Here is a 487500-nt window from a genome sequence, read left to right on the forward strand (position 1 = left end):
TCTGCATTGAGAAATGTTCTCTGGCTGGTAAACAAGGACAAAGTCAGCTAATCGACTTTGGTTTGTTTAGCTTGCTTACTCAAGCTCTGCCACATGTTTCACCGAATTACAGTACACTGCCAAATGTATATGGACAACCCTGTCCACAGCCCCGTCGTTCCAGTGAAGGGAAGTCTTAATGCTACAACATTATATATATATATATTACAGTATTCTTCCAACTCTGCTTGTTCTGCTTTTATCTGGAGGTGAAAGTCATACTTTGTTGAGACCAACTTTATTAGTTCCTACATGCAATCAACACTTGGCAATGTATTTGAATTAAAATCCTGTAGAAAAAAGTCAATTGCTTCAATTTGCTCTGCATGTGGTAAATAATATATTGATCACAGGTATTTTCTTTTTTTTACTTTTTATTTATTGACTCAATTAAACCATACATGTACTTTGTTCTCCAAGATCAACAAAATCATTGCATCGTACAATATCAATGATTATTACACGGCTTTGTTGAATACTCGATTGTGATTGGTCAATCACGGCGTTCTACGGTCTGTTATTTCTTTATAACAGACCGTTACTATGTATAACAGACTGTTGCTATGTATAACAGGCTGTTGCTATGTATAGCCGACCGTTGCTATGTATAACAGACCGTTGCTATGTATAACAGACTGTTGCTATGTATAACAGGCCGTTGCTATGTATAACAGGCCGTTGCTATGTATAACAGACAGTTGCCATGTATAACAGACTGTTGCTATGTATAACAGGTCGTTGCTATGTATAACAGGCAGTTGCTATGTATAACAGACCGTTGCTATGGGCACAGTTCTGATGTCGGACTCTGTTGAACCATTTTGTGTCAAATTATTGATTTCTTCAGTAAGTAGCCGTGTAATAAGCGGGATAATGTACAGCTAGCTGGTCATTGTTGTGAAATAAACCCCTTCAGGGCGATGCAAGACATGAACCACATCGCCCTGTCGGGGTTTATTTCGCTGTACATTATCCCTTACATAAGACAAAGAACATGCCGTAGCATCATGTTTAAATCCAAAAGCAATATTTTAATGCAAAAGGGGGGAAAAATTCAAGAGAAAAAAAAGAGGAGAAAGAAATAAGAATAAACAAATTAAAATAAAAGCAAAGAGAAACAGCCATAATAATAATAATAATAATAATAATAATAATAATAATAATAATAATAAGTGAGTGGAAAATAATTTGAAATTCATTAAAATGATAATAATCATGACATCATCATAATAGTTCCCCTTATTCCGCTTAATAATAAAAAATAAAAAATACTTCTCGATGGGCCAAATAAGAGAGAAGAGGAAGAGAACAATAAGAAAATAGCAAAATCACATGGTCACAGTGTTCATTCTATTCTCTCCATCTATTATTGTCTATGTGTCTCTTTGGTTCTTTGGTTCACAGGTATTCAATAGATTTTAGGATGTTAATCTTATCGATTGTATCCCACAAATGTGGGAGAAGAGACATAAAATGAGGTTTTAAAAAAGAATCAACAAAAATAGAGATTTTCTCAATGAGGCCTGAGTTCATGGTCAAGGTCTTGGATGGTGTTGAGGTCGTTCTGCTGCCCCCAAGTGGCTAAAAAAAATGCAGCTTCTCACTTCCCCTCCCTCGTTCTCTCTGTCCGGCTCTAGGTTCTTTGAGTACATCTACTTGTACCAGAGCATGGTGATGTTCCAGATCGACCAGAAGACGAAGGACTGCTCAAAGGTCGCTCTGACGGACGCCTGGGATCCCTTCGACATCCCAGACAACTCCACCTTCGAGGACCAGTACTTCATCGGAGGCCCCGGGGACAACGTGGAGGCTCTGGAGTGGTCGGACAGGAAGCCGGCGCGCCAACGTAAGTTACACAAATGTGGTTTATTTTTATCATTACGGCTGTCGCTGGCGCAGAGGCATTATGTCAGAGAAGCCAGTATTTCAATTCAGCATGTTTCCTTAATCTGTAATGACACGTAATGCTCATTTTATGATTTATTACAGTAAATATATTACATATTGGTCCTTTTAAAGAGCAGCTGTCGGTGGAATAAATTCCTCTTTGAGCTGCTACGTCTGCTTGTCTTCCACCAGATGAGACGTGGGTGGGCGTTTACACCCTGAAGGACTGCTACCCAGTGCAGGAGACCTACACCCGGAACAGCAGCGTCACCACCTCCACCCGCTTCTTCAACCTCCAGCTGGGCATCAGCGACCCCGACGTCTTCACCCCGCCCAGCACCTGTCAATCAGCTCGGCCTGAGAGGATGGCCGAGTCCATCTGCTGAGGCCTCGCCGCGCCCTAACCTTTGACCTTAGGCACTTAATGGGCATTCTGAGTCTGAAATCACTCCCTTGTTCACTCATCCTCTGCTTCCTGTATAACAGACACAAAACAGTTCAGTCATGGTGAGCAGTAAACTGAGATTTCAGGCACTTAATCATCTTTATTTTGTCACTTACAGGTGTAGTGTAACTTTTGCATCCATAAAATCTGGCACATTGCATTTTGGGATTGTTTCATTTGAACTGGAAAGTCAGAATTTCTGAGTTCCCAGTCGGAAATTTCAACTGGAGCGCCCCCCGACTTCAGTAGCATTTCCAACTGGGAAAGTCAGAAGAACCTTGCGTAATGCATTGGGAGTGATTTCGGACGCGGGCTTCGTCTTATGTTTTTATAGAATTGTTTGTTAACTTGCTGCTAATTTGTTAAAACTGTTACCCGGACCAATGAGCCCTTTGTAGCTGCAACCTAACAAACTAGCTCATTGGGATCCATAAACGGTTAGCTTCACGACTTGAATCTTTCACAACCTTAATTAGTTTATTGCATTAGTTTATTAAACTGCTACACTATTTACATCACACAAATACTGTAAGAAGGACTGTATCTTAATGCTACTGCCTATATATGTGACGCTGCATTCGCTCAAATGGGAATAAACATCAGGAAGACTTCATGTCCAAAAGCAACAAGATGTTCAGACTACTTTGATGCCAACTCATCGTGTTTGATGGAGAGTTTATGTTCCAGAGTAGTTTTCTGACTATAGACTCTCACCCAGTGAGTGACACAGGTTTTATTAATATTTTACTGTCATTTTAATTTAATATGTTTCTTCTCAGCAATCTTTTTTATTTGACTGGTTCTGGTCTGACCAGACAGGCTGCACTGAATTAAAGATGCCAGTGTTTCAATCTCCATTTAAATGTCTCTTTACTGATTTTGTTTGAAGCTGCCAAAGGCTCGGTGAGGTTGTGACATGTCGTCCTGCAGTGAACATCGCAGCTTAAAATAAAAATTATTTTAAAGCAAACTGTGTATTTTATGACAGTTTAGTTTGATAGCTCCACTAACCTACCGTCACACAGCTGTTTTAATCAGTAAAAGAAAATCAAACTGAATTTGAGGATGAGTCAGAGAAATATGGAGCCGTCACCAAGAAGTATTTTAAAACTAAAAACCGAAATGTTTTCAAATGTGGAGCAGGTTTTAACTGAGGCTTTGTTGTAAATGAGGAAACAGAGGCTATGTTCCAAATTGCACCCTTTTTACTTTTAGTACATACTGCTGCTGTCCTTACAAAGTACGCACTGTTGTATGCAGTATTGTGACTTACTATTTGGCCTTGACCTTTGACCCTCTTGCTCATATATCTGCTGCACAGAGGATTGTGGGTCAGAACAGCCAGAAAAGCATGTTTACTTGCATTCTGCAAAATGCGACCAGATGTAGTAGGACATCCTGGTATTTGTTGGCATACCGCATTTGACATACTATGTATTGGGACATAGGAAATATTTTTCTGTCATACTAAATAGTATGGTAGTATGGGTATTGGAACACACAGAGTTAAAATACACGAGCTCCTCTTCCTGGGATGACTCATAGCTTTATAACCCCTCCCTCCTCTTCCTGCTCTCAAACACAGACAGCTCCACTCGGTCCGCTTATTTCTTTGTTCCCTCCCCTTCAGATTTACAGTTTGAAAGAGGGTGTAACAAAGATGGTGAGAGCTGACAGGCCCCATTCACTGCACAAACATGTTGTTTAGATCAGACTTCAAACTAGATTCACTTCTCAGGAAGTTAAACTCAGACAGTCGTTGCTACTGAGAGGTGAAATGGCGCAGAAAGGAGTTCAGCTGGACCGAGACTCATTCTCTTGTTCGATCTGTCTGGATCTACTGAAGGATCCGGTGGCTACTTCCTGTGGACACAGCTACTGCATGAACTGTATTAAAGGCTTCTGGGATGGAGAGGATGAGAAGAAGATCTACAGCTGCCCTCAGTGTAGGCAGACCTTCACACCGAGGCCTGTCCTGATGAAAAACACCATGTTAGCAGTTTTAGTGGAGGAACTGAAGAAGACTGGACTCCAAGCTGCTCCTGCTGATCACTGCTATGCTGGACCTGAAGATGTGGCCTGTGATGTCTGCACTGGGAGGAAACTGAAAGCCCTCAAGTCCTGTCTGGTGTGTCTGGCCTCTTACTGTGAGAAACACCTCCAGCCTCATTATGACTCAGCTCCATTAAAGAAACACAAGCTGGTGGAGCCCTCCAAGAAGCTCCAGGAGAACATCTGCTCTCGTCACGACGAGGTGATGAAGATGTTCTGTCGTACTGATCAGCAGTGTATCTGTTATCTCTGCTCTGTGGATGAACATAAAGGCCACGACACCGTCTCAGCTGCAGCAGAAAGGACCGAGAGGCAGAGAGAGCTGGAGGTGAGTCGACTCAACATCCAGCAGAGGATCCAGGACAGAGAGAAAGATGTGAAGCTGCTCCAACAGGAGGTGGAGGCTGTCAATCGCTCTGCTGATAAAGCAGTGGAGGACAGGTGAGATCCCAGCAGAGAAGTGAAGTGAGTCGAGTCAAAGAGCTTCAGGAGAAGCTGGAGCAGGAGATCACTGAGCTGAAGAGGAGAGACGCTGAGCTGAAGGTGCTGTCACACACAGAGGATCACAACCAGTTTCTACTCAGCTACTCCTCACTGTCACCGCTCAGCGAGTCTACATCCAGCATCAATATCCGTCCTCTGAGCTACTTTGAGGACGTGACGGGGGCTGTGTCAGAAGTCAGAGATAAACTACAGGACGTTCTGAGAGAGAAATGGACAAACGTCTCACAGACAGTGACTGAAGTGGATGTTTTACTGTCACAACCAGAGCCCAAGACCAGAGCTGGATTCTTAAAATATTCACGTGAAATCACACTGGATCCAAACACAGCATACACACAGCTGTTATTATCTGAGGGGAACAGAAAAGCAACATTTACGATGCAACAACAGTCTTATTCTAGTCACCCAGACAGATTCACTGATTGTCATCAGGTCCTGAGTAGAGAGAGTCTGACTGAACGTTGTTACTGGGAGGTGGAGTGGAGGGAGAGAGCAGTTGATGTAGCAGTTGCATACAAGAGTATCAGGAGAGCAGGGAGCTGCGATGAATGTTGGTTTGGATGGAATGACATATCTTGGGCATTAAGATGTGACAACAACAATTATAATTTTTTGTACAACAAAGTCGAAACTCCCGTCTCAGGTCCTCAGTCCTCCAGAGTAGGAGTGTACCTGGATCACATTGCAGGTATTCTGTCCTTCTACAGCGTCTCTGAAACCATGACTCTCCTCCACAGAGTCCAGACCACATTCACTGAGCCTCTCTATGCTGGACTTTGTCTTTATTATGATGGAGACACTGCTGAGTTCTATAAACTGAAATAGACAGAAGTCATTTAAGGGTTAAATTCTGTGTTTTAACTCTTAAACTCATTTTGTCTCCATGTTTGTTGCAGAGAGCTGATTGTTGTGTCATTTCTTCACTGCTCAGAGATCAGCTGTCAATCAAACATTATGGTGGTACTTTGACATCTTCTCATGAGTTGTTCTGTAAATGTGTGAGTGTCTTCAGGTGGTGCTCCTTCCTGTGTCTGTTTCACTGCTCATGATGATCTTTGTTCGCCTGAACTGATAATTCTCTACATGAATATATTAACTTCTCGGTGCTCTAAAAGATATTTTAGGGAAAAAAACTATATTATATTGACTTTTATTTGTTTGACAGACCTTTGAGCTTTATAAAACTGAAATCATCATGATCATAATCAATAAGGAGATCCTTCATTATTCTCGTTCACATCACTGAGATTCTGCTCAAACAAACTGATTGTGTTGATGAAGTGAATCTGAACATGAGATCATTGAACGAGAGTCATTTAATAGACTTTACTGATGGGATGTGTGAACAAACTGAAGGATTACATGATGAATAAACAAACATGAACAAAGTATTTTCCTCTTTGTCTTCATTCCAGGGTATCATACAAAGCTGATGGAGAAAATAGTAAACTAATATGAGAGTGTACACAAAAATTACACTACAAATTCCAAGACACTTTATTTTTAAAGGGACTGTTTGTAACTTCTTACACGTATAAATCGCCCGGGTCGGTGTCCCGCGCGCTCGCATATGCGCGCTCGCATATGCGCGCTCGCGTGTGACTACGCTGTTCAGACTCAGACTCCAACACAAACTACACGGAAGCACCAAAACCGCAAAGTTATATCTAGTGAAGCCCGTCTTGCAAAACAGTGTTGGACGCGGTCGGAGGATGTGTGTATGCTGTTCTTGAACAGCCTGTTAACGTCCCTCTCCAGGATGGAGAGAGTCGTCGTCGGTGTTCAGGACTGTCCCATTGTCTTTTAAAACGACAGTAGAACTCATTCAGGTCTTTGGCCATGCAGACATCGTTAGTGGAGTGGGGGGGTGGAGCTTTAGGTTTGCATTCGGTATCTATCTGAGACCCTTTCAGACAGAAGCAGGGTCGTTTACTGAGAACTGCTGTTGGAGTTTCTCAGAGTACAGTCATTGAGTTTTCTTTCACTGCCTTGATAAACCTGTATTTTAACTCTTTAAACGTGTCCATGTCCCCACTCCTGACAAACTCCTGATAAACTCATCAGTTTTGATGTGTGTAACCGGTGGGCTTCTGCGTTGTGTTGGTTAGTTAGTAAAGACGCCGTGACACCGGGATCTCCTTATAGTTGGTCTCTGTTTATTCTCTGATAAACACTCAGGGAAACAGAACCTCCATGTCAAATCTACTGCCCACTCCAGCTGTGACACACACGAATACAGTATACACAACGGAAGTCAGCTTAACTCGCCGTAACTTTAAGCTAGCAGCATTTACTCTTAAAACAACTACACCTAAATGCCAGTTCATTGAAATCCATATTGTGTCGGGATAGACGTTATAACATCATAAGAAAATAAAATATGAACAAAAGAGTAGGATAATTAATGGGATAGATAAGGATAATAAATCAGCCAAAAGTAATGACAGCCACTCTCCCACAGCATAGTTGTACAAAAGGGGAGAGGGGTTATAGTAAAGACCACAGAAGAAGAAATGAAGGAGGAGGGGCTCTGAACTTCACATATTCTGGAGTTTGAAGCTTCTCCCAGTCAAAATAAACTGTAACCAGATCAATTTTGTGTAATTATAAAAGCCAGAGAACAAGATAGATATAGGGTACATAATGACCCTGTTACATGTGAAAAGTGGTTATACTCTTTTGCAAACGTGCCAAAACATGTGCAATTTGCTTGAATGAATGAGAAATTCAAATCTTTTGTGAACAACAAATTAATTGTTCAGAGATTTGATCTTATTGTTTTGAAAAAAATAAGTCTAATTCGAGAAATGAGTCAAAGCGAATGAGAATAACTGTAAATGCGTCTTTCTGGCTCGAGCTTTGAGGGGATAATGCGTTGCGCAGCAACAACAACTGAACGTGTGTTGAGGAAGTGAATCAGCTGATCGAGACATCACAGGCTGAAACAAAAACAGTCATTTTGAAACAGCCAATGGGAAAGCTCCATCTCCACCGACCAATGGTATGACTCCATCATTCACACAGGACCCGCCCCCGCTCTGCTGCGGTCCAATCAAAACCCTCCTCCTGCTGGACAGCATGATAACTCCTCCCTCTTCTTCCTGCTCTAAAGCACAGCCAGCTCCACTCTGACAGCACAGTTTCTGTTTGGATATGGCGCTGCAAGGAGTTCAGCTGGACCGAGAGTTATTCTCTTGTTCAATCTGTCTGGATCTACTGAAGGATCCGGTGACTACTTCCTGTGGACACAGCTACTGCATGAACTGTATAAAAAGCTTCTGGGATGGAGAGGATAAGAAGAAGATCTACAGCTGCCCTCAGTGTAGGCAGACCTTCAAACGGAGGCCTATCCTGCTGAAAAACACCATGTTAGCAGATTTAGTGGAGGAACTGAAGAAGACTGGACTCCAAGCTGCTCCTGCTGATCACTGCTATGCTGGACCTGAAGATGTGGCCTGTGATGTCTGCACTGGTAGGAAACTGAAAGCCTTCAAGTCCTGTCTGGTGTGTCTGGCCTTTTACTGTGAGAAACACCTCCAGCCTCATTATGACTCAGCTCCGTTCAAGAAACACAAGCTGGTGGAGCCCTCCAAGAAGCTCCAGGAGAAAGAAGAAAGGACTGAGAGGCAGAGAGAGCTGGAGGTGAGTCGACTCAACATCCAGCAGAGGATCCAGGACACAGAGAAAGATGTGAAGCTGCTCCAACAGGAGGTGGAGGCTGTCAATCGCTCTGCTGATAAAGCAGTGGTGGACAGTGAGAAGATCTTCACCAAGCTGATCCGTCTCATGGAGAAAAGAAGCTGTGATGTGAAGCAGCAGGTCAGATCCCAGCAGAAAAGTGAAGTGAGTCGAGTCAAAGAGTTTCAGGAGAAGCTGGAGCAGGAGATCACTGAGCTGAAGAGGAGAGATGCTGAGCTGAAGCTGCTGTCACACACAGAGGATCACAACCAGTTTCTACTCAGATACTCCTCACTGTCACCACTCAGTGAATCTACACACTCTTCCAGCATCAATATCCATTCTCGACGCTACTTTGAAGACGTGACGGCGGCTGTGTCAGAAGTCAGAGATAAACTACAGGACGTTCTGAGAGAGAAATGGACAAACGTCTCACAGACAGTGACTGAAGTGGATGTTTTACTGCCACAACCAGAGCCCAAGACCAGAGCTGGATTCTTACAGTATTCACGTGAAATCAAACTGGATCCAAACACAGCAAACACAGCGCTGTTATTATCTGAGGGGAACAGAAAAGCAACATTCATGGGAGAAGAACAGTCTTATTCTAGTCACCCAGACAGATTCACTGATTGTAGTCAGGTCCTGAGTAGAGAGAGTCTGACTGGACGTTGCTACTGGGAGGTGGAGAAGAGAGGAGTTCATGTAGCAGTCGCATACAAGAGTATTAGGAGAGCAGGGTTTTGGAATGAATGTTGGTTTGGACACAATAACATATCTTGGGCGTTAAGATGTGACCAAAACAGTTATAGATTTTTGTACAACAAAGTCACTTCTCCTGTCTCAGGTCCTCTGTCCTCCAGAATAGGAGTGTACCTGGATCACAGTGCAGGTATTCTGTCCTTCTACAGCGTCTCTGAAACCATGACTCTCCTCCACAGAGTCCAGACCACATTCACTGAGCCTCTCTATGCTGGATTTTGGCTTACATATTATGGAACCACTGCTGAGTTGTGTAAACTGAAATAGACAGAAGTCATTTATGGGTTAAATTCTGTGTTTTAACTCTTAAACTCATTCTGTCTCCATGTTTGTTGCTGAGAGCTGATTGTTGTGTAGTTTATTCACTGCTCAGAGATCAGCTGTCAATCAAACATTATGGTGGTACTTTGACATCTTCTCATGAGTTGTTCTGTAAATGTGTGAGTGTCTTCAGGTGGCGCTCCTTCCTGTGTCTGTTTCACTGCTCATGATGATCTTTGTTCACCTGAACTGACTTTTTTTTGGTTGGTCCACTGCATGAGTCTTAAGAGAGAAGGCACCAGACCTTACTTTACTGTATGTTGTTCTCACCACTTTGTCACTGTAATTATCCTGATCATAATCAAGAAGGAGATCCTTCAATATTCATTTTTACATCGCTGAGATTCTGCTCAAACCAATTGATTGTGTTAATGAAGTGAATCTGTACATGATTATTGATGGGATGTGTGAACAAACTGAAGGTTTACATGATGAATAAACAAACAAGAACAAAGTATTTTCCTCCTTGTCTTCATTCCAGGGTATCATACAAAGCTGATGGAGAAAATGTAAAACTAATATGAGAGTATACACAAAAAAACTACAAGACACTTTCCTTTTAAACAATTAAAATGCCATTACTGTGATGGCATAGTCATGTTAGACCTTAAAGCAAACTCCAACTTTCGGCATCAAGCCTTTATCAGAGAGTCAATATAATAAAATATGAGAGTATAACTGAGACAGTTTTCCTCCTGAAACATCACAAACTACAGTGTTCATGTTTAGAGCAATCAGTCTCAGTCCTTAAAACTTCACCGGGAACTGTGCAGCGTTTTTAACCACTGTGTTGCATAGATAGAAAGACTTTCTGGGACGGCATCATTTAAAATTTAAGAAATTTGAAATTATTGCCTTTATTGATGGTTGTTTGGTTCATGATACTCGCTGACTGGAGGTTTAACTTCTGTTTGCCCTCCTTTATTTCAACTTAAAATCACCCATGTTTTACAAAAGTGCTTTTGGACTTCATGCTTCCACCTACTGAAGTTCAGGTCGACCACGGTGTGTTTGAAGATTTCATTTCAAATTAATACTTTATTATGAATCAATTCATTTACAACTATCAGTAAATCATTTCTAATTTTAAAGGTATGAAGAAACTAATACGTTTGAGTTTGTTGATTATTTGTGAAAAAATAAAAGGATAATATTAGTTAAATTGAAAAGTATGATTCATTTATTCATATTAATCAACAAATGAAGTGCAGAAGTAGCTGATCTGGTTCATTCTGGATCAGAGTCTGCTGTTTGCTGCTGAGCTGGTAGTGTAAAGTGGCTTCTCTTGAACAGCCTGTTAACGTTCCTCTCCAGGATGGAGAGAGTCGTCGTCGGTGTTCAGGACTGTCCCATTGTCTTTTAAAACGACAGTAGAACTCATTCAGGTCGAGGGCCATGCAGACGTCGTTAGTGGAGTGAGGTGGGGGGGGTTTTAGGTTTGCATTTGGTATCTATCTCAGACAGAAGCAGAGTCGTTTACTGAGAACTGCTGTTGGAGTTTCTCAGAGTACAGTTGTTTGGTTTCTCTCACTGCCTTGATAAACCTGTATTTTAACTCTTTAAACGTGTCCATGTCCCCACTCCTGACGAACTCCTGATAAACTCATCAGTTTTGATGTGTGTAACCGGTGGGCTTCTGCGTTGTGTTGGTTAGTTAGTAAAGACGCCGTGACACCGGGATCTCCTTATAGTTGGTCTCTGTTTATTCTCTGATAAACACACAGGGAAACAGAACCTCCATGTCAAGTGAATCTGATCATGAGATCATCGAACAAGTCATTTAACAGACTTTACTAATGGGATGTGTGAACAAACTGAAGGTTTACATGATGAATAAACAAACACGAACAAAGTATTTTCCTCCTTGTCTTCATTCCAGGGTATCATACAAAGCTGATGGAGAAAATGTAAAACTAATATGAGAGTATGCGCAAAAAACTACAAAGCACTTTCCTTTTAAACAATTAAAATGCCTTTACTGTGATGGCATAATCATGTCAGACCTAAAAGCAAACTCCAACTTTCGGCATCAAGCCTTTATCAGAGAGTCAATATAATATAATATGAGAGTATATCTGAGACAGTTTTCCTCCTGAAACATCACAAACTACAGTGTTCATGTTTAGAGCAGTCAGTCTCAGTCCTTAAAACTTCACCGGGAACTGTGCAGCGTTTTTAACCCCTGTGTTGCATAGATAGAAAGACTTTCTGGGACGGCATCATTTAAAATTTAAGAAATTTGAAATTATTGCCTTTATTAGTGGTTGTTTGGTTCATGATACTCGCTGACTGGAGGTTTAACTTCTGTTTGCCCTCCTTTATTTCAACTTAAAATCACCCATGTTTTACAAAAGTGCTTTTGGACTTCACGCTTCCACCTACTGAAGTTCAGGTTGACCACGGTGTGTTTGAAGATTTAATTTCAAGCTGATACTTTATTATGAACCGATTCATTTACAACTATCAGTAAGTCTTTTCTAATTTTAAGGGTATGAAGAAACTAATAAGTTTGAGTGCTGTCTGTTGATTAGTTGTGAAAAAATAAAAGGATAATATTAGTTAACTTAAAAAGTATGATTTATCAATTCATATGAATCAACAAAAGAACAGCAGAAGCAGCTGATCTGGTTCATTCTGGATTAGAGTCTGCTGTCTGATGCTGAGCTGGTAGTGTACAGTGGCTTCTCTTGAACAGCCTGTTAACGTCCCTCTTCAGGAAGGAGAGTCGTCGGTGTTCAGGACTGTCCCATTGTCTTTTAAAACGACAGTAGAACTCATTCAGGTCGTTGGCCATGCAGACGTCGTTAGTGGAGTGGAGTGGGGTGGAGGGAGGGGGGGGGGGGGGGGGGGGGGGGCGTTAGGTTTGCATTTGGTATCTATCTGAGACCCTTTCAGACAGAAACAGAGTCGTTTACTGACAACTGCTGTTGGACTTTCTCAGAGTACAGTCATTGAGTTTCACTCACCACCTTGATAAACCTGTATTTTAAGTCTTTAAACGACAACGGTGGGGGGGGGTCTTTAGCTTTGCATTTTAGGTTTTGCATTTGGTATCTATCTGAGACCCTTTCAGACAGAAGCAGAGTCGTTTACTGAGAACAACTCACCTTCTGTTTACCTTCTTTGACATGTAAAAGCTGTTTGTTCAGACAATCAGCAGTGATAATGAAGTACTTTTACTCAAGTAGTGCAGTCAAGTACAACTTTAAGACTTGAATATTCTCATTTTCGGCTACTTTATACTTCTACTTCACTACAATTCAGAGAGAAATATTCTACTTTTTCCTCCTCTGCATTGGTCTGAAGGATACAGTTACTGGTTACTTCTCAAATTTTACATAAAAAACAGAATGCATAGTTATAGATTATAATGCATAGTTATAGATTATATTTGTGAAAGACCCCTTCTACATTCTAGACCCCAAAAGGTAAAATCTAATATCCCCACGCACAAATGTGTGTAGCAAAACTATCTGTTTTGATAATATACTATGTGTACTATGTTTTTATCTAACAGACAATTACACAAAAAGAAAAGTGTGTCAGATGTGTGAATGTGAGAATTTCTCCACATTGGTGAAGTTTCAGTGAAGTATCTACTGTATCTCTATCAGATAATTTAGTTAGTCATTAATTCGTCATTCGTTTTTTGCACCAAAAACAAAGAAAAAAATATGATATTTTAATGGGCAAAAAAGGGTTGTATTTTTTTATTTATTTTTTTTAAATGCAACACCAAACAAGAACGTCAATATAAGACAATTCTGCAAAACTTTGAATTATTCTCAGTGGAGAAAAATACAGGCTATATGCTTCAGGCCATACGCTGTATTCGAAACCGCCTACTACATACAGTATGTAGTTCTGCATACTGTATACTGCATTCCTCAGTAGTATGCAGTATGAAACAGTTAAAGCGATGTATTTTGCAGTATGCTAGGCCAGGCTTTAGCCTTTAAACCAGCTCTTAAAGCACTGGACAAAAAAACAAACTTGTACCACTATTACAATATTATCGAAAATGTTCTGGTTGTTTACTTTATAAGATACTGCAGGTTTAAACTATATATTCTAACAGCTCGTAGTGCCCGTGGGCAATTGTGGAGTTTTCCAACTCAAAAGACAGACAACCACAGGTTCCCGTTAATTGTATAATGGACATTTGTGTTGTGATATTTAAACAAACTATCCGTCAACAAGGAAATAAAAGCCCCTTGTCTACAGACCGGTGTCTCTAGAGAGCTCCAGCCAGCTCATAGCGGTCTGAAAGTGTGACCGCCCGCCTGACGAGGTAGCGACCCCAGCAGGCGCTAGTTAGCTGTCATGGCAGTTTGTGGAGCTTCTCAACACCGAAAACGGTGGAGCAAATGTTCGATTTGCCATCTAATATCGTAAAACTGTCAATATTCAAAATCTACACAGTTGATTTCTCTCCTAAAAAATTCTCAGAAATGAACTTTGTGATGAAATAGCTACAAAAATGTTAAAACAAGCAGTGTTTAGCTGCTGTTGTTGCAATTGTAGCCTGTTCTGTTCCAGCGCTTTGCATTGTGGGATACAGAAGGCGAGGTAGACTGGTCCGATGGATACTGGAGATTCTTTCCAAATCAGTACGACATCCGGGTACTTTTGGCATATTGTAGATTTTGCTTTTTTTCGCATACTGCATACTACATACTACATTTTGACCAAATCATGTACTACTAGTATAGTATGCGGTTTAGAATACAGCCCTAGAGCGGCGCTCCAAATCTGGATTTCACCTAGGGCACTAAAAGGACTAGAGCCGGCCCTGTTCACTGCTTCTTTTTTCATTCTTCTGTGAAGCACTTTGTAACAATAGATTTAAAAAGTAGTTTATGAATATTGAACACAATATTTTTTCTTCAATATTATTGAAGAGAAAAACCCTCCTTCTGGAGAGAGAGGCGAATCCCACCCCTTCCGGTGGACCTCATGGGACCTTATGTCGGAAAAAATATGAAGATAAATATTTTTTTTGATCCTGTTTGAATTGCGTCATGAATCACACATATGATGTTTGTCAATTTAAAACATAATTTTACAAGTCATGACGCAATTAAAACAGGATCAAAACATATTTACAATACAATACAACAAATCTTTATTGTCCGACAGGGTGGAAATTTGTCTGCGACTCACCAAACACAAGAAACAACAACATTAAAATCAGACAGCAGTTATTAAAAAGCAGATATATAGACAGGCTATGTTAGACATTAAAACAGTTCATGTCAGTGTCTGTGGCTTAGATCTGCTCAGTCACTTTGTTGAGTTAAGAATATTGATGGCATTTGGGATGAAGGACTTTTTAAACACATTTTTTGGTTGCCAGATGGACTCTATAGCACCTCCTTCAGCTCAAACTAGCTGACGAGAAGATGGGAGCTATCTGCCAGGATACTCCTCACTTTCTCCTTGATACTGTGGTATCTGTGATTTATCTCTCTCCGTTGACTACTGATCTCATTTTTTTTTAAACAAGGTCCCATGGCGGTCCACCGGAAGAGGCGTGACTTTGGCTCTCTATTGCATGAAAGCTTGATACCTCCTCCCTCTTCATCCTGCTCTCAAACACAGCCAGCTCCACTCTGTGCAAATGTCGCCTCGTTCCCTCCCCCTCACTGATATGCAAGTGTGAAGATGGGTTTAGCCAACCTGTGATAGAGCAGGAGCTGACGAGCCCCATTCAGTGAAGATTAGCATATGAACATGAACAAAAGGAGCAGAGTTTGGATTTAAGTCAGAGAAACTCTCACACAGTCACTACCACAAGGTGAAATGGCGCAGCAAGGAGTTCAACTGGACCGAAAGACCTTCTGCTGTTTATTCTGTCAGGATCTATTGAAGGATCCGGTGACTATTCCCTGTGGACACAGCTACTGCATGAACTGTCTTAAACGCTCTTGCTTTGAAAAGCATGGGAAGAAAATCGTCATCTGCCCTGAGTGTTGGCACACCTTCACACTGAGGCCTGTCCTGATGAAAAACACCATGTTAGCAGATTTAGTGGAGCAACTGAAGAAGACTGGACTCCAAGCTGCTCCTGCTGATCACTGCTATGCTGGACCTGAAGATGTGGCCTGTGATTTCTGCACTGGGAGGAAACTGAAAGCCTTCAAGTCCTGTCTGGTGTGTCTAATCTCTTACTGTGAGAAACACCTCCAGCCTCATTATGAATCGCCTGCTTTTGAAAAGCACAAGCTGGTTGAGCCCTCCAAGAAGCTCCAGGAGAACATCTGCTCTCGTCATCATGATGAGGTGATGAACATGTCCTGCTGCACTCACCAGGAGGATATCTGCTCTCCAGATGAACATTTAAAGCTCAAGCTGAGTCGCCTAAAGCTCCAGCAGAGGATCCAGGACAGACAGAAAGATGTGAAGCTGCGCCAACAAGAGGTGAAGGCTGTCAATCGCTCTGCTGATAAAGCAGTGGAGGACAATGAGAAGATCTTCACCGAGCTGATCCGTCTCATGGAGAAAAGAAGCTGTGATGTGAAGCAGCAGGTCAGATCCCAGCAGAAAAGTGAAGTGAGTCGAGTCAAAGAGCTTCAGGAGAAGCTGGAGCAGGAGATCACTGAGCTGAAGAGGAGAGACGCTGAGCTGAAGCTGCTGTCACACACAGAGGATCACAATCAGTTTCTACTCAACTACCCCTCACTGTCACCACTCAGTGAATCTACACACTCATCCAGCATCAATATCCGTCCTCTGAGCTACTTTGAGGACGTGACGGCGGCTGTGTCAGAAGTCAGAGATAAACTACAGGACGTTCTGAGAGAGAAATGGACAAACGTCTCACAGACAGTGACTGAAGTGGATGTTTTACTGCCACAACCAGAGCCCAAGACCAGAGCTGGATTCTTAAAATATTCATGTGAAATCACACTGGATCCAAGCACAGCACACAGAGAGATGTTATTATCTGAAGGGAACAGAAAAGCAACAATAATGATAGAAGAACAGTCTTATTCTAATCACTCAGACAGATTCATTGGATGTGGTCAGGTCCTGAGTAAAGATAGTCTGACTGGACGTTGTTACTGGGAGGTGGAGTGGAGAGGGACAGGAGTTGATGTAGCAGTCGCATACAAGAGTATCAGGAGAGCAGGGACGGTGAATGAATGTGGGTTTGGATTTAATGACAAATCTTGGGCGTTAGCTGGTGACCAAGACAGTTATAGATTTTGGTACAACGATGTCCAAACTCCCGCCTCAGGTCCTCCGTCCCGCAGAGTAGGAGTCTACCTGGATCCTAGTGAAGGTATTCTGTCCTTCTACAGCGTCTCTGAAACCATGACTCTCCTCCACAGAGTCCAGACCACATTCACTGAGCCTCTCTATGCTGGACTTAGTCTGCCTTATGATTACGGAGACACTGCTGAGTTGTGTAAACTGGAATAACCAGAAGTCATTTAAGGGTTAAATTCTGTGTTTTAACTCTTAAACTCATTTTGTCTCCATGTTTGTTGCTGAGAGCTGATTGTTGTGTCATTTCTTCACTGCTCAGAGATCAGCTGTCAATCAAACATTATGGTGATTCTTTGACATCTTCTCATGAGTTGTTCTGTAAATGTGTGAGTGTCTTCAGGTGGCGCTCCTTCCTGTGTCTGTTTCACTGCTCATGATGATGATGTTTGTTCACCTGAACTAACTTTTTTTAGGTTGTTCCACTGCATGCGTCTTCAGAGAGAAGGCACCAGACCTTCCTTTACCGTATGTTGTTCTCAGCAATTTTTTTTTTTTTTTTTTTAAGATTATTTTTTGGGTTTTTATACCTTTATTTTGACAGAGACAGAGAGATAGTTTTTTTGTAAGGGGGAGAGAGAGAGGGGATGGGAAGCAGGAAAGGGCCGCAGGTCGGATTCGAACCTGGTGAGCTACTGTGACGCCCTCTCAACGATTTTTTCACTGTAATTCTCCTGATCATAATCAATAATGAGATCCTTCATTGTTCTCTTTTACATCGCTGAGACTCTATTCAAACTAATTGATTGTGTTGATGAAGTGAATCTGTACATGATTATTGATGGGATGTGTGAACAAACTGAAGGTTTACATGATGAATAAACAAACAAGAACAAAATATTTTCTCCTGTCCTCATTCCAGGGTATCATACAAAGCTGATGGAGAAAATGTGAAACTAATTTAAGAGTATACACAAAAAACTACAAAGCACTTTCCTTTTAAACAATTAAAATGCCATTACTGTAATGGCATAGTCATGTTAGACCCAAAAGCAAACATCAATTTTGGGCACTAAGCCTTCGTCAGAGAGTCAATATAATATAATATGAGAGACAGTTTTCCTCCTGAAATACCACAAACTACAGTGTTCATGTTTAGAGCAGTCAGTCTCAGTCCTTAAAACTTCACCGAGAACTGAGCAGCGTTTTTAACCACTGTGTGGATTTGTGCAGACTTTCTGGGACGGCATCATTTAAAATGAAAGAAAGCTGAAATTATTGCCTTTATTAGTGGTTGTTTGGTTCATGATACTCGCTGACTGGAGGTTTTACTTCTGTTTGCCCTCCTTTATTTCAACTTAAAATCACCCATGTTTTACAAAATTGCTTTTGGTCTTCATGCTTCCACCTACTGAAGTTCAGGTTGACCACGGTGTGTTTGAAGATTTCATTTCAAATTAATACTTTATTATGAACCGATTTATTTAAAACTATCAGTAAATCATTTCTAATTTTAAAGGTATGAAGAAACTAATACGTTTGAGTTTGTTGATTATTTGTGAAAAAATAAAAGGATAATATTAGTTAAATTGAAAAGTATGATTCATTTATTCATATTAATCAACAAATGAAGTACAGAAGCAGCTGATCTGGTTCATTCTGGATTAGAGTCTGCTGTTTGCTGCTGAGCTGGTAGTGTAAAGTGGCTTCTCTTGAACAGCCTGTTAACGTTCCTCTCCAGGATGGAGAGAGTCGTCGTCGGTGTTCAGGACTGTCCCATTGTCTTTTAAAACGACAGTAGAACTCATTCAGGTCGAGGGCCATGCAGACGTCGTTAGTGGGGTGGGGTGGGGGGGGGCTTTAGGTTTGCATTTGGTATCTATCTGTGACCCTTTCAGACAGAAGCAGAGTCGTTTACTGAGAACTGCTGTTGGAGTTTCTCAGAGTACAGTCGTTGAGTTTCTCTCACTGCCTTGATAAACCTGTATTTTAACTCTTTAAACGTGTCCATGTCCCCACTCCTGACGAACTCCTGATAAACTCATCAGTTTTGATGTGTGTAACCGGTGGGCTTCTGCGTTGTGTTGGTTAGTTAGTAAAGACGCCGTGACACCGGGATCTCCTTATAGTTGGTCTCTGTTTATTCTCTGATAAACACACAGGGAAACAGAACCTCCATGTCAAGTGAATCTGATCATGAGATCATTGAACGAGTCATTTAACAGACTTTACTAATGGGATGTGTGAACAAACTGAAGGTTTACATGATGAATAAACAAACACGAACAAAGTATTTTCCTCCTTGTCTTCATTCCAGGGTATCATACAAAGCTTATGGAGAAAATGGGAAACTAATATGAGAGTATACACAAAAATCACACTACAAATTCCAAGACACTTTATTTTTAAAGGGACTGTTTGTAACTTCTTACATGTATAAATCAGCCGGGTTGACGTCCCATGCGCGCTCACATGTGGCTACGCTGTTCAGACTCAGACTCCAACACAAACTACACAGAAGCACCAAAACCGCAAAGTTCTATCTAGTGAAGCCCGTCTGTTAAACAGTGTTGGACGCGGTCGGAGGATGTGTGTATGCTGTTCTTGAACAGCCTGTTAACGTCCCTCTCCAGGATGCTGAATGATTCTTCCTTTTCCAACCTGAGCTGTCTGAGCTTAGCTGCGAAACAGGATTTGTATTAATTTTTTAGTATTTAAATACAAATAGATAAATATTATTGGACTTATATCCACTTTTTATTGGCTTGTATAGTTCTCTAATCGTTTTTTTTCAGATTTTATTTTACAGTTTTATTTCAATCATTTTTATTAAATTTTTGTTTTTGTTTCTAAAACAAATCAACTTTAAGGATATGGATATAATGAACATTTTAATTCCTCTTCACATTGTTTAAAACTGAAAACAATATTTCAGAAAGAATATTGAGGGAATGTTTTCATTTAATCTTCTCTATAAAATATTTCTGTCATTAATTTCTAAATCAGTTTTACCAGTGGTAATGCTTTTCATGAGATATAAGCACTTCTTACAGTTTGTGTTATCTCCTATAGAAACAAGCATTGTTATTTTATTTTATTATTTTATGTACATTCTCTATTTTTTTTTCTTTTTTTGGAATAACCTTGTGATTATGAAAAATGAATGCCTTGAATAACATATTATATTGTATATTCTACCTAACAATGGTTTAGTAACATTAATATAATAGTAATACAGACATGAATCACATTAATGGAAACAAAACTAGAACCCTAACAATGCATCTGCAACAAAGATAATATAGTTAGTCGTCAGTCATTTGCACTCTGAGAGTTGACATACATATATATATATATATATATTTATGAATATATATATGTATATATTTATGTATATGTGTATATATATATATGTATATATAAATTTATATATACATATATATATATGTATGACTTTATTTTGCATTGCATTTTTAGGTAAGATAAGCCTCATCGAAGAGAACGGTGCTGTGTTTCTTTTATGTTTTTCAGTGCTAGCATATCGAACCAGATTGGCATGACGTGCTCGTATATCACACACGGCGAATCCAATCTTTAAGTCCACTCTCTTTTTCCCAGTCTTTGTTGTACTTTTCGCCATATTTCTTTTTTGTCCACTTAGCACCAGGCATTGTTAGCTAAACTCCATCAACCCCATGAACATTTCTCTCACAACAACAACACTCTGAGTGGCGGCGGTGGCAGTGCGTCATCAGAGATCGGGTTTGTGTTTGGATCCTGCAAAAGGACAAACTAGAGGGTGGGTTTGGATTCAATGACAAATCTTGGGCGTTAGATTGTTACCAAGACAGGTATAGATTTTGGTACAACAAAGTCAAAACTCCCGTCTCAGGTCCCCTGTCCTCCAGAGTAGGAGTGTATCTGGATCACAGTGCAGGTATTCTGTCCTTCTACAGCGTCTCTGAAACCATGACTCTCCTCAGCAGAGTCCAGACCACATTCACTGAGCCTCTCTATGCTGGACTTTTTCTTTATTATGATCATGGAGTCACTGCTGAGTTCTGTAAACTGAAATAGACAGAAGTCATTTACGGGTTAAATTCTGTGTTTTAACTCTTAAACTCATTTTGTCTCCATGTTTGTTGCTGAGAGCTGATTGTTGTGTCATTTCTTCACTGCTCAGAGATCAGCTGTCAATCAAACATTATGGTGATTCTTTGACATCTTCTCATGAGTTGTTCTGTAAATGTGTGAGTGTCTTCAAGTGGCGCTCCTTCCTGTGTTTGTTTCACTGCTCATGTTGATGATGTTTGTTCACCTGAACTGACTTTTTTTAGGTTGTTCCACTGCATGAGTCTTCAGAGAGAAGGCACCAGACCTTCATTTACCGTATGTTGTTCTCAACACTTTTTTCACTGTAATTCTCCTGATCATAATCAATAAGGAGATCCTTCATTGTTCTCTTTTACAGCGCTGAGATTCTATTCAAACTAACTGATTGTGTTGTTGAAGTGAATCTGTACATGATTACTGATGGGATGTGTGAACAAACTGAAGGTTTACATGATGAATAAACAAACAAGAACAAAGTATTTTCTCCTGTCCTCATTCCAGGGTATCATACAAATCTGATGGAGAAAACGTGAAACTAATTTAAGAGTATACACAAAAAACTACAAGGCACTTTCTTTTTAAACAATTAAAATGCCATTATTTTAATGGCATAGTCATGTTAGACCCAAAAGCAATCTCCAACTTTCGGCATCAGGCCTTTGTCAGAGAGTCAATATGATATAATATGAGAGTATAACTGAGACAGTTTTCCTCCTGAAACACCACAAACTACAGTGTTCATGATTAGACTCAGTCAGTCTCAGTCCTTAAAACTTTCCTCACTAAAACAGCTTTGTCACAGTGAACTGAGCAGAGTTTTTAACCACTGTGTTGCATAGATAGACAGACTTTCTAGGACGGCGTCATTTAAAATAAAAAAAAAGCTGAAATGATTGCCTTTATTATTGGTTGTTTGGTTCATGATACTCGCTGACTGGAGGTTTAACTTCTGTTTGCCCTCCTTTATTTCAACTTAAAATCACCCATGTTTTACAAAAGTTCTTTTGGACTTCCTGCTTCGAAACTAAACTCCATCAACCCCATGAACATTTCTCTCACAACAACGGGGGGGCGGCGGGGGAGGCGGGGGCGGCGGTGCGTCATCAGAGATCGGGTTTGTGTTTGGATCCTGCAAAAGGACAAACTAGACCGTTATACAGAAGAGAGACAGGAGCAAGCCCAAATAAGCAACTTTAGAAACAAGCCCAAAAAAACAGCGACTACCAATATTTGTAAGCAACTTTTCAGGAAAACAGGCCCAATGTTGCTTATAATAAGCAAACTGGGCAACACTGACTGTGCGCTAAACTTTCAACTCAACTCTCAGTACATCACAACAAAACAGGAGGGGTAGGCTACCACTTTGTGACGCTATTTGGCATTGCAGCAATACCACAACTCTGGCACTTGTTGACTGCATCTTGCACGGTTGTGGCGCTATTGTGTTGAAAAAATCGTCCCACAGACATATTAACACATGGCAAAGTACTCAAAACCGCTTCTGTGGTAGTTCCCGCTATAGAGGGTGTCTCCAGGACCACATTTTGTCAAGATGACACACCCACAGACTCACAAGGTGAAAACAATATGCTGTCAGGGCTGGTAATTAAATGTCAACTGTTGTGAAATGGGTGTCCTAGCTTTAAGTCCAGCTATTCTTACTGCACATTGTAAATGAGAGATAACACACCCTGCCTCTTGAAAAAGGCTCTTTGTGGAATGCAGTAAAGCCTGAAAATCATTCCCTTTTTCCAGCTCTCAAACACAGCGAACTCCACCCTATCAAATTATTTGCTCGTTCCCTCCCTTCACAGATCTGCAGGTATTAGGATACGTGTAAACAACATGTTGTGAAATGTTGAGCTGATAAACCTCATTCACTGCAGCAACTGAACAAGAGCAGAACGAGCAGAGATTTGTTGTCCGACAGAGCACAGAGTTTGTTTCTCTTCAGAGAAAGTAAGACTATTTGACAGTCACTATCACAAGAGGTGAAATGGCGCAGCAAGAAAATCAGAGGGATCAAGCAAAATTCTGCTGTTCGATCTGTCTGGATCTACTGAAGGATCAGGTGACTATTTCCTGTGGACACAACTACTGCATGAACTGTATTAAAACCCACTGGGATGGAGAGGATGAGAAAAAGATCTACAGCTGCCCTCAGTGTAGGCAGACCTTCACACCGAGGCCTGTCCTGATGAAAAATACCATGTTTGCAGATTTAGTGGAGGAACTGAAGAAGACTGGACTCCAAGCTGTTCCTGCTGATCACTGCTATGCTGGACCTGAAGATGTGGCCTGTGATGTCTGCACTGGTTGGAAACTGACAGCCTTCAAGTCCTGTCTGGTGTGTCTGGCCTCTTACTGTGAGAAACACCTCCAGCCTCATTATGACTCAGCTCCGTTTAAGAAACACAAGCTGGTGGAGCCCTCCAAGAAGCTCCAGGAGAACATCTGCTCTCGTCACGATGAGGTGATGAAGATGTTCTGTCGTACTGATCAGCAGTGTATCTGTTATCTCTGCTCTGTGGATGAACATAAAGGCCACGACACCGTCTCAGCTGCAGCAGAAAGGACCGAGAGGCAGAGAGAGCTGGAGGTGAGTCGACTCAACATCCAGCAGAGGATCCAGGACAGAGAGAAAGATGTGAAGCAGCTCCAACAGGAGGTGGAGGCTGTCAATCGCTCTGCTGATAAAGCAGTGGAGGACAGTGAGAAGATCTTCACCGAGCTGATCCGTCTCATGGAGAAAAGAAGCTGTGATGTGAAGCAGCAGGTCAGATCCCAGCAGAAAAGTGAAGTGAGTCGAGTCAAAGAGCTTCAGGAGAAGCTGGAGCAGGAGATCACTGAGCTGAAGAGGAGAGACGCTGAGATGAAGCTGCTGTCACACACAGAGGATCACAACCAGTTTCTACTCAACTACCCCTCACTGTCACCACTCAGTGAATCTAAACACTCATCCAGCATCAATATCCGTCCTCTGAGCTACTTTGAGGACGTGACGGCGGCTGTGTCAGAAGTCAGAGATAAACTACAGGACGTTCTGAGAGAGAAATGGACAAACGTCTCACAGACAGTGACTGAAGTGGATGTTTTACTGCCACAACCAGAGCCCAAGACCAGAGTTGGATTCTTAAAATATTCACGAGAAATCACACTGGATCCAAACACAGCAAACACACATCTGCTATTATCTGAGGGGAACAGAAAAGCAACATTAATGAGACAACAACAGTCTTATTCTAGTCACCCAGACAGATTCACTGGTTGGTGTCAGGTCCTGAGTAGAGAGAGTCTGACTGGACGTTGTTACTGGGAGGTGGAGTGGAGAGGGATAGGAGTTGCTGTAGCAGTCGCATACAAGAGTATCAGGAGAGCAGGGGAGTCGAATGAATGTTTGTTTGGATACAATGACAAATCTTGGGCGTTACGTTGTGACAAAAACAGTTATAGATTTTGGTACAACAAAGTCGAAACTCCCGTGTCAGGTCCTCTGTCCTCCAGAATAGGAGTGTACCTGGATCACAGTGCAGGTATTCTGTCTTTCTACAGCGTCTCTGAAACCATGACTCTCCTCCACAGAGTCCAGACCACATTCACTGAGCCTCTCTATGCTGGATTTTGGCTTTATTATGATGGAGACACTGCTGAGTTCTGTAAACTGAAATAGATAGAAGTCATTTAAGGGTTAAATTCTGTGTTTTAACTCTTAAACTCATTCTGTCTCCATGTTTGTTGCTGAGAGCTGATTGTTGTGTCATTTCTTCACTGCTCAGAGATCAGCTGTCAATCAAACATTAAGGTGGTACTTTGACATCTTCTCATGAGTTGTTCTGTAAATGTGTGAGTGTCTTCAGGTGGCGCTACTTCCTGTGTCTGTTTCACTGCTCATGATGATGTTTGTTCACCTGAACTGATATTTCTCTGCATGAATATGTAAACTTCTCTGTGCTCTAAAAGATATTTTAGAAAAAAAACTATAATTACATTGACATTTATTCTTTTGGCAGACCTTTGAGCTTTATGAAACTGTAATTATCATGATCATAATCAATAAGGAGATCCTTCATTATTCTCGTTCACATCTCTGAGATTCTGCTCAAACAAACTGATTGTGTTGATGAAGTGAATCTGAACATGAGATCATTGAACGAGAGTCATTTAACAGACTTTACTGATGGGATGTGTGAACAAACTGAAGGTTTCCATGATGAATAAACAAACATGAACAAAGTATTTTCCTCCTTGTCTTCATTCCAGGGTATCATACAAAGCTGATGGAGAAAATATGAAACTAATATGAGAGAATAACTGAGACAGTTTTCCTCCTGAAACAACACAAAGCCCAGTGTTCATGTTTAGAGTCAGTCAGTCTCTGTCCTTTCAAATCAAACAGTTTGTCACACAGAGATGAGCAGAGTTTTACATCAATTGCTGCTTTTTTCTCTTTATTTTCTTTGTGCACTTAGTCAATAAACAGGATTTATTACACAGACTTAAAAACTGTTAAAATTGATGCGGTCAAGTTTGGGTATGAGGAGGTTTTGTTGAGTCCTGACACACATGAGACAACAGATATTGTGTAGATGTTTCTCTACTGGTTATAAATATTTCAATGGTGTTTAATCAGAATTCAAGAAGTTGGAGAAAATTGTATCTACAGCCTCAAATCTCACATTCCTAAATACTATTTACAACCTGAGAGCTGATGTTATAATATTTGTAAATTGGAAACTCCTCTCTACCATCTTTCCCATGTGACCTGAATGCAGCATCAGTGTTACAGGGTGTGACTCCTGTGAACAAACTGACATAGTGTGATATTACATCTATTTAAATGTCTCTTTACTGATGTTGTTTGAAGCTGCCAAAGGCTCAGTGAAGTTTTGACATGTCTTCCTGCAGTGAACATCACAGCAGGTTAATAACAAGAGAAATGTGAAACCTGATGCACAACACAAGAGGGCGCCCTCATCCTGCTAACCAGGGATGTAGTGGAGGTTAAAGCACCTCTACTCAGTCTGTCTGCATGTTTTAAACCATGTTTTTAAGCCCATCAGAAACTTTATAATGTCTCATACCTCATGGTCAGGGTGTCGGACTTCTGTTAGTCTAAGTGAATTCTACTTTTTTAGTAAAATAACAAACAGAAATGAGTGATTTTCCTGGTGGTAGTTTGGCTTGTGTCCCTCACTAACCGAGGCGTTTACTGTATGTCCTCCTTCATTTCACTTTTTAAAAACCTCACCTGTGTTTTTAATGTTTTAACACTGCTCTAGTAGATTTTCTAATAACTTTTAGTTGTTTTTTCTGTCAGCTACTGAAGTTCAGGTTGACCACAGTGTGTTTGGGTTGTGTGTCAGAAGGTTATTCTCATATCGATGCTTTTTTTGTGAAGAATTGTGTCGATAACACCGATCAATAAATATCAGTAGTGGAGGTTAAAGCAGCTCAACTCAGTTTGTCTCCAGTTTCAGTTGAGAACATCTTTTTAGTCTGATAAAAAGCTTTATAGTAAAAGTGCATTGTGTCATACATCATGGTAAATGGTGTCAAACCGATATTAGTTCTTTACTTATAGTTATTTAGTCAGGAACCATACTGTCACTGATTTAATGCACCACCCTGCCAGCAAGCTCTGTGACCCAAATCAAACACACCCTAGATGTTGCAGACCAACAAGGTGCATGCTGGATCTGGCCAACCTGCTAACATGCTTACATGCTCATGGTGGATCCTCCAGCGATGACTTGTGTGTTCACTGAGGAACTTTTACCGTCAGTGAGGTGTGTGTGTGTGTGTGTGTGTGTGTGTGTGTGTGTGTGTGTGTGTGAGGCCTTTCTGCTGTTTGTGACAATAATCCCTGATGTGACTGCAGAGCCTCATTCAGCTCAACATGTCTGAAAACTTTGAGGAGCATAAGAGTTGAAGCAGATCATGGAGGACTTTCTGCAAAATGCGACCAGATGTAGTAGGACATCCTGTCATTTGGTGGCATACCTCATTTGACATACTACGTATTGGGACATACAAATTTTTTTTCTGTCGTAATAAATAGTATGGTAGTATGGGTATTGGAACACACAGAGTTGAAATTCACGAGCTCCTCTTCCTGGAATGAATCATAGCTTGATAAACCCCTCCCTCCTCTTCCTGCTCAGCTACACTTGGTCCATTTATTTCCATGTTCCCTCCCCTTTACAGTTTGAAGGTGGGTGTAACCAACATGGTGAGAGCTGACAGGCTCCATTTGCTGCACAAACACATGCAGTTTAGATCAGAGCACAAACTAGTGTCGGTTCTCAGGAAGTGAGACTCAGACAGTCGTCGTCTCTGAGAGGTGAAATGGCGCAGCAAGGAGTTCAGCTGGACCAGGAAGCAATCTCTTGTTCGATCTGTCTGGATCTACTGAAGGATCCGGTGACTATTCCCTGTGGACACAGCTACTGCATGAACTGTATTAAAACCCACTGGGATGGAGAGGATCAGAGGCACATCTACAGCTGTCCTCAGTGTAGGCACGCCTTCACACCGAGGCCTGTCCTGCTGAAAAACACCATGTTAGCAGATTTAGTGGAGGAACTGAAGAAGACTGGACTCCAAGCTGCTCCTGCTGATCACTGCTATGCTCGACCTGAAGATGTGGCCTGTGATGTCTGCACTGGGAGGAAACTGAAAGCCTTCAAGTCCTGTCTGGTGTGTCTGGTTTCTTACTGTGAGAAACACCTCCAGCCTCATTATGACTCAGCTCCGTTCAAGAAACACAAGCTGGTGGAGCCCTCCAAGAAGCTCCAGGAGAACATCTGCTCTCGTCACGACGAGGTGATGAAGATGTTCTGTCGTACTGATCGGCAGTGTATCTGTTATCTCTGCTCTGTGGATGAACATAAAGGCCACGACACCGTCACAGCTGCAGCAGAAAGGACCGAGAGGCAGAGAGAGCTGGAGGTGAGTCGACTCAACATCCAGCAGAGGATCCAGGACAGAGAGAAAGATGTGAAGCTGCTCCAACAGGAGGTGGAGGCTGTCAATCACTCTGCTGATAAAGCAGTGGAGGACAGTGAGAAGATCTTCACCGAGCTGATCCGTCTCATGGAGAAAAGAAGCTGTGATGTGAAGCAGCAGGTCAGATCCCAGCAGAAAAGTGAAGTGAGTCGAGTCAAAGAGCTTCAGGAGAAGCTGGAGCGGGAGATCACTGAGCTGAAGAGGAGAGACGCTGAGCTGAAGCTGCTGTCGCACACAGAGGATCACAACCAGTTTCTACTGAACTACACCTCACTGTTACCGCTCAGTGAATCTACACACTCATCCAGCATCAATATCCGTCCTCTGAGCTACTTTGAGGACGTGACGGCGGCTGTGTCAGAAGTCAGAGATAAACTACAGGATGTTCTGAGAGAAAAATGGACAAACGTCTCACAGACAGTGACTGAAGTGGATGTTTTACTGTCACAACCAGAGCCCGAGACCAGAGCAGGATTCTTAAAATATTCACGAGAAATCACACTGGATCCAAACACAGCATACACAATGCTGTTATTATCTGAGGTGAACAGAAAAGCAACATTAACAATGCAACCACAGTCTTATTCTAGTCACCCAGACAGATTCATTGGACGTTGTCAGGTCCTGAGTAGAGAGAGTCTGACTGGACGTTGTTACTGGGAGGTGGAGAGGAGAAGGAGAGGAGTTTATGTAGCAGTCGCATACAAGAGTATCAGGAGAGCAGGGGGGTCGGATGAATGTTTGTTTGGAGGCAATGACAAATCTTGGGCGTTAGATTGTAACAATAACAGTTATACATTTTGGTACAACAACATTAAAACCCTTGTCTCAGGTCCTCTGTCCTCCAGAGTAGGAGTGTACCTGGATCACCGTGCAGGTATTCTGTCTTTCTACAGCGTCTCTGAAACCATGACTCTCCTCCACAAAGTCCAAACCGCATTCACTGAGCCTCTCTATGCTGGACTTTTTCTTTATCACGATCATGGAAACACTGCTGAGTTCTGTAAACTGAAATAGACAGAAGTCATTTAAGGGTTAAATGCTGTGTTTTAACTCTTAAACTCATTTTGTCTCCATGTTTGTTGCTGAGAGCTGATTGTTGAGTCATTTCTTCACTGCTCAGAGATCAGCTGTCAATCAAACATTATGGTGTTACTTTGACATCTTCTCATGAGTTGTTCTGTAAATGTGTGAGTGTCTTCAGGTGGCGCTCCTTCCTGTTTCTGTTTCACTGCTCATGATGATGTTTGTTCACCTGAACTGATATTTCTCTGCATGAATATGTAAACTTCTCTGTGCTCTAAAAGATATTTTGTTCTTTCCGCTTTGTAAATTTGTAAAAAAAAACATAACATTTGTTTGGCAAACCTATGAGCTTCATAAAACTGTAATTATCATGATCATAATCAATAAGGAGATCCTTCATTATTCTCGTTCAGATCGCTGAGATTCTGCTCGAACAAACTGATTGTGTTGATGAAGTGAATCTGAACATGAAATCATTGAACAAGAGTCATTTAACAGACTTTACTGATGGGATGTGTGAACAAACTGAAGGTTTCCATGATGAATAAACAAACATGAACAAATTATTTTCCTCCTTGTCTTCATTCCAGGGTATCATACAAAGCTGATGGAGAAAATATGAAACTAATATGAGAGAATAACTGAGACAGTTTTCCTCCTGAAACACCACAAAGCCCAGTGTTCATGTTTAGAGTCAGTCAGTCTCTGTCCTTTCAAATAAAACAGTTTGTCACAGAGAGATGAGCAGAGTTTTACATCAATTGCTGCTTTTTTCTCTTTATTTTCTTTGTGCACTTAGTCAATAAACAGGATTTATTACACAGACGTAAAAACTTAAGATTTATGTGGTCAAGTTTGGGTGTGAGGAGGTTTTGTTGAGTCCTGACACACACGAGACAACAGATATTGTGTAGATGATTCTCTACATTTGGTTACAAATATTTCAATGGTGTTTAATCAGAATTCAAGAAATTGGAGAAAATGTTATCTACAGCCTCAAATCTCACATTCCCAAATACTATTTACAAGCTGAGAGCTGATGTTAGAATAATATTTGTAAAGTGGAAATTCCTCTCTACCATCTTTCCCATGTGACCTGAATGCAGCATCAGTGTTACAGGGTGTGACTCCTGTGAACAAACTGACATAGTGTGATATTACATCTATTTAAATGTCTCTTTACTGATGTTGTTTGAAGCTGCCAAAGGCTCAGTGAAGTTTTGACATGTCTTCCTGCAGTGAACATCACAGCAGGTTAATAACAAGAGAAATGTGAAACCTGATGCACAACACAAGAGGGCGCCCTCATCCTGCTAACCAGGGATGTAGTGGAGGTTAAAGCACCTCTACTCAGTCTGTCTGCATGTTTTAAACCATGTTTTTAAGCCCATCAGAAACTTTATAATGTCTCATACCTCATGGTCAGGGTGTCGGACTTCTGTTAGTCTAAGTGAATTCTACTTTTTTAGTAAAATAACAAACAGAAATGAGTGATTTTCCTGGTGGTAGTTTGGCTTGTGTCCCTCACTAACCGAGGCGTTTACTGTATGTCCTCCTTCATTTCACTTTTTAAAAACCTCACCTGTGTTTTTAATGTTTTAACACTGCTCTAGAAGATTTTCTAATAACTTTTAGTTGTTTTTTCTGCCAGCTACTGAAGTTCAGGTTGACCACAGTGTGTTTGGGTTGTGTGTCAGAAGGTTATTCTCATATTGATGCTTTTTTTGGTGAAGAATTGTGTCGATAGCACCGATCAATAAATATCAGTAGTGGAGGTTAAAGCAGCTCAACTCAGTTTGTCTCCAGTTTCAGTTGAGAACATCTTTTTATTCTGATAAAAAACCTTTATAGTAAAAGTGCATTGTGTCATACATCATGGTAAATGGGGTCAAACCAATATTAGTTCTTTAGTTATAGTTATTAAGTCAGGAACCAGACTGTCACTGATTTAATGCACCACCCTGCCAGCAAGCTCTGTGACCCAAATCAAACACACCCTAGATGTTGCAGACCAACAAGGTGCATGCTGGATCTGGCCAACCTAATAACATGCTAACATGCTCATGGTGGATCCTCCAGCGGTGACTTGTGTATTCACTGAGGAACTTTTACCGTCAGTGAGGTGTGTGTGTGTGTGTGTGTGTGTGTGTGTGTGTGTGTGTGTGAGGCCTTTCTGCTGTTTGTGACAATAATCCCTGATGTGACTGCAGAGCCTCATTCAGCTCAACATGTCTGAACACTTTGAGGAGCAGCAGAGTTGAAGCAGATCATGGAGGACTTTCTGCATAATGCGACCAGATGTAGTAGGACATCCTGGAATTTTTTTATCATAGTGCATTTGACATACTATGTAATGGGACATACTAATTATTTTTCTGTCGTACTAAATAGTATGGTAGTATGGGTATTGGAATGCACAGAGTTAAAATTCACGAGCTCCTCTTCCTTGAATGAATCATAGCTTGATAACCCCTCCCTCCTCTTCCTGCTCTCAAACACAGCAGCTCCACTTGGTCCATTTATTTCCTTGTTCCCTCCCCTTTAGATCTACAGTTTGAAGGTGGGTGTAACCAACATGGTGAGAGCTGACAGGCCCCATTCACTGCACAAACACATTCTGTTTAGATCAGAGCTCAAACTAGATTCACTTCTCAGGAAGTGAAACTCAGACAGTCGTTGCTACTGACAGGTGAAATGGCGCAGAAAGGAGTTCAGCTGGAGAGAGAGTCATTCTCTTGTTCGATCTGTCTGGATCTACTGAAGGATCCGGTGGCTACTTCCTGTGGACATAGCTACTGCATGAACTGTATTAAAGGCTTCTGGGATGGAGAGGATGAGAAGAAGATCTACAGCTGCCCTCAGTGTAGGCAGACCTTCACACCGAGGCCTGTCCTGATGAAAAACACCATGTTAGCAGTTTTAGTGGAGGAGCTGAAGAAGACTGGACTCCAAGCTGCTCCTGCTGATCACTGCTATGCTGGACCTGAAGATGTGGCCTGTGATGTCTGTACTGGGAGGAAACTGAAAGCCTTCAAGTCCTGTCTGGTGTTTCTGGCCTCTTACTGTGAGAAACACCTCCAGCCTCATTATGACTCAGCTCCGTTAAAGAAACACAAGCTGGTGGAGCCCTCCAAGAAGCTCCAGGAGAACATCTGCTCTCGTCACGACGAGGTGATGAAGATGTTCTGTCGTACTGATCAGCAGTGTATCTGTTATCTCTGCCCTGTGGATGAACATAAAGGCCACGACACCGTCTCAGCTGCAGCAGAAAGGACCGAGAGGCAGAGAGAGCTGGAGGTGAGTCGACTCAACATCCAGCAGAGGATCCAGGACAGAGAGAAAGATGTGAAGCTGCTCCAACAGGAGGTGGAGGCTGTCAATCGCTCTGCTGATAAAGCAGTGGAGGACAGTGAGAAGATCTTCACCGAGCTGATCCGTCTCATGGAGAAAAGAAGCTGTGATGTGAAGCAGCAGGTGAGATCCCAGCAGGAAAGTGAAGTGAGTCGAGTCAAAGAGCTTCAGGAGAAGCTGGAGCAGGAGATCACTGAGCTGAAGAGGAGAGATGCTGAGCTGAAGCTGCTGTCACACACAGAGGATCACAACCAGTTTCTACACAACTACACCTCACTGTCACCACTCAGTGAATCTACACACTCATCCAGCATCAATATCCGTCCTCTGAGCTACTTTGAGGACGTGACGGCGGCTGTGTCAGAAGTCAGAGATAAACTACAGGACGTTCTGAGAGAGAAATGGACAAACGTCTCACAGACAGTGACTGAAGTGGATGTTTTACTACAACCAGAGCACAAGACCAGAGCTGGATTCTTAAAATATTCACGAGAAATCACACTGAATCCAAACACAGCATACACACAGCTGTTATTATCTGAGGGGAACAGAAAAGCAACATTAACGATGCAACAACAGTCTTATTCTAGTCACCCAGACAGATTCACTGATTGTCATCAGGTCCTGAGTAGAGAGAGTCTGACTAGACGTTGTTACTGGGAGGTGGAGAGGAGAGGGGGAGGATTTTATGTAGGAGTCGCATACAAGAGTATCAGGAGAGCAGGGAGGGTGAATGAATGTGGGTTTGGACAAAATGACAAATCTTGGGCTTTAAGATGTGACAAAAACAGTTATAATTTTTTGTATAACAAAGTCCAAACCCCCGTCTCAGGTCCTCTGTCCTCCAGAGTAGGAGTGTACCTGGATCGCAGTGCAGGTAGTCTGTCCTTCTACAGCATCTCTGAAACCATGACTCTCCTCCACAGAGTCCAGACCACATTCACTGAGCCTCTCTATGCTGGATTTAGGATTATAGAAAATAGAGACATTGCTGAGTTGTGTAAACTGAAATAGACAGAAGTATTTTAAGGGTTAAATTCTGTGTTTTAACTCTTAAACTCATTTTGTCTCCATGTTTGTTGCTGAGAGCTGATTGTTGAGTAATTTCTTCACTGCTCAGAGATCAGCTGTCAATCAAACATTATGGTGGTACTTTGACATCTTCTCATGAGTTGTTCTGTAAATGTTTGAGCTTCTCTATCATCATCACTTTACTGATGGGATGTGTAATATGTGTATGTGTAATGTGTGATACAGGGGCTGTCATTTAATTAAAATATTTAATTGGATTAATCACAAACGAATCGCACATTTTGTATCCATTCAAAATGTACCTTAAAGGGAGATTTTTCAAGTATTTAATACTGTTAACATGGGAGTGGACATATATGCTTGCTTTATGCAAATGTATGTATATATTTATTATTGGAAATCAATTAACACAAAACAATGACAAATATTGTCCAGAAACCCTCACAGGTCCTGCATATGACTTGCCCAAAACTCTGTGATTATCATAGCATCGTTTTTCAACCCAGTTTAGATGAATTCACTGTTTATCAGCCCACAAATGAGACAATAATCGTCTCAACGCATCGACTCTCTCTCACTCGTGCTCTTCTGAACCGTCTCCTCCTGGGGAGGCGGCTGTCTGGCTGCTGCTGCTGCACCGAGAGGCCACAGCGCACCGGAGGACGGATAGATATGTTTCTGAGGTCTGCCGTTTGAAATGAAGTTATTTATCAAAAGAAATTTGGCTAATCAACTCAGTCTGGAAATGAGTCAAATAAATATGGAATATCAATGAAATGCCAAAATACACTGGAGTATATTTTGAGTTTCTTTAAGTATATTTTGATGCATTTACGTACTTTTACTTAAATAACATTTTGCAGGACTTGAGAGTATTTCTACACTGTGGTTTTGTTATTTTTTCACAAGATCCGAGTTCTTATTTCACCACACTTTGACATGTATAATCGGCGGACTGCCCCTTTAACTCTCCCCGGTGTTCGGTGCAGTGAGTCGGATTCCACCACTAGAGTTCTCCCTCTGATTCTCCAGCTCGTTATTAGTAGTGAAAAATGTCTGAGAAATATCACAAAAAATACCAGTAAAATATCTGAAAACTAAACAAAATAATATCTATTAAAGAGGACTTTCTACAAGCACATGAAAAAAACATTCAGAAATATTTGAAAAAAATACGCGAAGATACGAAAAAATCTGGAAAAATGTCCAAAAAATATTTGAAAAAAATATATTGAAAAATCTGGGAATATTAGTAAAATATGTGAAAAAAAAAAAAAATGTACGGGCTGCCCCTTTAAGTCTCCCCGGTGCTCGGTGCAGTGAGTCGGATTCCACCACTAGAGTTCTCCCTCTGGTTCTCCAGCTCGGCTCTGTTTACCTCCCAGCCCAGCGCTGCTGCTGTTCTGTGGCCAGCTGGACACAAACACAACCACCATCCACAGCCTTCAACCAGCCCCGGAACATCACTAATGTAAGCTGCCTCGACCTTCAATCCTTCGCGGATTTCCTTGCAGAAGCTGTGTGTTTAGAGACACCGAATTAAAGGTGAGTTTTGATGTTTATTCTGACAAACACTGCGAGCTAGCTATCGAGCCAGCCAGCGACAAGGCCTATAGAAGGAGGCTGGGACACGGGTCCTGGTGTATTACGCATGCGCAGTGTGACTGAAGCTGCAGAACTAAACATGCAGAAGCAGCGTTCAGTTTTTATGCACCTAACTGGAACAAGTTCCCAGAAACCTGCAGGACCTCCAACTCTGAGTGTTTTAAATCAAAGCTTCAAACTTTCCTGTTTGCTGCTGCTGCCTTTTATTAAACCAGATAATGATCTTATATACTGCACTAGAGCTTGTACTCTTGTGTGTTATATTCTATTTTAGCTTCTATCCTAACTTTTATTTTTAGCTTGTTTTTATTTTCTAAGTTTTTATGACTGTTTTAATTATGTCTTAATGTCCTTTTGCACTTTGTCGCAATGTTCTTAAAGGGACTATTTGTAACTTTCAGAAATGCTTGTTAACAGCGACACCTGTGGCCGTTAAGTCAACGAAAGTCAGCGTCCTGTTGCTCGCGCTTGCTCGCTCTACATAGACATGAACGGGCATTGCTCAAAACAGTGAGGCGACACACATAAGCTAAAAGCACAATATCACTATATTTCAGCTGCTTGGCAGTAATGTTAGCTGACCAGACGGAGGTCTCTCCATGAATCAATGCTGATCCTAGAGTTGGTATTTCCTACTTCAGCCTCCCGACCGCGGCCGGAGGAAGACACCAGCATTTTTTCCCAAGGTCAAGGTATAAGCTGTGGAGTGATCATGCTTTTGCTGTTGCTGCTCCTAAATTATTATTAGTTACCCCCATATATACGCACTGTCACTGACCTAGTATTTTTTAAATCTAAACTCAAGACTTTTTTATTTAGATTGGCTTTTAATACCTAGCAGCCCGGTGACATTTTTCCTGTGCTTTTTATGCACCTTTTTATGATTTTATGATGTGTTGTGTTTTTATTCCTGTTATTTCTTGATGTTAATGTAAAGCACTTTGGGTACCTTTTGGTTATTGTAAAGGGCTATACAAATACATTTTGATTGATTGATTGAATGATCGTTCACTTAAAAGAGCCTGCTCTTTGAACCGACTCGTTCGCGACCAACACACACCACTACTGCGCATGCGTAGTAGCTCCATCCCACCCAGACCGCCGTGTCTCATCCTCCTTCTACAGGCCTCGGCCAGCCAGCTAGCACCGTTAGCTTAGCCGTTAGCTTAGCCGTTAGCTGCCTGTGCATCCCGTGATGGAGGACTGTGAACATGGCGCCCTCCAAAACAAACTAGCCAGCTAACCGGAGTGTGTTCGGCTGTGTTCTCATAACGGTGAGTTAGAGCTTTACATGTGAACCTTTAATAATAATAATAATAACAGCAGTTTGTCGTCTTTGATTGTGAATCTTGTTTAGTTATCTAGCTAGTTAGCTAACGTAAGCTAACTAGCATATAGCTAACAAAAACAGCCTGTCTGTCTGGCAGCCAACCAGTCATTTAGCCTGCTTGTTCTGGTGTGTTATCATTTAGCATATATAAATAATGTAAACTGGCTGGTTTTAGTGATTTAGTGTTTAGTTAAATGGGTGTTTTTGTCTTGACACGCTTTGGTTTGGTGGTTAGCTGGCTAATGCTCCATGTGTGGCCTTCCACGACTCAGCCTCTTTGTTGCCACAAATCTACGAGTTTGTATTTAATGTGACATTTAATGACCAGCTTTGTTTGATCTGAGTTTTAAATGACAGTGTGATAGTGATAGATGATAAGCCTGTTTGTTTATAGCATGACTCTCTGCCAGCTAATAGCAACCTCAGTGTGACACCAGCATGAGGAGACCTGTCTCTGGACAGCGTTGCATCCTTCAAGACTGTCATCATAACTGATTTAATTGATATCATAACTAACAGGGATGATTCTTGATATGGACTCACATTCTCTCAGGTCTTATTAACCTCTTAAACTGTTGGATGTTAGAAGGTGTGGTTCACCTGGACAGACATACACAAAATAAATCAAGAATAGCTCCACAGCTAGCAGGTCTATATGCAGGATCTGGATCTCTATGCATAGGTAAGACCTCAGATAATTCACCCCCAGTGTCAGTAACATTGTGAACCAAAGGAAAAAATTACATTTTTATCCTTGCCTTAAATGTTTTCTAGATTAGACAGTAGATAACACCATGATAGCAATGATGCCATGCACAGAGATGCCACTGAATTCATTCAGTAACTCTTTGACTACAACTGTGCCACAGCAGATATAAATAACACAAAGCACATACATTCAGTTTATTGAATGGCAATGCCCTGCGTGGCTTTCTACGGCTCAACCTCTTTGTTGCCACAAATCTACGAGTTTGTATTTAATGTGACATTTAATTACAAGCTTTGTTGCTGAGTTTTAAATGACAGTGTGACAGTGAGATGATTGGTCATAGATCGGCCTATTTGGTCTCCTCATATCAGTGTCACACTGAGGTTGCTATTAGCTGGCAGAGAGTCATGCTAAACAATCTTTGGACAGCGTTGCATCCTTCAAGACTGCCATCATAACTGATTTAATTGATATCATAACTAACAGGGATGATTCTTGATATGGAGTCACCTTCTCTCAGGTCTTATTAACCTACTAAACCTTTGGGTGCTGAAAGGTGTGGTTCACCTAGTACAGACATACCCAAAATAAATCAAGAATAGCTCCACAACTACCAGGTCTATATGCATGATCTTGGTCTCTATGGATAGGTAAGACCTCAGATAATTCATCCCCATTGTCAGTAACATTGTGACTGTTAACTATGCCTGAGTAAGTTGTGATGAACCAAAGGAAAAATGTACACTTTTATCCTCGCCTGAAATGTTTTCTAGATTAGACACCATTATAGCGATGATGCCATGCACAGAGATGCCACTGAATTCATTCAGTAACTCCTTGACTATAACTGTGCCAAAGCAGATATAAATAACAAGAAGCACATAGATTCTACGAAGGTTTTAGTAAAGATAGGACCAGGCGGACTCTCCATTTGGCCACTTGGATACCCAAAGTGTGCCAAATGGGTTTTCTACCTCTTGAACGGGAATCTGGCTATAAAATACTACTGATATCTACTACAGGAGGCTATGTGCACACAATGGATTATTCCTCCATGACATTTACCCTGTGCATCATCATTCTACCATTGTGCACAGTATAAAGTCAATAACATTTTTTTTTTTTATAATTTTGACTCCAAATAGAGTAGTTTTATTATAATAATGAAATATGATTAAGTAAAACTTAGATAATAACAAATAAGGTCAATAACAATATAACTAAGATATCAAAAAAGATCCAAAGTCAAGTTTGTACATTCAATATAAAAATGGTCAAAAGCATTATAAAGTAAAAATACAATTTCTTGTGCTTTGTTTTTTTTACTAAAATATTGAAATCATCGCCAAACAAACATTGTTTGGAAAAAAATACACTTGGAGTGTTAGTAGCGTTAAGGCGTCGTCTTTTAGAAACAATTCAGAAAATAGACCACCACAGCATTTTATGAAGTTTTTAAAAGCAGAGTTTTAACACACAGCTCAGGCGAACCCGGTACCGGGTCCATGGGGTAAAAGAGGTTAAGCGGGAACAACAGCGCTGTGTAGTCTCATTGTTTACTCTGGGAGCCAAAAAGCCCTCTCAACCTGTGTTAGCCGTCTTCTAATTGGCCTCCGGTGTCGCACACCTTGTCTAATTGATTGGGGAGCACGTAGGCGTCGACCTTTCATCATGTAGTGTGAGCTCTCTGGAGACAGAGGTGCAGGCTGGCAGCAGTGTGCCAGACAGAGGTGGCTGTGTGTTGTGTACACGCCAGCCCAGCGGACGCATGCGGAGGAGAGCCTGAGTGGCCATGCTGCCTTGGCATCGTGGCACAGGTGTCCCTCCTTCACACCTGCTGCACTTGACACGGAATAGGGGAGCTCACATTACTCACTGTCACCTTTCTGCTCTCATTCCCTCTTTCTCCTTCAGCTGTGTTGTGAGACTGTGAAGTGGGGATGCACCGATTGCAAAATTCTATGCCAATAGTGATGTTTAAAAGAACAATAGCCGATACCGATGTTTTTAGTTTCGTAAAAAAATTATTACACAGCTTTGTTGAATACTCTATTCTGGTTAGTTAATCACGGCGTTCTGCGGTCTGTTATTTCTTTATAGCAGACCGTTGCCATGTATAGCAGACAGTTGCAATGGGCGCAGCTCTGATGTCGGACTCTGGCGGACCGTTTTTGTGTCAAATTATTGATTTCTTAAGTAAGTAGCCGTGTAATAAGCGGGATAATGTACAGCTAGCGTGTCATTGTTGTGAAAGAAACTATGATCATGTACATGCATGCACATGTGGAGATGTGTATTTACTGTATGTACAGTGAGTAGGATTTATGTTTACAGTCACAGGTATGTACATATTATAATATGTACATAAAGGGACAGATGAACATATTACCAAAACATTTGCATTAAAGAATGTAAAAATGAATCTATAACAGTAGCAGAGGATATTTGGTGTTAAAGGGTTATTGATGTTATAGTGATTTTATAGTATATAGATATAGTGTATGACTGACTAAGTGTTCATTTAAAGGAATCCAGATGCTGACAATGAGTGGTTTAGGTGAGCCTGACTTGCAACGTTAATATCAAATGCATCAGGCTGATATTTGTGTACTTTAGCCCGGGCTCAGATCTAGTCTGTACCAGCCTGAAACAGAGCAGAGATATAAAATACTACGCTTAAAGAGATGATTATCACACACCTTCTCAACGTAAGAAACCTCCACTCTGACCATGATCAAAATATCAACCTCTACACATGCTTTGTGTTGATTCTCACTTCATGTGCATTTATTTTTGGATGAGTTGCTTATTTGCTCTCAACACCAAATATATTTGTTGCATGTTTTTCTCTCCCCCTTAACCACAGTCCATACTCTCATGAGAGAAGTGTGAAGATGAACATCCTCTCACGACATCTGTCACAGCCTCTTCTACCACAAAGTGCACTAAAGCCAAGCCTCCTCCTTCGTATAAAAATGCCCCAAGCATTATTATGTTTAGCTTTTGGCTGCGATTTATGAAAGTGACATCTTAAGTTTCACGGATGGTTAAGAGGAGAACCGCATAAAATTGGATTTGAAGATATTCGTGGAAGGCCAGGCCTTTGCACCACAGTAAAGAGGCTGCCAGTGTTATTCAGAACCTTTGAAGGTCTCTAAGAGTTTTCCTTGTCATATTCCCTCTGACATTTTCTGAGCGTCCATCAGAACCACAGTATTTGTTTGAAGTCCACATCATATTAAGATTGTCCTCTTAATGACAACAAGACATGATATAATTATGTCTGACTTGTAATCAATGCTTTTCAGGAGGAATATGGCTTACATACATGCATTTTAAATAAATGTCGCTTTTCCATACATTACATTTGCATAAAGCATCATATTTGCCCACTCCCATGTTGATAAGAGGATTAAATGCTTGACAAATCTCTCTTTAAGGTACATTTTGAACAGATAAAAAATGTGCGATTAATTTGCGATTAATCATGATTAAATATTTTAATTGATTGACAGCCCTAGTAATAACTAAATAAACTGAGTTGGAAAAAAATGTAAAAAGGAAACAAAAAAGCCACCCACCCTGTCACCCTAACCCATCCCCTGTAGGTTGTTTACTCATATTTGTATGATACTTAAACTATTACAACGACGTAAAATGTAGTTTGGCTCCTAATTTCAAGCAGCAAGGTTGACAGACTTTGTGCTTTAAAGCATAATGATAATTGATTTAGTCATCCAGCCACATTTTAATGATTGGGACAATAGATTTCTTCTAGCGTATGAGTGTTATTTTTTTGTTGTTGTTGTAATGAGGAGGATGGATGAAGAGTTTGAGTACGTTTTATTGTTGATTCAGACAGGTCAAGGATGCTCAGTGAAGGTTCTGGTTATTAGATTTAAGGTAATGGCTTCAGAGATACAATGCTGGACCAAATGTGTTATTATTGGAAACCATGAAAATAACCGAGGTACAAATCACTGAGGTGTTTTGTCTCAGAAGCTTAGAGCTCATTTGATGATGGAAGGAGATTTAAGCCATCCTCTGGCTGGACAGATACTCTTGTTTGTTTTGGTTAGTATCACTTCTGGTAATTGGCACAGGTGTGTGGTTTTCACTTTATTTACCTGTGCGCTTGGACAGCGGAAAGCAGACAAAGAGGGTTGGGCATTTTCTGTTGACCGTCACGCCACATCGCATACTTTAGTTCTTCCAGTTAAGCTATTGTTTGTGATTCTTTTCATATATGTAAACAACATAAACGCATCTGGTCTTCTGGATTTCTTGGAGCGAGTCACCGTTAAGAGCCTAATTAGCCTCTTAGCCGCTTTTGATATATAGTAGTCACTACAATTACTGTTAATCATACTTGTGTGGAATTTATACTGTGATGATGTTGTGATATATTGGAGTATTTGTGCTTTCTAATTTGATAACATATTTTATAAAAATGTTGATTAAAAAAATGCAAGTATTTAAAATATTTTTTTTGTTTTATGTCACATTATTATGACCATTTAATGCAACTCAATGAACATTTGTTCGATTGTTTAATGTGATTATTGCATATGTAAGACATGTTGATTCAGCGTTGTTGATTGGTATTATGGACTAACTCTTGCAGGGCAGCGAGATATACAAAGAAACACTAGCTGGTTTGTTAATCACAGTATTTCCTTAGTCTTTGTTTAAACATTTTATGGCCACACATGGCTGTTCTTTAATATGACGGATATACTACATGCAGTCTGAATATTTGGAAAATGACAGGAGTGCTCGGAAGATATGAAATGACCACTCATCAAGTGTCAAATGGCTAAATCTTCCACCTGGTCATGCTTGTGTAACGGAAGTGAGAGCGTCTTTAGCTTCTGTACTGTGAGCACTCCCCAGTGTAACAGTTACGAGAGGGATTTAAATCAAACCCTGCACATTTGACTGGACCGCTAAAAAAATGGGCTAAAAAAAGGGTTAAAAAGGGATTTTTCATTTCAGCTGGACACCTATGGTCAGCAGTGTCTTCAAAGACGGTCACATGTGATTCTCATGGTTCTCCACAGTCTTTCTGTTGTCGTCATTTGTCCTGCTGACCACCGTGTGCTCTCGTCCTGCGCAAATCAGTTGGAATGAAAACAGTGTCTCTTTATCTAAAGGGGCTGCTGTTAAGCTGCTCTGCACAACCTGCACTTGTGTTTCCCTGCTGTCTTGATGATTAGCTAGTCTAATTATAATAATTATAATACCAGCCGAGCATTAACAAAAGAAATTTAACTCAGTGAAATTAATACAAAATCCTCTCTTGACAACAAACGGCACACTTTAATTCATGGTGTTATAAACTTTTAAGAGACCTGTACACCACTGTGGCTAAACCTGTAAAGAAATGGCCCAATGCTGTGAAAAGCTCTCATTATATTTGCCTATAAAAAAAAAGAAGATTTTTGGCCAACAAATGTTTTGTCTAGTTGCCCAGATCTTGGCTGATGCAACAAAAAGTTGATTTCAGATCACGTGTGCACTAAAGCATCGTGACTTGTTACAAACTTCATTATTGTATTAATATTGAGATACATGTGGAGTATTTGTGCTTTCTAAATTAATAACAAGCAGATTTTCTGTATAATCTGACTATAAAACCATGTTTACAAAATGCAACTGAAAATTATTGTTTTATGTCACATTAGTATGACCATTTTGGGCAACACAATGAACACCGTTTCAATTATTTAATGCACATATATAAAGACATATTTTGATGTTCAGGATTGCTGATTGGTATTATTTCTTATAGGGCAGCAAGATATACAAAGAGGCTGGTATTCTTTAATTGGTAGTCTGTATTTTGGTACAACAACTCAACTAAACTTAAACCTAATTTTGATTCACGGAACAAAAGAAAAATACATCTGCTGATTTATTTATTTTTTCCTTTTGTTTCCCCACAGTTGAGATGAATAAGGAAATCATGTCACGCGTGGTGAAGAAGAGGCAGGCGGACCCCAAGGTGGTCCAGTATGTGTGGGCGGCCATCGAGGTCGTCCGCAACCAGAAACAAATTGCAAACATGGACAGGATCTCCAAGTAAGTTAATCACAAACAGGATGGATAGGTTGATGTGTATCTTTCAATATATGTGTGTTGTCCTTTGACTAAAGTTACCACCATACTGTTAAAGGATACGTTTACCCTCTGAGACCCACAATTGATGCTTTTTTGTTCTTTCTTGGGGGTTACAGGTGGTCTTTAGGGGGAGATAGAAGATAAACAGTAGATGTAACATAGAAGTGGTTGTTACACACATTTGGTGCTAAATTTAACCATTTTTTACCACTTGAGAATTGATAGAAATGATAAAAAATCCCTCCAAAATACCACATTAAGACACCGAGACTTTGAGGAACACCATAGGAAAAGCCATGCTGTGATTTGGTATCAAAAACGTTTGACATTTGGAGATTTCTGCACTGATCTAGACGTGCAGGTTGCTCTGATTTCATCTGCTGTTTATCGTGTTCACAGCACTGAAAAGGGACATTTGAAAAAGTAAACGGCCATGTGTCCTTCTAGAAACAACGTTCGGGTTATTCTGGATAATCCACACTGTTGATAGTTTTCTCAGTGACTACTTTTGACATTTTTGTTGTACAACATAAAGTGACAGGAGCCACTGAGAAGAGTGAGAAGGGTAATGGACTTGTATGGAAAAAAAAAAAACTTTTTTGGTTTGGCCTGCCTTCATGTCCTTAAGCAAGGTATTCCCTAACAGCTCCCTATTCAAAAGGTTTCAGGTACTTCAAATCAGCACAGATATGACCTGAGGGGAGAAAAACAGCTCAACACACAAACATGCCGTTACTTGAACCTACTGCTATATGTGGACATGTTGTGTAATATGAATCGTTTCCCAGGCTTTTTATGTTATTACACAGGGTGACTTGTGTCTGCAGATCTCAGGGCTCGGCAGCTGAATAACTCACAACATTTAGGGCTGCATTAACTAACTATTTAATCTATTGACACATTTTTAAAAATAATCAATTGATCATTTTAGTTTATAAAATTACAGGATCAAGTAGCCAAAAAATTCTATCACAGTTTCCTGGAGTTCAAAGTAGAATAGCTTGTTTTCCCAGACTTATGTTGCATTCACACCAAGAGCGAATTTTCGCCTTTCTTTACTTGTGCGAGTTGGACCGCCGGTATCATTTGTGTTCATTTGCTTAAACAACTATTCTTTCTGCCCGTTTTTGCCATCAACCACGGAAGAAAAAACTACTGTTGCTGCTTTGTGCATGTTGTGGAAGAAGTCCCAGATATGTCAGAAAACCAAACGCCGTCGTGTCTGGGTTCATGACATCATCAGTGCCATTGCACTGACTGTATCTAGCAAGCCACACGTCGCTGCTACGGTATGAACCCAAAATAAACAGATTGTGCTGTGATTTAATTACAATATACGAACAAAAAAGATGCCGAAATAACTACATAATAATGCCGATTTGTAAAAAGACTGAATTTATGCTTTGTCAAGTCTGACAAACTTTTGAAATGCTTGTTTTCTGAATGGAGTTTGGATCAATCAGTGCCACTGAAAATGGGTTCTGCGGGTACCAGCGAGTCTCCCCTTTACAGACACGCCCACTTTATGATAATCACATGCAGTTTGGGGCAAGTCATAGTCAAGTCAGCACACTGACACACTGACAGCTGTTGTTGCCTGTTGGGCTGCAGTTTCACATGTTGTGATTTGACCATATTTTTTATGCTAAATGCAGTACCTGTGAGGATTTTTGGACAATATCTGTCATTGTTTTGTGTTGTTCATTGATTTCCAATAATAAAAAACGTGCCATTAATCGCGATTAACGATGGACATCACATGATTAATCTCAATTAAATATTTTAATCGATTGACGGCCCTAAATAAAACAGAGAAAAGCAGTCAAAACTCACATTTGAGAAGCTGGAGAGATATTAGGCAATCATCAAAATAGTTGCTGATTAATTTTCTGTTGAATGACTAATCGATGGACCCGCTAATTGTTTGGCATCGTCGTTAATGTGTGTGTGTGTGTATTGGCGCAAGCTGCAAAGTCGAGGCCTGGATGTTCTGTTGAGCCCTGTTTGCACTCAGTGCCATGCCAGGCAGTGATCAATAGTTGGATTGACAGCTGTTGGACTTCTGACATTCTCCAAACGTTACTCACTCATTGCCATTCTTGCCATGAAGCCAGCCACCCTGTATTGCACCCAGTGGGCCTTGATATAGTATCTACAGCATGTTGGGTTCGTGATGCTTTAAACGTCTTTACTTCATCTGTGGAGTGAATCTCACATTGTTCAAACTATGCAAATTGAACTGAACACGTATCATCCGCGGCAGACCTCGTGGATGGAGCAGAGACTAAATGGAACACTTAGCACATCTCATACGGCAAGTTGGCGAGCACCTTGGGGCTGGCTGCTCGCCAGATCAATACCCGGCGGCGAGCGGCTGTTGTCATGGCAACAGTAAGCAGCGGCATGCAACGGATAGCCCAGACTCTCCTTCACAGCCACCCCCCTCCCTTCCCCTACACACCTCCACCCTACCCAGTCACACTGTAGCTTAATTTCACCAAACAGGCTTTGTGGCCAAGAGGGTGATGACTTTGGTTTTGTGGAAATAGAGGAGACTAAAGTCAGCGAGGCAGCGGCAAATAATTAACCGCCCTCTCTCTGACATGATGAAAATGTAATCTTCTCGGGTCAAAGCCACAACAGTCAGGCTGCTTAGAACCAATTAGTTAATCATTAACTGAGCTAATTGCTAAGTTATAAAACCTGCTATGTGTTTAACCAACTGTAAAATTCATGGGATGTTTTTTAGTAAACATTTTATAGTCAAAATGATCAGTCGGTTAATAAGAAATAGAGTAACCAAGGATAATAAAAATAACAACCGATCACTCACATCATACTACAGAATAACTCTGTACTGTATCCATAAAAGTTAAGCTCAAGGAGACCAAATAAAAGCAACAAAACTTTTGTCGCCCCAAAACATCTAGACACACATCAGCAATGGTGAAGAGATAGAGCTGAAATGATTTGTGCACAAAATATCTTTTTTTTTTTAATCATCATCGCGATGTCAGCTTGCACGATAACCACAACACAAAGGACTGTGATATTGCACTTTGAATATAGTAACAACTAGGGATGCACCAATTGCAAAATTCTGGGTCGATACTGATGTTTAAATGTTTATTCCCCCTTTTGTGCCAGGGAAACAAAGGGCGTATAATAATAATAACTGAGCTGTTTTAAAGTCATTCAGCATTTCATTACACCGTCTTTGAATGAGCACAAATTCAATCATACTAACTTATGAAACAAACTTTAATATAACCTTCTTTCACATGAAAAACATATATATATAAAAAAAAATGGTATTATTATTTTCTTTTAAATAACTGCTTCAAAAGACTTTTTAGCAGCTATCTTGAAGTTTTGAACTATTTGTCAGACAAAAACGAGTAATACGAATAAGTCATTTTTGGCTCTGGAAAATTGTGACGGGCATTATTTTATATTTTCCGAGATTTTATTGACAAAGCGATTGCAAAGAATCGTTAGATTCAGTCCTACCTAATTGCTATAAAATGCAAGTTTGTAATTTTTGATGGTTTGTTTTTGTTCTCATGAACTGAGAGGAGACCAGATCGTGTTTGTTTAGACACTCATTAGTAAAGTTATCATTTTAAATTTATGCAGCAGTTTTACTACAAAACAGTAACTACAGAGAAAAAAACTGTGAAATATATAGATAAAAATGTCAGTCTGATATATTTAAAAGTTCTTCCTTTGTTATTGCTGGTGTAATAAGGCGATATTGACAAACCAATCGCAGGGGATGGCGAGCATCTGCCACAATCACTATGTTCATGTTTTTTTCTTTTTTTAATTTATTGCTTTTGGAGCGCCACGCTGAGCATCGATTCTTTGCCGAGCGCTGCGTTTTTTTGCTGGTCACCGACAGTTGAAAAATGTTTAACTTTGGGTAAAAAGCTGCGTTCATCACTGTCATTTTTACCCAGCCGTCCAATCACAGTGGAGGAGGGGGTGGGACAAATACCACAAAGACCAGCTCTCACATCCTACATGTAGCTACAAGTGCTGAACAACAACAATGGAGGAGAAATTAATAAACATAGACCGGCGGGTCCGTCCTCTCTCCCTACGTGCTTCAGCCTTCCCTTCATCCAGAGCAAGTACTCTACCTTGTGCCGACATATTTACTTCAGCGGATATTCTGTATCATAGCAACCAAACGTAACCAAAACTTCTCAGCTGCGCCTCGTTGCCCTTCTGTGTTCTGCATTCAGCAATAAGTATTTAATTCATTTTGAAACTGTCATTGAAAAAAGCAACAATATACCTAATTATAGCCTACCAATAAATAATATTTATATAGCAAAATAATACAGCATATCACACTGAGCCAATCATCATCCTCTACATCATCATCATCATCATCCTTCACCGTGACAGCCCTGCTTTGGTTTTAACATCTTTGCTTTAAGTAATCCGGTCTGACTTGTGTTCACCTCACAGACACACTATAGGCCTCTCTATTGTAACTCAGGAGTAAATACAGTCTCTCACTTGACTCCCCGCTGACGCTCTGTTCGCTGGCTGTCTGCCACAGTGGAGGATACATGACCTTGCTCCGAGAGGTTCCCTGCCAGTCAGCAGGCAGCTGCAGAAATCAAGAAGCAGGCCGTTATTTGAAATGGTGGGATGAATTAGAGGAGGAAGACTGTCTCTGCTTGTATTTTCAGACCTAATGTGTCACTAATCTGTGTCTTGGGTAGTTTCAATACAATTTATGGAGGATATTGTTGGTGGAAAATTACAAGTCTGAGTGATTTTCACACCATAGAAAATGCATGCTCTCTAACTGATGATCCTGTATACGGTTATTAGAGCTGGTCTCAAGGATGTAAAGCGTCTTCAGCAAGTTTTACATTTTATGACAGCAGCTCTTATCCAAGTTGTAGGTCTCCGCCAAGGGAAAAAAAAGGATGCCATTCGCACATAGCTCAATTACTTCTCAACCTTCACCTTCCCAGGTACCTGAGCCGTGTGTTTGGCATGCACCCGAAGGAGACCGCCAGACAGCTGAGCTTGGCCGTGAAGGACGGCCTGGTGGTGGAGACCCTGACTGTTGGCTGCAAGGGCTCCAAGGCTGGCATCGAGCAGGAGGGATACTGGCTGCCCGGGGATGAGATGGTAAGTTTAGCAGGAGTCTTAACACAGGCAACAGTGAATCCTTTTCTAGATTCTGTGTCATCAAAAGCAAGCTTTTCATGTCAGATCTCTACCTGGGTGGGGGGGGGTGTCTGTCAGTACCTGTGTGTTCACACTGTGAGCAACATTTTTTTAAGAAATCAGTAGAAGTCCAAAATTTCCCAAAGGAGCTGAATGTTGGAAGCAAACCTGTTTAATAACAACTGAATAACTTTGCTTTTAGCCGGCCTCTAAAGGCCAACATTTGTTTTTATGATGAAGTTTTAGCTGGCAAGTGCAAAATAAACAAGAAATATAATTATCGCCAATCAAAGCTCGACAGTTCTCTAAAACATTTATTAGAAGGGTTTAGTGCTGCACTAATGATTATTTTCATGATTGGTTAATCTGCTGAGTATTGTCTTGATTGATTGATTTAATAATCTGGTGTAATAAAACATCAGAAAACAGTGAAAAAGCACAGTTTCCTAGAGCCCCATGTGATGGCATCACATTTCTATTTTTGTTTTTACCAACCGTCCAAAACCCAAAGATATTAAATTGACCCTAATGTAAGACGAGGAAAAGCAGGAACTTCAGATATTTGATGAGTGGGAACCAGAGAATGTTTGATATTTCTGCTTAAAAAAATTACAATCAGCGATTTAATCGGCTATTAAAATAGTTAATTAATCGACTAATTGTTGGCAACTCCTTGAAAGATTACAATAATTCTAAATAGATAAAAGTCTCGTTGAATGGTGTCTATCTCTATCTCGTTTCCTGATTCCAGATTACTGCTTCAGTTTATTTTTATTTTATTAAGAAACACAATATATTATTTATATAAAATATTGTTACTTATATAATGTTCTCCAACAGAAATAAACAGACCGTTTGGCTAATAAAGAGAAACTAGCCGCTTAGGAAACACATTTTCAGTGATGAAGTTAGTAGTATTTGAGCCCAGCACACAGATTCTGTCAGGATGTAGCTTCCCATCTGTCAAGTTGCTCGCGGTGTGAACACAGTTTTAACAGAGTCACAGCACGCAGACATTACACGGAGCAAATATTTCTGTTGTGCAGTGACCAAGGAGGATGAAGAAATACGCAGTTAAAGGGAAAATTTGCCACTGAAATCAGAGACAACAGGAGAGGTATTAAAGTAAAAAAAAAAAGAGTGATAATTTGGCCAAATCGATCTTCAATATTTAGTTCTCTGTGTATATGAAAAACATTAAATATGTATCTTTTGACTTGCTCAGGCAGCCCTCTGCTGTGCAGCGTTGTGGGGTTATATTAATATATTAATATATTTATATTTTTCTGTTTTCATGTGAAGTCCTTGTTTTCATTTTCTCTTATTTCCCTTGTTAGTTCACAGCGTAGCGATGCTTTCACTTGTCTTTGCCACAGTAGTGCCATCATTCCACAGTGTATCAGCACTACCTGGGGAGAGTCCTCATGTCTTCTACCATTTATAATGCAAAGAGCACTTAATGGATTACTGTGCAAGTGGCCTTAACATGTATTTGGTGGCTGCTTTAATCCCAGTGCTTTTTGCACCAGGGTGCTAAATTAAACGACAAGAGCAGCATCATCAGTGATTTCTTTTTTTTTAAGGCAGAAATATATATCATTCAGGCAACACAGAAATAACTGATAAGAATAATATGATAAGTAACTAAGCTGCTTTCCTCAGTTCTAACTAGTCAGTGGGTTTGATTTTCACATGCTCGTGTACAAAACGTACCAGTTTATAATGATTCAAGGTACGTTTTGTAGAAAACATCTCTGCATCCAAGGTTATTTTATTATGATTAACAAGTCAGAAAAGGAGTTATGGGAATCGTGGAAAGAAGCATGCAAGATTGGGGTATTTAATTTGAGTTTTACAAAGTTCCAAATACAGTAGTAAAAATACAAGTGTATAGACCATAGAATAGGAGTAGAACGGACATTCCCATTCAAATCAACATAGCGGGATGGACAGAGCGACTTACAGTCGTTTGCAGTAACGACTAAAACGAGCAGTGGAGTAGTAACGTTACGAAGCACAGAGAGCCAGAGTAAATGAGTAAAATAGAACAACTTAATGCTTCATCCACACACTCTTATCACAGCACAGGAAAGCACATTGAATTAGTGACAACTTTGTTCAGCATCATGTAAAGCATGGTGGAATTAGCAAGCTAACTAATTAGCTAACTAGCGGGCAGCTGGCTATAGCGTCGTCACGATAACAAAATTCTGACTTCGATATGATACCCTGCCTTAATATCTCGATACCGATCCTGAAACGATACCGTGGCAAAAATCTAAAACATCAGGAAAAGTAATGGAATAATAGATGACAGAACTTAAAATTATTTTTTTATTAATTAAATATGTTTAAATGTAAAAATGTATTCATTAAAAGAATAAATGGTATGCAGTAATCTGATGTTCCTTATACTTAAGTTTATGTGATTTCTGTGATAATTAATTTTATATTTGCATTTATTTTTGATAATGCACACATCTTTACATCTCATCTCTATTCTTATTTATTATTTCAATTTTTCTTATAACTTGTCTATGTTTATATATATTTTTATTCTAAAATTGAACAACTGTAATTTCCCCTCGGGGATGATATCACTTATTCAACAGTGTTTAATAAGGATTTGTTTTTTTGTAAAACTGTTTATGTGTTTGCCGAATTACAGGCGATGCTTGGACAGATTCTGATGTTATCTGTACTTTTGATTGGTAATTAGAGCCGCGCTGTTATTTCCTTCTTTTTTTGAAGGGAGTTCTGCTGATAGAGACACCAGCTCAGAGCGGGACAGAGCAGCCGGTGAGAGATTCATGACCTGCTTTAATCTTCTGTTTTCAGCTTCACTTGTTGACTCCATCCTTCTGGTTATCACAATCAGGATCACAATCCTAATGCCGTCATTTAAAGCCGAGCGCTGCACACACAGACACAGTCATTCCTAAAGTATCGGTACTAATAAAACGGGGTATCGTACCGTTTTTAACGGCAGGGTATCGCGATACATTTCTAGTATCTGTAAACCGTGCAACACTAGTGTCCTTAACAGCTCACAACAATCGCCATTTTCCTTTGTACTAGTCAAATGACCACAGAAAACAATTCAATATCCGTTCTACTCCTATTTTATTTCTATGGTGTAGACCGCTTCAACGGATTTGCGTTGCTAGGCAACAGCGTGGGTCCATGTTTACTTCCTGTCATCTGATGTCATTCACATACACTGCAACCAAGGGATATAAAAAAAAAAGGAAGGGTCATTACGTTATCGTGACACCATTCTCATTTTACAAGTACCAGTATAAAGGTCCAGATTTATAGAGGAATATCAAATTTGGTGATTAGCGCCACCTCATGACATTATTATAGAGCTGGCTAACGTTAGCCCTCCTGAATATTATTAAATATCATAAACAGTTTTAGGGCGTTTTCACATTAGGTACGATTGATCCGTACCGTGCCCGAGTACGTTTGTTCCCCCCTCTCCGCTCAGCTTTCACATTAGTAAAGTTGTTCCGTACCCGAGGACACTTGCGTCATCATCCACGTGTATTTGTTTATGTTGAGATCAGCTGTTCCAGCGGCGAAGCTTCGTAAAAAAAAAATCATTCAAACTAGACGGAAACAAAATAAAACTCTCCAAAACCTTCGTCGTTAGTCTTTCCAACAATCACCAACTCTGGTTTGGTTGAAATAAACCGAGATCAGAGGACACCTGCTGCGTTGAAAAAAGCCTGTCCTTTCAAAACTACTCGCTGACTGCTAACGTTACTTACGTTAACTAGCGGTCCACTTCCGTGTTTCGGTACGGTCGGCTTTCACACCTGATGCGAACCGTACCCGAGTACACATGAACCGTATCCCACCTTTTTAAAGTGGACTCGAGTACGGATGGACGAACCGTGCCCGAGTACGGTACGGAGCGTTCACACTAATCAAACAAACTGGACTTTGGGGTCAGGTGTACCCTGATCCGGGTCCCTGATGTGAAAACCTCCTTAAAGGTTGGTTAGTTATTGATAACAAAGATGCTCCATTTCAATCAAATACGTGTAGGATACTACTGGCTTGGCGCCAGTGTGAGTTCAGTGACGTAATGACCCTTCCTTCTTTTATATATTCCTTGCACTGCAACAGGAAATAATCTGGGACACATTTGTTTAATGGTCTATAAAACATTGTCAGGGATAACAAAAAAAAACAAAGTCCAGGACTTATATCCACCGTGGTCCTTGTTGTTTTGTTGTGGGGTCTGTCTGTACTGATGTGTTGTCACCACAAAATATTGATATGATTGAAAAAATAAAATAAAATCTGTTCTCACGACATGCTCCTGTTGTCCAGCGGAGCTCAGGTCGTTTTTAAGCAGCAGGACTTTTAAACATTACTCTCTGAATCACTTGCAATCACAGGAGCCGAAAGCCGAGGGAAGCAAGGTAAGGACTGATTTGTTCCCTCATTTGATCCCTTCATTTTCTTCCCCTCCTCTCAACTAACATCATCCTGTGAGAAATGGGCTCTGCCACATGCAGTGCAGTCGGGGATTTGAGTGAATCTTTTTATGCAGGTTGCAGAAAGTCTAAACAGCATACAGTTTGTTCTGGTATGTGCAAAAGTTGAAGGCTATATTAAAACAATTATATGGAAACACCTTCTGTGCAGAGGCGAGAAATTCAGTCTTCTTGCACTATGTAGTGCTTGTGATGGAGTTAAACCAAATCATCACACAAGGTGATCAGATCTCCATCCTGAAATTGCCTACAGTACATAAACACACTACCAGAAGCTACTTGCTGTCATTCAGTTCTGCTGTAAAAAAAAAAAAAAGCTTCATGAAAGTCCATCGCAGCGCTGCATCCACGGGGACAGATTTCTTGTGGAAGTGATCTTGATGAACTATGTGCTCGCTACTTATCTGCAGATGTGCCGTTGCTTGATTTTAAAAACACAAACACTCGCCTGGTACGGCACAAAGCTGCATCCGGTCCTTTTGGCATTTAAACAAGTCAAATATCAAGTGTAAAATTTCAACTTGAACGCTAATCAGCGTTTGTTTAATTGAATGAGATGACAAGCAATGCTAGCATAGCCGCAGGTTGGTAGCAAGCATCTGTACGTTTGTAGTGTTTTTGGTCTTGGTAGTTGTAGTTCTCCTCAGAGGGGGTGTGTTCTGCCTTGTTCTTAACTTCTGTCTGGCATGCGTGTTTTCTTTTTTGTCCTTCATTTTTGAATTGCTGAAACAAGTTTTAAATGCACGGCCTCATGTCAGATTGGATTAAATCCAGGTTTCCCCCAAAATGATTTCCTTTTTATCTTTGAATTCATGATCCTAAATTTAGCATATTTATTGGTGAATTTCATAGTTTGGTGGTAAAAACTAACTTGAATCTGTGTGCTTGTGATGCATGATAATGAACATGATGTGATGTTTTGATGCACTTTGACAGTAATATACACGTTATACACTGTAAAAGAGCCCAAATACACATTATTTCATTTCATTTACTAACCCATTATTTTCACAAAGTTCAGTGAACTTCCTTGTTCAAACATGGTATTCATCTCCTCCTCCTCCTCCTCCTCCTCCTCCTCCTCCTCCTCCTCCTCCTCCTCCTCCTCCTCCTCCTCCTCCTCCTCCTCAGTGATTTTACTTTGATTTTGAATGGGTTTTTTTTTTTAGGAATGCTTTACAAGCTTCTAAATGGATGATGCTCTCAGATTAATTTGAATTTTGAGTGCAGGAGTTTCATCAAAAAAACAAAAACAAAAACCACCTCGCTAACATCGTAAACAATTCATACACTTATGAGATAAAACATTAATCCTTGAGGAAGAAGAAGAGAGGTGCTATTAATGCTGAAATACGGATATGATGATACATAAAGAAACAACATGGATATGTAAATTTTTTGTACTGTCAGATATTTAACATACTGGTTTTATACAGAGGTGTCTCTCCTTTTAATATAAGAAATTTGAATCTGCTAATGATTTGCTGATGGATAAAATAACCGTTTTTTAGCACATTAAATACCTGACAAATCAACGTACTTCCAAGCACATAACTGATGCTAAAATCATATAAAGTCCAATGTTGTTATAAAGCAGTCCTGCTCAGTGATTTGCAACATTGCCTACAATGTTAACAGCATAAAATATATATATTAGGAGATAGAACACTTGGTAAAACTTGGAAAAGTGCATACTTATTTACAGCGCTGTGTCAGATTAATGTGCATCTTAAGAATCTGTAAGACTCCCAAGTGCAGCAGGATCCTGGGCTTGTTTTTGTGCAGGTCATTAGGAGGCATGCTAACCCTGCTGCTCAGCCTCTCTCGGCTCTCTGGCGTGTCCCAGCTTGACACGGGCAGCGCAGAGCTGTTAACCAGAGTAGGAAAGCAGTGGGGAGACGGCTGAAGGCAGCCAACCCCTCTGGCTGCCTCAACTTGTCCTCTCACTATCCAAGTCCCTGCCCTTGTTGGCAGCTTTCAGTCGAGGGCCCATTTCTCCCTCCAAAAAGCACAGAGGTATTTAACGGATGTTTAGAGAAGTGATTCAAACCCCAAAAGCAGATTTTCCAGCTTTGTTTTTTGAAGTTTTTCCCGGATTTTGCTGGTCAGGGCTTAAACATTTTTTAACTTTGGTTCCATCTAGTTTAACAGAATATCTTAACAAAAACATTCATATGTTTTGCTATAATTTTAAGTGTCAAACTTTATTTCGCTGTAATATCTGTTCATGCTCCTGTCAATAACACACTTTGTTGTGGAATCACAGAAGCAGTGTCCTTGGCTCAGAGAGCGCCGGCCTTTTGAAGTCAGCCTCTTGTCTTTCATCAGGCAGCCCAACAATAGTGAAGTGCCTCTTGACATTGGACAGAACACAAGGACCATTTCTATATTGTCAAGTGTTTGTGTGGGTGAAGAGTGTTACGCTCTAAAAAGTAGAAGTCCCCTTTGAGGAACCTGTGGAAGGATTTTCAGTGGTATATTTACACCTAGATTAATTGATTAATTGTGAACCCTCAAGAACTTTCCCTTTTAAAAGAGCCTGAATGAAGCCCTGGATTTCAGAGTGTAGACTAGTGCTTCCTCCTGGCAGGCTTGGTTTGGTTGTTGCAGCTATACTGGCTGGCAGCGTGAATGTCAGAGCTGTCCTCACTCCTTTTGTCACTCCATGACTATTTATGGTTGGTTTGGGCCGGTTTCACCCCTACACTTCCGACGGAGGGGCTCAAGCCCAAGTTGGTTTAAATCTGCATGTAGCTGCCGCAGTGTGCGTTCTTGTTAACGTCTTCTGCGTGTCAGGGTTATTTAGGAAAATGCATTCTCCCGGTAAGATGTTCTTCTGTAATCCAAATCACAGCGTTGAGCAACCTATTGTCAACTAGACTTCCCCCAGGAGCAAATATAAGCTAAATCTAGCATGTTTCCTCCAGCTCAAACCCAACGTACGACACACGGACACACGGACACACGGACACACGGACACACGGAGAAAAGATCAAGATAGTGCTGTTGTTTTCTTCTAGCTTTTACTGAGCGGCGTTCATTCATGACTCTCTCCCCTACTGAGTCGGTCCAGACTGTGAGTGGGAGGAGTTGGACTCTTGACAGGTTGATAGTTGATTATTTAGCGGTTCATACTTCCCGTCTTAGTGCCCTTTACTTGAACCCCTTAATGGAAACTACTACTTTATTATGTTTCTATTAAGATTAAAGAAAGCATTGACTAATTCTCATCTATCCAGCACCTTCCAGCCACAAACACACACTCAAATAATGTGTTATTAACTTCTAATCATCACAGAATAAAGGCAGGTTATGATGTTATTTGTATTAATAACATTATGATAGTTATACTAACATTAAGTACAATACATATCCTGGCCTGAGTAGATCTTTCTGTATCATAAATGTTGTATTTCAGTGTATTTTCATCAAATTTACAGTCCCAGTTGTAGTAAAGAGTAGAATACATTCAGTTGCATCATTGTCTATGGGATATTTGTTATAATGGTGATACTGCCTTTGAAATTTAGATTTTATACTAGGCGAGGATAAATAAATCTTTTATTGCTTCTCCATTTTAATCGCCATGGTAATATAGTTTAGTTTATATACAATTTATTCATATTCTTTAGCTTCTTACTGTTTAAATTGAGACCAGATATATGCATCTGTCTAAATTACAAAAGTCACTTCAGTTTCTTCACGCCTCCTTCAGTGAATCCTGTTCAACTCTTATTCACATATTCAGGAGGTAAAAAACAAAAAAATATTAAAAAAAATTTAAGGACTGTGTGAAAGTTCTTTTTTTTGTGCTTGATTTAGAATTTCAATGAAATGGTGTATTTTGAAGCTGCTGGTGAAATACACTGGGGAATGAGAGTGTGCCCAGATATAACAATCATGCTACCAGATCTGAATCTATTCAGTCAGCCAAGCTTGAATTTATGAACGTGTACTCTCTGTGCAGCAGCTCTAGGATTGGCTGGATTGGTGCGTTTTGGAACCGTAGCAACTAAAAAGTAGTGACATTTTTTCTGTATACCCTGCGGACACTTTTAACAGGTTACCAGCCATTGTTGTTTTTTTTATTCAGCTTTAACGTAACCTGGTTCTTTTAAATCAGTCTTTTTTTCCATTTAAAAAGCATCACAGTGATCATACAAGCCTCATTCAAATTCATAATCACAATCATAATTTCTTTTGTTTCATTGAGTGAGGAGGTTCACTTCAGTGTCGTGGGGTCGAACCTGAAACACCCCGACACCGAGGAGTCCAGTCATCATAAATCTGTACATCTCAGAGTTAGTTGTAATTAGAAATGGAGGATGAAGAAAGTTGTGTCCTCCTCCCGCCCGCTGCGGTTCGCGGGTTGGAGGTGGGGGGGTCACCAAACTTGTGCTCTGCTGTTTCTTCCCTGCAGGAGTGGGAGGCAGAGAGCCACGACTGGTACTGCTTTGAGTGTCACCTACCGGGCGACGTCCTCGCATGTGACAACTGCTTCCGGGTTTACCACCTCAAATGTCTGTCGGAGGACTTCAAGCCCAGAGACGGAGGCTCCCACTGGCAGTGTGTCGTCTGCAGGGTAGGTGGTCAGACAGGAAGTGTGTGTTCCCTTAAATGACTAATGATTATATGTTTGGGAAAGGAAAGACATTATGTCCAGTTCTTATTACTTCAGAGGGCAGTTTGAAGATTAAGAGTAGGGTTTGGGTTACAGGGTCAGATCAGACCTAATCTAAACGTTCCCTCTCTCTTTCCTCTCTCTCCACGTCATCCCTCCTTCCTGCCTGCAGGGCAGTAAAAAGAAGAACCTGAACAAACAGGAGATGAGTAAATACCTGCGCTTCATCGTACAGCGTATGAAGGAGAGGGTGAGAACAACCACATATTTATCTTCTACCTATTATTTTTGCTGTCATCTGCCTTCAACTCATCAAACCTCCTTAAGACACTAACTATCTTATCGTCATACGACTGTCTACGACTGATACTTCTCATATTTCTTAAAGCGTGGGCCCGTTATTTTTGAGTTTTTAACATCATGCTGTAGCTTCACAGTGGTGTTCCTTATGTATTCAAATCCAAACATTACAATTTTGTAAAAGTACGTATGTTTCAGTGTCAACATATAATTTTTCCAAGCCCTTCTAAAAACTTTTTCTTCATGATGACACTGCTACATGTACAGTATATATACATCCTTATAGTCAGTGTATTAACGTCACATACAGTAACTTAGATGGCGGTCAGCGTGCTCCCAGTTTGGAAAAGCAGACAGGAGTACCGGCACGATGCTAAGCTTATGTACTGCTGCTTCAGTTCCCTATCAGAAAGGGTTGTCTGTCGGCGAGGTAAAGCTGTGAAAATATTCTAATAACAGTGTACACTATAATTACATTAAAGTGATAGAGATTTTTTTTAGGTGGCCAAAATATGTTTTCTGCTGCTCCCGTCCACAGCCGCTTTACCTCGCCGTCAGACAGCTCGTTCCGACGGGAAACCGAAGCCGTTATATTGCGGTCTTCAAGACCAGACCAATACTCATTTTACCTCGCAGAACACGGGAGTATGTATTAGGATGACCTCTGAGCGAGGCCAACGGCGTTACCGCGGTTCTGCACTGGCGGCTCTCGCGTTATCGCAGTCTCGCAAAGGGAGGAGTGAGCGGAGGGGAACTCACTACACACCACTAGATGCCATTAAATCCCACACGCTCTACCTTTAAGCCAGTGATTTCATGCTTTTCATACTACAGTTACCAGCGCAAGTTTGTTTGCATTGTCTCTCAGCTGTCACTCTGATAAGGACGTTAGACCATCCAAAGGAGCACTTTTGAAATCTCAGAACAGTAGTTTTATAAATAAAAGGATATTTGGGGATTTTTGACAGCAGAAAGCATAACTTTTGTCATTTAGTTGAATTCTTCACTCAGTCTCTGCTGTGTACTTTAAAATATTCCACTAATATAACTACCCACAATAACCCTCACTCCTCCTCCAGTTAGGAAAGAAATATCCCCTTTATTCTCCTCCCATTACCCCTCCCTTCATCTGCCTTTCATCCATTATATCGCCGTCCACTACCTCTCTCCTTTCTCCTCCCTCACTCTCCAACCTCCACTCTATTAAAGTTGTGATAAATCTCATTACTTTTCCTCCCCACCTCTCGTGTTCTCCCTTCATCCCACCGCTCCCTAAAAAAAATGGTATCAAATCTCATCAGTTACCTTCCATGTTGCGTCTATGTGTCCCTGCTTCATTACCTTCCCTCTAACACCTCCCCTCCTCCTCCTCCTCTTCCTCCTCTCTATAAAGTGGTATTAAATCATCATCCCTCCTCTACATTTGCAGGCGGTGGACCTGAACAAGAAAGGCAAAGACACTAAACATCCCATGTACAAACGGCTGATCCACACTGCGCTGGAAGTCTCAAACATCCATGAGGTAACCATCATCATGCCCATTTACTCTTCTAATGATTTTCTTTTTGAAATTGAGACAACTGCCCCTTTTTTTTGTTTTGTTGCCTATATTCGTTTATATTTGGCACTATTAAAAGATGCCGAATTAGCTATTAGCAGTCCATGTTTGCATTATACTCACGGATGTACTGACAACTATCACTGGATTATTTTCATACTGAAAAAAAGATAAAATTGTAAAGATTCTCAGGCAAGTTCTGGAGTTATAAAGAGCATCTTCTTTTTTTCTAGGATTTCTATGTGGACATATTGACCTTATTGTTTTTTAAGCTTTTATTTTTAACCCTTACTCAAATTCCCCTCAGACTGTTAGATTGAAACATCCCTCCTTCTAGTTTAAAAACTTAGAAACAACTGTCCCATTTATGTTTTGGCAAATTGGCACTATTAAAAGTGTGCCAAATTTATTTATGAGCAGTCCCTGTTTGCATCATACTCATGGATGTACCGACAACTATCACTGGATTATTTTGATACTGAAGAAAACTAAAACTGTAAAGTTCTGGAGTTATAAAGAGCATCTTTTTTTTCTATTCTTTGTGGATTTATGGACACCTCTTTGTGGTGGACATTGGAGATAATGATGTCACTGGAAAGTGTAAATCACAGGGAAAATATTAAAATCTGTGAATCATACCTGTTTGATCAGATTTGACTGGGTTATGACTCAGGGAAGGAATTTTGATGCAAATTGCTGCAATTAAGTGTTTTAAAGCGCCTTAACTGCCTCTAAGAGCTGTCTGAACTGCTCAACGTTTCTTTGAAAATCTATTTTTTTCCTTTATTGTGATGTTATATTTTACGTCTTACTGGTAACACCTTGTTTCAGTGCGAGTGTTGTGAGATTTTGAGTGTGTGTGTTTGTTCAGGCAGGACTTTGCTGTGCTGTGGTCAGTGGTGCATCACACCCAGCTTCTGCCAGACACACTGGAGCACTGCCCAGACCTGTGTGTGTATGTGTATGTGTGTGTGTGTGCGTGTGTGTGTGTGTGTGTGTTAGTGTTAATAAGTATACTGCCCTCTCCTGGACCCCTCGCATGTCGGTCACCAAACACACACACAAACAAACACACACACACACACACACCCGCCCAGCATGTGAATAGACCTCTTTGTACTTGTTCCCTCTCTGTCTGACCAGCTTTCTCTCTCTCGTTCCATATTTCTCTCTCTCTCTCTCTCTCTCTGTTTGCCTCTATCTCTCTCTCAGAACCTGTCTGAAGGAAAGTATAAAACCTTTGAGGAGTTCAAAGCAGACGCTCAGCTGATAGTTCACAACACTGCCATCTTGTATGGAGGTGGGTCAAAGTTTGAATCTGTGGAACCTTGTTTGTTTTTATTTTATTTATTTTTTAAAATTTTTTTTACAAAACCCTCTTTTTTAATTTAACAATAAAAAGTGTCGTCTGGTTTTGTTTGTTGCAGTTCACAGCGACCAGGCGGAGATCGCACGACTGCTCTTCAGCGACACATGCCATGAGGTGACTTTTTAATTTTTTTTTTACTTTAGTTCTTAGTAGTGCTGTCAATCGATTAAAATATTTAATTGCGATTAATTGCATGATTGTTCAGTTAATTGCTATTAATCATATATTAATCACACATTTTTATCTGTTCAAAATGTACCTCAAAGGGAGATTAGTCAAGTATTTAATCCTCTTATCAACATGGGAGTGGACAAATATGCTGCTTTATGCAAACGTATGTATATATTTATTATTGGAAATCAATTAACAACACAAAACAAAGACAGATATTGTCCAGAAACCCTCACAGGTACTGCATTTAGCATAAAACAATATGCTCAAATCATAACATGGCAAACTGCAGCCCAACAGGCAACAACAGCTGTCAGTGTGTCAGTGTGCTGACTTGACTATGACTTGCCCCAAACTGCATGTGATTATCATAAAGTGGGCATGTCTGTAAAGGGGAGACTCGTGGGTACCATAGAACCCATTTACATTCACTGATCTGGAGGTCAGAGGTGAAGGGACCCCGTAACAGTTTTTCCTCGCCAAAATTTAGTGTAAGTTTGGTTATTTAGCGTCCTTCATGACAAGCTAGTATGACATTGTCTTTTCGCTTTAGCCTGCAAACTGAGCCTGTTACAACCTTAAAGAGTTGCATTAAGGCGTTAAAGAAATTAGTGGCGTTCAAATGAATTTGCGGTAATGCGTCATTATCACGTTAACTTTGACAGCCCTATTTTTTTTATTTTGTTTAGTTCTTAGGTTAAGAGCTTATTAGTATACATCTCCTTTGATTTTTAAATTTGTGTTGAGCCAAAACATTTTCAAAAAGTACTCAAAAGTTCTCGTACATTAAACTTCGTTCTCTCTTCCTGTATTTTTTCTCTTCCAGTTGAATGAATTGTTGTTGTGTAAGAACTGTTTCTACCTGTCGAACGCCCGGCCAGACAACTGGTTCTGTTACCCCTGTGTGAGTACAACCAAACCTGCTCCCATCAGCTTCTCAGGACCAAACTGTACTTTAGTAAGAGACACAGCAACAGTTTTATCCTCTGATGGTTTTGTTTCTTTTAACGGCAGAAGCATTTTATTGGTAGCAGTTGTAAGATGCAATTATAGGATTGTTTTTGCACAAAGCATGAAGGAGTTTGTTTAAAGAAACAAGCGCAGGGAAACTGACATTTCTTTTTACTTTTTTGTGACTTTAAGGATTTTTAGACTAAAAGGATTAAACAATAAAAAATATTTTGTAGATTAGTTGATGATGTAAAAAATGCTGCAGCCCTAGACATCATACATAACAATACATAACATACTTAATGCATTTATGCATAGTACAAAAATAAGAAGTACTAAGCAGGTAGTCTTGCCGTATTACATGTAATTTTAGCACAAAAGTCAACCCATCATAAAGTAAAGTGAGTTTTTCTTGTTAGAGATACGCCTCTGGGTCGTATCTTTGCTCTATTAGGTTTCTTTGTGTCTGTGTTACCTCGGCAGAGCCCCAGCCACGACTTGGTGTGGGCCAAGATGAAAGGATTTGGCTACTGGCCGGCCAAAGTCCTTCAGAGGGATGAAAGCCAGGTGGACGTACGCTTCTTTGGCCACCAGCACCAGAGGTTCGCACAGCTAGCAGACATCACAACAACACACTGTTTCTGTTCGATGTGCTTTGGCTGGATATCAGCACCTCAGGTTGAGACTGCTTGTGTCCTTATTACTACAGGACATTTTTTTTTTATTGTTCTCAAGATCACACAGAACGACGACTTGTTTCTGTTCTCACACCATTTAGAACGCTGAAACCAGTTTAAGAACATCTCAGATTCAAGGTTATTACAGTTCAAGAAGAAGGCCAGGCTCATAGGGCGCTTTCACAAGCCAACATTTAGTCTGTTTTAATTGAATTCTGGTGCGGTTAGTTTGGGCAGTTGTGAACGTAGTAATCAAACTCTGTTGAGGACCAGAACAACCGGTCCGAGACCGCTTGCAAGAGGTGGTCTCGGACCGTTTCCAAGCGAACCAAAACGAAGACTGCCTGTGCGGCAATTGTTGAGATGGACACAGGTAAATGACAGGTAAACGATGGATGGGAGAAGACTGACTGATGTTTGCTTGACATCTGGGCCAAAGAAAACATACAGAATATGCTAAATAAAGTCCACAAAAATAGTGAAAATAGTTTATAAAGTCATTTGAGATGAACTGGAGGAGTACGGTAGATCAGTGTCGAGTCAAAGTGAAAATACTTTGACAGCAGTATTTCCAAGTCTGCGAATCCCTGCATAAAAGATGCTCCTGCGTACGCGCCTCTCAGCAACTAAATTTTTTTATTTGGTCTGCTTTCATTTGTGCACTGTGAAACCGAACCAGACTAAATAAATGGAAAACAAATCAAAACTATCAATTTCACTCTGATTCGGTCGAGACAAATGGACAATGGGTTATGAAAGCGCCCTTAAACTGGACTGAAACGAATTAAAAAGCTGCAGTGCTGCTTGGTAAATCTCGAGCACTGTTTTTCTTTGCCTTCCGCAGAGCGTGGATCCCGGCGGACAACATCCAGGACATCAAGGTGAGCATCCAGCAGCTGCAGGTGAAGCGCAGCAACGGCTGGAAGAAGGCGTGCGAGGAGCTAGAGCTCTACCAGCGCTTCCTGAGGGAGGGCCGCTTCTGGAAAACAAAGATGGAGGAAAGCAACATGCAGTCTCCTCAACAACTGCAGCAGAACCAGAACCAGAACCAGAACCAGAGCCAGAGCCAGAACCAGAACCAGAGCCAGAACCAGAGCCAGAGCCAGAACCAGAGCCAGAGCCAGAGCCAGAGCCAGAGCCAGAGCCAGCGGCAGCAGCAGGAGGGCAGCGGGAGGACGGACAGGCTGGAGCGGACAGACGAAGCCGAGTCCAGCATCTCCTCCACCAGCAACGAGCAGGTCCGACATGTAAGTGGGATCAGTTCTTAATTAGCAGCCGCGACAGCGACGCTGGTATCGTTTTCATCTTGTGAGTCTGTGTGTGTGTGTCATCATGACCAAATGTGTGTGTCTTGGAGACGCCTACTGTTGCAGGAACTACCACAGGGGCGTGTACTTAGCCAGGTGTTTGGCTGGACCCCAGAGGGTCAGTCCTACAAATGCAAAAAGTCTGTCACTCAGTGACTGACTGAGTGATGAAGTTACACGGTTGTTGGAGTTTCCTCCTAGGCCGTTGCTCTTTCAAAATTAAAAGGCGGAGAACAGTCCTTTATGCAAATGAGCCCGTCCGGCTCAGGAAACTTGGACCAAGCTGTGAAACAAGGCCAGCTAGTTCTAAAATTGAAACCAGATTCAACAATGGCATAGCCTATTTCTCACTTAAAATGTTTTCAGAAGTAGATTTTGGTGGATTGTTTAGACGGAATAAAGGAATAAAGTTTTCGAGCAGGCCGCCGTGTTGTTTCCTGTTTGAAACGGCGAGCAGAAAACCAGTCAGGTGCATTCAACGATAAAGTATGTCACTGCTTGAACGGCCAGTTGAGTGGAGCAGTGCGTCCCCGAGTGTCCTCGCCGGACCTGGTGGACGTTTACCGCTGGATCTAACATTATAGACATGACCGCTGACTATTAGTGGAACAGTTTAGCCACAAATTCCCAAACTGACCGAACACGGTCCAACAATATACTAAAAAGTTAAGTCATGCAAGTCCTCGTTCTTTTCTGTTTTGCTGTAGTTCATCATTTTTTTAATGGAATTGTGTAGATGTAATTACCTTTTTTTAATAAATTCCACGTTGACCACTGCAGAACAGAAAAGTGAAGGTTGACAGAAAAAAACAAAACCTGTTTCATCAAGTTTATTTGTGTCTTTTGTTTTTTCGCCACAGCTGATTTTCATCTGACATGACAAACAGCATCTCTCACCGTCACACATAAAACATTCACACACTTTTTTACTTTAGACATCAGTTTGTCTGTTGATATAAACATCAAACACCAAACCAACCGGTAGTTCGGTGTGAAACTCGTTTAAACTAAAGTTATACAGTGCTTTAAAGAAAAAGGATAAAAGGAACAAAAATGAGTCATCAGGTAGAAATACATTAAAATAACACACACTGGAATACTGTAGAGATAAATACAGGAAATAGTGCCACCTGGTGGCTGAACTGCACACTGTTAGTACAACATGGTACAGGTATTTTAGTTATATCCACATTTTGGGAGAGCTGAAAACATTATTTCATTAATTATCAAGATGAACTTATCATAATACCAAAGTAGAAATAAAAGGGTTTTAGGGGAGAATAGCAGCTGAGCAGTAGGTGTTTTATTATTTTAAAAGTTACCTGTCGCCTTCACAAAGACACAGATGGTTTCTATGACATGGTAAAATACAGATAATTAAAAGATTTTGTAACTGTTGTTTTAAAATAGTTTCTAGCATCCAGGTTCCCTTTAAATGAATGTCCCCACAGTGCTTTCTCTGTCTATATTTGAAACACCTTAAAGATGAATGTTTTACCAAATCTTGTTCCTTTTTTTTGTTCTTTGTTTCCAGCTCAAAGGCAGCCTGGAGCCCAAGGCCAAGAAAAGCCGTCGATCTCAAATGGTCGAGCCCAAAGAAGAAGCCAGTGTAAGTTAGATTGTCATCACACACATAATAATCTGCAAAAATCAGACTGTGGCTACACAGATAGATAATGTGTGTTAGTAGTTGGATAAAGGTATTGTCTGTTTTGGTTCTTATCAGTACTAGCTAATTGCAAGATTTATACAGATATTACAAATACTTTTTAGGTTTTTCGAAAAAAATCTCAATCCTTATCGACATGTTTTGTGTATGTTCATGTAAAAAAAATACATTATTAATGGACTAAAAAATTCAGTGTGAGTCAGGCTGAAATCGTTTACCTCTTCAGAGGATTTATGATGATGCTAAAAAGATAAAAAACTGAAAGATGACACTCTTACTGCTTGCTTGCTGTTCTCTATTTATTATTTACCAGATCAGATTTACTGTGTGCAGCAGACGGTAGTGAAGTTTCAGGGAAATGTTGAGACAAGTAATACGTCACAAAAAGTGACCGTTAATATCCAAATGTTTTGCTTCCAGAAAGCTAATGTCGGTCAAACATCCAGGGTGTCTGCAGGTCTTGGAAAGTCTTAAAAGTGTTGAGTTCAGTTTCCTTAAAAAAAGGCCTGAAAAAAGTCTTAGCTGCTATTCTGTCTTTCAGAGCAGGCTGATAATCACTATTGATACCGGTTAAAACGGTCTTTAAACGGTCTTTAAATTGAACCCTGTGCATCAGTTTTTCTTAAGCATTTAAAAATGTCTTCTTCTTTTTTTTTATCTGACTTTCAGTCTGTGCTTCAATCTTCGTCTCTTCACCAGGACCCGGAGCCCGAGATGGAGGCGGTCAGCTCCAGCCAGGAGATCCCGGTGTCCTCGGCGCCCCAGCAGCCCGAGAAGCTGTCGGTGTCCACGCAGACCAAGAAGGCCAGCGGAGGGTCGCCGCGCACGCTGCATCGCGGCACCCAAACCAACAGCGACGGCGCCTGCCAGAACATGTGCCACGAGAAGTACACCAAGGTCTTCAACGACGTCAAGGAGATGATGAAGGCCGACAACAAGCGGGAGACGGAGAGGGTCGTCAGAGAGGCTCTGGAGAAGGTGCGGTTTGCGTTCGACGATCGGGGAAAGGTTCTGCATCTGTGAGAGTGTCTCGGTTTAGAAACCCAGCCTGTCTCTGTCCCCCTACAGCTCCGTGCGGAGATGGAGGAGGAGAAGCGCCAGGCGGTGAGTAAGGCGGTGGCCGGAGCTCAGGCGGAGATGGAGAGGAAGTGTAAGCAGGTGAAGGAGAAGTGTAAAGAGGAGCTTGTGGAGGAGGTGAAGAAGGTGGTGGCCCAACACAAACAGTTCATCTCCCAGACCAAGAAGAAGCAGTGGGTGAGTTCTGGGCAGATTAGCTGTCTGATACTTCAGCTCTTCAACTGAAGTTTGAGTGTTTGTAACGATACATGTTTATTGTTTCCTGAGCTGAAACCAGATTCATTCAGTAATTTAATATCTATAAAACGATGAGATGTCATGGCTGCGTGATCCTCTGCTTCTCCTCGGCCAAAAAATATATATATAACTAAAGCTTAAAAATTGTTCTGTCATCTGCCGATAACAGGTTCCTTTGCCGTTTGTTGCACATGGACCATAAATATTTAAAAATTTTTAAAAATCTTTATTGATCATATGCACAACAATTAAAGGGGAGCAGGTGTTAGAATTTCTAAAATTGCCATAAAATGAGTTAACATTTTTCTGTTTGTTTTCTTCATGCTTTTAGCTGAAGTTGTAACCAGACTTGTTTGTGTTGTTGTTTGCAGTGTTATAACTGTGAGGAGGAGGCCATGTATCACTGCTGCTGGAACACCTCGTACTGCTCCATCAAGTGTCAACAGGAGCACTGGCACGCCGACCACAAACGAACCTGCCGCAGGAAGAGATGAACAAGCCCCGCCCCCCCCTTCTGACCTTACACAGCTCGCCATTGGCTCTCGCCCTCTCCTCCTCCTGTCAGTCAGTGTCTACAACACACACACACACACACACACACACACACACACACCTCCCTCCTGCTTCTCTACTTGCCTTCCTGAAAACTTTGTGGACCCGATGTTTTCTGTGTGAAAAGAGCAATTGGTTCCCTTTATTTGTTCTCATTTTGTTTCTATTATTTAATGTACCCATTGTATTGATTTCTATACATATATATATTTTATTTTTTCTCTTTGAATCGTGAACGGATTGCTCGAGAGCATGGCTCGAATGCAGACATGGTATGATTTTTGTGTTTTTTTTCGTTACTGAAGTGCTAATTTTGAGCTTGTGTCAGAGAATGTGTTATTTAAGTGTGTCGTAACAGATGAGCGTTAACTGAATACACTTTATTACCTGAATTTTTAAAACGAATCACTTTTCTTACTGTAAATGCAACAAATACACGCCGTCAATCTTAACAAGAAAAATTAAAACATACCGTAAGTACTATCGCAGGACTAGCTCCGCTTTCATAGATAAAAACGTATTTTAAAAAATGACAAAAAACTGCATAAGCTTTGTGGATGACGTGGCTCACCAGCGTTCATATATATTTTGGGGGTTTTTCATGAAACCTTTGCGGTGGATATCACCTTTTTATCATTTCTACCTAAAATCTTAGTGTCCTCAAGTCACTTATTGGGAACAGGGTCACAATGTCGGCCTTAAAAGACGTCGACGAAATAAATCTTCCATGTATTATTAGAATTATAATAATAATAATAATATGCACATTTTGGGGGTGTTTTTTTATTAGACTAGTTTTTATGAGCCAGATATTTAAAAAAAAAACAAAAAAAAACTTTTTAATTGGTTCTAAATTGGGGAAAATGTAGAGCAATCTTTCCTGAGCTGGATCTTAGAGAGGTTCCGTGATTAGACCACTTTTTTGCACACTTCGTTTTCTTAACAACCCAAATGCTCGTAATATTGCCAAAAAAAAAAAATCTGATATTTGGTTGAACCTACCTGAGAAGATCTGGTGAATCCTTCCTCCTCCTGCGTCCTCCTACAACCTTACAATAAGTGTGTATTTTTTCCGAGCGTCGTCGGTGTCATTTTACGGAAGCCCTGAGAGGCAAGTGAGGAAAACAAAACAACAACATGATAATCTTTCGAAGTTCCTGTTTTTAATCTATGAAACAGATGAAAAAAAATGTGGGCGGTGATTTATAGGGATGTGACGGTGAGGACATTTCCCCACGGGTTAATGAACTTGTGACAACACCGGTGTTACCGATGACACCGGACATTTTACACGAAAAGATGACTGAGCTGAGCTGAGACTCGGTACGCAGCAGACACTTTCACTTTGTAGCGTCCGTCTTACTATGTGTGTGACACAGCGCTGATACGCGTAAATGAACTTAGTGGGTTTTATTTCTATAAAACAAAGCAAAACGACGGTGGGGGCGGTGGGTACGTTATGTAATCGGTGTGTGCCTGAACACCGTGTAACACTGTGTATCACTGTGTAACACCGGTTACCGCGACAAGCCTAGTGATTTTTTTGTTTTTGTTTGTTGTAATACTAATTTTGGCCACAAGAGGCTGAAGTGCACCACTACCCAATGTTATAAATAAGACTAAAATCATTCATGTTTTCTTCCAGGGGAGTTTTAATTTCTCCATGTACTCTAAACACAAGGTTGGGATGTTAATAACCGACATTAAGAATTTTTTTTTTTTTTTTTTTTACGCCCGCGCTACCAACTGAGCTAACCCAGGCGCCCAGACATTAAGAATTTTAACCGATTATTGCTACCGGCTAAACGGTTAAAGGGAATATTGAAAAATCTATAAAAAGCTGAGCAAAACTTAGAGGAGCGTCTTCTCACTTAAAGGAGAATAGCTGGTCCACCTTAACAGCCCACCTTAAGTGAGTCTGAGCCGGTGTTGATACAGGAACTTGGCTCGGGTCTTGAGGAGTTATAGCATTTATTCACCGACAAATAAAGTGTACACACACTGCTCCGTTCACAGCTACAGCTGAACTGACTGACTGAACTGGGGACTCAGTTGTCTGTTGTGCTCACACACTGCAGCCGGCGATAAATGATGGATTTAACCTGTTTGTGCGTCGGCTTTTCGTTGCAACTGGGTGGCTTGTTAGGCGCTAAAAATAGCAACACTGCGTGAAACGCACTAATCTCGTCAGTTAACGGTTAATAATCGGTTAACGAGGGTTATCGGTTAGAAACAAAATTCTAAATTAGCATCCCTAGTACATAATTGTGTGCTAGCAAGTTATGTAAATTAAAACTCACCTGGAAGAAAACATGAATGATTTTATTTAGAACATGAGGTAGTGGTGCACTTCAGCCTCTTGTGGCTGAAATGAGTATTACAACAACAAATACACTTTTTTCCACCTGTTTCACAGATAAAAATGGATAAGGAGCTTAGAAAGATTATCCTGGCAAATAATTTAGACCACACTTAAATGGAGCACCAGAATTTTTTTTTCTCACTTGCCCCTCGGGGCTTCCGTACATTTTTATAGTGATGTTCACTGAAAAATTCATTCTTTTCTTCTTTTTTTTTAACCTGAAGTGACTCTTTCACTGCTCATGCTGTAGTTGGTGGTCAGTGCCTGTTTCTCGTTTTCTTTTCTCATCCTCTTGACTCCCAGTGAAGCGACATGCATGTTGATAGTTTCATTCTTTTTTTCTTTCATTACGGTAAAACAAACAAAAACAAAAAAAAGACCAGCAGCTCGCTGGTGTTTAATAAGCAGTGACGACGGATGGACCAATATAAAATATTATGCAAAATGTGAATGATCAAATTAACCTTTTCTAGTTCTCCCTGCGCTGGATGTTGAGTGTTGATGGTGTATAAATATGGTGCTTGGAAACTTTTTTGTTTTTTAAAGGGGCAATAAAATTGCCAGTTTTTGATTTTCTTTTGAGAAGTGTGACACTTTTAAAGTTTGTTGACTGTTTCCTCAGTTATGAAGATTGACTGAACGGAGGAAAATGATTCAGTTACTCTGTATTGACGCAGCGCTTCTTTTTACACACAGATTGCTGTTAATCAATTTGTGCTTCTGTTAACATGTGACAAATAAAATACCGTAAATTCTCACATAGTGGGCGGGACGTTTTTATTCAACTCAACTAAAGACAGAACTTTTATATCTAAATCCTCTTACTTTCTTATCCCGTTTTAAAGTCTTGTCCTAGTAGTTATTTTTTCTTTTATCGGATGTCCTCCAATTCCTTTGTGTCAAGTTAGGGCTGCAACTAATATACTATTGATTAATCTATCCATTATTTTTATTTATTTGCTTAATGGCAGAAAATAGTGGAAAGGGTCTTCAAGTCTTCAATTTACTCATTTGTCCGTTCAATACCAAAATATTTTTTTTTTACGTTGATATAAAACCGAGAAAAGCAGCAAATCCTCACATTTTAGAAATACATTTTTTTAATTTAGTTGGTTGCTTAGAATTTGTGTGAAATATGGAATTGGGACCTTGTTATATAATCGCTTCCTTTTACTCTGGAAGGCTTTTATTGTGGAATTTAATTTAATTGTGGGGTCAGCGTGGATACGACCTGCACCCTCACATGTTAAATCCAGCGTGGTAAACACTACACATCCAGTAAAGGATGGAAACACTTTGGGTTTCACACATTGACAGGAAAAGCAGAGCTAGACATCACGGCTAAAGCTGCATGCTAACTCTGTCTCAGACAGGAAACGTTATCTAACTCGGTAACGTGGTGGTCGAGCCGGCCGTCGCTCTCATCTCCGTGGTCAAATGGGCCGACGCTACGACTGTAGAGCACCCATATACTGACATTTATGTTAAATGCATTGAAACGGCCCCGATGGAGCTGACCATGGATGTATAAAGAGAACGGAGCTGACGGGAGAGCTAGAGACCACCTTGGAGAAGTTAGAGGAAGTAGACACGTGTCACTACCTCCGGTTTTCAAAATAAGGTGTTAACAAAGGGAACTGTATATACAAAATACATCTATGGAAATAAGATTGATTGGATTATATTCCCTGCCCTGCGATGGACTGGCGACCTGTCCAGGGTGTACCCTGCCTTCGCCCAATGTCGGCTGGGATCGGCTCCAGCCCCCCCCCCGCGACCCCTAACGGGATAAGCGGTTGCAGATGGATGGATGGGATGGATGGATTATATTCATCAGAAGTATAAAACATTACATGTCCCTTATAAATTAAAAAGAAAATACCACTAATCTGTGAGGGAAATGGAATAAATAATTCCTGACAATGACTGATATATTTGACTTCAGGACATCTTTGACTACATACATGCTGAAAATTAAACATTTTACTGTATTAATTTAGATATTTTTTTTAAGTCCCTAGAAGTGTATGATTCAACTTTCCCCCTTCATGGTCTAGTGTTAAAAAAGTTAACAAAAATCGCAATAAATTATAATATTGAATCACAATTCATATTGAATTGGCACCCAAGTATTATGATAGTATCAAATCAGGAGATAGGTCTATCGTCCCAGCACTAGTAATTTCCTAAAACGGCTGATCAGTGTAGTTTTTATCAAACTTTACTCAAACGGGAGGAAATAGTGCTTTTTGTTGGACTACTTTCAGCGGCGGATCCACATTTGGTGCTCTAGTGCAACCCCCTCAAGGTCCCCAGCTAAAAGGAGAACCATATCCTTTCACTATAATTACATCCATAAGTAGAACGATGCTAGAGTGTATTATTATTTTGGTCATGGGTTTCATACACATAAAACATCTGGAAGCGTAAATCCTATGAAATATGGATCCGTGGTGTAATTTGTGTCAAAATAAAAATCATAAAATCATGGTGATGAAGCAACATGTCACACAGTGAGGCTCATTGATGTGTTTTTAATGGAGCTCTATGACACAGAGGAAGAAGAGATATCTGCCTTTAGATACACACACAATAGTAGTTAGATACTATAATGGGATTTAATGAGGAAATCACTATTTTATAAGAACAAACAAAATGATATTGTTTGAAAATGGGTCCACTATTAGAGAATTTACGGTAACCGTTGTTCCAGACTTTAAAAGACTTTTCACTCACTCGTCTCTGAGTCTTTCTTTGGAAACTCATTTAAGTGTATCACTTTAAGATGTAACATGTAATTGTACAGTTTGACCTCTCTCTTCTTATCCAGCGTGCCGCGGCTTCTATTTGATTTTTTCTGGAAACAGTTCTTAAATGTTTTCGTGTTTTTATCACAGTTCTCTGCAGGCTTGTTTTTTTTTTTAATCATCATTGCACTACATGTAAATAAATATCTCCTCCTTCATATTATATGTACATTGTAAATGGATTTTACACATATTAGATTTCAGTTGTGGGTTTTTTTCTGTGTTCACAGTGATTCTGGATGACTGTTAGTTCTAGTTTTGTACAATGTACAACCGTTAATCATATCAGCTTCTGATGTTCCCACCACACTCTGAGGTTTGTGTCACTTTCAGCACAACTACATGTTTCTGGTTTGGTTTGGTTGGTTTTTTATTTTAAACACAGTTAGAGCTACACTGCACCTTCCATTTATCCAAATATTTCAAAACGTCATGTTGAAAAACCAAACCAATAAACTGCATGTTCTCCACAAACTGACACACTTTTATGTTACACACTTTTTTGTTTTTATATTCGTCCATCCAGCCGTTAAAAAAAACATAAAAATTAAAAATAAAAAAAGGTTTCAGTGTGAAAAGTTTTGGAAAACTTTTTGATGTCATTCCACTTTGTATCTGTTTTTTTAACTGCATGAGTAAAAGGTGTATGTATCTACGGCTCCTCTTTCTTTTCTTTTCTTTTATTGATTAAAAAAAATGGACATAGTTGCACTCCCTCAGAGGAAAGCAATATGACAATGATGGTTTTTTTTAATTTTATTTTCTGGAACTTCAGTCAAGCTAAAATCTTTTGAAGCCGTTTTGAAAAAGTGAGTAAATCGATCAGATTGTCGCCCATAACCCGACTTTTCACTGTTCTTATTCCACAGTATTACAGTACATAATACCATGTGAGTACTAGATGATATCCTGCTTGTACTTTGAGTACTTATGTACTTCCAACTGGAATAAAAACCTGTGTAAAGTTTCCATTGTCCTCACCTCCGGTAGGTCATCTTCTGTTCTGTCCATATGTAAACTATTAATTGTGGCTTAACATTTTTTCTATGCTCCTGACATTTCTTCATTTTTTTATGCTTTAGCTAGCAATATGTATATAAATATATTCTATGTGCTAACATGGAGGAAATAAATGTATCAACAAGTTCCTGTGTTTCCAGTTTTTTATTATTACTTTTTTTTTTTCGACACACTATACTGACTAATTTTGAAATATTATACAATGACTTTTTTTCACATAATATACTATGACTTTTTTCCAACATACTTTACTATGACTTACATTTTTTTGACATACTATACTGACTATTTTTGATATATTATACTATGACTATTTTCGAAATTCTATACTATGAATTTTTTCGATATAATATACGACTTTTTTCTATATATTATACTATGACTTTTTTAAGATTTTTTTACATATACTAGGATTTTTTTTCAACATACTATACTTTGACTTTACTTTTTTTTCATCACACTATACTATGACTTTTTTCACTTTTTTTGACATAGTATACTATGACTTTTTTCATTTTGACATATTTTGACATTTTTTTTCGGCATACTATAGTACGACTTTTTTTGACATACTATATGACTTTTTGGACACACTATACTATGATTTTTCTTTTTACATACTATACTACGACTTTTTCGACATACTATAGTTTGTCTTTTTTAATATTTTCCACATACTCTGACTTTTTTTCGACATACTATACTAATTTTTCTATGATTTTTTTATGTTTTTTTTACATGGTATAATATGACTTTTTTCAACATACTATACTATGACTTTTTTTTCCACATGCTATATTATAGCATACTATAGAGTATAGTATATGTAGCATAGATGGCCTAAAGACACTTTTTAAACATATTTCAGACATATTAGTTCAACAATTTCTCAAAACATACATACTAATAATAAATACACCGACATCCCATGTTTATTGTCAAAATTGCTGAAATATTTATTGAATTGAAAGACTTTATGTCAACTCAAATAAGACATTTTTAAAACCTTTAAAAAAAACATACTGGGGAGGGGACGACATACATTTTGCTGATACAAGAAAGAAAGAAAGTGAAGAAAGTGCTTTTTTTTCTCTTTTCGTGTGTTGAAACTAGAACATTCTTGTATTCCTGAGACCTTTGACCTCTCCACAGCTCTGTGATGAGTTTAAAGGGCCTCTGGTAAAACGCCTTCACCTTCTGCTTCCTGTTTTCAGTCTTTTATTCCTGTCGTGACATCACTGTATGAGCCCTGATTTATCTGTCCATGTAAAAAATATGAAGGACTTCTGACTCTGATATTTACAATAGTAGCGGCTGCTCGCCAACCTACCATCCCGGGGACACTCAAAGGCGTTGATGAGGATTCACCTTTTTCTTAAAATAATCCAGTGCTGCTTGTTGGTCTGTTTGAATTGGAGAATTTAAAAAAATGACAGAAATTTAAAATGTATTCCTATTTAAAGACCATAAAACCTATTTGTTCCCCAATAAACGTGATTATATGAAGAGTTCTGATCCAAAGTGCAACGACAATGTTGTTTTAATTCCTCCTGGTTGCCACTAGAGGTCAGCAAAGGTCGTGGATCACTTATTGTTCACACACAGTTATGTTAGACAATACTTTTTTTTATTATTAAAATCTTAAATTACAATTTGTGCATTTAATATGCTTAGTTTCGCCCCCGGAATTCAGTAATTCATGCTTAAAATATGTAATCTTTGCCCTGAAATTAATGACATATTTAATTTATCTTGAACTAAGAGACAGTAAATGGATATGCTTTTCCGTTAAAGACAACTTTGTGTCATAGAATCCAAAACCTGGAAAGGAAAGGGTCCTTTAATCCAATAGAAGTTGATGCTTTGGTTCAGAACTCTTCATGTGAAATAAAACTGATTTAAACATTTCAGACCAACGTGCAGGTAAAAAAAAACATTGCGTGTAAAATCTGTTTCAGTCTGGTGTGAATCCTTTACTTCTAATATAATCTATAATCATATATTTCTATTTTTCCATAATATGCTTGACGTGAGTGTGTTTCACTCAAGATAATACAATGCTTTATTGTTTTTTTTATATTAGCAAATATTCAAGAGCAAAACATTCTTGAATGTCTCGTCATATACTTCTAAAAGAGAAAACAAAATAAATTAAATCAGTTTCTTTTTGTACATACTTACATGATATGAATTTGTATTGTTTCGCTTCAGTCAAAGCATGTTTGTACGGAACAAATAAACGGAGTTAAAGGCTGCAGCTGGTAGCTATTAGCACACTGATGTCCCGCTGAGATGGGACGGACGGTTCAGAAAATAAAGAATTTAAAAAAAAATGAACGCTTACAAAACAAAAAACAAAGCTAGCATGAAACAAACATGTAGTACCTCATCGTAAAGTTGAAGGACAGCTGCGATTCGCCCCCCCTCAGACCCACACCCTCGTATCAAAACATATCTCGCTCTTTGTAATTGGTTGATATCGTAAAATATCATTTTTGCCACAGTTTGTTTTGCTTTAGTGTAAATATCCTTTTCAAAAAATAGCCTAAACTTTTTCAAGGACATGTTAAAAAACTAAACGAAAAAAAACAAAACAAAAAAAAACAAGCAACTTCAGCAAATACTTAACAGGAAAATATTAAAGTGAGCCACACGCAATTTAAAAGCCAGAATCTTTGTTAACGATTGTCCTCTTCCGCCTCTGGGATGCACGATTGCCACTTTTCGGTAAACAGTCGGAGGAGACACATAGGAGAACTTTCTTGCTCTGGATGGGTTTGGCTGCACTTCCTCTCAGGCTTGAGTGCAAATCTTGCCTCCTCCAAATTAAAACCACGGCCTGAACGCTAATAACCGAAACATAACCACTGGATTTTGGGAGCTAGTTGGTAGCAGCACATCGCCTGGGGGTAAGCGCTGCCTGAGAAATACAGGGCAAAAAAGTCGACTAACTTCTTGTGCCTCGGACTCCGGTTTTATTCTTTTAAGTCTTAGAAGCAAACCGTCTTTGCATCTTCCTAAATAATCTTTCATCCAACTCCATATTGTCCACCAGGGGGCGTTACATGTTGTAGGCCACGTAGATGGGGTCCAACTGGTCGGCCAGGAAGCCGTCGCGCAAGTGCATGCGCTGTTTCTCGCCGCGGGAGTTGATGGGGATGACGCCGATGTCTACCACCACCACCACGCCCACGATCAGGTAGTGCTCCTCCAGGACAACATTGGTGACCAGGGGGACCAGGTCCAGGGCCTCGTGCTCCGAGCCGTCCAGCTCCACCACCACCACCAACAGGTTGGTCCATGTGAACACCGCGCTGGAGGGACAGGAGAAGAAGAGAAAAATATGACACGAGTCCCTTCAGGATCTCACAGGGTTATTTTGTGATCGCCCGAAAATTTGTGGTAATTTTTTTGCATTACTTTAAAAAAAAAAAATCATAGTATATGTTGAAAAAATTACAAAAAGTCATAGTATGATAATGTCAAAAAAAAAAAATCATAGTATGATAATGTCGAAAAAAAAAAAAGTCATAGTATGATAATGTCGAAAAAAAAAAATCATAGTATGATAATGTCGAAAAAAATAAATATGATAATGTCGAAAAAAAAAAAAATCATAGTATGATGTCGAAAAAAACAACAAAATTAAGTATAATATGTTGAAAAATAAAAAAGTCATAGTATAGCATGTCAAAAAAGTTCTAAAATAGTGTTAGTATAGAATGTTGAAAAGTAACAAAACATTCATAGTATAGTATGTTGAAAAAGTAATTCATAAAGTAAAAAAAAGTCATAGTATAATATGCCGATAAATAAATCAATAAGTCATAGTAAAGTATGTCGAAAAAATAAGTCATAATATAACATGTTGAAAAAGTCACAAAAAATCATAGTATAGTATGTTGTAAAAATAGTCATAGAAAAATAAAGTTATAAAAACGTCATAGTATAGCATGTCGAAAAACTAAAAAAGTCATTGTATAGTATGTCAAAAAAAGTCATAGTATAGTATGTCGAATTTAAAAAAAAAAAGAATACTTAGTATGTCAAAAAAAAAGAAAAAAAAGTCATAGTATGGCGAGAAAAAGTCATATGTGAAAAAAATTAAAAAGTCATAGTATATTATGTCGAAAAACAAAATGTATAGTATGTCAAGAAAATGAATAATTCAGTATGTTGAAAAAAAGTCATATTATAGTTTGTCAAAAAAAGTTCCAAAATAGTCTTAGTATAGTATGTCGAGAAAACTCATCAAAAAAATCATAGTATAATATGTTGAAAAATTCAGTATAGTATAATGAAAAAAAAAGAAAAATATCGCAAAAGTCCTAAAAAAGCCATAGTATGCCAAGAATTTTTTTTTTTTTTACATATGTATAGCATGTAAAAAAAGAAAAAGTCCTAGCACAGTATGTCAAAAAGTCCTAAAAAAGTCATAGTAAAGCAGTTCCAAAGAAATGAAATATTAATAGTATAGTATGTCATAAAGTAGTCATGAAGTTATAATTTAGTATGTGACTTTTTCATCATAGTATAGTATGTCGAAAAGTCATAAAAAGTAATTTAAAAGTCACAGTAGGTGAAAAAAATTAATAGAAAAAATGCCATCATTTGCATGGAAACATTACCACAAATTAGTCATTACAGTTTTCTTTGTGTAGTCCTGATGTCATGATGTCTCATGATGTCATGATGCCATGATGTCATGATGTCATGATGCCATGTCATGATGTCTCATGATGTCATGATGTCTCATGATGTCTCATGATGTCTCATGATGTCATGATGTCACGATGTCATGATGTCTCATGATGTCTCATGATGTCATGATGTCATGATGTCACGATGTCATGATGTCTCATGTTAGCGTGTTGCCGTTACTCACCATTCTGTGATGCTCTTGTGCGTCCTGATGACGGAGGTCTCGATGTCAATGGGGTGGTAACGCATCCCTCTCAGCTCCATGGCTTCCTCCAGAGCACCGACCACGTACAGGGCGTCATGACGCTCTACACACACACACACACACACACACACACGCGCACACACACACACACACAAGTTAAATACATTTGTAACTTTGTTTTCTGACAGCAACTTCATGACAAAATGTTTTGTAAATAAAAATTAGAGAATACTATTTGTGTATTGTGTTATTTCACATGAGGTAGGGGTTTGACGGACGCAGGTGAAGGCGTCACCTTCTCCCCCTACCTCTGTAATTTTATTTAATTTATTTTTTTTACCTACAATACGCCGTCGCAGTAATCTGCATGAGAAATAAATAAAAGAAATACATATATATATAATAATAATCTGCTTATAGTAATAAATTTGCCCCGGACAGACGTGATCACGATAAGCGGTTTCCACTGATTTATAGTCATAAAGATAAACTCGGTTGATTTAAGGACTGAGCTGTTGGTACATGCAGCCCTTATGGTTAAAACGGATATAGATTTATGAAGATTGGTAATGACATTTTTGGATTCAAGCAACATATTTACTACTATTATTCCGTGTTTAAGCATCTGACTACATTAATACAAAAGATATAAACAAATAGGACTGCAGTGAGTCAGATTCATCAGAGAGGAAAATCCTCTCTGAGAGCATCACGTAACTCTCCGGTGAAAACCAGACTAATGGATTCCTTCAAGATTGGCAGCACTTAAAATCCGCCCTGAAGCGGTTTAATCCTGCTCTCTGTTATATGAGAACATTAAAAGGTCAGTGTCGGCCCCATCGATCAATCACACGTTCACCAGTATTCTACCAACGGATCATTTCGTCCTCACCTCCGCTGGCGTCGGTCAGTTCGGTCCGGCGGAGGAAGCCCAGGTATCCGGTTCGAGCCCAGACGGTTTGCGTGTCTCCGAAGCTGAGTCTGGAGTTGAAATGGTCCGACTGCAGCGCCTCGTCTCCGTAGACGGTGAAGTAACCGCTGGCGTTGTGGCCGCTTTGCACCCAGATCTACAAACATACAGAGTCAGCTGTTACACCACATGGAGCAGGTGGAGCTCTCTACTGCTCTAATATCTAATGTGTAAAAGAGGGAAACTGACTCCTATAAAGAGGACATGATGAGATATCAATTCATTTATCAGTTACATTTTCAATCAATCAATGACTTGCTTATGTCCAGAAAATGTCATACAAAAAGGACGAATCCCATCAAAAACGGATGACGGGAACTTGTGATTTGAGCATATTCTTTATGCTAAATGAGGGTTTCTGGATCAATATCTGTCATTGTTTCGTGTTGTTAATTGATTTACAATAATAAATATATACATACATTTGCATAAAGCAGCATATTTGTCCACTCCCATGTTGATAAGAGGATTAAATACTTGACACTTGATACTTGAACAGATAAAAAATGTGAGATTAATCGTGATTAAATACTTTAATCGATTGACAGCCTTAATATTTTCTAAATATTAAAAAACTAACAGGTTATTTTTTCTGGGAATGATTGAATAAGTGACTTCAACAGTTACATTTTGATCACTTTAATCAGATTAAGGTTGTAAACCTTAGCGGTATTAATCTCAGTTTGTCCACATCTTTTTTTTCAGACATTTTTCGGATCTTTTTTTCAGACTTTCTTTTCAGAAATTTTTCAGATCTTTTTTTTCTAGACTTTTTTTTCAGACATTTTTCCGATCTTTTTTTTCAGACATTTTTCAAATCTTTTTTTTCAGACTTTTTTTTCAGACATTTTTCAGATCTTTTTTTCAGACTTTTTTTTCAGACATTTTTTTCAGAAATTTTTCAAATCTTTTTTTTCAGACTTTCTTTTCAGAAATTTTTCCGATCTTTTTTTTCTAGACTTTTTCTTCAGACATTTTTCCGATCTTTTTTTTCAGACTTTTTTTTCCGATCTTTTTTTTCAGACTTTTTTTTCAGACATTTTTCAGATCTTTTTTTTCAGACTTTTTTTTCCAGACATTTTTCAGATCTTTTTTTTTCAGACTTTTTTGCAATCATTTTTCAAATCTTTTTTTAACGGTACTAATCTCAGTTTGCCCACATCTTTTTTTTCAGAAATTTTCCAGATCTTTTTTTTCCAGACTTTTTTTTCAGACATTTTTCAGATCTTTTTTTTTTAGACTTTTTTTTCAGACATTTTTCAAATATTTTTTTTAAATTTTTTTTTCAGACATTTTTCAAATATTTTTTTTCAGACTTTTTTTTCAGAAATTTTTCAGATCTTTTTTTTCAGACTTCTTTTTCAGAAATTTTTCAGATCTTTTTTTTCAGACTTTTTTTGCAATCATTTTTCAAATATTTTTTTAGCGGTACTAATCTCAGTTTGCCCACATCTTTTTTTTCAGACATTTTTCAGATCTTTTTTTTCAGACTTTTTTTCAGACATTTTTCAAATCTTTTTTTTCAGAAATTTTTCAGATCTTTTTTTTCAGACATTTTCCAGATCTTTTTTTCCAGACTTTTTTTTCAGAAATTTTTCAGATCTTTTTTTTCTAGACATTTTTCCGATCTTTTTTTTCAGACATTTTTCAAATCTTTTTTTTCAGACTTTTTTTTCAGACATTTTTCAGATCTTTTTTTTCAGACATTTTTTTCAGACATTTTTCAAATCTTTTTTTTCAGACTTTTTTTTCAGACATTTTTCCGATCTTTTTTTTCAGACTTTTTTTTCAGAAATTTTTCAGATCTTTTTTTTCAGACTTTTTTTTCAGACATTTTTCAGATCTTTTTTTTCAGACTTTTTTTTCCAGACATTTTTCAGATCTTTTTTTTTCAGACTTTTTTGCAATCATTTTTCAAATCTTTTTTTAACGGTACTAATCTCAGTTTGCCCACATCTTTTTTTTCAGAAATTTTCCAGATCTTTTTTTTCCAGACTTTTTTTTCAGACATTTTTCAGATCTTTTTTTTCAGACTTTTTTTTGCAATCATTTTTCAAATCTTTTTTTAGCGGTACTAATCTCAGTTTGCCCACATCTTTTTTTTCAGACATTTTTCAGATCTTTTTTTTCAGACTTTTTTTCAGACATTTTTCAAATTTTTTTTTTCAGAAATTTTTCAGATCTTTTTTTTCAGACATTTTCCAGATCTTTTTTTCCAGACTTTTTTTTCAGAAATTTTTCAGATCTTTTTTTTCTAGACATTTTTCCGATCTTTTTTTTCAGACATTTTTCAAATCTTTTTTTTCAGACTTTTTTTTCAGACATTTTTCAGATCTTTTTTTTCAGACATTTTTCAGATCTTTTTTTTCAGACATTTTCCAGATCTTTTTTTCCAGACTTTTTTTTCAGAAATTTTTCAGATCTTTTTTTTCTAGACATTTTTCCGATCTTTTTTTTCAGACATTTTTCAAATCTTTTTTTTCAGACTTTTTTTTCAGACATTTTTCAGATCTTTTTTTTCAGACATTTTTTTCAGACATTTTTCAAATCTTTTTTTTCAGACTTTTTTTTCAGACATTTTTCAGATCTTTTTTTTCAGACATTTTTTTCAGACATTTTTCAAATCTTTTTTTTCAGACTTTTTTTTCAGACATTTTTCCGATCTTTTTTTTCAGAAATTTTTCAGATCTTTTTTTTCAGACTTTTTTTTCAGACATTTTTCAGATCTTTTTTTTCAGACTTTTTTTTCCAGACATTTTTCAGATCTTTTTTTTTCAGACTTTTTTGCAATCATTTTTCAAATCTTTTTTTAACGGTACTAATCTCAGTTTGCCCACATCTTTTTTTTCAGAAATTTTCCAGATCTTTTTTTTCCAGACTTTTTTTTCAGACATTTTTCAGATCTTTTTTTTCAGACTTTTTTTTGCAATCATTTTTCAAATCTTTTTTTAGCGGTACTAATCTCAGTTTGCCCACATCTTTTTTTTCAGACATTTTTCAGATCTTTTTTTCAGACTTTTTTTGTCCGACACATTCGAGTGTGGTAACAGAGGTGAGTCAGAACTAAACAGGGAAGTACAAAACCTTTTTCTAGTAATAAGTACTGTAGTCCTCTGACAGTCTGCTGTCATGATCTTTGTTTGTGTAAAAAGTGCTTTGCAGACAAACCTCGCCCAGATGTGACTCTCCCATTGGTCCCTTGGTCTCTGGGTTGGCGATGATGATTCGGACTCCCGGCAGGATCTGTTCAGAAACCAGAGACCAATCATCAACATTTAAATTATTCAAACATTTGAACTACAGGGACAAACAAAAAACAAAAAAACACCTCACCTTCCCAGACTCCATCAGCGGCAGGCTGTGAGGCGACCCCCTCTCTACTAGTCTGACCCTGGAAAGGAAAAACAAAACCATGAAATCTGTTAACTGAACAACATTAACACAGATTCAAGGAAACAACATTGTTTTAATTAAAGGGGACAGAAGCGAACATAACAGGAACTCCAATAAGGAACACATAAGCCCCTTTTCCATACACCTGCTGGCTCGGCTTGCATCTCCATTACAACAGGGCTACCTGCTTGTGGGCGTGTGTAACCATGGCTGTGACTAGTAGTGAAAGGAGCGGCTGTAAAATGGTGATAAACACATTTCATTTCCTATATTCTTCACATTAAAAGTGCCCCGTTATTTTCTCTGTTGGTACTCTTCCTCCCTGAAGTATTAGTAGACTTGTTTTTATTGCTGCTAACAAAAACTCTGCTAATTCAGTGTTGAACACATTTGACTGAACGTCTTTCTTTCTCTGGTCTCCTGCACAGACATGAGTCGATTCTCGCAACACGCGCTTGTTTGAGTGTCACTTTAGCCTGAGTCCGAAGATGGTCGATCTCGGGCGGGACTCCGGATGGAAACGCAAATCAACGCAGCATGGTTTGATTCGGCGCGGCCAAAAGTGTCAACTACAACTAATGTATGTCCTGCTATAATATTTTATCTGTAAATTAGGGCTGTCAACCGATTAAATTATTTAATTGCGATTAATCGCATCATTGTTTATAGTTAATTGCGATAAACTGCACATTTTTTATTTGTTCAAAATGAACCTTAAAGGGAGATTTGTCAAGTATTTAATACTCTTATCAACATGGGAGTGGACAAATATGCTGCTTTATGCAAATGTATGTATATATGTATTATTGTAAATCAATTAACAACACAATCATAACATGTCAAACTGCAGCCCAACAGGCAACAACAGCTGTCAGTGTGTCAGTGTGCTGACTTGACTATGACTTGCCCCAAACTGCATGTGATTATCATAAAGTGAGCATGTCTGTAAAGGGGAGACTCGTGGGTACCCATAGAACCCATTTACATTCACTGATCTGGAGGTCAGAGGTCAAGGCACCCCTTTGAGAATGGACATGACAGTTAAAGAATTTAGTGGCGTAAAGATGAATTTGCGTTAATGCGTTATTATCACGTTAACTTTGACAGCCCGACTGTAAATACCATTAACTTTTTTTTTGTTGTTAAATATTTGTAATTTCTTTCAACTTTTTAAAAATGTATATATTTTATTTTCTGTATCTTTTTGCAGTTTTCTGCAGTTTTTAATTGTTCCTTCTCTTCTCAGAATAAAATAATTTCATATTTCACTGTTTGTAGTTTTAGGATCAAAAACACTTTGACGTGTCGATAGTGATATCTCTGTTCCTGTACATCACAGCCCAAAAGTGAATCTGTAAATACATCATCTGAGAAGAAATTACAAAGGATGTTGGAGAAAACCAATAATTATACTTTTATCCTAACAGCTAAAAATAAAATAAAATATTGATCCTCAAAAGGAACGTGACGGAAGCGGTCGGTCAGATTATAAACGTCTCTGGTAGGAACAGGCCGGCTTAAATCAACAGTGATTACATGTAATCATGTTCACTGACAGTTATATTTAAACACAGCGGGACTGAGCAGCCTCGCTGCTTCGTGAACTGTGACTTCTCTGGAGGAAAATGACAGCAGAGCGGTCGCAGGCTGAAGGACATAATGATCTGCTGGATCAGAGAACAGGAAGCTGAAGTCCCTCCAGACACACTGGGAAACTATTGTTAAACAGCTCCCGACGGTTTCTGCTCTGAGCTGGTGTCTATCGGAGCTGATTTGGGTCTCAGTATTGTTCCTTTAATCCCACCGGACCACCTTGTCAGGAGATATTTGAATAAATTTCAAGTCTAGCTCGTCCTCGCCGAGTCGTTGTCCGTCTCTGTTGCCTGGAAACTGACAGCTTCACCGCCTAGAAAGATGAAATCTGACACTAATGTTGAACCCTCGCGGCGATTTTCAAATCTCCATTCGGTTCATAAAGTCACATTTCTCTCCCCTGAAAGCCTGGCGAAACAAATTCTGGAGATTCCCGAAGCTGCTATTTACGGTGTCACCCAGCATGACATGTGACTCAGACTGGGTTTGATGGGTTTTAAGTGCCTCAAATCGTCATATTGTCTTGAAGAAACTTTTCAGCTTCTCATTATATTCAAACTTTTTACTATCAGCCAGGAGCGACGGTTCTTAGCTGTAGAACAAGTCGTGTTCAAGTTTTACTGAGCACTTTATATATTCTGTCAGTGTTTGCTGAGCTGCATGCTCTCCATTCACAAACACTCGGCTGCTTCACATTCATGAAGCTGAAGCTGCCCAGAAGAGGCTGCAACAGGACGAGAAAACCCCACGAGGCCCAACACAAAATGTTGTGGGCACAGAATATGTTTAATGGATGAAAACAGATCCATGAGAAAATACAAGACGATACCTGAGCAGTGTTTTCAACAGGATTTTATGAGGCTGTGGTGGGGGGACCTTGGACCCTCTAGGGGGGTCCAGGGTCATCTTAATGCCTACCTACCATACACTAGGAGACTTTGAAAAGACTTTTAAAGTGTGACACCCTCTCACATCTAAAGACAGATTTTAGTCACAGAATATAATATTTTGTAAAGACTGGGGATCTTACAGATCACTATTTACAAGACTACAACTAGATTCCTTTAGAGATGATGTCACATCCTGCTCCTGGAGGAGATTTACAAGAAGAAAAACTGTTGAGAAAGAAGTGGAAAGAAATTGCTGCAGCCCTCGAAATCTGTTTTTCCGATAAAATCAAACAAGTTTAATATTATCGTAAGGTCAATGACGTGAAAACATCGTCAACAGCCAATAGGAGCGCTCTCTGCAGCGCCAAACAGGAAGCAGCAAACGGGGTAGAAAGTAACCATGGAGGAACTGGTGGAGTTGTGGAGGGAACAAGAGCGTCTCTTTGACGTGTCCTCCCATTAGTACCACGATAGAGTGGAGACGGAAAACAGCTGTATAGCATGAAGCATACTCACTGCAGCTTTTGTCCGTCTCCACTCTATCATGGTACAAATGAGAGGACGCGTCAAAGAGGCGCTCTTGTTCACTCCACAACTCCACCAGTTCTACCCTGCTTCCTGTTTGGTGCTGGAGAGAGCTCACCTTTTGGTTGTTGACAATGTTCGCATCATTGAACTTACAATAACACTAAACTTGTTTGATTTTATCGGAACGTCAAGACGAGACTGACTAAAGACGAGACTGACCAAAGACAGCTTGGACTGAGTTTTATGACCACCTTACACTAAACGTTCGAGATCACGGGAACGCGCCGCAACAAAACTCTCCTGATTTTAACCCGACATTGGAGATATGTCTGCGACAGTAAAATCACTTGAAAAGTCATTTGGTGTGAAGTCAATCTGGGGAACTTTGAGAGCAAAATGATGAGGCTAGATCCATGAAGATATACAATCACAGTTCTCAGTTACAAAACAATGAATCAGTTCATTGAGATGTGGTTGGTTTAACTCACCTGTCGTGCCGTAGCGCCCTCATATCAACAAACACCGTCGTGGGGTCGGGTCCTGAGGTGCCCTGAGAAACCAACAACAACAGGATCACACAGTGTCCTTTAATACAGATACTACCATTGTACCACTGCAGGACAAAGACGTCTTCTACTACTACTACTACTACTACTACTCCTACCAGTGGAGGCTACTGCTCGTGCATTAGTGCTCACAGAGACAAGCTTTCCCTTCACAGCAGAGGGAAAAGCTTTGAGCTTTAGAACAAAGACGGGATCCCACAAACAACGTTTTACAAGATGGAAGGGAGAACAATGTGGGACAGACGGCAGCGGGATGGTTTTTTATTAAAGGAAATCAGCAAAACAAAACAAATTAAAATAAAAAATATATATTAACCCAACATTTAAAAAAAAAGCTTTCTAAATTCAGATTGATCGACATGCAAACAAAAAGTCTTTTAGAGGAAAGAAAAGAGGGAAAAGTGATACAAAGCCAAAGAAAGATGGAAGAAAGGGGTGATGATGACGTAGCTGAGTGATTACATCAAGAATATAAACACAAACGTCTATGAAATATGATTTGACTTATGTGTGGTCAACGCATCCTGTAGATGTGTTGACTGTGTGAGAGTGAAAACTTCAAATCAAGTCAGAGAAAAAGAAAGAGATAGAGACCCCCGCTCCGACCTCTCTCTTCCTCCACCATCCCTCCATCCCCCTCTTCTCTCTCAGAGGTGATTAAAGACCTTTGCAGAGGGAAACTGTACACAGAGCCCACCACCGGACACACAGCGGCATGCTGGGAGTCAGAAGCCCACACACCCAGAGCACAACATGGCAGAGAGCATCATCTCCACAGACTAGCTAAATCTACTGCTTCTCTAACTCTGAAACTCCACCAGCACAATAATATTCATTTACTGTTATATTAATATTAATATTTATTTAATGTTATGATTTGCGCATATTGTTTTATGCTAAATGCAGTACCTGTGAGGGTTTCTGGACAATATCTGTCATTGTTTTGTGTTGTTAATTGATTTATATTCATTTATTTATTTATCTATCTATTTATTTATTTTTTATCCATTCCATTTTTTCTTTTCCATTTTAATATTTATTTTTATATTTTTTATTTTCCATTCTTATTTTTATATGTATTTTTTATTTTCCATTTTTTCATATTTATTTTTTCCTTTTTCCTTTAAATTTGTTATATTTATTTATTTATCTATTTATATATTGTATTATACATAAGTAAGTACATATACTACATATACATATACATTATATATAAGTACCTGTGAGGGTTTCTGGATCAATATCTGTCATTGTTTTGTGTTGTTAATTGATTTACAATAATAAATATATACATACATTTGCATAAAGCAGCATATTTGTCCACTCCCATGTTGATAAAAGTATTAAATACTTGACAAATCTCCCTTAAAGGTACATTTCGAACAGATAAAAATGTGCGTTTAATTTGCGAATAATCGTGATTAAATATTTTAATCGATTGACAGCCCTATTTTATACTACTTCTTTCCACATATGTGGTAGAACTCCTCAACACCTGTTAACACACTTTGTAAAATTGGTGGAGTTTCCCTTTAAGATCTCAAAGTTCATCAAAGTTTAAGCAAATGTATTTTTTTATCTTTGACAGGGCAGTGATTCCACTGAAATGCTGATGTGACCAGACACTAACTTTTAGTGACTCCAAACCGACTGCAGCTCCTGTCATATGTGGATACTCAAAATAATCCCTAAAAACTGAGATCGAAATCCAGTTGATGAGTGATGTGCTGACAAGCAGTGGGGTGGAGGTGGTGGTGGTTGGGTGGGGGGGGACTGATGGTGGTTCCCTACCTGGTCGGCAAGCTTTCCCAGCCTGTGAGGCTACAGCAGCAGAGAGGGGTGGAGGAGGAGGAGGTAAGGAGGGAGGTAAGGAGGGAGGTAAGGAGGGAGGTAAGGAGGGAGGGAGGGCGGAGACAAAACCAAGTATGAGATATGTGGCGGGGTTATGATTAAAACAAGGAAGGAGGACGAAAGGAAGAAAAATGTCAAAATGGAAAACTCAAAGAAACAAAACAAGCAGTCAGGACTGAAAGAACTGTTCAGCCAAATGTTAGTTTAGTCATTTAAAGCTGCTAGAAAGAGTTCTGTTATTCCTATCACAGAGCAGTCATTCAATATGCCGTGTAATATTAGTTGTATTAGTTGTAATATTAGTGTATATTGACTCCGTGCAGTTAGAAATCACTGTACAGCTGATTATTTAAAAATCTGAAATAACATTTCTTTACATGTCTTTTAAAAAGGGCATCATATCTTACCATCAATATCTATAAAATGGTCAGCATTTACAGAAACTTGTAAATAACTTTAAATGAAGAGCAGATTTTGTTCTTTTTAAGAAGTAGCAAAAGGGAGAAAAAAAACTATTTGACATTAATATATGAACTTGGGTAATAAGATGATTTGATCCACTTAAGGTTGCAAATCATAGCTGAGATGTAAAAGCAAATGATCAGCTTGAAATGGAACGATGACGCTGAACCAGAGAGACATGCAGAGAAGAAGCTGAATGTCTCAAGAACTGCTTTGTTTGGATGAAAGAAGAGAAAATGACTGGGGCTTGAATTTGGATGTTTTACTGCAACTTATCTCTCTGTAAACTTGTTATCTAGTTACCAACAAACATATCACTGACTTAATACCCTGCATCTGCAAGAAGAAGTACTTTTGGTCATTCTTGCATTGACATCCATGTATTTCTTTACACTTCAAAGCCAGAAATGAACAGGCTTAAAGTGAGCAGGAGAGGAAAATCCTTTAACTGATAATACTTTTAAACCATTCTGTCTCAATCTCTTTTTTAGAGGGGGTAAATACACAATATACAACATGTAAATACAACAGTTTTGGAGTATTAGGAAGTAGCATTTTCTCTTTGACAGCTAAGTTATCAGTTTCCCCACCTCTCACGTTGGTACTACAGTAAGCGAGGCTGAACACATCCTCTGACTCTGGATAAGAGAGACTTTCTTGCACCTTGCAGACGATGCAATGTACTCGACAACAAAACAAAACTACTACAGACTGGATTCACAGCTATAAACACAAACGCAGCTGGTCGTCATTTACAAACTAATCCACAGTTAAGTGGAGTTGGTGTTGTCTTTATTTAAGTATAAAGGAGATAATAAGCTTTTAACTGTAATTTACCTTTGAGGCTAATAGACAGACATAAAAGCAGCTAGTTTCTCAAATGTAAATAGTGAATCCAGCCACGGTGTCACACCAAAGGAAAGTCCTGAGTCTCTGGAAGCAGAGGAATCCAGGAGCAAAGAGGTGAACGTCTGACTGACCTGCAGGCAGATCGCCAGGTTGACCCGGCAGCCGAAGGAGGTGCTGACGGCTCGAGGGTGGAGTCCCAGGTCCTTGAAGAGTTTGGAGAAGGACTGCGTCAGGGCCGTCCGGGGACGCTCCTCCGCTACAACCACACAGGTCCTCACGCGAGACAAGTCCAACCCTCGAGACTGAAGGAGGATGCAGAACGAGTTGTTGTTGTCTGACATTTAATATCTGTGATCCGTTCCCTTTTATCTTTGCATGCCACTTAAAGAAGACCTTTTGTGCTTTTTCCCTTTCCTTTAGTGTGATATATACAGTTTTTTTGTGCATGTAAAAGGTCTGCAAAGTTACAAAGCCCAGTGTCAACGCCAAAGGGAGCTACTCTCCCTCACAGAAACACAGGAGCTCAAACAGAGCGTTTCAGACAGAGGGTGAAAAGAGGTGCTGCAGCACTGCCGGTATGCATGTTTGAACGCTAAAGCATGTAAACATGTTCTAGTAAAAACCCAAAATACAAGTATGCACCTGAAAATAAGCACAACAGGTCCTCTTTAAATTTTTTGTGAGTGTACAAGTGTTCAATATGAATACTTGTCGAGACACAGCGTCCCCTTTACCTTCAGAGAGTCGGTCTGCAGGCCGAGGCCCTTGGTGCAGAGCTCCATGACGCTGTAGGAGCAGAAAGTGTCGCGGACTTTGTACTGACTGACGGCCGACAGCCAGAGAGCCGGGTTCACCTCCAGCTCGGACGGAGGGATCAGGATGGACTGGTGACCTGAGTACACACTGCAGAGAGAAACCAGACGAGAGAACAGCTGAGCATGGAGGGATTATGTCGAGGATGATGGAAATAAATGTAGAAATGTATGTAGAGTTTAACATGCTAGCCATTGCTAGTACCGGTGGACACGTTGAAGCTAAAACAAAGTGTTAAAGTGTAACTTCTGTATTTCTCAACCCTATTTTCCCATGGTTTGGTATCTAACTGACTAACAGTCCAGTTTTGAGGGACAGCAGCTGCTCACAGGCTGCAATATGGTGCTATTGGGGCAAGCTGGCACCGTTATTTACGTCCACTAAAAGTGCTTGTTTTTACCATGACAGGCTCCGATTGTTATTATAAGTGTCTGACAACATTACGGAAAGAGTCTCGCTCAAGCAGAAGTCTCGTTCTGAAATCTGCCGAGGCGACGTGTTGCCGGAAGACAACAGTGGAAGACATCACACACACGGTGTACAGAAAGCGTAGCTTAGTGTTTCCTACAAGATTTTCAATGTCACGGCTGAATATTTAGAGGATTTGGACGATGTGGATGAAGTGTTTGAATTCGATGGCCGTCTGTATTTATGTGAGCCAGATTACAGCGTACGGATATTCAGATTTCGCAACGAGACTTCTCCTTGAGCCAGACTTGGACTCAATAACAAGGTTCAAGGTTCTTCATTTGTCTTTTGTCAGTTCCAGCAAAGCAGTCATTTGCAATGAAAATCTTTGGTCTCGGGTTCCTTCAACAATGCTCATAAAATATGTAAAAATAAAAGGAGAAATCACACAAGTAACTGTAAAAGCAAAATGATTATCTACGGCATAAAATAGTGCATTTAAAATAAATGTAACTATAAGTAAATATAAAATAGTAATTAAATGTAAATTTGTAATTTTGTTGACGACAGTATTTCAGATGGGAAGACTGAATGTAAAACAGGATGTAGTATGTATATGCATGATGAGAATTACTGTATGTACAGAGAAGTAATATACAGTATATGTATATATACACAGAGGTGTAACAGTTCGTAAAACAGTATGTAAAGTAAATAAAGGTAAATAATGATGAGCTCAGGAGCTGAAGAGTTCAGCAGTCTTATGATGCTAACAAACAGACTGGATCGAGCGAAAGGTAAGAAAAGTGTTTTATTTCCCTGTAGGATTCTTTCCATAATGTTGTCAGACACTTATAATAATAATCAATTTCAGCAATTTTAGTGATCGTAACGTTACATCGACGCTGCTCACTTGCCCTCGCAGCTTGTTTCGCGGCTGCCGGTTACAGCGTTCTCTCTCAATACTGGATCAATTTCAGAAAATGTTGTTCCCATTAGTCACAAAAACATGGGAAAATAGGGTTGAAAAACACCAAAGTGACCCTTTAAGATACTCTTCAAAACGTCCTCTTCGACCTGCTTTCACCCTTTCTCCTGCATCGACCCTCCCTGACTAGAATGAGTATTAAAGTAAAACTAAATTGAGCTTTTTTCATCTGGATTCACATTTGCGTTTGTTTGTCTGACCTGCAAAGGCACCAGAGGACGAAGCCCAGGCCGCAGTACGGGTCCAGGCAGATGGCGACCTCCCTGGACGGGTAAAGCTCACACTGCAGCTTGATGGAGCGGCAGAAGGCACTGGTGGCTGTGTGAGACATCTAAACAGCAGAAAACAGAAAACAGTCATTCGTGCATGCAGTAGATCCAAGATCGACTCTTTCTAGAAAGAAATAATGATTTTAGTTTACTAGCATCAACAAGTGTGGATATTCTCATTGGTGTGTGAACTTGAAAAGAGAAACAGAACAAGCATCTTCAGCCTCATACACACACAAAGAAAATCTAAAATTTGGACTCAGGACCTCCTGTCCGTCCTGCTGGAGCTAAAAACGATTAATTAACTAGAGATATGTCCACAGCGCATCGATTAGCATAACAAAACTCTGGGTGCAGCAGTGACCAGATAAATTGTCCGCCTTGTTTTCCTCATTGTGTTTTGGCACCGGCGCTGCCCGTCGTAGCGTTTAATACCCCAGCATTGACTGATTTTGCTCATTAAGTACGGTGATTAAACATAATGGACAGGCAATTTAGCAGCACATGAGGAAATATGCTGGCATTGTTTCCTCCTGCCCGGCTTTTTCCTCTTTAGCTGATTAGTGTGTGTTTCTCAAAGCGTTCATTAATGAGGCTTTTGTGTTTTTTTTATATTGTGATTATGATGCTGAAATGACGAAACAACGGTCGCTGATGGTGTGAACATTGTCAGAAGGATTATCTGGTGGCACACAGAATACGATACAATGACCAGCAATGGAGAACCATTTTACAGCTGTCTGTTTAACAAAGATATATTAGATCAAATCTTGTTAGGGATGTTCAAAAGGGGTAAGAAGTGAGGTTTATAGTGTAGTTTACAATGTAGCTGTGGGAGCAGGGTCGGAAATTAGCACCCGCCAAATGACAGCGGAGGGTGAAATCATCAGGCCATCCACAACTTTGGCAGACAGGTAAAACGCTAGTGATGGGAAGAGCGTCTGTCTCCACAGTGTTGAGTGTTTGATGGTTATTTATTTGTGCTATAGAATGTAAACGCTGTGAAACAATCAGAAAATTAAAGCTGCAAGCAGCGATGAATGGGCCCTCCTGCTCAGTACATACGTGTGTCATACTAGATCCTAAACAAAAATCTTTATTTATGAAATATGTTAATGCACAAGCGCAAATTCGCAATAGTGTAACCACGTAGTACGTGCATGCATCCATGCGTGTATGCATTCACACATGTTGCAAACACTTGACCTTGTGTGTGTGCGCGTGTGTGTGTGTGTGTACCTTGACTCCAGCGAGCATGCCGGTGGTGGAGACACTGAAGTCCAGGTAGGCCAGGGTGTCGGGGTTGGACGGTTTATAAAGCAGAGGAGGTTTCTTCTTTGGCAAATCGTCTAAAAAAGAAAAATCAACCTGCTGCTTCAGTTTACAGTAAATGTACAATACACAAACAAACACATCTCCATGCATTCAGGATTAGTATGATTTTTATCTGATTTGTTTTTTTATACTATTACATTTAATGTTTGTCTCTATTTTTTTTTCTCACTGTTTTGGCATTTCTGCTGATTACCGTCTATTAAACAACGTGAGCTCTATCAGCATATCGTGAGCATATTTTTTATGCTAAATGCAGTACCTGTGAGGGTTTCTGGACAATATCTGTCATTGTTTTGTGTTGTTAATTGATTTCCAATAATAAATATATACACACATTTACATAAAGCAGCATATTTGCCCACTCCCATGTTGATAAGAGTATTAAATACTTGACAAATCTACATTTTGAACAGATAAAAATCGTGTTTAACCATGGACAATCATGCAATTAAATATTTGAATCGATTGACAGCCCTAATATCTATCTTTGTGAGAACCTGTGCTTGTGTGTGTGTGTGTGTGTGTGTGTGTGTGTGTGTGTGTGTGTACCTGTGTCCAGGACGGGGGGCCAGGTTCGGACGTCCACGGCGGCCGAGGCTTCCTTTGACCTCAGCAGTTTAGAGATGAGCTGTGTGGTCATCACGCACACCGACCGGCTCACCTGCACGACACGATACAGACAACTGAAAACCTGACAGAAGAACCAGTGAAAGAAACACCACAGTACATTCTATCACGCGTTATCCCAAAGCTTCACTTTAAATCGCCCGATGGAACAAAACGGTTAAATTCAACTGCTTGTGAGATTTATAGTGAAGTAGCTGCAGCTCTGACCTCCTACACCGCCTCCTGCCAGCTCTCTTAAAAGATGAACGAGGCTCGTCGTTATTCACGACTCACATTCATTCACTCTCTTATTTTTCCAGACTGCTGGCTAGTTTCCCGGTTACAGCGAGCTGTCGAATCCTTTGCCCCTCCACTCCATCTTTCTCTGGTTTTCACTCCGTCTTTTTATTTTCATGAGTTGAACATGAGCGACTTCTATTTGTATTGTGAATTCACGGCTATAAAGCTGATTTTTGGGTTGAATTTGTTTAAATTTAACCATTTTTTACAACTCAAGAACTCCTCCAAAATCCCACATTAAGACTCCAACACCTTGAGAAACACCATAGAAAAAGACATGCTGTGATTTGGTATCAAAAACTTTTGACATTCTGTAAGAATTGCATTTTTCATTGATTGGATGGCGAGCACTTCTGTTGTGTAAACTGCTCAGAAACCCCCTTATTGTCAATCTAGATAGGAAAGCCATCCATCCTCTGAATGCTCTAGGTCTCTAGTCTGATCCGTCCATCCTCTGAATGCTCTAGGTCTCTAGTTTGATCCATCCATCCTCTGAATGCTCTAGGTCTCTAGTTTGATCCATCCATCCTCTGAATGCTCTAGGTCTCTAGTTTGTGGCTGTAAAGTTTCATGAGGCTGTGATTATCCTAGAGGTCCCCACAGGTCATTTTATACAGTGAGGTCAAGTTTACATGAATACAGTTGGGCTCACTGGATCCACAAGAGTCTCAGCTTTACAGTGAGACCCAGTTTATGTAATTCCAAAACTATTTAAGATGCTCTTAAGAAGTCATAAATAATCTGTAAGAGTGTTTTTACCTCCACGATCATCTTGACGGTGGGCAGCGTGGTGGCGATGTTCTGCGGGTGAGGCGGTCGCACCGTGATCGGCACGCAACCGGCGTAAAGGCAGCCGTAAAACGCCACGATGAGGTCGATACCTAGAGGAAGAGGAGGGAGGAGGGAGAAAGGAAGAGGAGGGAAGGGGGATGAGGAAGAAGAAGGAGATGTGGATGGAGATGGTAAGGAAAGGGAGAGGAATGGAAAAGTGTAAGGTAGCAACAAGGACAAGGATGAAGGGAGCGAGGAGAGAGCAAGGTAGAGGGAGGAGGATAGAGGGAAAAGGGAAGAGGAGTAGGGAAAGAGGATGGAGAGGGAGGAGAGAAGGGAAGATAAGAGAGGAAGAGAAAGAAGAAGACAGAGGGGTTATAAAAGAGAGCAGGAGGGAGGGAAGATGAGAATGGAAGAAGAGGAAAAGTGAGGTGAGATGGGGGAGGGCATAAATGCACAAGAAAGGGAAGAAGGAGGGGAGACAAGGGAAGGAGGGATGTAAGGGAGGGAAGTGAGGAGAGATGGGAGGAAGAGGAGGAGAAGGTGGAAGAATGAAGGAAAGTAAAACAGAGAAGGGGAAAGGAGAGAAGAAATCGTCACACATACACACTGAGAGGCCGGGAGGTTAAGTATTGAGCGGCGGACTCTGGAGGCGTTTAATTGAATGCTGCTTTAAGACAATCTCCTCGTGTCGGGGAATTCGTCCTGCATGGCTGCGTCCGTCCTGCCCTGACGGACGCGAGGCTCCGTGTCTCTGAGGGAAATTATAATTCTTTCCGTTCTCCTTCATTTCCCCCCGCTGGCGCTCTCTTCGATCCGACGGCTCTGAATGTCTGTCCTGTCCTTCCTCATTTCAAAACATCTGTCCTTGTTTATTATCATGTAAACTTGATTACACTGACCATTCTCCAAAAAGGCCACTATTATATAGTGATGCAGACTTTTCAAATCAATCAGCCCTGTCCTTCTTTACAGAACATGTCATATAATCCCATGTAGGTCTCGTCATTCGATTGTGTGTCTAACTCCGCTGCCGGCTGAGGGGCGGAGCAACAATGTGTGACGCACTTTACGGCCCCGCTGACACATGTTTATAACTAACAAGCGCCACTTTTATGAACTAGTCAAATGACCACGACAAACAGTATAATGTCTGTTCTATCCCTTTCTATTTCTATGACTGAAACTGATATCTGATACCCGATACATGCAAAACACTGAGGCATGGAGCTGTGTGTTTACCTGGAGGGTAGACCAGTGCCACGTGGTCTCCGTCCTGTAGGTGGCCCCGTTCAGCCAGCATGCCGGCGATCTTCTCTGCCCTCTTGTGCAGCTGAACACAAGTCAGAGAGCTGGCTATCGTACCCTGGATGAGGTCACACACACACACACACACACACACACACACACACACACACACACACAGAGAGAGAGAAAGATGATTGACACATTCAATCAGCCGTGTGTATCAGCAGATGTCATGTCACATTTTCCGTCGCAGCATCTCGGTGCTGAACAGCTGTAAACAAAACCAGTGGATCATATTGCCATTATGCAAACTAACACAGCCGTCATACAGAGCCAAATCACACTCAATCTCATTTACAAAATGCATCACAACAGTAACTATTCTTTTTGTTTATTCTGGGATGCTGTACAACAATCTATCCAGTGAACAAACAAATGAATAAATATGTCATAGATTATTTCTTTCTCTGCAAAACAAAAAAGCAGTGTTGCAACACAGGGAAAGGGATCTGGCATTGTTCATAACTCATATTACAGTGAGATGAATATGGGTTTTCAGGGCTTGATTGAGTTTAAAGTCCCCATGAAAAGAAAAATACATTTTCCCAGTTTTAATCCTGTGTTAATTGTTCAATTATCTCTTTTTATATTGCCAAATATATGTAAAAAAAAAACAATATCAGAGTATTTTTACATCAAAGTCCCATCTTTTCTCTTCCTGTAAACAGTTTCAAATGTTTGATGACTCATCTTGCACTCGGGGGCGTTTAAGAAATTCATCCACTCAAATTAAGACATTGGGCGACTAGCTAGCCACACTGGTCAAATAAAACCGCACTTCACCGTCTGTGGATCGCAGCAGCTAACAGAGCAATATGGGCAGATTGCAGGGTTAGTGCCAATGTATTGCAGGCCCGGATGACTCAAAGCATCGGGGAATTACGTATTTTTAAGATGTTTTTTAAACTAAAATGTGTTCTACAAGTACCCAAACTCCTTTAAGGAATAACTCGTTAGCGTGGGGAGGGAGCGTGTGTGTGACGGAGTGACGGTGAGATGAAGTCAGCTGTAAGTAGCAGTGAATGTAGCAGCGCAGTGTGTGTACAGTTTAGGCCGTCGTGAATAAACGCTACAACTCCTCAAGACACGAGCCAAGTTCCCGTGTCTTGTAGGGTTTTTCCATACATTACTCGGCGCGTCAGCCCAGCGCGGCAGGGATTTACGTCTCCATTACAACAGCGCTGCCTGCTTGAGAGTGTGCGTAACCACGGTTGTGACTAGTTGTCAAAGGAGACGACTGTAAAACGGTGATAAACACAGTTCATTTCCTATATTCTTCACACTAAAATTCCCCCTTATTTTGTTATTTAAAAGCTTTTATTATGAAGCAGCAAAATCAGGAAATGTTGGTTTTCGTCAGGTGTAAGTCTTACCCTGGAGTTGAGCAGTGTGTACAGGATGTGGTCTGGAGTGGTCTGGGCTCTCCACTGTAACACCTCCGACAGGAAGAGGAACTGGAAACACAAACAAACACAAGAACAGTAAGACAGAGTGACGACACACAAATATAGTATACACAAATAATATACATATCCACAAATAAACACAAACACACATCCATCCCAAACTTAACCAATCCATCCCAACTTACCTTTTATCACTTATCAGTCAAGTACATAATCAATTTATAATAACGAGTTCTTCTGAATTAAGAGTCTTCTGACTTGAAATGATGAATGAAACTGAAGGCTGGCTGCTTGTTAAACCTCTTTATAAAAGGACCAGTGAGTAACATTTAGGGGGATCTATTGGCAGAAATGGAATATAATATTAATAGGTATGTTTTCTTTAGTGTATAATCACCAGAAAATAAGAGTCTTTGTGTTTTCCTTCCCTAAGAATAAGTCGGGAAAAGAGCATAGAAGCAAAAACATGAAACTCTGGTGTTTTTAGTTTTTTTTACAACAGCCACTGCCGCCATTTTGGACTGAAAACGCTTATTATATTTATAATATTTTATTGTTCAACACAGGCCATTTTGGTAGGTGGAGGTTATGAAGTTTTAAAACTTACCGCTGGAAAAACAGTTGGTAAATTAGCATAATTTCTTGGAAATGCAGCTGCAAAATTCACTCGTTTTGAGCCTCAATTATGATAGAAAAAGTCAGCTAGCTCAAAGTGTTTTAGAGTTTAAGAGCTTTGTTGAGATACTGACAGTGGATACTGATAAAGAATACTGATAAAATGCAATTATGGCAGCTCGGTGACAGTGCAGTCTGTTAATCGGTGAATTTAATTTGGAAAAGAGACGGTGAGAGAGAAGGAGAAAAAGTGAATATGAATGAAAGTAGGAGAGCAAAGTGAGGTAACAAGGCTTCCTACTTTACAACAGCAGGGACAGAAAGATAGAGATGGAAATTAGAGATGGGAGAAGAGAACAAATCAAGAGAGTTTGTTTCTGGCCTCATGAATTTTTCAAGATTTGCTGCCGAGTTGGGGGAATCGCATGGAGCGTAATTCATGTTACGTTTTGTTCTGCCAGAGAAAGTCAGTTTTATTTGTGTGTGTGTGTGTGTGTGCTGCCAGCCCGTCGACATCGGTGATGAGGATTCAGCTGTCAGAGTCTTAACCCGGCCAACCGCAAAGCAAACGGACCTCCGCTCTGCGCCGCGTCCGTCACGTCTGGGAGCAACTCTGGGCGCGCTTGATTTCTACTGCAAATTTCACCAACTGTTCAAAAGTGAATTATTATGCTAGAGGGGCTCCTATGTGAACCTTTGTTCCTGCAGCCGAGGGGTGAAAGAAGCAAGTGTGATTCTTTTCGTCACATTCATGCAGCTGCAGAATAAATACTGAGGGAAACTGATGGTTGAGATCTGGTTTGATACTTTGCTTAAAGGCACTTTGGCAGTTAGCGTGACTCAAACGTAACCACTAAGCCATCAAGTTCTTCTGCCATATGTACTGTACTGGGTGTAATACAACATTCCTGATTTCAGTATTCATATTATACTAAATGAGCTGTTTTATGGGTAGTCAGTTCAGGATGTTTAACATCTTTATTGGTACTTATCTAGATATCAAATGACTCAAAATGTCTTCCTGCTTTCAAGTAAAAAAAAAAATCTGAATAACAAACAACATGAATGAAAGGTTAAACAAAGTGATAGATATGAATAAAAACAATTAAAACTAAAGACTGTCCTTAAAAGAAAAGACTTTGTATCTGTCAGTAATTAGACAGATTATTATCACGTTAACTTTGACAACCTAAACCATTATTTTTGCTTTACCCGGACTTTAAAACAACGTACCAAAACAATGACCCAAACAGTCTAAAATGCTTCATAGAGCTGAGGGGAATACTAGGAGGGACACCGTTCACATCACACACAGTCATTTGATCCATTGTTAACATTAAAATATTGATTAATGCAGCTTTAAGTGGTGTGATATCTCAGTTTGTTAGCCTCCACATACAGAATTCAGAAATCTAAAGAATACAAAGTGAAGTCAAATGTCCATATTATTATGTCTCTATTTGATTTCTACTGCGAGGTTGTGTGATCACTGTACTGTGTGTTTCACACAAAGACTAACTGCCCCAGTTATCACGATTGTTAATTTAAGAGATTGTGTCGTACAGGAAGCCTTTAAGCGATGTGTATATAACCTCCAGTGTTCTCCTGCTGAAAACATCACTCAGCTCCTCATCGGTTAAAGTTTCCCGTTTCACTGTTTAAACTGGTGTAGTCGACTCTCAGAGTTTGGCTGACGAAACGCTCTCTCATCTACTCACCACCAGCTTCATGCTTCACAAATCTCTCGGGGGGGGTTAAAAGATCTAAAGAAGGTTTTTCTCCCCCGATGAAAACATCACTCAGCTGCTTGTCGGCTCGACTCGGAGCTTTCATAAAACTTTCATAACAGCAAATGAAAGTCTGCTTCCTCTCCAGTTTCCTGCCTCAAACATTACCATCTACCAAAATGCCCCAAAGCACCACGACTGCACACATACGAACCCTGACAGTGTCAAAGTCTTTACCGAGCCATTGAGTCACAACTGATCTCCTGATTGTGGGACTCTTCCTAATAAAACATGACAATCATTCAAAACCTCCCACTAAACCAGAATTATTTAAAAACATTGATAAGGGGTGATTTTCATGTTACCTTTTCATTTTGGCAAAAAGGAAACTAAAAGCTCAAATATAAAACATCAACGGATTAGTCTCTAAAAGTCACAAACTCACTACGGCAACATTTATCATTTAACTCACTGCAGCCTACCTGAGATTTATTCAGTGTTAAACTAATATTATTCATATTTACTGCTTTCAACGAAAAACCAAAGCCATGAAACATTTGTTATGAAACTTTTGAAATATTATATGAACAAAAAAAGTGTTTTAATGTTAAGAGCGTAGCTACTGATTTAACATTTCTTGAAGTCCTCTTACAAATCTTATACTTCAGATCTGATATAGATATATAGATATAGATGATATAGACTGATGATCCCTGCCGTTAATCGGTTTATCAAGATAAAATGTTTCATTTCAGTCGATATCGATATTAATAATAATCTTTGATGACCTATTTTTAATAATTACCGGGAGAAACTAGAATAACTGCCTCATGGTTGTATGCCTTCACCAACCAGTCAAGTTGCAGTTTACATCCATGTCTGACCAAAACGTCATCACTTCATCATTTTATTCTGTTAGACATTTGTGTGTAATTAATATAATTAGCATATGAATTCTTGCGTTAAAAGCAAAAAACGTGTTTTGTGAGGTCATAGTGACCTTTGACCTCCAAATTCTAATTAGTTCATCCAAAACAGTTGTATTGTTATGTTAAGAGTATGTTAAGAGTGTAGCTGTGTAGATTTAACATTTCTTGAAGTACTCTTAAACCAGGTTCACAGAGGCCGCGAAAGAGGCGGCAGAATGTTTTGGAGAAGCGCTGAAAGCGTCCTTTCGGCACCCATGTAAATTATTTGTGACGCGACGCGCCACGGAGCTCCGCAGCCAGCTCGCAATCTTCAGCGATAGTTTCGTCATCTGGTGTATTTTCTCTGCTTTCTACGAGCAAATCTAGCAAGAAAACACACTGATAATCTGCTATAAACGTAGTATATACTGTTACCTGATTTTGACATGGTAAATATTGGATTTGTACCTTATTGTTATGTTTTTATATTTGCACTCTTCTGACTTTATATTGTCACTGCTGCAAAGCAATTTCCCTCAGGATAAATAAAGTTTTATCTCAAGTAGAACAAGTACTTTAACCAAAATACTTGCATGATGAAACTGAATCCTTTGTTGCTATTTATATCCAATGAATGCAAAAAAATGTATATGAACACCAAAACTATTTTTCACTTCAAGCAAATATACAAGATGTTATGGGGTACTGCTATACCTCCTGGTGTTTCAGAGTCTTTGTTTTCAACCATGAGAAGGATCAGATGTGGTTTGTGTTGTATGTAAGAGAAGCTGTGACCCCTGGTTAAACTACCAGAGCTCGACTGAAGCCTGAGACAGAACAAACTGGAACCTGCCTGCAGATAAAACCCATGTTATCTCTATGAGAGAGGACCGGCATGCTAAATACCAACACAAAGGACCTCTGTCTGGTGTGTGTGTGTGCGTGTGTGTGTGTGTGTGTGTGTGTGTGTTTCAGGCCGTAGATAGAAATCTGGTCTCATACAGTAGTTTTATCAGTCTGTGAGCGCTGGTATTGAATTCTCATGTTAATACACTGAAGTCTGCAGCTCAGTTGTATCTGATGTCATTATCAGATGTTCACTGAAACCCGACACGTCGACCACCTGCCACTAGAAGCACTGTACAATGCCTACATTTACATAAAGAAAGTGGTTCAATCATTGAACCAAGCGGACTGGGAATCTAGAAAACTGGCACTGGACCAAACGGCAAAGTGCAGAAAAGATTACGCACCTGTAACACCTACAGTACGTGCACCTAAAACGTGTTTTTGACATTTCCAGAGCAGCCGTCATGTTTTCAGGTTTGAAAAAGCAAAGACAACTTAGTCACAAGTGTTTGCGCCTTCTCACGTTTTATCTGTTTTAACAACTATAGATCCTTAAGATTCATTGGGGCAAGCTGGCACCGTTCACTAAAAGTGTTTGTTTTTACCACGAGAGGCTAAGCACTTCCCCTCGCAGCTCGTTTCACGACTGCCGGTTACAGCGCTCTCCCTCAATACTGGACCAATTTCAAAAGCTGTTGTCCCCATTAGTCAGTTAGACACACCCTTTAATGAAACAACGGTAAGGAAACAGTGACAGTTTCCATGATTTAAACAACTACTGCTGAGGTTCTGTAGAGCAAAGAAATCACACTCAGCTGGTCCCACGTGTTTAACAGAGTCAATGTGTAGCAGCACAGAGCTCAGTCTAACCTTCCCTGGATAAATAAACGTTATCAGAAGAGCAATCTGAGGAGACGTTCAAAGTAAATCACATTTCACTCTATAAGATTACACTGATGCACGACACACACACACACACACAATATTTCAATAAACACAGGAACTTTTCAGCACCAACAGTTTGAAGAGGGGCTCATTCACACAGAGGGCTTCTTGGTTTTCAGAGAGATGTTACACATACAGTGATCAATGAATAAACAAATTGATGAAGGAATGAATCAATGAGCATTTTGATGAGGAGAAACAGCAGCAGCAGCAGCAGCCAAAAGCCCAGTACGAGTAAGCAGAGAGTTCCTCCTCTAAACCTGATTAACATTCAGCAGACACGCTCAAACAAAACTCCCAAATCACAAATTTAATTTTGAATGAGGCGTCCCCTTCTGACCTTGTGAAAAAATAACAACCTGCCAGACAAGTTAAACCAAATTCACAATCATTCCCAGATCACTAACTCATTCTGCAGGACCACTGACCCCTCCGCTTCACCTGCTGAAAGAAGTTGCCAAAGTCGATTAAAGTGTAGTTCAACAAGGAAGAGTAAACATGTCGCTCTGCACAAACGATGCAGTCCACGTCTGAGCTAATCACCACCAATATCATCAGCCTGTCTGGACTCGTAATTATGGCACCAAGCCTCAGGACTATTAGCATCATTTTGAAAATGACAGAGCAGATTTAGATGCAACATTGCCGCCTTCAAACCAGCAATACTTTTAGACGCTTTTTCCAAGAATAGTCTTTTTTAGACAGTCAACAGTGCAGCTGCTAAAGTGTGCAACCGAACTAGGAACCTTTTGAGGAACTCACTGCATTCTGACTGCAGGGATCAGGGTCTAAATTCAGTTCTGGTACTCTCCGAAAGTACTACCCCCCCAACCAGGGCCTTTTTTAGGGGGTAAAATGTCCCCAACTTTTGGATGGAGTTTGCAGGAATGACTGTCGCTGATTGGTCAAACACACACAGCACCGCTGCTTCAACTGTACCGCTTCATTAATAAAACAAGGAAGTACTCTAGTATTGATTTAGAACCATTTTAGAACGAGGGGAGAACATTTCTCTTTGTTTGATGACATTAAAAGTAAAGTTCGGCTCTGCTGTCGGCTTCCCGACTCATTTAATAAAAGACAGAGAGAGAGAGAGATCGTGCGAGCGAGCTGAGATGGCGAGCGGTGGAAGAGAGATTGTTTCACGTCGGTAACGTTCTAAAGCACAAATAAATAACCATCAAACACTCAACAGATGATTTACTGTGGAGACAGACGCTCCAACGCAATCGCAGTCAAACAAAACCTAAGGTTTATGACCTTTCTGTGAACATCTGAAAAACAAAACTCAGTATCTTCTGGCTTTTGATGGAAGTTTATTATGTGAACAAGATAATATTTACTGCTTGACACAATCACTATCTTTTAATTTTTCAACTTTGGACAGAGCCTCGCTAGTGTAGAAGTAATCCCTTTTTAACTATATAAAAATGTGATCAACAATGATAAAAGTATTAATCCTATAACCCTGCGTTTATTACTGAAACAGCATACAATCATAGTGCTACTGTATTTTTACTAGACCCCCAGTGCTGTAACTCACAGCTCTAAGTGATGTAATGCAAACCAACTCCAAATCACCTCGCAGCTGCGTGGACAAGGCTGCCACTGAAGGGCCCAAAACAGGGAATCTGTCTCTGACATAATGGATGTCAGGGGAGGCACCTAGAGCAGATGTGTGGTATATGTTGATTAGTGGATATTTTGACTGAGACCAGTAAAAATGAAGACAGACTGACACAATATGTCTCTCTCCTCATCTAACATGTTCTGGTCTTTTGAGGAAGCCAGAAGTGGAAATTAGAGAAGGCGTTGTGGAGTTTAGTTGGCAAGATTTTGAAAGAATGTTCGGTGACATCCAAACAAACCAACAGACTTGCAGCATGTTGCGAGACGTGCTGATGTCACCGGCTGCTGCGCTGCGGCCTCCCAGTGTGCTGCAGTGGAGGTGCTGGTTGTTATTATTTGGGGCCTGTCTCTTCTCATTAGAGTCTACATGGTGTGTGCCGCCGCCGCTGTCACCGCCGCCGGCTGCCTGACGCTGTAACTGATGACATTTTCAGCACGAGAGAAGGGAGGAAAATCAGTTCTGTCAGTAACACAGACTGCCTGTTTCTCTCCATCACGCCTCTGCTCTCGCTTATTGTTGTTTCTCTACTTAAATTACTCTTCGTTGTTTTCTGTGTTTTCTCTTTATTTCCAATTCTCTCTCTCTCTCTCTCTCTCCATGTCTGTTTTTTCTTGCTCTTATGATCTCTATTTCTGATTTTCAGTCTTGTTCTCTGGCTCTCTGCTTTGGTTTCTTCTCTGACTTTTCTCTCCCGTCTTACTCACTTTTGTTGGCACAAATAGGACGATATGAACAGAGCTGCCAAAGCATCTAACTTTCGCTGCCATCACTTCCCGGCATCAGACTTTCCTTCTTGCTTCATTAACTGCTTTTTAATCTCCAGTCATAAAAACAACTTGAGGAAGAAGAACACTTTGCATCTTGAATCTGAACGAACATTCAGCTGGATTTTCCAGGAAAACATGTGATGAATCAAAACAATATGATATAATCAATGTTAATGTTTATAATGTTTATGTCATGAATGTCAATAAACTGCAGGCCAAGTTAACGGATAACAAGACGCGGTCCAAACCGAGTATATGTCTGGACCGTGTACGGTCATTGTTACACTAATAGTGAGTGGTCATGTCTATAATGTTAAATCCAGCGCTACATGTCCACCAGATCCGGTGAGGACACTAGGTGACGCCAAGCCCCCCAGGAAGAGCGCCGGCTTTGAAGAAAATTTCCGTAGTGGCCAAACGGCGGTACTACAACTTCCGTGTCCGTCACGTGATGCCATTGGGCCCAAAAATACTTTTTCCCATAGACTTATATTGGCAAAGAGACGTCTGTAACTCAGCGGATACTTTTTTTTGAGGTGAATCAACTTCCCAGTCTGAACACTCTAATAGCCCTTATTTAAATCATTAGGTCCTAAAAGTTGTAAAACGCACTAATAGCTGAATCCAAAGTTATTTCCCTTCCTCCGTTCATGTGAATGAGACCCAGACCGAGGATGGAGCGAGGGGCTGGGAGGCGGAGTTAAAGAAAACGCTACTGCGCCTGTTCCATGGGCCCAATGGATGCGGAAGATCGCCTGCTTGCTGTTTCAAACAGGAAACAACATGGCGACCTGTCCGTAACCTTTGTTATTCCGTCTAAAAAATCCACCAAAATCTACTTCTGAAAACATTTTAAGCGAGAAGCAGGCGACTCCATCGCTGAATCTGGTTTCATTTTAGAACTAGTCGCCTCGTTTCACAGCTTGGCTCAAGTGTCATGAGCCGGACACGTCACACTGGACGGGTTCATTTTCATTAGAGACTGGTCCCCGCCTTTTCATTTTGAAAGAGCAGTGGCCAATGAGGAAATGCCAGCACTCGGCCGACCAATCGTGTAACTTCATCACTCAGTCAGTCACTCAGTGAAGCTTTTGCGTTTGTAGGGCCAGCCCTCTGCGGTCCAGACAAGAACTGAGCTAAACAAATGAAACAAAATGACGAGCGCGACTGGGAAATAACCACAAAGAAATGATCCTATGGCCTCATTATATGTATATATATGTATGTGTGTGTGTGTGTTTGTGTGATGTTGATGATGATGGTGATGACGATGGTGAAAACCAGCAACCCCCTTCTCACACACACCTTCCTTGCCTGGTCATTGTCTTCGATCTGACCCAGATCCCTGCCGCTGGCCTGAGCGATCCTCTTCCCGGACACCAGATTCCCGACCATCACAGACGCAGGACCGATCTCTGAGGAAGAGGAAGAAGAGAAGAAGAAGGAGAGCAGGACAGGAAAAAGAGGAAGGGAAACAGTATGTGATGTTAGAAGAGACAGCATCTCCAACCTTGTTTTACATCATTTACGATTGAGTGCAACATGCCGTCGATTCTTGCGTCTGTGAATACTTTATTTGATGTATTTATTGTTTCCCTTAGTAAACCTTCTCTTTTCTACTGGTCTAGAGTTATACCATCACACATTCCTTCACACTGTACCTGGTTGTTTCTGCCGGGGTTTGGGCAGGTTGGTGACGCAGGTGTGCGGACACATGAGCACGTTGCAGGGGTGCAGCGCCCCCTCCAGGAAGAGCTGCTTGGTCTCGGACAGGTGGATGCCACCCAGGGGAGTCTTGGGCAGAGTGTTGGAGGGCACCAGAGCCAGGCAGTACACCCCCACCTGATGGATACCGTCTATCGCCTGGAAAGTTGAGATGGGTTTACTTTTAAAAAGACAGAATGAAACAAGTTCTTTACTTCCTAAATGTGACTCCTGCAGGAAAAGGGATGTTGAGGCCGGAGATTACACAGTAAAGAACGGATCATAGAGTAGAAGGTTGGGATTATTTAAAGGTATAATATGTAACGTTTCTGCATCACCTCTTTAAAAACAGACCTCGTTGTTTGTATGATCCTGTTTAAATCGATGTAAAATAAAAACCATAATAGCTAGAGCATTCATTTTGCAGCGGAAAGCTAAGGCTTCTGTCTTTCATGTCATTACGTTGTACGCTCGTGATGATGTCATTATGCTATGTGACGTTCAGGGCTGTCAAAGTTAACGCATTCATTTTAACGCAACTTGCGATTTTTAGGTTGTAGCGGGCTCAGTTTTAAAGCTAGATCAAAGATACTGGTATCATATGAAACTAGAAAACCTGATGAATCTGTCATACTAGCTTGTCGTGAAGGAGGCTAAATAACGCTCCAAACTTGCGCAAAATTTTGGAGAGGAAAAACTGTCAAGGCCATTTTCAAAGAGGTCCCATGACGTCTGACCTCAAGATATGTGAATGTAAATGGGTTCTATGGGTACCCACGAGTCTCTCCTTTACAGACATGCCCACTTTATGATAATCACATGCAGTTTTGGTGCACAAACCATACTACTGACCTGCTATCTCCCCCTAAAGACCCCCTGTTCCCCCCTAAAAAAAGACAAAAACGGGTCTATTTGGTTCTCAGAGGGTTAACATCTGACACCTGATATAATCCTTAGCTAAAACATCATATATAAATGTAATGGAGAATTTATTTTCATACATTTTTAAAGTTATTTTTTGATAATTTTTTATTGACAGGACAGTGGATAGAGTCTTGGAAAGGGGGGAGAGAGAGAGTGGATGCGGAAAGGGCCACAGGCCGGATTCGAACCCGGGCCACCGCGGTCAGGACTGAGGCCTGTTACATGGGCGCCTGCTCTACCAACTGAGCTAACCAGGCACCCATTTCCATACATTTTGAAACATTTTCCATCATCTACTTTGTATTTTTCTAATATTTTGACAAAAAAGTGAATGCCAAAGAGCAGCCCTCGATCTAAAAGGCTGAGTGTGTCGATAACCAACGAGCTGAATGGAAAAGCAGCAGGAAGTATCTGTGATGGTAAAGGAATACAGAGATTTGGTTTTAATTGCAGCCGTAAAAATGCAGACAGCTTTTATAGTTTCACCGCAGTCTCCACGCCGGCTTATAGAGATTTTATCTGTTCATGCACAGTATGAATGTACAGCACGGTATCATATACTGTGTGTGTGTGTGTGTGTGTGTGTGTGTGTGTGTGTGTGTGTGTGTGGCGGAGCCAAGAGACAGAAATGTGGTGTGAAAGAATGTGTGTGAGCTGTTTTGTCTCTTTTAGAGGTGGTCTGTTAAAATGTGTCTGTCTGGTGTGTTTCCTGAGTGTGACAGTTTTCCTGAGCTGGTTTGTGTTAAAGGATAAATCTGGTCTTATTCAATAGTTTTCCTTTTATCAACAAATCCCATGAAAAGACCAAAACATGTACTTTCCATCTTCTCTACCCGGTCGATGGCATTAAGCCCAGTGGTTCCTGCTGGTGATGTAAATCTTAAATAACAAATATATAGTTAATTCTCTAAACCAGCTGGTTACTGTAGTTTTTATCAAAACAAGAGGAAACTGTGCATCTGTTGGGGACTATTTTCAGCGGCGTAGTAATCCACATGTGGTGGTCTAGTGAGTATTAGTGGCAGCAGGACGGTGTGTGTGGGATTGAGTCAAAATAAACTACAGTGAGTGTGTGTTCATGGTGATGAAGGAACATGTCACCGAGTGACGCAGTGAGGCTCACTGGTGTGTTTTTAATGGAGCTCTATGGCTCAGAGGAAGCCGAGATATCAGGCTACTTGTTAGTAGAAATATTCACTGTTGCTTTTAGTCTTTTAATGGGATGAAAAAATATATAGACTGTCATCAGACTTATCATTTAAGTTGTGTCTCTGTGGTTGTAATAGCCAGTAGTCTCATCAGAATCAGAAGTTTGTGCACACAAACTCCGGTTTTAAGTTGCTCTTAATGTAATTTACACAAAGAACAATTTAGAGAAAATTAGAAATAGACATAGAGCTAAAAACAAGGACAACAGAGCTGAACAAAGACAGGTAAAAATTAACTATTATGTACATACAAGTAGGTGAAAAACAGCTAAATAGGTGTACATGTAAATTTATATAAAAAGCAAAAATGAACACCAACTTGAGTGTAATTCATTTGCCAATTTACTTTTTGGAAATATTAATATTGTGAAACAGATAAGTAGTGAAAACAGAATATAGAAACAGATAATAAAGAAGTCAAAATCTGGTATTGTGACAGCTCTACTGTGTATATACTGTACATAAACGTGTGTGTGTGTGTGTGTGTGTGTGTGTGTGTGTGTGTGTGTGTGTACCTGCAGAACTCGGCTCATCCACTGGAAGCTGTCTTCCTCGGTGGAGTCGGGCCGCTGCTCCGCCACGACCACGATCCTCTCGTCATGAAGCACTGTGATAGAGAACACTGCTATCCTGAAACACAAACACAGACAGCCTCAGCAGGTGTCTTAGCCAGATACAGTTACGTAACTGTACGCTATGTATATACAGTTATTTCCACGGCCACTGTAGCGAGTGAGGGGAATCTTCCTAGAGCTCTCAGACAGACTGGTAGTCTGATCAATCAATGTAGATATAGTTAATAAGTTCAAAACACATAAACAGCAGGACAACAGAGAACAGAGCAGGCGACATATAGACCACAACGCTGCATCAGACACTTACCTGCCCCTGTACACAAACTTCATGGGCTCCACAGCGAGCGCCGTGGCGACGATGTCGTCAGCGTTGTGCTGCCGGCCCCCAACCACCATCAGACCGTCCATCTTCCCCGCCACGAAGATCAGACCTGCGGGTCCGATGAATCCCAGCAGGCCGGTCCTGGTGAAGGGAAACTCACTGATGGGAGCCCCGTTGTTGGTCACAGGGAACACCTGGACAGAAGGGGGAGAAAAACATCTGTATTTAAAACAGTAAAAAACAATAAATAGATGAATTAACAGAATCCTTCACACACTCACCTCGAAGGTGTTCTTGGTCATGCCGGTCAGACCGTAGTAGGAGGTTCCCGTGGCAACAGTACAAACGCACAGCTCTCCAATCTCATCGGTTCTACAGAGCTGAGGAACTCCTTCAGACCTCACCACACACATCATTCCTACAGACGGAGAGAGCAACGTTGGGATTTTATGAATGAGAAATGATTACAATGATTTCTGTTGTTTTACTTCTTTAAAAAACACAAAATGACCGTTTTCAAGTGACATTTTTTGATTTTTTTAGTCAATGTTTTAAAGTCATAGAGACATCAAGTTGAAACAAGAACTTTAGTCAACATTTTGGAGATTTTTTTCGAGGATTTTTACCTGAGAACATTCACATTTATCTTATGTTGAATGTAAAATATGAATCTGCAAAGTGAAAAGAAATCCGGCAATCCGATAAATAGTGAAAAGTACAATATCTCCCTCTGGAAAGTAGAAAGTGGAGCACCAGAACCTCCACCAATACTTATCGTCTGTCTCACCTCCGGGCATGACGGAGCCGACGTCCTGCAGCGTGAGCACCGACAGCTTCTCCTCCGAGTCGACCCGGATCACGCCGTGACTCAGACCCTGCATGGACAGGACGCCGCGACCAGGAGGGGTGCTGCCCTCCTCCACGGGCCTGCAGGACGGGGTGGAGACAGACAGACAATCAGCTGACATGGAGGGTGACGGAGCGCTGTGTGCTCTTGAGTCTCTAGCTTTGTCATTACAATCTTTAGATTATGGAATGTGACACTATTGTTGGAAAGTAAGGGAACATTTTGGGGTGAGGACTTTTTAAGTAAGTAAAGAAAGTTTTGTTAAAGTTCACCCCAAAAATCTAAAATACATATTTCTCCTCTTGCCTGTAGTGCTATTTAATCAATCTAGATTGTTTTGGTGAGAGTTGCTGAGTCTTGGAGGTGTCTGCCGAAGAATAATGCCGTATAATGGAACTAGATGGCACTCGGCTTGTGGCGCTCAAAGCACCAAAACAAATCTGAAAAGCTCAGCAGCGATGTCTCTTTCAAGAGATCATAGCCCAGATACTCAAGATAATCCACAGACCTTGGTGAGAGCAGATTTCATGTAGGAACTATTTTCTTTCTACTGAACTACACCCAAAATGGCTATGCAGGTTCATATAGAGTCAAGCCTGATTTAATGGGTCCGATCATAGCTCAAAGAAGTAGATGCACGTTTGGCGGGTGTAGAAAAGAAAATAGTTCGTACATGAATCTGCTCACAACGAGGTCTGTGGATTATCTTGAGTAACCGGGTCGCTCTGAACGCCACAAGCCGAGCGCCATCTAGTTCCATTATACTGGAGAGAAGACAGAGATCTCTACGGCCGATATCTCCAACAACTTCAAATACAAAACAATCTAGATTAGGTAAAAGGAAAAATATGTATTTGTGATTCTGGGGTACACTCTCTCTTTAAGATAGGACATATTTCTGTAAACTGGGGACATTATTGGAAAGTCAAGATATGTTTGGAAAGAGAGGGGATTCTTTTCTGGTCGTCACCGGATGTTTGAGGCTTTTAAGGGAGATTTAGGTTCAAGGTTAGAATTAAATTGAGGTTAAAGTTAGAATTGGGAGCTCGAGGCTGTACGATGTACGTCAATGAGGGTCCTCGCAAGTACTAGTATGGTTATTTGTGTGTGTGTGTGTGTGTGTGTGTGTGTGTGTGTGTGTGTGTGTGTGTGTGTGTGCGTGTGTGTGTGTGTGTGTGTGTGTGTGTGTCGTGTTTTGAGATTTTTTTAATGAGTTTTGAAGCAGCTCTTCTGAAAATAAAGTGAGTTCATTACTACAACACCCGCTGAGGCAAATAGCTATTTATTAGACTGTGTGTGGCACAAATACACACTTGCGCACGTTCACACACACACAAACTTAAAACACACACTCGTGCGCACGCTCACACACACACAGGCGTTTTACAGTGTCGTAATTAAGAGTGTGAAGCATAAATTACAGCCGACACGTGAATGAGAGCCGCCCTGGCTGGACTGTAATGTGGGCTGAACTACAGCGTGGAGGATGAAAGAGGTGGAAAGGTCGTAAGTTTCAAAAGCCACAAAACTGTAAAGTCAGGAATTTTAATGAGCTAAAATAAGAGCGTGACCCAAAAAAAATCTATTTATACACTGAGGAGAGTAAATAAACACGTGTATTTATATATATATATATATGTAAGTGAAAAGTTTGCAGGAGATAAAATAGGTGTTTTTTATATTTCATGATTTCTGTTTAAAATTGGAGGATTGGATGCTCTGCTGTATGATGATGACAACATGATTATATTTAAAAAAAAATAAATGTAATTGGAATTTTACATTGAAAATCTCTACAGTCAAAAACACAGATGATTTTTGATTTTTACTTTTTTTTATTCATTAAATTTAAATTAAATTTTGTAGTAACTCTTCATGCATTTCTGTGTGTTGTGACGTTTCATGTGCACATACAAATAAAAAGACATGTATATATATATATATATATATATATATATATATATATATGTGTGCGTGTGTGTGCGTGTGTGTGTGTGAGTGTTTACCTCCTTAAAGCTACAGTCAGGGCCTCGGGGGAGCTGGCACAGGGACATATGACCTCCGGCTTCAAACCTTTAGTCTGGAAGACGTTGAGGAAGGCGTCGCAGGATGAGATCGACCCTGACAGACACAATTTAAAAAGTCAGTTACAGCAGAAGTCAAGAGGGAGGCAGATCATTACAGATATTCTGGATACTGTACTTGTAATTAGAATTTTAGTTACACATTTGAGTAACTTGTCAACCTTGAGACCTCAAAAATAGCAATTAGTTTCAGAGACTTTGTCTTGTGCATTCTGGTAATTTTTCACAATGAAAATAATAAAATAATAAGTACACTGCAACAGCATTGCTATGATAAATAGGCCTACTTTTAATTTTACTTTTAATTCTCAGGAAAGAGAACTGAATTATTCGCTCCTTTGGGGTGAATCTCTGGCATAAACCTTCTTATTCATTCATTCATTTTTGCCCCTGCTTGAGTATGTCTTTCTCGTAGTACTTTCCATCTCTCACTCACTGAAGGCCCTTTAAGATACAACACGACAACGGCATCTACAGTGTATTGAGTGTGTTCTTACAGGGATTTGAACCGTCAGCCACCACCAGCATGCGCAGGGAGCTCAGGTTGACGTCTCGCTGCTCCCGGTGGGCCACCAGAGCCCAGTGCATATCCCGCGACTTCACACACGCCACCTTGGCTACACACATGAACACACAAAAACATCTCACACATACATACAGTATATTTATACACATCTAGTGGCCGACTGTTGGATTTCTGTTCAGCAGTTACTTCACATTTTATTGTCAGAAAAATACATTGTAGTGAAATCCAACACACGTCTCTGTGAGATATGATTTGCGATATCAGAGGGAATGATCATTTTGACATCATTAAACTGGGACATTTCCAGTAATGCTTGCACAGAGTTTGGGTTGATTTGTTTACCTTTGTACTGGCAGACTTTTTGGATCCAGGACAGAGGGTTGACCTTCATGAGGGCGTAGGGAATACTGATGACATGCATCATGTTCATTACACTCTGACGGAGACAAACAGAGGGAGAAAGGAAGTGGAAGTGTGAGGGATGTTTCAGGAGAACTTGCTCTTGTTAAGTATGAAGTTGAAATATGTATAACTTAGACAGATAGAAAGTTAGAAATGTAAATATTTAACTCTACGCTCACTATTTACTGCTCAGAAGTCACCAAATGACAAAATAAAAAGGATTTTCTATCTTGCATTAAAGGAAAAAAAACATATAATAGTTTAATTGTGCCATCAGAACTTTCATTCATCATTTGAAATGATTCAGCGGGACGGGGAAGTGTGTTTTTCTTACAGTCAGGACGGCGTGCCACAGTCCTACATCCTTCTTGAAGTCTAATACATTCACTATGGTCTCAGCTGGAGGACGACAGAGAGAGAGAGAGAGAGAGAGAGCGAGAGACATTAACGCCACATTCAGGGAGAAACAACAACAGTATTGTGTCTAAGGTGAAGTGTAAAAGTGTGTGTGTTACCTTCTGTGTATGAGCAGGACTGTGTGAGGGCCTGGCAGTGTGTGAGCAGGGCTATCCTCATCACCGTCACACCGAGGACGCTGCCGTCCTTACAGGTCTTATACTGGACACACAGAGACACACAGAGACAGACATAGAGTGAGTGTACTAAAGATGTGTACTTACAGTACTGTGTGTCTACGGCTCATTGATTTTGTTCTGACAGATTATTTTGAGGTACTTGTACTCTTTCCACTTTATGCAGCGTTGTACTTCTAGTCTGCTACAATTCAGAGGGAAATATTGTAGTTTTTTTTTTTTTTAATTCATTTGAAAATTGAATTTATTGTCATAACAATATTAATATATGTTTGAGGCCTGATGTTGACTGATGAACCTGAAGAACCTTTTATTCTTGAGTCTCAAAAACAAAATGATTCGCGAGCGCTGCGGAGTCGACAGCAATCGATTTGCTTCTTTCCAAAATAAGATCTCCTCCGTCTGGCACATATCTGACAAATGACTGCTGGAATGAAAAGTAGGCACATTATGGGCTGCTATTAAAGTTATGAATCATGCTGAGACATTAACAAAAAAACTGTTAGTTTTACTGAAAGAAAAGACAGATTTCTTTGAGCCGCAGTAATTTCATCTGTCTCGGCTGCCCTCTGTTAAAAACAAAAGGTCGATCGTTTTTCAATCATCCCTCGACTTTCATCATTTTCAATCCGCGGTGCAATCAAGGAGACATTTCACCTTGCAGCCGGCGAAACCACTGCCCGGCTGCTTAAAGGTAAATTCAAATCAATCAGACGAGATGATACCATTGATCAGCAGCGAATCCTCCACTCGGCTGCAGTGTGATTCTAATCCAAAAGACATGTAGCACCATTGATTTCCATTCACTAGATAGTAATGAGTGGAACTACACGAGTGGAAATGTTTCGTTGCCCCAGAGTAGACACACTTCACTCAGTGTTTGTATCGGTGTGTTACCTCGATGTAGGCGGTGTCCTGGTTGGCGTCCTTGATATGTGGGAACCAGTCTCGGGGAGGTTTGGAGAGGTGTTTGGACTCGGTGACGAACCACAGCAACTTGGGCCAGCCTGGACGCACGGGGACACAAAACAAACATCCTAATGTCTCCAACGTCTGGGAACAACATTCAGAGGTTGATCTTTCCGTCCTGGTTTACCTGCTAAACCTCATTTAGACTGGAACCAGGTTTTTAACTAGAGTTAGGACTGGATTTGGATTTAGGATTCATTGTGTGATGATTGTGTGATTGCTTTCTTTGGTCATAATTAGGGCTGTCAATTGATTCAAATATTTAATCCAGATTAATAGCAAATTAATCAAATTTTTTATCAGTTCAAAATGTACCTTAAAGGGAAGTATTTAATACTCTTATCAACATGGGAGTGGGCAAATATACTGCTTTATGCAAATGTATGTATATATTTATTATTGGAAATCAATTAACACAAAACAATGACAGATATTGTCCAGAAACCTTCACAGGTACTTATGTATAATGTATATGTATATGTAGTATTTGTATATGTATAATACAATATATAAATACATAAATAAATGAATAAATACATATAAAAAATAAAAATTGAAAGGAAAAATAAATATTTAAAAAAATCAAAAGTACATGTAAAAATAAGAATGGAAAATAAAAAATTATGAAAAAAAAAGAAAATGGAATAGATAAAAAATAAATAAATAGGTAGATAAATAAATAAATAGAAAAAATAGAAATCAATTAACAACATAAAACAATAACAGATATTGATCCAGAAACCCTCACAGGTACTGCATTTAGCATAAAACAATATGCTCAAATCATAACATGTCAAACTGCAGCCCAACAGGCAACAACAGCTGTCAGTGTGTCAGTGTGCTGACTTGACTATGACTTGCCCCAAACTGCATGTGATTATCATAAAGCGGGCATGTCTGTAAAGGGGAGACTCGTGGGTACCCATAGAACCCATTTACATTCACTGATCTGGAGGTCAGAGGTCAAGGGACCCCTTTGAAAATGGTCACGACAGTTTTTCCTCGCCAAAATTTAGCGTACGCTTGGAGCGTTATTTAGCCTCCTTCGCCAGAAGCGAGTATGACATAGTTGGTACCGATGGATTCTTTAGGTTTTCTAGTTTCATATGCTTTAAATAGCTTTAAAACTGAGCTGCTACAACCTGAAAATTGCAAGTTGCGTTAATGCGTTAAAGAAATTAGTGGCGTTAGAAAGAAATAGCCTTTGACAGCCCTACAGCTGTAATGCAACAAAAAAAGGAAAACACCAAGTGGGTGAATACTTTTGCAAAGCACTGTATGCTTAATGAAAGGTGCCATTATGTGCGGAGTTAACTCAAACAATAGTGTATATTTCTTTTTCTATTTAATTTGAGGACAGTATCAGACATCCAGGACAGCCTGCTGCACGTCATCCACATATCACTGAAAAGAAATGTATTATTTAAGTGGAAGCATGTCGAGCATCTACAGGTTTTACTGCTTCCGTTATAAAGATGATCATTCCTACGAGGATGTCAGTGAGTGTTTACAAGGCAGAACATGAGTGGATGTAAAATCCTGAGTATGTTAATGTCTGAATTAATGCTGCCGGGCGGTGAGACAGGAGAAACAATCAGCCATGTGAATGAGAAGAGTTTAAAGCCTGCTGATCAATAAGAGGAGCACTCCACCTTAATGACACACACACACACACACACACACACACACACGCACACACACACACACACACGCACACACACACACACACACACACACACACACGCACACACACACTCCATACTAAATCCATACTGAGTGAGGAGCAGTAAATCTGGCGGCATCATGTTGCTATTTATACATCCATTACTGAAAAGCAAACAGTCGTTATTAATCACTAGGATTCTCTCTCTCTCTCTCTCTCTCTCTCTCTCTGTTCGGTGCTAATGTCTCTCTATTCTCAATTCATCATATGTCTCTTTCGCTCTTCCTTCTTGTCGGCTGCTTCCCCATCGATTTGCAAAATCGCTTCACTGCCTCTCTCTTTCTCTTTTTCTACTCTCTCTCTCTGTGTCGTACATTACTCAGCCTCGCTGTCTGCTGACATCAGTCTGTCCATTCATTCATCCCACTGACAGACACAGGAAGGATGGGCTGAAACAGGCTCAGATCCTCTGAACTCTGTACTCACTGTATTATTGGGCTTATTACTGCCTTGTAATGGCATTTATGTCTAATTTTTATTTAATGTAATCTAATTGTATTCTAAAATTGTGTTTTTAAATGTTGCCCTGAAGCATTTCTTCACCTCATGTAAAGCAATTGTCTCTGTGTTTGAAAGGTACTATACAAATTAACTTACCCTGCCCATGGTTCAATGTTTTCCCATGATTTAAAAATGATTACTTCCCGGTTATGCATCACTATTTTTCAGAGATTCCTAATATTTTTGTCATAAATTAACTTTGATTTTAAGGCAAGACACTACAGACAAAAACTTGCTTCTATAACATGTCTTCTTTCAGACTAGTGGAAAGAAAACACCCAAAATACACATTTGGGTGTTTATATTTTACTACTTTGTCTATTTAAATCTGTAGATTTCTCCTAAATTCACCAAAAATTAGCATTGGATAATGCCTCATTTGCATTTAAACATAACATTTCAGAAAACGTGTAATACAAAAACAGAATTGTCTTAATGTCAGTAATCAACTGGGGAAGTTTGATGGTCATATCTATTAGTTAGATGTCTACCGTATTCACCTGTAGTGTTTCCCCCTCTGACATGGAGGCATGCGAGAAAAACAACTTTTTCTTCAAGAATTCAACGTATCATGAGGTGAGTAACTGATATACAAATAGTCATTTTGTGGGTGAAGTAATCCTTTAAGTATTCAGCGATGTCAGCAGCTGTCTGATAATCATGATATGGTGTTTATGTTTCAGTGTTTACGATCATCTTCAGTACACTAACACATAAACACTAACATGCTGAAAAGGTGTCCACATTGTTTGATCCTGGCAAGAACTGCCACTAATACTGGGATCTTGATTCTTGATATTTAGTGTGTAAAGTGTGTGCATGTTGCCACGAAGACACTCCAAACCGGAGTGTGTACAGACCTTTGAACTGTGGGATCTCTCCAGTGGGACTCTTGGGTAAGCCTTTATGGCAGGCGTCGCTGGTCAGAGCCACCGTCACTCCAAGGCTCCCCAACAGAAACCCGATCTGCTGACTGCCGGCGTCCTGGACAGAGACAGAGACATCAAATGTGATTAATCATCTCAACTGGATTCTGATCAATCAATCGATAACGGCTTCTTGGTCCTGCTCAGATCCTCTGCTCTATACAGTTGACTGTGACAGTAGCAACATGGACATGAAACTTTCCTAACTGAACCATCACTACAACTGGTTCCTGGTACGAGGTAAAAGCCTGTGGACATAAAACTGAAAGGAGAGAAGTCAACTTAGAGCTGCAAAATTAATCAATTATTAATCGTGATCATAATTTTGGATTCCCACAATTAAATGAACATGATCGACTGTGATATTGACGTTTAAGATGTGTGCTCCGCTCATAGAAAACTCTGCAGCATATCAAATCAAGCACTTCGAGATGTTTTGGCTTCACTTTTAGAAAGCTGTCATGCCGCTGTGCGTGAACTCTTCAGCGGCAGCCTGGGAAAAACTTTCCTGAATGTTGCCGCTGCAGTCCAGAGTAGAAGAGTAGAAGAGTAAAATACTGTATAGTACTTGTTTTGCCCGTCTGCTCTCTATTGTTTAATACAACAGAGAGCAGATGGGCAAAAAGAAAACGCTCTGAGTTCTAGCGTTTTAGCTGACGTGTGTCGCCTCACTGTTTTGAGTGATGCTCGTTCATGTCTATTTAGAGCGAGCAAGCGCGAGCCCGACGCTGACTTTCGTTGACTGAACGGCCACAGGTGTCGCTGTTAACAAGCATTTCTTAAAGTTACAAACAGTCCCTTTAAGTCTTATTTTGATGCAAAGATTTGAAGATTAGTGAGAATGTAGCACAACATGGAAGTGTTAGCAGTGCTTTGCTGATTTCACTTAAGGTAAAAAGTTTTGGTACAGTTATAGTTTGCTTCTAGGAGATTCACTGTGAATAAGGACAAGTCTTATTTTAATGCAAAGATTTGTAAATTTTACAGGAATGCACCGAAAACATGGAAATGAAAGCAGTGCTCTGTTTATTTAAATATGAAAGTGCAATAAAAATGGATGAATAATCGTGCAGTCCTATGTCAACTACAACTCCCAAGGTTCATTTAAGTACGTGACATTCAATAATTAAGCCTAAAAATTCTGATGTATGCATCGGTAACAGGAAATGGAAGCTGAAGTCATTTGATTCGGTGAAATGAAAGGTGAAAAATGACGTCAGAAAATATGGAGCAGTTATAACTTCCTTTATGAGGATAATCTGAAAGTGAGCCATATATATTAAATAATGTAAACATATTATATTCTTTCTCTGGTATATGTCAAGTTAAGTCTATTTTACTTATATAGCCCAATATCACAAATCATATGCCTCATGGGGCAAATCACTAAAGCAAGATTACACTATCACAGATGACCACTTTATATAGTCGATATAGCAGCACGCTCTACAAGTACATGTCTGTAATCTTAAACATCCACTGCAGTGATATTCTCTTTTAAAATATAGTTTGTAGAAATGTGATTCATCAAGTGGTCAGTGTTTGGACGGCTTTCGAATCCCTTCAGCTGCAGCTCTACCAGTCAGTTAGTAATGAACCAAGAGGCAAACAGGACATTTCTGCTGGATTCATATTGTAAACACTAAACCCACACTTCTATACATAACCCATGTTTTATAACTGCACCATTTAACCCCCCTTTAGACTAATCTGCCATATATCTCATTTGCTCTGCTCTCATCAAACATTCATATTACTAGCTGTCCGTGATATCTTGCAGTAGAGTCAGATGAAAACACGTCATTTTAATCTAAAACATGTGAGATTGTGAAAGTGGAATTCTTCTCTTTGTGGCCAGGGTATTAAAATGACTTCATGGAGCAGAGGAATGTGGATTTTGCTTTCTTTTTTAATGTATTAAAGTTCAAGTTTATGGTTTGCGCAGCAGGTGAACAGGCATTTTGATTTAACCTTTGTTTCAATTCAATTCTTAGCTATATGTCAGCTTGTAGCAGGCTCTACAGGATCTAGTGGTATATTTATTTGCTTAAGTTGTACAGAAACCATTTAAAGGTGACACTTTATGGACTAGTCGCAGATTGTGTAACATCAGAAGTTGCAGAAATGTGTCCAAAGTAAGGAGATACAGCCTTCACTAACAGTTAATCTCCGTTTTCTCTTTACAAAGCCGACTTTTAAACGTGTGCTGTAGAAGTGTAGTGTATATGTTCATGGTGACCGCTGGCTGTGTTAACGTCTGACAGGGACGTACAAGCAATCAACGGCAACAGTAATGTGGCAAACAGTCAATCAGATTGCAGTTTGCAGGTTTGCGCATGCGTAGTGAGCATTGCGGCCAAAGAACGTATAATGCCAAGATGTTCCATTGCAACATCAGCGCTCAGCAGCAATTCAGCCATTTTGGACTGAAAGCGACTACCAGACGACAGTAATAACGTCCAGATAATTATTCCTACTCTACGGTCTTATTCTACCAAAATGTCCTGTGTTGAACAATAAAATATTATCAATATAATAAGCGTTTTTAATCCGACATGGCGGTTTTATAAAAATGTTTTTATCTCTTTGCTTCTATACTCTTTGTTGTGGCCTCTTAAACCTAGTTAAAAACACCACCTTAAATTGTACAATAATGATATATAACAGCAGCAAGCAAGTTTTTTTTTTGAATGTCATGCATTAATCCTGAATTATATAATTTTTTTAATTACTCAATCCCACTAAAAGCTATTTATTTTCTGCTGCCAGCAGCAGGTGGCGCTTTGCCTTACAGTGCACCACTATTGTTGGAAATGCAGTAATTCCCCACTCTGTGTCAGTGTGGTTCAATTAATGATGGAAGAAGTATTCAGATAGCAATACCATGAAGGACTCATTCTAAGCCAATGAAAACACAACGATTATTCATTTCAGGTGATTACAGACTAATAAAAACAAAGTCATGACTATAATATTCCATTTCTGCTAATAGATCCCCCGAAATGTTACACACTGTTCATTTAAGTAATGTATGTTTTTTTATATTTATTGTGTTTTGTAACTTTATAAATGTGTTTAACATGAATTAGTAAAAGGCAAAGCCACACTCGGACCTCCACTGACTCTGACACACTCACTTCGGCCGTCCTGATGCCTCCCAGATGACGCTACAGCGCGCTGTGACAATCCAAACTATGACTCAAACAAACCAACACCACCATCAACAACAACAGCAGCAGCAGCAGCAGCAGCAGCAGCAGCAGCAGCAGCACCAGCAGCAGCAGCAGCAGCAGCAGCAGCAGCAGCAGCAGCAGCAGCAGCACCAGCAGCAGCACCAGCAGCAGCAGCAGCAGCAGCAGCAGCAGCACCAGCAGCAGCAGCACCAGCAGCAGCAGCACCAGCAGCAGCAGCAGCAGCAGCAGCAGCAGCAGCAGCACCAGCAGCAGCAGCAGCAGCAGCAGCAGCAGCAGCAGCGGAGATGTTTCTTCAGAGACATTTGGCTCTGATTACACCTCAGCAGAGCTCAGCGTCCTCTGTGCTGCACCATGACTCACCACGGCGCCTTTCTGATGACTCATGTTTTCAATACAATCCCCCCGGTGAAGAATTAGCCCCATTGACTGGTGTGAATTAGCGTTGTTGGGCTCTGCTGAGCGTCCTCTTTTCAACTCACTAATGCCGTTTGACGGGAAGAAAAAGAAGAACTGCCTGAAGTCCAACTGTTGACTCAAACAACTGAAAACAGATTCCCATCACATTCTCTCTTCCTCTGACTTATTATCATACGTTTGCAGATCCGTTAAATATACACGTTTCTTCGTTAGTCTGATAAATGACATAATCTAGGCGGCGTACTTAAAAACTATGCTCGAGCAAAGTTTAGTCCTAGAAAGATAAAGTTTGCACACGTTTTAGGGTACAACGAAGATAGACCTGCAACAAATCCTGTCTTTGTAAAGCTGATAACTTTTACACACATGACACTAATTTCTGAAGTTCTTCACACCTGGTACAAAAGTATTTGTTTACTATGTTTTACTGTTGTTATTCACTGTCTTTTTCTTTCTATCAACTTTCCTGTTTTTCTGTCTCAGTTTCTGTTAATACAGCGTGCATATGCAGAACTATTTGTATTTGGATGCACGCTGTGGTCTGGAAAAGTGTTTCGAGACCTCTGTGAATATGACCCATGAATACATTTACTTTACTTTTATTGAAGTGCATTATATTGATGATGTTTTCTTCCATCTAATATTACAAAACACCTCCGTACCATCCATACTTCATGACACATTTGACCCAAGAAAGTTGACTTAATTAATTAAAAGGCATTCTATTCTAATTTGTCTAGATCGACATGATGCATCCGTTCAAACACTCATCGACACCCAAATCATCCTGTGGATTAAATTCATTATTATTTGTCTGAAGTTGTGCACCGTGAAAGCTCACCTTCCTGGTCAGCGGTACTTCTATTGGCACAGGCACGACTTCGGCCAGCAGGCAGCCGTAGAACGCCGTCATAAAGGAAGCGGGGTCGTTGTTTGGGAAGACCAGCGCCACCTACAGGGCAGAGGGAGACGGGGGGAGACGAGTTAGCATTGGTACACAGGAAATAGTTCTCTCTGCCTTTTAGGACGGTGACGAGCGAAAGGAAATCATAAAGTGTGTCACTAAGTGATCTAATTTGTGACTCGTCTGTAACCGACACAGACACATGTTGTGTTTCACTACAGAACGAAAAGGCAAAAAAAATAATGTAACCCCCAAAAACCTAAATGTGCTGAGTGTGTGTGTGTGTGTGTGTGTGTGTTTGTGTGTGTGTGTGTGTGTGTGTGTGTGTGTGATGTTGAAGGATGATCACTGATATGGACTGTCGCCAGCCGAGCAGCCGATGGGTCTTATCAGAGAAGAATAAAGCTAAATCTTTCAGAGGGCATCTGGTCAGTGTCTCTCGCCTGCTGTCTCTAAATCCTTTCCCTCATATCTTCCTTTTTCTACGTTAGCTATAGTTTTTCTACCGAGTCAGTCTACCTACAGTATCACATACAGTATATACTGTTGAGCTTGCCTCTCCAGTATCTCTCTCCATGGCTGAGCGTCTCTTTGTTTATCTCCCTTCTCTGTTGCAGCTCATTTAACTTCAGTTTTACTGGCACACTGAGGTCACGTTAAACTGCCAAAAAACTGTTATATAACAGCTTCAAATTATGACAACAAACCCGTGGATGTAAAGAAAAGAAAATCAGAACAATAAACTATGAACGGGGGGAAGTAAATATATTGAAAGTGGGTGAAACATTCAATAAAAATCTATTACACTTTTTTTCTTCACACCTGAACCAAAGAGTCCAGAAGCAAAGAGACGAAACTCTTTTTTGACAACAGCTGCTAGATGGCGCTGCGGTAGCGCTGTCGTCTTTTTGGACTGAAAACGCCAATGAGTCTGTGGTCATGGATGTATAAAGACACGTCTGTAAATCAGAGGATCATTTTTTTCGATGTAAATTAACTTCCCAGTACGAACACTTAAATAGCCCTCATTTAAATCATGATGTCCTAAAAGTAGTAAAATGAACTAACAGCTGAATTCAGAGTTATTTTCCTCGCCATAATGAACGTGAATCAGACCCACGGCGGGACCGCACCGCCCGGCACGCTCATATGACATATTCGGTTCTGCCAGCTTCCTGCTAGCTGTATGCGGCTGTAATAATGGATATATTAGCTGTAATTCATCACTTTTATTATCTTCTAATACACCCATGGGCTGTATGCTGTCAGCCTGTACTGTGGTGGATGTATTAACGTCTCTGTTCCCAAACAACCGGCTATCGGCCAGCAGCTAGTAGTGCTAGTAGCATGACATAAACAGAGTTTAATGGAGTTGTAGGCTATTTACTAACACGCAGGACAAAAGCACAGGACACAACCTCTTCTACATCCATGGTCTGTGGTCTACTGGACCCTCTTCTACATCCATGGTCTGTGGTCTATTGGACCCTCTTCTACATCCATGGTCTGTGGTCTACTGGACCCTCTTCTACATCCATGGTCTGTGGTCTACTGGACCCTCTTCTACATCCATGGTCTGTGGTCTACTGGACCCTCTTCTACATCCATGGTCTGTGGTCTGTTGGACCCTCTTCTACATCCATGGTCTGTGGTCTACTGGACCCTCTTCTATGTCCATGGTCTGTGGTCTATTGGACCCTCTTCTACATCCATGGTCTGTGGTCTATTGGACCCTCTTCTACATCCATGGTCTGTGGTCTACTGGACCCTCTTCTACATCCATGGTCTGTGGTCTACTGGCCCCTCTTCTACATCCATGGTCTGTGGTCTGTTGGACCCTCTTCTACATCCATGGTCTGTGGTCTACTGGACCCTCTTCTATGTCCATGGTCTGTGGTCTACTGGACCCTCTTCTACATCCATGGTCTGTGGTCTATTGGACCCTCTTCTACATCCATGGTCTGTGGTCTACTGGACCCTCTTCTACATCCATGGTCTGTGGTCTACTGGCCCCTCTTCTACATCCATGGTCTGTGGTCTGTTGGACCCTCTTCTACATCCATGGTCTGTGGTCTACTGGACCCTCTTCTACATCCATGGTCTGTGGTCTATTGGACCCTCTTCTACATCCATGGTCTGTGGTCTACTGGACCCTCTTCTATGTCCATGGTCTGTGGTCTACTGGACATTGATTTTGGAGATTGCTCTCTAAATCTGTGTGATGGATGTTTCTAACTTCCATTCATGTCCATCGCTCACTTTATGCTCCTCTGGGAAGCAGCCGGGCGAAAAAGTTTAATAAATAAGTAAAAAAAATAGTTATAATAGTATGCATATTTATAATTTTTTAATGTTCAACACAGGCCATTTCGGTAGAGACATTAAATATGACAATAGAATAGATATTGTTTTACTTTTCTACGGCTTTTGTAGGTTCACGTTTTACTGACATCTGGTAGTCGCTTTCAGTCCAAAATGGCGGAAGCGTAGCTCTGCTGCTTTTTGAATTAATGCACATGTAGAGTGATGATGTGGTGCCAAAAAGTCTTCAGTGAAATGCCAAAAAGGATTTAATGCAGGGGAACATTTCCTGTATCAGGTCCAAGAATACATTTTAAATGTTATCCCCCATAATAACCCAGAATGAGCTAATGCTAAGACATGTAACTAAAGTTAAAGCAAGTGTAAAAAGGCAATTAAATAACAATTAACTTAATAGATTCAATTTATTTGTCCTTTTTAACCCAAAACAGCCCTGCAATAAATACTACCTCTATAACGTTCATAATGTTTATCATGAGTAGATTGGACTCTATTGCTATTTTTAGTTGTTGAGAATAGTAACATCATGTTAACGTCCTCTCCACAGACTCATTCTGTACATTTCACTACATGTTTCCTTGTCGGTGAAGATCACATCTACGCCATGAAAGCTCATCTGAAACATATTTCCTGTGTTTCTATCTGCCATCTTTCACCGGAACAAAACATCCAACATGTCTCTACAGCGTCACGGCGGAGCCTTTATCTCCTGCTCGGCCATGTTGGGTCCAGTTTGGCTCCAGTTGCATGTTGTGATGATAACGGTGAACCCCCTGACTTAAGTGCTGTTTAATAGCTTCCATAAGGCTGGATGTGTGTGTGTGTGTGTGTGTGTGTGTGGTTGGAGCTATAAGCTAAGTGCACCTGAGCGAATGAGAGCGGTGTAATGATGCTTTAACAGGACTAATGTTGACGTGCAGGTCTCATTGGAGCCGTTCAGGTTTCTTCTGTAGATCAGCGGAGGCTGGTCCATAAAGGCAAGAGGGAGATCAAAATATATATAAAAGAATAAATATATAGAATATAGTGACACATTACGCACACAGGTAGTTCATTCCCATGCAGAGCCACACCTGCCCTGTTTCTAAGAGATGTTGATATGTCATCATCACATACAGGGATCGGTAAATCGGAAGAAGGTCTGGATGCTTCCTCATAAATACTTAATAGTGAATAAGGATAAATAAATATTACCCTGTCAATCACTACATGCAGAAATTAAAAAAGACATAAAGACCTTTGCAGATTTGTCATTGATAATAGCTTTAAAGACTTTATTATGGGAACATGTGGTGTTTGGTTTCTTCAAAACTTCTCAAAAAGGCTATAATAATAATAATAATAATAATAATAATAATAATAATAATAATAATAATAAAAATAATAATAATAATAATAATAAAAATAAAAATAATAAAAATAATAATAACAATAACAATAATAATAATAATAATAATAATAATAATTTCTTATAACAAATTTAATAAGTTGACGAAATGTTTTATTCATAAATATAAATTTAAAAATAATAAAAATATCTTATAGATTATGCAGTAGCTTATCTGATTTTTTTTTTAAAATAGCTGAAATGCAGTTTGGATAACATTTGAATTGCAAAATTTAAATTTAAAATGTTTGTATAAATATTATTAGAATATACCATTGACGTTCAAAATAACATAAATATATTAATACATGTATACTTATAGGAATGTTTTGTGATGCCAATCCATTTTTAATTTTCTGTAGTGGTTTATGTTTGTTTTCACGGAATATACAGAGTTCTCTGGAGTTGGGAAACTTTAATATTCTCTTCCTCTAGAACATGTCATGACTCCCCATATATTTCATGAAACCATTTAGAAATGTTCTACTTGATATGAAAATGAAAATGAATAAAAAATATACCTGAAATTCACACATTTCTTAGTTCTGAAAGTCACATCACATCCACAAACCATACTTCATTCTTCACCAGGCTCTGAGACAACCTCTGATTCATAAAACAACAACTTCTCTATCATTTAAAACCTCGTCAGCCTCTAAACACGGTCTCAGTAAAACCATCCTGCAACACGGTGACACCCCTCGTCAAAATAATAATAAAAACCAACACTGTAATTCCTCAGTGTGGAACTTATTATAACTTCAGCTAAACTGTGAAAAACAGCAGTTTGTAATTCACACTGAGCGGCGAGGAAAAGGAGTTGTACAGTGATTAAAACACACACACCCTTCAGGCTGAGATACATTGAAATAAATACCCACACACACTGGCATGGAGTCAGTCTTGACTTAGTCTCCGACCGAGAGGGAAATGGAGCTTAAAATAAAGATGAAAGAGGGACAAGAAGAAGGAGAACAGAGACGCTGGGGGGTGTCGCATGGCAGCAGACACATGTGGGACTGTTACTGAAGCTTTTTCCACTTCAGTGTGATCGTGTGTTCATGTGTGGAGGCGTGTGGACTGTGGAGCGCTGCTTAAAGAGGCCCTGAGTGTGACGCGATGGTTATACTGACAGGAAAGGAAGGAAGGACTACACATGTGTCCATTTTTAAAACACTGAGTAATGGCCGTGCGTCGGCGTCGCCAAGGATCGTTTGGCCGGTACCCAAAAATCTTGAGAAGTGATGTCAGTTAACGGTCTGTTTTTTTTTAACCCAGCTGCTCTGTGATGTTTAAAACCAAAGAAAACCAAAGAGACAACAGATGAGACAAAGACTGACTGATGTCTCTGAGCAGTGTTGACTCTGCTGAAGTGCCTTACGGTGCTTTCACATCAGGGAACCGGGCCCGGATATGCGCACACTTGTCCCCAAAGCCCAGTTCGATTGATTCGTGTGAACGCTCCGTACCGTACTCGGGCACGGTTCGTCGATCCCCCAGCAGAGGGCGACTCCTGTGGTTTCTAAAAGAAGTCTGATTGTATAGAAGTCTATGAGAAAACATTGTAAACATGAGTTTATGGTCTCGATCGCTGGTTTCAAGTCTTCTTTAATACAGCATGATGTTCATTTAGTAAATTATGGTCCCATTAGAGTCAAATAGACCATAAAGCAGGGGATGCTTTAGGGCGGGGCTACTTTGTGATTGACAGGTCGATAGGCGTTGTCCGGTCTGGGAGTTGCCCGAGTCAGTATTGGCCCGATGTCCGATCTGATATCAGTGCATCCCTAATTTTGATTTCATGGGAACTTTAATGTCTTTAGTTCGAGTCGGTAGTTCGTCAAGTTCTCACAGCAGTCCCAAGTGAAGTTAAAAGTTTTCTGACTGACGTCCACATCAAGTTTAACTCTCGAGCCTCAAGTTGGGATATGACTCCAACCTTTGACCACCAATGTGTGTCCCCTCTGCCCCCAATCCATCAGCACCATCTGTTCTGTTTACTCACCCGGTCTCCAGGTCTGACGAGCGGTTCCTGTTTGGTTCCCAGTTTGTGCAGCAGGTTGTAGGCCACCTTCACACTTCTGGACCACAGTTTCCCTAGAGGCAGATTACGAGAATTATTATTATGAAATTATAGAAAGCATGCAGGGAGGAGAGAGGAAACCATAGAGTTCTCTGTGGAAGGTTAGAAACGACCGCTAACGGCTAAGGTCAAGAGGTCAAAGTGATTGTCAGGAAACTTTTCTGTGTTTTTTTAGAAAAGAAAAAATGTCTTCGTTGGACTTTTTCTTTTTCTCACGAGCGCACGGAGGAACAAAGGATGATATCACGAGTCCACATATGCAAGACATTACTGCGCTGACATGACGCTCAGTGTTAAAACACTGGTATGGAGATGATCACACAGATTTCATAACATCCAGCAGAAACCCAAAGCCTGTGGAGTAATTGGATCCATGTACAGTGATACTTTACACACACAGAGACACGACCACAGCACATTAGAGGAAGTCATACAGGCCACATCAGTGTATCATTACAGCGATAAAGGCTTTTGGTATCTTGACGGATGTATTTAGTTTTAATTTCAGTGCTCACGCTACTTTAGGCAACGTGAACTCTGTACCTCCTTTTAAAAAGAAACAAACTGAGAATTATATTTGTGTTTGTCAAAATAACTGCAGCTTTAAATATCACCTTGTATATATATAATATTATCTAATCTTTCCGATCAGTTTCATTTTACCCGCCAGGCGTAGTTGGCTCTGTTCATTAACGCAGTAACTCACAACAATAGAATCAATTTCCTTCCTTTGCTGTATTTTTTTTTTTTTAATTCAGACTGGCAGACGCAGATAATACGCATGAGCGATCCAGCGTGAAATCCTCATTGTTTTTCACGCTAAATGAGGTTTTTCTGATGTTTGTCAGAGCTAATGAATTGAAGAAAAGGAGAGCTTTGGGATCCCACGAGGAGAACAGACAGTTAGGAGAGAAAAACAACATAAACGGCAAAACAAAGGCAGAGCAGAGGCAGTGACTCGGTTACACAAGGTGCGAACAGAGTTCATGAAAAGTCTAATTTAAAGAAAGAGTTTATTGAATGAAGCCACAGATAACAGTGATAATAACAGTGATAATAACAATGTCTTCCAGGAGTATAAAGGGATTTCTTGCTATAGATATTCTCAGGCCCTGATCACACCGATGTCCACAGGATCCGTCCTTTCCACGCCACCTTTCAACGTCACATAAGCAGCCGTGCAATGCATTCTGGTAGCATTGTGCTTCGAGAAACAGACTGTCACATCGGCCGCTCCTCATTTACATAAAGTTGAGGTCTAGGTTGCTTTATACAAATCAGGAGCGTCCGGCACGACTCACCGCCTCTAGAAACTCCCTGGAAACTTTGAAATGAATCGTTGTCGATCTAAAAATGATGACAGACTCAGCAACTGCATGGCTTATTTCTTACATCAGATGTTCTCAGAAACACGTTTTCAATGAACTATGTTCAGAATATACGAGAGAAAAGTTTCCAAACGAGCCGCCATGTTGGTTCCGGTTTGAAAGCTGGGAGGAGCAGCCCACGAGTGAAAGCGTTCATCCAATCAGATGCCTAGCACCTTGTATGGGTGGGAAAAAAATGTATTCACCTATGTATCCCTATTCTATTTTTTAAGACTTTGAAATACATTTTTTAATGCCAGAACGTGACGTCATATCAGTTTCAAAAACCCAAAACAAAGCAAAAACCAAATGCTGATAATCAAACAATATCAATTTAGACATTTTCAGCAATAAATCGTAATATCGAATCACAATACTTGTAGAATTGCATACATATCGAATCGGCACCCAAGTATCGGGATAGTATGGAATCGGGAGATACAGTTTGTTGAATCGTTTCAGCCCTAGTGCCTTGTGGCAGCCCATCAAACGTCCACTGCTCGGAAGCGGGGCGACTCCTCGCATCCAAAAACGAAAACCCTGTGGACACGCACGATGAGACACGTCACTACAGACGCTTGGGAGCGCTATTTAGCCTCCTTCCCGACAAGCTTGTATGACATTGTTGGCATCAATGGATTTCTCAGGTTTTCTAGTTTCATATGATGCCAGTATCTCCACAGTGTTTTGGAGAATCGATATGGTATCACAACACATAATACTCGTGTGTATCGTTATTTTCTTACACCCCTAGGTCATGGTTAGTAGGACTGTTATGAGTGATGTCCTCTAGGTCATGGTTAGTAGGACTGTTATGAGTGATGTCCTCTAGGTCATGGTTAGTAGGACTGTTATGAGTGATGTCCTCTAGGTCATGGTTAGTGGGACTGTTTTGAGTGATGTCCTCTAGGTCATGGTTAGTAGGACTGTTATGAGTGATGTCCTCTAGGTCATGGTTAGTAGGACTGTTATGAGTGATGTCCTCTAGGTCATGGTTAGTGGGACTGTTTTGAGTGATGTCCTCTAGGTCATGGTTAGTAGGACTGTTTTGAGTGATGTCCTGCTGATGAGTATCAGGACAGTGTTAAAAAAACAGGAACAACTTTACTAACTGATACCCAGAGATTATCTTTTCTGCAGGTGAAACTACCGAGTGACCCTGAATGGATTTGGGGAGGAGGATGCCTTCTTCAAGGGCACTTCAGCAGTGATAGTGGGCACCCTGGAGGTGAGAACCAGCCGTCCTACAGCTGGAAAAAACATGTCCAACAATCAGAGGACAGGACTCCTGCTGGCATGTTAGAAAGCATCTCTCCTGCTGAAACTGCACAAGAGTCCAAATCAGAGAGCTGCAGATGTAATCAGAGTGTTTTCTGTGCAGAGCCGGGGTCTGGTTGTTTTTTAGGATGACATTACATCCAGCAGCCTTTTATCCTCTGAAACCGAGGAGAGGGGGGGAAAGGAAACTGCCCAATCATCGAGTTTAATTTAATTCAAGAGGGTGCTTTTGTTCTGAAATTAGATATTTGCCCGTTTGAGAGCAGCTCAGAAAATGACTGCAAGAACAAAAGTGAGAGACAGAAGGTCACATACTGAGCTCTGGTTTGACAAAAGGATAACACAACATCTCTGTACCGGGACGAGAGTTCAGACATACTGAGGGACCGATTTCAACTGAATATACAGCAGTTTTTGTTTTTGTGAACAGGATTACAATTTCAACATTGAAATGTGTTTTTCCTCTTTTTTTAAACAATTGTAAAACCTGCACTGACTTTTGTGGTATTTTGTGTATTGTAACATATACTATTGTATCTATTGACGACGGTGAAAATAAAGAAAGAAGAAAGAAAAGCAGTCGCACACTCGTAGCCACGATACAAAAAAACAATTTACCAACGTTTCAACATGACCGTCTTCTTCAGGGTATTGTACTTTGTTGGTAAATTATGAAATCCTTTTTTGCATCGTGCAACTTTAGCATATTATTACACGGCTTTGTTGAATACTTGATTCTGATTGGTCAGTCACAGCATTCTACGGTCTGTTTAATAACAGACCGTTGCTATGGGCGCAGTTCTGATGTCGGACTCTGGAGGACTCATTTTTGTGTCAGATTATTGATTTCTTCAGTAAGTAGCCGTGTAATAAGCGGGACAATGTACAGCTAGCGGGTCATTGTTGTGAAATAAATCAAATAAAGTCCCCGGCACATCGTCGCATCGTCCTGTCAGGCTTTATTTCACAACAATGACCGACTCGCTGTACATTACCTCTTACATAACCATCACCAGACTGTGTGATAGAACGTGTCCATTTGATCATAACTGTAGTTATACAGATATTATGGTTAGTTGTTGTCTTGGCACCATATTAAAGAACCCAGGGCCCCTATAATACTCTTTAAACTAGCTACCTGGGTCAGATGATACGATAGTTTGTAAGTAAAGCCGATCCTGGAAAGTTTATGGAGGGATGTTATAAAAGGTGGTGATGAGGTTCTCTCTAGTTTTACAACAGAAGTTTAACACTCCAAACAAAAGCAGATGTACACACAAAGAAGAATCAAAGAAAGCAGATGAAACCACGCAGAGCTTTAAAGGTTTAGGAGTCCTCCTCATGCCGTACGCTAATCCAGACGTCTCTATCGATGACGTGATTCACTGATCAATAACATCAGTCCTGCTGTGTTTTTTTTACACATGATCAAAGCTCCCCGAGGGCTCGGTCGACTTCTTAAAACAGTTTGCCAATTATGTGAGGTTATCTGCAGTGCAGCGTGGCGAGGGTTGAGTTTAAGGACAGCGGGAAAATTCAGTATCATGAATTCTCTCTGTTCTCCGACGACTCGACAGGAAGAAAACAAAACAAGTTTGTCCTTGTCGGCCGACATCAAAGAGAGAGACACCACAGGAATGAAAGATAAAGAAAGATGGAGATTTAGATTCAGCACCGCACACACACACACTCACACACACACACACACACACACTCACACACACACACACTGTCTCACCATGTTGTCGTCTCTCTGGTGGCGGACTCCTGAGTGCTGGCTGAAGACATTTCACAGTCTGGTGAGCGCATATCGCCTCATCATCACAAATCACACACACACTGTACGCCTATTTGAAGAAAGTTGAGGTACTACAGGGATAAAGTTGAGTCTGGGTTGTGTGTGTGTGGGCAACCTAGACTCAACTCCCGACTCGTCAAATACCGCTGCTCGGTCACTTCCCCTCGGCATCGGAGACCGACGCACGAGGTTCCCCTGTAGTGTTACTTTTGGACGGACCAGGGACGGCGTCTCTATAAATGCTCGTTACATGCATACTGTCCTTTCAAAATAAAATTCCGTTTTCACAGGAAGTTAGGTTTAAGCAACACAACCACTTAGTTAGGGTTAGGAAACAGGCGTGGTTGACGTTAACTTCACTGACTAACAACTCACGTGACCCACGGGGCCGATGATACTAACAAGTCACGGGACTAACAACTCATGTGACTAAAGAGTCACGGGGCTGATGATACTAACGACTCACGTGACTAAAGACTCACGGGGCTGATGATACTAACGACTCACGTGACTCATGGGGTTGAGGATACTAACGACTCACTCGAGTAACAACTCACGTTGACTCACGGGACTGACGATAGGCTCTTTCGAGATGAACTGCGCCACGCCTGTTAAGTAGACGAGATCAGGCGGCAGCAGCAGGGGGCGGAGACAAAAAGCTGCAGTCAAGTCGGACAGTTTTCAGCAGCTTCAAAGAATTTAGTCACAGAGAAAGTCACATCCTGTTAGATCCGATCTGTAGGATACTCGTAGTTTGCAGATCACGTTCAGATTTATTTATATTTGTTTGTAAATCTATGTGGAAATGTGCGTTTATCTGGCATTGGATTCTATCCTTTATTATTTTTTATGTCTGCTTTGTAAAGCACTTTGTAATAATGAGCACTCAATCATCGTTGCCCACGTGTGCATGACGTCAGAGCAAGTCGGACATAAATCTAACCGGCATGCATTGTGCGCGATCGCTGGTGATCGATTCTGCGCAGGCCTGGCTCATCTCCAACGAGCCTGATACTAACAACTCACGTGACTGACGATACCGACGAGTCACGTGACTAAAGACTGACGTGACAAAATAAGTCAACAATACTTTTAGTTTCACACAGGACACGAATAGCGGTGTCCTGGTTGAAAGTCTTTTCAGGTGATTATACACTAAAAAAAAAATACTTATTAATATTATATTCCATCTCTGCCAATAGATCCTCCCTAAATGTTACACACTGGTCCTTTAAGTGAAAGATGTGAGTACGTCTTTAAACTCTAAACCTCAAAATGTGTGTGCATGGCTCTGTGATGTATGCGTGTGTGTGTTTGCGTGTCGTCTCGGTGTCACTTCATTCTCTCCGCTGTGCAGCGAGGAGGTCCGTGTCTAAATTCATGAGGACCTGAGAGAAGCAGCTCGCTTCACTGCGGCGGCTAAATCTCTTTACACCCTCCGGACCCGGAGCCATTTCCTCCGCTGCTGTTCGGGGAGATGAATAACTCGGATCTGCAGCCTTCAACCGCCGAACTAAAGAGTTTGTTCCAATTTGAATGTAGACTTAAAGCGTGGCGCTGAAGCGGCGGTTAGAGGACGTGATGTGACTGAGGCGATGGCAGCGCTGCAGGCGAGACGGTTCATACGTGTTCTCATTAGGTTTTACCTGCTGTGTGTTTGTCTTCTCACTTCTGGCTGCTCAAAAAACTTGTTTTCCTCTATTTGCTTTCTGATAGATTCAACACTAAAGGAGGATTTATACGTCTGTGTGAGGCGGTCGTTGCCTCCGGCGTAGTTTATAGATCAGTGTCAGATTTCACCTGTTGATAGCACCACGCGACACTAGACGGATGTGTCTTTAACTATACAAACAACCACGACTGTGTTCACAGTGTTTCACTCGCTCTTGTGGCGAGCAGATGGTTTGCAGCGTAAATGGATTTTCTAGATCATCAAATCCGTCTGGTGTTTCTGAAAAGTGAAACATTACCGAGACTTTCTTTAACTCTTTATGTTTACGTTCTCCAGGGGGTTCTTCACAGGTCCACTTGGTTCCTAATAACCAAGATCTGAGTCAGGTTGGGTCTCAAGTCTCCCAAAGTGTGTGTTAATATGTCTAATCCAAGTGGACTGTTTATTACCTGTGAAGTGCAGGAGAAACCACAAATATTACTGCATTCTGGATCTAACTATCCTCGGATCTACTTCAGACCTGGTCTATCCTCGGATCCCATGACGAGGTCTCTGTTTTCTGGAAAACGAATGTATGCACGTTGGGTTCAGGTAATAGTTTACACTACACGATTTTAGCCCGCCGACAAAAGCCCCAGATCAGAGGGAAATCGGCGCTCACTCCCGTGAGTGACGACCGCTCTGTGTGAATCTTCAAAGACACCATCTGAGAGACGCGCCGATGCACCCGAGAGAGCAGTAATGACAGCAGCGAACGACCTAAAGCCAATGAGTGCGCAAATATCAGTAACACCTGCAACAACAACATCAGCAAGCATGGCTGTTCTTTTCTTTTTCTTCCATAGTTTTTCGTTGCAAATCAGCGCAGAAACATCTTGGATCAGCAGCTTCTTGTAGACATCCATTTTTAGAGGAAGGAACTCCTGTCTCGCATCTTTTCCTGTATTACTTCTCGCGCGTGTTTTGGCGACTAAACGTAGTTTGGAAACCAGACAGACTTGTCGGGGATTCCTCCAGTGAAATGTTTACTTGTGTAATGTGAAAATCACACCAACTTTAAGATACCTCATTATAAGACAGAGTCAAGTAACGTGATCAGTGCAGCAATCTGAGGACATTGAAAGTCACGTGTATCACGCCAAAGTGTTTTAATATTACACACATGTATGAAGGTGCAGTACCAGCAGGGGGCAACAAAAACACACATTTAGGGCATCAGAAACCTCATGGTTGGGCTTTAAATAAGTGCGTAAACTAAGTAAAATACGTACGGAATCAACGCAACACAACTACAGAAAAGACTTGACAAATGTCACTAACGTAACTTACCAAACAAAACAACGGTCTCCTGGTTGAAAGTCCTGTGTTTGTTGGACCCGTCCACCTCCTCTCCCACCCGCCATAAGCAGTCTTTCTCTCTTTAATTTTATTCTACGTCACTAGCTCTGAGTGAAGCATATTCATGTGGATGTGTTTACATTGCAGTCAGTACAGACTACATGGACTATATGACATGCCAAAAGCAAGAACTCAGTTCTTTTTGCCTTGCGCATTATCGTGTCATTCTCACGCATTTTCGTGCGACCTGGCTGACTAGTTTGTGCGTGCCATAAGTTTTCTACGGGCCCGTTTTGGACCAGGTCCACACCAGCTCTTATAGTCTCCATCGCAATCACCTGATCTGTAATAACTACTTTGAGGAAGTGCATGTCAGCTCTGGCGTAGCCTGTAGTAGCTATGAAGGCTTCGTTCAATGGATCCTTCTGCAGAGGTTTTAATCCAGCTTCAGATCATTCAGGTAAAAAACAAGCGATTGATGGCAACTGTGTCAAAATGCACTTTTTTTTTTGCAATTTTGGGATCCAAAATGAGTCCAGAGATTAATCAAAATGCTCCAAATACGTGACTCAGGACAAAAGCATCTAAAATCATCGTCCAAATCATAAATAAGGAGTGTCAGCAAAAACATTTTCAAAATAACACAAGTATGACGAACACAGACTGTCCTGTAAGTCACTCAGGATAAATTCCTTTCATTTAAAGGCTTACTTTGGAAACAAATCTGGGCCTTTAGGATATAAAAAAACAAACTTTCCCTCCTGCCGTAGCAGAGCAGCTTTCTTGAAAGTGTCTTTTTCACACTTTGCTAATGTGCTTAGCGCTCTGCCCGGCTGCCATTAGTGGAATTATGCTCACACAGCGGGTGTTAAACATTGTTTGGTGCTTCAGTTAATCAGCTTGTGAGAGCCACCGTATGGGCTCAAAAAAACAGGAAGCAAGTCAGAGAAAAAAACAAAAAGCAAACGTTATTTTTAGTATCGATCGGTATGTTAAGACGGCATACTGAGAAGACGATTGAGCTGAGGTCGAGTGTGCTGTCAGATACGTATGTTTACGTGTGTCATGATGCATAAAGTTGAACTGCAACAGAAACTACTGGGAGCATTCATTACTGAGTGTTAAATGTTGGGCTTAGATTTATATATTTGATCTATTATATTTTGTTATTGGTGACTAACTTTCAAAAACAGCCCCGATTCATTTAACAACTAGAAATCCAGTAAAAACTCACAGAGGACACGATGCCATATTTCAGAACAAACTCTCTCACACATCTGGTGCACACAGATTATTGAAAACTGTCTGACAGCTGGCATCAAACATCTGGTCAGATCTGTAATCGTGTTCACTTATTTTATGATCTGATTTATGATCAATGATTTATGAGACTATTTTATTTAGACAAAGTTCTTGTTTGACTGCCGGTGTTTACTGTAGGTATTTATCATTTCGGAAAGTTGGTGCATTTCTTTAGTGGGAAAAAAAATCGAATTCGAAGAACATATATGTTATATTTAGCGTATCCTCATACAACTATTCATATGATATCTTATGAAAATGATTCCTCATTTTTTGTTCGTTCTCGAGTGTCAATTTCTGCATGTTACATGCATACAGTCTTTTCAAAATAAACTTCCGTCTTCACAGCAAACAACTTCCTTGAGTTTAGGCAAAGATCGTGGTTTGGGTTAAAATAACTACGGAAGTTACGTGACAAATAAATCATCGCTGACTTCTGGTTTCACACGGGACACAAATGCCGGTCTCCTGGGGGAAGGTTTGGTATTTTTTGACCCATCCATCCACCCTGACCTCCTCCATACGCAGCATTTGTCGCTCTTTATACTTCCTGGTTCAGTGCATTACTTTTCATGGGTCATGCTGTTCTCATAAATTGTTCGTAGTACGAAAAGTAATGCACTGTAATTCTTGTAGATTCCACAAAATCAATTTGTGTGTAATTCACGTAATCGTGAACCAGGAAGTTTAAAGACTGACAAACACCACGTAGAAAGGAGGTCGGGGTGGATGGGTGGGTCAAAAAATACTGGACTTTTGCCCAGGAGACCGGCGTTTGTGTCCCGTGTGAAACCAGAAGTCAACGTTGATTCATTTGTCACGTAAGTTACGTACTTCCGGAGTTATTTTAACCCAAACCACGATCTTTTCCAAAAGCTAACTACGTAGTTTTGTACTACAGGAAGTTGTTTCCTGTCAATACGGAAGTTTATTTTGAAAAGACTGTATGCCTGTAACAAGCGGACACGTGTTCCTGAACATTCTTAGGAAAACACACAAATAAGGAGGAATAACTGTTTGGTAAGATATCATACGAACTGTTGTATGAGGATAAATTGAGTAGGTTTAGCTACAAAAGGTGTATGAGAACAGCCTGTTATATTTGTCAAAGAAAATCCTATCAAAATCCTGCTTTAAATCAAAATACTTCAACGATGCCACTTTCAGTTGCTCCTGAAAACCCCAAATTTGGCATTAGGCACTGCAATGTTACAACAACTTACTTGTTTCGCAAGAAAAGCCCAAAGCTATAGAGTAAAAAATGAAAACGTCTATATGACAACTGAGCTGAAAAGTGTTTCTCTTCTATCCCATAAAAAGTGCAGCGAGTTCTCAGCTTACCGTAGGTGAGCACGTAGAGCGGCTTGCCGTTGGTGTCCATGGTGGTGAGGCAGGGGGCCTTCGGAGAGATGGTGCCCCACCTCTGCAGGGCCGCCTCCAGAGACGGCGGCCAGTTGGTCACCACGCCCAACTGCTCGCCCCGCATGGCCACCATCTGGGCCCCCTCCGCCTTGGGCTGGTTGGGGTCTGGCTGCTGGACTGGAGGAGGATAACAGAAGAGATTGAAATACCATTATGATACAGAATGTTGTCTGAATTAAGAGTCAGCTTCCTCTTATGTGATTTATAAAAAGTACTGCAGCATTTACTCCGTGTTTTTATAATTGCTGGATCACAGAGAGAATGCTCGTTGGAAGGAATCAAGCTTTTAATCACTCAAAATACCGGTTTGATAACAAGCTCAGTCTGTCCAACATTTACTATTCATGCTTAAATTATGAATTAACTTCTGGGCTTTTGATGCTGGAAACAAAAAGAAATATGCATCAGTTAGTTTCTGTCTTTGTCGCAGCAGATATTAGAGAATAAAGACTCGAGTGATTTAGTTGTGTGGATTATTGAGCAGCTTCTCAACTGTTTTTCAGTCTATTATCTTATTTCATTGTTTGTTAACAGTAAAATATTAAAGTTGAATTAACTATCAATTTACCATTTATAAATGATGGTTATTATAAAGTGTTTATATTTTCAAAATAAAGGTAATGAAGTTATTACCTTCCAGAAGCTCCTCAAAGTCGTCGACAAAGAACTCTCTCAGCGGCGGCCGTTTGGGTCTCTTCAGCGTGTTGACGAGCTGCTGGATTTTGGCTGAAACTCTGCTGCTGACTGGAACGCCTGCAGAGGACGAACACACACACACACACACACACACACACATTAAGGTATGTCCTCGACTAAACTCCTAGTTGTGCTCTCACAGGTGTTGAAGTACTCGTTTCCCTGTTCGCCTTAAGCTCTAATAAAACATCCACAAGTTTTAAATCTACATTAAAGTGGCACCTTTTTTTCCTCGAGTGAGCAATCAGCGGAGCCGCCGTTGAACACGACGCTCCGTGATGGCAGAGATGAATACGGCATGCGAGATGAGGAACAAATTGCTCTTTCATTAAGGCTGATTTTAAACCCAACTGTGACTGTGAGAGTGGAGCTTTAACCTCTTAAAAAACGTGAATATTTTAATTTAAAACGCCTAAAATAACGACCCAAATGAATCAGGACCTGCTCCTCAACCATAAGGCCTATATGCATATATTTGGTCTCCCTTGAAAGGTAAGAAGCGAAGGAATAGGAATCAATTGTAAGTAAATTAAAGTATATCACCATGGAGATTACAATGGAGATGCAATAAAGGAAAAAATAAGATTTGTGATGGAGAGGTGGGATGGAAGATCTGGAGGCAAATAGATGTTTTGGCAGCTGGATGATGTGTAAAGTGATGTTTGGCAAAATGACCATGAAGAAGTGGGTGTACTGGCAGGTAGTTTATGTCTCTGGATGGAACAACCAGAGGTTCATTCTTATCCCTCAATCCTCTGGTGAACTTTTTGTTTCAGTCTCCATCAAGCTGGGATGAAGAAATCTTCATGGGTGAACACATAAAGAACAAACACAATCTAAGTTTTGTTGATATTCAGTGCCGAACTGTTTCACATTTTAACAGTCAGATGGTTTGTTCCAATACATTCCCCCTCCCAACTCGTCAAATACCGCTGCTAGGTCAGTGCCCCTCGGCATCGGAGACCGACACACGGGGTACCCCTCTTGCGTTACTTTTGGACGGACTAGGGACGGCGTGTCAATATACGTTTGTTACATGCATAGTGTCCTTTCAAAATTAACTTCCTTTTTCCCAGGAAGTTAGATTTAGGTAACAAAACCACTTAGTGAGGGTTAGGAAACGGTCGTGGTTGATGTTAACTTCACTGACTAGCAACTCACAGGACTTAAGATACTAATAACTCATGCGACAAATTAAGTCTGTTCACACGGGACACAAACAGAGGTGTCCTGGTTGAAAGTCTTGTGTTTGTTTGACCCGTCCACCCCACCACTCCTCCCTCCCTCCCTCCCGCCCGGGTGGGTTTACATTGGAGTTAGTTCGCTAAAGGGCGCCTCCGTACGTCGGTCTACGATGCCGAGGGGCGCTGACCAAAAGGCTGTATTTGATAAGTCGGGAGTGAGAACGGGTTGTGTGTTCACACTGAATGCAAGATGAGCTATAAATAAGTACTAAATTGACTTTCAACTCTGCTATGCTAATTCTCGTCCCCTCACGTCTGCATTTATTTAATATTCAATATCACCCCACATCTATAATTTTGAACACATTTCAATTTCCAACAACGGCATATATTGGGAGTTTCTGCAAAGGCAGCCGGGGTCCGATGGAGCAGAAATCAGAAGAGGAATAGCATAAACATTCAATGAAAGTTCATTAAATGTTAAGAAGTACAAAACTAAAAGTTGTTGGTCAGAAAGCAAGAGACAAAGTGCTGCAAAGAAGATATTAGGGCTGCCCTCAACCAAAACATATTCTTAGTCGACCAACACTCATGATTTTGTCGACTAATTGATTAGTTGATTTAATCGACAGATCTGTGAAACTGAGTTTCTCCACAAAGAATCACACAAAAGCATCACTTTAACTCGTTTACCAGAGATGTGCTCATACGTTTCTTGGAAATAAGTCATTCAGTATGAAAAAAGCATAAAAAATGACTAATCGACTAAAGAAATCTTAGTCGACTAACGCCAATACGACTGATTAGTCGACTAATCTACTAAGAGGGGGGTAGCTCTAGAAGATATTGCAGTTTTTAAGATTTTTTTTTGTTAAAATAATAAAATAAATGATGGCGATAAAGAATATTGGCAGACTATAATGCATTTTACAATATGTCTGGCTGAGACTCTTTTTATCTGATCAAAAATAAAATCAATTTTACAAGCAAGAACTGAGTGTGAATGTGATTAAGAATTGTTTTATAGGTCAGTAATAGCAGAGAAATGCCTCCAAACAAAGGGGCAAAACAAGTCCTTCTCACACAGTGACTCAAAGGTTAAATCCTTAAAAATCTAAAAGTCTAAATCTCTAAAAACAAAAAGGCACAAGAGCTATTGTGAGCAACATAATACAAAGATGGTGAAATCCTCTTTCAGCCAAACATCCCGATAAGCTCCCATCTGTAAACTCTGGCACCTGATCTGTCAAGCTGCTCCGCCCTGAGCTGCGTTCAACATCTCCTTCCACGTCGGCAGCGATCACAGCGTCTGATGAACAACTCCATCTGCTGCGGCGTCACGACCCTCGAGAGAAGGACTTATGAAACTATGAACCAGCAAACTGACGTCTTACAGAAATATCTACACTGAACCATCATGAATTACTCCACAAAGGGTTAGGCCCCGATTCGAGAGACGGGGCGTCACGTTGGCTGCTCCTCATTTGCATAAAGTTGAGGTCTAGGCTACTTTATGCAAATCACGGGCGTCGGACGCGACTCGCCGCATCTGGAAACTCCTGAGAAACTTTTTAACTAACTGTTGTTGATCTAAAATAAAGACGAGTTAGCAACTGCATGGCTATAAAATGTTTTCAGAAACATATTTCGGTGAACTATTTTCGTGATATAAGAGAAGAACGTTTTCAAACGAGCCGCCATGTTGGTTCCGGTTTGAAAGCAGGGAGCGGCAGCCCACGGAGGGAAAGCGTTCGTCCAATCAGGTGCAGAGTGTCTACGGTGGCAGCCAATCAAGCGTCTAATGCTGGGAGTGAAACCGCTGACACGCCCCCCCTGAAAAAGTAAACAAAGGACTGTTCCTGCCTTTTCATTTTGAAAGAGCAACGGCCAACACTCGGCCGACGTTTAACTTCATCACTCAGTCAGTGACAGACTTTTGCGTTTGTAGGGCTGGCCCTCGGCGGTCCAGCCAGTAAATACTGTACGTAGGTAAAGACCGTCATTAAAAGCGAGTTGGTAGAGATGTTTTCTTTTTAAAACTTTACTTCACCTGACCAAAAAAACTGCAAAACGTTTTCTAAGCTTCAACAACATCCTTCACATGAAACAAAGAAGACACATTAAGACTGTATCAGAGCAGCTGCAGGTCCGTCTAGTATAAGAGCACCCGAGTGACTCTTTCTCCCAGTCAGACTATTAAATGTGAAGCTTTCATGTTTCCTCAGATTAAAAACACTCAACACGTGAATCCTCATCACATGTCAGACCACAGAGTCGGGCCGGAGGCTGCTGAACAGACACAACAGCTGGTCCACAATACGTTTACACATGACTCACAAGTCCTCCAATCAGCAGCTCGGCGGAGGTCACAATCAGGGAAGAATGAAACTTAAGTAAAAGGAAGTGAGTTGTATTTAGAGTGAATAATCAGCCCTGCAGAACATAAGAAAGTCTGGATGTTTAACAAGTCTTTCAAGACCTGATTTTCTTGTCTTTAGATTCTCTCGGTTTCATCTGAAGACAAAAATCCCCCTAAAATGAACTCGGACTGATTCTGACGCACCAGTTTTTGGAAATGAAGCTGTGATGCAGCTCTACCCAAAGGTCAAAGGTCATGTGTTCACATGTTCAATGTGTCGTTGACTTTCTTAATCAACATAAAACAAACGACTTCAAGTTAATATTTACGACTCGGTGCATTAACCCGTTCGTGCCCAAAAACTTAGATTTAGTATGATGAGGTAAAATGCCACAACATTTGTTATGATTGGTCAAAAGTCTTGAAATTTGGTACGGACACAATTTGGGCAGTAAAACTTTGAAATTTTTCGATCACATGAAAAATCATACTTTTATTAAAGGCAGGGTTGAGGATGTTCTCCAGTATACACTATCTGCTATATTGGTTGAAATGGTCTTTACACCCCGACAGCGATCCATTACTGATGAGCTCTGAAAAAGGACTGGAAAAGAGCCGTCATCTGTAGCCGTCTACCAATCACTGCCACGCGGTGCGCTTGGAAAGAACCAATTAGATGTCTCCCTGCTCGTACTCTACCCTTGGCGTGCACCAGCCTGAACTCAAAGCGCGTCGAGAATGGAAGAGAAAACTCAGCCCTGCAGTAGCACTGCCGCGGTTACTTGTCATGAGGTAGCGTTGTTGAGTTGAGGTCCTCTCTCCGCTGTCTGTGAAGTAGTTACGATGCGGCGGTGCTCGTGCATGTATGTGTGTGTGTGTGTGTGTGTGTGGGGGGGCGTTGCCTTGGAAGGAGCCCGAGGGGAGGGGGGGGTTTAGACGGAGCTCCTGAGGCGATGTTACTTTCAAATGATGCTAGCTTTACAACATTGTCCACCCCATCTTTAATTGTCAAATCAGGATTTTATGCGGGAAAACGCGAACTTGTGTTTATTACATGTTTTCCATATGAAATCTTTTTTCACACGGCATGTGTGTGCATATCTTTGATATTCAACGATACCAAATACTTGATTATGCTCCTTGTAGTTTCTGAGATACAGTCATTTTCTTATACTATATCTAGTCTTTGGGCTCATGGGACTTCTGTTTTTTCCTAAAATATAATGAGTCTTTTGCAAAAACAGGAGTCCCATGTGCTCAAATACTAGATCTAATAGTTTAGACTTCCACCAAAGGAAATGAAAAAGTTCAGTTACGGGCACAAATGGGTTAAAATCTGCATTGAATAAATGTAATGGGAACCCTGATTCAGATACTCAGACGTAAATCCTTCGCTTTAACCAAACCACCTGCTGCCTCTTTAGATTTATGAATTGCTCACATTTTATTCGTCACCAAAAATGTCAGATTTTGTGTTAATGCCATAAACTCAGATCCATGTTATACTGATTTAAACTTTAAAAGCTGTCAACTAAGCAACAAATATGTAAATATTGTCACCTTTTAATGAGTGAACTGAAAATTCAAGGAAGATAATGAATGGATGTTGGTTCTTTTTGTTACTATAACTATTTGAGCCACCCTCTAAACTCTCCTCCCAGATCATCAACTCACCGTCTCCGGTCTCCATCAGCTCGGCGTTGCCGTACTTGGGCGTCTGCCTCTGGGCCGCGGTGCCGGCGCCGGGGGCTCTCTCCACCTGGATCCCGTCGGCGGAGGTGTTGTTGGTGTAGCCGGTGACATCTGGAGGGGCAGAGTGGTTCTCTGGGATGTGAGAAAACGGGGGGGATCGAGGAGGGAAGGAAGGCCTGGTTAGTTCCCCCACACCCCCACACATCCTGCTGTTAAAACATTTTTAACGGGGACTCTTACAATCAGGACGAGTCAGACAGCGTGGATACATGACAGGTTGGTGTTAACTATGGAGTTAGTTCAAATAGACGTCCCACTGTTGTAAGAATAATAATGACTTAGATTAGAACACAACTTTCAATGTGCTAACTTCTGATAAAATTGCCGTTGTAAACACTGTAAATATTTAAAAATGTCCTTCTGAATTGTCTTTTGGCAGAAACAGGTAAAGCAGAAGCACTTAAAGGAGTTGACGTGTCAGTTGAAGTGTAAAGCCCTGAAATGAGCAGCTTCAGCTGAACTGCTGAACTGAAACCAGTTGATGTGTTTTTTGAAGTGTAAGTGATGAAAGCAGTTGATGTGTCAGTTAAATAATGTTAAGCCCTGATCAGACAGAGTGTGTTTCAGCAGCCCGGGGCGACTTTTTGTAATCGTTTTCGATGAGAGTGAAGTGTTTTGCGTGCTACTTTTGTGTTGCGTCATGTTTTTACAGGAGCCCCCTGAATAAAGTTAAACTCAGAGCGGAGGTCATTAGCAGTTTTTTCTCATTGTGGTGACTTTTGCTGGATACCCGGAGCTGTATGACTTTACCAACCGCAGTTACCATTGATCTGAACAGAAAACAGCAGGAGGCAAATTAGTGCTGTACTTGATATTCTGGGAAAGTTGTTTTCATTCATTTAAACTGTACAATTAACTATTGAGGTAGCGTACAGTTCATGGTTTGTTTTAAAGCTGCAGTAGGTAGAAATGGAGCAAATATGATTAAAATCATTTTTTATTCATAAAACGGTCACTATATCCTGACATTAGTACATGAGACAGGTAATCTGAAAAACAATCATGTGTCTCTGTGTCCTCCGGTGCTCCTAACGGCATCTGCAAGATTTCACAGACCGGAGGAAAACGACCAATCAGAGCCGAGCTGGAGCCTTGCCGTCTCTGAGCAGCTGTCAATCACTCAAGAACTCCGACCAAACGGTCAAACTAGGCAGCGCTGATCAAATATGAATCAATATTCTGTTACTGTAATGCCTATTTCTCTCCTCAGATGTTATCAGAATCATCTTGTAGTGTACTGTTTAGCTGTAAAATTAGAAAGTTTGTGACCCGGCAGCCATGTTGAGATCAGTTGAGGAAATACCAAGCACCGCCGCCCAGCAGCCGGAGCACAGCCAATAGGAACGCTCTCTCTCTGAAATGACCTGTGATTGGCCAAAGTCTCCCGTCACAGGCTAGATGTTTTTAAAGCCTGAAAACAGAGCCATGAGGAGGAGCAGAAGTCTAGTTATCTCTCACAACACTTGAATTACAATATGCTGAAAGGTTATTGTGGAATTTTTGCCCAATGATGCCAAAAATATATACTGCCTACTGCAGCTTTAAGGTTATGTTAGCACTCATTTGGTGGTTGCCTAGCAACAATCTTAAAAAAAGATGCAGCAAACTGCAAATAACGCTCCGTCCGATCGGGCAACAAAAAAAACCCGATGCGGTGTGCATCACGTTTTCCAACTTCCGTGTGATCAGGGCCTACGTGCTGAAAGCAGTTGAAGTGTCAGGTCATGTGACAGTCACTTTAACTGTTAACGTGCATGTGCTGAAAACATTTGAAAAAAAAGACGATTATGAGTCTCAGCGAGCTGTACTCTTCAGTAAACTAGTCTGAGGGCAAAAACCATGTGAATCATTGTGCTAATAAATGAATGAATGAATGAATGAATGAATGTAAACTGAGGGATGTCTTATGCTCAGTGACTTCAAAAGAAAACTGATTCCTATTGAATCTAAAGTTGGATGAAACTTTCGATATTTGTATCCAATTAGAGAGAAAACATGGGTGAGAGAAAAGAACAAAACATAACAGAAAAAGAATCAAGCTCATAACTTGCAGCAATTAAAGCGACTTCAAGATACAGCTATTTCTTCTCAGACTTATAAATAATGAATTCTACACTCTCTAATGGACTCTATCTATCAAACTACAGGCAGCATTTAGAAACTAGTCGCTGAGCTAAAACACACTGTGAGGAGTTTGGATGATCTCTCATTGACTTCCTGCAAAGAAACCTTCAGGGAAATGATGTTTGGGACTTGGTGATCCGACACACTTCACAAATATAGAGAGAAAATCTACCAGAACCAGCACCACGACTCACAAACTACCCACCGACACAAACTGCGACGCCCGCCTTTCGCTGACTCCATTTCCATCAACACCCACACCATAACGTTCACTCTTTAAGTCGTTTCTCCCCCCGTGTTTTGTGCTACATTTAGATTGTGTTTCAGCCTATCTGGTGCGCCTGATGTTTCAAAGCTCCCACCATGCCTCAAAATTTTTCACATTTACCTCTTTCAAGAGGCTCAGCTGCTGTTCGACAACATCAAACGGTGTTTACTGTTCTGCCCGAGGGAATCTTTACTTTGAGTGGTCGGAGCATGAAATGATGCGGGGAGGAAGATGTGTGTTGAATCTAAAAAAGGGATGCATGTTGGTGCAGCCTGCGGTGTTGTTTACTGGCCTTTTGCATTCAGTCTGAGTCTCAATCAACTCAGTTCAATGGAACATGTTGGCAGTAGGGCTGTCGCGATTATAACGCATTAACACAAATTCGTTTTAACGCCACTAATTTCTTTAATGCATTAAAGCAACTTGCGATTTTTAGGTTGTAGCGGAAACTTGAAACTAGCGATTGAGACCATAAATTCATGTTTACCAATGTTTACTGATGTAATAAATCAAGTGAGAAGTAGGCTCATTTTCTCAGAGACTTCTAGTCAATCAGACTTCTTTTTGCAACCAGAGGAGTCGCCCCCTGCTGGCTGTTAGAAAGAATGCTAGTTTAAGGCACTTCAGCATTGGCTTCACTTGTCAGACCCGGAGGTTGACCCCTACTGTAGGTGTCTGACAACAAAAATGTCTTGTGCTCGTTTCAAAATTGTTGCATGATTTTGCTTTTTTTTGTTTAAGAAGAAGTAAAACGTAGTCAACAAAAAATGGTCAAAGATAGTTGTTTGTAAACCCGAAACTATTCAAAGATTTCTCCTTACAAAAATTGCAATAACCACATCTTTTGTTTGTTGTCCAAATGGTCTCTTTTCCTGAACCATTCAGATTTGATAAACACCATTAGTGTCTTGCTAACCTCAGCAGAGTGGGAGCTTGAAATCATCAGGTATTCAAACAATAGTCTGGTAACACACTGTACTGCCCTGTAAAATATGCATAAAGTAAAATATGCATGATAATCAACCACAATTTTCAAAGATGAGATAAAGAAAGGTCAATCAAAGACAAGATGAACCTCATTACATAGCCATGTATAAATATGTATGCATTTAAGTATAAACGAATGAGAAGTAGAAGGAGTGCAAGGTATTTACGACAAAGATAAAAACCAATTTACTGATGAAAAGTTGACATTTCAGAGATGCACTTGAGTGCATTGGAAATCAAGCGTGGAGGGTGTGCCTGTTTTCTTTATGCTACTTCTAAAACCTCAGAGAAACGGACGCTGAGAGAGCTTGCCACTTTAGAGGACTTAAACGAGGAACCCTCGCCTCCCCGCTCCACGCAGCGCCACTGCTTAAGTCAAGGACCAGAAGATAAAGGGGATCAAACTACTTCAGGCTCCCGCAGTGGAAAGGCAGCAGAGCAAGTTACACTTGAATGCTTTTATTTTGAAGGGCTGCTCATGTATACAAAGAAACCACTCCGTCTCCGAGTCCACTAATGATGATTTCTTTAAAAAAAACGTTTTTCAAGTTCTATTTTTTTGTCTTCCCTATTTACGTACGAGGGGGGCAAAATATTAAAAACACCTCCAGTACAACACCACCACTAGCTATGACCTAAATGCTAAAACATATGATTAAATGGAGACCTCAACAACACTAGCCGTGTTTACATTCAATTGTCAAGCAAATTTTAAATGAACTTTTGATATGCCGCAAAAAAAAGAAATATGAATTAGATGCGTTTCCATCAGCTGGTTTGGAGAAAATAAACTCGGCTACAGCGTCGTTTGGTCAGAAGTTGGCGCTATAGGCTACGCATGGCTGTAATCTACCAGTAAACAGAGTAGAAGAAGAAGTAGAGGTTGGGAACCAGAAAGAATGGAGAGAGGTATTCAGGAATTTGTTTCAATAGTTCTTTCATATCAGTTAGTACACAATGTCCACATACTTTTGGTCATATAGTGTATTATGAAATCATACTGCATGCTGTGAGTCGTCTGCTGGTAATACTTATACTTTATATGTACTCTGACTGCTCTCCACTCGTACAAACACAATCGAACTGAATTAAACATGTTGTTCAGTATTCCAAAGAAACAAAACCTACAAACTGCCAGCGATAGAACAAAGATGTGTTTTTGCTCTCATCTCTCAGTCTCCCTCTTACTTAATATTTCATCATCTCTGGTTCTCTCTGGGAGAAATACAATAAGTACACGCTGAATGGACTGCATTTATATAAAGCTTTATTCTAGTAAGCAGGAGCTATAAACATTCACACACACACTCACAATCAGCAGTTTGTGGTTCAGTATCTTGCCCAAGGACACTTGGACATGTTACTACAAGGGATCGAACCACCGACCTTCTGATTATTGAACCGCTCCTCAGCCAAGTCCGCCCCATGTTTACCTACACACCAAACTTACTTTGTGCTGTATATTGAGTTGCTAATTCTACCTTAATTAACACTATAAAGAAGTCTTTTAAGCCAAATTCACATTATAAAACGGCTACTTTAAATTGCATTTACTGGACTTCAGCTAGTGTTCTTGTCTCTGTTGAATATAGCAGCCTATAGACCTCTTTTCTGTTAGTAACCATGACGACGTATCCTGCGGGCGGAGCGTTAAGTGGAGGCAGAATAATTCTCTGAACTCGTTAGTTAACGCAAGCAAGGATTGTTGGCTTGTTTTTTTAACAATAGCTGAAGAAAATACTTGTTTCTCTCAACATGTGCTGTCACTCCCTCTCCAGGATCACCAGTGGTAGTTGAGAAGGTTCACATTAACCAATAGGATCAGATTAGCCGACGCCTACGCCGCTGGAGACTACTGCAAGAGGAGGAGACGGCTGACTAATGTTAGTTAGTAAGCTAGATTGTCTGTCTCCGGAACTGGCAAGCTAGCTAAGCAGCCAGCCGTCCGACCAGCGGGCTGGTGGCCAACGGCAGCTAACCGCAGCCAACGGCTCACGACTGCTGTTAGCAGAAGGCTAAATATTAGCAACATTTACTCTCCATCTCTGAAACGTTTCGGGATATTGTAGCCTGCTAAAGCTTCGAATCACAGTTTGTCATCTCAACGGTAGCCTCTGTGATATCTGGATTCTAACACCCAACAACACAGCAAGAGGACATTTTAGATGTGTAACTTTAGCCCACTGCTAGCGTTATGGTACGTGTCCACAGGGGCGTTATTTATTGCGAGGGGACGCGGAGCTTTCCAACATTGGACGCTTGATGGGCGTGTCACTAGACATAAGGCTGTCCCCACTTGATTGCTGATTGGACGAATGCTTTCCCCAGCTTTCAAACCGGAACCAGCACGGCGGCTCGTTTGGAAACTTTCTTCTCTTATTTCACGGAAATAGTTCACGGAAATGTGTTTCTGAAAACATTTGAGGCGAGAAATAATCCGTGCAGTTGATGAATCTGTCTTTATTTTGGATCAGCAACGTTTATTTTAAAAGATTCTCGGGAGTTTCGAGAGGCGGCGAGTCGCGTCGGACGCCCGTGATTAACATAAAGTAGACGAGCCCTCAACTTTATGCAAATGAGGAGCGGGCGTTGTGACGCTCCGTTTCTCGAATCGCGACGTCGCGCTACCAGAATGCATTGCGCGGCTGCTTACATAGACTGAATGGGGAGCGTGGAAAGCACGGAGGCTGTGGACACGTACCATTAGCCTCCAGTCTTTCCTTTGTTTAGCCTCCAGCTAACACCGTGACGTCATCATGACGTCGACACAAAAAGGGTCTATAACTTAGTGTCTAAGTTCTGTTCAGTTTCCTCCATTCCTGTTTGATATCTGCATCTTTTAGTGTATAGCTCTATGAGCCTACTTTTATACCAAACATACCAACAGATGGAAAAGTTTGTTCTCTTCTATTCATGTCATGTCTCTTCCATCCAGTCATGCCTATAACGCTGACTAAGACTGAACTGAACATGATCTGAAAGGCTGAGAAAGAGTCAAACTGGAGAGTGGAAGGATGAAGAAACAAGGGGAGAGACAAAGAGAGAGAGAGAAATGATTCCCAGCAAAGCACCGAAGAGTCAACGCCAGCGAGACCAAACAGAATTCTTTATCCAGACATGGACTGCATATCAATACTGCAGCGCACAGCCCAGGCATGCTAATTACTGTAGCACGCTGTACGTTCTGTCTCTGCAACATCTGGGCTGTCTGTTTGAGCTACAGCGAGCTAGACATGCACTCTATGAAGCCGCGTGTTGTTGATCTATCTGAATGTGTGTGTGTGACATGCACGAGTATCCAGTGACCTCATCAGAATGTATTTATGATGATGTGTGACGGCGAGGAATATCAGCCCTGGCTGAGGAGGAGGATGATGATGAATGCCTCCTTCGCCGCTGGAATACCAATCAGGTCGGCTGAAGGAGGCTGATTCAGGGACACTTCCATCTCCCCCCCGCATGGGTCAAGGAGGGTTTAAAGGTGATTTGATGGTTTAAGATATCGACTGGTGGCATGTTGAAATGTCTTCATCACATCCCAAAACTCTTGTTGAGGCGTTTCTGTGGATAAGTGAGTCCGTCTATCAAGACGAGCACGCAAATAGTGACTGAAATCTGCAGAACTGTCAGCATTTTACTAGATATGTAGTTAGTAGTGTGACGGTGCAGGGAGAGGGTGGTGGTAGGGTTAAGGCCCCCAAGCTGATGGTCCACCGACGGCCAGTTTGGGGTCGTCGGTGAGCGTCTGTCAGCCTAGTCTTTGCGGTGTGTCCCACAACGTCGGCTCTGGTCTGCCCAGGTTAGAGATTTTTTGGACGACTCAGCATGTCGAATCAGCGGCGGAGCTCGTCGGTGAGAGAAATCACTCTGATTGGCTGTTTAGCTTAGGCGAATCAGTGCATGAGATCAGAAATGGACGTGAGGAAAGCACAGAAGGCTCTTCTCATTTTTCAGCTTCATCTCATCTGATCATTCCAATCCATGCGTTCTTTTCTGGGGTTTTCAAATGGAAACAGCCATTCAGCCGTGACGTATGTTACCACAATAAGCTAATCAATAAGGTTATGAATAATGTGAACGCTAGCTCTAGCTGAGTCAACGTCAGCTGTGCTAAGTTTGGAAATAATTGAAAGGGTTGGTTCGCTGTTTTTAAAAGTTGTGTTGTATGTAAACTCCTGTGTTCTGCAACGTAAAATTACTGTTTTTGTGAATGGAGTCCGGTGGCTTTGAAGAGAGCGATATAACGGCTTCAGTTCCCCGTCGGAAAGGGCTGTCTGACGTCGAGGTGAAGCGGCTGTGGACGGGAGCAGCAAAAAGGATTTTAGACACCTAAAAAAATCTATATCAGTTTAAGAGTATGCTATATTTAGAATATTTTCAGCTTGTATATCTGCCATCCTCGGTCTTCCGGTTTCCCTTTTTGAATGATGAATACAGACTACCGCCGCCTGCTGGTGTGGAGAGTGTTAACTGGCCGTCGGCTGTAGTATTAACGGTGTGTTCGAGTGCAACTTTTTGGCCAAGATAAAGGTTAGTTCTTTGATATCTGGTTGGTGTGTCTGGGCCTTTACGGCATATAAAGCACTTTGGATTGCCTTGTTGATGAAAGAACCATACAAGTGAACATACCTTGCCTTTAAATCAGACTTTATCCAAACTGCACTTCAAGTGAAAGAAGGCAGGATTTATAGAACTACAAGTCAAGAGAGCTCATGTAGGAAGAAACCCTCAGTCAACTCTGCATCTCATGACGTCCCCGCAGCGAAAACTTCCCTCACATCAGCGTTACGAGACACCTGATGAATAAGCTGCTGAACTGTTATTCCTCAGAGGCCAGAGAGCGTTCCCCTGACGGATATACAGCACCGACCTGGAGGCTAAGCTGCTCTGCAATCCCAACACTGCAGCCTTAATTACATTGAATATGGGAACGCTTCCAGAACGGTGTTAATGGATTCAGGGTATATGTGTTCTTTTTCTGACAATGATGAATGGCTGATTAAAAGGTCGAGTATTCAGCCTTTTCTTTAACTGTATGCTCGGTGCGGATCGCTTTGTATTCTCAACGGAGGGAGCCACTTCAGTAAATTGAGAGAGTCAGCTGCTGCCTTTTCACATGCCAAGCAGCGAGTTGGCTGATGGAGTCTTCAGGTTGAACCTCTTTTGTGCACAGTGAGTCCATATTATTAAGTCTGTTAATGAGGACCTTTCTTAACCATACAAAAGCAGGTGAAACATTCTTTGATGCAGCATTTTAAGAATACTGTTTTAAACAAAAAAAAAAAACACTAAACCAAAAAGAGGACGCAGGCAGACGGCCTACATTCCTCCACCATCTGCTTTCTGGCTCAGATGAGAAGCCGTTCTGAAAGCAGATTGCCTCTGGCTGAGCAAACAACTAAAAAAAACATGCTGCATAATTAGTCAAATCAATAAAACAGAGTAACCTTGAAAAGAGGGAAGACTCATTCATACAAGCTGCTATCTAGCCTCTTTAAAAGCATTGTTGATTCTCCTCATCAACAACAATTCACACTCTGAATGCAACAGCTTGTTTTGTGTTTTAATCCACACAAAAACATAATTTCATGCAACGCTCAATGCTAGTGAGGGTAGCATTGATATATTTTCTTCTGCACTTTCACAACACTGCTAAGCATAAGTTGACTTAGCAGGGAACAACCAACGAGGGGCACGACTCGAACAGCAAGCATATGACGGAGGACACTCGGGGGCGGGGGGGGAAGAGTCACTGAAACTTATGAAGGGGAAAATTCAGCATCCCTGCCGTGAGCCGAGGGATGGCAGGAGACTGACCCTGCTTCTTCTCTCTGCCAGCCATGCTCCGATCTCAACTTACCGGAGCGTCGTGGCCCAGAGTTTCCATTCTCTACCGTGCCAGCTGGCACGGCCCTCCTCCTCCTCCTCAAGGAGAGGTGGGTTAAAAGGCCTGCATGTGAGGAACAAGAAGGGAGGGGGGATCTTGAAAAGTGGTGTCAAGTCGTAGGTCATTCAGGAACCTCACTTTAACAGCGCTGGAGTCTTGAACACAGCGTTATACTGTATATATCCAGACAAATCTACCTTAAAATACACATCAGCCTTGTTAAACTACTCTTAAACTTTATCATGCTATAGGAAAAAAATATATACATACATGTTTGCAAGTCAGTTTTTTTATAATACAGAATTGCATGCCGTTATAGTATAGCTAGTACTTTTTGTGAAAAGACTAGATCTGTACCTGACATTTAAATCAAATCAATCATCAATATACTAAGGGGCAACGTAGAATCTGTATTTGTGTTTATTTTATTGCTCTCAGGTGCTTGAGATTAGAAATATTTCAACTTTCAAAGAGCACCATGTGTCTCTAAAGGGTTTTCAATAATCACATAGCAACAGCAGCACAAACAAGCACTTAGTGCCGTTATCTGAAACAAAAGAGGCACCAGGTGTCACAAACACAGTGCGCTCTGTCGAACCTAAACTCAGAAGCCAAAAGTCAACCAGAACAACCAGATCGTCCACAACGATCCCGTAAAAGGGATGAAAGGAGTGACGACAGATCGGGGAGAGGGAACAGAAAGTTATCTGCACGATACAGGCCGAGCTGCTCCGATAAGAGCTGGATGAAAAACGAGGCCGTACGCAAAACGATCTCTCTGAAGTATTAACACACACACACACACGCACACACACACACACGCACACACACACACACACACACACACACACTGGAGACCTGCTGCTTTGGCCCCGGACAAGGAAATGAGAAACAGAGCTGTAGGTCACACGTGTGCACAACGACAGGATTTCCTCTGTGATAAACAAAAAGAAAAGACTCAATGAAACTTTTACGCCAATTGATAAATGTACAACAATGATGTGATGTAATGGAAATGTGTAACTGTCAGAGATTGCTATGAAACATCTAGAAACCAAACTATAAACTACAACCAAAGAGGAGTCTGGACAAAAGACTGAATGAACACATAAAGCAGACAAAATCTACCAAACCAACTCCACCTCCGCCCACTGTTAGCTGGTCGGTTGGTTAGCTGGTGGACCCTGAATAGGATAAGCGGTTACAGATAATGGATGGATGACAATGTGTTCATACAACTGTTGTGCAATGCAATGCTCTTGGTGTGTTCTATTGTTGGGTCTCTAAACTATAGAGTACGGTCTAGACCTGCTCTATATAAAAAGCGTCTCAAGATAACTTCTGTTATGATTTGACGCTATATAAAAATAAATTGAATTGAATTGAATTTACAAATGATGATATACAAGTTGTAAATTACAACAGATACAGATGGAGATTTATCTATTTACGAAATCCCTCTGCATTTATTTGTGCATTGTGTTTTATGAGACGTTTTTCGAGTCACTGAATTTGTGTATTTTGTGTGAAAACAGCACGGTAAAACAGTCTCAAAAGAAGCCACACAAGTAGGTGGAGGTTCACAAATAGATTTCCTTTGAAAAATGTAGTTGAAGTAGACTTTCTCGACTTACAAAAACCACCGGAAGGGGCGGGACTTTGCCTCTCTGTAGAGAAATTCAGAGCATATCTATTGCCTCCACACGGCTCTCAACACGGAGACGGCTGAGCCTCACAGCTAACGGTGCTAACAGCTCAAACAACGGCAACAGGTTTTCCTCCGGTATCTTCACCATCTTTCTCAGTTTATTCTCAAACCAAATAATTAGTCATTTCTTACACTTTAATTCTTGTATTATTTTTACGTCTTATTCTATTTTAGCATGTTTTAATTTTATTCTCTTGGCTCTTTACTGGCTGTTTTTAATTATATTTGAATGTTGTTTTTTGATGTGTTCCTTTTGCTCTTTGTGTCGATGCTTTTTGACATTTTGTGTAAAGCACTTTGATTTGCCTTGTTGCTGCTATTTAAATAACCTTGCCTTGCCTTTAGACCAGACTGAGTGCCGTTCTGCGGAGGCCCACATGCTTTGAGCAGCTGCTCCTTTGGAAACATCTATTCTGACTTTGCTAATTTGAGACTGCGGGGAACAGGTGACACAGGAAATCAGTGGAAACAAACAAACCAGCGAACCAGCAGCACCGCACACACAGTTCCTCTCCCGTCACATCTGAGCTGTGGAAGAGCCGAACGCCGGCTGGGTGGAGCCGGCGGGGGGGCTCTCTGTGTCTGTCCGTGCATTATCTTCAGAGCTGGATACCAGCATGAAAACAATTTAGCATTTAGTCACGACGTTACCTCAGCTAACAGCGGGAGAAGCAGTGGGAAAGGAACTTCCACCCTGCTGTAGTGTTGGTGCCCTTTCAGCTATGCAGGAGTGTGGTGAGGAGTTCACAATCTGTCCTGTGGTTTGTACGTTTGAATGTTCCTTTGTAAATCCTCCAGGCTTTAGTTTTAAAGGGGAACAGGTGTAATATGAACTGCATCATCATAATCACCACATTTATCAACTCACGGGGGATGGACCCGGTTTGTCTCGCTCACCTGCGTCTTCCCAAACGCCCCATGAACGCCTCTTTCGGTTCTGTAGTTTTTAATAGGCTACTGCCCCCAGACGAAGACTGACAGATTGCTACTGACGCATTCAGATTTATAAACGTGTATGTACACTAAATACGTGTGTTTATTATTTATATACATTTTATTGAATATGTATTTTTTTTATATGTTTTTATTTATTTATTTTATTTTCTTTTTCTTTTTCTTTATTATTTCAATCATTACTTTGAATGAACCTTATATTTTTATTTACTCATTATATTTTTATTATGTAGATAAAGTATATTTGATACAAGGATAGGTTCATTATCAATAATATATCATTACCACATTTCATTTTTCTATAATTAATTATTCATTATTTAATTTAATTTAATTTAATTTAATTTAATTTAATTTAATTTAATTTAATTTAATTTAATTTTCTTGTTTTCAATATTTGTTTTAAAAACAAAACAGTAATATTGATACACGTTGGAATTGAATTGTAAAATAAGCCTTTCGCTAATAAAAAGAAATCTTGAAAAAAAAAACACTGGATTATCTGAATAACAGGGCTGGTCATTAAAAGTTGATGTTTTAAAGATACATTATTTGTCACAGGATAGTGAAAAAAATATTAAAGATTGTATTTCCATGTAATTTTTAGTCAGAAAAAAGTATATCCCAAGCTTTGGTTTCTCATGTTGGTCTGGCAAAAACCAAATGGATGCGAAGAGACAACAAAATGACCAAAAGAGCATCATGACAGATCTGATTCTCTGCTCCTGTAGACCATGAAACATAGCACATGTTTTCAGTGGACTTTGGAGTATCAACAATACTGTTGTCATGCAAAAAAATTCAATAATAATGACCAAAAAAAATGTTTCCTTAAAGAGGAAAGAAATCTGAAGGCTAAATATGATCTTAAATGTATTTTAAAAAGCAGGACTGTGAGATTAAGATTAAGTTTCCATAAAAGTAAGTAAATAGAAAATCCAAAAAGTAGAGCTGCCGTCATTTCAGACATGTGACACAAAGCAAAGAGAGATAATAAACAGACTAAAGTTAACACAGGAAGCAGAAGCACTGTACACAACAAGATACGACCCTCCAGATAAACACACGTCACCACCCAACATCCACAGTTCACACATTTACACTTCAAACACAGTGAGCCCACCCACCCACCCACTACTGTATGCTGATCCCCTCACACACACACACACACACACACTCTCCTCCCAGCCAAACACACTTTTATTAGAAACCTCTCAACAGCCAACTAACTTTACCTTCAACTAAATAAACTCAAGGATGAGTTCTTTCCTTAAAGACCGAACCAGACGAGCTTTGAAGTTCCTCGCTTCATGTTTTCGGCCTTGTTGTTCCCAAACTGGGATTCAGGGACCTCCACGGGGTCTTATGAGGATCCTTCAGCAAAATATGGAAGAGCACTGTTTATATTATCTTCTTAAGAAGCTAAAAGTAATATATACATATATATACTGTATATATATATATATATATATATATATATATATATTTATACTGTATACGAAGGACTGATTTTATGGAGTTTTTTTGCTCACAACTCATCAAATTTACTTCTGGATGATCCCTGATACAAAAACATATACCTTTTTTAGGTTTAGGTAACAAGGTCGCCTTGATCCTTTGGTCTGGTCTCTGCTAAAAGACTCTAATCTAGATCTAGATTTCTCCAGAGACGTCTAAGGGTGTCTGGACTTTGTGAAATATGCTTGAATGTGGCTGAGTACCTCTCTTTCGTTGCGTGAGATTTCCAAAGTTTGCTGAAAGTAAAAGGGCGTCTGGATTTTTCTAAAAGAGTCTAGCTTCGGCCAACGGTTTCATGAGTTGGCTAAGGGTGTCTGGACTTTGCTAAAGATGTCTGGAGTTTGTTTAAGGTGTCTAGATTTAGCTAACGGCGACCTCACACCAAACGACTCTTCAGGCGATTTCACTCTCGCGGACATATTTACAGTGTCGGAATAAAATCAGAGAGTTTTGCTAGAGTTGTCTTGAGTCAGTCTTTTTCCTCGTCTTGACGTTCTGATAGTATTTTATCATCGTCAACAGCCAATAGGAGCGCTCTCTCCAGCGCCAAACAGGAAGCAGCAAACGGGGTAGAATAGTAACCATGGAGGAACTGGTGGAGTTGTGGAGTGAACAAGAGCGTCTCTTTGACGTGTCCTCCCATTTGCACCACGAGAGAGTGGAGACAGAAAAAAGCTGCGGTGAGAATGCTATATACTATAGCCAGCTAGCTAACCACTGTCCCAAACAGGGCTACTTGTAAGGTAATGTTAACTACTGGAATGTTTGCTATTAGCCTACGAGCTATCTGCACGTTTCAGCTGAGGATTGCTGGCTTGAATCATATAAATCTGCCGGCAGTTCTCGCTCTATCGTACTCATCGGGGATTTCGAGGGCAGCAATTTCTGTCCACTTGTTTCTCAACAGTTTCCTTCTTGTAAATTTCCACCAGGAGCAGGATGTGACATCATCTCTAAAGGAATCTAGTTGTAGTCTTCTAAATAGTGACCCTGTAAGATCGTCGTTAGATGTGAGAGGGTGTCAGACTTCAGTCTATTCAAAGTATGTTCATACTCTCCTAGTGTATTGTGTAGTAGTGTATGGTAGGCATTACAGTGTGTTTTGTTTGCTAACAGTGTTTCTGTTCTTTGCTGAAGGTGTTTGTGTTTTACTAGCGGGCGTCTGTGTTCTAATTATTTGGTGTTTGTTAGGACTGTCTCAGGGCTTTGCTAAAAGATGTCTGTATTTTGATGAAGAGCGTTAAGATTTGGCTAAAGGTGGCAGGATTAGGGACACACAGACTGTTAAACTCCGTCCTAACCTCTTACCTGTCTTGCGGTGGTGGTGGTGGTGATGATGGTGGTGGCGAAGGTGGTGGTGGTGGGCGGAGATGTGGACGTGTTGGGCCAGGACGTCGGCCAGCCTGCCGCCGGCCGCCCCGCTGCCTCCGCTGCGTGTGGAGGAAGAGGAGGAGGAGGCCGTGGAGGAGGTGGTGGTGGTGGAGGAGGTGCCCTGGATGGCCCGGTTTATCCAGCGCTCCATGCTGATGCTCCCATGGCTGGACGAGGTTCCGCCGCCGCCTCCTCCGTCCCCTTCTTCGCCGTCTCCTCCCTCCTCCTCATCGCCGCCGCCCTGACCCTCGCCGTCTGAGCCTGAGGAGGTGTCTGAGGGACACAGATCAGAGGGATGAGGAACCAAAGTGAAAATGAAATGAAATCATAGAAAAATAATAGTTGCTCTTTTAATAAGAGTCTGGTTTAATCCCGTCCAGATTATAATCTGCTGTATTTAGAGACACACAGAACAATAGGATCTTTGTACGTCGCAGTCTATTGTCTGGAAAGGTTTGAGCTCCCATCAGTGTGGAGTCGCCGCAGGGGGGGAATGGAGTAAAGTTTGTTTTGGAAAGCTACAGTGTGTGTGTGTGTGTGTGTGTGTGTGTGTGTGTGTGTGTGTGTGTGTGTGCGTGCGTGCGTGCGTGCGTGTGTGTGTGTGTGTGCGTGTGTGTGTGTGTGTGTGTACATGTTTTGCATGTGATTTCCATAATGCCTACAGGGTAAGTGGTGATAATGAATAACAACAGAAGCTGACCCAGTTCTCACACACACAGGTGCTGAGTGTGTGTGTGTGTGTGTGTGTGTGTGTGTGTGTGTGTGTGTGTGTGTGTGTGTGTGTGTGTGTGTGTGTGTGTGTGTGTGTGTGTGTGTGTGTGTGTGTGTGTGTGTGTGTGTGTGTGTGTGTGTGTGTGGCACACATTAAACAAGTCCAACAATCACCCAAACAAAATGAAAAAAATCAGACAAAATCAGACGTGTTCATCAGGAGGACAGAGACAGGAGGACGGAGACAGAAGGACAGAGACAGGAGGACGGAGACAGGAGGACAGAGACAGGAGGACAGAGACAGGAGGACGGAGACAGGAGGACAGAGACAGGAGGACGGAGACAGGAGGACAGAGACAGGAGGACAGAGACAGGAGGACGGAGACAGGAGGACAGAGACAGGAGGACAGAGACAGGAGGACAGAGACAGGAGGACAGAGACAGGAGGACGGAGACATTCAGGTCGTTACACCGAAATAAAACTAATGAGGTCAGATTTTTCAAAAAGGAAAACCGGTTTTAGTCGTGAGGATCTCGTTGTGATTCGTCTGACAACAGAAGGTTGCTTTCTAAAATGACTAATGATTGTGTGTTTTCTGCATTTGAAGAGGGTTGAACCGCCCCCACACCAACGTATCCTCAGACAACGGTTCCTAATGATATCTTACAAAAAGTCATTCCTCATTTTTCATGCGTTCTCTTATGAATGTCAATTTCCGTTTGTTACACAGGAAACTATTTGGTTAGATTGAGGCAACAAAATTACTTAGTTAGGTTCAGGAAAAGATTGTGGTTTGGGTTAAAAAACTCCAGTTATACTCCAAAGTTATGTGACAAATAAATCAATGTTGACTTCTGGTTTCACACGGGACACGAACGCCGGTCTCCTGGGCGAAAGTTTGGTGTTTTTTCACCAACCCATCCACCTCGACCTCCTCTCTACACGGCGTTTGTCACTCTTTATATTTCCTGGTTCACGATTACGTGAACAGAAATATCAATTTATGTCACATTTAATCAACGAATTAATGGCTACATTTATTTTTATATTATTTTTGCTGCATTCAATGACTTTTATTTATTTATTGAGGCATTTACTTTAGATTTTGTCACTCAACGTCCTCCATAAAGAGGTTTGAAAATGTTGAAAGTACATTTTTATATCAAAGATTGTCTCCTTGTTTTGTCACCGCCAACTTTAAAAGTAGACACTTCTTGTTTTCACGAATTACAGCTGACATTTGCAGCTTAAAATGCCGTAGGACTGGACGCCGTCTCAACATGTTAACTACCCATGGTGCTTTGCTGACATGCTGGATTGGCGAATCTGTGCCTCGTTATCAGCCGGACCCCGCGGAGGCTACCAGTGACAAAACAACAACATGTTGACAAAAATAAGATGCTGCCGGGCAACCCGGGGATGTCATGAAATAAAAAAACACAAACACACAAAGAGAGGAAGGAGAGAGAGAGAGAGAGAGAGAGAGACCCTGACTCACAGCAGCTCTTCATAAAGCTAAAATATGAGAAATTGAGAAAAAGCAGCAGTCAGAAGCCAATAAAAAGCTCATCAGAGTCCTCCTTCGCTTGTCATCTCTGCACGATACGACATGCTGCTCAGCAACCCGCGACTCTGCCGTCCTCAAATGAACCTCGCTGGCAGACAGACTGCCGTGTGTGAGTGTGTGTGGATGTTTAGTGTGTGTGTGTGTGTGTGTGTGTGTGTGTGTGTGTCAGACTGCTTTTACCGCTCCCTCAGGACACAAGCTTTTTAAATCTGCAAGATGGATTATGTGTGTGTGTGTGTGTGTGTTTCTGTGTGTCATGTGTGACTCCTCGCAGCTTGTTTTTACTCCCCTTTGTGTAAAAAATAAAAATAAAAACATAGAAATCATGTGAATATGGTGCATCGTGTATAAGTACCATACTTGCCAACCTCGAGACCTTAAAAATAGGGAGGATTTCAAAACCAAAGCGTGAGGTCTATGGATCCTCCCCCAGAAACAAACTGAGTTTCAGAGACTTTGATTCCTGCATTGTGATGACTAAAACAATGAAAACTAGAATGGCACTCGGAGATCGCAGACCTCCGCCAAGGTGCCTGACTTTAAAAACAGATCCCAGCTCACAGCAGGCGGTACCGTGAGGTGGTCGGCTTATTATTAACACGGTGTGTTTCGGTGTAACGTATCGGCGGACGCCTCTCTCATTCAGCAGCCTTGTTATGTCTGTATAACGTTACACTACGTCGTCTCTCATCCCGTCATCTACCGCTTTTTTCTTTCTCACCGCAGACGGCCAGCAGCTCACGCACCTCAGAGTCTCGCCACACATCCACACACGTATCTCTCTGCTCTCAAAAGGAGGAAGAAGGCAGAGTCACGCGTCATCAACGCGTCAGCAGTTACACTGCGCATGTGTTATACCCTGTGGTCTTAATGCTCAGGCTGATCGGAATCCGTACATAAAATCCTGAATTGCCATCAAAAATCAAATGGATTGTTCATTGTGCCACACCCCACCCCTCCAAAACATTTCATTCAACTCCATTGCAAACTAGCAATGAGAGCTGCGCTTTGGGCCGCTTTGCACCGGGTCTAAGAGTTGTCTTTTTAAATCATTTTGAGTTTTTGCTCTTACATACTACGATAAAAACTTCTGCTAATGTGAATTCTTGAGAGCTACTCTATTGGAGATTTAACTCAGTTCTGAATACCGCTGAATGCCAAACATATTTCAGAGGTTATTCCCCGATGATAATTGAATGAAATGCTGCTATTTTTAATGTGCATTGTGTCTAGTTTTGGTTTTATTGGAAGGAAGAAGGAACATGAGATCTGATAAACAAGAGAAGGCAGATGGAGGAAGAGCAGCAGGGAGGAGAGGAGTGTCCTAAAATGGACATTTGAATTCACTCTTGACAAAATCCTATTTGTCAAGCACCACGAGGGGAGCGGCGTTTGTGCAGATTGATCCAATAACATACCCTCTTATTTAACATTTGGCTGCTTTCTCTTTGTGCCGTTAGTCTAAATCACGGCTAGTTCAGCGAAGCCCTGTGACGCTCGACCCTGCAGCCAGAGACATAACGGCCTCATTAACGCCCTCATTAAACGACACCAGCACCATAAAGACACGGTTGACTGCCACCGCCGCCCGCCCTGGACAGACGCTGCTCCGCACGCTACAGGGATGAAAATCAACAGTGGAGGGAGAAGTATTCAGATCTTCTTCTTCAATAAAAGTGTCACTGAAACCTCCCACTTCTGACATCCATCACTGCAGAGCAGACTGATGAGAGAGATTATTCCAAGGTTAGCCAGTTCACTTCCAAAACCATAATCTACTTAAAATGCCAAAGAAGTGTAATAAAGTAGTTCCTCTTTTCTTGCAGTATAGACTGTCCAAAGAAATGATTAGCTATTTCCAGTTGGCTGACGGAGCAGAGCGCTCATCAATCTCCAGGTTTCACAGAGAAAACTGTCTTTTCAGTCAATGAAGGCTCATCTGACTCCATCATCTGATTCAATCATCTGCCAACGTCACCGACACAAGAAGGACATCAATACCGCTGCAGCTTTTATGAACTTCATAGTCAAACTGATCTTTCTCTCTTTTATAGTTAAATAACTACTGTAAGAGACACTTAACGTGCATCAAAACGTAAAATAAAAATGCTCAAACGATAGACAGCTTGAAGGTGACAGACTTGAGGAAAAGAGTTTCCGTACCTGGCGGCGTGTAGGCGTCCATTGAGGTCTGGACCACCAGCGACCGCCTCTTCGAAGGCATCGGCACCGCCATCTTCCTCTCTTTGTGCTTGGCCAGGGCCGCCTGCACCGCCTCTGTGTGCACATCTGGAGACACACAAACAGTATACTTTGTATTAGTGTTGGATTCCCAAGACAAACTGCAGTGTTTTATGTTTTTTAATGAGTTTTCTCTGCCTGCCAGAAAGCCATTGATTTCCTCTCATTTTTTTAACAGTCAGAAAATGATCTTGTAGATACTTAAAACTTGTTTGAGATTGATAATCCAGCAGGTCTGCATATGATTGTATCAGCTGTTATTGCTGCTGTATAATGCAGCGTGAAATTAACTGTACCAGACTGTCAACTGCCCCGAGACCAGAGGCGGCACTGAGGGCGGGAAATACATATCATAATATTGGTCTAATAACATAAAATGGACAGAAATTTATCATCATTTTGGCTCTAAAACCACTGATCTGGATATTTCTCTAACCCATCACTGGAGGAAAGTAAATAAAGTACAATAAACAGTAAAATGTTCTTTCCTTTTTCATGTTATACTACTCCACTATATTTCAGAGGTAAATATTATACTGTTAACTCCACTACAGCCGTAGTTCATAGCTGTAAATCACATGACACATTTATAATATACAACGTATTACTATCATCTCTGCCAGGAGATGATGACATCGGTCGTGTGTATGTGCATCTCTGTGTCTGTCCACAGCTAATCTTGCACACTGCTTTTTATGGCTGCATGCTCACGGACCTCTTGTGGTTGTAATGACTCACACTTTCTCAAAACACCCTTTATTGCCTGTTTGATACTGCCATTGATTGACTGCTGACTCCTCAGCGTTCCTTCAAGCCATCTCAACCTGATCTCAACGTGGCTGCCGGTTCACAAACTTTCTCAATTTACAGCTAAACCGTGCACTACAGGATGATTCTGAAAACATGTGAGACGAGAAATAGGCATTAATGTAACATAATATTGTTTCATATTTGATCAGCGCTGCCTAGTTTGACCGCTTGGTCGGAGTTCACGAGTGATTGACAGCCGGCTCTTATAGACGGTTGCTGGACAGCAGACCTCAGATCAGCTCTGACTGCTTGTTTTCCTCCGGTCTGTGAAATCTTGCGATCCTAAATCGTTAGGAGCACCGGAGGACACAGGGGCACATGATTTTTTTCAGGTTACCTGTTTCATGGACTACTGTCACCATATAGAGACCGTTCTATAAAAATAACTTTTTAATCATATTTGCTCCAATCTCTCCTACTTCAGCTTGAAATAACTTTTCAAGGCATAAATTATCCAATATTCTTAAAAAAAAGAAAGGTGAGAGAAAAGTTTTTAAAAAAATCTCTATATATTGGGCATCAGAACTTTGTTTCTTCTTCTTTCCTCTCCAATTAATGATCTCACGACCCCTCAGATTTATCTGGTGACCCTTTGGAGGGGCCCGATCCCTAGTTTGGGAACCACTGGACTAAACTGCCAGAACTGTATATGAAGTAGTTAAAGCTCTCACCACAGTAAAATGCTGCTTACACATTAATGTTTTAATCAATCTAATACAGAATAATCAGAATCAGCCACTGGGGACATTTAGCTAATAATACTTCTTTACTTCTACTTCAGTAGGATTTACATTTTTGTAGTATTTGTCCATTGTTGTACTTTTACTTCTATATAAGTAAAAAGTCTGATTGCTAAGTATAACCATGGCACGGCTGACCCTCTAACTAAGGAAAGAAGTTGATTTTTCAGGCAGCAGTAACGTGGCGTTCGGTGTAAACGTTGAGGAAAGGTGTTAAATAATAGAGAAACCAGAGCGTCCGTCCATCCGGAGCACTGAAGTAGAGTAACAGCTGTATTTGTGCTGCACTGTTCTCATTACAATGAGCACCGTGTTCCCATTTATTCACATTCAGTTTACGTACACAAACATTCCCGGCCTGACAGCGGCTCCCACGAGGCCCTGTGGTTTCCGACTGCATTAAGGTCGGGGGGAGCGTCGGCGAAGAAGACGTTTTGTAAATTAGTGTTTGGAGATAAAGCGCTGCCATGGAGACACAGCCGGGTTTGTTTGAACGCTGTCCATCGCTGTCAGACGGCAAACACACCGGACCCGATAATGACATCAGTAAGACATTTGTCAGAGTGAACGGGGCTCACAGATATACGTTTGTTTGGCTCGTGTGTGTGTGTGTGTGTGTGTGTGTGTGTGTGCTTATGTTGGTGAACGGAGGTGATTTAAATCTCAAGTGCACGTTTATTGTCTTGTGGTTGACTGAGTGTGACGGCGCAGTGTGTGAAAGTGAGTGTGTGTGCGCGGCGTTTCAAGGTGCTCACACAGCTTTTCTTTTTCAATTTAATGGGTTAAAAGGTTTTTACGGGATTTATTTTCTGTCAGGACAAACTCAAACAAACTCTCTCAACAGCATGTGGGAGTAGAATAATAAAGTAAACCACTGGTCCAGGAACTCCAGCTCGACTCTTTTCTTATTGGACTGCTGCAGATCTTTATTGCTAACACCCAAAATGTCACCACAGAGAATTCTTACAGATTCATTTTGAATGAGATGTCACTGGAAAGAATTTAAAATCCTCAGTTAATCCTTTATTAATCTTTACTGGACACCAGATGGAACAAAACCAAACATTGCGTGTTGCAAGAGCTGGGACAGATTTGTCAAAAGGCTTTTTTTTCTCCACAGATTTGTGCCAAACAGTGGATTTGCTGCAGAGAAAGACTGAGACTATCAAACATGGCACTGTGGCATCATCAGGATGACTGCCAGCACAGTGTGGAGGTGTTCACAGGGACAACTTGTTGGATCAAATCCAAAAACAGACATGTGGAAAACCTCTCCGAAACCAATGTGCTTAAATTGATTATTTCTTTCACTCCATCCTAAACTGGGGAACTGAGGACTACAGCTAGATAAAGTTTAAAGGGACTATTTGTAACTTTCAGAAATGCTTGTTAACACCGACACCTGTGGCCGTGAAATCAACGAAAGTCAGCGTCGAGCTTGCTCGCTCTAAATATACCTGAAGGAGCATCGCTCAAAACAGTGAGGCGACACACGTCAGCTAAAAGCACAATATCACTCTATATTTCAGCTGCTCGGCAGTAATGTTAGCTGACCAGACGAAGGTCTCTCCATGAACAACGCTGATCCTAGTGTTGGCTTTTCCTGCCTCAGTGCAGGCTGAGGCAGCGAGGCTCCGCAGGGTGTCTCCCTGCTCTCTCCGCCCGCAGCCGGAGAGAGCAGGGACACCCGAGTTTTGGTCGGTAACGAGACAATAACGTGTCTCGTTGCGCAGCCCGGTCACTTCACAAGACACGGGAAACCTCATTCACTAGATAATCTCAGAGCTACAAACTCTTCTGCAGTGTGGAGTGAGCGCGCGTTCACGTCTAGAGGTGGAGCGAGTACGCGAGAACGCGCGCGCTGTCTGAGTGAAGGCAGGCAGGCAGAGGAGGAGAGTACAGCGACCACACGTGAGCGCGCATGTGTCCCGACCCGGTACATTTATACGCTTAAAAAGTTACAAACAGTCCTTTTAAGATACAGTATAAGATAGATGTAAAATAGATACATCTTCATAAGGAGATGCAAGAGTCTAGTTTTCTCTCAGATCACTTCAATTACAATATGCTGAAAGATTATTCTGGGATTTTTGCCCAATGATGCCAAAAAATTCTGCCTACTGCTGCTTTAAGATAATGAATACATAAATTCAGTATTTCTATGTCCACGTAGTTCTCTACATATAACTCATGGGTGATATTAATATGTATTAAAGTATTAAAGAGCTATAGCAGTAATAAAAGCAGGTTTCCTTATTGATATGCAAAGTTATGCAGACAAGACCTCCAAATTATAATCACATCATCGTCTTTATTGGAAATAAAGTAAAATTAAAAAATTTTACCATGTCTTGCTTAAGTTATCACACATGACCCTCTATGCTAATGAGAGCGATTAACGGAGCTAATTAACATCCTGATTATTTCTTTGCCAGCACGTCAGACATTAACACACCGTTGGTTCCATGTTGATGCATCTGGCGTGTGTGAGGTGAATGTGGGAGTAAGACATGTCTGTGTTTGAGAGACAGACAGACAACAGACAAGATGTAAGGTCAAGGACAACCGTTCGTCTTACCTGATCGGTAACGCTCGTCTCTGGAGCCAGAGGACCGCCGGCGGTGGTAGCGGGAGGACGAGGACGGCGTGACCGGGGTTCTCCTCTCCTGGCCCATGGACGGATCCATTCCTGGAACAGAAAGGATCAGATTTAAGTTAAACGCCTTCATATGTTTCCGATCTAGAAAAATCTATTCCACAGAATAACCCCACAAAACTTTAGTATTTTTATGTATTTCTTGTATGTTTTTCTACACATATACTTTTGCTTTTTGTGTATGTATTTGTATATAAATCATTGATTCATGACAGGAGTATGGAGGACGGAACCTGCCAAAAATAAAAAATAAATGACTTAATAAATAAATCAATATGTAATTAAATGTAACAAAAATAATATTAAAAATAAATGTAGCCATTAATTAATTAATAAAATTTGACATAAATTGATATTTCTGTTTTAATTGGCTTCTTTATTAATTTATAATATATAATATAATTTTCCCTTTTATTCATTTATGTATTTATTTCTGAATTTATTTTTATTTATTTATTTTGGCATTATTTTTATTTATTTATGTTTTGCATTATTCTTTATTTTTGCATTTGTCAGACTTTGAAAACCCCTGAATAAAAGAACCAAATTCGGGAATTTGCTTCCTTCACAGAAACTCAGTTTATATTGGAAACAACTGCAGTTATTTTACCAAACTACCCGAGACAGCCATGACACTATTTGTGATAGGATTTAAAAATATATATTATTATTATTTGTTTTGGCAGTGTCACGCACAAAGTACAGACTGTTCATGTAAAACGTATTCATTAAGATAACGCTGAATTCTGAAGATCTACAGATACAGTTGATTGGAAAAGAAAGAAAAACCACAAACAATAAAAGGCTATGAGCTTAAAAACTACATGTGGAATTGGTAATAAATACATTCATAAATAACTATAAAATATCAAAACAGAAACTGAGGTAGATCCATGCACCCTGACAGAGTAAAACAAGCTCCCTACACAGCGATCAATAAGTCTGATGATAATAACCACCCTGTTACTGACAGCTACGACCGCTCCGGAGCTGCTGATCTATGAGCATCCATCTCAGCTTCACACTTCCACCCTCGTCTGTCTTCATTAGAGCTCTCAGAGTATCGCTGCTGCTCGGGAGAAAAGCTAAAAGTTGATTAGCCGACCATATAACGGCTACCAGCCAGCGCTGGGATAAATGACGGGTCTGGGAAATACCTCGCTCTGCTGTTCCCTCTGGGGAGTCTGGATGGATGGATTCCCCCCCATCTGGCTCGTTCTACTTCCTCTTTAAAAATGTCTCTCTTCTCACTCAGCTTATTTTGTCTGTTCATGTGTATTTCTTTGTTTGACAATTTATTCATTAGTCACAGAAAAATGATAAAATATTGACAATTTTAGTTAGGGATTTCAGTCAGTCAGTCCAACACTTTGGTCCAGATTGGATTATCTCAACAACTGTTGGATGGATTGCCATGACATTTGGTACATACAGCAATGGTTACTAGAGGAAAAGTCCTACTGACTTTGGTGATCCTCTGACTGATATCTCTGCATCTACCGGATGGATTGGTACAACATTTGGTACAGAGATTCATGGTTCCCAGAGGATTAATCCTAATGACTTTGGTGATCCTCTGACTTTTCATGCAGCAGCATCATCAATCATCATCAATTTGTCCAGTGCTGTTTTTATTGCAAATGTTAGCATGCTAAGTAAGGGATAATGTACAGCGAGCCGGTCGTTGTTGTGAAAGAAACTCTCATCGCCCTGAAGGGGATTCTTTCACAACAATGACCCGCTAGCTGTATATTATCCCGCTTATTACACGGCTACTTACTGAAGAAATCAATAATTTGACACAAAAACGGTCCGCCGGGGTCCGACATCAGAGCTGCGCCCATAGCAACGGTCTGTTATACATAGCAACGGTCTGTTATACATAGCAACGGTCTGCTATACATAGCAACGGCCTGTTATACATAGCAACGGCCTGTTATACATAGCAACGGTCTGTTATACATAGCAACGGCCTGTTATAAAGAAATTACAGACCGTAGAACGCCTTGATTGACCAATCAGAATCGAGTATTCAACAATGCCGTGTAATAAAGTACGATGGTGAACATGTTAAACATCACACAATACCTCAAATGATTTGTAACATAGGTAGACACGTCAAAGGAGTCGAAGGATCTGATTACTGATTGGTTGCAGGTATTCTCTGGTCGAAATTCGGCACCAAAAGTCAAACTATTCTAAACTTTTAGTCTGGTCGCACTTTGCCGCAAAATCAAACGGCAGCTGAGCTCGGAGTGGCCGCCGCAGCTTTCCATAGACATTACATGGTCTTACAGAGCCGGCGGTTTGGCTGTAGACTCTTGTCTAGCATGGCTGTCTTGTTTGCTTGTTCTGGGTATCTGCAGCAAAAACAGATGTGTTTTTGAAGTTTCTTACTTTTTGAATAACCAACTAAAGATTTAAAAAACGACATAAATGATGGGAAAAGCTCACTCTTAGACACAATGATCATTAAAGCTATAAAACTTGCAAAAACTGGTGCATTAGTGTCAGAGCAGCCATCATTATAGCTCAAAGTAATTCTACTGAGACGTCCTGCTAGTTAAGAACATCAGCTGAAGTTTATATTGAATAAATTAGATCAAGAAGATGAACAATTCACACATGTTAACTAACAGTATGTTCACATGGTGCACCTGCATGTATACCTGCATGAACCCTTCATACAAGTACACTTCATACCTGCACGTATTATGTATTGATTGTTTTAAAATCCCTGAGTGTCACACTGGTGAGGTTTGTAACATACTAATACAGACGCTGCTGGGAAAATACAAGTAGGTAGCTGACGTTTGATAAATAAATCATCCATCTGAATCATGTTAATCCCCCAGTTACACCTCATCCGTCTGATACTCCTTACAACAAACACGATGTGACCCGGTCGCACACAGTGAAACTTTAAAGGGAATCAATGCGGGCCTCTCATTCATTCCCTTTCTGTCAGCCACTGCAGGAAGAAAGACACTAAATCCAATAAAGAACTGAGACGGATGAAGTGGACAACCCTGACACCAACAGCACCTCAAACACCCTAAAGAGTAACACCCGCAGACTGTAGTTCCCACATGTTTTACTATCTTTTACTACACTAACAACACTCGTACAAAAACATACAGTAAATATATCATATATATATATATATACACAGCACACATAATCAGCTCTTCATAAAACATTCATCTTAACAAAGATGTTCAATTTACGGATTGCATGATGAGAAATCCTCGTAAAATTCAAAAGATGTTGCTTAAAAAGTTTCCCCAACAGTTTAAATATCATTTCAGGAACATGAAACACTAAATATTATCTCCAAAAGACATCTTCAAAGACAGTGAAGAAATGCTCGCTAACAAAAGGCCTGAATTAATCATTAATTAATCATTAAAAAGTTCACAGTACACGGCTCACAGCCGGTTCTGAATAAGAGATGAGGGAAAGTGTTCTCAGAGGGAACGTGTATAAATGCTGAACAGTGTAAAAGATGGTTGATCTCATTTGAGTTAAACTACCAGTAGTCGGATTCTCTTCTGAGCAACATGTACTTTTCAGGCACAGACTGACTTATTACAAACAAATCAAAAATTATAAACATGACAAGTAACATGCCGGAGGAGGCACAAACAGCCGGCCGGAACACTGCCGTTTGCCACTGAGGTGTCGCAGACCTCGTGGTAAAGACAAAGCTCAACTTTGGAGTGATATTTACTCCCTTTCCCAGAAAGCTAGCATGACATGTTTAGTATCAACGGATTCATCGCAATCTCAAGATTCATATAATACCACTGTATGTCCACTATCTTAAAAAATAAATGAAGTTGAATTTTGGTATTGTTACAGAAACATATTCACAGTTAAGACAATCAGATATTGTTATTTAAATTTCAACAAATTGTTCAATGTTCATATACTGGGGAGGATACTTTCAATCAGTTGCTTGTTATTACTGGCAGGATCCAAGGGCGTAAATGTAAGCAGCAACATTTTTATGATGACATACCTGTTGCACAGAAACCAGTTTGTTTTCTTTTATTTTTCCTGTCAGACGAGAATTGTGAGCCCCAGTATTAGTGCCAACTCATCAAGCAGAGTGTCACTGATTGTGAACGTAAACTGCTAATCAAAATCAACCACAATGTGACATAAAGAAGTAGCCTTTACATGGTAGGATAAGTTAAAAATATGCATATTCAGGGCCTTCATTATATACATAATATGCAGACAAGTTCAATAAAGTTAGAGTTGGGCAACGCTTTACGTTGAGGGTCCATAGTTTCCAAAAAAATTAAATTCCAAAAACAAACAAGACTTTCACCCAGGAGGCCACTGTTTGTGTCCCGTGTGAAACTAAAAGTAACGTTGACTTATTTTGTCACGTCAGTCACGTGACTTGTCGGCAACATGAGCCGCTAGTCACGTGAGTCATGCGAGTCGTTATTATTGTTGGCCCCGTGAGTCGTTAGTCTCATCATAGTCACTGAGATCTTTGCATATTCTTCCCCAAAAACCTCCTGTAGTTTATCTCTGGCCTCTGACAGAGCCACTGTAACCTTCTCAAAGTACTGCAGACGGCGGACTTTGACACTAAGTGTGTCTTTTTCACTTAGACGTGCCAAAGGGGGGTAATTTAATAGAAAATGAGTGTGATCCTCTGTGTGTGAGAGCTGCTCCAGCTCAGCATCTTTCCTCTTCAGCTCAGCGATCTCCTCCTCCACCTTTTCCCGAACCATTTTGAACCGACCCACTTCAGTTTTCTGCCGAGATTTAATCTTCTCCTTCACATCAGAGTCTCTTATCTGAATGATACGGATCAATTCGTTGAAGGTCTTCTCAGTGTTCCTCAATGCATTTTCGGCAGAGTGATTAATGGAGTCTTCCTCCTGTTGAAACAGCTTCACATCCTTCTCTCTGTCCCGGATCCTCTGCTGGATTTTTCGCCGAGTCATCCAAAGCTCTCTCTGCCTCTCAGTCCTTTCTGCTGCAGCTGAAACTTTGTTGTGGCCTTTATGGTCATCCTTCGAACAGAGATAACAGATGCAACGCTGATCAGTACGGCAGAACATCTTCATCACTTCTTGATGACGGAAGCAGATGTTCTCCTGGAGCTTTGCAGTTGCTTCCACTAGCTTGTGTTTCATTAAGGGTGGTACATCATAGTGAGGTTGCAGGTGTTCCTCACAATAAGAAGCCAAACATTGCAGACAGGACTTGAAGGCTTTCAGTTTCCTCCCAGTGCAGACATCACAGGCCACATCTTCAGATCCAGCATAGCAGTGATCAGCAGGAGCAGCTTGGAGTGTAGTCTTCTTCAGTTCCTCCACTACAAACGCTAATATGTTATTTTTCACCACGGCAGGCCTCGGGGTGAAGGTCTGCCTACACTGAGGGCAGCTGTAGGTTCTCCTATGATCTTCCTCATCTAAGTGGTACTTGATGCAGTTCATGCAGTAGCTGTGTCCACAGGGAATAGTCACCGGGTCCTTCAGTAGATCCAGACAGATCGAACAGCAGAATTTTGATTGATCAAGTTGAATCCCCTGTGCCATGTTGCTTTCTGACGAGAGCAGGTGTCTGATGACTGAAAGATAAGAAATGACTGAAGTAGTTTCCGAACATGTTAGAGAGGGAGGGCTTGGCAGGCTGTGCTTCACGCCTGAAAGAGGAGTGGCTTTGAACAGGTATGCTTTGTGTTATGGAATGTGGGAACAATAATAGATTCATTCCTGAACATGAAAAACATTTTTGTAAAGAATGTATTAAATGGTCGACTGTACGTCTATAAAAAAAAAAAAAATTAGGTTATAGGTTTGATAGATTCAGGATTCAAGCTTCAATAATAGAATAAATCAGGGTTGGGTGTAGTTAATGTAATAATAAGGCTCTTATAAGACTTATCAAATGGCAATGGTATTCAAATAATGCCAGCTAACATTCTGCCAACCTCATGTGCAATAGCCCAGGGAAATGTAGTCGAAACGTAAGCAAACCAACCAGTTTGTCTATGTCCTTAGCAGAGGCTGATAAAGACTGGGGATAATGTTGGATGGTGGAAGGAATTATGAGCAAGTCCAGAACCAAACCGACGTACCCAGTGTGGAGGACAACGCCAGAGAACTCAGGGGGAAGCATTGCCAATCACTGGCTGAGGTCACAGAGGTAGTAAAGAAAACAAAAAACAGACAGGGTTGATAATATTCTCCCTGAGATGCTTGAAGGCTCTGGATATTGTCTGGAAGCATGGCTGTTATGACTTTTCAATAACGTGCATGAAGGTCGGGATCTGCGCCCGTAGACTTGAGGCTCCTATGCTCCAAAAAAAGGAAGGTCCAATTATTAGCGCATCACACTGCAGCCTCCTCAGGAAACTTCCACTCTCTCGTCTACATGTGCTTGGTGGACTTGGGTGAGAGTTTTGACTGTAATATTCCATTCAGGGATAAAGGGCAAACGCTGCTTTGTTTCATGTTCGTATCATAACAACGGCTTGTATATATATTGCCTAATCCTAACCCTGACCTTAACCTAAACCTAAACCTAACCCTAAACCAAGTCTTCACTCTAAAATAGAATGATTTACGTTATGGGGACGTGCAATTTGTCCCCAAAATGAAGGCGAGTTCCCACAATGTGACTGTTTGAACAGATTTATGTCCCTACAACATGAGTAATACACTCCCACACACACACACACACACACACACCAGTAACACACTAGTAACACGGTTTGCTTCCCTGTGATGTATTTCAGCTCTAAGGGCTGTTAATCCTCACTGCTCGGTGCACAGTCAGGCTGATATAGTTTGATTAAAGCATTCACAGTGTTCAAAGTAATGGATTTCCCCAGTTACCCAGAATCACAAGGTTTCACATTATAGATTAGGTTTAGTTCATCCAGAGGGGACTTTGATATCATGAGATCCAGCACGCCGTCCTTTCAATATCAACCAAGAAAAGAAAGTGAAAACACTTTTCAGTTATCATTGATTAATACACCGGGTAATGTACAGTTTCTATAGTCCTGGAATAGAAGAACGTGGATGTAGTGAAAATGTAGTAGGGGTATTTTAAAAGCCCCTGGGTTTGGCTTTATTGCCACCATCTTGGAACTTGGAAATAATAATAAGAAATAAAATGCGTAAAACAATGTTCATAAAGTGACCTCTAAAACACCAGCAGTTCTAAGTCGCTGTTGCTGTGAAAATATCTGTGTATTGTAATGATCAGATGAGATGAAGATGAAAAATGAGAAAAGCCTTCTGTGTTTTTCCTCTTGACTTTACTCGTTGGCTTGCTTTCCTCACGTTCGTTTCTCTCCTCGTGCACTGATTCGCTTAAGCTGAACAGCCAATCAGAGTGATTTCTCTCACCAGCGGGCTCCGCCGCTGATTCAACATGCTGAATCGAAGGAAAAACCTCCAACACGGGCAGACTAGAGCCGACGGTGCGGGACACACCAAAAAAACTAGGGCGACAGACGCTCACCGACGACCCCAAACCATCGGCCTGGTGTGTCGGGGCATTTAGGGTAAGGGTCTAGGGAATGCATTGTCAATGAGTGTCCTCACAAAGATAGAAGTACACAACTGTGTGTGTGTGTGTGTGTGTGTGTGTGTGTGTGTGTGTGTGTGTGTGTGTGTGTGTATGTGTGTGTGTGTGTGTGTGTGTGTGTGTGTGTGTGTGTAGAGTGTGAGTCATCCGGTCCCCCCCCCATTGCAAACTAGGGACGACCCCCCGCTGGGCCTGGATGTGAATACCACACATTTTCTCCATCCCACACCCTTCATTCCTTCCCATAATGCACTTCCTGACATCCCTCCACCCTATAAAGACACACACACACACACACACACACACACAGACACAGTATATTCCAGTAATAGCTTTGGCAGTGCCAGTGTGTCTGCTGGTCTCCAGTGACGCTCCAGTCCCATCCTCACATCCTCAGCAGTCAGTCTGATGTGGCGTCTTACCGAGAAATGGACTTTTAGATCCTTTGAGGTCGGACTCAATAACATCCATCCGTGGTGCGATACCAAAACAACTCAACTGGTGATGATTTATTAAACGTACGAAGATCAGAGTCAACACAGATCCGATTCGAAGGAAAATCAAAGTCTCCAGTTTCCTTTTAGAAGAAAACCCAACCCGAACAGACGAATACAAAAACATCTAAATAAATAAATAAATGTCTGTTCTTGATATTCTTGTCTGAAGGGCCCTTTCAGTGCTTCAGAAGAATAATTCTCTCTGTGTAAAACCAACTCATACGCGCACAAAATGTTCTTTGTTTTAGATGTTTTGGCAAAAAAGTGTCTTTCCAATGTGTCCTGGTTAAACATCCTCAACACGTAGAAGAAGAAGTATCCACAGGATGTCAGATTTTACAAAACAGTTTGAAGGAAAAGGAAAGTCCAGCAAGTACAAAAAGATCCTGCACAACCAAAATGCATCCGTTTCTATGAACGAACGTATTTAATAAAAGTTCTTCAGTCTGCAATAGTCCTCTTAGGATTAGAACACACATCTAAATATCCGTGTATTTTACTCACGGGTTATAAATATGAATCAGAATTAGGGCTGGCAAAGTTAATGCTGTAACGCAAATTTGTTTTAACGCCATTGATTTCTTTAACGCATTAACGCATCTTGCATATTTTAGGTTGTAGCGGGAAGATACTATTATTATATGAAACTAGAAAACCTCATGAGTCCATCGGTACCAACCATGTCATACTAGCTTGTCTCGAAGAAGGATAAATAACGCTCCAAACTTGCACTACATTTTGGTGAGGAAAAACTGTCATGTCCATTTTCAAAGGGGTCCCTTGACCTCTGACCTCCAGATCAGTGAATGTAAATGGGTTCTACGGGTACCCACGAGTCTCCCCTTTACAGACATGCCCACTTTATGATAATCACATGCAGTTTGGGGCAAGTCATAGTCAAGTCAGCACACTGACACACTGACAGCTGTTGTTGCCTGTTGGGCTGCAGTTTGCCATGTTGTGATTTGAGCATATTGTTTTATGCTAAATGCAGTACCTGTGAGGGTTTCTGGACAATATCTGTCATTGTTTGGTGTTGTTCATTGATTTCCAATAATAAATATATACATAAATATGCATAAAGCTGCATATTTATCCACTCCCATGTTGATAAGAGGATTAAATACTTGACATTTTGAACAGATAAAATTGTTTTAGATTAATTTGCGATTAAATACTTTAATCTATTGACAGCCCTAATTGTATTTGGTATCATTTTTCATATTTCTAAAAGTTGAAAGCACTTCATGAGCTGACATTTATTAAAAGCGCTGCATGAAAAGGTGAAGGGAAGTCAGTCTTACCTGGTGCTTGTGGGAAAAAGGCTCCAATCAGCTTGGATCGCTTCTTCTCATAGCCCTTCTGTGTGATATCACCTGCCAGAGAAAACACAGAGAGAGAGAGAGACATTTCATTTACATATTCTCAATACTGAAGCCTGCAAAGTCACAGTATAGAATAAAGCGTATGCAATGCATGTCGTTGACGTTTTTCAAAGATATCAAAACTAGAAATCTAAATATCTGAGGCTAAAAAATGTACAGAAAGATGCACAAGACATGAATGAATGGAAACAGATGAGAGAGAAACAACAAGGCTGCACTGAAATCTGCAATCTAAGAGATGAAAACACACAAAGCAGTCAGAGCGAAAGCTGATCACATTATGCTTAGTCATTCTCTCCACTCAACCAAGACCAGATGGTGCAGTTTGGGTGCATGTGTGTGTGTGTGTGTGTGTGTGTGTGTGTGTGTGTGTGTGTGTGTATGTGCATAAATTTGGACCTCAACGCACTGCAGATGCACTTAATTCACCTTTCACGGTGGCGACTAACCACCTCAAAACTTGCTGACCGATCTCCCCGAGTGAAGCGATAAATCACCTGAAGGTACCATCAGCAGATTTCCACACAGCACATCTGAATCCAATAACTCTTTCACAAAAAGATTCCTGGCGTTCTGTTTTAATCTCCGGGGAACACCGGACGGGAGGAGTTCGTCACATTTACAAAGGAAGTTTTAGAAAAGAGCGCCAGAAACTTGTGGGAGTAAATGAATGTCAGCTGAGTGCTTGTGTTAGATTGACAGCGTCTGAATGTGTTTAACTCCACCCAACGTGTACTCCTAGTAGTGAAGTAAAGCAAACACTCACACATACTTTCTGGGTGAACTACTTAAAGCCCCCCCTCCGGCATATTTTGGCTTTTCTATGACATTCCATTTTATTTGAGTCATTTTCTGACTAAGTTGATTAGAAACTGCAGGTCAACGGTCATAATCCAAGCTGCAGGCGTTGCATTAGCTAACGGAGGGTTTTCATTTTATTTTTTAGTTTAGTGTGTTTATTTTCACTATTGCATTTGTGTGTGTTGTGAACGGGTGAAATCAACACAGTAAATTACACAAAATCCCACCAGCAGAATTAACACTCCCCGGTTTATAACGGTAAATGTGGAATCTAATGGTATATTTATATTATTATATAAATTATATTATTATTAATATTTTATTTAATGTATAAAATAAAATAATTATATATATATTATTTTATAACGGTAAATGTGGAATCTAATGGTATACTTATATTATTATATAAATTATATTATAATTCAATTAATGTGGACTCTAACAGTATATTTATATTATAATATCAATTATATTATTATAAATATTCTTTTAATATATATATATATTTATAATAAAATAATAATAATATATTATCTTATTATATATATATATGTGTATATATATATATAATAAAATAATCATAATATATTGTTTTATAAGGGTAAATCTGGAATTCATTGTTACTAATGCTGAATGTACTTTTCCTAAACAGTCGGACAAACTAAGGACAAAAACACCTAATAAAATAAAACACTGTTACAAAGGTGGATCACATAACTGTAGTTTGAAGAGTAATAACACATTTTTGTGAGCAGTAAAAGACGACAATCTAACAAACAACACCTTGATACGCATGTTTTTAGTGTTTTTCTGCTGTTATTTTGCCAAACATTTTATCTTGTGTCAACATTTTGTGTTATTTCAAATTATTTGAATGTTCCACGTTGTGTTTTTTAGATTTGTGTATTTTCTAAAAATTGGACAAATGTGTGGCCGTATGTGTTTATTGTTTTAAAAGCAAACCAATCACACACACAACTCCCAAATATGCCAAATATCTCTTCATAAAATAAGTATATATTCACTCTCAAACACTCATCAAGCCTAAATGTGCTTTCAGAAATGTTGCGACATATGTAACTGAAACTGCAGACGACGACGACGACGACTGGAGGATGACGAAGTAAAAAGAAAAAAAGAAATTCAGAGGAAGTCAGAGTGACGAGCGTCGCCTGAGTCAAGCGGTGAGAGACGCGTGAAACCGGCCTGAGTGACGCTAAATCTGCAGAGGATTTGTCGAACATGGAAAAAAGCTGTTTGTGCGGCTGACTTGACAAATCCCTCTTAAACACACGTACACGTGACTAACTGGCACGGATCAACACGCCGTCTGACTGTGGGCACGGACGTCATCGGTGACGGCGTCACTATGTGTGTGTGAGTGTGTTTCTGGTAGCGTGAAGGCACATGGTAATAATTAGCGTCTCTGGTAGGGGAGCTAACTACCCTGCAGAGAGCAAGAGGAGCTGGAGAGAAGAGACACTGAAGGGCGACACAAGGGATGAATGGAGGGAGGTCTGACCTCGTCTTCAACAGGCTAACTTCTTAAAGTCACATAAACACACACACACTCAGCTACACACGGTCTTATCAGGGAAGACGAGTCAAACTGAAATGAATGCGTCAGTCTGCGAGCTCTTCTGTTAGATACTGTAACAGCTCCATCTTAGTAATCTCCATCCATCAGACAGAGACGGACAGTTAGTAGGACTTGATACTATCATGATACTTGTATATATACTTGTATATGTATTGCGTTTTTTAAGTATTGCGGTTTGATATTATGATTTATTGGGATTTTTGTTAACTTTTTTAACACTAGACCATGAAGGGGAAAAGTTGAATTATACACTTCTAGGGACTTTTACTTTAGAGAATATCTAAATTAATACAGTAAATTTTTTTGATTTTCAACATGTATGTACTTCTGGTGAATATAATCCAATCAATCTTATTTCCATATATGTATTTTGTATATACTGTTCCCTTAAATGTCAGTATCTGGGTGCTCTACAGTCGTAGCGTCGGCCCATTTGTCCATGGAGATGAGAGCGACGGCCGGCTCGACCGCCACGTTACCGCGATACGATAACGTTTCCTGTCCATGACAGAGTTAGCATGCAGCTTTAGCCGTGATGTCTAGCTCTGCTTTTCCTGTCAATGTGTGAAATCCAAAGTGTTTCCATCCTTTACTGGATGTGTAGTGTTTACCACGCTGGATTTAACATGTGAGGGTGCAGGTCGGATCCACGCTGACCCTCCGCCGTTTTCTTCTTTCTCGTTTCGGCTCGCTACGGTTTGTTTTGGTTGACGGATACGGAACGGATATGACGTCACGTTACTCAGACTACAACAATAAAAGCGGTAACTTCCTTCTACCTCCACATAGACTCAAATGAAGCAAAAATATAGATTCTGGCGTTAGAAAATTGATGTCAAAATCACGATACATAGGTGAATTGATTTTTTTTGCCACCCCTACTAAAAGAAACGGAATATGAAACTATGAAAATAAGATCTAAGTTGTACAGAAACAACAAAACATTGTTAGACCGGGGGAGAGGAATGAAGCAGCCGTTGATGAGGATGGAGGGATGAAGATCTTTAAATAGAGACAGAGGAAGGAAGGATGACTCAGGCGCTGCTATTCCTCTCCTGCCGGCTTCCAAACTGTCTCGTCTCTCACTCTCTCTCTCTCTCTCTCTCTCTCTCTCTGGATGACGTTGCCACAGGCCGTTAGAGAGAGGTCAGAGAGAGTTGCTGTAGCTGTGAGGAGGTTTCCTGCTCATCCAAACACACACACACGCTGCCTGACAACATGTTTCATATCACAGCAGTTTAGCGAGAGGATAAGATGAAACCTTTGACTTCAAACTCTCTGAATCACACAGACAGCAGTTCACATTATTGTCAGTTTGACCCAGACAGGAGATAAAAAAAAAACTTACTATTTGAAATACTGTTGCTAAGAAATGCTGAAAACATGAGTAAAATACTCCATCATGAAATACACGTGGGAGTTCACCTTAATAAAACCTTCATCACCTTTTTCATGTTTTGACCTCAGAGAGACCGTTCATTTAACGTCTTTGAGTTAGACACACGTCTAGGAGGAGAGGATGAGGAGGAGGAGGAGAAGGAGGAGGAGGAGGAAGAGAGGAGGAGGAGGAGGAGGAGGAGGAGGAGGAGGAGGAGGAGGAGGAAGAGAGAGGAGGAGGAGGAGGAGGAGAGGAGGAGGAGGAGGAGGAGGAAGAGAGGAGGAGGAGGAGGAGGAGGAGGAGGAAGAGAGAGGAGGAGGAGGAGGAGGAGAGGAGGAGGAGGAGGAAGAGGAGGAAGAGAGAGGAGGAGGAGGAGGAGAGGAGAGGAGGAAGAGGAGGAGGAGGCCAACACAGTCAGAAATTAGTTCACTAAGCATGAACACTGTCTTTAGAGGCATCCTGCCGTTGGGACTGTCTCAATAACTGCATTATTGCAATACCGCGCTATTGACAAGCCAACCGTAGGGGATGGCGGGCAACCGCCACAATCGCTATGTTCACGTTTTTTCTGTTTTTAATTCTTTGCAATGGGAGCGCCACGTATTAACACTATGCTACAAACTGAGTGTCTATTCTGCACTGAGCTCTGTGTGTTTTTTTTCCAGTCGCCGAGAGTTGCCAAATGTTCAACTTTGGGTAAAACGCTGCGCTCGTCACTTTCACTTTTGACCCAGCTGTCCAATCACAATAGAGGAGGGGCGGGATAAATACCACAAAGACCAACCGTCACATCCTACATGTAGCAACAAGTGCTGAACAAAAACACTGGAGGAGAAACTAATACACGTTGACCGGCGGGTCCGTCCTCTCTCCCTACGTGCTTCTGCGTATATTACGTATCATAGCAACCAGACGCAACCAAAGTGAGCGTATGAGATAAGAACTTTTACAGCTGAACAATAATTATTCTCAGGAAGATGATGCTGTACTAACAGAATATATTAGGTAGCAATAGTTTTGGACATTAAATGTCTGTGAAATTTTACTTATTTTGAATATTAAGTAAAAACATAAAACAATAGTGTAAAATGTAGTCAAATATTAGGGCTGTCCTGAATATAATATTTTATTTTATTTTATATAGTAAAACAAAGTAAAAGTGGAGTAAAAGCACGAGGACCATAGTGATGAGACTTTAGATCAGAATGCTCTCTAACAATCCTGCCTTCATCTCTGAGTAACAATGCATTAGATAGTTTTAAAATATGCAGCAGCAGCCAGATGACGGCTGTATAATAACCTCACTATAAGCTCCCTATGAATTATTGACCATCACACACATATACTGTACATATATACAGCAGGCTGCACCCTCTGTGACTCCCTGTGTTGACGCCAAGCTCGTCTGCTCATAACCTCGACCTTGAAGTCGAGCGCTGTGGTATAAATCTCTCCTTCGTGCACTTACACTGCATCTGTGGCTGCTGCTGAAGTCACCATGGCAACGGATGATGTAATGACGACCAGATTGTGCAATAGCTCCACAAACTGTCACTTTTTACATTCAGTTTTACAGACAGATGTTTTTATGAAATATCAATTTTACTATGCGGCCATAAGTATGTGGACACCGCTACTTTTGGTCTGTTTTTCATGGCTTTGATTCCGAGACTACCTCTCACAAGCGGGCTCAGACCGGTTGTTTTGGTCCCCACCAGAGTTCGATTACTGCGTTCACAACCGCACAAACGAACCGCACCAGAATTTGATTAAAGCAGACTTAGCGTACACATGCCACGTCTTTTGCACGCTCAAATCCAATGTTGTCAATGAAGCAGGCGTGCTCAAACGCGAGAGCGATGCTGTCGCATGAAGACACAACAAGGTCGACATTATTCATCATTACAATAAATTATTAGTTCTGCGTTACAATAATAAATATCGATGCATTGCTAGGGGGTTCAGTGAGCCCCCTGAAACCAACGCAAACTGCGCCTGTAGCCAGACCTGATCACAAAACATCAGTGTTGGACCTCGCTAATGTTCCTGTGTCTGAATGGGAGTAAATCTCTGCAGAAAGGCTACTGAAGCCAGAAGAGTCCAACCGTCCAGGTTGTCCACATACTTTTGGACACATAATGCATAATGCAGCGTCAGAGCACAACTCTGCTCTGCTAAATCACCTCCAGTCAGTTTGTACAGAAACAGCCGGGCCGAGCCTCCATGACCATATACAGTAAGAGAGAGACACAGAGAGAGAGAGAGAGAGAGAGAGAGAGAGAGAGAGAGAGAGAGAGAGAGAGATAGAGAGAGAGGGAGAGAGAGAGAGAGTGGTAGCTATGACAGAAATATGAAGAGTGAGGACGATAAAGAAAGAGAAGGAAAAGAACAAGAAAGTAAGAGCAGAGGAAAGAGTGAGACTGATAAAAACAAAGCAGAAAGACAGAGAGAGAGAGAGAGAGAGAGAGAGAGAGAGAGAGAGAGAGAGATGAGTGTTGCATCCATCCAGCACCTAAAAAGGAAACAGAGTTGATTTTATTGTTTCCACGCTGCAATACTAGAGATAGAAATACAGAGAGGAGAGGAGAACTGAGAGCATATAAAGGAGAGTTTAATGAGAAGAGGGGGAGAAGGAAGGACTGCAGGAAGAAGAGACAGATAGGGACAAAGAGAAGAGGTGAGAGAAAGAGGGAGAAAAGAGGAGAGAGAGGTTTGTGTCATGTGACTCCAGGTCATTGGAAGCTAAACATAACGAAAGAACAGAACATCCCTCCCTCTCTCTTTCTCTCTCTTTCTCTCTCTTTCTCTCTCTTTCTCTCTCTTTCTCTCTCTTTCTCTCTGTCTTAATATTTCTGTCCAACAGAAACAGGAATATAGTGCGTAGAGTATAGAACGAAGGCAAAAGACAGAAAAACAACAACAGGGCTGAATATGTGTAGCGGCACAAGAAAAGCTCTTTATAAGGATAAATTGGTAAATTGATAAATATTGGTATGTAGCGGCTCTTTTCAGTGTAAAGACATTGTTTAGTAGTACAACATATTCTCATACAACGGTTTGTATGACATCTTAAAGTTACTACCCCTTTTTTGTTCGTTTTCCTATGAATGTCCAGAGACACGTGTGTCATTTCCCCTCCTTACATGACGTCTTCACAGAAACAAACGTTAGGCAATAAAACCACTTCGTTAGGTTTAGGAAAAGATCGTGGTTTGGCCATTTTACCATTGTCACTTTACCTTTATATACTTTATATATATATGAGCAAAACGTGTAAGTATCATAAATATTTGTTTACCACAGAGTTTATTTTCTGCAATAATCCAAAAACCCGATGGAGAAATCCCACCGGCTTGTTGTCGAGGGAACCGGGGCGATGCTAACTTCCTGGTTGATAAAAAAAAAATCTGTCATCCCTGGAGCGCTCTCCTGTCTCAAACTCATTACAGCAATTTCATGCCTTTAATTTTACAAACATGTCAAGCTGGTATCATAATTATCAACACCGTCATTATTCTGTCAAAATTACAAACATAAAACAATATTTTGAATATTTGGTCAGATGAAATAAATAAAAAGTCTCACAGCGGTTGTTAAAAGATAAAAACCCACCGAGAGCATTTCTATTAAACTGATGCATTTTCATTACTTCTACGGTTTTTCATTAAATGCTGTAATTCTCAAAGCTAAGATAATCGAGAGAGGAAGCCAAATACACACACACATCCCCATAAACACACAGAGCTTTGCAAACACACATACAAACACACACACACACACACGCAGAGAGGAAACGCCCAAAGACCCCCCCGGGACTGAGGAGCAGGAGGCCGCAGGTGTTTACAGCGACAACACGCTGAGTCAGGACGGTAACTCACCTCCACACAGGTAGAAACACACACACACACACAGGAAGAAGCTCAATGCAGGCACATCAAGCTTGTTTGTCCTTATACATCTGAACGTTGCATTACGGGGTTTTAAATTTCATCATCGTCAGGTGAAAACTACAGTCCTGGTGCTTTTTATCTTCACTGAGAAGGATTTTCTTTTTTTTTATGATTTTGAAATAAAAAATTTTAATGCCAGAATCGATATATTTGCAACTTTTATTGTTGTAGTCTGAGTAACGTGACGTCATATCCGTTCCGTATCCGTCAACCAAAACAAACCACAGCCGGCCGCAGTGAGCTGAGATGAAAGAGTAGAAAGCGGCGAAGGGTCAGCGTGGATACGACCTGCACCCTCACATGTTAAATCCAGCGTGGTAAACACTACACATCCAGTAAAGGATGGAAACACTTTGGGTTTCACACATTGAAAGGAAAAGCAGAGCTAGACATCACGGCTTAAGCTGCATGCTAACTCTGTCACGGACAGGAAATGTCATCGTATCACGGTAACGTGGCGGTCGAGCCGGCCGTCACTCTCGTCTCCGTGGTCAAATGGGCCGACGCTACGACTGTAGAGCACCCAGATACTGACATTTATGTTAAATGCATTGAAACGGCCCTGATGGAGCTGACCATGGATGGATAAAGAGAACGGAGCTGACGGGAGAGCTAGAGACGGACTTGGAGAAGTTAGAGGAAGTAGTAACTTCGTCTGGTTTTCAAAATAAGGTGTCAACAAAGGGAACTGTATATACAAAATACATCTAAGGAAATAAGATTGATGGATTATATTCACCAGAAGTATAAAACATTACATGTCCCTTATAAATTAAAAAGAAAATATCACTTATCTGTGAGGGAAATGTCTTTATTCTTTGATTTTTAGGTTGCTGGAAACATTTTTATTATAAATAATTGCTGACAATGACTGATATATTTGACTTCAGGACATCTCTGACTACATACATGCTGAAAATCTAAATTTTACTGTATTAATTTAGATATTTTCCAAAGTAAAAGTCCTAAGAAGTGTATGATTCAACTTTTCCCCTTCATGGTCTAGTGTTAAAAAAGTTAACAAAAATCACAATAAATCGTAATATCGAATCACAATACTTGAAAATCAGCACCAAAGTATCATGATAGTATAGAATCAGGAGATAGGTGTATCATTCCAGCCGTAATATTTTGGTTGTCAAGCTGAAAAATGTCTGCTCGTCTTTGATTCCTGAGAGGAGGACATTTTAGAGTTATGACATTTTCCCTGGACACCAAAACTATGAGAGCTTTTTTGGCGTCTTTGTTTTCCTTCCCAAACTGTAGAAGCAAAGAAGAAAACCACAAATGCTACCTTCTCCCATCTGAGCGATTCACAAAGTACACATGATGGCAAATAAAGGAGCAAACTACATGTCAGAAGGTGTTAAAATAACACATTTCCCCCGCCGCTTGTCATAAACTATGAGAGAGGTCGATGTAACCGTTTCTCCTCATGGCACATCCAGCACAATTATAAATGTACGTGAGTTCAAGAGACGCAGTTCAAGTGATTTACGGGCCCAGCAGTACGTGCACTTGTGGAAAAACAGAGCTAACTATGGGTGGAAAGTCCCCATCACGGTTTATGTTGGACCGCATGAAACGACGGAGGAAATGAATTAGTCTGCAGCACGTGGCTTCATTAGTGCAGTCAGTTCATTAAAGAGCAGACTGAGCTAATCCAGTTCATCACACTGAGACGTGTCAGCAGGTGATTAGACGTCAAATAACTACATCAACACTGGTTACTGCTTAAAGTACTGACTAATACTACCACTACTACTAATCCTACTACTGCTGCTGAGAACTACCATCATCACCACTAATACTACTCCTACACTACTACTGAGAACTACCATCATCACCATTAATACTACTCCTACACTACTACTGAGAACTACCATCATCACCACTAATACTACTCCTACACTACTACTGCTGCTGAGAACTACATTATCACCACCGCTAATACTACTCCTACACTACTACTGAGAACTACTATCCCCACTAATACTACTTCTACTGCTGCTGAGAACTACTATCACACATATAATATAATGGTTGTTTAGCTCGAAGCAGCTGCAGATCATATTTCTGCAAAGCTTCACTTCAATTTAATTAAAATGTCCACAGAAAGAAGGTCAGCAGAGTTTGTCTGAAGTACAGCATGGCTCGTCATCACATCACATCATCGGCATACTGTATACGCTACGAGCAACACATGGCACAGCACTCACAAGAACTATTCTATATCACACACCGCTACTACTACCACTACTACCAATGATATTACTACTAGTAACTCATGATATTTTCAGTGCTACTAGTTAACAACATAAATGTTAACTTCCACATCAAAGCAGAGCTCATTTAAACAAGTTGTGATATTTAAACTCACATTACTTCTTCCATCCATCAATGAGAAAAACAAACAAAGTGAAGCTAAACAACTGTGAAACATTTCTCCAATTAGGCTAATTAGATCCAGTCAGCTCGTACACACACGCACGCACACACACACACACACACACACACACGCACACACACACACACACGCACACCCCTGATATGTGGCTACTCACCGAGCATAACGCTAACAGGCAGCAGGAGTTAAAACAACCTGACAAACTGAGCTTCATGCTCCTCTCAGACGAGCCTCCGTCCTCCTCTGTGGTCCTCCCCGCCGCTCACTGTGTGAAAACACTGGTTGCTTATTCCCCATTGGCAGGACACACACACACACACACACACACACACACACACACACACACACACACATCCACAAACACACACACACTATTAGCACGCACACACAAAGACAAGCAGCTTATTAGTTTCAAAGAGGAGCAGGTCAACCTCCTCTATACACAGACAAAGGGCTGAAGGTGTGTGCTGACATCTAGCTACTGATGCTGCCTTTGTTGTTAACACACACACACACACACACACACACACAGACACACACACACACACACACACTCACACACGCACACTTTGCAGCAAAGGATTGGTTGGCAATTATATCACCTCATTTAAACTGGGAAGGAACTACTTTTCACCTCAGTGTTCAGTGTGTGTGTGTGTGTGCGTGTGTGTGCGTGCGTGCGTGCGTGCGTGCGTGCGTGCGTGCGTGTGACTATAAACACATAGTCCGTCCCCCTCTGTCTCCCCTCAGTTGGTACGGTCCAACCTCCCTGCCCAAACACGCTTCACGGCGACATCAGCAAAACAGACAAATTGGTTTGTTTGTCGGCCGACTTCACAGTGAGGTGAGAGAAAGGACACACACACACACGCACACACACACACACACACACGCACACACACACACACACACTTCCCCCTGGTTCTTGTCTTCATATCCCCAGCCTCTGCACCTCGGGATGTGGACCTCCCATCTCTAGTGGTTACTATGGCGATAACTGCCAACAAAAGGGGGGAGCAATGTGGATGAAATTAATATTGTGATAATTATCAGAAACATTTATTTTAATATTCAGAATCGCACCGTAAAAAGTTAAACTAATGTTGATAATATAGGGTTAAACTAGGGCTGCCAATCGATTCAAATAGTTAATCGTGATTAATCACAAATTAATTGCACATTTTTTATCTGTTCAAAATTAACCTTAAAGGGAGATTTGTCAAGTATTTAATACTCTTATCAACATGAGAAGTGGGCAAAATATGCTGCTTTATGCAAATGAAATCAATGAACAACACCAAACAATGACAGATATTGTCCAGAAACCCTCACAGGTACTGCATTTAGCATAAAACAATATGTCCAAATCATAACATGGCAAACTGCAGCCCAACAGGCAACAACAGCTGTCAGTGTGTCAGTGTGCTGACTTGACTATGACTTGCCCCAAACTGCATGTGATTATCATAAAGTGGGCATGTCTGTAAAGGGGAGACTCGTGGGTACCCATAGAACCCATTTACATTCACACATCTGGAGGTCAGAGGTCAAGGGACCCCTTTGAAAATGGCAGTGCTAGTTTTTCCTCGCCAAAATGTAGAGCAAGTTTGGAGCGTTATTTAACCTCCTTTGAGAAGAGCTAGTATGACATGGTTGGTACCAATGGATTCTTTAGGTTTTCATAGTTTCATATGATACCAGTATCTTCACTCAAGCTTTAAAAGAAATTAGTGGCGTTACATTTCATTATATGGAGAGACAAATAATAATAACTTTATAGACGCTGTAAGTAAAAAAAGACACAGCTACTACTCCTACCTGAAGACTTTTTGACTCTGTTTACATTTAGATTCTCCTGATTTGAGGCCGTTTTTCAACTTTTTCAACCGTCTGAAACGAATAAAAATGAATCCTCTGTGGCGCAGAGATGTTTGCATTTAATTTGTCTGTAACGGAGCTTTTCAACAGTTTGTCAAAACGGTTGAAACTGTTGAGTCTAACTGAACTGCAAACCTGCTGAACCTCGTGACCTTTCGGTGTTTGATGTTTGCAGTAACCCTCCACAGACTGGAGGACAGATGCAGAAAATAAAACAGTAGAAGTATGATGTTCCTCGTTGGTGGTCTTGTGATTTTCACGGACCGACTCGCGGTCGATGATTTGGGTCGGTGTTTCCAGCAGGGTGAGTGTCATGTGTCTGTTACAGTAGATTACACGCTTCAGATTAAAAACACATTCATGCTGCTCTTTGATGAGGCTTTTCACAGGCTGACATTCAGGGATGTTTAATGATCTCTGGTAATCACTGGGCTTTTTTATAACATCATATCCTGCTTTAATATATCGGTTCATCAGGGAGAGTCAATCAAATCAAATCAAAAGTGCATGAGAGACTGACAGAGACCGTTTCTTCAGCTGTTTGATCAGGCGTCACTAAATAAGTCTGACTTACTAAGACCTCAAAATCAATGGATAATGCACATTAGCCAACCTACAGTTTACCTCTTGTAGATCATGACTGGAACAAAATCTCTGTTCACATCCTATTAACGGCCTGCTTCGGCATTTTGTTTGGAGGACTCATAAGAAATTCTCTGGAAGGTGGGTGCTACGCTTCCGCAATGGCACCAAGAGCAAAGAACGTATATTGATAAGAAGCAAAAGCCAATGGGTCGTTCCATCGCAGCGTTAACGCCATTTTGAACTGAAAGCGACTACCGGACGCCGGTAAAGCGTCCACCGACAAAGTACAAAAAATAAATTATTTGTATTCTATTGTCATATGTAATATCTCAACCGAAATGTCCTGTGCTTTTGCCTTGCATGTTAGTAAATAGCCTACAACTCCATTAAATCCTGTTGATGTCATGCTACTAGCGCTACTATCTACTGGCCGATAGCCAGTTGTTTGGGAACAGAGACGTTAGCACATCCACCACGGTACAGGCTGACAGCATACAGCCCACGGGTGTATTAGAAGATAATAAAAGTGATGAATTACAGCCAATATATTCATTATTACAGCCACATACAGCTAGCAGGAAGCTGGCAGAACCAGATGTGTCATATGAGCGTGCAGGGCGGTGCGGTCCCGTGGGTCTGATGCACGTTCATTATGGAGAGGAAAATAACTCTGAATTCAGATATTACTAATTTTACTACTTTTAGGACATCATGATTTAAATGAGGGATATTTAAGTGTTCCTACTGGGAAGTTGATTTACCTATAAAAAATGATCCTCTGATTTACAGACGTCTCTTTATACATCCACAGACTCATTGGCGTTTTCAGTCCAAAATGGCGGCAGCGCTACCACAGCGCCATCTAGCGGCTGTTGTCAAAAAAGCACCAGAGCTTCGTCTCTTTGCTTCTGGACTCTTTGCTGTGGGCCTGGACAGTGTTATCGGCCGTTAGCTAGCCAGTAGGGCACGCTCACATGCACGACAAAGCGAGGAGAAGCTCTGATTACATCCCACACACAAACAGGGAGTGAGACTTCATTCTCTGCTCAGGTAGACATTACTCCTCTATGTCCTTACAAAGGCAATAATTGTTTGATGCTACTCTAGGGATAATGAATTTAGCACCTCAGTGAACATGAGTCAGTTTGTAAAGTTTAGTGTAGTGTAATAAAGTATGGAAGTATTATTTCCATTTTAAGGCAACATTCTTAAAACAACAGGAACATACAGAAGGTGAAGAACACAAAATGTTTTGGATAAACTGTGGGAGTGTGTGTGTCAGTGTGTGTGCGTGCGTGCGTGCGTGCGTGCGTGCGTGCGTGCGTGCGTGCGTGCGTGCGTGCGTGCGTGCGTGCAACGGACCGGATCCTGCAGCCAGTAGAAATTTGCCTACAGAAGAAGATTCCCAAAATAGAACAAGATAACCTTTGATACTCGATACTGCTGCAGTCCCACTGTGCCAACACACACACACACACACACACACACACACACACACACACACACACACACACACACACACACACACGCGCAGCACTAGCACCTGTGCTACAGGTAGAATTGGCTGTCAGTCACATGATATTTACCTTGAGGGCTGAAATGATGACAGTTAGACTTCAGACAAACACTCTCTTTTCTCAGCTGCACCTCTTTGTCTCACCTTCACCGACATGACTAATAGCCATAACACCAACTCTTCACTTGACGCCACCTGACCTTGACCTTTGACCTCCCTAAGGAGGGATGTAGGTCAACTGAAAACTATTAAATGTTTCCTTTAGGGATCTAACATATATGATATGAAATGACAGAACATCAGGTGAACAACTGCAGTTCTGCAGCTCCAGGCAGGGTTTGATGATAATAATCACTGTCAGCCTTTGATCGAGCTTTTCTCTCATGAGAGCAGTATTTTACATGATAACAGGTAAGAAGAGGAATATTGAACTGAACAAAAACAGTTTGAAGTCATTTGAACCCAGGATTTAAATCAACAAGGTGCCGAGAGGACAGCAGACCTCCAGTTCAGCTTCTGTTGAGTCCATCATGGAGTCTAAACAGAAACCATCCTCAGTCACACTCGGTCAGATTCTAATGGGCTGTACCGTCGGTACATGGTACTGCAGGGAGAATGAAATAAAGTAACAGATAAGTGAAGGAACACAAAGTGAGCAGAAGTTATGATGGAAGGAAGAGAGAGTCTGAAGGAACAGGTGTTATAGTCGTGTTGGGGTTCAGCGCTGTGGTCTACTCTGGTGAATGGTTTGACATGTATGACATTTAGACATCAACACGCATACAGACAATGAGTGTGAAGTTGTCTAATAAAAACAAGTCTTCTTGAATATTCCGTGACGTTTCTCAACACTGAGTCATGTTGCAGGTAGTTACCAAGCAAAATCACATTGCGATTATCATTTGCTTTTCCCCTTTTTTTTATGATATAGATTGTATTTTGTGTGGATGTTTTTATGAACTGTTTGACTAAAAAGGAGGCTGCTTTCTTGGCAAATGTATTAACATAGATGCACTAATCTAAACAAAGATTAAATACAGTAAATTAGTTAATACTCAAATATTTATAATCAGTATAATATAAACAATCAATGTTGAGTAACTCACCATATAACACGGATTATTAAATGTCTATTAATGTGTTTGTCAACAACTATGACTCCTGCCATGAAGCATTCAAAACCGGCGTATTAAAAGTTAACGGATGCTTAATAACAGTATGAAATCATAAATATGTCTTATAAACTGTTAAATGCTTCACTGTTAAATTGTTATATTTGCTTCCACAGGGAGGTCAGAGCAACAGTTTCTCGCACATTTGCGATATCGGCAGAATAAAAGAGGGCAGTGAAAGTAAAACTCCATGTAGTCCAGATAACAGACGATCCCTCCTCTCCTTCCTGTTCCTCCACGCTGACCTTTCCCCTTTTTTCCTTTAAGCCTCAATGATGACAAATAATCTCCAAATCCATCATCAGCTAACAACAATAAAGAAAGAATCCACCTGAAAGCTCTACAGGTAAAAAAAGATTAAAGATATAAGCCAATAGGAGCTGGCATGTGAGAACGTATGCACCCCATCACAGTAAAGATCCGATAGAGATCACTTCAGCGCAGAGCGGTCGATAACCTCCAAAGTGCTGCGTTATCAGGGGAGCCCGGCGCATTTCACACGCCTTCAAACAAAAGCTGCCTTAGAGAAAATGAAAATGGGGGTTTAATGCCCTGTAAGACTGCAGGGTTTAACAGAGTGTGTGTGTGTGTGTGTTGAAGTCTTATCAAACCACTGCTAAAAGCTACTTAGAGGAAACCCACAGGAGCGACCACACAGACTCAAAATAGACGCACACTTCCCAAAATGCACCCTGTGTGATTGGAGCCCACACGCTCTCGTCTGGGTCATTTAGAGGAATATGATGCCGCCTCGCAAGTCAGTGCAATTATCTACTGAGGAGCTCGAAAGCTTTAACTTGTTTTGTATGACGGTGATATCTGCCAAGAGATCGGGCTGCTTTTAAGCGTGCCAAAAAAAAACACCAACAACCACATTTTGAACATGTTTTCTGATTTTTCCTGCAACAAAAAAAGGTTATCTTTCAGCCTTGGGTTAGTTTGGCTCTAAATAAAAAAGAGATTCCTGGGGAATAGCTGATCTATTCTGGACTCTTCAGGGCTCAACAATAACAACAACGATTGCCTGATTGCCCGAGCTGAGCAAAATGTCATGTTGCTAGTAAAGCTAGCAAATCACCTGTCCGATAGGGTAAGAGGTGAATATACTGTCATCATATGAAACTATAAAACCTAAGGAATCCATCGGTACCAGCCATGTCATACTAGCTTGTCGCGAAGGAGGTTAAATAACGCTCCAAACTTGGGCTAAATTTTGGCGAGGAAACACTGTCATGGCTGTTACAGAGGGGTGTTTTGTGTCGTTAATTGATTTCCAATAATAAATATGTACATACATTTGCATAAAGCAGTATATTTGTCCACTCCCATGTTGATAAGAGGATTAAATACTTGACAAATCTCCCTTTAGGTTCATTTTGAACAGATAAAAAATGTGATTAATTTGCTATTCAATATTTGAATAGATTGATAGCCCTCATTAAACATGACAATTAACTTTGGTATTTGTTGTTATTTGATTACCTCTAATGAATAAAACAAATTGTAAAGGGTGTAGTACAAATTGACTTTCTGGAGTTGAGTTACGTATAGGGATGCTAATTTTGAAAAAAAATCGTAAACAATAACCGACCCTCGTTAACCGATTATTAACCGTTAACCGACAAGATTTTTGCTCTGCATGCAGCGGTGCTCCAGCTGTAGTGTGTGACTTTTTCTCTTCTTATCGATATACGTTCTTTGCCGACACCCGGTGTAGAAAACAGTGAAGTGCATGTCCTTTGGAGCCGACGGGTGGTGAGTAAGTGATACTCAAACAATACATTTTCAGCGTAGTATTTTTTTAAACTGACAAGAAACAGAAACTACATGTTTGCGGGGCCTAAAAATAAAAGTGACTTTAAATCAAAGTGACAGGAGTGAAGTCTCTGGGTGTGACATCATGTGTTGGCAGAGGGCTCTTTCTGCTCTTCAGTGCCTGAGAGTTTGGCCTGGAGTAAAAGAATATTTGGACGGTGGAAGTGAAAAAGAAAACCCTTCTGCACTGCCTAAAAACACTTGAACTCCTGATTGCTTTGGCAGACGAGTTCAGTTGGCTGACAGACAGCTGTTGTATTGGGCAGCTCCCAGATGTGTATATATATATAAATATACAGTATACTGTGTGACTGTTTCCCAGCATAACTCCAGACTATTTAAGAGAAAGATCTTCAAAATAAAAGCACCAACAGGTAACCTATGTGCACGCATCTTTCTACCGCATCCACAACCAAAACACAAAGCTTCCGCCTTAATTCAATTACATCCGCCAGCTGCAATCTGGAGAAAAGGAGGAGGAGGAGGAGGAGGAGGAGGAAGAGGAAGTGTTGACCCAGACTTTGGCTCTCGGTGTAGCTGACTGTGATCTCAGGGGGAACCGAGCGGCTGAGCAGCTGTGTTAGCCAGGAAATGTACAACACGGTGCAGAGAGGTGCAGTGCAGCAGCTACAAAACTCCCTCATTGGATTTATATGATGCTGGAGTTTATGCTTCGTCCCCGTGGATACGGAGGCTGAACCCTCGGCTTCATCTTCTCTCCCTTTCTTTATTTATCTATGTCATACGTTGTTATTTTAAGGATAAGTTAAGCTACTCAGAAGTACCATTAACTGGCACAAGGGTGATACCGTACATGTCGTAAAACGAAAAGGTTTGATAACAGGTCTGCAAATTTCATGGTAATTATAGGTCATAATTAGCAAGTAACCTTTTAGAAATTTCTTTGGAATTACTGCCAAATTACCCCCATATTTACCTCAAAATCTATTAAAAAATTAATTTATTATAAACATGATTTAATAAATATATTCCGCTATTTCCCCAATAGCTGGTAATTTATTTAATACATTTCCAGGAAAAGAAAACAATGTATTAAATAAATACAAAGCTAATTGGGAAATGCGGAATATATTTATTCAAATCATGTTCTTATTAAATTAATTTTTTAATAGATTTAGAGGTAAATATGTGGGGTAATTTGGCAGTAATTCCAAAGAAATTTCTAATTATTGCTAATTATACCTAATTACCATGAAATTTGCGGACCTGTAAAATTACCCAAAATATAAATAAGCTATGGTGTATTATTAAGTAATATATTCTTATTAATTATATAAAAGTAATTAAAATGAGCTCCACCTTTACCAGCTGCAACATTAAAGTGATGAACACATTAATGCATCAATAATTATAAACCAATAATATACCAGATTATATATTATTCTGAAACGGGCCAGATGTTTGGCAGATTTCCACCATGAGTAATTGTGCTGCATTAGCTACCAGCAGTTCCTGTTGCCACTGATGTAAACACAAGAATCTCCCAGATTACTACTTGTTAATACTGAAGAAGATCTGAAGTTATGCGGAGTACTCAGTACTCTGTGGACATCAGAGAAACTGCCATCACAGGAAAAGCAAGTTCCACTGATTCCAGCAACATGTGTCTCGTGCTACGAGTTTAAGGAAACCAAAGTTTATAAGTTCACATATCAGGTCAGAAGACGTTGGGTGGGAGTGTCAGCAGCTCCCGTCACTTAATGGAGTCTTTTACCAATAAACACAAGCCCATTTGCTTCCAGTAGAGCTCAGCAGACGAACGCTTGTGTAAATGTGCGAGCTCTGAGGCAGGGCGTTGCTGTAGCAGAACATGTGTGCTCAGTTAGCGTTGACTGGGTAAATAAAGCTTCAATAAGTACAAGTTAAACCAATCATAAGCCCTTCAGCTGGTTGTGCTGAACGGTTAGAAAACGGAGCTTTGCTTCGATTATATCGCCGTTTTGGTTTTTACTGTGAATACTCTGCTTCTGCTGTGGCTTGACGAGAGTGCGTTTTAATCCCGGCAGATTATATACCGTACAAATACACACATATATGAGTACATAATCCAGTGGCTGTGTAAAACCATCACACAGTATTAGCCTTTCACACCCAGATCCCAGATATGACTGCCTTCTGCTCATTTGGAAATAGAGTATGTCACAGAGCCAACGACGTGCTGCTCACTGCCAAATGGCATTCTGGGTAGTAATGTGAACTGTGTCAACCTGTCACTCATGTGTTTGAGCCGTCAGAGGAGGGATTTCTTTTCGTCTTTATGCTTCATTTATCATATTTATAAGTGGAAAGTAGTTGTAAATGAAGTTTAACTTTTGGGTTCCCTAAAATAGTTAATAAACAGGATGAACGAGCCGTCAAGGTTACTCGACTGGATGGCGTACACTCATCACGAGTAACGTTAGCAGTCAGCGAGTAGTTTTGAAAGGACAACGCCGGCGGTCTCCTCCGCTCAGCTGCTCAGCGGGCAGAGAGAGAGACAGCGGGGGAACGACCTGTAGAGTCGGCATATTTTCAGATCAAGCTCTGTTAAATAAGAGTTTATATTATAATTTATTTAGCTTAGTTGATTAATTGAATAATCTGTTGTGTTGTTCTTACTCGACTAAGATTTATTTATTCAATTAGTAATTTTTTTATGCTTTTTTTTCATGCTGAATGAAATAATCGATGAGTTGTTCCTAGTTTTCCTAGCCAGATGTTTTGACATCTTTTGACCTGCGAATCAGTTCTGTCTTGAGATTAAAGGTTTTGGCTGCAGCGTTGAACCGTTTTGATGCTACTGATTTGATCCAAACCGTGACTCTCCTGCTCGTCAGCGCTCCTTACGAGCCTGAAGAAACTTTACTCGCATTTCATCCCGGTTGCCAGACGGAGCCCGAGAGAGTCGACCAGCGCACCCTTCAACCCTCCGGGACCTTAACCACTAGCGACGACTTCCTCCATCCCTCCCTCTGTTGCCGGGCATGGCGAGAGCGGCGGAGGTGCTTCCATGTGCTGCAGAGAGTCAGCTGCTTGGCGAGGCTCTCGCGTTCCCCCCGGTGCTCCACCCAGCAGCCCCCGAGCAGCCCGACCGAGAGGAAATACCAACGTGTGCTGCTAAAACAATGTGGTTTTAATCTGAGAGGCCTTTAGCTCAGTTTCTCCCTCAGTCTCTCAGGAGCTCTCTCTCTCTCTCTCTCTCTCTCTCTCACTGCTTTATACAAGAAAACACTTTCACTCCGGAGGTTTAGTCAGCAGAAGATTGTTCTTCTACATCTCTGTTCTCCCTTTCTTCTTCTGTTTTTGATCATCTCCTCCTCTTTTCTATCCTCTTCCTCCCTGCCTCCTCAGCTCCCTGTCGCTAAAGGACTCCTACTCACTGCGAAGTGCAGGAACACAGAAACTCCCTCAACCTTGATACCTCGCTATTCACACTTCAGGCCTCGGCCCAAATCAAACATGGCTGCAGACATTAATGTTGTAGCAGCAGCTGAGAGGAGATCAAAGTGGGCAGATGGTTAAAAAAACACAAGCGAAGGACTCGTTAGACGTCTTTTCCTGACACTTTTGAATCAGTTTGTGTTGAAGAACTGGACGGCCGAGACGTCACGCTGAGAGCTTTCTCGTGAAGTGTTTGGGTTTTAAAGACTTCTCTCTTTTCCACTCCTCACCACAACATAATGAGCGAGGGTGGTGTCCTCCATCATTTCACGTCTGGGGTTTCTTTTTCTGTCAAAATGTAATCTTCCATAAACAGAAATCACTCTGAGAAAGCAGTGAAATATCGCCCCGACTCCCACACATTTCACCTCTCCAACTCAACCTACTGTATATCCCACTTAATGCCCAAGCTATGAAAGAAGAAAACACAATTTCCTACACAGTCCGGAGCAGATTTAAACTGCAGAAATGTGAAATCCGAGGGCGTTAAACAGCCTGATGTGACCACAGGAACTGGGTGTGAAACAGCAGCTCTGGTTCACTCCATCGTGGTGTTTGAAAGTTGGCCGGCAGGGTGAGCTAACGGTGAATAAGACACAATAATAAGTTTTGGACAGGGTAGGTCGCTGGGTTGATTCTACAGACTGTCCTCGAGCAAGAAAGCTGCTGAATGTCTCAATATAAGTGCCGGAGATCCAACCTCAATGTTTCTTTGGTACCTACTGAAATATGTCCTCAGCATGGAGCATCAAACCGGACTTTAACTCTTCTTAGCTTCTTGTTTCGTTAGACAGTTTCAGATTCAAACCAGCATTTTTGACTATTTTATTCAGTCAAAGTTCTTGTACGGCTACCAAGCCCGTTCTCATTACCAGGGCGTCAAAAACCGAGGCTTTGTCACGCCCCTTGGGGTGTGATACCGACGCACAAGGCACCCTTTCATCAAGCTTTCGATTAAGTACAACGTAAACCCATCTAGCAGTCAACGCTTAGAGAAAGTAGTTTCAAGAGCGAAAGAGACACACCGGGCGGGAGAGGAGGTGGATGGGTCCAACAAACACAGGGCTTTTATCCATGAGGTTAAGTTTCACTTTCACGTTACAATCAGCTGTTTGTTTGTGTCCTGTATTCACTTTCATTTCACTCTACAAACGTCGTAGTTTTAAGCCCAACCATGTTGGTTTTTTCCTAAACCTAACTATAGTGGTTTTGCTGCCTAAACCTAAGCAATTGTTTTTGTTTGAATTCACAACCAGGTGTCTACTGCGACTGAAAAGTGACACAGAGGGGGCGTCTTTTAGGGATAATGTTCAGCGAGCCTGTTGCGAAATGAACCCCGACAGGGTGCGGAGAGGTCTTGAATCAACCCTGTCCGAGTTCATTTTGCAATAATGACCTTCAGTGTACATTATCCCGCTTAATACACGGCAACTTACTAAAGAAATCAATAATTTGACACAAAATGGCTGTGTACAGAGATCACAATGCGTTCGAGCAAACGGTTTCTTATTGATAGCAGCGGGTCTGCTATAAAGCGCAAAAGCAGAAACATTTTCAGTTATTTTCAGTAAAGGGATTAATGATGAAGATGGACAGAAACATTCTGCATGTTGAAGAGTCGATTTGTTCTGGTTTGATTTAATTCAACGGCTAAAATGCAAATAAAATATCCCTTCAGTGAATAAATGCCAGACTATGTGGGCTGAAACTCGTCGAAAGGCTCGACTTCATTACCGGATGAAGAACAACCTGAACTCTGTTCTGCTGTACAAATACAGACACTAAATAAAACCTCATCGTACCAAACTACTTCATTTGCTGACGGATATACTGTATGACATTTGTGCATAATTTGGCAGATGTAAACAAACAACCCTCCGCCAACTGTCAAACCGCGGGGTTGAAATCTGTCACGAGTCTGAAACTGATTGATTGACAGGTCAGAATACAACATCGTAACACCGAAATACACCAGCTTTTTGTTTACTGGTGGTGTTTACAGTTTGATTTCATCAGCAAAACAAACATTATTCATCACCGTACCTTGTTTACCTCTACTATTTAATATTAAAAATTGAAAAAAAAGAAACTCATTTGGAACAAATTAGAAGGAAAACGTCACATAGTTGAACATAGTTGAACATAGTTTGAATGTTTTGGTGTTACGGTAGAAAATAAAGCTGTGATTCTGCTCACAAAGCAACGGCTGAAGCTGGACGTCTTCCTGCAACCCTGAATATCCTCAGACTGGATCCCGGCCATGAGACTGGAGTCCAGAAGCCTCCGCTATGCCGTAGTTATAGCACACACACACACAGACACACACACACACACACACATACACAGACACACACAGCTGGTGCTTAACCACCTCTGGTGACCCCAATCGTTCCAACTGTACAGATTGAGTTTCCACAGCATCTGTGCCGGCCACATGTGTGTATCTAACATGGCTAATATGGCTAATCCCCTGGCCCACAGACACACACACACACTGAGACCATGGGTGGTTGTATCTGCCGTGGTGGGTGGATATCAACAAGCCAAATCCCTGTTTGACCTGCTAACAGAGCAGCTGCTGACGGCAGACACATTTCTGTTTCTGTGGAGCTGCAAAGATTAATCAATTAATCCATTAGTTGTCAACTATTCAAATAATTGCCAACTATTTTGGCGATCGATGTTTGGAGCGTTATTCAGCCTCCTTTCCGACAAGCGAGCATGACATGGTTGGTACCAATGGATTCCTTAGGTTTTGTTGTTTCATATGATACCAGTATCTTCACTCTAGCTTTAAAACTGAGCCCGCTACAAGCTAAAAATCGCAAGTTGCGTTAAAGAAATTAGTGGCGTTAAAATGAATTTGCGTTATTATCGCGTTCATTTTGACAGCCTTAGTAAAAATGTTTAAAGCTTGTCTGATTCCAGCCTCTCAAAAACCTCCTTTGATAGTAAAATAAATATATTTGAGTTTTGGACTGTAGTAGTGTGAATACGTCGCATTGAGCTCTGGAAACACTTGAATGGGCTTACTAGGATTAAATCAAACTAATTATTAGTTCCAGCCTGAATAAAGATGTAAATGACAGAAATGGTGCTGCTTGTAGTACTTTCTCTCTCTAACAGTGATAGAAGATCTTGTTATTTGACCTTCAGCTTGTGTCGCTCTGTTCGGTTTATATGTCAGAAGAAATATTCAAGCTCATAACAGTCAATACGTGTTCAAAAATAAAGTTGATTTTGCCCGTTGGAGGCTCCAGGCTCCACATGATGATGTGATAAAGCTTGCGTGGAAAATATAAACATATATTTAAGGGCTGCAGCAAATGCTGATTATTCTCTCTTATTCAACTTTTGACCATAAAATGTCAGAAAATAATGGAAAATGTCCTTCGAATTGCTTCCCAAAAAAACCCAAAATATTCTATTTACCATGCCAAGACAAAGAAAAACAGGATACTTACAAAGCTAAAAACATTTTTGCATAACAACTAATAGCCTATAGTTAGCTCATATTTTGTGCCATAAAGCAACCACATCTCAAAAATCAGTTTTCACCATCATGGTCTCATTTGTTTACTGTAATTTGTCTCCATACTGATGTTATCATGAGCTACTGATGTTAAAATGATGCTCGCAGCAGCAGCAGCAGCTTCTGCTGAATAAATACTGTGAAGCACACCGAGAGGTGGACTGAAGTGAACTCTGTTACAAAAACACTGTTTGCCTCTTTCTAAATAGTTTTACTTTCCCGGCAGACAAACAGACAGACAGACAGACAGACAGAGAGACAGACAGACAGACAGACAGACAGACAGACAGACAGACAGACAGACAGACAGACAGATAAACAGACAGACAGACAGACAGACAGACAGAGAGACAGACAGACAGACAGACAGACAGACAGACAGACAGACAGACAGACAGACAGACAGACAGACACACAGACACTCCGTCTCCACCTCAGTGCTCATTTACATTTAGATGAGCCCATTAAGATCCATAAACCACCAACACCACCTCTTCTCCCTCTTCCTCGTTCCTCTCAGTTTAAATAGAAAAAAAACAGAACAGCCAAATGATTTGGGGATTTGGTGAGGTGAAGAGAAATGACCACTTTCAGCTCACCTCCTTCTTCCTCTCTCCTCCTCCTCCTCCTCCTCTCCCATCGCCAGCTGCTGTTTCAAAAAGCAGCAGCTGGAATCCCGCCTCCACAAACACCTCATTTCAGGTGATTGAGGTTGAACAAAACTAATAATGTAGTAATGAAGACGGACACCGAAGATGGAGCCGCCAAAATAAACACTAATCGTGAGGAAACAACGACGAAACAAGCTCAGGTGGGTGTTATACCAACACTCGCTGTGAGTCCCTCTCAGAGGAACGGAGCGGGAAAGAGGACGGGATATTTCAACATCGCCGTAAACGTGAGTTATAAGAACTGGCTTCCTCTCAGGCGGGAAACAAGCGGTGCTTTGATGGAGGAAGGAAGATGTAAAACCTGAAGGAGACCCCAGACGTAAAGGCCAAGAGTCTGAGTCTGGCAGATTTATGGTATGGCTGTACTTCATGTAAAGGCCAATATCAACCCACAGCAGCAATTGAATTCACTGAGAGGAAGCTTAAAGGGGAACTACTTTATATGTAAAATAAGCTGTATAATGATTCAGGCTATATTAGCCAAACACACCAAAATCTCTAAAGCGGTTGAGTTGCATTGTGGGTAATGTAGGTGCCACAGAGAATTTCCTCCCGCCTGAAACACATGAACGCCACCCGGACACAATAAAGTGTAATTAGAGGAGGCTCCTTGGTGTGTTATCAGCGTGTTTGATCCGGCATGTGATCCCAAAGTTTCCTCAAGATACTAAATATAAAATGTGTATTAAATGACAATGCACAAGACATCTAGAATATATTCATGTGATAGAAGGAGAGGGAGCAGAGCTACTGTCAGGTAGACATAATCATTACTAGTTTTAATGCCACGAATTTCTTTAACGCATTAACGCAACTCACAATTTTTAGGTTGTAGCGGCTCAGTTTTAAAGAGTTTAGAGTGAAGATACTGGTATCACATAAAACTAGAAAAAACTAAGGAATCCATCGGTACCAACCATGTCAGACTAGCTTGTCAGGAAGGAGGCTCAATAACGCTCCAAACTTGCGCTAAATTTTGGCGAGGAAAAAACGTCATGGCCATTTTCAAAGGGGTCCCTTGACCTCTGACCTCCAGATGTGTGAATGTAAATGGGTTCTATGGGTACCCACGAGTCTCCCCTTTACAGACATGCCCACTTTATGATAATCACATGCAGTTTGGGGCAAGTCATAGTCAAGTCAGCACACTGACACACTGACAGCTGTTGTTGCCTGTTGGGCTGCAGTTTGCCATGTTATGATTGGAGCATATTGTTTTATGCTAAATGCAGTACCTGTGAGGGTTTCTGGACAATATCTGTCATTGTTTTGTGTTGATAATTGATTTACAATAATAAATATATGCATAAATCTGCATAAATCAGCATATTTGCCCACTCCCATGTTGATAAGAGTATTAAATACTTGATAAATCTCTCTTTAAGGTACATTTTGTGCCTTAATTTACAATTAATCGTGATTAAATATTTGAATCGATTAACAGCCCTAATTAAATGTTAAATATTAAAGCCATTAATCTCTAAAGTTAGTACAGACCAACAGCTTGAATGAGTTTCTGTCTGTTTAATCGACTACACTTCCAACATAAATCCTCATATTCTAATTATTTCTGTGCTCCAGAGTCCCTGAGTTCCACTTCAGTGTTTGAATACAGTATTGTTATAAATCATCATCATCATCATTTCTGCAATAAACAACCCCAGCGTTGGTCCTCTGTGTTGGATTTCCTGCTGTCCTCTTAATGCCATGTATGTGGTGCATGGGGAAGCAGAGGAGGACGAGCGGCTCAGATTTCATTACATTCCCTACATGAGTAAAATGCCTGGGAGGCTCCTGCCAGAGTGTGTGCATGTACGAACACACACACACACTCCCTGCTGAGTGTGTGTGTGTGTTCGTACATGCACACACTCTGTCTTTTCCTTCTACCCTCCTCCCTCTTTCCCCTCCTTCCTTCTCATACAGAAAAAAACCCAGTATCTGTCAAGATTTCGGGTTTTTCTAAAATGGATTTATCCCACAGGGTCGCTCAGGGCTGCTCCCATGAGCCACTGCTGCACCGAGAGATGGAGAGAAGTATAAAGAAATACAAAGAAGAGAAGAGAGAGAGAGAGAGAGAGAGGCTCTGCAACACAGATATTTACAGTTTCATAATAAACTGCTGCTATATTCAGGATCTTTTGGCAGCTCGGCTCATGTAACATTCATGCCAATAAACACTAATGAATTCAATTGAGAGGGAGGCGGCGGATGATGCAGCAAACGACAAAAACACACACACACAACAAACTCACACACCTTAACAACTTGCCTCACAGCAGCTGGTCCATTTCATGCTCTGACAAAAAAAAATCGGACCGATCGATGGAGGCAAAAAGGAGATAGAGAGAGAGAGAGAGCAGCAGTCATGATTTGTGATGCGTTCACCACAGCAACATGTTCCAGCCTCGTCTACCGAACCCAGACGCATACTGATGAGCTGCAAACTGTTTCCATCTGGGAGGAGAGGAGGAAGGGGGGGGGGGGAAAGCTTTCTATCGCAAACACACACACTGGGCTGCAGTCGTCGCCGTCATCGCCGCCGTCTCAACAGGTGGTGTTTTGACTCTCCCTCCATCAGACTTTATACACACTCTCTGCAGCAGCCGCGGTGCTGCACAGCGACACAGGTTTCTGCTCCTCCTGTATTTGCTTTTTGGTATTCAGGTGAGGTGATGGAAGCCTGAGCTGAAGGACGGGAGATTGATTTAGAAGTTTGCGAGGCTGGAAATACTGTATGATGTTTCAGTCCAAACTGAACCTTTTCACTCGAGCCGAGTATTGACAATCGAGGCTCGTCTGGCACTCATCAGAACATCTACAGCTATTTAGGTAATTTTGTTTATAGGTCCTCTAGTGGTGTTTAAGCATGCAGATTTCTTTTCACGAGTTTGAAATTTTAATGCCAGAATCGATATATTTGTTTCATTTGAGTCTATGCAGAGGTAGAAGTCTGTTTAATTTTCCCTTTTATTTATTTATGTATTATTTTTATTAATTTTTAAATGTATTTGTTTATTTTTTGCACTTAATTTTTTTATTTTTGCATTTATAATATATTTATAATACAAAGATAAATAAATAAAGAAGCAAATTAAAACAGAAATATCAATTTATGTCACAATTTATCAATTAATTAACGGCTACATTTATTTTTTATATTATTTTTGCTACATTTAATGACATTATTTATTTATTTATTTATTGAGTCATTTATTTTTTATTTTTTTATTTTGGCAGGTTCTGTCCTCCATAAGTGAACGCCTAGTTTACTCCATTGTGTTGCATTGAAGGCAGAAACTTTGACACATGAAACCAAAACTATCTGCCATATATCGAGAGTGAGAAAGTATGTTTTATTGTATTGAATCAATACACCTGTTTAAAAACCTAAAACCAGTTCCCCCCTGAAGTACTTCAACAAGTCGTCACACATTTCCAGTGACTGGCGTTAATCTGCTGAATCACACTTCAGGACTAATGTGGGTTACCGTTAGATGAGATGAGGGATAAGCAGTTGAACCCTGTTGTAACAGGACACCTGGTTTATTTATTTAGCCTGCAGGCCGAGGGCGTGACGGGACACGCCCCAAACGGCCCCGATTTACCTGGAGAACCAGTCGCCACGGCGACCTGCTGAAGGAGATGCTGTGGGCTCAGACTGCAGATTTATAAACCATCTCACACCTACTACCATTACCATCAGCAGTACTACAAATACCAACAACACAAAAAAACTGTCATGTTATTACAACTACTGTACGGCCGTGTACTACCACTGCTACCATTCCCATCAGCAGTACTACAAATACCAACAACACAATGAGTACTGTCATGTTATTTACATCTATCGTACTGCCAGTGTTCAGCCACGTACAACCAACGTAATCTCATATAACGGATCGTATGATATCTTACGAAAAAGTTAGTCCTCCTTTTTCGTTCCTACGAATGTCCAGCAACACGGGACAATTTCCGCTCGTTACATGCATACGGTCTCTTTAAAACAAACTTCCGTCTTCACAGGAGACAACTTTGCTAGGTTTAGGCAAGAAAGCTACTTAGTTAGGTTTAGAAAAATATCAACTTGGTTAGGATTATACCCGGGCCAGACTGGGCACGTCAGCAGCGCGTGGCGACTGCCTCGCTGAACCGCTGCGTAGCTCACACGTGTGGCGTACACGCTGGCAGCGTTTCTGCTGCTGCTGTCAGCCCTTTCTTTCTACATAGAGTTTGTCTTTCATAATGGCCATTTCATTTCATTATAAATGTCATTTATATTTATTTTAGACAGAGAAAGGTTAAGAAGCGTGTGCTCAAAACCTGGTACTTTATTCATTCATGGAGCCCTGCAAGTCACTGCATGTTCTACAACACTGTAAATATTTCAGAATAAAAGCCTTGTGTTAACAAATGAAGGAATTCTGTCCACAGAAAGTCTCTTGAGGGCTTTTATTTTGAAACGGAAGCAGGAAGTGTCGAGTTAAAAATAAATCTTTACTTTTTTTCACGTCTATGACATATTCTACAGATACAGAGATTGAAACTGTGGTAATGTTGCTGATATGATGTCAATATACTGTCAAAAGATCACTTTCACTCTATTATTGCCGTGAATCACGCCCGGTAAAAAATATGCGCGACCTCGAATCTCTTGAAGAGACGCATCCGCGCTGCTCACGCGGGCTGTGTGGCTGCTCTTACTGTACCTGTTAACATGGACGCCGAAATAAAAAACAACAGGTTCCGCAGCCACCCCGCGCTGCTGACATTCCCTGTGTGTCCCGGGCCTTAGGCAACAAAGCTACTTAGTTAGGTTCAGGAAAAGCTTGTGGTTTGGGTTAAAATAACTATGGAAGTAGCGTCACTTAAGTACTTAAGTTATGTGACAAATAAATCAACGTTGACATCTGGTTTCACACGGGTCACCACTGCCGGTCTCCTGGGCGAACGCCCGGTGTTTTTTGACCCACCCATCCACCCCTCCTCCTCCCTACGAGCCGTGCAATGCTCTTTATATTTCCTGGTTCACGATTACGTGAATTACACACAAATTGATTGACACGAATAACAGTGCATTACTTTTGGTAGGTATAGCTACGTATTGCGTATGAGAACAGCCTGGAAAAACACAAAATATAAAGTTATACGATTATGAAAAACTAAAGGCAGAAGAGCAACAACAGCAGAAGCATGAGCACCGTGCTACTACCTGTACTAGTACCACAACTACTACGATTACTACAACAACCACTCCCTCTGCTGAAAACACACACAGACAGGCACAAGGGATAATAAGGAAGGTTGATTGTCAGTGATATAATGAGGACACGGTGCTGAATGTAACCGCAGTAGAAATAGAGTGAACTTTAACCCAGTTACAGCCGACTGCTCAGCGCTGAAACATACATACTGTTAGCTCAGTGGTGGAGGAAGTATTCAGGTATTTGTCTGTTTGAATTTAGTTCAGTGGACTTTTGGTGAAGTCATGTGAGAATTATTGTTGTGGCTGTTGATACTGACAAACATCTGAGGTAATGTGAGGCCTTATGTGGCCTCGCTAGTGGAGGACACAGGTGTGTGTTTATGTATCAGTGTGTGTTTTACATATGTGTGAAAACAGGATGTTGGAAAAAGGCAGAAAGCCGACCCAGTCAGGACGCAGACATCCTGCTGAGATACAAAACACACACACACTCTCATGCTAAGACAAACACACACTTCTGCATCCATGTGATGACATGTTAACAACACAGCACAAACATACAGTCCTCCTCCCTGTGCCTTAACTGGGAATGTAAATGCTACTGCGAACAACTTTAACAATAGCCTACAATTCCCATAATCCTGCAGATGATTTCAAACCACTGGACACTGCTGAGCAACAGAGCAGCCTCTCATTTCACTCCATAAAAACTTTATTTTGACATCCTGCGGTTCAGACAGTAACAACAGGCCGCTGACCATCAAGTTAAGATCAACCGGCGCCTGTTTTAGATTTGGCTGAACATTTTTCACATAAACACAGATTCACTTTCAGAGACTCCTAACCGGCTTGTGACAGTGCAAATACACAATAGTTCCTTTCTTGCTCTGTTATCAGATTTCTGCTGCCACATTTCCTTTTGATGTTCTCGCTGTCATACAGCCCTTTCCGACAGAGAACTGAAGCTGTTATCTATGATCTCCACAAAGCCACCAGACTCCATTCACAAAAACAGTAATTTTACGTCTCAGAACACAGGAGTTGCCGGTCTACCGCGGCATCGATCGGTTAGTTTGTTGTGTTATTGTGTGACTTTGGGGGAATCCAATCTAACACTAAAGTGTAGGGCTGCACGATATTAGGAAAATATTATTACTAATATCCTAATAATATTACTTTGATGAATAACATGATAATGTGATAAATAAATAGATATTAAAGTGTACTCAATTCTGCTAAATTACCATTTATTATTTTGTATTTATTAAACAAATTGATCATTTAACTGAACATAAAAGGCACCAATAAAAAATAATGATAGTTACATTTTTAAGTGCAGCTTTCTACTGATTCTCTCTTTCAACTGACTCAAAAAACTGAGTGCAATATCACAGTCATTCGGGATGTGTTATTGCGTAAGTTGACATTGCGATGACGATTAAAAAAGGATAATATGTGCAGGTGTCTAAAATACGTTTTGATGCTGCCCCCGTCCACAGCAGTACATCGCTTTGCTCCTGGCACGCCGACCGCCATCTACTGTAGGTAATACACTGACTATGGAGGTTAAGTACCTCATACAACCCCACTTCAAAACACTTTTTCCAACCTTTAGGGAGCTGAAGCTGAAGTTGAAGCTCAACCCAGCTGCTGTAAACCAAACACTTGATTTCTTTAAATGACGTTTCAATTATTTCGTACAATCGTGGGTCCACAGCTGGATGAAAACATCGCCGCTCACATCAGTCTTAAACATTCAAAGTCACTTGAATATAAAAGCTGATCAGCCGTGTTTTAGTTGAGCATTTTTTTTCATTAAAAATGTGAAGTTTGACAACAAATGTAGTGCAGCAGCACACAGCGTCAAGACGGTGGCGGCGGTCTCTGAACAGGAAGTCTGTAGTCCATAAAGGAGAGTTTAAACTCCATTAAACAGTGTGGGGTGAGAGAGGGCTGTTACAGGTTACTAACACACACACAGCTCTAGCTTCTACTGCTAGTTCTGCTACCAATGTTATTTAATTCACTGTATTATTACTGACAACTGCTGTTATTGTTAAGGCGCTCACACTGAATGCAAAGTGAATGTTAAGAATCAGCTCAACTGCAAACAAAGTCAAAGTGAAGATGTGGACGAGTGCAAACAGGCGGCATGAAAAGAGACAAAAGAGATTGAAGGCTGCACTTGAACCGGCACGACTCCACTTCACAAATAAACAGACTCAAGAAAAAGGACAGAAACTTGATTTCCTGTTTTTTGCAGGTTTTGTAACAAACACTCCTCCTCACACACTCCTCCTCACACACTCAAAGCACTCTGTTAGCCAGCCAACAACTACTAATGTCTGTACAGTTAGCAAATTAGGAGTTCGTAGAGATTATACTAAGTTATTAGTAGTAGTAGTAGTATAAAAAGCGATAAAGACCACTTACGCTGAGAGGGGTGGGGAGGTTTATGGGTCCAACAAACTAATCACGTCACATATCTGACGATTGTTGTGAGAGTCCATTTTATTTATTGTTTTGGTTGTGTGGTTTTCTTTCATATGTTTCATTTATTTAAGATATCTAACAGTTTTTTTTACAATGTCTGAATATTCTTAAAAATGTAAAGTTCATTGCTCTTTGAGACGGTGTACTTGGATTATTATTATGCTAATATATTATCATTATATCGGTGGCACAAAATGGTCTTAAAATGACAATAATATTGTTTATCACAATTATTTCTTGGACAATATATTGTCCAACAAAAGTAGTTATGGTGACAGGCCTACTCAGATTACAGCAGAAAACTGAAAGTAACTTAAATTACTAAGAAGCCTTGTTGGCTTTTACATGTTTCTCACATTTTTGCTATGAAAGTCTGCATGATCGGTCAGGTCAAAACTGGATTTTGCAGCGAGGATTGAGCTTTTTGCCACTTTATTGAGCTATTTGTTCCATTTTAATAAAAAAAATGTCTGTACAGTGAGTTCAGTGTTATTTTGATTTACTGAGGTTCTATGTTGTGAGCTTTTTGTGCAAAGCTAATACCTTTTACAGGAACATTTTTGGATTAAGTTGCACTAAATGTGCTCCACTGTCTCTCCGCTCCCATGAAACCATTTATTGTCCAGGACTCGAGGCACAGCAGAGTGTTATAATCAGTTCTTGAAAAGCAGGTTTGGCATTACGACAGCGGCGGCGGTGGCGGCGCTCCCTGCCCTCTCAGCATATCTGAAACTGGACCCCAAGGGGTTTGACCCCCCCGCCCCCCTGGTGTTCAGCTCCGTCAGCAGCTCCAGACCAGAGTTTGTCGCAGGACTCGAGGGAAGTGAAGCAATAAAGGTGCACCAGGAGAAAAAGAGAAGGAATCTGTCTGCATTGTCCTGCTCTAATCTCTGTATTACATTACATCTCCACCAGATCCCTACAGCCCTTAAACATGGGAACAGATGTGGTTGTTCTACTTGGAAGACACCTACAAACATGATACCTCGCACACTAAACAGCTGAAGATTTATGACTCTGAAAGGGAATGAAGAGCTCACTTTACTCATTTATCTCAGTCTGTTTATCATAAATACCTCAGACACAGCAGGGAAGCACAGCTGTAATCACACGAACGCAATGAAAACTCAATGAACATATGGAAGAGAGAAATGACCTGATGAGATAATAACAGAGAGGCAGCACGATCTTTTAGTCTGTTACTTTCTATATACCCAGCTTCAAGTATTGAGAGTTTGTTTTGTGTATTTTTGGGGCATGTTTTGCCTCCATCAGATATCCTACAACAGAGAGATGACAGGGGATAAAGAGGAATGTAACAAATGTCACTGGCGGGACTCAAACTGGGATTGAGATCACATGAGCATAGTCTCAAATCTTAAAATGGAAATGAAGCGTTCAACCAAGTTAAGCTGGTTTACTGAAAGGATTTCCACTCAAATGAACTATTAAATAACAAACGTGACAAATGTCAGCATTTAAGAGAAAAAAGAAGATTCCGTTTCATTTTTTTTGTGACAATAGCGCCGCCATGTTGCAGTACTCTAGTCTGTGACGTCACGGGGTTGGTTGGCTCGGCTGAGTTACTGACGCTGAAACGGAGATCAGTAACGTTACTGCAGCGCTGGCTAGTGGCACTGAAAGAGCCTCCGACAGGCACTGAGTCCAGCTGCTGCCGACTGTCTCCCCATCTCCCGTCCTCTCCCCTCTCTGATCACCTGTCTCACCTGTCTCTCCTCCTCTGCTGTCTCATTCAGACCGTTCAAAGACAGGGTCGCTAAGAAAATAAACGCCGAAAGCACCTCTGTATTCTGAAGCGCCTGCGTTATGGCGTCTGTTTACGGAACTTGCCGGTAGCTTCTGCTACTGGCTCAACATGAGCAGACCAAAACTCCCGTCGCAAAGTAAAACTTATCACCAAAGCAAACACTAGAGACACTATCGGCCTAATGTTACCCGTGTTCTCCTTCAACTAACAAACTAACTAACTAACTCACTCACTCGGTTATAATCCCAAGCCGACGCACACCGCAGAGCGAAGACTGGGGCTCCCCCATCCGCACCGCTCGTTGCTGCTGTCGACAGCAGCCCACCGAGTCGGTCCGGTGCGTTCGGTATGTTTTGTTTCAATTAACAACATTAGCTACATTTGTAAAACTGCGACCGTGATCCGGGAGAAAATGAGTTTCCCTCCAAACGTAATTGAGAATATAACATTTAACTACGTCCAGCCAAAACTCAAAAAATAGAGAAGCAGCTAAAGCATCTTTCACGTTCCAATCTTTAGATCATCATTAAAGACAACAACATTCATAAATCAGAATAACTCACTAATCTATCTTCCCTTCTTTTCCAGGCTTTTAAGACGAAGTTAGCAAACTTAAACACGTTCTTAAACACTCGTCTGTACACCACAATATTTCAGGGTTTTGGCCCAAAAGAAAATTGGACTCACTTTCCACTTCACCCAAATCACACGATCGGTTTTCCTCCTGAATATTTGTGTATTGACTCGACCTCTATGGCCGGAGGAAGAACACCAGCTCTCAGCAGTGTAACTAAAACAGTATTTATAATGTGCTTTTCGCTGCATGTTTAGCGGTGACTCAAGAGAGATTTTATCCAGCATGAATGCCCCGTCTGACAGCAGTGTTTACAATATTTACTCCTCCACTATCTGAGTCTCCTGTCATGTCAACAACGCTTCGACAAGTCCGACTGTAAAGAACGTCAACGCTTCAAACATCAGCAGAGGCAGAGAGGAGCAGAAAAAAGAAGATTTGATATATTTTGAAGCAGAAATGCAGAAAAGGAAAGAGAAAGTCAGACGATGATTCTCTGGTGTCTGACAGGAATAATACCGAGCGTCCTCGTCTGCCCTCGTGACTTAACAACCCAGTTACCCCTCTGCTCCTCTTCATCAACTCTAATTACACTCTCTCATTTAACCGTTACACGATTAGGAGTTCATTCGGCGAGGACGACACCTTGGCAGCTCCGCCGCACCAAAAGTCCTAATGAGTCTTGTAAAAAATCACTCATATTGTGTAAGAGGAAGCAGCTCCGTCTCAGCCTGAAGTCACAAGAACAATTTAAACACGGGTTTTGTCCTGAATTAACTTTTCACTGCAGCTCACGTCACGTGGATTTAAATAGAACAGGAGAGACGTGTATTATCCTCTGGCAAAAAACTGCAAGTGCACAAGAATATCATCGGTGTTGAAGCTGTGTTAAGAACGTTACACGGCTGGTTTTCACATGTTTCTGACCTATTATCCAGTTTATAATTTGAAATTTATTGTGAAATAATAAGGAAGGATGCTCCAAGTCTGCACAAATACACTACGTCCAATTCAAATTAAAACATATACTACAAAAAATACAAGTGGTCTGCCAGGTATAGGGGGGAAAAAAGTTGGTTTACTGTAAAAACAAAATAAATAACCCCCCGTTTCCCACATGCCGACCTTGTTTCTCCTTCAGCTGCAGCGGCAAACAGCAGCACCGAGGTATACCTGCTGCATTAGGAGGCTGGGGATTAGCCTTGCTAGCTGCCGTTAGCAGCTAAATCTGTCCATCTAAAGCCGTCCACCGTCAGAAAGGGAATGAAGCGGAACGGAAAAATCAATTTGCGCTGGCCCCCGGCGAGGTCGCCTGCTAGCAGCCGCACTGATAAAACCACCTGAAGGTTGAACCTCCGTGAGAGAACGATAGCCTTGTTAGCATGAATGACTGTTTGGTATCTGATGTCTGGGTCTTGTTATTCATTCCTCTCATCGCCTCTTCATGTGGACGTGGGTGTAGAAAATACTGCACTGACTTGATAGCAGTAAAAGTCTGGAAGAACAAAACTTTGGTTCACTCTTCAAAGGTTGAACTCACTTTCAAAGCTGCTATATCCGTGGGAGGCTGTGGCTCAGAGGGTAGAGCAGGTTGTCCACCAGTCAGAAGGTCGTTGGTTCGATCCCCGGGGGTCACATGTCGATGTGTCCTTGAGCAAGACACTTAACCCCAAATGCTGGCATAGTCATCGGTGTGTGAATGAGTGAATACTGACATGTAGGGTAAAGAGCTTTGTGTGGTCGGAAGACTAGAAAAGCGCTATATAAATGCAAGTCCATATACCATCCATATGTTAGCAAGTGATATGACATGACAAAAAGCTTGTCCTGTAACTGTAAGCGTAAAGAATGGTAATGGTAATTTACTTCCAGTAGCATAACAATTAAAGTGATAGTTTGGGTGTGTTGAAGTGGGGTTGTGTGCGGTACTTATCCATAGTCGGTGTATTACCTACAGTAGATGTCAGCGAGCCCCCAGCTTAGAGAAACAGACAGGAGCACCAACACCGGAGCAAAGCAATACAGTGATGTGGACGGGGATTTTATTTAGGTGGGCCTTTCTTTTAGGTGGCTAAAATACGTTTTCCGTCATACCCGTCCCGTGTTGGGGCACACTGACCGTCATCTACTGTAAGTAATACACCTACTATGGATAAGTACCTCATACAATCCCACTTCAAAACACCTGAACTATCCCTTTAAGGCCTTTACACGCTGAGGGCGTGACAAATAAACAATACGAAAATGCGAAATACTCAAATATTATATGTGTGGGGCTTTTATTGTGAAAGGTAAGAAGGGAAGGAGTGGATCTGGTTTAGGCTGCCTTTGTCGAGGTTGAAGGAGTAATACAGTTTGCCGTCTTGGTTCAGACTACAGCATCTTTGTGTTGTTGTTTCGTAAATATAGGCGTAACTCAACCCGTTCCGCACAACGTGATTGGTTGATGCCTTTATTTGCGGTGCAAAAGCTCAGAAAAATCAACCTCAATCCGCCTTTTTGCTGCGTAATATTCGTGAACTGTGTGAAAGTACTCATGACAAAAACAACAGTTTGAAAACATATATTGACGTGCGAATTAATCGTACACAAAAAACACCCACAGTGTGTAAAGACATTTATCTTAAATGTTTGTTTATATAGTTTATTATATTATATAAATCTCAAACTGTAGGCTCTCTAAGCTGAAGTATAAACTGTAATAGAGCCGACTTTATCCCTGAACAGCTCAAATGTAACACGCTTCTTTTGTACACATAAATCTTAAATGTCTATCATCAAGCAGCAGTCACCTTGGGAACGTCTGCTGAACTCAAGGTGTGATGCTGATCCTGAAAGTGAGGCCTCTCCGAGCTAAACTGTTAGCCTAGCTCAAAGCTAAAGGGGTCGACAGCTGCTCGTTCTCGTCCAGATAAGATGGAGGAGCGGAGCCAGAGGTGGAGGTGTTATCACGGAGAGGAGGACGGCTGCTGTAGCGCTCCGTCACACCGGACAAGATTAGCAAAGCATCTCAGCGCTGAAGCCAACGGAGATAAAAGAGAGAGTGCTTGAGACGGAGAAGCAGGAGGACAGACCAGATACCCATCATGGACAAAAGTATGTGGATGTCTGAGCATTACAGCCTCATGTGATTAGTGAGCATGTTAGTCCAAAACCATGAGCGTTAATCTGGTTTCAGGCTTCCCACCAGATTTAGCAGGGATTTACTCCCATTCAGACACAAGAGCATCAGCGAGGTCCAACACTGACTACGTTTACATGCACACTAATATTCCTCTATTATTTCTAACATGACAATATTCTGAATTTGATACGGGTCATGTAAACAGCTTTTTCCGTTTGGATATTCTGAATCAGACCTTATTCCAAATGGAGCAGGGAAGCCCTGCAGAAAAGGTTCAGGAACTAAACTTTCATTGTATGCTGCAGCATTAAGATTTCTCTTCATTGGTATTGAGGGACCTAAAGCCCAAACCAGGATTAACAGCCCCTGACAAAACACATGCAGAAAAGGGTCTCTGTATACTTTTGGTTATATAGTATGGACAAATATATAAAGAGAAAGGACGGAGAAATAAAAAGGAATATGAGATAGTGACAGAGAAGGAAGTAAAAGTAAAGAGATAAAAGTAAAACGGTACTCTGACTAATCAGTATTTTGAGGATTTAAAGGGACTGTTTGTAAATTTTTAAGCGTATAAATGTAGCGGGTCGGGACACATGCGCGTTCTCATATGCGCGCTCGCATGTGGCCGGAGCCTCGTCTCCGCTGCCTGCTCGCCTTCACTCAGACAGCGCGCGCGTTCTCGCGTACTCGCTCCACCTCTACTAGACGTGAACGCGCGCTCACTCCACACTGCAGAAGAGTTAGTTTAGCTCTGAGAATATCTAGTGAATGTACAGTGGACGTTTGTGCAGAAATAACTGCTGCAGCTCCTCCAGACCAACAGAGGTTTCCCGTGTCTTGTGAAGTAAAGGGGCTCCGCAGAGAGAAACGTGGTTGTCTCGTTACCGACCGGGTGCCGGTGTCTCCCTGCGGCTGCCGGCTGCGGTCGGGAGGGGATAACGTAACTCGTTGAGGAGCCCCGCTGCCTGAGCCTGCACTGAGGCAGGAAAAGCCAACACTAGGATCAGCAGTGATTCATGGAGAGACCTTCGTCTGGTCAGCTAACATTACTGCCAAGCAGCTGAAATATAGAGTGATATTGTGGTTTTAGCTGACGTGTGTCGCCTCACTGTGTTGAGCGATGCTCGTTCATGTCTATGTAGAGCGAGCAAGCGCGAGCCCGACGCTGACTTTCGTTGATTTCAAGGCCACAGGTGTCGCTGTTAACAAGCATTTCTGAAAGTTACAAATAGTCCCTTTAAAGGGACAGTCAAAGCAAAAAACGAACCCTAATTTAACCAAAAATGAATCCAGGTTAATGTGGAGTTGACAAATTTAAGAGTCAATCACAGTCTTAAGAATATAATGCCATCAGAATAAACCATCAGGTCAGAGAGTTCAGATGGATAGATAACAACCGTCCCAGTCTCTTAGCACTCGTCGTCATGTTGAACTAATGTTGATCATAACAGCAGCAACAACATGAAGTGCTCCGCTGAAAGACGGATGGGTAAAACGTCTCGTTTGTATTCCCTCAGCAGGTGGTCCTCTGAAGGGAAGGTGACGACAGACCGACCGAGGAACTCGTGGTATGCCGATAACGCAGCGGCGCTCCGCTCGCTGCTGTAAAACACCGGCAGCAAGTCCTCCTCGAGTCGTCCACCTCGAGGAGCAGCTGTTCCTGTTTTCACAACTTCAGTCTCTACTCACTCACAAAGCTTGTTTTTCTTTTTTTTACAACGCAATCAGGTTTAATTGTTGATGCAAGGACAAGCAACAGAGTGACGCATCGCTGCAATCCAAGCCCAAGGGAGTCAGAAAATAATTGTTGCAATCTCTGGAAAGTCTGTTTATTCACACTGCTGACAGAATCGAGATGAAACACATCCACGTCTGAATCACTGGAAAAACGAGAACATGTAGTTATTGTCTGGTTGCTTCATACTAAATATAATAATGCATTACAACACCCTCCCTACCGAGAAGTCAGCATACCCAAAGGAGTAACAAGATAAATCAGAAGGGGGGTCAAGAGATAATTAAAGTGATAACAGAGAAGAAAAATGCTGTCATTTAAAAGTACGCTCACTTTTTTCTGACTTTTTTTTAATTAAATTTTTGTTCTTTCTTTGAGGTTACATTTGTTTAATTTTTTGCTCGAAAAATACTGGATACTTTCACATCTTCAGGCCTCTAAAAACCCTTACAATGAAACAACCAAGTCAGTGGTTCCAAATTTTAAAAGCCAATTTTTAAAAAATATATATATTTGTGGAACCTGCATTGTTTACATCCATGTTTGCTATCACTTTCCTTCTTCCCTGCTTGTAGCTGACATGCTGCAATGTGGATTGCATCAACTATGAGAATACAGCGTTGCTCTGCAGCGCCGCTAGCGGTCAAAAACTCCACAAGGTCCCTTTAAAAGATCTGAATACTACTTCCAGTATTTGTATTTTCAACCATGTGACATTACCAGAAGAGACCTTACCTCATTAGTGTAAATTAAGGTTTAACAACCTCCATGGGGAAACTAAACCACCGCAGCAGCAACATGCAACAGGACACATCAAAGAGCAGCTTGTAAAAGTCCACAGATCACGAAGCCTCGTTCATCGTACCTTCCTGTGTATCTGTAGAAGTGGAACCACTGCAGCTCTCTCCTGCACCTCCATCAGAGAGTCCCACCCAGACGACCAGCCAGCCTTTTCATCTCCATCAATCTTTCATGCCGTCTGAAACAGCACTAACATACGTTGGAACAAATCCCGTCGACAGACTACTCCTCCTCCTCCTCCTCCTCCTCCTCCTCCTCCTCCTCCTCCTCCTCTTCCTGCTGCTGCTGCTGAGGAAACGGGTTCATGAACACACCAGAGACCTCTCACCACTCTCCCTCTCTCCCTCTCTCTCTGACAGCCTGACCTACTGTGTGTTTCCTCCTCTGTCTTCTACCTTTATGCTGCCGTCTCTTTCATCCTTTATTTGATCTCCAGAGTATTCCCCTTTTCTCTGCTTCTCCGTCTGGCCTCAATGTCTGACAGATAGTGTCCACGCCCATCCAGACCACACACACACACACACACAAACAACATCCAGCAACACACATCCACGCAACATTTATATAAAAATGTGCAGAAATCAGGTATTTTTTCATTGTCTGCCACTTTAGAGATCTATCTCCTTCAAACAACTGGATTTATTCAAGTTTCAAAAGCCAAAAACAAAATTTTATAAGATTCCATTTGAACACATTATGACAACATTAGAATGTACCTTTGCCTAATACTCTTTTTACTGATTGGAGCTTGAACGATATCATAATGTAACTCATGGACTTCATTTCAAGCAGATGTTAATGAAGACTAATTGCCAAAACCTCTCTCTCTGTTCCCAGTTTATTCTTAATAAACAGTATTGTTGATGCTGCTTCCTATTAATCTGTCTTTACTGTGTACGTCAAGATAATTTCTGTACAGGAAATGTGACGTCACCGAGCGCAAGTCGGCCAGTTTGGGAGGATAAAGGATAAGATTGCCATTCGCTGGCTGTTTACTGCAAAGATAACGTGAAACACTGCACAGTGAATACGATTTAAAAGCAGAATTGTTGTATATATAATATACAGTCAGACACGAAGGTAGGCTAACGTTATAGGTTTCAAGATAAGCTAGCTTATCTTTGTCCGGATGATTGCGTAGTTGGCATTTAGCTTGTAGTTCTTAATGTCATATATCGGCCTCCAAAGATTAACACATGTTGAACTGCTGACAGATGTTCACTAACGCCAAAACACATCAGTGACTGTAATGGGAGGCAAACTGTCAAGATCCTCCTAATTCAAAGGATTTATATCATTAACTAACTTCAGTTTTGTAATTTATCGCCTCTTTGCCTCTGTCTCTTTATGCATAGTTGTCTTTGGCAAATACTTTATACATTTGTGGTGATGAATGATTGACAGATGACAGATGAATAGACCGGTGACAGATAATGACAGTCTACCGTAGCTCCGTACGCTACCCCCTCCAAGAATGTCAGCGCGCCTCAGAATGCTCCGTGATTCCCATTCCCTCCAGGATGATATTCTTCAAACTGTAAGTTAACGGCCCAAACCTCCCCTTCAATAATGAACTAAACATCTATGTGAGTAAACTGAACATTACCTCAAAAGACAGAACTGTAACTGAGGAAGTACACTCCTCAAATCAGGTGTCGGCTGAAATAAATCAGTCTGGACCACGCACGCACGCACGCACGCACGCACGCACGCACGCACGCACGCACGCACGCACGCACGCACGCACGCACGCACGCACGCACACGCACGCACACACACACCAAAACCCTCACACAAGACCTTTAAGAGCTCTTATCTGTGACTGTCAGTCTGTGAATGTGTGAGGTGTGAAGGGAGGAGAGGGCAGTCGAAAGCGTGCGAGGCCGACGGTGCTGCACGTCCATGTGTTTGTTTCCTATCGAGCCTCCTGCAGTCTGAATAACAGACATTATTACCGTGAAGCAGCCGGCCGTCTGCTGTAATTACACACCAAACAGAGAAACATACACTTTTATCTCAACATGCTATTGAGTTAAAACTGTCGTCTCCACGTTGAAACTATTTGGTTCATTCTTTCTTTGTAGTCCAAAGAAAAAACACTTCTATGGACAAAGTTAAAGGGCCGGTCCATCTGTGTTCTTTTCTGTTTTTCTCAAATGGAAACGCCCACTCAGCCGTTGATGTAGGTTACCGAAGTAAGCTGATCAATAAGGTTATGAATGATGAGAATGCTAGCACTAGCTGACTCAACGTTGGTCAACCACACTCGCTGTTGTAAGTTTGGAAATAACTGAAGGGTTGGGCTGGGAGCACGCTGACCGCTATCTAAGTTACTGTATGTAACGTTAATACACCGACTATAAGGATGTATACATACTGTACATGTAGCAGCGTCAGCGTGAAGAAACCTACATCAGGTCATATGAGAAAATAGCATTTGGGCTAAAAAAACAAAAAAATAATGGAGCCGCCCTTTAAAGGAAAGGATTTACCATTAAACATGTGAGGAAGAAGCTTTAAAAAGAGCTGAGAGGAGCATTTGTAAACATCAATTTTTAATTGCTTATCACTAATTCAAATCAGAGCATTTTGAAGCACTGAAATTACCGTTAATGTTACAGCTCGAGTTCCTCCAAAGATTCATCTGAAGATTATTTCCTTTATCGGTCAGTTATGTCTATAAAACGTCAGATAACAGTGAAACATGCTCAGTCCACGTCTTCAAGATGTCTTGTTTTGTCCAACAAAGAAGCCAAAACATTCAGTTTGCAAATGTGTGAGACAAAGAAAAGCATTTGAGAAGCTGGAATCAGCCACTGATTGGTAAATAAATCAATAAAATGATTACTAATAAAAATAGTTCATTTCCTGTCTAATTGATTAATTGACTAATTGTTGCAGCTCTGATTTGATCCATTGCAAAAACAGCCCCCTCTAACTTGTTTTGATCAATAAAGCGAACATCATCAGCAAAAGTCTGTTAACAGTAAATATGTTAAAGTCAACCAGCGGTCGATAAATGGATGAAATGATTCCGTCTATTTACCTCCAGAGAAAGCAGCACGTAGTTAAAGGTATCTCCGTCGGCGCGTCGTCTCTCCCCGACTGACCTCCAGACTGTCTGAAGGGCTGCGGTGTCTGCTGGCCGTCTGGCCTCAAGTCCTCAGACTGTGTCACAAGAAAAACGCTCCCCGGAAACACGGCGTCTCCGTCTCCATAATTCAGGTGTGTGAATTAGATCTGCTGCATTATTAAACCGCGTGGCACAGTTTGCAGCGGCCGGTCTCCCCCCGCTGATCCAAATCTGTCACTTCACCTCGCACTCGCCGCCGGGTGACAGGGCCCTTCTGGTCCGACACACACACACACACACACACACACACACACACACACACACACAGGCAACGTGTGCATACATACACCTAATGCAGGAAATGTCTCTAAGCAGAAATACGTGCCCCAGTGCACAAAATCACACAAAGATGCAGCCTGTGGTGTCATTTATGAGCACACACAGGCAGACAGACCCATATACTATATTATATATGCACTCATAGACACACACACACACACACACACACTGTCTCCTCAGTGCTTTCTAGGACGTTGTTCCACCCCCTGCCAGGCTACCCAGTTAAGTTGTTCAACAGCTCCGTTAAAACTTCAGCTGATCTGAGCTCAGTGTTTCACATTTAAAGAGCAATTAAACACATGCACACTGAAGAATCACATATCTGTTCAAAAAATCAGGGCAAAAAAGTTTAATAAATAAATAAGAAAGTAAGTAAATAGTTATAATAGTATGCATATTTATAATATTTGTATTGTTCAACACAGGCTATTTTGGTTGAGACTTTAAAAGTATGACAATAGAATAGAAATCATTTTGTTTTAATTTTGTACAGCACTTTGTAGGCGGACGTTTTACTGGCATCCGGTAGTCGATTTCAGTCCAAAATGGCGGAGGCGTAGCTCTGCTGCTGGGCGCTGATTTTGCAATGGAACGATCAATTGGCTTTCACTTCTTATCAATATTTGGTTGGAGCTTTACGAAAGGTGGTGTAGTGAGAAGCGATTGAGAAAAAGGAGAAACGACATTCGGTTCACTTCAGGATAGAGTCAGCAGGCTGACGGTGTTTGCCAGAGAGTCAGGGGATCTCTGTTTCTGTTCAAAGAAAGACGTTTCTTTTCTTTTTTGGACTTTGCCGTTTCCTGTGTTTGTGTTGGCTAACGGATCACTTTTCCCCTTCGCTCACTCACTCTCTTCTTCTCTTTCATTTCCTTTGGCATTCCTTCCTCTCCCTATTTTAAACTCTCATTCTTTCTCTCTACATTTTGTAACGTTTTCTAAACCGTGTTCTCCTCCTGCTGCCCTCCTTACACACCTCTTCTTCTCTTCTTATCTGTCCCCCCTTTCTCTCTCCTCTCTCCCTTCAGCGTGTCCATTTATGGGCAGTGCGCTCGGAGCTCCTTCAGGAAAACCAACACACAGTTTCCCCGGGATTTAAGGTGGAATGGAGGTTTGATCTTTACAACAGAACGTCTTTGAGGAAAGCAAAAGACGGGTTGCAAATCACGAGTAGATAAAATGACAGCTCGTACGTAGAGGAGACGTCTAGAGAGCCAAGCTGCAGTTTTCCAGACCACAGATGCTTAGATTTAGTGTCTGACGTCCTAAATTTAGCTCTTTAGGAGTCTCAAACAAGTTCATGTGCTGATCAAAATGAATGACAGAGGTCGTTGTGGCGTCCTCGAGGCTTTGCGGTCTCAGATGCACGCCACGTAATTACAGAGTCCCCGGTTCAAACATGGACCTTTGTTGCATGACATCTCTCTGCATCTATCCACGTTTCAAGTAAATGCAAAATAACAAAAAAAAAAAATACTCCACCACTCGTCCACGCATTATCAAGCAATATTCTTATTTAATTCTTATTTATACTATTCTTGCATTTATATTTAACACACTTTAATTGTATTTACGTATACAGTTATATATTTGTCTTAATAAGATTGATCAGAAATCAAATCGTGAGGTATGTGTATCGCCCCAGCCCTAACAAACATCCTAAATATTTTAAGGTTTATATCAAGAGAAACATACGGTCAGGTTTGAAATAAAGCGTTTAAAGAATATGTGATTTTGCAGCTTTTAAACCAGTTTCTAGAAATCATGTATTCTTTACATAAAACTCAGCTAAAATGTGTGAAACATTTGGATAGAAACCTGGCTCCTGATTCGTGACAAATACATACTTTCCCTCCAACATTCAGCTCTTCCATCAGATAACACACACACCACTAACATACATGTTGGGGGGGTTAACATATGGTTTCCTGTGTTGGGAGGCACGTGTTATTGACAGCATGTAATAAATAATGCAGGCTTTTTCTTCCACAAGCATATGTTTCCAATATATGAGTGTGTACGTGCGTGCGTGTGAGACGAGGGCCTCGGGGGGTATTTCTGATATGCATCCCGACATGTACACTACCTGCGTTCTGATTGGCTCAAGGCGTTGTAACCAGAGAATCAGGCCGGTGTTAGCGTTGCTGTCGGAGGGACTACAGCAGAAATTCAGCCACAACAACCTGCCAGTGATTATCTCAGACAACGTTTCAATTTGAGCCATTTAGCAGATGCATCCTTCCATAGCTGGAGTGAGCGGAGGGGTACTCAGTTGGTTGCAATCTGCAACCACACCACTAGATGCCGCCAAATCCTACACACTGGACCTTTAAGTGCAATTTTAAGGCACTTGTACTTCACTTGAGTATTTCCATTTTATGCCACTACATACTTGTAAATCATCATCTCACATCTCAGAGGGAAATATTGTACTTTTTTTACTCCAATAAGTTTATTTGACGACTATAGGGACTAAAAAACATACAATGAGGTTAAATGATATGGTGCCGTACTGTAGGGATAAAAACAGAATATAATATTCTATAATATAATATAATATATTAACATTGGAAAGGAGCCGTTCTAGAGGAGCAGTGTCTAGTTGGGGCCTTTTGTCTCATTTTAGATGATTTTGAGTTGTTAGCAAGTCATGTAAAAAGATCCAATATTTCACAACAAAAGCAAAGATTGGAAATAAAAACTGATTTGTGTATCAGAACTTAGTTTTTAAGTTTCTACAAGTATGTTTACTGATAATACTTCTCTACTTTTACTTAAGTGAGACTCAGAAAGCAGGACTTTTACTTGGTAAGTAAATGATCCGAGTACTTCTTTTCACCACTGAATATATGAATTTACCTCCCGGTAATAAATAAAGACTCATCATTTCTTATCTCATTTCATCATAGCTGCAGCCCACTCCCACTCCATCCAACGCCACTCCACGCTAATGCCATCAGCGCGGCTCAAAGAGAAGCTGAATACACAAGGACCGGTTGTAATTAAGTCTAGTGTCTGGAGGCTCTTCTCACCTGCTGCCTCGCTAAGCACTGCTGACACTCGCTGAGGCTGACCAATACTTCATTATGGCCTAAGTGAAAAAGAATCAATAGCAGCGAGCAGAGCAGCCAAGTCTGTACGGACTCCGTCTGGCTTCTCTGTCAGGCATCAATCACAGACGGACTGAAAAAGAGCTGAACAGCAAAGCTTGAGAAAGAGAAGAGAAAGCAGAGTGCTGATAGGAGCGATGTGCAGCCGGCGCTTTTTTGTGATGACATTAACAAAAGAGGAGTTTCACTGCAAGATGAGACATCCAGCGTGTGAAAAAGTGACGATGAGCGCTCTATGTGGGAGAGATAACATCATAAATCTCTATCAGACATCTTAAAGAAAAGAAAAGAAAGTAGGAGAGAGCTCCAAAGAAATCATAGAGACAAATGCTGTGCAAAAACTGAGCAGAGTTTCCCCTCAGACGTCCATAAAGATACAACAAAATCACTGACAGCAAAGACAAAACCCCACGTCAAGAGGCTGGGGTAATGTTTGCATTCTTAACCCCCTGAGACCGAAATGACTGTCTTTCAGAGGCTGCAGCAGGTTCAGTTTTAGAGCTAGAGTGAAGGTTCAGATATCACATAAGCTAGAAAGCCTAAGGAATCCATCAGTACCAACCATGTCATGCTAGCTTGTCGGGAAGGATATTTGTATTCCCTCTCATATATGAGCCCTACAAGTGTCTGAAAGAGTGACATCACTGAGTCAACAAGCCTCATCAAAGAGTAGAGAGACAAACAGAAGCCATGCACCTGGCTCTCCTTTTGTACTCAGAACACCTAGTTCAGTTTAGAGCTTTACTTTTTATGTGGTTCCACGTGACTGAGAGTAAAAACAGTGAGCACAGACCTGTGAAATGTGAATTTCCTCACGAGCAAACTGGGTCACTGAAGCAGCCAAAACTGTGGGATTGGGAGTTATAGAAACATCTGCAACCTTTACTTTCTACACAAAATTAAGCATAATGATAGAAGGGTCATGCATCATCAGTGTGTAGAACACACTGATGATGCAATGGATGGAAACACCTTAACACCTGTACAATCTAACACAATGTACTTCACTCTACTGTATTCATCCTGTATTTAACTCTAATTCAACTCTGGTAAAGTTGCAGACTGTAAATTATCATGGTGTAATCGACTTTAAGTATATTTCATTGTATTTTAGGGTGTTCCAAGTGTTTAATGAACACCAACTGAGCTTCACAAGAACAATACGTCCCGAATTAGAGTACATGCTTTGGTCAAATTCACTGGCGTGTATATTTATTCTTTGAGGAGATGTTTCTCGATCTGAAAATGATGTACAGTACGTTAAAACATGTTTATATTCCCCCAAACTAAAGTATTAAAAAGTGTCGATTGTTAACAGATATAAAATATTTTCAGTACTGAAAAAAACAATAGTCCTACTTGTGTAAATGCTGCTATAGTGTACATTACAACATTATTTTACATTAACAAAAACGCTGTTTTGTTCTTCTTTTCCTTTGTTTAACAAACTCATGGTGTTTCCATTCAATCGTCAAGCAAATGTTTAGCGAACTTTAGAAATGTCGCAAAAAAAGAAATGCAAATTGAGCGTGTTTCCATCAGCTGGTTTGGAGAGATTAAATTCAGCTACAGCATAGTTTAGTCAGAAGTTGGCGCTATAGGCTGTGCATGGCTGTAAATCACCAGTAAACAGAGTAAAAGAAGAAGAAGTGGAGGTTGAGAAACGGAAACAAAACAACCTGTTTCAATAGATCTTTCATGTCAGCTAGTGTTGGTCATGTTTCATGTTGTCCAGAGACAAATACAATATAAATATATATATCTGAGAAGACGCCGTGATCAGTCATGTGAGTTAAATGTTCGCTACGTCAGAATTATTCGCCAAAGGCGTTTCCATATCACATTTAACGCATCAACTCTTTTTCAACCACCTCAAGCGAGCAACTTTTTTTGCGCAATTGAGGAAGTTTTATAAAATGTTGCCATTTCCATACAGCTTTTCTAATGCGACACTCAAAATACGCATAAAATATGTGAATGGAAACACGGCTAGTGAGATATTAAAAAATCAAAAGCAGCAGATCTTATGTAAAACCACTTCCAGCAGGAAAACAAAGACCATTGCATTGGAAAACTCTATGAACATGTATTTGTCTCTATCAGATAAACATGAAATGACATGGAAAAATGTTCACTCCCACTTCACTGATGACACCAAACTTTCACATAGCGATCTTCTTTATTAAAAGGCTCCAGTCATGAATGGATTTAAGGACAATGCAGAGCACAATTCAGTGATTCCTGATCCCAGTTTATGAAGGAGGTGATTAGAGGATGGTGTGGTTGTAGGACAGCTGATCGCTGTGACTCCACCCTCCACAGAGAGGAAAGTAAAACATCCCTGTTCTGATCTTCCGGATGGTTTAAAGAAAACTGGGAAAAGCACCGCCAGTGAAGACAATCCAGGCAGCAAATTAAGTTTCCTCCAAAAAGGCTTTTGGCAAAAACCATTTAGTAGTGTATAAACTGTATTTTTAAGGGGACAGGATTTAATTATAAGTCTGGAGCTCCAGAGATTAGACGGTACAGTATAAAACTTTACAGCCCTAACAGATAAATGAAAGATTAAAACTGCATTAGGTGAGGAGAACGACAACTAATAAAGTTTCACATATTCATGAAACCATTTTTTAGTGCCACAAAGATCAATACGACGAAACACTAGAAAGATGTTTTATTGTCTTTGACTGCTTATTTGGATTTGATCTTACTATACTGTGTGTATGCATGCACTATTTATTAATGTCCTCTATTTTGTGTGTTTAAAGGAAGTCTGAGATAGAAAGAGAGGTGGTTGAAACGGAGAGTGCAGGAATGAGCACCGGGTTCAACTGAGTGGTACAACTGGCATTGAACTGGTCTCTCTGCAACAACACATCAATAATGTTTCCACCAGACTCTGGGCGAACGCTCCCAGACAACAGTCCAGACTCCCCAGGTATGACTGAAACAGACGAGGCCGGCTGAAATAAAACACTTTTCACTGGACAGGTGCTGCAGAAATCATCAGCTCTTAAAAGTCCTGGAAATATCCAAAAGCACTGATAGCTTTTCTTTCATGAAAGTCAGACACCGAGAATTGAGGCCAAATATCAAATTCCTCATTTCCGAGCCGGTGAGCGGCTCCCGGAGCCTCCCGGAGCCTCCCGACTCATTCAGCCGTGATGTGAAGTAACACAATCTAACCTCTTCACTTTCCTACGTAATTACCCGAGTCGACACTGAGGCCCCGCCACGCTTAAACCATGCTAATCCAGTAGTCTGGGGTTATAACTCCACGGCGGTCATTCACAGTGATGGAAATCCAATTAATACAGAAGCTTGTTTCAGCCGTGAAATTGTGGTCAAAGATTCGACTCCAAAAAGGTAGAAATGACGTATGTTGGTGTTATTATATTTTGGTTCGACAATGAAGGGGCATCCTTAAATAAGACTAATGCATTACTGGTCACTTGTTGCATGTCTTGCACCATCTCCCTGCACTGTATGTGAACTCCTGTTGCCATCTCACCTCCCCAAAATTGGTTATAATGCCTTCAACATTCAAAAGGATTATTGTAAACATTTATGGCAAGATTTTTGTGACAGATTGTTCAACCAAAATGAGATGACATCAGACCAAAAGAGACTAAGGAGCTTTAAAAAGCTGCACAGTTGTGATCATTATCTGTGGGTTTATCACTAAAAGGGTGTACTTTCACATTAAACAGAGTCATTTGACTCAAAGTTAATGTAAAAACATGTTTATTAATGTAGGTTTTGACAACTACATTCCTTTAAAAGGAGGTTTGTCAGCATATGTACCCAACCATGAGCCCTCCTGCATCAGTTTTAATTTAGGGTTGCAGAGTAGTTCTAGCACTTAAAGTCTGTTTCGTGCTGTTACAGGCAGGAGAGATTCTCACGACAGGCTATAAACCAGCTGACCCCGGTCCAAAAACGGCTACCCTGTAATGGAGAAAAGATGCATTCCTTAAATACTAAAGTACACTTGGCACAATAGTGCATGTGTCCAAAGATAGCCCTGCAGCGCTGCCTTGGAATCCACTCGGGTTTCATTGAAAAAACAGCAGGAATGTTCCAGATTGTTGGGATTATGTAAGAGCATTCAGACAGAAAGATCTGAATCACCGTCATTTAGTTTAAACTATAAGTCAAATAAAAGCATATGGACGCGGGTCTGTGACATCGTTGACACGGCGATGCCCGGTAGCGGCTGAATAATCGCTCTACATGGAGATGTGTGGCCGTTAAACATCCCTGCGACCGGAGACACATCAATCACAGCACCGACCGACGCAGCATTAATTAAAAATATGAATTTGAAATAAATGATCACTGCTCTGGGTCACAGCGTAACCCATATAGCACACTGAGGCCACCAGAGAGGGAATTAGCGCTCAGTTAATTATGATACACTGATATGCATGTTTCCTATTGGGGGGGGAGGAAAATCAACAAAGTGCACAAGGACTACAGTGAAATCCCCCTCGAGGTCTACCAGCTCTACATGTTATCTTAAATGACCAACAATGTTGTGGTGTCAGCAATAACTGCACTTATTAAGTACACATTTCTCAACCATTTACATTCTGCTCGTTGTGTTTTAACTCTTATTTCAAGAAGTGTAGATGTGTTGTTATGAATTAGGGGATTTTCCGTGTAAAAGCAAAAATCTTTCACTTAAAAACATCATATGGGAATAATTATGAAAGCCCTGATATATGATTATGGTGGTGCAGAAACATTTTTCCATTTCCTGGAGAGAAGCCTGACTGAACATGACAAACTATATCCTAAAGAATCTCCACCTCGCTGTGAACTGTTTTCATTAAAACTAATCCTTTTAAAAAGGTAACGGTCCGTGGATTATTCGTGGAAACAGGTACACTGTGTTTGGAAACAGATGATGCTGCTGCTGTTATTTTTTTTACTTGCTTTGAACGCAACAAAAGATATTTCATTCACACAGATATCTGAAAACCTAGGAAAACAAATCCAAGACTATCTGTGGGACAAGATGCAACTTGAGGTTAAAGGCAGAAAATAATGTATACTCTGATACATTTAGCGTGCAATAAGAACGCCTTTCTTGCGTTTGGCGTGTCATTTGTACGCCTTGTCGTCTCTACCTGTACTGACTGTAAATATGCTGCTTATGGTGGGTGGGAGGTGGATGGGTCCAACAAATACACAACTCTCAACCAGGAGACCGGTGTTCCAGACCGTTGTTTTGTTTTTCTAAGTTACTGACGTTTGTCACATGTCTTTTAGTGACGTTTGTAAATGGACTTGGACTTATATAGCGCTTTTCTAGTCTTCTGACCACTCAAAGCACTTTACACTACATATCAGTATTCACCCATTCACACACACATTCATACACTGATGGCAGAGGTTGCCAAGGTGCCAACTTTGCCCATCAGGATCTAATTTAAATACTCATTCACACACCGATGGCTATGCCTTCGGGAGCAATTTGGGGTTAAGTGTCTTGCTCAAGGACACATCGACATGTGACCTGGAGCTGCTGGGGATCGAACCACCGACCTTCTGATTGGTGGACAGCCTGCTCTACTCTCTGAGCCACAGCCGCCCCCACGTTTGTGACGTGTTTGCCATACTCACGTTACGTTGTTTCTGCACATATTTTACTTAGTTTACGTACTTATTTGAAGCCCAACCATGACGTTTTCCTTAAACCTAAGTGAGTAGTTTTGTTGCCTACAAATGAAGCAGCGGACAAATGACACACGAAAAGCCTAAAAAGGCATCATGACATGCAGAATGACCTTGTAATGTCATGCTATTTATACGCCTTCCCATGAGATTTGTTTGATATGTAGCAGTTTGTTAACAACAGACCAGATACACACAGTGTACAGCGACTTTTTAGTCATCTGAATTGATTGTTTTAGTGTTGATGTTGGATTTTATCAGCCATTGTGCTACCATTTCATATTTTGATATGTCAGTAGTCCTTTCCACCACATACATGTCGGAGATATTGCAGCTGGCAGACATTCACATCATCTCAGACATTGACATTGACAGTTTTTCCTCTACATGGTCGCTCATAATTATGGGCTGTAGGATAAAATGGAGATATACTGAAGATGGACGGATTGAAACTTAGTAACCAGGCAACAGGGCTATAAAACAACCCATAATACTCTTAAAAGTCATGAGCTTACACTGTAACACAAGACAATCATTTCCATTCAAAGAGAACATCTGTTGTGATGATGTGAATGCAAGTTTATAAATGTAACCGACTGAAAAACAGTCTTATATTCAAGCTATTATAGGAACAATAGCAGCAGAAAGCAACACACAGTATGTACAGGAGGTCACACACACACACACACTCATAGTGTCACCATGTCGACGGACAACTGGTCGTCTCTGCGGAGCACACATGGTCGGGTGCAGAAAGACAAGCATGTCAGCAGAAGGCGTGAACCGTGGGTCATTTCTCGTTTTGGTGGTGAATGTCGAACACAATCCACCATGTTTTGAACTATAGCTACCTCAGTCTGGTCCAACTGGTCCACTGAACTGGTGCCAGGAATGAAACACAAAACTGGTTCAGTGTCACTATAGAGCAAAAGCTAATAAAGTTGTCCGACAATTTTCCTTTTAACGGGGTGGGGTGGGCTCCCCTCCACACACACTTTACGCCCATGACCCCATTTGACTCTCCTCCATCCTCGCTTGAATCAAAAGTCGTTCTGATGGTCTCAAAGCTCTTATCTCTCTTCAGAGGAGCGAGGACAGTTTCCGAGGAGCAACTGCCGAGGATACATGAGAGCAGCCTTCACGGAAGTCTTTTATTGACCGACACCCCCCTTTATAGAGCGCTCCAGGGATGATGTATTTTTGCAGTCCAACCAGGTAGTTAGCATCGGCATGGTTCCCTCGACAAAAAGCCAATGGGATTTCTCCATTGGGTTTAGTATTATTGCAGAAAACAAGCTCTGTGGCAAACACACATTTATGATACTTGCACGTTTTGTTCCATAAGATAATCTCCACAAATGAACACCACTTTTATGATTTTTGAATGCAATCACTAGAAGTAAAAAGCTAACGTTAGGCTATAAACGAATACACCACGGTCGCATGAATGCAAGTTCACACAACGAGGCGGCGTAATGACATTTAGTTGTCTCATTTAGACACTTAAGACATATAAAAGGCTTCAAAAATTCACGAGTGGGGTATTTATTGATGTATTTGATGTCGTAGAACAAAACATTAAAATCTCTTCAGCTTGTGTTAACCACAGACCTTATGTCAGGCATCTAACTAAAAACCCATTGACTTCCAGACGAGAGAACAGAAAGTGCTAAAATGCTGACTCATTTCTGGGTTTTAGGACTCATTCCTGCAGCGCTCTATTGGATACCAGCAAAATAAGAAGAAAGGCAGTGATAACTGTGTGCCTTTATTAGTATTAGTATTAGTCTAGTACAGTCTCCACAGCTGTTAAAGCCGACTGACAGCTGATCCAGCCGTGATCATCAGAAAAAAGACGTTGTTTCACGTGACGCTTCAGAGGAAAGGACGTCTCATTTCTCTATAAACATACAGTATTTCCTCGTTCCCTCTTTCCTCGCATGGTTTCCTTGTGTCTCTCCATGCATCCCCAGTGGGAGGACGCAAGGAAAAGACACAAGTGAGGGATACGTGGATGCAATTAAGAGACTTGGGATGCACCCACGGTCGAGTACGAGGATGGGTGTGGTCCGAGCAATGGTGCCGGATGTAGGGGGGAAAAGACTTTATACCCGTAACCTTATTTGGCGTCGCGGCTGGTGTGATCCCATTGCAAGATGGATTTTTTTTACATCTTAAGATCCAAACAGGATTCAAACTCTCAAGCACTTTGTTAAAGAGTTATCAGGTCTCTTTGAGCTACAGCAGCTCTCACTTCATTTAATAACTTTAATCACAGAAACATCTGTCCAGCATACAATTGAGAATTGGTGAAGGTGATTTTTTTTGGCAGCCAAGAACATGGAAATACAGGAATGTGAATACATTCATACTACAAATCCAACTGTTGGGGGAAAAAAACACACATAAGTGACCCAAACTGTGATTGGGATTTGAACAAGTGAAACCTGGTCTGAATAAAACCAAACTCTCCGGTGCCTTTCATTAATTGCACTGCACTTTTATTTCCTTTGTTGCACTCTAACTGTATCATCTATTCTTATTGTATTTTATTTCATTTTTATTTGATCTAATCTGTGTTTTTTATTGCTTATTGTTTTTAAATGCCATTCTAATGCCTTTCTTTGCCGATGTAAAGCCCGTTGAATTGCCTCTGTGTTTGAAAATGTGATACATAGATAAAGCTGCCTTGCCTATAAAACCACTAACAACCCTATAAACCATGCAGATAACATAAATGCTCAGTGCTTTCCTCTTTCGAGACACTTTTCTTGGCACATTTGTATCCGACTCAATGAAAAACAAAGACATTAACTTGTGTTCTGTTGCATATAGCAGAATCATTTCTGGATGTCTTTGTTAATCTTTTAAGTGGGTGAATGTCGTGTTTTTGGATTGAAACCCAGTGTGTGTTACTCGGGTCTTGGCTGTGAGATGTGTTGCTCCCCGAGGCTGCTGGGAGAATAGAGGCGAGTCGCTGAGTCACATGTTTCAGTCTCTGCCAGCATCCACAGTATCGCCAGAAACCCTGCAGCTACACGCGGTGTCGGTCCCAAGAACAGTCAGGAGTCCTGTCCCATGTATACACTACAGTGTGTGAGTGTGTGTGTGTGTGTGCGTGTGTGCGTGCGTGCGTGCGTGCGTGCGGTCTGTTGGTAATCACAGCTTGGTGTTGTCAGCTGAAAAGCTTCACTACACGCACATATTTGTAAGTATCGCATTAAAAAAGCTGTATGGAAACGGCAAAATTCGATAACTGATCAGCTGTTTTCTGCTGTCGGCGTCTTCTCAGATATATATTTATATAGACAACATGAAACACGGCAAATACCAGCTGACATGAAAGAACAACCGAAACTAATTCCTGAAGATCTCGATTCATTTTTCCCCTCATAGATTAGAACAGATTAGATGGCGACTTGTTTTGTTTCCAGTTCACAACCTCTACTTCTTCTTCTACTCTGTTTACCGGCGGATTACAGCCAAGCGTAGCCTATAGCGCCCTCTCCTGGGTAGTACATCATTTATAAATGGCAAATTGATAGTTAATTAAACTTTGTTAATTGTTATTTTACCGTTAACAAATAATGGAATGATAATTAATAATGTTTACTAATTATTAGTAATGACAAAACAAGACGTTTGGGGACGTCCTCTCACGCTTCGGGAAACACTGATTGACATTTTTCACCAATTTGTGGCATTTTATAGACCAAACAACTAATAATGTAATGCAGGTTGTGTTTTTCCCTCAGTGTTAAAGTACTGATTGGCTGGTTTATTAACTGGTTTATTAACTTCTTTAAATGGGGCTAATTAAGGTATCTTAAGTACACACACATACTGTACTGCTATCTCTCTCTGTGAAGTGCTGATATCAGAGAGGAGGAATGCCTCTACCATGTGGGATTACTGTGTCACCCTGACGCTTCTATTAATAACACAGCATTTAGCCTCTGTGTGTGTGTGTGTGTGTGTGTGTGTGTGTGTGTGTGTGTGTGTGAGTGAGAGTGTGTGTGTGTGTGTGTTCACAGCTATCTAGATATATGGTTCTCCCACAAAATTACATTCCCGTACAACTAAACTGTATAACCAAAATACGTTTTGAAGGAAACTGCTGTTTTAAACAGTATTAATTTTTAGTTTCAGATGTTTCCCGAATCTTCACTCTAGCTTTAAAACTGAGCCCGCTACAACCTTAAAAATTGCAAGTCGCGTTAATGCGTTAAAGAAATTAGTGGCGTTAAAACGAATTTGTGTTAACGCGTTATTATCACGTTAACTTTGACAGACCTAGTTATTATTTAATGTCACTTTCATTCGCAGTCGCTCGATATATATTACGTCACCTGCTCTGTGCGTCGCTCATTGTACTATGTCACTTGCTGCGGCCGTCGGCAGACTTACAAAAGTCATTGTGATACGTAAAAGACCAACGTTATCTGCTACAAAATATGCAGTTTAGTTGTATGGAAAGGTAACTTTTAGGAGACAGGGCTGGGTTCTGCACTACACCTGGGCCAGAAACAAACTCGTAACCACAAAGTTTGAACCACTGGATTGTCTGGGAGCCTCTACTACTACTGCCCACGTGCCGCTGAGCAAGGCATACAACTTCCAACTATAAGCTCCAGTACAAACATTGCGTTCGTCTACACACACGTCTAAAAATTGCCTGAGGCGTGGGAGCCGAGGTGTGTGCGTCTTTGAATGATTATGTAAAATTGAACAGCTGATAGTGTGTGTGTGTGTGTGTGTGTGTGTGTGTGTGTGTGTGTGTCAGTGCACAGATTCTTTCCCCTTGACTGGCTGTGTCCCTGATACCAACAACTGCAATGTCACACACACACACACACACACTGGGGAGGAAGAGCTATGTGATCTGATTCACCTCTGCTCACATACTGCAAAGTCAGACGCTTGTATTTAGAAAGACTGTGCTGTTACTCAGAGGGTTGCAGGTTCAATTCCCACTGCATCCAGTGTGTCCTTATGGCCTTAATGCTTGCCCTTGAGCAAGGCATCAAAACCCTGTGTTGAGTAAACTGATTGAAGGACGTAAAACGGCAAGAAGAGAAAAGTTGAGATGATTAGGGAGGAATAGGGAAGGATGGAGGGAAGCACCTAAGGATAAGGGAGTGAAGAGAGGAAGGATGGAGGGAAGCACCTAAGGATAAGGGAGTGAAGAGAGGAAGGATGGAGGGAAGCACATAAGGATAAGGGAGTGAAGAGAGGAAGGATGGAGGGAAGCACATAAGGATAAGGGAGTGAAGAGAGGAAGGATGGAGGGAAGCATCTAAGGATAAGGGAGTGAAGAGAGGAAGGATGGAGGGAAGCATCTAAGGATAAGGGAGTGAAGAGAGGAAGGATGGAGGGAAGCATCTAAGGATGAGGCATGGAAGAGAGGAAGGATGGAGGATGGGTAGATGTGAGGAAGGAAGGAAAACAAGAAGATAGAAAGGCAGATTGGAAAGGTGTAAGAATGGAGAAAAGTGAGAAGAATGGATAGAAGGAAGCAAAAGAGGATGGGACGGAGGATGTAGGGAAGGAGGGATGTGACGATAGGGAGGGAGGAGAGGAGGAGAGGAAAGGTGGGAGGATGTAATGAGGCAAGGGAGCAAAATAAGATCAATGTGAAGGAAAGAGGACAGAAGGAAGACGGGCAGCAGCGAAAAGGAAGGATATAAGAAGGAAGGAAGGATATAAGAAGGAGGGAAGGAATGAAGGAAGAAGGAAGGTTGTGATGCACTTATTTCATTCTTTCTGTGTTTCCTTCCTTCCTTCCTTCCTTCCTTCTTAAGGTCGCCCTACCATGACAAATGATCATTCCAGCTCTGTAACAGCAGCAGTGCTCTTCATGACAAAATGTCACATCTGATTATGGTGCGCTGCCTCTAACGCGGCGTCCACGCTGACATTTCCAGCGCCGGCTGAGCAGCACAGCCCGTAAAACATCCGTGAACGAGGGACGGATCGGGCTGTCGGAGGAGCGGAGAGGGGGTTAATCACCAGCTCATTAATTAATAACGGAGATAATTAGCTGAGTGTGAAGACGAGTGCTGCAGACGGGGCAAAAAAATAAATAAAAAGTGTAATTAGCAGAATTTATATTACATAGACACATTTTCTAATAACCAGACAGTCTGTACCAGACAGGGATTACAGCTCAGAGAGGATGCAGCTGTGTGAATGGAGGGTTGCTGGTTTGAATCCCAGCTCAATTAATCTCTCAAAACAACATTTAACTAATCTAAATGTTACTCATTTATTGTCATTTATTGTCACATTTGTATAAAGCAGCATATTTGCCCACTCCCATGTTGATAAGAGTATTAAATACTTGACAAATCTCCCTTTAAGGTGCAACAGATTAAAATGTGCAATTAATTTGTGATTAATCGTGATTAACTATGGACAATCATGCAAAATATATATATATATATTTATCAAAATATATATATTTATTTAATTTCATATATTATACATATATATAAATATTATATATATATTATATATTTATAAATTTTATATATATATTATATATATAATAATATATATAATATATACATATATATTATATATTTATATATAAATATATATAATTTATATAATTATATATATTTATCAAAATATATTCAAAAGTAAAAGTACTCATGCAGAATGTCCCGTTTCAGCAAAATAAATATATTATATTATTGGATTATAAATATTGATGGATTAATGTGTTTGTGACGTTAATGTTGCAGCAGGTAAAGGTGGAGATCACTTAAATCAATTTAAATAATAATACATCATCATTTATTAGTGTATTTATATCTTATAAATAATCTGAACCTGCAAAGTAACTACAGATATCAGATAAATGTAGCGGAGTAAAAAGTACAATATTTGCCTCCAAATTGTAGTAGAGTAGAAGAAGCATAAAATGAAAATACTAAGTAAAGAACATCAAAACTGTACTTGAGTACAGTACTTAGTTACGTTCCAGGACTGTTTTTTGTTTATGTGTAATTGTGTTTGTCTATTTGACTACTACTGTAGTTGTATTATCACTCTTTCCATCCACCACTATTGGTTTTGTGTTATCAGCCCTACTTGTATTAGTTATTACAGCTGCTAGACTGCTATTGTGGCTGCTTCTATATCTCTCTCTCTCTATCTCTCTCTCTCTCTCTCTCACTCTATCTATCTGTCCCCCCAGCCGGTCTCGGCAGATGGCCGCCCGCCCTGCGCCCGGTTCTGCTCCAGGTTTCTTCCCAGTAATCGGGGAGTTGTTCCTGGCCACAGTGCGCTTGGTGGATCCTGTTGGGTCTCAAAACTATGGTGTACGGTCATAGACCTGCTCTACATATAAAGCGTCTTGAGATAACTTCTGTTGTGATTTGACGCTATACAAAAATAAATTGATTTGATTTGATTTGATACTGTATACTGTAAAAAAAATATTTAGATAAAAAAAAAGTGAAGTATTTTAAACAGCTTGGAAACTGAAGAACTTTAAATTGAAAAAGCAAAAATCTTTTTACACAAACATTTTATTCTAAAAGATGTATTCAACAATAAAAGCAGAAATAATTTGGTTTTACTGCATATTCACATTACTGGTGATGTCATACTCTTCATACTAGCTGATTGTTATTGAACCACTCCTTCTTCCAGGTAATCCTTTAAAGACACACCTGTCAGCGTGCCCTTGAGCAAAGCAATTAACCCCTGTGAGTCAACCAAACGTTCAAATCTTCCTATCTAATGAAGCTACAGAGTAAAAACTGTGTAGCAGTAAACCGCTGCTCCTACTCACACTGACTGTAAATGAACGAGGCTGGGAGGGTTTAGTGTATCAGGGATTGAACCTGTGACCCTTTTCCATGTGCAGTCCAGCTTCTCTAAGCTCAAAGCAATCCTACCATCCAGAACCGGCCTGCTGGATGAAGCTGGATGTCTGACTGCACAAATGAATGCAGAGATTCAGCCCAGCGAGAGAGGATTTACATATAGATGTCTTAACGACGCCGTCTGTGGGCCGTCACTCAGGATCCCGGCACCCCGAAGCTACATATCCAGTTACACAACGAGCACCAATCAAGCAATGAGAAGTCAAAACACAGCTGTCAGTGTCGGGATACTCGAGAAATACTTTCTCTTTTTTTCTGATTCTCGTTTCTGACGCCTGCAGGGATGTCATCTCACTTTCACTGTCACCTTGTTAGAATGGGAGTGCAGGTGACACCAGGATGTCTGTTTAAAATGCTGCTGCTGCTGCTGCTGTTTAAATGTCGACATGAATGGAAAAGAAATGTATAAATGTACCGTATAAATCCTGTAGCAGACGGACATTGAGCTGTGACCTGCTGTTAGCACGTCACAAAGTTAATGAGGGAAGTTGAAGTGGTATAAAGATTTAGGTGAAGTGAAAAGCCACTAATATCAGTGATGAAGTGGACAGTAAACCCACCTAAAGTTGGATTAAATGGTATATTTACAGTTTAATTTAAAGGTGCTACTGATAACATTTAGCCACTAGATGTTTTATCCTCCCTCCTTCGTTCCGTTGCATTTACTTCACAACAAGTCAGACAATGCCATTGTACTGACTGTATCTAAGCAAGCCACACGTCGCTACTGCTGTATGAACCCAAAATAAACACATTGTGCTGTGATTTAATTGCAATAAACGGATCAAAAGGATGCCGGAATAACTTCACAATGATGTTGATTCGTAAAAAGTCTGAATTCATATTTTGTCAGGTCTGTCCACAAGACGACAAGCAAACAACTTTTAGAATGCTTGTTTTCTGAATGGAGTTTGGATGGATCAGAGCCAGGCTATGCAGCTGCTCCATCAACACTCAACATAACGTCATCTAGGCATAAATACGGAAGCAACGTTGTTGTAAACAGATCAAAAGGATGCAGAAATAACTACATAACAATGCCGATTTGAAAAAATTCTGAATTCATGCTTTGTCAGGTCTGTCTGCAAGACGACAAGCAAATAACTTAAAATGCTTGTTTTCTGAATGGAGTTTGGATGGATCAGTGACAGGCTATGCAGCTGCACCATCAACACTCAAGATAAAATCATCTAGGCATAAAGACAGCATCAATGTTGTGGTTTATACCATAGACAGTCTGGGGTTTATACACATACATGTATACACAGAGTTTACAAATGGCCACAATAGGTTTGTCCTTCATCTCTGATTCAACAACGTCAGGACGTCAGTGACGTCAGGAGGTGAATCTCAACGCTGATAGACTTTCGCGACACAGCGCCACGCAGATTTCCTGCTTGAGTTGAAATATTTCAACTCCCGCAAATTCGCTCACGGCGACGCTAATGGTGCGTCTATTCGCCTCTTTGCATTGACGTTGTATGTAATCACGGCGTACAAAAAGTTTGCTTCTCAATTGGTGTGAACGCTCCGTTAGAGATTAAAACATCAAAGAAACACCGCATTACTAATACAGATTATAATTTACCCTAACACTTCAGCAGCCAGGACAGTAAACATACAGTTAGGGGTGCGTGGATCTGATAGGCCAAACTGGCATATTACAACATTTCCGGGGTCACGCTAACTTTTCACTTAACACCTCTGTTGTGGAAATGAAGAAAATGACTCATGACCAATAGTCAGAATACATACGGCTATGAGAATAACTCCCAGGTTGAAAAACACTGGAATTTTCCTTTACATAAAGCTTCTTTGTGTTTTTGCTATCATTCATTCTGTTCATAGTTTGGCTTAACTTATTTAAAAACGATCCCGAGATGGTGACTTTGTTAAAAAGTGAGTTCTGGTGTTGGATCGGTGTTTGGTATCAGCAGAAAGAACTGAGTTCAGGTGTTTAAATTAGTACCAGGAAAGAACAGAGAGAGAAACATCTATTCTGTTATAATGAACTCTGGGATGTCCAGAGACTGCAACCAGCCAATTTGCTTAAAACGAGAGCAAACGCCAAAGACAAATGGAGTCAGCGAGAGCATTTATGAAGAGGATGAAGATAAAGCTGGCAATAATGTTCTGCAGCAGAGGATGTAATGAGGGCCGGACGCGGGGTTGCCGTGGGAGACGCTGAAGAGGACTGGTGTTGTAAAGCTTTTTGTATTTCATGTTTCTGCAGCACTGAGGCAATAAAAGGTACAACACTCGAACTTTAATGCATTTTTAATATACAAATTAGTTTATTTCCTTTCTTTTTCAAATCATCTGCAACATGTAGAATCATAATATTCTTTATTGTAAAATTATGATATATTTAAGAGCATCTTAGAGAAAATATAATTGATTTGTTATCGTGGTTATTTACATTTAGTTTCTTTCTATCTAAAACTGCATATTATAACAGATGCTATCCTGTATCAGCTCCACAGGAAGCAAGGCACCAACACAGCCGGTGTTGTAGGTTTGATTCCTGATGATAACGCCTGTACTATAATGCAGTATGTATGCAGTCACTACAAGCAGCATCCACCAAACTGCATAAATATTCAGTTTCAATGTCGACTCCCACTCGACCCCATCTCGTTCATCTCACCAGCCGCTGGGCTACGATTGGTCTAATTGCCCAGATTTACCGGGTCAACAACGCTGTTGACCTATCAGTGTAGAGCGAGAGCCCTCGACCCCCTCGACCCTACGAGGATGATTCAGCTAATCCTCTTATACGCTGTGTGTGTGTGTGTGTGTGTGTGTGTGTGTGTGTGTGTGTGTGTGTGTGTGTGTGTGTGTTTAACTACTTAAACCCCTTTTGTTTCAGGATTTGCCAGCATGTTTGATCGATTTAATAACCCTGATATTATTACCATGAAGCGGTCTATGTGTCTGAAAAGGTACAGAGTAAATATATTACACTATTAATCCTATTATCTGTCTGTTTTTACTGATGAGACTCGATATATGTGGATGCATGTTCACGGATAACTTCAGTATGTTTTTGTGTGTAAGTGAATTTTTGAAAGCGGTCCAGTACTGAGGGAGAACGTTCGAGCCGCCAGCTGCTTAACAGGCTGCAATGTTATCGCTCGGGGCAACCTGTAGTCTTTGCGGTGTGTTCGATTGCAACTTGTCGGCAAAGACAAAGGCGCGACTGGTGGCCTTCGTTGCCGCCAGTTCTCTGAACGAAGGAGCAAAACATTTTACAAAAGGTGTTTTTTGTTTTTGTTTTAATTTTTATATTTTTCTGCAGCACAGGTTTTCAATATTTCTTCCTCTTTTTCCTGTTTTTCAGTTCTCATTTAAAACCATAAACCTTTTTCTGTCCATCACTGTTTCTAACATCACGACTTTGTTGATTCATGTTCCCGTCCTCGCTCACCCAGACTGTATGCAAATCATTTCCAGTCAAAAGTTACATTATGAGAAGCGACAGCGAGAGGATCTTCTCTGGAAGTGTCTGGACGGGTTTCAGAAACAGACAAAAGATGAAGACAAACGACCTGATAGGAGAGCTGTTCTGGTAAATACGAGCTGGCGTTCATCCAGCCGACGGGACGAGCGGCGATTGGAAAATCACCCCCTAATTGTTAAATTGAATCAAGAACTAACAAACCGTATTATGAGGTTAAAGAGCTCGACAGCTCCAGTTAAACTCAGTCAGAGGAGACGCTGTCTGCTTGTTTCTGCTCATGTTCGTCCTTGAAATTAAAGAACATTTAAAGTATTAAAATGCTGCTTTTCCTTTTTAAATCCTACATTTATACGAGCAAACTCTGCTTCATGTTGATATGGATTCACCATGGAAGCATCAGCAGATCAGCTGGGAGCAAAATAAAGCAGTATTGTCTCTCCCCTTTCGATCATTTTCTGAATGAATCAAACAAATGTGAACAACTCTGTGTTGTTATTCTGCAGCCAGAAGGTCTCCGGTTCAATTCCCAGCGCAGCCAGCTGTGTCCATCAACAGTCGCTGAGCTTCCTGCTCACTGAAAGTCACTTTAAATCAACTGAAAGCCTAAAATATAAATGAACTAAACACTTTCACATCCAATCCAACACTGTGTTTAGATGTCATCTCCTCTTAAATAATTGAGGCAAAACAATGCTGAGCATGTAAAGCATAAAGTTATACATCTAGAAACATTTAAGAACATGAATTAAATATAACCAGCGAGTCCCTCAGTAATCTGCTGTGTGGTTGGAACAGTAAACGTTTTATCTCTGTTTGATTACACTCTCTGAATTTAAAGGTCGACTCAATCTGCGTTCTCAGCCGTTAGCAAAAAGCCGTAACGTAGGTTACCAAAGTCAGCTAATCACTAAGGTTATGAATTATGTGAACGCTAGACAGGTATCTACAATAAAAAGTGTCTTCAGTGTCTCTGCCGCTACGGGTCTCTCAATAGAAAACAATACCAAAAGTGGGAGTTTGGTGACGTGGTGAAGCAGCGTGGAATCATGGGAGTTGCTGTCTTCATTGCAGTCAGCTACTTTTTACCACAGAAGTCTCCTCCTCTCCACAACAAACCAAAAACACTGAATAAACAAAGGGGCCGTACACATGATGCGTCTGAAAAAGTCATTTTTGCCGCATTTTTTTCTTCCCAATGTGCCTGGGAAGTTGCGCTCCTGACGTTACTAAGCAACCAAACCCTGCGCGATGTGATGAAGTTGCGGTAATTTAGCAGGAAGCCTCACTGACTAAACTTAATACAATCATAACAAAGAAAAATGGATTTCCAGCACCATAAATCCCTCCCTGTAACATTACTGCTGGACTTCTCTGTGTCAGTCTGGCTTGACCTTTCAACCGGATGTTGTGACGTCCTCGGACAAAAAGGGTCACGCCAGTAAAATAGCCCGTGGGACAGATGGTACAGCTCGGGGTAGTCCTGCACTAAAATGATTAACTTCTCCTCCATATATTTACTGTAGACTGATGAAGAAAGAAAAGATATCTGGCACCTGTGATTGGTTGTTTCTCATCACATGACATGCGGTGAACCCTGCAGCGTTCCAAAAGTTGAACTATTTTCAACTCGGGTCGCAGCTCTCGCGTTTGAGTGTGCCTGCCTCGAATCTACATTGACAACGATGATGAGTGTGCAAAAGACGCGGCCTGTGAACGTCCCCTTACACATTAAAAATCGGTGTTTCTCCGACGCTGTTCAGCAGACACGGGACGTCCCTGAAGGGCTGTGAGCCTTAAGATCCAGACGACTAAAAACCTTCATCCGGTTAAATATAGAGTTAAAAACCAACAAGATTTAGAAAGTGTATTGTAAAAATGTGGCTTGAAACTGGAACAAAAGTCTATTCATGAGAGTTTCTGGCAGACAACCACAGCGCTGACGCATGCTCAAAGAGGATATGACGCCATTGACATGTGACCAAATGAAACTTTTATTAAAATGACAGATTTCTCTGTTTTGAAAATGAGTGGGAACATTTAGGATATTGTAAATACGACTCAACAATGTTTTTAGACATTTTAATGCGGAAAAGTTACATATTCATATATATACATTACAATAACCTAAAGCCAGTTTATGAACGTTTTTATATTTGATGCTCTACATACTGGCACCTGCCTATTTCTCTGCACACGGGAGATTCATTTCTGTGTTTTCAGTTTCTAGTATGACTTATTGAAAGCAGAAGAATCACACAATATAAAAGGAGTTTGATTGACAGGTGTTCTCAGTGTACTAAGGTGCAGAAATTAAATGAAAATAGAGAGAGAATTGAAGAAGAGGAGGATTTACAAGTGGCCTGAGTAAACTGGCTCCTGCAGCAGTGAGTGTATTTAGTGTGTCAGAGGTCACAGAGGTCAACTGGAGAGGTCAACTCTCAGGAGGCAAGAGGCTACGTTTACCCGCCTAAAAAAAGACCAAAGAGCTGAACTATAAAACAGGAGGAGGTCATATATATATATGTATATGTATATATGTATATATATATATATATATATATATATATTTATATATATATATATATATATATATATATATATATATATATATATATATATATATATAAATAAACACACACACACAGGGGGGATAAGTACATCTTACACATACAGACACACATAAATAAAGTGCTGACACACATCAAAACCATCACAAAGTCATGAATGATCCATATTTCATCGATGTCTAATTCCGTTAATAATGAAGAAAATGTTTCTTTAGTTAAATGACGCTCGCCCATGCACCATATTTAACACACCGGGGTGCAACAGGTCACCTACATGAGACGTCTGGAGGTCATGAGAAGCAGCAGAGTGGCGGCTAAATAAACCTCCGACAGCTGGTCACACACACATCTATCTCTGTTTCCTTCACAGCAAAAAGCTTGTGTTCCAGCACTTTAAACAGTCTTCATAACCATTTCACTTCTACCTGGAATTAAACTTTGAAAGCCGCTTGAGGAAACCAACAGAAACAAAGAAAGCGTGTATATAACTTATAAACGCAGAATGAGAAACATGACAACAGGAAATGAACTGCTAAGAGACATTAAATCAAACTAGACAGGCTGCAGGTTGAACTAAACTCAACCTTCTTTCAAGACTCCGCTTAGAAATCATAGCAAAAAAGACGCTTCTTACAACTCAACAGAAGTTGCCTGAGAAAAGCCATGTTTTTATGTTTTCTTCAGTATCAAAGTATCCCAGTGATAGCTGTCTGTATATCCATGGATACGCTGCAAACAGGAGCTACTATCAGCTAATTCAGCATACCTTTTAATGGCAAAATGTAAACAAATATTTAGCTGGCAGGATTCAAATTGCAGGCCACAGATCATTAACTGACTCCACAGCAACATTATACTTCTTGTTTAGTTAGTTTGTTTGTTTAGTATTCCTTTTTAAAAAAGGTCACCTGTGGTCAAAAGAAGGCCCATTAGAGTCTTCCATATCAACAAACAGCCACTCTGCTCCCAACAAACCAGCTCAGAACACAATCAGAGCTGCAGCAAGACGAGCAGACAAAAGAGCCCAGAGACACCGCTCAAATATTTGTGTTAGATTACATTTGAAGCCCGGTTTTATTCAATACGATGTAGGAACACACAGACACACACACACACACACTACATAACACAATAGGCTGTTTCACGTGGTTTCAGCCCCTGAACGAACAAATATGAATCAATATACAGAGGATGTATGAACATGGAACATGAACACTGTCCCAGTTACATTAATGAAACCAACTGTGAGTGTGTGTCTGTGTGTGTGCGTGACATTGTGAGTGTGTGTGAGCGTGTGTGTGAGTGTGTGTGTATGTATGTGTGTGTGTGACAATGTGTGTGTGTGTTCATGGTGACCTTAAGGCACAGCTGAGGGTCTGACTGCCAGCGCTGCTGTTCATATGCCTGGAATGCATGACTGAATGCCATCCGTGTGTGTGTGTGTGTGTGTGTGTGTGTGTGTGTGTGTGTGAGTGTGTGTGTGTGTGTGTGTGTGTCTGTGTGTGGGGGGGGTGTATTTAGGTGTCTCTTTAGCAGAATTAGCTGTTAAACTGTCATCCACCGTCCAAACAGGAGACGCTGTTTGCATGTTTCTCAGTATGAAGTTCAAAGTGTGTGTGAGTGAGTGAGTGAGTGAGTGAGTGAGTGAGTGAGTGTGTGTGTGTGTGTGTGTGTGTGTGTGTGTGTGTGTGTGTGTGTCCTGTATGCTATGTGATAGACAATGCCCACTGTGTGCATGTCTATCTGTAGTTTGGTGTGTTGAAGAGGTAGTCAGATACACACACACACACACACACACACACACACACACACACACACTAAGAAGTACAAAGAGAGCTGTCACACACACAGCAACTGTTGCATACTCCGTCATTTAGCTAATCCGACTCAGAAACACAAGGAAAGACCAAAGATGGCTGTTTTTTGTTTTTTATAGCTGGTCTGGGGCTCCACAGTCAAAGTGCTCTTTAGCAGGGAGCTGAAGTGCCTCATTGATTCATGGGAACTCTGAGTGAGCAACGGTTCAGAGTTCAGCTTGAAGTATGAGGGGATAAAAGTCTGCTAACTTTAGTAGGCATGCTGACATGCTAACGGTCATAATGCTTCCATTATTGTGGCTGTAGAGTTTTTTGGTCGTGTCTAGAAGGTAATCCCAGAGTTACGTGTGAAAACTCTGGTGAGACTTGATGCCAGACGACTTATCCTAACCTTAACCATTTGAGGCAAATGCCAATATAAATTATTTTCATTAATCCGAAATCATAGAAAAAAGATGCTCCTTATAACTCAACAGAACTTCCCTGAGAATCGTCATGTTTTGAAGTTTTTGTCGGTACATTCATGAGTACACTGCAAACAGGAACTGCTAATAGCTAATACGGGATACTTTTAATGGCAAAATGTAAAAAAATATAGGTTACTAAAAACAGGATTCAAGTTGCAGGTAATTAACTGACTGAAGACAAAGGCCTTCAAACACATGTGTTTAGATTCAGTGTGACATGAGGATATCATTATCTCTATCAGTATAATTCCATTAAAGGGACTGTTTGTAAGAATCAGAAATGCTTGTTAACAGCGACACCTGTGGCCGTTAAGTCAACGTAAGTCAGCGTCCTGTTGCTCGCGCTCGTGCTCGCTCTATATATTTCACCTGCTTGGCAGTAATGTTAGCTGACCAGACCAAGGTCTCTCCATGAATCAATGCTGATCCTAGTGTTGGCTTTTCCTGCCTCAGCCTCCCGACCGCGGCCGGAGGGAACAGGGGAGACACCGGAGTTTTGGTCGGAGACGATAACGTTTCTCTCTGCAGAGCCCCGTCACTTCACAAGACACGGGAAACCTCTGTTGGTCTGGAGGAGCTGCAGCAGTTATTTCTGCACAAACGTCCACTGAACATTCACTAGATATTCTCAGAGCTAAACTAACTCTTCTGCAGTGTGGAGTGAGCGCGCATGAATGTGAGAGGTGGAGTGAGAGAGCGAGAACAAGCGCAGTGTGTGAGTGAAGGCAGGCAGAGGAGCAGAGACTCCGGTCCTGGAGACCAAAGCTACGGTCTCCCCCGCGTCCTCCGACCGCGGCCAACACTGTTTAACAGACGGGCTTCACTAGATACAACCAAGAGGTTTTGGTGCTTCCATGTAGTTTGTTTTGGAGTGTGAGTCTGAACAGCGTAGCCACACGCGAGCGCACATGGGACACCGACTCGGATTGATTTATACGTGTAAGAAGTTACAAACAGTTCCTTTAATCCGCTTAGAAATCATAGAAAACTCAGCAGAACCTGAGAATCATCACGTCTTTAAGCTTTCTTCAGTATCAAAGTAATCCAGTGATAGTCGTCTGTACATTCATGAGTACACTGTAAACAGGAACTGCTAATAGATAATTTGCCACACTTTTTTTGGTGCCAATTTGGCAAAATGTAAACAAAAATATAGATTAGAAAACAGGATTCAAGTTGCAGGCCACAGCCTACAAACGTGACTCCATGGTAACTTTATACTTCCTGTTTACATCCCCAGAGCACCCGAATAAAATGCTGACACAGCTCCTTTAAATATATTAAATACAGCTGCTTAAGTCATTGTTTCATATCTACTGAGCAGTTGTGATAGTCTAGGTGGTGAAAGGCATGCCAACAGACAATTATACATAGTGGAGCAGTTGTGTCTGGGACAGATCAGCAATAACTGAGTCACCTTTTCTAGGATAAATACATTACAGTTTTCATGTAATTTCTCCATCAGTCAATTCCATGGAGCACAATATGAGTCTGAGCTTTCTGTTTCCTCCCACAGTCTCACTACAGCACATTTTATTCATAACCGCCCCGGCATTCAGCCTGAATAGACGCCGATAGAATTACACCGCTCAGAAGGAGACAATTACACCACATCAATAAGTGCGGAGCGTCGCTGCGCTCGGCCATTCAAAGCTTTTTCCCCCCAGCTGACGAAAGGTCGTCCATCTCGGAGCCTGAAATCAGACTCTCAAGGGCCAGACGGGGATGATGGTGATAATTCAGAACTAAAGGATGAGGGCTGGAAATAGAATCCGTAGAGAGAAAAGGGGAGGAAGACAGACAGAGAGAAGAGGACCGGGGAGGACAGGCCGTCTTTATAACATCATCAAGGGACGAAGTAATATACTAAAGATGCCGGGACAAATATGACAACATAACACGACTCCATGTGGACAAAATCAAAACAACAAAACCAAACCGGATTAGATTAAACAATTTCCTTTACTAGAAGGGTTTTTGACAACTGCAATAAAATGTATATTGATATTTGATATTTTAGGCTACAATTTGGCAATTTTGTACAGGATGTATTGCCGGTTTTGAATCATGGGTTGAGCTTCCTTTATTTTGGTGAAAGGGAAACTTGTATTAGCTTTTATTATGAAAAGACAACACTATCAGTGGAAGCACTAAAGTGGCTCCTGCCCAAGTGAGGGATAGCAACGTAGAGCAAACCAAAGTATCGGCACTAAAATACTGATTACAGGTCAATACATTGATAACACTGTACTGCTGAGTCTCAATTCAGATACTTCCGTTATTAGTACACTTCCATGTAGTACACTGTGTACTTAATTGCGTAGTGTGTGACTTTCGACAGGGTAGTGTTGTCTCTGTTTTGTTGCCCTTTTTTGCAACTGGACGGAGCATTACCGCCAACATTTGACCACGATTGTCGCCCGCCAAAATATCTGCCAGTTTCTTTAATTGCTCACTTTGACAATTAAAGAACTTTTACTTGCTTGTGTGTCCCCGTTTCACGCGAGGTCGAAAATACACCGCCATTTTCACAAGTTTGGTGGTGCCTCCCTTTCCGCTACGTCGCGGCTGTTGACAAAAAAGCAACCGGAGTTTGGTCTCTGTGCTTCTAGACTCTGTGAATCGAGACGCAGCGTTAGATAACACTTGTGATACAGACTTTTATTTAAGTGAAGATTTTTGAGTACTAACATAAAAAAAAGAGAAAGAGACTCCATCGCCCGACTCATTCCCTCTTCTACTTTTACGAGCGCCGCCCCAGCTCCCACAATTCCTTGTGGGCATGTCAGCATACAAACAAACACACACACACACACACACACACACACAGGAGCCGTTTTTGTACTGAGTCTTGAAGCCCGGTGTCATGTACATTTATGCACACACACAGATTTGAACCCCCGCCTGGAGCAGGGCATCTGTCACTGGTCATCAGAGAAAGAGAGAGCATTCCTCTTCTAGCAACACACATGAAAAGTCTAACAGCTACATCCACATTCCCTCTATCCAAAAACAGAAAAAGGCCTCTCAGCAGATAGAAAATTGAAAACAGCCTGAATGCCAAATGCTCCACTGCTTTCTGTCTGTTTTCCTTTTTTTCAGCTTTTGAATTCCTGCAATATTTGTTCTGCAGTGAGAGACCACAACAGACAAAGAGATTACAAATCTCACTCCAGTTAAACTGAGTTCTCATGTTTCTGCTTTAAATTCAAGACTACACCATCCACTACATACTGAGGACATTTTATGACAAAAAACAATATGAAAGTGAATGAAATGAGTTGATAAAGCATTGTTGCAAATGCAGATGAGTAGTTTTACTTTGTTTTGGTGAACTGCAGCCTCTTTTTAAATGTTTCAACACCTCATTCACATCTTCAATTTATAGTTTATAGGATTTAGTTTCAGTTTAATCATTTACAGTCAGTGGTTTGAGGTTTGAGACAACAATGAGTGCAGTGTGCTGCATGTTGCAGGACTGACTGCACCTGTTCATGTGGCTGCAAGATGAAGCCGTCATTGTTCCTGCGTGTTCTGATTAAAACGCCACCATGTATGGAGGACGGAACCTGCCAAAATCAAAAATAAATGAATGAATAAATAAATGACTCGATAAATAAATATGTTATTAAATGTAGCAAAAATAATATTAAAAATAAATATAACCATTATTTAATTGCTAAAATGTGATATAAACTGATATTTCTGTTTTAGCTTGCTTCTTTATTTATTTATTTATCTTTGTAATAATTCCCTTATTTATTTATTCTTCTGTTTAATTTTCCCCTTTATATATGTATTTATTTTTATTAAATTGTTTTAATTTATTTATTTTTGCATTTATTTATTGCATTATTTATTTATTTATTTTTGCATTTATTTTTAATTTATTTATGTTTGCATTTATTTTTAATTTATTTATTAATTTTTGCATTCGTTTTTTATTTATTTATGTTTGCATTTATTTTTAATTTATTTTATATATTTTTTTAAATATGTGTTTGTTTTCTCCTTTCTCATTTAGCAATGGAAAACCTTCTGTGCAGTTGGCGTCTTATAAAAACATGAATTCGCACTAAAGTATTAGCTAATAGATTTATGGGTCTTAAACTGATGACACAACTTAACAATTACTATGATTTGTGTCTCCTTTGTCCTCGTTCAACTGCCCAGGTGTTGAAACATGTTGTTGGTGTTAAACATTGGGACTTTCCGCCATATTTCCACCACCGACACTTTTCCTCCTCCAGGAGGAAGTGACCTGGACGACACCTCCTCCAGTCAGACATGCAGAACACGTTCATTTCCTTTATCTGTTTCCTCTCCGCTTCCTACTCTGTCTTCTACAAATGCTTGTGTAGACAGTTGAAATTCCTTTCTGCTTTTGTCAAACACAATCTGTCTTAACAGCTACCTGTGAATAACATGTTGCATTGGAAAGTGGTGCACATGTGCAAACCATTCACCAGAAGCTTATGTCAACTTTCCCAATATCCTGTTAAAGTAGACGTACTGTTTTACTTAAAGTTACCTTAAAGATAAGAACTTTACTAATGCAAAACCTCCGAGTGAAAACAAGTAGCCTATATACTCTGTGTGTTACTTATAGTGCGTCTATAAAGAATACTAAAAAAAAATGTATAGCAAAAAGTATGGGAGAACAAGAAAAACAACCAAGTTGAAAATGTAATATTTCAGAAACTACTGTAAAAGATGAGGGCTACGACGCTCATATAAAAATATTATCTTTGTGTTTCAAGCTAGGCTAAACTACACCAATAATACTTTAATGCACATGCAGCCAGCCCGGCGGTGTCAACAAAGCACAAAGAAGCTCTGATTACAAAACACAGAGAGGGAGAGAGGCTTCACTCTCTGCTCAGGTAGACATTACTCCTCTATATCTTTACAAAGAAAACCGTTGTTTGCTGCTAACTCTTCAATGCTAATGCACTGTATTAGGCGAAAGGCCAGTTTCTGAAGGCATGCAGAGAACCTACATGATATGTACTTTGGAATAAATCCTTCATTTTACAAGATAACTACTAAGTTTGATCTTATTTGCATATTTTGAGCCATCATTGCCATTAGTTATGTTCTGACCAAACTAATCACTGAGTTCTGGGAACACATACGGTTGGTCTGCAAATAAATAAACTCAGCTAACCTGGGGTTTCGTTTCCAACCTGTCTGATCCTCGGACTTCTTAGCGAGCTCGCCGGGTCTCAGCTATTAACTTATGACATGAGTACAATATTTTGATATTTATTTGAGAGAATAATATGAACAAAGCTATGAAAATAATATCCACGTTGTAATAAACCAGAACTAATCCACTTTTATTTTATATTATTTTAAGTGTACTTTGTAAAAAATAAGGTTTATAATGTAGTTAAATACTACGTTTTACTGCATGTACACAAAGACACTACTGAGTTAACTTGTGTAACTGAAACCCTCTGGACATAATTCCTTACTTTCTTTGTCCTCGGTGAACAAAAGCAGCTCTGTACGTCTTCAGTTGACCACACAACGTTTCTTTTATCAGCGGAGCTACAAGAGTTCAGAACAATGAACATGAGACTGAGGAGCTGCTGGACTGAAACACACTCAGAATAAAGTCCTGAGGATTAATCCCATACACACAGAGTCTGTTTTCTGTTCTTTAAAGGAGCATTCAGTGAGTTTTTACTCTGCAGACTCGCCCAGGTTTCCATCAGAGAGGTAAATGATGGGTGTGTGTCTCAGAGTGTGTGTTACTGCATGTGTGAGACTGTGAGTGTCTGTTAGAGAGCCAAAGAATGTGTGTGTTTGTGAGTCCGGAGCACATGACTGCAATCATGATAGAGAGAGAAGAAGAAGAAGAAGAGGACGAAGGAGAAGGAGGAGGAGGAAGGGGATAAAGCACAGAAACAAAAGGGAGGGAGAGTAGAGAGAGAGAGAGGATGGAGGGAGGATGGGGCAGAGGAAAGAAAGAAGGAAAGGAAGAGGAGACAAGGAGGAGAGGGTAAAGCGGGAGGAAGTAAAGAGTACCAGAGGAAGGAGAGGAAGGGAATGAAGCACAGAAGAGAAAGAGAGAGAAGGTTGGAGAAGAAAGGAAGTAATAAAGAAAGAATAGGAGAGAGGGAGGAGGGCGGATGGAGCAGAAGAAAGAAAGAAAGAAAGAAAAAGGAGGTGGGAAGAGGGAGGAAGTAAAATGTAACAGAGGAAGGAGAGGACAGATGAAGGAAAGAAGGTGGAAAGACAAAAAAGAAGGAGAGAGGGAGGAAAGGAGGAGAAAGGGAATAAAGCACAGAAGAGAAAGGGAGTAAGAAGGGAGTAAGTGGGGAGACAGGAAGGATGAAATTGAAAAGAACGAATAGAGAGATAGGGGGGGGTAGAAGAAAGAGAAAAGGAAAAGGAGACAATGGGGTGAGGACAAGTGAAAGGGGGAGGAAGTAAAGAGTAAGGAGAGGAGAGACAGAAAAGAGGGAGGAAAGGGCAGATGAAGGAGACAGGAAAGAGGGATGAAAGGAAGGGAAGATAAAAGGAAACAAGGAGATGAGGAGAGAGGAAAGAGGGAAGAAGTAAAGAGAGAGATAGAAAAAGTGGGAGGAAGGATGAAGGAGAGAAGGTGGAAAGACAAAAAGAAGAAGGAGAGAGGGAAGAAAAGAGGAGGAAGGGAATAAAGCACAGACGAGAAAGGGAGGGAGAAGGTAGGAAAAAGAAAGAGGGGGAAACAGGAAGTGTGAGGGCTAGTCAACTGGACTACAGCTCCCAGAATGCACTGCACACACCCCCTCCAGCTGTAACACAACGTCAATGTTTTATGGAAACCTAAACTTTTAACCTGAACTTTAACAAGACAGTAAAACGCAGGAAAACAAACTCCTGGCAGGAAGAAGCAGCATGTGTGCTGGATTAAAATAAATGGCCGATCTCCATGGCAACCAACCACAAGCCTGGCGATGGATTTTAATTTGGCATTCAGACTGATCAACTTTACTTCTTATTTTAGTTCAGCCTAGTTTTTGTGAAATTACATTAAAGCTGCAACGATTAGTCGATTAACTGATAGACGGAAAAATTAAACAGCAACTATTTTCATAATCATTTCATCGTTAACTTTTAAGCAAAAATGCCAAACAATACAAAATAATTAAATATACAAATACTTTATAATATGACCTCACTGCTAAACATTTTACTTTTCAGAAAACGTGATACAAAACTTCAAAAGAAATAATAAGAAATTTAATATTTCAACAATTGTATTCAAGTTACATTGCCCTTAAAACTGTGGTACCAATAACTTTTTATTAAATATCTTAAAATATAGTTGATAACTCCAGATCCTGAAATTGTCTTGAAATTTTAACGCCATGCTTGTAGGTTTCTGAAGGGTGCAAAAAGTCCAGAGCGAGCTTCGTTTTATACCACAAGGGAGGTATTTTCATCACGGAAAAGTCAAAAATCAGGCAACACTGTTATGAAATCACGAATGTTTTAAAGACCTTTTGCATGAAGACGTTGCTTTCTTTCCTATAAAATTCACTACAGGAAATAATGCTTATTTTCTGGAATGCAGCGCTCATTTGTGTGACTTGTTTTCTGTTGGTTTCCCGCGGCTTCTGTTGATTTCTTCAGAATTTTGAAAAGCATTTACACTCTGTTTAATCTGCTTTTTTTTTTTAAAGTGTGTGGCTTCTCAATCAACCACCCGTTATGTTGGAGAATTTCAAACAGGCTCTAACTGTTCTGTTCTGGCTGCTGACAGAGGAGCAGACATCACATGGCTGCACATTCAGCCCACCGACATTTCAACTAGATCCAGGGCCCTGGAGGTCAGACAGCCCAGTGTCACGGTCTGCCTGCTGACGTTAGCAAGACAAACGTGAATAAATAAGTTTGCGTTGCACATGACTGACAGAACACAGCCTGCTAGAGTGATATAAAAGCGTGTTATCTGCAAAGAAAATCACTTTAATGTAGTGTGGCCAATCAAGAACATACCCTCAAGTATGGTAGTCTACAATCATCAGCTACGATTAATGAGCATGCAGGAGCGTCTTTCCTACAGGGAGATGTCCTCTGACCTCAACATGGGGGGTGGGATCATGGGAACTGGAGTCCCAAAGTGGCTGTACAGAAGCTCAAGGGAGCTGTTAAGGTTTTAATGGAGGAGGGAGTCAACAAACGGTTAGCCTGGCAGCCTGCAGAGCGAGCATGACAGTCATAAGACGTGTGTTCATGAGTGAGAACAAAGTGTGACTGCAGCTAATTCAAAATGAGAAAGACATTTTTGTGCTTATTTTAAGTCTGTTGAAGATGTTGTGCCAATATCCAGAGCTCTTAAAATAAACCACTTTTCACATCTTTTTCCATCTTAACTGATCGAATCTGACCAAAATCTCATCAGTTGTTTTAAGCTACTTCTGCCTTCTTCTCCGTCCACCGGTGCAACTACCCATTGGAGTTTAAAAAAGGAGCTCTTGGAAAGTAAAATGTTATATATTGCTTATTTGTGCTTATTTGATACTGAAAAATGCAAGGCACTAACTGCAGTCATCACAGAAAAAAAGACAAGAGGAAATTTTTCAAACTTTTTTTCTGACATTTTTTTAACTTTTGTCGGACTTTTCTTCTGGCGTCTTTCGACATTTTACTTTAATAATGATTCCCATATGCATACAGTCTCTTTTCAATATAAAGTTTTTAGGTTTATTTGCGCAACAAAACCACTTGGTTAGGCTTAAAGCCTTCACACACCGGGAGTGTTTTTTTCGTGCACTTAATTTGCGCGAACTGTTGTTTTTGTCTTGATAACTTTCACACAGAACATGAATATTACTGTGTACTTTTTTACGGAATATGGTAGATTTTTCTAAGCTTTCGCACCGCGAATAAAGGCATCAACCAATTGCAAAAATCGTAATAACGAGATAACATATTTACCGTTCTGTGTATAAAGAAACATGTCGGTAAAGAAAGGCATTTATAAAAAAACTACCAACCAAGATATTTGAGTCTGAAATGATCAGTATAATGAAGACGATGGTTATTAGGGTTGATAATTAAAATCCTAGTTGTTAAAGGTTTACTGTCTGTACATGTCACAGTCTTATTCAAGCACAAAAGAAGACAGTGAAGACAATGTGGTGTAAACTCAAAAAAGCAAGTAAATTAACCTTTAAACTTACATTATCTTTCTCAATTATACAGACAAATATCTCACATCACTCTTCCCAAAAACTACTTATTTGGAAATTATACTGCAGCTGTCCGACCTATTTATGATGTGTCATCACATTTTTACCTCTCAGTCCCAGCAGAGGCGGTTGCTAGGCATCGTCACAGAGCGTGTGTGTGAGTAGATTAAAATAAATAATCCAATTGTAGTGACAGTGAATTGAGTCAAATGAACATATTCTGCAAACAAACTGAAAGCGGAGTGTGTGTTGGGACCAGTAAGCAGCCTGTAGTGCTTCCAGTGTTTCAGAGAACCACACTTAACAGCAAACACACATTTCTGGGTTTGGACTCCGCTCAAACATTCATTAGGGGGTAAATTAGCATAGTAAAGCCGGAGCTTGACCGAGTTTTACCCTCGGAGGCGACACCAGCGAGCCGTGACGCCTTTATCAAACACACCAAACTACAAATAACCGTGGAAACATCTCAATTGGATGGCGAGAGTGCTGAGCACAGCCATATTCAATGAGCGTCGTCCTTGATGCTAATTCAGACTTTATGATTTGTATGTTTCGTGCATCCTCAGCAGCAACTGCACAGTTCAATGATACCGATCACGACTCTGTCCAGCAGCCAGTAGATCCAAAACTTAAAAAAAAAAAAAATGCAAGATGATGGAATACAAATAAAGGAAGAAAAAAAAACTTTTCTGCTACACAAATAAATATTTATTTTGTCACTACATCCGACAGTACATCGAGTACATCTGATGATCTTGATAAACGATAAATCGGTTTGAGTAATTTCTTAAAGAAAAAAAGTCTAAATTCTCTGATTCCAGCTTCTCAAATGTGAATATTTTCTGGTTTCTTTACTCCTCCATGACAGTAAACTGACATTTGAAAATGTCATCTTGGGCTTTGGGAAACACCGATTGACATTTTTCACCATTTTATAGACCAAACAAGTAATCGATTAATTGAGAAGATAATGGGCAGGTTAAACGACAATGAAAACATCGTTAGTTGCAGCCCTACACCAGTGAATCAAATGGAAATATTCTAGATATGTTTCCACACACATTTCCCTGTAATTCAGCCTGACATGTTTGATATCTTTGGAAAAATTCTCCACCACAATTAAAATAAACCAAAGGAAGAACAAAAACAAAGCTCTTGTGAGAGATGACAGGACCACTGGTGAGTCCAACAGGTTACCACAAGGTTAAATCCTGATTATCAGCAAACCTCTCCACAAATAAGAAAATCCAATATACCAAACTGATTCCTCAGTATTTGATTATATATGAATTATCGCCATTAATTGCTCCCTCTGTGGTGACGCAGCTTTCTGGCCAACAACGATGCAAAGCTTTCTGGGCGACTGAGCTTTAAAGACGGTTTGAGTCAGTACAGATGACGAACAAAAGACTTCCCCTCTTGTCCTGTTTTTCTCTGTAATCAGCATCACTATTATTATTCCACCTCCTCTGTTTGAGCTCTCTCTTGCTTTTTTTAAATAAACACACTTTATATTTTCACCACCTAACTCATTTATTCCCTGTCTCATTATCTTTCCTGTCTCTATTTGTCATCTTGATTTCCTCCCCTGCAGTTTGCACTCACTTATTTTCTCCCGACGTCCTCATGACTGGAGAAGAAAAAAACAATATAAAAGACTTGAGTCAAGGCTGAATGTTTATTTTCTATCAGTTCAGCTAGAATGAGAAAGCCCTCACGGTATAGGCTGTTGTGTGAATGTACGTCATTCTGGCAGCGGAGGAACAAGAACAATCCAACAATCTCACTCCTCGACTTGATTCAATATGCTCTCATCTTCAAGTAAACATTTCTGTTTGCTCTGAAATTATAAAAACAACAAATATAGTCAGACATATAGTCATAGTTTGGCCGGAGGATGGTGCCAAAAGGTTCATCCTCTGTACGGTGGCTATTCTAGGACAAACTTATGTCTACCAGACACTAGAAGACTTTAAAAAGACTAAAGTCTGACAACCTCTCACATCTAAAGACAATGTGTCTTAAGCCACAGTTTTTAGTCACATACTATAATATTTTGCAAAGACCGGGGATTCATATATATATATATATATATATATATATATATATATATATATATATTTTTATTCTAAAATGGAACAACGGTAAAAAAAAAAAAACTGTGTTTAATAAGTTTTTTTTTGGTAAAACAGCGCCCCCGCTGAAGCATTAGTAACAATTCAGGCAGAGAGTGGTACTGCAGCACAGAAGAGGCTTCCTAAACAAAAACTCACAAAGTGATAATAAATTCAGATGAAGTTGTTCTGTGAGAAGTTGATGAGAGAAAAGCTGCTAAAATCAGAAAGACACCACAGTAACTGTAGAAAGTGCTGTGTTGTGTCGAAGTGGTGTGAAGAGAGAGAAGAGTCTCTTTTACTCTCCGTCCATTTCACGTTACAGAGGAACACGGTAAAATAACACTTTAACACGTGCTCTTCGGTGGATTATGTGTTTGCCGTGTTACAGGAGGTGCTTGGATAGATTCAGAAAAGATGGTGAATCTAATGTTATCTGTACATTTGGTTGGTAATTAGAGCCACGCTGTTATTTCCTTGTTTTTTTGAAGGGAGTTCTGTTGAGAGAGACACCAGCTCAGAGCGGGACTGTAGTTCATGACCTGCTTTAATCTTATTTTCAACTTCACTTGTTGACTCCATCCTTCCTCCATCCTCCACGCAGTAAAGTTATGACCGCCTGCTCCCGCGGGATCACAATCCTGATGGGGTCCTCTAAAGCGGAGTGCTGCACACTCACACGTGGTCCCGCGGTCGCACATCGACGCAACTCACGTCTCGTATTAAAACACCGTCATTCCTAAAGTATCGGTACTAATAAAACGTGGCATCGTACCGTTTTTAACGGCATGGTATAGCGATACCTCTCTAGTATCGGTATACCGTGCAACACTACTAGAGGTGAATGAAATATACACAAGAGACAAACAAGCAAACAGAAATATAAATGAAGTTCCCATCAGCTGGAGATAAAACAAGAAATCAGCATCCTGAATGACGTACACACAAACTACAGTCACTTATTTACCGTTGCATTGGCCTGCTTTGGTTGGAAGATGAGCTTTTACAAAACTGAAGATTAAAATTGGACATATCAGTACGCCTTTGTTCATATTAAAAGATTTTGCTCTCAACCCCCTTCCTCCTCTCACCAGCTCTGATCCGTACATCCCATCACGGAGGATGTTTAAGGATAAAAATGTAGGTCAGAGCCCACGCGCCTCGTCTCACGCCCTCATGATCATGATGGAAACGGTGGTTAAAGGGGCGATAGTGGCGGTAGGTGGTGGTGGTGGCGGTGGGTGGTGTGTTGAGTGGGTGGCGGTGTGCAGGAGGGTGTAAGCAAACCTTCCACCAACCCCTGGAGGCATGTCATGTTTGCATCATTTCAACCCTTCCCCATTTCCCTTCCTCTCCGTTCGCCCCCCGAAACGAGGGTTGAGACAGAAGGGCAGAACATACGGACCTCTCTGAGCCTGCAGCACAGAGAGAGAAAGGCATTATGGGAGGCGTTTATAGAGAGGGAAAACAAAAGAAAGAGAAAGAGAGGACCTAGGCGGGAGTTTGTCACTAACTGTCTAAAGACTACTTACAGAGAAACAAGTGTCTCTTAACTATGTTTATCATCATAAGTAAGTAAGTAACTCAGATTGTGTGTCAGTTTGTTCTACTGAGTCTCTTGCTTTGTACTGCAAAACATAAGTTACATACATTCTGCTGTAATGTATGCCTCTTTTATGTCCCTATGGTTCAAAAATGTATTGTATTTCCAGCTGCACTGTTCACTGTCATTTATATTAAACAATGTTGTGGCCAGGACAGCTCAAAAAGGGACTTTGAGTTTGGAAAATATCTAAATTAATAGAGTAAAAATGTTTGATTTTCAGCATGTATGTAGTCAGAGATGTCCTGAAGTCAAATATATCAGTCATTGTCATTATTTATAATTTTTTATATTGTATACTTAGTGAAATTCAATTGTTGATTTTTTTAGCCAATTTGTCTTTTTTTCAGTATTTAATTAAATTATTTTGCAGTGCATGTGATTTCGTGACAACATTTCAGATTTAGAGGACAATAAGTTTGATCGTAAAGAGAAAGGAGTCGAGTTTGGGCTCGATTCAAATTTAATTAAGTCTCTTAAAAAATGTTGCCGCTTCCTAAACACACAGGGGGAAAAGAAACGAAGGCTATCTCTCACATGCCGGTTACAGCAGCAGATGCCATGTTTTTCTGCGGCCTGGCAACAATGACAACATGCAGACGGGTTGGCGATGACCTAATTCACAAGCCAACCTCCGTCCCCAAAGGGCAAAGCTACAGTACAGAACAATAAGACACACACACTGCACAGCTCCATGTCTAATGTGGCTGGCAGCAAATTGTCTCACATTGTGGGACTGACCCGAATGTCGACCAAAGTCACTGTAACCATCGGTCCTGAGACTGCTGATGGACTCGGAGATGTGGATGTACTGCTGTGCAACTGGATTTTATGGTCAAAACTAAACCAGCATTTGAGAATAGTAAACATATGATACTGATTTATAAGCTGATATTATTTTTTTATCACATAAACTCCCAACAAGCCAACGAAGAGTTACGTCTGATGCACAATGATTTATCGTTTAACAGTAAACCTTTTTTTTTAATCTCCTCTCTTGGTGTCATTGTTTCCCCAGATCTCAACAATTAACTCGGCGAGTATATTGTCATCATAACCGACAGGATTGATGGAGACAACAAACAAAAGTAAGACACAGGTAGTAAAAGAAAATGCTTTTTTTCCCGATCCCTGCCGGAGCCGAAATGTCTCATGCATACATTTATATGATCATCAATAACCCCTAGTGTGACAAAACTGCAGTTTCTTTTCCTTGATGAAACCTCGATACTAATAAATTATAGATTTTTACAAGGCATACGAGTAACATATGGTACAAGCCCAACAAACATCATTTTGCCATCTCTTACAAGCAGAGTACGGCCCCGATCACACGGAGACCAACGCTAGGAACGCGTTGCCCGCAAAACCATTGTTTTTCTACGTTACCGCTCGCCTGCCATGCGTTCTTTTCTTACGTTGTGTTTTTCTAGTGGTTTTTAGACGCACATAAAAGGGTGAGAGGGAAGGGAGAATTCAGTTCTCATGTTGTGATAGTTTCACTATGGTCTTTGAGAAACAGAGAGAGTACACATTTTTCCATTAATCACATTTGATCGCCCGGTTAAGCACCCAGCCTCGCTCCACAGGTGCATCAGCTGTTTTGCCCAACGCCTTTTCCTAAAGACCAAGACACACCAATCGACATCAAAGAACTAGCAGCGATGAAGGCCGACCGTTGATTTGCACCACGTTGCCTTTGTCTTGGCCAAAACAAAAGGTTGCACTGGAACAAACCACAAAGACTAGAGCCAACGGTCGACGGCCGACAACCACGTACGTTCTGCGCCTGCGTGAGAGGAAATAACTCTCCACACCAGCAGGCGGCGGTAGTCTGTATTCGTCATTCAAAAAGGGAAAAAGGAAGACCGAAGACAACGGATATGCAAGCTGGTTATTCCCCTCTAGATTTTTACAAAGCATATCAGTAACATATGGTACAAGCCGTGCGACAGGAAGTCACATTCAGTACCAAAGGGACCGTGTGGGACATACAGCAGCACAACACATGACTCAACGACGGCCCTGACTTCCATCCAAAGCCACAGCGACCATCTGCTCAGGAGGATTTTCCACACCGGTTGAAAAGGAGAACTGGAAGAAGTCTGGAGCGGTGAGGTTTCACTTCTTTAAACAAGACGAAGCACTTTCACAGACGTTCAGAGTGAAGCGTTTCTGCCGTCTGGATCGCACACACTGACCTCGAGGCAATAAGAGCCACAGCCTGCTGCGTCAGGAACATTAAATATTTAGCAAAAAACGGCTGGATTAAGACATGATTTGAAAAAAAAAAAAAAAGGTTAGACGGAGAGGGAGAAGAGATGGAGATAAAGGAGTTCTCGGGTTATAAATAATTAAAGCTCGGATTTCTAAATCTCTCGACAATCCAGAAGAGAAAAAAAAAAGTGGACCAAGAGGGAAGAAAAGGGATTTCCGTCCCCGAGAAATCTGAAGTAAAAAGCTTCATCCTGCAGCTGCTGGTTTTGAATAGAGAGAAAACAAAAAATAAGACTATAAGAGTCACATGGGGTTAATGAATGAAAGGAAGAGAGAGAGAGAAAAAGATGTAGGAGCATGGAGACAGGAAGAGAGGGAAAAGTGGGTGGAAACCAGCGAGGAAAAGGTAAAACCGGAGAGAGAATAGAGGTTTAATTGAGATGCAAAGGGAGGTATATCTGTGTTAAAGGCCACCAGAGAGAGCAACACTCCCATTACTGACCTTATCAAAAGGTCAGCTATCAACATCTCCCTTAGATCCTAAACCACTTCATTAGATAAATCCAATCAAACCAGGCTACTCATTGGCAAAGGATGCATCTTAAAGCTTTATCTTTAGCTTCAGATTACGTTTCCAATGAATACGTTTGGAGTCATTCAACTTCAGAGCGTTTTCATACATCTAAAAGAACGGAAAGAACGGCTTTGGCGTTGGAGGACGCGTGAGGAACAGATGGATGCATTTTACCCTCAAAATAAACATGAGTGATGCTATTTTTAGGATTTTGAAATTGATTTTTTAATGCCGGAATTTATACATTTGCTTCTTTTAAGTCTATGCAGAGGTAGAAGGAAGTTACCGCTTTTATTGTTGTAGTCTGAGTAACGTGACGTCATATCCGCTCCGTATCCGTCAACCAGAAGAAATGGCAGTCAGCCGTAGCGAGCAGAAACGAGAAAATAGAAAACGGCGGAGGGTCAGCGTGGATCCGATCTGCACCCTCACATGTTAAATCCAGCATGGTAAACACTACACATCCAGTAAAGAATGGAAACACTTTGGGTTTCACACATTGACAGGAAAAGCAGAGCTAGACATCACGGCTAAAGCTGCATGCTAACTCTGTCACGGACAGGAAACGTTATCGTATCGCGGTAACGTATCGCGGTAACGTATCGCGGTAACGTGGCGGTCGAGTCGGCCGTCTCTCTCATCTCCGTGGTCAAATGCTCCGACGCTACGACTGTAGAGCACCCATATACTGACATTTATGTTAAATGCATTCAAAGGGCCCCGATGAAGCTGAACATGGATGTATAAAGAGAACGGAGCTGACGGGAGAGCTAGAGACCACCTTGGAGAAGTTAGAGGAAGTAGATACGTGTGACTACGTCTGGTTTTCAAAATAAGGTGTTAACAAAGAGAACTGTGTATATAAAATACATCTATGGAAATAAGATTGATTGAAATCGCAATAAATCGGAATATCGAATGGCAATACTTAAAAATCGTAATACAAATCGAATCAGCACCCAAATATCGTGATAGTATTGAATCAGGAGATATGTGTAATATATGTGTATTGTCCCAGCCCTATTTTTTATGACACTTCTTCTTCAAAGCAGTTTAAAAAAAAAACATTATACAGCATGTCTTCATCCCAAAACCACTTTTGCATGGTTTTGTTCCAGCATTATATTTCAGCACGCAAGCATCTTCCTCTCCAGCGTGTGACCGGACCGCTAGCAGGTTAATCCTCTCATCCTGGCAGCTCAGTACATCCTGGATTTACACAAATGCCTCCTGTGTGTGTACATACACCCTCCTGTACTGTAGGTCTTACTCAGTGTAGTATCAGCAGTCGTCCTGCAAAACTCACTGCATTTCTACATCTATAATGTTTCACACAATCTTAATTTGTAGAGATAAAATTGCAATGGATATGTATGAAACATGCATCTTATACATGTAAACACTCACAAAACTCCCACGAAAAATCTGCTATTTTAATTTTGCAATGAATAAACAATATATGCATTATCAAATGTGCAACTGATTCCAAGCTGTTTGTGTCTTCTGGTGAATTCGGGCATAAAGGTAATCAATCAAGCTTCAGGTATTTGAAGATAAGTCTATACTCAAAATTAGATTTCTACATTTTGCTCGATGTGCATTGCCATTTCTTTCTGCGATTCAATGACGTCGATGTTTGGGAAATAAGATTTGTACAAACTGAAGTTGCAATGTATATTTAAGTGCACATTCACACCTCAAGTTGACAAGAACTCTGTCCTGATGCACTTGTTTCACATGTGAGTAAAAAGTCACAAAACTCCCTTGAAAAATCAGCAAATTTAAGTTTGCCTTGTCGTGTGCAAACCACACATGCATTGTGAAACACAGCTGGAATCCATTATGAATTCTTAGTGTCTCCTGGTGAATTCAGCCAAAACTGAATGCATGTTTCAGATATTTTGAGGTGAATCCATCTGCAAAATTTCTACTTTTTGTAACCGTCCAACTCTATTTCTTCAGGTAATGTCTGTAGCACGTCCATAAACAAACACTGAGCCTGAATGCAACGTAGGGACAACACCAAACCCTATTGAAGGATTACATTTAACTGTAAAAACTCTGTTGGTAAAAAAAGACAATGTCCTAAATAAAGCAGTAAAAATAGCCCGTCTCAGAATTTAGGGAATTACAAACAGGCCTATCAGAATGTGTTTACATGTGAGGGAAGGCATATAAACAGTGCGTGGGCGCTCCACAGAGTCCTCAGTGGGTTTGTAAAGTGTTTATATATTTTCTCTCAAAGTGAGCTGAGCTTCCCAAAACTCTCTCACAGAGCCAAGGATTCGCCTTTGACCTGAAGACCTCGACGCTGCTTCAGGTTTCATTTTTCTTCACTCTGTATTTCTATTTATTTGTTAGCCTCTTTATTAGTCTGCCATGACTCAGTTCAAATTCCTTCAGTCCAGTTTATTCAACACATTCTCGCTCCCGACTCGGAGACCAACGCACGGGGTACCCCGCTGGTGTTATTTTTGGACGGACCAGGGACGGTGTGTCAATGTAAGCTCGTTACATGCATAGTGTCCTTTCAAAATAAACTTCAGTTTTCACAGGAAGTTAGGTTTAGGAAACACAACCACTTAGGGTTAGAAAAATGGTCGTGGTTGACGTTCACTTCACTGACTAGTGACTAACGTGAGTCACGTGACTAGCGACTCACTGGACTGACGATACCAACGACTCACGTGACTAGCGACTCATGTGACTCACTGGACTGACGATATTAAAGAATCACGTGACTAACGGGACTGACGTTGCCGATGAGTGACGTTAAAAAACGACTGACGTGACAAAATAGGTCAACATTCTTTTATTTTTTACACGGGACACAAACAGCGGTCTCCTGGTTGAAAGTGTTTGTTTGACCCGTCCACCACACCTTTCACCCTCCCTGAACGGACTCTCACGCTATTAATACTACATCACTTGCTCCAACCGTCTATTAACGCCGCGGGTGGGTTTACATTGGAGTTAGTTGAAATGAAAGCCTGGTTTGTCACATACTGACGCTAAAGGGTGCCTCTGTGCGCCGGTTTCTGATGCCGAGGGGCGCTGACCAAACGGTGGTAATTGAAGAGCTGGGAGTGAGAACATGTTGGTTTATTTAATATTACAGGAAGGAAAACTAAGTTGTGAAAGAAGTGCATTTAGTATAGCGAGGGTCTATAGTGATAATCTTATCTACAGAGAATATATGTGGTGATAATGTCTCCTAATGACGCTCACTTTGTTACATTTAGGACACATTTGATTACATGTTTGACTGTAGGAGAAACAGCTGCTAAATTGCCATCAATTTCCTGAATGTAATCACATTAAGCTCAGTGTTTACCACATTTGTGAGTTGTTTAAAAAGGTACATTTCACTACATTCTGAGATGTTATTTCATTATCCAGCTGTTAATGTAATTACCACTAGTAGAGCCAGAAAGAGACAAAAGCAAACATCCTCTTACAACCTGTACTTGATTGTTTTTTTCTTAAAGAGAGACCGATGGTGTCAAATTCCACTTTTGTGCCCCAAATAATATTTGGGCCACGTTTTTTATTCTACCAAACTACACATACACACAGTTGACAGATGGACACTCCTGCCTACAGACTGTTTTGTCTGGGAGATAAAAATAAAAAATCTGGATGCGGGCTGAACAACATGTTAATATCCCTGAAGCAGAGAGTGGGAGTGATTATCTGGATGAGACGCTATCAGACAGAAACACGACCGCTGTGCGTAGATAAAATAAAAACACACAAAGCTCCCACCACTCACAGCTCACACTCAGCCAAACACTTAGATAACACGGGCCAAAAACAGACTCTCATTACTGGAGCGATGCCACAGTGAGGCCGGAGCATGGCAGAGCATCCTGTAACCCGACGACTGGAGGTTTTTGATCCCTGCAACAGTTGAAACACTGAGCCTCCCGCTCACTGTATCGCATATCTCAGTATTAAAGTGTCGGCCAAATGTCAAGACGTTCTAATGTGCAAATGTGCCAAAGAAACAAATAAATGAGACTTGTGGTTTTGCAATGTTACGGGTGTTTGGAAAGAATACACTGTGTGAGTTGCACAACCAGAGTGCAACCCAGCAAGCACTGACGTGATGATTCACAGGTCAAACGTTACAGGTTTCTTCTTGGGCATCATTTTGGGGGTTTTATTACATCTAGGAAACATATCAATGATTACATCCTAATGTGTATCCACTGAAATCGAATCATGTAAGATGCACCTATCTCCCGTTTGATACTATCACTATACTTGAGGTCTGATTCGATATGTATTGCAATTTTTAAGTATTGCGATTCGATATTACGATTTATTGAGATTTTTGTTAACTTTATTAACACTAGACCATGAAGGGGAAAACTTGAGTCATACACTTCTAGGGACTTTTACTTTGGAAAATATCTAAATAATACAGTAAGAATGTTTAATTTTCAGCATGTATGTAGTCAGAGATGTCTTGAAGTCAAATATATCAGTCATTGTCAGGAATTATTTATTATCCAGCAACCCAGAAATCAAAGAATAAAGACATTTCTCTCACACATTAGTGGTATTTTCTTTTTAATTTCTAAGGGACATGTAATGTTGTATACTTCTGGTGAATATAATCCAATCAATCTTATTTCCATAGATGTATTTTTTATATACAGTTCCCTTTGTTAACACCTTATTTTGAAAACGGGACGCAGTCACACGTGTCTACTTCCTCTAACTTCTCCAAGGTGGTCTCTAGCTCTCCCGTCAGCTCCGTTCTCTTTATCCATCCATGGTCAGCTCCATCGGGGCCGTTTCAATGCAGAGAACATAAATGTCAGTATCTGGGTGCTCTACAGTCGTAGCGTCGGCCCATTTGACCACGGAGATGAGAGCGACGGCCGGCTCCACCGCAGGTTACCGCGATACGATAACGTTTCCTGTCCGTGACAGAGTTAGCATGCAGCTTTAGCTCTGCTCTGTCTAGCTCTGCTTTTCCTGTCAATGTGTGAAACCCAAAGTGTTTCCATCCTTTACTGGATGTGTAGTGTTTACCACGCTGGATTTAACATGTGAGGGTGCAGGTCGGATCCACGTGGACCCTCTGACGTTTTCTACTTTTTTGTTCCAATAATACATTTATGGGTTCGGCTCACTGCGGCGTTGATTTGGCTTTTGAAACGGGTATGATGTCACGTTACTCAGACTAAAACAATAATAGCGGTAACTTCCCTCTTCCTCCCCATAGACTCAAATGAGTCACTCGATTCTCTCATTAAAAAATCAATTTAAAAATCATAAAAAATTGCAATACATAGGTGAATACATTTTTCCCCCCATCCCTACCTTCTAGACACGACCACGAGGAAACTGTTATTGATATATATCCTTTTAGTCTTAAGCTGCTGCAGTAGAATCTGTTTTATTTCCTAGATCCTCACCAGTAATGAGGAGGTTACGGATCAAATCGTCATATCTGTGATGACAGATGCAACGCCACATTGCTGTAACCACAGACTGATGAGCTGGATCCCTCCAGAGCTTTCTTAGCATGACATAATACTCCATAGTTCACGACCCTCATTATATTCAAAGTAGGCCAACGTTGTGTAACTCTGACAGCACGTCTGCTGTTGGCTTAAACCAGTCAAATTCACTGCCACATAACAATCTGGGGTAATATTTCCCATTTGGTGGACCCTTATCCAAATCTCCTGTACGGTACATCAGGAACTTACACCAGGACCTAATAATCACTTTCACAGTCTCACTTACTGACTCCAAGCGCTCCCAGTTGCCTGGTTATGTGAGAAAACAAACCCAAAAGAAGGAAGGCCTGTGTAACATAAGACACCGTTCACGCTCTTCCCAAGAAAAAAAGAAAAACGTACAATGGCTCATTTGAAGCAGCACAGAAAAGTCACATTGTTGAGGATTACCCAACAGAGCGAGGAGTGAGGAGGAGGCCATTTGATGCTATTGATGAGCAAATTGGGGGCGCGGGCGGGAGAGCAAAAAAAAGGGAATATGGAAAAGCCTTTTTTTGTTTTTAGCCTGAAAGGAACAAATGATGAAATCGCAGTCCTTCCTTCCTGCACAGAGAGACAATCAGCTCCGATGTGAAGCGGAACATCCTCTGTGAGAGCGCTCGCAAGGGAGGGAGGACGTCTACAAATCATCCATCTTCATCAGTGAACTGGACTTAGATAATCCTGTCAACGCTTAGCAGGAAAGACATTGACACCACACACACACACACTCCCTCTCCTCTGTGCACTCAGACAGGCCATGTGCACATTAACAGATGACGAGGGTGAAAAAGGTTTCTACCCCTTTTTTTAAGGGTCAAAAGCTGCAGAATAGCTGTCACTCAATGAACTTGAGAGCTTTTATTCACACAAGTGCTGCAGCTCTTTTTCTTTCTGTTTTCCCACCATGTTGTTGGTAAGCAACGTATCCTCCTACAACGGCTCGTATGATAGCTTAAGAAAAGTTACTGCTAATTTTATGTGTGTTTTCCTACGAATGTTCAGTCATGTGTGTCATGTTCCTCTCGTTACATGCATACAGTCTTTTCAAAATAAACTTCACAGGAAACAACTTGGTTAGGTTTAGGAAAAGATCAGGGTTTGGGATAAAATAACTCATGAAATACTTTTATAATAGATTTAAAAATTACAAAATGACAGTCTGGTTTAGGAAAAGATCATGGTAGTGGCGTTACTTAAAGGGATAGTTTGTGCATTCATGCATGCGTGACCGTGGCTTAAACCTGTTTAGCTTTGGAGTTTGAGCATTTCACGGTGTTGGCGTGTTTTGGCTTCAGCACCATGCTTAACACTCAACACTGCTTTCATTTTGGTTGTGTTAACCTGTCGCTGCAGGACCTAAAGAAGAGAAAAAGTATTGTTCAATCATCAATTTTTCTCATTTTTAATGAGGGGTTTACTCTGTGAAACTTCAGTGAAAGGTATCATATTTTAATAACCAATTCTTCTTTTGCATTCTTAAGCAATTAATTTACATTTGAATCCATCGTACTACAGCAGGTTGAGGTTCAGTGTTCGACATGTTCACTGTTGCAGGGTTTGAACTTGTGACCTTTCAGTTACGAGACGTTCCCCACACCCCAAAAAACTTTCTTAACACAACACTGCTACTGTTATTTTAAGCTGAATTGTAAACTAGCAGCTTTTTCTACATGAGCATTCGGAGCAAAGTCATTTTCACGAGTCCATAATCATCCGGAGACTGTTTCTCTTTGTTCACGTCGGTGTTGATTACACCGAGATAAATCTGCCCCCCGGTCATGGAGCCCAGCCAACGGCATAAAAATGCAAATTAGGTTCATTCTCTGTTAAAAAAAAAAAGACATCAACGATAAAAAGAAAGGTGTTTGTGCTTCTCTACACGGAGAGATCTCAAGATTACAACCCTGAAAAGAAAATTACACAAAGAGGGGAGGGAGAGGAATTATTGCTGCAGATGATTAATACGTGATATCAAAACATAGCAGCAGAAACGCCGTTCTGTCATCGAAACCGCTAACAGCAAAAACTGAGCCCCTGAAATATGTCTAATAAAAACCATAAAAAGGGAACAATTATATCCCAATGTGAAGCCTTTATGTTGCTTTAGAAAGAAGAGTCACATCATCACGTTTGAATCACATTTTGTCCGTTTTTTACTACACACACACAGTTGCAGCGGTGGAAGAAGTACAAAAATATATATTTATATTATATATGATATTACTGGATTATCAGTCGACCTGTACGAGGATTTGAACCTCTCACCCTGTTAGTGCCATTGAGCAAAGCACCACAGAGTTAGAGACAGTTGTGTACGATCAGCACCTGGGAGTCACCACACAATGTGAGGGAGGGAGGGAAAGGGAGGGAGAGGGAGGGAGAGGGAGGGAGAGGGAGAGGGAGGGAGGGAGAGGGAGGGAGAGGGAGGGAGAGGGAGAGGGAGGTTTCTATTTGTCAAGTTCAGAGGCATTTTTATTTACATATGTAAAAGACACCATCTGGAGTACTGTAAACCTCCAACGCCCCGCCGAGCCACACTTGGCTTCGCTCCAGGCTCCCAACAGTCAGGTCCGGGGTTGGTTCTCGTTAGTAGGAGGGGAAGCGACATGGTTTGTATACAAAGAGGGAGGCAGAGGTCGAAGTTCTCCAGCGGTTCCTCCTCCGTCGGTTTTGGGGGCCAAAGTGTCTCGTCTCCGGTGAGAAACAAACTGAGTCTGAGCCAAGTGTCTCCTCTCCAGGACGAGCTGGAGGCTGGACTGTTCAGGGCAGATGTTAATGCCGCCAACTGTAGGAGAGTTTTCAGAAGCCATACAGCCAGTTAGGGCTGGGAAAAAAATCTGATTCATCTATGTATCTCAATTTGTTTTTTACAATTTCTAAATACATTTTTTAATGCCAGAATCAATATATTTGCTTTATTTGAGTCTATGGTGAGGTAGAAGGAAGTTATTGCTTTTATTGTTGTAGTCTCCGTATCCGTCAACCAAAACAAACCACAGTCGGCCGCAGCGAGCCAAAACGAGAAAGCAGAAAACGTTGGAAGGGTCGGCGTGGATATGACCTGCACCCTCACATGTTAAATCCAGCGTGGTAAACACTACACATCCAGTAAAGGATGGAAACACTTTGGGTTTCACACATTGACAGGAAAAGCAGAGCTAGACATCACGGCTAGAGCTGCATGCTAACTCTGTCACAGACAGGAAACGCCATCGTATCGCGGTAACGTTGCGGTCGAGCCGCCGGCCGTCGCTCTTGTCTCCGTGGTCAAATGGGCCGACGCTACGACTGTAGAGCACTCAGATACTGACATTTATGTTCTCTGCATTCAAACGGCCCCGATGGAGCTGACCATGGATGCATAAAGAGAACGGAGCTGACGGGAGAGCTAGAGACCACCTTGGTTTTCAAAATAAGGTGTTAACAAAGGGAACATATATATACATATATAGAAATAAGATTGATTGGATTATATTCTTCAGAAGTATAAAACATTACATGTCCCTTATAATTAAAAAGAAAATCCCACTAATCTGTGAGGGAAATGTCTTTATTTGTTGATTTTTGGGTTGCTGGAAAAGATTTAATAAATACTTCCTGACAATGATCCTGATATATTTGACTTCAGGACATCTCTGACTACATACATGCTGAAAATCAAACATTTAACTGTTTTAATTTAGATATTTTCCAAAGTAAAAGTCCCTATAAGTGTATGATTCAACTTTTCCCCTTGGTCTAGTGTTAAAAAGTTAACAAAAATCACAATAAATAGTAATATCAAATCGCAATACTTAAAAAATCTCAATACATATCAAATTAGCACTCAAATATCGAGATAGTATTGAATTGGGAGATGGGTGTATTGTCCCAGCCTTACACTCGATGCATTAAGAGATTCCTGTAATTCATATGCAGCACGTTCATGTCGTGCTTCTCCGGTTCACTGAATCCGTTTGACATCAGTTTAAATACAGTTCATTTACATTCTGGTTTACAGTCTGTGTTTAGCTGAGAGTGATTTCTCAGTTCCAGGAGAGGGAGGTGAGAATATTACATTCAGTTTCTTGTCCGTCTTCCAACATGGTGGCGTGTGTGTCAAACTTTCCACGACAGTCGGCGTGCAGATCCCTCCTTGCAAGCTGCTCTGGAAACAACTGGTATTCTTCAGGATCTTTTTTTAATTGTGCAGATTTTGAACACAAGTGCATGATGTCCTGTTACAATAGTCTCTTCATGCACACTGTGCTCTTGTTTTGGAAGGTGCTCAGTCGGTGAAACGTTGTCCACGTAGTACTGCAACTAATCTGCCAGGCAGCTTTTCCTGGCAGGCTCTCTGGATCCGCGCTGCTCAGGAAAGGTTTATCACCCCGACATACCGGGAGACAAACAAGCAGCCAAACCTCCAACGGGCCGGGCCTCAGCTCCAGCAGGCCGTCGTGGCATTGTTAACATTCACCGCACAATGCTTCTCTTATCCGTCTCCTCTCGTCTCTTAAAGCCAACAACGTTCTAATCTCCAAAGTGGTATAAACCCGTTTGGGGAATGTCTTTAAGGATGAGGGCCATTTTTAGGCAGATTCCTGGGATAAGACGAAGAGACACAGATGGAATTCATCACTTGTACTCTTTCTGTGTGCAGACCAGGCTGCCTCCTCCTGTTAAAAACCGGCTTTAGAGTGTGAAAACTAGTTTTAGGACAATAAGTTCAGCCTGATATTTGCACGGTGGTGAGTGACTCTATAGACGTCTGTCATTTCGGCTCATCGGTGCATTAAAAGGGGCAATAAATTAGGATTTTACAATAAAACTAGAATATGTATCTATAGTCAGCCCGTTCTCACGAAAAGGCATATAAATGCCACGATAATGCGCAAGGCGTTTAGCGCGCAGTGAGCATGTCTTTCTTGATTTCCGCGTGTCATTTGTATGCCATGTATCCTGTACTGACTGCAATGTAAATGGTAAATGGATGGATGGACTTGGACTTATATAGCGCTTTTCTAGTCTTCCGACCACTCAAAGCGCTTTACACTACATGTCAGCATTCACCCGTTCACACACACATTCATACACTGATGGCAGAGGCTGCTAAGGTGCCAACTTTTGCCCATCAGGGTCTAATCTAAATACACATTAACACACCGATGGCTATGCCTTCGGGAGCAATTTGGGGTTAAGTGTCTTGCTCAAGGACACATCGAAATGTGACCTGGAGCAGCCAGGGATCGAACCACCGACCTTCCGATTGGTGGACAACCTGCTCACATTCGTGTTTAAATGCTACGGTAAGAGTTAGTGACGTAGTATAAAAAGTGAGAAAGACCCCTTATGGTGGGCGGGTGGAGAGGGGTATGAGCCTAGCAACTGTTGTATTAGACTGCATTCGTTTTAGCTGGGTGTACCTAATAAACTGGCTACTGAGTGTATATTATACAAGAGCTGCACCACAGACTTGCTGCTGTGTGTCTTCAAAGGCGTATTTTACAGTTTAACTGATGTTATAAAAGACACTGTGTACACAGAGAGAGCAGAAAGTGTGTCAGGATCTTGCTCAAGGACACTTCAGCAGGCCTCACTGGTTGGTGGTTTATTGATCTTACTAATAGCCTAAAGGAACAGATCACAAGCAACCATCTCTCCTGCTAAGACCAATCCTGTTTCTAACACTACAACTGGTATGAAAGACTTTTTACATTAGCTACTCTGTAAAGAATGCCGGCTGGCAGCGGCTGAGTCACGGGGGCAGCAGTGTTTGAAGAAGAGTGTTTCCACACAGCGAGAGGAAGAGGAGAGTCCACGGGAAGGAACGGCATACCTCTCTGACAGAAACCGTCTGACAAAGCTGCAGTGTTCACCTGCAGAGAGACTGATGTGTTCAACCAGGTGGTGGGGGGAGAAACGTCAAACACAGAGCCTCTATTGACCCGCTGATGCTACAGGAGGAGGTGGTGGTTCCAATCTGGTTTCATTTAATCGCACAAATGGTTAAAGATAGACGATGAAAACCTTCTGAGGAGACAATGAAATAAAGTAACAGCAAAGAGAGACCAACAAGGAAAACGTCCCCCTCAACAGTTTGTATGATATCTTACAAAAAGTTACTCAACATGTTTTCGTGTGCTTTCCTACGAATGTCCAACAACACGTGTGAATCGTAAAAATAAAAATAAAAAAGTGACACATACTGTAGGTAGGGATGTCACGAGAACCGATACTTCGATACCAAGTCCATGCCAAAATTCAAAAAAAGTGACGGTACTCTTTTTCTACATTACCGACGGTACCGTACGATGCCTGTAACGGTCGTTGGTAGTGATGTGACGGTGAGGAAAATGTTCCCACCGGTTAATAAACTTGTGACAACACCGGTTCTACCGATTACACCGGACACTTTACAAGAAAGATGACGGTCAACATGTGCAGAGCGCTGACTCCTCTGCCTCCTACTACTCTGAGCTGACGGACCAGATGCGTTCACGGTCAGTATGTAGCGTCCGTCGTCTGACTATCGACTTTTTTCTAATGTTCAAATGTTCTTAATAAAAGAGTACGTGTTGAATTACATGGGATTTATTGTTCCGTTTTGTTTTTACCGTAGTGTCGAATTTGGTATCGAGAATCGTGGAAATTCACTGGTATTGGTATCGACTACTAGACTTCTGGTACCGTGACATCCCTAACTGTAGGTGAATCGATCTCTTTCCCACCTCTAAAAGTTACGTGGCAAATAAATCAACATTGACTTCTGGTTTCAGACGGGACACAAACAGCGGTCTCCTAGGTGAAAGTCCGGTGGGGTTTTTTCTCGCTCTTTATACTTCCTGGTTCTTGATAATGAGTATTAAATACACATTGATTTGAGGTACAAACAGTGTATGAGAACAGCCTGAACAAGGACGCTAAAAGCGCTAAAAGATGTAGAAATAACAAGCGAGGAGGATGAAATAAACTGTGAGAGAGAGAAACGCCGAAAATGCTGTTGCCAAGGCAGAAAAACAAAATTGTAATCAGGCGGCCCTCGGCCAACCACATCCATCACACGGGAGCGCCGTATCTCGCTCCTCTGCAGAGAATCTAATAAAGCTGTACTATTTAAACGGATTAAGAGCCTCATTGTCCTGAAGCCCTAAAGCCCGACGCGGGGCACAGCTCAGACCCCCTCCGCTCGCCGGCGGGAGGAACTCTGTCACCCTCGGGATCATTAATTGAGAGTGTTGTTCTCCGAGGAGCTCCGGACACAACAGTTGGTTTAAATATGATGAGTAAAAAACCAACTTTTCCAAAGATTTCTGAACATAAAAGTGGTTTTAAGCATAAAAAACAAGCAGCATCTGGCGCAAGAGGTGGCGTCAATTACCCACCAACAGCAACACGGAGAGGAACATATTCATCACGGTGTCCGGGTCGGTCGAGGTCAGAGAGGGATCACGGGAGGAGGTCACAGGGGTCAAAGCTGAAACTGAACACGAGCGGGATGGAGAGAGGAAACGCATCGTCTAAAAGGTAAATATTTGTGGCGTGTGTTTTGAGCAGAAAGAAAAAGTGTTTCCCCGTCAGTTTCATTTATTTTCCCAGCGAGAGGGCACAGGAGTTCTTGCTTTTTTTTTTTTGTTCCCTTCACCCCTCGAGACCTCACTTTCTGAACGCCGCCCCCCCCCCCTCTCTCTCAGCAGCACGCCGGCTTCAGCGACAGGCGGGAAGTGGCAAAGAGGGAAGAAAACAGGCAAGAGAGGGCTGAAAGTGCCTGTCTGAGCGGCTTAATGATGCAATCTGCCAGAAACACCCCCCCCCACCCACACACACACACACACACACAGTCTCCCCAAATCCCCCTCCCTCCCCGCTCAAGTGATGACATCACCTCCCTGAGAAGCAACATGGCAGAGAACAGTTGCACAGCGGCATGCGGTCGCTGGATTTCCAACAGCAGTTACTTCAAGCTGTCGTAACGGAGACGGCTGTATCCAAGATTAGTGACTTCATGTGCTGTAATTCCCTTTAGAAGAAACCTAACGATGAAAACACACCAATTAAAGCTCATATAAAGTCTGTCTACTCACATTTCTGTATTTTTTTAATGATGTAGATTCATTGTGTATCACAGTAAGAATGTCTAACGTATAAAAATGACGTGAAGATTTTTCCTTTCTTAAGAGAAAAATGCCTTCTTCAAATGTTTTCAGAAACATCCGGTTTTCAAAATAAGATGTTAACAAAGGGAACTGCATAAAATACATATATGGAAATAAGATTGATTGGATTATATTCACCAGAAGTATAAAACATGACATGTCCCTTATAGATTAAAAAGAAAATACCACTAATTAATGTACTTAGTTACATTCCACCACTGAGTGTTACTGAGTGTACTCCTCTAGTCCACAGCGCTGCAGCGATGCGTCCACAAGCTGCCTGGGAGAACAGATGGGGGTTTAAATGTTCTTGTTGTGGCAGAGAGTAAACTCTCCCGGTCAGTCTGACAGGATTAACCCTACACGCACTTTCATGGCCGAGCTCATCAGGTCTGCAGTCTGGACGCCACTTACTCTCCCTTCACAAAAAAACATTCCACTAGTTATCTAATATTTGGGCTGTCAGTCGATTCAAACGATTTGGGATTAATCGTACATTTTTTATCTGTTCAAAATGCACCTTAAAGGGAGATTAGTCAAGTATTTAATACTCTTATCAACATGGGAGTGGACAAATATGCTGCTTTATGCAAATGTATGTATATATTATATTATTATAAATCAATTAACAACACAAAACAATAACAGATACTGTCCAGAAACCCTCACAGGTACTGCATTTAGCATAAGAAATATGCAAATGGGAACAACAGCTGTCAGTAAGAAGACATTCAAATTTACATTTTATTTTACTTTATACTTCTACTCCACTCCAATTTAAAAGCAAATATTGTACTTTTTATTCCACTACATTTATTTGACAGCTTTAGTAATTAGTTACTTTGCATATTCAGATTATTAGTAGAAAAGAAATCAACTAATACATTATGATGTATTATTAAAGGTTAAGTTACCCAGCAGTATATAAAGTACTTAAACTCCACCTTTACCAGCTGCAACATTAAAGTGATGAACACATGCATCACTATTTATAATTCAATAATATAATATAATATAATATAATATATATTATGCTGAAATGGGCCATTCTGCATTATGAGTACTTTTAATTCTGATACTTTCAGTATATTTTGATGCTGATACTTTTGTTCTTTTACTTAAGTAAGACTTTAAATGCAGGACTTTTACTGCGCTGTAGTATTTGCCACTTTTACTTCAGTAAAAGGGTAATACTTCTTCCACCACTGAGCATAACAAACTGTACGACATGACATTTTACCCCTTCTCAGTCTGCACCCCTACACAAAAGCCAAAGAATCAGCTGCCAACAAATGTATTAATGTAAAAATGAATAAAATAAAACAGGTCTGAGTTCAGAATAAACACTCAGTCATGCCACAAAGCAACTCCCACAATCAGCCCCGTCTGGGACTGTAGACGCAGCTCATTAATTGTTGATTCTGCAGGAAAATACAACTTTGTTTTTATGATCAGCGCCCGGCCGCTTGCTGAAGCCAATTAGGTGATTGAAAGGCTTTTTGCATCAGAAGCTGTCGAGCTGTAAAGCTCTGAGATCTGACATTGATCGGACGGACGCGGGAGGCGGAGCAAAATGAAAATGCTGATTGGAGGTCTTCTGATTGCTCTAATGGCAGATGGAGCAGCCGAAGCCCATTACACCCAGGATCTTTTTTACAAATCGCCTGAGCAAGCACAAATGCCATCTCCGTTTAGATCACGAGGAGGATAAACACACTGAGGGTTCGCCTCTCCTCTCAGACATGTTGAGAAGAGCGTTGAGATCTGAAAGGTTGAGTGCTTTTTTCACGTCGGGGTAAAGATAAAAGTAACTTCTGCATCTTATCAACTTGTTTCTGTTTATAACTGAATCCTAAAAAGTGAAACAGTTTGAATATTTTCAGTTTGGCTGACAAAAAACATTATCAAATTGTTTATAAACTGATATTTCACGGCGCTTTCTACTTTATTAAACTGATTTTATGCATAAGAAATGAAGATTGAAATAAAAACTTGGCAACACTTTACTCTAAGTCCCGCAGCAGTACATAAACATTAAATAAATGGTTGATAATGTAGTTGTAAGTTGGTATAAGTCTCCTGTCTGTGGTCACCTATAAGTGGATGCTGTTGTATAAACAAGACTATGAATGACAATATAGTGAAACACAGCTGTAAGAATATTAGGGCTATCTTTGAAAATGGCCATGCCAGTTTTTCCTCGCCAAAATGTATCCTAAGTTTGGAGCGTTATGTAACCTCCTTCGAGACAAGCTAGTGTGACATGGTTGGTACCGATGTATTCTTTTGGTTTTCTAGTTTCATATGATACCAGTATCTTCACTCTAGCTTTAAAACTGAGCACGCTATAACCTCAGAAAGATCGACTGCGAAGAAATTAGTGGCGTTAAAACAAATGTGTCATTGCGTTAACTTTGACTTAAATAATACAAAATATTTTTAATTTTTCAAAACACTGTACATTCATAAACACTTAAACAATATACTTAAATGTACAACAACATTATACGGTGTTATAAAACAACAAATGTTTATTAAGGCGAGACACTACAGGCAAAAACATCGTTTATCATACACAGGTCAATTCAGAGATTTTGGGCTTCTGTACTCCACTAACATGTCTTCTTTCAGACTGAAACAAAATGGAAAAGGAAACATCCAAAAATATACATTTATGTGTTTATTTTACCACTTTCAATCTATTTGTGTCTGTATTTCTTCTAAATTCATCAAAAGTTAGCATTAGATAATGCGTCAGTTGCATGTTTAAACATAACATTTCAGAAAAAAACTGAACTTAATGTCAGTAATCAACTGGGGAAGTTTCATGGTGATATCTATTCTAATGTTTACCCTATTCACCTGAAGTGTCTCCCCTTAACTGCTTAAAGTAAAGTGTTTTTTTAACAATATTTAGGTGCATATTTAACCTTGTGCTGCTGCAGCTTTTACATTAATCTGATGGTGTTCAGTCGCAAAAGTGACTCTGGTGAGACCGTCAGATTAACATAAAGGGGTGCATGATGTCTTAAAGGGGCTCCAGACGTTTATTCTAACTGCACTCAAAAGAAATAATAATAAAATACAATCTTTTATTTTGTCTTTTGAGAGTTTCTTCGGACGTCGACCTGTCCTCTGTCTTCCTGCCGAGAACTGACAACCTGAAATAAACGGCTGTTCAACCCGCTGACATTTCCAGCCCTCAGATTTGTTGTGCTGCGAGGCTGACAGCGAGGGCAGATGAATATTTATGGCGCTTTATGCCTCCTGCGAGAAGCCACCCGGCGCTCAGAGAGGAGGACGACAGCTGATGACGAACATGTGGACTGACTGACTGACTGCTTGTTGTTGCACACTGTTTATATTTCAACCTCACGGCGCGTTTACACTTCAATATTCAGTTTTTAAGCTTTATTAATCCACTTAAGGTTGATGTGTTTATGTTTGCATAACGATCACACCATCAACATACCATCCTACTGACTGGATGTGGAGAGATGCACTACAAAAAGGAATTAATTAACACATTAAAGTATTGGATTCAGTTGTTTTTTCTCTATTCTAGAGCATTAACCTGCCATATGTTTGTCTTAAGTCACAAAGAAGAAGGACAAGGAGGAGATGATGATGAGAAGAAGAAGAGGAAGAAGAAGGACAAGAAAAAGAAAAAGAAGGACAAGAAGAAGATGAAGAAGAAGGACAAGAAGAAGGATGAGAAGAAGAAGGAGGACAAGAAGAAGAAGAAGAAGGACAAGAAGAAGAAGAAGAAGAACAAGAAGAAGAAGAAGAAGAAGAAGAACATGAAGAAGAAGGAAGAGGACGAGAAGAAGGAGAAGAAGAAGAAGAAGGAAGAGGATGAGTAGAAGGAGGAGTAGGAGGACAAGAAGAAGAAGAAGAAGAAAAACAAGAAGAAGGACGAGAAGAAGAAGAAGGAGGAGGAGGACAAGAAGAAGAAGAAGAAGAAGAAGAAGAACAAGAAGAAGAAGGAGGAGGACAAGAAGAAGAAGCCACTCAGGGAGGAGTGAAAGAGCTGCAGCAGGATGATTTGCATTCAGTTGAAACAAGTGTTTGTGGATGAAGGCGGCGTTGGCGCTCTGGGGAATCCGATACAGCTGCTGTTTGGTAAAGAAAACAGAACTTTCATTTTGTTTTTCGTCCTCAAAGTGGAAAGTTTGTCATGCTGTTCTTTGTGCTGAGTAAGTTGTATGACCCTGTGGGTTTTGTTTAAAAAAGAAAGTGAGAAAATAACAATTTCTCTTCAGCGCCCTGAGGAGGCTTTCACCCCTCCACCGCTGTACGTTTGGGGTGTTTGTTCAGCTCGAGAGGATGGCGTCGCCTCGCTGGATCCCAAGTGTTGCTCACCTCAGCCGGCTCAAACCGAGACTGTTTTTTACACAACAACGGCGTCTGCAATAAAGCCACAATTTCCGCGGATATTTCTCCGGCGGGAGTCAAAAGAGGACAGCGGTCGGATTTACGTGAAGCGACTGCACGTCTGGAGTCCTGAATCACCGCTCATATCGCTCGAGGGAGCCAACAAAAGAGAGCGAATATGAATTTATGGCCCTGCTGCCGCGTGATAGAAGCTCTGTGTCACTAAAGTAGAACAAGCCTCTCTCCATCCCCACAGGTCGTTATCTCACAGGAAGGAGGAGAGAAAATAACATCTCTATGGCAACTGCCGGTCTAAAAGGTGAGACGTTACGATGCAGGAGAAGAAGACACGGCGACCGCAGGCTGCAGGACGGCGAGCAGACACAGGCATAATGTTTTCACCCTGCAGTACACTGATCTGTTAATACAACACTGATTACTTTAAGAGGGAAAGAAGCAAAAACAACAAGCAGCGAAGTCTGATGCAAATAAGGAAAGTATTGCTTTATTTACCTCTGGAGACAAAGCAATAGGTGTGTGTGTGTGTGTGTGTGTGTGTGTGTGTGTGTTTGTAATAACCTGTATATGTAATTAACGTTGTGGATTGAAACAAAACAACTTTAGGTTTTGGCAACCAAACTACTTGGTTAGGTTTATGAAAATATTGTGGTTGTGGTTAAAATAAGTAAGTTACGAAACAAAACTACAGTAAAATAAGTCAATGTTGACTTTTGGTTTCCCGGGGCACCAACAGCGGTCTCCTGGGTGACGCTGCAACACAGTCTCACGACAGTTCGTGAAGTAGTCACTCAATAATCTGTTTGATTCCTGTACAAAAATGTCCTTTTTTTCGGGACGCCACGACTTTCAACAACGTATTTTTCATGCTTTTTCCTACAAACGTCCAGCAACACGAGACGCACGTGTCAATTTCCGCTCCAGTCTTTTCAAAATAAAAGTACTTAGTTAGCTTTAGGAAAACATCACGGCTTGGGTTAAGGTAACTCCAGAAGTGGCGTAACTTAAGTATGGAAGTTACTTGACAAATAAATCAACTTTGACTTCTGGTTTCACAGGGGACTTTGTCAATCTTTATACTACGTCACCTGACTTCCTTCTTAGCTTGTGTCGTAATTACTACGGCCACTAGAGGTCGGCGTCGCCTTCTTGTATTCGTATCAGTGATCGACTATGTGAATAGATGATAACAGCCTCCTGAACCTACTAGTAGGTGTAGCAGGCCCCTGCTAACCCATATCTATGACGCTGATAAGTAGTGATATTCGATATGTTATATGTCAAACTCTTTCATACTTTATACTGCAACTGCTGCACAACGATTCCATAAAGTTCTATCTTATCTTATCTTAGAGATGACACGATAAACCCCGAGCTGTAATAAACCGTGATGTCCCTTTAATCAGATTCACAGGACGAATTAACCACTTTAATTGATGGGGTCAATGGGGGGGGATTCGGCACCTAAAATTAGGATGAAGGACTTGAGGAAGCGTATCCTCCACACATGAGACACATGGAGAGTCTCAGCTGCTTTTCTCTGAAACTCTTTCTATTTACATCTCTGAGTCACAGGCAATCATTGAGCATTCATTCACAGTCAGTGTCACTGATAAGGGGTGTGTGTGTGTGTGTGTGTGTGTGTGTGTGTGTGTGTGTGTGTGTGTGTGTGTGTGTGTGTGTGTGTGTGTGTGTGTGTGTGTGTGCGTGTGTGTGTGTGTGTCTGACTACATATATAATCGGTTACATGCTCCCATCCAAAGGTCGGGCCACACCCAGTTTTCGATCGCCTAGCAATCAATGAAAGCCACGACAAAGTGACATCACCTGTTGCCGTGGTGGACTTTTACTTTGGAAATAATCTAAATTAATCCAGTAAAAATGTTTGATTTTCAGCATGTATGTAGTCAGAGATGTCCTGAAGTCAAATATATCAGTCATTGTCAGGAATTATTTATTACAAAAGACCCTTCCCTCACAAATTAGTGATATTTTCTTTTTAATTTATAAAGGACATGTAATGTTTTATACTTCTGGTGAATATAATCCAATCAATCTTATTTCCATATATGTATTTTGTATATACAGTTCCCTTTGTTAACACCTTATTTTAAAAACCAGACGTAGTCCCACGTGTCTACTTCCTCTAACTTCTCCAAGTCCGTCTCTAGCTCTCCCGTCAGCTCCGTTCTCTTTATCCATCCATGGTCAGCTCCATCGGGGCCGTTTCAATGCAGAGAACATAAATGTCAGTATCTGGGTGCTCTACAGTCGTAGCGTCGGCCCATTTGACCACGGAGATGAGAGCGACGGCCGGCTTTATCGCACGTTACCGCGATACGATAACGTTTCCTGTCCGTGACAGAGTTAGCATGCAGCTTTAGCCGTGATGTCTAGCTCTGCTTTTCCTGCAATGTGTGAAACCCAAAGTGTTTCCATCCTTTACTGGATGTGTAGTGTTTACCATTTTTACTGTTTGTTTGGAGATATGACGTCACGTTACTCAGACTACAACAATAAAAGCGGTAACTTCCTTCTACCTCTGCAAATATAAAGATTCTGGCATTAAACTCCAAAGTTTCCAAGTCTTCTTCTTGATCGTGTGTCCATCAATTAATTGGATGAATATTAGTTATTTATCAGGTTTTGTTTTAGATTAATGCATGACGTTTCTGTTTGTAATTTGTTTTTATTCCTCTGATGCAGACTCACTTATGAATGTTTGATTTTTGGCACATGTCAAGATTGTAAAATTCACTTGAAAGTAAGAAAATGAAAGAGTTAAGAAAAAGGAAAGTAAAGAAGACAGTAGACAGAAACTAAATATATAAAGAGATGTCGTTTTTTTAGCCCATAACTTGTAAGTGATGCAGTGAAATGTCAGCTGTCTGAATACATTAAGCTGTGAAGAAGCAGGAGGCTTAGTGAGTTTGGCCTTTTATTAACAGCAAGAAATCCCACAGCTCAGTTCAGTCAGTTAGAGAAGTAAAAGACATCTTTGTTGGCGTTTCGATCATGAATACATGAAACATTAATCAGGTTGTTTCTAAAGAAGGAGACTTTTATCTGAACTGGGTGACAGTATTTACACTTTTTGGGTGATTCTGTTATATTAAAGCAAAAGAAAGACAAGCGAGAGGAACAAAATAAGAGTCAAAGGTCACAGTCAGTCCCGTGGAATTGCACGTAAATGATGTACACCTGAAGAGCTGGAACAATGGTAAATTAATCCAAAACTATTTTGATAATGGATTAATGTCAGTCATTTTTTCAAGCCAAAATATCAAACACTCCATTGTGATGATTTGCTGCTTTTCTCAGTTTATAGCACTATAAAGTGAATATCTTTGGGTCGGCCAAAACAAGCAGCCCATTCACACGAAAAGGCGTATGAATGACAAGATAATGCTCAATATGTGCAATAAGAACGCTTTCCTTGCTTTTGCCATGTCATTTGTACACCATGTAGTCTGTACTGACTGCCATGCAAACACATCCACGTGAATACGCTACACTCAGAGCTACTGACGTAGGATTAAAAAGTGAGAGAGACTGTTTATGGTGGGTAACAGAGGAGCTGGATGAGTCCAACAAACACAGGACTTTCAGACCGGTGTTTAGTTACGTTAGTGACTTTTGTCACCTGTTTCTTAGTGTCGTTTGTCACATGTTTTCCACACTTATGCTACTTTGTTTCCGTATCTGTGTTAATTTCATTAACGAAAACGGAAAGGACTTTTATTTTTTTTGCTATGGTAGCAAAGACGTTGACAGCGGAAACCCGGCGTAATGCCGCCATTGCAGATACAAATTACAGAAATCCACAAAGTGCAACGCTTGTTAGAAAATAGTGTTTTCCATGAAGACACCCGTCAGAGTTTTGTCGGGAGCTGGAGCAAAATTTGACGCAGGCGGCCGCCTCGTAATTCTCTACGCAGGAAAAACCCTGAAATGTGTTTAGACGATTTGACACGAGACTAATCTACTCTATTAAAGATATAAACTCCTGCAGAGCCCTCTGGGAATAGAGCTCAATCATGACAGCAAACAAGTACAAAAGCCCCTCTTGAGCTCAGATCAGCTGGAAAGAAACCGAGTGAACCGAGACGACATACTGTACGTTTGGTGAGATGCATTCTGGGAACCGACCCTCACAGATCCAGAAGCCTGCCCGAGCTCAGACCTCACATTTACAGCTACTCTCAGAGCAGAAAACACGGCGTCTGTGGGCCAGAACAAGGCCGGTAAATCATACACTGAGGTACCGACTGTAATTATGAGAACAGGAAGAGGTTTTCTGCTCCGCCGTGAACACAAAGATCTTTCAGGAACGAGAGAGAAAGACAGAAGAGTGAGAGCTTTAAAATAACACAGAGGGATCTTATCAAGACCAGATGTGACTGAGGGGAAAAGGAAGGGGATCTACAGCGTTATAAAAGAAGTGCTCAATTTCACTTTGCAGCAGATTTCCCTTTATGACGAGATGAAACAATCATATTTAATACTAAAAGTAACGTTTTGATACTCTTTTGAAATGTCATACCAACACTGTTTTAGCTTAACACGTTGCATCCTCCACATATAGAAAACTGTGCTCAAAACCACTGTTTGTAATACACTGAATCAGTCACACTTTTGGATCGTGCGTCTCAAGCGTGTTTGACTGAACAGTTTCAAACAATACAGCTGCAAAAAAATCATGGCTTGCATTTCAGCCCAATTTTTTTAATCAAAAGAAAACCTGAAACTGTTTTTGAAAATGGCCATGCCAGTTTTTCCTTGCCAAAATTTTGCGTAAGTTTGGAGTGTTATGTAACCGCCTCCGCAACAAGCTAGTATGACATGCAATTCCAATGGATTCATTGGGTTTCGTAGTTTCATATGATGCCAGTATCTTCACTCCAGCCTGTTACAACTTAAAATTAGCAAATAGCATTAATGCGTTCAAGAAATTTGTAGCGTTGAAATTAATTTGCATTAACGCGTTACTATTGCGTTATCTTTGACAGCCCTAATTCGAAGACATGGGAATTGTGAATTAAGAGAGGCATTCTTCCACGTTTTCTGATGTTTTATAGACGAAACGATCAATAATAAACTGAATGTTTTGCAGAGATGTACCGGTTTGAACCACGATCCAAGGTTTTGATTTCGATCCAGCATCAGATAGGTGCTTCCCCAAGAATAATGCAACATGTTTCACAGATTTTTTGGCGATAGAATTACTCGATTTTCTCAGGAAAAGGCAAATAACTGCAGTTGTAATAAACACTATAGACTGTACAAAGCAGGTAGCAGCTGTGGGCATCATCTCAACTTTCAAAAGGGTCTTAAACTCCAGCTACATTTAAAGTCAGACGATTCAGAGAAGAAGAAAAGAGAAAAGGTTTAATGAGTACCAGAGCATCAGTGTTTTTCATCCCCTCACTGCATCACTTTACGGATGAAGCAATTTAGCTTGATTACAATGATGAGAACGATGCATCTTGTACACAGACTGCCAGGAAATTTTGTGTAAATGCTCCTTTAACTTCCAGGAAGCTCCATTAATGAAAAATCGATTAGTCTGCGAGTGACTCCTTCTTATTCAAAAAGCCTGCAAGCAAAACATTTAAACAGATTGGTGTATTGGTTAAATAAAAAATGTCACTCGATATTAGGGGTATAACAATTCATCTAATACATCGATGTATGGATTTATATTCCTACGATCCAACTACATCGATAGGTACTCGGCAAGTTGTCCTTCACAGGGGACGTATATCGATCAGACAACAGACAGTCTTTCCACGCACCTACTGAGATGCCATGCACTTTATTTATTGTTAAATATTATTGCTCTACCTGTTGCTTTGAAAATGAGAACAGAAGCAGCAGGTCAACAGGACAACATCACGTCACATGCTACATTTTCCAACAGTAAACATCAGGCTTTGCTTTCAGGGACTTTCATTTTTGCACCAACACTCAGCAATCAGCACAAGACAGAAAGACCAATTTACACACCCACAAAGGCAACTAATATCCCAGAATGCAATGCAGCGACAACACAGGTTGCCATTTGACCATTTTATCTGCAGCAGAGCAACTCACTGTGTTGCTCTGTCCTCTGGCATCACTCTTCACCTCCACATGCAACCAACAGCTGGATGCTGCAAACGTCCCTCTCAAGTTCACACATGTGCTCCTCTGAGGGTTGTCAAAGGGCTTTCTGGGAAATGTAGGAACTCACTAGCTTGAGTAGAAACAGAGAGGAAAGATGGAGGAAAACCCGAAGTAACCAAGAAAACGTTGAGTTTGGTGGTTCGAATCTCAAAAGAACACTTTACCCTCCAACCAATGGGGTGCCGTTGAGCAAGGCAGTGAACCCCCGGCAATATATCGCCTTGCTTACAGTATCACAATGTATTGAATCGTTACCCCTGTATCGTGATACATGTCGCATCGCCAAATTCTTGGAGATAGGAGTTTAATGCCTTGCTCAAGGGCTCCTCAACAGCACACGTGGCCCCTGTGAAGCTGTAGTGACACCTCACTGTTCATAATGTATTTTCTGCCGCCGTCTCCCACCCCCCCTCCTCCTGCGGTGAGGGGCTCTGGAGGAGAAAGGGATGATGCGTGGAAATCAAAAAATTAGGTCAAAGTCTGCGGGATGCAGGGAAAGCTTTGCATTCGCTGCCGGCGTGCATTTACAGCATCAGCTAAGCATGTAAATAATGCACCGGGGCATCTGACCCCATTTCCCCCAGACGCACCTGTTTACATTGGAGCAACTCTGAGCTGGCGGTTTATATAATAAAAAAAAGAAAAAGGAATGTGTGTCACCTTTTTCCCCATCCTCTCCTCTCCTCTCCTCCCATCCTCTCCTCTCCTCTCCTCTCCTCTCCTCTCCTCTCCTCTCCTCTCCTCTCCTCTCCTCTCCTCTCCTCTCCTCTCCTCTCCTCTCCTCTCATCCTCTCCTCTCCTCTCCTCTCCTCCCATCCTCTCCTCTCCTCTCCTCTCCTCTCCTCTCCTCTCCTCTCCTCTCCTCTCCTCTCCTCCCCTCCCCTCCTCTCCTCTCCTCTCATCCTCTCCTCTCCTCTCCTCTCCTCTCCTCTCCTCCTCTCCTCTCCTCTCCTCTCCTCCTCTCCTCTCCTCTCCTCTCCTCTCCTCTCCTCTCCTCTCCTCTCCTCAACTCTCCCCTCCTCTCCTCTCCTCTCCTCTCCTCTCCTCAACTCTCCTCTCCTCTCATTTCCCTCTCAGATGCAGATCCCTCTGAAACCTGCATTTGCAGCAGCAGCAGTGGAAACATTAAAATGCAATGTGTGCATTTGCAGTCAGCTGTTGAAATCACTTCCTCTCTCTCTCTCTTTCTCTCCCTCTTCTTTCTTTCTTTCTTTCTTTCTCCATACATGGCTGAGCTCCGCGAAAGCCACCAGCCTCCATGAGAAACAGGGAAAACACAGCTCGCAGGCAGCTGAAATATGACACTATGATACTCTCCAGGCTGAGAGTGAGTCTGCAGCAATGTGACATATCAATCTGGAAAAGAACAGGAGGAAGGGGGGGGGAGCTAATGAGAAAATCAATACCAAGGCTGTATTTCAGTGTCTTGCAAAAAGAAGCCAGTATGTGCTCTGGTGTTATGGAAAGAAGCTGGAATATAATGGAAATCATTCATCCCCTCCAAAAGCTGCCTGGCTGCAGTGTGTCATGTGAAAACTGTGTCTGGTAACAGCTGCACGCTCCGTGCACATAATCTAAGCAGCATGCAGGGCTCTCTCTGCTGAAAGGGAAAAAGAAACCTCACATGTGACAACAACTTCTTATTGACAAACCTGAAAGATAAATCTCTATCGCATTCCTATGATGTCTCCACTGGGAGCTATAACGCCCCTCTGGTGCTCAGCAGGGACTTCTAAGTGTTACTTTAAGGTGTTTATCTGCTGTGATGGAGAGATTAGACCACAAATCAACAAAAACATTATATTCTAATAATTACTTAAATGTAAACTGGGTAATTTAGGTTTGCAATTTGCCAAAAAAACAATTTGAAGTTGTTAAATTGGGCTCTTTACGTTTGTAATGGGCATTAATTACTATTTTTTAGCACTTTATAGATTGAGAATCAATGAATTAATTGGTAAAGATAGTGAAATATTCCTGTAGAAGTGTGTAGTTGTATCTTGTATGGTATTCCTATGATAACTGATGCTAAGTAATGACTTTAAGGTGTGTTTCTGCAGTAATTGTATATACTTGTACTATGACATATCAGAGTAATATCATAAGAATACTTCCAGAGCATGCTGAGTCTGTCTCCACTTCACTGCCACACCACCACATCCACTGCATCCACTGCATCCAAATCACAGCCAGATAAAGCAGAGCAGTCATGTGTCTGTGGCAGCATGAGTGTGTTTATATGGAAATAATGGACTTGAACTTGTGGCAGTTTGAGCTCAACACTTTTCCTCTCTGCAGCTCAAACTCTGAACCGGCTGGTCCTCTCAGCAGAGAGAGAGAGACCAGCAGAGACACACACACCCAGAGCTCAGAGCAGCAGCAGCAGAGCCGAGATCCAGTACTCACCCTCGGATAACTCGAGCTCCAGCTCGGCCAGTCTGGCCCGAACCTCCGCAGGAAGAGGCACCGGGTCCCGGTCCGCCATTCCAGCCCCAGCCCCGTTAGAAACCGACTTAAATCTCTGGTTTCCGTCTCTTTTATCCTCTTTTCTCTCTCTCTCCAGGCTTCTCCTGCAAAAACACCCCAAAATATCCAAAGTCAGTCAGACTGAGTCTCTGCGTGTCGCTGTCTGAGCAGCAGCAGCAGGCTGTTAGCTGAGCTCTTCATCCTCCTCCTCCTCCTCCTCCTGCAGAACCAGCATCAAGCTGCACAACACGTGGAGGCTTCTCTTCCGGTGGCTTTAACAAAATAAGAGCCGACGCAGTATTTTTCTTTGTGGATCATAAATACATACTGTTTGTAAGAGCCATATTGTATTAGTTACAGTTTTTGCATTTGATTATCAATTAAAAAGTACATTGTGTTATGCCATAAAAAATGTTACATTATTAATGATACATTATAATTTAGGTCAGTTAGTCATGTAATAGAATGGGCTGTGATCTATATCAGGGGTCAGCAACCTTTACTATCAAAAGAGACATTTTAGGCAAAAAAAGAAAATAAAAATCTGTCTGGAGTCGCAAAACATTTGATCATTGTGATGAAGGTAACACAGTTTATAGTCTAAGTATATAGTATATAAGTCTAATGCAGTGAGGGCCAAAGAGACAATGTACTACGGAGTACTAGGGCCACATTGAGGGAAAAAACATCTGAGATTTACAGAATAAAGTCAGAATATTACAAGAAAAAAATTAATTAACACGTAAAATTGCTACTTTATAATATTATGACTTTATTCTCATTTTTCGTCAATGTGGCCCTAATACTCCGTCGTACCGTCGTAACACAGACCTACAACAATGATAAATAAAAATGAAAATGTAAACAAAAAAACATTTGTTAAAAATCCACAGGGAGCCGCTGGAGAGGAACTTAAGAGACGCATGTGGCTCCGGAGCCGCAGGTTGCTGACCCCTGGTCTATATAAACTCAATGATGTGTGTTTTGCCCTGTTAAGATGTGCTCCTCTAGTGGTCCTGCTATTGAACAATGTGGGTGTGTCCCTTTAAGTGTGATTAATGCTAGTTAGGCTTCAGTGGAGCAGGATGGGGAGCAACATTTTTTCTGACCACACACAGATCACACAGATCACAGATTCAGTTATTTTCCAGTGGAATTGGTCTGTTTTTGATAGTCCAAGATTTGTCATGGGGATATATTTTTGTTTGTTTTAATTTTCGTGGAATAAACTTTTCACTCACTATACGAGCCTCATCTTTGAAGCTGACCAGGGAGTGAGTGTCTGCAGAAGGCAAGTGGAAGTTGGACATGGTAGTCTACGTGAGTCAGAAACCTTTACATCCTGCTAGAAGTGGCGAGGACGGTTTAGAGCAAGCTGTCACTACACTGGTGTTACTACTGTAGTTCCAGTGCTGGAATATAACTAAGTACATTTACTCAAGTAACATGTACATTTACAAAGTACAAATTCAAGGTACTAGTATTTGAGTATTTCCATTTTATGCAACTTCATACTTCCACTACACTACATTTCAGAGGGAGATATTGTACTGTTTACTGCAATACATTTGTCTGACAGCTTTAATAATAAAATAATAATAATTAATTTAATTTTAGCTATAACACAATTTAAAATACTGCAAGTATAATAGGGTTAAACAATCATAATACAACGTTAAAACAATTTACACAAAATAACCATGTAATTAAATGTTTTAAAATAGGATAAATAAAATTAGACAAAATGTTTAAAAGTAAATAAAAAAAATGTAGGTTACAAAGACCAAACAGGACACATAATATATAGTTTAAGAACAGGAATGTAAAGCAGACAAAATTACACAGAGCGAGCTTTTACACATTAGTATTCGGTATCATTATAATTATAATAATAATTATTATTATTATCATTATTATTATGTTTTGTTTTGCAGAAAGAGATACTACACTATGCAGACCCAATACTTAATTCGTCACTCACCAAACTACCATTGTGCTTTTATTTTGAAAGTGAAATCACCCTTCTTCCTGTGTGACTCTTGTTAATTGTCTGAGAGTTAGAATAAACTGTCTGTAGGTGATTTTGGACAAATTGAAAACATCAGTTACTGAACACAAATTATTTTATTTACATGGACTTCAGATAAAGTTGTTGTTTTTTCTGTTTTGAGGAAACATTTAGAATAATAACAATAATAAAATAACCACCAGAGGGCGCCAGACAACATCCATCTATCTATTTATCTATCTATCTATCTCTCTATCTATCTATCTATCTATCTATCTATCTATCCATATCTATCTATCTATCTATCTATCTCTCTCTATCTCTCTATCTATCTGTCTATCTATCTATCTATCTTTCTATCTATCTATCCATATCTATCTATCTATCTATCTATCTATCTCTCTCTATCTCTCTATCTATCTGTCTATCTATCTATCTATCTTTCTATCTATCTATCCATATCTATCTATCTATCTCTCTATCTATCTATCTATCTATCTATCTATCTATCTATCTATCTTTCTATCTATCTATCCATATCTATCTATCTATCTATCTATCTATCTCTCTATCTATCTATCTATCTATCTATCTATCTATCTATCTATCTCTCTATCTATCTATCTATCTATCCATATCTATCTATCTATCTATCTATCTTTCTATCTATCTATCCATATCTATCTATCTATCTATGCAGATAAACCACATATTCCAGTTATAGATACTAGATTTGGACTTTGTATTGAATACTTTCTTTTTACACATTAACAATTAAACTAAGCACAAGAAGTCACATATATATATATATATATGTATATATATATATACATATATATACATATATATATATATATAGTGCATAAACCAACCCAAAAATTAGGCCCTTAAAATCTCAGGAGAACATATTAAGGACATTAATTAAAGGTGTCATTTGATTCAAATATATATGTATGTATATACATATATATGTGTGTGTAAACACAACGAGGCTGTAAAGGTGGATGAGTCGGCGTGATGACATTTAGTATTCTTATTTAGCCACTTGTTAGCAAACACCTTTTTTAAGACACATAAAGGCTTCAAAATTCACAAGTGGGATATTTATTGTATTTTATATCGTACAACAAAATATTAAAATCCCTTCAGCTTGTGTTAACCACAGACCTTATTTAAGGCATTTAACTAAAAACCGAAAACTATTGGTGTTTATCAGAATAAACAGAGGCCAACCATAAAGAGATCCTGGTGTCATGGAGTCTTTACTATCTGACCAACACAACCCAGAAGTCCACCAGTCACATTAACACAGGGTCAATGACATGTATGGGATGAGAGAACGGGTCAAGCTCAGCACTAAAGCAATATATAAGATAAGATAAAATTACAATAAATATAAGATTAAAAAAAAGTGATGAAATTGAAAGTGAAAGAATTGAAGTTTCAAATGTTAAAAAAAATTACAAACCTTGCTCTATATGGGTGCTGTCTATGGTTCTGATTTCTGAGTGTAAATAACCGCAAAAAAACAACTAAAATCGTGCATAAATAAATAAATATATACATACATTTAGAAGTAAATATAAAAAAATAAAAAATAAATAAAAGAGGAATAAATAAATAAATATAAACTAAATAAAAGCAAAAATAAATTAATTAATTTAAAATTTTATAAAAATAAATATATAAGTAAATAAAAGGGAAAATTAGACAGAAGAGTAAATAAATAAGGGAATTAATACAAAGATAAATAAATAAAGAAGCAAATTAAACAAAAATATCAAATTATGTCACATTTTATCAATTAATTTATAGCTACATATATTTTTAATATCATGTTTTTGCTATATTTCATGATATATTATTTATCGAGTCATTTATTTATTTATTCATTCATTTATTTTGGATTTTGGCAGGTTCGTCCTCCATATAAAACAACTACTTCAGTGGACTAACTATAATAAATACATAAATAAATAAAAGGGAAAATTAAACAGAAGAGTAAATAAATAAGGGAATCAATACAAAGATAAATAAATAAAGAAGCAAATTAAACAAAAATATCAAATTATGTCACATTTGATCAATTAATTAATGGCTACATTTATTTTTTAATATCATTTTTTTGCTATATTTCATGACATACTTATTTATCGAGTCATTTATTTATTTATTTATTATTTTTGATTTTGGCAGGTTCCGTCCTCCATATAAAAAACAACTACTTCAGTGGACTGACTAACACATGCAGCTAAATCCAGGCAAGAAATGCTAAATAATCAATATACCCACATTAAACATGAAGCACACACACAGCTCAGTAAACAGTAAAGCCACAGAGAGAGAGAAGTGTGTGTTTCACTCACCCTGTTTGAAGAGGAAGCTCATTCTCCTGTCTGTCTTGGTGGAGAAGTGGTCACAAGTTTCATTGTGCTTCTTTGTGTTAATGCTTCTCACTAACTCCAGAAAGCTTCAATTTCACAGCTCAGTCTGTGTGACTTTTTGATTTAATGTGTGTCTCAATCACCTGTGACAGGTTGGAGAGGTCCATGAATCCTGTAGTGGTCCAATGTAGGCCTGAGGGAAGACCCCCAAAAGTGCTTTAGTTGTTGAGATACCCCTACCGGAGGTAGAACAAAACACAACAATGATTTTCATATTCTCTTAGGTCTCCCATATACAAAAAGGATTCTTGTATAAGTATTCAACTGCAAAAGTGGTTAAATTGACAGATATTGTGACATAACCCATGAATAAAAAAAAGCGCAAAATGAAGCCAGGCCGAATGGGAGATGGTACACCAAAACTCATGTAATTTCATAATGCAAGCTCTGATTGATCCCAAATTTGGTGTGATGATGGCCAGGGGGTTCCTCTACATGTGTAAAGAAACAGAGTGTGAATATATTGATGCATTGAGGAAATACGATACGATACGATACGATACGATACGATACGATACGATACGATACGATACGATACGATACGATACGATACGATACAGCTTTATTATCAGTTTGCACTGAAATTAATTTTGCGTCCATAGGCAGCTCAGTTTGAGAAAAAGTACACATAGAATAGACATACTGTTACCATAAAAAGACAGACAAGTAAGACCCATCAGACAAAAAAACAAAACACATCACCATTATTCATACATAACCCATTACAAAATGACCATCTGTCCTCTGGATTCACATGTCTTTAGCAGCACATTCATTATTATTTAGCAACAAGATGGACTGATGGACAAAAGCGTTCTTTAGTCTGATGAGGTTAAATGAAGAGACACTGAATCGCCTCTTGGAGGGCAGAAGTTGATATTCCCCATTTAAAACATGCGAGGGATCAGAAGTCTGAGCATGCTCTTGTTGTGAGCTGCTTGAAAGAAGGCTGTCACAGGTTGGCCAATGATCTTCGCGCAGATTTTATTTTGGCTATAAAGTTTAGTTTTAAGTTTTACAGATATACTACTGAGCCAGGCTGTGCTGCAGTACAACAGAACACTCTGAATCACTGAACTGCAAAATAGAAAAATAATCTGGCTACTGGCTCCAAATGATCTGAGTCTGCCAAGAAAGTAAATACAGTACTACAAACACATAAGGACAATAAGCGGAAATATCAAATTTGAAGATATATGATGAATGTATTCATTTACTTTTAGGTAGCTTTGGCTGGGATTGTCCAGTCAGCATGAATCCTTGACACAAAGAAGTCCATCAAAATACCCCTCAAGTGCAACTACATTTGTTCACATTTTATTTATTACATCTACTCTACCTATTTTACAAGTGCAATTACCTCTGTTTACATTACATCTATTTTTATATTTTATAACTCTAGTGTAACACTTCTGTTTATATTTATTTATTACATATACTTCACCTGTTTTATTTAATATGTAATCACACATAAATCATTAATAAAGCCCTTTTTGACTGTTTATAAAAGTCTTCTTATTGATATTATTATGCATTATATATATATTTTTTTATTCTAAGTATTTTAGTTAACATAATCTAAAGTATTTACAGGGAGGGTTTAGAAGGGTTATTTTCTAAATATTTCACAGTGTCACAACACTAACATATTGTGATATTTCCAATGAAAAATAATGTGTAAAATTATATGTCACTGCAGGGAAATAAAAGGTAAATTATCAGATTATTAAAGCAATTATTAAGCATTAGATTTAAATTAAATGTGTGTAATAGAGCACATATGACATATAAAAGTGGGTGAAATAGATTTAAATCTAATGCTAAATAATTGATGGGAAGTTGGTTGCCTCTTCTGATTGGTTAATCCCCCTTTTTTAGTAGGAGTGTAATACAGTGTCTGACCACACAGTCAGAGGGGGCGCTGTTTCACTCATTGTAAAACACTCGATGTGCAGCAACAGCACAGGAGAATTAAACTGTTAAACTAAGTGTTTTTATTAAAATGACAACTACAGTCTTTTACTGCCATTAATCAAATTGTCTTTTCATACACTGTTATAACTACTGTACTGTTTATATACTGCTGTTAATGAGCCATTTTATGTATATGGTGCTATATTAAAGGGACTGTTTGTAACTTTTTAAGCGTATAAATGTACCGGGTCGGGACACATGCGCGCTCGCATATGCGCATCACGTGTAGCCGCTGCCTCTCCTCCTCTGCCTGCTCGCCTTCACTCAGACAGCGCGCGCGTTCTTGCTCAGCTCGCTCCGCCTCTAGACGTGAACGCTCACTCCACACTGCAGAAGAGTTAGTTTAGCTCTGAGATTATCTAGTGAATGTACGGTGGACGTTTGTGCAGAAATAAATGCTGCAGCTCCTCCAGACCAACAGAGGTTTCCTGTGTCTTGTGAAGTGACGGGGCTCTGCAGAGAGAAACGTTATCTTCCGTTACCGACCGGGTGCCGGTGTCTCCCTGCTCTCTCCGGCTGCGGGCGGAGAGAGCAGGGAGACTCGCTGCAGAGCCTCGCTGCTGAAGCCTGCGCTGAGGCAGGAAAAGCCAACACTAGGATCAGCATTGATTCATGGAGAGACCTTCGTCTGGTCAGCTAACATTACTGCCAAGCAGCTGAAATATAGAGTGATATTGTGCTTTTAGCTGACGTGTGTCGCCTCACTGTTTTGAGCGATGCTCGTTCATGTCTATGTAGAGCGAGCACAAGTGCGAGCAACAGGACGCTGACTTTAGTTGACTTAACGGCCACAGATGTCGCTGTTAGCAAGACATTTCTGATTCTTACAAACAGTCCCTTTAACGAAAATTTCAAATTTTGATTTCATTTTTTTAACTTTTTTTTTAGTGTGTTGCTGTATTTGAATATTTAGAATCCTTTTAGAAACGTTAGTGTATAAAACTGTTTCTTTCTTCATATTCTGCTGCTCATAAACTTGTTTCTAGTTTCCAAATTTAAATCACAATTAATATATTACTATTCATGTATTAAAAGAAAGTAAATTCATTTAGTTACATTTCAAATTAACGGGTGTTTTCAGTAAAACGAAAAGCGTGAATTTGTACACCACATTTTGTGTTAACTGTGTTTTTACCATCAGCTCTTCATAGATCTTATCAGTTGAATATCAGTTCTATTACCTCTGACACATTTTATTTTGAAAGAAAAGTAAAGTATTACATTGATTTCTGTGTTCCTAACTCTGACATTACAGGATGAACTTGGTGAAGAAGACTGAAGGGTCCAGTCACATGTTGTCAGGTGAGATCTCACTGCTCACTACATGCAGATTTACACTCATATCAACAGTTGTGGAGGAAGTATTCAGATCAGTAGAAGTACTAATACCACACTGTAAAAGTACTCTGTTAAAGCTGCAGCTCTATCATTACATTATTATTACTGATGCATTCCTGTAAAAGCAGGATTTTACTGTAGTAGTTGGTTGAGCTGGAGCTCATTTTGAACTGTTAACTCTTTGATTTGTAATACTAGTGGAGTATTACACTGTAGTACTTCTTCTTTGGTGATATTGGTTTTAAATCCTTCTGAAGCTTGAAATGCAGGTTTGGTTCAGGATGAAATTCACCTGTTTCCTCAAGAATACGAGCCGAGAAGTATTTCACAACTAAAGAGCGTGTTGTAACTGCGAGGCTCTGTTGTAACTGAGGAAACAAAGTGCCGCTCCTCTTCCTGGAATGAACCAGAGCCTGATAACTCCTCCCTCCTCTTCCTCCTCTCAAACACACCCAGTTGCACTCGGTCCTCTTATTTCCTCGTTCCCGCCCCTTCAGATCTACAGTTTTGAAGATGGGTGTAACCGACATGGTGGTGCAGTGAGAGCTGACAGGCTGCATTCAGTGCACATGTTGTTTAGATCAGAACTCAAACTAGTTTCACTTCTCAGGAAGTGAGACTCAGACAGTCGTTGTCTCTGAGAGGTGAAATGGCGCAGCAAGGAAATCAGCTGGACCACGAAAGGTTCTCCTGTTCGATCTGTCTGGATCTACTGAAGGATCCGGTGACTATTCCCTGTGGACACAGCTACTGCATGAACTGTATTAAAACCCACTGGGACAAAGAAGAAGAGAAGAAGATCTACAGCTGCCCTCAGTGTAGGCAGACCTTCACACCGAGGCCTGTCCTGATGAAAAACACCATGTTAGCAGATTTAGTGGAGGAACTGAAGAAGACTGGACTCCAAGCTGCTCCTGCTGATCACTGCTATGCTGGACCTGAAGATGTGGCCTGTGATGTCTGCACTGGGAGGAAACTGAAAGCCTTCAAGTCCTGTCTGGTGTGTCTGGCCTCTTACTGTGAGAAACACCTCCAGCCTCATTATGATGTGGCTCCATTAAAGAAACACAAGCTGGTGGAGCCCTCCAAGAAGCTCCAGGAGAACATCTGCTCTCGTCACGATGAAGTGATGAAGATGTTCTGTCGTACTGATCAGCAGTGTATCTGTTATCTCTGCCCTGTGGATGAACATAAAGGCCACGACACCGTCTCAGCTGCAGCAGAAAGGACCGAGAGGCAGAGAGAGCTGGAGGTGAGTCGACTCAACATCCAGCAGAGGATCCAGGACAGAGAGAAAGATGTGAAGCTGCTCCAACAGGAGGTGGAGGCTGTCAATCACTCTGCTGATAAAGCAGTGGAGGACAGTGAGAAGATCTTCACCGAGCTGATCCGTCTCATGGAGAAAAGAAGCTGTGATGTGAAGCAGCAGGTCAGATCCCAGCAGAAAAGTGAAGTGAGTCGAGTCAAAGAGCTTCAGGAGAAGCTGGAGCAGGAGATCACTGAGCTGAAGAGGAGAGACGCTGAGCTGAAGCTGCTGTCACACACAGAGGATCACACCCAGTTTCTACTCAACTACCCCTCACTGTCACCTCTCAGTGAATCTACACACTCAACCAGCATCAATATCCGTCCTCGGCGCTACTTTGAGGACGTGACGGCGGCTGTGTCAGAAGTCAGAGATAAACTACAGGACGTTCTGAGAGAGAAATGGACAAACGTCTCACAGACAGTGACTGAAGTGGATGTTTTACTGTCACAACCAGAGCCCAAGACCAGAGCTGGATTCTTAAAATATTCAAGAGAAATCACACTGGATCCAAACACAGCATACAAACAGCTGTTATTATCTGAGGGGAACAGAAAAGCAACAGTAATGATGCAACATCAGTCTTATTCTAGTCACCCAGACAGATTCACTCTATATAATCAGGTCCTGAGTAGAGAGAGTCTGACTGGACGTTGTTACTGGGAGGTGGAGTGGAGAGGGAGAGGAGTTAATGTAGCAGTCGCATACAAGAGTATCAGGAGAGCAGGGGGGGGTGAATGTTACTTTGGATACAATGACAAATCTTGGATGTTACATTGTAACAAAAACAGTTATAGATTTTGGTATAACAAAGTCCAAACCCCCGTCTCAGGTCCTCTGTCCTCCAGAGTAGGAGTGTACCTGGATCACAGTGCAGGTATTCTGTCCTTCTACAGCGTCTCTGAAACCATGACTCTCCTCCACAGAGTCCAGACCACATTCACTGAGCCTCTCTATGCTGGACTTTGGCTTTTAGATTATGGAGACACTGCTGAGTTGTGTAAACTGAAATAGACAGAAGTCATTTAAGGGTTCAATTCTGTGTTTTAACTCTTAAACTGATCAGAGGCCTGTACTACGAAGTGAGTTCAACATACCCGGGGTATCTTCTCGTTATCTGGCTTAACTAACCCTAACAAACGAGATCTCGCTAAACGGTCCTACGAAGCTGGTTATCAACTCGGTAAGTCAACCCAGGGTTTCTCAGTCTGGCTGTGAGCGCGTTCTTCTCCTTCCATTCTCATAACCCATATCTCATTCCTCATTCTTCTAAAAAATAACTTTATTTATACGTTTTTCAATTTTTCAACAAAGTAACACATATTCCAACAAACCCGGGAAACCCAAAAAGTAAACAACATGGAGAAAATAACAACAAATAACTGAACGAATAGATACATTCTAATTAAAACAGTAGTAGTAATAATAATAATAATAATAATAATAATAATAATAATAATAATAATAATAATAAATAGTAGTAAATAATAATTAAAAATTAAAAAAATAAATATAAATGTAGAAAAGATGGTTAACTAAACATAATAATAATCTATTACAAAAGTATACATACAGTATATTCACATGTGCATATAAAGAAATATACACATTCATAATAATAATATAATTCATAATAATAATGATTCTTCTTCTTGTACTTATTATTGATATATTATTTTATAGTGTGACTAAAGTGAAAATCAATTTGTGAAAAAATGGCAAAGTGTTTGAGAGATCAGAGGACAAGATGTCAAGGATTTAGTAACGGCGGCAAATTCTCTTATCATCATCATCATCATCATCATCATCATCATCAGCATCAACATCATCATCATCATCATCATCATCATCATCATCATCAGCAGCAGCAGCAGCATCAGCAGCAGCAGCAGCAGCAGCAGCATCATCATCATCATCATCATCATCATCATCATCATCAGCAGCAGCATCATCATCATCATCATCATCAGCAGCAGCATCATCATCATCATCATCATCATCATCATCAGCAGCAGCAGCAGCAGCAGCAGCAGCATCATCAGTACAGTGCTGATGAAGGAGCGTCTGCAGCGTTCTCTGTGAACATGCTGCCATCTTGTGGCTCTTCACTCTCATCAGGAACAACTGACACCTGATGCTGAAGTCACACATTTTTAAGAATCAAACTTCATTTTAAATATTTTTTTGTTTATTAATCATATATCATTTATTGTTTTTATGTAAAACGCAGTATTTACTATGTACATATGTGATTCTTTATACCACACTTTGCTTTGAAACTGAAATATTTTATTCTAAAAATGTAAATCTGATTTTCTTTCCCCTCACTTTTTAAATAAATATATTTAACATTATGCTACTGTCATAAGTTTCTCTTCATACGTCTGAGCAACTTGTCACAATGGATTATTAATTAATTTACCTTGTTGTCGGGCCTGTTGTTCAGTAACTCGTGGGACACCTTCTCAGCACTGTTGGTTTCATTGTTTTATAGTGTAAAAATAGACTAAGTAAGAGATATGAACAGCAAGCCGGTCATTGTTGTGAAATAAACCCAGACAGGGCGACAGATCTTGCGTCGCCCTGAAGGGGTTTATTTCACAACAATGACCCGCTAGCTGTACATTATCCCGCTTATTACACGGCTACTTACTTAAGAAATCAATAATTTGACACAAAAACGGTTCTCCAGAGTCCGACATCAGAACTGCGCCCATAGCAACGGTCTGTTATACATAGCAACGATCTGTTATACATAGCAACGGTCTGTTATACATAGCAACGGTCTGCTATAAAGAAATAACAGACCGCAGAACGCCGTGATTGACCAATCAGAATCGAATATTGAACAAAGCAATCGATCTTTCGAAGGTTGTATCAGGCCCAGTTTTAAAGCTAGAGTGAAGATACTGGCATCATATGAAAATACAAAACCATCAAATCCATCGGTACCAACCATGTCATACTAGCTTGTCTCAAAGGAGGTTAAATAACGCTCCAAACTTTGATCCAAGATTTGAGCATATTTTTATGCTAAATGCAGTACCTGTGAGGGTTTCTGGATCAATATCTGTTATTGTTTTGTGTTGTTAATTGATTTCCAATAATAAATATATACATACATTTGCATAAACCAGCATATTTGTCCCATCCCATGTTGATAAGAGTATTAAATACTTTACAAGATCTTCGCGCAGATTTTGATTTGGCTATAAAGTTATAGTTTTAAGTTTTACAGATATACTACTGAGCCAGGCTGTGCTGCAGTACAACAGAACACTCTGAATCACTGAACTGCAAAATAGAAAAATAATCTGGCTACTGGCTCCAAAGGATCTGAGTCTTTGAAGAAAGTAAATACAGTACTACAAACACATAAGTACAATAAGCGGAAATATCAAATTTGAAGATATATGATGAATGTATTCATTTACTTTTAGGTAGCTTTGGCTGGGATTGTCCAGTCAGCATGAATCCTTGACACAAAGAAGTCCATCAAAATACCCCTCAAGTGCAACTACATTTGTTTACATTTTATTTATTACATCTACTCTACCTATTTTACAAGTGCAATTACCTCTGTTTACATTACATCTATTTTTATATTTTATAACTCTAGTGTAACACTTCTGTTTATATTTATTTATTACATCTACTTCACATGTTTTATTTGCTTTATAACTGCGTGTGTGTTTTACCTGTTATATGTTTTATCTGCCTCCTTTAGTCTCGTCAAGTATTTGTTTTAAAGCACTGACCAGAAGTGGCAACTGTGAATGTCGTTGTATTTAATACAATGAAAATAAAGCTTTCTATTCTATTCTATTCTATTCAATGAAAGATAATGTGTAAAATGATATGTCACTGCAGGAAATAACAGGTAAATTATCAGATTATTAAAGCAATTATTTAGCATTAGATTTAAATGTATTTCACCCACTTTTACATTACATATTAAATGTGTGCAATAGGGCACATATGATCCCAGCTCAGACTATATATTAGTTAAGGACAGACGGATCTTACTTCTGACACCAGCCAAAGGGATGTTTCACAACCTGGCAACCCATAAATTGTTATTATTAATGGTTTATAACTGCTCTATAAAGCAGATAAATCACACATAAATCATTAATAAAGCCCTTTTTGACTGTTTATAAAAGTCTTCTTATTGATATTATTATGCATTATATATGGGTTTTTTTATTCTAAGTATTTTAGTTAACATAATCTAAAGTATTTACAGGGAGGGTTTAGAAGGGTTATTTTCTAAATATTTTCAGTGTCACAACACTAACATATTGTGATATTTCCAATGAAAAATAATGTGTAAAATGATATGTCACTGTAGGAAAATAAAAGGTAAATCATCAGATTATTAAAGCAATTATTAAGCATTAGATTTAAATTAAATGTGTGTAATAGAGCACATATGACATATAAAAGTGGGTGATATAAATTTAAATCTAATGCTAAATAACTGATGGGAAGTTGGTTACCTCTTCTGATTGGTTAATCCCCCTTTTTTAGTAGGAGTGCAATACAGTGTCTGGCCACACAGTCAGAGGGGGCGCTGTTTCACTCATTGTAAAACACTCAATGTGCAGCAACAGCACAGAAGAATTAAACTGTTAAACTAAGGCTGCGTCCCAAATCGCATACTTTTTCTTTTTAATTTGAGTATGTACTGCAGCTGCCCATACAAAGTACATACTACTGTTGCATGCAGTATGCTCACAATTGGGACATACTACTTTGTCATTACATTGCACCTTGAACTATGACCCTCTTGCTCATATATATCTGCTGTGCAGAGGATTATGGGTGAGAATAGCCAGAAAAAATACTGCATTTGACACACTATGATATACCATATCTTTTCTGGCATACTAAATAGTGTGGTAGTATGAGTATTGGAGCGCACAGCCGGTTGCATTCCTCTGAGCAGTGAATATATGAGCAAGAGGGTCAAAGTTTGTGCAATGTTATGATGAAGTATAAAGTTGTATGTCCCAATTGTATGCATACTGCATGCAACAGTACCTACTTTATAAGGGCAGCTGCAGTACGTACTGAAGTAAAACTAAAAAGTATGCGATTTGGAACGCAGTACAAGTGTTTTTATTAAAATGACAACTACAGTCTTTTACTGCCATTAATCAAATTGTCATTTCATACACTGTTATAACAACTACTATACTGTTTATATACTGCTATTAGTGAGCCACTTTATGTATATGGTGCTATATTAAAGGTCTCATATTATGCTCATTTCCAGGTTCATAGATGTATTTTAATGTTGTACTAGAACATGTTTACATGCTGTAATGTTAAAAAAAACCTTTATTCTTCTCATAATGTTCTTATCACTCAGCCTGCCTTCAGCCTCTGTCTGAGAGACCCTGATTTACAGCCTGTCTCCTCGCACTCTGCTCTGATTGGTCAGCGTTTCTTGCTGTCCTGTCAATCAAACGTCCTCAACACAGCGTCACTTTCTCCCCGGAGCTCTCCCTGTAGCTCTGACTGCAGCTAGCTGAGCTGAGAGAGAAGCAGCCAGGAAGAGTTTATAAACTACTTAAAAGTTTATAAACCAGAAACTTCATCCGGCGCACGTTACCGGAGGAATCTGATGGGAAATCGGTGACAAATGAAAAACAACTATGGTCAGGACTCCAGGTTTTCCTGACGGTTTTGCTCCGGTAAATAATGATATTTATAGCTCCGTTACGTTAGCTCAGTATTTAGGTGTCTCTGTTAGCAAGACATTTCTGATTCTTACAAACAGTCCCTTTAACGAAAATTTAAAATTTTGATTTAATTTTTTTAACTTTTTTTTAGTGTGTCGCTGTATTTGAATATTTTTTAATCCTTTTAGAAACGTTAGTGTATAAAACTGTTTCTTTCTTCATCTTCTGCTGGTCATAAACTTGTTTCTAGTTTCCAAATTGAAATCACAATTAATATATTACTATTCATGTACTAAAAGAAAGTAAATTAATTTAGTTACATTTCAAATTAACGGGTGTTTTCAGTAAAACGAAAAGCGTGAATTTGTACACGACATTTTGTGTTAACTGTGTTTTTACCATCAGCTCTTCATAGATCTTATCAGTTGAATATCAGTTCTATTACCTCTGACACATTTTATTTTGAAAGAAAGGTAAAGTATTACATTGATTTCTGTGTTCCTAACTCTGACATTACAGGATGAACTTGGTGAAGAAGACTGAAGGGTCCAGTCACATCGTGTCAGGTGAGATCTCACTGCTCACTACATGCAGATTTATATTCATATCAACAGTGGTGGAGGAAGTATTCAGATCAGTAGAAGTACTAATACCACACTGTAAAAGTACTCTGTTAAAGCTGCAGCTCTATTATTACATTATTATTACTGATGCATTCCTGTAAAAGCAGGATTTTACTGTAGTAGTTGGTTGAGCTGGAGCTCATTTTGAACTATTAACTCTTTGCTTTGTAATATTAGTGGAGTATTACACTGTAGTACTTCTTCTTTGGTGATATTGGTTTTAAATCCCTCTGAAGCTTGAAATGCAGGTTTGGTTCAGGACGAAATTCACCTGTTTCGTCAAGAATACGAGCCGAGAAGTATTTCACAACTAAAGAGCGTGTTGTAACCGAGGCTCTGTTGTAACTGAGGAAACAAAGTGCTGCTCCTCTTCCTGGAATGAAGCAGAGCCTGATAACTCCTCCCTCCTCTTCTTCCTCTCAAACACGACCAGTTGCACTCTGTCCTCTTATTTCCTCGTTCCCTCCCCTTCAGATCTACAGTTTTGAAGATGGGTGTAACCGACATGGTGGTGCGGTGAGAGCTGATAGGCTGCATTCAGTGCACATGTTGTTTAGATCAGAACTCAAACTAGTTTCACTTCTCAAGAAGTGAGACTCAGACAGTCGTCGTCTCTGAGAGGTGAAATGGCGCAGCAAGGAGTTCAGCTGGACCAGGAAAGGTTCTCTTGTTCGATCTGTCTGGATCTACTGAAGGATCCGGTGACTACTTCCTGTGGACACAATTACTGCATGAACTGTATTAAAGGCTTCTGGGATGGAGAGGATGAGAAGAAGCTCTACAGCTGCCCTCAGTGTAGGCAGACCTTCACACCGAGGCCTGTCCTGCTGAAAAACACCATGTTAGCAGATTTAGTGGAGGAACTGAAGAAGACTGGACTCCAAGCTGCTCCTGCTGATCACTGCTATGCTGGACCTGAAGATGTGGCCTGTGATGTCTGCACTGGGAGGAAACTGAAAGCCTTCAAGTCCTGTCTGGCGTGTCTGGCCTCTTACTGTGAGAAACACCTCCAGCCTCATTATGATGTGGCTCCATTAAAGAAACACAAGCTGGTGGAGCCCTCCAAGAAGCTCCAGGAGAACATCTGCTCTCGTCACGACGAGGTGATGAAGATGTTCTGTCGTACTGATCAGCAGTGTATCTGTTATCTCTGCTCTGTGGATGAACATAAAGGCCACGACACCGTCTCAGCTGCAGCAGAAAGGACCGAGAGGCAGAGAGAGCTGGAGGTGAGTCGACTCAACATCCAGCAGAGGATCCAGGACAGAGAGAAAGATGTGAAGCTGCTCCAACAGGAGGTGGAGGCTGTCAATCGCTCTGCTGATAAAGCAGTGGAGGACAGTGAGAAGATCTTCACCGAGCTGATCCGTCTCATGGAGAAAAGAAGCTGTGATGTGAAGCAGCAGGTCAGATCCCAGCAGGAAAGTGAAGTGAGTCGAGTCAAAGAGCTTCAGGAGAAGCTGGAGCAGGAGATCACTGAGCTGAAGAGGAGAGACGCTGAGCTGAAGCTGCTGTCACACACAGAGGATCACAACCAGTTTCTACTCAACTACCCCTCACTGTCACCACTCAATGAATCTACACACTCATCCAGCATCAATATCCGTCCTCTGAGCTACTTTGAGGACGTGACGGCGGCTGTGTCAGAAGTCATGGATAAACTACAGGACGTTCTGAGAGAGAAATGGACAAACGTCTCACAGACAGTGACTGAAGTGGATGTTTTACTGCCACAACCAGAGCCCAAGACCAGAGCTGGATTCTTACAATATTCACGAGAAATCACACTGGATCCAAACACAGCATACACACAGCTGTTATTATCTGAGGGGAACAGAAAAGCAACATTAACATGGCAACAACAGTCTTATTCTAGTCACCCAGACAGATTCACTGATAGGTCTCAGGTCCTGAGTAGAGAGAGTCTGACTGGACGTTGTTACTGGGAGGTGAAGAGGAGAGGGGAAGGAGTTTATGTAGCAGTCGCATACAAGAGTATCAGGAGAGCAGAGGGGTGGAATGAATGTTACTTTGGATACAATGACAAATCTTGGGCGTTAGATTGTGACCAAAACAGTTATACATTTTGGTACAACGATGTCAAAACTCCTGTCTCAGGTCCTCAGTCCTCCAAAGTAGGAGTGTATCTGGATCACAGTGCAGGTATTCTGTCCTTCTACAGCGTCTCTGAAACCATGACTCTCCTCCACAGAGTCCAGACCACATTCACTGAGCCTCTCTATGCTGGACTTAATCTTTATTACAATCATGGAGTCACTGCTGAGTTCTGTAAACTGAAATAGACAGAAGTCATTTAAGGGTTCAATTCTGTGTTTTAACTCTTAAACTGATCAGAGGCCTGTACTACGAAGTGAGTTCAACATACCCGGGGTATCTTCTCGTTATCTGGTTTAACTAACCCTAACAAACGAGATCTCGCTAAACGGTCCTACGAAGCTGGTTATCAACTCGGTAAGTCAACCCAGGGTTTCTCAGTCTGGCTGTGAGCGCGTTCTTCTCCTTCCATTCTCATAACCCATATCTCATTCCTCTTTCTTTTAAAAAATAACTTTATTTATACGTTTTTAAATTTTTCAACAAAGTAACACATATTCGAACAAACCCAAGAAACCCAAAAAGTAAACAACATGGAGAAAATAACAACAAATAACTGAACGAATATAATTTATAATAATAATGATTCTTCTTCTTGTACTTATTATTGATATATTATTTTATATTGTGACTAAAGTGAAAATCAATTTGTGAAAAAATGGCAAAGTGTTTAAGAGATCAGAGGACAAGATGTCAAGGATTTAGTAACGGCTGCAAATTCTCTTATCATCATCATCATCATCATCATCATCAACATCATCATCAACATCATCATCATCATCAGCAGCAGCAGCAGCAGCAGCATCATCATCATCATCATCAGCAGCAGCAGCATCATCATCAGCATCATCATCATCATCATCAGCAGCAGCAGCAGCATCAGCAGCATCAGCAGCAGCAGCAGCAGCATCATCAGCAGCATCAGCAGCAGCAGCAGCATCATCATCAGCAGCAGCAGCATCATCAGCAGCATCAGCAGCAGCATCATCATCAGCATCATCATCATCAGCAGCAGCAGCAGCAGCAGCAGCATCATCATCATCATCAGCAGCAGCAGCAAAAGCAGCAGCAGCAGCAGCAGCAGCAGCATCATCAGTACAGTGCTGATGAAGGAGCGTCTGCAGCGTTCTCTGTGAACATGCTGCCATCTTGTGGCTCTTCACTCTCATCAGGAACAACTGACACCTGACGCTGAAGTCACACATTTTTAAGAATCAAACTTCATTTTAAATATTTTTTTGTTTATTAATCATATATCATTTATTGTTTTTATGTAAAACTCAGTATTTACTATGTACATATGTGATTCTTTATACCACACTTTGCTTTGAAACTGAAATATTTTATTCTAAAAATGTAAATCTGATTTTCTTTCCCCTCACTTTTTAAATAAATATATTTGACATTATGCTACTGTCATAAGTTTCTCTTCATACGTCTGAGCCACTTGTCACAATGGATTATTAATTAATTTACCTTGTTGTCGGGCCTGTTGTTCAGTAACTCGTGGGACACCTTCCAGTCTCAGCACTGTTGGTTTCATTGTTTTATAGTGTAAAAATAGACTAAGTAAGAGATATGAACAGCAAGCCGGTCATTGTTGTGAAATAAACCCAGACAGGGCGACATGTCTTGCGTCGCCCTGAAGGGGTTTATTTCACAACAATGACCCGCTAGCTGTACATTATCCCGCTTATTACACGGCTACTTACTTAAGAAATCAATAATTTGACACAAAAACGGTCCTCCAGAGTCCGACATCAGAACTGCACCCATAGCAACGGTCTGTTATACATAGCAACGGTCTGCTATAAAGAAATAACAGACCGCAGAACGCCGTGATTGACCAATCAGAATCGAATATTGAACAAAGCAATCGATCTTTCGAAGGTTGTATCAGGCCCAGTTTTAAAGCTAGAGTGAAGATGCTGGCATCATATGAAACTACAAAACCATCAAATCCATCGGTACCAACCATGTCATACTAGCTTGTCTCGAAGGAGGTTAAATAACGCTCCAAACTTGTGCTACCTTTTTGGCAGGGAAAAACTGTCATGGCCATTTTCAAAGGGGTCCCTTGACCTATGACCTCCAGATCAGTGAATGTAAATGGGTTCTATGGGTACCCACGAGTCTCCCCTTTACAGACATGCCCACTTTATGATAATCACATGCAGTTTGGGGCAAGTCATAGTCAAGTCAGCACACTGACACACTGACAGCTGTTGTTGCCTGTTGGGCTGCAGTTTGCCATGTTATGATTTGAGCATATTGTTTTATGCTAAATGCAGTACCTGTGAGGGTTTCTGGATCAATATCAGTCATTGTTTTGTGTTGTTAATTGGTTTCCAATAATAAATATATACATACATTTGCATAAAACCAGCATATTTGTCCCATCCCATGTTGATAAGAGTATTAAATACTTTACAAGATCTTCGCGCAGATTTTGATTTGGCTATAAAGTTTAGTTTTAAGTTTTACAGATATACTACTGAGCCAGGCTGTGCTGCAGTACAACAGGACACTCTGAATCACTGAACTGAAAAATACAAAAATAATCTGGCTACTGGCTCCAAATGATCTGAGTCTGCCAAGAAAGTAAATACAGTACTACAAACACATAAGTACAATGAGCGGAAATATCAAATTTGAAGATATATGATGAATGTATTCATTTACTTTTAGGTAGCTTTGGCTGGGATTGTCCAGTCAGCATGAATCCTCGACACAAAGAAGTCCATCAAAATACACCTCAAGTGCAACTACATTTGTTTACATTTCATTTATTACATCTACTCTACCTATTTTACAAGTGCAATTACCTCTGTTTACATTACATCTATTTTTATATTTTATAACTCTAGTGTAACACTTCTGTTTATATTTATTTATTACATCTACTTTACCTGTTTTATTTGCTTTATAGCTGTGTGTGTTTTACCTGTTATAAGTTTTATCTGCCTCCTTTAGTCTCGTCAAGTATTTGTTTTAAAGCACTGACCAGAAGTGGCAACTGTGAATCTCGTTGTATTTAATACAATGAAAATAAAGCTTTCTATTCTATTCTATTCTATTCAATGAAAAATAATGTGTAAAATTATATGTCACTGAAGGGAAATAACAGGTAAATTATCAGATTATTAAAGCAATTATTTAGCATTAGATTTAAATCTATTTCACCCACTTTTACATTACATATTAAATGTGTGCAATAGGGCACATATGATCCCAGCTCAGACTATATATTAGTTAAGGACAGACGGATCTTACTTCTGACACCAGCCAAAGGGATGTTTCACAACCTGGCAACCCATAAATTGTTATTATTAATGGTTTATAACTGCTCTATAAAGCAGATAAATCACACATAAATCATTAATAAAGTCCTTTTTGACTGTTTATTAAAGTCTTCTTATTGATATTATTATGCATTATATATATATATTTTTTTTATTCTAAGTATTTTAGTTAACATAATCTAAAGTATTTACAGGGAGGGTTTAGAAGGGTTATTTTCTAAATATTTCACAGTGTCACAACACTACAATATTGTGATATTTCCAATGAAAAATAATGTGTAAAATTATATATCACTATAGGAAAATAACAGGTAAATTATCAGATTATTAAAGCAATTATTTAGCATTAGATTTAAATTAAATGTGTGCAATAGGGCACATATGACATATAAAAGTGGGTGAAATAGATTTAAATCTAATGCTAAATAATTGATGGGAAGTTGGTTGCCTCTTCTGATTGGTTAATCCCCCTTTTTTAGTAGGGGTGTAAAACAGTGTCTGACCACACAGTCAGAGGGGGCGCTGTTTCACTCATTGTAAATCACTCAATGTGCAGCAACAGCACAGACGAATTAAACTGTTAAACTATGGCTGCGTCCCAAATCGCATACTTTTTCTTTTTAATTTTAGTATGTACTGCAGCTGCCCATACAAAGTACATACTACTGTTGCATGCAGTATTCTCACAATTGGGACATACTACTTTGTCATAACATTGCACCTTGAACTATGACCCTCTTGCTCATATATATCTGCTGTGCAGAGGATTATGGGTGAGAATAGCCAGAAAAAATATTGCATTTGACACACTACGATATACCAAATCTTTTCTGGCGTACTAAATAGTGTGGTAGTATGAGTATTGGAGCGCACAGCCGGTCGCATTCCTCTGAGCAGTGAATATATGAGCTAGAGGGTCAAAGTTTGTGCAATGTTATGATGAAGTATAAAGTTGTATGTCCCAATTGTATACATACTGCATGCAACAGTACCTACTTTATAAGGGCAGCTTCAGTACATACTGAAGTAAAACTAAAAAGTATGCGATTTGGAATGCAGCACAAGTGTTTTTATTAAAATGACAACTACAGTCTTTTACTGCCATTAATCAAATTGTCTTTTCATACACTGTTATAACTACTATACTGTTTATATACTGCTGTTAGTGAGCCACTTCATGTATATGATGCTATATTAAAGGGACTGTTTGTAACTTTTTAAACGTATAAATGTACCGGGTCCAGCCACATGCGCGCTCGCATGTGGCCGGACTCACTGCTCCTCTGCCTGCTCGCCTTCACTCAGACAGAGCACGCATTCTCGCTCAGCTCTCTCCACCTCTAGACGTGAACGCGCGCTCACTCCACACTGCAGGAGAGTTAGTTTAGCTCTGAGAATATCTAGTGAATGTACGGTGGACGTTTGTGCAGAAATAAATGCTGCAGCTCCTCCAGACCAACAGAGGTTTCCCGTGTCTTGTGAAGTGACGGGGCTCCGCAGAGAGAAACGTTATCGTCTCCGACCAAAACTCCGGTGTCTCCCCTGTTCATCCGGCCGCGGTCGGGAGGCTGAGGCAGGAAAAGCCAACACTAGAATCAGCATTGATTCATGGAGAGACCTTCGTCTGGTCAGCTAACATTACTGCCAAGCAGCTGAAATATAGAGTGATATTGTGCTTTTAGCTGACGTGTGTCTCCTCACTGTGTTGAGCGATGCTCGTTCATGTCTATGTAGAGCGAGCACAAGCGCGAGCAACAGGACGCTGATTTTCGTTGATTTAACGGCCACAGGTGAAGCTGTTAACAAGACATTTCTGATTCTTACAAACAGTCCCTTTAACGAAAATTTCAAATTTTGATTTAATTTTTTTAACTTTTTTTTTAGTGTGTCTGTATTTGAATATTTTTAATCCTTTCAGAAACGTTAGTGTATAAAACTGTTTCTTTCTTCATCTTCTGCTGCTCATAAACTTGTTTCTAGTTTCCAAATTTAAATCACAATTAATATATTACTATTCATGTATTAAAAGAAAGTAAATTAATTTAGTTACATTTCAAATTAACGGGTGTTTTTCAGTAAAACGAAAAGCGTGAATTTTTACACCACATTTTGTGTTAACTGTGTTTTTACCATCAGCTCTTTATAGATCTTATCAGTTGAATATCAGTTCTATTACCTCTGACACATTTTATTTTGAAAGAAAAGTAAAGTATTACATTGATTTCTGTGTTCCTAACTCTGACATTACAGGATGAACTTGGTGAAGAAGACTGAAGGGTCCAGTCACATCGTGTCAGGTGAGATCTCACTGCTCACTACATGCAGATTTATACTGATATCAACAGTTGTGGAGGAAGTATTCAGATCAGTAGAAGTACTAATACCACACTGTAAAAGTACTCTGTTAAAGCTGCAGCTCTATCATTACATTATTATTACCGATGCATTCCTGTAAAAGCAGGATTTTACTGTTGTAGTTGGTTGAGCTGGAGCTCATTTTGAACTGTTAACTCTTTGCTTTGTAATACTAGTGGAGTATTACACTGTAGTACTTCTTCTTTGGTGATATTGGTTTTAAATCCCTCTGAAGCTTGAAATGCAGGTTTGGTTCAGGACGAAATTCACCTGTTTCCTCAAGAATACGAGCCGAGAAGTATTTCACAACTAAAGAGCGTGTTTTAACCGCGAGGCTCTGTTGTAACTGAGGAAACAAAGTGCCGCTCCTCTTCCTGGAATGAAGCAGAGCCTGATAACTCCTCCCTCCTCTTCCTCCTCTCAAACACAACCAGTTGCACTCGGTCCTCTTATTTCCTCGTTCCCTCCCCTTCAGATCTACAGTTTTGAAGATGGGTGTAACCGACATGGTGGTGCAGTGAGAGCTGACAGGCTGCATTCAGTGCACATGTTGTTTAGATCAGAGCTCAAACTAGTTTCACTTCTCAGGAAGTGAGACTCAGACAGTCGTCGTCTCTGAGAGGTAAAATGGCGCAGCAAGAAAATCAGCTGGACCACGAAAGGTTCTCTTGTTCGATCTGTCTGGATCTACTGAAGGATCCGGTGGCTACTTCCTGTGGACACAACTACTGCATGAACTGTATTAAAGGCTTCTGGGATGGAGAGGATGAGAAGAAGATCTACAGCTGCCCTCAGTGTAGGCAGACCTTCACACCGAGGCCTGTCCTGATGAAAAACACCATGTTAGCAGATTTAGTGGAGGAACTGAAGAAGGCTGGACTCCAAGCTGCTCCTGCTGATCACTGCTATGCTGGACCTGAAGATGTGGCCTGTGATGTCTGCACTGGGAGGAAACTGAAAGCCTTCAAGTCCTGTCTGGCGTGTCTGGCCTCTTACTGTGAGCAACACCTCCAGCCTCATTATGATGTGGCTCCATTAAAGAAACACAAGCTGGTGGAGCCCTCCAAGAAGCTCCAGGAGAACATCTGCTCTCGTCACGACGAGGTGATGAAGATGTTCTGTCGTACTGATCAGCAGTGTATCTGTTATCTCTGCCCTGTGGATGAACATAAAGGCCACGACACCGTCTCAGCTGCAGCAGAAAGGACCGAGAGGCAGAGAGAGCTGGAGGTGAGTCGACTCAACATCCAGCAGAGGATCCAGGACAGAGAGAAAGATGTGAAGCTGCTCCAACAGGAGGTGAAGGCTGTCAATCACTCTGCTGATAAAGCAGTGGAGGACAGTGAGAAGATCTTCACCGAGCTGATCCGTCTCATGGAGAAAAGAAGCTGTGACGTGAAGCAGCAGGTCAGATCCCAGCAGAAAAGTGAAGTGAGTCGAGTCAAAGAGCTTCAGGAGAAGCTGGAGCAGGAGATCACTGAGCTGAAGAGGAGAGACGCTGAGCTGAAGCTGCTGTCACACACAGAGGATCACAACCAGTTTCTACACCACTACCCGTCACTGTCACCACTCAGTGAATCTACACACTCATCCAGCATCAATATCCGTCCTCGGCGCTATTTTGAGGACGTGACGGCAGCTGTGTCAGAAGTCAGAGATAAACTACAGGACGTTCTGAGAGAGAAATGGACAAACGTCTCACAGACAGTGACTGAAGTGGATGTTTTACTGTCACAACCAGAGCACAAGACCAGAGCTGGATTCTTACAATATTCACGAGAAATCACACTGGATCCAAACACAGCAAACACAAAGCTGTTATTATCTGAGGGGAACAGAAAAGCAACATTAACGATACAACATCAGTCTTATTCTAGTCACCCAGACAGATTCACTGTATGGGAACAGGTCCTGAGTAGAGAGAGTCTGACTGGACGTTGCTACTGGGAGGTGGAGTGGAGAGGGAGAGGAGTTTATGTAGCAGTCGCATACAAGAGTATCAGGAGAGCAGGGGGGTCGGATGAATGTTGGTTTGGACGGAATGACAAATCTTGGGCGTTATATTGTGACCAAAACAGTTATATATTTTGGTACAACAAAGTCCAAACCCCCGTCTCAGGTCCTCTGTCCTCCAGAGTAGGAGTGTACCTGGATCACAGTGCAGGTATTCTGTCCTTCTACAGCGTCTCTGAAACCATGACTCTCCTCCACAGAGTCCAGACCACATTCACTGAGCCTCTCTATGCTGGACTTTGGCTTTTAGATTATGGAGACACTGCTGAGTTGTGTAAACTGAAATAGACAGAAGTCATTTAAGGGTTCAATTCTGTGTTTTAACTCTTAAACTGATCAGAGGCCTGTACTAAGAAGTGAGTTCAACATACCCGGGGTATCTTCTCGTTATCTGGCTTAACTAACCCTAACAAACGAGATCTCACTAAACGGTCCTACGAAGCTGGTTATCAACTCGGTAAGTCAACCCAGGGTTTCTCAGTCTGGCTGTGAGCGCGTTCATCACCTTCCATTCTCATAACCCATATCTCATTCCTCTTTCTTTTAAAAAATAACTTTATTTATAAGTTTTAAAATTTTTCAACAAAGTATCACATATTACAACAAACCCGGGAAACCCAAAAAGTAAACAACATGGAGAAAATAACAACAAATAACTGAACGAATAGATACATTCTAATTAAAACAGCAGTATTAGTAATAATAATAATAATAATAATAATAATAATAATAATAAATAGTAGTAAATAATAATTAAAAATTAAAAAATAAATGTAAATGTAGAAAAGATGGTTAATTACACATAATAATAATCTATTACAAAAGTATACATACAGTATATTCACATGTGCATATAAAGACATATACACATTCATGATAATAATATAATTTATAATAATAATGATTCTTCTTCTTGTACTTATTATTGATATATTATTTTATAGTGTGACTAAAGTGAAAAATCAATTTGTGAAAAAATGGCAAAGTGTTTGAGAGATCAGAGGACAAGATGTCAAGGATTTAGTAACGGCTGCAAATTCTCTTATCATCATCATCATCATCATCATCAGCAGCAGCAGCAGCAGCAGCAGCATCATCAGCATCATCATCATCATCATCAGCAGCATCAGCAGCAGCAGCAGCAGCAGCAGCAGCAGCAGCATCATCATCAGTACAGTGCTGATGAAGGATCGTCTGCAGTGTTCTCTGTGAGCATGCTGCCATCTTGTGGCTCTTCACTCTCATCAGGAACAACTGACACCTGACGCTGAAGTCACACATTTTTAAGAATCAACTTCATTTTAAACATTTTTTTGTTTATTAATCATTTATCATTTATTGTTTTTATGTAAAACGCAGTATTTACTATGTACATATGTGATTCTTTATACCACACTTTGCTTTAAAACTGAAATATTTTATTCTAAAAATGTAAATCTGATTTTCTTTCCCCTCACTTTTTAAATAAATATATTTGACATTATGCTATTGTCATAAGTTTCTCTTCATACGTCTGAGCCACTTGTCACAATGGATTATTAATTAATTTACCTTGTTGTCGGGCCTGTTGTTCAGTAACTCGTGGGACACCTTCTCAGCACTGTTGGTTTCATTGTTTTATAGTGTAAAAATAGACTAAGTAAGGGATATGAACAGCAAGCCGGTCATTGTTGTGAAATAAACCCAGACAGGGCGACAGATCTTGCGTCGCCCTGAAGGGGTTTATTTCACAACAATGACCCGCTAGCTGTACATTATCCCACTTATTACACGGCTACTTACTTAAGAAATCAATAATTTGACACAAAAACGGTTCTCCAGAGTCCGACATCAGAACTGCGCCCATAGCAACGGTCTGTTATACATAGCAACGGTCTGTTATAAAGAAATAACAGACCGCAGAACGACGTGATTGACCAATCAGAATCGAATATTGAACAAAGCAATCGATCTTTCGAAGGTTGTATCAGGACCAGTTTTAAAGCTAGAGTGAAGATACTGGCATCATATCAAACTACAAAACCATCAAATCCATCGGTACCAACCATGTCATACTAGCTTGTCACGAAGGAGGTTAAATAACGCTCCAAACTTGTGCTACATTTTTGGCGGGGAAAAACTGTCATTGCCATTTTCAAAGGGGTCCCTTGACCTCTGACTTCCAGATGTGTGAATGTAAATGGGTTCTATGGGTACCCACGAGTCTCCCCTTTACAAACATGCCCACTTTATGATAATCACATGCAGTTACCATGTTATACTAGCTTGTCGCGAAGGAGGTTAAATAACGCTCCAAACTTTGATCCAAGATTTGAGCATATTGTTTTATGCTAAATGCAGTACCTGTGAGGGTTTCTGGACAATATCTGTTATTGTTTGTGTTGTTAATTGATTTCCAATAATAAATATATACATACATTTGCATAAAACCAGCATATTTGTCCCATCCCATGTTGATAAGAGTATTAAATACTTTACAAGATCTTCGTGCAGATTTTGATTTGGCTATAAAGTATAGTTTTAAGTTTTACAGATATACTACTGAGCCAGGCTGTGCTGCAGTACAACAGAACACTCTGAATCACTGAACTGAAAAATAGAAAAATAATCTGGCTACTGGCTCCAAATGATCTGAGTCTGCCAAGAAAGTAAATACAGTACTACAAACACATAAGTACAATAAGCGGAAATATCAAATTTGAAGATATATGATGAATGTATTCATTTACTTTTAGGTAGCTTTGGCTGGGATTGTCCAGTCAGCATGAATCCTTGACACAAAGAAGTCCATCAAAATACACCTGAAGTGCAACTACATTTGTTTACATTTTATTTATTACATCTACTCTACCTATTTTACAAGTGCAATTACCTCTGTTTACATTACATCTATTTTTATATTTTATAACTCTAGTGTAACACTTCTGTTTATATTTATTTATGAAATCTATTTAACCTGTTTTATTTGCTTTATAACTGTGTGTGTTTTACCTGTTATATGTTTTATATCTGCCTCCTTTAGTCTTGTCGAGTATTTGTTTTAAAGCACTGAACTAGAAGTAGCAACAGTGAATCTCGTTGTATTTAATACAATGACAATAAAGCTTTCTATTCTATTCTATTCAATGAAAGATAATGTGTAAAATTATACGTCACTGCAGGAAATAACAGGTAAATTATCAGATTATTAAATTATTAGATTTAAATCTATTTCACTCATTTTTACATTATATATTAAATGTGTGCAATAGGGCACATATGATCCCAGCACAAACTATATATTAGTTAAGGACAGACGGATCTTACTTCTGACACCAGCCAAAGGGATGTTTCACAACCTGGCAACCCATAAATTGTTATTATTAATGGTTTATAACTGCTCTATAAAGCAGAGAAATCACACATAAATCATCAATAAAGCCCTTTTTGACTGTTTATAAAAGTCTTCTTATTGATATTATTATGCATTATATATATATTTTTTTATTCTAAGTATTTTAGTTAACATAATCTAAAGTATTTACAGGGAGGGTTTAGAAGGGTTATTTTCTAAATATTTTCACAGTGTCACAACACTACAATATTGTGATATTTCCAATGAAAAATAATGTGTAGGGGGCGCTGTCGAGCGATGAGCGGATAGGACGCAGCCACCTGTAGCTCCAGCAGATTTACGTTTAAAATTCCATTTTTTACCAAAACCACTCGAAAATAATTCAGGAAGGTCATCAAGAATATAATCGAAGCCTCTGGGGAAGGTAAGAGAGGAAGAAATCCGTGTGAAAATGACGAAAAAGGCCAACACAAAGCTGGACCCGAACGAGGGAACATGCCCGAATGAAGCCTCGGGCTCAACTAGAGAGGATGGGGTCGCCCGGATGGCGGGTAACAGCGATGTGCTGGGGGCCATAGCAGCGCTACACGCAGAACTGTTCCTTATCAAGTCGGAGATTTGTAAGAAGATTGAAACCGAGATCTCAGAGGTTACGACTACATTGAGAGGGGAAATAGCACAACTGAAGGCCGAAAATGACGCGGCGATAACAGCGCTGAAGGCAAAACCAAACTCTGAAAGAGTTAGCAGACTCGGCTAGCGGCTCCTCGGACACGATGCAGGACTTGGAGGACAAGGTCAAGAAACTTGCTGGGCAAGTTGAAACTCTCTCAGAAAAATGCCTAGACTTGGAGGGGCGCTCGAAAAGACAGAACTTGAGAGTGGTCGGATTAAAAGAAGGGAAAGAAACTGGGAAGCAGACCAGGGAGTTTGTGGCTCAGATGCTAACGGAGGTGCTAAACCTAGCAGAAACACCGGAGATAGACCGAGCCCACAGGGCCCTGAGGAGACGTCCTGGAGACAACGAGCCACCACGGCAGCTGATCGCGAGGGTACATTACTGTCATGTTTATGAAGACATAATGCAGAAAGTGATGTCCATCAAAGATTTAACATTTCAAGGACAACGGATCTGAATCTTCAGAGACTTCCCTCCTGAAGTAGTTAAACGCCGAGCTGCGTTCACTCCAGCCAGGAGGATGCTACGCGACAAACCTGGAGTCAGATTTGGACTTTTGTACCCAGCCAAGCTACGAGTGTCGCACAACGGATCAGAGAGGATTTTCACCGACCCGGAGGAGGCTCCTCGTTATGCGGAGCGCCATTTCGGACCTCCAGGGGACGGGGTATGAGGGCCGGATAACGAGGGCCCTCCACTTTGAACTTCAGAGAATTACTGAGAGGACTTTCCGTTTAGGATCTCCGAAGAGAGACTGAGATTGAGGACTCCAACAGGAACCTCTTACAGATGAGCCAGACCTATCCCCTTGAATAATAAATAATATACCTTATGTTAATTCTAGAATTTTTGGTTTTGGGTTCACTATATAACTGTGGGGCTACACCTGAAGGTCAGTATGGTAGTGATTAAGAATTGGTTGTTAGGTAGTTGGTGCGGAGTTTGGACTTCTGGGAGAGAGGGCTGGTCCCGCTCCCAGAGGTCTAAATGTGGGTGCACCAAGGGGAAGGTGAGTGTTTTTGTGTTTTTGTTGTTTTGTTTAAGGGTAGGAAGGGGGGCGGGGTGGGGAGCAGTGCTACATAGGCTGTATCATTTAACGACAAATGGCAATGCGTCAGAATCATTACAGGAGAATGATATTTCCTTATGGTTGCACCGATAGATAAGGACGGAGATATAGGAACGGGAGGAAATTTAACTTTTTGCACATGGAATGTGAACGGAATAAATGAACCAGTAAAAAGGGGCAAGGTACTGTCGCACCTGAGAGAGTTACGGGCCGATGTGATTTTCTTACAAGAGACGCATTTGATAAATGAAGATCATGGTAGAATTAAGGCTGGATGGATAAGTCAAGTATACCATTCCAAGTTTTCAGCCAAGGCTAGGGGGGTGGCTATCCTAATTCGCAAAAATGTTCCATTCTTACATGAGTCTACAATTGCAGATAAAGAGGGAAGATATATTTTGGTTACGGGTGAGATTCAGTCCACACCAATTACATTGCTGAACATATATGGGCCAAATTGGGACGATCCTGAATTTTTTAGGAAAGTCTTTAGTTTGATACCAGACATTTCTACCACAAATTTGCTGATTGGGGGGGATTTTAATCTAGTCCTGGACACTTATTTGGACAGATCATCTACGCGAAGAATGGCATCATCTAACGCTTCTAATTTTCTGAATTCATATATTAAAAATACAAACTTACTGGATGTGTGGAGAATTTTAAATGCAACAGGTAGAGAATACTCATTTCATTCTCAAGTTCACAATGTATACACCAGAATAGACTACTTCTTGTTGGATGCCAAACTTCTGCCTGGAGTTCAGAATGCGAAATACCACGACATTGTCATTTCTGACCACTGTCCCGTCTCTCTCTCATTGAGGCTGCTCGAGGCTGAAAAGATCTATAGATCCTGGAGGTTTGATCCCCAACTGCTTACGAAAAAACGTTTTTGTGAGTACTTAGAGACTCAGATTAAGTTGTTTTTTGAGACGAATGATAAAGATGATATTTCACCGACTTTGTTGTGGGAAACTTTTAAAGCATATACAAGAGGATGTGTCATTTCCTTTCAATCCTCACAAAAAAAGCGCGACCGGTTTGAAAGATCACAGTTGGAGGACCAAATACGAAAATTAGACGCAGAAAACGCTGCCCAACCGTCCACTGAGGCGCATAATACAATTTCAGCCCTCAAATACAAGCTCAATCAATTACTCTCTGAAAAAATCTCAAGAGCTTTCATATTTACTAAACAGACATTTTTTGAATTCGGCGATAAACCGCACAAGTTGCTGGCAAGGCAGCTACGGAAAAGGGAAAGTGATAGGACCATTCATAAGATAAAATCGGATTCTGGAACTCATATTACCTCACATAGTGACATAAACAGTACCTTTCGGCAATTCTATGAAAAGTTGTACACCTCCCAAGCCCAGGCACCACCCGAGGTTATGGACCATTTTTTACAGGCATGTGATTTGCCCACATTATCACCGAGGGATCAAAACTCCTTGGAGACAGAAATTACATGTGAGGAAATAAAGAAGACGATCAGGTCTTTAAAAGTGGTAAAAGCCCAGGACCAGATGGGTTTTGCAATGAGTTTTATAAAAAGTTTGATAATATGCTAGCCCCATACCTGTTGAGGATGTACAGAAAGGCGTTTGAGGTTGGCACACTACCACCAACACTAAATGAAGCTACTATAACAGTTATTCCAAAGAAAGGGAAAGATTTAGAGCAGGTAGGTTCATATAGGCCAGTGTCACTATTAAACACAGACCAAAAAATCTTGGCCAAATCCTTAGCTAACAGACTCGGTCCTTATATGGCTAAATTGATACACCCGGATCAGACAGGGTTCATTCCGAAAAGACATTCGTTTAATAACTTCAGACGCCTTTTTAATATTATGTACTCTCCCAGACATCCTAAGGAAGATTTGTTCATCTTGAGCTTAGATGCGGAAAAGGCCTTTGACTGTGTGGAATGGCCCTACCTATATGCAGTACTAGAACAATACGAATTTGGCACAAAATTTATTGCATGGGTTAAGATATTGTATAACAATCCCAGTGCTAGAATCCTTACTAACCGGACAGTTTCAGATGCATTTAACCTTTGTAGGGGCACTAGGCAGGGTTGTGCTCTGAGTCCCTTGCTGTTTGCTCTAGCATTGGAGCCTCTTGCAGAAACAATCAGGGCTCACACTGAGATTTTTGGTTATAACACGGAATATACTTCAAATAAAATTTCGCTGTATGCGGACGATATTTTGATGTACATAACGAGGCCACTGACTTCTATTCCTATCATATTGGAGACGATTGACTTATTTAGCTCCTTTTCGGGATATAAGATAAACTGGAGCAAGAGCGAACTTATGCCGGTGCGGTGTAAAGACCCAAGTATGCTCGAACAGATTCCATTTAAACTGGCTTTGGAAAAATTTACATATTTGGGGGTAGAGATCACGAAGAAATATAACTCCCTATTTGAAGCAAATTTTATGACTATGTTAGACAAGTTTAAAACCAAATTAGAGTTTTGGAAAACCCTTCCAATCTCTCTGATAGGTAGAGTGAATGCAATTAAAATGATCTGTCTCCCTCAACTGTTATACCTCTTTCAAAACATACCTATATATCTTACTAAGAGCTTTTTTTAAAAACTCGACTCCATAATTCTACCATTTATCTGGAATTATAAATCCCATAGAATTAGGAAAGACCACCTGTGCAAGCCTAAGGGGGACGGGGTACTGGCTCTACCAGATTTCAGGCTATATTATTGGGCAGCAAACATTCGATGTGTTTCCTATTGGCTGGATGAAATAATTGTTCTCGACAGCTGGCTGGATATGGAGCGAGAGGACTGTCTACCCAGCTCACTTGGTGCTATTGTAATGTCTCCCATTCGTCTCAAAAAAGCATGTTATAATTACAATCCGATTATTCATAGCACTACTCAAATTTGGAAATAAATAACCAAACATTTTAAACTTAGAGCTCTATCCTTTACACTTCCGATATCGGCAAACCCGTCTTTTACCCCTTCAACCGTAGATGGAGCCTTTGATCAATGGAAAGAGTCAGGACTGAGTAGTGTTGGGGACTTGTACATTCGGGGTACGTTTGCTTCCTTTCAGCAGCTTCAGGAGAGGTATGGGCTGCCAAAAACAGATTTTTTCAGATATCTCCAGATTAGACACTTTGTGAAAACTCATCTTCACAATTTTGAGGTTGCAACACCTGATAAACTAGACCAGTGTCTGAGAGACTGTATAGTAGATAACCATCCAGTTTCATTTGTATACAATACATTGCAAGACCTTCAACAAGTAGATGTGAGCTCTATAAAAAAGGGCTGGGAAAAAGACCTCGGGATAGAAATAACGGAGAACATTTGGGACAAGATCTTGAAGTATGTTCACATCTGTTCTTTGAATGCCAGACACTGTTTGATACAGTTTAAGATTCTGCACAGGCTACATTACTCTAAAGTAAAGCTACATAAAATCTTTCCAGAAACGTCACCAAGATGTGAGAAGTGTGCCCAAGCAGATGCAGATTTACTTCATAGCTATGCACTATGCCCTAAAATACAGGACTTTTGGGTTGCAATATTTTCATTCTTTTCTAAGATTTTTAAAGTCCAATTAAAACCTGATCCACTTTTGGTTATACTAGGAGCTTCCGAAAGCTCTAAAATCCTACAGAACACACAATATCATCTCCTGTCCTATGGTCTCCTTTGTGCAAAGAAACTGATTCTCTTGTTCTGGAAAGGGACAGATGTGCCAACATTTAAATCCTGGATAACAACACTGACTGATACCCTTCACCTAGAAAGGATCCGATACACCCTTAAAGACAGACTGGAGGTATTTGAAAGGATTTGGAGACCGATGATCTCCTTTATAGGAGGGACAGACAATTAAGACACAATAGACACATAGTCTTTAGTACCCGAGGTAGCACTGCTCAGGGATGGGAGGATTCGGGAGGGGGGGTGGATTACACCGGTTTATGTATATACTGTATGTCGCCAATGTCTCCCTGATTTGTTTGCCTTAAGGTGCTGTCTGTGTTTTTTTTTTTGTGTTTTTTTTCTTCTTTCTGTTTTGTTTTGTTTTGTTTTCCTATCATTACGTATGTTTTTTGTATTTGCTTGTCTCCATTTTGTTTGCCCTTAGCTCCTAGTTTTGTCTGTTTTTGTTGTTATGTATAAAAAATGAGGCATGATAAACACCCCACAAAGTTTGTATCACTGACATGCACATGCTTCTTAATAAAAATATTTGAAACGAAAAATAATGTGTAAAATGATATGTCACTGTAGGAAAATAACAGGTAAATTATCAGATTATTAAAGCAATTATTTAGCATTAGATTTAAATTAAATGTGTGTAATAGGGCACATATGACATATAAAAGTGGGTGAAATAGATTTAAATCTAATGCTAAATAACTGATTTAATAATCTGATATTTAGCATTAGAGCCGAGAAGTTTCACAACTAAAGAGTGTGTTTTAACCGCGAGGCTCTGTTGTAACTGAGAAAACAAAGTGCTGCTCCTCTTCCTGGAATGAACCAGAGCCTGATAACTCCTCCCTCCTCTTCCTGCTCTCAAACACACCCAGTTGCACTCTGTCCTCTTATTTCCTCGTTCCCTCCCCTTCAGATCTACAGTTTTGAAGATGGGTGTAACCGACATGGTGGTGCAGTGAGAGCTGACAGGCTGCATTCAGTGCACATGTTGTTTAGATCAGAGCTCAAACTAGTTTCACTTCTCAGGAAGTGAGACTCAGACAGTCGTCGTCTCTGAGAGGTGAAATGGCGCAGCAAGGAAATCAGCTGGACCACGAAAGGTTCTCTTGTTCGATCTGTCTGGATCTACTGAAGGATCCGGTGACTACTTCCTGTGGACACAACTACTGCATGAACTGTATTAAAGCCCACTGGGATGGAGAGGATCAGAGGCACATCTACAGCTGCCCTCAGTGTAGGCAGACCTTCACACCGAGGCCTGTCCTGATGAAAAACACCATGTTAGCAGATTTAGTGGAGGAACTGAAGAAGACTGGACTCCAAGCTGCTCCTGCTGATCACTGCTATGCTGGACCTGAAGATGTGGCCTGTGATGTCTGCACTGGGAGGAAACTGAAAGCGTTCAAGTCCTGTCTGGCGTGTCTGGCCTCTTACTGTGAGAAACACCTCCAGCCTCATTATGACTCAGCTCCGTTCAAGAAACACAAGCTGGTGGAGCCCTCCAAGAAGCTCCAGGAGAACATCTGCTCTCGTCACGACGAGGTGATGAAGATGTTCTGTCGTACTGATCAGCAGTGTATCTGTTATCTCTGCTCTGTGGATGAACATAAAGGCCACGACACCGTCTCAGCTGCAGCAGAAAGGACCGAGAGGCAGAGAGAGCTGGAGGTGAGTCGACTCAACATCCAGCAGAGGATCCAGGACAGAGAGAAAGATGTGAAGCTGCTCCAACAGGAGGTGGAGGCTGTCAATCGCTCTGCTGATAAAGCAGTGGAGGACAGTGAGAAGATCTTCACCGAGCTGATCCGTCTCATGGAGAAAAGAAGCTGTGATGTGAAGCAGCAGGTCAGATCCCAGCAGAAAAGTGAAGTGAGTCGAGTTAAAGAGCTTCAGGAGAAGCTGGAGCAGGAGATCACTGAGCTGAAGAGGAGAGACGCTGAGCTGAAGCTGCTGTCACACACAGAGGATCACAATCAGTTTCTACTCAACTACCCCTCACTGTCACCACTCAGTGAATCTACACACTCATCCAGCATCAATATCCGTCCTCGGCGCTACTTTGAGGACGTGACGGCGGCTGTGTCAGAAGTCAGAGATAAACTACAGGACGTTCTGAGAGAGAAATGGACAAACGTCTCACAGACAGTGACTGAAGTGGATGTTTTACTGTCACAACCAGAGCCCAAGACCAGAGCTGGATTCTTAAAATATTCAAGAGAAATCACACTGGATCCAAACACAGCATACAAACAGCTGTTATTATCTGAGGGGAACAGAAAAGCAACAGTAATGATGCAACATCAGTCTTATTCTAGTCACCCAGACAGATTCACTCTATATAATCAGGTCCTGAGTAGAGAGAGTCTGACTGGACGTTGTTACTGGGAGGTGAAGAGGAGAGGGAAAGGAGTTTATGTAGCAGTCGCATACAAGAGTATCAGCAGAGCAGGGGGGTCTGAATGTGTTTTTGGATACAATGACAAATCTTGGGCGTTAAATTGTGTCGAAAAAAGTTATACATTTATGTACAACTGTGTTCAAACCCCCGTCTCAGGTCCTCTGTCCTCCAGAGTAGGAGTGTACCTGGATCACAGTGCAGGTATTCTGTCCTTCTACAGCGTCTCTGAAACCATGAATCTCCTCCACAGAGTCCAGACCACATTCACTGAGCCTCTCTATGCTGGACTTTGGCTTCATTACGATCATGGAGTCACTGCTGAGTTGTGTAAACTGAAATAGACAGAAGTCATTTAAGGGTTCAATTCTGTGTTTTAACTCTTAAACTGATTAGAGGCCTGTACTACGAAGTGAGTTCAACATACCCGGGGTATCTTCTCGTTATCTGGCTTAACTAACCCTAACAAACGAGATCTCGCTAAACGGTCCTACGAAGCTGGTTATCAACTCGTTAAGTCAACCCAGGGTTTCTCAGTCTGGCTGTGAGCGCGTTCATCTCCTTCCATTCTCATAACCCATATCTCATTCCTCTTTCTTTTAAAAAATAACTTTATTAACCCGGGAAACCCAAAAAGTAAACAACATGGAGAAAATAACAACAAATAACTGAACGAATATAATTTTTAATAATAATGATTCTTCTTCTTGTACTTATTATTGATATATTATTTTATATTGTGACTAAAGTGAAAATCAATTTGTGAAAAAATTACAAAGTGTTTGAGAGATCAGAGGACAAGATGTCAAGGATTTAGTAACGGCGGCAAATTCTCTTATTATCATCATCATCATCATCATCATCATCATCATCATCATCATCATCATCATCATCATCAGCAGCATCATCATCATCATCATCATCATCAGCAGCAGCAGCAGCAGCAGCAGCAGCAGCAGCAGCAGCATCATCGTCATCATCATCAGCAGCAGCAGCAGCAGCAGCATCATCAGTACAGTGCTGATGAAGGAGCGTCTGCAGCGTTCTCTGTGAACATGCTGCCATCTTGTGGCTCTTCACTCTCATCAGGAACAACTGACACCTGACGCTGAAGTCACACATTTTTAAGAATCAAACTTCATTTTAAATATTTTTTTGTTTATTAATCATATATCATCTATTGTTTTTATGTAAAACGCAGTATTTACTATGTACATATGTGATTCTTTATACCACACTTTGCTTTGAAACTGAAATATTTTATTCTAAAAATGTAAATCTGATTTTCTTTCCCCTCACTTTTTAAATAAATATATTTAACATTATGCTACTGTCATAAGTTTCTCTTCATACGTCTGAGCCACTAGTCACAATGGATTATTAATTAATTTACCTTGTTGTCGGGCCTGTTGTTCAGTAACTCGTGGGACACCTTCTCAGCACTGTTGGTTTCATTGTTTTATAGTGTAAAAATAGACTAAGTAAGAGATATGAACAGCAAGCCGGTCATTGTTGTGAAATAAACCCAGACAGGGCGACATGTCTTGCGTCGCCCTGAAGGGGTTTATTTCACAACAATGACCCGCTAGCTGTACATTATCCCGTTTATTACATTGCTACTTACTTAAGAAATCAATAATTTGACACAAAAACGGTTCTCCAGAGTCCGACATCAGAACTGCACCCATAGCAACGGTCTGTTATACATAGCAACGGTCTGCTATAAAGAAATAACAGACCGCAGAACGCCGTGATTGACCAATCAGAATCGAATATTGAACAAAGCAATCGATCTTTCGAAGGTTGTATCAGTTCCAGTTTTAAAGCTAGAGTGAAGATACTGGCATCATATGAAACTACAAAACCATCAAATCCATCGGTACCAACCATGTCATACTAGCTTGTCTCGAAGGAGGTTAAATAACGCTCCAAACTTTGATCCAAGATTTGAGCATATTGTTTTATGCTAAATGCAGTACCTGTGAGGGTTTCTGGATCAATATCTGTCATTGTTTTGTGTTGTTAATTGATTTCCAATAATAAATATATACATACATTTGCATAAAACCAGCATATTTGTCCCATCCCATGTTGATAAGAGTATTAAATACTTTACAAGATCTTCGCGCAGATTTTGATTTGGCTATAAAGTTTAGTTTTAAGTTTTACAGATATACTACTGAGCCAGGCTGTGCTGCAGTACAACAGAACACTCTGAATCACTGAACTGAAAAATAGAAAAATAATCTGGCTACTGGCTCCAAATGATCTGAGTCTGCGAAGAAAGTAAATACAGTACTACAAACACATAAGTGCAATAAGCGGAAATATCAAATTTGAAGATATATGATGAATGTATTCATTTACTTTTAGGTAGCTTTGGCTGGGATTGTCCAGTCAGCATGAATCCTTGACACAAAGAAGTCCAGCAAAATACACCTCAAGTGCAACTACATTTGTTTACATTTTATTTATTACATCTACTCTACCTATTTTACAAGTGCAATTACCTCTGTTTACATTACATCTATTTTTATATTTTATAACTCTAGTGTAACACTTCTGTTTATATTTATTTATTACATCTACTTCACCTGTTTTATTTGCTTTATAACTGTGTGTGTTTTACCTGTTATATGTTTTATCTGCCTCCTCTAGTCTTGTCAAGTATTTGTTTTAAAGCACTGACCAGAAGTGGCAACTGTGAATCTCGTTGTATTTAATACGATGACAATAAAGCTTTCTATTCTATTCTATTCTATTCTATTCAATGAGAAATAATGTGTAAAATGATATGTCACTGCAGGGAAATAACAGATAAATTATCAGATTATTAAAGCAATTATTTAGCATTAGATTTAAATCTATTTCACATTACATATTAAATGTGTGCAATAGGGCACATATGATCCCAGCTCAGACTATATATTAGTTAAGGACAGACGGATCTTACTTCTGACACCAGCCAAAGGGATGTTTCACAACCTGGCAACCCATAAATTGTTATTATTAATGGTTTATAACTGCTCTATAAAGCAGATAAATCACACATAAATCATTAATAAAGCCCTTTTTGACTGTTTATAAAAGTCTTCTTATTGATATTATTATGCATTATATATATATATATTTTTATTCTAAGTATTTTAGTTAACATAATCTAAAGTATTTACAGGGAGGGTTTAGAAGGGTTATTTTCTAAATATTTTCACAGTGTCACAACACTACAATATTGTGATATTTCCAATGAAAAATAATGTGTAAAATTATATGCCCACCGGTGGGCCGCAGAGCGCCATCTAGTGGGCCGCGGAGGCAGTGGTACTAGATTATTTTTTTATTATTATTTAGCAAAGTGAACAGGTAAAACCTAAAGGAGGTAAGATGCCAGCTGCCGTAAAACCAAAGCCTATTGAAGGAGGCTAAGACACGGGCGGACACGGGTCTTGTATTGGGTATAACACATGCGCAGTGTAACTGGAGCTGCGGTCGTGCGTTGCGATCGGCTCAATTTCGGCGAGTGCAGAGCAGATATTACTGCGCATGTGCGGTACCCCGAAGGCGCGTTGATTAAGTGTGACCCAACCTCCTTCAATAGGCCTTGTGTAAAACACCAAACATCATCAGGTAGAGACAAACGTGTTTGCCACTGTTAGCTAGCTAACGTTCTCGGATGCAGTGAGACAAAATGGATCGGTTTTTAAAGCGAAAAAGTGATGTGGGAGACAACACTGCGCCAGTAAAAGCTCCGAAGTGCGTGGTGAGGAAATATGACCCTGAATAGATTAAGCCTTTTTGAACTATTTTGGCCTCTGCCTGGAAGACACTGATTCACAGCATGTCTCCTCCCACTCTGCTCTGATTGGTCAGCCTTCTTGCTGTCCTGTCAATCAAACGAAAATAGAAGATGTGAAACAGTAGTCAGTTCATTATTTCTGGTAAAAGACACCTGATAAACGAATGAAAGTAATCAGAGTAATGGTATATTATTTACTGTAGCAGCTGTCTCTGTGTTACCATGACTACAGGCCGGTTAACGTTACACTCACCGTAGCTTACCAGAGCTGAAAGACTTTCTCCTGTACCATGTCAACATAACTGCAGGTGGAATTGAAAATGCTGTGAATAATTAATATTGTCATCTGTCTACTCAAATAAAGTTTGACTGTGAAATAGAAATGTGTTGTGTTGCTTACAGTCACTATGTACTACCTGTTTAAACAGTGTAATTACATAAAGCCTTTGTGAAAGAACATGTTATATTTAGATGATGGGAGTACATGAAGACTGTTCTGCTGGTTCTTGGAGACTAACAGAAGTAGGAGCAGACTTTGCTTATAGTTAGGAGGCGGACCAGAGAGTGACGCTCTGTGGGCGGGGTCACCTCGCTGGAGGTTCTCCGTTGTTCTAACAGGAAACCCTTATATGGCTTGCCACCGACGTCACCAGTGTAAGGAAAAGCTGCTCAGCGTTTATTTAGACCCATTTCCGGACAGATGGAGTTTGAGAAAAAGAGAGAGGATGGTCTTTTATGATACTATGGTGGCCTGTAGACACACTGGGGACAGATATTGATCTTTAAAAGACATGGAAAAGTGCATTTTGCATAATAGGTGACCTTTAAAGGGACTGTTTGTAACTTCTTACACGTATATATCACCCGGGTCGGTGTCCTATGCGTGCTCGCGTGTGGCTACGCTGTTCAGACTCAGACTCCAACACAAACTACACGGAAGCACCGAAACCGCAAAGTTGTATCTAGTGAAGCCCGTCTGTTAAACAGTGTTGGACGCGGTCGGAGGACGCGGGGGAGACCGTAGCTTTGGTCTCCAGGACCGGAGTCTCTGCTGTACTCTGCTCCTCTGCTTGCCTTCACTCAGCTCGCTCCACCTCTCACATTCATGTACGCTCACTCCACACTGCAGAAGAGTTAGTTTAGCTCTGAGAATATCTAGTGAATGTTCAGTGGACGTTTGTGCAGAAATAACTGCTGCAGCTCCTCCAGACCAACAGAGGTTTCCCGTGTCTTGTGAAGTGACGGGGCTCCGCAGAGAGAAACGTTATCGTCTCCGACCAAAACTCCGGCGTCTCCCCCGTTCCCTCCGGCCGCGGTCGGGAGGCTGAGGCAGGAAAAGCCAACACTAGAATCAGCATTGATTCATGGAGAGACCTTCGTCTGGTCAGCTAACATTACTGCCAAGCAGCTGAAATATAGAGTGATATTGTGCTTTTAGCTGACGTGTGTCGCCTCACTGTTTTGATCGATGCTCGTTCATGTCTATGTAGAGCGAGCACAAGCGCCAGCAACAGGAAGCTGACTTTAGTTGACTTAACGGCCACAGGTGTCGCTGTTAACAAGACATTTATGATTCTTACAAACAGTCCCTTTAACGATCCTTTTAGAAACGTTAGTGTATAAAACTGTTTCTTTCTTCATCTTCTGCTGCTCATAAACTTGTTTCTAGTTTCCAAATTTATATCACAATTAATATATTACTATTCATGTATTAAAAGAAAGTAAATTAATTTAATTTAATTTCAAATTCTTTTTTTTTTTAAAGTTTTTTTTGGGGGGCATTTTTACCATTTTATTGACAGTGGATAGAGTCTTGGAAAGGGGGGAGAGAGAGAGAGTGGATGCGTAAAGGGCCACAGGCCGGATTTGAACCCGGGCCACCGCGGTCAGGACTGAGGCCTGTTACACGCCGACTGAGCTAACCAGGCGCCCCGTTACATTTCAAATGAACGGGTGTGTTCAGTAAAACGAAAAGCGTGAATTTGTACACCACATTTTGTGTTAACTGTGTTTTTACCATCAGCTCTTCATAGATCTTATCAGTTGAATGTCAGTTCTATTACCTCTGACACATTTTATTTTGAAAGAAAAGTAAAGTATTACATTGATGTCTGTGTTCCTAACTCTGACATTACAGGATGAACTTGGTGAAGAAGACTGAAGGGTCCAGTCACATGTTGTCAGGTGAGATCTCACTGCTCACTACATGCAGATTTACACTCATATCAACAGTTGTGGAGGAAGTATTCAGATCAGTAGAAGTACTAATACCACACTGTAAAAGTACTCTGTTAAAGCTGCAGCTCTATCATTACATTATTATTACTGATGCATTCCTGTAAAAGCAGGATTTTACTGTAGTAGTTGGTTGAGCTGGAGCTCATTTTGAACTGTTAACTCTTTGCTTTGTAATATTAGTGGAGTATTACACTGTAGTACTTCTTCTTTGGTGATATTGGTTTTAAATCCCTCTGAAGCTTGAAATGCAGGTTTGGTTCAGGACGAAATTCACCTGTTTCCTCAAGAATACGAGCCGAGGAGCCGAGAAGTATTTCACAACTAAAGAGCGTGTTTTAACCGAGGCTCTGTTGTAACTGAGGAAACAAAGTGCCGCTCCTCTTCCTGGAATGAACCAGAGCCTGATAACCCCTCCCCTCCTCTTCCTCCTCTCAAACACAACCAGTTGCACTCGGTCCTCTTATTTCCTCGTTCCCTCCCCTTCAGATCTACAGTTTTGAAGATGGGTGTAACCGACATGGTGGTGCGGTGAGAGCTGACAGGCTGCATTCAGTGCACATGTTGTTTAGATCAGAGCTCAAACTAGTTTCACTTCTCAGGAAGTGAGACTCAGACAGTCGTCGTCTCTGAGAGGTGAAATGGCGCAGCAAGGAGTTCAGCTGGACCACGAAAGGTTCTCCTGTTCGATCTGTCTGGATCTACTGAAGGATCCGGTGACTACTTCCTGTGGACACAATTACTGCATGAACTGTATTAAAGGCTTCTGGGATGGAGAGGATGAGAAGAAGATCTACAGCTGCCCTCAGTGTAGGCAGACCTTCACACCGAGGCCTGTCCTGATGAAAAACACCATGTTAGCAGATTTAGTGGAGGAACTGAAGAAGACTGGACTCCAAGCTGCTCCTGCTGATCACTGCTATGCTGGACCTGAAGATGTGGCCTGTGATGTCTGCACTGGGAGGAAACGGAAAGCCTTCAAGTCCTGTCTGGCGTGTCTGGCCTCTTACTGTGAGAAACACCTCCAGCCTCATTATGACTCAGCTCCGTTCAAGAAACACAAGGTGGTGGAGCCCTCCAAGAAGCTCCAAGAGAACATCTGCTCTCGTCACGACGAGGTGATGAAGATGTTCTGTCGTACTGATCAGCAGTGTATCTGTTATCTCTGCTCTGTGGATGAACATAAAGGCCACGACACCGTCTCAGCTGCAGCAGAAAGGACCGAGAGGCAGAAAGAGCTGGAGGTGAGTCGACTCAACATCCAGCAGAGGATCCAGGACAGAGAGAAAGATGTGAAGCTGCTCCAACAGGAGGTGGAGGCTGTCAATCGCTCTGCTGATAAAGCAGTGGAGGACAGTGAGAAGATCTTCACCGAGCTGATCCGTCTCATGGAGAAAAGAAGCTGTGATGTGAAGCAGCAGGTCAGATCCCAGCAGAAAAGTGAAGTGAGTCGAGTCAAAGAGCTTCAGGAGAAGCTGGAGCAGGAGATCGCTGAGCTGAAGAGGAGAGACGCTGAGCTGAAGCTGCTGTCACACATAGAGGATCACAACCAGTTTCTACACAACTACCCCTCACTGTCACCGCTCAGTGAATCTACATCCAGCATCAATATCCGTCCTCTGAGCTACTTTGAGGACGTGACAGCGGATGTGTCAGAAGTCAGAGATAAACTACAGGACGTTCTGAGAGGGAAATGGACAAACGTCTCACAGACAGTGACTGAAGTGGATGTTTTACTGCCACAACCAGAGCCCAAGACCAGAGCTGGATTCTTACAATATTCACGAGAAATCACACTGGATCCAAACACAGCAAATATAATGCTGTTATTATCTGAGGGGAACAGAAAAGCAACATTAATGAGAGAAGAACAGTCTTATCCTAGTCACCCAGACAGATTCCCTGTAAGGTCTCAGGTCCTGAGTAGAGAGAGTCTGACTGGACGTTGTTACTGGGAGGTGGAGAAGAGAGGGAGAGCAGTTAATGTAGCAGTCGCATACAAGAGTATCAGGAGAGCAGGGATGTCGGTGAATGAATGTGTGTTTGGATGGAATGACAAATCTTGGGCGTTACGTTGTGACCAATACAGTTATACATTTTGGTACAACGATGTCAAAACTCCCGTCTCAGGTCCTCTGTCCTCCAGAGTAGGAGTGTACCTGGATCACAGTGCAGGTATTCTGTCCTTCTACAGCGTCTCTGAAACCATGACTCTCCTCCACAGAGTCCAGACCACATTCACTGAGCCTCTCTATGCTGGACTTAGGCCTTATTGTTATGATGACACTGCTGAGTTGTGTAAACTGAAATAGACAGAAGTCATTTAAGGGTTCAATTCTGTGTTTTAACTCTTAAACTGATCAGAGGTCTGTACTAAGAAGTGAGTTCAACATACCCGGGGTATCTTCTCGTTATCTGGCTTAACTAACCCTCAACAAACGAGATCTCGCTAAACGGTCCTACGAAGCTGGTTATCAACTCGGTAAGTCAACCCAGGGTTTCTCAGTCTGGCTGTGAGCGCGTTCATCTCCTTCCATTCTCATAACCCATATCTCATTTCTCTTTCTTTTCTTTTTTTTTAAAAATAACTTTATTTATAAGTTTTAAAATTTTTCAACAAAGTATCACATATTCCAACAAACCTAGGAAACCCAAAAAGTAAACAACATGGAGAAAATAACAACAAATAACTGAACGAATAGACACATTCTAATTAAAACAGTAGTAGTAATAATAATAATAATAATAATAATAATAATAATAATAATAAATAGTAGTAAATAATAATTAAAAATTTAAAAAATAAATGTAAATGTAGAAAAGATGGTTAATTAAACATAATAATAATCTATTACAAAAGTATTCATACAGTATATTCACATGTGCATATAAAGACATATACACATTCATAATAATAATACAATTTATAATAATAATGATTCTTCTTCTTGTACTTATTATTGATATATTATTTTATAGTGTGACTAAAGTGAAAAATCAATTTGTGGAAAAATGGCAAAGTGTTTGATCATCATCATCATCATCAGCAGCAGCAGCATCATCATCATCAGCATCATCATCATCATCAGCAGCAGCAGCAGCAGCAGCAGCAGCAGCAGCAGCAGCAGCATCATCATCATCAGTACAGTGCTGATGAAGGAGCGTCTGCAGCGTTCTCTGTGAACATGCTGCCATCTTGTGGCTCTTCACTCTCATCAGGAACAACTGACACCTGACGCTGAAGTCACACATTTTTAAGAATCAAACTTCATTTTAAATATTTTTTTGTTTATTAATCATATATCATCTATTGTTTTTATGTAAAACTCAGTATTTACTATGTACATATGTGATTCTTTATACCACACTTTGCTTTGAAACTGAAATATTTTATTCTAAAAATGTAAATCTGATTTTCTTTCCCCTCACTTTTTAAATAAATATATTTGACATTATGCTATTGTCATAAGTTTCTCTTCATACGTCTGAGCCACTTGTCACAATGGATTATTAATTAATTTACCTTGTTGTCGGGCCTGTTGTTCAGTAACTCGTGGGACACCTTCCAGTCTCAGCACTGTTGGTTTCATTGTTTTATAGTGTAAAAATAGACTAAGTAAGAGATATGAACAGCAAGCCGGTCATTGTTGTGAAATAAACCCAGACAGGGCGACAGATCTTGCGTCGCCCTGAAGGGGTTTATTTCACAACAATGACCTGCTAGCTGTACATTATCCCGCTTATTACACGGCAACTTACTTAAGAAATCAATAATTTGACACAAAAACGGTCCTCCAGAGTCCGACATCAGAACTGCACCCATAGCAACGGTCTGTTATACATAGCAACGGTCTGCTATAAAGAAATAACAGACCGCAGAATGCCGTGATTGACCAATCAGAATTGAATATTGAACAAAGCAATCGATCTTTCGAAGGTTGTATCAGTTCCAGTTTTAAAGCTAGAGTGAAGATACTGGCATTATATGAAACTACAAAACCATCAAATCCATCGGTACCAACCATGTCATACTAGCTTGTCTCGAAGGAGGTTAAATAACACTCCAAACTTGTGCTACATTTTTGGCAGGGAAAAACTGTCATGGCCATTTTCAAAGGGGTCCCTTGACCTCTGACCTCCAGATCAGTGAATGTAAATGGGTTCTATGGGTACCCACGAGTCTCCCCTTTACAGACATGCCCACTTTATGATAATCACATGCAGTTTGGGGCAAGTCATAGTCAAGTCAGCACACTGACACACTGACAGCTGTTGTTGCCTGTTGGGCTGCAGTTTGCCATGTTATGATTTGAGCATATTGTTTTATGCTAAATGCAGTACCTGTGAGGGTTTCTGGATCAATATCTGTCATTATTTTGTGTTGTTAATTGATTTCCAATACTAAATACATACATTTGCATAAAACCAGCATATTTGTCCCATCCCATGTTGATAAGAGTATTAAATACTTTACATGATCATCGTGCAGATTTTGATTTGGCTATAAAGTTTAGTTTTAAGTTTTACAGATATACTACTGAGCCAGGCTGTGCTGCAGTACAACAGAACACTCTGAATCACTGAACTGATAAATAGAAAAATAATCTGGCTACTGGCTCCAAATGATCTGAGTCTGCCAAGAAAGTAAATACAGTACTACAAACACATAAGGACAATAAGCGGAAATATCAAATTTGAAGATATATGATGAATGTATTCATTTACTTTTAGGTAGCTTTGGCTGGGATTGTCCAGTCAGCATGAATCCTTGACACAAAGAAGTCCATCAAAATACACCTCAAGTGCAACTACATTTGTTTACATTTTATTTATTACATCTACTCTACCTATTTTACAAGTGCAATTACCTCTGTTTACATTACATCTATTTTTATATTTTATAACTCTAGTGTAACACTTCTGTTTATATTTATTTATTACATCTACTTCACCTGTTTTATTTGCTTTATAACTGTGTGTGTTTGACCTGTTATATGTTTTATCTGCCTCGTTTAGTCTTGTCAAGTATTTGTTTTAAAGCACTGACCAGAAGTGGCAACTGTGAATCTCGTTGTATTTAATACGATGACAATAAAGCTTTCTATTCTATTCTATTCTATTCAATGAGAAATAATGTGTAAAATGATATGTCACTGCAGGAAATAACAGATAAATTATCAGATTATTAAAGCCATTATTTATATTAGATTTAAATCTATTTCACCCACTTTTACATTACATATTAAATGTGTGCAATAGGGCACATATGATCCCAGCTCAGACTATATATTAGTTAAGGACAGACGGATCTTACTTCTGACACCAGCCAAAGGGATGTTTCACAACCTGGCAACCCATAAATTGTTATTATTAATGGTTTATAACTGCACTATAAAGCAGATAAATCACACATAAATCATTAATAAAGCTCTTTTTGACTGTTTATAAAAGTCTTCTTATTGATATTATTATGCATTATATATATATATTTTTATTCTAAGTATTTTAGTTAACATAATCTAAAGTATTTACAGGGAGGGTTTAGAAGGGTTATTTTCTAAATATTTTCACAGTGTCACAACACTACAATATTGTGATATTTCCAATGAAAAATAATGTGTAAAATTATATGCCCACCGGTGGGCCGCAGAGCGCCATCTAGTGGGCCGCGGAGGCAGTGGTACTAGATTATTTTTTTATTATTATTTAGCAAAGTGAACAGGTAAAACCTAAAGGAGGTAAGATGCCAGCTGCCGTAAAACCAAAGCCTATTGAAGGAGGCTAAGACACGGGCGGACACGGGTCTTGTATTGGGTATAACACATGCGCAGTGTAACTGGAGCTGCGGTCGTGCGTTGCGATCGGCTCAATTTCGGCGAGTGCAGAGCAGATATTACTGTGCATGTGTGGTACCCCGAAGACGCGTTGATTAAGTGTGACCCAACCTCCTTCAATAGGCCTTGTGTAAAACACCAAACATCATCAGGTAGAGACAAACGTGTTTGCCACTGTTAGCTAGCTAACGTTCTCGGATGCAGTGAGACAAAATGGATCGGTTTTTAAAGCGAAAAAGTGATGTGGGAGACAACCCTGCGCCAGTAAAAGCTCCGAAGCGTGTGGAGAGGAAATATGACCCTGAATAGATTAAGCCTTTTTGAACTATTTTGGCCTCTGCCTGGAAGACACTGATTCACAGCATGTCTCCTCCCACTCTGCTCTGATTGGTCAGCCTTCTTGCTGTCCTGTCAATCAAACGAAAATAGAAGATGTGAAACAGTAGTCAGTTCATTATTTCTGGTAAAAGACACCTGATAAACGAATGAAAGTAATCAGAGTAATGGTATATTATTTACTGTAGCAGCTGTCTCTGTGTTACCATGACTACAGGCCGGTTAACGTTACACTCACCGTAGCTTACCAGAGCTGAAAGACTTTCTCCTGTACCATGTCAACATAACTGCAGGTGGAATTGAAAATGCTGTGAATAATTAATATTGTCATCTGTCTACTCAAATAAAGTTTGACTGTGAAATAGAAATGTGTTGTGTTGCTTACAGTCACTATGTACTACCTGTTTAAACAGTGTAATTACATAAAGCCTTTGTGAAAGAACATGTTATATTTAGATGATGGGAGTACATGAAGACTGTTCTGCTGGTTCTTGGAGACTAACAGAAGTAGGAGCAGACTTTGCTTATAGTTAGGAGGCGGACCAGAGAGTGACGCTCTGTGGGCGGGGTCACCTCGCTGGAGGTTCTCCGTTGTTCTAACAGGAAACCCTTATATGGCTTGCCACCGACGTCACCAGTGTAAGGAAAAGCTGCTCAGCGTTTATTTAGACCCATTTCCGGACAGATGGAGTTTGAGAAAAAGAGAGAGGATGGTCTTTTATGATACTATGGTGGCCTGTAGACACACTGGGGACAGATATTGATCTTTAAAAGACATGGAAAAGTGCATTTTGCATAATAGGTGACCTTTAAAGGGACTGTTTGTAACTTCTTACACGTATATATCACCCGGGTCGGTGTCCTATGCGTGCTCGCGTGTGGCTACGCTGTTCAGACTCAGACTCCAACACAAACTACACGGAAGCACCGAAACCGCAAAGTTGTATCTAGTGAAGCCCGTCTGTTAAACAGTGTTGGACGCGGTCGGAGGACGCGGGGGAGACCGTAGCTTTGGTCTCCAGGACCGGAGTCTCTGCTGTACTCTGCTCCTCTGCTTGCCTTCACTCAGCTCGCTCCACCTCTCACATTCATGTACGCTCACTCCACACTGCAGAAGAGTTAGTTTAGCTCTGAGAATATCTAGTGAATGTAGAGGGGACGTTTGTGCAGAAATAACTGCTGCAGCTCCTCCAGACCAACAGAGGTTTCCCGTGTCTTGTGAAGTGACGGGGCTCCGCAGAGAGAAACGTTATCGTCTCCGACCAAAACTCCGGCGTCTCCCCCGTTCCCTCCGGCCGCGGTCGGGAGGCTGAGGCAGGAAAAGCCAACACTAGAATCAGCATTGATTCATGGAGAGACCTTCGTCTGGTCAGCTAACATTACTGCCAAGCAGCTGAAATATAGAGTGATATTGTGCTTTTAGCTGACGTGTGTCGCCTCACTGTTTTGATCGATGCTCGTTCATGTCTATGTAGAGCGAGCACAAGCGCCAGCAACAGGAAGCTGACTTTAGTTGACTTAACGGCCACAGGTGTCGCTGTTAACAAGACATTTATGATTCTTACAAACAGTCCCTTTAACGATCCTTTTAGAAACGTTAGTGTATAAAACTGTTTCTTTCTTCATCTTCTGCTGCTCATAAACTTGTTTCTAGTTTCCAAATTTATATCACAATTAATATATTACTATTCATGTATTAAAAGAAAGTAAATTAATTTAATTTAATTTCAAATTCTTTTTTTTTTTAAAGTTTTTTTTGGGGGGCATTTTTACCATTTTATTGACAGTGGATAGAGTCTTGGAAAGGGGGGAGAGAGAGAGAGTGGATGCGTAAAGGGCCACAGGCCGGATTTGAACCCGGGCCACCGCGGTCAGGACTGAGGCCTGTTACACGCCGACTGAGCTAACCAGGCGCCCCGTTACATTTCAAATGAACGGGTGTGTTCAGTAAAACGAAAAGCGTGAATTTGTACACCACATTTTGTGTTAACTGTGTTTTTACCATCAGCTCTTCATAGATCTTATCAGTTGAATGTCAGTTCTATTACCTCTGACACATTTTATTTTGAAAGAAAAGTAAAGTATTACATTGATGTCTGTGTTCCTAACTCTGACATTACAGGATGAACTTGGTGAAGAAGACTGAAGGGTCCAGTCACATGTTGTCAGGTGAGATCTCACTGCTCACTACATGCAGATTTACACTCATATCAACAGTTGTGGAGGAAGTATTCAGATCAGTAGAAGTACTAATACCACACTGTAAAAGTACTCTGTTAAAGCTGCAGCTCTATCATTACATTATTATTACTGATGCATTCCTGTAAAAGCAGGATTTTACTGTAGTAGTTGGTTGAGCTGGAGCTCATTTTGAACTGTTAACTCTTTGCTTTGTAATATTAGTGGAGTATTACACTGTAGTACTTCTTCTTTGGTGATATTGGTTTTAAATCCCTCTGAAGCTTGAAATGCAGGTTTGGTTCAGGACGAAATTCACCTGTTTCCTCAAGAATACGAGCCGAGGAGCCGAGAAGTATTTCACAACTAAAGAGCGTGTTTTAACCGAGGCTCTGTTGTAACTGAGGAAACAAAGTGCCGCTCCTCTTCCTGGAATGAACCAGAGCCTGATAACCCCTCCCCTCCTCTTCCTCCTCTCAAACACAACCAGTTGCACTCGGTCCTCTTATTTCCTCGTTCCCTCCCCTTCAGATCTACAGTTTTGAAGATGGGTGTAACCGACATGGTGGTGCAGTGAGAGCTGACAGGCTGCATTCAGTGCACATGTTGTTTAGATCAGAGCTCAAACTAGTTTCACTTCTCAGGAAGTGAGACTCAGACAGTCGTCGTCTCTGAGAGGTGAAATGGCGCAGCAAGGAGTTCAGCTGGACCACGAAAGGTTCTCTTGTTCGATCTGTCTGGATCTACTGAAGGATCCGGTGGCTACTTCCTGTGGACACAATTACTGCATGAACTGTATTAAAGGCTTCTGGGATGGAGAGGATGAGAAGAAGATCTACAGCTGCCCTCAGTGTAGGCAGACCTTCACACCGAGGCCTGTCCTGATGAAAAACATCATGTTAGCAGATTTAGTGGAGGAACTGAAGAAGACTGGACTCCAAGCTGCTCCTGCTGATCACTGCTATGCTGGACCTGAAGATGTGGCCTGTGATGTCTGCACTGGGAGGAAACGGAAAGCCTTCAAGTCCTGTCTGGCGTGTCTGGCCTCTTACTGTGAGAAACACCTCCAGCCTCATTATGACTCAGCTCCGTTCAAGAAACACAAGCTGGTGGAGCCCTCCAAGAAGCTCCAGGAGAACATCTGCTCTCGTCACGATGAGGTGATGAAGATGTTCTGTCGTACTGATCAGCAGTGTATCTGTTATCTCTGCTCTGTGGATGAACATAAAGGCCACGACACCGTCTCAGCTGCAGCAGAAAGGACCGAGAGGCAGAGAGAGCTGGAGGTGAGTCGACTCAACATCCAGCAGAGGATCCAGGACAGAGAGAAAGATGTGAAGCTGCTCCAACAGGAGGTGGAGGCTGTCAATCGCTCTGCTGATAAAGCAGTGGAGGACAGTGAGAAGATCTTCACCGAGCTGATCCGTCTCATGGAGAAAAGAAGCTGTGATGTGAAGCAGCAGGTCAGATCCCAGCAGAAAAGTGAAGTGAGTCGAGTCAAAGAGCTTCAGGAGAAGCTGGAGCAGGAGATCGCTGAGCTGAAGAGGAGAGACGCTGAGCTGAAGCTGCTGTCACACACAGAGGATCACAATCAGTTTCTAATAAACTACCCGTCACTGTCGACGCTCAGCGAGTCTACACACTCATCCAGCATCAATATCCGTCCTCTGAGCTACTTTGAAGACGTGACGGCGGCTGTGTCAGAAGTCAGAGATAAACTACAGGACGTTCTGAGAGAGAAATGGACAAACGTCTCACAGACAGTGACTGATGTGGATGTTTTACTGCCACAACCAGAGCCCAAGACCAGAGCTGGATTCTTACAATATTCACGAGAAATCACACTGGATCCAAACACAGCAAATATAATGCTGTTATTATCTGAGGGGAACAGAAAAGCAACATTAATGAGAGAAGAACAGTCTTATTCTAGTCACCCAGACAGATTCCCTGTAAGGTCTCAGGTCCTGAGTAGAGAGAGTCTGACTGGACGTTGTTACTGGGAGGTGGAGAAGAGAGGGAGAGCAGTTAATGTAGCAGTCGCATACAAGAGTATCAGGAGAGCAGGGATGTCGGTGAATGAATGTGTGTTTGGATGGAATGACAAATCTTGGGCGTTAGATTGTTACCAAAACAGTTATACATTTTGGTACAACGATGTCAAAACTCCCGTCTCAGGTCCTCTGTCCTCCAGAGTAGGAGTGTACCTGGATCACAGTGCAGGTATTCTGTCCTTCTACAGCGTCTCTGAAACCATGACTCTCCTCCACAGAGTCCAGACCACATTCACTGAGCCTCTCTATGCTGGACTTAGGCCTTATTGTTATGATGACACTGCTGAGTTCTGTAAACTGAAATAGACAGAAGTCATTTAAGGGTTCAATTCTGTGTTTTAACTCTTAAACTGATCAGAGGCCTGTACTACGAAGTGAGTTCAACATACCCGGGGTATCTTCTCGTTATCTGGCTTAACTAACCCTAACAAACGAGATCTCGCTAAACGGTCCTACGAAGCTGGTTATCAACTCGGTAAGTCAACCCAGGGTTTCTCAGTCTGGCTGTGAGCGCGTTCATCTCCTTCCATTCTCATAACCCATATCTCATTTCTCTTTCTTTTCTTTTTTTTTAAAAATAACTTTATTTATAAGTTTTAAAATTTTTCAACAAAGTATCACATATTCCAACAAACCCGGGAAACCCAAAAAGTAAACAACATGGAGAAAATAACAACAAATAACTGAACGAATAGACACATTCTAATTAAAACAGTAGTAGTAATAATAATAATAATAATAATAATAATAATAAATAGTAGTAAATAATAATTAAAAATTTAAAAAATAAATGTAAATGTAGAAAAGATGGTTAATTAAACATAATAATAATCTATTACAAAAGTATTCATACAGTATATTCACAAATAAAGACATATACACATTCATAATAATAATACAATTTATAATAATAATGATTCTTCTTCTTGTACTTATTATTGATATATTATTTTATAGTGTGACTAAAGTGAAAAATCAATTTGTGGAAAAATGGCAAAGTGTTTGATCATCATCATCATCAGCAGCAGCAGCATCATCATCATCAGCAGCAGCAGCAGCAGCAGCAGCAGCATCATCATCAGCAGCAGCAGCAGCAGCAGCAGCAGCAGCAGCAGCAGCAGCATCATCATCATCAGTACAGTGCTGATGAAGGAGCGTCTGCAGCGTTCTCTGTGAACATGCTGCCATCTTGTGGCTCTTCACTCTCATCAGGAACAACTGACACCTGACGCTGAAGTCACACATTTTTAAGAATCAAACTTCATTTTAAATATTTTTTTGTTTATTAATCATATATCATTTATTGTTTTTATGTAAAACGCAGTATTTACTATGTACATATGTGATTCTTTATACCACACTTTGCTTTGAAACTGAAATATTTTATTCTAAAAATGTAAATCTGATTTTCTTTCCCCTCACTTTTTAAATAAATATATTTTACATTATGCTATTGTCATAAGTTTCTCTTCATACGTCTGAGCCACTTGTCACAATGGATTATTAATTAATTTACCTTGTTGTCGGGCCTGTTGTTCAGTAACTCGTGGGACACCTTCTCATCACTGTTGGTTTCATTGTTTTATAGTGTAAAAATAGACTAAGTAAGAGATATGAACAGCAAGCCGGTCATTGTTGTGAAATAAACCCAGACAGGGCGACAGATCTTGCGTCGCCCTGAAGGGGTTTATTTCACAACAATGACCTGCTAGCTGTACATTATCCCGTTTATTACACGGCTACTTACTTAAGAAATCAATAATTTGACACAAAAACGGTCCTCCAGAGTCCGACATCAGAACTGCGCCCATAGCAACGGTCTGTTATACATAGCAACGGTCTGCTATAAAGAAATAACAGACCGCAGAATGCCGTGATTGACCAATCAGAATTGAATATTGAACAAAGCAATCGATCTTTCGAAGGTTGTATCAGTTCCAGTTTTAAAGCTAGAGTGAAGATACTGGCATCATATGAAACTACAAAACCATCAAATCAATCGGTATCAACCATGTCATACTAGCTTGTCTCGAAGGAGGTTAAATAACACTCCAAACTTGTGCTACATTTTTGGCAGGGAAAAACTGTCATGGCCATTTTCAAAGGGGTCCCTTGACCTCTGACCTCCAGATGTGTGAATGTAAATGGGTTCTATGGGTACCCACGAGTCTCCCCTTTACAGACATGCCCACTTTATGATAATCACATGCAGTTTGGGGCAAGTCATAGTCAAGTCAGCACACTGACACACTGACAGCTGTTGTTGCCTGTTGGGCTGCAGTTTGCCATGTTATGATTTGAGCATATTGTTTTATGCTAAATGCAGTACCTGTGAGGGTTTCTGGATCAATATCAGTCATTGTTTTGTGTTGTTAATTGATTTCCAATACTAAATACATACATTTGCATAAAACCAGCATATTTGTCCCATCCCATGTTGATAAGAATATTAAATACTTTACATGATCATCGTGCAGATTTTGATTTGGCTATAAAGTTTAGTTTTAAGTTTTACAGATATACTACTGAGCCAGGCTGTGCTGCAGTACAACAGAACACTCTGAATCACTGAACTGAAAAATAGAAAAATAATCTGGCTACTGGCTCCAAATGATCTGAGTCTGCCAAGAAAGTAAATACAGTACTACAAACACATAAGTACAATAAGCGGAAATATCAAATTTGAAGATATATGATGAATGTATTCATTTACTTTTAGGTAGCTTTGGCTGGGATTGTCCAGTCAGCATGAATCCTTGACACAAAGAAGTCCATCAAAATACACCTCAAGTGCAACTACATTTGTTTACATTTTATTTATTACATCTACTCTACCTATTTTACAAGTGCAATTACCTCTGTTTACATTACATCTATTTTTATATTTTATAACTCTAGTGTAACACTTCTGTTTATATGTATTTATTACATCTACTTCACCTGTTTTATTTGCTTTATAACTGCGTGTGTGTTTTACCTGTTATATGTTTTATCTGCCTCCTTTAGTCTCGTCAAGTATTTGTTTTAAAGCACTGACCAGAAGTGGCAACTGTGAATGTCGTTGTATTTAATACAATGAAAATAAAGCTTTCTATTCTATTCTATTCTATTCAATGAAAGATAATGTGTAAAATTATATGTCACTGCAGGAAATAACAGGTAAATTATCAGATTATTAAAGCAATTATTTAGCATTAGATTTAAATGTATTTCACCCACTTTTACATAACATATTAAATGTGTGCAATAGGGCACATATGATCCCAGCTCAGACTATATATTAGTTAAGGACAGACGGATCTTACTTCTGACACCAGCCAAAGGGATGTTTCACAACCTGGCAACCCATAAATTGTTATTATTAATGGTTTATAACTGCTCTATAAAGCAGATAAATCACACATAAATCATTAATAAAGCCCTTTTTGACTGTTTATAAAAGTCTTCTTATTGATATTATTATGCATTATATATGGGGTTTTTTATTCTAAGTATTTTAGTTAACATAATCTAAAGTATTTACAGGGAGGGTTTAGAAGGGTTATTTTCTAAATATTTTCAGTGTCACAACACTAACATATTGTGATATTTCCAATGAAAAATAATGTGTAAAATGATATGTCACTGTAGGAAAATAAAAGGTAAATCATCAGATTATTAAAGCAATTATTAAGCATTAGATTTAAATTAAATGTGTGTAATAGAGCACATATGACATATAAAAGTGGGTGATATAAATTTAAATCTAATGCTAAATAACTGATGGGAAGTTGGTTGCCTCTTCTGATCGGTTAATCCCCCTTTTTTAGTAGGAGTGCAATACAGTGTCTGGCCACACAGTCAGAGGGGGCGCTGTTTCACTCATTGTAAAACACTCAATGTGCAGCAACAGCACAGAAGAATTAAACTGTTAAACTAAGGCTGCGTCCCAAATCGCATACTTTTTCTTTTTAATTTTAGTATGTACTGCAGCTGCCCATACAAAGTACATACTACTGTTGCATGCAGTATGCTCACAATTGGGACATACTACTTTGTCATTACATTGCACCTTGAACTATGACCCTCTTGCTCATATATATCTGCTGTGCAGAGGATTATGGGTGAGAATAGCCAGAAAAAATACTGCATTTGACACACTACGATATACCAAATCTTTTCTGGCATACTAAATAGTGTGGTAGTATGAGTATTGGAGCGCACAGCCGGTCGCATTCCTCTGAGCAGTGAATATATGAGCAAGAGGGTCAAAGTTTGTGCAATGTTATGATGAAGTATAAAGTTGTATGTCCCAATTGTATGCATACTGCATGCAACAGTACCTACTTTATAAGGGCAGCTGCAGTACGTACTGAAGTAAAACTAAAAAGTATGCGATTTGGAACGCAGTACAAGTGTTTTTATTAAAATGACAACTACAGTCTTTTACTGCCATTAATCAAATTGTCATTTCATACACTGTTATAACAACTACTATACTGTTTATATACTGCTATTAGTGAGCCACTGTATGTATATGGTGCTATATTAAAGGTCTCATATTATGCTCATTTCCAGGTTCATAGATGTATTTTAATGTTGTACTAGAACATGTTTACATGCTGTAATGTTCAAAAAACCCTTTATTCTTCTCATAATGTTCTTATCACTCAGCCTGCCTTCAGCCTCTGTCTGAGAGACCCTGATTTACAGCCCGTCTCCTCGCACTCTGCTCTGATTGGTCAGCGTTTCTTGCTGTCCTGTCAATCAAACGTCCTCAACACAGCGTCACTTTCTCCCCGGAGCTCTCCCTGTAGCTCTGACTGCAGCTAGCTGAGCTGAGAGAGAAGCAGCCAGGAAGAGTTTATAAACTACTTAAAAGTTTATAAACCAGAAACTTCATCCGGCGCACGTTACCGGAGGAATCTGATGGGAAATCGGTGACAAATGAAAAACAACTATGGTCAGGACTCCAGGTTTTCCTGACGGTTTTGCTCCGGTAAATAATGATATTTATAGCTCCGTTACGTTAGCTCAGTATTTAGGTGTCTCTGTTAGCAAGACATTTCTGATTCTTACAAACAGTCCCTTTAACGAAAATTTAAAATTTTGATTTAATTTTTTTAACTTTTTTTTAGTGTGTCGCTGTATTTTAATATTTTTAATCCTTTTAGAAACGTTAGTGTATAAAACAGTTTCTTTCTTCATCTTCTGCTGCTCATAAACTTGTTTCTAGTTTCCAAATTGAAATCACAATTAATATATTACTATTCATGTACTAAAAGAAAGTAAATTAATTTAATTACATTTCAAATTAACGGGTGTTTTCAGTAAAACGAAAAGCGTGAATTTGTACACGACATTTTGTGTTAACTGTGTTTTTACCATCAGCTCTTCATAGATCTTATCAGTTGAATATCAGTTCTATTACCTCTGACACATTTTATTTTGAAAGAAAGGTAAAGTATTACATTGATTTCTGTGTTCCTAACTCTGACATTACAGGATGAACTTGGTGAAGAAGACTGAAGGGTCCAGTCACATCGTGTCAGGTGAGATCTCACTGCTCACTACATGCAGATTTATATTCATATCAACAGTGGTGGAGGAAGTATTCAGATCAGTAGAAGTACTAATACCACACTGTAAAAGTACTCTGTTAAAGCTGCAGCTCTATTATTACATTATTATTGCTGATGCATTCCTGTAAAAGCAGGATTTTACTGTAGTAGTTGGTTGAGCTGGAGCTCATTTTGAACTGTTAACTCTTTGCTTTGTAATATTAGTGGAGTATTACACTGTAGTACTTCTTCTTTGGTGATATTGGTTTTAAATCCCTCTGAAGCTTGAAATGCAGGTTTGGTTCAGGACGAAATTCACCTGTTTCGTCAAGAATACGAGCCGAGAAGTATTTCACAACTAAAGAGCGTGTTGTAACCGCGAGGCTCTGTTGTAACTGAGGAAACAAAGTGCTGCTCCTCTTCCTGGAATGAAGCAGAGCCTGATAACTCCTCCCTCCTCTTCTTCCTCTCAAACACAACCAGTTGCACTCTGTCCTCTTATTTCCTCGTTCCCTCCCCTTCAGATCTACAGTTTTGAAGATGGGTGTAACCGACATGGTGGTGCGGTGAGAGCTGATAGGCTGCATTCAGTGCACATGTTGTTTAGATCAGAACTCAAACTAGTTTCACTTCTCAAGAAGTGAGACTCAGACAGTCGTCGTCTCTGAGAGGTGAAATGGCGCAGCAAGGAGTTCAGCTGGACCAGGAAAGGTTCTCTTGTTCGATCTGTCTGGATCTACTGAAGGATCCGGTGGCTACTTCCTGTGGACACAATTACTGCATGAACTGTATTAAAGGCTTCTGGGATGGAGAGGATGAGAAGAAGATCTACAGCTGCCCTCAGTGTAGGCAGACCTTCACACCGAGGCCTGTCCTGCTGAAAAACACCATGTTAGCAGATTTAGTGGAGGAACTGAAGAAGACTGGACTCCAAGCTGCTCCTGCTGATCACTGCTATGCTGGACCTGAAGATGTGGCCTGTGATGTCTGCACTGGGAGGAAACTGAAAGCCTTCAAGTCCTGTCTGGCGTGTCTGGCCTCTTACTGTGAGAAACACCTCCAGCCTCATTATGATGTGGCTCCATTAAAGAAACACAAGCTGGTGGAGCCCTCCAAGAAGCTCCAGGAGAACATCTGCTCTCGTCACGACGAGGTGATGAAGATGTTCTGTCGTACTGATCAGCAGTGTATCTGTTATCTCTGCTCTGTGGATGAACATAAAGGCCACGACACCGTCACAGCTGCAGCAGAAAGGACCGAGAGGCAGAGAGAGCTGGAGGTGAGTCGACTCAACATCCAGCAGAGGATCCAGGACAGAGAGAAAGATGTGAAGCTGCTCCAACAGGAGGTGGAGGCTGTCAATCGCTCTGCTGATAAAGCAGTGGAGGACAGTGAGAAGATCTTCACCGAGCTGATCCGTCTCATGGAGAAAAGAAGCTGTGATCTGAAGCAGCAGGTCAGATCCCAGCAGGAAAGTGAAGTGAGTCGAGTCAAAGAGCTTCAGGAGAAGCTGGAGCAGGAGATCACTGAGCTGAAGAGGAGAGACGCTGAGCTGAAGCTGCTGTCACACACAGAGGATCACAACCAGTTTCTACTCGACTACCCCTCACTGTCACCACTCAGTGAATCTACACACTCATCCAGCATCAATATCCGTCCTCTGAGCTACTTTGAGGACGTGACGGCGGCTGTGTCAGAAGTCATGGATAAACTACAGGACGTTCTGAGAGAGAAATGGACAAACGTCTCACAGACAGTGACTGAAGTGGATGTTTTACTGCCACAACCAGAGCCCAAGACCAGAGCAGGATTCTTAAAATATTCACGAGAAATCACACTGGATCCAAACACAGCAAACACAAATCTGTTATTATCTGAGGGGAACAGAAAAGCAACATTAACAATGCAACCACAGTCTTATTCTAGTCACCCAGACAGATTCCCTGTAAGGTCTCAGGTCCTGAGTAGAGAGAGTCTGACTGGACGTTGTTACTGGGAGGTGGAGTGGAGAGGGGGAGGAGTTTATGTAGCAGTCGCATACAAGAGTATCAGGAGAGCAGGGGGGTGGAATGAATGTTTGTTTGGATGGAATGACAAATCTTGGGCGTTATATTGTGACCAAAACAGTTATACATTTTGGTACAACAATGTCCAAACCCCCGTCTCAGGTCCTCTGTCCTCCAGAGTAGGAGTGTACCTGGATCACAGTGCAGGTATTCTGTCCTTCTACAGCGTCTCTGAAACCATGACTCTCCTCCACAGAGTCCAGACCACATTCACTGAGCCTCTCTATGCTGGACTTTGGCTTTTATATGGTTATGATACCACTGCTGAGTTGTGTAAACTGAAATAGACAGAAGTCATTTAAGGGTTCAATTCTGTGTTTTAACTCTTAAACTGGTCCTACGAAGCTGGTTATCAACTCGGTAAGTCAACCCAGGGTTTCTCAGTCTGGCTGTGAGCGCGTTCATCTCCTTCCATTCTCATAACCCATATCTCATTTCTCTTTCTTTTAAAAAATAACTTTATTTATAAGTTTTTAAATTTTTCAACAAAGTATCACATATTACAACAAACCCGGGAAACCCAAAAAGTAAACAACATGGAGAAAATAACAACAAATAACTGAACGAATAGATACATTCTAATTAAAACAGTAGTAGTAGTAATAATAATAATAATAATAATAATAATAATAATAATAAATAGTAGTAAATAATAATTAAAAAATAAAAATTAAATGTAAATGTAGAAAAGATGGTTAATTAAACATAATAATAATCTATTACAAAAGTATACATACAGTATATTCACATGTGCATATAAAGACATATACACATTCATAATAATAATATAATTTATAATAATAATGATTCTTCTTCTCGTACTTATTATTGATATATTATTTTATAGTGTGACTAAAGTGAAAATCAATTTGTGGAAAAATGGCAAAGTGTTTGAGAGATCAGAGGACAAGATGTCAAGGATTTAGTAACGGCTGCAAATTCTCTTATCATCATCATCATCATCATCCTCATCATCATCATCCTCAGTAGAAGCAGCAGCATCATCAGTACAGTGCTGATGAAGGAGCGTCTGCAGCGTTCTCTGTGAACATGCTTCCATCTTGTGGCTCTTCACTCTCATCAGGAACAACTGACACCTGACGCTGAAGTCACACATTTTTAAGAATCAACTTCATTTTAAATATTTTTTTGTTTATTAATCATTTATCATTTATTGTTTTTATGTAAAACGCAGTATTTACTATGTACATATGTGATTCTTTATACCACACTTTGCTTTGAAACTGAAATATTTTATTCTAAAAATGTAAATCTGATTTTCTTTCCCCTCACTTTTTAAATAAATATATTTAACATTATGCTATTGTCATAAGTTTCTCTTCATACGTCTGAGCCACTAGTCACAATGGATTATTAATTAATTTACCTTGTTGTCGGGCCTGTTGTTCAGTAACTCGTGGGACACCTTCTCAGCACTGTTGGTTTCATTGTTTTATAGTGTAAAAATAGACTAAGTAAGAGATATGAACAGCAAGCCGGTCATTGTTGTGAAATAAACCCAGACAGGGCGACATGTCTTGCGTCGCCCTGAAAGGGTTTATTTCACAACAATGACCCGCTAGCTGTACATTATCCCACTTATTACACGGCTACTTACTTAAGAAATCAATAATTTGACACAAAAACGGTCCTCCAGAGTCCGACATCAGAACTGCACCCATAGCAACGGTCTGTTATACATAGCAACGGTCTGCTATAAAGAAATAACAGACCGCAGAACGCTGTGATTGACCAATCAGAATCGAATATTAAACAAAGCAATCGATCTTTCGAAGGTTGCATCAGGCTCAGTTTTAAAGCTAAAGTGAAGATACTGGCATCATATGAAACTACAAAACCATCAAATCCATCGGTACCAACCATGTCATACTAGCTTGTCGCGAAGGAGGTTAAATAACGCTCCAAACTTGTGCTACATTTTTGGCAGGGAAAAACTGTCATGGCCATTTTCAAAGGGGTCCCTTGACCTCTGACTTCCAGATGTGTGAATGTAAATGGGTTCTATGGGTACCCACGAGTCTCCCCTTTACAGACATGCCCACTTTATGATAATCACATGCAGTTCCGGGCAAGTCATAGTCAAGTCAGCACACTGACACACTGACAGCTGTTGTTGCCTGTTGGGCTGCAGTTTGCCATGTTATGATTTGAGCATATTTTTTTATGTTAAATGCAGTACCTGTGAGGGTTTCTGCACAATATCTGTCATTGTTTTGTGTTGTTAATTGATTTCCAATGATAAATATATACATACATTTGCATAAAACCAGCATATTTGTCCCATCCCATGTTGATAGGAATATTAAATACTTTACATGATCATCGTGCAGATTTTGATTTGGCTATAAAGTTTAGTTTTAAGTTTTACAGATATACTACTGAGCCAGGCTGTGCTGCAGTACAACAGAACACTCTGAATCACTGAACTGAAAAATAGAAAAATAATCTGTCTACTGGCTCCAAATGATCTGAGTCTGCCAAGAAAGTAAATACAGTACTACAAACACATAAGTACAATAAGCAGAAATATCAAATTTGAAGATATATGATGAATGTATTCATTTACTTTTAGGTAGCTTTGGCTGGGATTGTCCAGTCAGCATGAATCCATGACACAAAGAAGTCCATCAAAATACCCCTCAAGTGCAACTACATTTGTTTACATTTTATTTATTACATCTACTCTACCTATTTTACAAGTGCAATTACCTCTGTTTACATTACATCTATTTTTATATTTTATACTTCTAGTGTAACACTTCTGTTTATATTTATTTATTACATCTACTTCACCTGTTTTATTTGCTTTATAACTGTGTGTGTTTTACCTGTTATATGTTTTATCTGCTTCGTTTAGTCTCGTCAAATATTTGTTTTAAAGCACTGACCAGAAGTGGCAACTGTGAATCTCATTGTATTTAATACAATGACAATAAAGCTTTCTATTCTATTCTATTCTATTCAATGAAAAATAATGTGTAAAATTATATGTCACTGCAGGAAATAACAGGTAAATTATCAGATTATTAAAGCAATTATTTAGCATTAGATTTAAGTTAAATGTGTGCAATAGAGCACATATTACATATAAAAGTGGGTGAAATAGATTTAAATCTAATGCTAAATAACTGATTTAATAATCTGATATTTAGCATTAGAGCCGAGAAGTTTCACAACTAAAGAGTGTGTTTTAACCGAGGCTCTGTTGTAACTGAGAAAACAAAGTGCTGCTCCTCTTCCTGGAATGAAGCAGAGCCTGATAACCCCTCCCTCCTCTTCCTGCTCTCAAACACAACCAGTTGCACTCGGTCCTCTTATTTCCTCGTTCCCTCCCCTTCAGATCTACAGTTTTGAAGATGGGTGTAACCGACATGGTGGTGCAGTGAGAGCTGACAGGCTGCATTCAGTGCACATGTTGTTTAGATCAGAGCTCAAACTAGTTTCACTTCTCAGGAAGTGAGACTCAGACAGTCGTCGTCTCTGAGAGGTGAAATGGCGCAGCAAGGAGTTCAGCTGGACCACGAAAGGTTCTCTTGTTCGATCTGTCTGGATCTACTGAAGGATCCAGTGACTACTCCCTGTGGACACAGCTACTGCATGAACTGTATTAAAGGCTTCTGGGATGGAGAGGATGAGAAGAAGATCTACAGCTGCCCTCAGTGTAGGCAGACCTTCACACAGAGGCCTGTCCTGATGAAAAACACCATGTTAGCAGATTTAGTGGAGGAGCTGAAGAAGACTGGACTCCAAGCTGCTCCTGCTGATCACTGCTATGCTGGACCTGAAGATGTGGCCTGTGATGTCTGCACTGGGAGGAAACTGAAAGCCTTCAAGTCCTGTCTGATGTGTCTGGCCTCTTACTGTGAGAAACACCTCCAGCCTCATAATGACTCAGCTCCGTTCAAGAAACACAAGCTGGTGGAGCCCTCCAAGAAGCTCCAGGAGAACATCTGCTCTCGTCACGACGAGGTGATGAAGATGTTCTGTCGTACTGATCAGCAGTGTATCTGTTATCTCTGCTCTGTGGATAAACATAAAGGCCACGACACCGTCACAGCTGCAGCAGAAAGGACCGAGAGGCAGAGAGAGCTGGAGGTGAGTCGACTCAACATCCAGCAGAGGATCCAGGACAGAGAGAAAGATGTGAAGCTGCTCCAACAGGAGGTGGAGGCTGTCAATCACTCTGCTGATAAAGCAGTGGAGGACAGTGAGAAGATCTTCACCGAGCGGATCCGTCTCATGGAGAAAAGAAGCTGTGATGTGAAGCAGCAGGTCAGATCCCAGCAGAAAAGTGAAGTGAGTCGAGTCAAAGAGCTTCAGGAGAAGCTGGAGCAGGAGATCACTGAGCTGAAGAGGAGAGACGCTGAGCTGAAGCTGCTGTCACACACAGAGGATCACAACCAGTTTCTACACCACTACCCCTCACTGTCACCACTCAGTGAATCTACACACTCATCCAGCATCAATATCCGTCCTCTGAGCTACTTTGAGGACGTGACGGCAGCCGTGTCAGAAGTCAGAGATAAACTACACGACGTTCTGAGAGAGAAATGGACAAACGTCTCACAGACAGTGACTGAAGTGGATGTTTTACTGTCACAACCAGAGCCCAAGACCAGAGCTGGATTCTTACAATATTCACGAGAAATCACACTGGATCCAAACACAGCACACACATAGCTGTTATTATCTGAGGGGAACAGAAAAGCAACATTAAAGAAACAACAACAGTCTTATTCTAGTCACCCAGACAGATTCACTGATTATTGTTGGCAGGTCCTGAGTAGAGAGAGTCTGACTGGACGTTGTTACTGGGAGGTGGAGAGGAGAGGGGGAGGAGTTTATGTAGCAGTCGCATACAAGAGTATCAGGAGAGCAGGGATGTCGGTGTATGAATGTGTGTTTGGACGGAATGACAAATCTTGGGCGTTATATTGTGACCAAGACAGTTATACATTTTGGTACAACAGAGTCCAAACTCCTGTCTCAGGTCCTCGGTCCTCCAGAATAGGAGTGTACCTGGATCACAGTGCAGGTATTCTGTCCTTCTACAGCGTCTCTGAAACCATGACTCTCCTCCACAGAGTCCAGACCACATTCACTGAGCCTCTCTATGCTGGACTTAGGCCTTATTGTTATGATGACACTGCTGAGTTCTGTAAACTGAAATAGACAGAAGTCATTTAAGGGTTCAATTCTGTGTTTTAACTCTTAAACTGATCAGAGGCCTGTACTACGAAGTGAGTTCAACATACCCGGGGTATCTTCTCGTTATCTGGCTTAACTAACCCTAACAAACGAGATCTCGCTAAACGGTCCTACGAAGCTGGTTATCAACTCGGTAAGTCAACCCAGGGTTTCTCAGTCTGGCTGTGAGCGCGTTCATCACCTTCCATTCTCATAACCCATATCTCATTCCTCATTCTTCTAAAAAATAACTTTATTTATACGTTTTTACATTTTTCAACAAAGTAACATATATTCCAACAAACCCGGGAAACCCAAAAAGTAAACAACATGGAGAAAATAACAACAAATAACTGAACGAATAGATACATTCTAATTAAAACAGTAGTAGTAATTATAATAATAATAATAATAATAATAAATAGTAGTAAATAATAATTAAAAATTAAAAATAAATGTAAATGTAGAAAAGATGGTTAATTAAACATAATAATAATCTATTACTAAAGTATACATACAGTACATTCACATATGCATATAAAGACATATACACATTCATAATAATAATACAATTTATAATAATAATGATTCTTCTTCTTGTACTTATTATTGATATATTATTTTATAGTGTGACTAAAGTGAAAAATCAATTTGTGGAAAAATGGCAAAGTGTTTGAGAGATCAGAGGACAAGATGTCAAGGATTTAGTAACGGCTGCAAATTCTCTCATCATCATCATCATCATCATCAGCAGCAGTAGCAGCAGCATCATCAGTACAGTGCTGATGAAGGAGCGTCTGCAGCGTTCTCTGTGAACATGCTGCCATCTTGTGGCTCTTCACTCTCATCAGGAACAACTGACACCTGACGCTGAAGTCACACATTTTTAAGAATCAAATTTCATTTTAAATATTTTTTTGTTTATTAATCATATATCATTTATTGTTTTTATGTAAAACACAGTATTAACTATGTACATATGTGATTCTTTATACCACACTTTGCTTTAAAACTGAAATATTTTATTCTAAAAATGTAAATCTGATTTTCTTTCCCCTCACTTTTTAAATAAATATATTTAACATTATGCTATTGTCATAAGTTTCTCTTCATACGTCTGAGCCACTTGTCACAATGGATTATTAATTAATTTACCTTGTTGTCGGGCCTGTTGTTCAGTAACTCGTGGGACACCTTCTCAGCACTGTTGGTTTCATTGTTTTATAGTGTAAAAATAGACTAAGTAAGGGATATGAACAGCAAGCCGGTCATTGTTGTGAAATAAACCCAGACAGGGCGACAGATCTTGCGTCGCCCTGAAGGGGTTTATTCACAACAGTGACCCGCTAGCTGTACATTATCCCGTTTATTACACGGCTACTTACTTAAGAAATCAATAATTTGACACAAAAACGGTCCTCCAGAGTCCGACATCAGAGCTGCACCCATAGCAACGGTCTGTTATACATAGCAACGGTCTGCTATAAAGAAATAACAGACCGCAGAACGCCGTGATTGACCAATCAGAATTGAATATTTAACAAAGCAATCGATCTTTCTAAGGTTGTATCAGTTCCAGTTTTAAAGCTAGAGTGAAGATACTGGCATCATATGAAACTACAAAAACATCAAATCCATCGGTACCAACCATGTCATACTAGCTTGTCTCGAAGGAGGTTAAATAACGCTCCAAACCTTTGCTACATTTTTGGCGGGGAAAAACTGTCATTGCCATTTTCAAAGGGGTCCCTTGACCTCTGACTTCCAGATATGTGAATGTAAATGGGTTCTATGGGTACCCACGAGTCTCCCCTTTACAGACATGCCCACTTTATGATAATCACATGCAGTTTGGGGCAAGTCATAGTCAAGTCAGCACACTGACACACTGACAGCTGTTGTTGCCTGTTGGGCTGCAGTTTGCCATGTTATGATTTGAGCATATTGTTTTATGCTAAATGCAGTACCTGTGAGGGTTTCTGGACAATATCTGTCATTGTTTTGTGTTGTTAATTGATTTCCAATAATAAATATATACATACATTTGCATAAAACCAGCATATTTGTCCCATCCCATGTTGATAAGAGTATTAAATACTTTACAAGATCTTTGCGCAGATTTTGATTTGGCTATAAAGTTTAGTTTTAAGTTTTACAGATATACTACTGAGCCAGGCTGTGCTGCAGTACAACAGAACACTCTGAATCACTGAACCGAAAAAATAGAAAAATAATCTGGCTACTGGCTCCAAATGATCTGAGTCTGCCAAGAAAGTAAATACAGTACTACAAACACATAAGTACAATAAGCAGAAATATCAAATTTGAAGATATATGATGAATGTATTCATTTACTTTTAGGTAGCTTTGGCTGGGATTGTCCAGTCAGCATGAATCCATGACACAAAGAAGTCCATCAAAATACACCTCAAGTGCAACTACATTTGTTTACATTTCATTTATTACATCTACTCTACCTATTTTACAAGTGCAATTACCTCTGTTTACATTACATCTATTTTTATATTTTATAACTCTAGTGTAACACTTCTGTTTATATTTATTTATTACATCTACTTCACCTGTTTTATTTGCTTTATAACTGTGTGTGTGTTTTACCTGTTATATGTTTTATCTGCCTCCTTTAGTCTTGTCAAGTATTTGTTTTAAAGCACTGACCAGAAGTGGCAACTGTGAATCTCGTTGTATTTAATACAATGACAATAAAGCTTTCTATTCTATTCTATTCTATTCAATTAAAAATAATGTGTAAAATTATACGTCACTGCAGGAAATAACAGGTAAATTATCAGATTATTAAAGCAATTATTTATATTAGATTTAAATCTATTTCACCCACTTTTACATAACATATTAAATGTGTGCAATAGGGCACATATGATCCCAGCTCAGACTATATATTAGTTAAGGACAGACGAATCTTACTTCTGACACCAGCCAAAGGGATGTTTCACAACCTGGCAACCCATAAATTGTTATTATTAATGGTTTATAACTGCTCTATAAAGCAGATAAATCACACATAAATCATTAATAAAGCTCTTTTTGACTGTTTATTAAAGTCTTCTTATTGATATTATTATGCATTATATATATATATATTTTTATTCTAAGTATTTTAGTTAACATAATCTAAAGTATTTACAGGGAGGGTTTAGAAGGGTTATTTTCTAAATATTTTCACAGTGTCACAACACTAACATATTGTGATATTTACAATGAAAAATAATGTGTAAAATTATATATCACTTTAGGAAAATAACAGGTAAATTATCAGATTATTAAAGCAATTATTTAGAATCAGAATCAGAATCAGAATCAGAAAGGTGTTTATTGCCAGGTGTAAGGGGTATACACGAGGAATTTTCTTTGGCTTATTGGTGCGAGGCAAACAGTATAATAGATAAACGTTAGAATAAAATAAGAATAAAAAATGTACAATTTACAAAATAAGCTATAAAATAAACATGGTATAAACAGATAGTGCAAATATTGTCGGTGTGCAAACAAAACAATCAGGTATCAGAGGGAGAGAGAGGGAGAGAGAGGGATACTGTAGGGGGTGGTATTGAGAGTGTATGAGAGAGGGGGAGAGTCAGTGTCGGGGCCGTAGTGTGTGTGTGAGGGGGAGACAGTCACAGGGGGGCGGATGGGCTGTTGGAGAGCCCCACTGCCATGGGGAAAAAACTGTTTTTGTGGCGTGAGGTTTTGGTCCTGATGGACCTTAACCTCCTGCCAGATGGTAAAGTCTGAAAGAGATGGTGTCCAGGATGGGAGGTGTCGGCCACAATCTTCCCTGCCCTCCTTATGGTCCTGGAGGTGTACAGCTCCTGGAGGGAGGGAAGGTTGCAGCCAATCGCCCTCTCTGCAGCACGGATGACCCGCTGCAGCCTGGCCTTGTCCTTGGCGGTGGCAGCGGCAAACCAGACGGTGATGGAGGAGGTGAGGATGGACTCGATGATGGCCGAGTAGAAGTGCACCATCATGGTCTGTGGCAGGTTGAATTTCTTCAACTGCCTCAGGAAGTACATCCTCTGCTGGGCCTTGCTGGTGAGGGAGCTGATGTTCAGCTCCCACTTGAGGTCCTGGGCGATGGTCGTGCCCAGGAAACGGAACGACTCCACCGTGTTAACTGGGGAGCCGCGCAGGATGAGGGGGGGGAGCGGGGCTGAGTTCCTTCTGAAGTCCACTGCCATCTCCACTGTCTTCAGAGCATTCAGCTCCATGTGGTTCTGGCTGCACCAGGATGCCAGATGGTCAACCTCCCATCTGTAGGCAGACTCGTCACCCTCGGAGATGAGGCCGATGAGGGTGGTGTCGTCTGCAAACTTAAGGAGCCTGACAGATTGGTGTCTGGAGGTGCAGCCGTTGGTGTACAGGGAGAAGAGCAGTGGGGAGAGAACGCAGCCTTGGGGGGCACCGGTGCTGATGGTCTGGGTGTCGGAGACTTGCTTCCCCAGCCTTACGTGCTGACTCCTGTCTGTTAGAAAGTCTGTGATCCACCTGCAGGTGGAGTCAGGCACGCTCAGCAGGGAAAGCTTGTCCTGTAGCAGAGCTGGGCTGATGGTGTTGAATGCGGAGCTGAAGTCCACAAACAGGATCCTGGCATAGGAGCCAGGGGAGTCCAGGTGCTGGAGGATGTAGTGGAGGGCTAAATTTACTGCGTCGTCTACAGACCTGTTGGCTGCAGTGGGTCCAGCAGGGGGTTGGTGATAGTCTTTAGGTGGTGGAGCACAAGGCGTTCAAAGGTCTTCATTATAACGGAGGTCAGGGCGACGGGTCTGTAGTCCTGAAGACCTGTGATCCTTGGCTTCTTGGGGACCGGGATGATGGTGGAGGCTTTGAAGCAGGCCGGCACCCTGCAGTTTTCCAGGGAGGTGTTGAAAATCCCTGTAAACACTGGTGACAACTGGTCTGCACAGTGTTTCAGGGTTGCAGGTGAGACAGAGTCTGGGCCGGCTGCTTTGCGGGGGTTTTGTCCTTTGAAGAGCCTGTTGACCTCCCCCTCTTTGATGGACAGAGGTGTGAAGGGGGGGAGGGGTGTGCACAGGCTCGGTGCTTGTGGAGAAAGCTGGGGGGTGCTGGTGTTAACAGTGTTAACTGCTGATGGCTGATGGCTGGGGGGAGAGGAGATGTAGTCAGGACTGGCACTTCGTCTGTCGAATCTGCAGTAAAACTCATTCAGCTCATTTGCCAGTCGGAGGTCATTCGTGGAGTGGGACGGTTTGGGCTTATAGTTTGTGATCTGCCTCAGCCCTTTCCAGACTGAGGCAGAGTCACTGGCTGAGAACTGCTCTTGTAGTTTCTCTCCATACTGCCGTTTGGCCTCCCTCACCGCCTTGCCAAATGCGTATTTAGCCTCTTTAAAGCCCTCCCTGTCACCACTCCTATTTAGCATTAGATTTTAATTAAATGTGTGTAATAGGGCACATATGACATATAAAAGTGGGTGAAATAGATTTAAATCTAATGCTAAATAACTGATGGGAAGTTGGTTGCCTCTTCTGATCGGTTAATCCCCCTTTTTTAGTAGGAGTGCAATACAGTGTCTGGCCACACAGTCAGAGGGGGCGTTGTTTCACTCATTGTAAAACACTCGATGTGCAGCAACAGCACAGAAGAATTAAACTGTTAAACTAAGGCTGCGTCCCAAATCGCATACTTTTTCTTTTTAATTTTAGTATGTACTGCAGCTGCCCATACAAAGTACATACTACTGTTGCATGCAGTATGCTCACAATTGGGACATACTACTTTGTCATTACATTGCACCTTGAACTATGACCCTCTTGCTCATATATATCTGCTGTGCAGAGGATTATGGGTGAGAATAGCCAGAAAAAATACTGCATTTGACACACTACGATATACCATATCTTTTCTGGCGTACTAAATAGTGTGGTAGTATGAGTATTGGAGCGCACAGCCGGTCGCATTCCTCTGAGCAGTGAATATATGAGCAAGAGGGTCAAAGTTTGTGCAATGTTATGATGAAGTATAAAGTTGTATGTCCCAATTGTATGCATACTGCATGCAACAGTACCTACTTTATAAGGGCAGCTTCAGTACATACTGAAGTAAAACTAAAAAGTATGCGATTTGGAATGCAGTACAAGTGTTTTTATTAAAATGACAACTACAGTCTTTTACTGCCATTAATCAAATTGTCATTTCATACACTGTTATAACAACTACTATACTCTTTATATACTGCTATTAGTGAGCCACTTTATGTATATGGTGCTATATTAAAGGTCTCATATTATGCTCATTTCCAGGTTCATAGATGTATTTTAATGTTGTACTAGAACATGTTTACATGCTGTAATGTTCAAAAAACCCTTTATTCTTCTCATAATGTTCTTATCACTCAGCCTGCCTTCAGCCTCTGTCTGAGAGACCCTGATTTACAGCCCGTCTCCTCGCACTCTGCTCTGATTGGTCAGCGTTTCTTGCTGTCCTGTCAATCAAACGTCCTCAACACAGCGTCACTTTCTCCCCGGAGCTCTCCCTGTAGCTCTGACTGCAGCTAGCTGAGCTGAGAGAGAAGCAGCCAGGAAGAGTTTATAAACTACTTAAAAGTTTATAAACCAGAAACTTCATCCGGCGCACGTTACCGGAGGAATCTGATGGGAAATCGGTGACAAATGAAAAACAACTATGGTCAGGACTCCAGGTTTTCCTGACGGTTTTGCTCTGGTAAATAATGATATTTATAGCTCCGTTACGTTAGCTCAGTATTTAGGTGTCTCTGTTAGCAAGACATTTCTGATTCTTACAAACAGTCCCTTTAACGAAAATTTAAAATTTTGATTTAATTTTTTTAACTTTTTTTTAGCGTGTCGCTGTATTTTAATATTTTTAATCCTTTTAGAAACGTTAGTGTATAAAACTGTTTCTTTCTTCATCTTCTGCTGGTCATGAACTTGTTTCCAGTTTCCAAATTTAAATCACAATTAATATATTACTATTCATGTGTTAAAAGAAAGTAAATTAATTTAATTACATTTCAAATTAACGGGTGTTTTCAATAAAACGAAAAGCGTGAATTTGTACACCACATTTTGTGTAATCTGTGTTTTTACCATCAGCTCTTTATAGATTTTATCAGTTGAATGTCAGTTCTATTACCTCTGACACATTTTATTTTGAAAGAAAAGTAAAGTATTACATTGATTTCTGTGTTCCTAACTCTGACATTACAGGATGAACTTGGTGAAGAAGACTGAAGGGTCCAGTCACATGTTAACTCTTTGCTTTGTAATACTAGTGGAGTATTACACTGTAGTACTTCTTCTTTGGTGATATTGGTTTTAAATCCCTCTGAAGCTTGAAATGCAGGTTTGGTTCAGGACGAAATTCACTTGTTTCGTCAAGAATACGAGCCGAGGAGCCGAGAAGTATTTCACAACTAAAGAGCGTGTTGTAACCGAGGCTCTGTTGTAACTGAGGAAACAAAGTGCTGCTCCTCTTCCTGTTATGAACCAGAGCCTGATAACCCCTCCCTCCTCTTCCTCCTCTCAAACACAACCAGTTGCACTCGGTCCTCTTATTCCCTCGTTCCCTCCCCTTCAGATCTACAGTTTTGAAGATGGGTGTAACCGACATGGTGGTGCAGTGAGAGCTGACAGGCTGCATTCAGTGCACATGTTGTTTAGATCAGAACTCAAACTAGTTTCACTTCTCAGGAAGTGACACTCAGACAGTCGTCGTCTCTGAGAGGTGAAATGGCGCAGCAAGGAGTTCAGCTGGACCACTAAAGGTTCTCTTGTTCCATCTGTCTGGATCTACTGAAGGATCCGGTGACTACTTCCTGTGGACACAGCTACTGCATGAACTGTATTAAAACCCACTGGGATGGAGAGGATCAGAGGCACATCTACAGCTGCCCTCAGTGTAGGCAGACCTTCACACCGAGGCCTGTCCTGATGAAAAACACCATGTTAGCAGATTTAGTGGAGGAACTGAAGAAGACCGGACTCCAAGCTGCTCCTGCTGATCACTGCTATGCTGGACCTGAAGATGTGGCATGTGATTTCTGCACTGGGAGGAAACTGAAAGCCTTCAAGTCCTGTCTGGTGTGTCTGGCCTCTTACTGTGAGAAACACCTCCAGCCTCATTATGACTCAGCTCCATTAAAGAAACACAAGCTGGTGGAGCCCTCCAAGAAGCTCCAGGAGAACATCTGCTCTCGTCACGATGAGGTGATGAAGATGTTCTGTCGTACTGATCAGCAGTGTATCTGTTATCTCTGCTCTGTGGATGAACATAAAGGCCACGACACCGTCTCAGCTGCAGCAGAAAGGACCGAGAGGCAGAGAGAGCTGGAGGTGAGTCGACTCAACATCCAGCAGAGGATCCAGGACAGAGAGAAAGATGTGAAGCAGCTCCAACAGGAGGTGGAGGCTGTCAATCGCTCTGCTGATAAAGCAGTGGAGGACAGTGAGAAGATCTTCACCGAGCGGATCCGTCTCATGGAGAAAAGAAGCTGTGATGTGAAGCAGCAGGTCAGATCCCAGCAGAAAAGTGAAGTGAGTCGAGTCAAAGAGCTTCAGGAGAAGCTGGAGCAGGAGATCACTGAGCTGAAGAGGAGAGACGCTGAGCTGAAGCTGCTGTCACACACAGAGGATCACAACCAGTTTCTACTCAACTACCCCTCACTGTCACCACTCAGTGAATCTACATCCAGCATCAATATCCGTCCTCTGAGCTACTTTGAGGACGTGACGGCGGCTGTGTCAGAAGTCAGAGATAAACTACAGGACGTTCTGAGAGAGAAATGGACAAACGTCTCACAACCAGTGACTGAAGTGGATGTTTTACTGTCACAACCAGAGCCCAAGACCAGAGCTGGATTCTTGCAGTATTCACGAGATATCACTCTGGATCCAAACACAGCACACACATATCTGTTATTATCTGAGGGGAACAGAAAAGCAACATTAATGAGACAACAACAGTCTTATTCTAGTCACCCAGACAGATTCACTGTATATAATCAGGTCCTGAGTAGAGAGAGTCTGACTGGACGTTGTTACTGGGAGGTGGAGAGGAGAGGGAGAGGAGTTTATGTAGCAGTCGCATACAAGAGTATCAGGAGAGCAGGGATGTCGGTGTATGAATGTGCGTTTGGATGGAATGACAAATCTTGGGCGTTATATTGTGACCAAAACAGTTATACATTTTGGTACAACAATGTCCAAACCCCCGTCTCAGGTCCTCTGTCCTCCAGAGTAGGAGTGTACCTGGATCACAGTGCAGGTATTCTGTCCTTCTACAGCGTCTCTGAAACCATGACTCTCCTCCACAGAGTCCAGACCACATTCACTGAGCCTCTCTATGCTGGACTTTGGCTTTTATATGGTTATGATACCACTGCTGAGTTGTGTAAACTGAAATAGACAGAAGTCATTTAAGGGTTCAATTCTGTGTTTTAACTCTTAAACTGGTCCTACGAAGCTGGTTATCAACTCGGTAAGTCAACCCAGGGTTTCTCAGTCTGGCTGTGAGCGCGTTCATCTCCTTCCATTCTCATAACCCATATCTCATTTCTCTTTCTTTTAAAAAATAACTTTATTTATAAGTTTTAAAATTTTTCAACAAAGTAACACATATTCCAACAAACCCGGGAAACCCAAAAAGTAAACATGGAGAAAATAACAACAAATAACTGAACGAATAGCTACATTCTAATTAAAACAGTAGTAGTAGTAATAATAATAATAATAATAATAATAATAATAATAATAATAAATAGTAGTAAATAATAATTAAAAAATAAAAATTAAATGTAAATGTAGAAAAGATGGTTAACTAAACATAATAATAATCTATTACAAAAGTATACATACAGTATATTCACATGTGCATATAAAGAAATATACACATTCATAATTATAATATAATTCATAATAATAATGATTCTTCTTCTTGTACTTATTATTGATATATTATTTTATAGTGTGACTAAAGTGAAAATCAATTTGTGGAAAAATGGCAAAGTGTTTGAGAGATCAGAGGACAAGATGTCAAGGATTTAGTAACGGCTGCAAATTCTCTTATCATCATCATCATCATCATCATCATCATCAGCAGCAGCAGCAGCAGTATCAGCATCAGCATCACCATCACCATCACCATCACCATCATCATCATCATCATCATCATCATCATCATCATCAGCAGCAGCAGCAGCAGCAGCAGCAGCATCATCATCATCAGTACAGTTCTGATGAAGGAGCGTCTGCAGCGTTCTCTGTGAACATGCTGCCATCTTGTGGCTCTTCACTCTCATCAGGAACAACTGACACCTGACGCTGAAGTCACACATTTTTAAGAATCAAACTTCATTTTATTTTTATTTTTTTGTTTATTAATCATATATCATTTATTGTTTTTATGTAAAACACAGTATTTACTATGTACATATGTGATTCTTTATACCACACTTTGCTTTAAAACTGAAATATTTTATTCTAAAAATGTAAATCTGATTTTCTTTCCCCTCACTTTTTAAATAAATATATTTAACATTATGCTATTGTCATAAGTTTCTCTTCATTCGTCTGAGCCACTTGTCACAATGGATTATTAATTAATTTACCTTGTTGTCGGGCCTGTTGTTCAGTAACTCGTGGGACACCTTCTCAGCACTGTTGGTTTCATTGTTTTATAGTGTAAAAATAGACTAAGTAAGAGATATGAACAGCAAGCCGGTCATTGTTGTGAAATAAACCCAGACAGGACGACAGATCTTGCGTCGCCCTGAAGGGGTTTATTTCACAACAATGACCCGCTAGCTGTACATTATCCCGCTTATTACACGGCTACTTACTCAAGAAATCAATAATTTGACACAAAAACGGTCCTCCAGAGTCCGACATCAGAACTGCGCCCATAGCAACGGTCTGTTATACATAGCAACGGTCTGCTATAAAGAAATAACAGACCGCAGAACGCCGTGATTGACCAATCAGAATTGAATATTGAACAAAGCAATCGATCTTTCGAAGGTTGTATCAGGACCAGTTTTTTTTTTTTTTAAGTTATTTTTTGGGGTGATTTTTAAGTATTTATTGATAGGACAGTGGATAGAGTGTTGGAAAGGGGGAGAGAGAGAAATGACATGCGGAAAGGACCACAGGCCAGATTCGAACCCGGATCCACTGCTGCTAGGACTGAGCCTTGGCGATACATGGGCGCTCGCTCTACAGACTGAGCTAACCAGCCGCCCCAGGCTCAGTTTTAAAGCTAGAGTGAAGACACTGGCATCATATGAAACTAGAAAACCATCAAATCCATCGGTACATGTCATACATGTCATACTAGCTTGTCGCGAAGGAGGTTAAATAACGCTCCAAATTTCTGCTACATTTTTGGCAGGGAAAAACTGTAATGGCCATTTTCAAAGGGGTCCTTTGACCTCTGACCTCCAGATGTGTGAATGTAAATGGGTTCTATGGGTACCCACGAGTCTCCCCTTTACAGACATACCCACTTTATGATAATCACATGCAGTTTGGGGCAAGTCATAGTCAAGTCAGCACACTGACACACTGACAGCTGTTGTTGCCTGTTGGGCTGCAGTTTGCCATGTTATGATTTGAGCATATAATTTTATGTTAAATGCAGTACCTGTGAGGGTTTCTGGACAATATCAGAAATTGTTTTATGTTGTTAATTGATTTCCAATAATAAATATATACATACATTTGCATAAAACCAGCATATTTGTCCCATCCCATGTTTATAAGAGTATTAAATACTTTACAAATCAACCTTTAAGATACATTCTGAAGAGAAAAAATGTAATATCTTAACTGATTGACAGCACTAGCACAAATAAACATCTAAATTTACAAATAAAAGACGAAATTCTGCAAATTAAAGGTGCAAATTCGCTTATAAAAAGCCCCCAAAAAAGACACAGTGGCTCCTCAACAGTGCCTAAATCTTTATTTTTCAGTAAGCTACATTTTTTTCTCCAAATTAGACAGTTTTACATCATGACACAGAGTAACTTAAATTATCTATAGCTGACATGTACGCTTGATTCCAGTCTCGATGGAAGAATAGACCCAAAAAAAAATAACAAAAAAGAAAATCAAAACGAAAAAAAATAGAAGCCCTCTTGAACGCAACCTCCGATCCACATCTGTTAAAGGTGTCGTTAGGCAAACAATTATCTGTCCAAACCCCAACAGGAAGGAGTCATCGATTGTCCACAGCTGTTAGCGTAGCATGGTAAAGAGTGTTAATGAGTTAAACCACAGTGAGTTGATAGAGATCTTGTTCCAGTCAGTTGGTGTGCATTCCTTATTTTATCTTTGACAAATAAAATAAAAAACACAAGGGGGACCATTTTTACGACAAGATGCAACCCTTCAGGAAAACAAAACAAAACAATGGCACTGTCAAAAAAAACGGGCGAACAGGAAGGAAGGAGGAGACTGAGAGCTGAGGCGACCGACAGGCTGATATGAGGCTCCGTGTAGAAGTCCATGAGAGAAAAGGAGCTCCTCAAAACGCCATAAGCGTTTGTGTTAATGCCGGCGGTGCAGGAGAGGCGTGCAGAACTCGTGGTTGCCAAAGAAACGAGAGATCCCTTCGAAAGCGGTACCGTCCAGTCTGAGGTACCGCGCTTCAGAAAAAGAGTCACCTTTGCATCGCTCTGGATTTCTGGGTGGTACATTTATTTATTCCACACATGCACACATTCACAGTTCAGGGATGCCCAGTTTGTAAAATCAGCGTCTGTGTTTTGAAAAGTCTGGAGGTCGAACGTGCCTCGACCTCGGCACGCATCGAGTCACAACGCACGGAAATCTGCTCCTACAGTCAGTGGTGTCACATTGTAGATTTCTCCAGATGTGAGAAGTCTTTGATGGACTTTCAGGAACAAGAAAATCACATCTTAAAAATAAAAAACAAAAAAACTACAAGCCAAAGATGGCAAGCGCTCAGCTAGCTCAGCTATGTACAGGTTAAACTGCCCAGACAAAACACAACAGTTGTATAATGGCACAGTTATTGGGTTTCTTTGCCACGTCAAAATGCAGTCCACATGTGATCAAATGGTTTAAACAGACATCTCAATCTGCACATGTTACTGTAGTATGTGCCAGATGTCGCTCTGAAACACGGGTAAATAAAATTCCAGTTGAGCCTCTGCTTCTGTCGCCCCAAAAACAAAAATTATTTGTACATGTATTTCTCAGGAGAGGAAGTCATGAAAGCTGATGAACATGAACAGGAAACCTCAAACAGATAAATCAGAAGGAAACAAAAGAAACGAAGGTAAAAACACTGAGCAGGTTAACAGCTTTTTGGCTGAGTGGATGTCTCGTGGTGGGAACTTTCAGCGCAACAACAACAACTCAAACATTTCACTTTATTTCCCAAAAAAGAAAGAAATGAGATGCCCTCCCTTGGTGTCAGCAAAATGTACAATCCACAGGCCCAAAAATGTGTCGTCACCTTTGCAAGCGGCTGCCAATAACCTCCCACTTGAGCGCCGTGTACGGTACAAGCTGAATGCTCTGAAATGTGCTCCGTTTTGATATCGTACGTGGGCGTCACCGCATCACATCGAAGCAAAGCGTGTCTGAAGATAAAACTGGGACGTGTCCATCAGGCCTCGCTCTGTTTTTTTAAAGAGCGCTGGAGGAGGTGCAGCTTGCAGTGAAGGGTCTAACGGACATCGTGGTGATTTAGAGAGCAAAAGTTCTGCCAAGTTTTGCTTCTGTTCCTCTCTAGCTTTTGGTATTTTGTCAGACGCATAGGCGCAGTTTTAACTTTAAGGTTGAGGGTTCACAGAAACAATCTAGAGGGAATGTAATGTGCACAACACAGAGCGGTCTAATGTAATGGGACGCTGTGTGTCGCCTACATATTACACCCTCCACACAGGACGCGACGTGAGCGAGCGTCAGTGACAAAATCACTTTGATTGCATTGATTTCTATTGGAATTAACTAACTTGCCGCAAGCGACGAAATGCTGTGCGCCGTTTTGAGCTGAACTTTTGCCAGACGCCCTGACCTAGCTTAGCATAATGACTGGAAACAGGGGGAAACAGCTAGCCTAGCTCTGTCCCAAGATCAAAAATATGCCTACCAGCACCTCTAAACCTCAATAATTAACACGTATCTTGTTAGTAGAACTCCTTCTAAGTAACTTAAGTGTTAATTAATGAGCTTTAGAGGTGTTGGTGGACGCGTTTTTAAACTTTGAACAGAGCCAGGCTAACAGTTCCACCCGTTTCCTGTCTTTGTGCTAAGCTAAGCTAACAAAACAGTTCTGACTTGTCTCAATCTCACAAAGAAATAAGTGCATTTCCCAAAATGTTTAACTACTCCTTCAATGACATAAAACGCTTAAATGTTGTCACGCAGTACAGTAAAATATACTCTTTGAATATGGACAGAAAAACACAAATAAAAGGTTCAGCAAAAACGACGAGAGAAACCCTCCAAGAGAAAATGTTCAACAAAATCTCACAGCAGTTTGTGAAATAGTCACGAAATGTAATCTATTTGATTTGTGTACATATACACGACTTTCCCTTTTATTCGTGACGCTCAGCACGACCTTTAACGACGTATTTTTTTGTGCGTTTTCCTACGAATGTCCAGCGGCATGTGACCCACGTATCAATTTCCGCTCCAGTCTTTTCAAAATAAAACTACTTAGTTAGGTTTAATAGATCGACTTGGTTAGGCTTAGGCAACAAAACTACGTAGTTCGGTTTAGGAAAAGATCGCGGTCTGGGTTAAAATAACACCGGAAAAGACGTAACTTAAGTACGGAAGTTACGTTACAAATAAATCAACTTTGCCTTGTGTTTTCACACGGGACTCGAACACTCAAAAGGCGAAAGTCAGGTGTTTTTTGACCCACCAATCCACCCCGACCTGCGTGTGTGTACCTCCGTATGCGTGGTGTTCGCCGCTCTCTACACTTCCCGGTTCACAATTACTAGGATTACATACAAACTGATTTCGTGCTGACCATCACAACAAAAAAAAAAGTGAAATGTACATGAATCAATGCATTCAATTTTGCGACTATTTCACGTACTGCTGTGCAATTTGGCTGAAATACGTCATCGTGCTGAAGTTCAACAGCGGCAGAACGTCAGCTCTCTATTGTATTAATATTGTCTAACATTAGTTATTGTTGTCATGCTGCTCACATCAGGTGGACACAACGCAGCTTGATTACACACCGTTGAGCTGCATATGTACGAACATGTCATAATCATCACGGTGTGTCGATGTTCAGTATTAGTGTCACCCGCATACCTTCTACAGTTCTGTTGGAAAACAATACTTTATGTTACGTCTATTCATTTTCTTGGACTTGTATTGAAAGATGAAAAAAAGAAAAAGCATTGCATTAGTGGCTGCAGCCGACGACTAAATCTGACATGTAGTGATTTTTTTTTTTGTGCTAAAAAAACAAACAAAAATATCTGGAAAAGATAATATCAAGCGTAAACAGTAAAACAAGAAGCCAGAGCTTTAAAGAGGGTGTTGGTGGACACGCAGCTTTGTAGGTTGGTTAATAAGATGCTCGTCAGTACCACAGGCTCTTTCCAATTAGTGCACAGTGAGGGGAGGGGGGATAAGGACACACCTGTACACCCAGGTGCAACCGACCACACAGGTACGAAAAATGGAATGAAAGACCACAAACAAAAACAAATGTACAATCAGACAAGCTGCCCGCCCTGCAGAGAGGAGCAGAACTCTGCACACCCAAACTAAAAATAATCATAATAATAAAAAAAAAAATATTTCCGAAAGCACAACATTAAGTTTTTTTTCATATCCTACATCCAGCTCGATAGCGACATTAATAGTTCAACAAGATCAATATATTTTTATAATCATTTTAAGGTACCTCTTATATTTTTCTGAGTATTTACAACTGTACAAGCAAAGCACACACTTCAAAGTGCACAAATTTAATACAGTATTGACTAGTTTTGCATTTACAAGGTTTATGTTTTTTTCCCCCGAAGAAAAAAAAAAAAAAAAAAAACAACAACCTGAAACTACAAGAAACAAAAATCTTTTTCGTACATTTTACAAAAAAAAAAAAAGGAAAAAGAAAGAATTGCTGCTAGATTTGTACTCTCTCTTTCTCTCTCTCTCTCTCTTTCTCTCTCTCAGTAAGACTTGTGACGTCCAGTACGACTAAATATTTTCCACGCGTCACGTTCATTAACATTTTGGGGACTTTTTTGTGAAAAGAAATAAACTCTATGCTTGTCTTGTATAAAAGTTAAGGCAAAGTCATTTTTCAAGTTTAAATAAAATTCAAGTTTCTCAAACACTGGATGGATTTTTTTTTTTTTTTAACATTTTGCGTATATATATATATATTTATATATATATAGAGAGAGAGACTTCGATGCATCTCTATTTATTTTCTTCTCCCTAAAAAGAAAACTTAACGATATTTCTCATGGAATAATAAACAGCATTGGTTTATAAATAGGTGGATATGGTGCATTTTCATCTTTTACCATTTCCACCGATGAGAAAAAAATAAAATAAATCGACCCATCCAAGTGCATCTCAGTCCTTCAAAAAAAATAAAAAAATCCCACAAAAATATTTTTAGTAAGATTTTGCGTCCAAATCAAAAGCAGCTATGAGCAGGAGTACAGGCTTTTTTTAATGAAGCATCCCCTTCTCTAGACGGGCTGTTTTCTCTTAGTGGGATTACCCAGAATGCTTCTTGTTGCAGGAAGACTTTGGTGAGACATGTGAGGTCCCATGTAGGTTTGTGTTTCCCCCCGAAAAACAGATATTGTGTATAGTACAGTGGTTTTTTTAAGGGTGTTTTGCATCTGAGGTGGCAATTTTAGAAAGAGATTAAACCCGAGCACTCGACTGATGATCAGGGAGGGACTTAAATTCTGTTACGCCCCCAAAAAACTTTTCAACGTTTCAGAATGAGTTTTATCATTCGCCTGGCATTTCAAAACTCATATACCAATCATTTTTACCATTTCGCCAGCCAATTACATTTTTAGAATATAGTAAAACATCCAAGACTTGGTTGGTTATCTGCCAGAGTGGCTGCTACAGTAGACAGACCTCCCAACCGAAGCTTACATTTAACAAAAGTTTCCTCCCTGCATCTCAATTCTTGCTACTTCACTCTGACGAGGGAAGGAAAATGTTCCAGCTGTCGTCCGAAATGCTGCTCGATTTAAGTCCCAGTTGAGCCTCAATCTGTGTTAGCGGTCTCCATCCTGAAGCACAACCTGGCGGCTCAAAGTGAGTAAAGGATGTAAAAAAGGTTCCTTTTACACTCTGTGCTTTAAATTTTAACTCCCGACAGGTGCAATTAATCCCAAGAACACAGGAGTGAAGCAGTAAGAAGGACCGTGTGCTTTGATCAATCTTTTACGATCTTCTTTTGAAACTAAATCAAAGTGTGCAAACTCGAACTAGAAGAAACCGACGAGGGGAGCATGCCGACAGAAAAACAAAGTGGTAAAGACTCGACGCCGAGGAAGAAGAAGAAGAAGGGGGAGCCGAACATCTTTTACACGACTGTTTCAGATTTCCCTGATCGCGTTCCTGCTGTAAACCCACCTGCTCTTGTCCGCCTGTTTGTCTTCAATTTTTAAAGGATGTTTGGTTCAACACCGTTCACATGAGCCCCAGCAGGACTCCCGACAAAAATCCCTTTCACACTCCCAACATGGCAAACTACATTCCAAAAAAAACCCCACTCATCATTTAGTAAAACATTCTAGGTCTATTCAACCGCCTCACTTTCCATATTTTACAAGCACTCCGTCAATGAAAATCCTCACCGATACAGAACCAGACGCCAAAATCCAAACCACCGCACCAACTCCTTCAGCACAAAAAATAAGCATCTGTAACGAGCCGTCACGTGACGAGTCATGTGACGCTGCACATCCTTCACCACGGCGTGTTCAACAGGCATCCACAAGGCACAACAAAAACAAAAAGGCTTCAGCGATTGTTGGTGTTGCAGAGTTGATTTGCTCCTGGAAAACTCAATTTTGCATTTTTTTATTTTCTTTCCTCTCTTCCCTTGACTTTCAGGATCAATTCCCTTTTTTTTCCACTTCAGGTACAATAATCTAATAATGCATTTGCCTGTGAGTCTGAGAAAACGCTAACAGTGCAAATAAAGTTCTGTCGATGTAAATCAAGTATTTTCTACATATAATCAGATGAGTAGCAGGTTCCAGGGCTCGACGTCTAGCACCATATCTAGAAGAAAGAACATAAAACATCCCACGGTCACCTCTCTGGACCAAAACTCTCAACTCTTTTGGTGCATTTGAGGCAGGAAACTAACACTTTTTGTCACGTTGTCTCAGCAGATGTCTCAGCCTCCTCCTTATGACGGTTAGTCACCCGTCACAGCGGTAAACAGGCCGAGCAGCTGAATGGTAGCTAGTGTTAACTTCCTCCATCCTTATCGCAGCTCGCCAGTGTTTCCTCACCTCCAGAGTGAACCGAACCGCTTCAGACGAGTAGCAGCCGCTTTATCGTCACAGCTGGATCTTAAATTTATCCGCCTATAACCCGCCCTGCGTCTTTCTTTTAACAGTTATGTGCCTGTTTAATTCCACAGTTTTTAAATAGAAAATTGAGAAGAGAGGAGAGCGTTGAAGCCGTGCAAGCTTGCTCCGCTTTTCCCAAAAAATGCAATGCCAAGAAACTTCACCCCCCCACCCCGACTCATTAAATGTCTTCGCACACACGGCGAGCAACGGACTCATTTTGCCTCAATGCCTAATTCGTCTTCAAGCAAAAAGTTTTGGTTGCAGATATCCACATGCCCTTCTTGTCTGACGCTAAAAAAACAGCACTGATATCACATCACGGCCGTTAAGATACAAGCTATGCAACACAGCCAGCTAGTTAGCAGTGTTAGCAAACAGTAAAAACAACAACACAGCAGAGGGAGGTGATTCTTTACAGAGAAAATGATCAGAGGAAGAAATCACTGAGGCGACACCCAGCGACGATCGCCGGGAGTAACTGTACCGACAGACAAAGCTGAGCTGCTGGAAAAAAAAACACATCAACAAACTTTAAGTGTAAATAAATCTGAAAAAAAATCCGTTTGAGGCGACAAAAAGGATCCGAGTCTTGTGGTGATTTAGAAGTTAAGTCTTGCATATGGATGTGAATATGTATTAAATCTGCTGATTATGACCCATAATTAAGCTACATAAAGATGCACAACAGTGCCACTCAACATGCAAACAAACCCCTCACTATGAGAGCCGAACGAGGTGGAGTCTGCTGTACGCACTCTTTCCCATCATCCATTGGGGTGAATGCAACAATGCCCTGCTGACTAATTTAATCCCACAAGGCCATTCGGACAGAATGAATCAATTTCAGTGTTGTCTGTGCCGACTTATAGGCTGACACAACTAATGCAAAAAAGAGAAAAGGAGAAATAAAACAGAAATTAAAAAAAAATAAAAATCAAATAAATAGAATAAAAAGAATGAAACGGTGCTCTACATGCACAGTAAAGTGCTTTTTGTCTGCAAGCCCTGATCCAGAAAAGAAGGCGTCCTCTATTCTCGTTTGTGACTGGTGATTCTGGGATATAAGTATTGAGTAGCCCTGACTTATATTTCCTTTTTTTAAACGCATCTGTGGAGCGTAGTGGGGGGTGTTGAAGGACTCGTGGAGTGGGCAGGGAGTCGCCCTACTGCGGGGACTTGGGCGGGGTGTGGTGGGGATCTTTGCTGGGGGTTTTCCCTGGGTGTGGGGGCGGGGAGGCCCACCGCCCGGCCGGCCTTCGGGCCTCCCTCGGGGGTCTGCCCGAGGTGACGGCCGCCGAGCCGGGTTTGGAGGAGGGGGGGTATGTCTCTCTGGCCTTGGCCTCCCCTGCAGGGGTGGCGGCGTCGGGGCACTTCCTCTCCTCGCCCGCGGGGGCAGCGCAGGCTGGCTTGGCTTCCTTGGGGGTCGGCGGTTGCTGTAATGTCGGGGCGTCCTTCACCCGCTGGCAGATCTCAGCGTAGGAGGGCTTCCTCAGCTCCTGGCAGGAAAAACAACAACAGGGTCATAAAACATTCTGCTCGTCTACTGGCCTCAACCATGTAATTCCTTCTGCACACCTCTTAATGTATGTTAGGTATAGGGCTGGAATGATTCACCTATCTCTCGATTCAATACAATCACGATACTTGAGTGCCAATTCAATATGTATTGCGAATTTTAAGTATTGCGATTCGATGTTACAATTTATTGTGATTTTTGTTAACTTTTTTTTAACACTAGACCATGAGAACAAGTTGAATCATCCACTTCTAGGGACTTTTACTTTGGAAAATATCTAAATTAATACAGTAAGAATGATTTTCAGCATATATGTAGCCAGAGATGTCCTGAAGTCAAATATATCAATCATTGTTAGAAATGTATTTAATTTTTCAAAGAAAAATCAAAGAATAAAGACATTCCCCTCACAAATTAGTGGTATTTTCTTTTTAATTTATAAGGGACCTGTCAAGTTTTATACTTCTGGTGAATATAATCCAATCAATCTTATTTCTATAGATGTATTTTGTATATACAGTTCCCTTTGTTGACACCTTATTTTGAAAACCAGACGTAGTTACTACTTCCTCTAACTTCTCCAAGTCCGTCTCTAGCTCTCTCGTCAGCTCCGTTCCCTTTATCCATCCATGGTCAGCTCCATCGGGGCCATTTGAATGCATTTAACATAAATATCAGTATATGGGTGCTCTACAGTCGTAGCGTCGGCTACATCTGACCACGGAGATGAGAGCAACGGCCGACTCGACCGCAACGTTACCGCAATATGATAACGTTTCCTGAGTTAGCATGCAGCTTTAGCCGTGATGTCTAGCTCTGCTTTTCCTGTCAATGTGTGAAACCCAAAGTGTTTCCATCCTTTACTGGATGTGTAGTGTTTACCACGCTGGATTTAACATGTGAGGGTGCAGGTCGAATCCATGTGGACCCTCCAGTTTTCTACTTTTCCACTTCAGCTTTTTTTTGTTCTTGAAACGAATATGACGTCACGTTACTCTGACTACAACAATAAAAGCAGTAACTTCCTTCTACCTTCGCATAGACTCAAAAGAAGCAAATATATTGATTCTGGCATTGGAAAACAATTTAAAAATTGTAAAAATAAAAGATTTTTTTCCCCACCCCTGATGTTTATTGAACCCTCATTTGGTGTGTAGACAGTATTTCATTTGCTGTATCCTATATTATATTTCACCTCATCTTACAAGTCCTTTGGGGACTTCTGCTCACACCTACACACATCTGCAGTCTTCCTTCCATCATCCTGTTTCATCAGCTGCAGATTTTAGCACTTCACTTGTGTTTTACTGCAATGCTAAAAAAAACTAAAGCCGAGGGGAATTTCACCAGGACTGAAGCAGAGATTTGTTTTTCCTGCCAAGGCCATCCTTCTTATGGGAGGAGTGGTAAGTGCAATCAATTCTAAATAATAAAAACTTCCCTTACAATGAATCTTTAAGACTGTATTGTTTTTTTTTAAAAATGCACAACTTTTGTTCTCCCAGGAGTTGACTTCAAACAAATCAATACGGGACGCTGCAGAATTAAGGCACGGTTAATTAGCCCTCTTTTGTTCATGCTGGGAATGATTTGTCTGAGGGGGGTAAGCATTAAAAAGGACTGGAGAGGTGAGACAGGTAAAGAAGAAATCAATACTGACTGTGGCAGCACCGTTGACCTGCACCGATTTGCTTGCGGTGGACAGAGTGCCGGGAACTCGCTCCACAGACAACTGCACCTCCTTCGGCTTCACCTCCGCCACCTTCACCTCCCTGAAATAAACACAACCAAGGAGGCAACGCCACGTTAAACAGGCGGTGAGAGGGTAGAGAAACATAACAGATCAGAGTGATGATGTCGTAGAAATTAGACATTCTTTGAAGATGGAAAAAATCGAATGAGAGAAAAGTCTCTTTCTTGTAAGGGCGACACACGCTGAATGTGATGCTCAGTGGTACAAATCAACAAAGTAGAAGTCGAGGTAAAGCAGTCGGGATGTGGTACAAATGTCATGAAACTGATGCTTTTCTGGACAGTGACTAAGTTTACATGCACAAAATCTACTTCCAGACCCTTTGCTACACTTCAGATTTCAACACCGTCAGTGTGGTTCTTACGCTGCTGGGAGGGAGGGAGCGGGACTGTGCGGCGTGCCGGCGGCTGGGGTCAGGGTTAGGGCTGAGGCTGGGGTCGGTGTCGGGGTGGTCGGCGAGGGCTGGAAGCTTGTGGGCATCGGGGAGGTGGAGGACCGGAGCGGCTCTTTGGGGCCCGCTGGAGAGAGAGCTCCTCCTGTACTGGAATCAGCACTTACATTCTGCAGTGAAAGCAACACACAAACAGGAAGAGATTTAAAGTGAAGCAATGAAAGCAAGTTGTTGTAGTAGTAGAAGTATTATCATCAGTCGTTCTGTACTACGTAAATATTGAAGGAACAGGAGTATTTGATAAATCTACCGTCTTGGTGCTGCAGCTTTTTATGGATGATGGAACCTGCAAAAATACAAAATAAATCAGTAAATAAACAACTCGATAAATATATCAGAAAATAAATTTATGTTTTAATTTGCTTCTTTATTTATTTAAGTTTGTATTAATTCCCTTATTTATCTACTTTTTTATTTTCCCTTTTATTTATGTATTTATTTTTAATTAAATAATTAATTAATAAATTAATTTCTGCATTTATGTTTTATTTATTTTATATGTATTATTAAATGTATGTATTTATTTATTTCTGCACGATTTCTGCAAAAGAAATTAAAATAAATCCCAAAATAAATAAATAAATAAAATAGAAAATTACACAAAGTAAATAAATAAGGGAATTAATACAAAGATAAATAAATAAAGAAGCATATTAAAACAGAAATATCAATTTATGTCACATTTTATCAATTAATGGCTACATTTATCTTCAATATTATTTTTGCCACATTTAATGACATTTATCAAGTCATTTATTTATTTATCTTTTATTTTGGAACATTCCGTCCTCAGATTTTAACCCTGAAATCTTGTTGTACTAAAATGCAGAAACTTAAATACTGAAGATAATTTCTTTTAAATAATGGTGATAAGTTGACAGCAGTATGCCAAATGTAATTTCAGTACGCGTCCTTACCCGTTCTTTGCCGTTTCCGACAACTACGCTGCTGGCCAGCCGGTTGTCGAACACGTCGTCGGTCTTGAGCTGGCCGGCCGCTCCGGGCAGGGGAGGGAAGCTGGAGAGACCCAGCTCGAAGCTCGGAGATGGGGGTTTGGGAGGAGGAGGCGGCGACTGAGGCGTCACTCTCTACACGGCGGCAACAAACACACAGTCAGCACAAAACTTAAAAAGGAGGAGGGAAAGAGAAACAACCTCGGAAGTCAAACTCCAGCACTAGTCAGTCAGACGACAGGACGTCTGCTGACAGCTCTGGACTCACTACAAGCTTAAAAACAGAAAGGAAAACAATGAAACTACTAATTACTTTACAGGATATGTTTAATCCTGCTTTCATTGTTTCCCTTCTGTTAGTGTCTTCATAAAAAGTGAAGCTCGATTCATACCATTAGACTGACAAGGAAGACGAAAAAAAAAAGTACTTACTGTAAACTTTTCGTCCCTCTTTTTCCTAGAAGCAGAAACATTTTTCCTTTAAGAAAGAGAACACTTCAATTTACAAACATCCATTCTATCTGAAACAATGACTTCACCCTGTACAACGTAAAAATAACTAATTCTGCACAACACTAACCGTTTTTAAAGTATTCACATCGTTTGATTTAACTCTGAGACCCACAATAGAACTGTTTTTGTGTTTTTTTTAGGGGGGGTTCAGGGGGTCTTTAGGGGAGATAGCAGGTCAACAGTAGATGTCACATAGAAGTGGTGTACATTATCTGAAAGCTGGGAACCTGAAGATTAATTTGAGATGCTGCTCAGCACTGTGTGTTAAGTTTTTTGAGTCATTAATGAATTAATTATTTAAAATGAATTGTGAAAGTGTATCAGGGTTTAGAATATTGTGATCGAAGTATATGGTGGTCGTGCTAAATTTAACCATTTTTTACCATTTGAATTGATAAAAATGATCAATAATCCCTCCAAAATACCACATTAAGACACCAAGACCTTGAGGAACACCATAGAAAAAGCCATGCTGTGATTTGGGATCAAAAACTTCTGCGAGAATTGCATTTTTCGGCAATTGGATGGCGAGTACTTCTGAGTATTAAATACTTGACAAATCTCCCTTTAAGGTTCATTTTGAACAGATAAAAAATGTGCGATTAATCACGATTAAATATTTTAATCGATTGACAGCCCTAATTGAAATATGTTTTTTGGATCAGAGACAAAAAACAAAACGTTTTTTCCTCTAAGTATCTGTTAGCGATCTTCTAAATAGGTGTAACTGTATTCATATTTTAATTTCTGCACAGTTTGACTCAAGAAACAAGTCATGCTGACATGTTGAGTTATCAGCCCAGTCTAAAGCTGGTGGTCATTATTTTAGTGAAAGCCTTTTACACAATAGTTTAGAAACTGAAAAGCCGATGTGTGTGCTGATATGAACTTTTGACAGCATGTTAGTGTGACAGTTAAAAGTCAATAAATTTAGATTTAAAGGCCCTACTATTTAAATTTGTAGCTACTGACGCTCAATGTGATTAACAAAACGGTCGTTTATCTACCTGGTAAAAATGTATGTCTATAAATGTACTTTTTTCGCAGATCAGAATATTTAACCAAAGGGAAAAGAAAACCCCTATTATCAGGACAGCGTGGTGTCCTTATCGAGCCACAGCAGTGTTCAGTGGCACACAGCAGGACTTCTGCATTAATGGAGCAGCGCCGTACCTTCCTCTGCCGATACCCAGGGAGTAGTCCGGGGTCGTGGGCTCGGTCACTCGCCCCGTGCCAACGGTGTCCCTGCGGGGGAAGGCTGCGGTGGAGGGTAACCTGGTTCTGGGCTGGCTGGTGGGGAGTCGTGTCGGCGGACTACTGCGAATCCCGTTGAGCCTCTCGCTGGGGAAGCTGGGAAAGAGGCCTGGGTTGTCCAGAAGCCCGGCGCTGCGGTCCGCTGTGGGGATGGTCGGCCTCAAGTGAGGTTTACTGTGATTCCTGCGGGAAACAGGAACGCTTCAGTCAACAAGTGCCACGTGTGATAAAGTGACTCAGCAAGAATAATGAGAACAATAAGTTGCAGTTAAGATGTCGCAAGACTTTTTTGATGTTGAGATTTTAATTGAAGTTAGCAAAAAATATCACATCAGAACTTAAAGGGACTGTTTGTAACTTCTTACACGTATAAATCATTGCGGGTCGGTGTCTCATGCGCGCTCCCGTGTGGCTACGCTGTTCAGACAAGACTCCAACACAAACTACGCGGAAACACCAAAACCACAAAGTTCTATCTAGTGAAGCCCGTCTGTTAAACAGTGTTGGCCGCAGTCGGAGGACGCGGGGGAGACCGTAGCTTTGGTCTCCAGGGCCGGAGTCTCTGCTCCTCTGCTCCTCTGCTTGCCTTCACTCACACATCGCGCTCGTTCTCACTCCCTCGCTCCTCTCTCACATGCATGCACGCACACTCCACACTGCAGAAGAGTTAGTTTAGCTCTGAGAATATCTAGTGAATGTAGAGTGGACGTTTGTGCAGAAATAACTGCTGCAGCTCCTCCAGACCAACAGAGGTTTCCCGTGTCTTGTGAAGTGACGGGGCTCCGCAGCAAGAAACGTTATCGTCTCCGACCAAAACTCCGGTGTCTCCCTGCGGGCGCAGTCGGGAGGCTGAGGCAGGAAAAGCCAACACTAGGATCAGCATTGATTCATGGAGAGACCTCCGTCTGGTCAGCTAACATTACTGCCAAGCAGGTGAAATATAGAGTGATATTGTGCTTTTAGCTGACGTGTGTCTCCTCACTGTTTTGACCGATGCTCGTTCACGTCTATGTAGAGCGAGCACAAGCGAGCAACAGGACGCTGACTTTAGTTGACTAAACGGCCACAGGTACCGCTGTTAACAAGCAATTTCTGATTCTTACAAACAGTCCCTTTAAGTCTGCTGTTTGTGTTCATTTGACAAAGGAGAGGACGAGAAGACAAAATAATATGCCTGATAGACTTTGCCTGAAAATACAAATAAAAAGCTGTTATTGAAGTGATTCATGTAGATTTACAACGCAATACAACATTTTCAATTAGCAGGATCTGACGGTGCTCGTTTTCCTGCATTAGTTAACGAGAAGCCACAGGTACGAACCTGTTCCTGGGCGAGTAGTGTCTGACGGTGAGGGGGGACGTCGCTGGTTTGAAACTGTGTGATGTCGTAAATCCATTGATGAACTGGTTGTTGTGAAATGGTGCAACCTGGCAGACAGAAAACATGATTCACCAGCTGCATGAACAGGAAGTCAAAATGACATATTCAGTGTTTGCAGCGAAAATGTACATCTAATAAACCAGATGCCATGAAATCAAAATAGAAGGATCGTATTGCCTTTATCCACTGCGTGTTCACTGGTACATTAATATAGGACAAAGTCGTTAATAAATTTGACCCTTCTGATGTTTTTTGCCTTAATGTCCAGCAGTTAAAATGAAAATGCAAAAATAATGCAAAGAAATCATCTTAAAACCATTTTAACACACAACTGACTGATTAAACACCACTTCCTTGACTTCAATGGTTCTCACCAGTGTGGGGTCGATGAAACTGTGTGTGGCCGACCAGGCCTGCGGCGTGATGAGGCTGTATAAGGGGAACTGCTGCTGGGGGCTGTAAACCGGCGGGATGTAGTAGGACGTGTAGCGCTGCTGCTGGGCGTACGGGTTCACCTCCACCGGCCGGTAACCGTTCTTTGGCATGAAAGTGTTTATAGCGATTGCCTTCGCCTTTATCCTCGCCTGGTAGAGAGAGAAAGAGAAAGAACAGCGCGGGGAATTATCATTTTATACACCAAGTTGTACATTTCTTTGCTTCTTCTAAATACTTAAAAAGCAACTTATATAATAGTTAATAACCAATCAGACACAATGATTTACCCCAAATTCACATGTGCAGGATGAAATTATAGGAAGTTGGTTGTATGAAAACAAAAGTCTGCTAAAATTTGATTAAAAAAAAAAAAAAGCTTTCACTGATGTGTTGTGAAGGATTTTTATTTAAACCCAAATTTTCACTTTTAGCAGTTTGATAAATATCAGCATTGGTCTACATCTATTTCATTTAATTACTCCTCGTTATTAAATATACATTTGTGCCATTAGTTTATTGCTTATCACTGACAAAGGTTTATTAATGTTTTGACCTGAATTTAAGCATCATTTTGACTAACCACTGGCCACATAAGTCCCATATCATTTTTAATTTAGTACAACATTGGGGGCGAGTATATAAACCAATGTGGCTCGCAAACAGAAGTTAGTTTTGTGCTCTATAATTGAATGTACTCATTAGGTGTAAATAAGTAGTAAATGACAGAACCAATAAAATCAAACTCATTGTGCAGTCCAACAACACGTTATGTAAATGAGTGGGAGAAGAAGCAGCTTTTCTTCTGTGGTGTTAATGGAGATTTTCATACATTGGTGGAACTACTTAAAAGTGTGAAGTCCCGTCGGCTCTGAATGAACATCTTAAGTGAAGGTCTGTGATTTGAGAGTCCTTCTGCTGAAAACCTCGATGTGTGTTTCTGTGTGACACTGATTAATTATGCATGAGGAAGGACATCTTTGTCCTGTTCTTCACTAATGAAAATTCAACATTTAAGACTTTGTGGAAGCACAAATGTGCTTGAATTTGGCTTGAAGCGCATAAACTGACCTTGACATAGTCCTATCATCACAGAAAATAAAAGACTTTCCCACAAACAGACGAACGGCAACGTGAGTGAAATGAACAAAAAGAAAAATAAGTATTTGACCGTCACTTTAAACCAGAAAGTTCACGGCACAAATGAGGGTTTAATTTAGACTTTTTCTTTCCTGAAAATGAGCGACAATTGACCAAAGTTCATACTGATTAGTATATGATGATCTCTCTCTAAAGAGTGGACGATAAACATATGTATATTCAGTTTATATGGATTTTAAAGATGGTCTCTAAAAGAGGTTATGTATGCAGTCTTTTGAACGTGTGATTTTGGTTGTTGGGTCAGTATTTGTTGGTACACATGATGTTTTTCTGTACAATAATGTAATGTAACTCACCTTAATAGGCTTCCCTTGGAAGGTCTTCACCTCCTCACGGAGATATTGATATGCCTTTATCAAGAGAAAGTGAACAACACGGTGTTAGGTCAATTTTGTCCTCCCTGGAAGAGACCTCCAGCTCCCGCTGCCTCAGTAGGTCCACAACTATTCTCAGGGACTCCTCCCACCCAGCTCATCACCTGTTTGACATGCTGCTCTCTGGCTACAGCTACAGGTCAATGAAAGAATAATAAATAACAGTTAAATAAAATAAAATAGAGTATCTTGTCACTGTTGTTACCTGCTGTGCATCTGCTTCTGATTCAAAGGTGATGAACCAGTTGTCGTTGTAGGCAAATTCACAGTTGATGAACTTGGGTAAGTTGTCCCCTTTAAAAAGAGCCTCGACCTCCTGCAAAACAAAACAGGAAAGGAAGTTATCACCTTCAGTTGTTTTCACAGTGACGCACTAAAAAACAACCTTTCCCGAATATAACAGCTTTGCACCAGGAAATAAAAGTTAAACCAAACCAATCAAGCTTCGAGTCATACAGGAAAACTGTGTCTCATCTATTAGTTTGACCTAAAACAGATGTCAACAAGTTGGTGTTTACTCGGCATCCAAAATATTTCCACCTTAAGAAAAACATTACACGTTTTCCTTCTGTGTGAAAGCAGATGATCTAATTGACTTAATTTATGGTGCGTTAAAACATTAAAGCTAGTGCAACATTTAGGAACTGAGAAATTCTGTGACATAAACCATCATTTGAATCTTTTTCAGGTCCAATATGTGCAGACTTCAGGCTTGTTTAACTTGAAAACACCCCCCCAAAACTGACTGTTGTTCCCGTCTCTTTTAAAACAGACATACTCGATTGCCACACTCAATAAACATTGGACTAAAATGACTAAAAACAAAAGAAAAATGAGAACCCAAAACACAATATGCCTGGTAAATTAACACCAGAGTATAGTTGGAGCTGGGGTGCTCCGTGAACTTGAATTTGTTTGCAAGAAAGCTGTAAGGTCAATTATCATGTCTGAGTCCTCCTGTAAATAATTTAGTTGGCTCTGAATACTTTATGTGGCTGATAAATTTAAGTATGTGCTTGTACTGCTGGTGATGCACAATAAATAAAAAAGATTAAATAACAACAAAAATAGGTTTCCTCCATTGATTGGTACCTCATCACTACATTTACATGCACACTAATATTACACTATTATTCCAAATATAACAATATTACAAATTTGATATGAGTCATGAAAACAGTATATTCAGTTAGGATATTTCGAATTAGGCCTTATTCCGCATTAGGGTAGGGCGATATCACAGGATATACCGCGCAACGCTAGAAATGTGTCCACCGGTAGGCAATACCGTTTCCACCGCGGTGGCTATTTTCGCGATTATCACATGATCTCGCGAATCCAGCTGCCTCACAAGGTAACGTGATTTGGGCAGACATGGAGGAGGACAGTGAAGTAGAGCAGGAGGAGCAGGGCTCGACATTAATGCTTGCCCCGGGGCAAGTAAACTCTGTGTTCGGGCAAGTGGAATGCCTCATGCAGTTGTCCGATCTGGCTAGTAAAAAATAAATGTGATCTTTATTAGTGATGTCCCCGATATTCAGTAAAAATATGTGATCGGAGATCGGCGTTAATGCTTTCGTTCGAATGCCCAGAGTATGATCCTCCGCTCCGAGAGCGAGGTGCTCTGAATAACTGAACGGTAACGTTACATTCCAACAGCGCTCCGAATTTACCAGCGGTCCAGTTTGTGCCAGAGTGTGCTCTGGCGCTCGGAGTGACTATTTTCTAATGCACCCATAGCGTGAAGATACTATGTGAACAACATATTTGTGTTGAAACCGGCAGAAGGAGAGCTAGTTAACGTTAGCTGTTAGCAGCCGGTGGGCAGCACAGTCCGCACACAGGAGAAATATGCCTTCAGGACTTTCTGCCAGAACGGATTTATTTTAACCCGAACCACGATCTTTTCCTCATAAGTCCTAAATCCCTGAAAGCAAACTTCTCCCATGTAAATAAAGCACCTAATAGCAAACGTTAATGGATGTTCCATTGGGTTACATTATGGTACATTCAATCTGTGCTCAGTAAAAAATGAGCATTAAGCAAAGGTAAATTGTAATTTTATCATAATGTGTTCAAATGTAATCTCGTAAAATGTAGTTTTTGGAGAGAAACTTGAATAAATCCAGTTGTTTAAAGGAGATGTTTTCACAGTAATATAAAATAAATCATAGAGAGGGAACTATGAGCTGTTTAACTTCCTAACACTAGCTCCGAGCAGGTTATAATAATACATACTTAAAACTAACGAAGCCAAGCTTCTGTAGAAAGCAACCAGAGTTGGTGATAGTTGAAACAGTGGAAAGACTGACCAAGACAGTTTTGATGAGTTTTATCTTGTTTCTGTCGAGTTTGAATGAAGTGCGTTTTACAATGATGTTTTACATGATGATCATGTGGTAGCTGCGCGTGTGTGTGTGCGTGTGTGTGTGTGTGTGTGTGTGTGTGTGTGTGTGTGTGTGTGTGTGTGTGTGTGTGTGTGTGTGTGTGTGTGTGGCAAAAAAAACAACAGATATATGAATATGAGACTGTTGAAAACGGGCCGGCTTCAGGCGGCTGCTGATTGACGGTGCATATCTAGCAGTTAGTCTAGGAGGCGCTTGATTTATGCAGCATTAATTGTTGTATGCGATTAAGGATTATTGGACACACTGTTGGAAGTGTAAAATGTACTGCTGTGATAATAACCCTCTTCAGTCGGCTTAACTGAAAATGTTTTGTCACGCCGAGGCAGATAAGTTACTGATATTATAAACCTTCTGCAAATATTCTACTGCTCGACTGGTTCAGGAAAAAGGCTTCAGAGTAACATTAAACCTCCTAAAATCTGCACCGTAGTGTGCGGCAGCTGCATTAGTGGAAAAAGGGGATGGAGTGCGTCTCCATATTAAAATCCTGACCCGGTGTAGGGAACAACAGGTGAGAAATTGGATGTATGAATGCAGGATGGGCTCCCTGGTCACCACACCACCCTGCTGTCATGGTTTATTCAACTGATTCTATTACACAGATGGTGTTCTGCATCACCAAGACCTAGGATTGTGCAAAGTACTGATATTAACTATATCAATAATGCATTCGCAATGTGGTTTCATTTTTTTTGTCTTGGTTACATTTTCTTTTTAATCTCTGGATTAATAAAAAATAACAATTTGAGGCATTTAAAAAACTAAATAACCAAATGAGAATAGACTATATTTGAATTGTTTTTAAAGACTTTAAATAAAAGACCTACCAAGAAATGTGAATCCAGGCATGTTTGGTACCTTCAATGTGCATACGTTAAGCTTGTATTTAGGATGTGAGCAGATTCTGTGAAAGTGTGTATGAACTGAATAATCAAACATGTAGTCTTTGTTGACTCAATGCTGGAGATCACTGACAAACGTCTCTGTAAAGGAGGACTATATTGTTGTTGCCAGAGTGAGCGAGACACCATGCAACATCCACTGACCTCGATGGGCGTGCTCTCAGGAACCTCTCGGAGGATCACGATGCAGCGGTTCTGATTGGGTCGCACCTTCTCCCCCTTCTCATCCACTTGGACCAGTGGCAGAGCTGGAGATTACAAAGACAGAATGAGGCTTTCACAGACTTTGATTTCAAAAATTATAAAAAGTTTTTTGAATGCAGTATAAATGTGTTATTTTCACCTATTCTAAAATGGTCTATTTGAATATTTCTGCATACTGGGGTCCCTAAACAGTCTTAGAATTACATAAATTGGGTATCACTGTAAAGCTGAGACTCTTGTGGATCCAATGATTCCAACTGTATTCAAGTGTAATGATGTTTATACGGAAGTGCTCGCCATCCAATTGCAGAAATCTGCAAATGTCAAAAGTTTTTGATCCCAAATCGCAGCATGGCTTTTTCTATGGTGTTCCTCAAGGTCTTGGTGTCGTAATGTCGTATTTTGGAGGGATTATTGATCATTTTGATCAATTCTCAAGTGGTAAAAAAATGGTTGAATTTACCACTAAATATTATACACTATTACAATTTATTTTAATTAATGAATGAATTAATTCATATTTATTTCTTATGTAGGACTAGAACAACTTGACACTGAGCAGCATCTCAAATTAATCTTCAGGTTTCCAGTTTTCAGATGATGTACACCACTTCTATGTGACATCTACTGTTGACCTGCTATCTCCCCCTAAAGACCCCCTGTACCACCCTAAAAAAATGGGTCTATTGTGGGTCTCAGAGGGTTAATCGCAAATTAATCACACATTTTGTATCTGTTCAAAATATATCCTAAAGGAAATTTGTCACGTATTTAATACTCTTATCAACATGGGAGTAGGCAAATATGCTGCTTTATGCAAATGTATGTATATATTTATTATTGAAAATCAATTAACACAAAACAATGACAAATATTGTCCAGAAACCCTCACAGGTACTGCATTTAGCGTAAAAAATATGCTTAAATCATAACATGGCAAATTGTTAGCGAGAGTTAACCTAGTTGCCTCAAAAAAAAGACTTAATACTACAATAATACATGAGGCCTAACAGCAGCACGAATAAAGTTAGTTTGTTTACAGTACCTCATCCAATTTCATACATAAAATCTTGACACTGAGCCATAAAACAGGAGAGCAGCTTCAAGCCAGACAGGATTAATTTAAGTAGTAAATTAAGTCTGTGTATAAATCAAACACAAGCAGGTAAGACTCTGCTGAATGCACTTTAACAGCCTCTCCTGGGAAATCAACCCCGACCACATGCTGATAAAATGCACCGTGCTTGGTAATTTTGTCTTGTCTTACAGCCTCCTAAAGCAGGTAAGCAACCATCATTAAACTCCTGCTTCACTCCCAAGATTCTAGTTGGCCAGTGAAATCGTAAAGTGGATAATAAGACACAACAACAATTTTACTCACATCGTAAAATGTCCACGATCAGCTCCACATCAGTGCTGAGCTTCTTGACGTGGTCCAGGTTGGCCACCGTCACAATTGGCACATATTGGTCGCTGTCCATCTGGGAGATGAGGTACATGTCACTGGCCAGATTCTCCCTGAGAGAAACAGAAGAGGCAGAGGAAGTCAGCTCAGATGGCACCTCGAGCGACGGTGAAATTAAACCTTTATTTACACAGATAAAGTTGACTGCACTTCTCTGATTACCAGCTACAGAGTGTCCTCACCTGAGAGGTGTCACATTAAAATACGCTCTACATCTAATGAACATCAAGCAGCTTTGTTTTTGGAGGTTTTTATATCATTCTGTAGCTTCCCAGTGGTGCTCCTCATGTATTCATATCCAAACGTTCAAAATGCTGTTTTCCCTTCAAGTCCCTCAAAAAGCTTTTTCTCACGTGACCTGACGTAGGTTTCTGCATGATGACGCTGCTACATGTACAGTTTATATACATCCTTATAGTCAGTGTATTAACGTCACATACAGTAACTTAGATGGCGGTTGGCGTGCTCCCAGTTTGGAGAAGCAGACAGGAGTACCGGCAGGAAGCTAAGCAATGTACTGCTGTGGTCGCCATGTTAGTTCAGATCAGAACGTCGCACAATAACACAAACAAACTGACCGATCGATGCAGCGGTAGACCAGCAACTCCCGTGTTCTGAGGTAAAATTACTGTTTTCATGAATGGAGTCTGGTGAGATAATAGACAGCGATATAACAGCTTCAGTTCCCCGTCCGAAAGGGCTGTCTGATGGTGAGGTAAAGCTGTGAAAAAAGTCTGAATATTGCCTACATTTAAACTGATATTGATGTTTTTTAGGTAGCTAAAATATGCTTTTCTGCCGCTCCCGTCCACAGCCGCTTTACCTCACCATCAGACAACTCTTTCTGACGGAGAACTGAAGCCGTTATATCGCTCTATTCAAAGCCACCAGACTACATTCACAAAAGCAGTAATTTCACCTCAACACGCAAGAGTATACATACAACCCCATTTCAAAAAATCCAAACTAACCCTTTCAGCTATTTCCAAACTTAGCACAGCTAACTTTGACTAAGCTAGTGTTAGCGCTCACATTATCCCTAACCTTTAGCTATCTGGGGTAATCTACATCACTGCTTTTTTGCAACCGCTAAGTGGATGTTTCCATTTGAAAAATCAGGTATCAGTCAGTGTTGTTGTCGAGGATTTAAAAGTCAGCACATCTTTCCCTTTCCAGAATAAGAGAATAAGTTTACACAAAGGAGGCCAGAAGACAGGAGATGATGCTGTGTAGGTTTTTAGAGTTTTCAGATGTGCCCAGTAAAACCAATAGTAGATCTGGTCTTATTTAGACTTTAAAAATCCTTGAAAATGAAAATATTGCAAACAAGAATTCTTGTAACTTAGGGCGAAATGCATAGTGATGAAGTAAATCTGCCATTTCTCACAAATTGGTGACATTTCTGGGAAGATGTTCTATAGTTTTACCTTCACAAGTGAAACTCTTGAACCTCTCAGATACTTCAGTCTACAGCTGTTGCACACTTGGCTGCTCGGCTTATGAAAGCTAAGTGCTTTTCTCAAAGGAAATGTTATGTAGGTGTCCATGGTTTCACTTTCTCCGGATATTTTCTCATCCAGTATTTCATAACCCTTCTGGTTTCTTTAACCTCTTAGCGTTAGTCTCCCCTTCAGGTCTGGTCATTGCCAATTAGGTTGTGTTACTTCTTCTGTAGTTTTTCGAGAAGCTAGCTAAACTATATTTGATAACTTGTTCCAAGTTGATAAAGAAAAAAAAGAAAAGTCAAAGTCTGCAAGGCCTTGATTTCCTCCAAACCAGCAGCTAAACCACCACCACCACAGAGGCATTTAACAGTATGAAATAAAGCTTTCATTCAGACCACGCCCGACGCCCACACACAGAGACGGAGAGAGAGAAAGAGAGAGAGAAAGAGAGAGAGAGAAAGAGAAAGAGAGAGAGAGAGAGATGCTTGATCAGTATCAAAAACAATGCATAGTCCCACATTGGTGGCAGAAAACATCTAGAACTAATTATTAATACATTGATTTTGATGTGATTTTAACTAAATACTTCGGTACCAGGTCGATGCCAATATTCTGAAAACCTGACGATACTTGTTTTTCTACAGTACTGCAGGTACAATCAGGGCTTGAAGCTAACCGTGAGGCCGTGGGCCGCGAGCAACGTGACTCGGCTGCGGGCGGCTCATCTAGAGATTTGCCGTGTGTCGCCTATTTTTTCCCACATGACGCGCGTGGTTCTCAGCAGAAATAGACAGTGAAAATGATCCTTTGTGGGCTGGCAGCAACGCTGTCTGTGTGGACGCCACACACGTACGAACCGCAGTTCAGCGGCTGCAGCCGTGCTGCTCACCCGGGCTGTGTGACTGCTCTAACCCGTTAACATGGGCGCCGAAATGCAAAGCGAAAGGCGCAACGGAACAGAACGTCGGTAGCCTGTACGTAACCATAGACGACATGTGTGGGTATGACGTAGTTTATCGGGTGTTGCATCTCCCTCTGGTGTGTGTGCTTAAACCAAAATGTGTGTGTGTTTATCACGGTAATAACGATGTTGCAAAGTCCATGTCGTGGCCGAGCGTGACACTGGTGATGAAACCGGTGAGATTTTAGCATGGTGTACATTAAAAAGGAATTCCTGAACAGAGGTTTAGTAGCATATTTTGTGCTTCCTTCCTGTGTCACATTGTAGAGAAAATGCTACCTTTTTTTTAGAGTTTCTTTAAAAAAAAATGTCATATAAGAAAAGAACTCCTAATTATATACAATGGTTGATCACAACATGACTCCAGACTATTGAGTCTATAATCTAGAGGACCTGAACGACCAACGTCACCATTCTGTGTCTTGGTTTTGAATCAAAAACCTATCTGCTGAAACCTCTCTGTAAACAAACCTACTCATTATTGTGTAAAAATACGGCCAGTACCTCATTGTGATGTAAAACTATCAAGGTAAACTCACCGGGAAAGACAGAACTCCAAGGTCTTCTTCAGGTGCTCCCTCAAGCCCTCCTGAGGACTCTCTTGCTGGGGATCACTGCCTGCTGACACACAGGTGGAAATGTTTTTGTAAATTAAAGAGCACCTTAACAAATCCCTGACCAAAACATTACTCAAACCAGTGAAATTTAAGACGGTAATAAATAAACTGAGTTTAAAGCAGGATGTGGGTGAGGAAGAGCAGATGCAGAACATTTCAAGGATTACTTGTATTAAAAAGTAGTTTATTTATACACAAAACATGTAGCAGGCTCGTTAGTAGTTCAACAAAAAATTCAACCATGCCCTTCAGGGCATTTAAGGATAAATGTCTTGTCATGAAAAGTGTCTGGTACTGGTCAATTAAACTTTAATGCTGCGATAAATAAAACATAAAAACAAATAGCTCTCAAGCGGTCACTGCGACGCCTCCAAGTTGATAAATTCTGCCACTCGAGGCAAGAGTACAGCTCTTAACAACATGATGTCATTTTTCTCCAATCACAACAAAATAAAGAGACAATAGTGCTTGCATCACTCAACAGGAGTCCGTAACTGTGATCATTCACTTCACCTGCCAACTACAACAAGTAGATACAGTCGGTCTCAGCCAACAGCACTGTGACATCTACAAATCACTATGTTGCATTTTTAATATCATAAATACACCATTTTTAAAGCCTAAAAACTTTCTAACATTAATAAGAGTTTTACATTTTATTCTGTTTTTATTCCAGCAGCCACACATAGACAGAGAAATAAAGAATTCCTATGTTTGTTTTATTGAAAACCTATTCAATGGGTCCAGCCCACAGCCTGCTCTGACAAACAACCAATCACTAACCAGCCCACCTGTGCGCCCTGGTTGCCCAGGCTCGGGGTATTCTGTGTAGGCTGGCTCGGAGCACTCCAGGGTGACGGAGGCCACGGGGGCCGGCTCGGCCAGCATTACTGGCACCGGTGGAGGCTCATCTGGGTCGGTTAGTAGGGGCTCCTTGAAAGCCTTGTCTTCACTGGCTTCATAGCCTGTCACAATCAAAAAGGGGAGGTATAATGATTATTAAAAGGTGTGAGGATGGCAAATCTCAACAGCCATTTAAACTAAAAGTGGTGACTTTTAAAAGGTCAAAGTGCCTGGGATGCTGGTAAATATGTTCGTCTCTTATTTTCTGCTTTAGTAAGTGCCCACAAAAATGAAAGGACCAATCAGTTTGCTAACTCTTTTGTCTTTTTTAGATCACTATTAAATAAGATGGTATTCAAATAATGTGAGCATCTCAAATAATAGACGAGTCAGCACAAACAAATAAAAGGTTGGGTAAAAAAACACTGAGAACAAGTGAGATTACCTTTATTATAACATCTTAAATTATAAATTCAGAAGCACTAATTTCATCAAAACAAAACCAAGTCATGTCATCATCTATAATATGCTGCTCTGAGATAATAAAAAAAAACAGGAATAAGTTTTTTATTAACTAATATTTTACTCTATTTCTCTGTTTTTTCTATCATTGTTAAGATTCTGTTAATGAAACTCAAGAATTCCCGGGAAAATTTCACATTAAAAGTCCAACAAGAAAGAGAGGATTTACATCCTTTGAGCTGCTTGAGTGCTTTAACTGAAACATTTTGGGAAGGAAGTGCTGAGTTTCACTAACAGAAGCTTACAGCAATAAAAAAAAAAAGCAAAGAGAAAGCGGCTGTAAATTATTTGTTATTGGAAACTGTGTTTTTCTCAGAGAGAACATAGTAATAGTATGACATAATCAGGTTGTTGTACTGCCTGAATTAGTGCTGTAGAATAAACAGTTTATTTAATTTAATCAAGACAGCCGGTAGGCGTAGAGGAAGTGTTTAGCTCGTAGTAGGACACAGCAAATTAAACCAGGAAACTGGTCAGAAAACAGGGAGACGCCTCGAGGAAACATGACACCTGACAGGTTAAACTGGAAATAAAGATCTGTCTCTGATATGAAATCGTAAGGCTTGGTCCCACACATTTCCCCAACTGTAAAGACGATTTAGCAAAATTGTCACAATTCTAGACTCGGAAGGTTGTTTACTACTGAAAAAAAGGGTGATCCAAAAAAAATAGAAAACTAGTATGAATGTTATGGAGGAAGGTAACATGCATGAGAGCAGTGGTAGGGTAACTTCCATTTCAAATGTCCATAACTCCTTGATGGTGCTGAGCAGTCACCTTAATAACACCACTCAACACTCAGATCTTTATTTACCAAAACATACAAGTAAAACTCCGCTTGCAGGTTCTGTTCTTTCCTACAGATACAGCTATAGTGACATTGAGTCGTTAAGGAAGAGGAACCAGCCACTGTTATTGTGAATTTACCATCAGGAAAGGGAACTTATTTTCCTCAACACTAAGTCTCTGTAGTGGTGAAAAAAAGGCCACAATGTGACTATATCGAGTCTCCAGTCTTATGCAATGAATTTTCCATAAATGTCCTCGCAGACGTAAGAAATGAAACGGGCCGGGACGTCAATCAGAGTCTAAACGTAGACTAATCAATAATTTCTGTTTCGCCACCATATCCTTGTTGCCTCTGCGTGGCTATACTCGGCTGGGCACATTAAAGTGAGTGATTACGGTCATTTGTGTGGAGGGAACGGTGACTGTGGTTGGAATATTCATAGCTCATACTAAATTGAGTATGAATGATTTAAGAGGCGTCGCAGCATGAAAAGTGACAAGAATGGACAGAGGCGGGCTGCAAAGTAAAATGAGGCTCGTGTGTGGAGCCCAACTGTTGTTTCAACGAGCCAACATTACTGGATTATTATAGATATATTGTGTTGGCAGATGAGCAGTAAATAGGCTGCATTGTAATACTTCAGCTCCTTTTAACGCCTCAACTCCACCCGACCCCAACCAACTTCAAATGTCTTCTGTTTAGTGTTTCAGAATTAAAGGGTCTGTATGTTTTTTTTATTGCAAATAAGGGACCTGGTCGTAACCTAACCTAAAAAAACAAGACCTTCCGCAACTTTCTGTGTTTCCTCCATCAGCCTGTAGACTGCTTTTAATGTGAAGGAGTCGGGTCGGTGTCCCAGCGAATGTGACGCCATGCGTGCTTGCGTGTGCCTACTCTCTTCAGCGCAGTCACAGGGATAGCTAACATTCGGTTAAAAATGGAATCCGCTGACAAAGACAAACGACCGGCCTCCACCGAAAGACTCCAACACAGACTCCACGGAAGCACAAAAACTGCAAAGTTATATCTAGTGAAGCCCGTCTTGCAAAACAGGAATGTGACCGACGTCGGGGGGGAAAACTAGTGTTGTAGGAGTGTGTGTGCTAGGGATGCTAACTTTGAAAAGTTTTCTTAACCGATAACCGACCCTCGTTAACCGATTATTAACCGTTAACCGACAAGATGCTAGCCTCGCATGCAGCGGTGCGCCAGCTGTGAATGAGTTAACCCGTCCGGGAGCGTTAACTTAGCAGCTACGATGCTGCTTGTAGTATCGGAGACATGCAGCCACTTTCCCAGTAAAACTCTCCACCGCACATTGTACCAGTACACCTCTAATGCCCCATTTCCACTGCATGGGTCGGCTTGACTCGACTCACTTTTGCTACTAGTACTTTCCTCTGTATCGTTTTTCATTGCCGATAGTAATAATATCGAATTAAGAGCCAATTATTAAAAAGTGGCAGGGAACTTCTTTTTCCTTTTTTTTTTTTACAAGTATCTTAGTGTTCAATCTAACTACTGCTTTTTAATTGTGCATCCTGCTTACATCTATGTGTTTTAGATTACTTTTGTTGACTCCTCTAATAGTTTAATTTATTACAATGGCCAAAAAAAACAGACGCTAAGTATAGAAGTGGTCAACATATTTTGCATCCCAAATCGTTGGCTGACCTTCTGGGCCGGGGTCGGCCGAACTATCGCAGCCTTCCTTCCATGGCTGCAGGGCAGCAGTTGTGGTGTGAGCACTCCCGCTGGGGTCCAGGCTAAACATGTGGTTGGCCCATGCTTTCGCATTGGGGTTGAGGTCTGAAACCTTGGCGGATTCCTGTGAACACAACACAGAGTTTTGGTCAGAGATGTCAACATTGGCGGATGCAAATCTGCACATCGAAAGTTGAAAAAGAAAAACAAATATTTACCAACTCATTGTACTTTATTTGTAAGGACATTCTGACTCATGATAGGAAAGATATGTCGAGTATAAATGGGCAGTAAACTAAAATTTTGTAATTCATTAAGAATTTGTTGTCTACTAGTAAATATGTAAAATATAATACAATATATAAAATATTATTACAATCAACAGAAAGCTGACAAACTCACATAACCCCCCAGTAAAAATATGGAAGAGGAAAATAGAGCTACTCTAACATAAAGCAGCAAGGCAAAGAGCACAGATAGAAAAATCAAAGAATCAAAGAATAAAGACATTTTCCTCACAAATAAGTGTTATTTTCTTTTTCATTTATAAGGGACATGTAATGTTTTATACTTCTGGTGAATATAATCCAATCAATCTTATTTCCATAGATGTATTTTTTATATACAGTTCCCTTTGTTAACACCTTATTTTGAAAACTGGACGTAGTCCCACGTGTCTACTTCCTCTAACTTCTCCAAGGTGGTCTCTAGCTCTCCCATCAGCTCCGTTCTCTTTATCCATCCATGGTCAGCTCCATCGGGGCAGTTTGAATGCATTTAACATAAATGTCAGTACATGGGTGCTCTACAGTTGTAGAGTCAGCCCATTTGACCACGGAGATGAGAGTGACGGCCGGCTTGACGGCCAGAACTGCAATACGATAACATTTCCTGTCCGTGACAGAGTTAGCATGCAGCTTTAGCCGTGATGTCTAGCTATGCTTTTCCCTCTGCTGTTTTCTATTTTCCCGAATCGGCTCGCTGTGGTTTGTTTTGGCTGACGGATACAGAACGGATATGACGTCACGTTACTCAGACTACAACAATAAAAGCGGTAACTTCCTTCTACCTCCGCAAAGACTCAAATGAAGCAAATACATCGATTCTGGCATTAAAAAAATCAAAATTGTAAAAAAAAATATTAAGAAATCACGATACATAGGAGAAGCGACACTTCAAATAGCAGAGACACTGGTACCAGCTGACAGGGGCCAGGCCCATAAAGCCCAGCTGCCTGCCGGACATACTCACAGGATCAAAGCAGCAGTTTAGCATGCATGTCTCACAGGCTAACAGACTGTAACCCAGAGCCGTGGTCAGAGCCAGCGTTTCATTGAAGTCCTGAGGCAGAGCGGGCCAGGCGCTTCCTGACGGTGCTGATATAAGGCTCCACTGCATCCAATCCATCATTAACACACATAAACAGAGTCTAAGTATCTCCACAGGCAGGCAGAGGGAGACTCCCAACCAACATTGTATGCCTTAAGCCATAACCTGGGCTCCATCGAGCAAAGTTGCCGCCACCGCACCTCTCCCAAGTCATCCCTGTCAAATCACAGGCACTGCCATGCTCCGTCTGGCCTCTCCGATCCGAGCTGCTGGGTTGATTCAACAAATCTGATGACAGCACTGAGGCTCCGCTGCCCCGGTGGGCTATAGGCTGACGTTGCAGAAGCTGACTGGCTGTCTTGCTCCTGTTGAGCAGCCGTCTCTGCTTTTGTTTTGTCGCTGATGCACTGAGTCATTCTCCGGCAAAAAAATACTGGAGCTGTAGAGGGAGTGTTGAGCTGCTCACCTGAGCTCAAACGGATCCTGCTCCAGTGATCCACGTGCTAAAATCAACCCCGAGGCATCGCTCAAATTAAATCAGCCCTCTTGAGCCTTGGTTTTAATAGATTATTCTGCTAACGAGCCGAGTTGCTGAGGCACAAGAAAGACTGGGAAAACCTGCTTCTTATTGAAGAAATTGAGTTAAATATAGAATTAGTCAGAAGTAAAAGGAAGATTAAAGGAAAGAGAGTTAAGGGCACAAGACTGACTTGATACAAAATGAGCAGCAAAACACATTGTTCCTGGGTCGTATTTCACAAACGCTGCACTACGAGATCATTCGGGATGTGTCTGGCCAGACAGACACACGCCCCCGCCCTCTACTAATAATCCAGCCCTGCACTAATGAAAAACTCCCACTCCTGTCCGAGCCGGCTGCCATAGAAACTGTTGCTGACATCACCGGATGTGTACGTTCTGGGCACCGCTTGACCTTTCAGCATTTATAAAATTCACAGAGGAGGATAAGGTTATCCGCTTCCCTGATCGAGGGCGTATTTTGGGAGGAGACGAGAAGATGCGATTCATCATGAACCGCGGACAGAGACGAGTGATTGTCAGTGTCATCGGAGGGCAGCCGGTGTAGCGCTGGGTTTATTGCTCTGCCTGTCTGATGGAGATGGAGATGGAGGCGAGCTCGCGGCAGACAGAAAGACAGAGACAGCAGACATGCAAGAGTCCTTCAGGGTAGAAAACAAAAACAGCTGAATTTGGAGGTATCCGTCTGTCTGCAGACCTGAGGCTCATCTTCCCTCTCTGACAGCTACCGAGCTGAAGGGGACAGCGGGCCAGATGAGTGCTGAGCAATCAGGAGTCAAACGCATCACAACTACTGTAAAATGCTTCGTCCTGAGCATCAATACCACTAATAAAGCATCAACATAAGTGGTTCAAGGTGATGATGTATTACCAATTCAGTTATCTCAATGTAGGATAGCACTTAAACTAGGGCTGTCAAATTTAATGTGATAAGCAAGCTCAGTTTTAAAACTATCATATGAAACTAGAAAAACCAGAGGAATCCATTGGTACCAACCACGTCATACTAGCTTGTTGCGAAGGTGGCTAAATAACGCTAAATTTTGACGCATGGCCATTCTCAAAGGGGTCCTTTGACCTCTGACCTCCAGATATGTGAATGAAAATGGGTTCTATGGGTACCCACGAGTCTCCCCTTTACAGACATGCCCACTTTATGATAATCACATGCAGTTTGGGGCAAGTCATAGTCAAGTCAGCACACTGATACACTGACAGCTGTTGTTGTCTGTTGTGATTTGAGCATATTTCTTATGCTAAATGCAGTACCTGTGAGGGTTTCTGGACAATATTTGTCATTGTTTTGTGTTGTTAACTGATTTCCAGTAATAAATATATACAAACATACATTTGCATAAAGCAGCATATTTGTCCACTCCCATGTTGATAAGAGTATTAAATACTTGACAAATCTCCCTTTAAGGTACATTTTGAACAGATAAAAAATGTGATTAATCGGGATTAACTATGGACAATCATGTTCATGTGTTTTTTCGGGTGACAAGACGAGACATACAGAGTTAGTCTCAAAGAAAACTAAAAACTGTGCTCATGTGGCAACATTTTGGATTTGAAGCCGAAAAGAAGTTTAGTGTTTATTGAAGGTTGGCAAACCAGCTTACAGCCAGGCCACACTGCAGTGCGGCTCAGGCTGCGTCTCTTCTAGAGATTCGAGGTCTCGCCTAATTTTTCCGTGGGACAGTTCAAAGCAAAAACAGACAGTGAAAATGATCTTTTATCGTATATACAGTTTCAATGTCTATATCTACAGAATATGTCAAAGACAGGAAAAAAGTTCAGATTTTTCAACTCAACACTTTCTGTTTCTGTTTCACAATAAAAGCCCTCTAGCATTTTTCTGTGGACTGAATCCGTTCATTTGTTAACACAAGGCTTTTATTCTGAGACATTTGCAAAACAGTGTTGTGGAAAATGCAGGGACTTGCACGGCTCCATTTATGAATAGAGTAGCAGATTTAAATCATGGATTATTATTATTTACAAATGAGCACACGCTATTTAACCTTTATCTGTCTAAAATAAATATGAATGATATTTATAATGAAATGGCCTGTCTGAAAAGCAAACTTAATGTAGAAAGAAATGGCAACTGGAAATGGCAATTTTTACACCGGTCCAACCCTACCCCCAGACACCAAGTTTCACTTCCAACACTGCAAATCTTTCACACCATCTATGCGGTAAATGCTTAAAACGAATTACTTACACAGCTAATGTTGTGCAATAATAAGCCATATAAGGTTGGAATTTTATCACGCAGGGCAATAAATAGGTCATGTTCAATTTCTGCTGTGTTTCTAACACATATGTGCTAAGCATATGGTGTATCACTGTGTATGCATGTGTGTGAATAAGGAATGAGGTGGAAAACACATGGGTTTGGTAGCACCACATGGCTTGTGTTACTATGGTACCCGGTTGATTTGGGGTTAAACTAGATTTTGATTACTTGGATAAAAAAGAACTATAAATGTGTCTTAAATTAACTGTACTATATTTTTATTGTAAGATCTACTAGGTGCTCTCAGTTAAATGAAATGTTTTAATATTTCTAAGTTAAATGCTCCATATTTAAGGATTGTAGAACATGATTTAAATTGCACAGGCATGCAGAAATAAGAGTGCAGCCTTCACAATATCTTATTTAATCTTAATTCTGAGGGAATTATTGACTATTTGTATGTGGGTTGACATTTGTTTTACTTCCTGTGGTCACAACACTATTTGTGCTGGGAATCTGGTGGGTAAATTTATATTATTCATTTTTTTTGTTTTATTTATTATTATTTTATATATATTATTATATAAATATTTTTAATTTTGTATTTATTTATATTTCTTTTCATTTATTTTGTATTTATATTTATTATCATTCTCATTATTATTATTATTATTATTATTATTATTATTACTACTACTGTTATTTATTTGATTTAAAATTTGTATTTTTCAATTTATTCTATATTTTGTTTTTTTTATTTTTATTTCTTATTTATTTATTTATATATCTTTTATTAATGTTTTTTTCCTCCATTTTTTCAAATACTTTTTTTTACTGTTTTTTGCAGTTACTATCTGTTATTATATGGACAAATTACTTCATTTGTTAAGGTTTAGGTTGTAGTCATTTTTCGTCAGGAAACAATAAAAAGCATAATAAAAACACTGTTTTACAATTTCCATACATTGCACATTTTGGAAGTCTTCTTAAACATACAGACACATAGTGACACGTTTATAAGCAAATAAAATGTGTATTTATATAGATAACCTGGACTGAACTACAACTTCTGTACAGACTTCGTGTGCATTTTATGACTATTTAACAACTGAAAACGTGTGTGTGTGGGGGCGGGGGATGTTCTATAATGTCTGAGACTTTGCTCAAAAGCCTTGACATCCTGAACTGTGTGTATTCAACCCTGGCAGCAGTATTTTGGTTCTCTGACCGCTTTTCCCACCACTAATCCGGGCTTGTAATGAGACCTACAGCCTGAGGCATTAGCCCACTGGAGTTTGCCCCTTCCTTTTTTCGCTGCCAATCTTCTTTCCGATCTTGAGCATGTGTAAATGACAGTGGAAAAAAAAAAAAGACAGCGGGCTCTTTCCATTTCCTAACTTTGGAGTGCTCAGGAAAAATAACTTTTTCTTTGCCTGAAGGCCATCCGCTTACTTCTTACCCATTTCCTTCGTTCCACATTCTTTCCTATTTGTAGAGGTTGATTGAAACCCATCAGGGAAACATAAAGACACATCCCTGTGCTCGGTTCATTTTCTCAATTCAATTCTCCTCTGTCCTGAAGCAGCAGCCGTAAATTGCCATCATGGCCAGAGAGAGTGAAAGATTTTCCTCTAAAAAACACAAAGAACCATGATATCTGGTCCGAGGAGGAATGACTTAAAAAGGCGCCAGAATCTGAAACATAACCGCGACCAAAACGGGGAGTGATCTGGAACCTGAACACTTTCCCCCTCAAGCCATAGTGTTGGTGCCAAATACTGTACTTACGCAGTAGTAACTGTGCTTACGCAGCTACTACTACTCACCACCCACCTTGAGTCCAGCCAGCCAGCCGTGTCTGTTCTTAGGAAAGAACCAGAAAGCTAAACGACAGTTGGTTAAGTGGCTGGTAGAGGAGGCAAGTTTACTCGTCGCGGCCAGAATTTACAGTATTTGGCTGGAGGCTGGTGAAACATCCCACCCTGGTGACCGCATTTAGCCCCGACAGTCTTTGTGTGTCACATGTGCTACCATCAATCAAACCAGCAGGGTTGTGTAGCAGAATCCAAACCTATACAGCCTGTGCAAATGATTTGAGGAGTCTGTGGGGGACGCAGGATCACCCACACAGGGAGGTCAGTGTGAAAGAAAACACAGCGTAACATGAATGGTGCTTCCTCCTAGCAGTATACTTTGAACCTCAGGATGGTTTTGCTTAATTTTTACTTCCTTAAAGTACAGGTTTTTGGGACAGTCACTACATTTCTTAGCTTACTTGTGCCATATTCTCCTCCCAAGATAGCTTTAGGTACTCAGGAATGACGTTATTTGTGGTACTCTACATGTTCTAAGATTCATTTTTATATGTTCCAACACTCTTTTATAAAAAATAATGTTCAAATATTTTTAATAAACAGGAAATATCTGTATGTGAATACACGGGAGAGTGTCAGTGTGCTCTATTAGGGGTGTAAGTGTACAGTATCGATTCTCCTAAACGCTGTATTGATTTTTAATTAACCTCTTAAAAATTTGACTTTCCGCCGGCGGCCCCGGTCCCTATTCTGTCTTTTGGAGCGGCCTCAGTTTTAAGCCTGCAGTTTTCCATGTATTTTGTGATTAATATGTTTTCACTACAGTTCCCACCATGCTTTGGGTGATGCAAACATGAAGTATAATGTTGCTATCTTCTAGTGAATCGGAGCCATAAAATGTCACGCTGCATTGGCTACCAGCAGTTCCTGTTCACGCTGTAAACATGGACGTACAGACCACAATCACATGGGCTACTTTAAACACTGAAAAATAGTCTAATTTTACCACAGACAGTTAGCACCTCGTATGTTGTAATAAGAATCTTTTCTTTAAGTGATTTCAAAGCATGTTTATGTCATGGATTTACATTGAAGAGACTGTGAATGTTGATGTAAAATGCATCAGTTGGGTGCTCAAGAGTTAAACAGCGACTGATAATGTCCCTTTGCATTTTTTTTCCTCATCTGTCTTTTCTGTTCTTACCACCATATACTCTCTCTAAAAATATAAATCAAAGCAAATGATGGCTGATCTATCAAACAGGCTCCTGGTTGGTTGCACAGCCACCACATCTGCTCTATACGGTTAACTAACCTTGCTTTGTTTCAATCTACCGGCATTTCTTTTTTGCATGTTGCTAACAGCAGATGTGAGGCAACCAATGAGAAAAAAAAATGAGCATAAAGATAAAAATTGCCCAACCACTGACAGACGTAACACGCGCAGTTAGTTATCTGGACGTTTCTGACACGCTTACAATAAATGCAACAAATAAAATCAGACTGTGAAAATGTTTGCTCATCGCTCAACACGGTGCTCAACTCTACACACAAACCTGTCAAGCACAAGATTCACTGACATTGTGCTGTTGTACTAATTATTTTAGCCAGTTCTCAACGGGGACTTTTTTCAGTTTACATGCCCAGAAACATTATCAGACACTCCCTCAGCACCTTGTTAAGTTTTCTACTAAAGTTTGTTTGATCTGTGTGATGGATGATTACAGGCAGAGCACTAAACGATCAGCTCTCGTTCTAAAAATACTTTCCAAAATAAGAGTTATGCTGCTGCTGGATGCTTCTTCACCATTACTATGATGGAAACTTTTGGCACATGTCTGATTAAGAACCGTGGTGATCTTATAATACACCCATAACACACACCCATCACGAATAGTAAAGACAGATTAACATTAATTAAACATTAAAGATGCTTCACGGTTTGTTATGACTTTTGAGGCCACAAAATTAAGCTTGACGTTATTTGTGGTTTATCTGGCAGATACAACATGGGTAGATGACTTGACAAAAATGGCACTTCACACTCTTAGCCAAACAAATTCAAGCAGTCATGGTAGTTTGTCCACACCCGGTTGAACAGTTTTTCTTCCTTGTAACAATCAGAAACTGTCCACGGCAGCATTTTTAACATACAATTCAGTAGAAAAGCTTAAAACATTAAGTGTGCAAACAACAAATAAATTAAGTAATTTCCTTAAAAGAGGACTCTACTGATTAAGCATTGCACTCCCATAACATTATCGAAAATTCACCTGTCAACGACTCGAATGCACAAAGATTCTCGATGCATCTCAATGTATCGCATCCTCAATTTTCTATATTACTGCACAAGGCTACTTTTTCATCAACTAATACAAGCAGTCAGATAAATCTGAACTCCTTTTTATTTAGAAAGTGCTTTCAAAAATCAGACTACACCAGTCTACAATATAAAAAGCTGCATCTTTTCAATATCAGTATTTGTGTGAGCCACCTCAGTACATAATCATTACAAAACCAAAACAGAAATCCTTCTGCAGTTCATGAAAAGTGTGCTGTAACCTGCAAAAACAATGTTTTCACATAGCAGTTCTAAGACAGAGCACTTCTAGGCTTGCCGTGGCAGTCGGTGTTACAAGGTGGTCGGGAAGACACCGATTACAATACGTACCCACCGCCCCCACCATCGTTTTGCTTTTTTTTACAGAAATAAAACCCATTTATTTTATTTTGGCATATCAGCGCCGTGTTATCAATACAGAGTTGGACGACGGACACTACAAACTGAAAATGAAAGTGTCAGAGTAGCAGGAGTCACATTTCACACACAGGAAGAGAGAGAGAAGACAGGCCGAGAGATGGCGGAGGATTTGGTGTTGAAGCGAAAAGCAAAAGCGCCCATTTGGCAATATTTCAGATTTAAACCCAGCGCTATACCATAACGTTCATGAGGTAATTGCCATGAGGAGGACGGAGCATTCACAGCGTCGGGCGGAAACCTGCGGCCCCGCTGCAAAAGCTCTCGCAGAGAGCCCAGACACACAGCTATCCACCGTTAAAGATCAGTAAGCGGCTACACAAATTGAACGTCACCTTTTCTTGTAAAATGTCCGGTGTAACCGGTAACACCGGTTTATTAACCGTTGGGAAAATTTCCTCACCGTCACATCCCTAAGCTCTTCCTGGATGCCTACAGCATTTTACACTGTATGAATTAGCCTTGCGGCCAGCGGACTTTTCCTTATTCATAGCTCTTCTACTCTTACTTGTCATCTCCTGACAGAACGACACCACGGTTTAATTTCAGCCTGAATGCACGTTTTTCAGCTCAACATTGTTGAAACAGAGCAGCTGATATTAGTAGCAAAGCAACAAGCCAGCAGACTGCCGTGCGCCGTCTCCGAGCTCCGCGCACACGGAGTATGTGTGCAAAGCTCTGCCCTCCGTCACACACAGCGCTCAGAGGAGAGAGAAGAAACAAGTGACAGTAAATGACAGCAAAACGCAGTAAAGACTCACACTTAGCTGAAATAAAACCAAACTCACGATTATGTGGAAACCGCATCGATGCAGAATCATTTATGTGTGCATTACGATCCATCTTATGATCGAGAAATTTCTACACCACTAAGTAGAACCAGAGATACTGTAATTTCTATTCCATGTGTTTGTCTTGCTTGTCAAAACCTGGCGCCTACATTACCCACAATGCAACTCAACCACCAACAGTTCAGTCTGAGTGTTATGAAGGATATAATGTATTTTGGAGGGAGGTCGGCTTGCTACACGCCTTTATTTCTCTCGTTATCCTAAAATAAAAGTGTCGTACCCAGGACAAGCAACTTTGACGAAGGAGCAGCTGAAACGTACCAAACATCCACACCCAGTCTAACTTATTGTGATGACATTAACATGCCATCTTATTTTTCAGTCCCAAAAACTCATTAAAAAGTGTTATGTTGCGTCGTCACATCCCATGAAGGCCTGAGAATCAAATCTCGACCGCTGCTCTACGGCACCGCTCCTGTTTCAGCCCCGGCCTTCACGCTCCAACAAGAAGCATAATGTCACGCCTGTGATCAATAGGCCCACTACAAGCTCATGAAAAGAGAGAAATAAAAACAGGTCATGGTTATTTAGTTACAGTTGCGTCTTTCTCTGCTTCTGTGTTTCTTTACAAAGCACTTCTCTATTATACATAATCAGTGTGGGAAATCAACGCCAGTCAAGAAAGGGCTGAGGTTGCTGGTAATGATGCGCTCTTTATCAATAAGCCAGTTTAGAAGGGCTCTGACTATGACTTGGGAGTGCTTTTTCTACCACTACAGCCACATTAATATCTGCTATACTTCACTATTGGATGCCTGAACTGAAACTTCCTCTAATGTTGCACTTGTTTAACATCAATCCACATTTACACCAGCGAAATGCTGCAGATGTAACATGCAAAACATAAACAATATAACTGGATTTTTCATAATCAAAATGCATACCTAGTTTGAATAGATAGATTTGACAATAACAAAAAGTGAAATTGTTTTAATGCCAGAATCGATATATTTGCTTCATTTGAGTCTATGTGGAGGTAAAAGAAAGTTACCGCTTTTATTGTTGTAGTCATATCCGTTCCGTATCCGTTAAAAACCAAAACAAACCGCAGCCGCAAAAGACAAAAGTTGGCTCGAGTCAAACTCGCTATACAGCACTGTTGAAGTTACCGCCAACTACTGCTGAGTTTGCATGTAAACTTTTATGTTTAAAAACATTGACAACATCTGCTGAAGCCACATGGCCAGCAGGTCAGACTCGAACGTTCTCCAACTACAAGTTTATAGTTCAAATTCAAAGACCATTTCACTGTTTAACTGCTTCCTTTAGTCTGGGTAATGGTGCGTTCACACCAAGAGCGAAGCAAAGTTTTCGTGCAGCGCGATTACATACAAAGTCAATGCAAAGAGGCATAGAGACGCAACACGAACACGCAATATCTGCGTCATTCACGGGAATCGAAATATTTCAACTCGAGCGAGAAATGCACGTGGCGCTGTGTCATGAAAGCCTATGAGCGTTGACATTCTCCTCCTCTCATCACTGACGTCCTGACGTTGTTGAATCAGAAATGGTGGAAATAAATATTGTAGCTGTCTGTGGTCAGCCAGAGCTACGATAATACATCATATCTGTACAGAGACAGGACCAAACTCTGTGTATAAATGTATGTGTATAAACCACAGATTGTCTATGGTATAAACTTTATCTTGAGTGTTGATGGAGCAGCTGCATAGCCTGGCACTTATTGATCCAAACTCTCCCGTCCTGACAAAGCATGAATTCATACTTCTTACAAATCAGCATCATTATGTAGTTTTTTTCGCCATCCTTTTGATCGGTTTATTGCAATTAAAGCACAGCAAAATCTGTTTATTTAAGTTCACAACGCAGTAGCGAAGTGTGGTTTGCTTAGATACACATACAGCTCTCCGCCGAGTGATGTTATGAGTCTTATGTCTTATTTTGACAATCTCATTTCACTACATTTAGATTTTTCTTCCCCATTTGTTGTAATATTTTACAAAACTAAACAACTACAACTAAACTAGGGGTGTAAGAAAATATTGAAAATATTGAGTATTGCGATACTATATTTTGCGATACCGTATCGATTCTCAAAATCACAGTATCAAATTTTAATCAATAGTTTACATGCATAGATTAATTCAGTCAATACACTGTCATTTGCAAAGAGATGCACCCTCTCAAAGTAGCGCTATGATGTTGGATGTAACAGGGACTGTGATAAATGTAAATGCAGATCCCACTGATATGGTGGTGTGTTCTTTATACTATGACAGTTTTGCTAAAATCAGCTTAAAAAAAAAAACGCAATATAAAGCGTTGCTTACAGTGTCACAATATATGGAATCGTAACCCCTGTATCATGACGCATATGGTATCGACAGATTTTTGCCAATACACAGCCCTAAACTTAACAAATTCCAAACCTTTTGGGGATTTTCATGGTCACTGGAAATACACAAATACGTCAAGAGATGCATAAAAGATTCAGGCAGAAAAAGCAGGACAACAAGTGAAAAACATGCATGTGTGTATGTAAAAACTCACCAAATGAGAGTTCTCTTTTGCCTCTTGTACTTGCTGCACCTGTGGTTCAGCTACAACTTTCGTGTCCTGGTCAGAAGTCATGAGCCGTCTGCTTCTTGGCTCCTCAGGGAGAAGTCTCTGTGTCACCAAGTAAGCTGCAGGGGGGCGGAGGGGACAAACAAGTTAGATTCAAGAATGGATGTTACACGTGTACGATGAAAAGGCCGGGGGGGGGCAGTGTCCGATAGTTACTTTACAAAAGCCTGTTGAGGACTGGTGAACTTTAAAAATAAAACTACCTCCTGAGACAAATGGGACTTGTTTTGGATGCCAGTTTGTGTACAGAACAATGTATGTTATAGGGCTGCACGATTATAGCCAAAATGATATTCACAATTATTTTGATCAATATTGAGATCACAATTATTCACGGTTGTTTACTAATGATGTGCAACAATGAGCACTCATTAAACAATGCTCATCACACTAATTAAATGCCAATATAGCAACAAGGTAGATAACAAATAAGTAGTGTACAAGAAGACTGTCGCTGCCTGTGATTAAATGTTAATTTTCTAAACACTGTGAATCCACAACATGTGAGTACACACCGCTGTCATGGGCATTGGTTTATTGGCCCCAAGCAGTGAAAGTCAATAACACAACAATAGTATTTATAACATACTAATCGTGTTATGTTTTGAACACACCTGACTCAGCAGCCCTTACTGTTGGATCAGGGTGTGAGCATTAGCTGGTTCAGGTGTGCTAGAGCAGAGAGAACTGGAAACTGAACAGGTAGTTTCATCTATTATGATGATTATGATTGTTATCATCATCATTAGCAGGCACTGTGAATAAATTAGGGCTGTCGAAGTTAACGCGATAATAACGTGTTAACACAAATTTGTTTTAATGCCACTAATTTCTTTAACGCAAACAATATTTCAGGGATTGTAGCAGGCATCATATGAAACTAGAATGGAGGTTAAATAACGCTCCAAACTTGCGCTAAATTTTGGCATGGAAAAATTTTAAAAAGGGGTCCCATGACCTCTGACCTCTAGATATGTGACTGAAAATGGGTTCTATGGGTACCCACGAGTCTCCCCTTTACAGACATGCCCACTTTATGATAATCACATGCAGCTTGGGGCAAGTAGTAGTCAAGTCAGAACACTGACAGCTGTTGTTGTCTGTTGGGCTGCAGTTTGCCATGTTATGATTTGAGCATATTTGTTATGCTAAATGCAGTACCTGTGAGGGTTTCTGGACAATATTTGTCATTGTTTTGTGTTGTTAATTGATGTCCAATAATAAATATATACATACATTTGCATAAAACAGCATATTTGTCCACTCCCATGTTGATAAAAGTAAATAAATACTCGACAAATCACCCTTTAAGGTACACTTTGAACAGATACAAAAAATGGGCGATTTGCAATTAATTGAAATTAACTATGGACAATCATGTGATTAATCGCAATTACATTTTCTAATCAGTTGACAGCCCTAGTGTAAATAAAAAAATATTATTCAACTTCAGCAAGTTTTCTCTTTCAGCCTTTTGGGCGACATCAATAGTAATAATAATGTTCCAAAATGATGTAAAATTACATAGTTTTGAGTCAAAAACCTTCAGATTTTCTTGGGGGAGGACCCCCAAACCAATTTATTAGATAATAGCTATTTACAGACTGTGTGGACTAAAACACACAAGAAACCTAATTCTCCTTTACAATAACTCTCTACATGTTTACAATCAGGCAAGCAAAAGATTTTAAAAACTATTAATGAGAACAACCTATTAAACAGCCTCAAGGTTTAACCTGGACTTAAGGTTTCCACTCGTTAAAAATATGTCACATTTCCTGTTGCCTGAGGATACTGTCCACTGGTTTACAACAATTTAGAACATGCTGCTTCACGAAAAACAAAAGTGAAAATAAAAACGGGAAGAAATTGCTAATGATGTTCTGAATATGCCTCCCTCAAAGCAATTTTAAAAAGAGGACAATTAACAGTTAAAGTGCAGTGTTTCACTCAAAGTTTATATTTGATTTTTGCACATTTAATTATTAAAACAAAAACACAAACTCTGGAGGGATCAGATCTTGTAGTAATAAATAATAAATCCAGATTTATCTTAAGAAGGCCGTGATGATATATAATATGCGGCCTACTTTCTGTTCAACATATCAATTAATCATTTACTCTATGAAATTCCAAAAATGCTCATCTGAATCGCAAAGGAGTAGAGCTGAAATGATAAGCTGTATGTCTGGAAAAATAATAATCATCAGTTTTATAATCAAATATTTGTCAATTTTTAAAGCAAAAATGTCAAAAGAATTCACTGGTTGCAGTTTCTCACGTGTGAATAAATGACGTTTTTGCTAAGTTTTCGGTGTTAGTAAACTGAGTATTTTCAGACAAAACATGTAATCTAAAAATGAAAATTGAGGTCTGGGAGCTTGAATTTATATGTAAATTTTCTGACAATTTAAACACCAAATCATTTAAGTAATCTGTGGATTATTTGATAACAAAAATAGTTGAGGCTGTAGTGAGGAGCCTGCAACAAGTGGCTTTGCAGATATAGGAAAAGCGGCTGAATTAGATATAATTTGATTCAATTTAATTAACTTTTGGTCAATCAGCCATTTAATTGCTTCAGCACAACTGACCATCAACTCCCCACCTCAGTTGGTGTAGTGTACTCTCTAGGGGTGGGAAGACATCACGGCTAAAGCTGCATGCTATCTCTGTCATGGGCAGGAAACGTTATCGTATCTCGGTAACGTGCGGTCGAGCTGGCCGTCGCTCTCATTTCCGTGGTCAAATGGGCCGACGCTACACCTGTAGAGCACCCATATACTGACATTTATGTTAAATGCATTCAAACGGCCCTGATGGAGTTGACCATGGATGGATAAAGAGAACGGAGCTGACGGGAGAGCTAGAGACCACCTTGGAGAAGTTAGAGGAAGTATACACGTGTGACTACGTCTGTTTTTTAAAATAAGGTGTTAACAAAGGGAACTGTATATATAAAATACATATATGGAAATAAGATTGATTGGATTATATTCACCAGAAGTATAAAACATTACATGTCCCTTATAAATTTAAAAAGAAAATACCACTAATTTGTGAGGGAAATGTCTTTATTCTTTGATTTTGGGGTTACTGGAAAAAATTCAATAAATACTTCCTGACAATGACATATATTTGACTTCAGGACATCTCTGACTACATACATGTTTATAATCAAACATTTTACTGTATTAATTAGATATTTTCCAAACTTAAAGTCCTAAGAAGTGTATGATTCAACTTTTTCCCATGGTCTAGTGTTAAAGTTAACAAAAATCTAATATAAAAATCATAATATCGAATCGCAATACTTGTAGAATTGGCATCCAAGTATCGTGATAGTATAGAATCATGAGATATGTGTATCGTCCCAGCCCTTGTACTCTCTAGGGACATTTAATTGCACTCTCTCCTATTTTTTGTACCAGCGGGCGACAACTTTTCAGCATCATTCTTGCATCTTTAAGGCTGCAGTTTCAGTACCATCAGTCTGATTGGTTAATCACTTCCACGACACCTGACCAACGTTACACATTCACAGAGGCAAAAGTGACCCCACCGAGTCCAAACATCACTGGAAACCCCTTCTTTTCTGTCCCGTTGGAGCCGTTTGTAAAGCAGCGATAATCCACCCCAACAATCGGGTGCCTGTCTCTGACACGGCCACTCGCTGTGTTTGCATACAAAGCAGAAAAAGAATGGCATTGCTGTAAAGCTGGTGACCTTTGATCCACATACTGATTCCCATACACGGCATGTGTGTGTGTTTGTGTCATGCCACTGCGATGAATGGGGCTAAACACGTCTCTCCATCAATACCAGTCAGCTATCAACACAGCTGTTGTGTGATAGACGTTTCTCAACAGTAGCCTTAAAACCTGCCAACTGAAATGTACATTTAACGTCCGTGACCTTTGTGTGTGTGTTTTCTTCAGCCACACCATGGCACAGCAAATAACATGAATACCAGGCTTAAGGGATTTGTTAAATAAATATATTTCTGTGGTTTTTCAAGCATTCACAAGTAGGTTTAGACCACTGCCTACTTGGCAAAGAGGCCTCTTTTGTCCCCCTCCAAAAAAAACCTGAGCAACTGATCTAAACTTGGCCATAGACATCCTACTCTGCTGCAAATTCCGACAGTTTGCTGTGTTTTGGAAACTATATACTGCTACTGTCATGTAGGCCTATAAGCAGTGTAAACGCAAAGGTCGGTGTCCATTTTTCAACTTCATGAGGGAGAGATTATATCCACTTTTTTGGCTTTTCTACCTTTATTTGATAGAGATAGTGAGAGTCTTGAAATGGGGAGAGAGGGAACGTCATGCAGCAAATAGCCACGGGTAGGATTCAAACCCGGGATGCTGCGGTAAGGACTCAGTCTTGATACATGGGGCACCTGCTCAGGTGAGCTACTTGGGCGCCCCAGATTATATCCTAGGTCACAGAACTCACTGAAAATGCACAATATTCATCTTAAAACCAGACTGTGGGTCCTTAAATCCTGAAACACAAACAGTTTAGAGATCCATGACTTTAACAAGAATGCAACAATATAATAAATGTGTACAACATTGGAATTTTAAACTATTTAAGTCAACACTAGGAGTGTAACGATTCATCTACTACATCGGTGTAGCGATTTATATTCCTACGATCCAACTACATCGATAGGTACTCAGCTAGGTGTCCTTCCCTGGGGACGTATATCGATCTAAAATCAATTTGCAGGGTAAATAATCAATTGTATCAATACTAAGAATTTTCTTGTATTTAAGCATGACAAACATTTTATGGATGTATTTTTTTTGCACTTTTAATAGTACAGAAATTTTAAACTCCAGTTCAAGCTCCCTGTGTATGATGTCATCAACATGCGCCAGCAGCGCCAATCTCAGAAATACGACAACAAAACGAAGCATGGCTGATGTCGAGGAAGAGCCAGACGAGCGAGAGATTTTCAAGCCGTGTTTGAGGTCCAGCGTGTGGAAACATTTTGGCTTTTGCAAAAAGGGAGATGTCCTTGATAAATCGCTCGCTGAAAATACAACGATTACACAAGCAAACTTTCCACGCACCTACTAAGACGCCATGCACTTTATTTTTTGTTAAATATTATTGCTCTACCGTTTATATTGAAAATGAGAACAGAAGCAGCAGGTGGTTAAACCACAGTTCATTCGATCTGAAGAGAAGTTGGTTGCATTTTATTTTTTGTTAATATTAATGCCCTACCTTTTGCTTTGAAAACAAAAACAGAAGCACCAGGTTACTGTTCATTTAACATGATTAGAAGTTGGTTTATTTTATTTTTTGTTAAATATTGCTCTGCCTTGTATATTGAGAACTGAAGCAGCAGGTCCTGAAGTTGCACTCTTTATCATTTCAAATAAAAGGTGTATGTATTTGCCATTCATCGTTGTGTTTACTTGTTTATCCATAATTAATTTATCCCTGATTCCCTTATCCCCTGTATCGATTTCAAGTCATTTAATCGCATTGTATCGCTCTAGATGAGCCAAATATCGTCCTTGAATCGTATCGGAATCACAGAAAGTGATACATCGTATTGTAAAAAGGTATCGTTACACCCCTAGTCAACACCTTTCACAAACACACAATCTAACCTTGCAGCACAACGCAAAAACATTAACTGTAGTCAAACTGTGAGTAGCCAGGTCTTGGTATTTATATTATATGGGGCAGAAGGTAATCACAAGACAATGTTGACAATGCAGTTTGACCCGATACATCCCATAAAAAGACTGACCCTGGTCACAGTATATGTCATTTCCTCCTCTACAGATAGAGTGAGTCAATCATAACGTCTAGACAAGGGCTGAACCAAAACACACGCTTTGCTCGGTCCGCCTCCTCCTTGTTTCCACCCTGCATAGTCACAAGAGGTGATTTATAACCCAAATGCTACTCTGTTGTTCTAAAAATGAGCCTGGTGGTGAAAAATGCAACAAGGGGGCCAAAGGAGTTTATTTTTAGTCGTGGGTGGGTTACCGCTGGTGGAGGATGGTGACCAGGCATCTTACATGTCCCTGCGGGGGGTGTTGAACCAGTGTTTATCTCCATCCATCCATATAGGGGACCAGATGCGTTTGTTTGCATCAACTTTTACTAATCGAGCACTGCAACTTCTACTAAAGACGCAATGCAGGCGCACTTAGCAGCTGACACAGCCGAGAAAAGACTGCAGCTCACATGCCATGCCCATGCCAAAGGGGCCATGCACAGCGACACTCCTTCGTCACTAGGCAATATGCCGGCTTCATGAGGGCGAAGTACAGGCTGAATGTGGGCAATAAATGATAAAAGGGGGGAGGCGAATCAACCGTAAACACACCACCATACCGTTGTGTACCAAAGAAGTTGACTCTCTGGGCTAGAAAGTAGCAGCCATGTCTGTTTAGCTGGCCTGCAGCAGCAGCATCCAATGAAAGATGGCGACCTCCGGCGTGATTTCGCGGATTCCCCCTCCAACACCACCCCACCACCACCACCACCACCACCATCGTTTTGAATCAAGCTAATATTCAGTTAGCAAGCAGGCTAACTTAACCTGACTTCAGAGAGCAGCCAATAAAACAGTTTGTACTGGTATTGATCTTGCACCTCCCCATATACGACACGATACAACTGTATTGCACTGAAATTCATTTTGCATTCATAGGCAGCTCAGTTTGAGAAAAAGTACACATACAATAGACATACTGTTACCATAAACAGACAGACAAGTAAGACCCATCAGACAAAAAAACAAAACACATCACCATTATTCATACATAACCCATTACAAATTACAATATGCCAGCTACTGTGTTCCCTCTGTCTGGCATTGATGATTGTGCAGTATATGAATGTGTGTATGTCTCGATGGACTGCAGAAACTGAACTGCCCTTCGGGGATAAATAAAGCTATCTGTATCTGTATCCACCCTGCGTGTTTGTTGCTCTAATGTCCACTTTGACATAACAATACGTGTTAATAAAACAGTTATTTTACTCACCTGTCAACTCTCACTGCACGGCAATGCAAATCCTCTGGTGGTGGTGGTGGTGGAGGCAGCTGATGTTGATGTTGATGGTGGTGCTGGATGGACTGAGGCCTTGAAACTGTCTTCCAGTCTAAATACGCAGGGTATTAAAGCTAGCAGGCTATATCGAGCACGCTAGCTGTAGGAAGCAAACCGGCTTAAACCGCTCTAAACCTCAACTCCCTGCTAATAGTCTGCAGATCTGAAGGGTGGTAAAGACACGACTAGTTGCGGTGCAATGACACAAAACGACGCCCCCCCCAAAAAAACTGTCTCCTGCTCCGACCAGCAGCACTGCAAGCTAGTTAGCTAGTGAGCTAGCTACAGAGATAGCTAGGTGGCTAACTAGCTGCAGAGTTAGCTAGGTGGCTAACTAGCTAGCTGCAGAGTTAGCTAGGTGGCTAGTTAGCTACAGAGTTAGCTAGGTAGCTAACTAGCTATAGTTAGCTAGCTAGCTTCAGAGTTAGCTAGGTGGCTAGTTAGCTACAGAGTTAGCTAGGTGGCTAGTTAGCTAGCTTCAGAGTTAGCTAGGTGGCTAACTAGCTTCAGAGTTAGCTAGGTGGCTAACTAGCTAGCTCGTCTATGAACTTTGTGCTTCGATGAATCTGGATGAATTTGACGCGAAGCTGGAACGTCCTCACGGTCAGCAGCAGGCTGTGCGGTCAGAAACAAGCGGAGGAACCGTGAAACCGGAGATATTAACGTGAACTCGTCTCTGAAGCTCCCGATCGATCAGACAGTCGGTTCAGCTAGAGATGCGCGAGGAGGGAGGGGGGCAGAGTGGAGGAGAAGCTGCTTCCTCTCGCTTTCTGAGCAGCTCACAGATCGTCTATAGTGTTGTTGATGGAGCAGCAAAGGCCAGTCATCCCGTGTCCAACAGTCAGCGCATTGACAGTTTTTTCTCATTTTAATGAGAATTTTTATTTTATTTTTCTCAAAACAATAACTTCAATTCAATTCAATTTGCTTTATTGATCATGACTGTCAGGTGAACAATATTGCATAAGCGTTCAATAATAAATACAAATAAAAAAAACATATATATACATATATACAATTCATTAAAGGGACTATTTGTAACTTTCAGAATGTCTTGTTAACAGCGACACCTGTGGCCGTTAAGTCAACGAAAGTCAGCGCCGGGCTCGTGCTTGCTCGCTCTACATAGACATACCACAATATCACTCTATATTTTAGCTGCTTGGCAGTAATGTTAGCTGACCAGACGAAGGTCTCTGCATGAATCAATGCTGATCCTAGTGTTGACTTTTCCTGCTTCAGCGTCGGTGCCGGGGCTCGGAAGCAGCGGGGCTCCGCAGCAAGTAACGTTATCGCCTCCCGACCGCAGCCGGAGTTAGCAGGAAGACACCGGCACCCGGTCGGAGACGATAACGTTTCTCGCTGCGGAGCCCCGTCACTTCACAAGACATTGGAAACCTCTGTTGGTCTGGAGGAGCTGCAGCAGTTATTTCTGCACAAACGTACACTGTACATTCACTAGATATTCTCAGAGCTAAACTAACTCTTCTGTGTAGTGAAGGTGGAGCGAGACAGCGAGAACGCGCGCTATGTGATCTAAATCATGTTCATGGAGAGACCTCCGTCTGGTCAGCTAACATTACTGCCAAGCAGGTCAAATATAGAGTGATATTGTGGTTTTAGCTGACGTGTGTCGCCTCACTGTTTTGAGCGATGCTCGTTCATGTCTATTTAGAGCGAGTAAGCGCGAGCCCGACCCTGACTTTCGTTGACTTAACGGCCACAGGTGTTGCTGTTAACAAGCAATTTCTGAAAGTTACAAATAGTCCCTTTAAGCAAATTACAATATATAGATATTTAAAAAGAACATGCATGTAAATGAAAGAAAACTATAAAGAAGTGATGAATGTTTGTTGTGTCAATAAATCAAAAATCTCAATTTGTAAAGTAGTAACTAAAGCTGCATATCAAATAATTAAATTAAAGTAAAAAGTATTTCATTTGAAATGTAGTGGAGTAAATAGAAAGTGCCATGAAAAGAAAAAAAAAACTCCAATAAAGTAACTCAAATTTGCACTTAAATATGGTACTTAAGCAAATGTACTTAGTTACATTCCACCAGTGGGGAAACACTAGTATCATGTTTAAGCTTTTTAGAGAGACAGATGGTCGGTAAAGATGAATTTAGCAGAGTGAGACCTCTTCGTGTTTTTCTTCTCTCTGGTGCAGCACTGAACCCGGAGCTGTCACACAGAGCTCGAGCTCCCGCCCCTCCTCGCTCTCTCAGCGGAGCGTCCTGATTGGTCGAGACTGGCAGTGGGCGCACGCGTAGCCACTCGTGATCAACGGGAGTGGGTGTGGCCTAAAGACAAAGGCGCTCGCTGATTGGCTAATTCTCCATCGTCGCGGATCACAACAAATATGGAGTCTGTACATCCATGGTGATAATCTGTACTTTAAAAATATATATATATTTAATACTTTATTTAGAAAGTTCAATATAGTAGTTACATAAAATGTTCAGATTTTTCATTATAAAAAAATTCAGTAAATATTTTACAGTATAAAAAGAATATATAATAAAATAAATTTTACAACAAATAAAATAAAAATGAAAAAGTAAAGGAAAAGAAGATGAATAAAAACAAAAAAAGAAAGAAAAAAACACAATCAGGGTCTGTTAAACAGTTGGAATACATTTTAAATGTCTAAATAATCTAATCTAATGTTTTTGGCAATTTAGAATTTTTGAGTTTTAAGTCTTCAATCGTAGTAAAATATGTTTTAAAATCAGTATTTTTAAAAGTATAAAAGGAGGGTAGTTTTTTTAAGCGTATCATTTGATGGATATAATATTTTGCTAAGATATTAATCAAATTAATTACTTAAATTTCATCTGCCAAAAAACTGGGATTGTTCAAAGTGAGTAATATCTCAATCTTTGTTATTATTATTTTTTTGATTTTGCGTATTACCAGTATAACCATTTTTCTTTTTAAGCTCTACAATCATTCTGTTATTTGCATTTATGTATTTTATTCAATTATTATTATTATTATTTATTTAATTTATTTATCATTATTTTATTTTATATTTATATTTTTATTTTGGGGAGGGGGGGGGGGGGGATAAAGGGGGAATATTACTGTCTAAAAAGAAAAACATGAATCTGTAATCTGTTAAATAACTTTTAGTTATAAAAAATAATACATGAAATTAGAAAATAAGAATTAAAATAAAGCAAGCACTGCAAAAGTCAAGAAACATATATAGTGTAAAAGACAATTATACAATAAAATTATGAAAAAATACTATAAAATATACAGTATGCACAATACATCTGTTATAAAAATGAAGAAGATGTACAGGTGTGTGCATGAATGTGCAAAAGTGACTTTAAATATAAACATAATGAAAATCATAGCTAACTTTATTCGCTTTTTAAAAATGGAAAATAAATATTTATTAGATTACAGAAATGTGTTTTTTTTCTGTTATGTCTGTATTCGGACTTAAGGGGGCGATGTGCAGAAAACTCGTCCATGGATGTAAAACGGTCGTGTCTAAAAGGGAACCAGAAATTTGGAGCAACTCTCGCGAGATTATTAAGATTAAGCATTAATCTCTAATAGTTAAAGTTAAGTGTTGACATGGAATGGTTAATGTTAGGCATTAATCTTAAATAGTTAAGTTTAGGCATTAACTTCGGATAGTTACGGTTAAGATAGGTCGTCGGGTAACGAGTCTCGCGAGTTTTCGCAATTTGCGGGTTACCTTCTACACACGACCATACAGACAGCGTCTTTTTCCGGTTTTAACGGAACAAGGAGCTCTCCTTTCCCCCCGTGCCGTCAGCGGACTACAACGTGTCCGACAAAATGGCACTATATAATTTCAAGAAGATTATGGTGGTTCCCACCGCAAAGGTACGTTTTATTCTTCGTCTTTATTGTTTTAAGCGGCTGTTTGTTTTATCCGTCTAACATCGAGCTTTAAGAGACAATTAGAAGATATAAAACAACAACATGGTGGAAAACACGTGCTGAGCATCAGCAGGTTTCTACCCAAGTATGTCCAAGTAGGCTACTTTATTACTTACAGTATCAGGAGAGGAACGGAGAAAAGGAGATAAATCAGCAAACTATTGAATCTGACAAGTATTAGGCGATAATGAGGCTTTCTCATCTAGTAAATGACACAGTTGACATTAAATATGTCCCGCACCAAACCCCGTTCGAAAATCTGCCAGTTTAAGACTCCTGTCTGTCCATTTAAATACCGTGTCGCTATTGGGAGCTGTAGTCACAAAAGTTAGTCTCTCTCGAGAAAAAGAGCTGCAATGTGTATTAATTGTATGCCGAATTATCAAGAGGACATTAGTTATTGGTGGACATAATACAAAACGTTGCTATAAGGTGTCTGCTTTTGCCGACAAGCGAATGTATATTAAACTGACACATTTGTTAATGTAGTTTGGCAGGACGCTCTGGGAAAAAGTTTCCATGAGATTTTGATGGGTGGAAATATAGGAAAACGGCATATTTTTGTGGATAAATATCATGTAGCTGTTCCAGTGCGTAATACAGTATTTATAGATATGAAGAACACGTGCTGAGCTGCTGTAACGAGACAGCAGCAGGTTCCTATACAAGTATGTCCAAGTAGGCTACTTTATTACTTACAGTATCACAAGAGGAACAGAGAAAAAAAAGAGATGAAACAGTTAACTATTGAATCTAACAAGTATTAGGCGATAATGAGGCTTTCTCATCTAGTAAATGACACAGTTGACATTAAATATGTCCCGCACCAAACCCCGTTCGAAAATCTGCCAGTTTAAGACTCCTGTCTGTCCATTTAAATACCGTGTAGCTATTGGGAGCTGTAGTCACAAAAGTTAGTCTCCTCGAGAAAAAGAGCTGCGATTTGTATTAATTGTATGCCGAATTATCAAGAGGACATTAGTTATTGGTGGACATAATACAAAACGTTGCTATAAGGTGTCTGCTTTTGCCGACTAGCGAATGTATATTAAACTGACACATTTGTTAATGTAGTTTGGCAGGACGCTCTGGGAGAAACAGTTTCCATGAGATTTTGATGGGTGCAGATATACGAAAACGGCATGTTTTTGTGGATAAATATTATGTAGTTGTTCCAGTGCATGCTACAGTATTTATAGATATGAAAAAACAAATAACACGACAATAAATTTCGCAATGACCTAATATTTACAAGTTAAAACAGGTGAGGCCAAAGACATAACAGATGAGGCAAATAATTTAAACACAAACTTCTTTTAGAGAGAAAATACTCCTATGCTTTACCAAAAATAAAATGGTAATGATTATCTGGTATCTGATAAAGTGAATAATGTCACATCCCTTCACTAAAACCTTGCACACTGTTCCCCTCTCTGCAGGATTTCATCGACATCACTTTATCCAAAACACAAAGGAAGACGCCCACAGTGGTGCACAAGCACTACCAGATCCACCGCATCCGACATTTCTACATGCGAAAGGTGAAGTTCACCCAGCAGAGCTACCATGACCGCCTCTCGCAGATCCTCACCGACTTCCCCAAGCTCGACGTAAGTCAAGATGCTCTCCTCTTGTGTCCTTTAAGTAATCATTGTTTTACTTTGTGGTAATTTGATAATGTGCCGTTATCTTCCTTCAGGACATCCATCCTTTCTACGCTGATCTGATGAACGTGTTGTATGACAAAGACCATTATAAGTTGGCCTTGGGACAGATAAACATCGCCAAGAATCTGATCGACAAGTAAGTTTGTTGTGCTTATTGTCTTGCATGTTGTTGTTCATTGCTGTGGTTGACTGTAACATTTACTGTGGTTTGTCTTTTAGTTTTCCTTTTTCAGTTCATGCTATCTATCCAGTTAATTTTCTAATGAACCTTAAAGCAATGCAAAATAGTTGGTCCAAAAATTTGTAATATATGTGAAAAAATCAGTGAAAAATGTGTGAAAACTGTCTACAAATATCTGAAAATTTCAGAAAATTATTAGTAAAATAAGTGAAAAAATTGTGAAAAATGTCTGAAAAAATTTGAAAAAAAATGTCCGAAAATTATTAGTAAAATATTTGAAAAATATAAGTGAAATTATCAGAATTTTTTTTTTAAGTATGTGAAAATTGTCAGTTATTAGTAAAATTTGTGAAAAAAAGGTTAAAGTTAAGCCATTAAATGCTTATTGAGGGATTTTGGGGTTCAGTGATACACACAAAAATACATGAATCAAGATCTAATACATAATCATAATAATTATAAAAGAGAAGGAAACAACAGCAATTCAACATAACCCAGAAACAGATAAAAGACAGGTTTGTAACTGCCTTTTTTCCAACCCTCCAGTGTTGCCAAAGACTATGTGCGTCTGATGAAGTATGGCGATTCTCTGTACCGGTGTAAACAGTTGAAGAGAGCCGCTCTGGGTCGTATGTGCACCATCCTGAAACGACAGAAGTCAAGTCTGGAGTATCTGGAACAAGGTAACGGTGTCCGTTACAGAGGCGGAAAATAAAAATAATTTTTTTGATAAGTGAAAATGACTAATCTCGCTGTCGTCCCCCTTCAACAGTGCGTCAGCATCTGTCCCGTTTGCCGAGCATTGACCCCAACACGAGGACCCTGCTTCTGTGCGGCTACCCCAACGTCGGCAAGTCCAGTTTCATCAACAAGGTAAGCGTAAGAGCTGAGCATGAGTCAGACTCGTACACTTCATTGGTTTCATTGTGTTTCAGTCCCTGGACGTTTTGAGTAAAGTTAACATGCTGTAAATGGTCTTCCTCGCCAGGTGACCAGAGCTGATGTCGATGTCCAGCCCTACGCTTTCACCACCAAGTCTCTGTTTGTGGGTCACATGGACTACAGATACCTCCGCTGGCAGGTAAGACGCCGCAGCTCTTACTCTTACACATCACTCATGGTTTATTTTCTCTTTCACATACATGTTCTTTAGCTTCAGATGTGTTCTAACTCGGGCTACATGAACTGTAGATGCAGTGACCAAGTATTTGGGCAGTGACACACATTTTCATTGTGTTGACTCTGAAGTATGATATTTAAATCAATTTAAATATACTGTGTTTACATCCCTATCAGATGAACGGTGTACAACCATTTCCTAAACATACAGACACGTTTTTCAGGGTTTTTTGTGTGTTTATGCCAAATATGAAAATAATGACATGTATTATTGTTTCATAATATGAAGGTATATCAACATGGCCATTTTTGAATTATATTTTTTACATATTTGACTAAGAATATTGGACATCTTTCGATATGTTTTCGGACATTTTTTCACACATTTTGCAAATCATTTTCGGATATTTTCACTTACACGTTTCACATTTTACTAATAATTTTTGGACATTATAGGATATTTTTCACATTTTTACTAATTTTTGGACATTTTTTGGATATTTTTTACTTGTATGTTTCATATATTTTACTAATAATTTTTGGACATTTTTTGGATATTTTTGCGCATTTTTTCAGATATATTTCAAATTTTTTTCCTGAAATTTTTTCAGACATTTTTCACTAATTTCTTTCACATTTTAATAATTATTTTCAGAATTTTTCACATATATTTCACATATTTGTAGGACAGTTTTCACAAATTTTTCTGAAATGTTTCACTAATTTCCCCACAATTTTAACTAATTTTTGGACACTTCTCTAATGTTTTTCTATTGTGTTGATGCTAAAAGTTTTCAGAAGGTTTTATGGTCTTAAATACAGTCTTAAAGCCATTATTGCCATATCAGAGGTCTTATTATAGATTCACACACTATAATTCCATTATTCATTCAAAACCTTTATTGAAGCCTCAAATTGAGGTTTCCCTCATTTACACTGATGTTTAGAAATACAGAGTTAAACAAATCAAAACAAAAGAGGACAATACTCAGTGAAAACAATTGCACACGGAGGTGAAGTAGTTTGAGATCATTATAAAGGTGTTAAACCTGCAGAAATCCACGTTTCCCTTCTTATTCCACACTCCACCCCGGTCATTCTTATGCCTACTCTGTGTGTGTTTAGGTGGTGGACACCCCCGGTATCCTGGACCACCCTCTGGAGGACAGGAACACCATCGAGATGCAGGCCATCACGGCTCTGGCTCACCTGCGAGCGGCGGTTCTTTACGTCATGGACGTATCAGAGCAGTGCGGCCACAACCTGCAGGAACAGCTGGAGCTCTTCAACAGCATCCGACCCCTGTTCGCCAACAAGGTCAGGCTTTTACGATGTTACAGCTGATTACTCATCATGTGAAGTAATGATGTCAGAAAACTGCAAACTCCTTGTACCCAATTTTCTTCCTATTCACATCTGAAACGACGGATATGTGAAACATGTCAGCTTTTTCTGGATGGAGCTCCTCTAAATGTGGGGCAGTGGTGGCCTCCAGGTGCAGAGGTGCACCTAGTTTGCAAGGATGCACAAATACATTTTGCTGTTCCACTTTCTGGTGTGACGAGGCTCTTACAGGCTGCTGTAAAGATATATTTTTATTTTATAATGAATAAATAAAAATAGAAATATGAGCAGCAGTCATTTCATGACAGTTATGACATCAGAAATGTCTTCAGGTCTTACACCAGGCTGCAGGAAATGCTTTGTCATACAAGACCATCTTTTTCCCTGCATGGAATTATTTTAGCACGGTGATTTTGCTGCATCAGTTTAATGTGTTTCTTGAGATGCCACACATCAGAGCACTAGCTCCTGTCTACCATATTGTAAACATGGAAGCACAGTAAGTGCAAACTTAACCTTTTCCGAATTAGAACCCTCAATACCCAACCTTTGATCTAACCATACCAACCACACAATTTAATTTGAGCAAAAGAGGTGAATTTCTGTTAGTGGAAAGTATCCTGTATATTTAGCAGGTCTCTCTGAGGATAAATAAAAGATGAAAAAGTTTGACAGTGTAATACGTGAAGTAATGCTGGTGTCTCGCTCCCCGCAGCCTCTCATCGTTGTGGCCAACAAGTGTGACGTGAAGAAGATCACTGAGCTGTCCGAGGAGGACCAGGTGGGTGATTTACAGTTTGATCTGTCTAAAGTGTCTCTGGTGGACGAGGTGAACTAGAAATTACCTTGTAGGAGTATATTGCAGAGCTGATGACCAGAGCTAGGGAAGGGGGTAATATTCAGAGAAAAAAAATTGAGATTAAAGTTGTAAATTTTTCCACATATTTTACAAATAATTTTCTGATATTTTTCACATATTTTACTATTAATGAAATTTTTCGGATATGTCTTAAATTTTTTCAGACATCTTTCATCATTGTTTTCACATTTTACTAATTTTTGGATATTTTTCACCTATATGTTTCATATATTTTGCAAACTTTCGGATATTTTTTACATTTCTTCAGACATTTTTTAGGATATTTTTCACATTTCTTTTCAGATGTTTTTCTGTAGTTTTTTTCCCACATATTTTAGTAATAATGTTCTGACATTTTTCACATATTTGTAGGACATTTTTCCTAATTTTTTTTCACATATTTAATACATTTTTACGACCTTTTTTCTGATGTTTTTCAATTGTTTTGATGCAAATGATTTCAGAAGGTTTTATGGTCATTATTGCCATATCAGAGGTCTTAAGCAGATTTGTTTATTAGCTTTTTCGCTTTCTTACAATAAGCACAAGAGTTAAGGTTAAAGGTACGGCGGCATATAAAGGCCATTGTAGTTTAAAAAAAAAAAAAAAGAATGATGGAGCTGGGGAAGGGGGTAATATTCTAAGGAAAAAAACGTTTGCGATAAATGAGGGTGATCCAACCTTGCAACATGAAGCGATGTGGTTCCTTGACAAAAAAAAACCACAGTATTGCACTCCACTATTTTTCCATGTTTTTTTTCTTGTAAATTTGTGATATTATCCCCCGCCTCTGTAATTATCTTTTTTTTAACCTACAATGGCCCTAATACGCCGTGGTGTAAAGGTTTATCTTTTTGACTGTTGTCTTCTCGCTTTCAGAAAATCTTTGCAGATTTCACTACTGAGGGAATCTCTGTGATTGAGACCAGCACCCTGACTGAGGAGGGAGTCATGGAAGTTAAAACTGAGGTGAGCTTCAGCCTCCTGAGTCCTGGAGGTGTTGAGGAACAGAGTGTTGTATTGTTGCTGTGAGCGAGCACGTTGTGCTTCATGCTTCTTCTGTGTGTTTGTCAGGCCTGCGACCGGCTCCTCTCCCATCGCGTCGACACCAAGATGAAGGGCAAGAAGGTCCACGACGTCCTCAACCGGCTCCACCTGGCCATGCCCGCCAAGAGAGACGAGAAGGTAAAAACAGTCGCTGACTCGATCAGAAGTCAACGCAAATTACGTCCTCTCATTTGTATCTGATATGAAGCATGTCGTTTCCAGGTGAGGCCTCCGTTCATCCCAGAAGGAGCCATGACGCGCAAGAAGGCGATGCAGGTCGACACACCCAAACGCAAAACGGTACGTCCTGTGTTCACGTCAGACATCGGGGCTTTCATTACGATGAGATGTGACACCACTAACAGCTCTCTGTGTGTATAATAAAACATTTTACTGTTCATCTCGCAGGAGAGAGACCTGGAGGTGGAGCTTGGCGATGACTACATTCTGGATCTACAGAGTAAGAAGACTTTTCATTTCAGCACTGTGAATTTGTAGAAACGCTTACACCTGTAATGCTGATATCATTTTTATTTGTGTTACTTTTAAAGAATACTGGGATCTGATGAACGAGGAAGAGAAGCAGGATAAGATCCCTGAGGTGTGGGAGGGCCACAACATTGCAGATTACATTGATCCTGAAATCATGAAGGTGAGTCTCTGCAGAGTTAAGTGGAAAACGCATTAACACAACTTGGGATTTTTTAGGTTTTAGCAGGCTCAGTTTTAAAGCTAGAGGAAATTAATCACACATATCTATTCAAAATGTACCTTAAAGGGAGATTTGTCAAGTATTTATTACTCTTATCAACATGGGAGTGGACAAATATTCATGCTTTATGCAAATGTGTGTATCTATTTATTATTAGAAATTATTTATCAACACAAAACAATGACAGATATTGATCCAGAAACCCTCACAGGTACTGCATTTAGCATAAAACAATATGCTCCAATCATAACATGGCAAACTGCAGCCCAACAGACAACAACAGCTGTCAGTGTGTCAGTGTGCTGACTTGACTATGACTTGCCCCAAACTGCATGTGATTATCATAAAGTGGGCATGTCTGTAAAGGGGAGACTCGTGGGTACCCATAGAACCCATTTACATTCACATACCTGGAGGTCAGAGGTCAAGGGACCCCTTTGAAATTGGCCTTGCCAGTTTTTCCTTGGCAAAATTTAGCTCAAGTTTGGAGCGTTATTTAACCTCCTTCATGACAAGCTAGTATGACATGTTGCCAATGGATTCGTTAGGTTTTCTAGTTTCATATGATACCAGTATCTTCACTCTAGCTTTAAAACTGAGCCGCTACAACCTAAAAATCACGAGTTGCATTAAAGAAATTAGTGGCGTTAAAATGAATTTTTGTTAACGCATTATTATAGTGTTAACCTTGACAGTGGAAAGGAAAGGATTTATATGTCTTTGTTCTAAACGTCTTGATTTCCTGTCTCACAGAAACTGGAGCAGCTGGAGAAGGAGGAGGAGCTGAAGGAGAAAGCCGGGGAGTACGACTCTGATGACGAGAGCGAGGACGAAGAGATGCAGGAGATCCGCGTCCTGGCCAAACAGATCCGCGAGAAGAAGTTCCGCATGATCGTGGAGTCCAAAGAGAAGGACGTGCACGGGCCTCGCATGCCCAGGACCACCACCAAGGTGAGGATACCGTTAATACGTCGGGTCTGCTGCTGACAGAGGTATCAGAGAGAGAATTTAAACCTACAGTATGAGGAATATAACTGAGACATTACTCACATTAAGACTACGGAGGTCTCCTTTCTAAGGGCCCTTTCACACCAACTTTGTTAGGTCCAGACTTTTGGACTTTTCAGTTTGATCCGAACCAAAATTACAGGTGTGAAACCTCCCTGGACCAAACAGCTGAACCTTGGTCCGACGAAAAGAGGTGGTCCGGATCAGACCGAACCATGTTTCAGTTCATTTCTAGTGTGAGAAGGTTTTTTTGGATGGTTTGGACAGGAAATTTTATAGGAAGTTCTGGTAAGCTGTCGTCAGAAAGAGGAACAACGCAACAAAGACAGACATACAGAATCTGATAAAGTCCACAAAAATAGTGATGTTTATAAAGTAGGTCTATCCAAGTTATCGCTATAATAACTCGTTAATGAAAATTTGTTTTAACGCCACTAATTTCTTTAACGCATTAACGCAGCTTGCGATTTTTAGGCTGTAGCGGGCTCACTTTTAAAGCTAGAGTGAAAGTCGTGTAGTGTGAACGAGCCAATCGTGCTTTTGTTTTATGAAATAATTAGTTTCCCTTTTGTAATATTTGACTAACCTCTGTCCACCACTGTTTGTGTGTTTGTTTTTTACATGTACAGGTTGAAAGAAAGAAGCTAGAGAAGGAGATGGGTGACCTCGGTCTGGACATGAACGACAAGGACGATGTAAGTTCTTCCTTCAGATCAGAACTTTGACTCTATAATACGATATAATCAAATTAATCATGTGGGACTTTGTCTTATTTCATAATTTTATATGAAAATATTACTTATTGCATCTTTTTAGAAAGTTTAGAATTTAAACAAAGTACTCTGTTAATACAGTTATGATTACAGTATAAATAAATGACTCGATAAATAAATAAATGTCATTAAATGCAGCAAAAATAATATAAACAAATAATGTTGCCCTTAATTAATTGATCAAATGTGACGTAAATTTATATTCCTTTTTTAATTTGCCTCTTTATTTATCTTTGTATTAATTCCCTTATTTATTCTTCTGTTTAATTTTCTCTTTAATTTATTAATTAATTTATTTTTATCAATTTTATTTTTGCATTTATAATTTATTTATATTTCTTTATTTTTTCATTTAGTATTTATTTATTTTATATATTTTTAAATGTGTATTTATTTATGTATTTATTAATTTCTGCACGATTTACCTTCGCATTTCACCCCTTATTTATTTTTTATATAAATATATAAAAAATAAATTCAAAAATAAACAAATAAATGGAAATATAGTTAAATAAATTATAAAAATAAGTACATAAATAATTTAATTAAAAGGGAAAATTAAACAGAGTAAATTAATAAGGGAATTAATACAAAGATAAATAAATAAAGAAGCTAATTAAAACAGAAATATAAATTTATGTCAATATTTATTTAATATTTTTGCTACATTTAATGAAATGTATTTATTTATTGAGTCATTCATTTATTTATTCATATATTTCTGATTTTGTCATGTTCCGTTCTCCGTATGTGAATGCCTGAAACCTGCTACAGAAATAGTTGTTCCCACACATAGTGGATTCATAAGTATGTTCCTCTTGTGCTTTCAGAGCCACTACGCACAACAGGCCCGGCGGTCCCGAAGCGTCACCAAGAAACGTAAGCGTGAAGTTTCAGCACCTCCGACCTCCAAAACCCGCAGCCAGAGCGCCTCCCGCCCACCGCGAGACCAGTCTGGTATACGAGATCCAAAGGTACGTGACGTGTTTTTGCAGCAGAAAGCCAAGACTTCTGTCTTTTGCATCATTACATTGTACGCTTGTGATGACGACATCATGTTGCGTTACATATGGAACATAACGAAACTAGAAAAAACACCTTTGCATTAAATCTGCTGATAAAAATGAGCATATCTCAAAAACTAAAAAATGTGCATAGTTCTAATAACTTGCGGAGTGTTAAGAAATATTTTGTCCATGTTTCTACATTTAGAAATCTTTTTTTATCAATATGTTTTGTGTGTTTATTTAGAAACATTTTATGAAAAAAACATGCACAATTTTTGTATGTTTTTTTTATTTGACACAATTTCAACACTTGAAATCTATAATATGATATATAATTAAATTAATCATATATCAAATATTACAGCTTTCTAGAAAGTGTTGAATTTCAACTGAGTACTCTGTTAATACAGTTATGAATACAGTATTAATTGGGCATTGTGATTCTGCAGTGGTCAGGACTCCCATCCTGTCGTTCTTCAAAATCTGAAAATAGAAAGAATTAAAACATTTTACAACATGTGGGGGAAAACTCACTGGTTCTGAAAGTTAATTTGAAGAGAACTCACGTCAGTGTCTTTGTTTGTTCCTCAGATGGCAAAGAAGGCAAAGAAGATGATGAAGAACTCCCAGAAAGACATGAACCGCGAAGGCAAGAAGGGAGAGGCAGACCGACACGTGTTTGACCTCAAACCCAAACACCTCTTTTCCGGGAAGAGGAAGTCCGGCACCCACGACTACAGATAAAACTGCATATTCTGGACTGTTGAGACCTGGACACTCTTATGGAAAAGAGAGGCTTCTCTGTGGAGATCAGTGTCTTCATTCTGTATATTTCCCCAGCAGTAAAAGAGAAACATGAAATATATTTCCCTTTTCAAGAGAGGAAACTCTGGTCATTTCATATTTTTGTGACATGGGAGTGTCATCCTTGAGGATGGTGGCGCCATAGAAGACTGTAAAGCTGCTGGGGAAATGCACCCAACCCATTTAAATGATTAGTTATTATAATAACAGTGTGTCTTATTAAATGTCAGCTGTCAAAGGTTTGCTCACAAGAGTAAAACTGTAAAGATCTCAGAACTATATGGAAAAGCTGAGACTCAGAACCCAGTTGTGTAATGTCACATTTTGTTACTGCAGTTGCCATGATCAAAAACTTACAAATATAAATGTTATTCAGTTGTGTAAAACTGATTTGTATTCAAGTTTTTCTCTTGGCAATTCACAGTTAAGTGGACTTTTATGCCATACAGCTTGTACATGGCTCAGGAAATGCTGGGTTTACTTTGGATAAAGTGATGATGATAACTCCCATTGATAGATATTAATGAACAAGTGAATTTAATAAAAACACACTTGAAGTAAACTGCAGTCTGTCATGTTGTTTTACACACATTCCTCTATATAGTGTGCTTTTATTTTGAAAACCAGGGGTCATGCACGGAATTTACCTTCACCTGTATCATACCTGTGTAGAGTTGGAAATGTTGGTTATTTGACTTTTGCCGTCGGCATCTTGTTCTTTGACACGGAGATAGCGACCAGATCAAAATCTATTTAGATTTTTAACAATTTAAGCGTTTCCTTGCTTCTGTCAAATATACACGCGTGATAAAACATGAGTTAACATGTTTTACAATCCGTTAACAGCGACTCTTTAATTCGGCATGTGTTGTATTTAGTAAGAAGCCTCGTAGCAACTCATAATGTAATCATTTCAATGTGATAAAAAGCTTGTAATGTAATAATCAGCACATGAGAAAGCCACGAGCGAATAACAAGTTTTGTGCATAATGTGATGAGTTATTACATTATAAGAACTTTATTACATTTTAAACTAAGCAAAAAAAGTTTTCAAAATTCAGTTCAGTTTCATTTGTCAAGTATTTAATACTCTTATCAACAGGGGAGTGGGCAAGTATGATGCGTTATGCAAATACTGTATATGTATATATTTATTATTGGAAATCAATTTCAAATCAACAACACAAAACAATGACAAATATTGTCCAGAAACCCTCACAGGTACTGCATTTAGCATAAAAAATATGCTCAAATCATAACATGGTAAACTGCAGCCCAACAGGCAACAACAGCTGTCAGTGTGTCAGTGTGCTGACTTGACTATGACTTGCCCCAAACTGCATGTGATTATCATAAAGTGGGCATGTCTGTAAATACATATAAATAACAACTATATATATACATACATACACACACCTGTTTGTGTATTAATTTGTATATAGTTACACATTTATATACGTATTTGTTTTTATCACCTTTTATCATTTTGCCACTTTATTATTATTGATATGTTATGTGATGTTCTGTTTTAACAGTTACCATATATTTACTTTATTTATCTTTTTTATTGTCTTGGGAAGCACTTTGTAACGTCTCTTTTTAAAAGTGCTATATAAATAAATTCATTATTATTATCATTAATATTATTATTATTATATTATTATTATTATTAGTAGTAGTAGTTGTAGTAGTATTATTATTATTATTAGTAGTAGTTGTAGTATTATTATTATTCTGATTCTGATTATTCTGATTATTCTGATTATTCTGATTATTATTATTATTATTAGTAGTAGTAGTAGTAGTAGTTGTAGTATTATTATTATTCTGATTCTGATTATTCTGATTATTATTATTCTGATTCTGATTCTGATTATTATTATTATTATTATTATTAGTAGTAGTAGTTGTATTATTATTATTATTATTATTAGTATTATTATTATTAGTAGTAGTAGTATTAGTAGTAGTTGTATTATTATTATTATTATTATTATTATTATTATTAGTAGTAGTAGTAGTTGTATTATTATTATTATTATTATTATTATTATTAGTAGTAGTAGTAGTAGTTGTATTATTATTATTATTATTATTATTATTATTAGTAGTAGTAGTAACTATTAGTAGTAGCAGTAGTAGTAGTAGTAGTAGTAGTTGTAGTATTAGTATTATTATTATTAGTAGTATTATTTCCTAATTTGAAGCGCTTTGGTAAGTTCTTAATAAGCCGAATTCAGAGGAAGACGCCATTTAAAACTAAGTTAATTGTTTCAAATGCTGTCATGTAATAACCATGGTGAAAACACCCAAGAAAACAAGAAACTAACCATTTGTGAATGGACTATGGTCTTTTACGCTGTCGTCAATCGTCTTTTATTGTGAAAAACCCTGGCGCCGGAATTGGCTTCGTTATGTGTCGTGACGTCACTTAGCGGATCTTCAGTCAACTGTCAACACGGTTCTCTGGACTAAACCTGCTGCTGCTGCTGCTTTCTCACACCTTGAAGAACATGTTAGAAACGACGACACATCCCACAATATCCCGGAATAAAACTGTGTGTGTGTAGACTTTCTGGTGAGTTGTATCTCCGTGTTTTTATTGGGCTGGTTGTGTTGACCGTTAGCCTGTTAGCATGTTAGCCTGCTAGCTAACGGAGGATAATAACGGTCGCTCTGCTCTGCTGAGCTGGACGCTGTTTAACGCTGTGTAACGGTGTTTAACGCGGTGTAACGCTGTTTAACGCTGTTTAAAGCTGTGTAACGGTGTTTAACGGTGTTTAACGGTGTGAAACGGTGTTTAACGGTGTTTAACGCTGTGTAACGGTGTTTAACGCTGTGTAACGCTGTGTAACGGTGTTTAACGGTGCAGCTGTAATACGAATAACATTGTCTCTACACTTGTTCACCTTCACGTACTGTCAGGGGATTGTATTCACTCCTCAGGTTTTGTATTTTTCCTCCAAATGTGCAGCAATTCAATGGAGCCTAAATGTTGTTTTTCTTCATTGCCCTCAGACAGCAGGAGGAACTAGCTACCAGCTTTAGTTAGTTAGGTGTCTGACAGCTAAACAGCACATAGAAACACATAGAGACTTTTAACAGATGCAGTAATGATCTTTCTTGTCTGTGCAATATTAATACACTGAATGTGAATACATTTGTCTGTGCAATATATCCTTGATGCAATATACACCTCAAGTGCAACTACCTTTGTTTACATTTTATTTATTACATATACCCTACCTATTTTACAAGTGCAATTACCTCTGTTTACATTACATCTATTTTTATATTTTATACTTCTTGTGTAACACTTCTGTTTATATTTATTTATTACATCTATTTTACCTATTTTACAAGTGCAATTACCTCTGCTTACATTACATCTATTTTTATATTTTATACTTCTAGTGTAACACTTGTTTATATGTATTTATTACATCTACTTTACCTGTTTTATTTGCTTTATAACTGCGTGTGTGTTTGACCTGTTATATGTTTTATCTGCCTCGTTTAGTCTTGTCAAGTATTTGTTTTAAAGCACTGACCAGAAGTGGCAAACTTTGAATCTCGTTGTATTTAATACAATGACAATAAAGCTTTCTATTCTATTCTATTCTACTGGTTAAAAAAGGCAGGCTGGTGATAGAGAGAAAACCACCTGATTCATGTGTCCAGAGACATTCTTATGTCTCCTCAAGGGCAAAAGATTTGTGACAGCTGGAGCCAGGCTTATCTTGTGTCATAACTAAACTGTGATATATGAGCATCCACAACAATGACTCCCTTCATCCTGATACTCTGATGAGCTGAGTCCTGTGTGCAGGGAATGAAATTAGCACCTGCCACCTGCCAAATACAGGGTAAATGTTGTTTTTCTTCATTGCCCTCAGACAGCTAGAGGAACTAACTACCAGCCTTAGTTAGTTAGGTGTCTGACAGCTAAACAAGGCAGTCTCTTTATTCAGCACAAAGAGACTTTTAACAGAAGCAGTAATGTTCTTTCTTTACTGGTTAAAAAAGGCTGGCTGGTGGTAGAAAGAAAACCACCTGATTCATGTGTCCAGAGATCTTCTTATGTCAACTCAAGGGCAAAAGATTAGTGACAGCTGGAGCTAGGCTTATGTTGTGTCATAACTAAACTGTGATATAGGAGCATCCAAAAAAATGACTCCCTCCATCCTGATACTCTGATGAGCTGAGTCTTGTGTGTCATTGTAAGAAGAGATTTACAGTCCTTTTAACAGGTATTATGATACATACATAGTATAGTATGACAACTTACAACCTACAGGCTTTTTGTGTGAAATAATTATTTAACTCCAGTTACTAGGGATGCACAGATACCAATGATTAAAATAACAATTTGGCCTAAACAGATGTTTATTTTGTTTTTACTGTGCCCCTTTTGTGCCAGGGAAACAAACACCTCTTCATTATATAAATAAATAAAAAACAACTGAGCTGTTTTAAAGTCATTCAGCATTTCATTACATTGTCTTTGAATGAAACGACCTTTAATATAACCTTCCTTCCCATGAAAAATATTTATTTCTTTTAAAGGTCCCATATCGTGCTCATTTTCAGGTTCATACTTGTATTTTGTGTTTCTACTAGAACATGTTTACATGCTGTAATGTTCAAAAAAACTTTATTTTCCTCTTACTGTCTGCCAGAATATGCCGGTATTTACCCTCTGTCTGAAACTGAGCTCTTTTAAAGCCATCCAGCATTTCATTACACTGTCTTTGAATGAAACAACCTTTAATATAACCTTCCTTCCCATGAAAAATATTTATTTCTTTTAAATAACTGCTTCAAAAGCCTTTTATCTGCTCTACAACTCAACTACTCAATAAGAACAGTGTTTCAGTACTTCAGTACAGCTCTTAAAAATATATTTGTTTTGTGAAACATAAATGATGTAAAAACCATTAGAAACATGAGCAGTGTTTCTCACACGTAGACTGTACCTTGGGTGGGCCGTCCATATATTAACGGAATAACAGTATATTTTAGGGCTCAAAGCTTCAAAGCGTTGCCATGGTATTCATCCTCCAAATCACTATTCGAATGCTTCGTTATTTATTTACTTTTATTTTATATATATATATATATATGTACATATATATATATATATATATATATATATATAAGTATGTATCCAAAATAGGCAATGATAGTAATCTGAATATTTTGGGGGTTTTGGCAGTTGGTTGAACAAAACAAGACATCTGATGTAACACCATGGGCTCTGAAATTGTCTGACATTTTATAGACCAAACAATTAATCTATTAATTAAAAGAATAAATAAAGATAATCGTTAGTTGCATCCTTAAGTTGAATATCTTTAATTTATATTGTGTTTGTTAAAACAAGCTATTTGAAGATGTTAACATGGGCTCTACGAACTTATCGTGGTTGTTCACTGAAAATAATGATTTATTGCAGCCGTATTAAAACATTTAAATGCCTGTTTAAAATGTCTGTCCAATGTGATGAATATTAACTAGATTTGGTAGAGGTGTTTTGTTGCCACATAGCTGAACATTTCAGCTTTCTCCAGCAAAAATATAGGAAGAAAAAGGTTCTGATATTGTTCCACACGTCTCAGTTTCTGTTCCAGTAATCACTCATGTTTCACCTTAAGGTACCCACTCTGCTTCACACTCATTCGCTTTGTCATCTCACACATTCACACGAGGAAGCTGCCAAATACAACCACTGCCAAGTGCAACACAGCCGTCTTTATGTTTTCCACTGAGTGTAGTTTTTGAGTGAAGGATTCACACCCAGATTATTTCCACCAGGATTTGTTCTCTTGCCCGTTGGTCACCTTCTTTCCTGTGATTTTGTGCTTTCAGACTGGTTACCTCAGCTTTGAAAGGAGGGATGCCGGTGGAGAGTGGGAGCAGTGCCGCCGCCCGCCAGGCCAAGCAGAAGAGGAAGTCCCACAGCCTGTCCATCCGCAGGACCAACAGCACCGAGCAGGAGCGCTCCGGCCTGCAGAGAGACATGCTGGAGGGACAGGTGACCATTTACACAACTAAAAATACACAAAAAAACTAGTATTTAAAAGTCTAAATGTCTAGGTAACAACCACTTCCAGCTGCTCCTCTGGAAGTGTCAAACGACACTCCTGTCTGCCATCATTAGCTTGCTGTGCTGCCATTGCTGTTGGCACCCGTAAGCACTCTTGTGGTAAGCCTAAGCCAATTAGGTTTTGATGCCACCATTTAGAGGGCACATAATGGTTTATATTGTTGTCGGCTTAAGCGTGCTACAATTACAACACGAATGCCATGAGGTTATTTTAACTTGGTGGTTAAAGCAGATGGATTCAGAAGAGGCTTTGCACTTCGCTCAGGTGGATCGGTTAGATCGGTGGTGCTTGTTCCTGGTTCTCTGGAATGAGAGCCCTGCTGGTTTCAATCTGGCTTGCTAATAAGGAACTGAATGTCTCCTGGGATGCTGGGTAAACACAGTGACCTGGAGTTAATGATCTGAAACCAAGAAGAAGAAAAAAAAGGTAGTGAGAGCCACTGAATCAAAGACTGGCTATATTCCACTTATTTATATTATTTAGTTTAAGCTTGGTGAATTTTTATCATAGACTTTATATAAAGATGGATGATGCGTCTCCACTTCATACCACCGTACAGAAGTAAAGCCAAAACATCCCGGACGCGGGAGCTGCCATCTTGAGATTTTAACGTCATTTGGAGCCAGAGACTGCGTAGTAATGATCGGGTGGTGAAGCCGCGTTATCGAGGTCACCCGCCCAAACCAATCACGAGCCAAGCACGGCCGCAGCTTGTCAGCGAGAGAGACTCAAAGCTGCCAGTCATGACGTCTCACCCTCTTGTTATAGCATCAAATAACTAATGAAAACCAAATTTATCAGGGAAATGAACACTTGAACATACATCAGTGTGATAAGAACTACCTAAAATGACAGAAACCATCTTTGGGAAACGCCACTTTTGTGTGTGTCGTCTTTCTAATTACGTATTTTCACAGTCTGATACGTCAACAGTTTTACGACAAACTGCGACTTTCTTGACTTGCAAAATTATGTTTTAAATTGATAAACATCATATGTGTGATTCACGGCGCAATTCAAACGGAATCAAGAAAAAATATTTGTGTCTTCGTTGATTACCGTTCAAATTTTTTCAGAAATAAGGTCTCATGGGATCCAACGGAAGGGGCTGGACTTTGGCTCTCTAGACAGTCTATGATTTTCACCTGTAAATTTGTTCGTCCTGAACACTACTGAGGTTGCCAACATTGACCCCTCAGGTCCCCCACAGAAGACATTATACTCAAAGGCTCTGTAGTACTCTGCGAGTACACTGAAATAAACTGAGCTTCATATGTAAAATTGGTGGCGTGCTCCTTTATTGTTATAAAATAATCCAAAAGAGAGGTTCACAAATCCTGGCGCACCCTCCTGTGATCTTTGGCGTCCCCCTAAGGGGGGCCCGGACCCCAGTTTGGGAACCACTGGATTAAATGACGAACTCTTACTTTTCTAGATATGTAGAATACTACTATTAAATCATGAATATTCCTCTCGATGTTTAGAGGAAGATAATTCTTTTTTAGTTTCTTGACAACTTGTAAAGACACTTGACATCCTAAATGAAAGTTGCTACCTTGCCAGTCCCAGTGACCAGTAGAGTTATTCTGGATTTTGGCCAGTTGCAAGAAGCTGTTTCTAACCAAACGAGATGCAAACAGTGTAATCTCTTCCTCATGACTTTTTGTTTTGTCACTCTGGTCCCAGTCCTCTGATAATCTGGAGTCCCTCATCAGAATGGAGGTAAGTTTCAGGTGTCTAGTGTTTCAGACAGTAGTGTATCTCCCAAAATAGTTTTAGAGCTAGCTTTACTGGTGTAGTTTAGGTTTGATTAGTATTTAGAGGAGGTGGTTCTGAGAGTGATTTCTCTGTTTCGAATCAATATATCCTTTCCCTTTTTTAAAATGTGATTTTCCTGCAACATTTAGGATTCAATCACACTAACACAGTAGGTTTTCTTTTTCTAAAGTGAAAGATTAGACTTGATTGTATTTTGTATTTAGTGCAGTTGCATCCACACCGTTCAGTTTCAAAACAAATCAGGGCTTGTAACTCAAGATCACGCGATTCTCTTTAATTCACTGGACAGTTTAGTAACCTGTCGTTATGAGATGTTGATGGTGAGAGAGAGAAGAAAGAAATGTCCAGTTCTGTAAATTTAACTAAACATGATACACTTGTCTGCAACTGTTTGCTGTATTTCCAGATGTCAGATTTGTTACAGACTCTATGATTATATGGTATATTCTCCAAGTGCATTATCAATTGATGTACAAACCTGAGTGGAAAAAAGCTTTGGAGGTTTGACTGGTGCTTTTTTAATTACGTCATCTTGTTGCACCCTCTTAAAGTAAAATGTTGTCGTCACCGATCATAATAATCCTCAAAAATACGTGGATAATGGATTGTAATTTCCCTTAAATAAACACAGGAAGAAATTATCTAAATATGAGCATCAGTCTGGTGTGTATGCAAAGATTTTATAGCATTTGGGACTTCTATCATATATCTGAATCTACACGCTCCTACCTATAAACATAAATGTGTTTTAGTATTGTGTCCTGTAGTTGATTTAGAATTAAAATTTTCAGGCATCTCATTTCAGATATTTGGTTCAGTCTTAATTACTCTCACATGCTTAAATGAACTTGAACGAATAAAACAAGCAAACGCTCCAAAATAAGTTGCTCCACATACTTTAAGTTTTGATCTGATCTATAGCTGTTGACAGTGTATGTAAGGCTTTATGCAACATGCATATATGTACATTTTCTCCATGCTGCAGCCTTTCCTCTCCTTCAGGCTTTCATTCTGTGTGCACAAACCTTTCTGCTGCCAACATCAGCCTGTGAATGCGAGCAGCACACTTGACTGATTGCTTTAGAAAATATGGCTGCGAGCAGCAATTCAGCCCAAGCAAGAGTGCATTATGCAGAGTACACCGACTGCACTCAGGTACAAAGACACACTGAGCAGTTTCATCATGATTGGACATAGCCTCGAGGAGACGTGGCCCACTTCCTGTTTGTGTCTGTGCTGTCGACCCTGTCACAGACTGTCTGTAATAAATGATGTTATTAACTGCAGAAATGTTAAAACTGTTTACTCACTACTGCAATACATATATGACATGTATATGGTACATATCGCACCACAAGCAATATGTGAGTTTTGAATACTTAAATGGGCCTGTTTTCATCAATATTATGAATGAGATCTTGTCCATAATTAGTTTTTTTATCTGAAACATTTGTACGGTGGTACAATCAATGTTGTGTTTGCATCTTAAAGCCAACAGCATGTGCTAAAAACACATTCTGGCGTTTGTAAGACGCCAACACATCTGCTGTTCTCCGTAACCTTTTTACCTCTGAATACTTTTATTGATTATTTCACTCTTATTTCCTTCCTCAAAGTGTTTACTGTGTTATAAGAGTTTTTTCTTCTGCTTTGTTGCAGTAATATGTTTGCTGTTGGCGGTATTTAAGTTTTTTTGTATATTTGCATTTTAAGAGATGAACCCATGGTGTTGAGGTTACAGTACGGTCTAATGATCTAGAATAGGGGCTCACAATCTTCATTGGTTTGACTGCTAAGAAATTCACATCCCTTTTATGCTTTGTCTGTCAATTTTTTTTTATATTTCAGCCTCAACCTATTTCACATTAATACATCTGTACACACACATACACATAAGGCTGAAATGGTTAGTGGATTAATCGATTAGTGGATCAAATTATTTTTTATAATCAATTAAAATTTTTCAAGAAAAAAAGCGCCAATCATTAACCAGTTATAGCTTTTCAAATGTCAGGATTTGCTGCTTTTGTTTGTCATAAATGTTACTAAATAGAACATATTTGGGTGTGAGATAAACACGCCTTCTCCGGCTCTGGGAAACTAAATGTTTCACTATTTTTTGACATATAAACAAAATGATCATTTGAGAAAGTAGTTGGCAGATCGATAATGAAAATAGTTGTTAGTTGCATCCCTACACTTACACTAAAACGAGTCCTTTACTCAGTATTTGAAGTGAAGCACCAGCCTCACACACTAAACTGATGTTTCCAGGTTGTTTAATGTCCTCCTTTTGTTTCCCTGCAGGACTCCAAACTGCCTCTGTCTCTGAGGAGCAATCTGCTGGACCTGTTCAGTCAGATCGAGAGGGAGTTTGAAAACCTCTACATAGAAAACCTGGAATGTAAGTTAGAAAGTTTTACTCATACATCCGAAAAAAGAGATCGAAAACAATGTCCGAAAAAAAAGATTTAAAAAAGAAGTCTAAAAAAATGTCCGAAAAAAGTCAAAAAAATGTCCCAAAAAAAAGATCAGAAAAATGTCTGAAAAAATGTCCGAAAAAAAAGATCTAAAAAAACGGCCGAAAAAAAAGTCGGAAAAAGATCTGAAAATTGTTTGAAAAAAATTTCTGAAAAAATATCCGGAAAAAATGTCTGAAAAAAAGTCTAAAAAAATGTCCCAAAAAAAATTCTGGAAAAATTTCCAAAACAAAAAATCTGAAAAATGTCTGAAAAAAATGTCTGAAAAAATGTCCCAAAAAAAAGATCAAAAAAGTAGTCCGAAAAAAAAGATCTGAAAAAATGTCCCAAAAAACAATCTGAAAAATGTTGGACTGAAAAATAGCTGAAAAAAAGATCTGAAAAATGTCTGAAAAAAAAGTTGGAAAAAAAGATCTGAAAAATGTCAGAAAAAAAAGATCTGAAAAATGTCCGGAAAAAAAGATCTGAAAAATGTCCAAAACAAAAAGTCTGAAAAAAAAGATCTGAAAAATGTCTGAAAAAAAAGTCTGAAAAAATGTCCTAAAAAAAGTGAAAAAATGTCCCAAAAAAAAGTCTGAAAAAAAGTTCTGAAAAAAGTCTGAAAAAAAAAAGATCTGAAAAATGTCTGAAAAAAATGTCCGAAAAAAGAGATCTAAAAATGTCCGAAAAAAGAGATCTAAAAATGGTCCGAAAAAAAAGTCGGGAAAAAGTCTGAAAAAAATATCTGAAAAATGTCTGAAAAAGTTTACGAAAAAAAATATCTAAAAAAATTTCTGAAAAAAAATATCTGAAAAATGTTTGAAAAAGATTTCTGAAAAAATATCCAGAAAAAATATCTGAAAAAATATCCGGAAAAAATGTCTGAAAAAAAGTCTAAAAAAATGTCCCAAAAAAAATTCTGGAAAAATTTCCAAAACAAAAAATCTGAAAAATGTCTGAAAAAAATGTCTGAAAAAATGTCCCAAAAAAAAGATCAAAAAAGTAGTCCGAAAAAAAAGATCTGAAAAAATGTCCCAAAAAACAATCTGAAAAATGTTGGACTGAAAAATAGCTGAAAAAAAGATCTGAAAAATGTCTGAAAAAAAAGTTGGAAAAAAAGATCTGAAAAATGTCAGAAAAAAAAGATCTGAAAAATGTCCGGAAAAAAAGATCTGAAAAATGTCCAAAACAAAAAGTCTGAAAAAAAAGATCTGAAAAATGTCTGAAAAAAAAGTCTGAAAAAATGTCCTAAAAAAAGTGAAAAAATGTCCCAAAAAAAAGTCTGAAAAAAAGTTCTGAAAAAAGTCTGAAAAAAAAAAGATCTGAAAAATGTCTGAAAAAAATGTCCGAAAAAAGAGATCTAAAAATGTCCGAAAAAAGAGATCTAAAAATGGTCCGAAAAAAAAGTCGGGAAAAAGTCTGAAAAAAATATCTGAAAAATGTCTGAAAAAGTTTACGAAAAAAAATATCTAAAAAAATTTCTGAAAAATGTTTGAAAAAGATTTCTGAAAAAATATCCAGAAAAAATGTCTGAAAAAATGTCCTAAAAAAATGTCCCAAAAAAAAGTCTGAAAAAAAGTCTGAAAAAAAATATCTGAAAAATGGCTGAAAAAAATGTCCCAAAAAAGAGATCTAAAAATGGTCCGAAAAAAAAGTCGGGAAAAAGTCTGAAAAAAATATCTGAAAAATGTCTGAAAAATGTCTGAAAAAGTTTCCGAAAAAAAAGTCTGAAAAAGTTTCCGAAAAAAAATATCTAAAAATGTCTGAAAAAAAATATCTGAAAAATGTTTGAAAAACATTTCTGAAAAAATATCTGAAAAAATATCCGGAAAAAAATTCTGGAAAAATGTCCGAAAAAAAAGTCTGAAAAAAAAATCTGAAAAATGTCGGACAAAAAAAGTCTGAAAAAAAGTTCTGAAAAAAGTCTGAAAAAAAAGATCTGAAAAATGGTCTGAAAAAAAAGTCGGAAAAAAAGATCGGAAAAATGTCAGAAAAAAAAGATCTGAAAAATGTCCGGAAAAAAAGATCTGAAAAATGTCAGAAAAAAAAGATCGGAAAAATGTCTGAAAAAAAAGTCTGAAAAAATGTCCGAAAAAAAAGTGAAAAAATGTCCCAAAAAAAAGATTGAAAAATGGCTGAAAAAAAGTCTGAAAAAAAAGATCTGAAAAATGGCTGAAAAAAAAGTCTGAAAAAGTTTCCGAAAAAAAAGATCTAAAAAAATGTCCGAATAAAAAGATCTGAAAAATGTCCGGAAAAAAAGATCTGAAAAATGTCAGAAAAAAAAGATCTGAAAAATGTTCGAAAAAAAAGATCTGAAAAATGTCTGAAAAAAATGTCTGATAAAAGTAGGTCTCTTAGGGCGCTTTCACAAGTCAACATTTAGTCAGTTTTAATCAAACTCTGGAGCGGTTTGTTTTGGCGGTTGTGAACGCAGTAATCGTACTCTGGTGCGAACCAAAACAGCCGGTCTGAGAACACTTGCAAAAGGTGGTCTCGGGACTGTTTCCAAACGACTGTTTCCAAATGGCAGGCTGCCTATCCGGCATTTGTTGAGATGGACACAGGTGAACGACAGGTTAACATGAGTAGGAGAGGGCGGACTGATGTTTGCTTGACATCTGGGCTGAAGAGAACATAAAGAATATGCTAAATAAAATTCATCAAAAATAGTGACTTCTATAAAGTAATTGGAGAAAAACTGGAGAAGGGATTCGTGCTGAGTCAATATGAAAATTCACATCCCTTTTATGCTTTTTCTGTAAATTTTTTTTTTTTTTCAGCCTCAACTTACTTCACATTAATACATCTGTACACACACATACACACAAGGCTGAAATGGTTAGTGGATTAATCGATTAGTGGATCAAATTATTTTGATAATCAATTAAAAATGTTCATGATCATCATGAAGCATCATTGGTGTCAATGCTGGCACTCGGTCTATATAGATTTCTGCCCATTGCAGGACTTTTTAAGCAGGATAATTTCAGAATCTCCCATGATGTCTGTTCGTGGAACAAGTATCTTATACTAGACTTGCTAGCCAGCTAACAATGACACAACAATGTGTTTTTTTGTCAGACCTGAGCCTCTCCGATAGGCTTTTATAAGCTCCTACTCTTCCATGGCAAGTAATCTGGACTGAACATGGCGGCGCTGAAACCTGCTAAATGTTGCAGTGCAGAGTGCAGTCGGTCTCATTGCTGTCAGTCTGTTAACACGTGATCTGTTTGACTCTCAGTGCGCAGAGAAATCGAAACGCTGAACGATCGTTTGGCCGCGGAAGGACAGACTTTCGAAGGGGCGGATTTAGCCAAAGGAGCACTGAAAACAAAAGGTGGGACACATCTCACTATCCCCTCGTGTTTATGGGCATTTGCATTTCAAGAGTATAAAATATTTTAAATAGTGAAACGTCTACATGATCTCTCTTGTTCTCTCTTATTACACAGCGAGTCATAGCACAAGCCAGCTGTCACAAAAACTAAAGACGACCTACAAGGCTTCCACAAGCAAGGTAATACGGTTTATTTTTTTAATTATGATCCAGAAATTTGTAAATTGTCGTTGTAGATATTATAGGTGTGTGTATATGTTTTGAGAAAATGTTGATTTGTAAGCTGTTGACTTGTATCAGGGGAATGTAGAATACAAAATGAATTTAAAGGTAAATTGTGTTTTCGTCAGTGTACATCACATGACTTTTCAATGTTAAAGAGAAGAATTGCTGTGTTTTTTCCCCCACCTTTTTGCTCGTAGCCGCGTTCAAACTCTTGCCATGCCAGAGTAGGTGGATCCCGCAACTTCAGCGTAACCAGTTGGGAGTTGTGGGGTGGAGACTCATGGGTAACTTGTTGCTTTCTCCCCCTTGTGTGCCAATATGCATGAACAGCCCAGCCAAGGGGTCGACACTCCCCCTTCCCCAAGAGACTTGGTCATTCAAATGTAGGAGTTTGAGCTTTTCTATCAGTTTCTGGTGTGAGATAAAACACAACTTTTATTATCTCACTAACAGGCTTTTTTCAGTTGCACCTCAGTTGCATCTCTTTCATTTAGTTTCTTGTCGGCATTCACATAATGGTACACTATGGAGACATCTTTAACATGAAGCAGCTGTTACCTCAAAATGCTTTTTGTGCCTTGATTAATAAAATAGTTAAGGTAGAGGAGCATCTGTTGGCTGCTTTAGATCATTGCTCAATCGATGTAGAGTGTGTGGTCTGCTGAAAAGTGCACGGCCATATCAGATTTTGCTTTTCTTTTTCAAATTATTATTATTTTTTTTTTTAATCCTTTTAAGATTAACACAGACTTTCACTGAGATTAGAGTAGTTGATACCTCTTTAGTTGTATCTGTTAAGAGAGATTTATCAGATGTAGTGCAACTCTTCCCCCGCTAGCGTTCCCAAGTGGTATAATTGTTGGTGTCGCAAAGACAAACCGGATCAGGAATATAACAGAATATAGTAGGCTAAGATTCACCACTGCTCATTTTTTAGAAAGGCCACAGGAAGAAAATGTGTTCTTTGTTGAGATTATCAAACGGACAATGAATCATAGATGTTTCTGGCTGCTAGTGTTAGCATTAGCAATTTTTAGCAACATGGCTAACGCTAGCTATGCTAGCTAACGTAGATGTTTGTTTCTGGCCGGTCTTGGCTCCTGGTTCGTTTTCTGGCTGCTGGCGTTTGCGATAGCAACCTGGCTACCGCTAGTAGCCTGCCATAATCCCAATTTGAACTAGTCCCTGTTCGGACCTGGCAGTAACATGCGACCTGAGTGATTGGATCACAAGTGGACAGCTTTAAGTATGTCTGTTCACACCTGGCATTAGAATGCGTCTCCACATACAGTACGTCTTGAGTAACTACTTGTGATCCGATCTCACTTCCCCGCTCTATATGCAAATAAACACGTAGTAAACCCACGTCTACTACAGCAGACGTTGTGAGGTAATATTACATGAATGTCAGTAGTAATATCCTACATATTCATTAAGTCGGGTACATTTTTATTTACATCAAAATAAAAGGTTATGGTACCGGCGGTCCCCAGGGACCTTTTGTGCCGCTGGCACCGCTGCCTTTGCCAGACAACAGCGGGATACAGAGCTCCAGAGAGCCGGGGAGGAGCGCGAGCGGGTGGGCGGGTGTCAGCTCCGTGCAAAGCAGCGGAACAAAAACACCAACACATCTCCGACAGTATGATAATAATGCACTTCCTGTGCCTCGTCTGGTTGTCTTTTTACTTAGTAGTCAACATATACACCAGTACCAATATATCTGTGATAAGCTTATATCAGCCAATATTCCAGGTTACACAAGCAAAATCTTGATGTGGCTATGGCAGACTGCACACTGAAGCTACAAACTGTAGAGCTTTAACCTGCTGGGTGCGTTAGATTCGCCGCTCAGCTCATTTCTTTGCGGTGCTTGGCGTTTCCTTAAACCTTCCTGTCCCTGTTGCTTCTTTTTTTTTTTTTTAATATAGCATGTTGCTTCATTTGTTCTGGATCCATCATCACTCTCAGTACACAAATTACTGTCCATCCAAAGTTAGCGTTCATTTTCACGTTGTCACCATTCATTTGCGTTTCTGACAAACAGTAACTTAACTGTTTTGTTTTTTTTACAAGAGAATCTGCCGTGCTGCTTGCTTACAACCAGCAACCACTGGTTCCCACCATGCTTAACAATGGTATTTTCCATACAGTGTCAATTTTATCTGTTTTATTTTGACTATAATTTGTTGATTTTTTTAATATATTTTTAACAGATCAAAAATTTGAAGGATCTGCTCTGTTCTATGTGTAGCCTGAGATTTATTTTTCAGATGGTTGATGCCGGTCTTTATGCTCTCCTGCTTCCTTTCAGTTGGAACTTATTTAGTGGTCTGTTCCCAAAACGAACCGAGGGTCCAGTTTGTATCATCCCCATCTTTAATGTAAACACTTTGATCAAACATTTATACAACTGATAATAATTACTGATCAATTTCTTGTCTCACCTTAACACTGTATTTTTTGCTCCCTCTTCTTCCCCTTCTAGATTTTTCTTTGCGGTTTTTGCATTTATAGTAATCTTGGTATGATAAATGCAGTAATGATACTTAATGTGTCTGCATTTGTGTTGATACCAGATCTGGGTTGACTGGTCATTGGTGGTGTTTGTTTTAAAGCACTTGGAGCATCAGATTGGTGGCGACCCCACCCTAGCATGTGCTGAAAACGAGCTTAAAACAAATACCAATACATTTTTTTTTTCTTTTGTAAAACCTCTTGAACCCAGGACTGATATGAATAACCAAAGCTTCTTAGCACTGGCATACTACAAGGACCCTGCTGAGCAGCTCCTCAGTTCTGCTGACCCCCTCCCTCCCTCTATCAGACCAGGGTTCCTACACAGCTCTGCAAAAGTCTGAAATATTTAAATTTGATCATTTCCAGGCAAAACATGGATTAATTGATTTGATACAATTTCATTGACATTTAAAGTCACTAATTTGACGTGTGGGAATGCTGAAATCACTGATAGATCAGTGTTAATACCAACAAACAGATGCAGAAGATGCCATTTTGAGGAGTAAAGTGTGTAGGAACCCTGGATCGGTTCAATACCGTGATTTCCTTCTGTGTTAACGTGAGTTTGTTGTCGGTGTCAGATTGTGTCCAGTTTCAAAGCGACCACGTCCAGAGCGGTGTGCCAGCTGGTCAGGGAGTATGTCGGCCACAGAGACGGCATCTGGGACCTGAGCGTAACCCGGACACAGCCTGTGGTGCTCGGTACTGCATCTGCAGGTATCTCACTCATTTTCATTGTCAATTTCCTTCCTACAATGAGTTTTCTTCCTGGCTTAATGTTTTGTTTTCTGTCTCTAACACATTTCATTGGCTCACTCTCAGAGGTGTGGACTCGAGTCACATGACTAGGACTTGAGTCGAGTCTAATATTTGATGACTTTAGAATCGACTTGGACTTTAACTTTAAAGCATCCAATCAAGTTGCAGGAGAAAACCATGAAGAACTAACGTTACGTTACTGAACGCCACTCGGCGCCAGTTACTCTGTTGTTAAAATGGCATTACATTTGGTGAAGAGTACATTAAGACTTGGTTAGGAGTATTTGGGACTTGACTTGTGACTTGCAAAACAATGACTTAGTCCCACCTCTGACTCTCTACTCCTTTATGTTGAAGGATAATTTGTTTGTTTCTTTCTTAAATTTAATATCAGTATTCCTGGTTTTCACACTGTTAACAAATCTAAATATATTTTTTTTAAGCGTCTATTGATCCACGCTGAGAAAGCGGTTAATTTCATGCTAGATTTAACTTCAGAAACTCACAGTCTGTATACATCAGGCATGCACTGTATAACCATTTGTATGTAATGTAGACATTAGTTAAAATGTTTTCTAAATCTAAATATCTTTATTTATTTAACAGTTATCGATCCACTCTGAGAAAGCGGTTAATTTCATGCTAGATTTAACTTCAGAAGCTCTGTATTCAGACAGTCTGCATACATCAGGCATGCACTGTATAACCTCTGTTGAATGTAGACAGTAGTTAAAATGTTTTCTAAATCTAAATGCCCTCTAAATCTTATATTTTTTTCCTGTACTGTGTCTCAACAGACCACTCTGCGATGCTGTGGAGCATTGAGACGGGAAAGTGCCTCCTCAAATATATGGGCCATCAAGGATCAGGTACAGTTAGAAATGTAAAGTACATCTATAAGAATAGATCAAATTAAATTCACTAATACTGTGTTCACAGACACAGGACTGTTTTCTGAATCCAATATATGTTGAGCACATCATTAGAAAACTAAGTACTCTCCTCAGAATATATTAATTCCCTTTTAACTCATCAGAAAAGGCAAACTGGAAGCGACCATCAGAAAATTGAAGGACAGAGTTAACAGTGTCTATTATGGTGTGACGTGATGCATCTATGTCTCTGTCTCCGCAGTCAACTCCATCAAGTTCCACCCCACTGAACAGATGGCTCTAACAGGTAATGATCCAAAACTAAAACATCTTTAAAACTCTCGGTGGTAGCAGACACAGCAGGTGGTTTTTCCTGTACATTTATTAACTTGCAGCAGCTGTAGTGCTTCCACAGCTGGAATAATAAAATCTCCAGAGTCAGACATTGTTTCTTATGGTGATGTTTTCAGGAAGGGTCGTCTTGACTCTAATAGTCTTTCTGTCTCGTCCCTCTCCTCCTCAGCCTCTGGAGACCAGACAGCTCACATCTGGAGATACATGGTGCAGCTGCCGACTCCACAGCCTGTTGCTGATATCAGTGTAAGCATCAACAGCACCACAAACCTGTTTGTGTGTGTTACTGAGCGCCTGATTGACTTTAAGTTTGGACCTTTTATTATCTCCGCCAAACGCAAGCCTGTGGGGAGATCATGTGTTCGATCATGTGTGTGTATCTGACTGTCCGCGACTAATCTCGCATACTAGTGGACCCATCAGTTTAATATTTTGTCTGAACATATCTGACAGTGATTCACACTTTTGAAAAACCTATTTTATTGCCGGTAGGAGCAGCAAGTGATCAACAACTGCTTCAACAGTAAAAGGCATTTCCGGCAATCTTCTAGGCTAAAAACAAGCCCTTATCTAGTCTGTTGCAGGCCACATTTTGGCCTTTGTTGTGGCTCAAAAACTGACATCCGGGGTAACCTGGTAGCTCACCTGGTAGAGCAGGCGCCCCATGTAGCAAGGCTCAGTCCATGCTGCAGCGGCCCAGGGTTCGAATCCGACCTGTGGCCCTTTGCTGCGTGTCATCCTCTCTCTCTCTCCCCCTTTCATATCTATCACTGTCGCTCTCCATTAAAAGGCTTAAAAGGCATAAAAGCCCCAAAAATAATCATAAAAAACAAAACAAAACTGACATCCATCGAAAAGTTTGGTCTAATTTGAATTGGAGCATTTGCAGATTAATTCCATACCCAATATGTTATGATAAGTTATGATACCCAATACGTTTTTGTTATCTTCGCCGCCATCTAAACCGTAAGGGAGCCGGGAGTGAGAACTCTTCTTTGTTTGGGAGCGGAGAGGGAGACACACCTGGCGGAGATCTTATAGTTGTTTCTGAAACTGTATTCCTTCGTCAGCAGCAGACACCCTGCGAAGACGACGTGGACTTTTCAGATAAAGATGAGGCCGACGGCGAGGTCGAGGGTCCAAACGACTGCCCTTCTATCCGCATGGCGACCACGACTCTGCGCAGCCATCAGGGTGTGGTGATCGCCGCCGATTGGCTGGTGGGGGGCAAACAGGTCGTGACGGCGTCCTGGGACCGAGCTGCCAACCTGTACGATGTGGAGACCTCGGAGCTGGTCCACTCACTCACCGGTAGGATGAAGGGAATGTTACACTCTCAATATGCCTACCGATATCTTTAAAGCTGATTTATTTACATGTTGTGTCAGAAATGTAAAAAGTTTAATTTGCCATTTTAAAAGGGAGTTTTGGAGATTTCTTGAGATTTCTCTGTGCTAACATTGTGTGTGTGTTCAGGCCATGACCAGGAGCTGACCCACTGCTGCACACACCCCACCCAGCGCCTGGTGGTCACCTCATCCAGAGACACCACCTTCAGACTGTGGGACTTCAGAGACCCGTCCATCCACTCTGTCAACGTGTTCCAGGGACACACTGAGTCAGTGTGACACACACACACACACACACACACACACACACACACACACACACACACACACACACACACTAATGAAGTATTGATAATTTAATTAAAAACTATAAGTGTAACTTGAAAGTTTTGAGGTGTGTATTGTGGGACTGGTAGTAAGCTATGGCTTTACAGTTATGGCTTTAATCTCTTTTGACATTGATTTATTATTGTTGAACTTACTTTATTATTTATTTATTTATTATATTTAAGTGAACAAATTTTAAATGTACTACAATTTAAATTACATGTTGGTTTTATTTGTGCCACTAGGGGTCGATAAGACATCAGTTGTAACAGCAACACGTGAAAAAAAAAGCAATCTTCTACTGTATAAAACAATATACTCAATATTCAGCTTAATAAGTATTAAATGGGAAATGCTGCCATTTACAACTGCATACTTTAAATAAATGTGGTTAAAACAAAACATCATAATAATTAAGATGTTCAGGGTTTCCTTCTCCTCCCTCCAGTCTAAACAAACCTGTGTTCTTGTCCTTGGCAGCACGGTGACGTCTGCTGTGTTCACGGTGGGCGACAACGTGGTGTCTGGGAGCGACGATCGAACCGTCAAAGTGTGGGACCTGAAGAACATGAGGTCGCCCATAGCAACCATCCGCACCGACTCCGCTGTCAACAGGTCTGTGAGCTGTAAACAAGATGTGTAATAGTATATTGTGTATCGTATAGCAGCATGTGTTGCAGTTGAAATCTGACCTCTTTCGTCCTGCTGCTGTTGTGTCCAGGATCAGCGTGTCGGTGGGCCAGAAAATCATCGCTCTTCCTCACGACAATCGGCAGGTCCGGCTGTTCGACATGTCCGGGGTGCGACTGGCTCGACTCCCACGAAGCAACAGACAGGTCAGTCAGTGGAGGAGGAAGGGTCTCCGATTGGCCCCTCACAGCTTCCATACACAGCACACAAACCTTTCCATTCATTATGACTATGACTCTAAAATAGAGACTTAACATTTAGAAAAACATCATCATTCATCTGCACTGTATAATAGTATCAATGAAAACAATTGAAACTTAATAGTTGACTAATAGGTGATATGTCTGCTGACTGGATAATGCTATTTCTGAGGTATCTACGGAAGCCCTGAGAGGCCATTTTCTAAGCCTGATCTAAATTGTTTTCTTTCCTGTGTTTATGACTTAAGAACAGGTGAAAAAAAGTTGTTTTTGTTTGTTTCAGGTGATTATACACTAAAGAAAACATAGTTCTGAATATTATATTACATTTCTGCTAATAGATCCCCCGAGCTGTTACAAACTGTTCCTTTAAAGTCCGGCCAGGGATCTTTGTGTATCATATACGGCAAAATAAAGACAAGAAAAGGACAAAAAAAGGAGAAATTAAATACATACAAGCATATAGATTTAGTCAAAAATATGCATATTGTAATCAGATTACTATGTTTCATAACACCTCACATGTCCTCAGTGTTTAACAGTTGCTGCTGTGTTGTCTGTCGTGGTTCAGGGTCACCGGCGGATGGTGTGCTGCTCCGCCTGGTGTGAAGACAACACCTCCTGCAACCTGTTCACCTGTGGCTTCGACCGGCAGGCCATCGGCTGGAACATCAACATCCCCGCGCTGCTGCAAGAGAAATGACCTCCATGTCACGGTGAAACTCCATCCAAAGTCTGTCTCTTTGGAGCACCAAACACTCGCATCCTGCAGGCTTAAAAGGTGGCTTTAAAAAGTTTACAAAATCTTTTTGTCACATGTTGTAACCAACGTGATCTGAGCAATGACTCGATGAAAGATAAGATTACAGACTTTTAAAAGCCGCCTTTTGAGTCTACTGGCCGTCAGTATTTAGTCTGACCTCCCCCAGACTGTCTACTGCATCTGTCATGCTCTCTAACGTACCGCCACCAATATACGCACAACACATTTGTGTGGAAGCGATTCCTCGCCATCCAAAAGAGAAAAAACAACCTCTATGCCGCTGATGAGATGTAACACACACTGAGGAGTTAGATAAGTGAGTAATGTAATCTGTTCCACTAACAGCAGATTTATGTTTGGACAAGAAAGGCAGTCTGATGCTTTAAAGGAAAAATCCACTAGTTTTATATCGTCAATTTTGTTAGTTTTCAGGAGTTAATCTGTGATAACTTGCCATTTACTTTCTGCTTTACTTAAATCTCCTGATTTCTATGATTGGTAAATGTTAGTGCAGAACAAGAGAGATGCCCTCACTCTTTGATTTTGAGGAATTGACGCTAAAATCTTTTTTACCATTATTTTTTTGAGTCTCTCAAACATTTTTGAGATTTTCTGCTTCTGGAAATAACTTGACAACACAAACATTGTCTAAATTGTGTTTGGCTGGTCGTCCATTTCAGTTAGCTGTTTTTTTTTTAACAGTGTTAAAAGTGGATTTTTCTTCTTAAGTTTAATTCCACAACATTTTCTTCGCCACCTGAGATTCATAGTTTAACATCTAAAATACACTTTAAAACCGGCTATCATAAGAGTAGCTCTCTTCTTGTTTGTCACAGCTCAGTCCTGCTCAGAGGTCAGACCATGGATGTATAATAAGTCTTGCTTGTAGTCTTGCTTCCAGTGGCCACTCGCAGTATTGCAGCAAAAAATCCCCCTGTGGTCCAAAAAGCATTGTCACCAGAAACCACCACTGTAAAAAAGACGTCTGTAAAGGCCCAGACACACCAAGCAGACATCAAACAACTAGCGGTGATGAAGGCCGACTGTTGCGTCGCCTCACGTCGTCTTTTTCTTGGCCGACAAGTTGCATTTGAACACACCGCAAAGACTACAGCTGACGACCAACTACCATGTACGTTCTGCGCCTGCGTGAGAGGAAATAACTCTCCATGCCAGCAGGTGGCGGTAGTCTGAATTTGACCGAGGACGGCGGATATACAAGCCGTTGTTATGATACATACATGAAACAAAGTGGCGTTTGCAGACCATTTTCATTCTGTGAAAATATCCGTGTATTGGAATGATCAGATGAGATGAACCTAGAACCTAGAAGAGCCTTCTGTGTGTGTCCTCTTGACTTTACTCGTCGGCTTGCTTTCCTCACTTCCGTTTCTCTTCTTGTGCACTAATTAGTTTAAGCTGAACAGCCAATTAGAGTGATTTCTCTCACTGACGAGCTCCCCCGCCGATTCAACATGCTGAATTGGCCAAAAAAACTCCAACACGGGCAGACTAGAGCTGACGCTGCGGGACACACTGCAAAAACTAGACCAAACTTTCCGATGGCCGACCGTCAGCTTGGTGTGTCAGGGCTTTACAACTGTTGACAGGACAACTCGAACTGCAAACAAGGTTGATTCTGACTCTTTCTATTATGAATTTTTGATCCATTGAGGTTTAATATTTGTAAAACTTTCCTCGAGCCGAGAAAAGCAAACCTGGAAGCTAGAATACTGTTTTTGGCGTATGTGCCAGCCGAGCAATTCTCATTGGAGTGAATAGGCGCCATCTTGAGGTCCGGTATCCAGTTCTTATTATACATCCATGGTTCAGACGGTCAGGAGTGACTGGCTGATACAGTAATGCACCTTTTTGAAAATACTTATAGCTTTTTGTTGCTGTTTTAGAAAACAAAAAACGTCTTTGCAGCTACTGTACATAGTCAACACAGTCAGAATGCAAATCAGCTCAACGCTGGTGAGCTTCAGCTGGTGGCTGGAAGGATCGTCGTCTGCGCAGCCAGACACTTTGGCACATAATGGTCCTATTCTGTAGTAAAAATCAAGATGGCTGATAAAGGAACTGAAATTGTCTGGTTTCTCTTCTGTGACGGCGATCTGAAAAAAACAATGTGAGTAAAAACATTTCCTGTGCGGGTGCTGTGTTAGTACTATAACGTGTAGTGTGGATACAGTAGTGCCATACTACAGATCACAATTCTGGATGGCTTTCAGACTGAACCTGAACAAGCTTGTTAAAAGAAGGAACTCACCGGGTGGTAGCAAATCTTCTTAATGACTTATAAAAGAGAGACAAATGATGCCAGGTGGATATAAAGCTACTAAAAGCTTGATTTACTCCAACGGAGAGGTGGTGACTTCCATTATGTGATGTTTTATTATTGTGTCATACGCACAATTATATCGAGCCTGCCGCTCCAAACTTTGAATATAATATATATAAATATTAGGGCTTAATTGCACATTTACCTGTTCAAAATGTACCTTAAAGGGAGATTTGTCAAGTATATAATACTCTTATCAACATGGGAGTGGGCAAACATATTTGCTTTATGCAAATGTATGTATATATTTATTATTAGAAATCTATTAACAACACGAAACAATGACAAATATTGTCCAGAAATCCTCACAGGTACTGCATTTAGCATAAAAAAGTCAGTGTGTCAGTGTGCTGACTTGACTATGACTTGCCCCAAACTGCATGTGATTATCATAAAGTGGGCATGTCTGTAAAGGGGAGACTCGTGGGTACCCATAGAACCCATTTACATTCACATATTTGGAGGTCAAAGGTCAAGGTACCCGTGTGAAAATGGCCATGCAAGTGTTTACGCGACAAAATTTTGCATAAGTTTGGAGCGTTATTAAGTCTTCTTCTCAACAAGCTAGTATGACATGGTTGGTAGCGATGGATTCCGTCATTTGATACGCGTTATTATTGCGTTAACTTTGACAGCCCTAATATAAATATATAAATAACACTACTGTTTTAATAGTAATGTTGTTGCAATATAGCTTCCAGCCACCAGAGGCAGCACTCAAGTTGGTTAGCGGAAAAAGAAATCCTGCTCCGTTTTAATTAACATGTTTTGTAATTAAATTTGAATTTGATGATTGTACTTTCAGCAATCTTCTTTAACAAATTTAACAAAAACACAAATGTTTGCGTTCCGTTTGATAGCCATCCAGATTTCCTGGTCACAGTGTTCTGGTTAGTTTCTCTCCACACCAGTATGGCTTCTCTCCAGTGTGGATGCTGGTGTTTTCTCCCAGCACTGACACCGGTGTGGTCTCTCTTCAGTTTGGATGTGTTGGTGTTATAACCTCTTACATTGGTCACATATGTCGGCTTCCTCTCCTGTGTGGAGGCTCTAGTGTTTTGGGTGTTCTTTGCTGACTGAAACTTCTCCAATGTTGGTCCCAGTAGTCCCAGTATGACCTCCCACATGATCTTTTAGCTGATAGGTCACTCTGCTCACAGTGTTGACGTCTGTTTCTGTGAAGCCATGAACCAGCCACTGTGTGTCTAGTAGACAAAATAGTCAACTCCCTGTCCTGTTGACGGTATTGTTAGAGGCTGATAGATGTGTAGACATTGTACCATCTAAGACTTGGAAATGTAGGGGAGGAAAGGTGATTTCAGTGTTTCTGTACATGTGCTAATTAAATCTTTAGTCTCTAAGAGCAACACCTGTTGAAATGGTTGTTAGGCAGGGCTGGGTACCAAGACATAACACCCACAGTATACTCTAATTTTTGGTATTTGTTTTAATTTTGAAGGACTAAATGGACTCTTTTTCAACCGTAGACACTATTCCAGGAACTTCTTAGGAACTAAAGAAGTTCAGCTGTGATTTGAGTGGAAGAACCGAGGTCTAAATTGACTTCCTGTCCTGAAGACAAGGGGTGGAAATTCCTTTTAATGTTTACTGATGTTAAAGTTAAAGAGTGTGCGACCGAGAGAACAAGCAAGTGCATAACAAAACTATTTCCTAATTGATTCAAGCAGGTTATGCACTAAAACAGAAATAAATAAAACCAAGTTTATTGTTGCTACTTTGCAGTAGAGCTGTGTACTGACAAGAATCTGGCGATACGATAACGCATCATGATACAGGGGTTTGGATTCAATATATAAGCAAGGCGATATATTTCAATTTTTTAAATCTAATCTGAGGAAAACTGTTGTACAAAGAACACACCAACATACGCATAAAATCAGAGTTAAAAAGTGAACTTGTTTATGCAATCGGAACAGAGGGATCTGTATTTGCATTTATCACAGTCCCTATAACTCCAACATCATAGCACTACTTTGAGAGGGCACATATACACGGATAGGGTGCATATCTTTGCAAACAGAATAAAGTATTGACTGAGTTAATCTTTGCATGGAAACTACCTTAACCAACCTTAAAGGGAGATTTGTTAAGTATTTAATACTCTTATCAACATTGGAGTGGACAAATATGCTTGATTTATGCAAATGTATGTATATATTTATTATTGGAAATCGATTAACAACACAAAACAATGACAGATATTGTCCAGAAACCCTCACAGGTACTGCATTTAGCATGAAAAAATATGCTCAAATCATAACATGGCAAACTAAAGCCTCGTTATTTATTATTAAAATAATAAATCGTGCAAGTGTAAACCTTTTTAATGCAGCAACAATATATATATATATATACACACATAAAAGTTAATTGAATAGATCGGCCCCGTTGTCACCAATACCCGATCCATACCCGATCTGGTATCGGTATCGATGCATCCTAAGTGAGAATAAGTAGTTAAACAACTCAATTTTTCTTAAGAGCTTGAACAATGATGGACATTTTTGTTTTCAGATATAAATGTATCTATTGGCTCCCTTTTTTATTCTCTTTAACGAAATATCCATCAAACATTTTATCGTCTCTTATAATAAATTTTTTAAACACGGAGGATGACATAAAATTCATAATGATAAATATAAGATTAAAAAAGCACTGATTTCAAAATACTATACATCAACCACATTTATTTTTTCTATATTTCCAATCAGTCATTTAAATGAAATAAAGGAAAAGAAAAGGACAACAACCCTCCTGTATCTATACCTACCATGTACGGTAAAAAAAAAGGTTTACTTCTGTCGGTGTAGAGTAGTGAATAAAAGTGTTTCCAGCGTTGGCTCCTTTTTTTAATGATCCTGAGCTCAAACTTATAGCTACTAATTCTAACATCCGCCCACAAATCTTAAAACTAAATGCACAAAATTTTGAATAAAAACATACTAACATACTGTGTCTATAAATAAGTCTACACGGAGATAACTCTTGGTAATAAAATGACCATTGGACCAAACTTCCACCAGGCCTGTAGAGTCCTTTTAACGTATGAGAAAGTTTTACACAGTGAGTTCTCATGTAAGGGGACTTTTAGCAGATATGTAGGGAATAAAATAAGCTGTGTTCAGTAGAGAAAGCAATTTATTTGTAAATGTTACATAACAGTTTATCATATCCTGAAATCAGATTTCATTCAACAACAAAAAGGATTCATTTCAAACTGGCGTCAAATTGTAGATATTTATTAACTGGTGTTCCTCGGGTGCCCGGCCCTGCCGTTGTACCAATACTTGACATGATTGTAAAAACTACTTTTTTTCTATTTCTTCGCAGTGCCCTTTAGTCATTAGTGTTGAAACACTGTTGTGGGAATTCTGTCAGTGTCATATTTGTTATGGTACTTTAAAACTAGTGAAATGTTTCGAGGAGTGTCGTGATGCGTTTGCTGTCCGCTGCTTTGCTTTCCCACTGCCACTAAAACAGCCAAAGCTGCATTTAAGTGAATGGGAGAGGCTGTAATGATATGTGAGTGTGTGTGTGTGTGTGTGTGTGTGTGTGTGTGTGTGTGTTTGAGATGATTTCACGAGTCTGCGTGTCCGTCTGTGTGGTGGTGAAACAAATCAACGTCTAAAAACGTGTTTAATGTTGTGATAACAGGGCAGTTCAAGTTTTGACTGCAGTACAACTGTTGTACTCTGTTGTACTCATGAGTTACAGCCATAGATATAGAATATAGGAGTAGAACGGACATTCCCATTCAAATCAACGTAACAGGATGGTCAGAGTGGCAGCGATCTTTATGTGTGCCATTGCGACCGTTATAGCCGGCGAACTTCTGTAGAAACTAAACTGACAAGGACAAGGACAAGCTACCCAGCTAATTAGCCAGCCATCTATCTCTGGAGCTACGTCCGCTCACTTCCCAGCGAGCTGCGACTAAACTTTACGTCCCCACTGATGTCTGTCACCATAACAACTAACTAACAACAATCGCCATTTCCTTTTGTCCTGCTCAAATGACCACAGAAAACAGTCCAATGTCCGTTGTCCTCTTATTCTATTTCTGTGGTTACAGCATTAACACGATGAACAAGCACAGTCCATTTAAAACTGATTGTTTCTAAGTCCAGCTTTAGATTTGTGGACCGTTTTCGCCGGTTTGTAACAAAAGTGTTCATTGAAACGAGTACATTGACATGACGAACATATGTGTGTATATTTGGTAACACTTTACAGCTGCCTTTTTGCAAAGTATTAACGCAGTGAAATGTATTTATAACAAAAGAAAAGTCTTAGAAATTCCATGTTAGTTGAAATAAATTTGGATTTTGACAGGTCTAAAAACATCATCATTACATTTAAGTTGAAATAAATGGAGATTTCCAATAAACTGAAGTGATTACTTGTCAAAAGGCGAATGTAAAGTGTTTACCTCTTACTTTAAAACCATAACATTTGTATCATATAAATTGTAATATATGAAGAAAGTAGCCGGTTTTGGCTGAATAGTGTATTTCAGCTGCAGCAGTTTTTATTAGCCTTTATAACTTGATGACATGTTCCCGCGTTTGTTTTTATTCTGTGTAAACCCACTTTACTGCTTCATGATGGATGACGATAGTTCATCTGTCAAAGGCTTTACATTCACATAAAACTGTTCATTTTGTCATTTATACCAGGGAAGGTGAATGTAATCCAAATGTGTTTAGAAGAGACCATCGATGTGCGTTTCTCAGAGTTATCCCTGGTTTAACTGACAAAACATTTTGTTTGTGTGAAGGAAATTTAAAAGCTGTGTGTTTGTGTGTGCGTGTGTGAATGTTTGATCTCTACTTTATCCAATACTGTTTTCTTCCTCGCGGAGAGTTTAAACAAGTTTCACTGCACTCAACTTAATTTTTTTTTTACCAACACTGAGCCACTCTGCTGCCACGTTCATAATAATGTTAACAGTGTTCTCTTTCTCTCAATCACAATGAAACCACGTCACATCGTCACTGAGCATCTGCCATCTCAGATCCACCGTCGTGAAGCCTTGTTAAACTGTGGCTCCTTGGTGTTAACAGTGTTTTGTGTGGTTGATGTAGAACAACAAACACCACAGCTCAGTTCTCAGAAGAAGAAGAATAAAAAAATAAAACTGTTGGATCGACTTGACAGCAGTTCCGTGGGTTAAAGCTGTGTAATAAAGGAACAAGCGTCTGCTTGTGAAATCAAAATAAACCATTTGTGCTGTTTGAACGTTTTCTAGTTGTGTTGTTTTTGGATTGTTTTTGTCTTTGCATGCAAAGGATTCAGATTCAGTCGACTGTTCACTACCTGCTCAGCACCAAACAGCAAACTTAGCTCTTGCTGGTGAACATAGTGGAGCATTTAGCAGATTATGATTCAGATATTTCCCTCAAGAGTGGGTGGAGACCAAAAACAGAGCTAAAAGAGAGAATATTGGACTCATCAGGTGGACCCTTTTGAAAATGGCCATGACAGTTTTTCCTTGCCAAAATTTAGCCTTTAAAATGTATTTAGCCTCCTTCATGACAAGCTAGTATGACATAGCATGACATGGTACCAATGGTATCATTATGGTTTCTAGTTTAATATGATGCCAGTATCTTCACTCACTCTTTAAAACTGAGCCCGCTACAACCTAAAAATTGAAATTTGTGTTTAGGGTGTTACGAAATTGCACTATTGCGTTAACTTTGACAGCCCTCATAAATAAGCAACTCATTGCTAACAAGTTAAACATCTCAACTTTCCCGCTGCCCCCAAGTGGCATTATTACAAGTTTAATTAACGTATAAAAGCACCATCTGTAATTTAAAAGATACATTTGAAAATGTTTTATTTGATGTAGAAGTACTCGGTTGTTTGCTAATATATAAATTCAAATATATTAGTCAAAGTAACTTGAAGTGATCCAGTGAAGTGGTGGCTGTGTAAACATGCATGCGTGGCCAATTTGGCTCATATGCATATTGGTGTTCACTTTGTGCACATCCCGGGCACATGGCACAAAATAGAGATCCTGAGAGTAACTCATCTTTACAGTCATAAAGTTGGACAGAGTGAAACGCTCTTGAAGTGGCTATTTTCACGTGCGATCAACAGAATTTGAGCTTTGACTCTGATGTGATACAAACACAAGAAACTAACACAAATAGGATCATTTATTCCCAGTGATAAAAAATAGTCATGACCAATATAGACTACATACATTCTGCATACCTAATAATAAAAGTTTACATATCATTCAACACCGGTGGCTTTCAGTAGAAATACTCCTTTACATTCCTTCCCTCAGAGAACTTTTCTGTAAATGAACACCAAGAGACACCGACTACACAAGAATAATACTTTTTTTTTCAGGAAAATAAAAGCCTTTCGGATATTGTAATAAAATGAATCATTTAAATTTTAAAGATATAAAAAGGGGAAATATAGAGAACACAAAATAAAGGAAAACATCTCTCTTCTGTAAAACCTGGACTCCACGTTCTGTAATGCACACAGTCTCCCTCTAGGTGGCGACATGCCTTCACTCCTGAGCCTCATATAGACTCTGGCACTCTACAACACTGTTCAAAATGCATGAAGGGTTAAAAAACGTTAACATAATTGAACAGGTGAGACATACAGTTACATTAAAATATTACTGAAATAACAGAACACAAATTTTGTAAAACAAAACAAACACAAATAAGTAAGAATAAAATGAAAATGTGACTTTCAGTTCAGTCGTAAAAGAAACCAGAAGAAGATTTTGCTTTGAGAAAAGGCTGATTAAGTGCTGGGCAGTACAAGTAGAAATTATACACGGAAGATAAAATGGGATGAATGGGTCCAACTGGATTATCTTTGGGTATCTAATGCTATTCATTCTGGGGGCAGCAAACACGACCCTTGACCCACCATTCACATTTATTACAACACATCAGGAGTGTCTTCCAGTGTCTGTTTCCTGTGGGACGATGCAGCATCCATGCCATGTTTGCAAAAATAATAGAGGTGGAACATTTCCGTTTATTCTCATTTGGGAGGAAATAGAATTATTCCAAGTTCATTAGTCCAATGCCTAGCCTTGTAGTTGCACATAATGATTACAAATTAAAGCTGAAGTAGGCGAGATTGGAGCAAATATGATTAAAACAAGTTCTTGTTATAAAACTCTCGTTATATCCAGACAGTAGTACACGAAACAGGTAACCTGAAAAAAATCATGTTCCTCGGTGTCCTCCGGTGCTCCTAACGGCATCTGCAAGATTTCACAGACCGGAGGAAAACAAGCAGTAAGAGCTGATCTGAGGTCTGCTGTCCATCTGCAGTCTATGAGAGCCGGCTGTCAATCACTCACGAACTCCGACCAAGCGGTCAAACTAGGCAGCGCTGATCAAATATGAATCAATATTATGTTACGTTAATGCCTATTTCTCTCCTCAGATGTTTTCAGAATCATCTTGTAGTGCACGGTTTAGCTGGAAATTGAGAAAGTATGTGACGTCGCCATCATTGTAAAATCTGTTCAAGGAACGCCAAGTTCTGGTCACATGACCGGAGCACAGCCAATAGGAACGCTCTATGTCTCTCTGAAATGACCTGTGATTGGTCAAAGTCTCCCGTCACGGGCTAGGTGTTTTAAAGCCTGAAAACAGAGCCATGAGGAGGAGCAGAAGTCTCTCAGAACACTTGAATTACAATATGCTGAAAGGTTATTACGGAATTTTTGCCCAATGATGCCAAATATATACTGCCTACTGCAGCTTTAAGCCTTAACGTCGTCAGATGAAACCACATACAGTGTGTAGCTCCACTTTTAATTAGCTGATTGGATTTTGCAGCCATCTTGCCACCAGTTTGTTGATACCTACTGTAGTTTTTTTCACCAGATGGGAGATATCATAGCTATGGAAGTTCCCGTTATCAGACAAGTATTATTATTATTATTACAGTCTGTATGATATAACAGTAACATTGCTTTATTAGTGCTAAACTCACATTTACACATCCAGCACTAACTGTTGTTTCTTGGCAAGTTAGTGATTAGTTAAATGTTACTCAAACACTGTATATCGCTCAGTTAAACTTACATGAAATATCTTCAATGTTACTAAGTGATGTGGTTGTTAAGATTTAAAGTAGCCACACAAACTAGTATTAAGAGCTGAAGTTAGCAGCGTTTAGGCAACTTGAGCTAACGTTACACACACTAAGAAGTCTACTCCAGCTTTTACCTAAATTTGATTTACTTGTGTGAATTCTTTACTTGTCTCTCCGATGAGTTAATCATGAGATAAATGGAGGTGGAATTAACAACTTTCTTCTCTATCTAGCATCACATTCTTTGTACCTCATCCACACGGACATTCACAAAGAAAAACAACTTCACTCTCTTCACACTCAGCCTTCAACACACAGTTATTTCACACACCGACGTTGAAGTGACCCGGTTCTGGAGGTTTTCTGAGCCAGGTTCCCAGCCCTCCACCCTGCAGAGCGCTGGTAAACTGCTGCATCGCCCTTTGGTAGCGTCCGGCGGACCGTTTGGAACCAGAATATGTCGCTGGAGTGGCTTCTGCACCGTTCAACTGAGAAAGTAAAACAGAAACATGATTCACTCTCATACCGTAATAACCAAAATACACAAATAAAAATGGTGGATATTTTGCAGTGTTACGATGACATCCACTGTTTCTTACAATTTGAAATGTTGATACGAACGACCGATGACAGTCGAGCGAGGGAAACACTCGGCCATGTTGAGTTCTCGGCTAAAAATAACATTTGTCAATCATGTGTTGGACTGCTCAGCCTCCACTAAATGACACCTGTCCCATGGAAATGGATATTTTACACAGCAGACATTTTGACGTGTCAATGCGGGTAAAGCACCGGTGTAACTAATAACATTAACCATTAAGATTTCCCTCTAAACCACAGCGGTGATTCAGCAGCACGACCTGGAACTGACACGTCGATAATGTTATTGGTCACACCTGAGTTTGACAAATCAGAGTATCGGCAAGGAGAAAGGTCTATTAAGCCCTTTTGAAGAAGCCCGCATGGCTAAAACTTAGTCCACCTCTTCTACTGTGTTTACATTGTTTATTACTCTTTTATTACTGTGTTGTTGTTTGTTTTTTGCTTTTGCTTCTTGTTATTACACTTGGTTGTTTGACCCAAGTGGAGTAAGTGTTAAGACTTGTATGTATTAGATGATTTTGTGACATCGCAACTAGTTTGGAAGCCAATCGTTGTCCAATATGCAACTTATACCGGTGTCATGTGGAAACTTGACGCCTCCAGTGCACCGGCACTCAGAATAGACTTTTCAGTAAGGTATAGTAGTAGTTATATATCAGCCCAGTCGCAGAGCAGTTCATGAAATAGTCACGAAATTGAATGTATTGATTCATATGCATAGACAGGAATTTCACTTTTTTTTTTTTCACAATGGTCAGCACAAAATCAATTCGTATGTAATCCACGTAATTGTGAAAAACACCGGACTTTCGCCCAAGTGACCGGCGTTTGTGTCCCGTGTGAAACCAGAAGCCAACATTGATTTGTCATGTAACTTCTGTACTTAAGTTAGAGCACATCCAGAGTTATTTTGACCCAAACCGCGATCTTTTCCTAAAGCTAACCAAGTAGTTTTTGTCACATAACTTCTGAGCTTAAGTTATGCCACTTCCGGAGTTATTTAAACCCAAACCACAATCTTTTCCTAAACCTAACTAAGTACAGTAGTTTTTGTCACGTAACTTTCGTACTTAAGTCACGTCACTTCCGTTGTTATTTTAACCCAAACCACGATCTTTTCCTAAAGCTAACTAAGTAGTTTTATTTTTTAAAACACTGGAGCGGAAATTGATACGTGCGTCACGTGTTGCTGGACATTCGTAGGAAAATGCACTAAAAATAAATTGTTGAAAGTTGTGCTGAGCGTCATGAAATCATGTTTCTATGTACACGAAACAAATAGATTAAATTTCATGACTGTCGAGAGACAGTGTTGTGTATATAATTTATTTAAAATTAAATCATATTTGCATATTTATAGTAGATTCTGGATTTTTCAATGAAGGTGAAAGAGTAGGCGGAATATTACGATTTTTTAATGAGGTAATTGAACTTTTTATGGAAACAATTTATCAAACACAAATTATAGTTCCAATCAAAGACTTTATATATACACTATGAGGAAATACATGGATAGATAATGTCTCTTCAGAAACGTTGATCTACAGTACATCCATGTTTTTCACATTGAGGAGCTTTCGGTTCCTTTTTTCTAATGTGTAGTCCTTCTTTCATGTTCACTTCATTTAATTCTCTCTCAAGTCATCGAGTTTTTAAAATACTGTATAATCTCATTCAGTCTTTCTGTCTCGTCCTCTTCTGTGTCTTTTTCTTACAACGCGTCCAGTTGCTTTTGTAAATTATTACGACTCTGTCTGCCGTCATCAAATTTTAAAGTCGAGGCCGTTTGGTCCGGCACAACACTCAGCATACATATTTCATCATTCATTTATCATCTCACAGGAAATGAAACCCTGCTTTTAAAAACATCACTATATCGTGGTGGTTTTGGTCTGGGACGGAGCTCGAGGACGGTTTGGTCCTTTTAAGAAAGGTAGAGTGCTTAGGAAGTAGTTGTTAGACCTCAACCAGCGTCTCAACATATTTGTCTTTTATTGGTATCTTTTTCTAAGTGATGACACTTTTATGTGACATTGTGAATAAGTCAACCTCCAATGCTGACGTTCAATAATCAACTTAAAGATTGCAAACTTGAAAAAAATGATTTTTTTAAAAGTATAAAATTGGATAAAAAAATCGAAAATTTGGACACAGAAAAGAGAATGAAATGTTAAAAACAAGTAAAAGCAGCTGCAATAAAGTGAATGTTATGAGTTTATCTCTATATGAATAACCTTTTTTATTAATCATATGCCTTTGTTTATGTTTTGTGCTGTGCTTTATGTTAACTAATTGATCAAACAGATAGTGTTCAACCTCATGATCCCACATACAACCACTTTTGTAAAGAAGCCCAGCAGGTGATGGTGTCCACCCTGCCTGGGCCTCCTGAGGCGTCTCCTGACGAGGTTCAGTGCTTCCTGTCTCTGAGTGTCTCTGACCCACCTGCTGCTGCAGCCGCTGCCAGCGGGCGAACATGGAGCGCCTGCAGAGCCGTGACAGCGTCCCTGAGTCCTTTCTCCTTCCGGTGGAGGTGCTGATCTCCTCCAGGCCTCCGTCACCGCAGCTCCAGTTCACACTGACGTTCGGCGCCTTTCCTGTGGGTCGAACCTCGCTGCTGCTCAGACCTGAGAGGAAACAACAGGTAAGGTGGGGAGAACAGACAGGTGTCTCAACGACTATTGGATGGATTACCATGAGATTTGGTCCACACATTCATGTCCCCCTCAGGATGAACTGTAATAACTTTGGTGATCCTCTTTTCATCTCTTCATAATCAGGTCAAAATGTTAATTAGTCCAACACTTTTTTGACCAAAGTATCTGCAAAACTAACGACCTTCCCATCAGCCTCAGCCAGAGCCGGCTCTAGCCCTTTGGGTGCCCTACGCGAAATTTGGATTTGGAGCTCCCCAACCCTCCCAGTAAACCGCAACATCACAATGGTTTTAAGACCAAAATTAAGGTTTTTATTTTCATAAATAACTGTATATATTATAATCTAAATAAAGAATTGGTCTCTGATATTGTTGGCCTAAAAGTGTTTAGTCAGTTTCACAACGAGAGTTACGGTATGAAAAGTGTATTCATTTCTTTTTGTCTTTGTTTATTTGTTACCTCAATGCAGAAAATGAGGAAGTGTGCCCACTGACATTAAAAAATATATATATATTAATCATTTTTTTTGTTTTTAGAGGGCGACCTGCACCCCTCAGAAGGTGGCGCCCTAGGCGACCGCCTATATGGCCTATATCCCTTAGGCCAGCCCTGGCTGGCATGCTAAACTAAGATGATGAACATGCTAAACATTAAACCTGCTTAACATCAGCATGTTTGCATGTTGACGTTTGCGTGCAGCTCAAAGCACCACGGTGCCTAAGTACATCCTCACATAACCACAATAATCCAATGTAAAAATACTCCATTACAAGTAAACCTTTACTTTAGTTAAAGAACAGAATATGTACATAAAGTATTTAAAGTATCCAAACACCATGGCCTTATGTATTATTTATAATTATTGGCTTGTTATTACTGATGCATTAACGTGAAAACAACATTTTAATGCTGTTTGGTAGTATAATATATAACAATGCATCATATTTGTGTTATACTGTATCTAAATCTGCCCAGTATCACAGCTGTCAGATTAATATAGTGGAGTAAAAATAACAATATTTCCTTTTTAGAAATGTAGCGGAGTAGTTTAAAGTAGCGTAAAATGTAAAACTATAGTCAGTAAATGTACTTATTTATTTCCACCACAGGATTCTATCCCACGATGCACTAGGCATAGCTATGATAACATTCTGATTTAAAGTGATAATCTGTAATAATCGGATTGTTTTAAACTTGATATTTAGTTGTTTTTTTAGTAATTTTAGTTTTTTGTGGTTTGAGTTTCCGCTATTAATGCTCGTGCAAACGGCCCAGATCTTCTTTTGTTCATCTCAAATGACCCAAACTTCCTTTGCATCAGACTAGACTACTTCTAGACTCTGAGTCTGTCTTGAACTGTGTTACTAAAGATGAGTAACACTTTAGGTGTGTTAAAACATTTAGACCTACAGCCGAGCAGCAGCTGCTGTCGTCGGTATGGGAAGGGCAGGTGCTTGATGGGCGCCAGGCGGCGTGCCATGGCCCGGCCCAGGTGACCCGTGTGGCTGAGCGTCCCCACCGTCAGGCTGTGCAGGTAAACCGGCTCCACCAGGTGAGACAGCAGTGCCCCCTGGACGCCCACAACGCTCCACCTGTTGAGACACACAAGTTATTAAAAAAAAGAAATCTGAGCACAGTTATGACGGCAGTTTGACAGCAGAGAAGATTTCCACTCAGGGCTCATAAATGTTTGACCGGCGTTTGACTGTCTAGACTGCAGCGAGCTGTCTGAACGGAGCGGACATCATAATATGAAAACCAGCTGCAGTGTCCCTGAAATAGACGACTGGTGGAGAGACATCCACTGAGATCCAAAAGATATGTGCACTGTGGCTGAATTTAGTTTTTTGGTGGATAGATATGGTTTATATCTAGATTATGACCCACATTGGGTGATTTGGATATTTAATTGAAGTGTTTCCCAAAATAAAGGAATGTAACTAAGTACATTCACTCAAGTACTTACGTATAATTTTGATGTACTTGAGTTTTTCCATTTTATGCTACTTTATACATATGTATTTGATAGCTTTAGTTACTTTGCAGACTTAGATAATGATGTAGCCTTTTATTATTATAGGTTATTACACGGCTTTGTTGAATACTGGATTCTGATTGGCGTTCTACAGTCTGTTATTTCTTTATAACAGACCGTTGCTATGTATAACAGACCGTTGCTATGGGCCCAGTTCTGATGTCGGACTCTGGAGGACCGTTTTTGTGTCAAATTATTGATTCCTTAAGTAAGTAGCCGTGTAATAAGCGGGATAATGTACAACTTGCGGGTCATTGTTGTCAAATAAACCCCGCCGCATCGCCCTGTCGGGGTTTATTTCACAACAATGACCGGCTCGCTGTACATTATCCCTCACTTAAATATCAGGACACACCTTCCTTCCAGGGCTGATTATAAACTCACTTTGCCATCTTGTCAGTGCAGGACATGGTGACGAGAGGTTTGCCCGGCGCCACGCTGCCCCAGTTGTGATTGTCTCTCTGCGCTGTGATGGGCAGCGTGCCCTCGCCTCCGTCCACCTTCACCCTGAGGCGACAGTGGAACCTCCCACTGGGATCTGACACGATAAGGAAACAGAAGAAGGAGACTTAGAAGGTGACAAATAATCTCCCCTTTCCCTGCTGCCACTGCTGAAATGCTCTTGAGCAAGGCATTTGAAGGAAACCCTGGATATCAATGTTTGTCTGTTGGTAACTATCGGGTGGATTACCGTGAAATTCATGGTAATCATTCATGTTCCCCAGAAGATGCATCCTACTGACTTTAGTGATCCTCTGACTTTTCTTCCAGCGCCACCATAAATTTCACTTTTGCTGTTGCTGAGTGAAATATCTGCACAACTATTGAATGTATTGGAATACATTTTACATATACTTTTGATAATAATACGTATTGATAATAATACAAAAACATGAAGGTGCAAAACACTAGAAGACAAAACGTCATGAATCGGTATCATCATCATCACCATCGTCTAAATGTGTTGGTCTCACATGCAGCTGTGGTCTCGTAGGGGCAGTTGAGTCGCGCGTCTCCACACGGCGACGAGCTGACGTACATGTGGAAGAGGACGCCGTCCCGCAGCCGGAGGCCACCGCCGCCATCAACACCGCCGCCACCATCTTTATTTGGTACGAAGATGGATTGTTCCTCGCAGTCTGCTGGCTTACTTCAGAGAGGAAAGACAACGAGAAGTCCAACGTGAGACAGAGACGGGGTGAAAGAAACAAGATCTACTACGCCTTTACTACGTTGTAAAAGTGAAAGTGAAACTTAAAAGCAACACGTTCTAACATGTTTTAAAACTGAATGAAACATCACTTTTTGAACACAAACAAAAAGGCTTTGTTAGGTTTAGGCAACAAAACTACAACTTCTTTAGGTTTAGACAACAAAACTACAACTTCTTTAGGTTTAGGCAACAAAACTACAACTTCTTTAGGTTTAAGCAACAAAACTATAACTTCTTTAGGTTTAGGCAACAAAACTACAACTTCTTTAGGTTTAGACAACAAAACTACAACTTCTTTAGGTTTAGACAACAAAACTACAACTTCTTTAGGTTTAGGCAACAAAACTACAACTTCTTTAGGTTTAGACAACAAAACTACAACTTCTTTAGGTTTAGGCAACAAAACTACAACTTCTTTAGGTTTAAGCAGCATCATTGTATTGTAAAAAGGAAAAACTTCATAAATAAAACATGTAAAAAAGAAAATATTCCCCAACAAATGCTCTATTTCCTCCTTGCCTTGTGCTTTAGATTAAAACTCTTTAAAAAACAACCTTGAAGGCAAATTCCCCAGCAAGACTAGACAACAAAGAATAACAAAAAACTTGTTCGGGTTCGTACCAGAGCAGCAGCTCCAGCTGAGCATACAGGAATCGAACCAGCGCCCTCCGACTGACGACTTCAGCGTGGCAGTCGCTGAGCGCACTGCCGTGGTCGCTGACGTTGTCCGAGTCCAGACACTTAGTCCCCGTGGCCAGAGACACAACCTGCGCTGACCTGAGGTCAAATCCTGGAAAAGAAAGACACACGGGTAGATTATATCTGCAACAGCTCAGATTTCTGGTGACTTGTTGAGCAAATGATTGACTCTCTGATGGAAGAAGAACATGATGCAGCTAAAACAAGACGCCTCATTTGACCCTCAGAACAAGAATTTTCCTCTTTGCTGTTCTCCGCCTCGGCGTCCCGTCATAACCAGGACAATAACAGGCTGAGACGAGCTGATGAAAAGTGCATGAGTGAACAATCACTCCAACGCCACAAAAACATGCTGTTGTGTTGCAATGTGGCCTCATCAAAGATTCACAGGACGGTAAAGAAGATGACTGTCTCCCCTGACTCATTTGAAATGCAGCGGGGCGTTTTCATGTACTCAGATGCTCCTCACTGTTCTTCTCACTGCTGTGGCAAAACATCCCTTACGAAAAAGTAGTACACTTCAAGTTTATTTTATGAAGTATACTTAAATAAAGTTCAAGTATACATTTTAAAATATGTCATATTCTTTGTGTAGTAAGTACACTAATATATATGTACTAGTACTATACTTGTAAGTGTAGTACTTTAAGACTAAATAGGCCCACTTTTTAGTTTATAAATTTAAGTATAAGAATAGTAAACTTTGAGTACACAACTACACCTAAGGTTTATTTTGTACCGCAACTATACTATAAGTATACTGCAAGTATACTTGTATATACTTGTAGTTCACTTTTAAGCAGAGATGGGGACTCGAGTCGCACTTAAGACACACACAGTGACTTGAGACTTGACTTGCAAAAAATGACTTGTGAGCATCTCTGTTTTTTAGTTCATGAAAGTATACTTTGTATACTTTAACTGTATAGTACTTAGCCAATGGTTTATATATTAAATAAAAAGATGTGCTCCTTTTGCTATTTGACTTGATGATTTGTGATGAGAATAAAAAAATAAAAATGTGTTGTTCTTGTTCATGCCTCCACGGTGAACGGAGAATACAAAAACGTATAAAAGATCCTGATGAATTGAAGTAAATTCATATCAAAACATCCTTTTACAAACTCTCACACACTTTAATAGGCTACTCTATCGAAAAGTAAGTACAACTGCAAGCCAAGTTTACCTTTCTGTAGGCCTATAAAGCAAGAATACTTAATTATACTTTTCTTAAGTATATCTCGATCAAAAGATTAAGTACAAGTACACCTATAAGCCAAATATACTTCTACTAGTTTAATAGTTTTTACAGCAAGTATACTTGTAAGTTTTCTTACGTGAACTTATCGTACTTAGCCAAATATACTTACATTTTCTTAACTTTTCAGTGCAAGCCAAGTACACTTCAACTTTTCTGTATACTTGTCGATATAATCTAAGTATACTCAAGTAAAGTATATAAAAGTAAACTGAAAGCATACTCTCTTATTTTGAGTTTAATAGAAGTATACTAATAGCACACTTGAATAAACTTATTTTTTTTGTAAGGGATGCAGCCCTGGTTGAGTTAAAACAAACATGCTAAAGCCTTAAAGGTTTAATGATGATGGACTGTGATTTGTCTTCTTCTTCCTCCTCAAAACCCCCGGCCCCGACCCACAGCTGCACAGCAGCTACAGTTATTTGTGTATTTCCATGACAGTGATTCTCTCTCAGTGTCTGACCTCATCCTCTCTTATCAGAGTTCTGACCGTCGTGTCTCCAGCGCTCACCTCTGCTCATTACGACCCCTGCCAGGACCTTGTGACGGGAGAAACAACTGTCTGTCAGCTCGGAGTATTTCTCTCTCACCAGGTGGAAGATGGACTCTGCGAAGAACTGCAGAAGAAGAAATAGTAGAGACAGTTGTTTCAAGAGTGGAGGATGCATCATGAACCTCTTTCTTTGTGTCACTCTCCTCAATTATTTAAGTTTATTATGAGATGTATTCATTATTATTATGACTAGGGTTGGGATTATCTAAATGTGAAACTGTTATTCTTTGAAGCATGTAAACAGGTAGTATAATGTTGCCAGGGAATTTCTTAGTTAGATAGACATTTAGATAAATGCATAATGAAACGGAGTCAAATTCCTTGTATGTATGTACTTGGCAAATAAAACTGATTTTATCTAGTTGTTATGATTAGGATTATCAATAGTTTATGGCTTCTTTAATTAATAAAGTATATGTGCAATAAAGGAAAAAAACATTCTTCTTGCTATCTTCAGCCCCCTGTTTTTTTTGTGGTTGACTGTAGTTGTCATTTTAATAAAAACAGTTTAGCAGTTTAATTCTTCTGTGCTGTTGCTGCACATTGAGCGTTTTACAATGAGTGAAACAGCGCCCCCTCTGACTGTGTGGTCAAACACTGTATTGCACGCCTACTAAAAAAGGGGATTAACCAATTAGAAGAGGCAACCAAATTAAACTTCAGTAGCTATTTTGCTGGACTTCTTTTTTGACAAGGATTCATGCTGACTGGAAAATCATTGGACCACTACAGGATTCATGGACCTCTCCAACCTGTCACAGGTGATTGAGAGACACATTAAATCAAAAAGTCACACAGACTGAGCTGTGAAATTGAAGCTTTCTGGAGTTAGTGAGAAGCATTAACACAAAGAAGCACAATGAAACTTGTGACCACTTCTCCACCATGACAGACAGGAGAATGAGCTTCCTCTTCAAACAGGGTGAGTGAAACACACACTTCTCTCTCTCTGAGTCTTTACTGTTCACTGAACTGTGTACTTCATGTTTAATGTGTTTATATTGATTATTTAGCCTTGTTTGTCTGGATTTAGCTGCATGTGTTAGTCAGTCCACTGAAGTAGTTGTTTTTTTATATGGAGGACGAAACCTGCCAAAATCAAAAAATAAATAAATAAATGACTCGATAAATAAATATGTCACGAAATATAGCAAAAAAATGATATTAAAAATAAATGTAGCCATTAATTAATTGATAAAATCTGACATAATTTGATATTTTCGTTTAATTTGCTTCTTTATTTATTTATCTTTTTATTAATTCCCTTATTTATTTACTCTTCTGTTTAATTTTCCATTTTATTAATTTTGTATATATTAATTTATCTTTGCATATATTTCTTATTCATTTATTTATTTTATATTTACTTTTAAATGTATGTTTTTATTTATATATGCATTTATCTATTTCTGCACGATCTTCCCTTTGCATTTCACCCCTTATTTATTTCCCCACACTTATTTATTTCTATATTCTTTTCTTCATACATTACTTTTTACATTTCTTTATGCATTTCTGCCTCATTATGCAAATGAGGGGGCTGGCACTCAACATATGTCATCATGGGTTATTTAAGATATAAACAGGATAAGGGCACGCCCCCACCCGCCCCCACGCCTCGCTACTGTTAAGGCTGATCAAGTGATTTTCCTTGAACCTTTCATACTGGTGCGTTCACTTGCTACCTGTTGTTGCCTTGAAGACGGTCTCTGACCGAAAGCTTGCTTTTTAAAAAGAGTTTTGCACAGATTTGAGTAGGGATGCACGATCCAACATTTTCAGTCCCGATACCGATAGCAATACCGAGGCTTTGGGTATCGGCCGGTACCGAGTACCGATCCGGTACCGGTATCTAATTAATTCTCCGAACAAATAAATACATAGATATACATTTACAGAATTGTTATTTATTATTAAAATAATAAATCATTAACCAACAACTTGGTCAAAAATCTTAAAAGTTAACAGGAATTACAATTCTACTGTAAACCTTTTTAATACAGCAACAAATTGGTCAAAACTTAAACAGGAATTAAAATTCCAGTATAAAATGTATATAGTATATTAACATAGAATTGAATTGAATAGATTGGCTCCATTGTCACCGATACCCGATCCAGCAATTTGAGTCAATATCGGCCGATATCCGATCCGGTATCGGTGTATCCCTAGATTTGAGTATTCGAATACCAAAAAATATAAAGTGCTAAATGTAATTCAACAGTCCGTAAAGTTTATCACAACCATTTTACCATTTAACTCAATGTTTGCAAGTGAAGCATAAATAATTATTCCCTCTATAAAATCTTCTCTTTCCACTAAAAACTCACTGTTGCTATTAATGTTTTTGTGTTCCTACATTTGCCATAAAGATTGTCTGGAGAAACGGCGTGCTCCATTCTGTTAAACCTATATTTATAAACCTATATTTAAACCTGAGGACATTGTGACTTCTGCTGTCGTATATTTTCTCCAGACAACCGCCACCAAAAAATACACAAAGAACAACTTTCAAACAAAGTCTGCAGAGATGCACCAACAGCTGAGACATTCGCTGGACCGCGAGCACGAGGCTCGCCAAAACATCTCTGACAGTCTGTCAATGATGGCCGAGAGTTTTCTCACTCTAAACTCCCCCAGTCTGCGGAGGAAGAGGTGTCACACTCCTACTTGTCAAAATATGTCTAATTATATTTTTAGAGGACTGTCACTCTTTTTCTGAGGGAGTTCCAGCTAGTTGCTATCTGCAGCAAGGTTCAACGAAATGCCAGGAGGAGCATCACAACAATGTTACCAGTGATGCTTCTGACTAGATCATAGAAATATAAGTTGTGCTGAATGTTCTTCTGCTGAATATTTGATAGAAAATAAAACTGCTCAGCCAATCAGTCAGATGAAATATTTGACAGTCTGAATTGAATCCAGTAGTAGCTGCAAATAATTCATGTTTAATAAATGTGTGTATGTAATGGGTGGGCAAACTAGACTTCCACTGATTGTTTGAACTACTTATTGCTCATACATGATCAGAAAAACAACATAAAAATGGTTTGGATGTCATGTTTTATGCAGTTTTAAAGGGACTATTTGCAACTTTCAGAAATGCTTCTTAACAGCGACACCTGTGGCCGTGAAATCAATGAAAGTCAGCGTCGGGCTCGCGCTTGCTCGCTCTAAATGGACATGAACGAGCATCGCTCAAAACAGTGAGGCGACACACGTCAGCTAAAACCACAATATCACTCTATATTTCAGCTGCTTGGCAGTAATGTTAGCTGACAGATGAAGGTCTCTCCATGAATCAATGCTGATATTGTGTTTGCTTCTCCTGCCTCAGCGCAGGTTTCAGCAGCGGGGCTCCTCAGTGAGAAACTCGTCTCCCTCCGCCCGCAGCCGGATTGAACAGGGAGACACCGGCACCTGGTCGGTAACGAGACGACAAGGTTTCTCTCTGCGGAGCCCCGTTACTTCACAAGACACGGAAAACCTCTGTTGGTCTGGTGAAGCTGCAGCAATTATTTCTGCACAAACGTCCACTGTGCATTCACTAGATATTCTCAGATCTAAACCAACTCTTCTACAGTGTGGAGTGAGCGCGCGTTCACGTCTAGAGGTGGAGCGAGTACGCGAGAACGCGCTGGTGTCTGAGTGAAGGCGAGCAGGCAGAGGAGCGGGGACGCCGGCCACACGCGACTGCGCATGTGTCCCGACCCGGTACATTTATACGCTTAAAAAGTTACAAACAGTCCCTTTAATTACATGAGGAATAAAACTGGATATAATTTCACATGGCACCAACGAAGCAAGCTGTTCTCATTCACTCTTCAAACTTATTCCTATACGGAAATACTCCGAGTCTAAAAAGAGAAACCAGCAGGGGGCGACTCCTCTGGTTGCTAAAAGAAGTCTGATTGTATAGAAGTCTATGAGAAAATGAGCCTACTTCTCACTTGATTTATTACCTCAGTAAACATTGTAAACATGAGTTTATGGTCTCAATCACTAGTTTCAAGTCTTCTTCAATACAGCATGATGTTCATTTAGAAAAAGCCTTTAAAACCGTAGTCCACAGCCAATGGGTGACGTCACGGTGACTATGTCCACTTCTTAATTACAGTCTATAAAGAGCGACAAATTCCACGTCGGGAGGAGATCAGGGTGGATGGACGGGTCAAAGAAATACAGCACTTTAACCCAAGAGACTGCTGTTTGTGTCAAGATGTGACCTCATCTTGACCAGGCTATAACTATCTGTATCTGAAATGTCTCAACTGATTTTGTAAGAGCAGGTGTTTTTTTGGGAGTGAAACTCTCTGGCTCAACATTTTCTGGATGACAGTGGCACAAGGTCGTGTGTAATGAGTGTGTTAAACAATTATCTGTCAGATTATTATGCTCTTCACACCGCCTTCCCGCTCCACCTCTATCTCCTCGGTCTGCTGCCGCTCCTCCTTCATCCCTAATGTGCTGTAATAATGTTCATTAATGCGTCACGCCGCCTGACAGACAGTTCGTATTGAAGGGAGGGGGGGGGGGTGATGCTAAATGATCAGTCGGGGAGGCTGTAAAAAAGATCATCTTCTAGACAAAGAGGAGGAGGGAAGCTTCTGCAGATTAAGTTTTGGTGTGTCAGCCTAAAGCGGGGTGAAATCACCCTTTTGTTCAAATTCAGAGCATCAAAATTATTTTTTTTCACCCTCCTGTCTCTCATCAAATCCCCCCAGGGTTTAATAAAGTATCTACATGTCTGTCTCTATATTCCTTTGCATATTTGGATGACGGTGTGGTTCTGCATTAGCCATGCTCAGTCGCTCCGCGGAGACGATCTCGGGAGACTTCTTGTATTCATAAAGCACGACAGCAAAAGACGTGGAGGACAATTCTCTGAGGCTCAGAGACATAATGAAGTTGTTTAGATGCTACAGACGATGCATACAGGACACCATCCAGCTCTCGGGCCTCAGGACATGATGGCTGCGCTGATGTGCGGCGGGCACACTCCATTTGGTAGCATACGGCGCACCTCAGACCCATTTATCCAGACCATTTAGAGGACTGGCGAAAGCTTAAGAGATTCGGGGTGAATTCGGTGTCACCACTGATGTTTCCTAGTGAGGGAAATCTGTCCTTAACATATGACGGGCATTTACTGATACACTGAGTCTGTCTCCTCTCTCTCTACTCTGTGTAAAATGCTGACCAGACATTTGTCTTCTGCAGAACACTTTTTATTATGATGTCTATTTTGTTTTTTTTATTAATTTACAAAGTTGTTTTAATCCTTCAGGACTCAAAAGGAAGTGATTGGTCTTTTTATTTCACCACTTTGCATATGCAAACTGTAATGGAGGTCAAAAACAGGCAATTCTAACGAGATCAGAAGCACTACTATAGAAAACTATTACGTTCCTTATTATGAATTTATTATAGGGCTGTCAATCGATTATAATATTTAATTATGATTAATAGCATGATTGTCTGTTAATGTGAATAATTGCAAATTAATCACATTTTTATCTGTTCAAAATGTACCTTAAAGGGAGATTTATCAAGTATTTAATACTCTTACCAACATGGGAGTGGACAAATATGCTGCTTTATGCAAATGTATGTGTATATTTATTATTGGAAATCAATTAACAACACGAAACAATGACAAATATAGTCCAGAAACCCTCACAGGTACTGCATTTAGCATAAATAATATGCTCAAATCATAACATGGCAAACTGCAGCCCAACAGGCAACAACAGCTGTCAGTGTGTCAGTGTGCTGACTTGACTATGACTTGCCCCAAACTCCATGTGATTATCATAAAGTGGGCATGTCTGTAAAGGGGAGACTCGTGGGTACCCATAGAACCCATTTACATTCACTGATCTGGAGGTCAGAGGTCAAGGGACGCCTTTGAAAATGCTTAAATTTAAGTTTGGAGCGTTATTTGGCCTCCTTCTCTACAAGCTAGTATGCTTCTTTGTTTCTATACTCTTGGATGTAAATACTGAGTGGTGGCAACAGGAGACTGAGCTACTCACCTGAGGTAGCTGATGTTTGGCTCTGCTGCCCAGGAGGCCCGTGACCTTCCTCTCCGGTTCCAGACTTATGTTGTAAACAGACTGCAGGGCGGCAGCCGCTGCCTGGGCCTTGGCCAGCCTTTTACTGTGACCACACCCTTCAAACACCCTCCCCTCCACCCTAACCACCATAACAAAACTCCTCATTGGCCTGCCATGAACTCTCTCCGTCAGGCACATGTACCTGAGTCCTGGTCGCAGCTCGTTGAGCAGCGCCACTGGACTGAGGTGCTCTAAAAGTGAGGTGCTAAGGACTCGTCTTTTGGGATTGGTTGAGGAGAAGTCCAGCGTGAGTCGGACAAGTCGTCTGTGGTTGTAAATGCTGGAGAAAACCTCCTTTTTTGCCGTGCTGCAGTGCAGGAAATCACAGTTTTCATGCAGGTCAAACTCTTTGAGGGTAGCGTCAGGGATGTCCAGTTTGTCCGCTGTAAAATCCGCAGGAGTGCTGGTGAATTTCCCCATGGAGGCGTGAGCCTGGGAGGCGTTTGGGAACTGGATGAATGAGCGGAGAGCCAGCTCTGCAGCCCTCATCTTGGCCTGCTTTTTTGTCGGTCCTCTGCCCTCGAAGTGGAAACCGTTTACCTCCACGCCTACGGAGAACACCGGAGCATGCAGCGGGCCAGTCTTTGACATGATCTCGTACCGCAGACCGGGTCGCAACTCGTTCAGCTGCACCAGTGCGTTCTTCTGAGTGACGGCCCAGGCTGCTCTTTTACAAGTCAAAGGGCTCTGGTGGAGCAGCCGGTCTTTTCCATCCGCCAGCGGCTGCTTCCTCTTCAGAGCTCTCGGTCCGTGTTTGGGGAAAGTTGTGCAAAAGGTTGATGGATGATACTTTCGCAGTAGGTCACAGTCCACCTGGCTTTTATCTTCCTGATTCTCTTTCACCTCCACGCTGCTTGTACCTGTTGGCAGATCGAAATCATTACGGGAAATGTGACATGATGGAAAAATGTTTTTTTTTTTTTATTAGAATCACAAGGCATTTGTAAGTGTGAGTTGGCCTACGTGTAAGTGACAAGACTAAGAGTCTACAGCCATGTTAGCGGCTCGTGTGAGCTAAATACTAACATCACCTATTGTCCAGAAACCCTCACAGGTACTGCATTTAGCAAATAAAATATTGACTTTGACTTGCCCCAAACTGCATGTGGTAATCATAAAGTGGGCATGTCTGTAAAGGGGAGACTCGTGGGTACCCATAGAACCCATTTTCATTCACATATCTGGAGATCAGAGGTCAAGGGACCCCTTTGAAAATGACCATGCCAGTTTTTCCTCGCCAAAATTGAGCTTACATTTGGAGCGTTATTTATCGTCCTTCTCGACAAACTAGTATGACGTTGTTGGTACCAATTGATTCCTTAGGTTTTCTAGTTTTATATGACACCTCACTCTAGCTTTAAAACGGAGCCCGCTACAACCTAAAAATCGCAAGTTGCATTAATGTGTTGAAGAAATTGCGTTAACTTTGACACTCCTACTAAAAATGTAATGTCAGTATATGCTATATGAGTGTATATGGGAAATAGATTACCCACTTGGAGTGAGTTGCGAAGTGTAAACCTAAAAAGATGAAATGTGGTAAATGTAATACACCAAATTAATCAAAATAATTTCAACATAACACACAGTGTTGGTTTCTTAGTAGTATGATAATCGCTGCGTGGTAGCTGAACATGGAAAACTTCAGTATTATTGCCATAAAACATCGTTTTTAAAATGCACGGAGGAAAAAGATTTACTTGAATTGTCTGCATCCTCAGCTGATGATGCTCCAGTATCCCAGTGTCTGATGGGACTGATGAGAGTTGATAACATGTTGCCTCGTTCTGAAACACAGCATCATAAATACAAGAAGTCATTGAGCATTTTCTCCACAGCATGACGCAGCATCATATAAATCACACACAGAAAGATACGCTATTTCACTATTAAATATAAAAAACAACTCATTCACACGTTTTTTGTGAAATGAGCCCAATTACAGTCACGACTCTGAGCGCTTATACTGCATAGTTTTATATTCACTCCCAACCATAAAAGTAATGAAATGGACTGAGGTAAACACGTTTATGGCGATAGTGCAAACGTAATGTGTGAGGCTGGGAGGGCCATTAGAGTTCCAGCTTAGATGAACGGAGTGAAAGCAAACAGAAAGGCGGCTCAGAGCCAGGCGGGGTAATTGAAAGGTGTCGGTGATAAGGACCGAGGTTTTCAGACGGGAAGCGTCGAGGGGCTTAAAGCTTTGTCTTATTAAACCAGTCACACCGTTTTTCAATCGGGCACAATCGTTTTTCATTAGATTTCAACTGATTTGGTGAGTTTGAAGGTTTCACGGGTGTCCTTGGTGTGATAGCTGTTTTTCAATTATAAGAAAATATCCCATCTTTTTATACTTTGAACAATAATGACATTATGTCCAACACATTTCATCCCAACTCGTCATATACTGAGTCTTCGTCAGACCTCTTTCCTCTTTTTTCCGTCACACTAAACATGTGCTCGGCGTCTCTTTTCAGTTGCAGTTAACACGTGCTTAATGTTGTGAATTAAACAAAAACACTTGTTTAGGATTAGGCGACAAAACCACTTAGTTAGGTTTAGGAAAAAAACAACATGGTTGGGCTTAAATTGACTATGATTTTACAGCGCAAATGTGGCTTGACATTGTCAACACGGGACAAGACGAACAGCTGATTGTAAAGTGAAAGTGAAATGTAACGCACGGGACACGAACAGTCAGACGAACGGTCTCCTGGATGAAAGCCTCGTTTGTTGCACACATATTTTTGCACATAGGCGGGCGCATTCATGTATTCATTACATAGTTCTGCATCGGGGTAACTTGCAAAAAAGGTGATTCAGGGGTGGTATTTTGTCGTGTTTCAGCTCTATCTTCTGCACCACCTAGAATATGAGAGCCACTTCAATAAAGTGCGTTACAAACAGGCACATCAACTGTGGAGATGTGCTGCTCAGTATTATAAGAATAAGCACAAAATATTACTTTAAATTGTAATGCCTGAATTACCTTTGTTTTAGAATATATTAGTTTCACATGTATGAAATGGCCCAAAATGATCGCATTAAACGTGCTGCCTAACTGAGTTATTTGAACAGCGCATGGTGAGTGTAGGATTTTCAGTTTCGGGTCGGGTCAATAATTAATTGGTGACAAGGCGGGTACGATATTGCACGTTGCGTTGCCGGGGCGGAAGCGGGTCTTGAAGATCAGATCCGTGCAGGACTCTGATGCATGTGTACAGAAACCCTCCCATCCATGAAAAATGGGGCTTCCAATAAAGGCCGTGTAATTCGAACGCTGGACAAAATCTACAGTCCTCGTTTGGTGTAAAGATGTATCGACAAACCGTCTCCGTCCTGGTGGTGGTGTGTAGGTTTATTGCTGGTGCTTTGTCCCGACTACCAGGATTTATCCCTCCACCACGGAAAAAGACTGTACTGTGGTAACCAATCGTTAAAGTGTATTAAAAAACTAAGTTGGTAACAAATTATACACGTTTCTCCCTTCAGAAGCACCTCCTTTCTACGTGCAGGCCTTTCCTCCCTCCCGCCTCCAAACTCAGCAACGTACTATATCTTCCACATCTTTTGATGTTGGGATTTGGCTTCAGGAAACACCTGCAGCTCCATCACTAATAGTAATAGATCACCTGCTGGTCCCTGTTGGCCCCCCGAACCAGTGACCCCATTTATCCCCAGTTAGATTTATCTGGTGCCCTGCCACCTTTAAACAGCTTTTGTTCAGCAGGGCAGAATATACAGACATAAACACAGAGAAATATGGGCTGCAGGGGGCAATTATGTTTGATATTGCTTATGAAATATTAATGCCTGCCTGCTGCAAGTAAAACATATAATGAATCAACATTAAAATAATGAGCCATTTTAAGAGACTTTATTATTTTAATGACCGGTATACCAGCTACAATTGCTTCCAGACACACTTTTGGAATAAATAATTCATTGTATTTTAATTTTAAGCCACGTCAAAGGAAAAAATTATTTAAAATTCCAATATTACAAAAGAGTACAGGAAACATAAAGCTATAAAATACATAAATCAAATGGAGTCAGTTGAGAAAAACTGTGTTGAGCTCATCAAATTAATCTGTAAAACGGGGATACTGCTTTTGAAAAAAAAAATCAGTATTAAATAAGTTTTACATCTGAAACAATCACCGTAAGATGCATGTTTTTCTGACGAGTCTTTTTTGCCGGCCCTTTTTTCACCCCGGTGACTGGTGATTCTGGAGGGCACTTCAATGCAAACTAAAAGTCATTAGAATAATGAAGAGTGCACACTAAACTATTCTGCATTAACCTTGCACCTTGCAGTTATATCAGGCGTGTGATGCCATTAAGTGGTGGGTTGATATGAGCGAGAGCTGTGATACGGGATGTGAATGTAATGATGTGAGTCTGGAGCTTCTGAAGGCAGCGGCAGGTGGAGGTTGGAGGTGTTTTAATGACCTGCACCATCACTACTAATGGGGCCATTTATTTTGGGGATGAAAAAAGATAATAACTGTGTTTGTCTTTGCGTTACATCGGCTGAGCCCCTCGCACCTTCCCACACTCTCTGTCATCTCCACTCTCAATCTCTATTTCCCCACTCGCTCCTCGTAAACACACTCTCATTCGAGCAGCACTTCATTAACTCACTCCCCATTTGTGAATTGCAGTGTTAGACTTTACACTTGATTTAAGTAGAGGTTAACCAGGTTGCAACATGACAAATTATTTGCTTAATCTACCTGTAATCTTCTTAACAAGCAAATCTTTCCAAAAAGAAAATGGGTTTGTGGAGCAGTTTAGAGATGAAATTGGAGCTGCTGTTGTGCAACACAGGTGATGTGAAGGTCTTGTGCACTTACATCTATCAGTCAGGTCGTCCTTTGCACTACTACAAATGAAAATTAAAAACAGAGCAAATATAAGTGGATGAAAACCACTTATTCTTATTGTTTATGTCTATTTGAAGTTACAAATTATACTAATTTACTGATGTCATTTCATACCAGAATGCGTAAAGTTGTGTATTTGGCATTTCACTGAACAAATAATTTGACAGTAACACTTTATAATAACCATCATTTATAAAAAAACTGATAGTTAATTAAACTTAGTTAACGGTATTTTACTGTTAACAACCAATTAAATGAGAATTAATAAAGTTTGCTAAATTATTATTAATGCTAATTTATTTTATCATTAGTTTGTGTAATATGAAATAATTAGTTTATAAATTCTATATTGTATTATAGCTGATAAGAGACAATGACAATTACATTCTGATTATATTAGTTAAGTATATAACAGTTTATTGTTGCACACATTTTATATTCTATATTAAGTTTTCATTAATGATTACCAAACCATTTGCAAACTTTTAAGAAACAGTTTGTAAAACATCTATAAACATTACATAGATGGACCAGCAACCAATTATTAACAATTGACAAAGTATTAACTTATAGACGTTTTTACAAACCAATTATTAACAATTGACAATTGAGTATTAACTATCTATCCAAATAATGTTTATAGACGTTTTACAAACCAATTATTAAGAATTAATAAAGTATAACAATTATCTGATCCATCTTTCTATGTAATGTTTATAGATGTTTCACAAACAATTTCTTAAAGGTTTACAAATAATTACAAATCGTAATCATTAAAATAAAATTATAATATAGTATATACAATTTTATAACATGTGCAACAATACATTTTTAAAATAACAAACATTATAGCATTACTAATAATTAAAAAACATTATTAATTATAATTTAATGGTTTGTTAACTGTAAAATAACTATTACAATTTTAATTAACTATCAATTTACCATGTATTAATGATGGTTATTATACAGTGCTACCAATTTAACTATTAATAATTTATAATTTCCTAAAAGCAGGTGTGTGCCCTAGTCTGTCCCCGCTTTATACACACTTTTCTTGACCCTAAGGCTGCTAAAACACTCGATACCTCTCATGTATATGTTGTGTAAACCCCTCCGTGTGTCAACAGTTATGACTGATAGCAACATGAATCCTACTGTTTTGTGACTTTTCTTCACTCTTGCAGACTATTACTGTTTCTTGAATGTTCGTGTCAAGTGCATAACTGGTCACATCTTAAATATGACTGCATTAACAGCTGGTATTAACATCTATGGTCTTTATCTGGATGTCTAATCTGGATGAGTAAACGCATAGAAAATAGACTCCAATTGTATGACACTAAAGTGCAGATGGCAGTGGAGCTACAGTACACAGCCGGCCTCTGTCTATCTGACGATATAGGAAAGGCAAATTAAGAAGTGTTAAGCTTCTTCAATCGCTGTGAGAGCCCTTTGGATTTCAAGTACAGCGGCTTAACCTCTCGGCCATCACAGCTGATAAATAAGAAGACCCCATACAGTCACATTGCTTCGGGGAGAGACTGTTAAGACGAGGGTGACGGGGGTAACTGAGGTAAAGAAGTTTCTCCACTGGCTTTGATTATGTTCTTACAGTAAAAGTAACGTTGGTGTAGTTAGATTTAATGTCACAGTGCTTTGCATTGTGGATTTTTCCCATAAAAGGCTCAAAACGTCTGAGACAGAGCCCTCAAGCTCCTGCTGATGTCACAGTGGGACAGCTGAGCCCTAAGACTTAGCTAAAGAGCGAGAGGGAACATCAGACAAAAAATCCTGTAACACCCATTTGAGTCACTTTATTTGAGTCTATGCAGAGGTTGAAGGAAGTTACAGCTTTTATTGTGGTAGTCTGAGTAAAGTGACGTCATATCTGTTCCATATCAATCAACCAAAACAAACAACAGCGAGCTGAAAAAGTGGAAAACGGCGGAGGGTCCACGTGGATACGACCTGCACCCTCACATGTGAAATCCAGCGTGGTAAACACTACACATCCAGTAAAGGATGGAAACACTTTGGGTTTAGCTGCATGCTATCTCTGTCATGGACAGGAAACGTTATCGTATCGCGGTAACGTGCGGTCAAGCCGGCCGTCGCTCTCGTCTCCGTGGTCAAATGGGCCGACGCTACGACTGTAGAGCTCCCAGATACTGACATTTATGTTAAATGCATTCAAACGACCCTGATGGAGTTGACCATGGATGAATAAAGAGAACGGAGCTGACGGGAGAGCTAGAGACGGACTTGGAGAAGTTAGAGGAAGTATACATGTGTTACTACGTCTGGTTTTCAAAATAAGGTGTTAACAAAGGGAACTGTATATACAAAATACATATATGGAATTAAGATTGATTGGATTATATTCACCAGAAATACAAAACATTACATGTCCCTTATAAATAAAAAGAACATACCACTAATTTGTGAGGGAAATGTTTTTATTCTTTGATTTTTAGGATGCTGGAATTTTTTTTTGTAAATAACATCTGACTATGACTGATATATTTGACTTCAGGACATCTCTAACTACATCCATGCTGAAAATAAAACATTCTTACTGTATTAATTAAGATATTTTCTAAAGTAAAAGTCCCTAGAACCTTTAGTTAACAAAAATCGCAATAAATCGTTATATCGAATCTCAATACTTAAAAATCGCAATACTTAAAAATCGCAATACATATAGAATCGGCACCCAAGTATCTTGATAGTATTGGATCGGGAGATATGTGAATCGTCCCAGCCCTAACACACACTAACATCTGACTTGTCTTCAGTGGAAAAGACTCTGATTTGCTGGACAAGAGAGAATAGAGACAAAAGAGCCGAGCAGAAAGGAGAACAGGAAGATTGCATCGCTTCATGTTCCACAGTGCTTGTGTTTATCAAACCTTAGAAGCAAAGTTTCTCCATCCAGCCGCTGTTAATAAACCTTATTTAATAGAATAATGAAATTAGGCATGGCGGGGGGGAAGAGAGAAGCACCCGCTCGCTGTCCGGTGTGTGTGTGTGGTTTGACAGCTGTGGATAATCTCATTTGCTAAGCATAATTAATGGCAAGCAGTTTCATTTACTTGTAATGTGGACTGTCTTTCCTCAAGGGCAAAGAAATATAGAAACTTTTTGGAATAATTTCTCTATCGACTGCTTCACAATCAGTAATGATATTTGTAATAGTAGATGTTTGGTTTATTATTTTCTTATTTAATTAGATTGCCTTGACCTTACATATTTACTTTCTTGGTGTTTATGAGAAGACTTCTCTATAAATCAGGGTGAAGTGTATGGCTGCATGCTTGTAGCTTTAAAACAGCTGTGATGGCCGAGTGGTTAAGGCGTTGGACTCGAAATCCAATGGGATCTTCCCGCGCAGGTTCAAATCCTGCTTACAGCGTTAAAAGTTTAGTCGTCTTTGTAATGATGAGAAATTGTCGTGTAATGACTTAAAGTTGTGGAGCTTTAGATCTGAACTGTTTGTCCCGGACTGTGTTTGGAGGCAGTGTAGAGGTGAATGTTTCAAACATGACTGCTGTCAATTGTTCTCACGTGATGTTGTGGGTAAAATTCTTGACTAAAAGTCAAAAAACGGCCTGGTGGTTTCATACCCATGACCCGACTGCTATGTAAGCTGTGATGGCCGAGTGGTTAAGGCGTTGGATTTGAAATCCAATGGGGTTTCCCCGCGTAGGTTAGAACCCTACTCACAGCGAGAATCTTTGTTTATAATCAAGCGAGACACTGTAGCGCGGGCCTTTGTAGATGGTGCACAAAGGGCAGCTGTGCATGCAAACTGCTTTGGTTAAGTGTTATACCAATGCAGTCGAAATGTTGATAACAAGTGTAAATGCAGAAATATTTAGGATGTGGCCAGTTATGCACTTGACACGAACATACCAACACATCCCGATTGCTTCAAACTCGGCTGCAAATCACCCCAGTGTGTGCTGAAGGTCATGGCCTGATTTGAGCCAACAGAACCACATCATCTGCAAAGAACAGAGACACAATTTTGGGGTCCCAAAACTGGACACTCTCCTCGCCCCGGCTGCACCTTGAGATCCTGTTCATGAAAATCACAAACAGAATTGGTGACGAGGGACAACCCTGGCCAAGGCGAACGCCCACTAGAAACCTGTTTGACTTTGTGCTGATTATACGGTTACAGATCTCATTTTGGTTGTACAAGGTCCGGACGGCTGATAGCAACGACCCCGGTACCCCATATTCATGCAGTACCCCCCGATGGATTTCCAGCTGTGATGGCCGAGTGGTTAAGGCGTTGGATTTGAAATCCAATGGGGTTTCCCCGCGTAGGTTCAAATCCTGCTCACAGCGTTTAAAAGTCTAGATGTCTGTGCCATGCTGAGTAATTGTCATGTCATTTAAGAGTTGTGGATTAAGCTCTGAACTGGTACTCCCAGACTGTGTTTGGAGGCAGTGTAGAGGTGAATGTTTCCAACATGACTGCTGTCAATTGATCTCACATAATCTTTAGTGATGTGGTAGCATTTGACATGTTGTTGGTAAAATTCTTGACTAAAAGTCAAAAACCGATGTGGTGGTTTCATACCCATTACCTGACTGCTACGTAAGCTGTGATGGCCGAGTGGTTAAGGCGTTGGATTTGAAATCCAATGGGGTTTCCCTGCGTAGGTTCGAACCCTACTCACAGCGAGAAGCTTTGGTTATAATCACGCGAGACACTGTAGCGCGGGCCTCTGTAGATGGTGCGTGCACTACGAGCATGCAAACTCCACTGCTTTGGTTACCTGTTATACCAATGCAGTCGAAATGTTAATAACAAGTGTAAATGCAGAAATATTTAGGATGTGGCCAGTTATGCACTTGACACGAACATACCAACACATTCCGATCGCTTCAAACTTGGCTGCAAATCGCCCCAGTGTGTGCTGAAGGTCATGGTCTGATGGAGCCAACAGAACCACATCATCAGCAAAGAAGCAATTCTGGGGTCCCCAAACCGGACACTCTCCTTGCTGCACCTTGAGATCCTGTCCATGAAAATCACAAACAGAATTGACAAGGGACAACCCTGGCCGAGGTGAACACCCACTGGAAATGTGTTTGACTTTGTGCTGATTGTACGGTCACAGCTCTCATTTTGGTTGTATAACAACCAGATGGCTGGTAATAATGACCCCCGTACCCCATTTTGATGCAGTACCCTCCAATGGATTTCCAGCTGTGATGGCCGAGTGGTTAAGGCGTTGGATTTGAAATCCAATGGGGTTTCCCCGCGCAGGTTCGAACCCTGCTCACAGCGATTACTGACTTTATAGATCAACCTCTCCACAGTATGCAGTTAATGATTTAACACACCTATGAAGGCGGTGTAGAGGTGAATGTTTCCAACATGACTGCTGTCATAATCTTTAGTGATGTGGTAGCATTTGACATGTTGTGGGTAAAATTCTTGACTAAAAGTCAAAAAACGACCTGGTGGTTTCATACCCATGACCCGACTGCTATGTAAGCTGTGATGGCCGAGTGGTTAAGGCGTTGGATTTGAAATCCAATGGGGTTTCCCCGCGTAGGTTCGAACCCTACTCACAGCGAGAATCTTTGTTTATAATCAAGCGAGACACTGTAGCGCAGGCCTTTGTAGATGGTGCACAAAGGGCAGCTGTGCATGCAAACTCCACTGCTTTGGTTAAGTGTTATACCAATGCAGTCGAAATGTTGATAACAAGTGTAAATGCAGAAATATTTAGGATGTGGCCAGTTATGCACTTGACACGAACATACCAACACATCCCGATCGCTTCAAACTCGGCTGCAAATCACCCCAGTGTGTGCTGAAGGTCATGGCCTGATTTGAGCCAACAGAACCACATCATCTGCAAAGAACAGAGACGCAATTTTGGGGTCCAAAACCGGACACTCTCCTCGCCCCGGCTGCACCTTGAGATCCTGTTCATGAAAATCACAAACAGAATTGGTGACGAGGGACAACCCTGGCCAAGGCGAACGCCCACTAGAAACCTGTTTGACTTTGTGCTGATTATACGGTTACAGATCTCATTTTGGTTGTACAAGGTCCGGACGGCTGATAGCAACGACCCCGGTACCCCATATTCATGCAGTACCCCCCGATGGATTTCCAGCTGTGATGGCCGAGTGGTTAAGGCGTTGGATTTGAAATCCAATGGGGTTTCCCCGCGCAGGTTCAAATCCTGCTCACAGCGTTTAAAAGTCTAGATGTCTGTGCCATGCTGAGTAATTGTCATGTGATGATTTAAGAGTTGTGGATTAAGCTCTGAACTGGTACTCCCAGACTGTGTTTGGAGGCAGTGTAGAGGTGAATGTTTCCAACATGACTGCTGTCAATTAATCTCACATCATCTTTAGTGATGTGGTAGCATTTGACATGTTGTTGGTAAAATTCTTGACTAAAAGTCAAAAACCGACGTGGTGGTTTCATACCCATTACCTGACTGCTACGTAAGCTGTGATGGCCGAGTGGTTAAGGCGTTGGATTTGAAATCCAATGGGGTTTCCCTGCGTAGGTTCGAACCCTAC

At 40.3% G+C, this 487500-nt stretch overlaps 20 protein-coding genes and 8 non-coding genes across 50 annotated transcripts in view; 24 read left to right on the plus strand and 4 right to left on the minus strand.

Moving 5' to 3' along the window:
- The window catches only part of epdr1 (ependymin related 1), a 5399-nt gene extending 2171 nt beyond the window's left edge, over positions 1 to 3228 (plus strand). The window contains exons 2-3 of the mRNA XM_074650023.1: positions 1677 to 1885; positions 2119 to 3228. Coding sequence (XP_074506124.1) covers positions 1677 to 1885; positions 2119 to 2312 — 403 coding nt within the window. The 3' untranslated portion in view covers positions 2313 to 3228. The remainder of the gene's footprint in view (positions 1 to 1676; positions 1886 to 2118) is intronic.
- A 4524-nt stretch (positions 3229 to 7752) lies between these two features.
- LOC141776432 (E3 ubiquitin/ISG15 ligase TRIM25-like) lies at positions 7753 to 10137 on the plus strand. The gene has a single exon (XM_074650024.1). It carries the CDS (start codon positions 8081 to 8083, stop codon positions 9632 to 9634), a length of 1554 nt encoding a protein of 517 aa, XP_074506125.1. The 5' UTR covers positions 7753 to 8080; the 3' UTR covers positions 9635 to 10137.
- A 5353-nt stretch (positions 10138 to 15490) lies between these two features.
- LOC141776433 (tripartite motif-containing protein 16-like) lies at positions 15491 to 17320 on the plus strand. The gene has a single exon (XM_074650025.1). It carries the CDS (start codon positions 15491 to 15493, stop codon positions 17111 to 17113), a length of 1623 nt encoding a protein of 540 aa, XP_074506126.1. The 3' UTR covers positions 17114 to 17320.
- Positions 17321 to 22904: 5584 nt separating this feature from the next.
- Positions 22905 to 25246, plus strand: LOC141776435 (tripartite motif-containing protein 16-like). The gene is made up of 3 exons (XM_074650027.1): positions 22905 to 24744; positions 24813 to 25124; positions 25179 to 25246. The coding sequence occupies exon 1, from the start codon at positions 23007 to 23009 to the stop codon at positions 24678 to 24680; it is 1674 nt and encodes a 557-aa protein (XP_074506128.1). The 5' UTR covers positions 22905 to 23006; the 3' UTR covers positions 24681 to 24744; positions 24813 to 25124; positions 25179 to 25246.
- Positions 25247 to 27337: 2091 nt separating this feature from the next.
- On the plus strand, positions 27338 to 29164 carry LOC141776434 (tripartite motif-containing protein 16-like). The gene has a single exon (XM_074650026.1). The coding sequence runs from the start codon at positions 27356 to 27358 to the stop codon at positions 29030 to 29032; it is 1677 nt and encodes a 558-aa protein (XP_074506127.1). The 5' UTR covers positions 27338 to 27355; the 3' UTR covers positions 29033 to 29164.
- A 2430-nt stretch (positions 29165 to 31594) lies between these two features.
- Positions 31595 to 33692, plus strand: LOC141776436 (tripartite motif-containing protein 16-like). The gene has a single exon (XM_074650028.1). The coding sequence runs from the start codon at positions 31736 to 31738 to the stop codon at positions 33404 to 33406; it is 1671 nt and encodes a 556-aa protein (XP_074506129.1). The 5' UTR covers positions 31595 to 31735; the 3' UTR covers positions 33407 to 33692.
- Positions 33693 to 34784: 1092 nt separating this feature from the next.
- zmynd11 (zinc finger, MYND-type containing 11) lies at positions 34785 to 68358 on the plus strand. Of its 11 annotated transcripts, none has more exons than XM_074650030.1 (17): positions 34786 to 34969; positions 43014 to 43149; positions 48183 to 48342; positions 51133 to 51180; positions 52791 to 52814; positions 57310 to 57471; positions 57683 to 57760; positions 59240 to 59332; positions 60581 to 60668; positions 60796 to 60851; positions 61735 to 61812; positions 62343 to 62461; positions 63381 to 63783; positions 65378 to 65452; positions 66182 to 66490; positions 66581 to 66766; positions 67198 to 68358. In XM_074650030.1, exons 2-17 carry the CDS (start codon positions 43019 to 43021, stop codon positions 67318 to 67320), a joined length of 2133 nt encoding a protein of 710 aa, XP_074506131.1. In that variant the 5' UTR covers positions 34786 to 34969; positions 43014 to 43018; the 3' UTR covers positions 67321 to 68358. The 11 variants fall into 11 exon arrangements, with proteins under 11 accessions (XP_074506137.1, XP_074506131.1, XP_074506133.1 ...); XM_074650032.1 differs by having other exon boundaries at positions 66212 to 66490; positions 67198 to 68344; XM_074650033.1 differs by lacking the exon at positions 34786 to 34969 and adding an exon at positions 36125 to 36303 and having other exon boundaries at positions 66212 to 66490; positions 67198 to 68344.
- Positions 68359 to 74498: 6140 nt separating this feature from the next.
- Positions 74499 to 289445, minus strand: LOC141776438 (disco-interacting protein 2 homolog C). Of its 9 annotated transcripts, none has more exons than XM_074650041.1 (38): positions 289164 to 289445; positions 177913 to 177984; positions 168465 to 168575; positions 164259 to 164384; positions 159754 to 160089; positions 144922 to 145071; positions 139642 to 139761; positions 138928 to 139125; positions 128754 to 128845; positions 122977 to 123087; positions 118459 to 118582; positions 115303 to 115412; positions 114328 to 114430; positions 114147 to 114211; positions 113753 to 113846; positions 113382 to 113501; positions 112807 to 112921; positions 110741 to 110880; positions 110235 to 110371; positions 109939 to 110147; positions 109572 to 109686; positions 106882 to 107083; positions 106535 to 106635; positions 97747 to 97827; positions 96308 to 96431; positions 95054 to 95175; positions 93938 to 94049; positions 93293 to 93402; positions 91985 to 92115; positions 90310 to 90478; positions 89707 to 89877; positions 88205 to 88234; positions 86336 to 86397; positions 82777 to 82834; positions 82612 to 82686; positions 79366 to 79540; positions 78453 to 78576; positions 74499 to 76881 (listed from the first exon to the last, which is right to left on the minus strand). In XM_074650041.1, exons 1-38 carry the CDS (start codon positions 289240 to 289242, stop codon positions 76629 to 76631), a joined length of 4827 nt encoding a protein of 1608 aa, XP_074506142.1. In that variant the 5' UTR covers positions 289243 to 289445; the 3' UTR covers positions 74499 to 76628. The 9 variants fall into 9 exon arrangements, with proteins under 9 accessions (XP_074506142.1, XP_074506143.1, XP_074506141.1 ...); XM_074650042.1 differs by having other exon boundaries at positions 106526 to 106635; positions 144922 to 145050; positions 289164 to 289443; XM_074650040.1 differs by having other exon boundaries at positions 106526 to 106635; positions 289164 to 289443.
- LOC141776440 (E3 ubiquitin/ISG15 ligase TRIM25-like) lies at positions 172839 to 174246 on the minus strand. Its single transcript, XM_074650049.1, has one exon. The coding sequence runs from the start codon at positions 174107 to 174109 to the stop codon at positions 172973 to 172975; it is 1137 nt and encodes a 378-aa protein (XP_074506150.1). The 5' UTR covers positions 174110 to 174246; the 3' UTR covers positions 172839 to 172972.
- Positions 289446 to 297480: 8035 nt separating the features above from the next.
- On the plus strand, positions 297481 to 300647 carry LOC141776465 (tripartite motif-containing protein 16-like). Its single transcript, XM_074650085.1, has one exon. The coding sequence runs from the start codon at positions 297637 to 297639 to the stop codon at positions 299305 to 299307; it is 1671 nt and encodes a 556-aa protein (XP_074506186.1). The 5' UTR covers positions 297481 to 297636; the 3' UTR covers positions 299308 to 300647.
- A 4582-nt stretch (positions 300648 to 305229) lies between these two features.
- On the plus strand, positions 305230 to 315533 carry LOC141776458 (tripartite motif-containing protein 16-like). The gene is made up of 2 exons (XM_074650075.1): positions 305230 to 306510; positions 314284 to 315533. Exons 1-2 carry the CDS (start codon positions 305230 to 305232, stop codon positions 314674 to 314676), a joined length of 1674 nt encoding a protein of 557 aa, XP_074506176.1. The 3' UTR covers positions 314677 to 315533.
- Positions 315534 to 323428: 7895 nt separating this feature from the next.
- Positions 323429 to 326192, plus strand: LOC141776464 (tripartite motif-containing protein 16-like). The gene has a single exon (XM_074650084.1). It carries the CDS (start codon positions 324253 to 324255, stop codon positions 325924 to 325926), a length of 1674 nt encoding a protein of 557 aa, XP_074506185.1. The 5' UTR covers positions 323429 to 324252; the 3' UTR covers positions 325927 to 326192.
- Positions 326193 to 332072: 5880 nt separating this feature from the next.
- LOC141776466 (tripartite motif-containing protein 16-like) lies at positions 332073 to 334635 on the plus strand. Its single transcript, XM_074650086.1, has one exon. It carries the CDS (start codon positions 332255 to 332257, stop codon positions 333923 to 333925), a length of 1671 nt encoding a protein of 556 aa, XP_074506187.1. The 5' UTR covers positions 332073 to 332254; the 3' UTR covers positions 333926 to 334635.
- Positions 334636 to 340493: 5858 nt separating this feature from the next.
- Positions 340494 to 342666, plus strand: LOC141776460 (tripartite motif-containing protein 16-like). The gene has a single exon (XM_074650078.1). It carries the CDS (start codon positions 340645 to 340647, stop codon positions 342319 to 342321), a length of 1677 nt encoding a protein of 558 aa, XP_074506179.1. The 5' UTR covers positions 340494 to 340644; the 3' UTR covers positions 342322 to 342666.
- A 5565-nt stretch (positions 342667 to 348231) lies between these two features.
- Positions 348232 to 350925, plus strand: LOC141776459 (tripartite motif-containing protein 16-like). Its single transcript, XM_074650076.1, has one exon. The coding sequence runs from the start codon at positions 348232 to 348234 to the stop codon at positions 349906 to 349908; it is 1677 nt and encodes a 558-aa protein (XP_074506177.1). The 3' UTR covers positions 349909 to 350925.
- A 2036-nt stretch (positions 350926 to 352961) lies between these two features.
- Positions 352962 to 364492, plus strand: LOC141776470 (tripartite motif-containing protein 16-like). The gene is made up of 2 exons (XM_074650090.1): positions 352962 to 353611; positions 363055 to 364492. The coding sequence occupies exons 1-2, from the start codon at positions 353135 to 353137 to the stop codon at positions 364249 to 364251; spliced, it is 1674 nt and encodes a 557-aa protein (XP_074506191.1). The 5' UTR covers positions 352962 to 353134; the 3' UTR covers positions 364252 to 364492.
- A 2296-nt stretch (positions 364493 to 366788) lies between these two features.
- LOC141776453 (la-related protein 4B-like) lies at positions 366789 to 415045 on the minus strand. 4 transcript variants are annotated; one of them, XM_074650068.1, is made up of 18 exons: positions 414210 to 415045; positions 407113 to 407246; positions 395035 to 395188; positions 391997 to 392170; positions 391128 to 391209; positions 388099 to 388235; positions 386658 to 386761; positions 383409 to 383519; positions 383126 to 383179; positions 381611 to 381820; positions 381177 to 381283; positions 379775 to 380038; positions 378521 to 378566; positions 378053 to 378223; positions 377386 to 377421; positions 377049 to 377245; positions 376592 to 376703; positions 366789 to 374911 (listed from the first exon to the last, which is right to left on the minus strand). In XM_074650068.1, the coding sequence occupies exons 2-18, from the start codon at positions 407191 to 407193 to the stop codon at positions 374579 to 374581; spliced, it is 2373 nt and encodes a 790-aa protein (XP_074506169.1). In that variant the 5' UTR covers positions 407194 to 407246; positions 414210 to 415045; the 3' UTR covers positions 366789 to 374578. The 4 variants fall into 4 exon arrangements, with proteins under 4 accessions (XP_074506169.1, XP_074506170.1, XP_074506171.1 ...); XM_074650069.1 differs by having other exon boundaries at positions 391128 to 391206; positions 414210 to 415044; XM_074650070.1 differs by having other exon boundaries at positions 378521 to 378545; positions 414210 to 415044.
- Positions 415046 to 417982: 2937 nt separating this feature from the next.
- On the plus strand, positions 417983 to 429281 carry gtpbp4 (GTP binding protein 4). Its single transcript, XM_074650050.1, has 17 exons — positions 417983 to 418141; positions 419638 to 419808; positions 419898 to 420001; positions 420593 to 420729; positions 420819 to 420919; positions 421035 to 421127; positions 422291 to 422482; positions 423225 to 423290; positions 424248 to 424337; positions 424443 to 424553; positions 424638 to 424715; positions 424824 to 424875; positions 424967 to 425067; positions 425881 to 426078; positions 426765 to 426830; positions 427739 to 427882; positions 428507 to 429281. The coding sequence occupies exons 1-17, from the start codon at positions 418094 to 418096 to the stop codon at positions 428657 to 428659; spliced, it is 1905 nt and encodes a 634-aa protein (XP_074506151.1). The 5' UTR covers positions 417983 to 418093; the 3' UTR covers positions 428660 to 429281.
- Positions 429282 to 431148: 1867 nt separating this feature from the next.
- On the plus strand, positions 431149 to 452089 carry LOC141776443 (WD repeat-containing protein 37). Of its 2 annotated transcripts, none has more exons than XM_074650052.1 (14): positions 431149 to 431297; positions 434588 to 434753; positions 438913 to 439009; positions 442306 to 442401; positions 442517 to 442581; positions 445725 to 445860; positions 446700 to 446771; positions 447037 to 447081; positions 447298 to 447374; positions 448202 to 448439; positions 448605 to 448746; positions 449285 to 449419; positions 449526 to 449640; positions 450266 to 452089. In XM_074650052.1, the coding sequence occupies exons 2-14, from the start codon at positions 434616 to 434618 to the stop codon at positions 450395 to 450397; spliced, it is 1488 nt and encodes a 495-aa protein (XP_074506153.1). In that variant the 5' UTR covers positions 431149 to 431297; positions 434588 to 434615; the 3' UTR covers positions 450398 to 452089. The 2 variants fall into 2 exon arrangements, with proteins under 2 accessions (XP_074506153.1, XP_074506152.1); XM_074650051.1 differs by having other exon boundaries at positions 431156 to 431297; positions 448199 to 448439.
- A 9311-nt stretch (positions 452090 to 461400) lies between these two features.
- Positions 461401 to 477837, minus strand: LOC141776591 (double-stranded RNA-specific editase B2-like). Its single transcript, XM_074650295.1, has 9 exons — positions 477754 to 477837; positions 475973 to 476913; positions 469896 to 470001; positions 468046 to 468214; positions 467161 to 467361; positions 466596 to 466742; positions 465587 to 465780; positions 463774 to 464146; positions 461401 to 461404 (listed from the first exon to the last, which is right to left on the minus strand). Exons 1-9 carry the CDS (start codon positions 477827 to 477829, stop codon positions 461401 to 461403), a joined length of 2211 nt encoding a protein of 736 aa, XP_074506396.1. The 5' UTR covers positions 477830 to 477837.
- A 6435-nt stretch (positions 477838 to 484272) lies between these two features.
- trnas-cga (transfer RNA serine (anticodon CGA)) lies at positions 484273 to 484354 on the plus strand. Its single transcript has one exon. It is a non-coding gene; the product is annotated as a tRNA-Ser (tRNA).
- Positions 484355 to 484587: 233 nt separating this feature from the next.
- On the plus strand, positions 484588 to 484669 carry trnas-uga (transfer RNA serine (anticodon UGA)). The gene has a single exon. It is a non-coding gene; the product is annotated as a tRNA-Ser (tRNA).
- Positions 484670 to 485213: 544 nt separating this feature from the next.
- Positions 485214 to 485295, plus strand: trnas-uga (transfer RNA serine (anticodon UGA)). Its single transcript has one exon. It is a non-coding gene; the product is annotated as a tRNA-Ser (tRNA).
- Positions 485296 to 485552: 257 nt separating this feature from the next.
- trnas-uga (transfer RNA serine (anticodon UGA)) lies at positions 485553 to 485634 on the plus strand. The gene has a single exon. It is a non-coding gene; the product is annotated as a tRNA-Ser (tRNA).
- Positions 485635 to 486162: 528 nt separating this feature from the next.
- trnas-uga (transfer RNA serine (anticodon UGA)) lies at positions 486163 to 486244 on the plus strand. The gene has a single exon. It is a non-coding gene; the product is annotated as a tRNA-Ser (tRNA).
- A 210-nt stretch (positions 486245 to 486454) lies between these two features.
- On the plus strand, positions 486455 to 486536 carry trnas-uga (transfer RNA serine (anticodon UGA)). The gene has a single exon. It is a non-coding gene; the product is annotated as a tRNA-Ser (tRNA).
- Positions 486537 to 487084: 548 nt separating this feature from the next.
- On the plus strand, positions 487085 to 487166 carry trnas-uga (transfer RNA serine (anticodon UGA)). Its single transcript has one exon. It is a non-coding gene; the product is annotated as a tRNA-Ser (tRNA).
- A 260-nt stretch (positions 487167 to 487426) lies between these two features.
- Positions 487427 to 487500, plus strand: part of trnas-uga (transfer RNA serine (anticodon UGA)) — an 82-nt gene continuing 8 nt past the window's right edge. Inside the window, exon 1 of the tRNA in view lies at positions 487427 to 487500. This exon is cut by the window's right edge and continues 8 nt beyond it. This is a non-coding gene — a tRNA (tRNA-Ser).

This window comes from Sebastes fasciatus, chromosome 11 (genome assembly GCF_043250625.1).
Source record: "Sebastes fasciatus isolate fSebFas1 chromosome 11, fSebFas1.pri, whole genome shotgun sequence".
In the NCBI taxonomy this organism is placed as follows: domain Eukaryota; kingdom Metazoa; phylum Chordata; class Actinopteri; order Perciformes; family Sebastidae; genus Sebastes; species Sebastes fasciatus.

What these genes read in the sequence shown, in the direction of transcription:
- LOC141776443 (XM_074650051.1), top strand. Translation starts at nt 434,616, where the DNA reads ATGCCGGTGGAGAGTGGGAGCAGTGCCGCCGCCCGCCAGGCCAAGCAG. An exon ending in CTACATAGAAAACCTGGAAT is followed by an intron (nt 439,010 to 442,305) that starts GTAAGTTAGAAA and finishes TTTGACTCTCAG; the next exon opens with TGCGCAGAGAAATCGAAACG. An exon ending in AGCCTGTTGCTGATATCAGT is followed by an intron (nt 447,375 to 448,198) that starts GTAAGCATCAAC and finishes TTCCTTCGTCAG; the next exon opens with CAGCAGACACCCTGCGAAGA.
- LOC141776434 (XM_074650026.1), top strand. Translation starts at nt 27,356, where the DNA reads ATGGCGCAGCAAGGAGTTCAGCTGGACCAGGAAGCAATCTCTTGTTCG.
- LOC141776466 (XM_074650086.1), top strand. Translation starts at nt 332,255, where the DNA reads ATGGCGCAGCAAGGAGTTCAGCTGGACCACGAAAGGTTCTCCTGTTCG.
- zmynd11 (XM_074650030.1), top strand. Translation starts at nt 43,019, where the DNA reads ATGAATAAGGAAATCATGTCACGCGTGGTGAAGAAGAGGCAGGCGGAC. An exon ending in CGAAAGCCGAGGGAAGCAAG is followed by an intron (nt 52,815 to 57,309) that starts GTAAGGACTGAT and finishes TCTTCCCTGCAG; the next exon opens with GAGTGGGAGGCAGAGAGCCA. An exon ending in TTTGGCCACCAGCACCAGAG is followed by an intron (nt 62,462 to 63,380) that starts GTTCGCACAGCT and finishes TGCCTTCCGCAG; the next exon opens with AGCGTGGATCCCGGCGGACA.
- LOC141776470 (XM_074650090.1), top strand. Translation starts at nt 353,135, where the DNA reads ATGGCGCAGCAAGGAGTTCAGCTGGACCACGAAAGGTTCTCTTGTTCG. An exon ending in TCTGCTCTCGTCACGACGAG is followed by an intron (nt 353,612 to 363,054) that starts GTGATGAAGATG and finishes CGTCACGATGAG; the next exon opens with GTGATGAAGATGTTCTGTCG.
- LOC141776435 (XM_074650027.1), top strand. Translation starts at nt 23,007, where the DNA reads ATGGCGCAGCAAGAAAATCAGAGGGATCAAGCAAAATTCTGCTGTTCG.
- LOC141776453 (XM_074650068.1), bottom strand. Translation starts at nt 407,193, where the DNA reads ATGACTTCTGACCAGGACACGAAAGTTGTAGCTGAACCACAGGTGCAG. An exon ending in GGCCGACCCCGGCCCAGAAG is followed by an intron (nt 392,171 to 395,034) that starts GTCAGCCAACGA and finishes TGATTGTGACAG; the next exon opens with GCTATGAAGCCAGTGAAGAC. An exon ending in AAAGCTGCAGCACCAAGACG is followed by an intron (nt 377,246 to 377,385) that starts GTAGATTTATCA and finishes CTTTCACTGCAG; the next exon opens with AATGTAAGTGCTGATTCCAG.
- LOC141776464 (XM_074650084.1), top strand. Translation starts at nt 324,253, where the DNA reads ATGGCGCAGCAAGGAAATCAGCTGGACCACGAAAGGTTCTCTTGTTCG.
- LOC141776432 (XM_074650024.1), top strand. Translation starts at nt 8,081, where the DNA reads ATGGCGCTGCAAGGAGTTCAGCTGGACCGAGAGTTATTCTCTTGTTCA.
- LOC141776460 (XM_074650078.1), top strand. Translation starts at nt 340,645, where the DNA reads ATGGCGCAGCAAGGAGTTCAGCTGGACCACGAAAGGTTCTCTTGTTCG.
- LOC141776440 (XM_074650049.1), bottom strand. Translation starts at nt 174,109, where the DNA reads ATGGCACAGGGGATTCAACTTGATCAATCAAAATTCTGCTGTTCGATC.
- LOC141776438 (XM_074650040.1), bottom strand. Translation starts at nt 289,242, where the DNA reads ATGGCGGACCGGGACCCGGTGCCTCTTCCTGCGGAGGTTCGGGCCAGA. An exon ending in TGACCAAGAACACCTTCGAG is followed by an intron (nt 110,148 to 110,234) that starts GTGAGTGTGTGA and finishes CCTTCTGTCCAG; the next exon opens with GTGTTCCCTGTGACCAACAA. An exon ending in CACAAGAGCATCACAGAATG is followed by an intron (nt 76,882 to 78,452) that starts GTGAGTAACGGC and finishes CTGTCCCTCCAG; the next exon opens with CGCGGTGTTCACATGGACCA.
- LOC141776465 (XM_074650085.1), top strand. Translation starts at nt 297,637, where the DNA reads ATGGCGCAGCAAGGAAATCAGCTGGACCACGAAAGGTTCTCCTGTTCG.
- gtpbp4 (XM_074650050.1), top strand. Translation starts at nt 418,094, where the DNA reads ATGGCACTATATAATTTCAAGAAGATTATGGTGGTTCCCACCGCAAAG. An exon ending in CCGCCAAGAGAGACGAGAAG is followed by an intron (nt 424,554 to 424,637) that starts GTAAAAACAGTC and finishes TGTCGTTTCCAG; the next exon opens with GTGAGGCCTCCGTTCATCCC. An exon ending in ACATGAACGACAAGGACGAT is followed by an intron (nt 426,831 to 427,738) that starts GTAAGTTCTTCC and finishes TTGTGCTTTCAG; the next exon opens with AGCCACTACGCACAACAGGC.
- LOC141776591 (XM_074650295.1), bottom strand. Translation starts at nt 477,829, where the DNA reads ATGTTATCAACTCTCATCAGTCCCATCAGACACTGGGATACTGGAGCA. An exon ending in AGGGGTCGTAATGAGCAGAG is followed by an intron (nt 468,215 to 469,895) that starts GTGAGCGCTGGA and finishes TTTCTTTTCCAG; the next exon opens with GATTTGACCTCAGGTCAGCG. An exon ending in ACCAACACATTTAGACGATG is followed by an intron (nt 466,743 to 467,160) that starts GTGATGATGATG and finishes GTCAGATCCCAG; the next exon opens with TGGGAGGTTCCACTGTCGCC.
- LOC141776433 (XM_074650025.1), top strand. Translation starts at nt 15,491, where the DNA reads ATGGCGCAGCAAGGAGTTCAACTGGACCGAAAGACCTTCTGCTGTTTA.
- LOC141776436 (XM_074650028.1), top strand. Translation starts at nt 31,736, where the DNA reads ATGGCGCAGAAAGGAGTTCAGCTGGAGAGAGAGTCATTCTCTTGTTCG.
- LOC141776458 (XM_074650075.1), top strand. Translation starts at nt 305,230, where the DNA reads ATGGCGCAGCAAGGAGTTCAGCTGGACCAGGAAAGGTTCTCTTGTTCG. An exon ending in GATTCACTGATAGGTCTCAG is followed by an intron (nt 306,511 to 314,283) that starts GTCCTGAGTAGA and finishes GTATGGGAACAG; the next exon opens with GTCCTGAGTAGAGAGAGTCT.
- LOC141776459 (XM_074650076.1), top strand. Translation starts at nt 348,232, where the DNA reads ATGGCGCAGCAAGGAGTTCAGCTGGACCAGGAAAGGTTCTCTTGTTCG.